This window comes from Nomascus leucogenys, chromosome 17 (genome assembly GCF_006542625.1).
Source record: "Nomascus leucogenys isolate Asia chromosome 17, Asia_NLE_v1, whole genome shotgun sequence".
In the NCBI taxonomy this organism is placed as follows: Eukaryota; Metazoa; Chordata; class Mammalia; order Primates; family Hylobatidae; genus Nomascus; species Nomascus leucogenys.
Genome location: NC_044397.1, coordinates 6,008,319 through 6,509,570, shown reverse-complemented (window position 1 = coordinate 6,509,570; position 501,252 = coordinate 6,008,319). Strand labels below are relative to the sequence as shown.

General features: G+C 45.8%; 18 protein-coding genes, 1 long non-coding RNA gene and 1 other non-coding gene across 42 annotated transcripts; 8 read left to right on the top strand and 12 right to left on the bottom strand.

Moving 5' to 3' along the window:
* Positions 1-862: 862 nt before the first annotated feature.
* KLC4 (kinesin light chain 4) lies at positions 863-16,002 on the bottom strand. 2 transcript variants are annotated; one of them, XM_030796173.1, is made up of 16 exons: positions 15,905-16,002; positions 13,991-14,273; positions 12,435-12,665; positions 9,863-9,944; positions 9,036-9,255; positions 8,485-8,572; positions 5,503-5,604; positions 5,092-5,265; positions 4,604-4,703; positions 4,359-4,411; positions 4,056-4,126; positions 3,702-3,810; positions 2,993-3,133; positions 2,619-2,734; positions 1,991-2,054; positions 863-1,336 (listed from the first exon to the last, which is right to left on the bottom strand). In XM_030796173.1, the coding sequence occupies exons 2-16, from the start codon at positions 14,246-14,248 to the stop codon at positions 1,286-1,288; spliced, it is 1,860 nt and encodes a 619-aa protein (XP_030652033.1). In that variant the 5' UTR covers positions 14,249-14,273; positions 15,905-16,002; the 3' UTR covers positions 863-1,285. The 2 variants fall into 2 exon arrangements, with proteins under 2 accessions (XP_030652033.1, XP_030652034.1); XM_030796174.1 differs by lacking the exons at positions 863-1,336; positions 1,991-2,054; positions 2,619-2,734; positions 2,993-3,133 and adding an exon at positions 3,134-3,216.
* Positions 16,003-16,096: 94 nt separating this feature from the next.
* MRPL2 (mitochondrial ribosomal protein L2) lies at positions 16,097-21,404 on the top strand. The gene is made up of 7 exons (XM_003266253.3): positions 16,097-16,315; positions 17,365-17,533; positions 19,156-19,294; positions 19,405-19,520; positions 19,594-19,704; positions 19,975-20,048; positions 21,141-21,404. Exons 1-7 carry the CDS (start codon positions 16,220-16,222, stop codon positions 21,351-21,353), a joined length of 918 nt encoding a protein of 305 aa, XP_003266301.1. The 5' UTR covers positions 16,097-16,219; the 3' UTR covers positions 21,354-21,404.
* Positions 21,405-21,454: 50 nt separating this feature from the next.
* Positions 21,455-38,522, top strand: CUL7 (cullin 7). Of its 3 annotated transcripts, none has more exons than XM_030796172.1 (26): positions 21,455-21,865; positions 22,778-23,461; positions 23,811-23,962; positions 24,106-24,606; positions 25,178-25,316; positions 25,417-25,613; positions 25,914-26,169; positions 27,304-27,541; positions 27,620-27,725; positions 28,759-28,986; positions 29,265-29,355; positions 29,459-29,630; positions 29,776-29,881; positions 30,196-30,291; positions 30,479-30,654; positions 30,998-31,131; positions 32,573-32,755; positions 33,023-33,129; positions 33,219-33,401; positions 35,071-35,231; positions 35,400-35,616; positions 35,719-35,980; positions 37,152-37,297; positions 37,447-37,573; positions 37,667-37,872; positions 38,128-38,522. In XM_030796172.1, the coding sequence occupies exons 1-26, from the start codon at positions 21,745-21,747 to the stop codon at positions 38,449-38,451; spliced, it is 5,313 nt and encodes a 1,770-aa protein (XP_030652032.1). In that variant the 5' UTR covers positions 21,455-21,744; the 3' UTR covers positions 38,452-38,522. The 3 variants fall into 3 exon arrangements, with proteins under 3 accessions (XP_030652032.1, XP_030652031.1, XP_030652030.1); XM_030796171.1 differs by having other exon boundaries at positions 21,455-21,954; positions 22,778-23,365; XM_030796170.1 differs by having other exon boundaries at positions 21,722-21,954.
* An 8,808-nt stretch (positions 38,523-47,330) lies between these two features.
* On the bottom strand, positions 47,331-54,735 carry RRP36 (ribosomal RNA processing 36). The gene is made up of 7 exons (XM_030796169.1): positions 54,514-54,735; positions 51,664-51,811; positions 51,467-51,533; positions 50,651-50,755; positions 49,578-49,652; positions 49,363-49,480; positions 47,331-47,846 (listed from the first exon to the last, which is right to left on the bottom strand). Exons 1-7 carry the CDS (start codon positions 54,629-54,631, stop codon positions 47,710-47,712), a joined length of 768 nt encoding a protein of 255 aa, XP_030652029.1. The 5' UTR covers positions 54,632-54,735; the 3' UTR covers positions 47,331-47,709.
* A 256-nt stretch (positions 54,736-54,991) lies between these two features.
* KLHDC3 (kelch domain containing 3) lies at positions 54,992-62,454 on the bottom strand. 2 transcript variants are annotated; one of them, XM_012496339.2, is made up of 11 exons: positions 62,209-62,454; positions 59,215-59,427; positions 58,866-59,042; positions 58,593-58,708; positions 58,347-58,418; positions 58,007-58,220; positions 57,569-57,655; positions 57,317-57,425; positions 57,123-57,196; positions 56,922-57,000; positions 54,992-55,618 (listed from the first exon to the last, which is right to left on the bottom strand). In XM_012496339.2, the coding sequence occupies exons 2-11, from the start codon at positions 59,366-59,368 to the stop codon at positions 55,552-55,554; spliced, it is 1,149 nt and encodes a 382-aa protein (XP_012351793.1). In that variant the 5' UTR covers positions 59,369-59,427; positions 62,209-62,454; the 3' UTR covers positions 54,992-55,551. The 2 variants fall into 2 exon arrangements, with proteins under 2 accessions (XP_012351793.1, XP_030652028.1); XM_030796168.1 differs by lacking the exon at positions 54,992-55,618 and having other exon boundaries at positions 56,719-57,000.
* A 115-nt stretch (positions 62,455-62,569) lies between these two features.
* Positions 62,570-64,336, top strand: MEA1 (male-enhanced antigen 1). Of its 2 annotated transcripts, none has more exons than XM_012496343.2 (4): positions 62,570-62,659; positions 63,167-63,444; positions 63,531-63,633; positions 63,938-64,336. In XM_012496343.2, exons 2-4 carry the CDS (start codon positions 63,178-63,180, stop codon positions 64,087-64,089), a joined length of 522 nt encoding a protein of 173 aa, XP_012351797.1. In that variant the 5' UTR covers positions 62,570-62,659; positions 63,167-63,177; the 3' UTR covers positions 64,090-64,336. The 2 variants fall into 2 exon arrangements, with proteins under 2 accessions (XP_012351797.1, XP_003266302.1); XM_003266254.3 differs by having other exon boundaries at positions 62,611-62,770.
* PPP2R5D (protein phosphatase 2 regulatory subunit B'delta) lies at positions 64,217-91,863 on the bottom strand. 3 transcript variants are annotated; one of them, XM_030796165.1, is made up of 16 exons: positions 91,664-91,863; positions 86,685-86,762; positions 69,855-70,071; positions 69,439-69,638; positions 69,245-69,355; positions 69,045-69,137; positions 68,481-68,611; positions 68,286-68,345; positions 68,071-68,179; positions 67,804-67,857; positions 67,323-67,493; positions 67,098-67,225; positions 65,988-66,089; positions 65,821-65,893; positions 65,559-65,675; positions 64,217-65,407 (listed from the first exon to the last, which is right to left on the bottom strand). In XM_030796165.1, the coding sequence occupies exons 1-16, from the start codon at positions 91,688-91,690 to the stop codon at positions 65,270-65,272; spliced, it is 1,809 nt and encodes a 602-aa protein (XP_030652025.1). In that variant the 5' UTR covers positions 91,691-91,863; the 3' UTR covers positions 64,217-65,269. The 3 variants fall into 3 exon arrangements, with proteins under 3 accessions (XP_030652025.1, XP_030652026.1, XP_030652027.1); XM_030796166.1 differs by having other exon boundaries at positions 69,439-69,615; positions 69,928-70,071; positions 91,664-91,839; XM_030796167.1 differs by lacking the exons at positions 86,685-86,762; positions 91,664-91,863 and adding an exon at positions 74,251-74,257.
* A 6,055-nt stretch (positions 91,864-97,918) lies between these two features.
* On the top strand, positions 97,919-113,632 carry PEX6 (peroxisomal biogenesis factor 6). 2 transcript variants are annotated; one of them, XM_030795680.1, is made up of 18 exons: positions 97,919-99,062; positions 102,306-102,469; positions 103,254-103,337; positions 107,670-107,772; positions 107,856-107,989; positions 108,673-108,784; positions 109,158-109,366; positions 110,089-110,284; positions 110,790-110,866; positions 110,991-111,123; positions 111,201-111,406; positions 111,543-111,604; positions 111,859-111,967; positions 112,279-112,395; positions 112,495-112,572; positions 112,710-112,849; positions 113,169-113,346; positions 113,434-113,632. In XM_030795680.1, the coding sequence occupies exons 1-17, from the start codon at positions 98,181-98,183 to the stop codon at positions 113,303-113,305; spliced, it is 2,943 nt and encodes a 980-aa protein (XP_030651540.1). In that variant the 5' UTR covers positions 97,919-98,180; the 3' UTR covers positions 113,306-113,346; positions 113,434-113,632. The 2 variants fall into 2 exon arrangements, with proteins under 2 accessions (XP_030651540.1, XP_030651539.1); XM_030795679.1 differs by having other exon boundaries at positions 113,169-113,632.
* On the bottom strand, positions 110,605-139,935 carry GNMT (glycine N-methyltransferase). 6 transcript variants are annotated; one of them, XR_004026342.1, is made up of 9 exons: positions 139,036-139,210; positions 138,713-138,813; positions 117,146-117,284; positions 115,290-115,417; positions 114,753-114,869; positions 114,416-114,558; positions 114,187-114,308; positions 113,787-114,101; positions 110,605-110,634 (listed from the first exon to the last, which is right to left on the bottom strand). XR_004026342.1 is itself a non-coding variant. In XM_030795683.1 (8 exons), the coding sequence occupies exons 1-8, from the start codon at positions 139,077-139,079 to the stop codon at positions 113,930-113,932; spliced, it is 966 nt and encodes a 321-aa protein (XP_030651543.1). In that variant the 5' UTR covers positions 139,080-139,210; the 3' UTR covers positions 113,756-113,929. The 6 variants fall into 6 exon arrangements, 4 of the variants coding, with proteins under 4 accessions (XP_030651543.1, XP_003266304.1, XP_030651542.1 ...); XR_004026343.1 differs by lacking the exon at positions 110,605-110,634 and adding an exon at positions 111,977-112,075; XM_030795683.1 differs by lacking the exon at positions 110,605-110,634 and having other exon boundaries at positions 113,756-114,101.
* A 404-nt stretch (positions 139,936-140,339) lies between these two features.
* Positions 140,340-150,553, bottom strand: CNPY3 (canopy FGF signaling regulator 3). 2 transcript variants are annotated; one of them, XR_004026344.1, is made up of 7 exons: positions 149,969-150,553; positions 145,107-145,230; positions 144,232-144,293; positions 144,033-144,129; positions 141,783-141,905; positions 141,418-141,535; positions 140,340-141,057 (listed from the first exon to the last, which is right to left on the bottom strand). XR_004026344.1 is itself a non-coding variant. In XM_030795684.1 (6 exons), exons 1-6 carry the CDS (start codon positions 150,114-150,116, stop codon positions 140,834-140,836), a joined length of 834 nt encoding a protein of 277 aa, XP_030651544.1. In that variant the 5' UTR covers positions 150,117-150,553; the 3' UTR covers positions 140,364-140,833. The 2 variants fall into 2 exon arrangements, 1 of the variants encoding a protein (XP_030651544.1); XM_030795684.1 differs by lacking the exon at positions 144,232-144,293 and having other exon boundaries at positions 140,364-141,057.
* A 3,230-nt stretch (positions 150,554-153,783) lies between these two features.
* PTCRA (pre T cell antigen receptor alpha) lies at positions 153,784-164,652 on the bottom strand. Of its 2 annotated transcripts, none has more exons than XM_003266257.4 (4): positions 164,018-164,652; positions 156,569-156,889; positions 155,644-155,688; positions 153,784-154,368 (listed from the first exon to the last, which is right to left on the bottom strand). In XM_003266257.4, exons 1-4 carry the CDS (start codon positions 164,073-164,075, stop codon positions 153,947-153,949), a joined length of 846 nt encoding a protein of 281 aa, XP_003266305.2. In that variant the 5' UTR covers positions 164,076-164,652; the 3' UTR covers positions 153,784-153,946. The 2 variants fall into 2 exon arrangements, with proteins under 2 accessions (XP_003266305.2, XP_030652905.1); XM_030797045.1 differs by lacking the exon at positions 164,018-164,652 and adding an exon at positions 157,111-157,195.
* Positions 164,653-167,301: 2,649 nt separating this feature from the next.
* LOC115830964 lies at positions 167,302-190,929 on the top strand. Its single transcript, XR_004026509.1, has 3 exons — positions 167,302-167,332; positions 167,993-167,996; positions 190,857-190,929. It is a non-coding gene; the product is annotated as an uncharacterized LOC115830964 (long non-coding RNA).
* Positions 189,700-190,406, top strand: C17H6orf226 (chromosome 17 C6orf226 homolog). The gene has a single exon (XM_003266259.4). The coding sequence runs from the start codon at positions 189,796-189,798 to the stop codon at positions 190,174-190,176; it is 381 nt and encodes a 126-aa protein (XP_003266307.2). The 5' UTR covers positions 189,700-189,795; the 3' UTR covers positions 190,177-190,406.
* Positions 190,808-201,079, bottom strand: RPL7L1 (ribosomal protein L7 like 1). Of its 2 annotated transcripts, none has more exons than XM_030797043.1 (7): positions 200,745-201,079; positions 199,734-199,839; positions 197,090-197,253; positions 195,966-196,103; positions 194,623-194,732; positions 194,236-194,450; positions 190,808-193,534 (listed from the first exon to the last, which is right to left on the bottom strand). In XM_030797043.1, the coding sequence occupies exons 1-6, from the start codon at positions 200,783-200,785 to the stop codon at positions 194,242-194,244; spliced, it is 768 nt and encodes a 255-aa protein (XP_030652903.1). In that variant the 5' UTR covers positions 200,786-201,079; the 3' UTR covers positions 190,808-193,534; positions 194,236-194,241. The 2 variants fall into 2 exon arrangements, with proteins under 2 accessions (XP_030652903.1, XP_030652904.1); XM_030797044.1 differs by having other exon boundaries at positions 192,761-193,534; positions 194,236-194,396; positions 200,745-200,823.
* Positions 201,080-212,244: 11,165 nt separating this feature from the next.
* Positions 212,245-292,832, bottom strand: BICRAL (BRD4 interacting chromatin remodeling complex associated protein like). Of its 2 annotated transcripts, XM_030797040.1 has the most exons (13): positions 291,760-292,832; positions 267,714-267,809; positions 255,829-255,874; positions 255,053-255,101; positions 254,894-254,962; positions 247,738-249,417; positions 228,603-228,708; positions 227,072-227,172; positions 224,890-224,951; positions 223,525-223,670; positions 220,414-220,508; positions 218,155-218,257; positions 212,245-216,132 (listed from the first exon to the last, which is right to left on the bottom strand). In XM_030797040.1, exons 3-13 carry the CDS (start codon positions 255,867-255,869, stop codon positions 215,345-215,347), a joined length of 3,240 nt encoding a protein of 1,079 aa, XP_030652900.1. In that variant the 5' UTR covers positions 255,870-255,874; positions 267,714-267,809; positions 291,760-292,832; the 3' UTR covers positions 212,245-215,344. The 2 variants fall into 2 exon arrangements, with proteins under 2 accessions (XP_030652900.1, XP_030652901.1); XM_030797041.1 differs by lacking the exon at positions 267,714-267,809.
* A 32,292-nt stretch (positions 292,833-325,124) lies between these two features.
* Positions 325,125-326,486, top strand: TBCC (tubulin folding cofactor C). Its single transcript, XM_030797594.1, has one exon. The coding sequence runs from the start codon at positions 325,267-325,269 to the stop codon at positions 326,305-326,307; it is 1,041 nt and encodes a 346-aa protein (XP_030653454.1). The 5' UTR covers positions 325,125-325,266; the 3' UTR covers positions 326,308-326,486.
* A 5,092-nt stretch (positions 326,487-331,578) lies between these two features.
* On the top strand, positions 331,579-365,843 carry PRPH2 (peripherin 2). The gene is made up of 4 exons (XM_030797593.1): positions 331,579-331,588; positions 340,240-341,063; positions 357,857-358,103; positions 363,954-365,843. The coding sequence occupies exons 2-4, from the start codon at positions 340,483-340,485 to the stop codon at positions 364,164-364,166; spliced, it is 1,041 nt and encodes a 346-aa protein (XP_030653453.1). The 5' UTR covers positions 331,579-331,588; positions 340,240-340,482; the 3' UTR covers positions 364,167-365,843.
* Positions 333,952-335,064, bottom strand: LOC101178102 (V-type proton ATPase 16 kDa proteolipid subunit-like). Its single transcript, XM_012496578.2, has one exon. It carries the CDS (start codon positions 334,938-334,940, stop codon positions 334,428-334,430), a length of 513 nt encoding a protein of 170 aa, XP_012352032.2. The 5' UTR covers positions 334,941-335,064; the 3' UTR covers positions 333,952-334,427.
* A 3,102-nt stretch (positions 365,844-368,945) lies between the features above and the next one.
* On the bottom strand, positions 368,946-498,232 carry UBR2 (ubiquitin protein ligase E3 component n-recognin 2). 6 transcript variants are annotated; one of them, XM_030797587.1, is made up of 47 exons: positions 497,840-498,232; positions 488,122-488,381; positions 469,085-469,163; positions 466,982-467,095; positions 457,531-457,661; positions 455,069-455,207; positions 454,277-454,339; positions 448,666-448,786; positions 445,885-445,992; positions 444,968-445,056; positions 443,543-443,641; positions 428,076-428,239; positions 427,887-427,986; positions 425,271-425,399; positions 423,612-423,795; positions 420,560-420,621; positions 419,195-419,305; positions 418,400-418,465; positions 416,539-416,661; positions 416,338-416,401; positions 415,289-415,413; positions 412,731-412,783; positions 410,431-410,533; positions 408,440-408,488; positions 407,868-408,022; positions 404,808-404,910; positions 402,408-402,517; positions 402,222-402,302; positions 401,718-401,896; positions 400,717-400,916; positions 398,268-398,361; positions 397,126-397,287; positions 395,137-395,240; positions 394,404-394,482; positions 390,429-390,577; positions 389,958-390,013; positions 386,765-386,861; positions 386,457-386,524; positions 384,467-384,602; positions 383,786-383,876; positions 381,994-382,124; positions 380,834-380,942; positions 377,851-377,907; positions 376,097-376,174; positions 374,033-374,203; positions 372,759-372,860; positions 368,946-371,413 (listed from the first exon to the last, which is right to left on the bottom strand). In XM_030797587.1, the coding sequence occupies exons 1-47, from the start codon at positions 497,915-497,917 to the stop codon at positions 371,272-371,274; spliced, it is 5,268 nt and encodes a 1,755-aa protein (XP_030653447.1). In that variant the 5' UTR covers positions 497,918-498,232; the 3' UTR covers positions 368,946-371,271. The 6 variants fall into 6 exon arrangements, with proteins under 6 accessions (XP_030653447.1, XP_003266310.1, XP_030653448.1 ...); XM_003266262.3 differs by lacking the exon at positions 443,543-443,641 and adding an exon at positions 443,713-443,811 and having other exon boundaries at positions 497,840-498,215; XM_030797588.1 differs by lacking the exons at positions 455,069-455,207; positions 457,531-457,661; positions 466,982-467,095; ... (1 more) ...; positions 488,122-488,381; positions 497,840-498,232 and having other exon boundaries at positions 448,666-448,784; positions 454,277-454,310.
* Positions 396,392-396,498, bottom strand: LOC115831108. Its single transcript, XR_004026642.1, has one exon. It is a non-coding gene; the product is annotated as a U6 spliceosomal RNA (small nuclear RNA).
* Positions 498,233-501,252: the final 3,020 nt, after the last annotated feature.

Sequence of the window (501,252 nt, the reverse complement as noted above, 5' to 3'; positions counted from 1 at the left end):
AGAGGTGGGCCCCGCCAACTCTTCAGCAACCCAAAATCTTACGGCAGACCCAGAACAGCAGGGTGTCCTTAATGTCCCCAAGTAACCTGAAGATGCTGTGTAGCCCAGAGAGGGGCTGAAGTGTGCATGACTGGGGTCTGGTTTGGCTCTAGACCAATCTGAACCCAGTAGAAACACGCTGGGCTCTGAAAGCCAGGCTGAAGTCTGCTAAACTGACAAATTCATCCCAAGTCCATCTCCAGGCAGTCTGGGCTGTGTCAGGGTATGGCCAAGTCTCCAGCTGTGGGGAGGCCCAGCACAACCCTTGTTCCAGGCACCCCCCACCCCCAGCGCCACCACCCCCACATTCTTTCTTTGTTGTGAAAGCAGCAAGGGGTGTAGGAGGCGGGTCAGGAGGAGTCAAGCTTTAGAAGATGGGCCCCAGCTGCTGCTCAGGCCTCCAAGATATGCTGAGAGGGGATGGATAGTGCCTTGTCTCCCCTCTGGATCCGGAGGGCCCCCCAGGCCTGTTTAGACCTCCCTTCCCCCAAGCAGCTGGGAGGAGGAATGGCAGCCACAGAGGGCCTCACAGACAGGAGAAGTGGCGCCAGGACTCCAGGGTCCTGCCACATGGCCACCACATGTCCCTGACAACCCAGTCCACAGCACCTTCTCCTTGGGTTGTGAGCCTCCTTCTTCCCCATCCCCCAGATGCCTTCCTACAGGCCCTGCTGGAGATGATACAAACAAGGGGAGGAAGAGAGGACAGATCCAAGAATCAACACTCCTCCTGCTGCCCCATCCATCACTGCCCCTCACCCTCTGTGAAGGGCCCCAACACAAGCCCTGCTTCATACCCTCTTCAATCAGGACTCAAGTCACAGAAAGGTTATCTGATACTTTTATTTAAGAAAAGTGAAATACATGGACCTGAAGTGAGACAGCAGAGGGAGGGAATAAGAGCGGCCAGGGCAAGGCAGCTTGGCTGGCCAGCCCCCAACCCTCTGACTGAAAAGCCAGCAGCAGGCTGTATCTCTGAGGGCCATACCTGCTTTGTACCCACCTTGGGGCCTCAGAGCTAGCTACTCGAGAGGACCACAGGGTGCAGAGAGGGTATCCTGAGGGTCCTTCCTAAGAGGGATTCCTGAGGAGGGAGCTGAGAGCCTACGGGCAGCAGCAATCTTCTGGTTAAACTGCTCCCCTTCACTGTCCCACCTAGGGGTGGGGAAGAGCCAGGAGCAATGGGGAATGCTGTGAGGGCTGTGGGGGTGGGGAGACCCAGCAGACCTGGGGGCCGGGTTGAATGTCAGCTGCTTGAAGAGAGGTCCGTGGTGCTGGCACTGAGGCCCCGGTAGACCTGAAACAGACAACACTACCCCATCAGCTCAGGGACCTCGGCCTCCCAAAGACTGTCTCCTGGAGTCCATCCATCCCATGGTCACAGGGTATCTCTGGACCTAGGATCACATCTATCTCTGGACCAGTCTATCTCTGGACCTGGGACTTTGTTTAGCCTCTGCTAGGGTTTTCCAGAAGGCCACAATCTGGTGGAGAAGCTACCTGGAAGAACCACATGAATACTGGCATATATTCTGAGTGTGTTGATACAAGAAGTCATTTGCCATTAAAATATCACTAGTGTTTTCTCAGATGGGGATTATTTAATACTTTTCTTTTTCCATTCTCATCTACTACTAAGGCGGCTGCAGGATGAAAAAATAATTAGTATCTCCAAATAATTCTTATTCATAATTCCAAAGTACCAGTTTACAAAATATTCCTATTTCCCTCCTTATTAACTTACTTGCTACTATGTCTGGCGTGAAACTGTCCCTTGGTGGTCAGCACTCACCACAAGCTATCTGCCTGATTCCTTAATGACTGCAGTCCCCTGGCTCATCTTCATCCCAGATGACTCCTCTCCCTTCCCTCTTCCCTTACTCCACTGGGCCTGCTCACTGGCTGTCCTTTTTTCCTCACCCACCAATATGCTCACAAGCACTGCTCTCACCTGGAGGGGTGCTGCACTAGGTTGGTTCAGATAGTTCAAGGAGGCTGCTCGCTTCATGTTGCTGCTATAATGGAAAACGGAAGAATTGAGGCCTCCTCTCTTCCTCCTGAGTGGCCTTAAAGCTGTGGGCCTCTTGAGTACTGCCACATTGGGCACCCATTCTACCTAAACTCTCTCTCCGTGGCTGTCCCATTGACTTCCTCCCTGTTTCTCTCCAAGATACTTCTCCAGAGATCAGGAGCCAAGAGGAGTTGGAGGCAAGAGCTTACTTCATTTGCCTGCTTTACCACATCTTTTTTTTTTTTCTTTTTTTTTGAGACGGAGTCTCGCTGTTGTCGCCTGGGCTGGAGTGCAATGGCATGATCTTGGCTCCCTGCAACCTCCGCCTCCTGGGTTCCAGCAATTCTCCTGCCTCAGCCACCCAAGTAGCTGAGATTACAGGCACCCGCCACCACGCCCGGCTAATTTTTGAATTTTTAGGAGAGATGAGGTTTCACCTTGTTGGCCAGGCTGGTCTCAAACTCCTGACCTCAGGTGATCCACCCACCTCGGCCTCCCAAAGTGCTGGGATTACAGGCGTGAGCCACTGCACCCAGCCACTTTACCATATCTTGACTTCCATGTGTACCTGGTGGGCCGAGGCTCAGTTCCCTGGAGCTTCCTCACCAGGAGTTCACTGCTTCTGCGGAGCACATCCCGGATCTTGCCAAGAGAGCCACTCCTCTGCAGGGTCCCACTGCCATCCTGGCAGAAAGGGGTGAGCAATGAAAGCTATAGGGATCCCACACAGATGGGTTTCTGAGTCTACTCCTAGCATTTATTCTGCACACATCCCCCACCCCCAAGGCCCAGTGACTGGAAATAAAAGTCCTGTCAAAAACTGGCTCCCAGAGATACCTCTGAAGGGATACACTACCCAGACTGGGACAGCATGGCCAAGAGCCTCTCACCACCACCAGCAGGAGTGGGCAGGAGAGATGAAAAGGCAATGATCAGACTCACCCCGGACCACTCCACAGCCACAGAGGCGTCTTCACCTCCCTCGAATTTCACACTGTCTCCAGGGCCCTCCTGGGAGGTCCTTCTACTGTCACTCTCCCCAAGCAGCTCTGCCACCTTGGTCTGGCTGATAGGGTCACTGCCCTGGAAGGAAAAGGAAGGACCTGGGACTTCCTACTCCTTAACTCCTCAGGATGGGGCTTTCAAATTTTTTTCACCATCAGCCACTGGAAGGAAAACATTTTTCCTTGTGATGTCTCAGTTTATACCTACTGGAACAATACTTACCTTTTCTATTTGCAATGCATTGCTATATATAGATCTGTATATATTTTTAGCCCCATGGCCCATACTGAATTGATTTCACAACCTACTATTGAGACCCACAATCTAAGAAATTCTTGAGTTAGGCTCTCCCTGACCTCACTCCTCTCACCCACACCACCCAGGCCCCCTCCTTATGAAAGGGCAGGGTTTCTCCTTCATATCCCCATTTAGTGAATCTTGAAACTAGAGTCCTGACCACAAAGTGCAGGTGGGGGGTAAGAACATGCTTAAAAACAACCACAATCCCAACACTGCCTCACTTTCCTCTCCCTCCTGGCTTCATCAGCCTTTCTGCTTATTCTTAGGAGACTCCCAAGAAACCCCGGCAGTCTCTCACCCCCAGGGCCCTTCCCTCTAGGACCTCCTTCCCCTCTGGGCTTCTGACCTGTCTCCGGGACCGCAGGGCACATTCCTCCAGGGTCTCAGCAGCCTCCAGCTTTCCCTGGCGCCTATACAGAGCTCCCAGGTTTCTCAGAGTAGTGTTCACTGTGGGGCTGTGGCGAGAAAGAGACCAGAGAAGGAAAAGAGAAAGTTCAGAAAAGAAAACATTTGTCTTCCAAGCAAGACAAGAGGAAAAAAAAATAAGAAAATAGGAGAGGGAACAGAGCTAAAGCTGAGGGAAAGTCTACGGGAGGAAGGGAAAAGGTCTACGGGAGGAAGGGAAAAGGTCTGGGAGGCTGGGAGCAGGGACTGGATGGAGGGCATCGGAGGCCAAGCTGGCTTTTCACTGGCAGCTCACCTGCTCACTTTGCAGGCCTTGTACCAGCCTCCATACTCAGCATAGGGTGTCCCACCCTCATGGTGCTGGCTCTGCAGGACAGAGAGAGGCCAGAAAGAAGGGCAGGGAGAGCCAAATATAAGAATACAGAGATGCTGGGATGCAAGGTGGCATGGGGCTAGGGTGTAGGCTGGGCTGGGGAGGACATCATGCATCTGGGGCTGGTGCTGGGGTGGGAAGTGAGAGTTGGGCTAATGCAAGGAGTAAGACAGAAACCCTGGTAGCCTTGAGCTCCCCAGGCTGGCCCCCCTTCCCCCCACTCACTTTGCTCATTTCCTCCCGCTCCTCTGCATGCATCCAGATGGGCTTGTGGTCATCTGGGGGTGATACATGGGGTGGGGAGGTTAGAGATGGGAGCTAGACAGTGTCGGAGAGCCAGGACCCAGAAGCTGACAGGCTGGACTGAAGGGGTCTGGCTCCCCCTGGGAACCACTGTGGCCTAACCCCCGACCTTTGGTCTGCATTTCTTTTCTTCCCCACAGCCCCTTCCCCAGGCCCTCACCACTCACCATCCACAGACCCAAACTCCTGCACATGGGCACGGGTCAGGATCTCTTTGTATAGTGTCTCAGCCTCAGCATATTTGCCCTGTTTTAGGTAACAGGAAGCCTGGAAGACAGAAAGGCAAAAATACAGGAACAAAACATGGAGGGAGGCAAGGGTTTTTTTTTTGTCTGTTTTTTTTTTTTTTTTTTTCAGACAAGGTCTTCACCAGGCTCAGGGAGTTCCACTTCTCGGTGTCTCTCTGACTTTCCCCAGAGATCTTTCTCACACCTCCCTCTCCAGGTGTAGGGTCAAGGGTATTCCCAGCCCATTCCCAAGAAGCTGTGGAACTTCTATAACTGGAATCAAGCAGATCCTTCATCCGCAAAGGCAGCCCCAGACATGGGCACAAAGTTGATGAGAGCAGTGTGCCAGATTGTGATGCTTCCTAACTCTAGGACCCAAGTGGCCTCTCCCCCCGTTCCTTCCACCTACTTTGTCCCTCCTCCCATACCAGGTTGTTCTTGGTCCGGGCTACATTAGGGTTGTCCGGCCCCAGCTGCCCCTCGTAGATGGCCAGTGCTCGCTGGTAGTAGCGTTCCACGGCCTCATACTTGCCCTGGTTTTGGCACAAGAGGGCCAGGTTGTTCAGCTGCTTTGCCACATCTGGATGATTAGTGCCCAGGACCTGAAAGGGAACAAAGGAGTGGAAAAATGGCTATGATTATGTGTGTGCACAAGCACATGTGTGTGTTTGCATGTAGGCACACACATGTGGAAAGCAGAGGAAAGGGAATGAAGGAAGACAGAACAAAGCAGAGATGGGGGTGAGAAAAAAAAAAGTGAAAGAGGAGGGTTAGACCAGAGGAGCCATGTAGAGAAGGGTCACAGCGACAAGGGAAGAAGGGAGGGAGGGCATAGGTACCTTTTCTCGAATCTCCAGTGCCCGCTGGCACAGAGGCTCTGCCTCCTTGTATTTGCCCCTTTTGCCATAGAGCACAGCCAAATTGTTGAGTGTGGCAGCCACCTATGAAGACAGGCCTGTCCCCATCAGACATTTGGGTTGCAAAAGACCTATGGGAATCTGAGGTTCCCCACCTCCCAGCAGGGCCCAACACTCACTGCATAACTCTAAGAGACAAAGACTCTACTACCCTGGAGCCAGGGGCTGAAGGGAGGGGAGATTGCAGAACAGGATGGCTCTGAGGCTAAGGGACAGTATCGCCCTCTAGGGGATTTTAAGAAATTTCTGGAGGTGTTTTTTCTTTTTGTTGTTGTTGTTGTTGCCATGAAGATTACCTTTAAGGAGGCAAGAACGCTATAGATGTTCTGCAAGTGTGGGACAGCTCTGCCAATTTTTTAATGTCCTGCCAGACATCCAAACGCTAAATGTAAACATTGATATTTGATGGGATATCAAGATAGGAGTATGATTTCTGAGATACATCATCCCTGCCTATCATATGTCATACCATAGGGAATTATTTTCACACAGATCACGTTCAAAAATAACTTTTTGGCCGGACGCAGTGGCTCACGCCTGTAATCCCAGCACTTTGGGAGGCCAAGGTGGGCAGATCACCTGAGGTCAGGTGTTCGAGGCCAGCCTGACCAACACGGAGAAACCCCGTCTCTACTAAAAGTACAAAATTAGCCGGGTGTAGTGGCAAGTCTGTAATCCCAGCTACTCAGGAGGCTGAGGCAGGAGAATTGCTTGAACTCGGGAGGTGGAAGTTGTATTAAGCCAAGATCATGCCATGTTGCACTCTAGCCTGGCAACAAGCATGAAACTACATCTCAACAAAAAATAAATAACTTTTCAGCTGGGTGTGGTGGCTCACACCTGTAATCCCAGCACTTTGGAAGGCTGAGGTAGGTGGATCACTTGAGGTCAGGAGTTCAAGACCAGCCTGGCCAACATGGTGAAATCCCATCTCTACTAAAAATACAAAAATTAGCCTGGCGTGGTGGCACACATCTATAATCCCAGCTACTTGGGAGGCTGAGGCAGGAGGATCACTTGAGCCTCGGAGGCAGAGGTTGCAGTGAACCCAGATTGTACCACTGCACTCTAGGCTGGGTGACACTGCGAAACTCCGTCTCAAAAAACAAAACAAAACAAACTTTTCATTTTTCATTTTCTGTACATTGACAACTCTATCATTTGCCCTGGTGTGATATCTCTACTTAAGGTTGTTTCTCTCTTTCCTTTTATTTATTTTTATTTATTTATTTATTTTAAGATGAAGTCTCGCTCCATCACCCAGGCTGAAGTGCAGTGGTGCGATCTTGGCACACTGCAACTTCAGCCTCCTGGGTTCAAGCAATTCTCCTGTCTCAGCCTCCCGAGTAGCTGGGACTACAGGTGCACGCCGCCACAACCGGCTAATTTTTGTATTATTAGTAGAGACAGGGTTTCACCTTGTTGGTCAGGCTGGTCTCAAACTCCTGACCTCAGGTGATCCGACCACCTCTGCCTCCCAAAGTGCTGGAATTACAGGAGTGAGCCACAGCGCTGGGCCGCTTTTTATTTTGTTGAGATGGAGTCTTGCTCTGTTGCCCAGGCTGGAGTGCAATGGTGCGATTTTGGCTCACTGCAACCACCAACCCCCGGATTCAAATGATTCTCCTGCCTCAGCCTCCAAGTAGTTGGGATTACAGGCATATGCCACCATGCCTGGCTAATTTTATAATTTTTTTTTTAGTAGAGAGGGGGTTTTACCATGTTGGCCAGGCTGGTCTCAAACTCCCGACCTCAGATGATCCACCTGCCTTGGCCTCCCAAAGTGCTGGGATTATAGGCGTGAACCACCGAGCCCAGTCTCTTTCTCTTATACACAAATAAATCTGGTCTGTCATTTCTTTTCTTTTTTTTTGAGACAGAGTTTCGCTCTTGTTGCCCAGGCTAGAGTGGTCTGCAACCTCCACCTTCTGGTTTCAAGTGATTCTCCTGCCTCAGCCTCTTGAGTAGCTGGGATTACAGGTGCCCGCCACCACGCCCGGCTAATTTTTGTATTGTTAGTAGAGACGGGGTTTCACCATGTTGGCCAGGGTGGTCTTAAACTCCTGACCTTGTGATTTGCCCACTTTGGCCTCCCAAAGTGCTGGGATTACAGGCATGAGCCACTGTGCCTGACCCTTGTCATTTCTTATAATACTGTACTTTAATAAAGTGTCCACCTATATTTTCAGTTTTTTTTTTTTTTTTTGAGACGGAGCCTCGCTCTGTCACCCAGGCTGGAGTAGAGTGGCGCGATCTCGGCTCACTGCAAGCTCCGCCTTCCAGGTTCAAGCCATTCTCCTGCCTCAGCCTCCGGAGTAGCTGGGACTACAGGCGCCCGCCACCATGCCCGGCATTTTTTGTATTTTTTTTAGTAGAGATGGGGTTTCACCATGTTAGCCAGGATGGTCTCGATCTCCTGACCTCGTGATCCGCCCACCTCAGCCTCCCAAAGTGCTGGGATTACACTCGTGAGCCACCGTGCCCGGCCACTTTGCTATTTCTTTTAACAAAGTTGTACTCAATACAGCTACTGTTGTTTTGTATTTTTACCTTATTATATTACATTGTATATATTGCCCTTACAAATTATGTTTCTTGTTTTTCTTTTATATTTATTAGAGTAGCATATTAACTTTTGTAGAAATCATATGTGGATTTACCTATGACTTATCTATTAATTAAATTCAAGCAAAATATTTGTTATAAAAAGGAGTCACTGAGTCTCGGAGAATTGAGAAGCATTAGGATCACTGGACAGTGCCTGAAAGAAAGGACTTCTTATGCCTCCTTCCTCAGCACTCTTAGTGAGTGGACTGAGGGCAGCAGATGGATGAGCTAAGAGAGGCCAAAACAGCAATGGTGGGGGGTGCAGGGCGTGGGGCAGGGAGGGCAAGGAATACTGACAGCAGGATGGTCGGGTCCCAAGGTGCTCTCCCGGATGCTGAGGGCATCATTCAGCAGGTGGGCAGCTTCCTTATACTTATTCTGGTCCCTGGAAGAAGACAAAAGTGACAGGAGTTACCCTGAATCTGCAAGCCTTCTCCTTCCCTCTTTCCCTTTGGAAGGACTGAGTACATTTAAGGATTGGAGACCTCCATGAGGAAACAGGAAGCCTGGTGTGGACAGTAAGGGGGCTTCACTGACATACTCATACCAGAATGCAGGGCACTGCCATCCCAAGAGAAGGCCACAAGTTATAGGAAGCGAGGGGGCAGGGGGAAGAGAGGGAGAGAGCACTCCCCAAAAGAGAGATTAGAGGAACAAGGATCCCAAGGGATGAGCAAATGCTTAGGTATGGAAAAGTGAGAGTTCTTTTCCCATACACCTGTTGGGGTGTATCTGGGAGGCCCAACAGGGAGGAGAGGTACCCTGTAAAGAGGAAAAATGAAAGCCAAAGGAGGACCAAGGTGGGAATGTGGGGGAAGATCTGGGCACTGGAGGAGGGAAGTCCTCACCGATACACCAAAGCAAGGATGTTGAGCATGGTGGCGACATCAGGGTGGCCACGGCCTGATGTGCGCTCCAGGTCCTCTAGTGCCTGCTTACAGAGTGGCACGGCCACCTCATAGCGACCTTGGGCTGCGTACTGGATCACCAGGTTGTGCAACGTCCGCAACCTTGCTGGGATCTCATATCCACCCTGCTGAGCTGCTGTAGCACCTTGACCACGGGACACTAAACCATCACAGAACATAAACAAAGGACTCTTCCTCTCCCCTTTGCTGTCTGCCCTTCCACTCCCCATTGCATGTCTTGCTCCACACCTGTGCCCACCCCAACGTGGGCTCTCAATATTAGACCTGCCTCAAGTGCTATTCTTTTATCCACTCCCTTGACCTATAGCAATCACAACCTCAGTTGTTCACCCAGTAATTCATGCATTCAACAAACATTTATTTAATAAGTATAAACCAAGGGATGTCCCAGGAGTAGAAAGGTAAGAAAGACCTGGTTCTTTCCCTTGAGGGGCTCATGGTCTCCCTATCTCAGGTTTATTCTCCCACTAGACTGTGAACTCCTTACTGGTGAGACCTATGCCATTTCCATCTCAGTAGTACTCCTAGTGCCTAGCAGAGTACCTGGCACATATTCAGTGCTTAATAGATGTTTGTTCAATGGGGAGGCTGAGGAAATCGAAGTACTAGCCCAGCCCCTGCCCTGTCTCCAGAGAAAGTGGAGAACCTATTTCTAGATGGTGACTGTCCTGTGTACAGGGTAGGCCACAGCTAGGGCCAGCCTCCTGCTGCCCCTTTTCACCCTCCCATTCCAGAGGCAGACTCACAGCCATTGCTGGGGTCCTCTTCCTCCTCATTAGGGAAGAGGTCATCCAGGGAATCCTTGGTGGCATCACCTTCTTTCTCCTCCTGGAACGGAAGAAGCAACATATAAGGGCCAAGATATCCCTACCTAGTAGCCTTCTCAGTGACCCCTCTAAGCCATGAAATCACGGACAGATGGGACCTAGGAGAAGACTGTTGTTCCTGTCTCTGCCCCTGGAAAGGCTAGCAAGTGGCCCAGCCAAGCTCAGGCCTCTTGTTTGTAACAGCCAGAGATGCTTTAGACAAAATCTCAAGACTTCCCCCTCCTTCTCATACAGAAAGTTTCCTTCCTGGCCGGGTGTGGTGGCTAATGCCTGTAATCCTAGCACTTTGGGAGGCCGAGGTGGGCAGATCACCTGAGGTCAGGAGTTCAAGACCATCCTGACCAACGTGGAGAAACTCCATCTCTACTAAAAATACAAAATTAGCCGGGTGTGGTGGCACATGCCTATAATCCCAGCTACTCGTGAGGCTGAGGCAGGAGAATCGCTTGAACCTGGGAGGCAGAGGTTGCGGTGAGCCGAGATCGCGCCATTGCACTCCAGCCTGGGCAACAAGAGCGAAACTCTGTCTCAAAACAAAACAAAACAAAAAAAAAAAAAAGAAAGAAAAGTAAAAAAAGTTTCCTTTCTAACCACCCCCAATCTCGCCTTAACTCTTGTAATTATGGCCCTATGCTGATCTCTGTGTGATTACGTTGATTATATGTCTGTCCTGTCTCTCCTGAGGGAAGGGAGTGTGTCCGATCTTATTGACATGTACCCAGAAAGTGTCTAGCTCAGCCTAGTCCCCATCATCTGCACAGCTCATTCTGGACTTACTACATAACCCTCCTTCACCGTCTAACCTATTCCGCACTAGGAAAATCTGCTTTTCCCCATCAGGAACTGCAGCCTCATCCAAACACCAACCCTCCTACCCAGCTTCACCAATGTGTCCCATGCAATTCATCTACTCACTTTCCCTGGGACAGACCAACTTTTCCAGGATGTAAGCCTTATCAATGACACCCTGCACTCCAGTCTAAAAAGCTCCTCCCTCTTCCTCATCATGAACTTTCAAAATCCATCTCAACTCCTAACCCACTCAAATGGGAAATCCGACCTATATCCTACCCATCCCTCTATCCTGCTCCCTCTATTTTTTTGTTTGTTTTTTGAAACAGAGTCTCTAGTCTGGCAACAGCCCAGGCTAGAATGCAGTGGCACAATCACAGCTCACTGCAGCTTCCACCTCCTGGGCTCAAGCGATCTTCCTACCTCAGCCTCCACAGTAGCTGAGGCTACAGGTGCACACGACCACATCAGGCTAGTTTTTTAATTTTTTGTGGAGACAGGGTCTCACTATGTTGCCCAGGCTTCCTGCTTCCTCTATGAATTCTTCTTAGACCATTCCAGACCTCAGAGACATACCTCCGTGAAATTCTTCCCTCGCTGACTGAACCACTCATCCAGCACTGAGCACTTGCTGCTTTGTATTTTGTCACATATGCGTTCTCCTGGATAAGACTTGTTCCCTACAGATACATCTCAAGAAAACACACACTCTCAGCCAGGCGTGGTGGCTCACGCCTGTAATCCCAGCATTTTGGGAGGCCGAGGCAGGCAGATCACTTGAGGCTAGGAGTTTGAGACCAGCCTGGCCAACATGGCAAAACTCCATCTCTATTAAAAATACAAAAATTAGCCGGGTGTGGTGGCAGACGCCTGTAATCCCAGCTACCTGGGTGGCTGAGGCATGAGAATTGTTTGAAAGCCAGAGGCAGAGGTTGCAGTGAGCTGAGATGGCATCACTGCACTCTGTTGAGTGAGGGTTAAATTTCACACATTTTGGACCGGGCACGGTAGCTCACACCTGTAATCCCAGCACTTTGGGAGGCCCAGGCGGGCAGACCACCTGAGGTCAGGAGTTCAAAACCAGCCTGGCCAACATGGTGAAACTCCGTCTCTAGTAAAAATACAAAAATTAGCCAGGCGTGGTGGCAGGTGCCTGCAATCCCAGCTACTCAAGAGGCTGAGGCAGGAGAACTGCTTGAACCCGGGAGGCGGAGGTTGCCGTGACCTGAGATTGTACCACTGCACTCCAGCCTAGGCAACAAGTGTAAAATTCCATCTCAAAAAAAAAAAAAAAATCACACATTTTGAAAGCAAATTTTAGGAGGGTCATGCTCAACTGGGCTATGCTTTCTCTAATTGTACCACGTAGAATTCTGGATTGGAATTGTCCAGGTGCTTATCTGTCTCCCTCACAAGCTTGTAATTGTGAGAGCAGGAACTCTGTGCCCCATTCACCAGCGCAGTGTGCAATGCCTGGTACACAGTAGGCATCTCATTAAATGTTGACTGAATTACCGGAATATTGCTTTTCCCCTTGCTGTCACCTGGAGTTGGTGTCAGGGCTGAAAAAGGAATTCTTTCAGGTGAGAGCAGGTTGGGTAGAGCTGATGGACCTTGAGGATGATGGGGCAATTGCCCCCATGTCTGTGGTAACTCCCGGCTGCCCACCCCTCAGCCAGTCTCGCCTGTGCACACTCACCGCGGTGTGTCCATCCTCATCATACTGCCGCAGCTGCCCCAGGAACTCCAGGTGCTTCTTTTCCTCCTCCAGCTGAGCCACAGCCTGTTCACTGCGCTGTAGCCGCTGCTGGGTGCCAGCCAGCTCATCCCGCAGCCACTGGTTCTCCTGGCATAGCCGCCGCACCTGAGCCCGCAGCTTCTGTTTCTCTGACTCCACTGTGCTCAGGTGGCTGGCTAGAGCCAGCATCACCTAGGTGGGCACATACCCTGAGCTCCAGATTCTGGGTGGGAGTATTCAGGAACAGGTGGAAGGGGAGCCTACTGGGACGTGGCAAAACTGGCAGGGGCACAGAGGAGCCAGAAGGTGGGGGTATAGCAGTGGCACTACCTTCAAAACACCCTGAATCCAATTTCCCACCACCTCCACTGCTGTCACCCTGGGCCAAGCCACTATCAATTCCTATCCAAATTATTACAATAACTTCCTCACTGGCCTCCTTGTTTCTGCCCTTGTTCCCCTATTGTCTATTCGTAACCCAGCAACCTGATGATGCCAAGTTAGACCACATCATTCCTCTTCTAAAAACATTCCAATAGTTTCCATCTCACTCAAAGTGAAATCAGGGCCAGGCACAGTGGCTCACACCTATAATCCCAGCACTTTGGGAGGCCAAGGCGGGCGGATCACGAGGTCAGGAATTCAAGACCAGCCTGGCCAACATGGTGAAACCCCGTCTCTACTAAAAATACAAAAAATTAGCCGGGCGTGGTGGCACGCGCCTGTAGTCCCAGCTACTCGGGAGGCTGAGGCAGGAGAATCACTTGAACCTGGCAGGCGGAGGTTGCAGTGAGCCGGGATTGTGCCACTACATTCCAGCCTGGGCAACAGTGCGAGACTCCGTCTCAAAAAAAAGGTAAAATCAAAGTCCTCGGGGTGGCCTACAAGTTCCATTTGATCCATCTCCCTCCCCTCCAACCCCAGTACCCCTCAGACTTAATTTTCTACTTTGCTTCTCCCCATTCACTCTACTGCAGCCATACTGGCCACTTGCTGTTCACTGACCTCACCAGGCAGACTTCCATTCAGAGCCTCTGCACTTGCTGCTCTCTCTGCTTAGGACGCCCTTCCCCTGTTTATGGCATGACTCATTCCCCTCACCTTCACATCTTTGCCAAAATGTCGCCTTTTCAAAAAAAGGGTGGCCTTTTTTGACCACCCTATCTAAAATTATACCCTCTCTCCACAGTCCCTAGTTTCCTTCCCTGCTTTATTTTGATCCTTTTATGCTTAACAACTATCACTCTGGCATACCGAATCATTATTTATTTATGTATTGTCTGTCTTCCCCAGCTAGAAGGTAAGCTCCAAGATGGCAAAGATTTTTACAGTTTTGTTCAATGATGTATCTCTTCAGTGCCCAAAAGCATTCTGGCACACAGTAGGGACTTAATGCATATATAATGAATGAATGCAAACATCTAGAGTGAGGTGATCCCAAGCAGCCCCAAACCTTCAATCAGATAACTGCTCCTCCATCCACCCTGGACCACTTGGCACCACCTTTGCCCGCTCACCTGGGCCTCACTCAGCCCGAGCTCAATGTTTTCCATAGAACGGCGAAGCTGCCGGGCCTTCTCATGCACCAGCCCTTCCTCATGGCCTCCCCGCTGCAGACACTCAATGGTCTGGGACAGGCTTTGCAGCACGGCCTGGTGTTCACTGTGTAGGGCCTCTAGCCCTTGGCTGACCAGCCGTGTGCTCCCCAGGATCTCCTCTTGGCTGAGCCGGTGGCCTGCAGGCTCATCCCGCTGCCCCAACACCAGGCCTGACATCCTGGCCGGGGGGACCTTGCCCGGTCTAGGGAGAAACAACAGCGTTTGGCTGGTGTAAAGATGAGACAGAGAAGCTGAGCAACTTTCTCAGAGGGTGGTGGGAATCCAAGTGAAGGGACAAAAGTAAGAGTGACCCTGTGGCTTAGTTGGAGAGAGAGAGTGAGCAGCAGGCAGGGAGCCTAGATCACTAAACTCAAAGCTAAGGTTGTGGGCAAAGTGCGAGGGGGATGAATTGACTTAAATAAAGGAAGACTATAGTAGGAACAAAGGTGCTTAGAACTAGCAGAAGCATTTAGGACTTAGGAAAAGAACAAAAAAGCAGCTAGAGCCTGAGTTAGGAAAAGGAATCAAGGGATGAGAGAGCACTATGGGGATCACAGAAGGTCTGTGGGAGAGCTGCAAACGGCACAGGATTAAAGTGGGAGATATGCAGAAAATAATGCAGGGGTCTAGAAAAAAGGGAAGGAATCTCTGCAAAGTTAAATCAGGGAAGAAAGAGAAAAGAAGAAAACAGGAGCCTTCCTTGCAGGATCCACATTACAGGGTCCCAGAAAGCCCAAGGTCTTCAGGCTGCGTCACCTGCAGAACTAAGCCCAGCATCTCCAAAGTTGGTCAGTCCTGCATATTTTCCCACTAACCTTCAACCCATACTTCCCACCCCCCAGGACTCAGACTGTGTCCCCACTTCCTCAGAAGGGTCTTGTTTCTCATCTTTGAAGTCTTCTTACCTGTGTACAGAGCAGAGGCCCTGGCTGTGGCACTCAGGCCAGAGCCCGGAAGAAACTGTTCAGCAGCCAGAGAAAGAGTCAGAGGATCTGCCCTGCCCAAAGTCCAGAAGTCCAGCGTTCCCACCCCTTCTCTCACCACTTCACAGCTACCCAGAGGACCTGGCACAGAGTCCCACCCAGGACAAACACCCTCCCTCCCTCCCTCTGCCCACAGATCTTCAAAGACGCCCAATTCCCTTCTCCTTCCCCAAGCCAGCCTCCCTCATTGCAGGCCTGGGGAGCTACTGTCTCCCAGGAAGGGAATGAGAGAGAGAGACTTAATCAGAGACCTACAGCAAGAGGCGTGTCTGGGAAACGGGAGGGAAGAACACCTGGTCACTCCAAACCAAATCACTTCCATGGCTTTGTCTCTGTCACGGTCACCTACAAACAGGCTCTGAGAGGAATCACCGTAGGGTGCCTCCATAATGCCCGATGATGCAGGAAAGAATGGGAGGTCTGCTAAACGGCTGCCGGGTCGCAAGGAACCGCGGGGCTGGAGTGGGTCTCCTGGGCCTGGAAACGCAGTAGAGGAGTGCCTCGGGCTGTCGACCTGCCCTGGGGCCCAGGGTTGGGAGAGTGAGATGGGCGGGGGCGGTAGGGGGGAAGTGTGGATGGACGACTGAGGTCCGCAGCTCCAGCGAAGACGTAGGGGCCTAACGACCCCGAGGTCACTGAGTCAGTCGGTGGCGCAGGGGGCGGGGCAGGCCGTCTGTCTGTCTGTCTGTCTGGACGCCGAGGGGCGGGGAAGAATCGCGAAGGGCGGAGTTTTGGAGCCTGGAGTTTTGTAAGGTTGGTTGGAGGGGGTTGGTTCATCTTTCTGGGAGTGCGAGAATAAGAGATGGCGGAGACCTTAACCTTCAGCCCCAGGGTACCCTCAAAGACTCACCTGCAATCTGCCGGTCTGGCTGCCGCTCTTGCCGCCGCTCTTGCCGGTACTGCCCCTTTAAATCCATGATGGCTGCCGCTCGAGGCAATTGTTTTGACGGGTCTGGGGGGCGGGGCCTGTTTCCTAGTCACGCGACATTAGAGCTGCCCGCGGATTGGCTCTCACGGCGTTCAGGTAGGAAAGGAGGTGTGTATCCAGCTTGGGCTCCAGTTTTCTGCCCGCCTCCTTTTACGTTATTGCGGAGCGACGGCGCCGGACAGTTAACGTCATCTAGGAGCACCGAGCAGCTTGGCTAAAAGTAAGGGTGGCGTGCTGATGGCCCTGTGGGCACTGACCCGCCTTCTGCGCTCTCTGAGCCTGGCGCCCCCGACCGTCGCCGCCCCTGCCCCGAGTGTGTTCCCCGCCGCCCAGGTAATCCATCTTACCCGGGAAGAAGGCTGCTTCAATTCGGGCTGCCGGAGATGGGGTCTGCGGGGATGCGAGGCGGGAGTTGCGAGTCTGGTCAGGAGTCAGGCAGGTCCGTGACCTTGGATAAGGCACACTTAGCCTCAGCTTTTTCCTCTACAAGTGTTGCTTTCTCATAGGGCGAAATTCTTCAGACGAGATACTTAAGGTGAAAGCGCTTTGCAGATCACCGGTTGTACAGGTTTCAGTAATAACGTTTCGAGTGCCTATGATAAGCCAGGTATAGGTAATAGACGTTTCAAATAAATGAACTCCTTTCAAATACTCTATAAGGCAGTTACTATTCCCATTTTATAGATGAGGAAAATAAGGAGTCTAAGGTCACACACCAACTATCAGAGCTAAGCAGTCTGTCTTTCAGAGCCTGTGCTCTTAACCGTTATGATATGATACCTACAAGGATGAGTTACTGCTGATATTAGAGAATGCAGGGCAAGATACCAAGAACAGTGGCCTCAGGGGAGGGTATCCTGAGGTCCCAGTGGGTGACTGGTGAGTCACACAAAAGAGAAGTAAGTCTTGCTCCTCTGGAGCTTTCAGGCTGCTTATGGTAGAGTTTGGCAGATGCATGTTTAAAATTCAAACCCAAATCAACCTACTCTGAAATGCTGGGAATACAGCAAGGACCAAGAGTGAAATGACCCCTCCCCTCCATTTATATGTGAAGAATTCCCAGAAACAATGCAGAGGGCAAAAGGAATTGGCACTGATGGTGGTACATGGATGTGTGGAAGTTACCAGCTCTGGAGAAGGGAATTATTTAGGTAAAAACAGATTCCTGGAGATGGAGAGTTCTGAGCCAAATTTGGAAGATTACCAAGGGGAGAACATTACTGTGCAAGCTGTGAAGGGTGGAGTTTTTGGATAGCTGGTTTGGGATACATCCAGGAGGAAGTGGGCTACAAGCTAAAATTGATCTGTGCCCTCTGCCTTGGTTCTCTGATGCTTTGCCTTCAATTAGCTTTCAAATGAAAGAGATGTCTTTTTATCCCTAGATGATGAACAATGGCCTCCTCCAACAGCCCTCTGCCTTGATGTTGCTCCCCTGCCGCCCAGTCCTTACTTCTGTGGCCCTTAATGCCAACTTTGTGTCCTGGAAGAGTCGTACCAAGTACACCATTGCACCAGTGAAGATGAGGAAGTCTGGGGGCCGAGACCACACAGGTGGGAACAAGGACAGGGGGATTTAAGCAGTCAAAGGGAAAAACATGTTAAGACCCTAGACCTGTATATTGACACACTTGTACCTTGTAAGGCAGAGGAATGTAATTAAAAAGCACTTATTTGGCTCCTTTTGCATGTAGTATGTGCACAGGAGCCAGAGAGTAGAATACAAAGCAATAGGTAATTGGTCTATGCTTCTAAAGACAATTTGGGTAATTGAAGAAAATGGGCCATACACAGGAAGTGCCATGACATTTTCCTTCATACCCTTCAAAAATTTATAACAGGCTGGGTAAGGTGGCTCACGCCTGTAATCCCAGCATTTTGGGAGGCGGAGGCGGGCAGATCACCTGAGGTCACAAGTTTAAGACCAGGCTGGCCAACATGGCAAAACCCCATCTCTACTAAAACTATAAAAATTGGCCAGGCGCAGTGGCTCACACCTGTAATCCCAACACTTTGAGAGGCCAAGCCAGGCAGATCACTTGAGGCCAGGAATTCAAGACCAGCCTGGCCAACATGGTGAAACCCCATCTCTACTAAAAATATAAAAATTAGCCAGGCGTAATGGTGCAGTCCTGTTATCCCAGCTACTTGGGAGGCTGAGGCATGAGAATCACTTGAGCCCGGGAGGTGGAGGCTGCAGTGGGCCAAGATCGCGCTGCTGCACTCCAGCCTGGGCAACAGAGCAAGACTCTGTCTCAAAAAAAAAAAAAAAAATTAACCAGGTGTGGTGATGGGCACCTGTAATCCCAGCTACTCTGGAGGCTGAGGCAGGAGAATCGCTTGAACCCAGGAGGTGGAGGTTGCAGTGAGCCAAAATCACACCATTGTATTCCAGCCCAGGTGACACAGCAAGACTCGTCTCAAAAAATATATATATTTATAACAGGCCGGGTGTGGTGGCTCCTGCCTGTAATCCCAACACTTTGGAAGGCTAGGGCGGGAGGATCACTTGAGGTCAGGATCCAGCCTGGGCAACAGAGTGAGACCCCATCACACGCATGCAAAAAATTTGTAACAGTTGAAATTATTTAAGTATGATTTACACGGCTCTCAGTAAACTTACTGATTTCAGTAATTTGAAAATATTTTGGCTGGGCGCAGTGGTTCACGCCTGTAATCCCAGCACTTTGGGAGGCCAAGGCGGGCGGATCATAAGGTCAAGGGATTGAAACCATCCTGGCTAACACAGTGAAACCCCGTCTCTACTAAAAATACAAAAAATTAGCCGGGCGTGGTGGCAGGCCCCTGTAGTCCCAGCTACTCGGGAGGCTGAGGCAGGAGAATGGCGTGAACCCAGGAGGCGGAGCTTGCAGTGAGCCGAGATCGCGCCACTGCACTCCAGCCTGGGCAACGGATCAATACTCTGTCTCAAAAAAAAAAAAAAAATATTTTATTTGGAAGTTTTATACAGTTTCAATAATCATATAATGTTTTTTCACCAAGCTTCATGTTGGTGTTGCCCCTCCTTACTCCAGTGTGCTGTGCAAATTTTTATCATTTTCTGCTTGTGCCACAATGCTAAGCACTGCTGTCTGGCAAAGAATGGGCCAGTTCCCAGTGCTGGAAACTAAACTACTCTGACCTGAATCATATCCCCCAACTGTCCTAAACCACAGGCCGAATCCGGGTACATGGTATTGGCGGGGGCCACAAACAACGTTATCGCATGATTGACTTTCTGCGTTTCCGGCCTGAGGAGACCAAGTCAGGACCCTTTGAGGAGAAGGTTATCCAAGTCCGCTATGATCCCTGTAGGCAAGTTTGGGATTTGGGATGATGATGGAATGGTCTGAATAACTGCATAGCTTCTCAGAAGATGTGGGGCTGCCTAGATGGTCTGCTTACCTGTCCCTCACCCTGATTAGGTCAGCAGACATAGCTCTGGTTGCTGGGGGCAGCCGGAAACGCTGGATCATTGCTACAGAAAACATGCAGGCTGGAGACACAATCTTGAACTCTAACCACATAGGCCGAATGGCAGGTGAGAGATGGCTACCAGATGTGTGGGCTGGAGGCAGCAAAGGTTCTAGAGCTAATGAAATCATGTCTTTTAGTTGCTGCTCGGGAAGGGGATGCGCATCCTCTTGGGGCTCTGCCTGTGGGGACCCTCATCAACAACGTGGAAAGTGAGCCAGGCCGGGGTGCCCAATATATCCGAGCTGCAGGTATGGGGAAAGGAGTTGCCTGGGTCCTATAGTTTGGAAAGGCAAGGAGAGTCTGAACCCATGGTTCCACATCTGGTACTGGCAGAGAAAATTAAGGAAAAAACAAACATGAGAATGAAGATATGCATGTGTTTTGACCTAAAACATAGCATGTGCCCTTCTTTGTGCTCCTAAAGAGCAAAGCAAGGGCAGCATGTGGGGTATGTCCCCTATGTAAGTCCCTCTGCACCCCCGTTTTGTGGAGGGTGGCAAATCGACTTCTTTCCCCAGGGACGTGTGGTGTGCTACTGCGGAAGGTGAATGGCACAGCCATTATCCAGCTGCCCTCTAAGAGGCAGATGCAGGTGTGTATGGGTATGGGTGGGAGGGGTCAGCAAAGGAGGAATCTTTGGAATGTAACTTTCCTGTCTGGGATAGCTCCCAGGTGTTTTGTGATGCAAGGAACTGCCTTGAGCTGAGGCTGTCCTTTTCTGCCACATGACTTAGGTGTGCTTTGTCGGATTGGCGCCATAATTAATTTTTTTTTTTTCTAAAAAGAGTCTTGCTCTGTCGCCCAGGCTGGAGTGCAATGGCACAATCTCGGCTCACTGCGACCTCCACCTCCCAGGTTCTAGCAGTTCTCCTGCCTCAGCCTCCTGAGTAGCTGAGATTGCAGGCACGCACCACCACAGCCAGCTAGTTTTTGTGTTTTAGTAGAGATGGGGTTTCACCATGTTGTCCAGGCTGGTCTCGAACTCCTTACCTCGTAATCCACCCACCTTGGCCTCCCAAAGTGCTGAAATTACAGGAGTGAGCCACCGCGCCTGGCCCTAATTAATTTTTTTTGAGACAGGGTCTCACTCTATTGCTTGAGTGCAGTGGCACAGTCAGCTCACTGCAGCCTCAAACTCCTGGGTTCAAGCATTCCTGCCTCAGCCCCCCAAGTAGCTGGGACTACAGGTGCACACCACTCCACCAGGCTAATTTTCATATTTTTTGTAGAGACAGTATCACCATGTTGGCCAGGCTGGTCTCGAACTCCTGAGCTCAAGCGATCTGCCTGCCTAGGCTCCCACAGTGCTGGAATTACAGGTGTGAGCCACTGCACCTGGCCCTTTTGTATTTATTACAAAATATCTCTACAAAAATAAAAAATATTTTTTATTTTTGTAGAGATGGGGTCTCATTATGTTGCCCAGGCTGGTCTCGAACTTCTGAGCTCAAGTGATCCTCCAGCCTTGGCCTCCCAAAGTGCTGGGATTACTGGCGTGAGCTCTTTGTTTTCAACTACTTAGTTCCTACTATAGGACCTTCACTTAGCGTCAACCATCTGGTGCTTTTCCTTTTTCCTCTCCCTTCTCTCCTTGAGTCTAAGAAGCCCCCCAAGGGTGTGCTGTCAACATTGTCAAGCTCTTTCCCCCACATTGTACAGAATCTCCATCTGTTTTCTCTGTCAGGTGCTGGAAACGTGTGTAGCAACAGTAGGCCGAGTATCCAACGTTGATCATAACAAACGGGTCATTGGCAAGGCAGGTCGCAACCGCTGGCTGGGCAAGAGGCCTAACAGTGGGCGGTGGCACCGCAAGGGGGGCTGGGCTGGCCGAAAGATTCGGCCACTACCCCCCATGAAGAGTTACGTGAAGCTGCCTTCTGCTGCTGCCCAAAGCTGATATCCCTGTACTCTAATAAAATGCCCCCCCCCACTCCTGTTTTAATCTGTTGATGTTTTTGGGGTTTTTTTGTTTTTGCGGGGGAGGGGATGGTACAGACTAAACGTGGGGAAAAGAAGTAAAAAGTGTGGAAGAGAAAGTACAGGACACTGGGTCTGTCCCCACCCCAATTCCCTTACAGGTAATGGAGCCGGGAATGGAAATAAATGACGTCCAAGGCCTTTTCCAGTTCTGACTTTGGGAAACGGGGAGGGCACTTCCGCAGGAGGGAGGACAAAAGGAAGAGGAAAGGGCGGCGCAGAGAGGGAGGTGCTGCGTCGCCAAGGTGGCACCCGCGGCTCCGCCCCAGCGCTCTCCCAGGGCCCCTAGCTTTCCGCTGGGTCCGGCGGAAATGAGCCGTGGCTTTTGGCTGGCGGAGCCGCTGGCAGGGACCGGGCCCCACCCGGGTGCAGCTCTGTTCCGCAAAGGCACGTCCCCTCGTCTCTCCGTCTCGACACCCTCGCGGGGCCCAGGTGGGGCCCAAGTCGCCGCCAGCGTCTGTGCCGCGTCCCTTGCTCTGTGAAGGACAGGCCTCGCGCCAGGACCCCAGTGGATTTCTGAGGTGGCCAGAGCCCCACCGCGGCCCCTTGCTTCTCCTCCCCTGCCCATTTGCCCATCGAGCCTCGCCCTCACCCAATCTCGGTCCCCCATCCTACCGTGCCTCGGGGTTCTAGCTTATGGGCCCTAATCCCCCCTCCCCTACCTTACCGCGCGCCCCTGGCTTCTCCGGTCTCCAACTTCGTTCCCCCAAGCCCCTCACCTACCTGGTCTGTGCACCCTGCCCTGGGTCTCGCGGCGCCCCCACCAGCCCTCTTGTTCCAGTTGCTCTAGTCGGAGACGCCTCCAACCCACCAGTGCCTCCTCCTAGTCCATCGCGCCTTGCCCTCCCACTCCACCACCAGTTCTCAGGTCTCTTAACTCTGCGATCTCGGGACTCTTAACTCGGGTCTCACACTCCCATGCTCCAATCCTTAGAGACAGCACCCCTTTTCACACACACTCACGATCTCCCTCCCAAACATACCCCTCTGGGCTTCACATACCCCATGGGTTGTTGCCTGTTCCAAGGCCTTGGGATTCACTTGTAACTCCAAGGCTGCCCTGCCCCCACTAGTCCGCCCACTGTTCTAAACCAACCCACTCCAGGCCGCAGGGTCTTGGGGACCTTTTAGCCCCCAAATTTTGTGTTCTTTCACAACAAACACCCCAGTGTTCTCTGCTTAGGCCTGCCCCCACCCAGCGTGCAGCATGGAACTCCTGGGCCTGGCTTTACCCCACCCCGCCTGACAGCTGTTGCCATTTGCTTCCCCACCTCCTGGATATCTTTGATTTTCTGACCTCTCCTTACTCTAGCTTGTCTCTTCTCTTTTCCTTGTGTGCTCCAGGTGCCAGGATGGTGGGGGAACTCCGCTACAGGGAATTCAGGGTGCCCCTGGGGCCCGGCTTACATGCCTATCCTGATGAGCTGATCCGCCAGCGAGTGGGCCATGATGGGCATCCTGAGTACCAGATCCGTTGGCTCATCCTGCGGCGTGGCGATGAGGGGGACGGAGGCTCTGGCCAGGTGGACTGCAAGGCTGAGCACATCCTGCTGTGGATGTCCAAGGATGAGATCTATGCCAACTGCCACAAGATGCTGGGCGAGGATGGCCAGGTCATCGGGCCCTCCCAGGAGTCTGCAGGGGATGTTGGGGCCCTGGACAAATCTGTGCTGGAGGAGATGGAAACCGATGTGAAGTCCCTCATTCAGAGAGCCCTTCGGCAGCTGGAGGAGTGTGTGGGCACCATCCCTCCTGCTCCTCTACTTCACACTGTCCACGTGCTCAGCGCCTATGCCAGCATTGAGCCCCTCACTGGGGTATTCAAGGACCCAAGGGTCCTGGACTTGCTCATGCACATGTTGAGTAGTCCCGATTATCAAATTCGCTGGAGTGCAGGCCGGATGATACAAGCCCTTTCCTCCCATGACGCTGGTGAGGGGCAGTGTGGGGAGGAAGGGAAAGCAGGAGAAGGGCTGGGTCGGCTCAGGGACTCACAGGACACTGTGGCAGGAGCCTCTGATCTCATCAGTACGTAAATGATTCTGTTGCCCTTCTCTTAGAGCTGGAAGAAAAGGAGGTGGGAATGGGAGTGAGGGTGGGGGTTATCTGCCAAAAGAGGAAAGACTTTCTTCAAGAACCTCATATTAATTAGTTGCTTTTTATGCAAAGGAAGAATTTAGAATTTAGACTGTTGTAGATCGTGTTTATGTGCGTGTGTGTGTGTATGCGTATAAGTTAGCAAATTTTAGCTTTTGAAGCAAATCAGTTCTTTCCCGTTGTGTGGTGGCAAAAGGATTGGATTGAAAGAGTAGAGGGTCTAAGATTTCTAGGAAGGGTGATATTAGGGAGAAGTTACCGATTGGGGTGTGGGTTACAGGGACCCGGACTCAGATCCTTCTGTCACTGAGCCAACAAGAAGCCATTGAGAAACACCTGGATTTTGACAGCCGCTGTGCTCTGCTAGCACTGTTTGCACAGGCCACGCTCTCTGAACACCCCATGTCTTTCGAGGGCATTCAGCTACCACAGGTAACCTTTGGGGGTGTAAGGTGGGGGGATCTTGTGAACAAGATCTAGGGACCAGGCCTTTGCACCTATCTACAGAGGATGGTATGGAGAGAGGGGCTTAAACTGGGACAAGGTGGATATAGGCCAAAGGTTGTATCCCACAGGTCCCAGGAAGGGTGCTCTTCTCCCTGGTGAAGCGGTATTTGCATGTCACCTCGCTCCTGGATCAGCTGAACGACAGTGCTGCAGAGCCAGGAGCCCAGAACACCTCTGCTCCTGAGGAGTTGAGTGGGGAGAGGGGTCAACTGGAGCTGGAGTTCAGTATGGCCATGGGCACCCTGATCTCAGAGCTGGTGCAAGCCATGCGCTGGGACCAGGCCTCAGACAGACCAAGGAGCTCAGCACGGTCCCCCGGTTCCATCTTCCAGCCTCAGCTGGCAGATGTGAACCCAGGGCTCCCCGCCGCCCAGGCTCAGCCCTCCTTCAGGAGGTCAAGACGTTTTCGCCCTCGTTCTGAGTTCGCAAGTGGCAATACCTATGCCTTGTATGTGCGGGACACACTGCAGCCGGGGATGCGAGTGCGGATGCTGGATGATTATGAGGAGATCAGTGCCGGGGATGAGGGCAAGTTTCGGCAGAGCAACAACGGTGTGCCTCCTGTGCAGGTGAGTGGCACACGGTGGTGGGACGCTGTTGGGGGTCTATTTGGGGTGGGGCAGAGCTGGGACTTCCATACGGGGGGCCTCCAGCAAGCCACCCAAAGAGAAAGGTTTCGTTAAGATTGGGATGGTGAAAAAGAGTCAGTAGTTGAGAGGGGGGCCGTTCTGAGAGCTGGGAAAATCTGGGTTTAGGAGGCTGTGAAGTCAAGAAGACCCACACCCAGGAAGAAACTGATATAGCCAGACTCCTCCAAAGGTCAGGGTCAGGGAGATGGAGTGGTAGAGGCCAGAAGGAAGTGTGGGGGCATAAGCCATGAAAGATAGGGTGAGAGGAGAGACAGGCCCATCCCCCAAAGGAGAAGGCATCCTTTGTGTGTGTGTGTGTGTGCGTGTGCGTGTGCGTGTGCGTGTGTGTGTGTGTGTGTTTGTATTCTCCGTATGCTGCTGTTTTGTTATGTGGAGGTTTTTCTAAAACCTGGCCAGGTGGTCACCCTGAGGGCTATAAGTCCTCAGTACTGGGCCACAGCCAGTCATTTGTGAGTCCTCCCTTCCCTCTCTTTCTTTCCCTATCCTCCAGGTATTGTGGGAGTCAACAGGCCGCACCTACTGGGTACACTGGCACATGCTGGAGATCTTGGGCTTTGAGGAAGACATTGAGGACATGGTTGAGGCTGATGAGTACCAAGGGGCAGTGGCCAGTAGAGTCCTGGGTAGAGGTGAGCTCAGGGAGGAAGCAAGGGTCAGCTCTGAGCAGAGGAACGGTGGTCCTGCTGAGTTGCTAGTGACATCCTTGTGCCCCTCGGCCCATTTCCACAGCCCTGCCTGCCTGGCGCTGGAGGCCCATGACAGAACTCTATGCTGTGCCTTACGTGCTGCCTGAGGATGAGGACACTGAGGAGTGTGAACATCTGACCCTGGCTGAGTGGTGGGAACTCCTCTTCTTCATCAAGAAGCTGGATGGACCTGACCATCAGGAGGTTCTCCAGATCCTCCAGGAGAACCTAGATGGGGAGGTAGAGCCAACCTGGAGACACTCAGAGGTTGGAGGGCTCTATTGCAAGGGCTGGACTGTATAGAGCATTTGGAAGGCTCAGGATGAAAAGTGGAGGTCAGAGAGTGGAAGGGGCTGCAGAGGAGGGGTCTGGAATTTTCAGAGGTGGTAGGGTGAGCTGTTTGGGAGGAGCCAGCTGCCAGCCGTGAGAGGATCAGGATGGAGGGTATGTGTGCAGAGAGACCCCCACCCCTACCAAGTGCTCCCTGGGGCCTCTGTGTCAGCAGGGCTGTCTGCAGTGAGAGCTTCTCCTTGATGGCAGATTCTGGATGATGAGATCCTAGCTGAACTGGCTGTGCCCATAGAATTGGCCCAGGACTTGCTGCTGACTCTGCCACAGCGACTCAATGACAGTGCCCTGAGGGACCTGATCAACTGCCATGTCTACAAGAAGTACGGGCCTGAAGCCCTAGCAGGGAACCCAGCCTACCCATCCCTTCTAGAAGCCCAAGAAGATGTCCTCCTGCTGGAAGCTCAGGCCCAGGCTAAGGACTCAGAAAATGCAGCCAAAGTGGAAGGTGGGTGCCAGACACAGCAGCTGAGCTAACACACCTTCAGGGCATTAGCACAGGAGAGATGTCTGTGCTGATTTTTATGCAATCCTTTCTGGAAGTGATGCCACCTTAGAATCTGCAACTTAGAGAGAAGCAACAAACAGAGAAGCAGGCATTGTGTTCCCTCAAAGAATGAAGGAAGATGTAAAGTTAGAAAATTGCGAGAGAATTTTGAAGACTTAAAAAAGCCCCTACATTTAGCTTTTTCTCTTGTACAGAAACATATTCCATGCTTTGAAATAAAGGAAAGTGCTCTCCTGTTTTCAGATGAAGCTACTTTGCTATTTTAAGAATATAAAGGCCGGGCGCGGTGGCTCATGCCTGTAATCCCAGCACTTTGGAAGGCCAAGGCAGGCGGATCATGAGGTCAGGAGATCGAGATCATCCTGCCTAACACGGTGAAACCCCGTCTCTACTAAAACTACAAAAAAGAACAATTAGCCGGGCATGGTGGTGGGCACCTGTAGTCCCAGCTACTGGAGGCTGAGGCAGGAGAATGGCGTGAACCCAGGAGGCAGAGGTTGCAGTGAGCCGAGATCATGCCACTGCACTCCAGCCTGGGTGACAGAGCGAGACTCCGTCTCAAAAAAAAAATATATATATATATATATATATAATTTGTCATGAAGCTGTTTTACAAGGACATTAAGAGATTAGATCCCCAAACCTAACTTTTAGGGGGATTAAAAAATTTAAAACAGGCCGGGTGCAGTGGCTCACGCTTGTAATCCCAGCACTTTGGGAGGCCGAGGCGGGCGGATCACGAGGTCAGGAGATCGAGACCACAGTGAAACCCCGTCTCTACTAAAAAAATACAAAAAATTAGCCGGGCGTGGTGGCGGGCGCCTGTAGTCCCAGCTACTCGGAGAGGCTGAGGCAGGAACCCGGGAGGCAGAGCTTGCAGTGAGCCGAGATTGCGCCACTGCACTCCAGCCTGGGTGACAGAGCGAGACTCCATCTCAAAAAAAAAAAAAGAAAAAAAAAATTTAAAACATTTTTTAGGAGAAATTAGAGAAAAAGATTGAGAGTTGTGAATCTATTTCTGAGCCTTCACATTACTAACAATGGCCAACTCCTGTGACTCTCCCCTTCCTGTAGCAAAAGAACCCCCATCTCAGAGTCCCAACACTCCCCTGCAGCGTCTGGTGGAGGGTTATGGTCCAGCTGTGAAAATCCTCCTGGATCTAGAGCAAGCCCTCAGCTCGGAGGGGACCCAGGAGAACAAGGTCAAGCCACTCCTACTGCAGCTGCAGCGGCAGCCGCAGCCCTTCCTGGCACTGATGCAGAGCCTGGACACTCCGGAGACTAACAGGACCCTGCACCTGACCGTGCTGAGGTGAGAGCATGGTGACAGGTGGGATCTCTGAGGGCAAAGGGGGTCCATGAGGCTGGCTGCACATTTCTCTGCCCCCAGAATCCTGAAGCAGCTGGTGGACTTCCCCGAGGCGCTGCTGCTCCCCTGGCATGAGGCCGTGGATGCCTGCATGGCCTGCCTGCGGTCCCCAAACACTGATCGAGAGGTACCCCTGCCCTGCTCTGGGGAGAGGCTGGGGGAGAGGATAAAGGCAGCCACTGGCAAGGCACACCTGCTGGGCAAGGCTGTGGAGGGCGTGATAGAGCCTTTGGGCTCTTGGTTTGAGTTTCGCTTTTAAAATTGAATTTCGTTTTTTTTAAATAGGTAATACATTCACATGGTTCACAAATCAAAACGCTCTAACAAGGTATACACTGAGAATTCTTGCTCTCACCCAAATCTCTGTTCTCCCAGTGTCCCCCACACACCCCTTACTGGTAACTACTTGTATTAATTTATGTATCTTTCTCGTGTTCCCTTATGCAAATATAAGCAAACCCAAATGTGTGATCTTGCCACTCTCTTTTTTACACAAAAGGATATGGAGATATTATTACATAAAACATTAAGAGCTTCAATAGCTCCATTTTTGGCTAGGCCTGTGGGAGAAAGGGGGATGAAGGAGGCAGAGGGCCCATCACATACCACAGTCCCCTGCAAGAGCTACAGAGAAGTCCTGGGCACAGAAGGCTTCAGAAGGGCTCAGAGAACTAGGGTCATGGTGACAGTAGGTATTTGCAGTGTGGCTGTATTTTTGGCCGTTACCTAGAATTTACTTTCTAAGGCAGGCTCATTGGGTATACACACAAACCCAGTCCCTGTCAGCCCCTTCCCGGCCATCCAGGTGTCTGTGCCTGAACATCTCAAAACAGCCCTACAACTGGTTTTTGGGACAGTGGAGCCTGGGTGAAAGAATCCAGGGATGCTCTTTGCAGTTTTTGCCAATATAATCAGCAGCCTAGAACCCTAGAGTAGCAAGGCATCTTGTGCCCTTTTCCATTTTGGTTTGTCTTTGGTTCTCTAACCACCTGGCTCTTGTGTCTCCCCATCCCTGTCTTTTCACTTCCTCACTCTGCCTTGCTCACTGTAGCACCCCCAGCACCCAGTACACAGAGTACACAGTGGGTACCTGCTACTGCAGATGCGCTTGTGGCCCTCGCCCTGTCTTCATTCATCTCCTCCCTTATGTCCCCACCCAGGTGCTCCAGGAACTGATTTTCTTCCTGCACCGCCTGACCTCAGTGAGCAGGGACTATGCCGTGGTGCTGAATCAGCTGGGAGCAAGAGACGCCATCTCCAAGGCCCTGGAAAAGCACCTGGGAAAGCTGGAGCTGGCTCAGGAGCTGCGGGACATGGTGTTCAAGTGTGAGAAGCATGCCCACCTCTACCGCAAACTCATCACCAACATCCTGGGAGGCTGCATCCAGGTCAGGAGGAAGGGGAGCTTGTGGGCTTAGAGTGGCATCAGAATATGAAACCCCAGCAGTGGCGGGTAAGGGCTGTGTTCCCATGGCTGGGAACAACAGGTGACTCTAGTGACCCTGGGACATTTGTTCCCCTGCCCCTCTTCCCCATCTGGGCCTGCTCTGCTGGTGCTGTAGAGGAAGTCCCACTGCTGCTTGGTCTATCCTTCATCTGTGTTTCCATGTGTCTCTCCGTGTTCCTCCTGCCCCTGTGCCCCTTCTCTCTGATGTTCTGGCTGCAGATGGTGCTGGGCCAGATCGAAGACCACAGACGAACCCACCGGCCCATCAACATCCCTTTCTTTGATGTGTTCCTCAGATACCTGTGCCAGGGTTCGTGCCTGTTGCCGTGTTGCTCCACCTCCCCACACCTGTGTCTGTTTCCCCTCTACACCCTACCTGGCTGTGACCACCACCACTTCCCACTTGCCCCCAGGCTCCAGTGTGGAAGTGAAGGAGGACAAGTGCTGGGAGAAGGTGGAGGTGTCCTCCAACCCACACCGGGCCAGCAAGCTGACGGACCACAACCCCAAGACCTACTGGGAATCCAACGGCAGCGCCGGCTCCCACTACATCACCCTGCACATGCGCCAGGGCATCCTCATCAGGTAACGCTCCCACGCATGTGCTTTGCCACACACCTACGCTTTCCTGTGACGCCCCTGTGTTTGTTTTGGGGGAAGCACCACCCCCCTGGACTTGGCCATGGGCCCTGTCTACAAGTTCCAAATGGTTTTTCCTCCGCACTCCCAGGCAACTGACTCTGCTTGTGGCTAGCGAGGACTCGAGCTACATGCCGGCTCGAGTGGTGGTGTGCGGGGGTGATAGCACTAGCTCTCTTCACACGGAACTCAACTCGGTAGGACCCCAGGGCCATTAGCCATTACTCCACCCCTCACAGGATCTGCCCTCCTGCTTCGATCTGGCCCTATCCTACTTTTTTCTACTCCCACCTGTCTTGAGCCCCGCAGAAAGTAGTGTCCTTTATCCCTGTGCTTGTGCCACCAGGCCCTGAACAATGAGGGTGGCATGAGGACAGCTTTGTCAGGACCCTACACATCCCAGGGCTGGGGAAGGGAGGGAAACAGTGAGGGGACTGGAGTCTAGAGCCAACTCGGCTCAGCACTCCCATCTGCACATGTGGAGGTGACAGCCTTCTCTGCCCCCTGCCAGGTGAATGTGATGCCCTCTGCCAGCCGGGTGATCCTCCTGGAGAACCTGACCCGCTTCTGGCCCATCATCCAGATCCGCATAAAGCGCTGCCAGCAGGTGGGGCCAGGGATGTGGGGTGTGGCCCTGGGTAGGGGGCTCTGAGCCCCATAAACGGGCAGATCTTGAGCCAGAGGACCAGCCTGGGTCTCCAGCAGCTCCAGGGATGAGGTTCGAGGGTGTAGCTGACCCCAGCCCATCCCAAGGAGGTGTGGGGCGAGTGAAGATAGTCCTGTGTGTGTTTCAGGGTGGCATTGATACGCGCATTCGGGGGTTAGAGATCCTAGGCCCCAAGCCCACGTTCTGGCCAGTGTTCCGGGAGCAGCTGTGTCGTCACACACGCCTCTTCTACATGATTCGGGCGCAGGCCTGGAGCCAGGACATGGCAGAGGACCGCAGGAGCCTCCTGCACCTGAGTTCTAGGTGTGTGAGAGTGTGCGTGTATGCTTGTGTCTGTGGGAAGGGCAAGGCTGTTGGAAACAGCTGGCCGGCAGGGGTCCATGGAAGCTGTGAGATGGAGGTTTAATATGTGTAGGGAGGGGGCTGGAGTGTTCTGACCTGTGGGAGGGGAAGAAAGGATAAACAGAAAAGATTTCTCCAGTGGGCTGGGAATGGGATATACCAGTTAGCACAGGGCAGTTCTGAAGTACCAGGGGGGCCTTCGGTTTGGGTGCTGGGGGTTAGCTGGCAGTCTTAGGAAGGGTGGACACTGAGATAACATACGCCTCAAGCCCCTGACACCTTCCTCCTCCATTCTCACCCCCAGACTCAATGGGGCTCTGCGCCAGGAGCAGAATTTTGCTGACCGCTTCCTCCCTGATGACGAGGCTGCCCAGGCTCTGGGCAAGACCTGCTGGGAGGCCCTGGTCAGCCCTGTGGTGCAGAACATCACCTCCCCTGGTAACTATCCTGATGTCTGGACCCATTACTATCTCAGGGCTTGGCTCCACTAATTAGCTCCTTCTTGCTCTACCCTAGAACCACCTGGATTATGTCTTGGCCCTTTTGGCACCTGCATTTGTAATCCCAGTGCTGTCTTCTCACAGCCCAGGGGCTGCCCCCTTTCCTATGTCTCTCAAGCGTCAGGGGACACCATAAGTGCAGGAGGTGCCTTGTTACCCCACTCCCTTTATCATTCTTCTTTTTTTTTTTTTTTTGAGACGGAGTTTCGCTCTTGTTACCCATGCTGGAGTGCAATGGCATGATCTCGGCTCACTGCAACCTCTGCCTCCCAGGTTCAGGCAATTCTCCTGCCTCAGCCTCCCAAGTAGCTGGGATTACAGGCATACGCCACCATGCCTGGCTAATTTTATTTTATTTTATTTTATTTTTTTGAGACAGAGTTTCGCTCTCGTTGCCTAGACTGGAGTGCAATGGCGTGGTCTCAGCTCACTGCAACCTCCGCCTCCAGGGTTCAAGTGATTCTCCTGCCTCAGCCTCCCAAACAGCTGGAATTACAGGCATGGGCCACCATGCCCAGCTAATTTTTTTTTTTTTTTTTTTTTTTTGAGACGGAGTCTTGCTCTGTCCCCCAGGCTGGAGTGCAGTGGCGCAATCTCGGCTCACTGCAAGCTCCACCTCCCGGGTTCACGCCATTCTCCTGCCTCAGCCTCCCGAGTAGCTGGGACTACAGGCACCCGCCAACACGCCCGGCTAATTTTTTGTATTTTTAGTAGAGACGGGGTTTCACCGTGTTAGCCAGGATGGTCTCGATCTCCTGACCTCGTGATCCGCCCGCCTCGGCCTCCCAAAGTGCTGGGATTACAGGCTTGAGCCACCGCGCCCAGCCTGCCCAGCTAATTTTGTACTTTTAGTAGAGAAGGAGTTTCTCCATGTTGGTCAGGCTGGTCTCGAACTCCCAGTCTCAGGTGATCCACCCACCTCAGTCTCCCGAAGTGCTGGGATTACAGGCATGAGCCACCGCGCCCGACCCACACCTGGCTAATTTTATATTTTTAGTAGAGATGGGGTTTCTCCATGTTGGTCAGGCTGATCTCGAACTCCCGACCTCAGGTGATCCGCCCACCTCAGCCTCCCAAAGTGTTGGGATTACAGGCATGAGCCACCGCGCCTGGCCTTTTCTATTTTTTTATGTTTATTTCTTATTTTTAAAGGTGGGGTCCTGCTATGTTGACCAGGCCAGTCTCAAACTCCTGCCTCAAGCGATCCTCTCATCTCAGCCTCCCAAAGTGCTGGGATTACAGGCATAAACCACCCTACCCGGCCCCCTCCCTTGTATCATTCCGTCCAGTTGCTCTATCTCCACATTCCTGTTCAGCCCAACCTCTCCCACTTCCCTGCAGACATGGCTGTGCCTTGATTTGTTTATCTCACCCTCTAGATGAGGATGGCATTAGCCCCCTGGGTTGGCTGCTGGACCAGTACCTGGAGTGTCAGGAAGCTGTCTTCAACCCCCAGAGCCGCGGCCCAGCTTTCTTCTCGAGGGTGCGCCGTCTCACTCACCTGCTGGTGCATGTCGAGCCCTGCGAGGCACCCCCTCCTGTGGCAGCCACTCCTCGGCCCAGTGAGTAGTGAAGATTCAGGTGGGGAGCTCTAGTCAGGAGCATTTTCCTGGGCCCCACGTGTACACCACAGGCTTCTGTCCATCCCCATCCTTCCCCTCCCTATGGACTCAGCCTGTTCATCTTCCAGGTTTGCGTCACCTCCATCCATGAACATCATTTTGGGTGGCAGCATGTCAGGAAAGGCCTCAGGGAACCCCCTTGGATGGGGACTTGGGAGTGGAGGGGCTGCCCCCTCCTTGCCTCTGCCACTTTCCTGGTCTCCACAGAAGGCAGAAACAGAAGCCACGACTGGAGCTCCTTGGCTACCCGGGGCCTTCCAAGCAGCATCATGAGAAACCTGACACGCTGTTGGCGGGCCGTGGTGGAGAAGCAGGTGGGCAGGAGCAGGCCTGGGGGAGAGAGGGGACACCATAATGGTGGCATGTTGGGTTGTATCTTCATGCTCCTGCCCCTTCCTTCCAGGTGAACAATTTTCTGACTTCATCCTGGCGGGATGATGACTTTGTGCCACGCTACTGTGAGCACTTTAATATTCTGCAGAACTCAAGCTCTGAACTGTTTGGGCCTCGGGCAGCCTTCTTGCTGGCGCTGCAAAATGGCTGTGCGGGAGCCTTGCTGAAGCTCCCTTTTCTCAAAGCTGCCCACGTAAGCCTCTACCCTTGCCTCATCCTTAGGTCTCTTCCTACAAACTCTCCCTTCCTCACCTCCTCCAAATGACGCACCCTTCCATTCCCATTCTATGATGAACATATGTTAGTATATAGCCATGTTATAAGAAGTTTAAAAAATTGAAAAAGATAAATAATGGCCAGGTGTGGTGTCTCATGCCTGTAATCCCAGCACTTTGGGAGGCCGAGGCAGGCAGATCACCTGAGGTCAGGAGTTTGAGGCCAGCCTGGCCAACATGGCCAAACCCTGTCTCTACTAATCATACAAAAATTAGCCAGGCATGGTGGCACATGCCTGTATTCCCAGCTACTTGGGAGGCTGAGGCAGGAGAATGGTTTGAACCCAGGAGGTGGAGGTTGCAGTTGCAGTCAGCCGAGATTGCACCACTGCACTCCAGCCTGGGTGACAGAGCTAGACTCATCAAAACAAAAACAAAAACAAAAACAAACAAACAAAAAAAAAACACAATTGATGAGCATTTTAGCAAGAAGCACCCTGGAAAGCTGGGTACACAGCAGCAGGAGCATGAGTCTCCTTGTGTAGCCTCCAGTCCTAGTTTATCAGTGACACTGCATCAGGACCATCTTTGTGTAACTTACCTCTTTGTGTCTGTCTTTCTTTCTGTCTTTCTCCCTTCCTTCTTTCCTTCCTTCCTTCCTTCCTTCCTTCCCTCCCTCCCTCCCTCCTTCCTTCTCTATTTCTCTCTTTTCCTTCTCTTTCTTTCCTTCTTTCTTCTTCCTTTTTTTTTTTGAGACGGAGTCTCGCTCTGTCACCCAGGCTGGAGTGCGGTGGCTCAATCTCAACTCACCACAACCTCCGCCTCCCAGGTTCAAGCGATTCTCCTGCCTCAACCTCCCGAGTAGCTGGGATTACAGGCGCATGCTACCACCCCCAGCCAATTTTTGTATTTTTAGTAGAGACGGAGTTTCACCACATTGGTCAGGCTGGTCTCGAACTCCTGACCTCGTGATCCACCCGCCTCAGCCTCCCAAAGTGTTGGGATTACAGGCATGAGCCACCTCTCCCTTCCTTTCCCCTTCCCTTCCCTTTCTTCCCCTCTTTTCCTCTCCTTTATCTTTCTCTCCCTTTCTTTCTTTTCTTTCTTTCTCTTTCTTTCCTTCTTTCTTAACAGGGTCTTACTCTCTCCCACACTGGGGTGCAGTGGTGCAGTCACAGCTCACTGCAGCCTCAACCTCTTGGGCTCAGGTGGTCAGCCTTCTGGGTAGCTGGGACCATAGGTGTGTGCCACCATGCCCAGCTAATTTTTTCGTATTTTTAGTAGAGATGGAGTTTTGCCATGTTGCCCAGGCTGGTCTCCAACTCCAGGGTTCAAGCCATCTGCCTGTCTCGGCCTCCCAAAGTGCTGGAATTACAGGTGTGAACTGCGCCTGGCCTTATTTTCTCATTTTGAATGATTGTTATTAGTTTGATTTTTTAGACACAATGTGAAAAGACACTTTCTATAATTGTTAATATTGCTAATTTGTACAATGGTTAATGATCTTATCAAATAATTGTATGAAAGCACCAACCACCTTAGGAAGCTGCCAGCATTCATATCTACTTTCCAGACCCTCGTCCTTCCTCCCCACTTACCTTCTCTGCTCACTCATTCACGGCTTTCCTATGCTCTGCCATTGCTCAGGTGAGTGAGCAGTTCGCCCGGCACATTGACCAGCAGATCCAGGGCAGCCGGATCGGTGGAGCCCAGGAAATGGAGAGGCTGGCACAGCTGCAGCAATGCCTGCAAGCTGTCCTGATTTTCTCCGGCCTGGAGATAGCCACCACCTTTGAGCATTATTACCAGTGAGTGTGGATCTAGGGAGCGGGAGCTGGCGGGAGGCAGGATGATGGTGGCAGAGCCAGCTCATGGGCCTGGAAGTCTGGGATAGAGGCAGGCTGGAGCCTTGGAGCGGGAGGCTGGGCCACACTGGTGCCTACACTGAGGCTTGGCCCGGGCTGCATGCACTGCAGGCACTACATGGCAGACCGTCTCCTGGGCGTGGTCTCGAGCTGGCTGGAGGGGGCCGTGCTGGAGCAGATTGGTCCCTGCTTCCCCAACCGCCTCCCCCAGCAGATGTTGCAGAGCCTGAGCACCTCTAAGGAGCTGCAGCGCCAGTTCCACGTCTACCAGCTCCAGCAGCTGGATCAGGAACTCCTAAAGCTGGAGGATACGGAGAAGAAAATACAGGTGAGTGCCTTGGAAGGGATGAGCAAATGAAGGGTAGGGGGAAGAGGGGCGAAGAACAGACTGGAGGAGGCCATGGCATCTGGGAACCCTGTGCTCCTTCAGGTGGGCCATGGGGCCAGTGGCAAGAGCGAGAAGGAAGAGGAAGCTGGGGCAGCAGCAGCGGTGGATGTGGCGGAGGGAGAGGAGGAAGAGGAGGAGAATGAGGACCTCTACTATGAAGGGGCAATGCCAGAAGTGTCTGTGCTTGTCCTGTCCCGACACTGCTGGCCTGTTGCCTCAATCTGCCACACACTAAACCCCAGAACCTGCCTGCCCTCATACCTGAGGGGCACTTTGAACAGATACTCCAACTTCTACAACAAGAGTGAGCAGCCAGACAGAGGGACTGGGGACTGGGGAGAGGGTGGGCTGCTAGGAAAGGACCTGGGGTTCGGGGCAGACCGTGATGTTGGGAGGCTTGATGTAAAAAGAGATGGTCTTTGGCTGGGCACGGTGCTCACGCCTGTAATCCCAGCACTTTGGGAGGCCGAGGCGGGCGGATCACTTGAGGTCAGGAGTTCAAGACCAGCCTTGGCCAACATGGTGAAACCTCATCTCTACTAAAAATACAAAAATTATCCGGGTGTGGTGGTGTGTGCCTGTAGTCCCAGCTACTCGGGAGGCTGAGGCAGGAGAATCGCTTCAACCCACAGGCGGATGTTGCAGTGAGCCGAGATCGTGCCACTGCACTCTAGCCTGGGCGACAGCGAGACTCCATCTCAAAAAAAAAAAAAAAAAAAAGAGTTGGTCTTTTAATTTAAATTTTTAATTTTTGTTTTTATAGATTCAGGGAGAGATAGTCTTTAGGGATAAGAATTCCCTAGGCCATGGGAAAAACAGTGGTTTTGAGAAGAAAGGGCAGGAGCTTGGTGGCTGGGGGTGGCAGGTGCTGTCAGATACCTAATCCCCAGACCATTGCCTTTTCTGTTCTAAAATAAGACCCGGGAATCTCTTTGTGGGTGACAGGGAGGATGGAGGTAGGAGGTACCTGAGGCCACCAGATATGAGTAGGTGTCTGGTTCTTTTCTGGTTAGTCACCTGTCATCCTAAACTCCCCATTGGGGGCTGATCCCTGAGCTGGCAGCAACACAGGAGGGGGAAGAAGCTCAGACCTGTGGTCAGGGAGCCCCCTAACAGGGGAGACATTGTTTCCTGTCATAATATTCCAGCTTGATAAGAGCCCCAGTCCTTCCTCCCTTCATGGTTTTGTCTCCCTAAAAACATATGGGGCAATCCTCGAAGGCACTGATGAGAACCTGCATGGTACCAGGCTAGGCATAGGATAGCTCCCAGATACCTGAGGCTTGCCATGGAGGCAGGCCCAGAGAAGGCTGAGATCTGGAAGCTCAGACCAGAAGCCCCATTGTCCATAAATGCTGGGGTCACACGCCCTGCAGAGATAAACAGAGCTTGACCAGCGTGCACCCTCCCTCCAACACCAACTCCCTCCTTTCATCTGCTCTTTGTCTCCCTCCCCCTTCCTGGTACATCTCCAGGTCAGAGCCACCCTGCCCTTGAGCGAGGCTCACAGAGGCGCCTGCAGTGGACGTGGCTGGGCTGGGCTGAGCTGCAGTTTGGGAACCAGACCCTGCATGTGTCCACCGTGCAGATGTGGCTACTGCTGTATCTCAACGACCTGAAGGTGGCCCAGCCCCGCTGCACCTCTTTCCTGTCTCCCACTTTGTCCCTTGCCTCTCTTCCCGAAACCTTGACTCCCTCTGCTTCTTCCCTCCATCCTCTTCTCTCCACTCCTTGGGGAGGCCCTGAATGTCTCTCATCTCTTCTCTGAAGGCGGTCTCTGTGGAGAGTCTGCTGGCGCTCTCAGGGCTCTCCGCAGACATGCTCAATCAGGCGATTGGGCCCCTCACCTCTTCAAGAGGCCCCCTGGACCTTCACGAGCAAAAGGATATACCAGGAGGTATGCACTTAGGGCCGGAGGGGCCTCTGCTCTGAGGCAGGGCCAGGCTCCTCATGGGCTTTCCACTGAGTGAGTGATCAGCATTTATTTCAGGGGTCCTCAAGATTCGAGATGGCAGCAAGGAACCCAGGTCAAGATGGGACATTGTGCGGCTCATCCCACCTCAGACGTACCTGCAAGCTGAGGGTGAAGAGGGCCGGAACTTGGAGAAGAGACGGAATCTTCTGAACTGCCTCATCGTCCGAATCCTCAAGGCCCATGGGGATGAGGGGCTGCACATTGACCAGCTTGTCTGTCTGGTAGGCAGGGGTGGGCACAATGGGTAACGGATCTTTGCTGGGGTTGCGGGAGCAGTCTACAGGACAAGGTAGGTCCATGTATGGTGAAGCACCTGGTTCACTATGTAGCCTGTAGGAGTGTGAGGAGTGAGGTCAGGATGTACCTGGTGTCCTTGGGGCGTCCTGTCCTAGCAGCTTGTGGTTGGAGTGGAAGCTCAAGCAAGGAGGGGTCAGCTACCTCTAAACTACCGCTTCTCCCTTCCTCCCCCACACCAGGTGCTGGAGGCTTGGCAGAAGGGCCCGTGTCCTCCCAGGGGTTTGGTCAGCAGCCTTGGTAAGGGGTCTGCCTGCAGCAGCACTGACGTCCTCTCCTGCATCCTACACCTCCTGGGCAAGGGCACGCTGAGACGCCATGATGACCGGCCCCAGGTGCTGTCCTATGCAGTCCCTGTGACTGTCATGGAGCCTCACACTGAGTCCCTGAACCCAGGCTCCTCAGGCCCCAACCCACCCCTCACCTTCCATACCCTGCAGATTCGCTCCCGGGGTGTGCCCTATGCCTCCTGCACTGCCACCCAGAGCTTCTCTACCTTCCGGTAGCCCTAGACTTGGGGTCAGGGGAAGGTAGAGCTGGAGCTTTTATAGAAATAAAACCCAAGAGTTTGATTATATGACATGTGTGTTTGGCAACTGCTAGAGATTTGAGTGGGGAGGTGGGAGGGCTTTCCTGGCTGGTGGGGAAGGAGCCCTTGGCACTGAGGCTGTCACATGATATGCCAAGGGTCCTGTTAAGGTGAGGATGGTAGACTGGGAGAAAGGCAGAGGGAGTCAGGTGCGACTTAGCACCTCCTCTAGGCAGAGAGATTGAGAGGACCAGGCAGGATGATGGCACTCAGCCATCCTTCTCAGAGGGTGTGTGGTCAGAAGTGCTTTCATCTGGCAGGCTGGAGATCCAAGCCCAACTTGGCCACTCACCAGATGGTTTGTAACTTGGGCAGATTATCGAGCAGGGTTTAATTCTCGTTTGTGGAACTGGCCCAGTCACTGTGGGACTCCGACAAGTAACAGGTATGGAAGCATTTGACGTGGTGAATGAAGGGATTGCCAGTCTCTATTTTGGCCACCATTGCCAGCAGTGAATGTGGTTCCTTGGTGCCTTCCCTAAGTAAGACTGACATGATGAAGGTGAGGTCAGTGACCCCTGTGGCCACTGCAGGCACCCAGCAACCTGAATATGTATTCCATCTGATGGCATAGGCCCAGAAAGAACTGTTCTAGCACAGTTCTTACTTCCACAAGCTCCTCCGTTTTGCCCCTTTCTTCCCCTCTTCTGCCCCCACCCCTTCTCTGTCCCTGCAGAGCTGCACACGCTGTCATCAAACTCCTACCCCTTGATTCTCAAAATGAGGGATTTGGAAGAACAAGAAAAAAGAAAGAAAGAAAGAAAAACTCCTACCCCTGTGGGCACAGCGCTATATGCACCTTTAGTCCCAGCTACTCGGGAAGCTGAGGCAGGAGGATTGCTTGAGCTCAGGAGTTCTGGGCTGCAGTGTGCTCTGCCATTCGGGCATCTGCACCAAGTTCAGCAACAATATGGTGAACTCCCAGGAGCAGGGGATCCCAGGTTGCCTAAGAAGGGGTGAACTGGCGGCTGGGCGTGGTAGCTCACGTCTGTAATCCCAGCACTTTGGGAGGCTGAAGTGGGCGGATCATGAGGTCAAGACATTGAGACCATCCTGGCCAACATGATGAAACCCCATCTCTACTAAAAATACGAAAAATTAGACGGGCGTGGTGGCGGGCGCCTGTAGTCCCGGCTACTTGGGAGGCTGAGGCAGGAGAATTGCTTGAACCCGGGAGGCGGAGGTTGCAGTGAGCCGAGATCGCACCACTGCACCACAGCCTGGCAACAGAGCAAGAATCCATCTAGAAAGAAAGAAAGAGAGAGAGAGAGAAAGAAAGAGAAGGAAGAAGGGGAAGGAAGGAAGGAAGGAAGGAAGGAAGGAAGGAAGGAAGGAAGGAAGGAAGGAAGGAAGGGAAGGAAGGGGAAGGAAGGAAGGAAGGAAGGAAGGAAGGAAGGAAGGAAGGAAGGAAGGAAGGAAGGAAGAACGAACGAACTGGCCCAGGTCAGAAAGAGAGCAGCTCAAAACTCCCATGCTGATTGATCAGTAGTGGGACCGTGCCTGTGAATACCCACTGCACTCCTGCCTAGGCGACAGAGACCCTGTCTCTATTTCAGAAAAGGCAAAAACTCCTAACCCTAACTACCCCCATAGGTGAGCCTCTACCCTGCTGCTGTTGGAGAGGTTTGCTTATGCTACTATAATTGGCTCCATTGGCACCACCCCTGCTGAAGCAGGGCAGCTCAGGTCAGGCCAGGGGATCCTGTGCCAAAGGTGCAGCTCTGTGTCTTGGCAGGGCTACTGGGGAGGAGGAAAGGAGGGATGACCCAGGCATCCCGAGGCTCATAGCCCAGAGGTGACAGAAAAAGCTATGGAAGGAGGGGGAAGGGGGATGAGGAAGAGTCAGGTGGTAAAGGAGGGCACAGAAGCCAGACAGAACTGAGTGCCACCAGGACTGAGATTTGGAGTCTAGGGGGAAAAAAGGCTATGGCTTGTGGGAGAGTCAGGCTGCTCAGGATGAGGCTATAATACAGAGGGCAGAGGGGCCCCCTAGTGCTTGCTTTGCAGTATTGGTCCCATGGTGTTGGTGGCTCTCACAGCAGGGGCCAGCCTGCTGAGCAACAGCTGCCCTTTGGGGCAGAGTCCAGACAGGCAGCAGCAGCAGGCTGGGGCCACAGTGGGCCCAGGCACACTGGGGTTGCTGCAGCTGGTCACTTAGTGCCTCTTTACCTTGGTACCAGAGATTATAGGCTTTTATTGGCCCAGGCCCAATATTCTTGTGCTCACTCTCAAGTGCCAGAGCTTTTTGCCCTTCTCTGGACTTTCTTGCTTTTTATAAGATTATCCTTCTCCACCAGAAACTCAAAGAAGCTTCCTGCTGTGGGGTCCAGTAGTCAGGCCAGCATGCAGTGCATATAGGGGCAGATGATAGGATTTACTTGCACTACAGCCCCGTTCTGCTACTGTCGCGAGGCCTCCCCATGGGCTGAGCTGTAGGCTATGCCTTGAACTTACTGCCCTCATCAGCCCCTGGGCATCCTACTCAGTCACCTTGCTGGTCTCCCATGGGGTACCTTCCTGCTCATCTGCAATGGAAAAAGTCTCCAGCAATAATTTTTTTTTTTTTTTTTTTAGACAGACTCTCACTCTGTCACCCAGGCTGGAGTGCAGTGGCATGACCTTGGCTCACTGCAACCTCCGCCTCCCAGTTTCAAGCGATTCTCCTGCCTCAGCTTCCCAAGTAGCTGGGATTACAGGCACCCGCCACCACGCCCAGCTAATTTTTGTATTTTTAGTAGAGACAGGGTTTCACCATATTGGTCAGGCTGGTCTCAAACTCCTGACCTCAGGTGATCCAGCCGCCTCGGCCTCCCAAAGCACTGGCATTACAGGCATGAACCACTGCACCTGGCTTTTTTTTTTTTTTTTCTCAGATGCAGTTTCGCTCTTGTTGCCCAGGCTGGAGTGCAATGGTGCGATCTTGGCTCACTGCAACCTCTACCTCCGGGGTTCAAGCAATTCTCCTGCCTCAGCCTCCTGAGTAGCTGGGATTACAGGCATGCGCCACCACGCCCGGCTAATTTTGTATTTTCAGTAGAGATGGGGTTTCTCCATGTTGGTCAGGCTGGTTTCAAACTCCCAACCTCAGGTGATCCGCCCACCTGGGCCTCCCAAAGTCCTGGGATTACAGGTGTGAGCCACCACACCTAGCCTACAGCAATTCTTAAGGAAAGAACACACCAGCTTTGGCCTCGAAACCCTGCATGTCGCCATCTGCAGTGCAGCTCATGTGTTGCCCTCCTCAGCACACATCTCACCCCACCCCAAGACTCGGGCCTGCTTGATTTGCCCAAATCCAGGTGAGAAGCTTTGACTTCAGGCACAGTCCAGCCTTCTGTCACCAGCCAGGAAGGACATGAACCTTTCTCTCACTCAAGGCCATCCATTCTAGAAGGCAGACAGTTGGCCTCATTTTTAAGATAACTCAGGGGACAGAAGTTCACTGCCCTGAGCCCATTGTGAGGCCATCCTCACAGCCATGACTCCTTATATTTCTACAGCTGGGTTGGGACCTTGGCTTGTCAAGCCTAAGTAGTCAGCCCCCACCTCCCCAAAAACAAAACCAAGCAAAGACCACATACCAATTCCATTTATATGAAATGTCCCAAATAGGCAAATCTATAAAGACAAAGTAGATGAGTGGTTGCCTAGGGCTGAGGAGATTGAGGATGACTGCTAAAGGGCATAGGGGTTTTTTTGGGGGGAGGTGTCAAAAATGTTCCAAAATTGTGGTTAATAGTTGCACAATTCTGTAAATTTACTAAAAAACACTGTATACTTTAAATGGGTAAACTGTATAGTTAAGTGAACTGTATCTCAATAAAACTATTACCAAAAACAAAAACCAAAAACCAACAGCTGAAGCTCAGAGCTTTCCAGTATCTCCCCTTGGTCCTTGTTGAAGGGGGAAAGCAACAATTTGAAGGCTTAGGGTAGCCAACACTGACTGCCTTTTAATGGACATTCACATGTTATAATCACATCATCTGAGCCCATTTCCCGTGCTTGGGAAACTCCCCACCACAAATCTACACAAAAGATAGGGCACACCTCCTACCCTATAAAAGACCAGATCCTGGTTTTCCCAGTGCTGTAAGCCATGTGACCAGGACTTAGCTAATCAGAGCAAAGCAAGAAAGTAGAGAACACATTTTGGTGGCTATGTGACACTTTCGTATCAACACCATGATTCTGATAGGCTTTATCAGCCAGAACCCATTATTTGACTTTAAAGTAGGATTGACATATGTGACAATAGGGACCCTACAGCAGGTCCCTCACTTCCTCCTGTCCCAGTAGCTACATCCCTAGGGTTAAAATCACCAGAAGAGCAGTTTCTCCTTTATCTCCCATTATGCTGCAGCTTCAATTTCTATCACCAGAACTACATCTTCCCCATCTCAGAAGCATCAAGCAATAGATGTCCTAACTTCTGATTCTACTTCTCTTCCTTTTCATTAGAGCTACCTTTTTTCTTTTTTTTTTTTCTTTGAGATGGAGTCTTGCTATGTTGCCCAGGCTGGAGTGCAGTGGCGTGATCTCAGCTCACTGCTACCTCCGCCTCCCAGGTTCAAGTGATTCTCCTGCCTCAGCCTCCTGAGTAGCTGGGACTATAGGCACGTGCCACCATGTCCGGCTAATTTTTTGTATTTTTAGTAGAGATGGGGTTTCACCGTGTTAGCCAGGATGGTCTTTATCTCCTGACCTCATGATCTGCCCTCCTCGGCCTCCCAAAGTGCTGGGATTACAGGTGTGAGCCACCGTGCCCAGCCCAAGAGCTGCCTTTTTTTAGATACAGGATCTCACTGTGTTACCTAGGCTGCAGTGCAGTGGCTGTTCACAAGCGCAATCACTACATACTACAGCTTTGAACTCCTAGCCTCAAGTGATTGTCCCACCTCAATCTCCTAACTGGGGGCATAGAGCTGCTTTTAAGGTAGGCATTCTTTAAGAAAGGGTCTTGCTGTGTCACCCAGGTTGGAGTACAGTGGCACAATCACGGCTCACTGCAGCCTCGACCTCCCAGGCTCAAGTGATCCTCCTGCCTCAGCCGCCTGAATATTCTTTGTAGAGATACGGTTTCACCATGTTGCCCAGGCTGGATTGACTTTCAAATGTTCCATAGCTTATGATTTATCTAGTCTTAAAAAAAAAAAATCTAGGCCGGGTGCGGTGGCTCACACCTGTAAACCTATCACTTTGGGAGGCCTAGGCGGGTGGATTACTTGAGGTCAAGAGTTCAAGACCAGCCTGGCCAACACGGTGAAACCTTATCCCTACAAAAAAACAAAAATTAGCCAGGTGTGGTGGCATACACCTGAAATCCCAGCTGCTCAGGGAGCTGAGGCAGAAGAATAGCTTGAACCTGGGAGGAAGAGGTTACAGTGAGCCAAGATTGTGCCACTGCACTCCAGCCTGGGTGACAGAGGGAGATCCCGTCTCAAAAAAATTCTAGAAAATGCCCAGCCTCTTTGAAATATTCTTTCTTGAAATTTTGATTGTCAAGCCTCATGTTCATTTTATCTTCATTTTGTTATGTTTGTTTTGTTTTTTTTTTTTTTTTTTTTTGGAGATGGAGTCTCGGCTCACTGCAAGCTCCGCCTCCCGGGATCACGCCATTCTCCTGCCTCAGCCTCTCTGAGTAGCTGGGACTACAGGCGCCTGCCACCACGCCTGGCTAATTTTTTGTATTTTTAGTAGAGACGGGGTTTCACCGTGGTCTTGATCTCCTGACCTCGTGATCCGCCCACCTCGGCCTCCCAAAGTGCTGGGATTACAAGCGTGAGCCACTGCGCCCGGCCTGTTATGTTTTATAGACAGGATCTTGCTCTGTCACCCAGGCTGGAGTGCAGTGATACCATCATAGCTCACTGCAGCCTCAAGTTCCTGGGCTCAAGCTATCCTCCAGCCTCAGCCTCCACAGAAGCTAGGACTATAGGCATGTGCCACATGTCTGATTTTTGAATTATTTTTGGAGAGACAAGGTCTCCTTATGTTGCCCAGGCTGGTCCCCAACTGAGGACCTCAAGCGATCCTCTCTATGCCTCCCAAAAAGTTGGGATGACAGGTCTCAGCAACTACGCTCAGCCTCTTCCATGTTTTTTAACCTCTTTTCCTTAGTTTCCACTTCTCTGTATGTCAGTGTTCTCTTTGTGTAACTTCTGATCTATTTCCAGTTCATTCTCCCTTTAGGGAGAAGTCTAATCTGCTGCTTAACCATAAAGTTTCTAACTTCTCGTAGTGTACTTTTTTTTTTTTGAGGTGGAGTATCACTCTTGTTGCCCAGGCTGGAGTGCAGTGGTGCAATCTTGGCTCACTGCAACCTCCGCCTCCTAGGTTCAAGCAATTCTCCTGCCTCAGCCTCCCAAGTAGCTAGGATTACAGGCATGCACCACCAGGCCCAGCTGATTTTTTGTATTTTTAGTAGAGACGGGGTTTCACCATGTTGGCCAGGCTGGTCTCGAACTCCCGACCTCAGGTGATCCACACACCTTGGCCTCCCAAAGTACTGGGATTACAGGTATGAGCCACCGTGCCCGGCCCTACTTTTCATTTTTAAAAGGTTTTCTTTTTAAGTTTTACTTTTTTTTTTTTTTTTTGAGATGGAGTCTCTGTCACCCAGGCTGGAGTGCAGTGGCACTATCTCCGCTCACTGCAAGCTCCACCTCCCAGGTTCACGCCATTCTCCCGCCTCAGCCTCTGGAGTAGCTGGGACTACAGGCACCTGCCACCACGCCCGGCTAGTTTTTTGTATTTTTAGTAGAGACAGGGTTTCACTGTGTTAGCCAGGATGGTCTCCATCTCCTGACCTCGTGATCCACCTGCTTCAGCCTCCCAAAGTGATGGGATTACAGGTGTGAGCCACCGTGACTGGCCTTAAGTTTTACTTTTTAATCACACCAGTTTAGTACCTTTTGATATTCATTTGTCACACGTTTTCTTTAAACATAAGACATCTTGTATTTTTTATTTTATACTTCTCACATTTTAATTTTTGCCAGTTTGATCCTGTTGCCCTTTGTTCCTAATGATTCTTGCTCACAGTGGTTTCTTTCCTTGTGTGCTTTAACTGTTAAGTTCATATTCCTTGAAATTTTAACTGAAAGAACTCCTTGAAGCCTGGGTTTAAAGAACAATCCTCAAGAGGCCGGGTGCAGTGGCTCACGCCTGTAATCCCAGCACTTTGGGAGGCTGAAGCGGGTGGATCACGAGGTCAGGAGTTCAAGACCAGCCTGGCCAATATGGTGAAACCCCGTCTCTACTAAAACTACAAAAATTAGCCAAGTGTGGTGGCAGCTGCCTGTAATCCCAGCTACTTGGGAGGCTGAGGCAGAGAATTGCTTGAACCCGGGAGGTGGAGGTTGCAGTGAGCCGAGATCGCGCCATTGTACTCCAGTCTGGACAACAGAGTGAGACTCCATCTCAAAAAAAAAAAAAAAACAATCCTCAAGAAAGGATTACATTTGCTTCTGCCAGGACCCTGGAGACACTATCTACTTGAGACTTTTTTTTTTTTTTTGAGACAGAGTCTCGCTCTGTCGCCCAGGCTGGAGTGCAGTGGCGCGATCTCGGTTCACTGCAACCTCTGCCTCCCGGGTTCAAGCAATTCTCCTGCCTCAGCCTCCTGAGTAGCTGGGATTACAGGCGCCCACCACCACACCCAGCTAATTTCGTATTTTTAGTAGAGATGGCGTTTCACCATGTTGGCCAGGCTGGTCTTGAACTCCTGACCTCAGGCGATCCACCTGCCTTGGCCTCCCAAAGTGCTGGAATTACAGGTGTGAGCCACCACGCCCAGCCTACTTGAGACCATTTTATTTTATTTTATTTTATTTTTGAGACGGAGTCTCACTCTGTCGCCCAGGCTGGAGTGCAGTGGCGCAATCTCGGCTCACTGCAAGCTCCGCCTCCCGGGTTCACGCCATTCTCCTGCCCCAGCCTCTCCGAGTAGCTGGGACTACAGGCGCCCGCCACCACGCCCGGCTAATTTTGTATTTTTAGTAGAGACGGGGTTTCACCATGGTCTCGATCTCCTGACCTCATGATCCGCCCGCCTCGGCCTCCCAAAGTGCTGGGATTACAAGCATGAGCCACCACGCCCGGCCAAGAGGCTATTTGAAACTAAGTTATCAGCCTGAGGATTTTCCAGACCACATGGGTCATAAACTCTTGTCCCAAACAGTACTGAAGGCCAGCTGTGCTTGTATATTACTATGGAAGCTTTATATCCCTACCTCTTAACATCCCTTGCATCCAAAACCAAAGCCAAGTAGGGGAGTTGTGGGATTGGTTCACCCATTAAATGATCTTGTCATTCTTGGGGGGCCCAGATTTAAGTGGGAGGGGTTTCTAATCTTATTTCCCAGTTGTAGATGCCTTAGGCTTTATTGCCTATCCCAATATGTGGCCCACTGAAAAAGTGGTTCTAGGCTACCCACAAATCCCACATAAAAGCAGAGGCCTTAAGGCTGGGAACGGTGGCTCACGCGTGTAATCCCAGCACTTTGGGAGTCTGAGGCAGGCAGATCACTTGAGGCCAAGAGTTTAAGACCAAACTAGCCAACATGGCAAAACTCTGTCTCTACTAAAAATACAAAAGAAATTAGCTGGGCTTGGTGGCGGATGTCTGTAATCCCAGCTACTCAGGAGGCTGAGGCACAAGAATCCCTTGAATTTGGGAGATGGAGGTTGCAGTGAGCCGAGATTGCACCACTGCACTCTAGCCTGGGTGTCAGAGCAAGACTCTGTTTCGGAGGGGGGGGGAACACAAAAAGAAGGCCACAAAAAAACAGAATAAAAAGATGAGTAAAGAAAAATGTTTATGAAGTGGCTCCTACATAATGTCCGAGCCCTGGGAGTCATGAACAGACTCCATGGTCTTCATTGGCCCCTCTTCTTCGGTATCAGAATCCCTGGTTTAAGGCAAGGATGAGAGAAGAACATGAGGACGCAATGAACCAGATTCAAGCTGAGGCTGTGTGGCACGGCAGAAAGCTGAACTATTCTTCTTGTGTAGCCCTAGGGATAGTCCAAGAGCCCTCTAGTCTTCTCTGAGGCAATGAGATTCAAGGGCAGCTGTGATCCTTGCCCTTGAATGGAAACCAGCCGTGGCCAAATCTGTCCTCAGAGATCCATGTCTCCCTGGGGCAGTGGCAGAGCAGAGGATAGTTCCTTATTACTCTTTGCTCAAAGGGAGATGTCTCCTGTCCTTGCCTGCATTTCGTCGCCTCTTTCGACTCAAGAAGTTCTCCAATTTCTTGCTGCGTTTCAGCTCCTTGAACTTCTCAGCTAGTGCCAACTGGCGCTGCTCAGCTAAATGACAGGGAGAATGAAAGTTGGTGAACAAAGAAGGAAGCCCCTATTCTTTCCCAAACCAGGTCAGTAACTCCAAGCCATTATGCTGGATACATGAGTTCTTTAAAGCTCACTGGTGCCTCTTTATCTCTTTTCTGAGATGGAGTCCTGCTCTGTCACCCAGGCTGGAGTGCAGTGACGCGATCTCGGCTCACTGCAACCTCCGTCTTCTGGGTTCAAGTGATTCTCCTGCCTCAGCCTCCAGAGTGGCTGGGATTACAGGCGCGCGCCACCACACCCGGCTAATTTTTTTGTATTTTTAGTAGAGACAGGGTTACGCCATATTGGCCAGGCTGGTCTCGAACTTGTTGGCCAGGCTGGTTTCGAACTCCTGACCTCAGGTGATCTGCCCTCCTCAGCCTCCCAAAGTGCTGTGATTACAGGCGTGAGCCACTGCGCCTGGCCGACGGGTGACTTTTTTTTTTTTTTTTTTTGAGACGGAGTCTCGCTCTGTCACCCAGGCTGAAGTGCAGCACGATTTCAGCTCACTGCAACCTCCGCCTCCCAGGTTCAAGCGATTCTCCTGTCTCAGCCTCCTGAGTAGCTGGGATTTCAGATGCACGGCACCACACCCAGCTAATTTTTGTATTTTTAGTAGAGATGGGGTTTCACCATGTTTGCCAGGCTGGTCTTGAACTCCTGACCTCGTGATCTGCCCTCCTCGGCCTCCCAAAGTGCTGGGATTACAGGTGTGAGGCACTGCGCCCGGCCCAACTGGTGACTTTTTTTTTTCTTTTTTTCTCCTGTGAGACAGAGTCTCACCCTGTTGCCCAGGCTGGAGTACAATGGTGCAATCTAGGCTTTCTGCAACCTCCGCCTCCCAGGCTCAAGTGATCCTCCTGCCTCAGCCTCCTGAGTAGCTGGATTACAGGTGCACGCCACTATGCCCGGCTAATTTTTTCATATCTTTAGTAGAGACGGGGTTTCACCATGTTGGCCCCCAGGCTGGTCTCGAACTCCTGACCTCGTGACCCCCTACATTGGCTTCCCATAGTGCTGGGATTATAGGCATGAGCCACCGTGCCCAGCCCAGCTGATGATTTTTTATATGATCTAAGTCCTACTTAATTCAACCAACTATGAACACCTATGTGCCTGGCCCAGCATATGTGTGTGTGTATGTGTGTGTGTGTGTGTAGACCAAGAAATAAAACTGACTCTGTGTGTGTGTGTGTGTGGTGTGTGTGTGTGTCTGTGTAGTGTAGACCAAGAGATAAAACTCACTGGGGGGGGAGGGTTGGGAAGTGGGGAGTGTAGACCAAGAGATAAAGGTGACAATCCCTGCCATGATCTAATTAGGGATACAAGACTGGTTGCAAACAACAACTCCCTACTATTTCTACTTTCCTCCAAGTTACCATGGGATCCAGCCTTCATACCTTCCTTAAAGGGGATCAGGGACACCCCAACACAATACTCTACCACCATGGCCCCTGCACCCCGTCCCTGTTAGTAACAGTTGTGTCCAACTCACATTTCTTCAGGAAGTATGGCCGATGGCCCTGCTGGGCCTGAGCCCGACGTTCTTGCTTCAGGGCCAGGTGCAGCTCCTGCTGTTGCTTTCGTTCCTGCTGTGCCATTTCTTGCTGTTCCTGAGGAGCAAAGATGAGATGGGTGAATAGGAGGGACTGTGAATATCTCCCCACCTTTAACTGCTTTCATTACCCACCACAATTATTACCCACTCACCATTCGCTGAAGCAGTTGCTGCAGTTTCTCATGCCCCTCTCCTGAACGGTGCTTCTTCAACTGTTTTTTCACAAGCTCCACATTGGAAAATGAGTATCATGGTTAGCATTCTGCAAATGTTAGCTGAAATTTTATGTAAAGCATTATCCTAAGAAGTTCACACACACACACACACACACACACACACACACACACACACACACACATTTTTTTTGAGACAGAGTCTTGCTCTGTCACCAGGCTGGAGTGCAGTGGTGTGATCTCAGCTCACTGCAACCTCCGCCTCCTGGGTTCAAGCAATTCCCCTGCCTCAGCCTCCCAAGTAGCTGGGACTACAGGCACATGCCACCACGCCTGGCTAATTTGTTTTTTGTATTTCAGTAGAGACTAAATTTCACCATGTTGGCCAGGATGGTCTCAATCTCCTGACCTCGTGATCTGCCTGCCTCGGCCTCCCAAAGTGGTGGGATAACAGGCATGAGCCACCACACCCGGCCAGAAGTTCACATATATTAACTTGATAACACCAAGACAGTAACTATTTGTTTGTTTGTTTGTAGACAGTCTTGCCCTGCCGCCCAGGTTGGAGTGCAGTGACGCGATCTTGCCTCACTGCAACCTTTGTCTCCAGCGCACCAGCGATTCCCATGCCTCAGCCTCTTGAGTAGCTGGGACTATAGGCGTGCAACACCACACTTGGCTAATTTTTCTATTTTTAGTAGAGATGGGGTTTCACCATGTTGGCCAGGCTGGTCTTGAACTGCTGGCCTCAAATGATCTGCTCACCTCAGTCTTCCCAAGTGCTGGGATTACTTACAGGCGTGAGCCACCACACCTGGCCTCCAAGACAGTAATTATTATTTTTTTATGATTAGAAAACTAAAGCATAGAGAGATTAAGTAACATGCCAGTAGTCACACAGCTAGTAAACTGATGAGCCAGGATTTGAATATGAACTGGAGAGTTAAATCTGCCCACCACTATACTTCCCGCTCCCCCTGCCCAACTCTCTAACCTGTGCCCTCATTTTCCACCCCACAAAATTCCCCGGAAACCAGTCTCAAGCTGTATACCTCTTTCTCTTTCGCTCGGATGTCATTCAAGAATTGGTATGTTTTGTCAAACACCTCAGGATTATATTCCCCTGACAGATCATCAAAGCGAGGGTCCCGGGCTACCTTTGGAGAGAAGAGAGAGAATATAAAACACAACTGTTCGATCTCCTTTCACTGAGAAAAAGTGCTTCCTGTCTTTTCCTCACCTTTCTGTTTTTTTGCTTTTTGAGACACAGTCTCGCTGTCGCCCAGGCTGGAGTGCAGTGGCGCAATCTCGGCTCACTGCAAGCTCTGCCTCCCGGGTTCACACCATTCTCCTGCCTCAGCCTCCTGAGTACCTGGGACTACAGGCACCCACCACCATGCCCGGCTAATTTTTTTTGTCTTTTTAGTAGAGACGGGGTTTCACTGTGTTAGCTAGGATGGCCTCAATCTCCTGACCTCGTGATTCACCCACCTTGGCCTTCCAAAGTGCTGGGATTACAGACGTGAGCCACCGCGCCCGGCCTCTTTTTTTTTTTTTTTTTTTTTTTTTTTTTGAGACAGAGTCTCACTCTGTCCTCCAAGGCTGTAGGGCAGTGGCATGATCCTGATTCACTGCAACCTCCACCTCCCAGGTTCAAGCGATTCTTGTGCCTCAGCTTTCCAAGCAGCTGGGACTACAGGCGCACATCACCATGCCCAGCTAATTTTTGTATTTTTAGTACAGACAGGGTTTCACCATGTTGACCATGGTGGTCTTGGAACTCCTGACCTCGGGTGATCTACCCACCTCAGCCTCCCAAAGTGCTGGGATTACAGGTGTGAGCCACAGTGCCTGGCCTTCTTCCTTACCTTTTTACTGATGGGAACAACCTGACGTAAAAATGGTACTCGGATCTTGGCTGACATTTCCAGAGGCCTATGGAGAAATTAAAGGCCAAGTCAAGAGGACTCCAGTGTTGGTTAAAGGCTTCCCACCTGTCACCCAAGACAACATACCTATTCGAGGTCCCAGTTATCTTCCAACTTCTAGGGCAAGCCTTGCTTACCTGTGCTTATCTGCAACACATGCATTTTGGATAGGTGGTCTAGAACCTTGGTTCTTAGGGCTGTTTCCAGCTACCAATTGTTTGTACGTCTTAGTCCCCACTTGGCTCTGCAATTCCAACAGCTCCTCAAATGACATGTTAGATGTGCCTGTAGAAGTGGGGAGGGACATACAATTCAGCTCAGCATGTCCCACTGTAGAAAAGACATCTTCCCATCCCCATTCCTTAACTAGCTAATCCTTTCTAATACTCCATCAGACCAATCATTATTACAAGTCCTAGGCAGTAGAGGCTGTGATAGTGTTAAACTGACACCTAACTCTCCAACTATTTCAGCAACCTGGGGCCTCATCTTGCTAAGGAAGGTGTATATGTAAGGTCAAAGGTGGACCAAACCATAGTCCCTTCTTTTTCTCTTTTACTCATTCTTTTACTCTCTCTTTTACTCATCCACAGGTTTCCCCACAAGGGCCTCTGCCTCCCTTGCTCAGTTACCATTGCCAGTGTCCTGGTCCATATGCTCAGCATCTCTCACGTCAATCAGTGCCCTAGCCTCCTAGTCTCCCAACCGCCTGTCTCACTCCTCTCAAAGCTACGCACCTCAATTCAGCCTGAGAGAGGCATCGAAAATAAAATCAGATCTTATCACTCCCACACATAAACTTCAGATCATGTTACTCCTACAGGCAAAAGTCCCCAATGGCTTCCATCTTGCTCACAGTAAAAGCCATGTACCTTAATAATGGCCTGCAAGCCCCCAAGTGACCTGGCCCCTGTCATATCTCTAATCTACTCATCTCCCTCTCACTCCTCTCAATGTGTCTCCTAGCAGCATATTCCCACCTCAGTTCCTCTGCACATGTTGACTCTGCTTGGTACACTTCCCCCAGAAGCTGTACATAGGTACAGATCCTCCCTCAGTTCCTTCAAGCCTTTATTCAAATCACCTTCCCAAAGAGGTCTTCTCTAAGTTATTTAAAATTGCAACCCCTCGTCCAGGTGTGGTGGCTCACGCCTGTAATCCCAGCACTTTGGGAGGCCGAGGAGGATCAATCATCTGAGGTCAGGAGTTCAAGACCAGCCTGGTCAACATGGTGAAACCCCGTCTCTACAAAAATACAAAAATTAGCTGGGCATGATGGCAGGTGCCTGTAATCCCAGCTACTCGGGAGGCTGAGGCGGGAGAAGAGCTTGAACCTGGGAGGCGGAGGATGCAGTGAGCTGAGATCACGTCACTGCACTCCAGCCTGGGAGACAGAGCGAGACTCCATCTCGGAAAAAAAAAAAAAAATGCAACCTCTCCTAAGCTTTATTTTTTCTCCATATCCTCTATCACCTTAAAAAGAATTGAGCTATAATTCATATTCTACAAAATCCAGTTCTCTAAAGTCTACAATTCAGTGTTTTATTGCCTTTTAACGTAATAATTTACTTGTCTGCCTTAAATTTTACTTATTTATTTTGAGCTGAACTCGCTCTGTCACCAGGCTGGAGTGCAGTGGCGCGACCTCGGCTCACTGCAACCTCCATCTCCCAGGTTCAAGCGATTCTCCTGCCTCAGCCTCCCGAGTAGCTGGGACTAAGGCGCGCGCCACCAAGCCCAGCTGATTATTGCATTTTTAATAAAGACGGGTTTCACCATGTTGGCCCAGATGGTCTTGATCTCCTGACCTTGTGATCAGCCCGCCTCGGCCTCCCAAAGTGCTGGAATTACAGGCATGAGCCACACCTGGCCTTAAATTTTATTTATTTTGAAAAAAGGTCTTGCTCTGTTGCCCAGGCTGGAGTGCAGTGGCCTAATCACTGCTCACTGCAGCCTCGACCTCCTGGGCTCAAACTATCCTCATGCCTCAGCCTCCTCAGTGGCTGGTCATACAGACGTGGGCCCACCACTGTGGCTAAATTTTTTAATTTTTAGTAGAAAAGCGGGTCTCATTATGTTTCCCAGGCTGGTCTTGAACTCCTGGGCTCAAGCGATTCTCCTGCTTCAGTCTCCCCTGGTGCTGGGATTACAGGTGTGATCCACCACACCCGGCCAGGATAGGAGTGTTTGACTACTTTATTCACAACTGTATCTCCAGCAGCTAGAACTGTGCCTTAACAAAAAGCCTGCAGCATTTGCTGGGCACAGTAATCCTGTAATCCTTGGGTGGCTGAGGCGGGTGGATCACTTGAGCCCAGGAACTGGAGACCAGCACTGGCACCTGGTAACATGATGAGACCTGGCTGGGCGAGGTGGCTCACGCCTGTCATCGCAGCACTTTGGGAGGCCAAGGCGGGCGGATCACGAGGTCAGGAGATAGAGACCATCCTGGCTAACACGGTGAAACCCCATCTCTACTAAAAATACAAAAAATTAGCCGGGCGTGGTGGCGGGCGCCTGCAGTCCCAGCTACTCGGGAGGCTGAGGCAGGAGAATGGCGTGAACCCGGGAGGCAGAGCTTGCAGTGAGCCGAGACTGCGCCACTGCACTCCAGCCTGGGCGACAGAGCGAGACTCCGTCCCAAAAAAAAAAAAAAAAAAAAATTAAAAAAACGAAGTCTACGGAATCTGTTGAATTCTGACCTACTAAGCCTTCAGCAGCCATGCATGCCTTTTCCTGCCTCCATGCTATTGCACATACGTTCCCCATTGCCGAAAACCCTCATCCTGCCGTGAAGAAACTTCTCAGGATGTCCTAATCCCGGAAGCATCTCCTCTCACCCCCACTTTCCATTGCACTGGGGGCGCCCCTAGTGTAGCGTCTGCCTCTTAGAGAACTTGGCAGTCTTACCGGCAGTCTCTGCAGGCTCAGGGCCCCGCCTGGGAATCTCCTTCCCCTCCCCAGCCCGCCCTGCCCCATGCCCTCACCCCTCAATAGGTCGCGGGCCGCGGCCGCGGGCTCCAGGCCCCCGCCGTCCTCCTCGCGGTCCCGGGCCCCGCGGGGACGTCGGGCCCCGGCCCCGGCGCGGCAGTTAGCTCCCGGCATTAGCTGGCAGTAGCGTTCGGAAGACGAATGGCGCCGCTTCCGCTCACGGCAGCCCCTGCCCCGCCTCTTCCGGCGTTCCCCGTCTCAACGTGGTGACGAATGGGCAGAAAACTGTGCGGCCGGGGGCCAGGGAGCCGAGCCCAAAGGATAGCCCGCTCTGGAGAGATTGTCGCAACCTTTTGCCCGAGTCGCAGGGCGCTGGGTTCCACGCCCGAGAAGCTTGGGCCAGGCCTTGGTGGCATTTGGTTTCCTAATACCCTTGGCTGAGAAACCAGAACCTCAGGGTGCTTGTCCTCAGCACCCTGCCCCCACTGCAAACTCCAGCCTTCTCCACCGTATTCCACAAAAACACACGACACGTTTGGAGGTTTTGATTAATTTTTATAAAATCTGAGCTGGCTGAGCTTCAGGGTACAGCGACAGCTCAACGAAGGGTGGGATTATCTGCTGGTCCCCGCCTCCCCAAGACGGAGAGAAGGAGGTCTCATGCCAACAGCTACAACTCCTTTCAGCTCTCAGTCAAGGCTCAAGGCTCAAGCAGAGGGGAGGGGATAGGCAAAGGGGGAGGGGGAAGCTCCTGAGGCTCAGACACTGCTTGCTTCTCCCTTCTCCCCATTCCCTTCCGTTCCCAGCAGAACCTGGCTGGCCCTGGGCAGAGCTGAGGCCCAGGAGCAGCTGAAAGGAGGTGGATGGGGACAGAGCACCAAGGGGAAGGGGCCCTCGGCCCAAGGGGGGAGGAACCTGGCCCCCACCCCGCTACAGCTCCCCACTGAATTCACAGCACAGAGAACACCTCTCGCCCAACAACTCCACATGGAGATATACCAAGTCCAGGGGTCAAAGGAGCAGGTGGGTGACAGATGGGCAGGGGCAGTGAAGATGACAGCAGGCTCAGGAGGGGAGGTGGCAGAAACTTCCTCCTACCCATGGGAGGAGACGATGGGGCGACTGATATTGCTGTTGGTGGTCATGGCATTCAGCTCCCACCTGGAAGGCCAACAATAACAGACAGAAAGAAGAGGGGGCCCTCAGCCCAAGCTGAGGGATGTTTGAACCAAGCTATAAACACACCAGTCTCTCCAACTTCCTAAAGGTCAACCACCCACAGCCACCTCTTACTTAAGAGACCTACTAGGTTTAACAATCAGAACCTACCCACCACCAAATCCAACACCACCCACTCCTCTACCTCCAAGCTCATATGGATTTCCGGTTTATGTTTATATATGTATGTATATTGTAGTGTCCAGGCACCTGAGATCTGTGTATACATGTCAGTCAACATCCCAACCTGCCTTTCCTGCTTTGCTTAGAGCCAACCAGGCAGCCCCTCAACTTTACCCTCACCAGGAATGCCTCACCCCCACCAGGCATACCCATTTTTGCTCTTAACTCTCATCCTTTTAAGGCTCTGACTCAGCACTCCTATCCTTCCTGAGGCCTTCCACCCATCCAACCATATTAATTTTTTTTTTTTTTTTTGAGTCTTGTTCTGTCACCTAGGCCGGAGTACAGTGGTGCAGTGGCACAATCTTGACTCACTGAAACCCCCGCCTCCCGGGTTCAAGCAATTCTCTTGCCTCAACCTCCCAAGTAGCTGGGACTACTGGTGGCTGCCACCATGCCCAGCTAATTTTTGTATTTTTAGTAGAGACAGGGCTTCACCATGTGGCCAGGGTGGTCTCGAACTCCTGACCTCAACTGATTCACCCACCTCAACCTCCCAAAGTGATGGGATTATAGGTGTGAGCCACCATGCCCAGCCAGCAAGAGTTAAACTGAACTGATACAAAGAGAGGAAGTATCTCAGAATGACCCAGACAGGAAAAATTATACACAAAGTAACATCTGGTGGTTAATTTGAACCTGAAAAATTATACATAAAGTAACATCTGGTGATTAACTGGAACCTAAGAATGAAATTCAAAGGGAAGCAGCCAGATCTTCTGGAACCAATGTGATCCAGAGGCTCCTAAACTTCTCTTTACTTTGCAGCTAGGTTCTAAGATTTAATCAGTTGTTCTCAGCATGTTCACAAAAATAACTGTATAAGCTTAGGTCTCAGAAAGTGATGCTGCTGAGCTGGATTTTTTTTCATATAATTTATTCTGCTGACAGTTTTATATGATGGCTGTCAATTCACCTCCTTCCATCTCATTTCCCACAAGTACACTACATCTCCAGCAGAACAAAAATGTGTCTCCTCCATACTGAAACCAAGCTAATCAGGTCACACCTGTGCTGCTCACTCACCCTCACCCAATCCCTCCCTTCCAACCACTCGCTGTACCTGATATCATGAGGCAAACAGGACTGGTCTAGGTTATATTGAATCACGGCCAGTTTGCACAGCGTCTTCAGACTAGGGCCTTTAAGGGAGAAGTTGTGGAAAGGAGATGGTCAAAGGTGAGGAAAGGATCCAGTCCTGGATATCACCATCCAAAGACAGGGACCTTGATGGCAGGAGCAATTCAGGAATAACTATACTTACTAAAGTCCAAAATATGTAAGTCAGAATGATCTATAAGGTCAAATTCATCTCCCAGGCCTTCCTCAGGAGATGGACTGTCAGGATCAAAAGAGATATGAAAGTAGGACAGAAACTACCCACGAGACCCCCTTTTCAAATACCTCCCACTCTCCCATTAGTCACTTCCCTGAGCCCCTTCCCTCTCTCCTTCTAACCTGGTACCCCCAAAGAGGACAATCTTGTCACCAACAATACAGCAGCACTGGCGCCGGCGGGGACATGGCCCCTTCCCCTTCGGTTCAATCTTTTTCCAGGTAAAGGACCCTGAAGGGAAATTTATATGGAAGTTCAATATCCGCCTAGTTCAGGTTTCTTCCCCACCCCCATCCCTCACCGCCTCAGGATTCTTTTCTTTTCCTCCCACCTCAATTGTTCCTTGTTCCTGCCCTAAATGCAGTGCTCTTTACCAGGATTAAACTTCCAGAGGTCATGGAAGTGCCGGTTCAGCCTTGCATTATAGCCACCAAAGATGTACAGCTCCCCATTGTAGCCAACTGGAAGGAGAGAGGAAGCGTCAAGAGTGTGAAGAGGGGCCGGGCGCGGTGGCTCACGCTTGTAATCCCAGCACTTTGGGAGGCCGAGGCGGGCGGATCACGAGGTCAGGAAATCGAGACCACGATGAAACCTCGTCTCTACTAAAAATACAAAAAATTAGCCGGGCGTGGTGGCAGGCGCCTGCAGTCCCAGCTACTCAGAGAGGCTGAGGCAGGAGAATGGCGTGAACCTGGGAGGCGGAGCTTGCAGTGAGCCGAGATTGCGCCACTGCACTCCAGACTCCGTCTCAAAAAAAAAAAAGTGTGAAGAGGGCAGGAAGGGAACTTCACAGGGAAGTAACAAACACTCACAGGCCGAGTGGCTCCGGCGCCCCTCAGGCAGCACTGGAGTCGGGGGACAGTCCAGCCAAGCCTCAGTTCTGGTGTCAAAGACTCGAATGCGGTTGCAGTAAATCTCATTGTTGGAATGGAATGGCCCAAAGCGGTCGGCACGGCCCCCAAAGACATACATGTGACTTCCCAGCATTGTGGCTGAGTGGAAGTCCCTCCAGCGTGCAGGGTTGCCCTGGGCAGAGGCAGAGAGATGGTGGAGGGGTCAGCACAAAGACTGGAAGAGGATCTGCTCTGACTGAACTTCCTATCATTTCTTCAATGGAGGGTGGGGATTTGGAAGAAAAAAGAAAGAGCAGACCTTTGTACAGATAAGAGTCCACGTCATGGTGCTGGTATCTAGCTTGTGAATGTCATTGGAAAAGCAATCCGCCTGAGTAGGAAGAGAAAAGGAGGAAGAAAAGAGGGAGCCAACAGTCACTCTGACCCTCCATCCCTCCCCTCAAAACCTGCAAACAAGCCAAAGCCTCCCATTTCACCATCCTAAATTGCCCTTCCCCTCTTTATCAGTCCCACCCTAAACCTCTTAGTTTATTCCCAGACCTACCTGCTGCTCGTAGCCCCCGAAAATGTACATGATCTTGCCTAGGACACAGGCTGAATGTCCATCCCGGGCCCCAGGAACTGTCCCTGACACTCGGGGTGTGAACCACTTGTGAGTATCTGAAGGAGATGAGAAAATGGCTCAACTAAGCACCCTCTATGACAGTCCCTCCTGAGCTCTGGAGTACTCTACTCCCCAAGACCCCCAACCCAAACCTTTCTCAGGCAACTGAGGCAACATCTGGAAGGACATAACCTCTCTGAGATCCATACTCACTGACGTCAAAGGCATAGAGCACATTGCAGGCCCCTTCAGTGTCATTCCGTCCGCCCCAAAGGAGGACTGTGTCGTCGATGAGAACGGTTGAGTGTCCATAGCGCATGTAGGGTACCACAGGAGCTTGCCCACGGATGGCAGACTTCACTGGGGGCAGCTTTGTCCAACGCAAGGACACTGTGGGCACAGCTCTGCTCAGCCCTGGGAACCTCCCTCCAGGCTGTCCACTTTTCCCAAACCAGATGTTTGTCCCCAGTCCCCTTGGTCCCAGAGACCACAGCCAAACCTCATCAGCAGCCCGTTCCCACCCTGATGTGGGGACCCAGGGACAGCCTCAGCATTGGCTTACCTGCATTGAAAATGTGCACATCTATCTGACGCAGCGTCTCATAGTCTTCACCAGAGCAGTAACCCCCGAAGGAGTATACCCGATGCCCGACAGCCACTGCAGCATGGTTCACCCTGCGGGGCCCGCCCTCCAGGTGCACTGTCCACCGTAACATCCCCTGGGCCACTGGTTACAGCAACATGCCCCCCCGGCACGGCCTGCTGCCTCTGCTATCTGCACACAAATTGGGGCCACGGGATCCTCAGGCGAGGCTTCTGCCCAGCTCACTGTGACTCTGCCCAGAACCAGCCTTTGCCTCCAAGTGTCACCCTGGGGGCCCTCCCACACTACCCCTCCACAGGGACACTAGTCACAGCTCAGGTGGCTGGCCCTGCCCCAAGGGAGCTGCCGAGGTCAGAGAACTAGCCTGGGCCCAGTGTTCTCCAACAGTGAAGGGTGGGGCTGCCCCCACCTGATTGCCAGCTCAGAATCTGCTGATCATGGTCACAACCTACTCATGGAGGCTCCACTCTGTCCCTGGCTTGGCACAAACTTGAAGCCCCCTTCCCAAACGGTATATTCTCTTGTCTCTGCTCTGCTTACTGCCACCTCTCTAAGAATCTGTGTTCTTTAAGGTGGGGAAAGGGATCTCAAAATACTCACAGCTATTAATAGCCCAGCCAGCCTCAGACAGTCCATTGAAAGCTGGCATGAGTGCCTCAAAGCAGAAAAGCTTTCAGGCTTTTAGAGTGGAACAATCCCCCTACCCAAGATAGGGCGGGACTGATCCAGGACAGGGACCTCCATGTTACCACGGTTGGTTAGCCCCTCACAGGGAGCTCCTGTCAAGCTGAGTTGTTGTCATTGGGGTCACCCAGGGCCCCCCACAGGCACAAGGAGTTCCTTTGACAGCTGTGCCTGGTATGCTGCCAGGACTTAAGCCAGAAAGGTATGTGTATGCTTAGGCTTGGGGGATGGGGATAGAGAGAGAGGTTTTCTCTTCCTGTCACTTCCCCATCCCTGCTACTGTGGTAGAGAACAAGCCATTTCCAGTAGAAAAGAGAGAACAAGCTCTTCCATGACTTAGGTTCCTGAAAGGCAGATAGAGGTGGGAGTGTGCAATGCAAAGGGGAAGGGGCTGGGCACGATGGCTCACGCCTGTAATCCCAGCACCTTGAGAGGCCGAGGCGGGTGGATCACGAGGTCAAGAGATGGAGACCATCCTGGCCAACATGGTGAAACCCGTCTCTACTAAAGATACAAAAATTAGCTGGGCATGGTGGCGCGCGCCTGTAGTCCCAGCTACTCAGGAGGCTGAGGCAGGAGAATTGCTTGAACTCGGGTGGCGGAGGTTGGAGTGAGCTGAGATTGCACCACTGCACTCCAGCCTGGCGACAGAGCGAGACTCTATCTCAAAAAAAAAAAAAAAAAAAAAAAGAAAGGGGAAGGGAGGCAAAAAATGCCCTTGGGGAGGACAAGAGAAAGATCCAGCATGAGAGGTCATGGTCTTTTTTTTTGAGATGAAGTCTCGCTCTTGCCCCCAGGCTGGAGTGCAATGGCGCAATCTTGGCTCACTGCAAACTCCGCCTCCTGGGTTCAAGCGATTCTCCTGCCTCAGCCTCCCCAGTAGCTGGGATTACAGGCGCCTGCCACCACACCCAGCTAATTTTTGTATTTTTAGTAGAGATGGGGTTTCACCATGTTGGCCAGGCTGGTCTCAAACTCCTGACCTGAGGTGATCCGCCCTCCTCGGCCTCCCGAAGTGCTGTGATTACAGGCGTGAGTCACCGCGCCCGGCTAGTCATGGTCTCTTAAACACAACCTGTCAACCTAGTGGCACGTACACCTGGGTACATCTGAGGGTTTTTTCAGGCAAATCCTTGCAACCGACAATGCTTTTGCTGGCAGGCATCTCCTGAGTTTGGGTGGATCGTCATCTGCTCCCTGTTTAAGAAGCCCTGGCAGAGGAAAGGGCCAGGCAAAACCTCACGAACAAAAACAGCTCAAATAAGGGAGGCCCCTTGCAGGAAAGAGACATGGCTTTCAGCTGGCTTGCTAGTCCCACCCACCTAACCTCCCCCAACTCCACACCCTCAGCTTTAAATAGCCATGGGGCCCATCCTGAAATAGCCCCAGCAGGAAGCTACTCTCACTTCATTACTCCCTCTCTCCAAAATGTCTTGGGTCTGGGCTTGTGGAGACTGTTAGGAGGTCGATGGGCTTAAGAATGGAAGTCTTCCATCCTCCCTTATATCCTCTATTCTTCCCTTCACATATGTCAAGGTAAACTATGCACAGGAGAGGAGATAAGCAATTCCAGCCAAAGGTGGAGAAAAAAAAATTTAGTTTCTCTGCCATATAAACAACTCAAATTCAAGGAGAACAAGCCCCCAGGCTCTCAGGGGCTCCTCTTATCCCTGGGTCTCCCCAGTCCTCCATCACCACCAAGCATTTTCAAACTTCTTCTATTCCCTTAATGTATCTACCCGCCTGGTCTCTTGCATTTTTTATTCCCCATTTCTCGCCCTTCTTGATCTCGTGAGAGCTTTGCAGTTTTCTCATTTTTCCTTCTCCTACCATTCCAAGCTCCACCCAACAGCCCTCCATTTTCCCACCTCCACTAAGGAAAGAAAAATTAGCATGCACTGACCACGGATACCCCTCCCTGCATAAGACTCTATCCCTGTCTTCTTCCAGACATGCCGGCCTCCCCTAGCCTACCACGCCAGACACCCCTCCCCTTCCATTATGCTCAGCTTCCCTGTTTTCATGGCCCAGTCTTCCTTCCCATTTCCTTCATTGCTTCCTCCAGACACCAGGTCTCTCCTACCCATCTCCTCGCCATCCTCCCCTAGCCCTGCTTTCCCCATTAACACTCTCCTTTCCCATCATCCCCCTAGCTCCCTCCCCACCCCCACCTCATCACTCTCAGGCCCCTCCCTCGTCACTCCAGCTCTAGACAGCACGTCCTCAGCCCCCTAATTCTTCCTTGCCCTTCCACCCATCCCAGGCTACCTGCCAGGCCGAGCCGGGGCGGGGCCGCGGGTCCTCGCGCTGCCTGCAGACTAGAACCCGTTGCGCGCCAACCGACGCCTTAGTCCTCAACGAGATAAACACAGCCAAGCTCGGTTCTTCCGGCGGGCAGCTGTGCGCGCACGTGCAGTCGTAGCTAAGTGCCCGAGGCATTCCGGGACTTGTAGTCCACACGGTTCCTGAGTGACGAGAGGGCTGACGAGTGGGCAGGGGCGTAGGAGAGATTCTGCGCATGTGCAAATATGTGTCAAGACCGAGGAGGCCACTGGGTAATGTAGTCCTTTGTTTTCTGGGCTGGGAATGACGGAGGCGGGGCAAGGGGCGGACTCCTTGTCTTCGCTAGCGTCAATCATGGACATGGGGCGGGGCTGGAGGACTAGGCACCTCTGCACGTCCTGCCCCGCCGGAAGTGGAGGCCACGGGCTCTGAGCTGGTGAGGCGCGCGGAAACACCGGCGCCGGGATTCGGATGGGGGCGGGGGCGGCCGCCGCAGCTGGGGCCATTTGAGGGGAGCCCATGGGGCCTGAAGGGCATCTGCCAGGCGGTACAGAGGGGGTCCTCTAGGAGAGGGGAGAAGGGGGCGGGTACGCCGCCCTGTTTAGGGGAGTCTGATGACCCAGAGTTCCCAAGTCGCGGGGGAGGCGTGGCGGGGGGAGCCGGGGTTCTGGAAGGGGTGTCTTTTAGGAGGTGGCAGGGCCTCCGAATGGGCGTTTAATTAGGAAGTGGCGGAGCAAGGCGGTGGGGCCTGGTTCAAGATAAGAGCCCCGACTTAAGAGGGGGAGGAACGAGAGGCTGCAAGCGAGGCGGAGGGGTGGAGGATGCAGGAGCCTCGGGGAGGAGCTGGCTTTTTGCGCGCAGGAGACTACAAAGAGATGATGAGAGGATGAAGATGGGCCTGGTTTCATCCAATCCCTGTCCTACCGCCTCCCTGTTCTTGCAGCCCCTGCCCGGATGGCAACAGTAGTTCTAGGAGGAGACACCATGGGCCCTGAGCGTATCTTCCCCAATCAGACTGAGGAAGTGGGACCACATCAGGGCCCTTCAGAAGGCACTGGGGATTGGAGCAGTGAGGAGCCTGAGGAAGAGCAGGAGGAAACGGGGTCAGGCCCAGCTGGCTACTCCTACCAGCCCCTGAACCAAGATCCTGAACAAGAGGAGGTGGAACTGGCACCAGTGGGGGATGGAGATGTAGTTGCTGACATCCAGGATCGAATCCAGGTAAGGTGGAGGAGGGATGGTTCCTGAACAGGTGAAGCTGGGCTCCCTGAAAGCCTAGACCCAAACGGTCTTCTCTGGCTCTGCAGGCCCTGGGGCTTCATTTGCCAGACCCACCATTAGAGAGTGAAGATGAAGATGAGGAGGGAGCTACAGCATTGAACAACCACAGCTCTATTCCCATGGACCCAGGTAAAAGATCATTCTTTCATTCTGGAATAATTACTAAGGAAATGAACTGGCATGAGTCAGTAGAAGGAAGTTTCAGAGGAAGACCCTATCCTAAAAAGATAGTTTGTAAACTAAGATTTTGTAGACTTCAGAGTCCAAGTGAAATGCTCTTCTGCTAGCTTTGGGGATGGGCAGGCTTGCCTTAAAGTAACAAGGTGGATTTGGTGACCCTACCAGCCCAAGGGCTCTGGGTCGATTCAGGGATTGGGGAGGGGAGCTGGTCCCATTATTTCTATGCCTGACTGGCCTCTGGCTCTGATTTCAGAACATGTAGAGCTGGTGAAGAGGACGATGGCTGGAGTAAGCCTGCCTGCACCAGGGGTTCCTGCCTGGGCTCGGGAGATATCGGATGCCCAGTGGGAAGATGTGGTACAGAAAGCCCTCCAAGCCCGGCAGGCATCCCCTGCCTGGAAGTGACCACAGTGAGAGCTGCCTTATCTTCCTACATTCCAGGCCAGAACCAGCACAGGACTGAACACATCCCTGGTTGTAATGTCTATTTCCATCTTCCCCATCTCCCTTTCCACATCAAGGCACATCAGACTTCTCAGAGACCCACTTTATTCAGTTCTGTACATATGGGGACATCGGTCCAAGCCCAACCCACCTTAGCATGTATCACTCTGTGGAGAATAAAGCACCCTATGTACACAGCCAAAAGCCACACTGCCTGCGCCCGTGGAACCTGGGTCCAGCCCTCCTCAGCCCCTGGCCCCTCCAAGGTACCTACAAGGGACAAGAGAAGGCCTGCCCAGCATAGCACAAACAAGGAAATAAATAGGTGTTGGCAGGAGCCATGCTTGGGGCACTGCTCACTGCTTCCTTCTTTCTAGTTTTGGGAACCAACAGCACAGAAAAGCAGTCAGCCCCAGGGTGGTCCCTTCCATGTCTGTGACCCCAGGGCTGCTGCTCACCAAAGACAGGGCACGGGGTAGGGTGTTCATGCCTCCCCGGCCCCACTTGGTCCATCTGGGCCCTATATTCATCAGTTATTGTCCACAGCCTATACTTTTCTCCTTTTGACCTCCCTTGGTCAGGCATGGGGTAAGAAGAAATAATACAACCCTATCTGCCAGCACACGGCTGGGGCTGGGGGGCCTATTTGTGCTGCAGGGGGGTTGGCTTCCCTCCAGCTACTCCAGGGGCCAATGGGGCTTGACATAACTTTGGTGAGAATAATCTTCTGCTGTTCCCTACATGCCTCTGCAGGGGAGAGAGAGGAGGGGAGATACCTGGTGTTCAAATGAGGACGAAGGGAAGAATAGAGGAGCATATGTATTCCTGTGTGTACTTCTCAGAGCAGCCTCAGGTAGCTGTGGGTGAGGAGCAGGTAGGGGACAGGCATCCCCAGGTTGTCTGAGCACTAAACATCTTAGTGCTCAGCCTGTACTAGCCACAGGGAGGCATGAACACCTTTTGGGGAGAAGAGGGACCACTCTGTGGGTGTCCCTGCTTCAAGTGCCCACATCCCCCTCCCTTGAGTAGCTAGAGAGGCGCTGCCTTCCCCCAAGTCAGCCAGTAGGGAGCAGAGTGTGGAGGGCCAGGGCAGTGTCCCAGGGCTGTGTGGGCTGTGGCCCTGTGGTAGGAATGTGAGGGGTCAGAGAGCCTCCTGGCTGGCAGTTAGGAACTCTTCCGCCCGCTTGTGCGCCTCCAGTGCCTTGATGGTGTACACGTCCTGGGGCAGCTCCGACTTCCTCCTCAGCAGCACTTTCTCCTTCTTGATGTCTTTTAGCATCTGTGTGTGAATAGGGACAAGGTGAGGAACGGTGACCAATTCCCAGTGAATTCTATTGTTCCGTCCCCTTATTCTTTGGCTCTGCTGTTTCCGTCTCCTCTCCCTTCCAGAGCTATTATTTCTGCTCCATCCCCCTACATTGCCCTCCCACCTGAACAGCCTCAGTCTCCACAGTCCTCTTCAGAAGCTGGATGTCCTCAGCTGTGGGGGTCTCTGTCTCCATCGAGTACACAGGGGGCAGTGGTGGAGGGGCTCGGAACATGGGATACTGAGTGAGGAGACATGGACAAGCGGTGAGAGGCACTTCAGAGGCTTGGGGGCCTGTGTGCTCCATATTCCTCCCCCAACAAACTCTTCCCCCGGCTCAAGATGGGCTGGCCCCTCAGTTCACAACAGTGGCAGGAAAACCTCACCTGGGGGTTGAGCCGGGCCAGCTCCTCGATCTTTTGCCACATCTCTTCCCTTTCCTTCATTCGGAACCGGCCCCTGAGGAGCAAAAGTAGGATTGGGGTTGGGCTTGAGAGAAACACAGTGAGCTGGTGGTAGAAGATGAAAGTCTTCTGGGGAGAGAGATACTCACTTCTGCTTCTCTGCCTTGTATTGTTGTGTGCAGTCATCAAACAGCTTCTGATTCATTTCCATAAACAGCTTCAGGGCATTGTAGATCAGTCCATGGATTGTCCTGCCACCAAGAAGAAAGATGAGGTGTAGGAGGCCAGAGGCTGCCCTTAGCGTGAGGAACCCAATTTGTTCTCTTGCAGGGGTATCTCTGCTAAGAGCTTTGTCATTTACTACTTCCCAGTTCACAAACCTCTGTGCAGTATCAGAAGAGAGCTCTGGCCAAATCACCTGGTTTGAGACTGGCATTTCATGGTTTTCACAAAATACCGGTCCACCTGTCCATCCTTCCCTCACCCCATGCTCCAAGGTCTGCCTACCTCCCATCCTTTCCCACTCTCCAACCTACACTAATGGCCTCCCAGCAGCATGATGGGCATGTAGATGCAGCATGACCGACGGCATCTACACCACAGTGTGCTTGCTTGTAGCAGAAAAGTCTTTTCAAAACCCTGAGTTTTTTTTTTTTTTTTTTTTAAGATGGAGTCTCACTCTGTTGCCCAGGCTGGAGTGCAGTGGCACGATCTCGGCTCACTGCAACCTCCACCTCCCAAGTTCAAGTGATTCTCCTGCCTCAGCCTCCCAAGTAGCTGGGACTACAGGCATCCGCCACTACACCCAGCTAATTTTTGTATTTTTAGTAGAGATGGGGGTTTCACTGTGTTGGGCAGGCTGGTCTCAAACTCCTGATCTCATGATCCCCCCACCTCGCCAGCCTCCCAAAGTGCTAGGATTACAGGTGTGAGCCACCATGCCCAGCCTAAAACCCTGGGATTCTTTACACATACTCTCAAAAAAGGTCACATCAGCTTCTCACTGCATAGAATTACATCTCCAAAGCTGTGATAGGACCTGTAGAATAGCTGAACCCAAGGAGTGGTGTAACAGGCCGCTGCCCTGCTGTTGGTATCACAGAGATCTTGCACACAGGCATCTTTTCGCTCCAGTCAGCCCCTCAAGGTCCTATCAACACCCAGCCCCACTTGCTAGGTGACTAGGTGAGACCCCTGACTCTTTAGTTCTTCCATACCCTCAAAGTTTCCCAAACTGGATCCCCACCCCAGCGCCTTACTTGTTCCAGTGGCTCTTGGAGTTCCTGTAGAGTGCAGGGAACATGATGGGGAGGACTCGGGCAGCATTGTCACTTATCAGGCTCATGATGTACTCATTGTTCCAGTAATAGAGAGCACGCTCTGCCACCTGGTGGGGAGAGGCAGACTCGGTGGGTGCTGCTCATTTCACTCAAGACCTTCTCAGTTTCTGGCAGGGGCTGCGATATGCTGGGTTGGAGTCTCACCTGGAAATGGGGGCTAGAGACACACTTGGCCAGCTGGCGGAAGAGGGGTTCCATCACTTTGCTGAACTCGGAAGGTTCAATGACGTCCAGAATCTCCTCCAGCTCATTCAAGAACATCACCTCCTTGGGGCTGTGGGTCTTGGGCCAAAACTTGAGAAGTCCCACAATTACCTGAGAGACAAGAAGGGCATGGGGATGAAAATTCTTTGCACCTGCCTAGGTCACCAGGAAGTTTTCCTACCCGTTCTCTCCCCCACCCTGGTGGGCATAGTTTGGGTGATCTCAGCCAACTACCCGTTTCTTTGCCTTGGATCTGTTTCCTAGGTGTATATAGGTTTCGCTTTCCCTTCAGAGAGGAAACCATGTTACTGGTCAGGTCACAGCCCTCCTGAGCTCCTTATGGCACCCCCAGTAGGTACAGACTGGCAAGTGATGCTGATGACAGTAAGAGGTGGGCCTTGGGACCCGGAAGGGGAATTACCGGCTCAGTCAGACTGCTCTCCTTCTCCAGGAATTGTACCACACAGTATGCCAGCTGCAAAAGCGTGAGGTAGAAGGGAGGTGAGGTGTAGGTCCTAGAAGTTCTCAGAGAAGTCAGTGATAGAAACAAGATCCCAGAAGGGGGAGATGGAGGGAAGGAATTATCCCACCTGCTCCCTATGCTTCCCCTATCCCAGCTGGAACACTTTCCTGCCGGCTCTTTTCTCTGCTGCCTGAGTTGGACATTATCAGGAGGAAGGCAGCTCACCTGAGGGTGGTAGACACTCAGGGACTTGACCTTGTGAAGGGGAAGCAGGACACGGATGAGGAACATCTTGTGCTCTTCTTTAAGGGGCAGGGCAAAGCCATTGATGATGCTAGGAATTAAAGGACATTTGTTAGGACCAGAGGGTCAGATCCAAGTTCAGTGCACCAATCCTGCCAACCTTTTTCAGGCATCTGTGCCCCCACCCAGCTTCTCACCTCCCCAGGATCTCCAGGAGCTCAGCAATCCCGTTGTGATGCTCCGTCTCATAGATGAACCTGAGGGAAGAAAAATGGCTCTCTTGACAACCCCTGATGTCCCTCCAGCATTCTATACAGTCCCCCCACCTCCCTGCTCCCACCCCACCTCAGTAGCAGAATGCTTTGCTCCTAAGCCTGGGCTCCTGGCCTCACCTGTAGAAGATGTGGTTGATCTGCCTACGGATATAAGCCCGGAGCCCCAAAAACTTGCCATAGATGCGATGCAAAATGGTCTTGAGGAAGTCCCGCTCTCGAGGATCCTCACTGTCAAATAGGTCTAGGAGCTGGGGGCACAAGGGAGGGAAAGCAGCCAGTGAGGCAGCAGCCAGGGAAGGCAGTGGCCAGAGTGACATAGGTCCTGCCAGGGGAAATGCAGAGGTCCCCTGGAGTGGGGGCCAACAAGTCTTAGAAAGCAGAGTGATTCTATTGTATTGCTGATACTATTGTATTTGTACAGAGACTTCCAAAGAGATGCCTCAGTATTGACCAGAGAGAGGTACTCTGTTGCTTTTTTGTTTCCTACCATTATGTTGTGAGTTTCTTGAGGCCAGAGTAGGGTTTTTGTTTTGTTTTGTTTTTTACCCTTTATAGCCTCCTTGTACCAGACATGGATGAAACCCAATATATTCAGCTTAAGGGGAAAGAGCCACTGGGACACAGATGAAGGGGGCATGGAATGGAAAGAGAGAGGGCAAGGACAGGAACTCAGGGACTCACAGCAAGTACAAACTTCTGGTCGATGTACTTCTTGGCTATGTTTGGCTGGAAATCAGGAGACTCAAGGAAACGTAAGAAGAACTCATACACGAGCTATAGGGAAAAAGGCACGCCACTGAGGGGATGTTCCCAAGGACTTGCAGGCCTCCAAGTGCCCCACTCCCTGCAGCCATGGCCAATCTGCCCCCTTGTCCTGGTACCTGGAGATGTGGCCAAGCAGCTTCCAGGGTGGGCTCATCTTCCTCTGGGTCAAACTCAGCCCCTGTGGGATTCGACGAAGGTGGCAGCGTCCGGAAGAGGTTCACTGAAAACTGAGGGGTAGGGCCAGTTAGAGCTCCACCTGGGCTTCTCCAGAGACCCTCACCAGTCCCCCGTGTCCTTTCCCTGTGCCCACCATGGTGACAGCCTCAGGGTAAATGGCCTCGGTGACAACATCACGGCTATGGGTGATGTACTCCACCATCTCGTTGAGTCCTGCCCGCTTCACCTCCTTGAATTTGAGGTCACTGAGTGGGTCTGACACGAAGTCAAAGAGGACACAGCACTGGCGTAGCTTCTGGATAAACAGCTCCTCCCGCTCCTGGGTTGGTGAATCTGTGGGGGCCCCAGCAGTCAGGTTCTCCTCTGTAGTCCTTCACTGCGATGCCCTGCTTGCCTTCAAGGGCTTTCCCTTACCCCACCCTGCCACCATCCTGCTCCCTGGCACCCCCTTCCCGCATTCTCTGGAACTCCCTTCCCCCCAAAATTTCCACCAACTCCCGATGCCCCCTAGACCTGGTAAAACAGCCCCTGTGACCAACTGCCAAGTACCTTTCAGGGCAGGAAGCTTCTGCAGCTCCCGATTCTTGCTGAGGTTGAAGCGGGAGGAGCTTTGCCGTCGCTCCTTCTTGACAATCTGGGGCCCCCCTGAGTACTTGATTTTGCTGAGCTGCGTGGGGGGCGGCGTGCTATTGCTGGGACGCTTGTTGGACGACGGTGGCTGAGACTGGGCTTGGGGCTGGGGCTGGGGCTGGGGCTGCGGCTGGGCCTGGTCAAACAAGTCACCTGTTGAAATCCACTTCCCAAGATATGCCTCCCACCCTGGGCCTGGCCATCCCCAAGTCTGTTTATGCCTGCACAGGCCTGGGCAGTGAGCAGCTGTCTCCTGCCCTGAAGGAGCTAAGGCCAGGGTTACAGAGTTAACTGTGCTGTAGCCCTGGCAGGGAGCAGTCAAGAAGTCACATCTCCCAAAGAGATGCCCACTGCCTGTGCATCAAGAGCCTTCAAAACGTTCATTCCAGTTCATGAACAGGTAAAGCTAATTGATGGATTGATGGTGACAGAAGTCAAAAAAGTGATTATGTTGCCAGGGGAAATGGGGTGGGTATTGCTAAGAAGACACATGAGGAGCCTTCTGAGTAATGTAAACATCCTGCATCTTGACTGGACCTGCAAGGTGGTGCATGGCAGATACATACCTAAAATCTATTGAGCAGTACACTTAAGATCCTTTACTGAATGTGTGACAGTCTTCAATCAAAAGGTAAAAGAGGCTGGGCGCAGTGGCTCACACTTGTAATCCCAGCACTTTGGGAGGCCGAGGAGGGCAGATCACCTGAGGTCAAGAGTTCAAGACCAGCCTGGCCAACATGGTGAAACCCCATCTCTACTAAAAATACAAAAATTAGCCAGGCGTGGTGGCAGGCGCCTGTAATCCTAGCTACTTGGGAGGCTAAGGCAGGAGAATCGCTTGAACCCGGGAGGTGGAGGTTGCAGTGAGCCGAGATCACGCCATTGCACTCCAGCCTGGGGGACAAGAGCGAGACTTTGTCTCAAAAAAAAAAAAGGTAAAAGAAAGGCCAGGCACAGTGGCTCATGCCTGTAATTCCAACACTTTGGGAAGCCAAAGCAGGAGGATTACTTGAAGCCAGAAGTTTGAAACCAGCCTGAGCAACATAGCAAGACCATCTCTACAAAAAAATTTTTTTAATTAGCCAGGTGTGGTGGCACATGCCTGCAGTTCCAGCTACTCAGGAAGCTTACTGGAGTTCCAGTTACTCAAGGTTGGAGGATCCCTTGTGCCCAGGAGTTCAAGTCTGCCGTGAGCTATGATCACACCAACTGCACTCCAGCCTGAACAAAATAAAAATTTTCAAATTTAAAAAGGTAAAAGAAAGAAATTCATTCCCATGTCTTAGTACTTTACTAGAAATTTAGCTTAATAAAAATCCTAAATTTTTTAAAAAAAAGCTTTGGAGGAGGCAGAGGTAGCCAGGCAAAAAGAAAAAAAAAAAAAAGCTTTGTGCACAAATACTTTTAACAACCTCATTTATAACAGAAAATGAATAAATGGAATATCAGGAGTTAATATTATGTTTATGAAAACTATGGGCCAGGTGCAGTGGCTCATGCCTGTAATCCCAGCACTTTGGCCAAGGTGGGTGTATCACCTGAGGTCAGGAGTTCCAGACCAGCTAGCCAACAAGGTGAAACCCCATCTCTTACTAGAAATACAAAATTAGCCGGGTGTGGTGGCGGATGCCTGTAATCCCAGCTACTCGGGAGGCTGAGGCAGGAGAATTCCTTGAACCTAGGGGGTGGAGGTTGCAGTGAACCAAGATTGCGCCATTGCACTCCAACCTGGATGACAGAGTGAGACTCTGCCTCAAAAAAAAAAAAGAAAAGAAAAGAAAAAAGAAAACTATGTAATACATAGTTTAGTTGTAAAAAATATTTTCATGTTCATAGTAATTTGCCCAAAATGGTGGTATTTTTGGAGGAAGGGAAATGTCTGCAGAAAGGCATAAGAATGATGAGGACTTATTTTCCATGGTAGAAAGTCAATAGATAACATCTAAATCTCAAAAAAAAAAAAAAAAAAAAGTAGGAAAAGAATCTAATGTGAAAATCTAAAGGAATCTAATGAGGAAAGAGCTAAGAGTTGCATTCCAACCCCAATAGTAGTAATATCTGAACAATGTATGTGTTATCATACTGATGAAATTTTGAAATAAAACAGAAGGCCTAAAACTACATAATGACGGAAAATTGCTTCCTATGCTAAGTTAAATAACGATAGTACAAGGCCAGGTGCGGTGGCTCACGCCTGTAATCCCAGCACTTTGGGAGGCCAAGGCAGGTGGATTGCCTGACCTCAGGAGTTTGAGACCAGCCTGGACAACACAGTGAAACCCTGTCTCTACTAAAATACAAAAAATTAGCCGGGCATGGTGGTGGGTGCCTGTAGTCCCAGCTACTTGGGAGGCTGAGGCAAGAGAATTGCTTGAACCCAGCAGGCGGACGTTGCAGTGAGCTGAGCTCATGCCACTGCACTCCAGCTCCAGCCTGGGCGAAACAGCGAGACTCCGTCTTCAAAAAGTAAATACATAGGCCAGGCACGGTGTGGCTCACGCCTGTAATCCCAACACTTTGGGAGGCCGAGGCGGGCAGATCACGAGGTCAGGAGATCGAGACCATCCACCCCGTCTCTACCAAAAATACAAAAAATTAGTCGGGCGTGGTGGCGGGCACCTGTAGTCCCAGCTACTCGGGAGGCTGAGGCAGGAGAACAGCGTGAACCCAGGAGGCAGAGCTTGCAGTGAGCCAAGATCGCGCCACTGCATTCCAGCCTGGGAGACAGCAAGACTCCATCTCAAAAAAATAAAATAAATACATACATACATACATACATACATACATACATACATAAAAAAAATAAATACAGTACAAAACTAGATACACAAAATGAGCTCACTCACATTAAAACACAGGCACAGAACCAAAAACGAGGTTCAGGAAAGGTAAGAACGAGCCCAAGTCCACCACTGTATTAATGACTATCTCCTGTAGTAGAATGAGATTACTTCTGCATTTCTAAATTTTCTACAAGCTGACACTGCTTTTTTTCTGCCTTACTTCCATTATGTAGTAGTATGATACTGCTTTTATAATGGGAGAAATGCAGCTAATTTTTAAAATTAAAATTATCCCTTTTTATTTTTATTTTATTTATTTATTTATTTTTGAGATGGAGTCTTGCTCTGTCATCCAGGCTGGAGCGCAGTGGCAGAATGTTGGCTCACTGCAACCTGTACCTCCCAGGTTCAAGTGATTCTCCTGCCTCAGCCTCCCCAGTAGCTGGAATTACAGGCACCCGCCACCATGCCAGCTACTTTTTGTATTTTTTGTAGAGATGGGGTTTCTCCATGTTGGCCAGGCTGGTCTTGAACTCCTGACCTCAATTAATCCACCTGCCTCGGCCTCCCAAAGTGTTAGGATTACAGGTGTGAGCCACCATGCCCAGCCTAAAAGCTATCCCTTTTTAAAGGTATAGCTCCCAGACACAGGTGTTACAGCCCCATGAAGTCCATTTTCAGAAGTCTAAATACAGGTATTTGCAGGGCTGTCTGCCCACAGGTACTCCTGGACTGTCCAGGCAGCCCCCTGTTGGGAGAGGAAAGAAGCTAAACCACAGGACAGCCCTTGCCCCCAACCAGAGACTACAATAGGACCAGGCAGAGGCCATGTCCAGCTGGGTACCCTGACCACAGGGAAGGGGAAAGGTGACCTCTTGGCCTCATACCTGCCATCCCCTGCTCCTCTCCAGCTCCCATCCCAAACTCTTACTCCTTACCATAATAATAGAAGAACTTGAAATCCTCTGGGATGGGGGAGGGGAGGAAGACAGAAATGTTATTAATTGTATCCTCTGAATTTTTTATAAAAACGATGTGGACTTGTCACCTATCTAGGGATGACAGAACAGGAGAGGAGCACCGGGTCTAGCCTGTGGGTCCTGTGTGTTAGACATGGCAAGGCATCTGGAGTCTGGGGTCTCCCTTTCTACATATGGCAGATGAGTCACACCTTGGGGTGGGGGAAGTGGTAGTAAGAGAAAAGCAGGTTGGGGGCCAGCACGTGGTGTGTATCCAGACACTCCTCTGCCTTGGGCCTCCATTTCCCTGCCTTAAGAACAACCAGGCCGGGCGGCCGGGCACGGTGGCTCAAGCCTGTAATCCTAGCACTTTGGGAGGCCGAGGCGGGTGGATCACAAGGTCAGGAGATCGAGACCATCCTGGCTAACACGGTGAAACCCCGTCTCTACTAAATATACAAAAAACTAGCCGGGCGTTGTGGTGGGCGCCTGTAGTCCCAGATATTTGGGAGGCTGAGGCAGGAGAATGGCGTGAACCCAGGGGGCGGAGCTTGCAGTGAGCAGAGATCCCACCATTGCACTCCAGCCTGGGGGACAGAGCAAGACTCCGTCTCAAAAAAAAAAAAAAAAAAATGAGAACAACTAGGCCAGGCACAGTGGCTCACGCCTGTAATCCCAACACTTGGAGAGGCAGAGGAGGGCAGATCACGAGGTCAGGAGTTTGAGAGCAGCCTGGCCAACATGGTGAAACCCTGTCTCTACTAAAGATACAAAAAATTAGCTGGGCGTGGTGACACATGCCTGTAATCTCAGCTGCTTGGGAGGCTGGGGCAGGAGAATCACTTGAACTCAGGAGGCAGAGGCTACAGTGAGCTGAGATCACGCCATTGCCCCAGCCTGGGTGACGGGGAGGCTCCGAATCAAAAAAATAAAAATAAATTAAAAAAGAACAACCAAACCCTTATCTGTGGAGCTTGGTGCTCAATAACACCTTGGGCCAGATTGCCTGCCTGGGTTCAATCCTGGCTCACCACTTATTAGCTGAGTAATATCCAGAAAGTCTGTGCCTCAGTTTTCTCATCTATAAAATGGGATGACAACCATACCTACCTTATAGCACTATTGTAAGGATAGAGATGAACAGTCCTTCGCACTAAAGAAGCATTTTTTTTTTTTTTTTGAGACAGAGTCTGGCTCTGTTACCCAGCTGGAGTGCAGTGGCGCAATTTCGGCTCACTGCAACCTCCACCTCCCGGGTTCAAGCAATTCTCCTGCCTCAGCCTCCAGAGTAGCTGGGATTACAGGTGCACGCCACCACGCCCGGCTAATTTTTCTTCGTATTTTTAGTAGAGATGGAGTTTCACCATGTTAGCCAGGCTGATCTGGATCTCCTGACCTCATGATCCGCCCACCTCGGCCTCCCAAAGTGCTAGGATTATAGGTGTGAGCCACCGTGCCCGCCCTAAAGAAGCATTTTATAAGAGGTACCACCACTACTATTACTATTATTTCCCATACCCAGATTTTAGAAATGCAGCCTAGAATTTCCTTCCTATGCTAGCACAACTCAAAGGTTCCGTTGAGTCCATTATCCTCGTTTAAAAATGGGGGACCCTGGCCGGGCACGGTGGCTCATGCCTGCAATCCCAGCACTTTGGGAGGCCGAGGCAGGTGGATCACCTGAGATTGGGAGTTAAAGACCAGCCTGACCAACATGGAGAAACCCCAACTCAACTAAAAATACAAAGTTAGCCGGGCGAGGTGGCGCATGCCTGTAATCCCAGCTACTTGGGAGGCTGAGGCAGGAGAATTGCTTGATCTTGGCGGTGAGCCAAGATCGCGCCATTGGATCATGCCATTGCACTCCACCCTGGGTAACAAGAGTGAAACTCTGTCTCAAAAAAGAAAAAGAAAAGAAAGAAAATGGGGGACCTAGGAAATCACTGCATCTTCCAAGACTCAGTTTAAGTCCCACCTTCTTCCAAAAAGTCTTCTCAGATCTTTCCAGCCCTTAGGTGTCACCCCCTCTTTTTGATACTATTTGTCTCTTCCATTGGCTCTGTGACTGCTCACCCCCTAGTGACACCTCTTAGTCTCTTCATGTGTCGTTCTCCAAACTAGATGGCAAGTCCTTTGAAAGCCAGGACCCTGTTTGTACCCCTCTGGGTGCCCCCAGCACTAACACCTAATAGGAATTCAATGAAGGTTTGGTTGGTTGGTTGACCAGGAGCCAAAGCTCTCAGTTCCTGCCCAGGCTCCTCCCCACAGGCTCTTCCTCTCCTGCCCCAACTCAGGAATCCTCAGAACAGGGTGCTATACAGCATTAGGAGCAGAGTCTGGAAGGAGAAACATCAGTGATACTAGGGTGAGGGGCTTAGTGCCAACTGGACAACAAGACTCCATCCTTCCAGGTAAGATGCTGACACCCTGTACTTCCACAAACCTCACACTGAGGAGGCAGCCAGAGAGAGGCATTCTTCCCAGAAAAGGAAAAGGAAGGCCTCAATGTTTTCTGCTAACAAGAAGGTAGCCAGGCACGGTGGCTCATGCCTGTAATCCTAGCACTTTTGGAGGCCAAGGTGGGGGGATCACTTGAGGTCAGGAGTTCAAGACCAGCCTGACCAACATAGTGAAACCCTGACTCTACTAAAAATGCAAAAAAACAATTAGCTGGGTGTGGTGGTGCATGCCTGTAGCCCCAGCTACTCAGGAGGCTGAGATGGGAGAATTGCTTGAACCCGGGAGGCAGAGGATGCAGTGAGGCAAAATCACACTACTGCACTGCAGTTTGGGATTCAGAGCAAGACTCTATCTCAAAAAAAAAAAAAAAAAAAAAAAAAGAGGTGGCCAGACGCGGTGGCTCATACCTGTAATCCCAGCACTTTGGGAGGCCAAGGTGGCTAGATCAGGAGGTCAGGAGTTTGAGACCAGCCTGGCCAACATGGTGAAACCCCGTCTCTACTAAAAATACAAAAATTAGCTGGGCGTGGTGGTGCGCGCCTGTAATCCCAGCTATTCAGGAGGCTGAGGCAGGAGAATCGCTTGAACCTGGGAGGCGGAGGTTGTAGTGAGCCGAGATCACGCCACTGCACTCTAGCCTGGGCGACAGAGCAAGACTCCATCTCAAAAAAAAAAAAGAGGTGGCAGGACTAGATCAGTGGTTTCCCAACCATTATTCCGGTAAGGTTTAGAGAGAACAGAGGGTTTTATGCTCCACCAATGGCCGGGCATGGTGGCTCATGCCTGCAATCCCAGCTCTTTGGGAGGCCGAGGCGGGCAGATCACCTGAGGTCAGGAGACCAGCCTGGCCAACATGGCAAAACCCTATCTCTACTAAAAATACAAAAAATTAGCCAGGCGTGATGGTGGGGGCCTGTAATCCCAGCTACTCAGGAGGCTGAGGTGGGAGAATCACTTGAACCTGGGAGACAGAGGTTGCAGTGAGCCGAAATCGCGCCACTGCAGTCCAGCCTGGGCGACAGAATAAGACTCCATCTCAGAAAAAAAACAAAACAAAACAAATGAAACAAAACAAAACAAAACCCACCCAATGAGCTGATATCTAAGGTCTTTTCTATACTAGTATTGCATTACTGAAGGCTGGAGAGCAGCTGAGTGGGCTTAGTCTGCCCTGCCCCCTACCCCACTGAGCTGCCCTGGTTTATAAGGACCATTGGCTCCCAAGATCCAGATACAAGAAGCATCTGAGAGACAGCTGTTCCTGCCAGCAAACCCCTGGCTGCCAAGCCCCAATGAGGTATCCGCTGTCTATTCACCCTTCACTATGTGTCAACTACTCATGGGCATTCAACCATTTCTCCTAAAAGCTCCAGCCACTAACTTTTCCATTCACCTGGGTTAGGGATAGAAGGCAAGTCAGTCCCCTGAGAAGCTTCTGCAGCCATCAAAGCAGGGGTGGACACTGACCAAAGGCAACTTGGCCAATCTGTCCTCTACTCGCTACTTTGTCCTGCCCAGTTTCACTTCTGGGACTCTTTTTTTATTTATTTATTTTGAGACAGGGTCTCACTCTGCCACCCAGGCTGGAGTGCAGTGGTGCAATCTCAGCTCACTGCAACCTCCGCCTCCCAGGCTCAAAGGATTCACCTGCCTGAGCCTCCTGAGTAGCTGGGATTACAGGCGTGCACCACTAGCCCTGGCTAATTTTTGTATTTTCAGTAGAGACGGGGTTTCACCATGTTGGTCAGGCTGGTCTTGAACTCCTGACCTCAAATGATCTGCCTGCCTCAGCCTCCCAAAGTGCTGGGATTACAGGCGTGGCCACCGCGCCTGGCCTACTTTTTTGTAGTTTTTGTAGAGACAGGATTTCACCATGTTGCCCAGGCTGGTCTCAAACTCTGGAGCTCAAGCAATCCACCCGCCTCAGCCTCCCAAAGTGCTGGGATTACAAGTGTGAGCCACCATACCTGGCCCTCACTCTAGGACTCCATAGAGGCCATCTCTTCTGCCTGAAGTACTACTACTTTCACTTCCAAACTCTCAACAGGATCCATACTCCAAGAAGCCTTCCTAGATTCAGGCCTCCAGCAATCAAGTGGCACTGTGAATTTCCACACCACACTCATACTCAGAAAATTCCAACTAAACATGCCTACTCTGAACCTATCCTGGTCCAGCCTATTCCGAACATGGCTGCCATTAATAATTTAAACCCAGGCTGGGCACAGTGGCTCATGCCTGTAATCCCAGAACTTTGGGAGGCCGAGGCGGGCAGATCACAAGATCAGGAGTTCGAGACCAGCCTGACCAACATGGTGAAACCCTGTCTTTACTAAAAATACAAAAATTAGCTGGGCATGATGGCACGCGCCTGTATTCCCAGCTACTCAAGAGGCTGAGGCAGGAAAATTGCTTGAACCCGGGAGGCGGAGGTTGCAGTGAGCTGAGATCGCACCACTGCACTCCAGCCTGGGTGACAGAGCAAGACTCCGTCTCAAAAAAAAAAAAAAAAATTAAACCCAAATATTCAAATATAAATAAAGAGATAGGGGCCTGGCACAGCGGCTCATGTCTGTAATCCCAGCACTTTGGGAGGCCAAGGCAGCAGATCACTTGAGGCCAGTTCAAGACCAGCCTGGCCAATATGGCGAAACCCCATCTCTACTAAAAATACAAAAGTTGGCTGGGCATGGTGGCTCACCCCTATAATCCCAGCAGTTTGGGAGGCTGAGGTGGGCGGATCACCTGAGGTCAGGAGTTGGAGACCAGCCTAGCCAACATGGTGAAACCCTGTCTCTACTAAAAATACAAAATTAGCTTTTAGTACAAAATGTACTTTTAGTACAAACATTAGCCGGGCATGGTGGCGGGCACCTGTAATCTCAGCTACTCGGGAGGTTGAGGCAGGAGAATTGCTTGAACCTGGGAGGTGGATATTGCAGTGAGCTGAGATCGTGCCATTGTACTCCAGCCTGGGCGACAAGAGCGAAACTCCATCTCAAAAAATAAAATAAAATAAAAATAAAAACGGCTGGGCATGGTGGCCCACGCCTGTAATCCCAGCACTTTGGGAGGCTGAGATGGGCAGATCAGCTGAGGTCAGGAGTTCAAGATAAGCCTGACCAGCATGGAGAAACCCCATCTCTACTAAAAATACAAAATTAGCTAGACGTGGTGGTGCATGCCCGTAATACCAGCTACTCAGGAGGCTGAGGGAGGAAAATCACTTCAATCCAGGAGGCGGAGGTTGCAGTGAGCTGAGATTACACCATTGCACTCCAGCCTGGGCAATAACAGCAAAACTCCGTCTCAAAAAATAAATAAATAAAAATAAATAAAATAAATAAAAATACAAAATTTAGATGGGCGTGGTGGCGGGCGCCTGTAATCCCAGCTACTCAGGAGGCTGAGACACGAAAATCACTTGAACCCAGGAGGCAGAGATTGCAGTGAGCCAAGACACTCCAGCCTGGGCAACAAAGCAAGAGTCTGTCTCAAAAATAAATAAATAAATAAATAAAGAGATGGAAATATAATTTAAGCACTATAGAAAGTATTTAATATAAGAGAAAGATGAAACATACAATTAACAGAAAAAATGCAAAGATTAAATATTATATCTCTTTTGCATAATGAATTAACTGGCCTAATAAATGAAGATCATTATAGTTTAAAATCCCAAAAATCACAGAGGCCTTCTCTCCAGTGATGACATCTAGAGCTCCATCTAGTGTTGCTTAATTCTTTCCTTCCTCAATTATTAACTAAACATCATGCTAAGCATTAAAGATTAAAAGTTTATATGCAAATTCTATACCATAAAAAAAGATTAAAAGGTGACTAAGACATGGCCCTTGCCATCAAAGAGCTCACAGTCCACTAGGCAGGACAGACACAAATGCAGCTAACTGAACAAGGAAAATGCAAGAACAGAGAAGGCTGAGCTGCAAACTCTGCCTGGAAGAATTAGGGAAGATATCCCTGAAGAGGTGACTTTTGATTTTTTTTTTTTTTGAGATGGAGTCTCGCTCCGTCACCCAGGCTGGAGTGCAGTGGCACGATCTCGGCTCACTGCAAGCTCCGCCTCCCGGGTTCGCACCATTCTCCTGCCTCAGCCTCCCGAGTAGCTGGGACTACAGGCACCCGCCACCACGCCCGGCTAATTTTTTGTATTTTTTAGTAGAGATGGGGTTTCACCATGTCAGCCAGGATGGTCTCAATCTCCTGATCTCGTGATCCGCCCCCCTCGGCCTCCCAAAGTGCTGGGATTACAGGTGTGAGCCACCATGCCTGGCCCCTCTTTTTTGGTTCTTAAAAAATAAACATGAGTTTAAATGGCCGGGTGCGGTGGCTCATGCCTATAATCCCAGCACTTTGGGGGGCCGAGGCGGGTGGATCACGAGGTCAAGTGATAGAGACCATCCTGGCCAACATGGTGAAACCTCGTTTCTAATAATAAAAAAAAAAAATAGAAAAATAAGTTGGGCATGGTGGTGCGTGCCTGTAGTCCCAGCTACTTGGGAGACTGAGGCAGAAGAATCGCTTGAACCTGGGAGGTGGGGTTGCAGTGAGCCGAGATCACACCACTGCACTCCAGCCTGGGCGACAGAACGAGACTCCACCTCAAAAAAAATAAATAAATAAAATAAACATGAGTTTAATAGTCAAAAAAAGACACAGGAGAAATAAAGCAGTCTAGGCCAGTGGAACTGCATCTGTGAGCACCCTGAGTCATAAAGGGGTTGTCCTATCAGAAGATAGGAAGTTGGGCAGGGCACGGTGGCTCACACCTGTAATCCCAGCACTTTCAGAGGCCAAGGCAGGAGGATTGCTTCGGTCCAGGAGTTCGAGACCAGCCTTAGCAACATAGTAAGAACCTATCTCTACAAAAAATACAAAACTTAGCTGAGCACAGTGGCTCGTGCCTGGAGCCCCAGCTACTCAGGGGGCTGAGGTGAAAAGATCCCTTGAACCCAGGAGGTTGAGGCTGCAGTGAGCCATGATTGTACCACTGTACTCCAGCCTGGGGAACACAGTGAGACCCTATCTCCAAAAAAAAAAAAAAAGAAAGAAATAAAAATATGGGAAGTTCGATGGGACACAATGGCAGGACTGGCGCAAGAAGAAGAGTGGGGCCAGCTCAGAGGGGTTGAGGGTGCCATGCTAGTGAGTTTGGATTTTAACTTGTAAACAGTGAGATGCCAAAAACGGTTTCTAAGTAGAGGACTGATAAGACCAAGAAGGTTTTTAGAGTAACAACTCTGGCCTCAGAGAGGATAAGCTGAAGTGGGGGAAAATTTATTCCTCCCTCTGTCCCTACTCCCAGACTCAGGACAGGCCTCAGCATGCAGAGGAGTCTATGACATTAAATTTTTTTTTTTTTTTTTTTTTGAGATGGAGTTTTGCTCTTGTTGCCCAGGCTGGAGTGCAATGGCGTGATCTTGGCTCACCACAACCTCCGTCTCCTGGGTTCAAGCGATTCTCATGCCTCAGCCTCCCGAGCAGCTGGGATTACAGGCTGGGATTACAGGAGTGCCCCACCATGCCTGGCTAATTTTTGTATTATTAGTAGAGATGGGGTTTCACCATGTTGGCCAGGCTGGTCTCTAACTCCCAATCTCAGGTGATCCGCCTGCCTCGGCCTCCCAAAATGCTGGGATTACAGGTGTGAGGACATTGAATTTTCTTTTCCAAGGACAGGTCAAGAAAGACCTTTACCTGCAGAGGCAGGTCAATGGGGTCTCACCTGATCTCCCAAGGCTCCTTTCCATTCTAGGATTCACTTCTAGAATCTTAGAGCCAGCAGTATCACTTCATTCAAGACCACAAGAGACTCCAGAGTCACACAGACCTGGGTTGAATTCCAGCTCTGCCTTACTGCCTTACTGGCTGAATAAAAGCTACTTAACATTTACTTTTTTCTTTTTTGAGACAGAGTCTTGCTCTCTCCCCCAAGCTGGAGTGCAGTGGCACAATCTCAGCTCACTGCAACCTCCACCTCCCAGGTTCAAGCAATTCTCCTGCCTCAGCCTCCCGAGTAGCTGGACCATGCCAGGCTGATTTTTGTATTTTTAGTAGAGACAGCGTTTCACCATGTTGGTCAGGCTAGTCTCGAACTCCTGACCTCAGGTGGTCTGCCCTCCTCGGCCTCCCAAAATGCTGGGATTACAGGCGTGAGCCACTGTGCCCAGTTAACATTTCTAAGCCTCAGTTTCATCTGTGAAATGGGAATAATAATAATAAAGGGATCTCAGGGGAGTATTGTGAAGGTTAAATGAGACAATGCATGCAAAGTACTTAGCACAGTGCCTGGTACATAGTGTTGCACAGTATCCTGTCCCCTCCCCCCTCCCCCCACCAAATTCATGTCCACCTAGAATCTGTGAATGTGACCTTACTTGGAAACAGGGTCTTTGCAGATGTAATCAAGTTACAATGAGATCATACTGAATGGGGTGAAACCTAAGTCCAGTATGACTGGTGTCCTTACAAGAGGAAAATTTGGACAGAGACAGAGACACATGGAGGAGAATGCTGTGTGAAGACAGAGGCAGAGATTAAAGTGATGCATCTACAAGGAATGCCAAAGATTGTCAAAAGCCACCAGAATCTAGGAGAGATGTGGAACAGATTCTTCCTTAGAACCTCAGAAGGACACGGCCCTGCCGAAACTAATTTTACAACTTTTGGCCTCCAGAGCTGAGAGAGAATGTATTTCTTTTTTTGTTTGTTTTTTGTTTTTTGAGACGGAGTTTCCCTCTTGTCGCTGAGGCTGGAGTGCAATGGCACGATCTCCTCTCACTGCAACCTCCGCCTCCTGGGTTCATGCAATTCTTCAGTCTCAGCCTCCCCAGCAGCTGGGATTACAGGTGTGCCACCACCACGCCCGGCTAATTTTTGGGTTTTTTTTGGTTTTTTTTTGTTTTTTTTTTTTTTTTTGAGACAGAGTTTCACTCTTGTTGCCCAGTCTGGAGTGCAATGGTGCGATATCGGCTTACTGCATCCTCCGGCTCCTGGGTTCAAGCGATTCTCCTGCCTCAGCCTCCCTAGTAGCTGGGATTACAGGCATGTGCCACCACGCCTGCTAATTTTTGTATTTTAGTAGAGCTGGGTTTATCCATGTTGGTCAGGCTGGTCTCGAACTCCTGACCTCAGGTGATCCACCCGCCTCGGCCTCCCAAAGTGCTGGGATTACAGGTGTGAGCTACCATGCCCAGCCCAATTTTTGTATTTTTAGTAGAGACAGTGTTTCACCATGTTGGCCATGCTGCTCTTGAACTCCTGACCTCAGGTGATCCACCTGCCTCAGCTTCCCAAAGTGCTGGGATTATAGGCGTAAGCCACCGCACCCGGCCTATTTCTATTGTTTTAAGCCACCTAATTTGTAGTAACTTGTTTTGTTTTGTTTTCTTGAGACAAGGTCTCGTTCTGTCACCCAGGCTGGAGTGCAGTGGTACGATCATGGCCCACTGCAGCCTTGAACTCCTGGACTCAAGCGATCCTCCGCCTCAGCCTCCCGTGTGGCTGGAAGTACAGGTGCACATGCCCCCACATCCAGCTAATTTTTTATTTTTTATTTTTTTGTAGAGACAGGGTCTCTGTATGTTGCCCAGGCTGGTGTCAAACTCCTGCCCTCAGGCAATTCTCCCACCTCAGCTTCCCAAAGCATTAGGGTAACAGGTGTGAGCCAGCACGCCTGGCTTATTTGTAGTAGTTTATTATGGCTGCCTTAGGAAACTAACACAAAGGAACTGCTCTATAAAATCAACATCAGCTGCTATAACTATTAGATCAATTAGAAAGCCTCTGGCAAATGCCTGACAGAGCAAAGCTAGCTAGAAGAGCCCAAAATTCCGAACAAGAAAAGGGCAAGGGGGCCGGGCGCGGTGGCTCACGCCTGTAATCCCAGCACTTTGGGAGGCCGAGGCGGGTGGATCACGAGGTCAGGAGATCGAGACCATCCTGGCTAACATGGTGAAATCCCATGTCTACTAAAAATACAAAAAATTAGCCGGGCGTGGTGGCGGGCGCCTGTAGTCCCAGCTACTCGGAGAGGCTGAGGCAGGAGAATGGCGTGAACCCAGAAGGTGGAGCTTGCAGTGAGCCAAGATCGCGCCACTGCACTCCAGCCTGGGCAACAGAGCAAGACTCCGTCTCAAAAAAAAAAAAGAAAAAGGGCAAGGGAAGGACTGTGCCAAACAGCTTTTGAAGACCACAGCCTCACATCCTAGCTCCAACTTTTCCAGCATACCCCTGCCATCCCAGACATGGGTACATTTCTAGAAAATCATGGATAATTCTTGCTGCCATCTCATACCTGTGAACCCTGAGCAGTGTTTCACCAAACAGCCCAGGGTGAACTCAACACCCTCCTTTTCCAGATTGCTTGTAATAGACCCATTGTCTTAGGCATATTTGTTCAAAAGGCAGTGGATAAATCATAGCAGTTGGTCTCAGCATACTCCTTAACCTGTTCAGGCTTTATTTTCCCATCTATGAACTGATAACGTTAGACCCTAAGGTCCTTTTCAGCTCTAATGTGAAATTGGTGAATTTATTCATTCACTCATTCACTCATTCACTCACTAATGCATTCAAATGCTGGGTGCTTCTGCTGTGTCAGGCCCTTCAGGGGTGAATGAGAGCCTCATGGAGCTCCCGTGCTAACATAAGAGACAGCCGATAAAACAGTGAATTCACAAGGAATTATTTCATTACAGTTGTGGTTAGGTGCTACCGGCGCTACCAGGTACTGAGTGGCAAAACAGCAAGTAACTGGAGCCCTCGCAAGGTCCTGGGGATAGGGGTGGGTGGTCAAAGAAGGCTGCTTTAAGGAAAGGACATCCCACCTAAGAACTAAAGAAGTAGGAGTTAGGCAAAAGGTGGGAACTCCCCATTAAATTTTCCTTCCTCTCCCAGGATTTTCAGGACTTAGAAAATCCTGTTTCTTGCTCTAAATGTCAAGTTACCAGCTTCCAACCACCTTCCCTGTGGGTCCCACAAATATCATCATTCCTGAAAGGGAGACTGAGCCCAGAGTGTGTCTTCCCAGAAGCATTTACTATGAACCAATTGCACGAGTACACAGAGGTAGGAAAGAAGCAATGCAGAATAACACAGCTCCTTCCCTTGGAGTTCACAGTCTGAGAGGAGAGGGACAAATGGTCACAGAGCTGAGTGATAAGGATTATTAAAGAGACATTTAGAATACTGCATAAGGGCCGGGCGCAGTGGCTCACGCCTGTAATCCCAGCACTTTGGGAGGCCGAGGCGGGTGGATCACCTGAGGTCAGGAGTTCAAGACCAGCCTGGCCAACATGGCGAAACCCCGTCTCTACTAAAAATACAAAAAAATTAGCCGAGCGTGGTGGCATGTGCCTGTAATCCCAGCTACTCAGGAGGCTGAGGCAGGAGAATTGCTTGAACCCGGGAGGTGGAGGTTGCAGTGAGCCGAGATCGTACCATTGCACTCCAGCCTAGGCAACGAGAGAGACTCCATCTCAAAAAAAAAAAAAAAAAAAAAAAAAAAAAAAAAGTAGAATACTGCATAAGTGTAGAGGAAAGAATAATTCCTCTTCTGTGGTCCTCGACTTCCATGCCTATAAAATGGGGAAGACCTACTCAGCTTCTGATTACTTAAATGAGGCCTAAAATGAAGTGTGAAAAGTGCTTGTACCTCTTTAGAGGTGACCTATCACCAGAAGTACTGAGAAACATCTAAATGCATAGTTAATCCCAAACATTTGCTCATCAATCTCTTCTCCCAAAAAACCATAAGACCTGTCCATAACTAGAGAGCTCTGTTTCCAGTTCTCCTCCATCCCTCTGAACAGTTTAGAGCAGAGGGAGAAAGCAGAGAAAGCACCAAACACCACTTTCCAGGCAGGATGTGGTGGATGCTCGCTGTATGTGTTCACAGGATCATTCACCATCCAGAGCATCCCACTGTGCACACTCGCAAACTTTCATGGACATACTGTGTACTTCCTTAAGTCTCTCCCTCTTCTGGTGTTCTCTCGGCTTGCTGTTTATTGCTTTATAACCTGGGATTGCTAAGCTGCGCTGAACTCTGCTCAGGACTGTCTTTTAGTCACGCTCCCATTCAATCAGGACCAAGGGCAGTGGGCCCAGCTGGGCCCAACTCAGGGACACCAGCCCCTCCCAATCCCCTGCCCCACCCAGGGCCATGCTGAAGTCACTTGTTACCCCATCAAGTGTCTGTGGACTTTTCCCTTTTTGCCCAGGATCCCAGAACCTCCAGCTTTTTGCCCTAAAAAAAAGGAATTCTCAACATTCCAAGTTGGTAAGCAGAGAAACAACTTTCATAGGAATCTCTGGGGAGTCTGAAGAACTAGAGAACGTATTTGGTCTATACCAACCAAAGGGAAATCCTGCCTGAGGTCAGTCTGGATGGGCTGTCCAGGTCCCTCCCAGGATATGGAAGCCTTCCCTTCTGCCTCACCCCCTGGGATCCCCTACCCAACTAGCCACCATGGAGTTGCAGGTGGCACCTGCACCACATCTAAGGCTATGCCTACATTCATTACCTCCTCAGTGTTCTCGCCTCCACCATCCTTGCCCGAGCTGCTAGGCTTGGCTGTGCATTTGGCAACCTTGGGGGGCTCCTGAAAGGAAAAGATGAATGTAAAGTCAGCAGATGCCAGGGGAAGGGAGAGGTCTTATCTGGCTCCCTTAGATCTTTGTTGCAAATATCCTCTGTCCAGTTGAATCAATCAATTAGAATCTACCTTGTGCCGAGCTGGGGTGGGTGGAGGGATCTACACAGAAGGAGATTCAGCCCCTCCAAAGAGTTTAGAATCTGGTTAGGAAGTCACCCCAAACACACACTAATTCAGCGTGAGAATGCTCCTTCATCTTTCACCTCATCAGGCTGGTGCAGAGGCTGGGCCTAGGAGGGCCTTTGCTCAGGTCAGAACCAGAGTGAGGAGGCTTAAGGAAAAAGCATCAGGGAACAGCTGCTCACTGGCTTCTGGCTAAAGTGGTCAAAGGGGTGCCGGAGGCTTTCATGCTGGAGTGCAGGGAGTCACCACTCTCCCCTCACAGCCACCTGGAAAGACTGGGAGGCAGTTTTTGGATGTCACAAATAGCGCACAGACAAGAGGGTGCTACTCGGCATTTAATCAGTAAGGCCCAGGAATGCTAACAGGTACAGAACTGTCCCACCCAAAATGCCAAGAGCACCTCAGCTGACAAGCACTGAGACAGTGAGCTGTCTGAACTGTTACAAAGAGTGAGCACTAGTCTGAAGTCTCCTTTGGGAACCTGGCAGCTGGCTCAGAGCCCTGGCCTGCCCAGCGTCTCTTCCTATGCTTCGAGCCAAAAAAAGCAACTGCACAGGGACAGGATAGGGAAAATGTGAAAAAGACTTGGGGATTTAGGTCTGACTGCAAGCTCAACACAAATCATCCATGTGCAGCTCACGTGACCTTCCATCTTGTTAACAGACCTGTGCAGACTGCTTGGCACTGACAGGGCTATCCTGGAGGATCTGGTTCAGTCATGAGCATCAGGCTTGGGAGGGGCCATGACAAATCCTAGTGTTTCTTAGAGGGAAATGCAACCCATACTGGGAGTGGATTCAAAGGCATGTCCCAAGACCAACAGCTGCAGGAACTGGGATAGTTAATAATGGAAGGGAGGAGTCATGAGGGATGGAGAAGCAAGATGGATCTTAAACAAATGAAGGGCTGCCTTGGATGCAACTTGTCCATATGGACCAGAGGCACGAGAGCAATGGGCTGAAGTTGCAAGCCAGGCTGAAGCTCCAAACAAGGAAGAATTTTATCATGGAGCAATTGCACTAAAACTGGCCACCTAGTGAAGCCGAAAGCTCCCCAACCCCTGAGAACATTCAAGCGGGGGCTGGGTGACCTCCTGTAAGGCATGTTGCAAAAGAAATTCAAGCCTTTAGTGAGGACTGGAGGATCTTGGAAATCACTTCCAGCTCTGAGATTGTGCAATCAATAGCAGCCAAGCCCCTTCAGTGAGAAGTGTTAAATCAAGTTATTGTGACTATGGGGGCAAAAGGATTTCAGGGAGAAGAGAGCTCTGTGTGGGCTGGAGTAGGGGGAAGGCTTCTTGGAGGCGGGGAGGAAGAAAGGTGTGGTGTAGAGCAGCTCCATGCAGTAGAGGGAAGGAGTTCCTTCTTTGGCCTGGGCACACTCCTGCTGTATACTAACCCAGCTGGCCACACTGACCCTTGTCAGTGGCTGAGAGCATGGGGTGGAGAGAAACAGGCTGGGGGCAGGGTGCAGGCAGGACACAACATTGAGGTGTCTGCACACACCCCAGACATGAACCCCTTGGACAAAGCTGACCCATCTTCATACATCTCCGATCTCTCTATTAGATCATAAGCTGCTTATTCTTTTTTGTACCCCTCCACCCACCCTACAGCACTCAGCATGATGCCTCAGACATATCTTTCAAAGAATGAGCCTAAGAGAGATCCAGCTGCCTTAGTGTGTGGGTGTGAGTGGGCGTGGAGGAACCAGGCCCACCACCCTTGCTCCCTGGCTCCTGCAGAACAGGTGAAGCACACACACTTCAGCCCAGCTCAGCAGTCAAATGCTGTGTAGCACAGAGGTTAAAAGAACATGTTTGGACTCAGCCCTGTGTTTTGGGCCCAACTCTTACTAGCTATATAATCATAGGCAAGTTAACTAGCCTCTCTGAGCCTCAGTTTCCTCATCTATTAGATGATGACAATCATAATACCCTCTTCCCTCAGCACAGTGTTAAGGCACATGAAAACCGTAGTGCTGGTCAATGTTATTACTATTATTATGAACAAGAAAAAAGTCGGAGGGGGCAGGGGCACCCTACTCAGGAAAATAAAAGAGGTAAGTCCCAGAGGAGAACATGAAGGAAGGGGAGAGATGCGAATCCCTCCAAGAGATTATCTTAGCACCTATCCACTAAGCACGTACTTACCGTGTGAAAAGGAGTTGCCAAACCAAAATGAAACTTAGTTATTATCTCAAAGGGGAAGAAAAGGCTTGTCCACAATTAATTCCCATCCAAGGCCAAACACAAAAGGACCATAAGTGGCCTACTAAGTGTTCTGCAAATCCAGAAAAGAAAGGAGAGTTCACTCCTGACTGAGGGCTCAGAAAGGCTTTAGAGAGGAAGCTGTGAAAGATGGCCAGGAGAGAGGGGACAGGTCATAGATGAGCAATAAAAATCCTCCACCCACAGCCATCCAGACAAACCTCAGTCACACTGTCAACCCCCCTGCCCCTTAGAGCCTGCCAACCATTGAAGAAGGCCAAATGCAACTGAAAATCAAGAGCGGAAAAACCTTATAGGGAGGTGACAGTTATTCCTGGCTCCATGCACCCCGATACTTCCAACACCCTTTCCCAACCAAACGCTTACACCCGTGGTCCTAGCAAATCTCACTGAGAATTTGTCTTCTTCTTCACAATCTAGTAGGCTATTGCTTTCTGTGGATGGGACAGTATCTAGTCCAACAGACTAAAAATTACAAATGGGTGGGGACCTCACCAGCTTTCCCCGAATTCCATTTCCCTTAGCCCCTGTTGTGGCTGATTTCTGTGTGCACTGTCTACAACTGTGCTACCCAAACCACCTCCGCATGCCCACTCCCCAAGGACAGGGCCTGGGTGGGGCACACAACCCCGTCCAGCTCACTACCCCCAGGAGGCTCACCATCTAGTACACCATCACCAACCCTGTACTTAGAACCTCAGGCCCTGAAAGGTTAAGGGGACAACCCAGAATCAGAGCTGCCTGGCAAATACAGAACAGCTCAGGAGAAAAAGTTTGATTGAAAAGGTCAGAGATGGCAGCCCAGTAACCCAGCCAATCAGAGGGCAAATGAAAGCAATATACCTCTGGGGTCATCAAGCAGGTGGCCAGAACACCAGGCCAGAGCCAGCCCCCACGAAACAGGGCCAGCCCCAGGAGAGGAGAAGCTGGGGGAGGCTGGAACTGGTATCCTAGCATCCTCTGTGTGAGTCTGTACCTCAAAGGAACCACACCTCTGAGTCAGACCTCAGCAACAGCAGGAAACAGAGGGTAGAAAAAGGCACGGATGAGGAACAGGGGAAGGCAGCACCGAGGTAGATGAGGAAGGTGAAAGAAGGCAATGTTAAGAACTGGCCTGTGGGCCAGGCACGGTGGCTCACACCTGTAATCCCAGCACTTTGGGAGGCCGAGGAGGGCAGATCACCTGAGGTCAGGAGTTCAAGACCAGCCTGACCAACATGGAAAAACCCCGTCTCTACTAAAAATACAAAATTAGCTGGATGTGGTGGCGCATGCCTGTAATTCCAGCTACTTGGGAGGCTGAGGCAGGAGAATCGCTTGAAGCTAGGAGGCAGAGGTTGTGGTGAGCCAAGATCGCACCATTGCACTCCAGCCTGGGCAACAAGAGCGAAATTCCATCTCAAAAAAAAAAAGAAAAAAAAAAGAAATAGCCTGTGTCAGGATATCATGACAAAGACATGGGTGTTCAGGGGTGGCTGGCCTGCAGGCTAAGAAGGAACAATAATCTGACAGTGAGGACAAATTCCCAATTTGAAGATGGTGTAGCTTAGGAAAGGCAGAAATCCAGCACTGGTGCAAAAAGAAAAAAAAAAAGGAAAAATGCAAAGGTTATCCTAGGATTAAGAATAAGGGTGAGGAGCCTACTCAGATTAGGAAAGGTGACTGGTCTAGGATACACCTGGGTGACAGTTAGGAGGGCTTTGATACAAAAGAGGCCTTTAAGTCAGGAGACCTGATATTGCAGCTGGGCCTCCAGCAGGTTGTGTGACCTTGGACAAGTCCCTTGCCCTGTCGGGGCCTCAGTCTCCTCATCTGTACCATTAGGGATTGCACTGCATGCACTCAGAGGTCCCTTCCAGCACCAACGTTGTGAGGTTCCATCAACATAAGGGCTCAGTCCTGCTTACAAGTTTGTGTGTGAAGGAAGAACTAGAGGGAGGGGCCTAGGCCAGATTTGGGTGGAGGAGAGAGAAAGCAGCGCTGTTCTAGGTCAGGGGCTTGGCATGGAAAGAGAAGGGGCCGTAGGGGACTGTGGGGCGGCTGTCCCAGGCGGGTAGGAAGAGGAGAAAAGGGGCTGCTCAGGGCGGGGGGAGGGGGCAATTCTGGAGGAAGGTGCAGTTTCAGATGAGGGGCTGCCCAAACCGATGGGGGATCGGGGCCAGGGGTGATGGGGGGGACAGAAAAAGCAAGACAGTGACCTAGGAATGGGGCAGATCTGGAAGAAGGAGGTTACCCTGGGCCGAGGATAAGAGAAGGGAAGAAGGGAGGGAGGTGTATGTGGGGGGAGTCTCTCCGGGGCAAGGTGGGGGAGCTGTCCTAGCTGCGGCACAAGCTGGGGGTGCTGCCAGCCGCGGGGGCGGAGGGCTGGCCCCAGGAGTCCTGCGGGGGCCGGACGGGAGGGTCAGTCTGGGGCTGTCCCGGGCCTGGCTCCGGCCCCTCCCAGAGCTCCGCGCAGGCTCCAAGGCGGCGGTGGGGGAAAAACGACCACGCTCACCTTCTCCTTTTTCAGTTTATAGGGCATCTCGGCCCGTCCGGACCCGGCCCGTCTCCTGCGGCCCCGCTCCGGCTCCGGCTTTGCTCGGCCGCACTCGGCCCGCTCGGCGTCTCCTCGCCACCGCCTGCGCGCTGCGCCCGGGTCGAGCGGTGCCTGCGCCTCCAATTGGCCCGAACTCCTACAAAACTGCCTGACAACCAGGCGCCGCCTCCTCGGATTGGTCATTGGAGCCAAGCTGCTTCCTTTTTTTCTTATTGGAAAGAAATAGTACAAACCGCCAGGGTTCGGCTTCCAGAATTGGCTGAAGTGGGTGGTCCCGCCCTAAAGTGGGTCGAGCGTAGCTAAGGAGGCGGGGATAAGGGGAAACCCAAGCTTGGCTAGGAGTGCTGCACTCCAGCGTTTGCTGTGCGTCGGCCTCGGCCATTCTTCGCGGCGCTTGGAGTCCTGCTCTTTCCTTCTGAAGGCTCTCACACTTTGCCCACTCTGCTACCCTGTCCAGTCGGAATTGGAGGAAGGAAGCCCTAATACGGAGGGCACCTTTCTTCACTGGGGTAAAGTAGCCCTAATTGCAGATGCAAAATTGATGGAGGGAGCTCCCAAGGACCTTCCAAGACACCCGCCTCCCTAGACAGGGGTTGCAGAGGAGCAAAGGGGAAGCCTGGCAGGGCTAGGACCTGGGCGAAATGAGTTGAGAATCCTTGTCTTGGTGCAACTTGAGGAAGAGGGTCCCCGTTCCTACTGCAAGTGTACTGGGATTGGGGAACCAGCTAGATTTGAGCAGTTGGGAACGCAGTGGAAAAGCAACTTCATTGTTGAGGGTCTCAGGAAATCCATCCCTTACTTGCCACCCTGCTCAAGTCAGTGTTCTAATGGGTAAGACTCAGTTTATGCCCACAAAGAGTTCGCAGTCTGGTGAATTACAGACGTGTATAAACAAAGGATTAAGAGAGAATGTAAGCCAGGCAAGCACGGTGTCTCACGCCTGTAATCCAACACTTTGGGAGGCTGAGGCAGGCGGATCACCTGAGGTCAGAGGTTCGAGACCAGCCTGGCCAACATGGCGAAACCCCATCTCTATTAAAAATACAAAAATTAGCCGAGTGTGGTGGTGCACACCTGTATTCCCAGCTACTCGGGAGGCTGAGGCAGGAGAATCACTTGAACCCGGGAGACGGAGATTGCAGTGAGCCGAGATCACACCACTGCACTCCAGCCTGGGCGACAGAGCAAGACCCTGTCTTAAAACAGCAACAATGGCGACAAAAAGAACAAACCTGTGGCCAGGCGCGGTGGCTCACGCCTGTAATCTCAACACTTTGGGAGGCCGAGGTGGGCAGCTCACGAGGTCAGGAGTTTGAGACCAGCCTGACCATAGTGGTGAAACCCCATTTCTACTAAAAATACAAAAATTAGACAGGGTGCGGTGGCTCACGCCTGTAATCCCAGCACTTTGGGAGGCCAAGGTGGGCAGATCACGAGGTCAAGAGATCGAGGCCATCCCGGCCAACATGGTGAAACCATGCCTCTATGAAAAATACAAAAATTAGCTGGGCGTGGTAGCGCGCGCCTGTAGTCCCAGCTACTCGGGAGACTGAGGCAGGAGAATCACTTGAACCCGGTAGGAGGCTGAGGCAGGAAAATTGCTTGACCCCGGTAGGCAGAGGTTGCAGTGAGCCGAGATCGTGCCACTGCACTCCAGCCTGGGCGACAGAGCGAGACTCCATCTACAAAAAAAAAGAAGAAACCTGTGATGCAAAGGCATGAGAATGACACAATGGAGGCCAGGCGCGGTGGCTCACGCCTGTAATCCCAGCACTTTAGGAGGCCGAGGCGGGCGGATCATGAGGTCAGGAGATCGAGACCATCCTGGCTAACACGGTGAAACCCCGTCTCTACTAAAAATGCAAAAAAAAAAAAATTAGCCTGGCGTGTTGGCGGGCACCTGTAGTCCCAGCTACTCAGGAGGCTGAGGCAGGAGAATGGCGTGAACCCGGGAGGCGGAGCTTGCAGTGAGCCAAGATCACACCACTGCACTCCAGCCTGGGCGACGGAGCGAGACTCCATCTCAAAAAAAAAAAAAAAAAAAAAGCCGGGCACGGTGGCTCACGCTTGTAATCCCAGCACTTTGGGAGGCCGAGGCGGGCGGATCACGAGGTCAGGAGATCAAGACCACGGTGAAACCCCGTCTCTACTAAAAAACACAAAAAATTAGCCGGGCATGGTGGCGGGCGCCTGTAGTCCCAGCTACTCGGGAGGCTGAGGCAGGAGAATGGCGTGAACCCGGGAGGCGGAGCTTGCAGTGAGCCGAGATTGCGTCACTGCACTCCAGCCTGGGCGACAGAGCAAGGCTCTGTCTCAAAAAATAAAAAAATAAAAAAAAAAAAAGAATGATACAATGGACTTTGGGGACTGAGAGGAAAGGGTGGGAGGGGAATGAGGGATAAAAGACTACACACTGGGGCCAGTTGCGATGGCTCACGCCTGTAATCCCAGAACTTTGGGAGGCCGAGGCAGGCGGATCACATGAGGTCAGGAGTTCGAGACCAGCCTGACCAACATGGTGAAACCCCGTCTCTACTAAAAATACAAAATTACCTGGGCGTGGTGGCACATCCCTGTAATCTCAGCTACTTGGGAGACTGAGGCAGGAGAATCACTTGAACCTGGAAGGCAGAGGTTGCAGTGAGCCAAGATCGTGCCATTGCACTCCAGCCTGGATGACAAGAATAAAACTCTGTCTAAAAAAAAAACAATACGCCAGGTGCGGTGGCTCACGCCTGTAATCCCAGCACTTTGGGAGGCCGAGGCGGGTGGATCACGAGGTCAGGAGATCGAGACCATCCTGTCAAACATGGTGAAACCCCGTCTCTACTAAAAATATAAAAAGTTAGTCAGGTGTGGTGGCGGGCGACTGTAGTCCCAGCTACTCGGGAGGCTGAGGCAGGAGAATGGCATGAACCCAGGAGGCAGAGGTTGCAGTGAGCCTAGATCATGCCACTGCACTCCAGCCTGGGCGACAGAGCAAGACTCCGTCTCAAAAAAAAAAAAAATACTACACATTGGGTACAGTGTACACTGCTTGGGTGATGGCTGCATCAAAATCTCATAAATCACCACTAAAGAACTTATTCATGTACAAAAATAAATTTTTAAAATTCTATATAAAATGAAATATAATATTTAGTCTTAAAAAAAAGGCCAGGTGTGGTGGCTCACGCCTGTAATCCCAGCACTTTGAGGGACTGAGGCAGGTGGATCACCTGAGGTCAGGAGTTCAGGACCAGCCTGGCCAACATGGCAAAACCCCATCTCTACAAAAATACAAAAATTAGCCGGGCATGACGGTGGGTGCCTGTAATCCCAGCTACTCAGGAGGCTGAGGCAGGATAATCCATTGAACCCAGGAGGTGGAGTTTACAGTGAGCCGAGATCGCACCATTGCATTCCAGCCTGGGCGAGAGAGTAAGACTCCATCTCAAAACAAAAACAAAACAAAACAAAACCTGTGTCCTTTACCCAGGTACCCAGGAGAGCAATGTTACAAGACAGTGGCCATGGGGTTGGAGAAGAGAGGATGGAGCATGAAAATGTGTAGAATCAACAGGATATGGTGATTCATTGGATTGTGGGGGGGATGGTAACGGAAAGGGAGGAGTTGAGGATGATTTCTGGAATTGATCAGATTTGTAGGAGGAAAACTGCTGTCATAATGGCAAAGGAAATAAATGACAATTGGTCAGTAGTATCAGAAAAAGATGGAACAGCATCACCTTGATTCTGCAATTAGAAGATTATGGGTGATTTTTTCAGAGAGTAGAAGACTTTTTAGTGAGTGGAAGAGTGAGCATCAAGAGGTGAGGAAGTGAAGATGGCAAATGTAGGGTCCTGGCAATCTTACAGAAGTAGTATTTGGCTTTCGGTGACTAATGACGATTTCAGGGTAACACAAAGTGGACTACATGCCCGCTGTTATCTGCTGGGAGAAAAGGACATTTATTTTGGATGGGTATTTGTGTCTGTATGAGTGCTGATCCAGGCAAGACAACTGATGTTTTTACCCATCTCCAAGGCCTCAAGGAGCACCACAGTCCTGCAGCCTAGAGCTTGCCTGCTACTGAGTAAAGCAGGCATATCCTCTTTAGGCCCATGTACCATCTATCTAGCCCTTGGTTCCTCTGGGAAGTAGGGGACCAAGCAACATATAGTAGCACTACCAAATGGGAACTTTCATCCATGTGAATCTAGGTACCTAGAACATTCTTTATTTAGTTTTTTTTTCTTTTAATTTTATATATTTTAAGAGACAAGGTCTTGCTCTGTCACCCACTTGGAGTGCGGTGGCACAATCATAGCCTCAAATTCCTGGGTTCAAGTGATCCTTCTGCCTCAGCCTCCCCATAGCTGGGATTATAGACACAAGCCATGGTTCCTGGTTAGTACATTCTTCCATGCTATTTTATTTATTTTTTTCTATTACTTATTTTTTTGAGATGGACTCTCACTCTGTCACCCAGGCTGGAGTGCAGTGGCGCAATCTCGGCTCACTGCAAGCTCTGTCTCCCGGGTTCACGCCATTCTCCTGCCTCAGCCTCCTGAGCAGCTGGGACTACAGGCACACACCACCACACCCAGCTAATTTTTGTATTTGTAGTAGAGATGGGGTTTCACCATGTTGGCCAGGCTGGTCTCAAACCCCTGGCCTCAAGCAGTCCACCCACCTTGGCCTCCCAAAGTGCTAGGATTACAGCCATGAGCCACTGCGCCCAGCCCCTTATAATATGCAAATCTAATAGTTTTCATATATTTGTCTTTCAAATTTTCAGGAATGTATAATGTACAAAATAGAAGACTGCCTCAAGAAGAAAGGAGAGATGGAGAAAGCTGAGCAGTAGCTGAAAGAGAATGTAAGGTTTAGAAAATGGAGACTGCCACCATCCAATTCATTTATTGTAAGTGAAAATAATTGTTAATAATTGGAAATGCAGTGGGACATGATGGCTTATGCCTGTAATCCCAGCACTTTGGGAGGCTGAGGCCTGAGGATCTCTTCAGACCAGGAGTTCAAGACCAGCCTGGGCAACACAGAGAAACTCCGTCTCTACAAAAAATAAAAAATTTGTCCAGGCGCAGTGGCTCATGCCTGTAATCCCAGCACTTTGGGAGGCCTAAGGAGGTGGCTCACTTGAAGCCAGGAGTTCGAGACCAGCCTGACCAACATGGTGAAACCCCATCTCTACTGAAAATACAAAATTAGCTGGGTGTGGTGGCACACACCTGTAATCTCAGCTACTTGGGAGGCTGGGGCAGGAGATTCTTTGAACCTGGGAAGCGGAGATTGCAGTCTGCTGAGATCGTGCCATTGCACTCTGGCCTGGGCAACAAGACCGAAATTCCGTCTCAAAAAAAAAAAAATTAGCTGGGTATGGTGGCCTGTGCCTGTGGTCCTCGCTACAGTTACTCGGGAGGCTGAGGTGGGAGATCACTTGAGCCTGGGACGGTGGAAGCTGCAATGAACGGTGATCGTGCCACTGTACTCCAACCTGGGTGACAGAGTAGGACCCTGCCCCCATAAAAAAGGAAATGTGACCTACCACTAGCTGAGTGTCTTGTACAGAACAGTGGAGGTGAAGAGAAGGATGGAATCTAAATAACAGCACAGGCAGGAAGTCGACTGTTGGTGCCGTGCTGACAGAAGCCTTGAACTCCTTTTCTTCTGCCTGCTCTGCTGCCTGCCCCGCTCTAGGATAGAAAGTGAATGGGTTTCCAATCTGCAAGGATTTGCGGGGGTGAAAAAAAAGAAGCTGTTTTGTCTTCAACTTAAGTTTGGTGGGAGTAAAACAAACAGAACAATGAACAGGGCAAGAAGTCCTGGAACATGGGTTTTGTGCCAGATGTGCTGGAACATGTGTGGTAGCACCAAGCACTCCAGGGCTGTATGAATCACATCTAGTAATTCACTCAGCAGCCACTATATACCTATAAGCAAGTGTGAGACAGTTTTCTAATCCTGCTACTCCCTCCTGCAGCCTTTCCTGCAACCCTCAAACCTCAGTGCTCACAGTTCCACAGGGGAAGCTGCAGGAGTTCCGCAGAGGAGCGGACTCCTTCCGAAACATTTCACCTAGAGCTCCCAGCACTGGGCCCAGTCATCCCGAGCATGCTGACTGTTCATTTATCAGTCAACAAACTGTTACGTTCATGCCACGGGGAAAGATAGTTAAGAGGACATTACTTCCGTAGAAGGCAAAGATAAAAACCTTAAGCACAGGTTCAAAGGGCGCATGCGTAAACGCTACGCAACCACAGCGATGAAGGTTACTGCCTATGGAGGCACGACGCAGATCAATCCGAGGCGCAGCTAACCCCCTCAGAGCAAGTTCGCGGCACCCGACGCCCCTCCCCTTCTCCTCCGGCCTCCCCTGACGGAAGCGGAAGCTGCACTCGCGCACGCTAGTCGTCTGGCTCGCTGGCTCCGGAAGCCGTGCTCCTTCACCCTCCTCGTTGGTCTGCTGTCACCATGGCGCTGGCTGTCTTGCGGGTCCTGGAGCCCTTTCCGACCGAGACACCCCCGTTGGCAGTGCTGCTGCCACCCGGAGGCCCGTGGCCGGCGGCGAGGCTGGGCCTGGTGCTGGCCCTGAGGCCTGCAGGGGAGAGCCCGGCAGGGCCGGCCCTGCTGGTGGCAGCCCTGGAGGGCCCGGACGCGGGCACCGAAGAGCAGGGTCCCGGGCCCCCGCAGCTACTGGTTAGCCGCGCGCTGCTGCGGCTCCTGGCACTGGGCTCCGGGGCCTGGGTGCGGGCGCGGCCGGTGCGGCGGCCCCCGGCGCTAGGTTGGGCACTGCTTGGCACCTCGCTGGGGCCTGGGCTCGGACCGCGAGTCGGGCCGCTGCTGGTGAGGCGCGGAGAGACCCTCCCAGTGCCCGGACCGCGGGTGCTGGAGACGCGGCCGGCGTTGCAAGGGCTGCTGGGCCCAGGGACTCGGCTGGCTGTGACTGAGCTCCGCGGGCGGGCCAGACTGTGCCCAGAGTCTGGGGACAGCAGTCGGCCCCCAACCCCGCCCGTGGTGTCCTCCTTTGCGGTTTCTGGCACAGTCCGGCGACTCCAGGGAGTTCTGGGAGGGACTGGAGATTCACTAGGGGTGAGCCGGAGCTGTCTCCGTGGCCTTGGCCTCTTCCAGGGCGAATGGGTGTGGGTGGCCCGGGCCAGAGAGTCATCGAAGACTTCACAGCCGCACTTGGCCAGGGTGCAGGTCCTAGAACCTCGCTGGGACCTCTCTGATAGACTGGGACCCGGCTCTGGGCAGCTGGGAGAGCCCCTCGCTGACGGACTGGCGCTCGTCCCTGCCACTTTGGCTTTTAATCTTGGCTGTGACCCCCTGGAAATGGGAGAGCTCAGAATTCAGGTAGGATAAAGGACTGAGGTCAGGAGTGTTTCCTCTTCCTTATACCCTCTTCTCTGTCTTAGGTAAATTGGAAGATTTAGGACTCATGCTCCATATTATCCCGGACTTTGAACATAATGTTTATAGCCGGGCGCGGTGACTCACGCCTGTAATCCCAGCACTTTGGGAGGCCGAGGCGAGCGGATCACTTGGGGTCGGGAGTTCGAGACCAGCCTGACTAACATGGAGAAACCCCGTCTCTACTAAAAAATGTAAAATTAGCCAGGCATGGTGGCGCATGCCTCTAATCCCAGCTACTTGGGAGGCTGAGGCAGGAGAATCGCTTGAACCTGGGAGGTGGAGGTTGCGGTGAGCCGAGATCGCACCATTGCACTCCAGCCTAGGCAATAAGAGTGAAACTCTGTCTCAAAAAAAAAAAAAAAAAAAAAAGAACCTAGTTTCTTAGCCTCATTTATCTATTTTCTTTTTCTTTCTTTTTTTTTTTTTTTTTTTTTGAGAAAAAAAAAGGCTGGAGTGTGGTGACGCCATCTCAGCTCACTGCAACCTCCGCCTCCCAGGTTCAAGCGATTCTCCTGTCTCAGCCTCCTAAGTAGCCGGGACTACTGGCTCGTGCCACGATGCCCGGCTAATTTTTGTAATTTTTAGTAGAGACAGGGTTTCACCATATTGGTCAGGCTGGTCTTGAACTCCTGACCTCAGGTGATCCACCCAAAGTGTTGGGATTACAGGTGTGAGCCACCGCACCCGGCCTATTGATCCATTTTCTGTAATCAAAATATAAGCCTCCATAATGTAGTGGGTCATACGAAAGGCTTTCATCCACTCAGGTGAAAGGTGAGGTTTGGGTGTGGTGGTGCATGCCTGTAATCCCAGCTACTTGGGAGGGTGAGGCAGGAGAATTGTTTGAACCTGGGAGGTGGAGGTTGCAGTGAGCCCAGATCGCACCACTGCACTCCAGCCTGGACAACAGAGCGAAATTCTGTGTAAAAAAAAAAAAAAAAAAGGTGAGGTTTCAGATGTGTATGTTAATCTACTCAATCTAATTAGTTTATTGAATTGCTACAATGTATTCAGTATTGTGCTTTATAATATGGAGGATAACGTCTCTGTGCTTTTGCTCATGCTTATCTTTGACTTCAAATTGTTTCCTATTATTCTAGCCTCATCTGTTAAAATTCTACCCTCCTTTCCCTCAAGAGCCATCTAAAGATGACACTTTTGTCACAAAGCCTTTCATGATCTCACAGCCACGAATTTAGAACTTCCTCCTATAGCATTTTCTATCTTTTTTATGGCATTTATTTTATTCTATCTTGTTATGATTACATACATAATCTGTCTAATCCCCAATTATATATTGTAAATACCTTGAAGGAAAGGAGTCTTTATTATCTTTGGTGCCTGGTGTTTAATTTTAATATTTTATTAAATACATCCAAGGGAAGTTTTTGGTTTCTGCCTTTACTTCAAGAAGAAAGTTGTAGAACAGATAATAGTTGTTCCATTTCCAGGGGTTACTGAGTAAAGAGGCATCAGTTCACCATAACAGACATAAGAGTGACAAAAAAATAAACCTTCATTGTGTTAAAAAAAAAAAAAAAAAAAAAAAAAAAGAAGGCCAGGCGCAGTGGCTCACGCCTGTAATCCCAGCACTTTGGGAGGCTGAGCCAGGCAGATCACTTGAGGTCAGGAGTTTGAGACCAGCTTGGCCAGCATGGTGAAACCTCATCTCTACTAAAAATACAAAAATCAGCCCAGTATGGTGGTGCATACCAGTAAACCCAACAACTGGGGAGGCTGAAGCAGGAGAATCGCTTGAACCTGGGAGGTGGCAGTTGCAGTGAACCCAGATCACACCACTGCACTCCAGCCTGGGTGACAGAGCAAGACTCTGTCTCAAAAAAAGAAAAAAAATGAAAGTTGTGTTTAGGGGTACAAATACAGTATAGTGTTTAATTAAGGACCTAGATATATGGTTTAGATGGTGCTGTCCAATATGGAAGCCACCAGCCACTTTGTGGCTTTTTAAATTTAAATTAGTTAAAACTAAATAAAGTAAGCCTGGCCAACATGGCGAAACCCCATCTCTATTTTAAAAAATACAAAAATTAAATCCCAGCACTTTGGGAGGCCAAGGCAGGCGGATCACAAGATCAGGAGATTGAGACCATCCTGGCTAACACGGTGAAACCCCATCTCTACTAAAAAAAAAAAAAAAAAAAAAAATTAGCCAGATGTGGTGGCACATGCCTGTCGTCCCAGCTACTCTGGAGGCTGAGGCAGGAGAATCCCTTGAACCTGGGAGGCGGAGCTTGCAGTGAGTCGAGATCGTGCCACTGCACTCCAGCCTGGGTGACAAGCGAGACTCCATCTCAAGAAAAAAAAAAAACCCACAAAAATTAGCCACACGCACGCCTATAGTCCCAGCTACTCAGGAGGCTGAGGCACAAGGAGAATCATTTGAACCCAGGAGGCAGAGGTTGCAATGAGCCGAGACTGTGCCACTGCACTTCATCATGGGCGACGAAGTGAAACTAAGTCTCAAAAACCAAAAACAAAACCTAAATCATGTTTTTTAGTTGCTTTAGCTACATTTCTTTGTTTTTGTTTTGTTTTTATCTTTTTAGCCACATTTCAAGTGCTCAATAGCACATGCAGATATAGACTATTCCATTGTAGAGAGTTCTACTGGGCAATACTAGAGTAGCCAGTTAATACTTTGGGATGTCAGGTAGAGATACATGTGAGATACATGTGAAAGGGAGTGGATGTAGGTTTCCTCTTGAATGGAGGAAAATCTACTGGAGTACTCAAGAGTAGAGCTCATTGAACCAACCAACGACTGAACCAACCCTTTCAGCTTTTCCCGCAGCCTGAATTCAGTTTCCTCACTAATGACCACTTAATGTTAATCCCTGTGGATGCCTGGTGTCACTCATAGGTCTTGTGGGAATAAATGTCTTTACCATTTCACTGGCTCCGGGCCAAGTTGAAGGTGTCACAGAAAGGTTATCTTTACCGAGAAAATTTTTTGGAGCCAGAGTCGGGATAGGTGATGATATTCTCTTCCTGGTACCCATTAGAGGGAGAGGTTTTCAGGTCTGCTACCTCAGGCCCCACCTTCCACAAGCCTTGTGGTTATGGGAAAGACAGGATGGAAATAGACATGTTGGCTGCTGAGAGACAGGTTAGAGCCTGCCCCCTTAGGAGAAGGTTATAACGTGGTGGTTATTTCTCTAATAGAGGTACTTGGAAGGCTCCATCGCCCCTGAAGACAAAGGAAGCTGCTCATTGCTGCCTGGGCCTCCATTTGCCAGAGAGTTACACATTGAAATTGTGTCTTCTCCCCACTATAGCACTAATGGAAATTATGACGGTGTTCTTTACCAGCACTTTAAGATACCCAGGTTAGCTACCTAACCTTTTAAGGAGGATAGCTTCTCACCCTCATCACATTCCTCCTATCCCATGCCTTAGAACCAGGTACCCCCGAGGCCCTGGTTAAAAGAAGCCACATTTGTGGCTGGGCGCTGTGGCTCACGTCTGTAATCCCAGCACTTTGGGAGGCTGAGGTGGGTGGATCATGAGGTCAGGAGATCGAGAGCATCCTGGCTAACACGGTGAAACCCTGTCTCTACTAAAAATACAAAAAAAAAAATTAGCCGAGTGTGGTGGCGGGCGCCTGTAGTCCCAGCTACTTGGGAGGCTGAGGCAGGAGAATGGCGTGAATCTGGAAGGCGGAGCTTGCAGTGAGCCGAGATCGTACCACTGCACTCCAGCCTGGGCGACAGAGCGAGACTCTGTCTCAAAAAAAAAAAAAAAAAAAAAAAAAACACATTTTAGAGAGATTGTGGTAGGCACTTCTTGGTATATCAGGGAGACCGCAGAAGAGAAATCTGAACCATGAGTTTAATTTGGACTTTCCAAACAGAGACACCTGTGATTAAAGAGGGCTCCAAAAGAGCCAGGATCCTGCTCTGCCACTCATCTGTCTCTGATCCCCCTTTCTAGTCTCTCCACCATTTCCCCTAGCTCATCCTAAGACTGACTTGTTCCTTGGAGAACTGCGTGGGATCTCTGGGTGGGCAGTAGACTCAAGAAGAAGTCTGCATGTCGGGGGTGGGCATGTGGTAATGAACACATGCTCATTACTCCCATTGTGACCTGACCAGGGCCACTGCTGTGTTGCAGGGTAGTCCAGGAAGGGGATATTCTATGTGTGCCAACAATTGGGCAAATAGAGATCCTGGAAGGAAGTCCAGAGAAACTGCCCAGGTATGCAGCTGCCTTCTATCCTATAGCTGGGATTTGTAACCTGGGTGCATGAGTTCTACAATCCCCTCCCTGCAAATCATGTGTAATTTGTGCCCAAGAGGATTTCGTTGTTATGTACTTTGTGTGTGTGTGTGTGTGTGTGTGTGTGTGTAACAGGATCTTGTTCTGTTACCCAGGCTAGAGTTTAGTGGTGCAAACACGGCTCACTGCAGCCTCTACCTCCATGGCTCAAGTGATCCTCCCACCTCAGCACTGCCCCTGCCCCAGTAGCTGGGACTACAGGTTCACATCACCACGCCCAGCTATTGGTTTTTGTATTTTTTAGTAGAGATAGGGTTTCGCCATGTTGACCAGGCTGGTCTCGAACTCTTGAGCTCAAGTGATCTGCCTGCCTTGGCCTCCCAAAGTGCTGAGATTACAGGTGTGCACCACTCACCCCCAGCCTGTGTACATTTTTTTGGAGAGAAAATTCACCTGTCCTTCAGTTCCCAAACAAGTGTATGACTGAAGAAAGGTTAAGAACCAGTCAGGCATGGTGGTGCATACTTATAATCCCAGCTACTCGGGAGGCTGGGCAATATAGCTAGACACTGTCTCAAAAAACAAGCAAACTAAAAGAACCACTCCCTGCTGGCTTTGGGAGGTGTTTATCCTCAAACTGACTGGTGGCCCTATGTAAAGCAAAGCACTAAGAAGAGTTTAGGCCAGGTGTGGTGGCTCAAGCCTGTAATCCCAGCACTTTGGGAGGCTGAGGTGGGCAGATCACTTGAGGTCAGGAGTTCAAGACCAGCCTGGCCAATATGGTGAAACGCTGTCTCTACTAAAAATACAAAAATTAGCTGGGTGTGATGGTGGGCGTCTGTAATCCCAGCTACTCAGGAGGCTGAGGTAGGAGAATCACTTGAACCTGGGAGGCAGAGGTTGCAGTGAGCCCAGATTGTGTCACTGCTCTCCAGCCTGGGTAACACAGCAAGACTCCATCTCAAAAAATAAATAAATAGGTAAAATTTAAAAAAAAATTTTTTTAAAGAGTTTAATGGCCTAGACCAAGACGGGATTCCTTCCTTTCCATTCTCAGCCTTGGTGTTGTTTGGACCAAGACTTGGGCCATACCATCCATATCTCAACATAAGGATGTACAGGCTCTGATTTCTGCCTTAACTATGGAGTGTGCACAAGCTACTTCTGAATCCTATCTCTGAAAACGGGAAAGAGGGATTTCTATTTTTTTTTCTTTTTTTTTTTTTGAGACAGAGTCTTGCTCTGTCGCCCAGGCTGGAGTGCAGTGGCGCAATCTCGGCTCACTGCAAGCTCCGCCTCCCGGGTTCATGCCATTCTCCTGCCTCAGCCTCCCAAGTAGCTGGAACTATAGGTGCCCGCCACCACGCCCAGCTAATTTTTTGTATTTTTAGTAGAGACGGGGTTTCACCGTGTTAACCAGGATGGTCTTGATCTCCTGACCTTGTGATCCGCCCGCCTCGTTCTCCCAAAGTGCTGGGATTACAGGCGTGAGCCACCCCCGCCCCCGGCCAGGGATTTCTATTGTTTTTGAGAGGGCTACCCTGTCCTATCAACAGAGAATGAGAAATAGAGCATAACCGAGCCAAGAACCCAAAATAAAGAATCCAGCTTTTCTCCTCCTGTTGACTCTGACCACAGAGGTTCCATGTAAAATGGTGAGGCAAAGAATTGAGACACTGCTTTAGCCTTCTGTGTAGGGAGGAAAATGTATAGCCCTGTATCCCAGCATTCCCTGTATTCTGGACTCATTTCCTGTAGCAATTTACTAGAAGGAGAGCACAGCTGATAGATGCACTAACTCATGCATAAGAGCCTTCATGTCCAAGGTCTGTGGCGTAGCCAGCCTGGGTCCTCTGCCAGGAGAGGGAGTCCTTGTCTGGAGTGCCTAATTCATCCCTGGTCAATATCCAGCGCTTGGTTCTGGCCAGTGCTCAGTACCCCCAATCTCAGGGTGGTGGTGCCCTGTGGAACCCCATTTAGGCTCCATGTCACCTCTTCGAGGTTTTCCAGATTAAGTCCATGAGTCTGGTGGAAAATGCCAGGCTGGCACTTAGCAGTCACTTCCCACCTCTCTCTCCTATCATAAATTTAGCAAACTTCTTTGAGCTAGCTTTCAGTAGGAAAACTACAGAATGCCCACTCTTTGAGCCGGGCACGGTGGCTCAAGCCTGTAATCCCAGCACTTTGGGAGGCCGAGGCGGGCGGATCACGAGGTCAGGAGATCGAGACCACGGTGAAACCCCGTCTCTACTAAAAATACAAAAAAATTAGCCGGGCGTGGTGGCGGGCGCCTGTAGTCCCAGCTACTCGGAGAGGCTGAGGCAGGAGAATGGCGCGAACCCGGGAGGCAGAGCTTGCAGTGAGCCGAGACTGCGCCACTGCACTCCCGCCTGGGCGACAGAGCGAGACTCCATCTCAAAAAAAAAAAAAAGAATGCCCACTCTTTGTACTCTCAAAGGAAAATAGGCACTAGAACCTCATGAGACAGGCTGGCAAGCCAGTTCTGTTCCTGAACTTCTATTGTCTCGACTCCGTAGAACCCTGCTTTCCTCCTGAGTGCTGAGCACATAGTTCTTTTCCCCCCAAGGAAAGCAGGGTTGGAGTGAGTGGCCCAGTGGGTCCAAGGACAGATACAGATGAGGGTTTTAAGCTGCACTGGGCTTGAGAAGGGAAGCCCTGCAGAAGTTCCTATGAGCCCTGGAAAGGAATTCCACTGTTGGTATAATCTCTTCATCCTGTCCCTGGTGCTCCACTTCCCCAAACCAGGCTGCATGGGAGCCAGCTCCACTATCACCTATCTGGCTGGCTGGAGCACAGCTCAGTGTTCCTTAGCAGTGTCCATATAGGTTCCAGAGCTCTGGCCTTTCTATTCACTGAGGTGGTCCAACCACCCTCCACTGAAGAAGGTGGTCTCTCCCTACGCCACAGTGCTGTCCCCCATCTCATTCCTATGCAGGGCTTCCATGGTGAGTCATACACACCATGACTCAGCTGTTGAGCTTGATCGAGATCCTAGGTTAGAGGCTCACTGTCACCTATTTATAATTAATTATAGGCAGATTCAGGCTTCCTGATGTTCTAGGTTTACTGTAGTACTTAGAAGAGTTTCATAATACTAACCTGGTATGCTTTTCCCTCCACCTTGCTGCACTCTCACACCCCTTTGCTACTAGAGAGAGCAGCTTTGAGACTGTGGGGCAGTGTGAGCAGAGGAATTTGCAGCCTGATTGGACCATAAAGAGGACTAGGTTATAGCCTGGCTCCGTCATTGCCTTGCCTGAGGATTAAAGAGGGAAGTAGTTCATGATTTCTTTATCTGGAAAATTGGGTTAGTAGCTGTTCCTGCTACCCATCCTCTCTTCCCCGTTAGTAGGTTGAATAACCCTAACTCACTATGACACTCGCCAACTACTGCGCAGCCCTGGTTATGCATCAGAATTGCTGGGGAAGCTTTCAAAAAATACAGGTGCCTAAGCCCCACCCCAGATCTATTGGAGCAGAATCAGGGTGAGGCTGGAGCCTGTGCTTTTTTTCCTTCACAAAGGAAGGAGAAAGGTTAATTTTAAAAACAGATAAAATTCACACACCATAAAACCATACTTTTAAAGTATACAATTCAATTTTTTTATTCATAAGGTTGTACAACCAACATCACTGTTTAATTCCAGAACATTTTCAACATCTCAAAAAGAAACTCTGCACCCATTAGCAGTCATTCCCTGTAGCTTCCCTGCTAGCCAACGGCAACTGCTGATCTACTGAATGGAATCATATAATATGTGAGAAATGTTTAGTTTTTAAAGTTACACAGATAATTCTAATGTGCAGCCAGAATACAGAACCATTATTCATCAGATGGCATTATTAAGGACTCCGCCTGCAATGAGATTTTGTGGATTATTGAGTAAGAGCCAAGGAACCCTTCCCCCTGGGGTTTTTGGGGCCTGGATGGCTGTGTATTTGAGGGGGAGACTGAAGCCAGTAGAAGTAATCAGATGATCCATTGCTTAGTGCAGCAGTGGCTTCTCCCATTGGTGTGGGTGGGTAGGCCACATGCCTGGAGAAACACATCCCCTCAGAGCTCTCATGGCTGTCATGGGGGATGCAGAGGGACAGGCATAGCTCTTGCCCTCAAGGTGTATATGGTCTGTCAGGAAGATGAGAAAGCCCATCTGCATTCCTTTTCCCCACCATGACTCGGGACACACACTTGTGGTGCTCTTGTTTGTCCTCTGTGATTGAGAAACTTTGTCCTTGAGGAGGGGGTTTTTGGACTCTGGATCTGGGGTTCATTGGGCCTTTTTCCTGCAGGTGGCGGGAAATGTTTTTTAAAGTGAAGAAAACAGTTGGGGAAGCTCCAGATGGGCCAGCCAGCGCCTACTTGGCCGACACCACCCATACCTCCTTGTACATGGTGAGGCCCCAAGGATGGGTGTAGACCAGCGCAGGGGGTAGAAACGATTTTTAGAAACGAAAGCTTTTTCCTACCTTTCACAGGTGGGTTCCACCTTGAGCCCTGTTCCATGGCTCCATTCAGAGGAATCCACTCTCTGGAGCAGTTTGTCTCCTCCAGGCCTGGAGGCCTTGGTGTCTGAACTCTGTGCTGTCCTGAAGCCTCGCCTCCAGCCAGGGTGAGTGAGGTCATCACCCCAGGTGTGAGAAAAGCCTGCTCAGAACATCCCTGGAGGAGCAGCAGCCAGATGGGTAGTTCCTAATGAACTGGCCAGAGTGGGACTGGGAGGACCTTCCTCAAACCAGTTATGTCCTACACCAGGCCACCAGCCCACTCCTTTCTGTAAGCCAATTCCCAGGCTCCTTTCCTGGGATAACCTCTGTCCTCCAGGGTTGGTGCTGGAGGAAGAATCTCCAGCAGGGGCATCTGTTTCTGAGACTGCCCTTCCCCTTGGGGAGCTCATTGGCCATCCTGTGCTTTACTGCCCTGGCCCTGAAGGACACAACTCCTCATACCAGTGGCCCAGGTGTGGACGCAGATCCCCACCTCAATGCCACCGCAATGTCTCTCAATACTGTTCAGACCAGTCATAACAGTTGAGGTGTTACTGGCAGCACAGCAATGTCAAAGGGAATTAATTAGTCTTTGGCTGTTGGATATGCCGGATGCCCCGGCCAGAGCACCACAAGTGGCGCGGGAGACACAGCCTCACTACATGGGGACAGCCCTGGCCTGGGGTCGGGGAGGCTCAAGGAGAGAAAAACAGGGTATCTGCTTTCTAGATCCAAGGGACCCTGTGTTACTGGGGACTCTAAGGTTTGGGCAAAATGAAGGAGACGAATGTCTGTTCTCTGGTTGCAGGGGTGCCCTGCTGACAGGAACTAGCAGTGTCCTTCTACGGGGCCCCCCAGGCTGTGGGAAGACCACAGTAGTTGCTGCTGCCTGTAGTCACCTTGGGCTCCACTTACTGAAGGTGAGGCTCTGGAGAGTAGAACCCCAGCTACTTCCCCTCCCCAGCTCATGTTCTCCCTCTCTGCTGCTTCCTCTCCCCTCCCTCCTCTGCCTACTCACAGGCCCTAACACTTCAGCCCAGTGGGTCAGGCATATTCCCATGATGCTCAGCTATGGAGAGGTACTTTCAAGGAGGAGGGAGTTGCAAGATACTGGTGGACAGTCCAGGGAATGGGATAGGGTAAAAAAGAGGTAGGACTTGGCCAGGGTACCTTCCCCATCCCTGCCCTCCAGAGAAAAAGATGGCCCACATCTTCCAACTCCTCCTCCCCTGATTCTCCTGCCCTTGTCATGCTTGCCCCTTGCTCACAGACCCATTGGGATCCCCTCCCCAGGTGCCTTGCTCCAGCCTCTGCGCAGACAGTAGTGGGGCTGTGGAGACAAAACTGCAGGCCATCTTCTCCCGGGCCCGCCGTTGCCGGCCTGCAGTCCTGTTGCTCACAGCTGTGGACCTTCTGGGCCGGGGCCGTGATGGGCTGGGTGAAGATGCCCGTGTGGTGGCTGTGCTGCGTCACCTCCTCCTCGATGAGGACCCCCTCAACAGGTACTTACACAGAGCTGGGCCTGTCAAAGCGTGGGGGGGCCAGCTGGGCGCAGTGGCTCACACTTGTAATTCCAGCACTTTGGGAGGCCGAGGCAGGTGGATCACCTGAGGTCAGGAGTTCAAGACCAGTCTGGCCAACATGGTGAATCCCTGTCTCTACTAAAAATACAAAAATTAGCTGGGTGTGGTGGCGGGCGCCTGTAATCCAAGCTACTTGGGAGGCTGAGGCAGGAGAATCGCTTGAGCCCAAGAGGCGGAGGTTGCAGTGAGCCAAAATCGCACCATTGCACTCCAGCCTGGGCGACAAGAGCAAGACTCAGTCCTAAAAAAAAAAAAAAAAGCAGGTGCGGGGGGCCAGCCCTCCTACTTTTCAGCCTTTCAGTCCTCCCTTCTCTCACCCCTCAGTGGCTTCTCAGTCATCTCCCATCCATTTGGCTGCCCTCTAGACAGCCCTGAGCTCAGTGTCTTAGAGGGATCCAGAGGGAGGAGTCTGTGGTCTAGCATTTCTTGGGGAACACTCAGTTAAAGAAAAAGCCTCCGCCCTCAATGTGATGGGGGAAACACAGTTCCCCCATCTAGGAGCTGGGGTAGGTGCTCATCTCCCTACCCCATCTTCGCACCCACCTCACTTCCCTGCCCTTCTGTGGTGACTTTGGGACAAGGCAGTGCACAAGAGCTGCCAGCCACATTCTCACCCTCAGTGCCCACTCCTCTGTCTACAGCTGCCCTCCCCTCATGGTTGTGGCCACCACAAGCCAGGCCCAGGACCTGCCTGCTGATGTGCAGACAGCATTTCCTCATGAGCTCGAGGTGCCTGCTCTGTCAGAGGGGCAGCGGCTCAGGATCCTGCGGGCCCTCACTGCCCACCTTCCCCTGGGCCAGGAGGTGAACTTGGCACAGCTAGCACGGCGGTGTGCAGTGAGTATCAAGGGAGAGTACTGGCCCTCCCTAGGAGCTCCCTGGCTTTTGTTAGAAGAACTCAGTCCTGTTGCCTTGTGAGTGAGAGTAGAAAACCCAGCCCGGGCGCCGTGGCTCACGCCTGTGATCCCAGCACTTTGGGAGGCCGAGGTGGGCGGATCACCTAAGGTCGGGAGTTTGAGACCAGCCTGGCCAACATGGAGAAACCCTGTGTCTACTAAAAATACAAAATTAGCCAGGTGTGGTGGCGCATGCCTGTAATCCCAGCTACTCGGGAGGCTGAGGTGGGATAATCGCTTGAACCCGGGTGGAGGTTGCGGTGAGCCAGGATCACGCCATTGCACTCCAGCCTGAGCAACAAGAGCAAACAAAACTCCGTCTCAAAAAAAAAAAACAAAAAAAACCTAAGGCATCAACCGAGGGTCTCTGCTTCAGCTGGGGGACGGTCCCTGAAGGTTCCTGCCTACTGTGCCCTGCTCATGTGTCCTTTCCTGTGGTTCCCTAGGGCTTTGTGGTAGGGGATCTCTATGCCCTTCTGACCCACAGCAGCCGGGCAGCCTGCACCAGGATCAAGAACTCAGGGTAAGAGGACTTGGGCACAGGAAAGGCGGAAAGAGGAAATGGATGTAGATGGGTGGGTGGTGAGGAAGGGAGAAGGGAATGGGAGGCTGATGGGGAGGAGGCCTCCCTGTGTTCCTCTTTGCAGTTTGGCAGGTGGCTTGACTGAGGAGGATGAGGGGGAGCTGTGTGCTGCCGGCTTTCCTCTCCTGGCTGAGGACTTTGGGCAGGCACTGGAGCAACTGCAGACAGCTCACTCCCAGGCTGTCGGAGCCCCCAAGGTGGAGACCAAGTCCTTGGAGGTGGGACAGGAGCCCCTCCAAGAGCATATCCCAACCATGCACTTTCCATCTCCTAGATCCCCTCAGTGTCCTGGCATGATGTGGGTGGGCTGCAGGAGGTGAAGAAGGAGATCCTGGAGACCATTCAGCTCCCCCTGGAGCACCCTGAGCTACTGAGCCTGGGCCTGAGACGCTCAGGCCTTCTGCTTCATGGGCCCCCTGGCACCGGCAAGACCCTTCTGGCCAAGGCAGTAGCCACTGAGTGCAGCCTTACCTTCCTCAGGTGGCCAGGGGGCCTGGAAGGGATGGCGGGTGGATCAGGGGCTGCAGCAGGCTGGGGAGCAGGAGGGGCTGCCCAAGAGGTCAATTGTGTGTATGTGCATCTGACGGGTCTCACCTTCTCACATCCTCCCACTCAGCGTGAAGGGGCCAGAGCTCATTAACATGTATGTGGGCCAAAGTGAGGAGAATGTGCGGGAAGGTGAGTGAGCAGGGAGGGGCAGGGCGTCCCATGCTTCCCAAACCCTGATGGCCCCCAAGCCACCCCCTACTCCCAGGCTACTCATGGTCATTCCTAATCCTTCTTTCTACAAGTCAGGTTCCTGCCCAGCTGGGTCTAGTACCTGGGGTGCCAGTGCTGTATTGTCAGACCCCAGTTTCCCTCCCTGCTCTCGCCTAACTTCAACCCCCAACAAGCTGAGCTTTGCCCTCCTGTGGGCCCCTCTCTCTCTTCAGTGTTTGCCAGGGCCAGGGCTGCAGCTCCATGCATTATCTTCTTTGATGAACTGGACTCTTTGGCCCCAAGCCGGGGGCGAAGTGGAGATTCTGGAGGAGTGATGGACAGGTAGGGGTCTGAGTGGAATGGAAGCTGAGGGGTCCAGGGTGGGAAGGAAATGAGAAAGCTCACAGCAGTCTTCAGAGTCCAGAGATAGAAGTTCCTGCTGTTTCCATTCTGAGATAATATAATGGAAGCTGAAAGGGGCCATGAAATTGGGCAGGGGCCACTGAAGAGAATGGGGGCCTACCTGGTGGGGCACACTGGGCACAGCTGGGTAGAGGGCCCTGTTGAGACTGCCTATAAGGAGAGGTACCACAGGCAGGGGCAGAGTCTAAGGGGGACACTAAGGACTCTTGCCCTTGCTCCCTTCTCTCCAGGGTGGTGTCTCAGCTCCTTGCCGAGCTAGATGGGCTGCATAGCACTCAGGATGTGTTTGTGATCGGAGCCACCAACAGACCAGATCTCCTGGACCCTGCCCTTCTGCGGCCTGGCAGGTGGGCCCCTTGTACTGCTCATCTCCACCCTCATTCTGTGCCTCCTTCACCCCTCATGGCTGAGTTCCCTGAAACTTATACCTGCCTATCTCCCTAAAGATTTGACAAGCTGGTGTTTGTGGGGGCAAACGAGGACCGGGCCTCCCAGCTACGTGTTCTAAGTGCCATCACACGCAAGTATGCTCAGGAAGACTGCGAAGGGCTTGGGCCTTGGGATGCTTAGGGGATGCGTGCAACATGCAGGATGAGCTGGTCAGCACTGGCTTTCGAGGGAGGAGGTGATGCCAACTGTTTCTTCCCATATCCCACAACAGATTCAAGCTAGAGCCATCTGTGAGCCTGGTAAACGTGCTAGATTGCTGCCCTCCCCAGCTGACGGGCGCGGACCTCTACTCTCTCTGCTCTGATGCCATGACAGCTGCCCTCAAACGCAGGGTTCATGACCTGGAGGAAGGTGAGCCACTTGCCGGCCTGAGAGGTCAACCAAAAAGCTAGTGGGGAGCTGGGTGCACCTGAGTCCCAGCTACTTGAGAGGCTGAGGTGGGAGGATCACTTGAGCCCAGCAGGTTCAGGCCAGCCTGGGCAACACAGAGAGACCCCAACTCTAAAAAAAATGTTTAAGGGAAAAAAAAAAAATAGTGGGAGACAAACCTAGTCCTGGATTCCAGAGGGAAGATCATTGACATCTAGGAGACCCTGAGCGGGAAGGCACCTTCCCAGGGCTCTCCCCTGCCTGGGCACAGACCACAGCCTCCCCACCTTGTCATCCCCAGGGCTGGAGCCAGGGAGCTCAGCACTGATGCTCACCATGGAGGATTTGCTGCAGGCTGCCGCCCGGCTGCAACCCTCAGTCAGTGAGCAGGAGCTACTCCGGTACAAGCGCATCCAGCGCAAGTTTGCTGCCTGCTAGGAGCCCCCCAGGGTCTGGGACCCCGCTCAGCATGGCGGCAGGTACCTCCATAGCCCACAGAGACATCTGGGAGGGAAGGGCTCCTCCTCAGGCTGCTGCCAACCCACCTGGAGGCCACCTCCCTCCAGGAGATCCCGGGGTGCAAAGTGGCATTGAGACAGCAGCAACAGCTCAAGAGACATCTCCTGCCTACTTGCCCCTCCTTCCAGGCCGGCTCTAAGAGAAAGGCCTGTCTGCTCAGGAGGAGGGCCAGGGCCTTGGGTTCTGGGGATTGGGCCCTGAGAGGGCTAGTTCTGTGGCTGAAAATAAAGTGTGTCCCACCCCCTACTGGTGTTGTGGCATGAAAGGTTGGAGTGAGAGAGAGCAGGGTTGTGGAAAGAGTAAGCCCTGGGAGAGGGTGGGGTAGTGGGCATCATGGGAGCCTGATCCTTCTGACATAAACACTAGGCATGCAGGAACTGAAAAAGACTATATTGTTTACCCTTCCATCTGTGGAACCCACATCCCTGCATCCCAGCTGTCGTCTGCTCTAGAGGTTGGCCCTGGTGTGGGGCTGCTGGTCCCCATCTTCCAGACACAGCCTAGCAGTGCCTGGGTGGAGGCTTGTGGGAGCTGAGGCCACACTCAGTCTGTCCTCTTGAGCACATGGATGAAGTAGCAGGGAACGTAGGCTTGGCCTGGCTTGTAAGGCTTGAAGTCACCCAGGACGCTGTGCTGGCACTTGCCCCCGAAGGCTGCTTGGAGCAACTTCGTGAAAGATGCCAGACAGTGTGGATAGTAGGAGAGCCGGAACTTACTGTAACAGAGCCCCCAGCAACCATGAGGACTGGTGACCTCAGCACCCCCAACTACCACCTCACCCCCACTGAGCCAAGTGGTACCTCAAGCCAGGAGAGCCATCCTGGCCAGCCCCCGGCACCTGCACTGTATAGTCCAGGGTCACCATGTGGGCCTTGTTGTTCACTGTCAGCACTGATGTTGTGACATCCTTGGTCAAGTCACTCTGTAGGTGGTGGGGCAGCCTTCATTAGCCTCTGTAACCCACCTTGGGGCCACTGGACCCTCCCTCCACCCCACCCCCACCCCCACCCCCACCCCAGAGGGCCCCACCTTATAGTAGATGTTCTTCCCTGGGGGTGCACAGCCTGTGCTGAGGATGTGGTCGTAGTTGCGATGATCAATGACCAGCAGGCCCCCTGCCCGCACCATGCTCGCTATGTTTTTCAGCGCCAGCCGGTGCTCACTCTGGTCCCCTGAGCTCCAGGCAGGGGCAGAAAGGCTCCATCTGCTCAGGGCCCCCAGCACCAGTCTCCCTCCCATCTCTCCCCTCCTCAGGGGTGCCAGAGCCAAGGCAGAGAGTCTGCTTTGGCAGGAGAGCAGGTGCCCAGAAGTCTGTGGAAGGGGGCCTCAAGGCGGAGGCCATGCCCAAAGCCACACTCTCTCTCACCTTTGCAGTCTGGCAAGTGAGCGAAACTGTTTCCAAGGCAGATGACAGCATCAAAGCCACCCTCTGCTGACTGGGGCACATCTTTGTCCAGAGTCATCCAGTTGGCTTCTTCGATGACTGGGGGTCAGGAAGGGAAAGAGGAATCAGGGAGGCACGATGGTACCCGTAGCAGCCACCTCCACCAAGTGCAGTCCTGCCTGGGTTTCTTCTTAAGACACACAAGCTCCCTGTTCAGTTAGGGGGAGGAGAAAAGGGATCAAGGGAGAAGGAACCCTGGTTGGGAAGGAGGGCTCTGTGCTTATGGGTTTTTCTTTGAGGGGAGGGACCAGATGCCACAAACACAGTTAAAACCAGCTCTTGACACCCGGTGTCTCATTCTGGAGCTTAAGACTTGCTTTTCAGAGAAATGACAGTAATTTTTCTGTCTCCCCGAGGAAAACACAACACTCCACCCCCGCCCCCACTTAAAGGAGCCCCAGGCAGAATGAACAGTGTTCCTGGTGACTGGGCTGGGGGTACCTGGCTAGACCTGCATACCCCACTTGTCGAAGGCGGGCTCGTGCCGCCGGTTCCAGCGCTCCTTAAGCGCATACTTCAGCATCTTGTCACTGGCATCCACACTCGTCACACTGAAGCCCTCTTCCACCAGCATAATAGAGTCCACCCTGAGTAGGGCCAGCGAGGAGAGGCAGAGACAGGCAGTCAGGGGAGCCTGGGAGGGCCAGAAGGAGACCCTGCACCGGACACTTTTGTGTCCACTTCTCAGAGTCCATTCCTTTGCCTCCTCTCCCCAGGCCCTCTCCACTGACCTCACAAAGCTGTTTCCTATCACCACAAGGCAACTTTTTTTTTTAAAGCACCTCTTCAGATCCAGGCACTCTACAAATATGCATTAATTCTCATGGCAATCCTGAGAGGTAAATAGTGTCATTCCCATTTGAGAGACAGACAAGCTGAGGCTCCTCGAAGTTAAAATACGTGTACACAAAAGGCAGTAGAACATGGTGGTTTAGAGCACAGGACAAGTCCAGGCGCAGTGGCTCACGCCTGTAATCCCAGCACTTTGGGAGGCCGAGGAGGGCGGATCACGAGGTCAGGAGATCAAGACCATCCTAGCTAACACGGCGAAACCCCGTCTCTACTAAAAATACAAAAAATTAGCCGGGCATGGTGGCAGGCGCCTGTAGTTAGTCCCAGCTACTCGGAGAGGCTGAGGCAAGAGAATGGCGTGAACTCAGGAGGCGGAGCTTGCAGTGAGCCGAGATCGAGCCACTGCACTCCAGCCTGGGCGACAGAGCACGACTCCGTCTCAAAAAAAAAAAAAGAAAGAAAGAAAAATAGAGCACAGAACAGATCTTAACCAACCCGGGCCCCGGGCCTGTTAGCTCCTTTTCACTGGATGATGAGGGACTTTTACTTTGCTGAGGCCTTACTTCCCCAGTAGTAAATGAGAGAATATCACTGCTTAACTTCATGGGGCTTTGTGACGGTTTGAAAAACTGATTTATCAAAAGCTCCTAGCACTGGGCTTGGCAGATGCGAATGTTGAGCAATGTTAACTGTTAACACTGCCCAAGGCCATCACAGGAGGAATATTTGCAGTCTGTGGCTCTGGCTCCAAAGCCTCAGGAACGCTCACTTTTTCTGCCCACACCCTCACTCACACTCAGTCTCCCTTCTCCGGGGCCTCTCCCTGCGCACCGCTACCCGGACCCCTGGCCTCAAGGGGCACTCGCAGTGCCTGTTCTGCCGGGCAGGTACCTGCTCCTGGCCCTTGTGTCCCACCCGTTCCAGGCTGGCAAAGGCCGCCCTGACGTGCCCGGCCCTGTGGTTCTGCGGCCGCGCGGTACAGGCTGAGCCAGACCCCGATCTCATGCAACGCCCCCGGCCCCGGCCTGGGCTCACCCGGTGCCACAGGCCACGTCGAGCACCCGCTGGCAGCCGTGCTGGCGCAGCAGCGCGAGCAGCCATGCCTTGTATTCGGCGGTGCGGCTGCGGGTGTCCCCGATGTACAGCTGCCACACGCGCGCCGCCTCCCCGTCCGCATACTGGTCCGGGAGCCCTTCGGCTGCCACCCCCAGGGAGCGGGTCCGGTACACGCTGTCCACCATCCTGCGCAGCGCCTGGCTCCGCAGCCACCCGCTCCGCACTTAAAGCACAAGCACTGCTGGCAGCCGACGGCCCCACCTGGCCAATGGCAGGTGAGCGCGCGGACACGCCCCTGCTGGGCTTTGGGCGTGTCCAGCTGCGGGGAGGGCTTTGGAGTCTGTCCAGCTGCGGGGAGGGCGCTGCCTCCCAATCCTGGGCTAGGTCCTTTTAGCCAGCCTGCGGACCCAGCCCTCTGAGCAATCCCACGGCGGGAGGGGACCCTCGGAGCCCTCTGCCCACTTAACCTGGGTCTCGAGGAGAAGGCGAGAGGGGCCAGGAGAGGCGGGAGCAATGAGATTGCCACTCCATCCCCTGAGATCCACAGAGCTGAGCGCCAGGCGGGCAGGACTGGACCGTTCCCAGCGAAGGCAGGCATCAGCATATCTAAACAAAGAATGTGCAGCCGAAGTGTGTAGGTCTAGTCAGCCGGTGCAGGGAAGACGGGGAGTCTCTGGAGGTAAAGCTGGTCTGTCCACCGAAGCCCAGGGGCGGAGCCAGGCTGGAAGAATGCTCCCCGCCCACCTGGAGGCCGATGTGCCTCTGTCGTGTAGGTGACCATCAGGCTTTTCCCTGAGCCTCCTAAGGTGTAAGTTGGGCCTTGCTTCCAATTTCTGGACCACTGAGAACCCTTCTAAAGACCCTCTCCTGGCCAGGCGCGGTGGCTCACGCCTGTAATCTCACCCTTTGGGAGGCCAAGGCCGGTGGATCACCTGAGGTCCAGAGTTCGAGCCCATCCTGGGTAACGCGGTGAAACCTGGCTAACACGTCTCTACTAAAAATACAGAAAAATTAGCCGGGCCATGGTGACACCCGCCTGTAGTCCTAGCTACTCGGGAGGCTGAGCCAGGAGAATCGCTTGAACCCGGGAAGGTGGAAGTTGCAGTGAGCCGAGCGCACCACTGTACTCCAGCCTGGGCAACACAGCAAGACTCCGTCTCAAAAAACAAAAAACAAAAAAAATCCCTCTGCTTTCACTGGAGGCAGGAAAATAGGGTCTAGAGACAGGGAAGATAAGGCCAATTCACACTTCAGTTATAATGGGAAATATCCTCTCCATAGGGCGTATGCCTGCCATTAATAACTTTGTAACTGTAACTTTACTTCATCCTCTTCATTTACATAGGGCGTACCACAAGTAGAGGGTATTTAAACTCACAAAAACTCTGTAACAGGGCGTTTGAGCCCCTATGCTCATACTCACTCCCACACTGTGGAGTGTACTTTCATTTTCAATAAAATCCTTCATTCCTTTCTTGCTTTGTGCATTTTGTCCAATTGTTTGTTCAAGATGCCAAGAACCTGGACACCCCTACCGTTAACATATTTTGGCGAGCCAGCCAGCAGAAAGAGGTAAGCCCAAAGTTTGGGATTCATTTTTCTCCCTTTCCTTTCTGCTCAATTACAGGGGCGCTCTCGCGCTTCTCTCTCTCTGCCTCTCTCTCTCTCTCTCCTCCTTCCTTTCCAACTTGGGACCCTTGGTGGGCAGCGCCTAAACATGGAAGCAACTGCAGGTTTTTTTCTTTTTGTTTTTTTTGAGACAGAGTCTCACTCTGTCGCCAGGCTGGAGTGCCGGAGTGCCGTGGCTCAATCTCAGCTCACTGCAACCTCTGCCTCCCAGATTCAAGCAATTCTCCTGCCTCAGCCTCCTGAGTAGCTGGGATTACAGGTGCGCGTCACCACGCATGGCTAATTTTTGTATTTTTAGAAGAGGCAGGGTTTCACCATGTTGGTCAGGCTGGTCTCAAACTCTTGACCTCGTGATCCACCCGCCTCGGCCTCCCAAAGTGCTGGGATGACAGGTGTGAGCCACCGCACCCGGCCTGCAACTGCAGGTTTCTGGTCATAGCCAGTGAAACTAGGGGTTTCCATGTGGAGAAACCTAACTGCCACTGCCCGGTTCGCTTAAGGAATCTGGGTCTTATTTTTTTTCCTCTTTCTTTTTCAGTCTTAGAGCGGCTATTTCCTAGCAGCACCTTGGAAATTGAGGCCAATTGGCTGGGGTCAGTCCCCAGTATTGCCTTAAGGCCTAGGAACAAATGGGAATAATCGCCCTGCCCTGAAGGGGTAAGGACTTTTTTTTTTTTTTTTAAACATTTCCTCACTTGGTACCTGAATCCTACCTGCAGTGCAGCTCCGAGCAAACTCGCACTTGTTTCAGAGGATTTAAACCTTCTTTTCTTATGCTAAATTCTTCCCTTATCAAACTCTACTGGCTATGGAACAAAAGGGCCCACCCGCATCCAGCTCTTACTACACTTAGTTCATAGCAGGTTCTGGAGGGAACGCAAGCAAAGTGACACCAGTGCCCATCTAAGTAACACCAGAGATGTCTGGAGCTCTAAGATTGGACCCCCCAGTGGGACGCTCTGTTGGTCCTGCTCCTTGGGACCTCAAACTCGCAAAAGGGGATGCCCTTGGCCGGGGTTTTGAGGTCTAGTATTAAACCCTCCTGGGCTGGGTGCAGTGGCTCACACCTGTCATCCCAGCACTTTGGGAGGCCGACGAGGCGAGACAAAAAAAAAAAAAAAAAAAAATGGCGGGCCGCCGACCGCACGGGGGGGCGGGGATCACGAGGTCAGGAGATCGAGACCATCCTGGCTAACAGGTGAACCCGCTCTACTAAAAAAAAAAGGGGGGGGGGGGGGGGGGGGGGGGGGGGGGGGGGGGGGGTGAGCGAGACCCACTGCTCACTGACAGGCAATCCTTCAAAAAAAAAAAAAAAAAAAAATACAAAAATTAGCCAGTGTGGTGGCACACACCTGTAGTCCCACCTACTCAGGAGGCTGAGGCAGGAGAATCGCTTCAACCCGGAAGGCAGAGGTTGCAATGAGCCGAGATTGCGCCACTGCACTCCAGCCTGACAGAGCTAGACTCCATCTCAAAAACAAACAAAAAAAACACTCTCCTTAGAATTTTCTCACAGTTGCTATGCTGCTTGGCCCCCAAATTGTTTAGAATCTGAAGTTTACTGTCTAATGGGAAAGTGGGATGCCATTGCATGCATCCAGGCTTTTGTGCTACTGTTCTTTCTTCTTTTTTTTGAGACGGAGTCTCGCTCTGTCACCCAGGCTAGAGTGCAGTGGCGCGATCTCGGCTCACTGCAAGCTCCACCTCCTGGGTTCACGCCATTCTCCTGCCTCAGCCTCCCGAGTAGCTGGGACTACAGGCGCTCGCCACCACACACGGCTAATTTTTTCGTATTTTTAGTAGAGATGGGGTTTCACAATGTTAGCCAGGATGGTCTCGATCTCCTGACCTCGTGATCCGCCCACCTCGGCCTCCCAAAGTGCTGGGATTACAGGCGTGAGCCATGGCGCCCGGTCTGTGCTACTGTTCTGAGCAGGGGGCCTGGTTAACGGTTGATGCTCTCCTTTGGTACTGTTTGTCCCCAGTGCTCCTTGGAGCCTGGGGAGGTTTAGCCTTTAAAAATCAAACTGTCCAGAACTTTGGGAAGCCAAGACAGGTGGATCACGTGGTCAGGAGTTCAAGATCAGCCTGGCCAAGATGCTAAAACCCTGTCTCTACTAAAAATACAAAAATTAGCCAGGCATGATGGCACGTGCCCACAATCCCAGCTACTTGGGAGGCTGAGCCAGGAGAATTGCTTGAACCTGGGTGGCAGAGGCAGAGGTTGCAGTGAGCTAAGATTGTGCCACTGCACTCCAGCCTGGGCAACAGAGCAAGACTCCATCTCAAAACAAAAATCAATCAATCAAACTACTTTGGCCAGGCACGGTGGCTCACACCTGTAATCCCAACACTTTGGGAGGCTGAGGCAGGAGGACCACCTGAGGTCGAGAGTTCAAGACTAGCCTGACCAACACGGAGAAACCCCATCTCTACTAAAAATACAAAATTAGCCGGGCATGGTGGTGCATGCCTGTAATCCCAGCTATTTGAGAGGCTGAGGCAGGAGAATCACTTGAATCTGGGAGGCAGAGGTTGCGATGAACCAAGATTGCGCCATTGCACTCCAGCCTGGGCAACGAGAGAAACTCTGTCTCAAAAAATAAATAAATATAAACATAAATAAAACTGCCATGGAGACTGCTTTATCCAAAATTTTGGTTCACAGCCTTCCTTGGATTATCCACTAGGGCAAAGTAAAACCTTCAAGCTTGTACTGACATCTCATGGCTAACGTTCCAGGTCATCGTTTATGTGTGTATATACATGTCTAGATGTATTTACTTATATGTACACTTACTGCTATATGTTGTGTCTACCAAATTGACATAAGTAAAAGAGGGCTCAGCCAGGCGCAGTGGCTCACGCCTGTAATCCCAGTACTTTGGGAGGCTGAGGTGGATCACGAGCTAGGGAATTCGAGACCAGCCTGACCAACATGGCGAAACCCTGTCTCTACTAAAAATACAAAAATTAGCCGGGCGTGGTGGTGGGCGCCTGTAATCCCAACTACTCGGGAGACTGAGGCAGGAGAATTGCTTGAACTCAGGAGGTGGAGGTTGCAGTGAGCCGAGGTCGCGCCACTGCACTCCAGCCTGGGCGACGGAGCAAGACTCTTGTCTCAAAAAAAAAAAAAAAAAAAAAAAAAGGGGCTTAAGTAATTAAGTAAATACATCTAAGCAATTTTCAAGTCCACTTAAGTATAACTTTACTAGGCCGGGCACAGTGGCTCACGCTTGTAATCCCAGCACTTTGGGAGGCCGAGGCGGGCGGATCACGAGGTCAGGAGACCACAGTGAAACCCCGTCTCTACTAAAAATACAAAAAATTAGCCGGGCGTGGTGGCGGGCACCTGTAGTCCCAGCTACTCGGAGAGGCTGAGACAGGAGAATGGCGTGAACCCGGGAGGCGGAGCTTGCAGTGAGCCGAGATTGCGCCACTGCACTCCAGCCTGGGCGACAGAGCGAGACTCCGTTTCAAAAAAAAAAAAAAAAGTATAACTTTACTAAACTAGCCAGCTTTAAAATTATTGGGGGAATAAAAATAAAAAGGCCTTCAGATCTGTCAGCATAGGTTTTGTCTAAATTTTATGTTTGTCTTTGCTAGATATTTTAAAATGTCAGTGTTAATTCAAGCTGAGAGCTTGGGGAGAGCCTGCCTCCACTGAGATAAATGCGTATCTGATTGTTTCCTTTGGAGACACTAATCAGAAACTCAAAAGAACACAACCGTTTGTCTCCCACCTGTGATCTGAAAGCCCCCAAGCCTCTTCCAGTTGTCCAATCTTTCTGGACCAAAACAATGTTTGTTTTACATATGGTTTAGTTTTTGTTTTTTTCAGATGGAGTCTCCCTCTGTCGCCCAGGCTGGAATGAGTGGTGCCATCTCAGCTCACTGCAACCTCCGCCTCCTGGGTTCAAGTTGTTAGAAATGCTTGTTCCCTGGAGGCTGGGCATGGTGGCTCACGCCTGTAATCCCAGCACTTTGGGAGGCCGAGGTAGGCAGATCACCTAAGGTCGGGAGTTCGAGACCAGCCTGACCAACATGGAGAAACCCCGTCTCTACTAAAAATGCAAAAAATTAGCTGGGCATAGTGGCACGTCTGTAATCCTAGCTACTCAGGAGGCTGAGGCAGGAGAATCGCTTGAACCTGCGAGGGGGAAGTTGCGGTGAACCGAGATCACACCATTGCACTCCGGCCTGGGCAACAAGAATGAAACTGCATCTCAAAAAAAAAAAAAATTGGCCAGGCACAGTGGCTCACGCCTGTAATCCCAACACTTTGGGAGGCCGAGGCGGACAGATCATGAGGTCAGGGGATTGAGACCATCCTAGCTAACACGGTGAAACTCCGTCTCTACTAAAAATACAAAAAAAAAAAAAAATTTAGCTGGATGTGGTGGCACGCGCCTGTTATCCCAGCTACTCAGGAGGCTGAGGCAGGAGAATGGTGTGAACCCAGGAGGCGGAGCTTGCACTGAGCTGAGATCGTGCCACTGCACTCCAGCCTGGGTGACAGAGCGAGACTTCATCTCAAAAAGTAAATAATTAATTAAAAAAAAATAAAGGCCGGGCATGGTGGCTCACGCTTGTAATCCCAGCACTTTGGGAGGCCGAGACGGGCGGATCACGAGGTCAGGAGATCGAGACCATGGTGAAACCCCGTCTCTACCAAAAATACAAAAAAATTAGCCGGACGTGGTGGCAGGCGCCTGTAGTCCCAGCTACTCGGAGAGGCTGAGGCAGGAGAATGCGTGAACCCAGGAGGCGGAGCTTGCAGTGAGCCAAGACTGCGCCACTGCACTCCAACCTGGGTGACAGAGCGAGACTCCATCTCAAAAAAATAAATAAATAAATAAATAAATAAATAAATAAATAAGAAATGCTTGTTCCCTGGTGCTGTAAAGAAATAGCACTTGAACATAAATTCAATTTCCTCAGCAAGGCCATTTTTACTTTCTGCAGAAAGGGTACCCTCGCCAGCAGTTTTGCCATGAGAGTACACTGAACAAATTTATAACCTGACGCGTCCACCCTACTGCTGTGTCCGGTTTCCACTGGCTGGAACGGGACATCACATTTTGTATTTTTCCCGATTGGCTAGCAACTTAGAACTTTTAAAAGAGGCAAAGGCAGAGGAGAACAAAGGAAGGAGGAAGTAACTTGTGGAATGCTGAGAAAGGTAAAAACACCTTCAAATAAGGATGAGGAACAGGCTATCACCTAATGTTTGCTTGGACCAGTATAAGCATGCCAGGGCAAATATTTAGGCTAAACTGTGGGAGCTAAGAACATAAAGTACATTGATTTCTTTATTATGGCTAGCAGATATTTAACAATGTTACCACAGGTCTTTGAATAAATTTTGCTTCTAAGAGAAGTTACTATTTATTCCTAATTAGATGGGGAGGAAAGTCTTTGAAGAGGAACCTCTACTTTTTATAATAGCGATTCTCCTACCTCAGCCTCCCGAGTATACAGGTGCTCGTCACCACACCCGGCTAATTTTTATATTTTTAGTAGAGACGGGGTTTCACCATGTTGGCCAAGGTGTTATCTAACTCCTGACCTCAGGTGATCCGCCCGCCTCAGCCTCCCAAAGTGCTGGGAGCACAGGCATGAGCCACCGTGCCTGGCCGAGGATGGCATCTTTGATGTGAATAAGCTTTTCCCAAATTCACAGATTAAGACTTCTACTGTCATAAAACTCTTATCTTTGAATATTTGTTCTTGCTTGTGCCTCTATGAACAATAAAAGTGGAAAAGGCATCTGTTATGTGCACTAATGGGATGTACTTTTATTTGTGAAGTAGTTTGCAGCCAACCTTATACATGGATAACTTTATACTTTAACAGATAAAAAATGAAGGCCCAGTGCAGGTAAAAAACTTTAATGGGGCTGGGCACGGTGCTCACGCCTGTAATCCCAGCACTTTGGGAGGTCGAGGCAGGCGGATCACCTGAAGTCAGGAGGTTGAGACCAGCCTAGCCAATGTGGTGAAACCTCGTCTCTACTAAAAAATATATACATAAAAATTAGCTGGGCATGGTGTTGGCACCTGTAATCCCAGCTACTTGGGAGGCTGAGGCATGAGAATCGCTTGAACCCAGGAGGGAGAGGTTGCAGTGAGCCAAGATGGTGCCATTGCACTCCAGCCTGGGCAACAAGAGCGAAACTTAGTCTCAAAAAAAAAAAAAAAGTATCCCTCATGATGGGTTCTGTAGCAAATTCTACTGTAAAGGCTACAGTTATACAATAGACTTTTAATTCTCTTGTGAAAGTTATGATACCATTGGCTAAACAGAGAAGTATCTGTGCAGCTGCTGGCACTTGTGGCCTATGGAGAAATACATCACATGAAGATTATAGAAATTTAGTGGTAGGGGATTAACAAAGAGACTGCTTAGCCAAGTGAGTAAACTTTTTTTTTTTTGAGAAGGAATTTTGCTCTTGTTGCCCAGGCTGGAGTGCAATGGCACGATCTCAGCTCACTGCAACCTCTGCCTCCCGGGTTCAAGCAATTCTCCTGCCTCAGCCTCCCGAGCAGCTGGGACTACAGGCATGCACCACCACGCCTGGCTAATTTTGTATTTTTAGTAGAGATGGGGTTTCTCCATGTTGCTCAGGCTGGTCTCAAACTCCCAACCTCAGGTGATCTGCCCGCCTCGGCCTCCCAAAGTGCTGGGATTACAGACGTGAGCCACCAGGCCTGGCCATGAGTAAACTCTATCTAGCTCATTCTTTGATCTATGTGATTTTAGGTGGTTTGGTTTATGGGGAACCTGGGTAAGGAGCATACTCCAAACTCTTGGTATCATCCTCCCAACAGTCATAATAGTAGTCTCCCTGGTGCGCTGTATTCTCTCAAAGGTTTTAAATGCTTGCGTGCAGCTATCTCTGGAATGTCAAATGGTCTCTCTTCAACTGGAATAACAGGAGCTAAAAAAATGTGCAACCATAAGGACACCGTAAGCTATAAATGATGTGCTGAGATAGGAAACCCAAAATGATGGTAACTGAGAGTGGCGCTAAGGCCCTAAGGCTTGGTCACACTCTCACTTAAATGACAGCCTAACCAAAAAGGGGGAATTTTTTAAACAAAATTATGGGAGGCCACTGTTTTGGACTAGGCTCATGCACTAGGCCTCAACAAACCAAACCAAAATGGAGTCGCTCATGCTAGGACTTTAAGGAAACACATAGATTCTAAAACAGACCAGGTTTTGTTTTTTTCTCCCGCAAATCTCTATGACAAACCTTTCTTTTTTTTTTTTCTGAGACGGAGTCTCACTCCCTCGCCCCCAGACTGGAGTGCAGTGGCTCAATCTCAGCTCACTGCAACCTCCACCTCCCAGGTTCAAGCAATTCTCCTGCCTCAGCCTCCTGAGTAGCTAGGATTACAGGCTTGCGCCACCCCACCCGGCTAATTTTTTTCTATTTAGTAGAGACAGGGTTTCACTATGTTGGCCAGGCTCATCTGGAACTCCTGACCTCGTGATCCGCCCGCCTCGGCCTCCCAAAGTGCTGGGATTACAGGCGTAAGCCACTGCGCCTGGTCGATATAACAAACATTTCTAACAGCATAGGTATCCACCCCCTGCAGTTCCCATTAAATGTTTTAACCAAATTCATTTCTTCTTGCCTAGAGACCATCAAGCTTCAGCTATCATGCAACAAAGGTTCCAGCCAGTTCCAGGTGATGACACCACCCCTGGCCATCAAAAAGCTACCCTGCCTCCACTAGACAGAGCAGGGTGAGAGTTCCATGATCCCTAATAGGTGGGGACCATCCCCCAAGCCAGCATGAAGCAGTTACAGAAAAAAGACCATCTGTCCCTCTGCCTCCCATAAAGATTTATGGGGATCACATCTCAGGGGGCAGATGAGGCAGCAAAATAGGGTCTGGAGGCAGGTAACATAAGGCCAATTCACACTTCAGCTATAACAGGAAATATCCTCTCCTTAGGGCATAATAACTTTGCAATTTTAACTTTACTTCATCTTCTTCATTTACATAGGGCATTCCCCAAGTAGAGGGTATTTAAACTCACAAAAATTTTGTTAACAGGGCCTTTGAGCCCCTATGCTCATTCTCGCTCCCAGGCTGTGGAGTGTACTTTCATTGTCTTTTTTTTTTTTTTGAGATGGAGTCTCGCTCTGTCGCCCAGGCTGGAGTGCAGTGGCACAATCTTGGCTCACTGCAACCTCCACCTCCTGGGTTCACACCATTCTCCTGCCTCAGCCTCCAGAGTAGCTGGGACTACAGGTGCCCACCACCACGCCTGGCTAATTTTTTTGTATTTTTAGTAGAGATGGGGTTTCACCATGTTAGCCAAGATGGTCTCAATCTCCTGACCTCGTGATCTGCCTGCCTCAGCCTCCCAAAGTGCTGGGATTACAGGCATGAGCCACTGCACCCAGTTCATTTTCAATAAAACCCTTCATTCCTTCCTTGATTTTTTTGTGCATTTTGTCCAAGTGTTTGTTCAAGATGCCAAGAACATGGACACCCTCCACCGTTAACACACGGACAAATTCCAGGGCCGGGAATGGGGGTGCTTGTTGTCCTTGCTATTCTTTCTTTTTTTTTTTTTGAGATGGAGTTTCGCTCTTGTTGCCCAGGCTGGAGTGCAATGACACGATCTTGGCACACTGTGAACTCCACCTCCTGGGTTCAAGCGATTCTCCTGCCTCAGCCTCCCGAGTAGCTGGGATTACAGGCATGCACCACCATGCCCGGCTAATTTTTTTTGTATCTGTAGGATCAGAGTGAGCCCAAGGTCTCACCATGTTGGTCAGGCTGGTCTCAAACTCCCGACCTCAGGTGATCTGCCCACCTCGGCCTCCCACAGTGCTGGGATTACAGGCGTGAGCCACCACACTCGGCCTTGTCCTTGCTATTCTATGGCTCACCATCACATCATAAATTCATTGTTTGGTTTGGTTAGTGTATGTTCACCAGAGGAGACAATTTCCCCTCCCAGATTTCTCTCCCAAAGATAAGACCCTGGATAGAAGTAGATTCAGGTAGATGGCCACCCGACCTCTCCGTACCCTGACCATCTCTGTTCTGGCGTCAGAAAGTGAATTGGGGAATTTAGAACAAAGGAGCCTCCTCTCCACAAACCCTTTTATTGTCTATAGAATCTCAGAGCTGGAAGAACCCTAAAGATGTGTAATCATTCTTAACTGTTTATTTTTAGCACACAGACTGCCTCAAATGGGGCTGTCCATACCCAAGTAATGAAAACTTGGGCTCACTCTGATCCTACAGATGCATCTTTGGCAACAGGTTTAGAAAGCCTGGATTGGGGCCGGGCATGGTGGCTCATGCCTGTAATCCCAGTATTTTGGGAGGCTGAGGCAGACGGATCACCTGAGGTCAGGAGTTTGAGACCAGCCTGGCCAACACGGTGAAACATCATCTCTACTAAAAAATACAAAAATTGGCTGGGCGTGGTAGCAGGCACCTGTAATCCTAGCTACTCAGAAGGCTAAGGCAGGGAGATTTGCTTGAATCTGGGAAGCAGAGGTTGCAGTGAGCTGAGATCGTGCCACTGCACTCCAGCCTAGGTGACAGAGTGAGACTCTGTCTAAAAAAAAGCCTGAACTGGAGAATTGTAAGTAAATCCACTCTTTATTTTACAAAATATTCTGGGGAAAATTTACTCCACTACCCTTGGATTTTTTTTTTTTTTTTTTTAAATCTCCTGTTAATTATCATGTCTGGGCGTGGTGGCTCATACCTGTAATCCCAGCACTTTGGGAGGCCGAGGGGGGCAGATCACTTGAGGTCAGGAGTTCCAGACCACCCTGGCCAACATGGCAAAGCCCTGTCTCTACTAAAACTACAAAAAAATTAGCTGGGCATGGTGGCACGCGCCTGTAGTCCCAGCTACTTGGGAGGGTGAGGCACAAGAATCGCTTGAACTGAGGCGGCAGAGGTTGCAGTGAGCAGAGATCAAGCCACTGCACTGCAGCCTGGGCGACAGAGTGGGATTCTGTCAAGTGATTCTCCTGCCTCAGCCTCCTAAGTAGCTGGGATTACAGGCATGCGCCAACACACTCAGCTAATTTTTTTTGTATTTTCAGTAGAGGTGGCATTTCACCATATTGGCCAGGCTGGTCTCGAACTCCTGACCTCGTGATCCACCTGCCTCGCTTCCCAAAGTGCTGGGATTACAGGCTTGAGCCACCTTGCCCGGCCTTAAAAGTGCATTCTTGGTTGGGAGAGGTGGCTCACACCTGTAATCCCAGCACTTTTGGGGGCTGAGGTGGGTGCATCACTTGAGGTCAGGAGTTGGGAGACCAGCCTGGCCAACATGGTGAAACCCTGTCTCTACTGAAAAGACAAAAATTAGCTGGGCGTGGTGGCAGGCGCCTGTAATCCCAACTACTTGGGAGGCTGAGGCAGGAGAATCGCTTGAACCCAGGAGGAAGAGGTTGCAGTGAGCCAAGATTGTGCCATTGTACTCCAGCCTGGATGACTGAGGGAGACTCTGCCTCAAAAAAAAAAAGAAAAAGAAAAAGAAAAAAAGTCTGGAGAATGAAGACTGATATTAAATTGGAATAATAACCAAGATGATACGGGAATAATTTCTTTGTCACTGTCTACAAATAGATTGGCTATATATACAATATTTGAAATGTTAAGTGGCTTATGGCAGTTTATTATTTTTCCCTTTATTATTACTTTCTTTTCCATTTGCTTTGTGTGGGAAAGGAATGCTGAAGGGGGTAGTAGGGTCACTCCTTTTTAAAATTTAGTTGTTTTTTTTTTTAAACAGGGTCTTGCTTTGTCGCCTAGGCTGGAACACAGTGGTGTGATCATAGCTCACTGCAGCCTCGAACTTGCAGGCTCAAGCGATCTTCCCACCTCAGCCTCCTGAGTAGCTGCCATTACGGGGGTGCACCACCATGCCTGGCTAATTTTTTTTTTTTTTGGGGGTTATGTCTGTGTCACCCAAGCTTGTCTCAAACTCCTGGGCTCAAGCAATCCTCTTGCCTCGGCCTCCCAAAGTGCTGGGATTACAGGCATAAACCATCTCACCTGGCACGTTTGAACTCTTCTTTACATATTATTCGTTGATATTTCATTAGGTAGAATATTGTATCTAATTATATCTATTATATCTTAATTATTGCCAAAATGTACCAAATAATTGCAATCCTTCATCTACAAATTGTCCATGTCCTGCCCACTAAAATATATTAAAACTGCTTTTTATTTTACTTAATTCATCTCCGTAAGTTTTATTTTTGTAAAGACAGTCTCACTTTGTTATCCAGGCTGGTCTCAAACTCCTGGGCTCAAGCAATCCACCTGCCTCGGTTTCCCAAAGTACTGGGATTACAGGCATGACCACCATGCCCGGCCATCTCTCTGTAAATTTTAGATGCCCTGGGCCATGAAAAAGATCACAGAATATAAATCAATTTACTGTTTGACTTCATTGAAAATAAGAATAGGTCCAGCCTGGCCAACATGGTGAAATCCTGTCTCTACTAAAAATACAAAAATTAGCCGGGTGTGGTGGTGCACACCTGTAATCAGCTACTCGGGAAGCTGAGACAGGAGAATCACTTGAACCTGGGAGGTGGAGGCTGCAGTGAGCCAAGATCACGCCACTGCACTTCCCTGGGCAACAGAGTGAGACTCCATCTCAAAAAAAAAAAAAAAAAAAAAAAAAAAAGAAAAGAAGAACAGGTGATATTTTAAATGTGGGACACATTATTTGGAATTGGCTGAAAAGACTAAATTCTTCATTCCCAAATGTGTGACATGTTTGCAAAAAGACTTCATCTTGGGAATGTGGCTGTAACTGGACAAACTCCAAGTTCTATTTGAGGACACATTAAAATCCTGCAATTGTGAATTATGTAGATACAATAACTGCAAATGGGAGACATCCTGGTTGTTTTGGTGTTTTTTATTTTTATTTGCTTTTTAGAGATGAGGGTCTCACTGTGTTGCTCAGGCTGGACTGGAACTCCTGGGCTCAAGTGATCCTCTCAAGTCACTTCCCAAGTAGCTGGGACTACAGGTGTGCACTGCACATGGCTTGTTTTTGTTTTGATTCAGAACAGGTAGAAATTCATTTTTCCAGTGATGACTGCCAAATTCCAAACTCTAGTCCAAGCCATTGCATAAAACTCTTCTCTGCTAATTGGATCTACCCCAGACTGAACACTGAAACACTTGAGGAGTGGTGCTAGCAGATCCACCCACCCACTTGGATCTCCTAGCAGAATTATCAAAGCAGATCCTTTTTTGGACTTTTAAGAAAGTCCTGTTAGTTAAGTGTGAAATAGGTCTCTATATCAGTGGGTCGTTAACACTAATAATGGTGGCGACATTACTATTAAGTTTAGTGTTATCAGTGAGTACTCCACTGATGTGTAAGAAGAGAGGTTCTCCCAAAAAGCCCTGAATTCACCACTACACACTCTATGCAGGTAACAAAACGATACTTGTGCCCTATACATTTATACAAATAGAAAACTTAAAAAAAAAAGGTTCACCATTTCACACTTTATTAAAAGCAGGGTTTTGGCTGGGCGCAGTGGCTCAAGTCTGTAATCCTAGCACTTTGGGAGGCCAAGGCGGGCTGATCACGAGGTCAGGAGATCGAGACCATCCTGGCTAACACAGTGAAACTCCGTCTCTACTAAAAATACAAAAAATTAGCCGGGAGTGGTGGCGGGCGCCTGTAGTCCCAGCTACTCAGGAGGCTGAGGCAGGAGAATGGTGTGAACCCAGGAGGCGGAGCTTGCAGTGAGCCAAGATCGCACCACTGCACTCCAGCCTGGGCGACGGAGCGAGACTCCGTCTCAAAAAAAAAAAAAAAAGCAGGGTTCTGTTTCTTTTGTTTTTTGAGACAGGGTCTCAAAAAACAGGCTGGAGTGCAGTGGTGTGATCACAGATGCTCACTGCAGCCTCGATCTCCCAGGCTCAAGTGATCCTCCCACCTCAGCCTCCTGAGTAGCTGGGATCACACATGGCTAATTTTTTTTTTTTTTTCAGTACAGATGAGGTCTCACTATGCTGCCCAGGCTGGTCCCAAACTGCTGGGAATACAGGTGTGAGCTACTGTACCTGGCTGTTAAAAGCAGTTTTAGCCAGGCACAGTGACTCACGCCTGTAAACCCAGCACTTTGGGGGGCTGAGGCGGGTGGATCACGAAGTCAGGAGTTCGAGACCAGCCTGGCCAATACGATGAAACCCCGTCTCTACTAAAAAATACAAAAATTAGCCAGGCGTGGTGGTGCGTGCCTGTAGGTCTCAGCTACTTGGGAGGTGGAGGTTGCAGATAGCCTAGATCGTGCCACTACACTCCAGCCTAAGAGACAGAGTGAGACTCCATCTCAAAAGGAAAAAAAAAAAAAGGCGGTTTTAAGGAGTGCTAACCTCCAGTAAGATCTCTTCAGTACACACAGATCTGTTCACTGAGCTATTACTATTCAACATAAATATGATATGCTATTTCAGGCCCTGATAACAGGCTAAGCATTGCTTATTGAAACAGGTGACGTAGCACACGCCATTACATCTAAAACACCAAGACTGGGTTGGTGAGTCCAGGTTACCCTTGAACAACTTGGGGGTTAGAGGCCCTGACTCCCCACACAGTTGAAAATCCATGTGTAACTTTTTTTTTTTTTTTTGAGACAGGGTCTTGCTCTGTTAACCAGGCTGGGCTGCAATGGCATGATCTCAGCTCACTGAAACCTCCGCCTCCTGTGCTCAAGTGATCCTCCCATCTCAGCCTCCCAAGCAGCTGACACCACAGGAATGCACCACCGTGCCTGGCTAATTTTTCTATTTTTTTGTAGAGATGGGGTTTCGCCATGTTGCCCAGGCTGGTCTCAAACTCCTGAGTTCAAGCAATCTGCCTGCCTCAGCCTTTCAAAATGCTGGGACTACAGGCGTGACCCACTGTGCCTGGCCCCCATGTATAACTTCTGACTCCCTAAAAACTCGATTACTAATAACCTACTACAGACCAGAACCCTTACCTATAACATAAAGTTGATAATACATATCTTTTTTTTGAGAGACAGACCAAGTCTCACTGTTGCCCAGGCTGGAGTGCAGTGGTGTGATCTCGGCTTACTGCAGCCCCTGCCTCCCGGGTTCAAGCAATTCTTCTGCCTCAGCCTCCTGAGTAGCTGGGATTACAGGTATGCACCAGCACATAGGCTAATTTTTGTATTTTTAGTAGAGACGGGGTTTCACCATGTTGGCCAGGCTAGTCTTGAACTCCTGACCTCAGGTGATCTGTCCGCCTCAGCTTCCCAAAGTGCTGGGATTACAGGGGTGAGCTACCATGCCAGGCCAATAACACGTACCTTGTATGCGTATTATATAGTGTAATCTTACATTAAAGCTATAGAGGCCGGGCGCGGTGGCTCGTCTGTAATCCCAGCACTTCAGGAGGCCGAGGCGGGCGGATCACAAGGTCAGGAGATCGAGACCATCCTGGCTAACATGGTGAAACCTGTCTCTACTAAAAATACAAAAAATTAGCTGGGCGTGGTGGCAGGCGCCTATAGTCTCAGCTACTCGGGAGGCTGAGGCAGGAGAATGGCGTGAACCTGGGAGGCGGAGCTTGCAGTGAGCCGAGAACGTGCCACTGCACTCCAGCCTGGGAGACAGAGCAAGACTCCATCTCAAAAAAAAAAAAAAAAAAAAAAAAAGCCAGATCGCCATTGACCCTCACACACACAACATGGAGCTGAACTATGTGGGCCCACATATATGTGGATTTTCTCCCGTCTCTGCCACCCTGAGACATCAAAATCAGCTTCTCCCAAGATGAGAAGGATGAAGACCTTAAGATGATCCACTTCCACTTAACAAACAGTAAATATATTTTTCTTATGACCTTCTTAATAACGTTTTTTCTGTAGCTTTTTTTTTTTTTTTTTGAGATGGAGTCTCGCTCTGTCGCCCAGGCTGGAGTGCAGTGGTGCGATCTCGGCTCACTGCAAGATCCGCCTCCCGGGTTCACGCCATTCTCCTGCCTCAGCCTCCGGAGCAGCTGGGAATACAGGCGCCCGCCACCACGCCCAGCTAATTTTTTTTTTTTTTTGGTATTTTTAGTAGAGACGGAGTTTCACCATGTTAGCCAGGATGGTCTCGATCTCCTGACCTCGTGATCCGCCCGCCTCAGCCTCCCAAAGTGCTGGGATTACAGGCGTGAGCCACCATGCCCGGTCAATATGGCTTTTTAATGTCTTTTTTTTTTTTTTTTTTTCTTTTTTGAGTAATCTTTTCCACTTTCGGGCAGTTGGTGCTAATACATGTTGCTATTACCAGAGCTGGCAGTAGGGTCCATCTCATTGAAACGAGTGACTTAGCATGGACCCATATATCTGTCATAAAAAATAGGCTTTTCTTTCAAGATCAAAAAATAAGGGGAATTTTGTTGATACTTGGGAACTATAGTGATGCAGGGCTGCAGTCAACATCTGGACACCATAAGTCTCCACACTAGAGGGGAGTGTGGGGCTCCCATTCACAGGACAAACCTCATGGGTTTATAGATTTATGATAATTTTCTGGCAGGCATTCAGTCAAGTGTCTTTTTCTAACAAATGTAATTAAAACAATTTTCTTTTTTTTTTTTTGGAGACAGAGTCTCACTCTGTCACCCAGGCTGGAGTGCAGTGGCAGGAGGTTCAAGCATTTCTCCTGCCTCAGCCTCCCAAGTAGCTGGGATTACAGGCGCATGCCACCACACCAGGCTAATTTTTGTATTTTAGTAGAGACAGGGTTTCATCAAGTTGGCCAGGCTGGTCTCGAACTCCTGACCTCAGGTGATCCACCCGCCTCAGCCTCCCAGAGATGGGATTACAGATGTGAGTCCCCACATCCAGCAAAACAATTTTCTGACAGATGTTAAGTTAAAGGTGGGAAGAGCACCTTTTCCTAACTTGCATAAAGATCTATGGAAATGCCACCCAGCAGTCTCAAAGTAAGGAGAGGAGCCTGCCTCCTAGGACCTGCCCTTTCAAATGAATATGGAAGCCCTGATGCAGCACTCTTGAGATTTTACTGTCTGAGGATGTTTTGTTGTTGTTGTTGTTTTGTTTCAGACAAGAGTCTTGCCTGTTGCCCAGGCTGGAGTGCAATGGCATGATCTCAGCTCACTGCAGCTTCTGCCTCCTGAGTCATTCTTCTGCCTCAGCCTCCTGAATAGCTGGGATTACAGGTGTGCGCCACACGCCTGGCTAATTTTTTGTACCTTTAGTAGAGACAGGGTTTCACCATATTGGCCAGGCTGGTCTCGAACTCCTGATCTCGTGATCCACCCGCCTCGGGCTCCCAAAGTGCTGGGATTACAGGCGTGAGTCACCGTGTCTGGTCATCTGTGGTTCTTTTAATCATTGAACTGGAACAAACTGGCCTTGTGGTCTGTCCATCAGTCCTCGTGGTTCTAGTTGATGGAAGTCTCCAACAGAGATGGAGCCATTCTGCTGTTTGTGTTTCTGAGGACAAGACATTGACCCAATGTAAATTCACTGATGTCCTGCCCCCTCTTAGGACAACATCCTGGGTTTATCTAGGTGAAGTGAGTTCTAGCTGCCTCCTCTTAAGGACCGTGAGAGGTGTTTGCTAAGCATGCAGACTCCCAGGTCTCAACCCAGCAAGTCTGAGGCAAGCCCAGACATCTGTATGTTTAGCAAGTATTCTAGGCGACTCTCATGTCCAGGTGAGTTAAGTTTAGAATCTTGTTCTAATGAGGCTTCTGACAGGAGGATGGAAATCAGGTTAACTTGAGTGCAGGCAGTACCCTTACCTGATTATACTTGTGCCCTATAAATTTATACAAATAGAAAACTTTTAAAAACAGAGGTTCTTTTTACAATTTCACACTTTATTACGAGCAGGTTTTTTGTTTCATTTTGCTTTTTGAGACAGGGTCTCAGTCTGTTACTCAGGCTGGAGTGCAGTAATATGATCAGCCTAAGTCTCCACACTTAAGGGGAGTGCAAATGGGAGACATCCTGGTTGTTTTGGTGTTTTTTTGTTTTTATTCGCTTTTTAGAGATGAAGGTCTCACAGTGTTGCTCAGGCTGGACTGGAACTCCTGGGCTCAAGCAATCCTCTCAAGCCACCTCCCAAGTAGCTGGGACTACAGGCATGCACTGCACATGGCTTGTGTTTTGATTCAGAACAGGTAGAAATTCATCTCTATGAATTTCTGTATATCAGGTAGATTAATTTCTGCCTATTCTGAATCAAAACAAAAACAAGCCATGGATAGGAAGGGGTATAGGAAAGTGGGAGGCAACGCCCAAGTTCGGAAAGGCTTGTGTGGTGGGGAGAAGAAAACCTGGGCTGGTCGCAGAGCCACACACCTGTAATTCCAAAACTTTGGGAGGCCGAGGTGGGAGGACTGTTTGAGCCCAGGAGTGTGAGACCAGCCTGGGCAACGTGGCAAAACCCCATCTCTATTTAAAAAAAAAAAAAAAAAAAAAAAAAAAAAAAAAAAAAAAAAAAAACAGACAAAATAGGCTGGGCGTGGTGGCTCATGCCTGTAATCCCAGCATTTTAGGAGGCCAAGGCGGGTGGATCAACTGAGGTCAGAAGTTTGAGACCAGCCTGACCAATATGGTGAAACCCTGTGTCTACTAAAAATTAGCCAGGCGTGGTGGCACACGCCTGTAGTCCCAGCTACTCGGGAGGCTGAGACAGAATTGCCTGAACCCGGGAGGTGGAGGTTGCAGTGAGCCAAGATCACGTCACTGCACTCCAGCCTGGGTGGCAGAGCGAGACTCCATCTCAAAAAAAAAAAACAAAAAACAAAAAGGCAGCAGAAAAAAAAAAACAGAAAAAATTAGCTTCACATGGTAGCGTGCGCCTCTGCACCTGCAGTCCCAGCTAGTTGAAAGGCTAAGGTAGGAGGATCGCTTGAGTCTGGGAGGTTGAAGTTGCACTGAGTCATGATCATGCCACAACATTGCAGCCTGAGCAACAGAGGGAGACCCTGTCTCAAAAAAAAAAAAAAAAAAAAAAAAGCCAGGCGTGGTGGCTCACACCTGTAATCTCAGCACTTTGGGAGGCCAAGGCAAGTGGATCACGATGTCAGGAGATCGAAACCATCCTGGCTAACACAGTGAAACCCCACCACTACTAAAAAAAAAATATATATATATATATATATAAAAAATTAGCTGAGCATGGTGGCAGGCGCCTGTAGTCCCAGCTACTCAGGAGGCTGAGGCAGGAGAATGGTATGAACCTGGGAGGCGGGGCTTGCAGTGAGCCGAGATTATGCCACTGCACTCCAGCCTGGGCGATAGAGCGAGACTCCGTCTCAAAAAAAAAAAAAAAAAAGGGAAAGAAAAAACCCGGAAAGCCAGGTTTCCTGCATTCCGCCTTTCTAGGCAGGGCCAGAGTAAGCTGCTGCTGGGTGGGCTGAGTGAAAGCTAGTGAGTATGCAACAAGCCTGGCCCTTGGGAGGCAGTAACCACAGGTCAAAGGGCAAAGCAGTGACAACACTGCCTGCCCTCAAGTCTGGGCCAGGGCCTGGGATTGGGCCACTGGGCCAACACCTCAGTAAGGAGGTTTTTTGTTTGTTTTTTTTGTTTTTTTGAGATGGAGTCCCCCTCTGTCACCCAGGCTGGAGTGAAGTGGTGTGATCTTGACTCACTGCAACCTCCACCTCCTGGGTTCAAGGATTCTCCTGCCTCAGCCTCCCAAGTAGCTGGTATTACAGGCATGCACCACCACACCCAGCTAATTTTGTATTTTTAGTAGAGACAGGGTTTCTCGATATTGGTCAGGCTGGTCTCGAACTCCTGACCTCAGGTGATCTGCCCATCTCGGCCTCCCAAAGTGCTGGGATTACGGCCGTGAGCCACCACGCCTGGCTTGGGGATTCGATCTTTACCTTGTCCTACTTTAAAAATCAATGAGGCCAGGCATGGTGGCTCACACCTGTAATCCCAGCACTTTGGGAGGCCAAGATGGGAGGATTGCTTCAGTCCAGGAGTTTGAGACCAGCCTGGCCAACATGTGGAGACCCTGTTGCTACAAATTTTTTTTTTTTTTTGGTTGCGGGGGATGGAGTCTCACTCTGTCGCCCAGGCTGGAGTGCAGTGGTGAAATCTCGGCTCACTGCAACCTCCGCCTCCTGGTTTCAAGCAATTCTCCTGCCTCAGCCTCCCGAATAAGAGGCTGAAACCACACCAGGCCCAAAAAATAAATTAAAAAAATTATTGGCCGGGTACGGTGGCTCATACCTGTAATCCTGGCACTCTGGGAGGCCGAGGTGGGTGGATCATCTGAGGTGAGGAGTTCGAGACCAGCCTGACCATCATGGTGAAACCCCGTCTCTATTAAAAATAAAAAATTAGCCAGACATGGTTGTGTGTGCCTATAACCCCAGCTACTCAGGAGGCTGAAGCAGGAGAATCACTTGAACCGGGGAGGGAGAGGTTGCAGTGAGCCAAGATTGTGCCAGTGCACTCCAGCCTGGGTGACAGAGTGAGACTCTTGCAAACAAATAAAAAAGTATTTAAATAATTTTTTCTTTTTTTAGACTCATGGTCTCACTATGTTGCCTAAGCTAGTCTCGAACTCCTGGGTTCGAGCAATCCTCCAGCCTTGGTCTCCCAAAGTGCTGGGATTACAGGTATGAGCCTCCACACCTGGTATACAAAAAACAAAATGTTTAAATTAGCCAGGTACAGTGGCACATACCTATGGTCCCAACTATTCAGGAGGATCACTTGTGCCTGAGAGGCTGAGGCTTGCAGTGAGTCATGATCACACCACTGCACTCCAGCCTGGGTGACAAAGGGAGATCCTGTTCCAAAAAAGAAAGGTGGGGGAAAGGGCCAGCCACAGTAGTTCCTGCCTGTAATCCCAGCACTTTGGGAGGCCAAGGCAGGTGGATCACTTGAGGTCAGGAGTTCGAGAACAGCCTGGCCAACATGGCGAAACCCTGTCTCTACTGAAAATACAAAAATTAGCCGGGTGTGGTGGCGGCGGGTACCTGTAATCCCAGCTACTTGGGAGGCTGAAGCAGAGAATCACTTGAACCCAGGAGGCGGAGGTTGCAGTGAGCTGAGGTTGTGACACTGCACTCCAACCTGGGTAACAGAGTGAGACTGTCTCAAAAAAAAAAAAAAAAAAAAGAGACCCAAAACAAAACAAAAAAACAAAAAAAAAATCAATGAAGCTCTGGGGACAGAAGCAAGCCAGGCCTTGAAATGCTGTTAGTGATAGAATGGGGGAATCAGAGAGTGGCTACCAAATCCTAGACAGTTCAGGGGGCAGGAAACAGATCCCTGCCCTGGGTGCCAGCCCCTCCACCTCACCCCCAGCCATCTTCTATGCTCAGAACAAAGTCCAGGACAAGACCTGCATCTAGACTGGAATCTCACTGCTCACCAGCTCCTTTAACAGGGGGAACATCAGTTCTGGAGACGAAGAGGTGGAGGCTGGACCAAGACAGTATCATTTTCCCAGGACCTGGCGTCATCCTCAATAGCCTAAGGAGAGACAGATTCCATTCTGTTCCACTCTCTATGGCCTTGGCTGCCCTAACCTGGTAGAGGGAGAGAGGCTGGGACCAGGCTATGAGGGGGCCCCTCACTCCCAGTTCGGCCCCCAGAGCCGCTGCAATGGACGCAGGGAGGCTTCAGCAGTGTATCCCTCCTACCCACTGGGCCTGGCCTGGAAGTGTGAGGTAGGGTTGCAGTGTGGGTGCTCACGGGAGATCTGGTGCAGGCACAGCTCCCCCAGGACTTGCTGCCATTCTTTCCTTCCAATAAGTCACAGCTGCTTCCTATTTGCCTTTTAGGAATCTTGGTGGTGGTTAGGCCAGGCGCAGTGGCTCCCACCTGTAATCCCAACACTTTGGGAAGCCGAGGCGGATGGATCACGAGGTCAGGAGTTCAAGACTATCCTGGCCAAGATGGTGAAACCCCGTCTCTACTAAAAATACAAAACATTGGCCGAGCATGGTGGCAGGCGCCTGTAATCCCAGCTACTCGAGAGGCTAAGGCAGAGAATTGCTTGAACCCGGGAGGCAGACGTTGCAGTGAGCCGAGATCGCACCACTGCACTCCAGCCTGGGCAACAGAATGAGACTCCGTCTCAAAAACAGAACAAAAAAAAAAGAATCTTAGTGGTGGTGACAGGTTAAGGCCAAGAAACCAAACCAGTTCGATACAACTCACACTGTCAGTGCCAGGGGTTGGGGGAAGAGGCCCTGGCAGCTGTGGAGAGTGGAAGTACCATGGATTTGTAATCTGAACGCCAGTGTCTGCGTCCCAGCTATACCACTCCTTAACAGCAGGACCTTGACTCCAAGGTCACTTGACTCCAAGCATATCACTTGACTCTAGCCTGTTTTCTCCTCTACACAATGAGGTTAACAGCATACCTCACAAGAGTGTGGTAATAGTAAAAGTTAAAGCATACAATTTGAATACATACAATTGTCATCACTACTGTACCAACTGCCCTGATTCCTGCCTTCAGGACAAACTGGGAGGTGCCTGAGCTTCCCACCCCTTCTCCCTAGAGGCCAGCCTCTCTGCTCCTCCCTTGGCCCTGAGGAACATGGTGTGACCAGGTGGTGTTGGAAACTGGGTGTCCTCCCAACTGCACTCCGGGTACGACAGCTAGGAACATCAGAGTGATCAAGTGTGGTCGTCAGAGAACAAGGTTCAGGACCAACAGTCAGGGCCAGGTGGAAGTAGGAGCAGGGGCGGGAGCTGGCCGGGTAAACACTGCACTTTACACAACAAATGGGAGGCCTTGGGAAGAGGAGCAGCAGGAGAGAGGGAGGGAGGGAAGGGCAGCCAGGCATCCAGGACACAAGGGAGCAGCGCAAGGTCAGTGCACCGCCCTGGGCCTCATCCTACGCCCATGCCTCCCCTCACCCCAAGACAACCCTGGGCCTTCCCAGCACTTGCTGCTCCCGAGAGTGGGTGGGTTTAGCCTTCCCCTCCTCAGCCCCACGGGCTGGAAGTCGAGGGGCAGGAAAGAACAAGAGGCTCCAGGGCACCTCTGAGGGCTGCAGATGACTCAGAAATCAGAACCAGAACATTTTTACTCTTTGGGCCCTGGGGAGGGCCAGGCAGAGTGCAAGGTGTCCACAGGAGGGGTAAGCAGAGAGGAGTTATGGGGCCTGCAGTCCTAGTTCCCTGTTGGGGAGGACTGAGGGGAGGTGAGTTTGGTCTCCGGAGGGGCTCCAGTCCTGGTGCCCAGTTCTGACACCTGCCCCTCCTGAGTTCACACTGGAGTCCTTGCAGTCCTGAAACCACAAGGCCTGCCTGAACCCTGGGTCAGGAGAGAAACACTTGGGGAGAGGAAAGGACGGCGTGGGCTACCCATGGCGGCTCTGAGTTCTTCCTGGGGCTTCTGTCTTTCCTTGGCAGAAGCGGGCACAGCCAAGGCGAGGAGGGCCTGAAGGCTGTGGGGCCATCCTGGCCTGCCAGAGCCATGCCCCTGACTCCTCAGCTTCAAAATCAGGGGTCTCAGGACAGAAGACGCTGGGTGAGCTCAGAGCTCATCAGGGGGGCTGTGTGTAAGAGGGGATGCCTTCTGGATGCCCTCATCCTCCTCGGGGCTGGGGTCTCCCTCAAGGCCACCCAGCTCCTTCCTTTGTTTGCTGCTGCTACTCCTGCCGCCTGCTGCCTTGGCCCTGCTGCTCTTCTTCTTGGACTTCTTCCCTCCCAGGGCAGCTGTGTCTCCCTTCTTGCCGGACCACTGCTCTGCCAGGCAACCTAGGGTGTGGAGGAGAGAGACCCTCAACAAAAGTGCCTCAGGGCTGGGGTGCTGGGCGAGGAGCACTGAGCTGGGAGCCGTGGGAGTAGCAACTGGGACTGTGTTTGACATCAGCCTCCCTGCCTCCTGCCTCTCGCTGTGGCCACCAGGCCCTTCTGGGGGCATCTGACTTGTCTGCTCATCATTCTGTACCTGGTTTCAGTGACTCTTACTTCACCATGTCTTGCCAATCAAGACTTCCGAGGGCAGAGATCCTACAAAGCCCTCTGGTGCCCTCTGTTTCTCCTCCTACCCACCTCCCCCAAGGGAGAGCAAACAAATCATCCAGAGCCAGCCTGCCCTTGCTTCCCCAAACTCACTGGTGTCTTTTCCCTTCAGCACGTGGTTGGCGCAGAGGAATTCAGTCAGGTCTTCCTCCTGGTGGTTCCTGTACCAGTCCTCGATCACCTCCTCAAACTCTTCCACCAGCACGTCGCACTGTTAATCATAACACCTCATATTGACAAAGCCCCAGCACCTGACTCGCTCATAGAGCTCAGCTAAGCCTCGCAACCCACTGCAAGGTAGGCAGTGGCAGCAGTTCACCTAAGGAAACTGAGGCCAGAAAGGTGAAATGACCTGACCAAAGCCACCCCGGCCTGGGCGGACTTCCTCAGAGCAGACCCAATCCCCACCAGCCCCTCACTGGGCACAGCAACCCTTCCAAGGGCTGAAGGGCCTGTACCTGCTTCTTGAGGTCAGCCACCTCTGCAGAAGTCTCGTTCCACAGCTCATAGGGGATGTCCATCACCACCTTGACCCCTTTGTGTACCAGGTTGTGTAATGTCTCAAAGGTCTCTGACATGCCCTGGAAGAAGCGACCAGACATGGGAGGCGAAGCGACCAGACATGGGAGGCGAAGCGACCAGACATGGGAGGCGAAGCGACCAGACATGGGAGGCGGAGCCCCCTTCTCTCCCTCCCACCCTCGTCTCCCAGTGGTGGCTAAGAACCCAGCTGTAAGACCAATGCTCAACGCCCTCTAAGGATCTTCATCCTTTTTTTTTTTTTTTTTTTTTTTTTTGAGAAGGAGTCTCACTCTGTCGCCCAGGTTGGGGCGTCTCAGCTCACTGCAACCTCTGCCTCCCAGGTTCAAGAGATTTTCCTGCCTCAGCCTCCCAAGTAGCTGGGACTACAAAGGCGTGCCACCATGCCCAGCTAATTTTTGTAGAGTTGGGGGTTTTGTCATGTTGGTCAGGCTGGTCTTGAACTCCTAGCCTCAAGTGTTCCGCTCGCCTCGGCCTCCCAAAGTGCTGGGATTACAGGTGTGAGCCACCGCACCCGGCCTCATCCTTGACCTGACCTTCCTCTCCCCTCTTTTAGGCCTGCTTCCCACAACCCCTGCACATATACCCCGACCTGCCTCTGCACACCTCATCCTTTCAAAAAGACCTGCGGCTGCCCTCAGGCCCTTTGGCTTTATGCTTCTTTTCCAGGAAATAGGTTTGTCTTAGCTCTTTCCCCTCACTATGGCTGGAGACACTCCCATATTATCCAGACCTGATGCTCCATTCTTCCTGGGTTGTGTCTTTCCTCAGTGGGAAAAAGGCACAGCTGAGGCAAGTAGACCCTTTATTCTGTAAAAACTCTCTCTGCTAACTGCCTAGGTCTTATCCCCAGAGAAAACATACTATCCATTTCCTCTATTTTCCCAGAGATAACTCATACAAATACCAACATGTAAATATATCCTTCCCCTGCCTTTTTACACAAGCAGTGGTATAGCATACACACTATTTTGCACTTGCCCTTTTTACTTATACCTTGAAGGGCTGGGCGCAGTGGCTCATGCCTGTAATCCCAGCACTTTGAGAGGCCAAGGTGGGCTGATCACCTGAGGTCAGGAGTTCGAGACCCCTCGGCCAGCATGGTGAAACCCCGTTTCTACTAAAAAATACAAAAATTAGCCGGGCGTGGTGGTGGGTGCCTGTAATCCCAGCTACTCAGGAGGCTGAGGTGGGAGAATAGCTTGAATCTGGGAGGTGGAGGTTGCAGTGAGCTGAGATCGCACCACTGCGATCCAGCTTGGGCAACAGAGTGAGACTCTGTCTCCAAAACAAACAAACAAACAAATAAAAACCTTGAAAATCAATTGAATTCAGTCCCTAAAGAGCCTCCCCATTCTTCGTTTCCAGCCGCATACTAGTCCACCAAACAGCCGGATCAACGTATTTAATCCCCTATTGGTAGAGTTAGATTGTTTCTCATTTTTTTCTGCTTTGAAAAATTAATCTTAAACACTTTTTATTAAAGCAAACACAGATTTATTACTGAGTGCAAAATTCATACAAATTTCTGCTGCTTGAGACTATACCCTTAGGTATCCCAGGAGTTTATGAATGGTATCCTTTGCTAGAAGGAAACTTAGGTAGAAAAATGTGGGTGGCAACTATCTTACCCTGTGCCAGGCACTGAAGATGTAGAGAGGAAGAACTATGGGCCTTGTTGTAAGCAGCTCATTCTCCAGAGAAAAAAGCACTCGTGCACATGCTGAGTACATGGGACATCACAAGGGCACCCCGGCAGGGTTGTGGGAGGTGCTGTCTGGGCCCAGAGATGGGACTGGGCAGTCACTCCCCCCAGGTGTCCTCTGACATCTCACCTAAACCCCCACCTTTCTGCACATCCTGGATCTTGCTGAGTTCTCCCTGTTCTAGTGTCTTTAGGTTCCCACAGGGGCAGCAACTGTGGAGCATTTCTGCCTGTGTCTGAGATTGAAGCAGGACCCTCATAAACAGGCCCAGACCCTCATGCATGTGCCTGAAAAATCAGGCCACTCAGGAGGGGAGGAGCACAAACGGCAATCAAAGAATGAGAAGAGGCAATGAAGGAAGATCCCAGGTGGTGACCTTCAAATCACACTCACACCAGCAGACACACTAAGATACATGCAGGCCTGGCCCCAGAGCGGATGAAGGACAATCCCGAATCCAACCTTGGCAAATCGGTTGCTGCCGGTCCTCTCCTTATGCAGGCTATAATCCAGGAGCCTCTTGCAAATGGTCTCAGTGACTTCGATTAACCGCAAGTCCCTGCCAAGACAGCAGGATGAGAGGAACTGAGTTCCCCTCCTAGCCCCAGTGGGTTAGTGGTCTGTCCCTCCAGCCCTGTGCCCCAACACCTGCACATCTCACCAATGGGAAGTGAGTCAGAGCTGGAAGGAAGATAGGTCATCTGGTCTGGGGGATCTGAAATGCTGGAACACAGACCAGAGAGACAAAATTTTAACAGCTCTAAGGGAAGGAATTTTTTATAAAGCTAAATGATTCAGTATTTAGATTTTTTGATAAAGCAAAATTATTAAATTTTGATAGTAAAATAACATTCTCTTTGAAAGGATGATCACAGCTGACAGAATTGGGTTTTTAAAAACTATATTTGTACCTGGCAAAATAAAAAGTTGGTAATCCTGTTACTAATGTTTCAAAAATTGCATTGCGGCCGGGTGTGGTGGCTCACACTTGTAATCCCAGCACTTTGGGAGGCCGAGGCAGGCGGATCATCTCAGGTCAGGAGTTTGAGACCAGCCTAACCAACATGGTGAAACTCCATCTCTACTAAAAAAATACAGAAAATTAGCCGGGCGTGGTGGCACATGCCTGTAATCCCAGCTACTTGGGAGGCTGAGGCAGGAAAATCTCTTGAACCTGGGAGGCAGAGGTTGCAGTGAGCCAAGATCATGCCATTGCACTCCAGCCTGGGCAACAAGAGTGAAACTCCGTCTCAGAAAAAAAACTTGCATTGGTCTGTGAAATCCAAGCATCTGAGAATCAATGATATAGTCCAACAGTCTTGCTTTTAGAGATGAGAAATCTGCTGAAGCATAAAGAAGTTAAGGGATTTATGCAGGTCACCCAATTAGCTGGGGACAGAATCAGTGGGCAAACTCAGGTCTTGGTTACAAATGATGCCCTTGTAAGGGGTTTGCCTAGCTGGGAGAAGGGAACTCCAAACCCCTGAAGCCTCCAGCAGCAACGCAGGCCAGGCCAGTGAGTCCCCATTCACTTACGACTTGGTGTATTTGACTCCAGAGGCCTTCCGGTCCAGGATGCCATAGCCTGTGCCAATCACCTCCTTGGTCTTGCCGGTTTCCTCAAAGGCTGACTTCAGCTCCACGGCAACGTATTTACACACTGGGGGAGGGAGGTAGCACAGCCCACTGAGTGCACATGAGTCTAATGGGAGGCCAGCTCCCAACAAAACAGATTCAGGTGGGCATCCTTTCCTAGACTGGAGGACCAAAATCAATACTCAAGGCAGGGAAGGAGTTAGAACCTGTGGAGGCTAAAGCAACTCCATCTTGGATGCTAATGTGCCATGTTGACTTCTGATTAACCCCAGTCCCAGGAATGCCTCTAGGATTTCTATTTTATCTACTGTTTCTTGTGTAAGAGCATGTACTTACTGTAAATCCTGCCCTTAAGCAATTGTTCTTCGTATTGCCTTTTTTTTTTTTTTTTTTGAGATGGAGTTTCGCTCTTGTTGCCCAGGCTAGAGTACAATGATGAGATCTCAGCTCCCGGGTTCAAGCGATTCTCCTGCCTCAGCCTCCCAAGTAGCTGGGATTACAGACATGCACCACCATGCACGGCTAATTCTGTATTTTTAGTAGAGACAGGTTTCATCTTGTTGGGTAGGCTGGTCTCGAACTCCTGACCTCAAGCGATCCGCCTACCTCGGCCTCACAAAGTGCTGGGATTACAGGCGTGAGCCACCATGCCAGGGTCTATCATTTTACTTTCTAAAATTGCATACATACAGAAAAGCTGAAAGAACACAATGAATACCTTCCAGTTGTATTCAACAGTTGTTAATAGTTTGCCACATTCTCTCTCCAATGTATAATATATATCGTCTCAACAATACATACATTTTTTTTGCTACACCATCTTGAAAGTGGCAAACATGATCTTTTGCCGTAAATATATCACCATGTATCTCCTGAGAACAAGGACCTTCTCCTACATAACCATAGAACAATTATGATACTTGGAAAATTACCAATTCCAAGATCACCCAGTAGTCCATATTCAAATTTCCTTAATTGTCCCCAAAACGTCTTTTATGGTTGTTAGATTACTTGATTTCATATGTGTTCCAACATCAGCTCTATTTCTACCAAGTTAATTTGCTCCATGCCCTCCAGAGAGCTCTTGTTCCTACTGTCTCTGCATTTATTTCCTCGTTTCCTCTTACCCTTCCTCAAATAGGTATTAGGTAATTCCTATGTGTCCGCCTGGGTATACAGAGATGAAAACAAGGTCCCCTCCCTTCCAGATACTCAGTCTAATGGAGCAGATAAAGGTGTAGACAAATAACTACCACTGTGTAAGGAGTGCTACAGTGCTACCACCGAGGGTGTGAAGTGCCTGAGGCCCTAGGAAAATACTTAATGCCTTCTAAGGGCTTCTCTGTCCATCCTGCCCACCTCACATTATAAGCCTCTCCCCCAGGAAGCCATTTTGCACTGATGCCAATTGCTCTAGATTTCACTCTGTGCCTCTGCAGGATCCATGCTCTCCCTAAGGACCCTCAGTCATTTCATGTGTCTCTCCACATACACCACAAGGGTCCCCAAAATGTGCATTATGTAGTAGATTTTTTCTGTTATTTCCTTAGTCTGGGACTTGATACATGTTGGATGCTTGATAAATCTTGTTGATAGAGACCGTCTTCTGATGCCTCTGAACGGAATACCAGTCTGAAGGCTAAATGCCATCAGCAGTTTTAACACTGACAGCACAGTCTGCTAGAATACCAATTTACCACAAAAATAAATACATCCCCTGGGGGCCTGCTTGGTGAAATTAATCAATGGCTTGGAGAATTTGAAACACATAAAAATTCCAAGTAATAAGCTGGTGATCTTCAAGTCTGCAATGAATTGGGGATTTCTCACCTCCCCAGCTCTCCATCCAGGACCATCTGGGCTCCCTCCCCTCTTCTGTCCTGTACTCTGTGCAGGCACATCATTTGCCCCTCCTCCCACGCCCTCCCCAGGAGTGGGGAAAGGGGAGGTTTGGAACATCGTTTCTCTCTCATACCCATCAACCACAACCTTGCTTTCCAGCTCTTCCAAACATTACCTCTTCAAGATCTCCTCTGGGGATCCCACCCAGAACCAGACTCAGAGGAGACTCATGGCACAGACCCCAGACCCTCACTGACATCCACCCACTCTTTTTTTCCGGGCAGGTTCTCCTTCCTCTGTGCCGAGGCCTGCTCCACTCAGGCTACTGAGCCAGGAGGCAGGCTTTGTGGGCTAGCCACAGTCAGCATTTAATAACAAAGGTGTAATAATAATAAATACAAACAAATACACTATTAACATGAACCTAACGGAGTTTGCCAAGCCATCCTGTGAATGCAAATCCCTTTTCAATTAATCTTCATCATTTACCAAATGAGGTTAGGTTAGAATGATCTCTAAGATCCTGGGCATCTCTATGCTTCTGTGAGTCCGTGAATGCTGCCTAAGGAGAATAAATGTGAGCTGCTTAGGCTATGAAAATAATAAGAGGGAGAGTATGGGCTATTTGGTATCAGAATAAGACAGAATACAGGCTGGGCATGGAGGCTCATGCCTGTAATCCCAGCACATTGGAAGGCTGAGGCGGGAGGATCACCTGAGGTCAGGAGTTCAAGACCAACCTGGCCAACATGGTGAAACCCAGTCTCTACAAAAATACAAAAATTACCCGGGCATGATGGCAGGTGCCTGTAATCCCAGCTATTTGGGAGGCTGAGGCAGGAGAATCGCTTGAACCCTGGAGGCAGAGGTTGCAGTAAGCCGAGGTTGCACCACTGCACTCCAGCCTGGGCAACACAGCAAGAATCCGTCTCAAAAAAATAAGAAGAAGAAGAAGACAGAAAAGAAAGAGGAAGCAAAGCGCTGAAAGGCTATCAGTTAGCTGGGCTGGGTGCAGTGGCTCACGCCTGTAATCCCAGAGCTTTGGGAGGCTAAGGTGGGCGGATCACCCAAGGTCAGGAGTTCGAGACCAGCCTGGCCAACATGGTGAAAACCTGTCTCTACTAAAAATAGCTGGGAGTGGTGGCACACACCTGTAGTCCCACCTACTCGGGAGGCTGAGGTAGAAGAATCCTTGAACCCGGGGGATGGAGGTTGCAGCGAGTCAAGGTCGCACCACTGCACTCCAGACTGGGTGACAGAGCAAGACTCCATCTCCAGAAACAAAAAAAAAAAAAAAAAAAAAAAAGGCCAGGCGCGGTGGCTCATGCCTGTAATCCCAATACTTTGTGGGGCCGAGAAGGGTGGGTCACCGGAGGGTGAGCCGAGATCGCACCACTGCACTCCAGCCTGGGCAGTAAGAGCAAAACTCCATCTCAAAAAAAAAAAAAAAAAAGAGCTATCAGGACTAGAGGAAGAGTGAAAAGTGAAAGGGTGGCCAGCAGCAGAGGCTCACGCCTGTAAGCCCAGCACTGTGGGAGCCCAAGGCAGGCAGATCACTTGAGGTCAGGAGTTCAAGACCAGCCTGACCAATATGGTGAAATCCTATCTCTACTAAAAATACAAAAATTAGCTGGACATGGTGGCATGCGCCTGTAATCCCAACTACTCAGGAGGGTGAGACAGGAAAATCGTTTGAACCTGGGAGGCACAAGTTGCAGTGAGCCGAGATCGCGCCACTGCACTCCAGCCTGGGCAACAGAGCCAGACTCCGTCTCATAAAAATAAAAAAAAAGAAAAATAAAAAAAAAGAAAACAAAGTACGGGGGAAGGCACAGGCTTGAACTCATATTGGGTGCCCTACCAGTGAAGTCGGCTTATCTCTAAAGCATCGCCTTTTAATCTCTCTAATGGAAGGATTATGTGTCCCAAACTTACCCCAAACCCACTTTCCAGTGTTTAGGGAACATCTAGCCTGATGTAGGCTTTCAACTCAGATGAGAGATTCACAGCCAACTTTCTGGGGGCCCTGGGGTTACGGGGCTGGGAAGGCAGGCATGACTGTAAGGTCTGAGGAGAAAATTAAGGGACGGAGTGGAGAAAAAAAAATAGGTCCTTTATAGTCCTGGCTCGCTGGTAACTCCCCCTCTCTCTGTAGTTCCTCAACGCCTATGTCTTTGGGACTCACCTTTTCTCCAAAGTCCTAAAATCTTCTTTCAAGTTCCCCATAGGCTCTATTGTTCCCCCAAAGGGCCCCTCAGACCCAGATCCTCCTCCTCACACACACCCACAGTCTCCCATTTAATCATCTGTATTCTCAAAACATTTACTGAGTGCCTACCGGATACTGTGTGAATACGTATCTAAGACAAAGTCCCTGCCTTCGAGGAGCTGTTAGTGGGTGCAACAGACAACTACACAGACTGGGTTGCAGTGAGGACAAAAGGGGAAAGTCTTAGGTTCTTTTCCCCCAAGACGAGTCATCTGGAGCTTTTCAGTTCCTCAAACTCGTTCTTAGCTTCTCAGCCGGCAGGCCTCTGCCTCTGTAGTTTCCTGAGTGGGCCCCTCTCTTTCCACTTCTCTTCACCCGGCTAACTCCTAATGCCTCTTCGTGCTTCCTGTATGAAGCCCTCTTTGACTCCCCTCTGCACACAGCCTTCGCCCACCCCCTCCCCCACTCCAGGCTAGACCAGAAGCTCCTCGCCCGGCCCCCAAAAGGAAGCTCCCCTATTATGGCATCTACTACTGTGAATTATCATTACTTGTTTCTACCAATGTGTGAACTCCAGAGGTACCGGGACCAGATCTCTCGTCCGCCGCGGTGTCCCGGCGCACAGTATGTTTAAGGAAGGAAGAGACCCTGCAGAGCTCGGAACCTTGCAGCCCCCGACGCTGCTCCGCAAACGCCACCCTTGGAGCCAGCCCCTCCGGCAGGATACGCCCCACGGGCCCCGCCTCCTCACCTTCGCATTTGCTGGGCAGGCGAACCCAGTCGTTCTCCTCAGCTCCGGCCTGGCTCGGGCCCAGCTCCGGGACCGGCAGCAGCAGCAGCAGCAGCAGCAAGGGAAGAAGCAGAAGACAGCGGGACGCGGGCTCAGGCAACGACTCCATGGCCCAGCCGGACCCGACCCTAACGGACCGGGCGGCGCCTCCTCCCGCGGCGCGCGCTGAGCAGCTTCCCGGCGCGGCTTCCGGGACTGCACACGTGCCTCCGCGTAACCACGACAACAGCGAGCCTCCCGCCCACCCTCCGCTCGCAGCCGCAGCCCGCCTTCAAAGCGGACCAAGGTCCGCGGACGGCGCAGCCAATAGGCTTTCTGGGGTTTGCCCTCTAGCTAATGGGAGGACTATCTTTTCACGCCCTTGGCCAGTAAGAGAGCAGATGGTGTCCTCAGCGACCTATGGCAACGTCCTTTCCCACCCCCAACAGAGGCTCTGGGAGAGGATGCAGGACCAGGACCCGAGGAGAAGCCTGCGTCTGGGCCTGGGTGGGAAGCATTCAGGCGCGCAGGTGCTGGAAGATGTGGAGAAGGCCGTCTTCGCGGCTTTCTCCGCCTCCTCGAACGTCACTTCCCTCCTGGGGTCCTAATGCCGCAAGTCCTTACTGAACACTTGTTTTTAAATTTTATTATTGGTGTTGTGGTTGTTATAGCCAGGCGTTCTTACAGGCGCTTAAGGTGCGAGCAGGACGACTCAAACTGTCCCCAGCCTTCAAACTTTCTTAGTATCCAGTAGATTTGTCCTATTGAGAACTAGAACAAATCACTTCCTCTCTGAGCCTGTTTTTATTTGTATGACAAAGTGATCCTCCTTGCTGCTGTGGGAGCTTGCCTGTTGTTGGGAAGCTCAAATAGGTTAATAAAATTAAAGCTTATCGAGCAGATTGTAAAAAGTTCAGGCATTAATTTTCTTTTTGTATGTAATCCCAGCCCCTTTTACTGCCCTATTATTTATTTCTTAAGGCAGAAATTTAGCCGATTAACGATTGTCTCTCGCTTCCGCTTCCCCAGCAACAACAGGGTGCCTGGCCCAAGGAGATACTCAGTAAAACTCTCATCTGTTGTGTCATTAAGAGGAACACTTAATGGCTCACGCCTGTAATCCCAGCACTTTGGGAGGCAGAGGCGGGAGGATCACCTGAGCCCAGGAGTTGGAGACCAGCCTGGGCAACAGAGTGAGACCCTGTCTCAAAAAAGAAGAAGAAGAAAAAGACCAGGCGCCGTGGCTTACGTCTGTAATCCCAGCACTTTGGGAGGCCAAGATGGGAGAACTGCTTGAGGCCAGGAGTTCGAGACCAGCCTGGTCAACATAGCGAGACCGCCCCCCCGCCCGCCATCTCAAAAATAAGTACATAAATCAAAATAAAAAATAAAGAGGAGGCCAGGCTTGGTGGCTCACGCCTATAATTCCAGCACTTTGGGAGGCCGAGGTGAATGGATCATGAGGTCAGGAGTTAAAGACCAGCCTGGCCAAGATGCTGAAGCCCCATCTCTACTAAAGATACAAAAAATTAGCCGGGCATGGTGGCACATGCCTGTAATCCAGCTACAAGGCAGGAGAATTGCTTGAACCTGGGAGATGGAGGTTGCAGTGAGCCGAGATCACGCCATTGCACTCCAGCCTGGGCGACAGGGCGAGACTCCGTCTCAAAAATAAATGCTGGGCGCGGTGGTTCATGCCTGTAATTCCAGCACTTTGGGAGGCCAAGGCGGGCAGATCACAAGGTCAGGAATTCGAGACCAGCCTGGCCAATATGGTGAAACCCTGTCTCTACTAAAAATACAAAAAAATTAGCCGTAGTGGTGGGTGCCTGTGGTCCCAGCTACTTGGGAGGCTGAGGCGGGAGAATCGCTTGAACCCTGGAGGTGGAGGTTGCAGTGAGCCGAGATTGCGCCACTGCACTCCAGCTTGGCGACAGAGCGAGACTCCGTCTCTAAAAATAAAGAGGAGCACTCTTGGTTTTGAGGTCTTCTTTAGGCTGCCCCTGAACTCAGTGTCCTACAGATGCACACAGACCAAAGTTGCTTCTCTGGGAAGTTGTCTGCAAATTGGCCATAAAACCCCGTTCCCTGATACCTTCTTGTTTCCTTCCTAGAGGTTGAATATTTATGCTATTTTATGAAGACTTCAGAGCACTGAAGACCAGGCCTTGTCACTTTCTCACTTTAGTTTCTTGTCCAAAACTGTGTTGGTAACAAAGCACTTTGGATAGGCAGGGGCTGTGGCATGTGGAATTCCAGAGTGTACAAGATCAGGACACCCTCCTAAGGTCCTCCATGTTTTCTAGGCTTGGTAAGACTTTGGTTGGCTCAAGCTGGGCATGGTGGCTCACACTTATAATCCCAGCACTTCGGGAGGCCAAGGCAGGCGGACCACTTGAGGTCAGAAGTTCAAGACCAGCCTGGCCAATGTGGTGAAACCCTGTCTCTACCAAAAAATACAAAAATGAGCCAGGGATGGTGGCACGTGCCTGTAGTCCCAGCTACTTGAGAGGCTGAGGTGGGAGAATTGCTGGAACCCGGGAGACAGAGATTGCAGTGAGTCGAGATCGCACCACTGCACTCCACCCTGGGAGACAGAGTGAGACCCTGTCTCAAAAAATAAAATAATAAAATAAAATAAAATACTTGGGTAGGCTCAGAGCTTGGCCATGGCCCTTGATTCACCTCGGCTCAGAAGCCCTCCTGGGAAATAAGATTAAGCCAGCCTGACAGTGGAGATTGAGAAACCTGGGCTCAGCATCTGGCCGAACAGCTGGGAAGGGATAGTGGCCAGAGAAAGTCTGAGGCTATAGTTGGGCCCCTGCTCACACCCTCCCTCAGTCTGTGTGTCAGGGAAGGAACATGCCTTGTGGGGATGGTGGACAGATTCATCCCTAGAAGCTATGGGACCCTCCCACCCCCAGCCACCAGCACCCAAGAATCCCCAAAACAAGTGGGAGAATCTCCTTTCAGGCTGGTGAGAGATCAGCAGTGGAGGAGGCAGTGAGAGTTTTTATGGAACAGTAGCTGAGAGAGCACAGAGGCTCAGGGAAGCTGAGGGTGTCCTTGAAACCATGTGTTGGGGTGCTGGGGCATAGTTCCCCATCCTCTCCCTGGGGGAAGGAAGACTAAGCTTGATCCAGCAGACTACCCTATGGGGCCCAAGGGACAGGTGGATTTACATGACAGCACCCAGAGTCTCTTGGAGTGATTACTAGCGGAGAACCCTTGGGAAAGGCTGTATTTCCTGCCAGCGCTGGGCAAGCAGGGGACACACACGTTATGCTCTACTATGGAAGCCTCATACTCGATCAATACAAGAATCTTCTTTATGTAACAACCAAACCAAAAAAGCCAAACCTCTTTAGTACCTGGCTCAGGGTTGATGCTTAAAGAATATTTGTCAAATGAATAATGACTCTTAATTGATTAATAAACTGTAAGTTTGGAATTACTATCTCATACTCTTGTTATTGAAAACGATCTTGTTCCCCGGAAACCCTGGCCCTGTTCACCTCTGTACAAGAGTTCACATCAGACCCAGCACCCACCTTCCTGGATTCCTGGGCTCTCTGCCCTGACCTCTCACAGAGGTTGGGCCAGGGTGAGGAGAAGAGGGGGCCTCCCCACTTGCTGTGGGGGGAGGAGACAGCCGCCTTCCCAGCCACCAGCCCCACTCTGCAGTTCCCAAGTTCTGTCTCAGGAAGCCCTCTTCCTCAAGGGAGCTTTCCTGGATTTTTCCTACTTCTAAATGCCAAATTCCCTCTTCCCAGGATAGACATGAATTCAAACATTTCTCATTTGCTGTGTCATTTAAGTTCTTTATTAATGTTCTCAGTCATCTGCTCCCTAAATGCCCCTGTAACTGGGTGGATCACCATTCTCGAGAGGCCCCCTGTTAGATGGGAGAGACACAGCCTCACACAGTGTGACGGGGTCGGGGGAGGTAGAGCCCTGCCCTCAGGCAGCTCCAGCCTGCAGAGGAGGAGGCAGGTCACCTGCAAAAAATGCTCCAAGGCTGGAGGAAGGAGTCCTGAGGGCAGATCTTGAGCACCAGCCCCGTGCTGGGTAAGTGTGGTAACTGCTGAGGTAAGACCCTTCCTCCCAGACTGGGCTCCCAGGCTTCCGACCCGGAGGGGTGTCACCCCAGCGGCGGTCCCAAGGCTGGGGTCTGGGTGAGCTGGTGGCCTCTCGTCTCCCATTCTCCGTTGCCAGGTGCAGTCGGTGGGAGCCGAGGGCTCGCAGGCGGGTGGTGGCTGCGGGGGAAGGCGGCGGGCCCGCGGGGTCGCGCAGGCAGCTGCAGGTCAGGAGCAGGTCAAACAGCAGCAGCTTGAAGAGCAGCAGCCGCAGCACCCCCAGCCACAGTGCCCCACTCGGTGTCCCTGCGAGGAGGAACCACTCAGGAGCTGCAGGAGCCCGCAGCCCCCCACCCCAGGAGAGAAAGGAGGAGAGGGTCTTGTCCTCTGCCCTTGCCCGTCCCCTTCACCCCCTCCTCCAGGGAAAGTCCTTCCCGGTGTCTAGCCTCCGTTCTTACTGGTAATAATAAATACCTTCCTGGCCTTCATTTTATTTTATTCCCCAACAATCATGGGGGTAGGGGTGGGGGCCACGCAGGAATTAGCATCTCATGCAGAGAGTAACTAACTCGAAATTCTTTTTTTTTTTTTTTTAGATAGAGTCTCACTCCGTCACCCAGGCTGGAGTGCAGTGGCACGATCTCATCTCACTGCAACCTCCACCTCCTGGGTTCAAGTGATTCTTCTACCTCAGCCTCCCAAGTAGCTGGGACTACAGGTGTGTGCCAACACACTCGGCTAATTTTTGTATTTTTAGTAGAGACAGAGTTTCACCATGTTGGCCAGGCTGGTCTCGAACTCCTGACCTCGTGATCCACCCACCTCGGCCTCCCAAAGTGCTGGGATTACAGGCATGAGCCACTGTGCCCAGCCTCAAAATTCTCTATTTGGTCAGGAAGTAGAGTTGGACCACAGCCCAACTTCATGACTGTCCGTCCATGCTCTTTCCATCACCCCAGACAGCCTCCCATTTACATGGCCTCTAATGCTGAGACCCCCTGCCTGGGCTGCCCAAGGAGGACTCCAAAGACCCCTCTGGGCCGGGCGCGATGGCTCAAGCCTGTAATCCCAGCACTTTGGGAGGCTGAGGCGGGCGGATTATGAGGTCAGGAGATCGCGACCTTCCTGGCTAACATGGTCTCTACTAAAAATACAAAAAATTAGCCGGGCGTGGTGGCGGGCGCCTGTAGTCCCAGCTACTCAGTAGGCTGAGGCAGGAGAATGGCGTGAACCCCAGAGGCGGAGCTTGCAGTGAGCCGAGATCGCGCCACTGCACTGCAGCCTGGGCAACAGAGCGAGACTCCATCTTGAAAAAAAAAAAGACCCCTCTGTTAGCTGTCACCTGTGCTTCTCAACTAATGTCCAGAAATTAGGCTGGGTTCAAAGGATTCGCCCCCATCTTACCCTAGGTAGACTGAGGCCCATGCTAGCCAGTGCCCCAACCTAGCATGACAGCCTCTACATGGGACACCTACCGACCTCCAATGTAAGACCCATTAGGCCAGAGCTGAATGCCCCACCCCTAGGCCCAAGGTCCTGGTCCCAGCCTCTTATTCCCCGCCCCTTGCCCGGAGTACTCACCGCTGAGAGGCTCCCGGGGGCAGGTCCTGGCTGTAGAAGCCTCTCCTGTTGTCCAAGGAGAAGGGAATGAGTCTTCGGGGATGGGCCATGCACTCTGGAGGGCATCCCCAGTGCTATGCCCAGGCCCTGGCACAGGGTGGGTGTCAAGGCATTTGGGGTAAATGGACAAGTGAGCCAGCAGCAGAAACTCTAAGCCCATTTGCTGCAAGTCCTCTGAGGACCCAAACATCCCTCACTTTGCACTGTCCCGTGTTCTGTGCCCTGGGGAGGCTGGGGTGCCTGGCACTCTCAGATAAGGAACTGACTGTCTTCACGGCATTCTTTGGAAGTCAGCGCACTTAGTTAACAAACATTCCCATTTGGAAGATGACAAAACTGAGATAATCCCCAGAGAGGAAGCGAGTCATCTGGTCAGTGATAATAATAGCTGACTGTTTCAAAATACAATGGAGGGGGAAACAAAAATAGCTGGCTTTAGACATGTTACTTAACCTCCCCGTACCTGTAAAATTGAGGGAATTATATGACCTGTCTCATAAATGTGAAGTCTGTAGAACACTGCCTGGAACAGAGTAAACACTCAATCTGGTAGTGATTTGTTAATTAGTTTGGTCCTTATAGGGTGTCATGTACACAGGGTGATCTATCTATGTGTGTATAATGAATCCTAGGTGGAAGGAGGCATTTTTATCCTTGGAAGCCATGCTGCAAAGCCTGGATTTCAAACAGATACTGCAGTTGCAAATCCCAGAATTCATGGCCCTGAGGCCACTCTCCCCTGAGCCCAGGTGTCACCTCACCTGGAGGCTCTGCACTTGGATACCCTTCATGCCTTTGTGGCCTGGAGCCTGCCCTCCCTCCAACCATATCCTGGTGTGTGGAAAGGGACAGGGAGCATCCGCAAGGGCCCAGGCTCCATCCCCACCTGACAGCTGCAGGGGCTGTGTACTCCTGCTGTGGCCCTCAGCCCCAGGCCTGGTGTGGCAGACCAAAGGCTCCCAGGATGCCAGCTCCTCAGAAGGCAGGGAGAGATGGGCCAAGTTGGTCCAGGTGCCATCCGTTGCTGGGGAAGGGCCATAGGTGAAGGCATCCAGTGCACTGCCATTGCCAGCTGAGAACCAGATGGGGTTGTCAAAGCCAGGGGGTGCAACATCAAGGACCAGGCAGACCACCACCATCTGCTGCTTTCCATCCACCAGCAGCATGATTGGTGGGGCCAGAGAAGGAAAGAGTGTGCCGCCCACACCTGCAAGAGAGCATGTACCTGTGGGTGCTAGACCAGCTTGTGGTCTCCTAGGCCAGCACTGTTTTGTAGGCTAGGGTTCTACATTTCTATCTTTCCATCCATCCATCCTTCCACCATCCATCTACATGTCCTTCTAGCCACTCATCTATTCCTCCCTCCTTGCATTTTCCCATCTAGCCACCCTTCCTTCCCTCCATCTGCCCATCCTTTCATTCACTCACCTGTTTATCCATCCTTTCTTCTATCAGATATCTATCCTCCATGTATTCTTTCTTTCTTTTTTTTTTGAGACAGAATTTTGCTCTGTTGCCCAGGCTAGGGTGCAGTGGCACGATCTCGGCTCACTGCAAGTTCCGCCTCCCGGGTTCACGCCATTCTCCTGCCTCCTGAGTAGCTGGGACTACAGGCGCCCGCCACCACGCCCGGCTAATTTTTTTTTTTTTTTTTTGTATTTTTAGTAGAGACGTGTTAGCCAGGATGGTCTCGATCTCCTGACCTCGTGATCCACCAGCCTCATCCTCCCAAAGTGCTGGGATTACAGGCATGAGCCACCATGCCCGGCCACCTCCATCTATTCTTTCTATCTTTCATCTACGTGTCTATCTATCCATCTACCCACCTCTCCTTCCATCCACTTGTCTGTGATATCCGAGCCCTTTTCTGTGTCAGGAACTAGAGACACAACATTGGGTAAGTCATTGTCCCTGCTGTCAAGGAACTCAGTTCCATGGGAAAGACAGTAGATGTGTAAAAAAATACTTGTAATACCCTGTTGTGGCAGCCTCTAGTGAGGAAGGGAAGGAAACAGGACCTGGAATGAGATTAGAAGGGGCTTCAAATATATCTGTAACTTTTTGTTTCTTTTTTAAAAAGTCTGATTTAAATATGGCAAAATGTTAAACATTTGTTAATCTAGGTGGAGTGTGCATGGGTATTTTTTCTTTTATTCTCAGCCTTTTTCTGTAGCCTGTAGTTTTGTTTGTTTGTTTGTTTCCTTTTTGAGATGGAGTCTTGCTAGGTCTCCCAGGCTGGAGTGCAGTGGCACCATCTCGGCTCACTGCAACCTCTGCCTCCCGGGTTCAAGCCATTCTTCTGCCTCAGCCTCCAAGATCCCATGCCACCAACCCAGCTAATTTTTATTTTTATGTTTTTAGTAGAGACTGGGTTTCTCCATGTTGGTCAGGCTGGTCTCCGACTCCTGACCTCAGGTGATCCACCCTCCTTGGCCTCCCGAAGTGCTAGGATTATAGGCGTGAGGCACCTCACCCAGCCTTTTTTTTTTTTTTTTTTTTTTTTTTTTAAAGCTTTGTTGGCTGGGCACGGTGGCTCATGCCTGTAATCCCAGCACTTCAGGAGGCCAAGGTGGGCAGATCATGAGGTCAGGAGATCGAGACTATCCTGGCCAACATGGTGAAACCCCATCTCTACTAAAAATACAAAAATTAGGTGGGCATGGTGGTGCGTGCCTGTAATCCCAGCTACTTGGGAGGCTGAGGCAGGAGAATGGCCTGAACCAGGGAAGCGGAAGTTGCAGTGAGCCCAGATGGCACCAGTGCACTCCAGCCTGGTGACAGAGCAAGACTCTGTCTCAAAAAAAAAAAAAAAAGCTTTGTTGGCTGGGTGCGGTGGCTCACGCATGTAATCCTAGTACTTTGGGAGGCTGAGGCAGGCCAATCACCTGAGGTCAGGAGTTTGAGACCAGCCTGGCCAACATGGTGGAACCCCATCTCTACTAAAAATATAAAAATTAGTCAGGCATGGTGGTGCACACCCGTAGTCCCAGCTACTCAGGAGGCTGAGGCAGGAGAATTGCTTAAACCCAGAGGCAGAGGTTGCAGTGAGCCAAGATCATGCCACTACACTCCAGCCTGGGCAATGGCACAAGATTCCATCTCAAAAAAAAAAAAAGGCTGGATGTGGTGGTTCATGCTTGTAATCCCAGCACTTTGGGGGGCCAAGGCAGGTAGATCACCTGAGGTCAGGAGTTCGAGAACACTCTGGCCAACATGGCAAAATCCTGTCTCTACTAAAAATACAAAAAAATTAGCTGTGCGTGGTGGCACGTGCCTGTAGTCCCAGCTACTCTGGAGGCTGAGGCACAAGAATCGCTTGAACCCGGGCAAAGGTTGCAGTGAGCTGAGATCGTGTCACTGTACTCCAGCCTGGGTGACAGAGTGAAAAAGAAAAAAGGTTTGTTTAGATATAGTCCACATACCAGACAATTCACCCATTTGAAGTATAGGTGTATTATTTAATAATCTTAAGAACTAAGTCATGGCTGGGCGTGGTGGCTCAAGCCTGTGATCCCAGCACTTTGGGAGGCCAAGGCGGGCGGATCACGAGGTCAGGAGATCGAGACCATCCTGGCTAACATGGTGAAACCCCGTCTCTACTAAAAATACAAAAAAATTAGTCGGGCGTGGTGGCGGGCGCCTGTAGTCCCATATACTCGGGAGGCTGAGGCAGGAGAATGGCATGAACCCGGGAGGCGGAGCTTGCAGTGAGCCAAGATCGCGCCACTGCACTCCAGCCTGGGTGACAGAGCAAGACTCCGTCTCAAAAAAAAAAATAGAACTAAGTCATATGGGTACTACAAACATTTTTCCTATATTTTCCAAAATAATCCCTGTTTCCCACAATCTTTTATTATTATTATTATTATTTATTTATTTATTTTTTGAGACGGAGTATTGCTCTGTCGCCCAGGCTCAAGTGCAGTGGCGCAATCTCGGCTCACTGCAAGCTCCGCCTCCCGGGTTCACGCCATTCTCCTGCCTCAGCCTCCTGAGTAGCTGGGACTACAGGGGCCCCCCAACACGCCTGGCTAATTGTTTGTATTTTTAGTAGAGACGGGGTTTCACTGTGTTAGCCAGGATGGTCTCAATCTCCTTACCTCGTGATCCGCCTGCCTCAGCCTCCCAAAGTGCTGGGATTACAGGCGTGAGCCACCGCACCCGGCCTATTATTATTATCTTTTGAGACAGGGTCTAGCTCTGTCATCCAGGCTGGACTGCAGTGGTGTGATCACAGTTCACTGGAGGCTTGACCTCCTGGCCTGCCAAGTAGCTGGGACCACAGGCATGTGCCACAACACCCGGCTAATTTTTAAAATACCTGTAGAGACATGGGGCTCCCTATGTTGCCTGGGGTGGTCTCAAACTCCTAGGTTCAAGCTGTCCTCCCACCTCAGCCTCCCAAAGTGCTGGGATTACAGATGTGAGCCACCGTACCTGGCCCAGAATGTTATTTTTGAACATTGTAATTTTTTTTTCTTTTTTTTTTGAGACAGAGTCTCTCTCTTGTCACCCAGGCCGGAGTGCAATGGCATGATCATGGCTCACTGAGGCTTCAACCTCCCGGGTTCAGGCAATCCTCCCACCTCAGCCTTCCCAGTAGCAGGGACTACAGGCACGTGCCACCATACCTGGCTAATTTATTTTTTATTTTTTGTAGAAATAGGGTTTCACTGTGTTGTCCCAGCTGGTCTTGAACTTCAGCCCTCAAGAGATCCTCATGCCTGGGCCTCCCAAAGTGCTGGGATTATAGGCATGAGCCACCTTGTCCAGCCTGGAGTTTTTTGTGAATTGGGTATAGCCAGACTAAAGAAATGTCCCAGAGTGCAGGGAAGGAAGCCACAGAATCTTGTGAGGATGGAGGGGTGAAGGGTACTCAGGAAAGATTTCTTAGAAGCCAAATAATTAGCCTAGGCTAGGCGTGGTGGCTCACGCTTTTATTCCCAGCGCTTTGGGAGGCTGAGGTGGGCAGATCACAAGGTCAGGAGATTGAGACCATCCTGGCTAACATGGTGAAACCCCGTCTCTACTAAAATACAAAAAATTAGCCGGGCGTGGTGGCACGCGCCTGTAATCTCAGCTACTCTGGAGGCTGTGGCAGGAGAATTGCTTGAACTCGGGAGACAGAAGTTGCAGTAAGCCAAGATCGCACCACTGCACTCCAGCCTGGCGACAGAGCAGGACTCTGTCTCAAAAAATTAAAAAAAAAAAAAAAAAATAGGCGGGAGGATCATGAGGTCAGGAGATTGAGACCATCCTGGCTGCCGGGCGCGGTGGCTCACGCTTGTAATCCCAGCACTTTGGGAGGCCGAGGCGGGCAGATCACGAGGTCAGGTGATCGAGACCACGGTGAAACCCCGTCTCTACTAAAAATACAAAAAAATTAGCCAGGCGTGGTGGCGGGCGCCTGTAGTCCCAGCTACTCAGAGAGGCTGAGGCTGGAGAATGGCGTGAACCCGGGAGGCGGAGCTTGCAGTGAGCCGAGATTGCGCCAGCCTGGGCGACAGAGCAAGACTCCGTCACAAAAAAAAAAAAAAAAAAACCATCCTGGCTAACATGGTGAAACCCCGTCTCTACTAAAAATACAAAAAATTAGCCAGGTATGGTGGCGGGCACCTATAGTTCCAGCTACTCGGGAGGCTGCGGCAGGAGACTGGCGTGAACCCGGGAGGCAGAGCTTGCAGTGAGCCGAGATCGCGCCACTGCACTCCAGCCTGGGCGACAGTGCGAGACTCCGTCTCAAAAAAAAAAAAAAAATTATCCTACTAACACATAAATGGTAAGTTGTCCAGTCAGGATTTGAACTCTCAGATCTCTGTAACTCCAAATCCCCTAAACCATCTCACTTTGAAGGATGACTAAGATTTTGCCATGTGACACAGTGGACCGTCTAGGACATAGCTTCAGACAGAGCTAAGCGTGACTCCTGACTCATTCACTTAATTTTCTGAGTCTTTATTTCATTATTATTATTATTATTATTATTATTATTATTGAGATGGAGTCTCACTCTGTTGCCCAGGCTGGAGTGCAGTGGCGGGATCTCGGCTCACTGCAACCTCCACCCCTCAGGGTTCAAGCAATTCTCCTGCCTCAGCCTCCTGAGTAGCTGGGATTACAGGTGCCTACCACCATGCGTGGCTAATTTTTGTATTTTTAGTAGAGATGGGGGTTTTACCATCTTGGCCAGGCTGGTCTTGAACTCCTGACCTCGTGATCCACCTGCCTCCGCCTCCCAAACTGCAAAGTGCTAGGATTACAGGCGTGAGCCCCGTGCCTGGCTTTTTTTTTTTTTTTTTTTGAGACTGATTCTGGTTCTGTTGCCTAGCCTGGAGTGCAGTGGTGGGATCTTGGCTCAGTGCAACCTCCTCTTGCCGGGTTCAAGCAATTCTCCTGCCTCAGCATCCTGAGTAGCTGGATTACAGGCACCTGCCACCTTGTCCGGCTAATTTTTGTATTTTTTAGTAGAGATGGGGTTTCACCATGTTGGCCAGGCTGCTCTCAAACTCCTGACCTCAAGTGATCTGTCCGCCTTGGCCTCCCAAAGTGCTGGGATTACAGGCGTAAGCCACTGCACCCAGCCAATTTTCTGACTCTTTTTGTTTGTTTTGTTTTGTTTTCATTATGTATTTATTTATTTATTTAGGTTGAAAGAACAATATTTTTTCTGAGTCCCAATGGTCTCATCAATATAATGGTGTTAGGCCGGGCTCAGTGGCTCATGCCTGTAATCCCAGCACTTTGGGAGGCTGAGTCAGGCGAATCACTTGAAGTCAGGAGTTCGGGACCAGCCTGGCCAACGTGGTGAACCCGTCTCCACTAAAAATACAAAAATTAGCTGGGCATGGTGGTGGGCAGCTGTAATCCCAGCTACTTGGGAAGCTGAGGCAGGAGAACCGCTTGAACCTGGGAGGCGGAGTTTGCAGTGAGTTGAGATGGTGCCATTGCACTCCAATCTGGGCAACAGAGCAAACTCTATCTAATAATAATAATAATATAATGGGCTGGGTGTGGTGGCTCACGTCTGTAATCCCAGCACTTTGGGAGGCCAAGGCAGGCGGATCATGAGGTCAAGAGTTCAAGACCAGCCTGGCCAACATAGTGAAACTCCGTCTCTACTAAAAATACAAAAAATTAGCTGGGCGTGGAGGCAGGTGCCTGTAATCCTAGCTACTCGGGAGGCTGAGGCAGGAGAATCGAGTGAACCCGGGAGGCGGAGGTTGCAGTGAGCCAAGATCACACCATTGTACTCCAGCCCGGGTGACAGTGTGAGACTCTGTCTCAAAAAAAAAATTAAAAAAAAAAAATAATAATATAATGCTGTTAATAATACCAGCCCAGCAAAATTATTGTGAAGAGTAAAGGCCATAAGTGTTAAATGCCCTGGCAGATAAGTATTAGTGCAATTATTGATATTAATATTAATAAGGCATTGCAAACAAAGGTAGTAGAGAAGGCTGGGCATGAGCTCCAGGACTCAACCTCCAGAGCCTTTTCAGTTATATAGATAGAGACATTCCCCAAGTTGAGTTCAGCTTCCACTTCTTCCATGAAGCATCCCAGGATTGTTCCTGCTTACCCTGGTTACTTCCTTCCCGAGCTCAGGCCTCCTGCCATGGGCTCCCTGTGTTCCACATAGGTGTGGTTTATCTCCCTAATGAAGGAGTGCCTGTGAGATACTTGGGGCCAGCTCTAGATCAAGGAGACCCCCCTGACTCAAAAGTCATGGACCTTCCCCCACCACATACATGCACACATGCACATGCTTCTAGATGAAGCTGGAATTTTCTCCTCAAAACATGAGTCCTTTGGCTCCAGCCTTGATCATGGGAGGGCTGGGGGTAAATACCCTGGGAAGAGGCCTTGAGACCTATCCTGAGCCCATTGATAAGGGTGAGCTGGGAGTGAACTTGAGACACCCTGAGTCCTATTGAACTAGGGAAGGCATCCTGAGGGCAAGAAGGACAGGACAGGACCTCACACTGTTACCCATATCCCATCCTTGCATATCACATCACACACACTGGCTACTCTAACACCACCTTCTATGGATGCCCACCCAGTTTGTTCTCATTTCTCTATATCTCTAAGAGGGACAGCCTCCCTATCAACACTGTGGGCTCCAGGGCAGGAGGACATGGGAGCCCCAGAGCAAGGTGGCTGGGAGGAAGAGTACAATGGGAAGAGTATAGTGGGTGAGACCCTCCCCAGACGTCCCTAAATTTCTCTTGTCCTGCCTCCCTGCAGCCCATCAATACCCAGGGAGGTCCAGAGTGAGGGGATGGGCTTGGGCAGACTGAGGAGGAACAGAGAAGAAGGCAAAGAGGGGGCTCACCTGTGAGTAGGGCTGGACACCCAAGGGCTAGGAGAAGTAGCAGCCATGTCCTGGTCATGGCCCACTCGGAAGGAGGCAGGACCCAGCTGCAGACCTGAGTTGCGGCTGGGGGAGGAGGCACCCACAAGACTGCCTTCTAAGCCACAGGCCCAGCTGCACCTCAGCTGCTCCACCACGAGCCGTTTCCCCTGGTGACGGGCCCCTCCTCCTGCCCTGGCCCCCAAACCCAATCCTGTCTCACGGGTCAGGGAGCACAGGGTGCCTCTCCCACACCAGGAGCTGGACACCTGCACTCCCTCTGAAGAGACAGCACTTCAGTTTGCAAGGTCCCGCTTCAGGGCAGCTACCATCCACAGGACACAGAGCACCAGATGGCTTGACAGGGGCTTGACATACAGCCCTTCACTTGATCCACTCAACCACTGTGAGTTACATTTCACAGGTGAGGCAACTGACGCTCACAGAGAGTGAGGGACCCGCCCAGGGCCGCACGGCTGACAGGTACCAGAGCCAGGGCTTGAACTGTTTTTAGATGGCTGGCTTTATTATAGGCAAAAAGATACCCAGGGCCGGGCGCGGTGGCTCATGCCTGTAATCCCAGCAGTTTGGGAGGCTGAGACGGGCGGATCACAAGGTCAGGAGATCAAGACCATCCTGGCTAACACGGTGAAACCCTGTCTCTACTAAAAATACAAAAAAATTAGCCGAGCGTGGTGGCGGGCACCTGTAGTCCCAGCTACTCAGGAGGCTGAGGCAGGAGAATGGCGTGAACCCGGGAGGCGGAGCTTGCAGTGAGCCAAGATCACACCACTGCACTCCAGCCTGGGCGACAGAGTGAGACTCCATCTCAAAGAAAAAAAAAAGATGCCCAATAAACTTTTTGCCATGTTGTTACAACCCTCCTTTTTATTTATTTATTTTTTTAGAGATGGGGTTCTTTCTTTGTTGCCCAGGCTAGAATGCGGCAGTACAATCATAGCTCACTGCAGTCTTGAACTCCTGGGCTCAAGTGATCCTCCTTCCTCAGCCTCCTGAGTAGCTAAGACCACAGGCATGCACTACTACACCCAGCTAATTTATTTTGATTTTGATTTTTTGTAGAGATGGAGTCTTGCTTTGTTGCCTATGTTGGTTTCGTACTCCTGGGCTCAAGCAATCCTCCTGCTCTGGCCTCTCGAAGTGCTGGGATTACAGGTGTGAGCCACATGCCTGGCATTTATTATACCATTTTAACTTTTCTTTCTTTTTTTTTTTTTTTTTAAGAGACAGGCTTTTACTCTGTCACCCAGGCTGGAGTGCAGTGATGCGATCATAGCTCACCACAGTCTTGAAATCCTGGGCTCAAGCAATCCTCCCACCTCAACCTTTTGGATTGTTTTGGAGACAGTCTGGCTTTATCACCCAGGTTGGAGTGCAGTGGCATGATCTTACCTCAATGCAACCTCTGCCTCCCAGTCCCAAGCGATCCTCCTGCCTCACCTTCCCAAGTAGCTGGGACCACAGGCGCATGCCACCACACCCAGCTAAATTTTTGTGTTTTTTGCAGAGACTGGGTTTCGCCATATTGCCAGGCTGGTCTCGAACTCTTGAGCTCAAGTGATCCACCCTTCAAAGTTCTGAGATTACAGGTGTGAGCCACTGTGCCTGGCGTCCTTTTTTTGTTTTTTCTCAGACATTCTGTTATAGCAGCCATTCCTTTATTGTTAGACATTTGGGTTTCCAGTTTGGGGTAATGGCCATCTTTGTTCATAAAAGCTTTTCCAAATTTACTTTTTTTTTTTTTTTTTTTTTGAGATGGAGTCTTGCTCTGTCACCAGGCTGGAGTGCCGTGGTGTGGTCTCGGCTCATTGCGACTTCTGCCTCCCTGGTTCAAGTGATTCTCCTGCCTCAGCCTCCAGAGTAGCTGGGACTACAGGCGTGCACTACCACGCCCAGCTGATTTTTGTATTTTTAGTAGAGATGGGGTTTCACCATGTTGGCCAGGATGGTCTCGATCTCTTGACCTCTCGATCCACCCGCCTTGGCCTCCTAAAGTTTTGGTATTACAAGGGTGAGCCACTGCGCCTGGCTACTATTTTTTTTTTTTGAGACAGGGTCTTGCTCTGTCACCCAGACTGGAGTGCAGTGGTACAATCATGGCTCACTGCAACCTCCACCTCCCTGGCTCAAGCGATCCTCCTGCCTCACCCCCAAATTAACCTCTCCTGTAGCTAAGACCACAGGCGTGCGCCACCAGCTGGCTAATTTTTTGTATTTTTGTAGAGATGGGATTTTACCATGTTGCCCAGGTTGGTCTAGAACTTGTGAGCTCAAATGATCTGCCTGCCTTGACCTCCCAATGTGCTGGGATCAGACTTGAGCCACCGCACCCAGTCCCCCAAATTTACATTTATTTCCTTAAAATTATTGGCTAAAGGCCTCTGTAATTTTGTTTGTGGTTTGTTGTTCAACTATTAAAAAATTATTTTTTTCTGGCTGGGCGCGGTGGCTCACGCCTGTAATCCCAGCACTTTGGGAGGCCGAGGCGGGTGGATCACGAGGTCAGGAGTTCGAGAGCAGCCTGACCAACATGGTGAAACCCTGTCTGTACTAAAAAATACAAAAATTAGCCAGGCATGGTGCTGCGTGCCTGTAATCCCAGCTACTCAGGAGGCTGAGGCAGGAGAATCGCTTGAACCCATGAGGCAGAGGTTGCAGTGAGCCGAGATGATGCCATTGCACTCCAGCCGGGGTGAAAGAGAGAGACTCTGGCTCAAAACGAAAAAAAAAAGAGACAAGATCTTGTTATTTTATCTGGACTGGAGTGCAGTGTCTATTCACAGATGTGATTATCAAACTCATGGCCTCAGACTACAGAGTAGCTGGGACCACAGGGGCATGCTTCCATACCTGGCTATGCTAACCATTTGTAAGTATATATTTCAGTGGCCATTCATACTGCTGTGCAACCGTCACCATCATCCATCTCTAGAATTCATCTTGCAAAAATGAAACTGTACCATGGCAACCACCATTCCCATTCTACTCTTTTTTTTTTGAGACGGAGTCTCACTCTGTCACTCAGGCTGGAGTGCAGTGGCGCAATCTCAGCTCACTGCAACCTCCACCTCCTAGGTTCAAGTGATTCTTGTGCCTCAGCCTCCCGAGTAGCAGGGATTATAGGCACCTGCCACCATGCCCAGCTAATTTTTGTATTTTTAGTAGAGACAGGGTTTCACCATGTTGGCCAGGCTGGTCTCAAACTCTGACCTCAAGTGATCCGCCCACCTCAGCCTCCCAAAGTGCTGGGATTGCAGGCGTGAGCCACCGTGCCCGGTCACCAACACTCTACTTTCTATAAATGAATTTGACTACGTCATTCAAGTAGAATCATACAGTATTTGTTTTTTGTGACTGGTTCATTTCACTTAGGACATGTCAAGTTTCACCCATGTTGAACCACGTGTCAGAATTTTCTTCCTTTTTAAAGCTGAATAATATCTCATTGCATGTATATAGCACATTCTGCTTATCCATTAATCTGTGGGTGGACATTGGGCTGCTTCCACATTTTAGCTATCATGAACATGACTTAATGATAGCTAAAGGGGTATTGACCTCAAAGGAAGAGGCTGAAGCACCAAATATCATTTAAAGAGTTTACTTGACGATGCCTGTAATCCCAGCACTTTGGGAGGCCGAGGAGGGAGGACTGTTTGAGGCCAGGAGTTCATAATGATATCCATTATGAACATAGATACCTCTTTGAGACTTTCCTTCCTTTTCTTTTCTTTTTTTTTTTTTGAGACAGAGTTTCACTCTTGTTGCCCAGGCTAGAGTGCAATGGCGCGATCTTGGCTCACCACAACCTCCGCCTCCCGGGTTCAAGAGATTCTCCTGCCTCAGCCTCCCAAGTAGCTGGGCTTACAGTCACCACCACCACGCCCAGCTAATTTTGTATTTTTAGTAGAGATGGGGTTTCTCCATGTTGGTCAGGCTGGTCTCGAAACCCCGACCTCAGGTGATCCGCCCGCCTCGGTCTCCGAAAGTGCTGGGATTACAGGCGTGAGGCACCGCGCCTGGCCTTGAAACTTCTTCAGTCTGGTGCCAGCCTCACCCGATTTCCGTCTGGATGGCTATTTTAATAATCCTGTGGATGGCGCGCTCCTGACGGTCCTGAGGGAACACTCTGCCTCCAGGGCTGCGCTCCCGGCCCTTGCTTTCCCAGGGCTGCCTGGAGGCCGCGGGCCCCGCGCGTTCCCAGGCACAGCCCGCGCCCAGGTGCGCGCCGTCGCGGTGGGTTCCCCCTGGGAGGGGGAGGGAGCGGGGCAGGTGTCCCTAACGACTCTCCCACCCTCCAGCCCAGGGAGGAGCTGGCCCGGGCTCCGTTACCACATTACTGATGGGGAAAGAGCTCTCCGGCCTCTTTCAGATTTCAGGATCCTCCCGAGAACCGGAAGGAGGAAGACCCCCTCCCCTCCCCCGGCCCCGCGCCACCCGCCACCATCTGCAGTAGCTGACCCTTCCGCCTGTCCGTTCCAGCTCCCGCGGGACTCAGGCGTCCCTGGCCACCGCAGCCTGGAAGCGTTCCTTGCCTGCTCCTCACATTGGTCTCCTCTTTCTGGGATCCCCGAGTCTCCCTCGGACCCCATAGTCTTGCTGGCCCTGCAGACGCCTTGCCCTGGGCGGACGGCCTTTTAACTGGACTTGGGCGAACCTACCATTCGCTGGCCAGGACTCATTCCCAGATATCTAATTTAATCCTCACAACAACCCCACCAGGTGTTACCGGCTAAGGAAATGGGCCCAGAAAAACTAAGTTGCGACGCTGAAGGCACCCTAGCAGGCCAGTAGTGGAGCCAGCTGGAGGCGGCACTTCAGCAGAGGGATGTGTTTACAGGGCGGTCTCTTCCAAAGCTCATTCACAAGGCTGCCGGGACAGAGAAATCAAATAGGGGCACCCATATGCGTGCCTGGCGCATAGCAGGTGCTCACGCTAATTGATACCTCCCCTCCGTTTTTTATTACGTACCGGTGGCAAACCGAGGGCCCATGGAAAGCTGAGATGAGCCACATAGGATGTGAAAAATAAAATTAAGAAAAAGTAGGCCGGGCGCGGTGGCTCACGCCTGTAATCTCAGCACTTTGGGAGGCCGAGGCGGGCGGATCACCTGAGGTTAGGGGTTCAAGACCAGCCTGGCCAACATGGAGAAACCCCGTCTCTACTAAAAATACAAAATTAGCCGAGTGTGGTGGCACGCGCCAGTAGTCCCAGCTACTTGGGAGGCTGAGGCAGGAGAATCGCTTGAACCCAGGAGGTGGAGGTTGCAGTGAGCCGAGATCACACATTGCACTCCAGCCTGGGCAACAAGAGCAAAACTCTGTCTCAAAAAAAAAAAAGCCTCCTTTAGGAATGCTGACAGGGGCACACCTATTTCATTTATCAAATGAAAACCTACAGTGTTATTTATAACACAAAAAATCACCTAAATATTCAGTGATAAGGAAATAGCTAAATAAAATATGATGGATTTGCATGATGAAATAGTATACAAGCCTAAAATGTTCATTCATTCTTTCGTTCAGAACCATTTATTGCTCTCTGCCTTTTTTTTTTTTTTTTTGAGACAAAGTCTCAGTCTGTCACCCAGGCTGGAGTGCAGTGGCACAATCTCAGCTCACTGCAACCTCCACCTCCCAGGTTCCAGCGATTCTCCTGCCTCAGTCTCCTGAGTAGCTGGGATTACAGGTGCGTGCCACCACACCGGCTAATTTTTGTATTTTTAGTAGAGACAGGGTTTCACCATGTTAGTCAGGCTGGTCTCGAACTCCTGACCACGTGATCCACCCACCTCGGCCTCCCAAAGTGCTGGGATTACAGGTGTGAGGCACCAGGCCCGACCTATTAGTCTCTGCTTTATGCCAGGAATTGGGGCTGGGGATAATCAGACAAAAAGAGATGCTCTCAGCAGTCAAGAGGGAAGAGACAGGTAGGGGACCTGGAGTGTTAACAGATACTGTGCCTAAGCACCACACACACACACACACACACACACACACACACACACACACACACACACACACACACAGGCCCACACACCCAAGCATAAGTGCAGAGGTAGAGGGCGGGGTCCTGGGGGAGGGGCTTTTTCTTGTAGAGCAGATGGGAATCAGAACAAGTGCTTTAGAAGTTTATACTTGGGGGCCGGGCGTGGTGGCTCACGTCTGTAATCCTAGCACTTTGGGAGGTGGGCGGATCACAAGGTCAGGAGATCGAGACCATCTTGGCTAAAACGGTGAAACCCCATTTCTACTAAAAATATAAAAAATTAGCTAGGCGTGGTGGCACACGCCTACCCAGCGACTCAGGAGGCTGAGGCAGGAGAATCGCTTGAACCCAGGAGGTGGAGGTTGCAGTGAGCCGAGCTCACGCCACTGCACTCCAGCCTGGGCGACAAAGCGAGACTCTGTCCCCCCCCAAAAAAAATTTACACTTGAGGCTTGACGTAGTGGCTAATGCCTGTAATCCCAGCACTTTGGACTTTGGGGAGGTTAAGGTGGGAGGTGAGCCGGGCGCGGTGGCTCACACCTGTAATCCCAGCACTTTGGGAGGCCGAGGCGGGCGGATCACGAGGTCAGGAGAACAAGACTACGGTGAAACCCCGTCTCTACTAAAAATACAAAAAAAATTAACTGGGCGCAGTGGCGGGTGCCTGTAGTCCCAGCTACTCGGGAGGCTGAGGCAGGAGAACGGCGTGAACCCGGGAGGCGAAGCTTGCAGTGAGCCGAGATTGTGCCACTGCACTCCAGCCTGGGCGACAGAGCGAGACTCCGTCTCAAAAAAAAAAAAAAAGGTGGGAGGTGAAGGATTGGTTGAACTCAGGAGTTCAAGACCAGCTTGGACAACATAGCAAGATCTCTCTCTCTACAAAAAAATTCTTCCCGTGGTTACAGACTTTAGATGTAATAGTGAGGAGGCCTCTGCCACCCCTCCCTCTTGGTGGTATATATGATTGTGGTTTTGATTTTAAAAATACACTGCATTGGCCGGGCATGGTGGCTCAGGCCTGTAATCCCAGCACTTTGGGAGGCCAAGGCGGGTGTATCACAAAGTCAGGAGTTCGAGATCAGTCTGGCCAATATGGTGAAACCCTGTCTCTACTAAAAATACAAAAATATATATATATAAATAATTAGCTGGGCGTGGTGGCGGGGTGCCTGTAGTCCCAGCTACTCGGGAGGCTGAGGCAGGCGAATCGCTTGAATCTGGGAGGTGGAGGTCACATTGAGCCGAGATAGCACCACTGCACTCCAGCCTGGGTGACAGAGCAAGACTCCATCTCAAAAACAAAAAACAAAACACACTGCATCCTGTAGGGTAGCACCCTACCCTGCCAGAGGTAGCGTCCCAGCTATGCTCTAATAGAGGCCAATCCACCATTCTATCCAGCCAGCTGCTTCTGGTCCACGGAGTACATGGTAAGACCAGTGAATTCCTTGAGTGTGAGCTCATTTGTACATTTCCTTGGCTGTAACATGTATTGCCCTGGTTGGAGGCTATATTATGTTGAATGCCATGCTGATGGATATGGCATTCAGTAAGTCCATGAGTGGTGGTGCTGATGGAAGCACTGTAGGTAGAGAAAGCAAATTCATACATGAAATATGTGCCTATCCTCATGAAGATAAAATACAGCCCCTTCGTGATGGGAGGACCCAGTCAAACCAATCTACAATGAGGTGAGAATGATGCCCAATCAGGGACTCAGCACTGCGCTGTGCGGAGGTCGACGCTCAGCACTGGCCACAGCCAGATTAGCCTCAGAGAGGAGAAGACTCTGTTACTGAGCCCAGGCATAGCTTCCATCCCTGCCACCATGGCTACTTTTTATCTTTGCACAAGCCCTGGAAGCAGCTGGGAAAGCAGCTGACCATCATCCACAGGACTGTCATCTTGTCCACCTGGTGATCATCTAGTCCCTTTGCCTTATTGTGGGCGATTATATCCACCTTGCCTTTGTTAAGTAAGCATCACCATTTGGCCTTTGTACCACCAAGATGCTATTATTCTCATTGAGATCGGGGAATCCAGTTCCACTGATCCATCCAGCACACCCCACTAGCTCTCTAGTCAAGAGAGGACAATCATCAGAGCAAGTCAAGGATGCTGGTGGCCCTCACCAATGCATTTCTTAATGCTTTCACAAAGGGAGTGTTTTCCAGACCCTCCTAAAATATGTGGCTAGCAGTGGCTAAGAAGGTGCACATCATAGATCTAGTCCAGCATTCCCATCTCCCGGGGACTTCTGATTCCTTCTTCTACAGTATGCCAGGGAAGTTCTGGCATTTCATGCTTATTAACTGTTGGCTACTACTTAATCCAGACTTTAATTAGCCAATCTAGCTGACTATTAATTCTCCTCCCAGGTGCTCAGGCCAACACAGTAAATCCCAAATCCTGGATAAGCATCCACGGCAACGAGTTTGGCCAAACCAAGGCTTCCAGCCCCCCACCTTGGTCTAGCTCCCTCAGCACGCACTCCCACACGTGCTCCTGCAGCTTCTGCCAAGACAAGCTCGCCAGGCCTGTAACTCAGCCCGGCGTTCTCCTCTCAGTGTGACCTTGTGCTTCTCCATGGGCTGTGCTGGGACCTAACTCATGAAGGGCCTGGGGCCAAAGAGGGATGGGGGCAGGTAGGGTTCTGAGGCTGATGTTTTGGGAGAAGGGAGTAGTATTAGAGGGTCTTAGCTCCACAGACATGAGAATTTCAAAGGAATTTGGGGTTTCAAAGTTCTCAGTCTTATTCATGTCTGCCTAAATGTCTCCATTTCATCTCAGGCTCCCAGCCCATTCCCAGCAATGCTCTTACTTTAGCATAAGAGACTTGGAGGGCTAAGCATTTACTTACACTGAATCTTGGCAACCTTTACAATGACATCCTGATCCTGTCCTTAGTCACATGTGCCTGTGCCTGGAGGAGATGAGGGACTCCTTCAAGTTGCCATCAAGGGATTCTGTTTTTTTGTCTTTGTTTTTGTCTTTTTTTTTGAGAGGGTTTCTCGCTCTGTCACCCAGGCTGGAGTGCAGTGGCGCCATCTTGGCTCACCTCAACCTCTGCCTTCCAGGTTCAAGTGATTCTCCTGCCTCAGACTCCCGAGTAGCTAGGATGAGAGGTGCCCGCCACCACGTCCGGCTAATTTTGTGTTTTTAGTAGAGACAGAGTTTCACCATGTTGGCCAGGCTGGTCTCAAACTCCTGACCTCAGATGATCCGCCTGCTTCAGCCTCCCAAAACGCTGGAATTACAGGCATGAGCCACCGCGCCGCCTAATTTCTGTATTTTTAGTTGAGATGGGGTTTTACCATGTTGGCCAGTCTGGTCTCGAACTCCTGACTTCATGTTATCCGCCTGCCTCGGCCTCCCAAAGTGCTAGGATTACAGGCATGAGCCACCACACCTGGCCGTGTCTGTCTGTCTATCTATCTATTTATCTCTATCTATCTATCATCTATCTATCTATATCTGTTGAGACAGGGTCTCACTCCTGTTGTTCAGGCTGGAGTGCAGTGGCACGATCTCGGCACACTGCAGCCTTGACCTTCCAGGCTAAATTAATCCTCCCACCTCAGCCTCTCACGTAGCTGAGACTACAGATGTGCACCACCGTGCCTAGCTAGTTTTTTGTATTTTTAGTAGAGATGGGGTTTTGCTATGTTGCCCAGGCTGGTCTCAAACTCCTGGTCTCAAGTGATCTGCCTGCCTTGACCTTCCAAAGTTCTGGGATTACAGGCATGAGCCACTGCGCCTGGCCGAGAGATATCTAAATAACTGATGAAAGATGTCTGATGAATTATAAATGAGCTTAGGGGTGTTTGGAACCTCCCTCTAGACTTAGAGGTGGATTCCTGGTCTTGCTACCCCCTGCTGAAATAACCTCTTGGCCTCCGGTGTCCTGGCTGACTCAAGCAGAGGTTCCAGATTTACCTGGATGGGAAATACCATTGCCTCTGTCTGTTTATTCAGTTTTCCTTATTTTCTCTCCCTGCCTTCTGCATGCACATCTATGGCAGTGCGCGAGCTTAGATGGCTGCCCACGGGCAGGGGCCTCTGAGCCCCATCAAGGGGAGGCAGCCTGGTTTAATGGAACAGCACTGGGTTAGGAGTCAGGAGGCCTAGGTTCCAAACCCAGCTGTTACTTCCTTTCATGGACTTGGTTAACTATCTAAGGGGGTTTGGACTCAGTGTTGTTTGAAGTCCTTCTTGTCAATCCCTAATTCCTAACTTGTCCTGATCATTTTATGGGGCTGTGCTGTGGACAAAATGAAAGAAAGTGAGAGAAGAGTTAAGAATGACACTGAGCTGATCCCCCACTTCCCAACCACATGCACATCATTCTCCCTAATTCCGAGGACGTTTGACTTTTACTGTGGCTGGGAGAACACCCAAGGCTGTTTTGACATCATAGGCATGCTTTCATCTTGCACTTGGCTGGCAGGAAAGGAGGCAATGGTATAGCAAGAAACCAGAGCCTCCCAGCAAGGATCCTGGGAGTGGAACCAGGGCCAAGGACATCTGGGAAAGAAAGCGAACCTGATGAGTTAGGAAGAAATCCTTAGGGCAAGAACTGAAGGAGTTTGCCCAGGGAACTGACCTAGGCCACAGACAGGATAAGTTCTTCCATCATATAGTATTCTGTTAAATACCAACTGGCGTACTGCAGTTCAATTCTGGCACTCAACCATCCAGAGCCAGTGCAGACCCCGCAAGTTAAAATGCACAATCCCCAAGAAAACTGCCTTTACTTCAGAGGTCAGCTGCAAGGTCAGGGGGATTCTCAAGTCACCCACACTTCTGACTGACTGGCTACAAATTTGGGGGTTTCTCATGATCCCCCTCAGATTCAATAAGTCACTACGACAACTCACAGAACTCAGGAAAGTGCTATTCTTATGATTACAGTTTTATTATGGAGGATACAAATCAGCACAATCAGCCAGAGAGACACGCAGGGCAAGTGTGAGAGGGTTCTGAATGCAGAGCTACCATGCCCTCTCCCTGTGGAATCAGGCAGGTTATACCGCCCTCTGCCCTCTGACACTCCATATGTTCATCAACCAGGGCACTCCAGAGTTTTGTATCCAGAAGTTTTTTTGTTGTTGCTTGTATTTTTTTTTTTTTTTTTTTTTTTTGAGACAGAATCTTGCTCTTTTGCCCAGGCTGGAGTGCAGTGGCGCTATCTTGGCTCACTGCAAGCTCCGCCTCCCGGGTTCACGCCATTCTCCTGCCTCAGCCTCCTGAGTAGCTGGGACTACAGGCGCCTGCCACCGCGCCCGGCTAATTTTTTGTATTTTTTTAGTAGAGATGGGGTTTCACCGTGTTAGCCAGGATGGTATCGATCTCATGACCTCGTGATCCGCCCACCTTGGACTCCCAAAGTGATGGGATTACAGGCGTAAGCCACCGTGCCCGGCCGCTTTTTTTATTTTTTTTTTTTTTTTTTTGAGACAGAGTCTTGCTCTGTCACCCAGGCTAGAGTGGCGTGATCTTGGCTCACTGCAACCTCCACCTCCTGGGTTCAAGCGATTCTCTTGCCTCAGCCTCCCAAGTAGCTGGGATTACAGGTGTGTGCCACCACACCCAGCTAATTTTTGTATTTTTAGTAGAGACGGGGTTTCACATTGGCCAGGATGGTCTCAATCTCTTGACCTCGTGATCCGCCTGCTTCGGCCTCCCAAAGTGCTGGGATGACAGGCATGAGCCCCCATGCCCAGCCTGTTTGTTTGTTTTTGAGACAGGGTCTGGCTATGTTGTCCAGGCTGGAGCACAGTGGCATGATACGGCTCACTGTAGCTTTTATCTCTCAGGCTCAAATGATCCTCCCACCTCAGCCTCCCATGTAGCTGGGACTACAGGTGCATGTCACCACACATGGCTAATTTTATTCTTTTTTGTAGAAACGGGATCTCGCTCTCTTGTTCAGGTTGGAGACTCAAGCTCCTGGGCTCAAGCAATTCTCCTGCCTTGGCCTCCCAAAGCGCTGGGAGTACAGGCGTGAGGTACCACTCCTAGCCTGTATCTAGATTTTTTTTTTTTAATCACAGTTCCATTACATAGGCATAGTTGATTAAATCACTGGCTGGAGATTCAGTTCCATTTCCCGTCCCTGAACCTCAAGTGGATTGATTTCCCAATCTCTAATCACAGAGTTGGTCTTTCTGATATGGTCAGCTCCTATCCTGAAACTGCTTAGGGGCCACTATGAGTCACCCAATTAGCATAAACTATTTGGGCCATAAATATCACTCTTAATATTTGAGAAATTCTAAGGATTGAGTTTCCCTGTTGAGCACCAGGGACAAAGGCCAAATTCTTTTTTTTTTTTTTTTTTTTTTTTGAGATGGAGTTTCACTCTATCACCCAGGCTGGAGTGCAGTGGTGCGATCTCCACTCACTGCAAGCTCTGCTCCCGGGTTCATGCCGTTCTCCTGCCTCAGCCTGCTGAGTAGCTGAGACTACAGGCGCCCGCCACCACGCCCGGGGGTTTCACTGTGTTAGCCAGGATGGTCTCGATCTCCTGATCTCAGGTCATCCACCCGCCTCGGCCTCCCAAAGTGCTGGGATTACAGGCGTGAGCCACCGTGCCTGGCCAATTTTTGTATTTTTAGTGGAGATGGAGTTTCTCCATGTTGGTCGGCCTGGTCTCGAACTCCTGATCTCAGGTGATCTGCCCGCCTTAGCCTCCCAAAGTGCTAGGATTACAGGCATGAGCCACCATTCCCGGCCTAGGCCAAACTTGTAGGGAAAAGAGAGAGAGATCAGACTGTTACTGTGTCTACGTAGAAAAGGAAGAAATAAGAAACTCCATTTTGATCTGTACCCTGAACAATTGTTTTGCCTTGAGATGCTGTTAACCTGTAACTTTAGTCCCAACCTTGTGCTCACAGGAACATGTGTTGTATGGAATCAAGGTTTAAGGGATCTAGGGCTGTGCAGGATGTGCCTTGTTAACAATACGTTTGCAGGCAGTATGCTTGGTAAAAGTCATTGCCAGTCTCCATTCTCGATTAACCAGGGGCACAATGCGCTGCGGGAAGCCACAGGGACCTCTGCCCAGGAAAGCCAGGTATTGTCCAAGGTTTCTCCCCACTGAGACAGACTGAGATATGGCCTCGTGGGACGGGAAAGACCTGACCGTCCCCCAGCCCGACACCCATGAAGGGTTTGTGCTGGGGAGGATTAGTAAAAGAGGAAGGCCTCTTGTGGTTGAGATAAGAGGAAGGCCTCTGTCTCCTGCATGCCCCTGGGAATGGAATGTCTCGGTATAAAACCCAACTGTACATTCATTCTATTCTGAGATAGGAGAAAACCGCCCTGTGGCTGGAGGTGAGATATGCTGGTGGCAATGCTGCTCTGTTATTCTTTACTACACTGAGACGTTTGGGTGGAGAGAGGCATAAATCTGGCCTACGTGCACATCCAGGCGTAGTACCTTCCCTTGAACTTATTTGTGACACAGATTCCTTTGCTCAAGTGTTTTCTTGCTGACCTTCTCCCCACTATCACCCTGTTCTCCTGCCACATTTCCCTTGCTGAGATAGTGAAAATAATAATCAGTAAATACTGAGGGAACTCAGAGACGGGGGCCAGTGCAGGTCCTCTGTATGCTGAGCCCCGGTCTCCTGGGCTCCACTGTTCTTTCTCTATACTTTGTCTCTGTGTCTTATTTCTTTTTTTAGTCTCTCGTCCCACCTGATGAGAAATACCCACAGGTGTGGAGGGGCAGGCCACCCCTTCATCTGCTGCCCAACGTGAGTGCCTTTCTCTAAGGTGAAGGTATGCTAAGAACGTGAGCATTGAGGACAGTCAACGAGAGATTCCCGAGTACGTCCACGGTCAGCCTTGCGGTAAGCTTGTGCGCTCAGAAGAACCCAGGGTAACAATGGGACAAACTGAAAGTAAATATGCCTCTTATCTCAGCTTCATTAAAATTATTTTAAGAAAAGGGGGTGTTAGAGCTTCTACAGAAAATCTAATTATGCTGTTTCAAACAATAGAACAATTTTGCCCCTGGTTTCCAGAACAGGGAACTTTAGATCTAAAAGATTGGGAAAAAAATTGGCAAAGAATTAAAACAAGCAAATAGGGAAGATAAAATCATCCCACTTACAGTATGGAATGATTGGGCCATTATTAAAGCAACTTTAGAACTGTTTCAAACAGAAGAAGATAGCATTTCAGTTTCTGCTGCCCCTGAAAGCTGTGTAATAGACTGTGAAGAAGAGGCAGAGACAGAGTTCAGGAAAGGAATGGGAAGTTCACATTGTAAATATGCAGCAGAGTCTGTAATGGCTTGGTCAACGCAAAATGTTGACTACAATCAATTAAAGGAGGTAATATATCATGAATAATCAAAATTGGGGGAAGGAGGTCTAGAATTATTGGGGCTATCAGAGCCTAAACCACGATGGCCATCAACTCCTCCCGCGGTTCAGATACCTGTAACGTTACAACCTCAAAGGCAGTTTAAACAAGTACAAACCCCAAGAGAATATCAAGTAGCAAAGGATAGAGTCTCTATCCCGGCAATGCCAATTCAGATGCAGTATCCACAATATCAGCTGGTAGAAAATAAGACCCAACCGCCAGTAATTTATCAGTACTGGCCGCCAGCCTACCTTCAGTATCGGCCGCCTCCAGAGATTCAACACAGACCTCAAGCGGTGTGTCCTGTGCCAAATAGCACGGCACCATACTAGCAACCCACAGCGGTGGTGGTTAATCCTACAGCACCACCTAGTGGAAAAAGGTAGTACACTGCATGAAATCATTGATAAAGCCAGAAAACAGGGATGGGAGTTCCCGGTAATTTTACAACCGATACCGGCCGGGAAAGGGACTCTAGCAGGAGCGTCTGTCCAAACTGAGGCTAGATATGAATCTTTCACCATGAAAATGTTAAAAGATATGAAGGAAGGAGTTAAACAATATGGACCCAACTCCCCTTATGTGAGAACATTGTTAGATTCCATTGTTCATGGAAATAGACTTATTCCTTATGACTGGGAAATTTTGGCTAAATCTTCCCTTTCACCCTCTGTTTCTACAGTTTAAAGCCTGGTGGACTGATGGAGTACAAGAACAGGTACGAAAAAATCAGGCTACTAATCCCACTGTTAATATAGATGCAGACCAATTGCTAGGAACAGGTCCAAATTGGAGCACCATTAACCAACAATCAGTAATGCAGAATGAGGCTATTGAACAATTAAGGGCTATTTGCCTCAGGGCTTGGGAAAAAATTCAGGACCCAGGAACCACCTGCCCTTCTTTTAATTCAATTAAACAAGGCTCTAAACAGCCATATCCAGACTTTGTGGCAAGGTTGCAAGATGCCGCTCAAAAATCTATTACAGATGATAACGCCCGAAAAGTTATTGTAGAATTAATGACCTATCAAAATGCAAAACCAGAATGTCAATCGGCCACAAAGCCATTAAAAAGAAAAGTTCCAGCAGGAGTTGATGTAATTACAGAATAAGTGAAGGCTTGTGATGGGATTGGAGGAGCTATGCATAAAGGCAATGCTAATGGTTCAAGCAATGACGGGAGTCGCTTTAGGAGGACAAGTTAGAACATTTGGGGAAAAATGTTATAATTGTGGTCAAATCGGTCATCTGAAAAGGAGTTGCCCAGTCTTAAGTAAACAGGATATAATAAATCAAGCTGGCGGGGTGCGGTGGCTCACACCTGTAATCCCAGCACTTTGGGAGGCCGAGGTGGGTGGATCACAAGGTCAGGAGATCAAGACTATCCTGGCTAACATGGTGAAACCCCATCTCTACTAAAAATACAAAAAATTAGCTGGGCGTGGTGGCGGGCGCCTATAGTCCCAGCTACTCGGGAGGCTGAGGCAGGAGAATGGCGTGAACCCGGGAGGCGGAGCTTGCGGTGAGCCGAGATCGCGCCACTGCACTCCAGCCTGGGCGACAGAGCCAGACTCCGTCTCAAAAAATATATATATATATAAATACAAATAAATAAATAAAGCTATTACGGCAAAAAATAAAGAGCCACCTGGCCTGTGTCCAAAATGTGGAAAAGGAAAACATTGGGCTAATCAACGTCATTCTAAATTTGATAAAGATGGACAACCATTGTCGGGGAAATGGGAAGAGGGGCCAGCCTCAGGCCCCGCAACAAATTGGGGCATTCCGATTCAGGGGTTTGTTCCTCAGGGTTTTCAGGGACAACAACCCCCGCAGGAAATACCACCACTTCAGGGAGTCAGCCAATTACAACAATACAACAGCTGTCCCCCGCCACAGCAGGCAGCGCAGCAGTAGATTTATCTTCTACTCAGATGGTTTCTTTACTCCTTGGAGAGCCCCTGCAAACGATTCCTACAGGGGTATATGGCCCGCTGCCAGAAGGGACGGTAGGCCTTATTTTAGGGAGATCAAGTCTAAATTTGAAGGGAGTCCAAATTTATACTGGTGTAATTGATTCAGATTATAAAGCGGAAATTCAGTTAGTGATCAGCTCCACTGTTCCCTGGAGTGCCAATCCAGGTGATAGAATTGCACAATTACTGCTTTTGCCTTATATTAAAATTGGGGAAAAACAAAACAGAAAGAACAGGAGGGTTTGGAAGTACCAACCCTGCCAGAAAAGCCGCTTATTGGGCTAGTCAGGTCTCAGAGGATAGACCCGTGTGTGCAGTCACTATTCAGAGAAAGCTGTTTGAAGGATTAGTGGATACCGGGGCTGATGGTGCTATCATCGCCTTAAATCAATGGCCCCAAAATTGGCCTAAACAAAAGCCTGTTACAGGACTTGTTGGTGTAGATACCGCCTCAGAAGTGTATCAAAGTGCCAGGATTTTACATTGTCTAGGACCTGACGATCAAGAAAGTACAGTTCAGCCTATGATCACTTCTATTCCAATTAATGTATGGGGCCTAGACTTGTTACAACAATGGCATGCAGCGATTACTATCCCAGCCTCCCAATACAGCCCCAGGAGTCAAAAAATCATGACTAAAATGGGATATCTCCCTGAAAAGGGACTAGGAAAGAATGAAGACAGCATTAAAGTCCCAATTGAGGCTGAAAAAAATCAAAAAAGAAAAGGAATAGGGTATCCTTTTTAAGAGCGGCCACTGTAGAGCCTCCAAAACCCATTCCATTAACTTGGAAAACAAAAAAAACCTGTATGGGTAAATCAGTGGCTGCTACCAAAACAAAAGCTGGAGACTTTACACTTATTAGCAAAGGAACACTTAGAAAAGGGACATACTGAGCCTTCATTTTCGCCTTGGAATTCTCGTGTGTTTGTAATTCAGAAAAAATCTGGCAGATGGCGCATGCTGACTGACTTAAGAGCCGTTAATGCTGTAATTCAACCCATGGGGGCTCTCTAACCTGGGTTGCTCTCTCCAGCCGTGATCCCCAAAGATTGGCCTTTAATTATAATTGATCTGAAGGATTTCTTTTTTACCATTCCTCTGGCAAAACAGGATTTTGAAAAATTTGCTTTTACTGTACCAGCCATAAATAATAAAGAACCAGCCACCAGGTTTCAGTGGAAAGTGTTGCCTCAGGGAATGCTTAATGGTCCAACTATTTGCCAGACTTTTGTAGCTCAAGCTCTTCAGGCAGTTAGAGACAGTTTTCAGACTCTTATATCATTCATTATGTTGATGATATTTTGTGTGCTACAGAAAGGAGAGACGTTAATTGACTGTTACACATTTCTGCAGACAAGAGGTTGCAAATACAGGACAACAGCATCTGATAAGATTCAAACCTCTACTCCTTTCCATTACTTAGAAATGCAGGTAGAGGAAAGGAAAATTAAACCACAAAAAATAGAAATGAGAAAAGACCGGCCAGGCGCGGTGGCTCACGCTTGTAATCCCAGCACTTTGGGAGGCCGAGGCGGGTGGATCACGAGGTCAGGAGATCGAGACCACGGTGAAACCCCGTCTCTATTAAAAATACAAAAAAAATTAGCTGGGCGTGGTGGCAGGCTCCTGTAGTCCCAGCTACTCGGAGAGGCTGAGGCAGGAGAATGGCGTGAACCCGGGAGGCGGAGCTTGCAGTGAGCCGAGATTGTGCCACTGCACTCCAGCCTGGGCGACAGAGCAAGACTCCGTCTCAAAAAAAAAAAAAAAAAAAAAGACACATTAAAAACATTAAATGACTTTCAAAAATTGCTAGGAGATATTAATTGGATTCAGCCAACTCTAGGCATCTCTACTTATGCCATGTTAAATTTGTTCTCTATCTTAAGAGGGGATCCAGAATTGAATAGTAAAAGAACATTAACTCCAGAGGCAACTAAAGAAATTGAATTAGTTGAAGAAAAGTTTCGGTCAGCACAAGTAAACAGAATAGATCACTTAGCCCCACTCCAACTTTTGATTTTTGCTACTGCACATTCTCCAACAGGCATTATTGTTCAAAATACAGATCTTGTGGAGTGGTTCTTCCTTCCTCATAGTACGATTAAGACTTTTACATTGAACTTGGATCAAATGGCTACATTAATTGGTCAGACAAGATTATGAATAATAAAATTGAGTGGAAGTGACCCAGATAAAATCATTGTTCCTTTAAATAAGGAACAGGTTACACAAGCCTTTATCAATTCTGGTGCATGGCAGATTGGTCTTGCTGATTTTATGGGAATTACTGAAAATCATTACCCCAAAACAAAAATCTTCCAGTTTTTAAAATTGACTACTTGGATTTTTCCTAAAATTACCAGACATAAACCTTTAGAAAATGCTCTGACGGTGTTTACTGATGGTTCCAGCAATGGAAAAGTGGCTTACACCAGGCCAAAAGAACAACTCATTGAAACTCAATATCACTGGGCTCAAAGAGCAGAGTTGGTTGCTGTCATTACAGTGTTACAGGATTTTAATCAGCCTATTAACATTGTATCGATTCTGCATATGTAGTACAGGCTACAAAGGATGTTGAGACAGCCCTCATCAAACATAGTATAGATGATCAGTTAAACCAGCTGTTTGTTACAACAAACCATAAGAAAAAGAAATTTCCCATTTTATATTACTCATATTCGAGCACATACTAATTTACCAGAGCCTTTAACTAAAGCAAATGAACAAGTTGACTTGCTAGTATCATCTGCATTCATGGAAGCACAAGAATTTCATGCCTTGACTCATGTAAATGCAACAGGACTAAAAAATAAATTTGACATCACATGGAAACAGGCAAAAAATATTGTACAACATTACACCCAGTGTCAGATTCTACGCCTGCCCACTCAAGAGGCAGGAGTTAATCCCAGAGTTCTATGTCCTAATGCGTTATGGCAAATGGAAGTCACACATGTACCTTCATTTGGAAAATTGTCATTTGTCCTTGTGACAGTTGATACTTATTCACATTTTGTATGGGCAACCTGCCAGACAGGAGAAAATACTTCCCATGTTAAAAGACATTTATTATCTTGTTTTGCTGTCATGGGAGTTCCAGAAAAAATTAAAATGGATAATGGGCCTGGATACTGTAGTAAAACATTTCAAAAATTCTTAAATCAGTGGAAAATTACACATACAACAGAATCCCTTGTAATTCCCAAGGACAGGCCATAATTGAAAAAACCAATAGAACACTCAAAGCTCAATAGATTAAACAAAAAAAGGAAAAAGTAAGGAGTATAATACTCCCCAGATGCAACTCAATCTAGAACTCTATACTTTAAATTTTTTAAACATTTATAGAAATCAGACCACTACTTCTGCAGAATAACATTGTACTGGTAAAAAGAACAGCCCACATGAAGGAAAACTGATTTGGTGGAAAGACAACAAAAATAAGACATGGGAAATAGGGAAGGTGATAACATGGGAGAGAGGCTTTGCTTGTGTTTCACCAGGAGAAAATCAGCTTCCTATGTGGATACCCACTAGACATTTAAAGTTCTACAGTGAACCCATTTGAGATGCAAAGAAAAGCGCTTCCGCGGAGACAAAAAACCCTCAATTGAGCATCATCGAGTCGCCAGGTAAACAAAATGGTGATATCAGAACAGATGAAGTTGCCATCCACCAAGGAAGCGGAGCCACCGACTTGGGCCCAATGAAAGAAGCTGACACAGTTAGCTAAAAAAGCCTAAAGAACACAAGGGTAACGCGAACTCCAGAGAATATGCTGCTTACAGCTTCGATTATTGTATCAATGGTAGCAAGTCTGCACATGTCTGCAGGAGCAGCTGCAACTAATTATACTTACTGTGCCTATGTGCCTTTCCCTCCCTTAATTTGGGCAGTCACATGGATGGATAATCCTATTGAAGTATATGTTAATAATAGTGCATGGGTACCAGGCCCCACAGATGATCGTTGCCCTGCCCAACCTAAAGGAGAAGGAATGATGATAAATGTTTCCACTGGGTATCATTATCCTCCTACTTGCCTAGGGAAGACACCAGGATGTTTAATGCCTACAACCCAAAATTGGTTGGTAGAAGTACCTACTGTCAGTGCCACCAGTAAATTTACTTATCACATGGCAAGTGGAATGTCACTCGGGCCACAGAAAAATAATTTAGAGGACGCTTCTTATCAAAGATCATTAAAATCTAGGCCTAAGGGGAAGCCTTGCCCCAAGGAAATTCCCAAAGAATCAGAAAGCCCAGAAGCCTTAGTTTGGGAAGAATGTGTGGCTAATACTGCGGTGGTATGACAAAACAATGAATTTGGAACTATTATAGACTGGGCCCATCGAGGCCAATTATATTGTAATTGTATGGGGCAAACTCACTCATGTTCACAGGCCCCATCCATCTGGCCCATTAATCTGGCCTATGATAGTGATTTAATTTGAAAGGCTGGACCAGGTTTGTAGAAGGTTAGAATCACCCTATCCATGGAAATGGGGTGAAAAGGGAATTTCATCACCTTGACCAAAGTTAGTTAGTCCTGTTACTGGTCCTAAACATCCAAAATTATGGAAGCTTACTGTGGCCTCGCACCACATTAGAATTTGGTCTGGAAATCAAGTTATAGAAACAAGAAATTGTAAGCCATATTATACTATCAACCTAAATTCCAATCTGACAATTCCTCTACAAAGTTGTGTAAAACCCCCTTATATGCTAGTTACAGAAAACATAGTTATTAAACCAGATTCCCAAACTATAACCTGTGAAAATTGTATATTGTTTACTTGCATTGATTCGACTTTTAATTGGCAGCGCCATATTCTGCTAGTGAGGGCAAGAGAAGGTGTGTGGATCCCTGTGTCCATGGACCGACAGTGGGCGGCTTCGCCATCTTCCATATTTTAACGGAAGTGTTAAAAGGAATTCTACCTAGATCCAAAAGATACATTTTTACTTTGATTGCAGTGATTATGGGCCTTATTGCAGTCACAGCTATTGCTGCGGCTGCTGGAATTGCTTTACACTCCTCTGTTCAAACTGCAGAACATGTAAATGATTGGCGAAAGAATTCCTCAAAATTGTGGAATTCTCAGACCCAAATAAATCAAAAATTGGCAAACCAAATTAATGATCTTAGACAAACTGTCAATTGGCTGGGAGATAGGCTCATGAGCTTGGAATATCTTTTTCAGTTGCAGTGCGACTGGAATATGTCAGATTTTTGTATTAATCCTGAGCCTATAATGAGTCTGAGCATCACTGGGACATGGTTAGACGCCATCTACAAGGAAGAGAAGATAATCTTACTTTAGATATTTCAAAATTAAAAGAAGGAAATTTTGAGGCATCGAAAGCCCATTTAAATTTGGGAACTGAAGCAATCGTGAAATCTGCTGATGGCCTCACAAATCTTAACCGTCACTTGGTTAAAAACCATCAGAAGTTTCACTATTGTAAATTTCGTACTAATCCTTGTATGCCTGTTCTGTCTGTTGTTAGTCTACAGGTGTATCCAGCAGCTCCGAAGAGACAGCGACCAGCAAGAACAGGCCATAATGACGATGGCAGTTTTGTCAAAAAGGGGGATATGTAGGGAAAAGAGAGATCAGACTGTTACTGTGTCTACGTAGAAAAGGAAGACATAAGAAACTACATTTTGATCTGTACCCTGAACAATCGTTTTGCCTTGAGATGCTGTTAATCTGTAACTTTAGTCCCAACCTTGTGCTCACAGAAACATGTGTTGTATGGAATCAAGGTTTAAGGGATCTAGGGCTGTGCAGGATGTGCCTTGTTAACAATATGTTTGCAGGCAGTATGCTTGGTAAAAGTCATTGCCAGTCTCCATTCTCGATTAACCAGGGGCACAATGCGCTGCGGGAAGCCACAGGGACCTCTGCCCAGGAAAGCTGGGTATTGTCCAAGGTTTCTGCCCACTGAGACAGACTGAGATATGGCCTCGTGGGACGGGAAAGACCTGACCGTCCCCCAGCCTAACACCCGTGAAGGGTCTGTGCTGGGGAGGATTAGTAAAAGAGGAAGGCCTCTTGTGGTTGAGATAAGAGGAAGGCCTCTGTCTCCTGCATGCCCCTGGGAATGGAATGTCTCGGTATAAAACCCGATTGTACATTCGTTCTATTCTGAGATAGGAGAAAACTGCCCTGTGGCTGGAGGTGAGATATGCTGGTGGCAATGCTGCTCTGTTATTCTTTACTACACTGAGACGTTTGGGTGGAGAGAGGCATAAATCTGGCCTACGTGCACATCCAGGCGTAGTACCTTCCCTTGAACTTATTTGTGACACAGATTCCTTTGCTCAGTGTTTTCTTGCTGACCTTCTCCCCACTATCACCCTGTTCTCTGCTGCATTCCCCTTGATGAGATAGTGAAAATAATAATCAGTAAATACTGAGGGAACTCAGAGACTGGGGCCGGTGCAGGTCCTCTGTATGCTGAGTGCCGGTCTCCTAGGCCCACTGTTCTTTCTCTATACTTTGTCTCTGTGTCTTATTTCTTTTCTCAGTCTCTCGTCCCACCTGACGAGAAATACCCGCAGGTATGGAGGGGCAGGCCACCCCTTCAAAATTCTTTATTATACGACATTCAATATGGTCAGTTTCCTCCAGACTGGCTTCTCAAGCTCTTACCAAGTGCCCCCTACCCCAACTTTTTTTTTTTGACAGAGTCTCTGTTGCTCAGGCTAGAGTGCAGTGGAACAATCTTGGCTCACTGCAGCCTCGACCTCCTGGGCTCAAGTGATCCTCCAGCCTCAGCCTTCCGAGTAGCTGGAACTACTGGTGTATGCCACCACATCCAGCTAATTTTTGTTTTTCGGGGGGTCTCACTATGTTGCCCAGGTTGGTCTTGAACTCCTGGGTTCAAATGATCCTCCTGCCTTGGCCTCTCCCAAAGTGCTGGGATTATAGGCGTGAGCCACTGCACCCGGCCTACCCCAACTTTTTATTTTGACAAGTTTCAAACCCTCACGTGGATTCACTAATTCTTAGCAATTTTGCCACATTTGCTTTCTCTCTGTCATCATGACACGTCACCTTTAAATACTTCAGAATGTATCTGCTATGAACAAGGTAATTCCCACACATAAGCACAATTATCACACTTGATAAATTTAACATTGATATATCGCTGTCATCTAATATATGGATCATATTCAAATTTCCCTAAGGGTAAAATGTCCTTTAGAGCTGATCTCCCCTACACAATCTTGCATCTAATCCAGGATCACTCATTGTATTTATTTATTTATATTTTATTTTATTTTTGGAGACAGAGTTTCGCTCTGTCTCCCAGTCTGAAGTGCTGGCAATCATAGCTCAGTGCAACCTCCACCTCCCCGGGTTCAAGCGATTCTTTGACCACTGCCTCCAGAATAGCTGGGACTACAGGTGCCCACCACCATGCTTGGCTATTTTTTTTTTTTTTGGTATTTTTAGTAGAGATGGGGTTTTGCTACATTGCCCAGGCTGGTCTTGAATTCCTGAGTTCAAGCAATCCGCCCACCTCGGCCTCCCAAAGTGCTGGGATTAAAGGCATGAACCACTGTCTCTGGCCTGTATTTATTTTTTATGTCTCCTTTAATCTGGGGTAGTTCTTAGCTTTTTCTTTATCTTTTATAACAATGACATCTGTAAAGTGTCCGGACCAATCATTTTGCAGAATCTCTCTCACTTTGGTCTCTATTTCCTCAAGACTAGGTGGTGAGTGAACATTTTTTGGGCATTTTGGGGAGGACTACTACAGAAGATATGTTGTATCCTTCCCAGTGCATCACATCAGGAGGCACACAAGGCCAGTTTGTCCTATTAAGTTTTTTTTTTTTGAGACTGAGTCTCACTCTGTTGCCCAGGCTGGAGTGCAGTGGTGTGATCTCAGCTCACTGCAACCTCCCCGCCTCCTGGGTTCAAGCAATTCTCCTGCCTCAGCCTCCCAAGTAGCTGGGATTACAGGTGCACACCACCATGCCTGACTAATTTGTTGTATTTTTAGTAGAGATGGGGTTTTGCCATGTTGGCCAGGCTGGTCTCAAACTCCTGATCTCAGGTGACCTGCCCACCTCAGCCTCCCAAAGTGCTGGGATTACAGGTGTGAGACACCACGTCTGGCCATTAAGCTTTGATTCTTTGATTAAGGTGATGTTCACCAGATAAGTCTAGCTTTTGATACTTTTTTTTTTTTTGAGACAGAGTTTTGCTTTGTCACCGAGGGTAGAGTGCAGTGGTGCAATCTCAGCTCACTGCAACCTCTGCCTCCCGGGTTCAAGGGATTCTCCTGCCTCAGCCTCCTGAGTAGCTGGGATTATAGGCGCGTGCCACCACACCCAGCTGATTTTTGTATTTTTAGTAGAGATGGGGGTTGCACCATGTTGGTCAGGCTGGTCTCAAACTCCTGACCTCGAGATCCACCTGCCTCCGCCTCCCAAAGTGCTGGGATTACAGGTGTGAGCCACCGTGCCCGGCCACTTTTGATAATTTAAAAACCTGACTTTCCGAGCAGTCAGAGCAGCTGTAGCACATCTGACCTGCTTTCACCTTCTATCTTCTCTGGGACCAGCAAGAATTGAAGGATGGCAGGAAGTGTGAAAAAAGTGGTGAGGCTCTGGCTCGGTGCGGTGGCTCACACCTGTAATCCCTGCACTTGGGAAGGCCGAGGCGGGTGCATCACTTGAGGTCAGGAGTTCGAGACCAGCCTAGCCAACATGGTGAAACCCTGTTTCTACTAAAAATACAAAAATTAGCTGGGCTTGGTGGCCTACACCTGTAGTCCCAGCTACTAGGGAGGCTGAGGCACTAGGGACCCTGTGGATCGCTTGAACCCAGGAGGCAGAGGTTGCAGTGCGCTGAGATCGCGCCACTGCACTCTGGCCTGGGTGACAGAGTGAGACTCCGTCTAAAACAACACAAAACAAAACAATAATAATAACTAAAAGAGTAGCGTGGCTTGGTGGCGGTGTCACTCCTGAGGCCCCTGGGAACAACTCTACGGTTATGCTTTGTCCCGTGCTGCGGAGCCTAGGATGGGGATTATCCCCCGCCATGCGTTGTATCTGAATCCTTGTACGCGCGCCCGTGGGTGTGCATGAAAATGGGCACGTGCGCAGTGCCTATGCATGTATGGGTCTTTTTGCCCGCAGCGGCGCTTCCGCAGGCATGTTCTGTCCTGTGCTAGCCTTCAAGTTTTGGCGCGTCCGTCCCTTTTTCTTCTTCTTTGGCGCGTCCGTTGGGCACTCTGGGTTTGGCTAAATTGTGGACGCTTCTAAAGCGTTTCTGCAGGGAGCTGGTCAGAATTCTCAAGTGCTCCCCCAGTTCTGGGCCGGCTTGGTACGGTCTACAGCCCCCCTTTCCTTTCCCCACCTGCCCCATGGTGGTTGCACCCATTCCGCCCGGAAGTGCTCGCTTCCTCGCACTGCACGCCGGTGAGGCTTCGCGACCCGAAATGGAGCGTCCCCGCAGTCCCCGATGCTCGGCCCCGGCCCCAGCCTCAGCTTCGGTTACCCTGGCGCAGCTCCTGCAGCTGGTCCAGCAGGGCCGGGAACTCCCGGGCCTGGAGAGACGCCACATCGCGGCGATCCACGGCGAACCCACAGCGTCCCGGCTCCCGCGGAGGCCCAAGCCCTGGGAGGCCGCGGCTTTGGCTGAGTCCCTTTCCTCTCCAACCCTCAGGATAGGAACGGCCCCGGCGGAGCCTGGCTTGGCTGAGGCAGCGACTGCACCTTCTTCATGGCATACAGTGGGCTCCTGAGGTTCCAGGTCCTTTGCGGCGGCGATCTGGAGGGCGTGGCTACAGGACCCCGGATGCCATTCCGTTACTCATCTTTTATGCTTTCGTCCTGACCTGTCTCAACTGGACTTGCTCCTGCAATCACCATGGGGGTTTTGCATTTGCATTTCTGGACCATGTTACAGTTAAGAAAAATCCTGTTTCAGCCCTTATATGTAACAAAATATGTAATAAAATATTTTATAATGTAACTTGGCCCCAGAATGATTTTGAAGATACATTAAAGGAAAGCCCAAAGCATTTAAAAAAGCCAACCAAGGAAGACTAAAATCTTGGCTCTTGGAATCAGCTGGATCAGGCAAGGGGCGAGAGAATTGAGCATTAGAAAGGCTCCCACAGCCACCCTGAAATCAGTCCTTTTATGTTAAAATCAGTCCTTTTATGTTAAACAGGCCACCTGGCTCAGTGCACCTACTTACTCAACACTAATTTTACTTTCTCTACAAAAGTTAGAATGTACCTGGTACGTGCTGACATGGGCATACCCTAACCCATAGATGATGTAACAGGTCTACCATTTCTCAAAGGATTGTCTCACAACTTGTTCAACGAATTAGTTATGTCATGGTACATATATAAGTGCACAATTTTTGTAACATCTTTTATTTGTATACAATTATAAATTACAAACGTTTTATTAGGATTTTTATTTTTTTAATTTATTTTTAGTCAACTTACTCGCCTTTTATTTACCAGCAGTTTGCTCTGACAGAATAAATTACAAAATACTGTTTTGCTTAATCCTTTTAACCATCATGTCAGGCACACAGGTTGGAGGATATTAGCTCCCATTTTATGGACAGAGTAGAAACACTGTACCCATATTTAGTGTAAGGCAGAGCTGGGATATAAGCCTTGGGCTTCCATAGTCACAGCTGCTTTTTTCCATAACTTTGTAATACATCATTTTAAATGTGATTTCACAATGTTTTATAGTATAAGAACATCTATAGCATCTCTTCTTGGCAGGTAACCTCTGGAGAGAACCGATCTAATTACCTCATACGCTGGCACCTTTTTTTTTGAGAGAGTTTTGTTTTTGTTGCCCAGGCTGGAGTGCAATGGCGTGATCTCGGCTCACTGCAACCTCCGCCTCCCTGGGTTCAAGCAATTCGCTTGCCTCAGCCTCCCAAGTAGCTGGGATTACAGGCATGCACCACCACGCCCGGCTAATTTTGTATCTTTAGTAGAGACAGAATTTCTCCATGTTGGTCAGGTTGGTCTCGAACTCCTGACCTCAGGTGATCCGCCTGCCTCAGCCTCCTGAAGTGTTGGGATTATAGATGTGAGCCACCATGCCCAGCCTAAGCTGGCATGTTTTAAGGCAGTTACATCTCTAACTTGATTTACCAGCTATGCTTCAGGGTCCAAGGAGCCAAAATTGCAGCCAAACTGATCTGAAAGGACCAGAGAATAGAATGGTCAAGCATGTTTCTAAGTTTAACCTAGGCCTGGCACATCCTTGCCAATTGCTCAGATGGCAAGTGAGGAGCAACTAAGTGAAGAGAATAGCAGGAAGACCCACTTGGGGAGAACACTGATGAAAAACACAAGCAGTATCAGACCCACTGTTTTCAGGATTAAAATCCCCAGATGCCCAGTTATTGGTCTACTATCTACTATGTCACTACCAGTAGGACAAAAGGCAATACTTCTGAAGACTAGAATATGCAAGGAAAAAATTAAGGTGCCAGCTTGTCTGGGGCCTACCGAGCCAAACAGTGATAATTTCATCCATGCCAAACAAAATTGTTCATTCCTTCCTGATTTGGGTTTTAAGGAAGCATGCTGATCATCAGAGAAACCAGGCAATTCTATCCTGAAGCCCAGGGGAAGAAATGATGGGGATTTCTGAGTTATAGATGGTGCAGGGGGTAACACTATCTGCCACCATGAAGGGAAAAATCTATCTTGGTAAACTTTGGTCTTCTATAGGACATGGAACCAGAGTAGCAAAATCAGGGCCTGTGTGACCGATCCTGATTAAGAGCAAGACTTCCTCACATAAGGTACACAAGGGCCAGGCGCAGTTGCTCATGCCTGTAATCCCAGCACTTTGGGAGGCCCAGGCTTGTGGATCACTTGAGGTCAGGAGTTTGAGACCAGCCTGGCCAACATGGTGAAACTCTGTCTCTGCCTCTACTAAAAATACAAAAAATAGCTGGGCGTGGTGGTACATGCACATAATCCCAGCTGATCGAGGGGCTGAGGCAGAATCACTTCAACCCAGGAGGTGGAGGCTGCAATGAGCCGAGATCACTCCACTGCACTCCAGCCTGGGCAACAGGGTGAGACTTCAAAGAGAAGAACAAAACCCGTAAGATGCACAGGTATCTGAGAAGGGTCTAAACATCCTAGAACTGCAAGCAAAATTTTGAGTGTATACATGTTTTCCTGGCGAAGGGGTCCTCATTCTCAAATCCTGAGCTTTCAGGAAAAAGTATTAAGCCAGTTTCAGGTTACAATTCAAAAGCCACCAGATACACTTAGAGCCAGTTAAGTTTGAGAGCTCTCAAAGCCATCGCTGAAAAGTTGGAACACAGACTCACAGCAGAGACAAGTGAACATTTACTTTTATGCCTTTCTTCCTATGTTTATTTCAAGTCTTTTTCAAAACAAGGCCCCAGGACTCTCCAGATTCAATTACGTCCTTGGGCTTGGTCGACTGCTGCAGGAGTCTTAGGGAGCCTTGTACAAATGCTACAGTGACTCATTTACCAACATTAAACCCTAGGATAGATGCAACGAAGCAGGACTCCTTCCTCCATGGAATGTGCCAATTTCAGACGACGTAGCACCCAATGTAGAAAACGCTGGAATTTTTCCTTGGAACTAGACTGTGATGAGAGGTGCTTGACATGAACGTAAGCTACTGTCTTTTCTTTCCTTTGAGACGGAGTTTCACTTGTTGCCCAGGCTGGAGTACAATGGCGTGATCTCGGCTCACTGCAACTTCTGCCTCCCAGGTTTGAGCGATTCTCCTGCCTCAGCCTCCTGAGTAGCTGGGATTACAGGCACACGCCACCATGCCAGACTAATTTTTGTATTTTTAGTAGAGACGGCATTTCTCCATGTTGGTCAGGCTGGTCTCGAACTCCCAACCTCGGGTGATCTGCCTGCCTCAGCCTCCCAAAGTGTTGGGATTACAGGCATGAGCCACCACGCCCGGCCAGCTACTGTCTTTTCTTTGACCCTTCCTTTCCAGTTTTTGAAGATAAAGCAGGAAATGATCTTCTCTGAAGATACTTGATAAAAATTCCCAAAACAACAAAACACATGCTTCCACTTCATTGATAAAAAATTTACTGCAGTTTGGCACCTAAGAGTATGACAACAGCAATAAAAAGTAATTTCAAAGAGTTAAGATTTCTTCAGCAAAACAGATGATTCACATCTTCAAGTCCTTTTTGAAATCAGTTATTAATATTATTATTTCCCCATTTCCATCTAAATGACTGCAGCAATACAGTTTTTTGTTTTGTTTTGTTTTGTTTTTTTTTTTTTGAGACGGAGTCTCGCTGTCGCCCAGGCTGGAGTGCACGGGCGCGACTTGGCTCACTGCAATCTCTGCCTCCTGGGTTCAAGTGATTTTCCTGCCTCAGCCTCTCGAGTAGCTGGGACTACAAGCACGTGCCACCACCCCCAACTCATTTTTGTATTTTTAGTAGAGACAGGGTTTCACCATGTTGGCCAGGATGGTCTCAATCTCCTGACCTCATGGTCTGCCCGCCTTGGCCTCCCAAAGTGCTAGGATTACAGGCATGAGCCACCGCGCCCGGCCAGCAATACAGTTTTTAGTTACTCGACATCTTTAAGCCTATAACTCCTAGGCTATGCATAGCCCCATGTCCTAATCAGGCATTCACTGATCCCAGCAGGTCATCTATTTGTACCAACCTCCTCTTTCCTCCCAATCTCAAGGTTACTCTTAAATACTAGTAAATGCAAAAAGAACTTATAAAGTGGCAAGGCATGGCCCATCAAAAGTCGGCCCAAGGGCAGTTTTCAGCCCTGCCTCACCTGGGTCTAGTTCAGCTGGCGGATGAGCTGATTGATGCGTTCACCCCGATAGCCAGGTGTGCCCATCTCCTTGAGGAAGCCCACTCTATTTTTGGTAGCATGACGGGCCACTGAGAGGTGGAAAGGGCGCAAGAACCATGAGATCTCCTGGAAATGCTTCCCTGGGAAGGCAATTTCATGAATGAGGTCTTCCAAGCAAATGACGCCAAACTTCCCTAAGAAACACAAAAGCACAGATTCCTTTATTTAACATGTATCCAGCATATACTAAGCTGGGCACTCTGGCAGACTCTTGGCACCCCAAGAAGAATACAACCTGAAACTCACATCAAAGCTTCAAAGACCCTGGCTTTCTGCCCCAGCTGACCCCTAAGTTGTAGCACTCACCCAGGTGCTCCTCAATCACTGTGTTGTCTGTCAGAGGGATGGTCTTATTCTTGACCTTGGCTTGTCCACGTTTCAAAATGAGTTCTCGGACAGACTTCAGATTTGGAAATCTATGTAGGAAAATAAAGCACGGTTTTCACCAGCACCTGGCACACTATATATCAGTCCTACAGCCTGGCTGAGGAGAGGTTGGAGACGTTCTCCCACACACTCACTTCTCCCAACGAGCAAGTGTTCTGCAATCACATTCCAGCTGAAATGCTTGGAAATACTCCTGACAAAGAACCGATGTGACCCCACTTACATAATTAGAAATTTAAATTTATGGATGTAAATGTTCACCAGGGAAAATATCGCCAACAAAAACAAAACAGAAACCATGTCCTAGCTTACCTTAGGGGATAGGACTCTGGCCTTAGGTGACCCTCTACTCAAGATGGTGCAAGAGTTGGAAATAAAATCCAAGTTTTTGTTGGGTTTCAATGTTTGAGGAATACTACTTTTTTTTTTTTGAGATGGAGTCTTGCTCAGTCGCCCAGGCTGGAGTGCAGTGGCGCGATCTCGGCTCACTGCAAGCTCCACCTCCCAGGTTCATGCCATTCTCCTGCCTCAGCCTCCCGAGTAGCTGGGACTATAGGCACCGGGCTAATTTTTTTTTGTATTTTTAGTAGAGACCGGCTTTCACCATGTTAGCCAGGATGCTCTCGATCTCCTGACCTCGTGATCCACCGCGTCTGGCTTTTTTTTTTTTTTTTGAGACAGTCTTGCTGTCGCCAGGCTAGATTGCAGTGGCGCAATCTCAGCTCAATGCAACCTCCGCCTCATGGATTCAAGCGCTTCTCCTGCCTCAGCCTCCCAAGTACCTGGGACTACAGGCACACACCACCATGCCTGGCTAATTTTTTTTGTATTTTAGTAGAGACAGGGGTTTCACCATGTTGGCCAGGATGGTCTCAATCTCCTGACCGTGTGATCCACTCCTGGCCATGTGATCCACTCGCCTCGGCCTCCCAAAGTGCTAAGATTACAGACATGAGCCAGTGTGGCCGGAATACTACTCTTACATAAGCACTGCCTTTAGCTCTGCTTTAAGACTTCCAAGAACCAATCTCTCCTTGACCCAGCCTTAGCCTATGACTGAACCAGCCCTACTATGGTACTGTTCAGACCCTCCCTACCCCGTGTCCCATGGCTGTTACAGCTACCCACTGATTTCAGGTTGACTGTGGTCACAGCAAAATGTCCCTTCTACAGCAACCTGAGCACTGGAGAGCAATACCCGGTGCACCCTGACACACTCAAATAGAAATCTAATGTGAATTCACATGGAAAACCTTACTTACCCCCAGGTCACATAAGGTTCCACTATACGTAGCATTTTTAGATTCTGGGGGGTGACTTTTACAAAGACACCACTAAAAATTTTCTTTAAGCGAAGTCTTGCAATGGTTCTCTGCACCAGTAAACTCACGCCATCAATCCTGAAATGAACAGCAACAGAAGTCAGACAGACTCCCTCCAGTTTGTCAGTCCAGCAAGCACAACATGCGAGGTCACTACACTGGGTAATCTGGAATAAGACACACAGACTATGCCTTAAAGAGCTCAGTTTAGTGGGAGGCGGTTATGAAAACAGATCCTTTTCATGATGTGGAGCAATGCCTGGAATGCTATGGAACTTGAACTTGCATTTCAGGGGTAGGGGGCGTGGTGGTATGTAGGTCTACACATGTTCAGCTAAGGAAGCTGGATGTGCTTCTATGGGCAGTAAAAGCTACCAAAGATTTTAAGCAGAAGAGACGAGACCAGATTTCTTTCTGACAATCACCAAGGGCAGTGTATGGGACAGATCACAGTATGACACTAGAGGCAAGGAAATCCAGGAGGAAGGTTAATACAATAGTTCAGGAAAAATATGAGCAGTGGTAGAGGGCTACAAAAGACAGAGCTCATCAACATGCAAAAGCCACTGGTTTGAGTGATTGGGTAGGAGAAACAGCAAGAAGTAGAGTTGTACATGGGGTGGGCAGGGGGTTGGGAAAGTTCCACTAAATGAGGAAAAATGTCTCCCCTTCACTGAATATGCTTCATCCACTCAGCCTTGTTTCAGTTCCTAGAATGATGCCTTGCTTTCCCCACCTCAGGACTTCAGTACGTATGCCTGGAAAGTCTCCCAACACTGGTGAACGCCTTTCACATGTGTCGGGTCTCAGGTTGAAGTTCCTGCTTTAGAGAGGGTGTCCTCAACCCCCTCTCCCTAGTGAGCACTTTACCCTCATAGCACTTATTTTCAAGCCCATCTGTCTGAGGTCTTCCAAATATTGCAGACTAAATTGTGCTCAACCCTGACATCCTAGCACGATTTGCCTGAGTGGCTTGGGGCCTATTATCTCCCTAGAAAGGGGTCTAAACCTTAAGCAACAGTTTGCCCCAGCCTCATGCAATTAGAAAGACACCAGTTCCTTACCTTTCGATACGTACAACAAAGGCCAAGGAATGTTTATCTGGCAATTCCAAGGCATGAGGTTTCACTTCTAGTCGTCTGAGACGCACCTTGTCACGTATCTGCCGCCAGGAATCATGTAGGAATGATTCCAGTCGCTTAAACCTGAGCCCTTTTCCTTTCTTCTGCTACAGAGAAGACAGACCATCATCATCATCTTGTGCCTCCATATATTTTTACTTTTAGAACAGTAATTCATGAGTGACAACTGATAGAGCTTATTTCCCCGTGTTCTACAATGCGAAACAAAGCAACATTCTCTATTTTCATATAAAGGAAAAATGAGAAACCAAAGTAAAGGTGGAGTTGAGGGAACTTGGGAATTACTGGGAAAAATAATTAACAAACAAAAAATTAGTTTACATATTAATCAATGTTTACTAACAAAGTTTCCTTAAACTCAACTCCAGCATTTGCCTGCAGGTGTTAAATATTTGCTAAACGTAGACATAAACCATATACACTTGGCGCTTTTCATCTGTGATTCAACCAACCCCAGATGGAAAATACTTTGGAGGGGAATATACACAGTGGCTCACCCTGTAGTCCCAGATACTTAGGAGGCTGAGGCGGGAGGTTCTCTTGAACCCAGGAATTCAAGGCTGCAATGAGCTATGATCCTGCCACTGCACTCTAGCCTGGGTAACACAAGACCTCACTTCTTTTTTTTTTCTTTTTTTTTTTTTTTTGAGATGGGGTCTCAGTCTGTCGCCCAGGCTGGAGTGCAGTGATATGATCTCGGCTCACTGCAACCTCTGCCTCCTGGGTTCAAGCAATTTTCCTGCCTCAGCCTCCCAAGTAGCTGGGATTACAGGCATGCGCCACCACACCAGGCTAATTTTTGTATTTTTAGTAGAGACAGGGTCACCTTGTTGGTCAGGCTGCTCTCGAACTCCTGACTTCAGGAGATCCACCTGTCCTCAGCCTCCCATAGTGCTGGGATAAAAGGCGTGAGTTTCCACACCTGGCCAAAGACCCCATTTTTTTTTTTTTTTTTTGAGACAGGGTCTTGCTCCGTCACCCAGGCTGGAGTGCAGTGGCACAATCTCAGCTCACTGCAACCTCCGCCTCCCGGGTTCAAGCGATTCTCCTGCCTCAGCCTCCTGATTAGCTAGGATTACAGGCGCATGCCACAGTGCCCGTCTAATTTTTTGTATTTTTAGTAGAGATGGGGTTTCACCATGTTGGCCAGGCTGGTCTTGAACTCCTGACCTCAAGTAATCTGCCCGCCTCAGCCTCCCAAAGTGTTGGGATTACAGACGTGAGCCACTGTGCCCAGCTGACCTCACTCTTTAAAAAAAAAAAAAAAAAAAAATTCAGGGGAAAAATGGAAAATAACAGTAAAAAGTAATACAAATTTTTAAAATACATTATGTACACTGTATTAGCTATCAGTAATACAGGCCAGGCAGGGTGGCTCAGGCCTGTAATCCCAGCACTTTGGAAGGCCGGTGGGTAGATCACTTGAGGCCAGGAGTTTGAGACCAGCATGGCCAACACGTCAAAACATCTCTACTAAAAATACAAAACCAGCTGGTGGCCGGGTGGGGTGGCTGATGCCAGTAATCGCAGCACTTTGGGAGGCTGAGGTGGGCAGATCACTTGAGTCCATGAGTTGGAGACCAGCCTGGACAACATGGTGAAACCCCGTCTCTACTAAAAATACAAAAATTAGCAGGGCATGGTGGCACATCCTTGCAATCCCAGCTACTTGGGAGGCTGAGGCAGGAGAATCGCTTGAACCCGGGAGGCGGAGGTTGTGGTAAGCCGAGATCGCATCACTGCACTCCAGCCTGGGTGACAGAATGAGACTCTGTCTCAAAAAACAAAACAAAATTAAATTAAATTTAAAAAAAAATTAGCCGGGTGTGGTGGCGCATGCCTGTAATCCTAGCTACTTGGTTGGCTGAGGCACGAGAATTGCTTGAGCCCAGTAGGCAGAGGTTGCACTGCACTCCACTCTAGGCAATAGAGTGAGACTCTTGCCTCAAAAAAAAAAAAAAAAAAAAATTTTTTTTAAGTAATCCAGAGAGGATTTAAACTACATAGGCGGAAGGAGTATAGATTACATGCAAATACTACAACCAGTTATTTATTTATTTATTTTTTGAGACAAGAGTCTCGCTCTGTCGCCCAGGCTAGAGTGCAGTGGCACGATCTCGGCTCACTCCAACCTCCACCTCCCGGATTCATGCCATCCTCCTGCCTCAGCCTCCCGAGTAACTGGGACTACAGGCAACTGCCACTATGCCCGGCTAATTGTTCATATTTTTAGTAGAGACGGGGTTTCACCGTGTTAGCCAGGATGGTCTCCATCTCCTGACTTCGTGATCCGCCCACCTCGGCCTCCCAAAGTGCTGGGATTACAGGCGTGAGCCACCTCGCCTGGCCTACTACAACCATTTTATACAAGGGACTTCAGCAGTCTCAGATTTAGGCATCTGTGGGAGTCCTGGAACCAACCCCTTAAGGACACCGAGACACAACTATACCTGGTTTGTCAAACCGTTGGGGGGAGCTCGTCAATACCAAATATAGTCCAACACATGCTGGATAAAACTCACCAAATACAAATTCTAATTACTTTCTCTTGGTTCCCCACCATTACCTCCTTCTTTGCCAAAAGTGCCTGCTTTGCCTGGGTGGCTTTGAGGGCTTGATAAGCCTTCCTCTTTTTCAGGAGATTTTCTGGAACCAAAGGGATTTTTCTTTGCCTGATGCAGAAAATTGAGATCAGAGATAACGTTTAGAAAAGAACACTTGGCCTGGCGCGGTGGCTCAAGCCTGTAATCCCAGCACTCTGGGAGGCCGAGGTGGGTGGATCACCTGAGATCAGGAGTTCGAGACCAGCCTGACCAACATGGTGAAACCCCCGTTTCTACTAAAAATAAAAAATCAGCTGGGCGTCGTGGCGCACGCCTGTAATCCCAGCTACTCGGGAGACTGAGGCAGGAGAATCGCTTGAACCCCGGAGGTGGAGGCTGCACCGAGCCGAGATCGCGACACTGCGCTCCAGCCTGGGGGACAGAGCAAGACTCTGTCTCAAAACAAAAACAACAAAAAAGAAAACGAACATTCAACGGATTTCCAAACCAATTCAATATCCTGGGCTTTAGGGAACATTACTGTTTTCAAGTATCTGAAGAAAGATTCCCCTGAAACCTGTGGTTTCTGACTCCAGGCCTCAAAATGTACCCATAATATTCACTCATCCCCAAAGCCTCGGAAAGTAATGAACCCTTTAGCCTCTGGGTTCGTATAAGTTAACAGGGTTTCCACTGCCACAGCTCTTCATAGGCACTAGCAGCGACGAATCTATGGGGTTGGGGCGGGTGCAGGCCTATCTACAGGATTAATACTTGTCAGGCTGGGTGAATTCAACTGCGGCACTCCAGACCGCTGCCTGAGTCAATCCTCGCCTCTCCAGATAACCCGAACTTGACCGCGGTCCCCTCCCTCCTCCGCCACAGCGCTACTGCTCCTCACCCCCACCCTTTGTAAACTGTGGCCTTTTCTATTCCTAGAGCCCACAAGAATCCGCCACCGAGGCATAAACACCATGGATGGCACCGGATACGCAAGACCCCACTCCAGATATTCAAAAGCCCCAAACACTCACTCTTGCTCCGCCATCTTTCCAGCGGTACAGCTACTGATCATGCGCAACCCCACCACACGGGGAAGACAGCACGGCGCTCTGTTTACTTGACCATAGAGACGTCTGTTCTAGCTCACGCTGGAGGACCAGTCAGCGTTCACGTAGCCGCAGTGAGCCGTTGAGGTCCCGCTAACCCCGATTCCTGCCAAAAGTTGCACTGCTTCCAGGGTTTTTAGAGCCTGTGTCATTTTCAAAACCCAGCCCTTTTCTTGTAAGTTACAGTTTCATCACAAGAGGCTTGGCTGCGGACAATAAAGTGCTTCCCACGATGCACCTATGGCGTCCGCTCTAGCTACGGCGCTGCACTTCCGGCGCGTCTCTGCTGCGTCTCTGTGGAGGAAGACAGGCCAACTCCGCGAAACCTTTTCGCTCTGTGGGAAACTTGGGGGCTATGGCTTTGGCTCTCACATGTAGGTGGAAGTGTTTGTTGAGAGAGTGGTAAAGCAGGTAGGTGCAATTCGTCTGCTTGGCTCCGTCGATGGGTCCTTGAACATGTTATTTAACCCTTCTATACTGCGGCTTCATTACCCATAAAATGGCTGTACAGTAATAAAGGGTCTACCTAATGGCGTTACGAGGATTACAGGAGATTATATAAAGCGTTTAGCAGTGTCTGTCAGCACTCTGTTTGTTACTATTACTGCTGGACCGAAAACTACAACATGCTTCCTTGCCATCTAAAACCGTTATACAGGCCGGGCGCGGTGGCTCACGCCTGTAATCCCAGCACTTTGGGAGGCCGAGACGGGAGGATCACCTGAGGTCAGGAGTTCGAGATCAGCCTGGCCAACACGGCGAAACCCCGTCTCGGGCGGAGGTTACAGTGAGCCGAGATCGCGCCACTGCGCACCAGCCTGGGCGACAGAGCAAGACTCCGTCTCAAAAAAAAAAAAAAAGAATAAAAATAAAACCCTTATACAGCTCTCATCGCCTGTAATATACGTTCTTCCCTTCTTCCCTCCCGGTCTATATAAAATCCTGAAAAACAGTAAGCCGGGCCCGGTGGCTTTCACCTGTAATCCCAGCACTCTGGGAGGCCAACACAGGTGGATCACTTGAGGTCAGCAGTTGGAGACCAGCATGGCCAAGATGGTGAAACCCCGTCTCTACTAAAAATACAAAAAATTAGCTGGGCGTGGTGGCTCGCGCCTGAAGTCCCAGGAGGCGGAGGCTGCGTGAGCCGAGTTTGTGCCACTGCACTCCAGCCTGGGCGACAGAGCAAGACTGTCTCAAAAAAACAAGAAATAAATTTTTTTTAATTAAAAATCTTGAAAAACAACACAAGTCTTATCATCTCTGGAAACCTCCAGAGCAGCGCTTCTCAAGCATTAATAGTGAACAGGAGTCATCTGAAGATTTTACTAAAATACTGACTTTTATTCAGGAGGCCGGGTGGGGAGTTGATATTCCGCTTTTTTTTTTTTTTTTTTTTTTTTTTTTTACCCGCCACCACGCCTGGCTAATTTTTTGAATTTTTAGTAGAGATTTCACCGTGTTAGCCAGGATGGTCTCGATCTCCTGACCTCGTGATCCACCTGCCTCGGCCTCCCAAAGTGCTGGGATTACAGGTATAAGCCACCGCACCTGGCCAATATTCTGCATTTTTAACAGGCTTCAGAGTGACGCTGGTGCTACTGGTCTATGGGCTGACTAGTAAGACTCTAGAGTAGTGTCTGATTTCCCTCAGGACATTATTATATTTTTAATATTTCTTCCACATGATACTAGGAGGGGCAGGAACCGTGACTGCCTGCTCATCACTGATCCTAAGGGTCTAGCACCAATTTCTCGATTTTGGTACTATTGATACTGATATTGGTGGCAGCTAAAGGCCTTGTGTTGCAATGTAACTAGTCCAACCGGAAAGAGTGTCATGGGCACAGGTCACTTTCTGATGAATAAGTGTCAGGACAACCCAGTATTCAAGGTCACACACTGAAAGAAGGAGGCTCATTCTCTTTCAGCACCTCACCATGTGTCTTTGTAAAGAGGAAAAACACAAGGGTCACCAAAGTGTAAGACATTCACTAAATAGTAAACAAAAAAGCAAAAAGTTAAATATTTTGTGATTTTTCCTGTCTGTGGATAAAAGGTAGAGTCTGTGGTACCAATAATATTAAAAGGAGGAGGAATTTTAGGGTTAACAGTACTTCAGCAGGGCGCCGATGGCTCACGCCTGTAATCCCAGCACTTTGGGAGGCCGAGGCGGGCAGATCACTTGAGCTCAGGAGTTCAAGACCAGCCTCGGCAACATGGCAAAACCCCGTCTCTACTAAAAATACAAAAATTAGCCGGGCACATGCCTGTAGTCCCAGCTACTTGGGAGGCTGAGGCACAAGAATTGCTTGAACCTGGGAGGCGGAGGTTGCAGTGAGCTGAGATGCCACTGCACTCCAGCCTGGGCAACAGAGTGAGAATCTGTCTCAAAACAACCCCCCAAAAAACAGTACTCCAAGGCTGAATGAGATTGAGGCCAGGATTCAGGAATGGTTTTCTACTGCCAGCAGATGGTGCTAGGAGAATACTTATTCTCAGCACCAATGCCCTTACTCCACCAGACTGACACAGGGAAAAAGAAAGGAGCCCCCCTCTTAAACAATTATTCACTAACTGAATATGTGTTTATTGAGCATTGAGCATGTGTCCTAGATTTTTTTTTCAAAGTGAGGTTACTGAGGTCAGGTGTGGTGGCTCATGCCTGTAATCCCAGCACTTTGGGAGGCTGAGGCAGGTGGATCACCTGAGGCCAGGAGTTCAAAACCAGCCTGGCCATCATGGCGAAACCCCATCTCTACTAAAAATACAAAAATTAGCTGGGTGTGGTGGCGCATACCTGTAATCCTAGCTACTTGGGAGGCTGAGGCACAAGAATCACTGCACTCCAGCCTGGGCAACAGAGTGAGACCTTGTCTCCAAAAAAAAACAAAAATTCCAGTCCTCTTGTGAACTTGTTTCTTCTTCGTCATGTACAGATGGGCGGCTGTTGGGAGGATATCAAATCCAAACGCTTGCCCTCCAATACTTAAACTGAAGGAGTCTTTGGAAGATCTTTTCAATTCTTTTCATCACCCCATTGGGAGTGGGTATGAGATGCTAAATTTCTCTGTGATTTTGAATTTTGAGCAGAGTGATGATGGAACAAAGTACCAGATTTGAGACAAGACTTTTTTTTTTTTTTTGAGACAAATTCTTGCTCTGTTGCCCAGGCTGGAGTGCAGTGGTGCAATATTGGCTCACTGCAACCTCTGCTTCTTGGGTTCAAGCAATTCTCGTGCCTCAGCCTCCGGCGTAGCTAGGACTACAGGCGTGTGCCACCACGCCCGGCTAATTTTTGTATTTTTAGTACAGACGGGTTTCACCATGTTGGCCAGGCTGGTCTTGAACTCTTGACCTCAAGTGATCTGCCCACCTCGACCTCCGAAAGTGCTGGGATTACAGGTATGAGCCACCGCACGCAGTCAGGGGCAAAACTTTTAACGATTTCCACCTAAGAAGATCTCCTAGAGTTTCTTTGTCTCTGTCCTTCTCAAGCCTTGTGGGTTCTTCAGTTTTTTAATTCTTATTCTCCTTACAAAATCCCTTTATGTTGGTTAACTAGAATCATTTTCTGTTGTTTACAACCAAATAATCCTGACTGTAATAGTCCCAAACATATGGGATACAGATTAGGGTGTAAAAAAATGGTCCCAGATTGTTTTTTTTTTGTGTGTTTTTTTTTTTTGAGATGGAGTCTCGCTTTGTCGCCAGGCTGTAGTGCAGTAGCACTATCTCGGCCTACTGGAACCTCTGCCTCCTGGGTTCAAGCAATTCTCCTGACTCAGCCCCCGAAGTAGCTGGGACTACAGGCGCACACCACCACACCTGGTTAATTTTTGTATTTTTAGTAGAGACGGGGTTTCCCCATGTTGGCCAGGATGGTCTCAATCTTTTGACCTCGTGATCTGCCTGCCTTGGCCTCCCAAAGTGCTGGGATTACAGGCATGAGCCACCGCGCCCGGTCCCCAGATTGTTTTTCTTTTCTTTTTTCTTTTAGACGGAGTCTCGCTCTGTCGCCCAGGCTGGAGTGCAGTGGCACGATCTCAGCTCACTGCAACCTCCACCTCCTGGGTTCAAGCAATTCTCTTGCCTTAGCCTCCCAAGTAGCTGGGATTACAGGTGCCTGCCACCACATCTGGGTAATTTTTGTATTTTTAGTAGAGATGGGGTTTCACCATGTTGGCCAGGCTGGTCTTGAAGTCCTGACCTCAGGTGTTCACCTGCCTCGGCCTTCCAAAGTGCTGGGATTACAGGCGTGAGCCACCGCGCCCAGCCGGTTATAAGTATATTTTTATATAACAATTTTGGAAGCATATATGAAAAAGTGCTGATGGCGGTCTTTTTGGGAAATAGTAGTAGAGTCTGGAATCGGAGGAAAACTTCCATTTTATGATATACCCTTTGTTTACCACATACGTATTAGTTTAAGAAAAAGCTCTGAGCTAGGTTGGTGGCTCACGTCTGTAATCCCAGCACTTTGGGAGGCCCAGTTGGGCGGATCACTTGAGCTCACAAGTTTGAAACCTGCCTGGGCAACATGGTGAAATCACGTCTCTTCAAAAAATGTAAAAATTAGGTTGGGTGCGGTGGCTCACACCTGTAATCACAGCACTTTGGGAGGCCAAGGCAGGCAGATCACTTGAGACCGGGAATTTTAGACCAGCCTGGGCAACATGATGAAACCTTGTTTCTACTAAAAATACAAAAAATTAGCCGGGCGTGGTGGTGCACACCTGTAGTCTCAACTACTTGAGAGGCTGAGGTGGGAGGATCATTTTAGCCTGGAGGGTCAAGTGGAGTGAGACCACGTCTCAACAGATAGATAGGTAGATAAACAGACAGATAGACAGACAGACAGACATGGCCGGGCAAGGTGGCTTACACCTGTAATGCCAGCACTTTGGGAGGCCGAGGCAGGTGGATGACTTGAGGTCAGGAATTGAAGACGAGCCTGGCCAACATGGTGAAACCTCATATCTGCTAAAAAAAATACAAAAATTATTTGGGTGTGGTGGTGGGTGCCTGTAGTCCCAGCTACTCAGGAGGCTGAGGCAGGAGAATTGCTTGAACCTGGGAGATGGAGGTTGCAGTGAGCGAAGATTGCGCCACTGTGCTTCAGCCTGGGTGACAGAGCGAGACTCCATCTCAGGAAAAAAAAAAAAAAAAAATCTTGGCAGGGCGTGGTGGCTCACGCCTATAATCCCAGCACTTTGGGAGGCCGAGGCGGGTGGATCATGAGGTCAGGAGATCGAGACCATCCTGGCTAACATGGTGAAACCCGGTCTCTACTAAAATTAGCCAGGCATGGTGGCATGCACCTGTAGTCCCAGCTACTTGGGAGGCTGAGGCAGGAGAATCGCTTGAATCTGGGAGGCGGAGGTTGCAGTAAGCCAAGATAGCGCTACTGCACTCCAGCCTGGGCGACAGAGTGAGACTCTGACTCAAGAAAGAAAAAAAAGGCCGGGTGCGGTGGCTCATGCCTGTAATCCCAGCACTTTGGGAGGCCGAGGCGGGTGGATCACAAGGTCAGGAGTTCGAGACCAGCCTGGCCAACATGGTGAAACCCTGTTTCTACTAAAAATACAAAAGTTAGCTGGGTGTGGTGGTGCATGCCTGTAATCCCAGCTACTTGGGAGGCTGAGGCAGGAGAATCGCTTGAACCTGGGGAGGTGGAGGTTGCAGTGAGCCGAGATCGCGCCATTGCACTCCAGCCTGGGCGACAGAGTCAAACTCTGTCTCAGAAAAAAAAAAAAAGGAAAAAAGAAAAAATCTATATATGTATATAAATTAGATGGGCATGGTGGTGTGCACCTGTAGTCGTGCTACTTGGGAGGCTGAGATGGGAGGATGGGTTGAGGCTGGGAGGTGGAGGTTACAGTGAACAGAGATCACACACTGCACTCCAGCCTGGGTGACAGAGCCAGACCTTGTTTCAGAAAAAAAAAAATAAATAAATAAAAAGAAAAAAAAGAGAAAGCTCTGTAAGTAATTGGAATTTTGTGGTTCTCTCTGAATTGGTTCCAGAATCCCTTTCCTAACACGTCCGTGCATAATTTATTTCAGTATTCTCTGCATTTCTGGATTATTTGGAATCCTACTCTTACTTAAGGCAAACCTGCCACACCCAACACACCCTAAGGGGAACTCTATCTGCAATTTCCCATCTGCCCCATCCTCTTTCTTGGATTAAGACACTTTTTGTAGTCAGCTTCATTTTGCTTCAAGCTTTGCTTGTAAGTGACAAGGGATTATCAGGAAGCAAGTAGGAAAGAAATTAGTCTGAGAGCAGTGGATGAACCTGGAGTTGAGGCAGACAACGTGAACAACAGCTTTTGATCCTGACGAAAAACAAACATAAGGTAGCAAAAGTGGGAAGGAAAGGGAGAGAACAGGTGAGGGGCAGCAGCCTTTTGAGGCTTGAGGATAGACAAGAAAGCTGGGGTAGGAAGGTGAAAGTATGTAGCAGGTAAGACTAAAAGCAAAACAGAAAAACCCAAACTTCTGAATTATTTAGGGATAATGGAACATGGCTGTTTTTACTTTTTTTTTTTTTTTTTTTTTTGAGATGGAGTTTTGCTCTTGTTGCCCAGGCTGGAGTGCAATGGCATGATATTGGCTTACCACAACCGCCGCCTCCCCGATTCAAGCGATTTTCCTGCCTCAGCCTCCCAAGAGGCTGGAATTATAGGCATGCGCCACCATGCCTGGCTAATTTTGTATTTTTAGTAGAGACAGGGTTTCTCCATGTTGGTCAGGCTGGGCTTGAACTCCCAACCTTAGGTGATCCACCTGCCTCGGCCTCCCAAAGTGCTGGGATTACAAGCGTGAGCCACTGCGCCCGGTCTCTTTTTTTTTTTTTTTTTTCATGTTTGAGACGGAGTCTCGCTCTGTCAGCCAGGCTGGAGTGCAGTGGCACAATTTCGGCTCACTACAACCTCCACCTCCCAGGTTCAAGTGGTTCTCCTGCCTTAGCCTCCCGAGTAGCTGGGACTACAGGCATATGCCATCATGCCCAGATAATTTTTTGTATTTTTAGTAAGATGGGGTTTCGCCATGTTGGCCAGGCTGGTCTCGAACTCCTGACCTCAGGTGATCTGCCCGCCTCGGCTTCCCAAACTGCTGGGATTACAGGTGTGAGCCACTGTGCCCGGCCCCGCTCTTTTTACTGTCTACATATCTTCAGTAACACCCTTTTTTTTTTTTTTTTTTTTGAGACAGAGTCTTGCTCTGTCACTCAGGCTGGAGTACAGTGGCACGATCTTGGCTCACTGCAATCTCCACCTCCTGGGTTCAAGCAATACTCCAGCCTCAGCCTCCTGATTAGCTGGGATTACAGGCACCTGCCAACATGCCTGGATAATTTTTGTATTTTTTTTTTTTTTTTTTTTTTTTTTTTTTTTTTTTTTTTTTTTTTTTTTTTTAGCAGAGGCAGGGTTTCACCTTGTTTGCCAGGCTTGTCTCTAACTACTGACCTCAGGTAATCCACCCTCCTCTCAGCCTCCCTAAGTACTGGGATTACAGGTGTGAGCCACCGCACCCGGCCTTGGTAACACATTGTACACCCTAAGAAGTAGAGGGCCAAGACCAGTCTTCCTAGTTTATGGGCAAGGACATGGTGACTGAGAGTTAACTTGTATGAAGATACATGATTATGTGATAGATGAGATAATGGAACCAATTTCCACATTCTGCTGCCAAAGGCACTTTCTGCCCACCCAGTTGCACTGCTTTCCTTGACCTTCATAGAAGTAATTTTTTCCCCAGGATCTTCTTGCCTTTGCAATTGGTTTCAAAGGTCAGACTCCAGCACATACCCAAGAGTAATACAGATGAGGGTTTCTTTTTTTTTTTTGAGACTGAGTCTCACTCTGTTGCCCAGGCTGGAGGCTGGAGTGCAGTGGTGCGGTCTCGGCTCACTGCAACCCTGCCTCCTGGGTTCAAGCAATTCTTGTCTCAGCCTCCCGAGTAGCTGGGCCTACAGGTGCACTATGCCTGGCTAATTTTTGTATTTTTAGTAGAGACAGGGTTTCACCATATTGGTCAGGCAGGTCTCAAACTCCTGATCTCAGGTAATCCACTTGCCTCAGCCTTCCAAAGTGCTGGGATTACAGGCATGAGCCACCACAGGCGGCCTGTTTCTTACAAAGGTCTTTTACCTGCAGCAGTGTAGACAGGCAATTCATATTACAGAATCCACTTTATACTACATATGTGCTCCTGCTATTTGTGAATACACTGAAACAGATTTCTCCACATAATTAACAATTTAATTACAAAAGTCTTGGTGCGGTAGCTCACGCCTGTAATCTCAGCACTTTGGGAAGCCGAGGCAGGCCGATCACCTGAGGTCGGGAGTTCGAGACCAGCCTGACCAACATGGAGAAACTCCATCTCTTATTTTATTTTATTTTTTTTGAGACGGAGTCTCGCTCTGTCGCCCAGGCTGGAGTGCAGTGGCGCAATCTCAGCTCACTGCAAGTTCCATCTCCCGGGTTCATGCCATTCTCCTGCCTCAGCCTCTCCGAGTAGCTGGGACTACAGGCGCCCGCCACCACGCCCGGCTAATTTTTTGTATTTTTAGTAGAGACGGGGTTTCACCGTGGTCTCGATCTCCTGACCTCGTGATCCGCCCGCCTCGGCCTCCCAAAGTGCTGGGATTACAAGCGTGAGCCACCGCGCCCGGCCTCCATCTCTACTACAAATACAAAATTAGCTGGCATGGTGGCAGGTGCCTGTGATTGCAGCTACTCGGGAGGTTGAAGCAGGAGAATCACTTGAACCTGGGAGGTAGAGGTTGCGATGAGTCGAGATCGCGCCATTGCACTGCAGCCTGGACAACAAGAGGGAAATTTCCCTCCGTCTCAGAAAATAAATAAATAAACAAATAAATAAATAAATAAATAAATAAGTCTTTCATCTTTGTTACTGCAGAAGGTATATTTTTTTCTCGAGTATAACTCAGGAAAATACTAAGAACCAGGGCATGGAAATGTAAATTACAGCTCTCTGTGCAATTTATTGTGGCAGTCCAGAAGAATTTTATTTTTTGAGACGGTCTTGTTCTGTGACCCAGGCTGGAGTCCAGTGGCATGATCATGGCTCACTGCAGCCTTGAACTGGGCTCAAGCAATCCTCTGGCCTCAGCCTCCTGAGTAGGTGGGCCTACAGACATATGCCACCATGCCTGGCTAATTTTTAATTTTTTTTTGTAGGGATAGGTCTCACTGTATGTTGCCCAGGCTTGTCTTGAACTCCTGGCCTCAAGCAATGTTCCTGCCTCAGACCCCCAAAGCGCTGGGCTTACAGGCTTGAGCCACATGCCCAGCCCAGAAAAATTATGGCATCCCATTTTCTTCTCTCCTGAACTCCAGTCAGTTCCCAAATGTAATGTGTATTTGTGTGTTGCTCCGCCTATATACTGTGAGCCCTTTGAAAGCAGAAAGCCCGCCTGAGTTATCTGCATATCCCAGTGTCTAGCACAGTGTCTGCCAACAGTCAACTGCTCAAGTAATACTGTTGGTTAATGATCATCATTTTCAGCTGGATACCCAACGGGTCCTCCTGTGTCTTGGAGAGCACACACAAGGCTCCAAGTAGGGCATGACCCTGAACCCCAGGGCCTAGCCCTTTCAGAACAGCACAGCTAGAGCCCTGCCTGAGCAATGCTGTTCCAGTGCCCCCACACTGTAAAGGTTTATTTTCCCTTACCTTTCCCCCAATAATTAACTTGGAACTTTCTCTGCATCAGGAAGTGCTTAGGGCCCCTTTCCTGGAATGTGTCCTCCCATACACACAGCTGAGGCCTTTAACCATCCTAAGAGAAGATGCCTGTCTTTCCTCCAGGCATGCCCCCAGGGAACAGAGACAGATCTTAACCTAGCAAACAGATGATCCTTCCTTTTTTTTTTTTTTTTTTTTGAGATGGAGTTTCACTCTTGTTGCCCAGGATGGAGTGCAATGGTGCGATCTCGGCTCACCACAACCCCAACCTCTCCCTGGGTTCAAGTGATTCTCCTGCCTCAGCCTCCCAAGTAGCTGGGATTACAGGCATGTGCCACCACGCCCATCTAATTTTGTATTTTTAGTAGAGATGAGGTTTCTCCATGTTGGTCAGGCTGGTCTCAAACTCCCGACCTCAGGTGATCTGCCTGCCTCGGCCTCCCAAAGTGCTGGGTTTAGAGGTATGAGCCAATGCACCCGGCTGATCCTTCCTTCTAACTCTTCATTCCTGGGGCACTCCCATTGTAAATGGCCTGAAGAGGGACAAAAATGTCATTCTGGACACACATTTATCCTTAGCAAGAAGAGAAACTTGACATTAGGGTAACACTATACATGACATCAGTGGATAGATCTCTTTATATCATTCTGTTAGTTATTTGAGAATGACTTTCTTTGTTGCCTTTTAATCTTTTTAGAGAGTGACTTTCTATTTATGTACTGATTACTGCTGAATCTTGATTTCCTACTGCTGTTAGGGCACAGGGGAGAATCTAATTAAACCATAAGTGAGTACAAGTGTAAATTCTAGGCCCTAAAGAACAATTTGTTCCCAGAAATACATTTCACCTCTAGAAGCTTCCCTAACAATTTGGGTGGAAAAACACTTGTGGGGGCGGGAATTCAAAAGGCACTCATGGGGCTGATTTTACACATAAGGTTATAGAGTTATTTTTTAATACAAAATTTGGTCCAATATGTTGAATCCAAAGAGAAACATGTTAATTCTGGAATATGTCTTATGTAAAATCATTTATCACTTAGCTTTTTCCTTGTCCTTGCAGAAATAAAATAAACATAAAAACTGAAGAAAATCTCCTAGGCCGGACACACTGGCTCACGCCTGTAATCCCAGCACTTTGGGAGGCCGAGGCGGGTGGATCACAAGGTCAGGAGATCGAGACCATCGTCTCTACTAAAAATACAAAAAATTAGCCAGGCGCGGTGGCGGGCGACTGTGGTCCCAGCTACTAGGGAGGCTGAGGCAGGAGAACGGCGTGAACCTGGGAGGCGGAGCTTGCAGTGAGCGGAGATTGTGTGCCACTGCAGTCTAGCCTGGCGGACACAGCGACACTTCACCTCAAAAAAAAAAAAAAAAAAAAGAAAATCTCCTGCAGAGTCAGGCTCACTTACCTGACTTTTCACATGACCCCCACTTTTCCTTCCATAGCTAAGGACCTGTGTGGCAGGAGTAGGGATGGAGGCCAAAGGTGTACGGGACCAAACCTCCTCACTGACCAGCTTCATTAATTTGTAACTGTTTGGAAAGGCTAATCAATTAAAATCCTATCCCTTCCCTGACTGGAGTAAATTGATTTTGGTATTGGTAAATCTATTAAAATAGAATTCCCATTGAACACTTACCCTTTTCTTCTGGGAAAGCAGCCATTCCTATTTGCAAAATCAAGACAATCACAGTTGCACATTTTCCCAAATCTTTGGCTGTATTGCAATGGTTGTTTCAATTTGTAATCTCCAACTAAACATTTCCTAACCATGGATTAACAATATAGTTACTGACTGGTTTCTTTTAACAGTATTTATCCAACATAACAAAATAAACTGCAATTTGTTATAGTTTTTTTTTTTTACAAAACATTTTATAAATATTTTTACAAAATGTATACAAAGCAATTTCAAATGAGACATACTATACAAATGAAGGTATTTAAGCAAATAAAGCCCACACCACACTGACAGCGAGTGACGCGTCCTCTTTAAGTAAAGTCAGTCTGTAAGGCCTCCCTAATCTAACAGAATCTACTAAATCCTTCAGAGCTAAAATATTTCTTTTTCATAATTGCCAGATTAAAATTTTGCTTCATCTTTAGGAAGTACTTAAGGACACAGAAAATCAAATGCTTAATAACAAATTCACACTTTTCCACAACAACAGAAAAAAAAAAAGAAAGAAAATGATTTTTGTTACTGAGTACAAACAGTTCTAAAACTTAACTTTGACTAATGAACCTGAACAACTGAATGCTGGCCATCCGAGGCTGAGCTCTCCTACCCTTCACCAGAGGGGGCTCGACATGCGAGTTATGACCCATGTGCGCAGAACCTAATCACAGGAGTAGAATACATGTCACAATCTTCATTTGTCATTATCTAGAATCTTTCCTCCATAAAAAGTAAACTTACATACAATGACACAAAAATTTACAAGTTTCATTTTGGTAAATTAGGCTCTCCATTTGCTAGACAAGTGTTAGGGCTTAAAAACCCTTTAAGATGGTATATAGAAAAGCTAGGATTGGGACAGCAGGGCAGGATAGGGAAGAAAGAGAGGTGACAAATGTACATGAAGCTTATCTTGTCTCTTGAGAATTCCACTGATTTGCAGTAATTAATGTAACTCACTAGCAGCCCACATGAAGGCTTCCAGGGATAAAGTTCCGCAATGAGAAGAATTTGATTAGGAAGGATCATCTTGCTAGGAATTAGGGGAGCATGAGCCCCAAGGGAAGAAAAGCCTATGAAATCATGGAGTTCAGGGCAGGGCGTTACCCTAGGGCTACCCAAACAGAAAGTAGCAACTGGCAACACCAACTTACCTAATATGTCACAATACAGGAAAAAGGGGAAATCTGCAACTTGGACATTGGCACAAATAAGGAAAAAATGGTAACCCTAAAATGGCCCAGATTTTCCAATTTGTATTGGCTGGGGCATGTGGTTGGGGTGAAGGTACGTTGCTATTATGAAGATTGGCCATCTCACAGGTTTTTTTTGTGTGTAGTGGGACACAGGGACACCGGGGTATAGGTCTTCTGTTGCTGTGTTTTCTAATCAGAAGCCTTCCTTTCCATCACAGGCCAATCTGGAAAGGAAATGCCCAACATGATGACAATGGGGGTCATCTCCATGCTGGCGACAGCCAGAAGCAGATTCTGGCAACACATTAAAGTGAAGACCAGTGGCTGCACCTCCAGAGCCAGGGAGATAAACAGAATAAATGAGAGAGTACGCACACTAAGAAGGAGAGTGAGTGTGCACACACTGTAACAAAAATGACCTCTGGATCCGAGCAGCTCAGATACATGCACATGTGTATGTGTGGGAGAAGAGTGCATAAAAATACTATCATGTAGCTTTCCCAATGAGAGGAGATAAGTGATGGTTACAATGACATTGAGAATAAAGGTAACAACAGAAATGGGATAACCTGGGGCAGGTATACGAGAAAGGAAAACGGAGAATACTCCCTGACAAGAAATAAAAATAAATAAAGCAATAAGCCATGCTCACTAATATGAACACAAGCCAAACAGAAACCGTGACAGGGCATAGCCTTTGGCTCTCAAATGGGAATCCCATGTCTCAGATCTTTCCTTTCAGTGGTGGGCTAGCTGGTTACCTTTGGTTTGTCTGTGTTTTGGTAATGAATTGCTGCCAGGGGTCACTACTGTTCTCAGACAAGAAGCATAAACAAGGCCAGAGTCTCCTTAAAGTTTAAACTGAAAAATTACAACTTAATAATTTTCAAATGAAAGTGCTTTTGATGCTTGGTATTTGTTGTGGGAGAGGGTGCAAAGAGAGGTTAAATGAAACAAAATCCAGCAACAAACAAAAACATACATCATATGTTGACTATATCCAATTATAAAATGCAAAACTTGTTTTTTCTCAATATATATGCTTTTACATATATACATATTAATATTATAACCCTCATGGCTCTATCCCGGCCTCCTCTGTACACTGTGCCTCTTAACTGGTTTCCATTTTCCTTTATTTAGCCTGGTGAAATTATTTCAAATTTTGCTGCTGTAACTAAGAACAGAACATTCCCTAGGTGAAATTCAACATAGATATGCCTAAAAGCATGAGGTTTTGCTCCGGAGGCATCAGAAAAGCACTTGAAACATCAACAGGGAAGCCCTGCAATGTCCTGCGTATGTGCTACTGGCTTTTCCACCAGGGCTGCAGGTCCCTGGCAGCACAGCCAGCAATTTACTGCTCAAAGATGGCTGAGGGGAAAGAACCATGTGGTCTTCCCCTCAAAAACAACAACAAAACACACACAAAAAAACTCAAAATAATAATAATAAAAAAACCCAAAACTAAATTTGGAGATGCAGTGGGATATTCTTTAAAAAGTAGCTTCTATCTGTCTCGTTTGATTTTAGTAAGTCTGTTCTTTTCAAATGACTTATGATTGTCACAATTTTGCCAAGGGCCAAGTATACTGTGGTCTCATTGAGTTACAGCGTTTTTAAAAAACAAAACAAATAAACAAAATGACTATAAGCACTTTCATAACACTTGAAATGAGTGGGGCCTATGAGACTGCTTTCTACCAAGGATTAATTTTACTAAAGGATCTCCCTGTAATCACGACAAGTATTGCTCTTAAACAAAGAACAGGATTGAGATTAGAAAGAATAACCTGTGATGAAAGATCAAGCAGGCTGGAGACAGGAGACCATTTCCATTTGCTTTTGCCAGGAACGAATGTAACTGGTCCGGGGCGGGGTCTCAGGGTGGGGTCTCAGGGTGGGATAGGGGGAGGACTGCTGCTATTAACACTCTAGGATACTATTTACAGCTGCTTCTAAAATGGAGTCAGTTTCTACAACACCTTCACTGTGGTCCGGGATGAACTTTTCCAGGCAGTTTTCCTGTGAAGCCATAGGAGAAAAGTTGGGGAAATCTAACTCAACAGAGCCGCTAACCGTGGGGTCACTCTGGGGCTGCCGTCCCACCTTTTTGAGTTCCAAGATGTTCTTAAATGTGGTTTCCAAGCTCTTTGTCAGCTGGAGATCTGGCTGGGGCTCGCCTGACCCTTTCATGATGTCTGTGTGTAAAACTTCATTCTTTGGAGAATTCCTCAGACTTTTGTCCTGGAAGGAATTGTTACACGTCATCTCCAAGTGCGAATCTGCTAGGATGCTTGAGAGTTTGCTCTCAGTACCATGATCTGATCTGGATGAGGTTTTCCGGTGCCCCTCAGGGCCGGGAGAGCACTCACTGGCCTTCAGAGGCTCTCTCCGGCTGGCCTTCTCTTCAGACGTGCTCTGGTACTGCACTAAGCCCACTTTGTCAAATTTCAGTGCTCTGCCAAGGCATTCTGTTTTTTTAGAAATGTTTCCTTCTGCAGAGACCACGATGTGATTAGGCACTAGATGAAACTGGTCATGATTCATGGGTTCCGTCACACCGGTTTTGGCTCGGTCTCTGCCTTGGGCCTTGGCCGGCGGATGCGGAGAGCTGCTTGCTTTACTGCCATGCTGGTCACTCCGGCCAAACTGTGTCTCATGAGCAGCTTTATCAAGTTTGAAGGAACAACAGAAATCAGCCTGAAAACCCTCTGGAAACGGGAACAAAAAGAACATTAGTGAGTGATTGGGAGAGTACAGACTTTACAGCACAACTTCAGTGGGTCAGGTGCTGAGGGCAAAGCCAGCCCCACTCACAGAATCCATCTGCTTCACATACAGGAACACGCAGAAGCAGGACCCTGATCCTGAGAGGGCATCCTATAAAGGCAGCCAAGGCTGTGGAGCCCCAGCTGGGGAGCTTAAACCTTTTGAAAAGTTAGATGCTTGATGACAAATGGGAAAACGTGATGGGCAAAAAGCATCACTCAGTCCTGATCTCTAAGTATTATTTTATTTTTTTTGAGATGGAGTCTTGCTCTGTTGCCCAGACTGGAGTGCAGTGGTACGATCTTGGCTCACCGCAACCTTTGCCTCCCGGGTTCAGGCAATTCTCCTGCCTCAGCCTCTCAAGTAGCTGGGATTACAGGCGCCTGCCACCATGCCCATCTAATTTTGGTATTTTTTTTTTTTTTTTTGAGACGGAGTTTTGCTCGTTACCCAGGCTGGAGTGCAGTAGTGTGATCTTGGCTCACTGCAACCTCTGCCTCCCGGGTTCAAGCGATTCTCCTGCCTTAGCTTCCCGAGTAGCTGGGATTACAGGCGTCTGCTACCACAATGGACTAATTCTTTTTGTATTTTTAGTAGAGGCAGGGTTTCACCATGTTGGTCAGGATGGTCTCGAACTCCTGACCTCAGGTGATCCGCCCACCTCGGCCTCCCAAAGTGCTGAGATTACAGGCGTGACCCACCGTGCCTGGCCTAATTTTGGTATTTTTAGTAAAGATGGGGTTTCACCATGTTGGTCAGGCTGGTCTTGAACTCCTGACCTCAGGTGATCCGCCCGCCTTGGCCTCCCAAAGTGCTGGGGTTGCAGGTGTGAGCCACCGCACCCAGCCTCTAAGTATTATTTTAAATTAGTTTTTAGCTAATGACCTCCTTGAAACAGTCTGAAAACAAATTAGTTCCTGGTATCAGCCTGGTTTCTTCCTTAGAGCAGAAGGGCCTGGAATGGGGCTTTGCAGGGAAGGGGGACAGACACCAGGAAACAGAAAACCTATCTGTCTTACATACTTTCTGGGTGAAGATAGCTACTTGTCTTTGGGTGAAAGCACTTCAGTCCCTTTAGACACATAGGAGAAACCTGGCATCACTTTGCCAAGACCGCAAAATGAATAGCCAACACTCATCCAAAATGATATGGAAGGACAATGGGTATGTAGGAGCTACGTCTGTGAGTGAGCACTGAACTGCATCAGGCTTGAGGAGCCAGAGGATGGCAAAAGAAATGTCCGTGGCCGGGCGTGGGGGCTCACGCCTGTAATCCCAGCACTTTGGGAGGCCGAGGCAGGCGGATCATGAGGTCAAGAGATGGAGACCATCCTGGCTAACACGGTGAAACCCCGTCTCTACTAAAAATACAAAAAATTAAACGGGCGTGGTTGCAGGCGCCTGTAGTCCCAGCTACTTGGGAGGCTGAGGCAGGAGAATGGTGTGAACCCGGGAGGTGGAGCTTGCAGTGAGCCGAGATCCGCCACTGCACTCCAGCCTGGGCGACAGAGCGAGACTCTGTCTCAAAAACAAACAAAAAAAAGAAATGTCCGTGAGGATTTAAAACAATGAGGGTACAGATGGAGGTAGGCAGACTGCTGTTACACAAGAGTGGAAAAAGTGTTAATGCTGGAAATAATCAAAGTGAAATAGAGCTTTGATGACATCTACAAAACAACAAAGAGTATGTATGTATAGTGTGAACACGAATTTGTTCACCAAATTCTAAAATGTGAGTTCTAGGGAATATAGCCTTGAAATCTAAAAAGATGATTCCATCCAACAAACATTGGCTGTGCAGGCCAAAGAGGAGAAGGAAGTAGCTGGGGTTGCAGGTGTGAGCCACCATGCCCAGCTCTCCCCAGAATTCACGTTCTACCTTCAAGTTTCTTACCCAAAGTTCAGACGGACTCCCAAAGGCCCCATGGTCCCTGAACCACTACTTTCATTGCATTGTTTCTTACCAGGGTCTACAAGTGCCAGGCGCTTGTCTCGGGATAGGGAAGCTCTTTCCTCCTGGTTGAACATCCTGTCGATCATCACCATCTCAGCAGAGGGATTGATTCGCTGAAAAAGAGAGAGGCCAGTCATTTCACAATTTTTAAAAAATGGTTGCTTTTGGAAAAAATAATTTACACATTGGTACAAAATTCAAAAGATACTACAGGGCATTTGAAAAGTGAGCCTCCCTTCTTTGCCTCTCCCTGGTGTGCACCCACTGTCATCCAGTGCCTCTCCCTGGAGGCATCTGCCTGCCTAGTAGTTTTCAGTACTCTTCTGGAGATATTTCTGACACACATAAGAATATATATGTACTATAAATACATATATATATACATATATATATATATATAAAGAAATATACTTCTTTATTTTGTACCCAAATAGTAGCAACTATATGAACTGTTCTGTATTTTTTTCTCCTCTACTTAATAATGTATCTCAGAAATCTTTTCGAACTCTTGACCTCAGGTGATCCATCCGCCTTGGCCTCCTAAAGTGCTGGGATTACAGGCATGAGCCTCTCTGCACCCGGCTAAGAACAATTATTACAGACTTTGGTGGCATTATTTTATTTTATTTTATTTATTTTTAGACAGAGTCTCGCTCTGTCACCCAGCCTGGAGTGCAGTGACACAATCTTGGCTCTCTGCAACCTCCACCTCCCAGGTTCAACACGATTCTCCTGTCTCAGCCTCTGGAGTAGATGGCATTACAGGCACGTGCCACCACACCCGGCTAATTTTTGTATTTTTACTAGAGACAAGGTTTTGTCATGTTGGCCAGGCTGGTCTCAAACTCCTGACCTCAGGTGATCCACCCACCTCAGCCTCCCAAAGTGCTGGGATTATAGGCGTGAGCCACTGTGCCTGGCCTGGTGGCATAATCTTAAGTAAATATAGATATATTTAAGTAAATACAGACACACAGATACACATTTACTCTATGTTGTATACGTGTATAATATAGCTCAACCAATCTCCCAAGGTACATTTTCAAAGTTGATATCAAATTGAAAATGAGTTATAAGAGACCAATTGATAGGTTAAAGCCTATATGATTTTAGAACTGCTTCTCAAATCTCAGGTTTGGTCTTTCTATCATTTCCTGAGGTATCTCATTCTCACTCCTTTCTCTATTTAACTGGCACTTCAAATGAATTGCAGTTTCCATCTGGGATGATGAAAATGTTCTGCAATTAGATAGTGGTGATGACGATATGACCTTGTAAATGTACTAAAAACCATCAAGGTGTACACTTCATTAATTTATTTATTTTTGAGACGGAGTCTCACTGTGTCGCCCAGGCTGGAGTGCAGTGGTGCGATCTTGGCTCACTGCAACCCTGAACACTGAAATGTTTCTATTTTAGTAGAGACGAGTTTCACCACGTTGGCCAGGCTGGTCTCAAACTCCTGACCTCAGGTGATCCATTTTTATTATTATTTTATTGAGACGGAATTTCGCTCTTGTTGCCCCGACTGGAGCGCAATGGCGCGATCTTGGCTAACCGCAACCTTTGCCTTCCAGGTTCAAGTGATTCTTCCGCCTCAGCCTCCCGAGTAGCTGGGATTACAGGCATGCGCCACCACGCCTGGCTCTTTTTGTATTTTTAGTAGAGACGGGGTTTCTCCATGTTGGTCAGGCTGGTCTTGAACTCCCGACCTCAGGTGATCCACCCGCCTTGGCCTCCCAAAGTGCTGGGATTACAGGCATAAGCCACCATGCCTGGCCTAAGTTGTACACTTTAAATGTAAATGTTATGGTATGTCAATGATCTCTCAAAAACAAAACTAATTTTGACATTTGTCACCAGCTTATCTGTTCAGATATGTCTCTAGTCCTTCTCCCACATCTCTGGGTTGGTGAAAGGCAGTAGACGGCTTCAGAGTGTGGACCAGGGGTCAGATGATCCTGGCTTGTATCCGAGCTCTGCTAATTACTCTGCAAACTTCTTAGCCATCTGTTCTCAAGCAAGTTACTTAACCAAAGCCCTGGTTTCCTTATCCGTTAAACAACAGAATAGTACTAACCCACCAAGTAAAGTAGAGCAAATGTTCACTGCTGTTTTTGTAGTAGCAGCTAAGCATAAGTTTTTCTACAGTGTGAAATATCTGTGCCTTTTACATTATATTCTATAATTCCTTGAACTTTTTATCTCTGATTTAGTGGCTGTGACCTGTAAAGTTTTAAAGAACAAATATCAGTAGCATGACTTTTACCATGGCATCTTCTAGGAGCAGGCATCTGTATTTGTTAAGCATAGCTTGGGTCCTTTTTAGGAGCTGAGTGGCAACTGTCTCAAATTCATTGTCCACTTTAAAAAGAGAGAGACAAAGAAATAGTAAGAGACTGTAAATCACTGACTAGGTCTTCTGTTTCTTAAGACTGAAATGCATTACTCTTCTGTTATTCAAACATGGCTTATCTGAGGCAATTTTCTCTTCTTAGATGAGCTTTTCCTTGGCTAAGCATCATCCTTCTACACTGCGTTCCCTCACTGTCCACTGGTCACGGAAACTCATTTCATTACTAACTTTTTAAACTAGGAAACCAAAAACATAATTATTTTGATGTCACCTAAAATAAAACCATATAACAGACTCGCAATAAATATCAATGAGTAGGCCGGGCATGGTGGCTCACGCCTGTAATCCCAGCACTTTGGGAGGCCGAGGTGGGCAGATCACGAGGTCAGGAGATTGAGACCATCCTGGCTAACATGGTGAAACCCCGTCTCTACTAAAAATACAAAAAAAAAATTAGCCGGGCGTGGTGGCGGGCGCCTCTAGTCCCAGCTACTCGGGAGGCTGAGGCAGGAGAATGGCGTGAACCCAGAAGGCGGAGCTTGTAGTGAGCCGAGATCGCGCCACTGCACTCCAGCCTGGGCGACAGAGCGAGACTCCATCTCAAAATAAATAAAGAAATAAATATCAATGAGTAGAGAATGATCTGCTAGTTTAGATGACCTAAGCCTAATGGTATGAAAAACTAAAATAGCTGAAACAATGAAGTCCAACTGTCTGGACTAGGCAAACCACTTTAATGTAAAGACACAGCTTTACATTAAACTGTCATGGTCATGTGGCTCTGTCCTCTGTCTGTTGGTCTCCAAGGATTTGAACACCTTCTAATTCATTCTTCTTCTCAGTCTTCACACCCACTGTGGGTTTTTTTTTGTTTTTTTTTTTTTGAGGCAGAGTCTTGCTCTGTCGCTCAGGCTGGAGTGCAGTGGCGCAATCTTGGCTCACTGCAACCTTTGCCTCCTGGGTTCAAGTGAGTCTCCTGCCTCAGCCTCCCGAGTAGCTGGGACTACAGGTGTGCGCCACCACACCCAGCTAATTTTTTTGTATTTTTAGTAGAGATGGGGTTTCACCATGTTGGCCAGGATGGTCTCGAACTCTTGACCTCATGATCTGCCCACCATGGCCTTCCAAAATGCTGGGATTACAGGCGTGAACAACCATGCCCAACCCTTTCACACCCCACGTTTAACGCTGGATCTTGACCCTATTCCTTGGTGTCCTAGGGAAGCCCACAGTGGACTCAGAAACCACTGTGCCCTGAGATTAGAGGTCCCTGCCAGGAGTAAGACTTGCAGCAGCTGAGGAAGGGATTAGAAAAGAGGAGGGCACTGATACAGCCAGCCCTTAGCGGTGGTGGTGGGAAAGAGCATGGCCAGGCATCGGGACAGGAGGAGTTCTAGGTTTGGGGAAGGGGCCCTTATCTCTAAATTATTATTATTATTTATTTATTTATTTATTTTTTAGACGGAGTTTCGCTCTTGTTGCCCAGGCTGGAGTGCAATGGCATGATCTCGGCTCATGGGAACCTCTGCCTCCTGGGTTCAAGTGATTCTCCTGCCTCAGCCTCCCGAGTAGCTGGAATTACAGGCATGTGCCACCGCGCCTGGCTAATTTTGTATTTTTAGTAGACACAGGGTTTCTCCATGTTGGTCAGGCTGGTCTCGAACTCCTGACCTCAGGTGATCCACCCACCTCAGCCTCCCAAAGTGCTGGGATTACAAGTGTGAGACACCGTGCCCGGCCTTTTTTTTTTGTTTTTTGTTTTTTGTTTTTTGAGACAGAGTCTTGCTCTGTTATCCAGGCTGGAGTGCAGTGGTGCGATGTCCGCTCACTGCAACCTCTGCCTTCCAGGTTCAAACGATTCTCCTGCCTCAGCCTCTCAAGTCGCTGGGACTGAAAGTGTGTGCCACCACGCCCAGCTAATTTTTGTATTTTTAGTAGAGACAGGGTTTCTCCATGTTGGCCAGGCTGGTCTTGAACTCCTGACCTCAGGTGATCAGCCTGCCTCGGCCTCCCAAAGTGCTGGGATTACAGACGTGAGCCACCATGCTCAGCCCTTATCTCTCACATTTTTGTCAGTTTCTTGATGTGTGGCCAATGCTCTGGACTCATTTTGGAATCTTAGGGAATGCTTTTGGGAGCTCAAGTGACTAATTCATAAAACTATTAGAAACAGTTTGGCCAGGAGCGGTGGCTCATGCGTGTAATCCCAGCACTTCCGGAGGCTGAGGCGGGCTGATCACCTGAGGTCAGGAGTTCAAGACCAGCCTGGCCAACATGGTGAAACCCTATCTCTACTAAAAAATACAAAAATTAGCCGGCCGTGGTGGTGGGGGCCTATAATCTCAGCCACTGGGGAGGCTGAGGCAGGGAGAATCACTTGAACCTGGGAGGCAGAGGTTGCAGTGAGTTGATCGTGCCACTGCACTCCAACCTGGGTGACAGAGCGAGACTCCATCTCAAAAAAAAAAAAGAAAAAAGAAAAATTCAGGGTATGCATACAGCCTAAAGGCAAGGACTATGCGAAACCACTGTGTAGAGTGTCTAGTGCAAAGCCATCCCATCTGGAGCCAGCAGTCCATACAAAGCTTTGGATTTACTGTCCCTAATTTGTCAATAAAATACTCTGACATTAGGGTACCCTCCTAAATTTTTTTTTTTTAAGAGACAGTGTCTCCCTGTGTTGCCCAGGCAGAAGTGCAATGGCTATTTACAGGCATGATCATAGCACACTATAGTCTCAAACTCCTGGGCTCACATGATCTTCTTGCTTTAGCCTTCTGAGTAGCTGGGACTACAAGTGTGTGCCCCTACTCTTGTCTTCCCTTCAAAAAATATTGAGAAGTGTAAGTCACAACCTTAAACATGGACTGGGAAATTGAGTAAATAGGGAACAAGTTTGGTCTGTGATTAAAAATAATAACCTGCCTACCATCTGGGGGTGATGTGGCTCTTGCTCTTCTGGGGGGTGTCCATGGGAGGGTTTCCTGGTATCAGAGTGGTGCCTTAGGATTCCAGCCTGCTTACCTTTTCTCAAGTCTTCTTCAGTGGGCATGGAGCCCTGGCACACATGATAGGAGAGCAGTCTCTGTACCGCATCACTTAGTGATCGGAAGTGACTTTTGTCCGGTGTCACAGTGTGGGCTTGGTCCCTCTGCAACTGCTGGAGAATGCTTTACAAGGGAAATGGCCAATGTCAATGTAGAGTCATGTTAGGAAATTAAATCTAGTCATATTTATTTGCATGCAAATAAAATAAGATATATAGGAATAGTATGGCAGTTTTTTCTTCGGTTTTATGTTTTTTATACCATAGTGGGTTTATAGCTTAGTTTAACTAGCTCCACAGAGGACTCAAACTATGACGCTGACCTCAAAAGCACAGGTTCCCACCAATCATATATGTGTTGGCACCCCATAAACCTTGCCAGTGCCTGACCATTGGCCAACTAAGTTCATGTTAACATTTCTGTTCTAAACATGGGAGTTTACCAAACCACGCTTTTCCTCACAGACTCTTTGTCTCTGAAAAGACAAAGAACTATTCTCCTTAAGAAGAAAAAAGCAAACAGTAGGCTGAAACTACATTCAATATATTTGAAATGTATACACTACATTTCAATATACTTGTAAGTCCTAATGAAAATAAAGTATAGGCTGGGCGTGGTGGCTCACACCTGTAATCCCAGCACTTTGGGAGGCTGAGGTGGGTGGATCACCTGAGGTCAGGAGTTCAAGACCAGCCTGGCCAACATGGTGAAACTCTGTCTCTATAAAAATTAGCCAGGCGTGATGGTGGGTGCCTATAATTCCAGCTACTCCGGAGGCTGAGGCGGGAGAATCACTTGAGCCCAGGAGGTGGAGGCTGTAGTGAGCCGAGATCGTCCCACTGCACTCCAGCCTGGACGACAGAGCAAGACTCCATCTCAAAAAAAAAAAAAAAAGGAAAAGAAAGTATAGAAAAAGATTTTTAAAGTATATATGTATATGTTTTGAGACAGGGTCTTGCTCTGTCACCCAGGCTGGAGTGCAGTGGCACAATCTCCAATTCACTGCAAGCTCCACCTCAGGACTCAAGCTATCCTCCCACCTCAGCCTCCCAAGTAGCTGGGACTACAGGCCCGTACCACCACGCCTGGCTAATTTTTGTATTTTTTGCAGAGCCATGTTGCCCAGGCTGGTCTCAAACTCCTGGGCTCAAGAGATCCTCCTGCCTTAGACTCCCAGAGTGCTGAGATTACAGGAGTGAGCCACCATGCCTTGCCTCAAAGTACATTTTTAAAAAGGCTAATATGCTCATTATTATAATCTGATTTTTGTAGTATATTTATTGAGGGCTAGGGACCCAAAGAAATGTTCAAAATTGATTTGTCATTTCCAAAAGTAACTCACAAAGCTCCTTTAGTTAGCTGTTTTGCAGCAGGCCTTTTTTGTCCTCCCGAATGACTATCCACCTAAAGACAAAACAAACCTCTTATTATTCCCTTTTATAGAAAAAAGAATACAGTTATACATAAAGGTCACTATATTTCACATATTTTCAACTACCTATCAAGAACATATTCTAAGACTATAGAATGTGCCCTGCTGAAAAATAAAAAAAAAAACCAGTACACAGAGTCCATGAAACAAAGTTGTACTGTATTAAGATTACAGAAAGGTGTATAATCAGTTCCCGAGAAGGACTCAGTTTGCACTTTAAAGCCTGAATCCCTAACTCCTCTCTAAATGCATCATCATCATCATCATCATCATTTTTTTGACAGGGTCCTGCTCTGTCGTCCAGGCTGGAGTGTGGTGGTACAATCTCAGCTCACTGCAACCTCTGCTTCCCAGGCTCAAGTGATCCTCCCACCTCAGCCTCCCAGGTAGCTGGGACTACAGGTATGCACCACCATGCCTGTTAATTTTTTGGTATTTTTTGTAGAGACGGAGTTTTGCCATATTTTCCAGGCTTGTCTCGAACTCCTGGACTCAAGCCACCCGCCTGCCTTGGCCTCCCAAAGTGTTGGGATTACAGGTGTGAGCCACAGCACCGACCCATCGTTATATTTTTGAAATTCCACAGACATCTGAAAAGTCAGTAGATACTATCTAATCCATCTTCTCTGTGTAAGTATGGGATACACACACTTTTAAGCTCCTGTTATATATAGTCCAGGTGTGTGATCTAATGAGGCATTTTTTACATAATGTTAAGGAAACAAATATGCCTCATCTCAGAACCTTAGAACTGAACAGATCCTTCACTGTGTATTCCAGGCAGTCCCACACTGCAGCAAGCTTCATTCAACCACTAATTGGTAGGTCTGATGGAAAAGAAACTGTCTTAGCTGAAAACAAGAAATGTTTCCTTGCGTTTTAGACTAGTAGTTTGAAATCTTTTAGGTTTAAAAGCCAAAGTTGAAGTTATCAAATGTGCCCTGAAAATATGTACATCTATCATGTATCAAACAAACAAACAAACAAAAAAAAAAGTAGGCCAGGCGTGGTTGCTTAAGCCTGTAATTCTAGCACTTTGGGAGGCTGAGGTGGGAGAATCGCTTGAGCCCAGGAGTTTGAGACCAGCCTGGCCAACATGGCAAAACATTTTCTCTACAAAAAATATAAAAATATTAGCCACGTGTGGTGGTGCGTGCCTGTAGTCCCAGCTACTCAGGAAGCTGAGGTGGGAGGATTGCATGAGCCCAGGCGATCGAGGCTTCAATGAGCTGTGATCACACCACTGCACTCCAATCTGAGTGACAGGGTGAGACCCCAACTCAAAACAAAACAGAAAAACTGAAAAAAAAAAAAAAAAAAAAAAAAAAAACAAACAAACAGCTGGACTAGGCAGGGCACAGTGGCTCACGCCTGTAATCCAAGTAATTTGGGAGGCCGAGGCGGGTGGATGGCTTGGGCCCAGAAGTTTGAGACAGGTGTGAGCAACATGGCAAAATCCTATCTCTACAAAAAATACAAAAAAATAGCTGGGCATTGTCCTAGCTACCCAGAAGGCTGAGGCAGGAGGGTCACCTGAGCCTGGGAGGTCAAGGCTGCAGTGAGCTGTGATTGCACCACTGCACGCCAGCCTGGGTGACAAAGTGAGACCCTGTCTCAAACAAAAAACAAAAAGTTGGACTTTAAAAAGTGTCAAAGTTGGGTCAAAAAACCGTAGGGATGGCCTACTTCCTATATGCCTGGTTACTACTACAGAAAAAAAAAAAATCCCTCAGCATAACTAAGAACAGATTCACTTTGATATAATAGTGAATGATATCACCTGGTAGTAAATGACATTTTTTGAGTGCCTAGTATGTACTAGCTGCTGGTATATTACTAATTCATGAGGAAATGATGGATTAATGAAGCATTGTAAACATGTCAGAAATAGAATAGACATTCATCTCAGAAACATAAACATAACAAGGCCCAGCCCACCAGGAAGGTCTTCAATGACCACCCTGTTGTGGGCACACAGGGGACTGGGTGGACTGTGCACACAAAGCAAGCCAGCAACCACAAAGACGACACGACTACATTTTCATTCAATTATGCCGAACATTAGGAAGAGGCTATGCCAATAGTTTTCTACCTGCACAGCTGGATGGCCAGGAGATGATCCAACTACTTTTTCCTGCTGTGGTTGTGCGGTTCCTAAGGACGCGGATATAACTTTGCTTCCAGAATCCTGCCCTATTAGAATTAATACATAAGACAGTGTTCAAAAGAAACAGTAAATTGGGTCCATCATATAACCCTAGAGCCCAATGGGTACAGACTGTTGAGCATTCTGAAACGGGTTTCTTTATCATGGCTGCTTGCTGTGAAGAAGGAGGGCAGGGCAGTGCACTTACTTACAAGCTCTAAAGGAAGAGGTTATTAAAGCCTATTTAAGTAATAAAGAAGTAAATAGTAATAAATAGAAGCTCCAAATGCTATAGTTTCAAATTAGTTATAGTCTGAAAAACAGGCCTCAAGCCAGTAATCTGTCAGCACTACAGAATCCCAAAATACAATTTAAGGAAAGGGAGGCCCAAAGAGGCAATTGACTGGGAATATTCAAGCTTTTTCTCTTTCTTGCCTTTTTTTTTTTAAGTACTAATTGGGTACTGCAGATGTTCAAAGCCTTAGAAAAAAGAGAAGACATAGTCCATAATATTTGCAGTCTGGGTGGAGAATTCCAAACATGCATATAGAGAGCAACATGGGAATAATTACAAGGTCACAAGTACTATAAAATATGCTTTTTTTTTTTTGAGACAAGGTCTTGTTCTGTCGCCCAGGCTGGAGTGCAGTGGTGCGATCATAGCTCACTGCAGCCTTGACCTCCCAGGCTCAGGTGATCCTCCTGCCTCAGCCTCTTGGGTAGCTAAGACAAAGCCCGGCTAGTAGAGACAGGGTTTCACCATGTTGGCCAGGCTGGTCTTGATCTCCTGACCTCATGATCCGCCTGCCTCGGCCTCCCAAAGTGCTGGGATTACAGGTGTGAGCCACTGTGCCCAGCCTCAATTCATTGTTTCTAAGAAGCATTTTTTTCCCCACATAATTTAATGTGTCTTAATTTAGATAGAAGTGCTTTTTTATCTTTTTGGTAGTATAAAAAATGATAGTACATCTTACAATTGATGCTATCTTAGTGGGGTTTTTTTTTTTTTTTTGAGATGGAGTCTCGCTCTGTCACTCAGGCTGGAATGCAGTGGTGCGATCTCAGCTCACTGCAAGCTCTGCCTCCCGGGTTCAAGCGATTCTCCTGCCTCAGCCTCCTGAGTAGCTGGGATTACGGGCGTGTGCCACCATGCCTGGCTAATTTTTGTATTTTTAGTAGAGATGGGGTTTCATCATGTTGGTTAGGCTGGTCTTGAACTCTTGATCTCAGGTGATACACTCTCCTTGGCCTCCCAAAGTGCTGGGATTACAGGCGTGAGCCACTGTGCCTGGCCCAATGCTATCTTAGAGTTGATGCAACACAGTATATTATTTGCAGAAAGGATACAGAAAGAAAGGAATAATCAGAGTGGAGACGAGATTAAGCCAGAAAGCTTTCATGCAGAATGAGGGAGAAAAGTGAGAAGGGCATCCCGTGGGTGTTGGGAGGACAGGCACAAACTGAGGAAGCTCCTGACCTGGCAGTGTGGTGCTCAAGAGCCCAGGGATCTGTGCTTGCCTCAGGCCGTCTGTGGTCTTGGGAGCAGAAATGGGGGAAGTCTGATTCAGACATTTTTTCTGAGCCTGTGAAACATGACCAAGATGAAAACATTAATTTCATTTCTAAAGCTTTAACAGATTATTTTAAATACCAACCAAGCCTCTTCATGCCTCCCTGGTACCTTCAGGTTAGATTATAAACAAAACAAAAATTTAATAATTGCATTTTCTTATCACTTCAGGGGAACTGCAAAGTACATCCTTTAACAATCTGCAGGCACACTGAATTTTCCTGATGCCATTCAGTGGGGATGCTCAGTTGATACCAGGCTATTTTCTTGCTCCCGGGGTTGCTGTGTTTGTGGTGCTCAGATGAAAAGGCTGCAGCTGGGAATTTCTACCCCCAGTAACCTTATATCCTGCCTGCTAGGATTATGATCCTGACTATCAGCTCCTATGTGGGGTCTGCACAGACTCCAAGCACGTGGTCAGGGACCAAGGGCCAACCCCAAATTTTTTTGTCACCACTCATTGTTTTGCTGTGTAGATGATATAAAGTATATTTCATCACTACCATCTGGTATATCTCTAGTTTGTGTTGTGTCAACACACATGCACTTCTCAGGTGGCATGCAATTGAGAAATGAAAATCAATTTAATATTAGCCTGAGCAAAATATAATTAGAAAAATTAATCCAATGTTTAAATTGTTGTGTGCTTCTTTTCTATAAATGGGGAAGATGAAATGGATAATGTTTAAGAACTAAGTTCCTTTTTAGCTCTTAAAAAAAACACTGTTATCTCTATAACGTATTTTATTATTATTATTTTTTTGCCATAGGGTCTCATTATGTTACCACGGCTGGTCTCAAACTCCTGGGCTCAGGTGATCCTTCCGCCCCAGCCTCCCAAGTAGCTGGGATTGTAGGCATGCACCACCATGCCCAGCCTCTATAATACATTTTAAGTAAAAAGATAAAAGGCTTTTATTTATTTATTTTTTTGAGACGGAGTCTCTCTCTGTCGCCCAGGCGGGAGTGCAGTGGCACAATCTCGACTCACTGCAACCTCCGTCTCCCAAGTTCAGTGGATTCTCCTGCCTCAGCCTCCTGAGTAGCTGGGATTACAGGTGCATGCCATCACGTCCGGCTAATTTTTCTATTTTTAGTAGAGACAGGGTTTCACCATATTGGTTGGTCTGGTCTCCTGACCTCAAGTGGTCCATCCACCCTGGCTTCCCAAAGTGCTGGGATTACAGGTGTGAGCCACCACACCCAGCCAATAAAGGGCTTTTAAATTACCCTCAGTTTTTTTTCTTTTTGAGACGGAATCTCACTCTGTCACCAGGCTGGAGTGCAGTGGTGCGATCTTGGCTCACTGCAACCTCCGCCTCCCGAGTTCAAGTGATTCTCCTGCCTCAGCCACCCAAGAGTGTGCCACCACGCCTGGCTATCTTTTGTATTTTTAGTAGAAATGGGGTTTCACCATGTTGGTCAGGATGGTCTCGAACTCCTGACCTTGTTATCCGCCTGCCTTGGCCTCCCAAAATGCTGGGATTACAGACGTGAGCCACCGTGCCCTACCTACCCTCAGTTTTTAATCCTCTGTGCCATTACTACTTCATAGTGCAGTAACTTTTCAGAGTTTTTTTCTTCAGTTTTTTTTTTTTGAAAGATGAAGTCGTGCTCCGTTGCCCAGGCTGGACTGCAGTGGCGTGATCTCAGCTCACTGCAACCTCCACCACCCAGGTTCAAGTGATTCTCCTGCCTCAGCCTCTCGAGTAGCTGGGATTACAGGCACCCATCACCACGACTGGCTAATTTTTGTATTTTTAGTAGATATGGGGTTTCACTGTGTTGGCCAAGCTGGTCTCCAACTCCTGACCTCAGGTGATCTGCCCACCTCAGTCTCCCAAAGTGTTGGGATTACAGGTGTGAGCCACTGCACCCAGCCTCTTCAGTGTTATATTGTTTATACTATCAGTGGATTTAGAGTTTAGTCTAACCATCTGCACAGTGGACTTAACTGTGACCTTGGCCTCAGCAAAATGTTCCCACCAACCATTCGCATGTAAGTGCTCACACAGACCTTGGCAATGCCTGACCATTGACAAACTAAGCTTATTTATTTATTTATTTTTTGAGACAGGGTCTCACTCTGTCACCCAAGCTGGAGCGCACTGGTGTGATCTTGGCTCACTGCAACGTCTGCCTCCCAGGTTCAAGTGATTCTCTTGATTCAGCCTCCTGAGTAGGTCTGACCATGCCTGGCTAATTTTTGTATTTTTTGGTAGGGACGAGATTTAACCATGTTGCCCAGGCTGGTCTTGAACTCCTGACCTCAAGTGATCCACCTGCCTTGGCCTCCCAAAGTGCTGGGATTATAGGTATGAGCCACTGCATCCAACCAAACTAAACTTATGTTAACATTTCTGTTCTAGGCCCGGCGCAGTGGCTCACGCCTGTAATCCCAGCATTTTGGGAGGCCGAGGTGGGCGGATCACAAGGTCAGGAGATCAAGACCATCCTGGCTAACTCGGTGAAACCCCGTCTCTACTAAAAATACAAAAAATTAGCTGGGCGTGGTGGTGGGCACCTATAGTCCCAGCTACTTGAGAGGCTGAGGCAGGAGAATGGCGTGAACCTGGGAGGCGGAGCTTGCAATGAGCCGAGATGGTGCCACTGCATTCCAGCCTGGGCGACACAGTGAGACTGCCTCAAAAAAAAAAAAAAATCCGTTCTAAACAATTAATTATTTGGTTCTCTTTTGTAATATAAAAATGAAAAGGAGGCCAGATGTGGTGACTCATGCTTGTAATCCTGACACTTTGGGAGGCTGAGGTGGGAGGATCACTTGAGCCCAGGAAATTGAGATCAGTCTGGACAACACAGGGAGACCTCATCTCAACAAAATTAAAAAATTAGCTGGATGTGGTGGCACATGCCTGTGGTCTCAGCTTCTTGGCGGGGCTGATGTGGGAGGACTGCTCGGACCCAGGAGGTTGAGGCTGAAGTGCAGTGATGAAGCCACTGTACTCCAGCCCAGGCGACAGAAGGTTATTAAAGAGGTGGACATGGTCACCTTTTTCATTCTTCCACTAGCAGGGAAGGGCGAACCTAAACTATTCCAGGTAGACAGGCAATGAATTATTAGGAAGAAACCCATGAGGGGAAGGGTCAACGTGAAAATCTTCCAGTTTTACAGCATGTCCCCTAAAAGGTGACCCCATGATGTCCTACTGTAGTATGGGAAGTTCCCCATATGGTGGACACCTGGACAGGTGTCCTGTCCAGGCTTGAGCCACCAAGCCCGGCCGTGAGTACCTGCTTTATAATTAATTGTTTTGTCATTGTTGTTTGTTTTGAGACAGAGTCTCACTCTGTGGCAATCCCGGGTCACTGCAACCTCTGCATCCTGGGCTTAAGGGATCCTCCCACCTCAGCCCGAGTAGCCGGGACTACAGATGTGTGCCATCAAGCCTGGCTAGTTTTTGTATTTTTTGTAGAGATGGGGTTTTACCATGTTGCCCAGGCTGATCTCAAACTCCTGAGCTCAAGCGATCCACCTGCCTCGGCCTCCTAAAGTGCTGGGGTTATAGGCGTGAGCCACTGCTCCCGGCCATAATTAATTGTCAATGATACATTTATGTTTTATACATTTCCTGAATGTGTTCTATTTTACAATATAAAAGACTGAAAGAAAACAAAAATAATAATCTAATGTCAAAGCATGAAAATTTACAATCGCTTGAGGATTTTATTTTTTTTGGAGATAGGGTCTTGCTCTGTCACTGAGGCTGGAGTGCAGTGGTGCAATCACAGCTCACTGTAGCCTTGACCTCCCAGGCTTAAGCCATCATCCCACCTCAGCCTCCAGGAGTAGCTGGGACTACAGGTATGCACCATCATGCCTGGCTATTTTTTTTTTTTTGAGATGGAGTCTCACTCTGTCGCCCAGGCTGGAGTGCAGTGGCGTGATCTTGGCTCACTGCAACCTCTGCCTCCCGGGTTCAAGCAATTTTCTTTTTCTGTTTTCTTTTTCTTTTTTTGAGACAGAGTCTCGCTCTGTTGCTCAGGCTGGAGTGCAGTGGCGCAATCTTGGCTCACTGCAAGCTCCGCCTCCTGGGTTCACGCCGTTCTCCTGCCTCAGCCTCCCAAGTAGCTAGAATTACAGGCATATGCCACCACACCTGGCTAATTTTTTGTATTTTTAGTAGACATGGGGTTTCACTGTGTGAGCCAGGATGGTCTCGACCTCCTGACCTCATGATCTGCCCGCCTCAGCCTTCCAAAGTGCTGGGATTACAGGCATGAGCCACCGCGCCCGGAGAAGGTTCAAGCAATTTTCTGCCTCAGCCTCCCGAGTAGCTGGGATTACAGGTGCCGGCCACTATACCCGGCTAATTTTTGTATAGACAGGGTTTCACCATGTTGGCCAGGATGGTCTCGAACTCCTAACCTCATGATCCACCCGCCTCGGCCTCCCAAAGTGCTGGGATTACAGGTGTGAGTCACCGTGCCCGGCCAATGCCTGGCTAATTTTTAAATTTTTTTGTAGAGATGAGGTCTTCCTATGTTGCCCAGGCTGGTCTTGAACTCCTGGGCTCAAGAGATCCTCCTACCTCGGCCTCCCAAAGTGCTGGGATTATAGGCGTGAGCCACTATGCCTGGCCAAAAATCAATTCTTTTAATGTATCACATCAATATCGATAAGCTAAAGAAGAAAAATCTCATGATTATATCAACAGATGCAGAAAAAGTATTTGACAAAAAGCAACACCCATTCATGAAAAAAACTCTCAGCAAACTAGGAATAGAGGGGAACTTTCTCAATTTGATAAACATCTACAAAAAACCTATAGCTAATTCATGCTTTTTAAAAAGATTTTGAGAGGTTTATTCATTGTTGTTTTTGTTTTCCCTGAGACAGGTTATCTGTTGCCCTGGCTGTAGTGTAGTGGCATGACCTTAGCTCACTGCAACCTCTGCCTCCCAGGCTCAAGTGATTCTCCCACCTCAGCCTCCTGAGTAGCTGGGACTATAGGCATGTGCCACTGTACCTGGCTAATGTTTCTATTTTCAGCAGGGATGGATTTACACCATGTTGGCCAGTCTGGTCTGAAGTGATCCGCTCACCTCAGCCCCTCTAAGTGCGGAGATTAAAGGCATAAACTACCAAGCCTAACTCATATTTAATGGCAAAAAAACTTAAAGTTTTTGCTAAGATCAATAATAAGGCAAGGATGACCCTCTTATCACTGCTTTTCAACATATTATTGAAAGATGTAGCTAATGCAATCAGACAGAAAAGAAAATATACAACATGGTATTACTTGCCAGAGGGCAGGTAAGAGCTAAGTCCAGGGAAGAAGCACCCACCACACACCCTCTAAAAGTGCCAAGCCTACCAGTAAAGCAGGTTGTCTACCCAGAGGGGTGCCTTTTTATACTTTGGCCCTGAGGGGCACTTTTTCCTAATTTGTACAAAGGCTCCAGATTGAGCAGCAGAGGCCCTGGAAGACTACTTCCTTGTGCCGCCCAGACTACCCCTCCAGTCATGGTTTACTCAACCACAAGTGGCCTAATCAGACTCTCCGGAGAATTTGGAGCGGGGGTAAGGGATGGATATCAAGAGGCAGTGGTTCTCAAATTCAGGTTGCGTCAAGATCACCTGGAGAATTTCTGGGTTCCATCCACAAAGATCAATTCAGAAATCTAATGTGGGGCTTAGGAATCTATAACGTTTTATTTTATTTATTTATTTATTTATTTATTATTTTATTTTTTTTGAGCCGGAGTCTTGCTCTGTCACCGAGGCTGGAGTGCAATGGCACAATCTCGGCTTACTACTACCTCTGCCTCCCGGGTTCAAGCGATTCTCCTGCCTCAGCCTCCTGAGTAGTTGGGATTACAGCCACCACGCCCAGCTAATTTTTGTATTTTTAGTAGAGATGGGGTTTCCCCATGTTGGTCAGGCTGGTCTCGACCTCCTGACCTCGTGATCCGCCTCTGAAAGTACTGGGATTACAGGTGTGAGCCACGACGCCTGGCCTAGGAATCTGTAACTTTTTTTTTTTTTTTTTTTTTGACATGGAGTCTCACTCTATTGCCCAGGCTTGAGTGTAGTGGCGCGATCTCGGCTCACTGCAAGCTCCGCCTCCTGGGTTCCCGCCATTCTCCTGCCTCGGCCTCCCGAGTAGCTGGGACTACAGGCATCCGCCACCATGCCCGGCTAATTTTTTTTTGTTTTTGTATTTTTAGTAGACGGGGTTTCACCGTGTTAGCCAGGATGGTCTCTATCTCCTGACCTCGTGATCCGCCCACCTCGGCCTCCCAACGTGCTGGGATTATAGGCGTGAGCCACCGTGCCCGGCCAGGAATCTATAACTTTTTAAAGCTTTCCAGTTGATTCTGATGTATTGTTAAGTATTGGAAACCGGTGCACTTGCCAGTGGCTGTTAAATGCTTGGTTTGGAATAATGTAAAGATAGCCTGGGGCAATCATTTTAGTCCAGGAGAACAAGGAGAGAGAACAATGAAGGAGAGATAAGAGGCCATGCTATCTTGAAGAGGCCCAGAGAGCAGCAGAGAACCTGAATTCTTGCCCTCATAAGGTGCTACACTATACTTCCTGGACTTGGGCTCATTCACAAAACACATTCTCCCAAACATGTTACGGGGAGTTTCTGATAGCTGCAATCCAAAGTCCCTTGATGAGCCATTTGAGTAACCACTGTGTACACAGCACTGCGGTAATCACAGAGAAGGCAGGCTGGGCACTGTGGCTCACGCTTGTAATCCCTCGGGAGGCTGAGACAGGAGAATCACTTGAACCCGGGAGTCGGAGGTTACAGTGAGCCGAGATCGCACCATTGCACTCCAGCCTGGGTGATGACTGAAACTCTGTCTCAAAAATAAATAAATAAACCCAAAAAACAAAAAACAGAGAAGGCAGCCGAAGGATACCCAACAGTCTTTATCCTCAAATTTACCATCCAAGAAACACACAGGCTCACAGAAACATGATAGATCAGTGTGTCCAGCCTCAACTGGAATCTAACCCCACAGCTGTCCAGTAATCCTTTTTTTCCCTTTAATCAGCTCTTTTGAATGCTATTTCATTATAAGCAAACCTATAAGCTAGATAACTTCCTACCGCGAAAGCTACAATCTTACCCTTTTCCCACCTTCTCTTGTTACAATAGAAGAGGTGTCCCTCCTCTGTCTACAAAGAATCCTAGCAATGCTCTAGAATGAATGTCTTTCTCCTCATCAGCTGTGAAAAAAGCTCATTTTTCACTACAAAAATAATTCCCTTAATCCCACACATCCTCATAGCTATTGCTCTTCAGTTACCTTCATTTATCTGACAGCTGTCTATGCTCATGAGCACACCTCCTGCTCTCTCCTCAGTCTGTTGCCATCTGGCTTCTGCACCTACCCTTCCACAGAAACAAGTCATTCCAACCAACAGCCTCCCAGTTGTTAAATCTATCAGAACGCCCACTTCTTACCTTCCTTCTCTGTGTGCATCACTCTGTGCATCTTCTTCCCTGCCTGCAACATCCTCTTTCCTTTTTTTTTTTTTTGAGATGGAGTCTTGCTCTGTAGCCCAGGCTGGAGTGCAGTGGTGCGATCTGGCTCACTGCAAGCTCCACCTCCCAGGTTCACACCATTCTCCTGCCTCGGCCTCCCGAGTAGCTGGGACTACAGGTGCCCGCCACCATGCCTGGCTAATTTTTTGTATTTTTAGTAGAGATGGGGTTTCACCCGGTTAGCCAGGATGGTCTTGATCTCCTGACCTCGTGATCCGCCCGCCTCGGCCTCCCAAAGTGCTGGGATTACAGGCATGAGCCACCGTGCCCGGCCCATCCTCTTTCCTTAGCCTAAATGTTGAGGTGCTGTGGGGTTCTCCTCTGGCTGTTTTCTTCTCTAACTATATGCTCTCCTTGGTCCATTTCCTCCACTCCCATTGCTTCAGTTGAAATTTATATGCTGGCCGGGCGCGGTGGCTCATGCCTGTAATCCCAGCACTTTAGGAGGCCTAGGCGGGCGGATCACAAGGTCAGGAGTTCGAGACCAGCCTGACCAACATGATGAAACCCTGTCTCTACTAAAAAAAAAAAAAAAATTAGCCGGGCGTGGTGACGCACACCTGTAATCCCAGCTACTCAGGAGGCTGAGGCAGGAGAATCGCTTGAACCAGGGAGAAGGAAGTTGCAGTGAGCTGAGATTGTGCTACTGCACTCCAGCCTGGGTGACAGAGTGAGACCCTGTCTCAAAAAAAAAAAAAAGAAAGAAATTTATATGCTGATCAATCCCATTTCAGCTCATATTTCAGTGTTCAGCTTCAGCATATATAGCCGTGTATCATATAACATGGCTGTCTTACAGGTACCTCACACTTGACAAACATACCCTAAACTCAGTAACTTCCCTTCAAATCCAAATCTCTCCCCATTTTTCTAACTCAGTGAACCTGTGTGTCGCTGTCACAAACCTGTAAGTCATCCTTATTCTTCCACTATGCCCAATCAATCACAAGTTCTATCTAACCTAGTTGTCTCAAATCCATTCATGTCTCGTCATCTTTCCTACACTGCTAGCGTAGGTCTACTTCATGCTTAGATTACAACACTGGCTCTCATCATGGCATCCAAGACCTGCATGGTTTGTGCTCGCCTTTCCCACCTAACACCCTACTCGCCTCACCTGAACGTGTTTTCCTTTCCCCACAGCACCATGGTCTCTTTTCTCTCCAGGCTCTGCACTTGCTGTTTCTGTTTCATGGAACATGCTTCACCCAGACCCTCTCTGCCTGGATAACTCTCAGAGAACTCCACCTCAAGGAAACCTTCCTGACCATCCCAACTAGGTTAGAGGCTCCTTTTCGGAGCCCGCACTCTGGACTACTCCTAGCAGCACACTTAAAATACTGTGTTGCCTGGGCGCAGTGGCTCACGTCTGTAATCCCAGCACTTCGGGAGGCTGAGGCGGGCAGATCACGAGGTTAGAAGTTCGAGACCAGCCTGGCTAACACGGTAAAACCCCGTCTCTACTAAAAAAAATACAAAAAATTAGCCGGGTGTGGTGGTGGGCTCCTGTAGTCCCAGCTACTTGGGAGGCTGAGGCAGGAGAATGGCATGAACCTGGGAGGCGGAGCTTGCAGTGAGCCAAGATTGCGCCACTGCACTCCAGCCTGGGTGACAGAGCTAGACTCCATCTAAAAAAAAAAAATACTGTGTTATGACTGTTGACTTATCTCTCTGGGATACATTGTTATATGTCTGGGGCTGGCATGTGGTAGATACTCAAATACTGTTTGATGAATCAATGTAGAAAACATTTAACAAAGTAAGTGGTTATGTACCTAGTGGGGTGTACAAATAAAAAATATAATAGGCAGGAAGAGATCAGTGAAGGGACTGAAAAACCTTCATTTTTTCTAGGGGCTTTGGGTGGGGCCCTGAAGGAGGGGAAGAATTTAAACAGGGAAGGAAAGGACATTCAATGTATACCCATCAATAAAGGCCTGAACACACAATGAGTCTGGCCTATTCGTGGGAAAAACAGGGGACCAGCCTGGTGGAAGTGGAGGGTTTCTGACTAGAGAACCTTGACTGCTAGGTCAGAGATTTGTGCTTTCTCCCGTGGGAATGAGAAGCTCCCTGATGATTTTGTTCAAATATTTTGGGAGAATTAATGTGCAAATCTGCCTTCTTTAGGAAGAGGACGAAGGCAGATTAATCACCTAGATAATTGTTGCAGCTGTCTAATTAGGAGGCATTAGGGTTGCAATGGGCTTTGGAAATCAGGTAGCACAGTGCTTCTCTATCCTGGCTGCACTTTAAAATCACTTGGGGAGCTTTTGAAAAATGCTGATGCCTAAAGCCCTTTCTCCAGACTATTTAAGTCAGAATTTATGTGAGTGAGGCTCAGGCATCCACAGTTTTAAAAAGCTCCCCAGGTAATTTTATTGCAGAGCTAGAGTTCCTCATTTTAGAAAAGACAAAACTAGGGCTCAGAGAGTTTTAAGATACAAGCTTAGCTCAGAAAACCACTCGCTGGCAGAGTGGCACCTATGACTGAGCTGGAACTGCTGATTCACCTCCTGTTTTTCTGTTATATTCTAGTCTCTCTTAAAGCCTACCTTAGGGTATGGATGTAGAAAAGGAGAAAAATGGGAAGCAGTGTGGTATAGATAACTAACAGGTAAAGTTAGCCTTTATGAGTAATTTGTCCAAGCTCTGAACCCCCATATTCTCTGCTGTGACGTGGGAACAATAATGCTACATGTAGCTCCAGCGTAATTAGAAATAGTGTGTGGAGCCTCAGCACTGCCCTTGTTGTTAATAATATGATTAGTATTTTCATTGTTATTGGAGAGAATGGATAGGAGACATTTTCAAATCATTTATTGGATTTGGTAATTCATTAAAGGCATAGAAGGAGAAGGAGAAAACAAGAACATTTAGATTTTTAAGTCCAGATGTCTGAAAATACAACGGTTCCACATAAGGTAGGCAGGCTGAGCTACAAGGGGGGTAGGGAAGCAGGGAGGGGCAAAGCAGGACTAGAAACTTGAGCAAAAATTCAGCGCGATTGGCAGGGCAGCGTGGCTCACGCCTGTAATCCCAGCACTTTGGGAGAGTGAGATGGGAGGATCACAAGGTCAGGAGTTCGAGACCAGCCTGGCCAATATGGTGAAACCCCATCTCTACTAAAAAATACAAAAATTAGCCAGGTGTGGTGGTGCACGCCTGTAGTCCCAGCTACTCAGGAGGCTGAGGCATGAGAATCGCTTGAACCCGGGAGGCGGAGATTACAGTGAGCCAAGATCGTGCCACCACACTCCAGCCTGGCGACAAAGCGAGCCTCCATCTCAAAAAAAGAAAAAAAGAAATTCAGAGTGATCATTCAGGCACTCTCACATCCAAAGCATGGTAGGTACTATAGGTGATATGGGCTCAGCTGCTTTCAATTTTTTTTTTTTTTAAAGATGGAGTCTCGCTCTGTCGCCTAGGCTGGAGTGCAGTGGTGCGATCTTGGCCCACTGCAACTTCTGCCTCCTGGGTTCAAGCTATCTTGTGCCTCAGCCACCCGAGTAGGTGGTATTATACAGGCATGCCCCACCATACCTGGCTAATTTTTGTATTTTTAGTAGAGACGAGGTTTCACCATGTTAGCCATGCTAGTCTTGAACTCCTGACCTCAAGTGATCCACCCGCTTCGGCCTCCCAAAGTGCTGGGATTACAGGTATGAGCCACTGCGCCCTGCCTGCTCTCAATAAAATTTGAATCTACAAAATCCTTTAGTGATCCAAAGAGATTTGGGGCCAGGTGCAGTCTCTACTAAAAATATAAAAATTAGCCAGGCATGGTGGCAGGCGCCTGTAATCCCAGCTACTAGGGGGTGCTGAGGCAGGAGAATCGCTTGAACTGGGAGGTGGAGGTTGGAGTGAACTGAGATTGCATCACTGCATTCCAGCCTGGGCGACAAAGCAAGACTCCATCTCAAAAAACAAAAACAGGCAGGGTGCGGTGGCTCATGTAATCCCAGCACTTTGGGAGGCCGAGGCGGGCAGATCATGAGGTCATGAGATCGAGACCATCCTGGCTAACACGGTGAAACCCTGTCTCTACTAAAAATACAAAAAATTAGCCGGGTGTGGTGGCACATGCCTGCACTCCCAGCTACTTGGGAGGCTGAGGCAGAAGAATCGCTTGAACCTGGGAGGCAGAGGTTGCAGTGGGCCAAGATTGCACCACTGCACTCCAGCCTGGGTGATAGAGTGAGACTCTGTCTCAAAAACAAACAAACAAACAAACAAAACAAAAATAAAGAGATTTGTCTGAGTGTTATGGCTCCTGCCTGTAATCCTATTTGGAAGGCTGAGGTGGGAGAATCACTTGAGCCCAGGAGTTCAGCTTGGACAACATAGCGAGACCCCACCTCTAATAAATAAATAATAGAGAGATAGGCCGGGTGCGGTGGCTCACACCTGTAATCCCAGCACTTTGGGAAGCTGAGGCAGGCGAATCACAAGGTCAGGAGTTCGAGATCAGCCTGGCCAACATGGTGAAACCCTGTCTCTACTAAAAATACAAAAAATTAGCTGGGTGTGGTGGTGGGTGCCTGTAATTCCAGCTACATGGGAGGCTGAGGCAGGACAATCGCTTGAACCCGGGAGGCAGAGGGTTGCAGTGAGCCAAGATTGCGCCACTGCACTCCAGCCTGGGAGACAGTGCGAGACTCTGTCTCAAAAAAAAAATAAAATAAAATAAAATAAAAATAATAGAGAGATTTGGACCTATACTAATTTGTTTACTTTTGTTTGATAGATTATTTTAAATTGTCTCCTTAGCAACTGACTTTTGAATTTTAATCCATTTACAAGAAAGTGTAAATCCTGTAAATTACTTTCTGCACAAAGAGACTTAGTTCATAGTCTCCTTTGAGAATGGCTGATTCCAGGTTTGAGGCAAGGTAATCTAAGGCAGTCCTACAATGTCTTGTGACACAAAGCAAGGAAATGTTCAGAGAAGGTGAAGACATGTCAAAAGTATAGAAGCCAGCTCAAACAGGCTTCCATTGATCAGATTTGGGACAATTTAAGCATCAAAAAGAATGAGGAACGCAATAAATTACAATATATTAAATACAGAAATAATACATTAAATACAGAAAGAATATATGATCTCTTAGAGATATGTGCGAAAATATGACAGATGAACTGATATGATGGGTGAGCTTCAAAATCATACCAGGCAGGGGCAAAGGGGATGGGGGTGTGGATGAAACAAGAGCAGCCATGAGTGGTAAAATACTCAAGCTGAGGGAGTATGGGGGCTCATGACAGTGCTTTGTCTACTTTGTGTTTAAAATTCCTCATAATAAAAAGTTCTAAAAAACAAACATAAAAAATCCTGGGCCAGGCCTGGTAGGTCACATCTGTAATCCCAGCACTTTGGGAGGCTGAGGTGGGAAGATCGCTTAACCCCAGGAGTTAGAGCCAGCCTGAGTAACATAGCAAGACCCCAGCTCTATTTTTTTAAATAATAATAATAATTTAAAAAATCCTAACAACAACAATAATGATCCCTAAGAGTTCACAGTGCTACTCAAAAAAAAAAAAATGGGAAGGAGAGGAAGAAAAAGCTCTTTTTTTTTTTGAGACAGAGTCTCACTCTGTTGCCCAGGCTGGAGTGCTGGAGTGTAGTGGCACAATCTCGGCTCACCGTAACCTCTGCCTCCCAAATTCAAGTGATTCTGACTATGGGCACACGACACCACACCTGGCTAATTTTTGTATTTTTAGTAGAGACAGGGTTTCGCCATGTTGACCAGGCTGGTCTTGAACTCCTGACCTCAGGTAACCCGTTATTTATTTTTTTGAGACAGAGTCTCGCTCTATCACCCAGGCTGGAGTGCAGTGGCACAATCTCAGCTCACTGCAACCTCTGCCTCCCAGGTTCAAGGGATTTTCCTGCCTCAACATCCCAAGTAGCTGGGATTACAGGCATGCGCCACCACGCCCGGCTAATTTTTGTATTTTTAGTAGAGATGGGGTTTTGCCATGTTGGCCTGGCTGGTCTCAAACCCCTGACCTCAAGTGATCTGCCCGCCTCTGCCTCCCAAAGTTCAGGGATTACAGGTGTGAGCCACTGTGCCTGGCCAAAAAAGCTCTTCTTTCTGGAAAAATCCCAGGCAATAAATATAGATAGGATACTACCATTATAAAATCATTATTTTGTGACTATCAATATAATATTCAGGTGAGGGGCATCAAAGGGTGAGAGGCTGAGAAACAGAATAGTCACATGGTCTATCCTGGAGATCATTTCTTCTTTATGAAGGGAACAAGACACCTTTGAGACCCTTGCGGAGAAATCTGGGAGAGGCCACTTAACCAAGTGCCCACACTCAGCATCACCACGAATGGGACAAACCAACATGTGTCTTGCCCAAACCGTTTAGCCTGATGAAGTCGAGTCATGAGGAAACATAATTCCAGTCAGACAAGTCCAGGCAGACAAGGCCACTTGAGAAGACAACTGATCAGGGCTGTTACAGACTAAAGAGATGTGACAACTAAATGAAATCAGTGCTCTCTGGATTCTAAAGTGAAAAACTGTTTTTGTAAAAGGCGTTATTGGGCCAAATGGAAGAAATTTGATATAATTGTATTAAAAGGTCCTTGTTCCTAGGAGACACCTGCTGAAGTATTTAGGGATAAAAAGTTGTGACGTTTGCAGAGTACTTTCAAATGGTTAAGAGAAAAAAGTATATAAATAATGTATAAATGTGTGTGTGTACATACACATAGAGAGAGACTACAGACATTTAGCACCAGTAAAGCACATACTGCAAAACAGAAACGACTGGTGATACCACGTGACTGTATTCACTGTACTCTTCCAATTTGTCCATGGGTTTGAAAGTTTTCCCAATACAAAAGTGAGGAAGGAACTTAAGCTCACACCATAAAAGCTGGTTTCACTGGTTGCCTGATGGCAACTGGGTGGCTGGGCAACGAGACAAGGAGGGAAACTCTTCATTGTAGTATACATATTTCTGTACCATTTGATTTTTCTTTTTTTTTTTTTTTTTGAGATGGAGTCTTGCTCTGTCACCCAGGCTGGATTGCAGTGGCACAATCTCAGCTCACTGCAACCTCCGCCTCCCAGGTTCAAGCAATACTCCTGTCTCAGCCTCCCGAGTAGTTGGGACTACAGGCGCCTGCCACCACATCCGGCTAATTTTTGGATATTTAGTAGAGACAGGGTTTCACCTTATTGCTCAGGCTGGTCTTGAACTTCTGACCTCAGGTGATCCACCTGCCTCGGCCTCCCAAAATGCTGGGATTACAGGCGTGAGTCACCATGCCCGGCCCCATTTGATTTTTTGAACCAAGTTAATGTATTATCTATATTAAAAACAATATTATATTTATATTTAAAAACATAGTCATCGCTAACATTAACCATTTATAGTATCAAAACCTGCTGAATTACATTTCCACAAATATACAAACGTCAAAAGCCTTCAGTAATTATATTTCTGTTTGTTATGACATTCTATAAAGTAATTTATATAGAAATATTACACAGAAAAACTGAGTGCGGTGGCTTACACCTGTAACCCCCGCACTTTGGGAGGCCGGGGCAGGCAGATCACCTGAGGTCAGGAGTTCGAGACTAGCCTGGCCAAAATGGCAAAACTCTGTCTCTACTAAAAATACAAAAAAATTAGCCAGGCGTGGTGGCACACGCCTGTAGTCCCAGCTACTTGGGAGGCTGAGGCAGGTGAATCGCTTGAACCAGGGAGGTGGAGCTTGCAGTGAGCCAAGATAGTGCCATTGCCCTCTAGCCTGGGTGACAGAGTTAGACTCCATCTCAAAAAAAAAAAAAAAAAAAAGAAATATTACATAGAAACTACACAGAGGACCAGGCACAGTGTCTCACACCTGTAATCCCGGCAGTCTGGGAGGCCGAGGTGGGTGGATCACTAGGTCAGGAGTTTGAGACCAGCCTGACCAACATGGTAAAATCCCGTCTCTGCTAAGAACACAAAAATTAGCTGGGTGTGGTGGCATGCGCCTGTAATCTCAGCTACTCAGGAGCCTGAGGCAAGAGAATTGCTTGAACCTGGGAGGTGGAGGTTGCAGTGAGCTGAGATTGCGCCACTGCACTCCAGCCTGGGCAACAGAGCAAGACTCCAACTCAAAAAAAAAAAAAAAAAAGAAACTACACAGAAAGGAAATAATTTCTGTGTTTCTGGGTGTCCCGGGAATTTAAATGGTAGCTGACCTAAATACTACTATTTCAACTAATTGTGTACCCAAGGGTAGGTTCCTTAATTTTAATAAACCTGGGGTTTCACTTGTTCCTGAAAACTTACAGCGGAAACACACTTGAACACTTGAAATAATGCAACTGACCTAGTTCCCAAAGCTTTTTGGCATAAAAAGTCAGCTGCTTTGAAGCTGCTAGTGTAGGCTTCTTTTTACCTTTGAATAACTGAAACTTTTAGGAGTGAGAGAGAAAGAGGTATTTTTCTCCCCCCTCCCTCTGAAGCATTATTTATTATATAGCAAAGAAGAAAAGGAAACGACCATGCTATGGATGATTGCTTAATTAATTATAATAAACGTAAAGCTGATCAATACATACATACATAACATGATCCTCAAGTTCTATCATTAAGTGAAAACGTCTATGGCGTGTTGAAGATAAGTATGTGTATGCACTACGTGTGCTTGTCTATGCAGAAGATAGCTCTGCGGGAATACAACCTACAGTGAGGCTTCTGTAAGGAAACTGGAGGTTGGGGAAAGACTTGCTTTTCACTCTAGACTACTTTGGAACTGTTTTACCTTCTTACTAACTAACTGCATGTTTTTTGTTTCTTTATGTTTCTTTGTTTTCTGAGACAGGGTCTCGCTCTGTCACCCAGGCTGTAGCACAGTGGTGCGATCACCCTCACTGCAGCCTTGACCTTCCCGGCCTCAGGTGGTCCACCTCAGCCTCCCAAGTAGCTGGGACTACAGGTGCACACTACCACACCCACGTAATTTTTGTATTTTTTTTTTTTTTTTTTGAGACGGAGTCTCGCTCTGTCGCCCAGGCTGGAGTGCAGTGGCGCAATCTCGGCTCACTGCAACCTCTACCTCCCAGGTTCAACTGATATTATTTCAAACACACACACACACACGCGCCCCTTTGATATCTTTGAAACCAAAACAAATAAACTGAACATCCTTAATCATAAGCAGTCTTTGTTTCCTTAGGATTCTTAGTGAAATTAGTAAGTCAAAGGTATATGGTTTAAAAAATTGATATATATATATATAAATATATATAAATACATATATTATATATATTATATAATATATATTTTATATATATATATATTTTGAGATGGAGTTTCATTCAGTCTGTTGCCCAGGCAGGAGTGCAGTGGCATGATATTGGCTCACTGCAACCTCCGCCTCCCAGGTCCAAGTGATTCTCCTGCCTCGGCCTCCTAAGTAGCTGGGACTACAGGCGTGTGTCACCACACCCAGCTAATTTTTTTTTTCCCCAGCTAATTTTTGTATTTTTAGTAGAGACAGGGTTTCACCATGTCAGCCAGGCTGGTCTTAAACTCCTGGCCTCAAGCGATCTGCCCACCTTGGCCTCCCAAAGTGCTGGGATTACAGGCATGAACCACAGCTCCTGGCCGATATATATATTCAAAAGATTGATATTGGCTGAGCACAGTGGCGAATGCCTATAATCCCAACACTTTGGGAGGTCGAGGGGGGCAGCTCGCTAGAGCCCAGGAGTTCGAGACCAGCCTGGGCGACATGGTGAAACCCTGCCTATCAAAAAAATACAAAAATTAGTTGGGCATGGTGGCTCGCACCTGTGTTCCCAGCTACTTGGGAGGCTGAGGCGGAAGGATCACTTGAGGCTGGGAGGCGGAGGCTGCAGTGAGCTGAGATTTCGCCACTGCATGCTAGCTGGGGCAACAGAGTGAGACTGTCTCAAAAAAAAAAAAAGATTTTGAAATATGTTGACATATACAAACAGAAGTTTTTGAATCCTTCTGAATGTGGAGGAGGAGAAAGGCAGGGGAAATGCGGGACTGAGGGGTAGAAAGTAGGGTATGGCATGGGTCCTCCCAGATGAGAAGAAGAGGAGCTGGAACTATGGAGCATGCTCAGAATGAGTGGGAACCAAAAGATGGAACCGTTGAAGGATCAGCAGATGACAGTGAAGGACTAAAGCTCATGACTACTTGAGATTCTTTTCAGAAACATAATCCTTATATGGTTTACCAATTGCCCACAGTAATTAATCTGCATAACAGTATAGTAAGAGCAAGCTCAGGTCAGGTACTTGGTCAAATCAGAGTGCCTCGATCTCTCCCTTTATGTGCTTCCCTCTGCTGCAGGCCAGTTACCCACTAGTGAGTCACACTGAGTCCATGAGCCTTTCCTGCTGGCAATCAAGAAGCAGCTACCACATCCTCAACAAGTCCACAGTCACAGTCCTAATAGCCTGCTATACAATGTAAATAAATAATCTAAAATAAGCTTTCATTTTAAATGCCCATAATGAATTTAATTAAGTATAAATACAGGCTCCTATGGAGTATTTGCTATTTGCCAGGGTCTGTGTCTAAGTGCTTTGTATAGATTATCTCATTTCACCTGCCTGGTAACTCCATGGGATGGCAGTATCATTATCCCCATTTCACTGAGGAAGACAATTAAGTCTAGAGTGGTAAGTTAACTTTTTCCATGTCATAAAGCTTAGATTCAAACTCAAGAGTCTAACTCCAGAGCCTCCACTCTACAATGCTACACTGGATAAAAAATTTTAAGATGAAAAAAGGTCGGATGTGGTGGCTTGTAATCCCAGTACTTTGGGAGGCCACGGCCAGGGAATTTCTTGAGCCCAGGAGTTCAAGAGCAGCCTGGGCAACATGGCGAAACCCCAAATCTACAAAAAATACAAAAAACTAGTTAGGTATGCTGGTACGTGCTTGTAGTCCCAGCTACCTGGGAGGCTGAGGTGGCAAGATCATCTGAGCCCAGTAGGTTGAGGCTGCCGTAAGCCATGATTGCACCACTGCCCTCCAGCCTAGGCGACAGAGTGAGACCCCCTACTCCCGCCCTCTGGCAAAAAAGAAAATCAAGAAAAAAGATAACCAGTCATAAGTGTAAAAAAAAATTTTTTTTGAGACAGGGTCTCACTCTATCACCCAGTGCAGTGGTACAATCATGGCTCACTGCAGCCTCAACCTCCTGTGCTCAAGCTATTCTCCTGCCTCAGCCTCCAGAGTAGCTGGGACTACAGGTGTGCACGACCACACTCAGCTAATTTTTAAATTTTTGGTAGAGTCAGGGTCTCACTATGTTGCCCAGGCTGACCTCGAACTCCTGGGTTCAAGTGATCCTCCAGCCTCGGCCTCCCAAAGTGTTGGGATTACAGGCATGAGCCACTATGCCTGGCCTAAAATTTTTAAGAAATTGGATGCCTAGGATGAAAATTATATTCTAGTAAATACACATCTCATTTTTCCATTCTATAATCAGCCAAATATTTATTTGGGAAAGGGCATTACCTGGCAGAAGAATTGTTGCTGGGTTCCTGCTCCAGGTGTGTTACTGAAGGTGCTGGTAGACTTGGAAGAAGAAACTGGAAGACGATGAGACACACTGACTGGTACTGGAGTCCTGTTCGGCTGGGTCAGCTGATCTCCTGTAAAGTTTGATCCTGATGAACCAGACTGAACTGCAGACCCAAGACTAGGATGGGCGGTGCTGGCTGAGCTGACAGCAGGGAATCGACTAGGTCCTGACATGCTTGTCACCGAGGGCATGGTGGTGAAGCCAGGTCTTCCTTGGGAAACGCTGCTCTGCCCAGGTGACAGGTGTAATACGGTTGGGGATGCCTGCTGCAAGGGCATCTGTCCACCCACAAGCTGAGGAGAGGCATGATTGGCTATCACTGGACTTCCAGAGGCAGCAAATGTCTGCCCAGACACTAAGTGGACGGCAGTATTCTGGTTGTTCAGCATCTGTCCAGAATATGGTTGGTTGGTCCTGAGCATGTTGGAAGAGTTTCTGTTCAACATGACATGCTCTGAGGCCACTTGGCCAGAAATGAGCTGAGAGGGTTGAGTCTGAAGAAGTTGCCCATTTATAGTCTGGACATGGTGTACCGAGTTGGAACTGACAGAAAGGCTTGTAGGTATGAGGAACTGACTTTGGGGTGCGTGAGGTTGGCCCATGGGGGAATGAATAACAATACTGCCCCCAGTGCTGCTCACTGCCTGTGAGGTGACTGGCTTTCTTGTGTTCTGTTGGTTTACAATGTTCACAGACATGTGTGGACCAACTACTGAGCCCTGGGGTGAGCTTGCAGAAGCAAAGGAGATCCCTTGTTGTACGTGGTGCTGCTGAATTCCCAAATTGTTCACATTGTATGTATTTTGCTGACCCATCTGGATAGGCTTTGGCTGTATATTAATTGGGACTTTATTTGAATTTGGTGCAAGACCCCTTTGTATGATGATGTTATGCACAGGTAAAGATGTTTGAAAATTTGTGCTGTTAAATGGAACAGTAACAGGCTGTGCTACTGGACTGGAACTGGAGTTCCCAAACAAGGAGTTGCCATTAGGAGTCTGTCTATGAACCAGAAGCCCTCCACTCACATTTGATGGGGCTTGCTGCCCGCTGCCCTTTAATATGATTTGAGATCCATCTAGGTTATTAATAGTCATCATGGAAGGATGATTACCAAATGATCCAATTAATTGTATTTGACCAGAACCACTAATCTGACTGCTATTAGACAAATGCTGGCTGGGAACACTGATCCCCACATGTTGCATAAAGCCATGTTGTACACCCACTGTATTGCTTGCGAACGATGCTCCAACAGGCACATGCGTCACCCCTATAGGCTGCAGCGTCTGACCTGAGTAATTAGAAACATTAGAAGCCTGAGTAAAGGATGCTGATGAAGAAGGATGAAGCTGAGCTTGTGCAAACTGTTGGCTTGAACCTATACTGGCATCCAAATATGCCTCTTCTGCCAATGTCTGTTCAGTGATATTGGCCTCTTGCAAGGATTTCTGAAGAATGTCAAAAGGTTGGTCCTCAGTGAGATCAGGAAGAGGAGAAGACTCGAGTTCATCTTCAAGAAACTGGAGGCTACTTGAAAGTGGCAGTCCATCACTGGGCCCTTCTCCAAGCTGGTTGCTTACACCTTTGAGGGATGACTTAGGATCAGCATTCTAAAAAATAAACAGTATGTTACATGGCAGATGTAACCTTTGAAAACAATGCATAAAAATTAATCTTACTTTTGAATATGAATAAAGCTGCTTCTCAGGCACAACTCTCTAAACTGCTCACCTTATTCTGATATTTTATTTCCATCGTAATGATGCTTGACATTATAAGTATATGCATCCATCATGCTGATAAATTATTTTATAGAAAGCAGATAGATAATGCGAACATACTGAGGACTACTTGGAGCTTAGCTTCATTTTTTTGAGATACTGCCACAGACTTTATTTACTTATTTGTTTATTTTTTGATCTGGGGTCTCGATCTTTTGCCCAGGCTGGAGTGCAGTGGCCCAATAATAACTCACTGCTGCTGTAAACTCCTGGGTTCATGAGATCCTCCCACCTCGGCCTCCTGAGTAGGTGGGACTACAGGTGTGCCCCACCACACCCAGCTAAATTTTTTTGTTTTTGGTTTTTAGAGATGGGGTTTCACCATCTTGCCCAGGCTGGTCTTGAACTACTGCATGCAAGTAATCCTCCTGCTTTGGCCTTCCAAAGTGCTGGGATTACAGGCGTGAGGCACCGTCCCCGGCCTCAGAGTATTTTTGATATTTCTACTACACCGACATGATGCAAAAAAAGTTGCCAATAAATACATATTGAATGAAGCAATTTGAAAAGATAGAATTAATACTCACATGGAAGTAGGAGAGTTGCTAAATAAAAATCATTAATGTTGAGGGACAGGCCAAATATCTACTTTATGGGTTTAATGGCATCATATGTAGTGATTATTTGTTCAAAATGAAATGTCAGAAATGCTATGATTCACAAGCCTTACAGGAGATCAGTGTTATAACAGAGACTACTAAAAATACAAAATTAGCCGGGCTCGGTGGCTCAAGCCTGTAATCCCAGCACTTCGGGAGGCCGAGGCGGGCGGATCACAAGGTCAGGAGATCGAGACCATCCTGGCTAACACAGTGAAACCCCGTCTCTACTAAAAATACAAAAAATTGGCCGGGCGTGTTGGCGGGCGCCTGTAGTCCCAGCTACTCAGGAGGCTGAGGCAGGAGAATGGCATGAACCCAGGAGGCGGAGCTTGCAGTGAGCCAAGATCGCGCCACTGCACTCCAGCCTGGGCGACAGAGTGAGACTCCGTCTCAAAAAAAAAAAAAAAAAAAAAAAAAAAAAAAAAAAAAAAAAAAAAAATTAGCTGGGCGTGGTGGTGCATGCCTGTAATCCCAGCTACTAAGGAGGCTGAGGGAGGAGAATCGCTTGAATCTGGGAGGCAGAGGTTGCGGTGAACCAAGATTGCGCCATTGCACTCCTGCCTGGGCAACAAGAGCAAAACTTTGTCTCAAAAAAAAAAAAAAAAAAAAGAGAGGAAATTGACCCTCAGAGATTTAGTGATATATCTAAAGTTACATGGCTAATAAGTGGTAGGGCAAGGAGTCAACCTTGGGCAGTACAACTTCTGACTACCATCTACAGCAGAACAAAGCAACTGAAAAGAGTAAGGGAACCTAAGGCTCAAACACAGTAATCTCGATGTAGTTTCCAGGCAGGACATCCCAATCCCCCAGGTCAGGTTTCTTGCCTACATGCTCCTAGAGGTTAAGAACATGGAGGCTGGGCACAGTGGTTCACTCCTGTAATCCAAGCACTTTGGGAGGCCGAGGGGGGTGGATCACCTGAGGTCTGGAGTTCAAGACCAGCCTGGCCAACTGGGTGAAACACCATCTCTACTAAAAATACAAAAATTAGCCGGGCGTGGTGACATGCGCCTGTAATCCCAGCTACACAGGAGACTGAGGCAGGAGAATTGCTGAAACCCAGAAGGTGGAGGTTGCAGTGAGCCGAGATTGCACCACTGCACTTCAGCCTGGGTGACAGAGCGAGACTCTGTCTCAAAAAAAAAAAAAAAAAAAAAAAAATAGACCATGAGTTCCAGAGCCTGGTGGCCTGGGTTAGAATCCTAGCTCTGCAACTCATGGCTGTGTACTATTTGGCCAAGTAACTTAACCTTTCTGTGCTTTAGTTTCCTCATCTCTAAAATATGTATCTTTTTTTCTTTTTTCCCCTGAGACAGAGTCTCACTGTGTCACCCACGCTGGAGTACAGTGGCCTGATCTCGACTCACTGCAACTTCCACCTCCCTGGTTCAAGCAATTCTCCCTGCCTCAGCCTCCCAAGTAGCTGGGATTACAGGTACCCACCACCACGCCCAGCTAATTTTTGTATTTTTTAGTAGAGACAGGGTTTTGCCATGTTGGCCAGGCTGGTCTTGAACTCCTGACCTCAGGTGATCCACCTACCTCGGCCTCTCACAAGTGCTGGGATTACAGGTGTGAGCCACTGCACCCGGCCAAAATATGTATCTTAATAGAACCACTTCATGGAATCATTGTGAAGATTAAATGAGGTTAATACATGTCTTGGGTTTCTTTTTTTTGAGATAGCGTCTCACTCTGTCACTTAGGCTGGAGTGCAGTGGCACAATCTTGGCTCACTGCAGCCTCCAACTCCTGGGCTCAAGGGATCCTGCCTCAGCAGGACTGGGACTATAGGCACGCACCACCATGCTCATCTATTTTTTCTTTTTTTTTTTTGAGACCGAGTCTCGCTCTGTCGCCCGGGCTGAAGTGCAGTGGCGCGATCTTGGCTCACTGCAAGCTCCACCTCTCGGATTCAAGCCATTCTCCTGCCTCAGCCTCCCAAGTAGCTGGGACTACAGGCGCCCGCCACAATGCCCGGCTAATTTTTTTATATTTTTAGTAGAGACGGGGTTTCACCGTGTTAGCCAGGATGGTTTTGATCTCCTGACCTCATGATCCACTCACCTTGGCCTCCCAAAGTGCTGGGATTACAGGCGTGAGCCACCGCGCCCGGTCAATTTTTTTTTTTTGAGACGGAGTCTTGCACTGTCACCCAGGCTGGAGTGCAGTGGCGTGATCTTGGCTCACGGCAACCTCCACCTCCCAGGTTCAAGCAATTCTCCTGCCTCAGTCTCCTGAGTAGCTGGAATTACAGGCACACGCCACTACGCCCGGCTAATTTTTTGTATTTTTAGTAGAGATGGGGTTTCACTATGTTGGCCAGGCTGGTCTCGAACTCCTGACCTCGTGATCTGCCTGCCTCGGCCTCCCAAAGTGTTGGGATTAGAGGCGTGAGCGACTGCGCCCAGCCACTGGTCTAATTTTTAAATTTTTTGTAGAGATGGGGTCTCACTATGCTGGTTGGTCTCAAACTCCTGAGCTCAAGTAATCCTCCTGCCTTGGCCGCCTAAAATGGTGGGATTACAGGCATGGGCCACCATGTCTGGCTGAGGTTAATATATGTTAAGCTCTTAATGCCAAGCACATACTAAATGCTCAAGTGTTATTATCTTTTTTTTTCTCATTTAAGATGAAAACAACTTACAAGTAACTATGAATTAAGAATAATTTCTTTAAAGATTATTATGTAACAAGGTTCAAAACATTCTAATATGAGTTTCTCAGGTTGTAACATTTCTGAGTCATTTTAGAAAGAATGTAGCCGGGCGCAGTGGCTCACGCCTGTAATCCCAGCACTTTGGGAGGCTGAGGTGGGCGGATCACGAGGTCAGGAGATTGAGACCATCCTGGCTAACACGGTGAAACCCCGTCTCTACTAAAAATACAAAAAATTAGCCGGGCGAGGTGGCAGGCGCCTGTAGTCCCAGCTACAAGGGAGGCTGAGGCAGGAGAATGGCGTGAACCCCGGGGGGCGGAGCTTGCAGTGAGCCGAGATCGCGCCACTGCACTCCAGCCTGGGTGAAAGAGCGAGACTCTGTCTCAAAAAAAAAAAAAAAAAAAGAATGGTGAGGCCAGGTGCAGTGGCTCACGCCTGCAATGGGGCAGGGATCACTTGAGATCAGGAGTTCAAGATCATCTAGGCCAACATGGAGAAACGCAGTCTCTACCAAAAATACAAAAATTAGCTGGTGTGGTGGTGGGCACCTGTAATCCCAGCTACTAGGGAGGCTGAGGCAGAAGAATTGCTTGAACCCAGGAGGCAGAGGCTGCAGTGAGGCGAGATCGTGCCACTGCACTCCAGCCTGGGCAACAGAGCAAGATTCCGTCTCAAAAAAAGAAAGTTGAAAGCTTAGAAAAATGGCAAAGTGGATATATAGCTTCTCTTTTTATTATTTAAAAGACAACCTCATATAGCTTGTCTTTTTATTATTTATTATTTTTATTTATTTATTTATTTGAGACAGAGTCTCGCTATGTGGCCAGGCTGGAGTGCAATGGTGCGATCTCGGCTCACTGCAACCTCTGACTCCCTGGTTCAAGCGATTCTCCTGCCTCAGCCTCCTGAGTAGCTGGGATTAAGGCATGTGCCACCACACCAATTTCTGTGTTTTTAGTAGAGACGGGGTTTCACCTTGTTGGCCAGGATGGTCTTGATCTCCCGACTTCATGATCTGCCTGCCTCGGCCTCCCAAAGTGCTGGGATTACAGGTGTGAGCCACCGTGCCTGGTGTATTATTTTATTTATTTATTTATTTATTTATTTATTAATTATTTGAGACGGAGTTTCGCTCTGTCGCCCAGGCTGGAACGCAGTGGCGCGATCTCGGCTCACTGCATCCTTTGCATCCGGGGTTTATGCAATTCTCTGCCACAGCCTCCTGAGTAGCTGGGATTACAGGCGCCTACCACCATGCCTGGTTAATTTTTTTTGTTTTTTTAGTAGAGATGGGGTTTCACCATCTTGGCCAGGCTGATCTTTAACTCCTGACCTCGTGATCCACCCGCCTCAGCCTCCCAAAGTGTTGGGATTACAGGCGCGCGCCACCGCGTCCAGCCTATTTTCTTTTTTAAAAATAGAGACAGGGTCTTGCTATGTTGCCCAGGCTGATCTTGAACTCCTGAGATCAAATGATTCTCCCACTTCGGCCTCCCAAAGTGCTGAGATTACAGGTGTGAGCTATTGCACCTGGCCACATAGCTTGTCTTAATTGACTAAGTTAAAAGTAGAAAATGTCTACATAATTCAATAGATTTTCTTCTTACATAAATTACAACGGGCTGGGCGCAGTGGCTCACACCTGTAATTCCAACATTTTGGGAGGCCAAGGTAGGTGGATTGCTTGAGCCTGAGAGTTCAAGACCAGCTGGGCTAACATGGCGAAACTCTGTCTCTATTAAAAATACAAAAATTAGCCCGTGTGGTGGCGTGCACCTGTAGTCCCACCTATTCGGGAGGCTGAGGTGGGAGAATCGCTTCAGCCTGGGAGGTTGAGTCTGCAGCGAGCTATGATCGCACCACTGCACTCCAGTCTGGGCGACAGAGTGAGGCCCCATCTCAAAATAAATAAATAAAATAAAATTAATTACAACAGACAAGGTAAGGATTCTCATGATACAAAGGCAGTTAAAGACTCAGTTCACAAGGCATCAATCTGACAGAAACCATTTAATCATTGCATTTAGTTTCCAATACTCACACTAGAGTTGGCGAAAATTGAATTTGAATTGGCTGCAGAATATCCTGCATTAGTTAAGTCATCATTGCTCTGCAAAGATACAAATTCAATAGGTGGTTACTACTTTAACTGTAAAGCAGAAACAAAATAGACGTCTGTGGTATTCTACACATTACTTACAGATTTATTACTAGGTCCATGTAGAAAATAGTTCAATGCTTGTGGGTCTCTAGAAAAGAGAGGAAAAAAAGAGATAAAACAACAAACAAATACACTATCTATATTTAGAACTAATTTTTACTAGAGTAGAAAGAAAATGATTTATTACCTGAGTAAAATCCTCTCCCTATTTTAAAACAATTAGTAGGTTTTTTTTTTTAATCTTGTTTTTGTTTTGATATTGTGCCATTTCCTATTATTATTCACTTCTGCCTCCTGGGATTTATTAGGAAATAAATTTAATAAATAATTACTTGCTGAGCGCAGTGGCTCATGCCTGTAATCCCAGCACTTTGGGAGGCTGAGGCAGGAGGATCACTTGAGTCTAGGAGCTGGAGACCAGCTTGTACATGGCAAAACCCTGTCGCTACAAAAAAAAAAAAAAAAAAAAAAATTGCCAGGCATGGTGGTGCGTGACTGTAGTCCCCACTACTTGGGAGGCTGAGGTGGGAGGATCGTGTGGGCCTGGGAGGTGGAGGCTACAGTGAGCTGAGATGGTGCCACTGCACTTTAGCCTGGGTGACAGAGTGAGACCTGTCTCAAAAGGAAAAAAAAAAAAAGAATTACTGAATTACAACACCTATGTTAATCATGTCTCTGTTTCTCTACTAAACCTATGATTATTATTTAATTTTTATTTAAAATACCTACCAGGTGTTAATATGCTATTAGGTTGTCTTAGTGTTCAGCAAACCTCACACATTTGATTTACCCGGGTTTTGGAATAAGCATCTTACCCAATAAGATCAAGGAGACACGAGTCATCATCATCATCCATGACAACTATAAAGAAAAGGGAGAGGAAAACAGGTTTCAGTAAAGCAGATTAAAGACAGTAGTATCAATGCAATACAAAAGTATGCCTTACACTTTTCTGGATAAATAACTGTAATTCATGTGAGTTTTCCTCTGCTTATTATTAATGTAATTTAAAAAATTTTGTGGTCATTTGAGAGATAAAGTATTCAATTTAAACTTTTTATTGAAAACAAACCCTTAACTTATAAGTCAAAAAAGAATCTAGACAAATCAAAGATAGTTGGCAGCAACCTCCCTCACATGCAGATTCCCCCCACGGGGCTATAAACCATGAATAGTAACTTCCTCAAAATGTACAATAAACAAGGGGAGAAATAATATTTATGTTTTAGAAAAGATTTCATAGACATAGAGGTCTTTTAATTTTGTGACTCAATGTTCCTAAACATGGTGAGCAATCGACATTTTTTGCCATATTCTGGCTATCTTTAGAAAGATAGGAAAATGGTTCTTCCTGCATTTAGAGAGAGAAGAGGGGGCACCCTAGCCGCAGGCAGTCTCTGCAGGCTCTGGCCTGCCAGTCCTGCATTCTCCTTTTGCAGCAGCACCACCCCTGTTCAACTCCAAACAATCTACATCTTAACACTAGAATCCTTAAAGTAGAGAATCTCAACCAAAAAAGTTCACCCCAGTTCCAGGCCCTGAGATCCCTCTCTCCTCCGCCAGCGACAGCGTCAAGCTTAGCCAGTGAAATGACTATGCTTCGGCTGAAACAACAACAACTGCACAGATTCCAAGAGCAGCTCTCCCCACAGACTGGGAAACTTACACTAGTGATCCGACACCTGGCAACACCGCTTCACACCCATTTTGAGCCATGCGTGGAATAATTTGGAATAATTTACATCACGGAATGCCAGGGCCAAGAGTTCTGGAGCAGTTGGAAAGGGCAGTTGTGAACGGCAGTTGGACGTAGGAATGAAATCCTGAAGAGATGCCCAGAAGAGGGACACGCCCGAAGAAGGCAGAAGGGACAGTCTCTACTAAATGTTTTTCCTCTGTTAAAATTGCATCTCTTCTCCAATTCCCTCAGACTTCCCACTCTAACAGTCACAAGGCCAAACTAGTATAAAATGTACTCCTGCTACATGGAAGGTAACTTGCTTTCCTCAGGAAGAGTCTGGAAGGGGTAAGTACCCCCACTGGGATCTGCCAGGGATCTTCCCCTTGGTGGCTGAATTCATTCAGATGCTGAATGATCTGGGAGATTACAAACCCTGTGAGTAGAATCCAGTGGAGAGGAGAAATGATGGTTGAGAAAGGAGGAAGAAGGAGTGGGAAAAGATACCAAAAGGTGACTCCCAAGGCTGAAACTGACAAGGGCAGCTGGTTAAGTGAAACCTGCTTTTTAGAACTCAACTTCGAGTTACTCACGGGCACACTCACATGACTATACTAGTGTAACATGACTGTGGAGGAGTGAAGATGGGACAGAAAGGAAAAGCAGGAAAATGATCATCACATAAATACAGAGAAATCTGTGTGAAGGTCTTCCCTTAAATCCTGACGACATTTAGTGAGATAAAATTATATTAACCATGGCTCATCAGCATAACATAGGCTTGTCTCTCAGGCATCAACAATCATATGGAATAAATTAGCCAATTATGACATACATTAAGCCTATAAAGGAGATATTACTTTTTTAACATGACCACTTAAATTGAATTCCCCTGTATCCTTTGTGAATTCATTTTTTTAAAGTGTCTGTCTCTGGAACAAACTAATTAATAAAAATGTAAGTGAAAAATAGCCTATACCAAAGAAAAACACTTCCACAACTCTCCCAGCTTCCCTCCTTACTTGACACACTTGCCTAGTTCCTCTACTGGATGAGGTGCCCTAAGGGTTAAACAAGCCCTGAGGCAGGAAGTCAACACCAGTCACTCCATTGAGGTGTTACTACCACCAGCACTTTCAAGCACAGAGAACATCTGCTACCCCTAAGTTTAGAGTGACAAACTACTCCTTGAGTAGTGCAAACAGAACACTTTTATAATACTAAATGAGATTAAAAGCCATTGTGCAACCTTCTCTACCAAACAAAACAGGGAGTCCAACACTTGGCTTGAAAGAAGCCTCCCTGGGGATATCTACCCTATCAGCAGCATCCCGAACTGCCATACAGGCCTTCTCCTCTGGTCCCAGTAGGTACAACTCTAGGAGCCTTTACAGTCAGGGGTACCCTGAGAATTCTACTTTTTAAAGGCCTACACTCTTTTCTCACCTTAAACAGTTTCAAATTAAAAGAGATGACCCTTAGCCCTGTATTCTCTAGCTTCAAATAATGCCAAAATGTAGTCATAATATAGCCTAATCCAGGGGTTCCTTTCACCAGATGACCTATGGTCCATCAAAGTAAATTTACCAAAGCAAAATTGTAAAAATTGTCTATGATTTTAAAATGAGAAGATAGGCCAGGTGTGGTGGCCCATGCCTGTAATCCCAGCACTTTGGGAGGCCGAGGTGGGTGGATGACCTGAGGTCAGGAGTTCAAGACCAGCCTGGCCAACACGGTGAAACCCCGTCTCTACTAAAAATACAAAAAATTAGCCAGGCATGGTGGCACATGCCTGTAGTCCCAGCTACTCGGGAGGCTGAGGCAGGAGAATTGCTTGAACCTGGGAGGCAGAGGTTGCAGTGAGCTGAGATCACGCCACTGCACTCCAGCCTGGGTGACAGAGCGAGATTCTGTCTCAAAAAATAAAATTAAAAATAAAAATAAGAAAAAATAAAATGAGAAGGTAATCTGAAGATCAGTCACTAATGACCCAAAAGTGAAGAATTTTGTTTTCTCTGGAAAGATTCTCCCTTTACTTCTGGACTCCTGTTGAGGCTCTTTTCACATTCAAGTAACAACCCTGGAATCCCTAGATGGGGGGCTGACCCCAGGTGGATTTTATGAGGCTAAGGGGAAATCCCTGGATGAGTGATTGGAAACTATTTCTTGGCCCAACAGACGTGAGCAAGACGTCTTCCCCTCTGTAAATAGCAGCACTCGACAGTGGGATTTGTCGTGGAGGGAAGGGGGCTGTAGGCACCCCAAGAGTTCAGAAATCACTGTCCTGAACACCTGACTACCTCTCTTAAAAAATTAAAGCTAATATTTAAAATTGTTCTGAATTGCACCAACAAACATCTTAAATAATAGCTTTTAATCAAGAGGACAAGCCAGGCGTGGTGGCTCACGCCTGTAATCCCAGCACTTTGGGAGGCTGAGGCGGGTGGATCACGAGGTCAGGAGATCGAGACCATTCTGGCTAACACAGTGAAACCCTGTCTCTACTAAAAATACAAAAAATTAGCCGGGCCCACGACCTGTAGTCCCAGCTACTCGGGAAGCTGAGGCAGGAGAACGGCGAGAACCCGGGAGGCAGAGGTTGCAGTGAGCCGAGATTGCGCCACTGCACTCCAGCCTGGGCGACAGAGCGAGACTCTGTCTCAAAAAAAAAAAAAAAAAAAAAAAAGAGGACACAGGGTAAAAATGACATTTCAAACTGGTGGGGAAAAGTTGTTAACCACATGGGGAAAATAAGGTAGATTCACACCTCATATCTTACACAAAAATAAATTCTAGATGGATCTAGGAGTTAAATGGTGGAGGGAGAAAGAACCTTAAAGTAATAGAATAACACATGGGAGAATTTTTTTTTTTTTAACAATCTTGGAGTGAGGAAAGTCTAAGGATGTGATAAGACACACAAGTCATAAAAGACTGACAAAGTCAACAACATAAAATGCAAAGCTTCTGCATGATAAAAGAAAAACACATCATAAGCAAAGTCAAAGACTAAAACAAATAAACAAAAATAACTGGGAAAAATACCTCCACTTCATACCCCAGAGGGCTTTCCTCCCTAACACATAAAGAGCTCCTATAAATAAGGAAAATTTTTTATCAGGGTATCAGGGCTTTTCTCCCTAATACATAAAGAGCTCTTATAAATAAGGAAAATTTTTTTATCAGGATCCATCCAGAATATTAGTCAAAGATTTAATCAGTTTATGAGCAATCAATTCACAGAAAAGGAAATACAACTAGCTCTTAAGCATATAAAATAATCAACCTTACTTAGAAATATAAATTAATATTGTAGTGAGATACTACATGTCCTGTCAGATTGGCAAAGATAAAAAAGTTGGATGAAGGATTATGCTAGCAGGGAGTGGGGAAATAGGAACTTTTATACACCGACAGGATACAGACTCATATAACCTCTAGTGAGGGCAATTTAGCAATGTCTTTCAAAATCTTAAGTGCACAGATCAGCTTACCAAGCAAATCCATTTCCAGGTATTTGTACTGCAGATATTCTTTTTTACTCACTTTTTTTTTTTTTTTTTTTTTTAAGAGATGGGGTCTCTCTATGTTGCCCAGGCTGGACTTGAACTTCTGGGCTCAAGAGATCCTTAACCCCCTAAGTAGCTGGGCCTACAGGTATGTGCCACCATAACCAGCAGTCACGTGGGTATTCTTTCACATGTGCCAAATGATATGTGTATAAGAATATCCAGGACAGTATTATTATTATTATTATTTTAGTATTAATTGGTTTTAACAAAGGACTGCAAAACCCTAGATGTCATGGGTATGGGGTTTCTTTCTGGGGCAGTAAAAATGTTCTTGAACCTGCCTGGCAATGTAGTGAGACCCCATCTCTACAAAACATTTAAAAATTAGTTGAGTGTGGTGATGCACACCTGTAGTTCCAGCTACTTGGGAGGCTGAGATGGGAGGATTGTTTGCTTGAGCCTAGGAGGTCAAGGCTGCAGTGAGCTATGATTACACCACTGCACTCCAGCCACAGTGACAGAGCCAGACTCTGCCTCTTAAAAAAAAAAAAAAAGAGTTCTTGTATTAAACTACTGAGTTATGTACTTTAAAAGGGTGCATTTTATGGTAAGTAAATTATATCTTAATGTGAAAAACTCTCTTAAAAACCCTAAATGTCCATGACTAAATGTCCTGGTTAAATCAATTATGGTTTACCTACATAGTGGAATACCCTGCAGTCATTAAAACTAATGAGGTAGTTTTAATCATACTGACTTGGAAGGATATATGGTCAATTAAAAAAGAAAGGTGCAGAATAGTATGTACATTATGTTCCCAAATGTGTGTGTGGGGGAAATACACACACACACACACACACATAAATGATGTGTGTGTGTAAATGTATAGAACCTAAAATGAAGCACTGGTAACCAGTAACACTAGTTGCTTCTGGGAAGAAAACAGGGTGACTGGGGAACAGAGGAAGATATACTCTTTTTTTTTTTTGAGATGGAGTCTCGCTCTGTCGCCCAGGCTGGAGTGCAGTGGTGCAATCTCGGCTCACTGCAAGCTCAGCCTCCCGGGTTCATGCCATTCTCCTGCCTCAGCCTCCCGAGTAGCTGGGACTACAGGCGCCCGCCACCATGCCCGGCTAATTTTTTGTATTTTTAGTAGAGACGGGGTTTCACCATGTTAGCCAGGATGGTCTCGACCTCCTGACCTCGTGATCTGCCCGCCTCGGCCTCCCAAAGTGCTGGGATTACAGGCGTGAGCCACCGCGCCCGGCTGATACTCTTTATTTATATGTCCTTTTGTACCTTTTGAAATTTGTGCCACGTGCATGTAAGATCTAATCAAAAAAGAAATACAATTAATAAAACAAGGAGAAGGAGGACAGAAATGGTCCTTGAAGTACAAGAACCTCAAGTCAGTTTAGCCGGGTGTGGTGGCGCTTGCCTTTAGTCCCAGCTACTTGGTAGGCTGAGGTCGGAGGATGACTTGAGCCCAGGACATGAAGGCTGCAGTGAGCCGTGATCTTGCCACTGCACTCCAGCCCGGGCAAAAGTACCAAACCCTATCTCAAAAATAAAATAAAATTTAAAAAGAACCTCAAGTAAGGCTCACTCTCCTTAAGTTTACCAAATATACCAAATACTCAGAACTTTTTTTTTTTTTTTTTGAAGAGACAGGGTTTCATTATGTTGCCCAGCCTGGCTTTGAACTCTTGGGCCCAAGGAATCCTCCCCTTTCAGTCTTCTGAGTAGCTAGGATTACAGGTGTATGTTACAGTGCTCAGCTAAATACTTACAACTTTTTTTTTTTTAATTTTTTTTTGGTAGGGACAAGGTCTCACTATGTTGCCCATGCTGGGAACTGCTGCACTTAAGTGATCCTCCACCTTGGTCTCCTAAAGTGCCAGGATTACAATTGCCATGCCCAGCCCTTAGGACATTTTAAAGCAGCCTACTGGCCTGGAGAATAAGCCAAATCAGCTGTCTTAAAAGAAATACTGTATCTTTTTTCTTTTTTTTTTTTTTTTTTTTTTTGAGACAGAGTTTCTCTCTTGTTGCCCAGGCTAGAGTGCAATGGTGCAATCTCGGCTTACCATAACCTCTGTTTACCAGGTTCAAGTGACTGTCCTACCTCATCCTCCCGAGATAGGATTATAAGCCCACACCACCACGCCTGGCTAATTTCGTATTTTTAGTAGAGACAGGGTTTCTCCATGTTGGTCAGGCTGGTCTCGAACTCCCGACCTCAGGTGATCCACCCACCTCAGGCTCCCAAAGTGCTGGGATTACAGGCAGGAGCCACCGTGCCCCGCCAAGAAATACCGTATCTTAAAAACAGTCTGAATTTAATTAAGCTCACAGCAAAACTTCAAAGACCTCCAAGTTAGAGATATAACAAACTATTAATTTTTTTTTTTTCACACAGAGGGAGAAAATCTAAGGTCTCATTAAGAAACATAACTGGTTGCAAGAACAGATATTTCAGGAAACCTAGTTCAGCAAATCAGTTTTGCCTATTTAAGATATTTTGGGCTGGGCATGGTGGCTCACGCCTGCAATCCCAAATTTGGGAGGCCGGGATGGGCGGATCACCTGAGGTCAAGAGTTCGAGACCAACCTGGCCAACATGGTGAAACCCTGTCTTTACTGAAAATACAAAAAAATTAGCTGTATGTGGTGGTGGATGCCTGTAATCCCAGCTACTCAGGAGGATGAGGCAGGAGAACTGCTTGAACCCAGGAGATTGGGGTTGCAGTGAGCCAATATCGCCCCACTGCACTCTAGCCTGGGCAACAGAGTGAGACTCCATCTCAAAAAAAAAAAAAGAAAAAAAAAAGATATTCTGATCAGTAGCAAAGGAAGAAAACCAAACTTCACCCTTAAGAGTCATAAAACAGCCTGGCCAACATGGTGAAACTCTGTCTGTACTAAAAATACAAAAAAATGAGCCGGGCGTGGTGGTGCGTGCCTGTAATCCCAGCTACTATGGGGGCCAAGGCATGAGACAATCTCTTGAACCAGGAGGTGGAAGTTGCAGTGAGCTGAGATCGCACCACTGCATTCCAGCCTGGGTGATAGAGTGAGACCCTGTCTCAAAAAAAAAAAGAAAAAAAAAAGTAATAAAACAGGATTTCAAAGACTGCACAAACTGAAATTTGGTATGTGGCCACTACTACAAATGTTTTTGTTCCCTCCTTTATCTGCTTCTCTGTTCTTTTTCTTCTTTCAAAAATATAGCCTAGTGGCTGAGGCAGGCAGATCACCTGAGGTCAGGAGTTCGAGACCAGCCTGGCCAACAAGGTGAAACCCCGTTCTATTAAAAATACAAGAATTAGCCGACCATGGTGGCGCATGCCTGTAACCCCAGCTACTCGGGAGACCAAGGCAGGAAGGAGAATCGCTTGAACCTGGGAGGTGGAGGCTGCAGTGAGCCAAGATCGCGCCACTGAACTCCAACCTGGGTAACAGACCGAGACTTCATCTAAAATATATATATATATATACATATACATATGTGTATGTATATAGCCAAGTGAAGATGGCTTGAACTCAGGGGGTCGAGACTACAGTCAGCTGAGATCACGCCACTGCACTCCAGCCTGGGTGACAAAGTGAGACCCTGTCTCAAAACAAAACAAAACAAAACAAAACAAAAAACCCACCAAGAGCCAATATGAGATACCTTACCAAAAACTACTGACATTTGCTTTACTTGTAGTAAGTTGCTATAACATGAGTCATAACTTCCTAATACAAACAAATTTACCTCTAAAAGGTGCTGAGGTTAGCAAATTATTGAGAGACTTTAACCAGACATGAACTACGGAATAGTTGCAGTCTTCAAAATCACATTTTTACTCCCTGCCCTATTGAAGGTAAAATGAACGGCAGTCACTTTATTTTTACTGACATATTTACTACTTCTAGTGTTCTTCATTCTCTTAAGTAAATCCAGATTTCCATCTGGTATCATTTTCCTTCTCCTGAAAGGAATCCTTTAATTTTTTTTTGTAGTGCAGGTCTTTGCTGATGAATTCTTTCAGTTTTGATATATCTTTAAAGAGTATGAGATGGGCACGGTGGCTCACACCTGTAATCCTAGCACTTTGGGAGGCTGAAGTGGGCGGATTGCTTGAGTCCAGGAGTTGGAGACCCTCCTGGGCAACATGGAAAAACCCCATCTCTACAAAAAATAAAAAATTTAGCTGGGCATGGTGGTGCGCACCTGTAATCCCAGCTGCTCAGGAGGCTGAGGTGGAAGGACCACCTGAGCCTGGGGAGGTTGAGGTTGCAGTGAGCCGTGGTTGTGTGACTGCATTCCAGCCTGGGAGACAGACAGAGATTCCATCCCCACCCCCTAAAAAAGTGTTTATCTTGCCTTCGTTTTTGAAATATATTTTCACTGGGCATATTGTTCAAGATTGACAGGGTTTTTTTCCTTTCAGTTCTTTAAAGATATTGATGTACTGTTTCTCATTTGCATTATTTCCAAAGAAAAGTCTGCCATCATTCTTATCTTTCTTTTTTTCATAATGTGTCATTTTTTCCTCTGGACGCTTTAAATATTTTTCTCTTTACCACTGGTTTTAAGCAATCTGATTATGAAAAGCCTTGGTGTAGTTCTCTTCATGCTTCCAGTGGTTAGGGTTCACTAAGCTTCTAGAATCAGCAGGTTTATAGTTTCCCTCCAATTTAGAAAAATTTCAGCCATTAATTTTTTCAAATATTTTATGCCCCTCCCTCTTCTTTGGGGACTACAATTACATCATTAGACTATTTGAAGTGTCCCACGTTCAATGATGCTGTATTTTCTTTCAGTCTTTTATTTTTTTAATTTAATTTATTAATTTTCTTGAGACAGGGTTTTGCTCTACTGCCCAAGCAGCAGTGCAGTGGCAGGATCACAGCTCACTGCAGCCTCGACCTCCTGGGCTCAGGTGATCCTCCCACCCCAGCCTCTTGAGTAGCTGGGACCACAGGCACTTGCCATCATGCCCAGCTAATTTCTGTATTTTCTGTAGAGACAGGGTTTTACTATGTTGTCCAGGAGGCTGGTCCTGAACTCCTGGGCTCAAGCGATCCTCCTGCCTTGGCCTCCTAAAGTGCTGGGATTACAGGTGTGAGCCACCATGCCTGGCCTTTTTTAGTATTTTAATCTCTCTGGCTTTCATTTAGGATAGCTTCTATTCATATGTCTTCAAGTTCATAAATCTTTTCTTCTGCAGTCTCTAATCTTCTGTTAATCTCATTTGGTGCACTTTTATTTTAAAACATTGTAGTTTTCATCTCCAGAAGTTCAATTTGGGTCTTTTTAATATACTCCATGTCATTATTGTTTAAAAATTTTTTTTGCTTTGTTGTCTTGGCCCAAGATGAGATTCCATGCCATTATTTGTTTAATCTTTCCACTATTTTCTTGAACTTATATAAGATAGTAACAACTTAAAAAATTTTTTTTTGAAGAGGCAGGGACTCACTGTGTTGCCCAGGGTGGTCTTGAACCCCTGGTCTCAAGTGATCCTCCTGCCTCAGCCTCCCAACGTAATGGGATTACAGGCATGAGCTCCATGGCTAGCTAATTTTTGTATTTTTTGTAGATACAGGGTTTCACCATGTTGCCCAGGCTGGTCTCATACTCCTGGCCTCAAGCGATCCGCCTGCCTCCGCCACACAAAGTGTTAGGATTACAGGCATAAGCCACCTCATCTGGCCAACAAAAAATGATTAATTCTATCATTTGTATAATTTCTGCGTCTGTTTCTGTTGATTGATTTTGTTGTTGTTGTTGGTCCCAATTAAGGGTGGTATTTTCTGCTTCTTTGCATGCCTGGTCATTTTTTTATTGGATGTCAGACATTGTTAATTTTACATTATCAGCTGTTGGATATTTTTGAGCTTTGTCTAGGACACAGTTAAGTTACTTTACAAAGTTTCTTTACAAACTGTCTGATCCTTTTAAGGCTTGCTTTTAAGCTTTGTCAATCTTTAGGATTCATTTTGCCCTACAGTGAGGCAATAAATACCCTTCTGAGTACTTCATTTGATATTCTATGAATTACAAGGATTTTTGCACTCTTGCAGATGGGAACACAAACTATTCTCTGCCCTATGTGAGCTCCAAGTAGTGCTTCTTCTCAGAACTTAGGAAGTTTTCTTAAACACATCAGTTATCAGCTGAAAACTTGAGAACGACTCTGTAGATCTCCAGATAGTGGAGTGTAGTGTAGTGCCCTCTCTCTCTCTGGTACTCTGCCCTGGGAACGTAGGCCATTTTTTTTTTTTTTTTTTTTTTATTGTTTGAGTTGGAGTCTTGCTCTGTCGGCAGGCTGGAGTGCAGTGGCGCAATCTCGGCTCACTGCAACAGCCGCCTCCCGGGTTCAAGGGATTCTCCTGCCTCAGCCTTGGGAGTAGCTGGGATTACAGGCACGTGCCACCATGCCCAGCTAATTTTTGTATTTTTAGTAGGGACGGGGTTTTATCATGTTGGCCAGGATGGTCTCATCTCTTGACCTCGTGATCCGCCTGCCTTGGCCTCCCAAAGTGCTGGGATTACAGGTGTGAGCCACCGCGCCCGGGCGAATTTAGACCATTTTAATCTCTCAGAGGCATCAGCTCAACTCAGGAAGATTATCAGCCTTCCTGTGGGTTCCTCCTCCCCTGAACTATGGTAAGGAAACACTCTTGACAGTAAGCTGGGTTGGTTACAGGGCTCATCTCATTTGTTTTGTCCTCTCAGGAGTCACTGTCCTGTGCTGCCTGATATCTAATATCTAAAATACCATTATTTCATATATTGTGTCTGATTTTCACCATTTTTACACAGGAAGTTAAATCCAGTCCCGGTTACTCGATTTTGGCCCCATAGTCATTTGTAAGGTCTTGAACCAAATCTCTTGAAGGGGTTATATGAGTTCATCAGCAGAAATTATAGGATCAGAGTATTCAGAAAGAGGGAGGATAGGAGAAAGGAAGAACAAAGGAGGACAGATATTTAAATTGTCTATACAGTTTTCTCCTGTGCCTCCTTTTGTTTTCTACCGTTGAAGAACAGCTTAGGGAATTAGAAAGGCTAATTCTTTAATTCCTATCTCTAATAAAGCTATTCAATGGGCGTAAAGAATATTCATTATTCATTTAACTAACATTAGCGCCAGGTACTATGCTAGGGGGTGGGAACATAAAATAGTATGACATAAATGTAATAACAAATTTAAAAATCCTTCACATTTTGTAGAACAGAAGAAGCAAGGCTGAAAAGTGAACTATTGTGTTTGAGCAAACAGTTTTTCAATGGGTGTCATCATCAAAAAGTTATGCCACGGATAGCCACTTATGCAGGGCAAATAACGATTCATGTCGATAAGGATATAAAGTATTCTCATCTCATTCTTTTTACTATATTGTAATTGTTCTGTGCTGTTAAATTTTGAAATTGCAAGACTTCACCTTCTGGCATGGTTCCCGTTTTGAAGGAACTCACTTTCTTTTGGAAGACAGACATGCAACAATTCATTACCATTGCAATGTGAGAAGTGCTACAATTTTTGGCAGGAGTTCCCAAGCTTCTTCAGGTGAAATCGCTGGGCTTTTTGTGAAATAATATGACGTTTTGCTAGAAGAAAACATGACAATATTTTCACAATTATATCCATTTGGGGAGAAAAGAAGCTGTCAAACTCAGCATGATTGGCTTTAAGTTTTTTAGTTATTATTCAACCAAGCATTTCTTCATTTATTTTGTCATCAGCTAGGGCCTCCTAAAAGCAAGGAGGAGTGGGTGGAAAAGAGTAAGGCAAATTATTACAAGAAAAACTTAGAAATTTAAAAATTTGGCCGGGCGTAGTGGCTCACGCCTGTAATCCCACCACTTTGGCAGGCTGAGGTGGGTGGATCACCTAAGGTCAGGAGTTCGAGACAAGTCTGGCCAATATGGTGAAACCCCGTCTCTGCTAAAAATACAGAACTCAGCCAGGTGTGGTGGCACATGCCTGCAATCTCAGCTACTCAGGAGGCTAAGGCAGGAGAATTGGTTGAATCTGGGAGGCAGAGGTTGCAATGAGGTAAGATCACGCCACTGCACTCCAGCCTGGGTGACAGAGGGAGATTCTGTCTCAAAAAATAAAAATAAATAAAAATTCCCAGCTGGGCACGGTGGCTTATAATTCCAGCACTTTGGGAGACTGAGGCAGGTGGATCGGTTGAGCTCAGGAGTTGGAGACCAGCCTGGGCAACATGGCAAAACCCCATCTCTACAAAAAACACAAAAAATTAGCTGGGCATGGTGGCTTGGGCCTGTGGTCCCAGCTACTTGGGAGGCTGAGGCAGGAGAATTGCTTGAATCTGGGAGGTGAGGAGACTTGAATCTGAATCGCTTGAACCTGGGAGGCAGAGGATGCCGTGAGCCACGATTGTGCCACTGCACTCCAGTCCGAGCAACAAGAGCGAAACTCTGTCTCAAAAAAAAAAAAAAAAAAAAAAATTCCCAACGTTGGAAAAGACGACAATTAACATAGGCAATAAACGACCCTGGTTCATCTCATGAAATGAAGAATTTGAAGGTCTTTAAACTGCTTTAATTCCTACTTGAGGTAGGAATGAGGTGGGGCAGAAATAAGCCTAACAGCAGCCATAAAAAAGAATGAGTTCATATCCTTTGCAGGGACATGTATGAAGCTGGAAACCATCATTCTCAGCAAACTAACACAGGAACAGAAAACCAAATACTGCATGTTCTCACTCATAAGTGGTAGCTGAAGAATGAGAACAGGGAGGGGAACATCACACACCAGGGCCTGTTGGGGTGGGGGGCGGGGGTGGGGGCTAGGGAAGGCCAGAACTTAAAGTATTAAAAAAAGAAATAAGCCTAACATACTAAGCAATCCAGCTGGCAAAAAAATGTGCTATAACATGGGGGAAAGAGTGACCAACCATGAAGGGGGCTGGGGAGAATTTCTGGCAAGGCTTTACAGAGGCTGGAGACACAGGGCAAGGACACTGAATTTGGAAGTCACAGGGCTTGTTTTGGATACTGACATTGACTAATCACGTGACGACAAAGAAGCTCCAACCTCTGGGTCCTGTTTCCCGTTTCTTAATGAACTTAACAGACCACATAGGTGAGTGTTTAACTTTGGGACCCAGTATTCTTTAAGGTATCCAGGAGCTGTCTTGGAGGCCTCAAATAGCTGGTGGTGGAGGCACTCTTCACACTCCCACCTCTCCCCACACGCACCCTTCAGCTGAGTAGCTCAATTCTTACTCAACTGCAAGAAAAAAGTTTGAAAATCACTTAACTTAACCAGCTCCCAAACTCCCAGAACTCCATGACTTGTCATCTATTATAAAGGAATGACCATCAACAATGGTGAATCTGGCAATGGAAACAGAAATCCGTGAAAATCAAGACATCCATGATTATTTTAGCAAGCAAGAGAATAGCTATACATATAGGGCCCACATTTCATTAAGATAAACTCTAACGGCTGGGCACAGTGGCTCTTGCCTGTAATCCCAGCACTTTGGGAGGCTGAGGCAGGCGGATCACCTGAGGTCGGGAGTTTGAGACCAGCCTGACCAACATGGAGAAACCTTGTCTCTACTAAAAATACAAAATTAGCTGGGCGTGGTGGCACATGCCTGTAATCCCAGCTACTCAGGAGGCTGAGGCAGGAGAATCGCTTGAACCCGGGAGGCAGAGTTTGCAGTGAGCAGAGATCGTGCCATTGCACTCCAGCCTGGGCAACAAGAGCGAAACTCGTCTCAAAAACAAACAAACAAACAAACAAAAAAACAACAACAAACTATATTGTTAGTGTACCTTTTCTGTGTGTGAATAGGTTTAGACACACAAATGCTTACCATTGTGTTATGGTTGCCTACAGTATTCAGTATAGTAACATGCTGCACAGCCTTGTGCCTGGGAACAATAGGCTATACCATATAGCTTGGGTCTGCAGTAGGCTAGATCATCTAGGTTTGTGTAAGTGTACTCTCATATTCGCAAGATAATGAAATTGTCTAGCGACGCATTTCTCAGAACGTATCCTCCTTCTTAAGCAACACGAGTATACTTGGTTTTTCTGACTTCCCCATTGGCCTACAAGTTCCATGAAAACTGGATGAGTTTCCTTTCATTTCTGTGTTAGCAGAGTTTAGTGCAATGCCTGATACATACATGCCTAATAACTGTTTACCCAATGCAATTACTTCCCTAAGATTCTGGTTTCCAAAGGACATTTTTAGGGTTAATGTCAGTTACTAATTTACTTTCCAAGAATATGCACCGAGGCTACATGTGAGCACTTTTTCATGATGGTACAGCACAGGATTTGGGATGCAGGCCTGGTCCTCCATGGTCCAGGATCCACTGGCTAATGCTGGACCCTTATTATCCAGCTAGGCATCTATCAAGCCAGTGTAAAAAAAGTGAGGCATCAACTGATTGCCCACATCTGCTCCAAATCAGACAATTCACTTCTCTCAGGAGTAAGGAAATACAAGTTTTAAAGATCCACAGAATAAAAGATTGTGTGTCCTTCCAAGATAATCCACTTAATATTTAACAAACCTCCTTATAAAGGGATTTATGTGCTGAACATAAATATAAAATAATTATTTGAGTCTCCAAACATTTAGCACAGTAATTTATTATATTAATAATAGTTGTGTTCATTAAAAGACTCGGAAGTAAATGTCTAAGTTGAAGAATTTCTGGCACAGCCAAGTATGGGTTTAAGGTCTAGTGAGTATACCAACACTAGACCTTAGAGAAAAGACAACTCTACAATATATTAAAAACCAGATGGCCGGGCGCGGTGGCTCAAGCCTGTAATCCCAGCACTTTGGGAGGCCGAGGCGGGCGGATCACGAGGTCAGGAGATCGAGGCCATCCTGGCTAACACGGTGAAACCCCGTCTCTACTAAAAATACAAAAAATTAGCCGGGCATGTTGGCAGGCGCCTGTAGTCCCAGCTACTCAGGAGGCTGAGCCAGGAGAATGGTGTGAACCCGAGAGGCGGAGCTTGCAGTGAGCCGAGATCGCGCCACTGCACTCCAGCCTGGGCGACAGAGCAAGACTCCGTCTCAAAAAAAAAAAACAAAAACCAGATGCCCTGACAAAAATGTTTTTATACTTCTTTACTGTGTTTTCTAAGAGAGTGTGAGGGCATTTTGATAACTATGGAAAACCATACACAGGAAATGATTGAGAAATGAGGGGCCAGGCATGGTGGCTCACACCTGTAATCTCAGCACTTTGGGAGGCTGAGGAGGGAGGACTGTTTACGTGCATGAGTTCAAGACCAGCCTGGGCAACATAGTGAGACCTCATCTCTATTAAAAACAAAAAAAAGGCTGGGCGTGGTGGCTCACGCCTGTAATCCCAGCACTCTGGAAGGCGGAGGTGGGCAGATCACCTGAGGTCAGAAGTTCAAGACCAGCCTGGCCATGGTGAAACCCCGTTTCTACTAAAAATACAAAAAATGAGCTAGGTGTGCTGGTGTGCGCCCATAATCCCAGCTACTCAGGAGGCTGAGGCAGGAGAATCGCTTGAACCTGGGAGGTGGAGGTTGCAGTGAGCCGAGATCGCGCCATTGCACTCCAGCCTGGGCAACAAGGGCAAAAAATAAAATAAAATAAAAAAATAAATAAAATAAAATAAAAGCCGAAAGAGCCAAAAGTAAAGTCTTACTTATATATTCTCAATAAAGACAAACTACTGAATATTAAATAGAAACTGCTCTGATACTTATCTGATTTCTAGTTTTATTCAGAAAAATATTTATGCATATGTGTGTATTTTTTTTCTTTTCTATTTTTTTCCCGAGATAAGGTCTTGCTCTGTTGCCCAGGCTGGAGTACAATGGTACGAACATGGCTCAAAGTGATTCTCCTACCTCAGCCTCCCAAGTAGCTGAAAACAAAGGTGCATGCCCCTGTACTAATTTTTAAAAAATTCATACAGAAGGGATTGCTCACCATGTTGCCCAGGCTGGTCTCAAACTCCTGGCCTCAAGGAATCCTCCTGCCTTGGCCTCCCAAAGTACTGAGATTATAGGTATGAGTCACCATGCCCAGCATTTTGATATATTTTATTAAACAAAAATGGAGATTTGTCTAAGTCATTTATGTTTTTCCTAATGCAAAGGGAATTTATTTTAGGGAACATTTTATTTTTTATTTTTATTTTATTTTATTTTTTTGAGACGGAGTCTCACTCTGTCGCCCAGGCTGGAGTACAGTGGTGCAATCTCGGCTCATTGCAATCTTGACCTCCCAGGTTCAAGCAGATTCTCTTGCCTCAGCCTCCTGAGTAGCTGGGATTATAGATGTGTGCCACCACGTCTGGATAATTTTTGTATGTTTAGTAGAGACAGGGTTTCACCATGTTGGCCAGGCTGGTTTCAAACTCCTGACCTCAGGTGATCTGCCCACCTGGGCCTCCCAAAGTGCTGGGATTACAGGCATGAGTCACTGTGCCTGGCCGTATATTTCTTTTATTAAGCATCAGTATTAGCAATCTGATTAAAGTTATTATGAAAACTCTTGACTGTCTTTGCTCTCTGTCAAAATATTTTGGTTTTATAGCATGTTCCAAGAAAAATAAGCCCTATGAAAATAACAATGTTAACAAACAAAATTCCACTTTACAAAGTCAATGTTACCAAGGAAGATATACTGAGGATTCCCTTTTGTAAAGATAGACTCAAATAGAAAATGTGTGGACATAGCCGGATGTGCTAGTGGGTGCCTGTAGTCCCAGCTACTCAGGAGGCTGAGGCACGAGAATCTCTTGAACCCAGGAGGCGGAGGTTGCAGTGAGCCAAGATCACACCACTGCACTCTAGCCTGGGCGATGAAGCGGGACCCTGTCTCAAATTAAAAAAAAAAAAAAAAGAAAAAAGAAAAAAAATTTGTGGACAGAATCAGTTTCTTAACAAGGAGAAAACAAGTGTGCTTTTGTTTAAGCTTAGAAAAGATTTAAGGCTGAGCGTGGTGGCTGAGGCCTGTAATCCCAGCATTTTGGGGGGCCGAAGTGGACAGATCACTTGAGGTCAGGAGTTGGAGACCAGCCTGGCCAACATGGCAAAACCCCATCTCTACTAAAAATAAAAAAAATCACTTTGGGAGGCCGAGGTGGACGGATCACAAAGTCAGGAGTTGGAGACCAGCCTAGCCAACATAGTGAAACCCTATCTCTACTAAAAATACAAAAATTAGCTGGGCATGGTGGCAGGCACCTGTAATCCCAGCTACTTGGAAGGCTGGGGCAGGAGAATCAATTGAAGCTGGAAGGCAGAGGTTGCAGTCAGCCGAGATTGTGCCATTGCATTCCAGCCTGGGCGACAGAGCGAGACTGCGTCTTAAAAAACAAAACAAAACAAAACAAAAACCCAAAAATTACCCGAATGTGGTAGTGTGCGCCTGTAATTCCAGCTACTCAGGAAGCAGAGGCAGGAGAATTGCTTGAACCTGGGGGCAGAGGTTGCAGTCAGCCGAGATCGGGCCACTGCACTCCAGCTTGGGAGACAGAGCAAGATTCTGTCTCAAATAAATAAATAAATAAATAAATATTTAAGAAAGAATATGGGCAAATATATTTGTAGCATATTACTCCAAGCAAGGTTTCACAATGAGTTTCTACAAAGAGTTTAAAGATACTGATTTAATGTCATCTTTCTAAACTCTCTTTAAGAGACATAAACTTCTATCTACTGAAATCTTTAATAAATCCTAAGAAATGCCATGTGAACTGGAATTTGTATTGTAATTATTTGTATCAAGAGACCATGAGATACATAGTTTCAGTTGGAGAAGATGAAAACTTCTGGAAAAGAATGGTGGTGATGGGCTAGGTGCAGTGTCTCAAGCCTGTAATCCCAGTGCTTTGGGAGGCTGAGGCTCGTGGATCACAAGGTCAAGAGATCGAGACCATCCTGGCTAACACGGTGAAACCCCGTCTCTATTAAAAATACAAAAAACTGGCCGGGCGCGGTGGCTCACGCTTGTAATCCCAGCACTTTGGGAGGCCGAGGCGGGCGGATCACGAGGTCAGGAGATCGAGACCACGGTGAAACCCCGTCTCTACTAAAAATACAAAAAAATTAGCCGGGCGTGGTGGCGGGCGCCTGTAGTCCCAGCTACTCGGAGAGGCTGAGGCAGGAGAATGGCGTGAACCCGGGAGGCAGAGCTTGCAGTGAGCCGAGACTGCGCCACTGCACTCCCGCCTGGGCGACAGAGCGAGACTCCATCTCAAAAAAAAAAACAAAAAAAACCCCAAAAAACTAGCCGGGCATGGTGGCACGCGCCTGTAGTCCCAGGCAGGAGGCTGAGGCAGGAGACTCCCTTGAACCCGGGAGGCGGAAGTTGCAGTGAGCTGAGATCGCGCCACTGCACTCCAACCTGGGTGACACAGCAAGACTCCATCTCAGAAAAAAAAAAAAAAAAAAAGATTTAGTGGTGAATCTAATAACTACCCTCATTTGGAAGACAGTAATATTTCAAGATATCTGCTAATATAATGTGATATAAAAATATTTCAGCCAGGTATGGTGGCTCCTGCCTGTAATCCCAGCGCTTTGGGAGGCCAAGGCAGGAGGTTCATTTGAGCTCAGGAGTTCAAGTCCAGCCTGGGCAATAATATAGTGAGACCTTGTCTCTAATATATATTTCTACTGGGTAAAAAATTTCCAGGCACTGTTAATACAGTCAGCCCTCCATATTCATGGGTTCTGCACCCCCAGATTTAAACGACCACAGATTGAAAATATTTAGGAAAAATAAAACAAAAAATGACAATATAACAATAAAAAATAATACAAATTTAAAAACAATATAGTCTAACAATATTATATAGCATTTACATTGTATTAGCTATTGTAAGTATTCTAGAAATGACTGGCTACTCTGGGCATGCTGCCTATGGGGTAGCCATGCTCTGCAAGGAGCAGTAATAAAAAATAAAAATTAAAACAAATCTAGAGATGATTTAAAGTATATGGGAGGAACTGTGTAGGTTATATGCAAACACTACACAATTTTTTTTTTTCTGATTTTATTCATTTATTTAGAGACAGTGCCTAGGCTGGAATGCAGTGACTTGATCTCAACTCACTACAACCTCCCCATCCTGGGTTTGAGCGACTCTCCTATCTCAGCCTCCTGAGTAGCTGGGACTACAGGTGCCTGCCACCACGCCTGGCTAATTTTGTACTTTTAGTAGAGACGGGGTTTCACCACGTTGGCCAGGCTGGTCTCGAACTCCTTGCCTCAAGTGATCTGCCTGCCTTGGGCTACCAAAGTACTGGGATTACAGGTGTGAGCCACCATGCCCAGCCCACCTTTTTTTTTTCTAATTAAAAAAACATTTTTTTCTTTTTCTGGTTTATGTGACTCTTTTTTAGATTTATTTTAATTTTAGATTCAGAGAGTACATGTGCATATTTGTTACATGGGTATATTGCATACTGGTGGGGATTGGGCTTTTAGTGTACTCATTACCCAAATAGTGAACACTGTGCCCAATAGGTAATTTTCAACCCTCACTTCCCTCCCTCCCTACCCCCTTTTGAAGTCTCTAGTGTCTATTATTTCCATCTTTATGTCCATGCGTACCTTTGTTTAGCTCCTATTTATAAGTGAGAACATGTGGTATTTCATTTTCTGTTTCTGAGTTAGTTCACTTAGGATAATGACCTCTGCCTCTATCCATGTTCTGCAAAGGGCATGATATCATTCTTTTCCATATCTGGGTCCACCATTTTATTTATTTATTTTTGAGACACTGTCTCACTTTGTCACCCAGGCTGGAGTGCAGTGATGCAATAGTGGCTCACTGAAACCTCTGCCTCCCAGGCTCAAGTGATTCTCCTGCCTCAGCCTCCAGAGCAGCTGGGATTACAGGCGTGTGCCACCATGCCCGGCTAATTTTTGCAATTTTTGTAGAGATGGGGTTTCACCATGTTGGCCAGGCTGGTCTCAAACTCCTGACCTCAGGTGAGCCACCTGCTTTGGCATCCCAAAGTGCTGGGATTACAGGTATGAGTCACCGCACCAGGCCTGTAACAATTTAATAATAAAAAAAAACAGTGATAGCTGAGACCCAAATGGGTTGGCATTATGTTAATACTTTATATGCATGATCTCACTTAATCCTTTCAAACTCCCTCTGAAAGGTAAGTCCTCTATCCAGAGGAAGAAACTGAGGCACACTCCCTCAGGGAAGTTACTCACTCAAGGCAGCACCTACAGCAAGATGCTAGAACTCAGATCGGTCTGGTTCCAAAGTTGTTATTAACTGTAACTTTTTTTTTTTTTCCTTTTTAAGTCAAATCACTCCTTACCTGAAAACCTTTAGGATTTTTTAACATATAAGAGAAAATTCAAATACTTTGGCCTTACATTTACTGCATTTCACAAACTGATCGCAAGGTCCCTTCCCAGCCTTCCCTTTTCTCTCTCTTTTTTTTTTAAACTTCTCACTTCATCCAAAGAAGTCTCCTTACTGTCTGCCTCTCTTATAAAATCCCAACCTAACTTGGTTCTTTTCCACCTAAGTTCCTCTGCTTATGTATCTTTTCCTGGCCAATAAAACCTTCCTTTACCTTTAGGCTCCAGTTCAAATTCCATTTCCTACATGTAACCATTGACAGCTCATTCTTTTTTTTTTTTGAGACGGAATTTCGCTCTTGTTGCCCAGGCTGGAGTGCAATGGCATGATCTCAGCTCACCGCAATCTCTGCCTCCCGGGTTCAAGCGATTCTCCTGCCTCAGCCTCCCAAGTAGCTGGGATTACAGGCATGCGCCACCACACCTGGCTAATTTTGTACTTTTAGTAGAGATGGGGTTTCTCCATGTTGGTCAGGCTGGTCTCAAACTCCCGACCTCAGGTGATCCACCCGCCTTGGCCTCCCAAAGTGCTGGTATTACAGGTGTGAGCACCACACCCGGCCGACAGCTCATTCTCTTATACCCACATCGCATCTGTCAGGAAATCCCACTGGCTATACCTTCAAAACACATCCCAGAATCCAACTATGTACCACCTCCACTACCATCTCTCTGGTCCAAGCCATCATCATCTCCCACTGGCTGTCTCTGCTTTTGCTCTTATAGTCTAGAAACTATTCTCAACCGAAATTCCAGAAGTGGCCCTTTTAAAACAGAAATCAAAACTCTCCAGTGAACCTTCATTTTCTTCCGTGTAAAAACCAAAATTCTTTTATGTGCTCGACTGTAACACCCATAATGTTCTATACAACTGCTCTGCTCCCCAACCTCTCTGATCCCTTTTGATTCTAGCCCTTGCTACCTTGCCACGCCCAGAACTCAAAATGCATGCTCATGTCTTAGGCCCTTTGCTCTGGCTGCTGTCTGCCTGGAATGCCCTTCCTCCAGACACCCTCAGGCTTAAGGCTTATTCAAGACTCTGCTCAAAGACAATTATGACCTACCAGACAATCTTCCCACACCCCAGCACTCCCCATCTTCCTATCTTTCTATATGTTTACCCCATAACACACTACAAAGTCTACTTAGGTTTACTGTCTGTCTTTCCCAAGAGAACAGGGCTTTGGTCTTTTGCTCACTGCAGCATCCTGGGAGCCTAGAATGGCACCTGGCACACGTTACGTGCTCAATAATATTTGCTGAACGGATAAATGAATAGACGCTCTCACATCACCTCAGTCAAAGGTTCTCTCTCCTTTGCTCTCACTTGTACTAATCATTTGGCACTTACCATACACTGTTATGTAGTTTTCTGTGTGTACATATGATCCACCTGCCTAGATTATGTGTTCCTGTGCCCTCCAAATGCTTTGCACAAATTTAGCATTTAATAAATATTTGATGATGAAATATCACTACAGTGCCTTTTTATTTCAGAGTAGATAGTTATGGTAATAATTTTCAAAACAAGACATTCCACTTAGAAAAGAAACATTCTAGAAAGCAATATGATGTAAGAAATTAGAATATTTAATTTTAAAAGTTAATCTTAAAAGAATGGAACATATTTTAAAGGTGCATATACATTATACAAAATCCACATCATGCTCTGAAAATATTTATTCTGTAACTTTCACAGCCTCTTATGTCCTAAAGATATGCTTGAGGGTCAAGCTCAAGGTAATTTTTGATAGTAAGGTAATTTGAAACATAGAACATCTATTAAATAATAATTATATCTTGGGAATTTAGGTAATATATGACAGAAATAAAACAATATGAAATAGGTTTTATGTCACATTTTATTTATAGATATTTATTTATTTATTTATTTGAGACAGAGTCTTGCTCTCTGTTGCCCAGGCTGGAGTGCAGTGGCATGATCTCGGCACACTGCAACCTCCACCTCCCAGGTTCAAGCAATTCTTGTGCCTCAGCCTCCCGAGTAGCTGGGACTGCAGGTGTGCACCACCATGCCCGGCTAATTTTTATATTTTTAGTAGAGACGGGGTCTCACCATGTTGGCCAGGCTGGTCTTGAACTCCTGACCTAGGTGATCCACCAGTCTCGGCCTCCCAAAGTGCTGGGATTACAGGTGTGAGCCACTGCACCTGGCCTTTTGTCACGTTTTTAAATCTAATAGCAGAAAGTTTTGGAAAACAAGTTAGACAACTTTCTAACAATAGATGTAGATCTTTTCAGTTAACTTGACTGTAGTTCATGCGTATTTCTCTTTGTGAGTATTGGTGGGGAGATCAGTAAATAGACTCTTGCATGACTTATGGTAAGTTTCTTTTTTTTTTTGAGATGGAGTTTGCTCTTGTTGCCCAGGCTGGATTGCAATGGCGTGATCTTGGCTCACTGCAACCTCCGCCTCTCAGGTTCAAGCAATTCTCCTGCCTCAGCCTCCCGAGTAGCTGCGATTACAGGTGCCCGCCACCACGCCCGGTTATTTTATTTTATTTTTATTTTTTTGTATTTTTAGTAGAGAGGGGGTTTCACCATGTTGGCCAGGCTGGTCTCGAACTCCTGGCCTCATGTGATCCGCCCACCTCGGCCTCCCAAACTGCTGGGAGTACAAGCGTGAGCCACCGTGCCCAGCCACTTATAGTAAGTTCTTAATTGATATGTCTAGCTTAACCTTAAAACTGGACAATACAAATGAAAAAAGAACATAGAATAATATATTAGTACTCATAAAATATATAAAATAGAGCCAGGCATGGTGGAGTACACCTGTAGTCTCAACTACTTGGCAGGGGAAGCAGAAGGATTACTTGACTCCAAGAGTTCAAGGTCATGGGTACACAGCCAAACACACACACACACACAGACACACACGCATACACAGAGTAAGTGAATTTTGTCTGGCATTAAGTATTTTATGTAACAGAATATGTTCTGCATTTCTAAGTTAAAGCACTTGAGCCTTTTTTTTAAACAACATGATTACCCAAATGTCATTTTTCTTTGTATTACTCTCTTTTGAAATTAACTGTCAGATTGCTTTATCTCTATTATACATGCTGTAAAAAAAAAAAATTCTAGGTATATCATATGACATATAAAGTCAGATTTATGGTAGCTAGGAGTGGTGGCTCATGCCTATAGTCCATGCTATTTGGGAGGCTGAAGCAGGAAGATCACTGTAGCTCAGGAGTTCAAGACCAGCTTGGGCAACACAGCGAGCCCCTGTCTCACATTTTTTCTTTTAATCTGATTTATAAAGATAAACAAGTAACATAGTTTTAAAATTTAAAAATAAAAATGTCATCTTGTCCAGGAGTTCGAGACAAGCCTGGACAACATGGGGAAACCCTGTCTCTACAAAAATACAAAAGTTAGCCAGGCGTGGTGGTGTGCATCTGTAGTCCCAGCCACTAGCGAAGCTTCAGTGAACTGAAATGGCACCACTGTACTCCAGTCCGGGCAACAGAGCAAGACCCTGTCTCAAAAAAAAAAAAAAAAGTCATCTTGAGGCCTATGCATAGAAGTAGCTGCAAACACATCCCAGCTGTAAACCTTCATGTTGTGTGACTACACCTAGAGAAAAGGGGTTGACTTTCACAGCTTTCTCCTTCCTAAAACTCTCACAGATTTGGAGAATCACAATACAAATGGAAAATAAGAATAAACCAACCTTGTCAGGCGCGGCGGCTTACGCCTGTAATCCCAGCACTTTGGGAGGCCAAGCCTGGTGGATCACTTGAGGTTAGGAGTTGGAGACCAGACTAGCCAACTGGTGAAACCCCATCTCTACTAAAAATACAAAAATTAGCGGCCAGGCACGGTGGCTCACACCTGTAACCCCAGCACTTTGGGAGGCCAAGGCAGGTGGATCATGAGGTCAGGAGATTGAGACCATCCTGGCTAATACACTGAAACCCCGTCTCTACTAAAAATACAAAAAAAAAAAAAAAAAAAAAAAAATTAGCCAGGCGTGGTGGCGGGCGCCTGTAGTCCCAGCTACTCAGGAGGCTGAGGCAGGAGAATGGCATGAACCTGGGAGGCGGAGCTTGCAGTGAGCTGAGATCACACCATTGCACTCCAGTCTGGGCAACAGAGTGAGACTCTATCTCAAAAAAAAAAAAAAAAAAAAAAAAAAAAAAAAAAAAAATTAGCTGGGCATGGTGGCATGCGCTTGTAATTCCTAGCTACTGGGGAGGCTGAGGCATAAGAATCGCTTAAACCCGGGAGGTGCAGTTTGCGGTGAGCTGAAATTGTGCCACTGCACTCCAGCCTGGGCAAGAGTGAGATTCCATCTCAAAAAATAAATAAAATAAACCAACCAGCCAATTTCTTTTTCTTTTTTTTTTGTGACAGAGTTTTGCTCTCATCGCCCAGTCTGGAGTGCAGTGGTGCGATTTTGGCTCACTGCAACCTCCGCCTCCCAGATTCAAGCAATTCTTGTGCCTCGGCCTCCAGAATAGCTGGGATTACAGGCACCTGCCACCACACCTGGCTAATTTTTGTAGTTTTTAGTAGAGACGGGGTTTCTTCATGTTGGCCAGGCTGGTCTCAAACTCCTGACCTCAAGTGATTCACCCACTTCGGCCTCCTAAAGTGCCGGGATTACAAGCATGAGCCACCGCACCCAGCATCAATTTCTAAATATACTTATTTGCACTTCTAAAAAGTCTCAGGGTTAAATGAAATCTAGGCCAAGCGGAGTGGCTTACACCTGTAATCCCAGCACTGTGGGAGGCTGAGGCAGGAGGACTGCTTGAGGCCAGGAGTTTGAGACTAGCTTGGGCAACATAGCGAGAACTCATCTCTACATTAAAAAAAACAAAAAAATTAGCTGGGCATGGTGGTGCATGCATGTAATCCCAGCTACTCAATAGAGGCTGAGGTGAGAGGGCTGCTTGAACCTGTGAGATGGAGGCTGCAGCTATGATCACGTCACTGGACTCCAACCCTGGGTGACCAAGATACTGTCTCGGGAAAAAACCAAAAATGTTCATAAGGAAAAAAGTTACAGTAAGCTAAGCTTATTATTGAGAAAGGAAAAATATTTTATAAGTTTAATGTAGCCTAAGTGTATGGTGTTTATTAAGTTCACAGTAGTGTAATGTCCTAGGCCTTCACATTCTTTCACCACTCATTGACTCACCCAGACCAACTTCCAGTCCTCCAAGCTTCATTCGTGGTAACTGCCCTATACAGGTGCACCATTGTTTTCTTTTGTATCGTATTTTTACTGTACCCTATGTTAAGATATGTTGAGATACACAAATGCAGTTACAGTATCCAGGTACAGTAACGTGCTGTACAGGTTTACAATACAGGAGGAATAGGCTGTATCATATAGCCTAGGTGTGTGGTAGGTTATACCATATTGGTTTGCATAAGAGCACTCTATGATGTTTGTACACGATGAAATCACCTAACGATGCATTCATCAGAACCTATCCCTGTCATTAAATGACACATGAATGTATTTATTAAAAACCCATCAGAGGCCAGGTGCAGTGGCTCACACCTGTAGTCCTAGCACTTTGGGAGGCCGAGGTGAGAAGACCGCTTGAGCCCAGGAGTTTGAGACACGCCTGTGCAACACAGTGAGTTCTCATCTCAAAAAACAAAAACAAAAAACAAACCCATCAGAACACGTCAGGGTCTCAAACAAGGTGAAGGTTTAACAAATATTATTTCTTTTCCCCCTCATTTTCTTCCTTGTGAAAATGTTTCCATTTCAGGCCAGGACACAAAGTTCAACTCCTAATGAAACAAAGTGTCCTGGATTTGGGTTCAACTGAAATAAACCATTTCTAGAAAGGCAGTATCTTTCATATCTTATTCTCTCACATTCTCAGACTCAGGGCTTTAATTTTAAGTAATGTTAAGTGTTTAATGTGTTTGCAAGATAGAGAGCCAAAGAACCCACAAAAACAGAACATGTTCAGTTTCACAACTTTATTAAAAATAAATTTATAAGTAAACAAATCATAACTTTATAGATTAAAGTTGATTGGGATTAAGGAGAACCTGGGTATAAGAAGATCTGGTACAGAGAGGTCTCAGGATCTTTTCCTGAGTGGGAGTACATACGAGGTAGGGAAGAGAAAACAACAACAAACCAGCACAAAGCTGCTGCTCCCAGGTCCTCTTTCTTCCACCTTCCCACACAGCATTCTGACAGCCCCTGAGCTCTCCTCAACTGCACTACAAAAGGGCAGACCACCCCCAGCACAGTCAAGTCCTGGGCTCCCTCTGCTTGTAGCCAGGCACCATGTTAGTGATTTCCACCTTAGGGCTTTCCTTTTAAAGTCCACACCCCACATGCCTTTGCAGTCAGCTCTCTCACCTCTCCATACTCATTTCACTCTTCCCCAACTCCCCCAGCCCACCTTCTGCCAGCTCCTTCACTCACTGTATTTTCCTCTTCTACTATACAGAACATTATTCATCAAGCAAGAGCCATGCCATGCAGAAACGCATCTGGTATGCTACTTAAATCATGCTGTTTCACCCATTTTTCCCCAGATTTGCTCCTCTCACCTTAAACTCAAAGCTATCTTTCTCAGTGAAGAATGTAGACAGCTATTTTGAATTCCATCATCTACTCCATTCTTATTTTCTCTAATTTCACTTTACAGTTATTGTTTAGCCTATTTGGGGAGCAAAGAAAACTCAAGAAAAAGGGAATGACAGCAGATTCAAAGAGGAAAGAAAGGGGAAAAGGTGGGGGGGTGCTACATACTTCCATTTGACATTATTTAAATAAAAAATGATTTTCTTGGCAGGATGCTCACGCCTGTAATCCTAGCACTTTGGGAGGGCAAGGTGGGAAGATTGCTTGAGCCCAGGAGTTTGAGGCCCGCCTGGGTGACAGAGAGAAACCCCTGTTTCTACAAAAATCAATCAATCAATCAATCAATCAATCAATCAATCAATCATCTGGGCATGGTGTTGCGTTCCTATAGTCCCAGCTACTTGGGAGGCTGAGGTTGGGGGATCCCTTGAGCCCAGGAGGTCCAGGCTGCACTGAGCTACGATTGTACCACTGCACTCCAGCCTGGGTAACAGAGTGAGACCCTGTCTCAAAAACAAACAAAAAACGAAACTCAATGCTTATTTCTCTCCTTCCCTGTTCTGTAATCAGATATTTTTTCTCATCACTTGCACAGATCAGAATGTCAAATGCTATAAGCCGCCACACATTCAATGGTCTTGATTCTTTTTCTCACAGATCCCTCTACTAGTGTAAGGTATTGCTGATCTCTACAGAATACTGTTTTCCTTTTGATTCCCATCATTCTACTCTACCTAGGTTCTGCAAGTACTGAGTCAGCAAATGTTTACTGAGTGCTCAACTTGTTTTGAATGCTGTGCTAAAGGCTTAGAACAAAACAGTAAACATGGGAGCAAATAATGTAATATTCCCAGGTCCTATTCTAGAATCTCTATGTCTATAGGTGACTTATGCACCCTCAAGTTTGGTACCATGATAAGAGATACTTTCTCTTTAGTTTCAGTAATCTGAAATTTCATTTCTAAAACAATTTTCTTCCACATGCAAATAACACCTCTATCTGCCACAAATATTTAAGTGTTCATTCTTTTTTTTTTTTTTTTGAGACAGTCTAGCTCTGTCACCCAGGCTGGAGTGCAGTGGGGAGATCTCAGCTCACTGCATCGTCTGCCTTCCAGGTTCAAGCGATTCTCATGCCTCAGCCTCCTGAGTAGCTGGGATTGCAGGTGTGTGCCACCATGCCTGGCTATTTTCTTTGTATTTTTAGTAGAGATGGGTTTTGCCATGTTGGCCAGGCTGGTTTCGAACTCCTGGCCTCAAGTGATTTGCCTGCCTCAGCCTCCCAAAGTGCTGGGATTGTAGGTGTGAGCCATGGGCCCAGCCTCATTCATTTTTTACTATGGTAAAATATATGTAAGATTTACAATTTTAACCATTTTTTTCCAGGATTGGGAAAACCCTTTATTTCTCTATGGAGTTACTGAATTTTAACTATTTAAGTGTTCGGTTGAGTGGCATTACATACATTCACATTGTAGTGAAACCAAGAGCCCTATCCAGCTTTAGAAATTTTTCATCTTCCCAAACTGAAACTCTGTACCCATTAACTCACTTTAAGCCAGTAATGATTTTCATGGCTCTCACTCCGATTCTTCTCTTGCTTTTCTACTCAGCTAACATTTCAAGGTTCATCATCAAAATCACCCCCCTGCAACTACTCTCAAGCCTCTGGCACTGCTTGTCCTCTGTCAAACCTGCAGGGCAAAACACGAATTTTGGGTGAACTGATCACCTGCCTGCTCTTTGCTGCCCTCATAACAGCTGAATGTTGCTAGGAGAAAAAAAATCACACAACTAACTCAGCTGACTAGTTTCACCTTAAATTCATGGCCCCAAGCCATGGCGAGGGATTCAACAATGCCCAGCATTGAAACTACCTTGTTTTCCAGTTACTCAGTTCCTTGTCCTGTTGCTCAAGGTGAAGTGTCCATCACTCTTGAAATCATCCACTACCCCTTCTTCGTTTAAGTCGCTGGCCTTGCCTCAGACTTCACTGAGAAAACAGAAGCCGTCAGAAAGTCCTATATTCTACCTCCAATTCGCCTTGCACTTGTGCCCCCATTCTCTGTCTTCTGCCACACTGCGTTGTCTTGCTCCCACCAAAGGCAAGTGTTCTTCCTGTGTCTTGAATTCCTTAAGAATGCTGCTCCCAGCCGGGCATGGTGGCTCACACTTATAATCCCAGCATTTTGGGAGGCCTAGGCACGTGGATCACCTGAGGTCAGGAGTTAGAGACCAGCCTGGCCAACATGGTGGAACCATCTCTACTAAAAATACAAAATTAGCTGGGTGTGGTGATGCATACCTGTAATTCTAGCTACTTGGGAAGCTGAGGCAGAATTGCTTGAACCCAAGAGGTGGAGGTTGCAGTGAGCCAAGATTGCGCTACTGCACTCCAGCCTGGACAACAAGAGCAAAACTGTCTCCAAAAAAAAAAAAAGAATGCTGCTCCCTCGGTGGTCTTGGTCTCTCTTCTGGATTAGTCTCACCTTCTCTATTAAATATTCTCATTAGCCTACCTAGTTCCTGCTGTTTAAAAGAAAAGCCCTGTTCTTTACATAGGGAGACCGTCTCTACAAAAAAAAATTTTTTTAATTAGTTGGGTTATGGTGGTGCACACCTGTGGTCCCAGCTACTCAGGAGAGGCTGAGGTAGGAGGATCACCTGAGCCCAGTAGGTCGAGGCTGTGGTAAGCCACAATTTGCACCACTGCACTCCAACCTGGATGACTGAGTGACATCTTGTCTAAAAAAAAATTTAAAAAAAAAAAAAAAAGCCCTCTTCTTTGACCCCATCTCCCTCTGAAGCCACTAAGCTGTTTCTCTCCACTTTACAGCAGCAAAATTTCCCTAACGAGCTGTCGATATTCACCTCACTTCCTATTCTCTCCTCAAAGCATTCCAATATGGCTTGGACCACTTGTCAAAACAGTCACCATCATGTTGTCAAATCCAAATAGACATTTCTCTATTCTCATTGTGTAACTTCTCAGCAGCATTTGACAGAAGTGACCATTCCCTCTTTCTTGAAAATAATAAAATACTCTCCCACTTTAATGGCTGAACCTTTTCAGTCTCCTTTGCCCAAGCTTTAGCCGTTGTTAGTGTTTTAGGTTTTTTTTTTTTTTTTTTTTCCCCACACAGAGCTGGATGTGTGGGAGACCAGAGTTTTATTACTCAAATCAGTCTCCTAGGGCTTGATCTTAAGGCCACAAACAATCTCAATCAGTTCCATGACATGCCATCTGTATACTAGTGACTCCCAAAATTATGTCCAGTCTAGATCACTTCCCTCAGCTCGACTTAAATATGCGTTGCCTACTTAACTCTCCACTTGGACGTCTCCCAAGTATTTAAAACATACAACAGGTTCCACACAGAACTCTTGCACCCACCCCTCCCCACCTGCTCCTCCTCCAGTCTTCTCCAACCAGCAAATGGTACCATCAGCAGCCCAAGGCTGGAGTCTGCAACCTGAAGGCACCCTTGATTCCTCCCTCTCCCTCCACAGCCACCCAGTAAGCAAATCCTTCTGATTCCATCTCCAAAATACACATGTAAAAGTTGCTGTCTACTCTGCTGTATCTCATTGCCACTTTACTTGCCTGAGATACTATCGATCTTGAGCTGACTACTACAATAGCCTCCTAACTTCCGTTTCCTCTCTTCCTCTAAACAGCCAGTTATTTTTCAAAACATTATCACTGCCCAAATTAAAACCCCTCTCATTGCCATTAGAATTAAATCCAAAAATCCCCCTATGGCATCATACAAGACGACCTATAGGATCTCTCCAACTCCATCTCATTCCTACCCTATTCTTAATTTCTCCCCTTGCTCAGAGGAGCCTTCTCTCCAGTCTAACACCCAGCCTTCCTGGTCTTTGAACTTGTTCCCAGGTCTGGAATGTCTCCCCAGCTTTTCACATGGCTAGCACAAGTTCATGTTTCAAGTCTTAGCTCAAATATCACCTCTACAAAAAGACTTTCCTTGACCCTTACTAACCAAAATGGTCATTCCCAACATACTCTTTTAGATCCATCAGCCACTTATATTTTTTCTTAATCTGTCATTATCTTGACTTTTTAACTATTTTCTGTCCTTCCCCGCTATACTGTAAATTTCATGAGTGCAGAGATCTTGCTGGTCTTAAAATTCCAATAAAGGTTAAAGAAACTACTATTTCCCTCTAAGCAGGTTTCTTTGAGATTTCCCCCTCATTTCAAGCTTTACCGGATTTTAGTCTAGTAAAAGATTATAATTACTTTGGCATTTACCATAAAAAACAAGGGGAGAAAAACCAGAAGTGATTTCCCTTCAAAAACTGGAAGTCACTCCACCCACCTAGTGGTCTAGACTGGACACAGACTGCACAGAGGTATCCAACAGATGCTCCTTACAAAAATTTTCCAATGTGGACATATGCAAAGATGGCATAATTCTGACATCTGCATAACAAATCTAAGTTTTAAACTACTCTCCCTAGCAATTACTAAACACAACGATTTGAGAAGAATCAACAAGAGAGCACAAAATAAAATACATGATCCTTAATCCAGAGAAATTAATGATTTCATCACTGATTTGGTTCTTTCTCATTTTAGTAAGGTCATCTATTCATCACCTGCTCTAGATGCTTCTTCCTGACCTGTGTTTTTTGTTGCCAGGCTGGAGTGCAGTGGCGCGATCTCAGCTCACTGCAACCTCCGTCTCCCAGGTTCAAATCATTCTCCTGTCTCAGCCTCCTGAGTAGCTGAGATTACAGGCACGTGCCACCAAGCCCGGCTAATTTTTGTATTTTTAGTACAGACGGCGTTCCACCACGTTGGTCAGGCTGGTCTCGAACTCCTGACCTCGTGATCCGCCCACCTCGGCCTCCCAAAGTGCTGGGATTACAGGTGTGAGCCACTGTGCCTGGCCCTGACCTGTGTTTTTATCCATATTCTGCTATTAGGTTCCACATAACTCGACCATCCTACTTCCCAAAACCCAGAAGATATGTCCACAGTTCAAAATTCAGGAAACAATCTTTTAAGGATTTATCTTCAGATCTTTATATCAGGGTCTTTTCTACCCTATTCTCAATTTCTGCATCAATCCTGGATTCAATTCTTTTTTTTTTTTTTTTTTTTTTTTTAGATGGGAGTTTCGTTCTTGTTTCCCAGACTGGAGTGCAACGGCGCGGTCTCGGGCCACTGCAACCTCCGCCTCCCCAGTTCAAGTGATTCTCTTGCCTCAGCCTCCCAAGTAGCTGGGATTACAGGCACCTGCCACCACACTCGGCTAGCTTTTTTGTATATTTAGCAACAGGGTTTCACCACGTTGGACAGGCCGGTCTCTAACTCCTGACTTCAGGTAATCCGCTTGCCTTGGCCTCAAAAGGGCTGGGATTACAGGCATGAGCCACTGTGCCGGGCCTCAAGGCTATGTTTGTTACACAGCTGTCTTGACTAAACTAGATGGCCTGGCTAGACCTAGAAGCCTGTATGTTGTATAACTTCCCAATAGAACGAGACAATATACTTTAAAAAAATGTACTGAGATTTTCAAGTATTAGGATACCTAAACCTTTTTCTCTGAGGAAATAATTTCGATTATTTGATAAATGGCAGCTAGAAGGGGAAAAATAAAAATGAGACTAATGTGAGCAAAAAACTGCTGAAACTCAAAATTACATGGACCTCAATTCTCATGTTCCAATTCAAAAAACAGCAGAACAGTGCATAGCATAGTACAAGACAGTCCAAATATCTGTGTCACACTGGAATCACCTGGAGAGCTTTGGAATACTAGATCTTTGGATATAGCGGGTGCAGGGTGGGCCAGAATGTCAATATTGAACATCAAGAAGTTGGAGTGCCTGACACATTATTAAAGGACCCAATTGACCCTAGCAAATGATGATGGAAGAGGTGCTGTTACAAATCTCTATTTAAAAACATCTCCCAAGTTAATTCTGATGCTCAGATTTGGAAACCATAGGTGTACGGGGAAGAACATAGCTTTTGTGATTCGATGGCAACTTTACTACTTAAAACTGCAAGACCTCGAACAATTACTATACTTCTATGAGCGTTAGTTCATTCTCCGGTAGACAGATCATAAAATCACTATTTCAGGGCTGATATAATAGAAATTATACAAAGCATCAGGCACAGTTCCTGGCATACAGCAGGTATTCAATATATGATAGGTCTTATTAAATGGTCTAAAACATCCACTATATATATTCATAAACACAAGGACACACCTACTGGCACCACTGTTATTTTTCTACACTAGAAATTAACTATTTACTTTCCATGTATGTGGACTTCTAGAGAGATCAGAGCTTTATAGATCTTTCCCCTCCTCTTTTCAATAACAATGTAAAAGTTAAACCCCTCCCCCATCTCTAATATAGATACTTAAGACTACCAACAGATACTTACATGGATGCTTTTAATAATGCAGTTTTGCTTTTTAGAAGAGTTTCACAGTGTTTTAAAGCGTATTTAACTTTTCAGATCAGAGTTCTAAGAAACTGTTTTAATTCACTGCCATTTGAAGTAATATGAAAGCCAACAAAAAAAGTTTCAAAAAACTGGAACCCATCACCTTCCCCTAATCTGACAACTAGTAAATGTCTCCTCAGGGTTGTTTTAGAGTAAAACTAAGAAACGAAGCATAGGGTACCCACAGAGAACCATGTTACCGGAAGGCAGACAATGTCCTGGACTCTTTTTTTTAGTTTTGTAACCTGGTTGGACTCTACTTTCAATAATTGGGGAAGAATGAAGGAAAAGGCTCAATGCCCTGCCCCCACGCCGGGCCAGAGAAGACAAAGGCGTCCACTCTCAGATCGCAGGAGAGAAAATGGCAGGACTGCCTCACCTCCAATTTTGACTGGGAGGAGTGGGGGTGCGGGGTCAGGGAGGGAACCCATCAGCCGCGAGGCTCGACCCCCAGTCCCCTTCCTCCATCACAAGTGGGAAGGAGGAAGAAGCTGGCCCCAGCCCTTCCCGCTCCGAGCCGGCGGCCTAGTCTTTTGGCTGGGGGCGTGGGGAAGAAGGACGCGCGACCCCGGTCCCATCTCCAGAATTCAGCACCCTGCTCTCGGCTCCCGCTAGTCCCGGGCCTCGCGGCGCCCTGGTCAGCGAAATGTCCTCGGAGGGCGCCGCCCGCGCCGCGAGAAAGATGGCGCCCGCCGAGCAACTGCGCCACCAGCCCTGGCGACAGGCCAGGCCCAGCGCCATCTTAGCGCCTTCCAACCGCACCCCCCCACCCAATATCCCGCATTTGGGGCGACTCGGGGGGCGCGAACAGCATAAGGCCCGCGCGCACTCGGCCAAAAATGCGCCGTCCCAGCCGCACATCTCTTCTGACCGGCGCAGCAGACAGCGCGGGCCTCACAGGAGACGCCCGGCTGGGCCGCCGGTCCTCCGCGCGGCTGGGGGCTCGGCCGGACGCGGCCGCGGATCCTCGGCGGTGCTTCGGAAAGGCAGCGAGGCGGCTGGGAAGGGGCAGTCCCGCGGCAGGTGCGCGCCGCCGCCGCGGGGTCGGAGCAGGAGCGGGGCCGGGGCGACTCGCCGGCTTCGAGCTCTCCCAGCCGCAGCCCGGACCTGCTCTCCTCGCCGCGGCCGCCCGCAGATGCGGCGGGAAGGGGGAAGCCAGGATGAAAAATAAGCCCCGTCTCCGCCGCCTCCCTCCCCACCCTCTCCCCTCCCCCTCCCCAGACGCGGGGTCCATTTTGCCGAGAAGAAAGAAAATGTGATTCACACCCTAGAGCTTCCGAGAGAGAAAAGAAACGAGGGGGGGAAAACAGAGGGGAGGAGATTGGAAAAGCTTATTTTTCTTCCTCGCCCGCCGTCACTCCAGGCCCTCCCTGCCCCCTGCTCGCGGCCCCGCCGCGCCGTCTTCCCCTCGCCGAGCCCTGCTCCCTCCTTCCCGGCTCCCGGCGGCTCCGGGGGGCGGAAAACACACTCACACTCGCGCACACAACTAATTTTAAACCGGCTCAATCAATGAGTCATTAAAAGGCTTCCCTCCCCTCCCCTCCCCACCACCAACCGCCACGCCACCCCCTTCCCGGGCTCTCCCTCTCCCCGCTCCAGAAATTTGCATCCGCGGAAAAGAAAAAAAAAGGAAAAAGAAAGGCGCCGGGCCCCCACCCCGCCGAGGCGCCCCCGGCCCGGCCTCGCCGCCCCCTGCCCGCCTGCGCCCCCGCCCGAGACACTGAACTTGGTCTTCCCGGGGCCCCGGCAGCGCTGGGAAAGGCATAAACACTCGATTCCCCTTTTCTCCGTGTCCATTAAACATCCACCCACCACCACCATCACCCACCCACAAACCCACCCCCCCCCAAAAAAAAAAACACAGCCTTAGCCAATAGCTCTCTGGGCTGAAACCTAATATCCTGGTTTTGGCAACTCGGTGTTTAATTTGCTCCTCTTTCTTTTCTGTCTGGAGACAGATCTCCAGCCCCCCCTCCCTCGCTTTTCCCCTCCCCGAAGGAAAGAGGCAGAGGAAGGAGGTTGTGTGTTTTTTTTTTTCTCCTTGAAATTTTTATCACAAAATTATAATACACTCAAAGGGAAACTCACCGTCATGAAAAAGCAGTGCCTTGTCAACGGGGTTTCTGCGCCATCGCAACAGGGGCGGCGGCGGCGGCGGCGGGCGCGGGGCGCGGGGCGCGAGCGCGGGAGCTCCCGGCCGAGCGGCGCCGGCCACACGCGCTCCGCTCTCTCTCTCGCTCACCCCCGCGCCGGGCGGCGGGCGCCCGCTCCCCGCGCCCGCCCGGCCTTCATGCTCTGCGCCCGGGCAAACCGCTCGCCTGCTCGTCTACCTCCAAACTTCGGTTCTCGCCTGGCAAAAAATGTGGAGATTAGGATTTTTTTAATTAAAAAAAATTTTTTTTTTTTTTTGGGAAAATCAAGCTGCAAGGATGTTCATTCCTGTTTCCTTTGGGATTCTTTTTAACTTCAGAAATGTATTGGTTTATTCAAGAAACAGTTTTATTTGTCTTAAAAAAAATTAAGATCCACGAGGTGCGTGCTAATTCTCTTGCAGGCTCTCTACACACACACACACACACACACACACACACACACACACAGTTTTAGCTTGATACGGGAAGGGGGGCGATTAAAGACAAAAAGAAAAACTCTACAAGATTTGTTTAGAACTCTAATTAGAGCAAGCCTCAGTAAATACGTTTTGCATATGCTTTTTAAAAACCAAAACCACTTTTAACTGTTATTAGGCAAATAACTGGTTCATCCTAACTTTCAAATGTACTAAGCTTTCCTTTGCAACACTCTTTGTCCATTCCAAAATTCTTGAAACCTTACCTGTGAAGCCCGTATGTGCACATTAAAAAGGAAAACAAAAAACTTCAGTGACTAAAAGGAAGGTGAGGCAGAGTAAATCACTCTCAAAACATTCATTTTCTACTGCCTTCTCTTTATGTAGATATCTTTTATCTGCATATTTGCGGAATTTTCATTACACAACCCCCTCATTCTTAAAAGAGAGCTAGTCAATCTTTTAACATTCTTTGGTCCAAGTATAACTACCACCCATTTTTAATCTCAGATCTCAAATTGTTGAAACTTCTCTGTAAACCATCTAGTATCCAAAGTATTTAAATTACGTGGCCCAGGCCGGGCGCGGTGGCTCACGCCTGTAATTCCAGCACTTTGGGAGGCCGAGGGGAGTGGATCACCTGAGGTCAGCAGTTCGAGACCAGTCTGGACAACATGGTGAAACCCTGTCTTTACTAAAAATACAAAAATTAGCTGGGCGTGGTGGTGGGCTCCTGTAATCCCAGCTACTCGGGAGGCTGAGGCAGGTGAATCGCTTGAACCCGGGAGACAAAGGTTGCAGTGAGCCGAGATCGCACATTGCACTCTAGCCTGGGTGACAGAGCAAGACTCAAACAAAAACAAAAAACAAAACAAAACGACAACAACAACATTATGTGGCCTGGAGTGGGAGCAGGTGCCTTTGTAGTCTAGGTTAACTACAAATGCCCACAAAATATACTGGGGATTTTGTTGTCTTTTATTTTAAATAAACATCAAGGATAGGTAACAGGTGAATTGTACAGAATGTAATTCAGGTTTTAAAAAATACATATTAAGCCTCAGAAGTGTTATAAATTGTTTTAAAATTCGTTTGTAATGCATATAGCAATAGGATCTTGCTGATAAACAGAATGCTCAGCTGCTCTGCCTATGGAGTAGCTATTCTCAAATGGCTCAAGCCCATCTCTCCCAGATATTTGGTGAGTTCTCAATAAAACTCTGTCTAGATTAAAATTATTTAAGTGAAATTATTGTATGGTTTCTATATCCCCTTAAGCATTAAAAAAAATGTAATGGTAGTACACCTTTCTTGCATATATAAGGATACTGTAACTAAACTATGTTGCATAAATTGGGGCCAGCATACAATGTTGTCATATTCAACACAGAAGATCTTTTTAGTCAGAGTACAGTGGTTCAAGCCTGTAACCCTAGCACTTTGGGAGGCTGAGGGAGGAGGATCGTTTGAGGTTAGAAGTTTGAGACCAGCCTGGGCAACATGGCACGAGATCCCATCTCTAAAAAAAAAATTAAAAATTAGCCAGGTATGTGTGGCACATGCCTGTAGTTCCAGCTACTGGGGAGGCTAAGGCAGGAGGACTGCTTGAGCCCACAAGTTGGAGGTTGTAGTGAGCTATGGGCAGGCTGACAGAGTGAGACCCTGTCTCTAAAAAATAATAAAAAAGATCTGGCTGGGTGCAGTGGCTCACGCTTGCAATCCCTTTGGGAGGCCAAGATGGGAGGATCGCTTGAGGCCAGGAGTTCAAGAGCAGCCTGGCCAACATGGTGAAACCCCGTCTCTACCAAAAATACAAAAATTAGCCGGGCATGGTGGCATGTGCCTGTAGTCCCAGCTACTACAGAGAGGCTGAGGCATGAGAATCACTTGAGATTGTGCAACAGAGCGAGACTCTGTCTCAAAAAACAAAGAAAAACACTATATCTTGTTCTGGTACTGCCATTCTATCATTCATAATGTATGCTTTATATTTAAATGTGCCTTAAAAATACATTCAGTGATTTAGTGTTACACAGTATCATCGAGGTGTTTTCTCAGATATTTTGCTTCAAATGCAGCCAAGGGCTTCTTGGAACAGTAATCTTTGCATAAATTAGCATATTTCTTTACACTTGATGGTTGGACCAACCAGTTTTCTAATTGGCTTGGAAAATTTTTTAAACATGTTTTAAGTTGCCTTTGGACTGGCTGGGATGTAATTATAATACCCATTTCTAAGAATTACATTTCAAGAGTCCATATATTATGCATTGCAATTAGGACCCACCAAGCAAGTTTTACAGCTGTTGCTCTACAGTTCCAATGATGTGTGTGTGTGTGTGTGTGTGTGTGTGTGTGTGTGTTTTTCTTGAGACAGGATCTCCCTCTGTCACTCAGGCTGAAGTGCAGAGGCATGATCATATCTCACTACAGCCTGAAACTCCTGGGCCCCAGGAATCCTCTAGCCTCAGCCTTCCTAGTAGCTGGGAATATAAGTGCACACTCAGCCAATTTTTTTTGTTTTTTAGAGACAGGGGTCCAGCCTGACCAACATGGCGAAACCCCATCTCTACCAAAAATACAAAAAAAAAAAAAAATTAGCCAGGTGTGGTGGCAGGCGCCTGTAATCCCAACTACTCAGGAGGCTGAGGCAGGAGAATTGCTTGAACCCGGGGGGTGGAGGTTGCAGTGAGCCAAGATTGCGCCATTGCACTCCAGCCTAGGCGACAGAGCAAGACTCTGTCCCTCCCCCACTCCGCAAAAAACAAGAGACAGGGTCTTGCTTTGTTGCCCCGTGGGTTTTGAACTCCTGGGATCAAGTGATCCTTCTGCCTCAGCCTCTCAAACTGCTGGCATTAACAGGTGTAAGCCACGGTGCTGGGCCCGCCAATAAAATAGTAATGGATTTCGGAAAGCTATCCTCTCAGATCAGCCAGAATTGCAAGGAAACCGAAATCCAACTTTAAAAAATGACCTAACAAAGCTGAATTTATATACTCATAAAGAGCTTAGGGCATTGCAGGCTTTTTTAAGAGAATGTCCAAATACAAGAACATTGACATTTATTGAAGGTCTTCTAAGTGCCACCAGGCATTATGCTAGATACTTATACACATTATCATACGAACTTTCACTCAAATCTGAAGAATAAGGTTTAATTATCTTGATTTTGTAAATGAGGTTCCCAATAGGAGAGTTTCAGCAATTTGCCTGGGAACATCAGTCTAATAAGGGCAGACAAGAGAACCAAGTCTGGCTGACCCCAAAACTCACCCTCTGTCAGGCCTGCAAAGGATCTTGGGAACAAGCAGTCTTTGCTGTTTCAATGTTAACATTAGAGTCCAGTGGTGTGGTACAGAGGGGACAACTGTCTAATTAGTAAAGACCTACTTTGAGAATGCCAGTTGTCCAACCTAATTTTAAATCTGGAGTTTACAAAATACTGGGACACAGTAGGAGAATTTCAGATTCTCCAGGTACAACCAAAATTGTAATTATTTAATAATATGGCAAAACAAAAACAACTTTTTCCCCAGATTATTACAAAACTTCATTTAAATGAGGGATATGCTTTGTATATTAAAATTTAAAATTATAGTTTATATAGACAGGATTTTGGTAGTGAATGTAAGATTAGAAAACTTTTTAAGAAGTTCTTAAAATGGCTTTACTATATGCAAATAGCTTTAATTGTATTCTCTACAATTTAATTATGTACAATAAAATGGCCACTCCTATGATTCCCATCTGTGTATGTGACTTAGAAAGAAAGGCAACTGGACAGTAAAAAAAAGAGGATGGAAATATAATTGAAATGTTCTAACACATGCTTGGACCTCCAAATAAACAGGCCCAGTGTCCACATAACAATGAAAAGTGAAAGTGTTTTTCTTTTTTTCCCTCCAAATGTTCCCCTTGGTTGGTTAAACATTCTCGGAAGTGGAGAATGAAAATGCTGGAGATTGATTAGTGACATGCATGACCAGATGTATCCAGATCACAGAAATACCAACACATACCAGAAGAGTTAGTACGTGTTCTATAGTGTTTGCGAAACAAAATTTTTTAAATTATCAGTGTGCATAAATAAGGTATATACCTTTATTTGTACCTATAGAGGTACTTATATTCTGAGGTTTAAGTGTACTGGCTCTGTATTCAGACTGACCTGGGTTCAAATTCTAATTTTATCACTTACCAGGTGTGCGGCTTTGGGCAAGTCATTTCACCACTCAAGGCTTCAACTTCCTCATCTATAAAATGGGGATGATTATAGTACCCACCTCTGAGAGTTATTTTAAGCATTCAGGAACTAGTGTAAAATGTTTAGCATGGTGCCTGAAACATAATGAGAGTTCAATACATTCAACTGTACTGCCTTATTTTAGTTATGTGTCAGGTTAAGTAAGCCCTGTGAGATCTTCCCATGTGAATATTCAATGGCAATCTCCTATGATTCAACCTAATATGTTTCTCTTATGTTCCCTCCTGGATAGGGAGCTCCTCAAGGATGCCAGACCATCATCTCCACCCTTAAATTCTCTAAGAGCCTAGCAGAGTTATTTTGTATATAGTTTGCTCACAATCAATGCTTTTGCAATAAAAGCAACATAGCTCAGTCCACAATATCTACAAGAAATTAGCATATCTCTATCTAGAGACCCATATATTAAGGGGGTAAAGTAACTCTCCTTAAACCATGTAAAACCATTGCCCAGTTGATTACAGGCAGTACTGTATAGCCTAATGGTTTATAGTTCTCTCTCTCCAGTTTTATCACTGCCATTTTTTAGCCATGTGATTTTGGCCTAGTTTAAAAATTTCTCTCACCTAAGTTTCCTCATCTGTAAAATGGAGATAGTAATAACTATATCTCAGGCTGCTTGGAGGAGAGTTCAATAATATTAAGTATATAAAACCTTTGCTTTGGCCAGGTATGGTGGCTCACGCCTGTAATCCCAACACTTTGGGAGGCTGAGGCAGGAGGGTCACTTGAGCCCAGGAGTTTGAGACCAGCCTGGGCAACATGGTCAGATCCCATTTCTACAAAAAATATAAAAATTAGCTGGGCACGGTGGCATGTGCCTGTGGTCCCAGCTACTTGGGAGGCTGGGGTAGGAGGATCACTTGAGTCTGGGAGGTTGAGTCTGTAGTGAGCCATGATCAAGCCACTGCACTCCAGCCTGGGTGACAGAGCAAGACCCTGTCTCAAAAAAAAAAAAAATAATAATAAAAATAAGGGCCAGGCTCAGTGGCTCATGCCTGTAATCCCAGCACTTTGGGAGGCCAAGGTAGGCGGATCACAAGGTCAGGAGTTCAAGACCAGCCTGGTGAATATGGTGAAACTCCATCTCTACTAAAAATACAAAAAGCGTGGTGGCAGGTGCCTGTAATCCCAGCTACTCAGGAGGCTGAGGCAGGAGAATTGCTTGAATCCAGGAAGCGGAGGTTGCAGTGAGCTGAGATTGCACCATTGCACTCCAGCCTGGGTGACAGAGCAAGACTCTGATTCAAAATAAATAAATAAATAAAATAAAAAACCTTTGCTTCAGTGTCCCATATATAGTATTGAATAACAGTTGCCGTTATTGTTGTGGTTGTTGTTGTTATTAAAAGTACCGTGGAATTATTTTCAAAGCAATGATAAACAATTTATTGGAGTGATTACAAATGTTTTCAATACCTTGCCTACATTATTTTATTCAATATATGAATTTAAACCCTTCACATCATCCTTGTAGAGGACTAAAGCTATTTGTCTCTATATTAAATGACATGTTTCAAGCTGGTTATTTTCCTTGAGAGACTTAAAAAAAAAATCTGAACTCCTACAAGCTTTCAGTACAAGGATAAGGAATTAATACAATATACCAGAGCTGTTAATAAAAAAAAAAGCATTCAGCACTCCCGCTGGCCTTCCTGTCTTACCCATGTAGACTGTTTCCCCACAGAGTATGTTAGGGGGAGGACAGCCATCAGGTTAGGGGGGTACCACATGCTGCTGGAAGGCATGCCCAAGATGTGCCATTCACTGGCTCCCAGGTCCCCCTGGTATTCTATCAGAACTCTTTAACTCTCCTAAATAGAGCATTCCTTCTATTCCACCTGCCCAGCAGGATGGGGGAGTGGAGAGGAAGTGGAATGGAGGTCACATAATCAGGCTTTAAGGTGCTACTACAAAGCACACTTGGAGCTTGGTGAGAAAGTCAGTCTCTAAGATATAACACCAATGTAAAGGGACTTGCCCAATAAATGTCAGTGTGCTTTCTGAAAATGAAACTACTAAGAGGTAAAACATCTGAAGAAGGAACTACTCTGGCCGGGCGCAGTGGCTCACGCCTGTGATCCCAGCACTTTGGGAGGCTGAAGCGGACGGATCACCTGAGGTCAGGATTGTTCAAGACCAGCCTGGCCAACATGGTGAAACCTCGTCTCTACCAAAAATACAAAAATTAGCTGGGTGTGGTGGTGGGCGCCTGTAATTCCAGCTACTTGAGAGGCTGAGAGAGGAGAATCGCTTGAACCCAGGAGGCGGAGGTTGCAGTTAGTCGAGATGGCGCCACTGCACTCCAGCCTGGGCAACAAGAGCGAAACCCTGCCTCAAAAAACAAACAAACAAAAAAAACAGGAACCACTCTGAAAAAGATGACTCGTAAATATGAGTGGAAGACAAGGAAATAAGTATGTACTAAGTAGGCACCAAGAAATATCCTTGACAATAAAGAAAAAAAAAACTATGGGAGTGGAGACACTGTGTGACCCCCACAAGTATTCTGATCACTAAAGAGCCACATTCTTACTTCAGCACTTTTAGAGCCTGATGAAATACCCTTAGACCATATAATTCTTTCTTTCCTAAATCTTCCAATTACTAGTTCCATTTCCCAGGGGCCCTAATACTGTAAAAGTCACACCCTGAGCAAAGGTACAAGTACTCTTATACTCCGAATGTTTATATATCTCTCTCACTATAAATCATACCAATCAACTACTAGTTAGGTGTATTTATCAATCATTGTGAGTCAGGTTGAGTCAGGTCTAAGACAATCAGGAGGATGTTCAGAGATTGGCGGTCAGAGCGAAGGGCACTGATGCTCTGAAAGGATATTTCGCACGTAGCCTGGTGAAAATGCGATGAGTTACTCCTGTCCCACCACATGCAAGCACCAAAACTCAGGTAATCATCTTCCCTTCTGAATTTGCTCTTCCTTCTAGTCTCTATGCATGTTTGTAACACCCACCTTTCACCTAGACCAACCTCTGGATATTTTTCAATTGTCTATGATTCCTCCTCATTCTCCCTCAAACCATGGAGCTGTTGGAGCTCCGAAAAATGATAGCTTGAAAGATGGCACCCTAATATGCTGAACTAAAGAATCGGCCTCAAGGTCTCTCTGACCTCTCCTCCTCCAAACCCCTATCTTTCAGTCCTCTGTCTCTCTCAAAGCACAGGACGTTCTCTGAAGTTCCCTTAACTACTAGACCCCAAAAGAGAAACATAATTGCCTTAAGTCTCCTCTCTGAAATCTCATTGTTTGTCACAGAAAAGACTGAGAAATGCAATCACATCTGGACGGGTTTTTTCACAAGATAATGTCTGCCTCTCACTCAAATTCCAAAACAATCATTTACAAAATAATTTCTGTCCCCTGGACCATTTATTCTTCTTAAAAATCATTTGCTACCCTTCAAAATTGCTCTGATCGCTTAAGCCCGGGAGGACAAAGCTGCAATGGGCCATCATCCCTAAAAACAGGCTGGCCAGCTGGGCACGGTGGCTCACGCCTGTAATCCCAGCACTTTTGGGAAGCCGAGGCGGATGGGTCACCTGAGGTCAGGAGTTCGAGACCAGCCTGGCCAACATGGCCAAACCCCGTCTCCACTAACAATACAAAAATTAGCTGGGCGTGACAGTGGGCGCCTGTAATCCCAGCTACTTGGGATGTTGAGGCATGAGAATCGCTTGAACCCAGGAGGCAGAGGTTACAGTGAGCTGAGATCGTGCCACTGCACTCTAGCCTGGGCGACAGAGCCAGACTCCGTCTCACAAAAAACAAAACAAAACAAAAAAAAACCAGGCTGGCCAAGGTGGCTCTTGCCTATAATCCCAGCACTTTAGGAGGCCTAGGCTAGAGAACTGCTTGAGCCCAGGAGTTTGAGACCAGCTTGGGCAACATGGCGATGCTTTTTATCTTTTTAATTTTTTCTGTTTTAATTGCAGCCAGGCGCAGTGGCTCACCACTGTAATCCCAGCACTTTGGGAGGCTGAGGTGGGTGGATCACCTGAGGTCAGGTTCAAGACCACCCTGGCCAACATGGTGAAAGCCTGTCTCTACAAAAATACAAAAATTAGCTGGGCATGATGACGGGTGCCTGTAATCCCAGCTACTCAGGAGGCTGAGGCGGAAGAATCCCTTGAACCCAGGAGGCAGAGGTTGCAGTCAGCCGAGATCGTGCCATTGCACTCCAGCCTGGGCGACAGAGCAAGACTCCGTCTCAAAAAAAAAACAAAAAAAAAAATTGCTCCACTCCCCATCTCCCCTTCTCCTATGAAGAAGGGTACTTAGGCACCTGGACCTCACTGGGTTATTGGGTAATCATTCTCCTGCTATTCCCCCATGCTATACATGTTAAATATTAAATAAATTTTTATGTCTTTTCTCCTCTTAATCTGTCTGCTAGTTCATTTTCAGCAAACTTTCACAGGGAGTTCACTGAAGCTTTCCCTTGGTCCCTACAAAACTCACTTTCGAAATCTCCCTCGAATACCATCCTCCTTTGATGGTAATTCTTCGTCAATTACCATCACCTGAATTCATGTCCGCCTATTGCTTGGCCTCCCATTGATCTCCTATCCAAATTGCTACAAAGATCATCTTTCTAGATTCTAGAGCTGGTTGTGTCACACCTTCATCAGCACCTCACTGCCCAGGGATGTTTATTGCAAGTACAGATTCCCAAACCCAAATCCATAACCAGAGAATGGGAATTTCTGGAGCAAGCTGAGAAGTGGTATATGTACTTTCAAGTGGCTCGGTAATTGCCTCCACCTGCCTCCCCAGGCGCATCTCGAGCCAGCCCTCTCCTGGTAGCCTGTGGTCCCTTTAGAGAGAATACCCTGCCCCTGAACAAACAGATCCAGATTTGGACATATCCTTTCCCCTCTGCCTGGAATTCCCTTTTCCTGTGGCACAAGTCCACCATTCTTCAAGGCCCAGCTCCAATGCCACCTCTACTGGGAAGCCTTCTCCCATCACCTACCTCAGTGGCTTTCAAACATCTTTGCTTGAGACTCAATCCCAAGAAATCATCTCACATTGTAATTCAGTAGATATATAATTGAAACAAAGGTTTTCGAAAAAAAAATATCTAAACCTAGTATGGAGGATGCATCTTGATGTATTTCATTCTATATCGTCTTTATTTTTTCAAATGCTGTTAGGCACTTGGTAAAAGGATTTCATGATCCACTAATGGAGGTGACCCCATTTGAAAAACATTGCTTAAAATGAGTGAGTCCCTTCTCTATGCACTCTATACACACTTTTATTACCCACTGATCACTTTACAATAATGATTTGTTTACAGTCTGCCTTCACCCTCCTTCTCCCCTCCCCAGATAGGCACATACCACAACCAACCGGCATATCTTGTGACAGTTCCACAGCTGTTGACAAATGCAGAAATGCGAATATTGGAGAATAAATACTTTAATTGCTTTTGCTCGTGTCTAATTTTTTTTTCCTTTCTGGTTACAATTCACAGCATAGTCTACTGGCGACTATGCTATTGCAGACTCAGCCTCCCAAGAGGCTGAGCCTGGGAATTATATTAGCTTCGACCCTTCAGTTAACAGCAATTTTTAAAAACAGCCCTTGTATCTCAGTACAATTTAACCAAGGTGTTAATTATTCTCTCCCTCAAAAACAAAAACCACATACACGCAAAACCATCAGAAAATATTTTGTCGGGTTGCTAGCCAAGAGACTGCAAATGTGGGCAAACAAATCTCTTACTTAGATACTTGCAAGCAAATAGTCAAAAACCTCAAAACCCTCCTTCCCTACCACTTCAGACAGGGTCCCCCCCCACCCCACCCCCGCCACCCCCGCAGGGGTGGGGATGCAGATATAAAGGCCTTTCTATCTGCGCAGCCTGAAGCTCAATTTCTCACTAGGCTGTCCCTAACAACACAAACAAATGAGGAAAGCAGAATAAACAAAAAGAAACCAGAGCAGCTCAAAAGCATCACGTAATGAAGCCGGGCCGCAAGTTCCGGTGCGAATTGTACCTGTGACGGATGCGCGGGCGCAGCGGCGGCCCGCAGGGGGAGGGGTCCTCTTTCTACAGCACGTGGCGCCAACGACAGGAAACCTGCCTGCAACACCCGCCAACCCTGTATACCGCTCATTTGCAGCATCGTCATGTGTGTGATGCTAATTTGCTCCATGTCCTTGTAAACGTGCTTACAGAGATAAATGAAAATTTATTGCAGGCTTGGGGTGGCCCTGGGCAGGCTAAGAGAGAAGGAGGGACCCAGCAGTAACCAGGTGTCAGTGAAAAGCTCTGGGAGTCGGAGGACAGAGTAGGCAATCCTGTTCAAAGAGAGGGGAGGGCCGGGCGCGGTGGCTAACGCCTGTAATCCCAGCACTTTGTAAGGCCGAGGCAGACGGATCATTCGAGGTCAGGAGTTCGTGGCCAACGTGGTGAAACTCCGTCTCTACTAAAAATACAAAAATTAGCGGGTGCGGGCACCTGGAATCCCAGCTACTCAGTAGGCTGAGGCAGGAGAATCACTTGAACTCCGGAGGTGGAGGCTGCAGTGAGTGGAGATCGCACCTGCACTCCAGACTGAAAAAAACAAAAACACTGACCGGGCAGGGTGGCTCAAGCCTGTAATCCCAGCACTTTGGGAGGCCGAGGTGGGTGGATCATCTGAGGTCAGGAGTTCGAGACCAGCCTGGCCAACATGGTGAAACCCCATCTCTACTAAAAATACAAAAAATTAGCTGGGCATGGTGGCGGGTGCCTGTAATCCCAGCTACTCTGGAGGCTGAAGGAGGAGAATCGCTTGAACCTGGGAGGCGGAGGTTGCAGTGAACTGAGACTGCACCACTGCACTCCAGTCTGGGCATTATGAGCAAGACTCTGCCTCAAAAAAAAAAAAAAATAATAATAATAATAATACAAAAATTAGCCGGCACGGTGGCACGTGCCTGTAATCCCAGCTACTTGGGAAGCTGAGGCATGAGGATCGCTTGAACCCGAGAGGCAAAGGTTGCAGTGAGCCAAGATCACGCCTCTGCACTCCAGCCTGGGTGACAGAGCGAGACCCTGTCTTAAAAAACAAAACAAAACAAAAAACTAAGAGAGGGAAGAATAGGAGATACTTTAAAGCTGTGTTTTAAAGAATGAGTAAGAGTTCTCCAAATCACATGGGGAAAGGCAGAAGAGAGCTCCTGGTAGAGGAACCTAAGAGAGTGTATGTGGCGAAGTCCTTAAATATAAATGAGGGGGACAGGCCGATGATGAAGGGCTTTGCAGATCATGGAAGGGAGTGTGGATGATCCGTAGGCCGCTGCTTTCCACACTGCAGGTCACAATGCAGTAGGCTGTGCAATTCATGAGACTGTAACCAGCTTTTATAAAAAATGAAACAGCCTAGATCAGAAGATACCAGAATACATACAAGCAGTAAGGGTGTAAACTTGGGAAATCTGTTTCAGTTTTAAATGTGTCTGTGTATGTATGCACTGGTTTGTAATATAAGTGTATTTCTTACTGTGGTGGTGATCTTTAAATTTTTGAACAAAAAAAAATTCTAGACAAACAGGACACGGTAAGAGAATGCTATGAACAGATTTGAATTCCATGAGGATAAATGTGGTAGCAGTATGGAAGGTCAGTGGACAGAGGTGAGGGCTCCGAGCACACATGGTATTGTGTTTGTGTGAGGCTTCTCCAGCCCAGATAGTGAGCTTGATGCTCTAGGACAGAGACTCTGTGTCATGTAGCTCCCAGTCCCGGCACTTGGCACACAGTAGGCACTAAAGAAATGTTTCCTGACCAGATATGGTAACTAACTTCCAAGATGGCCCCCAGCAAGCCTCACCTCCTGGTATTCTCACCCTTGTGCATCCTCCCTCCCTCTGTGTACCTCCCTCCCACTGTGTTGGTCTGGGTGACCAACAGGATAGGGCAGAAGCTTCCCATCTTGGGAGCTCTCTGGATCACTCAAATCTGTGAGAAGCTGGCTGCCATGTCATGAGGACACTCAGAGAGTCTATGGAGAGACTCACGTGGTGAGGAACTGAGGTCTCCAGCCAACAGCTAATAGCTTAGACATCCTGCGGGTAGCCAGACCGCCTCATGGGTGAGCTTGGAAACAGATCATCCCCAGCCTACCCTTCATAGGACTGCAGCCCCAGGGGCCAGCTTAACTATAAACTCATGAGAGACCCTGAGACAAAAACACTCAACTAAGCTATTCTTGCATTCCTGACCCACAGAACTGTGATGTAATAAATGCTTGCTGTTTTAAGCTGCTACATTTTAGGGCGCCTTGTTATATAGCAATAGACAACCAATACACTGGGTTAACATGAAGTCTAGAAACGTTTAAAATATATTAGAGTTACCCATTCTTTACTACCATTTTGTTTTTTCTCAAAGCATCTGTCACATCACATCTTTAGCCTGCTTAGAGAAAGACATCTGACCCAACCTGGACCATTAGGATCCTCTCTTCTGGGTATTAGCACTTGAGACACAGAAACTGGGTCAGCTGTGAGGAGCAGACTGCAAGGCTAGAAAGCCTAGGGGGCAAGGCCACCATTTTGGAGAAGTGGTAAGGGGGCCCATGTAAGTGCATAGACTCAGAAGGACCAGTGATTGGGGTAGAGGGGAAGAAAGCAGATTCTCACTGGGCATGGAGGGGAGAAGGCAGGAGAAAGTGCCTGATGATATCTGAGCCCCCTGTGGCCTGGCTGGCTTTCTAGCTTTGGAGTTGGAATATTTCCTTTCCTTTTAATTATTCCTCATTCTACCTGCTAATCTGAGCAAGCTGACTTTCTTGCAAACCAAAGATCCTGGAATATGCTGGCCAGCTTCTGTCCAGTGCTGGCCAGAGGAGCAGCTCCTCCTCTTGTGGCAGGCCAAGTATCTCTCCAGAGAGAACAACCCACCAGAGACTAAGCTTTAGTATTACTGCTATGTAAAAACTGCTATCGATGGGGTAAAAGGTCCTCTCAGACCATCCAACTCCTTTTGCCTTCACTTCACTTTCAGCCAATAATCTTTTGATTATTAATGGACTTCACTTTTAAAAGTAGTGTTCCGGCCAGCTGACCTAATCATTCCAGCGGTTGGTAAGTTCATGCCCATTATAAATTCACAGATTGGCTTTCGAGGACAAATCATTCTTGAGTAACCTCCATTTCATTTCCACTGCTCTTCGTCAAGCCCTGTCATTTATCCAATGAACCATTACAATAGCTTCCCAATGGCACTTCCCCTACTCCAATCCATTCTCTTCATCTTCTTCTAAAACACAAATCTGATGCCTCACTCCCTGCTCTAAACCATCTGACAGGTCCCCAAGCACCCTCAGAATGACTGGCATCTCCAGCCCCATCTTCCACCACGCCTCCTCCATGCTGCTCCAGACCACTCTCCACTCTTGCCATGCGGTGTTACTCCCAAGTTTCTCAATTGGTGTCCACCCAGCTCTGCCTGTGTTCTTCCTGTTGCCTGGTGTTCCTTTCCTATGGACACCTCCCCTGCCTTCCCACTTTTCCTACCCTCCTCTTTCCTTTGTACTTCCATAGAACTTCCTTCCTCCTTGATAACACACAGTATGGTCAGCTTGACTAATAATTACTTGTCCTCATGTCTGTCCCTGGATTGTAAGCCTCAAGGAGATGAAGACTACACTTTGTTCATTTTTATACTTCCCTTCTCCCCAGGGCCAACTACAGTAGCTTGCATCAATATGTTAAGCTAACATTTCTTGAGTCTTTACGGTATCAAGCCACCTGGCTGGTGTTGCAGGTAGCAGACACTCAACAAACACCCACTGAATTGATTAAAGGCAGTCAGGGTGGCATGGACAAGTGTTCCCTGGACCTAATGATGTTCAGATGAGATGCCCACCTATCATCTGTGTTTGCAGAGCTGAGAGAGCAGAGTTAGACTCATGGTGGCATCCATGGTGAGGCGATGAATGAATCTCAGCCTAGCCTTTTACAAAACAACTTTTACATGAGGCATAATTTCTCATTTAAAATTAAATGACATTAATTAATAAATGACATAAATAGAAAACAAAAACAAAAAGCGCTGGAATTAATAAGCAAACAGACAAATCCACGCACATACAATACAGTTTTTCCTCTTTTTAAACAATTAATTAAATTGACATTCCTCTCTCCTCTTTTCTCTCCCTTTCTTTCTTTGAGACAGAGTCTTAACTCTGTTGCCCAGGCTGGAGTGCAGTGGCACAATCTTGGCTCACTACAACCTCTGCCTCCCAGGTTCAATCAATTCTTTTTTTTTTTTTTTTTTTTTTTGAGACGGAGTCTCGCTCTGTCGCCCAGGCTGGAGTGCAGTGGCGCAATCTCGGCTCACTGTAAGCTCCGCCTCCCGGGTTCACGCCATTCTCCTGCCTCAGCCTCTCCGAGTAGCTGGGACTACAGGCGCCCGCCACCACACCCGACTAATTTTTTGTATTTTTAGTAGAGACGGGGTTTCACCGTGGTCTCGATCTCCTGACCTCGTGATTCGCCCGCCTCGGCCTCCTAAAGTGCTGGGATTACAAGCGTGAGCCACCGCGCCCGGCCTCAATCAATTCTTCTGGAGTCTCGCTCTGTTGCCCAGGCTAGAGTGCAGTGGTGCCATCTCAGCTCACTGCAAGCTTTGCCTCCTGGGTTCATGCCATTTTCCTGCCTCAGCCTCCTGAGTAGCTGGGACTACAGGCGCCTGCCACCACGCCCGGCTAATTTTTTGTATTTTTAGTAGAGACGGGGTTTCACCGTGTTAGCCAGGATGGTCTTGATCTCCTGACCTCATGATCCACCCGCCTTGGCCTCCCAAAGTGCTGGGATTACAGGCGTGAGCCACCGCGCCTGGCACAATCAATTCTTTTGTTTCAGACTCCCGAGTAGCTCGGATTACTGGTGCTCACCACCACACTCAGCTAATTTTTGTATTTTTAGCAGAGACGGGGTTTCACCATGTTAGCCAGGCTGGTCTTGAACTGCTGACCTCAAGTGATCCACCCGCTTGGCCTCCCAAAGTGCTGAGATTACAGGCGTGACCCACTGTGCCGGGCCTCTTTCTCTGTCTTCCTACGATTGCAATTATGACTCACAAGCACATTACAGGATGCTAAGTTTAGGTGAACAAATATTAGAGAATGGCATGGGAGTGGATTCCCCAGTTAGCCAGCTTGCGTGTTTCAGAGCTAAGGCACGTGGGGCAATCGGCAGGTGACTTTAATGTAGTTCTTTCAAAAGAGTCAGCATCTACATATGAAGGTAGAAGCAGAATCTGGTCCCGATTTGCCCACTGACGATCCCTGTCCTGCCTCCAATTCTTCTCTCTCTCTCACCCCCAAGATTTGTGGAAAAGCCCCAGCTCTGGGCAAACTTGAGACTGATGACACAATCCTAAAGAGCTTGACTACTCAGATAATATCGGTAATATCAGAGAACTTTACAAAGTCACTCCTAAAGCAATTGATGAAAAAGTACTGGAAGGCTGGGCATGGTGGCTCACATCTGTATTCCCAGCACTTTGGGAAGCCAAGGTGGATGGATAGCTTGAGCCCAGGAGTTCAAGACCAGCCTGGGCAAAATCCTGTCTCTACCAGAAATACAAAAATTAGCCAGTCTCATAACCTGGTCTCAAAAGAAATAAATAGAAAACAAAAACAAAAAGCACTGGAATTAGTAGCAAACAAACAAATCCCCACACATACAATATAGTTTTTCTTCTTTTTAAACGATTTCTACACACTAAGTTTCTATCTTCCACAGGCTATATAATCAATCATTATATATTGCCTCAAATCAATGCTCACCCCTACAGGTTCTTAAAAAAAAAGCAGCCTTGATCCCTGACAGCCTGTAGAGCTACCAACAAGAGAGCACCAGGAATCGTCCACTTGTACGATACATGAAGTCCCGTAGTGGCTCTGGCTTTCTGGGGAAATCACACCTTTATCAAGAGCCTATATCTTCCTTGGCTTATGTTTGCATCACACGTTTCACTCAAGCTTCACCTTTCACTTCATCATCATTCTTCAGATGAAAAGAGTTTCTATTACCTGAAGGGAATTACGCTGTGAAGACAAAGAACAGAAAAAAATAGCATGCCATGTTTGAACACATACATGGAGCAGGGGGCGTGGCTTGCTCACTAGCTCAGTGACTGTCTCCCTCCCTACAAGCCTCCTAGGATGTATTTGAATTTGCGCCTCAATAAATTTCAAATTTTTTTTTTTTTTTTTTTTTTTTTTTTTTTTTGAGACGGAGTCTTGCTCTGTCCCCCAGGGTGGAGTGCAGTGGCACGATCTCGGCGCACTGCAAGCTCCGCCTCCCAGGTTCAAGCCATTCTCCTGCCTCAGCCTCCCAAGTAGCTGGGACTACAGGCGCCCACCAACACGCCCGGCACGCCCGGCTAATTTTTTGTATTTTTAGTAGAGACGGGGTTTCACCGTGTTAGCCTGGATGGTCTCGATCTCCTGACCTCGTGATCCGCCCGCCTCGGCCTCCCAAAGTGCTGGGATTACAGGCTTGAGCCACCGCGCCCGGCTAATAAATTTCAAATTACTACATGTCATGGACCACTGGGATCTCTCCCAGAGAGAACTCCCAATTGTCAGAGCTACAAATCCCTTGCAACATAGCCCTGTTACACATTCACATTCCTAAATGTTTCCTGCCATTGTTCCCTCCTCCAAATCGGCTTCTTTCACTGTTTAGCAATAATAATGCAACTTTTCAATAGTTACTTTGTAAAAGCAAACTTTCATAATTATTACCAACTACAGAAGGGAAAAGTCTCTGCAGCACAAATAGGTTCTCACTTGACAAGACATTTTACAGGAGTTGGCTCAGCATGCATAGTTCCTTATTGCTACAGCGTTGTAATGACACAAAGACAGCTCTTTATCTAATTCCACAAACACTTTTGAGCCCCATAAAGTGCAAGGCATCATTTATTCACAAAACTGTTTTTCTAACATTTTTAAAACATAACCTAGGCTGGGTGTGGTGGCTCATGCCTGTAATCCCAGCACTTTGGGAGGCTGAGGCGGGCGGATCACGAGGTCAGATCAAGATCATCCTGGCTAATATGGTAAAATCCCGTCTCTACTAAAAATACAAAAACTTAGCCAGGTGTGGTGGCACACGCCTGTAGTCCCAGCTACTCGGGAGGCTGAGGCAGGAGAATGGCATGAACCCGGGAGGCAGAGCTTGCAGTGAGCTGGGATCGCACCACTGCATTCCAGCCTGGGTGACAAAGCAAGACTCTGTCTCAAAAAAAAAAAAACAAAAAAAAAAAACAAAACAAAAAAAACCCATAACCTATAAAAAGAAATACATCCTATCTCTCAAGTTGTGTATGTGTATATAGAGAATATAGTTACATAATATAAATCTATATATGCAACACAAAACTCTTTTTTTTTAAGACAGTGTCTCACTCTGCTGCCCAGGTGTAATCATGGCTCACTGCAGCCTCAACTTCCCAGGCTCAGATGATCCTCCAGCTTCAGCCTTTGGAGTAGCTGGGACTACCGGCACGTGCCACCACACCTAGCTGATTTTTTTTATTTTTGTGGAGACGAGGTTACGCCATGTTGCCTAGGCTGGTCTTGAACTCCTAGGCTCAAGCAATCCTCCCACCCACCTCCGCCTCCCAAAGGGCTGGGATTACAGGTGTGGGCCACTGTGCCCGACAGACATTTTTGTTTTTTTTTTTGGAGACAAAGTCTTGCTCTGTCGCCCAGGCTGGAGTACAGTGGCGTGATCTTGGCTCACTGCAACCTCTGCCTCCCAGGTTCAAGTGATTCTCCTGCCTCAGCCTCCCGAGTAGCTGGGACAACAGGCGCGTGCCGCCACACCCGGCTAATTTTTGTATTTTTAGTAGAGACGGGGTTTCACCATGTTGGCCAGGCTGGTCTTGAACTCCTGACCTCAGGTGATCCGCTTGCCTTAGCCTCCCAAAGTGCTGAGATTACAGGTGTGAGCCACCGCATCCAGCTGAAAACACTGGTTTGTAGTATTTCAAGAAAAGCGGCACATCATAGCAAACAATAAAATCCTACCTAAAGAAGATAACCTTAAAAATTCTAGGCAGAAGAATAATTTTTTGCTTCTTATTTAACTTTCAACTGCCAGGACATTTTAAAAGTATTTGAACTCAATGAATGAGCATTTATATAAAAGCTTTTAAACGATCTCAAAATCTTTATCCTGAAGAAGAACCTGAGACAGGAAAAGTAATCCTCTTCCCAATCTGTATTAAAGACTTACATCTGTGTCTTTTAAGAAATCTTAAACCCGTTCTTGCTTCAAATGATTACCCTCCTGGCAAGATTACCATGAAGATTAAATAAGATAATGTAAGTGAAGTACCTCGTGGTTCCTGCTATGATTCAGATTATTGGATTATCTTTTCTTGCAAATGCTTGATCTGTTTGATCTTTGGGCTCATTCACCCAGAGAATCTGTTCTACTGGGCAATAAAGGGCAGAGGCTCCCTTGCGGAGTTTACTAGCTCTATCGGTAAGAATAAATATCACTACAATCTAAGGTTCTAGAGTGCCAGGCTATTTCATTTATTCATTCAATAGATTTTTTTTTTTTTTTTGAGACAGAGTTTCACTCTGTTACCCAAGCTGGAGTGCAGTGGGTATGATCACGGCTCACAGCAGCCTTGACCTCCCAGGCTCAAGCAATCCTCTGCCTCAGCCACCTGGGTAGCTGGGACTACAGGCGTGTACCACCACACCCGGCTTAAGTTATTTTACTGTTAGTAGAGACGAAGTATCATTGTTGCCTAGGCTGGTCTTGAACTCCTAGGCTCAAGGAATCCTCCCGTCTTGGCTCCCAAAGTGCTGGGATTGTAGGTGTGTCTACCACACCCAGCTAGATGATTATTGGGTGCCTCACATGCCAGGCATGATGCCATAAACTGCGATTATGGGGTGTAAAAAATAGGAGACACAACCACATCCCTCCAGGAACTTACAGTTAAATCCTTAGCCTTTGTGAAGACACCTCATATACCATTAATATTACATAACACACAAGTGTTTTACATGCCCTTATCTGTAAAGTGAGATAAGATTAGATTAGTGGTTCCCAAAAGTGAAGATTTCACAGATAGCGAAGCTTTCATAAAAGAAATATTTGAAAAAAAGTTTTTAAAACTGTCATTCAAAAATCACTATATATCTTTATCTTTTCCTTTCATTACAAGCCAGTTAAATTTTGTCCTGGCATTAAAGGAACCCTCAGGGTTTGCCCAGCTCTTGTCTTTCTAGGATTCTTTGGGGCCTTTTTGTTTTGTTTTGTTTTTTCCTGGCATTATTTACATGTAAATTCTGCCCAACTATTCCCCAGCATTGCAGAAAGGCCAGAGACCTATTCATAAGGGAATCAATAAAGGGCCCTTTCCAAGAAAGTCATACAGTACAAAGCAAATTCGGCTCCACCACTGACCTTAAGGACTGGGAACTGCAAAAGAACAAAAGTATAAAAGGTCGTGGTGACTGGAAGACAGAAGGACCTGGCATTTTTGAGGAGCTACTGTAGGCCTGGCCCAATACTTGGTACTTTTCCATACCGTAAGCACTTTATTTAACATCACGATAATCCTGAAAGAAGCATGTATTTCTTTTTTCTTTTTTTTTTTTTTTTTTTGAGACAAGGTCACCCAGGACGGAGTGCAGTGGTGCAATCATGGCTCACTGAAGCCTCGACCTCTTGGGCTCAAGTCATCCTCCCATCTCAGCCTTCTGTGTAGCTAGGACTACAGGCCTGTGCCACCATGTCTCGCTATTTTTTTGGTATTTTTTATAGAGATGGCAGGGTCTCATCACGTTGTCCAGGCTGGTCTTGAACTCCTGGGCTCAAGTGATCTCCTGCCTCAGCCTCCCAAAGTTCTGGGACTACAAGTATGAGCCACTGTGCCCAGCCAAGAAGTAAATATTTCTTTCTTTTTTAAAATTATCTCATGCAACAGATGAAAGAAGTATATATTTCTTTATCCACACTTTGTAGTTGAAAGAAACCAAGCTCAGAGAGGTTAAATATCATGTCCAACGTCACACAGCTAGTATCGCACAACTAATCAGAATTTATTTATTTATTTATTTATTTATTGCACTCCAGCTCTGCTGCCCAGGCTGGAGTGCAGTGGTGCAACCTCGGTTCACTGCAACCTCCGCCTCCCAAGTTCAAGTGATCCTCTAGCCTCCACCTCCCAAGTAGCTGGGATTACAGGTGTGTGCCACCATGCCCAGCTAATTTTTCTATTTTTAGTAGAGATGGGGTTTCACCATGTTGGCCAGGCTGGTCTCGAACTCCTGGCCTCAGGTGATCTGCCAGCCTCAGCCTCCCAAACTGCTGGGATTACAGGCGTGAGCCAGTGTGCCCTATCAACTAATCAGAATTTAAACTCAGATCTGTTCACTTATTAGCACCATTACATCTCACTGATAGGAAGAGACATGAGAGAACAGGTGCAGAAAAGTTTTAAGAGATTTAAGTGCCTTTTTTTTTATTTGAGACAGAGTCTCGCTCTATCGCCCAGGCTGAAATGCAGTGGCGTGATCTCCGCTGACTGCAACCTCTACCTCCCAGGTTCAAGCAATTCTCGTGCCTCAGCCTCCCAAGTAGCTGGGATTACAGGCGCCGGCCGCCATGCCCAGCTAATTTTAGTACTTTTAGTAGAGATCGGGTTTTGCCATGTTGGCCAGGCTGGTCTCCAACTCCTGGCGTCAAGTGATCCACCTGCCTCTGCCTCCCAAATTGCTGGGATTATAGATGGGAGCCCCAAGCCTGGTCTTATGTACCTTTTGACAAGAAAGTAATTTAAAACAAGTCGGACACAGTGGCTCATGCCTGTAATCCCAGTTCTTTGGGAGGCTGAGATGAGCAGATTGCTTGAGCCCAGGAGTTTGAGACCAGCCTGGGCAACATAGCAAGACCTTGCCTCTAATAATAGTAATAATAATAATAATGTTGAAACCACATTCAAAAGGCAATTTATACAGCTGACAGACAATATATTACTCTATCTTAGAGTCAACAGCTAAGGCACCTACCTCTTTAATTAGGACTCTTTTCTGATCAGCTCAGCAAATATCCCTTGCCCCTGGACTCCTTCTGTCCCTTACTCTAGAAATGAGAACAAGTCCCCTGACCCACTTCTTTTTTTTTTTTTTGTAGTAGAGATGGGGTTTCTCCATGTTGGTCAGGCTGGTCTCGAATTCCTGACCTCAGGTGATCCGCCCGCCTCGGCCTCCCAATTTTTTTTTTTTTTTTTTTTTTTTTTGAGATGGAGTTTTGCTCTTGTTACCCAGGCTGGAGTGCAATGGCGCAATCTCAGCTCACCACAACCTCCGCCTCCCGGGTTCAAGTGATTCTCCTGCCTCAGCCTCTAGAGTAGCTGGGATTACAGGCATGCACCACCACGCCCGGCTAATGTTGCAATTTTTTTTTTTTTTTTTGAGACGGAGTCTTGCTCTGTCGGCAGGCTGGAGTGCAGTGGCACAATCTCGGCTCACTGCAAGCTCCGCCTCCCGGGTTCAAGCAATTCTCCTCCCTCAGCCTCCCGAGTAGCTGGGACTACAGGCATGCGCCACCAGGCCCAGCTAATTTTTGTATTTTTAGTAGAGACAGCGTTTCACCATGTTGGCCAGAATGGTCTTGATCTCCTGATCTCGTGATCTGCCCACCTCGGCCTCCCAAAGTGCTGGGATTACAGGCTTGAGCCACCGCGCCTAGCCTTAATTTTGTATTTTTAGGCTGGTCTCAAACTCCCAACCTCAGATGATCCACCCACCTTGGCCTCCCAAATTGCTGGGATTACAGGCATGAGCCACTGCGCCCAGCCCCCTGACCCACTTCTAATCACAGTCCTAGGAGAAGGTTGAGCTCTTCATCCATAAATCATCTATTTTTTTTTTTTTTTCCGAGACAGAGTTTCACTCTTGTTGTCCAGGCTGGAGTGTAATGGCACAATCTTGGCTCACCACAACCTCCGCCTCCCGGGTTCAAGTGATTCTCCTGCCTCAGCCTCCTGAGTAGCTGGGATTACAGGTGTGCACCATCATGCCTGGCTAATTTTTGCATTTTTAGTACAGACGGGGTTTCACCATGTTAGTCAGGCTGGTCTCGAACTCCTGACCTCAGGTGATCCACCCGCCCGGGCCTCCCAAAGTGCTGGGCTTACAGGGTTAAGCCACCACACCTGGCCATAAATCATCTCTTTAACAAGCACTTACTGTGTACCTCCTGTGTCCCAGGTACTGTGTGAGGGACACAGCATGGAATAAAACACATCCCTGCTTGGAGAAGCTCAAGCTGCAGAAGAGATACCTGTAAACAGATACTGACTTCACACACTGATAATCATCTAACCAGAACCAACAGAGGGCGAAACCCAGATAGGCTTCCCAGAAGAGGAGGAATTTATAAAACAGATCTTGTAGGAGGCAAGTGCCTTGTTATGCAGAGAAGATGAGGCATAGAATCACAGAGGAACCCAGGAGCAAGCAGCATGTGTAAAGGGACCTACCAACTCTCTCCAAACCTTCTCCTCCAGGTTCAGTCTGTCAGGCACCAAGATCACCACAGACCCAGTTCCATAAACTGGAACCTTCTACAACTCTTGCTTCCAGTTAATCACTGAGTCCTGTCCAGTCTCCTTCCAAATCTCAGACACTCCCCCTTCTTTCCTCTATCCTTACTCCCATCACTGCAGCCCAATGCCATTTCTCTCTGGCTCCTGCAACGGCCTCCAAACTAACATCTGTTTATTTTTGTCCATGTAAATCCACTTCACACAGAGCATCCAGACTGATTCTTTGTTAAAGGGGGAAAAAAAGGAACAATAATGTGATGCTCTCATCATCCTGCTTAAGCCCTTTGGCAGCTCCAGTGCCTTCAAGATTAAGCTGAAATTTCCTAACAGGATTTACAAAGCCCTTGGTGGGCTGGCCCCTGCTCACCTCTCTAACCTCATCTCTGATCTCCACTTCCAGCTTTGAAGTGCTTCAGTTCCTGACACAGTGGCTTATAGCCCTGGTTGCCCATGAGAACCACCTGGGGAGCTTTAAGAAATACTGATGCCAAGGCCCCACTCCCAGAGACTCAGATTTACTCAAGGGGCATTAGGATGCTGTAAAGCCTCCATGAGACATCAATGTGCAGCCAGGGTTGAGAACATGGCTTTAGCCTGACACGTCTCTGTCTCATGTCCAGGTTTGTTGCACATGACCTGTCTGTTGCTGGAAGCACTGGAGCTCTCCTAGTTTCCTGGCCATAAGGCAGAGACTTTTTGGTCTCTCTCGTTCACTGCTGTAGTCCCAACACCTAGAAAAGTGCCTAGAACATAGTGGGTACTCCATAAATACCTGCAGAAAGAAAGAATGAACACGTGACTCTGCTTTCACCCTTCACCTGGATAGATGCCACTCAATTCTTTTTTCTTTTTTTTTTGGACCCCACTCCATCATAAGAACCCAGCTTATATTTCCCAAAATTTACTCCTGATTCTCCTGGTCTGAGATAGGTTACTCTGTATAATTTCAGCACTCAAGATTTCCACTGTAGTGTAAATCACACCACATTGTAATTATCTGTATCTCTTACTTAGCTTCTGAGCTCTGAGGGAGCTCTGTCTGTATGTTCACCAATACACCTGCACCATCTGGCAAAGTGCCTTAAAAAGTGCAGCACGAATACATGGAAGTGAACAGACACAGTATGCTGGGTGACAGCAGACCTTGGTGTGGCTGGAGTAGGGCGCTGGTGGGACATGAGGCTGGTGAGGTACACCGTGGGCCAGATGGAAGAGGCCCAGCATTCACACTAAGGAGTCTGAACTGTATGAGACAATAGAGAGCCAGTAGAGGTTTTAAGTGACACAATCGGCTTGCATTTTAGGGCAATAACTGGCTGCAGTATAGAGAACTGGGGGATTCAGGGAAGCCCAAGGGTAACGAGACCAGATGGGAAACTGTAACAACAGCCCAGGGAGGAGAAGATGAGGAAGGAGCCAAACCTGAAGAGAGGGAGCCAGACCAGAGAGACAGAGAGAGATCAGAGAGAATTAACAGTATTTTTCGACTGGGTGGACCAGTGAGAGAGAATGAGGTGCTGTGGTTGACTCTGATCCCCCCTTTGGAAGACTATGGATTTGGTGTCGTGAGCATGGTCAGATGTAGTCTCATGATTACACAGGCAGTGTCAGAAGCTTGAACTCAGGAGCCAGATTGCCTCCATTCAAATCTTAGCTCTAGTTGCTTCTTGGCCTTTTGGCTAAGATCAAGTACAAATGTTAGCTCTACGAGTTAGCTAGCTCTCAGGCCTGGGGAAGTCAGCTTCACTTCAGTTCTTCATCTGTTAAATGAGAATAATAATAGTATTTACATCACAGGGATGTTGTGAAGATTCAATGAGGTAAAACATGTAAATAGCCATTTCCTGGCACATAGCAAATGCCACATAAGAGTTAACAGGCTGGACGCGGTGGTTCATGCCTGTAATCTCAGCACTTTGGGAGGCCGAGGCGGGCAGATCACTTGAGGCCAGGAGTTCGAGACCTGCCTGGCCAACATGGCAAAACCCCATTTCTACTAAAAATACAAAAATTAGCCGGGCATGGTGGCCAGAACCTGTAATCCCAGCACTTTGGGAGGCCAGGGTGGGTGGATCACGAAGTCAGGAGATCGAGACCATCCTAGCTAACAGGGTGAAACCCCGTCTCTACTAAAAATACAAAAAATTAGCCGGGGTGTTGTGGCAGGCGCCTATAGTCCCAGCTACTCAGGAGGCTGAGGCAGGAGAATGGGGTGAACCTGGGAGGCGGAGCTTGCAGTGAGCTGAATCGCTCCATTGCACTCCAGCCTGGGTGACAGAGGGAGACTCCATCTCAAAAAAAAACTATTTATATAGAGCATGGTAGATTATCTGCACAAAGATGGCTGCCAACAGTTCTTTCCATCCCTCTAAGTGACTCTTGCTCCATCCATCAAAAAAAAGCAGTCCGCTTCTCCTTCCCTTGAATCTGGGCTGCCTTTGTGTTATACTCTGATCATATGAATGCAACAGAAGTGTCACTGTACCAATTCCAGCCAAAGCCACAGGAGGCCTGGTGGCATCTGCTTTTGCCCCCTTGGAAGCCAGCCACTGTGAAAAGAAGCTTGCACTCCACTACTGAATAACAAGAGCTCAAAGAGAGAGAGAGCGCGCGACAGCCAAGCGAGAGAGAGCGCAAGCGCGTGCACATGGGGAGAAAAAGCCAGGTGCCCCAGCCCACAGCCAGCACCAAGGCCCCAGATGTGTGAGTGAAGCCATCTTGGAGGCTCCAGTCCCAGTTGAACCCACAGAATTGTGAGAAATTATTGCTGTGTTAAGCCAGTAAGCAGTAAGTTTTGGGGTGAGTTGTTATCCAACAATCGGTAACTGAGACTTACGTATAGAAGTCTGGGGCAATAAGAACCTCATTTTGGGCCATCCTAAACATGAGGTGTTTGGGATAGTGGATAGTTACATGGAAACATCTAGAAAGCAGTTGGAAGATCAGGTCTGGGCTCAAGAGAGAGGCAGAGGGAGAAGCTGGGGATTTGAGAGTCAATCAGCACATGAACAGGACTTGGCACCCTGGGAGAAGGTAAGCTTGCCAAAGGAGGTGAGAGGAACAAGAAAAGAAATAGAATTCTGGCCTCACTTATATTTAAGGGATGGACACAGAGTTTGTCAGGGATGAAGAAAGAACCAAGAAAGAACCAGGGAGATAAACTCCTGCTATGAGAAGAAGGGGTAATCAAATACTTAGGGCTACAAAGAGCAATGCATTTGAAAATTAGGAAGGAATGGGAATAGGGCAATTTCCGTTTCAAATACAATGGCAGGGGCAGAAGTCGGATAAGTGGCTAAGGAGGGAATGACATTGAGAAACTGGACACAGCGAATGTAGACTATTGTTTTAAAAGTCTATTTTTAGGGGAAGAAAGTTAGAGCATCACTTGGGTGGATGATAGGACAAGAGGTAAATTGTTTTAATGTTTTAAGTTGAGGAAACTTGCTTGCTGAAAGGAGATGCCAAAGAAGAGAGAGATTAAAAATCCTGAAGAAAGAGGTAACTGGGCCGGGCGCAGTGGCTCACGCCTGTAATCCTAACACTTTGGGAGGCCAAGATGGGTGGATTGCCTGAGCTCAGGAGTTCAAGACCAGCCTGGGCAACACGGTGAAACCCCATCTCTACTAAAATACAAAAAAAAACTAACCAGGCGTGGCGGTGTGCGCCTGTAGTCGCAGCTACTTGGGATGCTGAGGCAGGAGAATCGCTTGAACCCAGGAGGCGGAGGTTGCAGTGAGCCGAGATCAGGCCATTGCACTCCAGCCTGGGCAACAGAGCAAGACTCCGTCTCAAAAAAAAAAAAAAGAAAAAGAAAGAGGTGACTGGTGGCTCGAGGTCCCAGGCAATGGAAGGGAGAGGATAGAGAACCCTGGTGGGAGCTTTGCCCTGAGTGAGAAGGAGACAGACAAAGAGGTGGGTCTTCACAGATGAGTTAGAAGTGAGAGGGGAGGCATGTGGAGGTCCTATCTGGCCGCCTCTTTTCTGTGAAGAGTAGGTAAGGTCATCTGCTGACAGGCAGTGAGGGTTTTGGGGAGAATGGTGTTCACTTCTGAAGAGTTTTATAGGAAATGCATGAGGAGCTGCAGGAGTCAAGCCCAGACTCTTCAGAGACACCACCTTCCAGGGATACCCCACCTCCTGAGGAGTAGGCTCTTCACATGAGCTTTTCTCCTCTGACCTGCTCCAAATCCCATTGTCTTCTCTTGAGCTGGTCTCCTGCTTAGATTGGCCCACCTGGGAAGCTCTCATTCATTCCCAACTTCATTCTCCAAGTATTTGCTCAACATCCACACCATACCCAGGCCCATTTCTCTGGACAACATACTGTCTCTATTCCCCCAGGGCTTTCAAACCTTCTGCACACTTTTCAGATGCCCTACCTCCACCCTTTTCTCCTCATACTCAGCATGAGACCTCACTGTCTGCTTTATAGAGGACGCAGAAACCATCAGTCATCTACCAACTACCATACATTTTCCTGCAGCTGTACTCCCCTTTTCCTTTTCTATAAAGAAATGCTGATGCGGCATTTTAGAATTGCAGTTTAACTTAGGGAGGTCTTGAGCAGCTGTGTTTTTGCTTTTGTTTAGAGACAGGGTCTTGCTCTGTTGCCCAGGCTGAAGTGCAGTGGCATGATCATGACTCACTGTAGCCCCAACTCCTGGGATCAAGCAAGCTTCCTACCTCAGCCTCCTGAATAGCTGCAACTACAGGTACATGCCACCATGCCCAGACAATTTTTTAAGACATTTTTTGTAGAGACAGAGTCTCACTATGTTGCCCAGGCTGGTCTCAAACTCTTAGCCTCAAGCAATCCTCTTGCACCAGCCTTCCAAAGTGCTGGCATTACAGGCATGAACTGCCATGCCCAGCCTTGATCAGCACATTTTAAATGCAATAAGTAGAACAGAAAATAGGGTCCACTGCACATAGTAAGAGTACTTATTGTTTCTTAAAACATCTGTTTCAATTATGACACATCTGTTACTATGAGTTGACGTCAAAAAGTTTGTGTATGGCATGGTGGCTTACACCTGTAATCCCAGCACTTTGGGAGGCTGAGATGGGCAGATCACAAGGTCAGGAGATCCAGACCACCCTGGCTAACACAGTGAAACCCCGTCTCTACTAAAAATACAAAAAAATTAGCCAGGCGTGGTGGCGGGTGCCTGTAGTCCCAGCTACTCGGGAGGCTGAGGCAGGAGAATGGCATGAACTCGGGAGGCGGAGCTTGCAGTGAGCCCAGACTGTGCCACTACACTCCAGCCTGGGCAACAGAGCAAGACTCCGTCTCAAAAAAAAAAAAAAAAGTTTGTGTATGTTAGCAAATTCTCATTAAAAACTTCAAACAGGGCCAGGTGTGGTGGCTCATGCCTGTAATCCCAGCACTTTGGGAAGCTGAGGCGGGCAGATCACCTAAGGTCAGGAGTACAAGACCAGCCTGGCCAACATGGTGAAACCCCATCTGTACTAAAAATACAAGAAATTAGCCATGGTGGTGGGCACCTGTAATCCCAGCTACTCAGGAGGCTGAGGCACAAGAATCAGTTGAACCCAGGAGGCGGAGGTTGCAGTAAGCCGAGATCGCGCCATTGCACTCCAGCCTGGGCGACAGAGCAAGACGTCGTCTTGAGAAAAAAACAAAAGTATATTATGGGATAATCAGATGTGAATATAGACTGGCAATCTGCTATTAAGAAAATATTTTCTATGCTTTTTTGGAGTGTGGTGATGGCAATGTGGCTGTCTTAAAAGGGAAGTGGCCAGGCGTGGGGGCTCACACCTGTAGTCCCAGCACTTCCAGGGGCCAAGGTGGGCAGATCACTTGAGCCCAAGAGTTTAAGACCAGCCGGGGCAACACGGCGAAACCCTGTCTTTGCAAAAAAAAAAATACAAAAATTAGCTGGGATTGGTGGTGCACACCTGTAGTCCCGGCTACTCAGGAGGCTAAGGTGGGAGGATCACTTCAGCCTGGGAGGTCAAGACTACAGTAAGCCATGATTGCATCACTGCACTTCGGCCTAGGCGACAGAGTGAGACCCTGTCTCAATTTAAAAAAAAAGAAAAGGGCCCAGGCATGGTGGCTCACGCCTGTAATCCCAGAACCTTGGGAGGCAGAGGTGGGCAGATCATGAGGTCAGGAGTTCAAGACCAGCCTCACCAACATAGTGAAACCCCGTCTCTACTAAAAGTATATATATAAAAAAAAATTAGCCGGGTGTGGTGGTGGACGCCTGTAATCCTAGCTATTTGGGAGCCTGAGGCAGGAGAATCACTTGAACCTGGGAGGCAGAGGTTGCACAGAGCTGAGATCACGCCACTGCACTCTGGCCTGGGCGACAGAGCGAGACTCTGTCTCAAAAAAAAAAAAAAAAGGAACTTCTAATCTTTTAGAGTGAAATATTTATAGACAATAAAATATGAAATAATATAATATCTGGGATCTGACAAAAAATAATCAGGGTGAGAGGTGGGGAAGTGACTAGGGCTTTACAGGAAACAAGCTTGTCAGTTGGTAACTGTTTTTTTTAAAAGTTATTATCATTTTTATTGATATATAATAATTGTACATATTTATGAGGTACATGTGATATTTTGATACATGCATACAATATGTAATGGTCAGAATAATTGGGATATCTATTACTTCAAACATTTATCATTTCTTTGTGTTGGGAACATTTCAAATCCTTTCTTCTAGCTATTTTGAAATATACAATACATTATTGTTAACTCGAATTAGGCTACTGTGCTATCTGACACTAGAACTTATTCTCTCTATCTAACTTGTACCTTTGTGCCCTTTAACCAATCTCACTTCATCTCCCTCCACTTCCCAGCCTCTGGTAACTATCATTCTACACTCCAACTCCATATGATCAACTTTTTCTGTTCCCACATACGAGTGAGAACATGTGATATTTTTCTTTCTGTTCCTGGCTTATTTACTTAACATCAGTTGGCAGTTGTTTAAGCTGGGTGATGGGTATGTGAGTCCTTGGAACACTCTTCTAATACCCTCTCCATGTTACATATGTTGGAAATTTTCAAAAAGTTAAAAGGGGGATCTAAATCTAACAAATAGAACCATAAAGTATCTAAACTGTTGTTAAATAAATGGTAAAGTCCATAACACGTTAGAATTCTTTCATTTTTCAAGATATCTACAAGAGAGCAGTACCTTGATTCACAAGCCCTTTGAGATATCATTGAAAGTAGGATGCAGAACTCAGAGCTGCTTGCCTTTTGCTACATTTCCCCTGTAATGCATTCCCCACTCTCCTTCCATCAAAACAGGCACTTACCTCTGACAAGCTGGGATCTATTTCAAAGATGCATGCTGAATCCACTGCCCTCAAATGGCAGAGAGAGGATGCAAACACAGCCGGGCAATGCCAGCCATTTCGCAGCCTTCCTACTGTGTTTGAGCTCAGAAACAGCATTATCTCCATTTCTTGACCACATACCTCACAGCCTGCAGCTGTGCAGAGGGGCTGTAAAGAACTGTCAAGCCAATGCTTCACAATGACCATATCACTCACTGACCCCTTTCCACTCCTCCTCACATCAGTCTTTGAAACTGCCCCTAACACACTGGGTCAACTGGGTGACCTGTCATGTCAAGCTCTGTTTTTAAGTGTTTCCTTTTCTTAAAAGTTCGAACTAACCAACTTCAAGTATTTAGAAACTTCCCAAGTCTACTGGATTGTAGCAAAAACCTGTTGGTAGACAGAAATGAAGTTCTTGAAAGGGTTTAATAACATTCAATTCCACTTGGGATACAGCCAACACTTACAACACCCATAGATTCACTATGCCTAATACCGAAATGTTATCTCACTCCAGCTGCAACCTCCAAGTCCAATAAACCTTCTTTAGCTACAAACGTTCTTAATTTGAGTGACACAGGTTCAACCTGAAAAACTTAAAAGGTCAGGTTGTTTTTTTTCTAGAAAAATCTTCACTAAATCTTCTTTGCTTAAATCAACATTTCATAAAATAAAGCAGCTACTGCAATTCCTCCACGACTTGGACAAGATAACTAGCTATATTTCATCCACCAGCTTTCAGACCCACGGTTTTGTGAAATAAACCTGTTTTTCTGAAGAAAAAAAAAAAGAACAAAACCGGCTGGGCACAGTGGCTCACGCCTGTAATCCCAGCACTATGGGAGGCCGCAGAGGGCGCATCGCCTGAGGTCAGGAGTTCGAGACCAGCCTGACCAACATGGAGAAACCCCGTCTCTACTAAAAATACAAAATTAGCCGGACATGGTGGCGCATGCCTGTAATCCCAGCTACTCGGGAGGCTGAGGCAGGAGAATCGCTTGAACCCGAGAGGCGGATTGCGGTGAGCCGAGATCGCACCATTGCACTCCAGCCTGGGCAACAAGAGCGTAACTCCGTCTCAAAAAAAAAAAAAAAGCAAAAACAGAAGCCTCACCTAATCTGCCCATAAAACAAGACTAGCGAAAACGATGACTATGCACAAGAGTAAGCACCACTGTTTTTCGGCACCCCCTTTTCCATCGGGTGCACGCAGGCACGCGGACACACAAGCCTCTCCCCTGCCCCCGCGCCCCGCCTGGGCGGGGAATCTGCCACACGGTATGAACTGTCCTCTCAGCGGAGAAATACTCTGTTCGGCCCAGCAATTTATGTGTGTTTTGTTTAAGTGGGAAGGAAAGGAAGAGCGTGGGGCGTAAAAATGGGAGATCAGTTTTAACTCAGACTTAATTCAATGGCTCTCGTTTCCTCCCATCTTCCTCTGCATCAAAATGCAGGTAGATCGGTGAAATTTCAAGTTTCTTGGGCCGTTAAATACCTCAATTTAAACGATGGAGGCTGGGAACTGGGGATATGAGGAGGAAACCTAGGGTTGGAAGGACAGGCAGGGTTAAGGAGGTCCAGGAGCTCCGCAGGGCTGAGCGAAGCATGCGAGGCTGCCGCGCCCGGGCAGCGGTTGCATCTCGGGTTCTCGCCCTGCCCGCTGCCTCGGGTTTTTGCCAGTGACTGCGCTGTCTTGGCTGCCCACCCACACCTCGGGTTGGTCCCGACTTCAAGCTAGGCCATTCACTTCCGGTGACAAATCCCTCCCACCACCCCTAGAAATAATGTACCGCTTCTCCCACCGCTTTCCTAAAACCGACCGCCCCAGAGAGCCACGGAGCCCGGGGCTAGGGTCTCACCCCGGCGCGGCCGGCGACGCCCAGCTGCGGAGGGAGTGGCCGGGACGGAGCTCGGGGAGGACAGGGAAGAAAGAGGAAAGGGGTGTGGATCTCACCTTCCCCCGCCCCCACCCCTCCGACTGCAGCAATTGGCCAAAAATATAGTAATCCTTTTTTAGACTCCCCCAGGGCCCCTCGAACCCGGTTGCAGTGAGGAACCCAGTCTCTCCCATCGCAGTGCCCCTTGCCTTCTCCCGCCCCAGTAACTGCCTGCGGGGATCCAGGAGCCCCCAGGCCGCGCCGAACTGCAGTGGATAGGGGGGAGGGGGGCGGTTAGGATGAGGGCTACGGGGCGGCAGAAATGGGTTGGGGGAAGGGGTGGTGGAAGGGAAAAGAAAAAACCGGAGGCATGCAAGCGGCTCCCTAGCCAGCTGTTCCAGCTGCTGCTTCCTCCGGCGCGGGCCGGGCGGTGCAATATTCCCCCCCCTCCATCTTTCTCACCACTACCTGTCCCCCCAACCCACCACACGCACTCATCCCTCCCACCCACACCCCTAGTAGCGGATCTCCGGCCTGTAGGGGGGTAGTAGGGAGGAGCTGGGGGGAGGGGGAGGCCTGCGAGTTTCTAACCTTGTTCTTATAAACAAACCCACATGTGCAGCTGCCGCTGCTGCAACTCACCCCACAATCCCGGATATAAGTCCTGCCCCTTTAAGAGGAAAAAAAGATTCCCCCGCCTGCCTCCCAGCCCACCCCACCCCCACCCATCCACAAGAACCTTTGTCTTCCCACCCCATAGTCAGTCGGCCCCGCCCCGTCTCCCCGCCCCCTCCGACGCAGAGGAACCAATAGGCGAAGAAAATAAGGCCGGGGGTCTGACATCATCGTGTTAGGCCAATCACCGGACGCGTTGGTGGGAGGCCTCACGGAGAGCGCGCCCGGAGGAGGGAAGACAAGAGAGAGGAAGCTTGAAGTCAATATGGAGTCCGTTAGTTGCTCCGCCGCTGCTGTCAGGACTGGGGACATGGAGTCCCAGCGTGACCTCAGCCTGGTGCCTGAACGGCTTCAGAGACGCGAACAAGAGCGGCAGCTGGAAATGGAAAGGCGGAAACAAAAGCGGCAGAACCAGGAGGTAGAGAAGGAGAACAGCCGCTTTTTCGCCGCCACCTTTGCTCGGGAGCGAGCGGCCGTGGAAGAGCTTCTGGAGCGCGCGGAGTCGGTCGAGCGGCTGGAGGAGGCGGCCTCTCGGCTCCAGGGGCTGCAGAAACTTATCAACGACTCAGTTTTTTTCCTAGCCGCTTACGACCTGCGGCAGGGACAAGAGGTACTGGCGCGGCTGCAGGCGGCCCTGGCCGAGCGGCGCCGGGAGCTGCAGCCCAAGAAGCGTTTCGCTTTCAAGACCCGGAGAAAGGATGCTGCTTCGTCTACCAAAGTAGATGCGGCTCCTGGCATCTCCCCGGCAGTTGAAAGCATACAGGACTCCCCGCTGCCCAAGAAGGCGGAAGGAGACCTCGGCTCCAGCTGGCTCTGCGGTTTCTCCAGCCTGGAGTCCCAAGTCTTGGAGAAGAGAGCCAGCGAGTTGCACCAGCGCGACGTCCTTTTGACCGAACTGAGCAACTGCACAGTCAGACTGTATGGAAATCCCAACACCCTGCGGCTAACCAAGGCCCACAGCTGCAAGCTGCTCTGCGGTCCGGTGACCACCTCTGTTTTCCTGGAGGACTGCAGTGACTGCGTGCTGGCAGTGGCCTGCCAACAGCTCCGCATACACAGTACGAAAGACACCCGCATCTTCCTGCAGGTGACCAGCAGGGCCATCGTGGAGGACTGCAGTGGGATCCAGTTCGCCCCTTACACCTGGAGCTACCCGGAGATCGACAAGGACTTCGAGAGCTCCGGTTTAGATAGGAGCAAAAATAACTGGAACGATGTTGACGATTTTAACTGGCTGGCCCGGGATATGGCCTCCCCAAACTGGAGTATTCTTCCTGAAGAGGAGCGAAATATCCAGTGGGACTAAGCAGTTGTCACTCTGTTCTTCATTCCTACCAAATACTTTCCACGTTGGACTTTCCCCCTTATTGGGTCTCGAAGTTTACTTATTGTCACACTGTATGTTTTAAGCATTTTAAGGCTTCATATTGTGATGGGCTCCTACTTGTAATTTCCATTAAATTCGTAACAGGTATAATACTAAAACATTTTTGCTATTTTGGTCATGCCTTTGAGATGGAGTCTTACTCCGTCACCCGGGCTGGAGTGCAGTGGCGTGATCTAGGCTCACTGCAGCCTCCGCCTCCTGGGTTCAAGTGATTCTCATGCGTCAGCCTCCCGAGCAGCTGGGATTACAGGCGCGCGCCACCATGCTAATTTTTGTATTTTTAGTAGAGACGGAGTTTCGCCATGTTGTCCAAGCTGCTCTCGAACTCCCGACCACAGGTGATCCACCCGCCTCGGCTTCCCAAAGTGCTGGCATTACAGGCGTGAGCCACCATGCCAGAGCTTTATTTTTACCACAACGGTTTGAAGTAATAAGGGGGAAGGAAGGTGATTATGTTGCTTTGTAATGGTTTGTGGTATTTGAAACATCACGGTGCATAATAAAGTAGGTCTTCAATAAATACATGGGTTTGTTTGTTGTTGTTTTTTTTGTTTTTTTTTAAAGAGATGGGCTCGCCTTATGTTGTCCAGGCTGGTCTCGAACTCCTGACCTCAAGCAATTCTCCTGCCTCGGCCTCCCAAAACACTCGGACTATAGACAGGAACCAACGGTGTCAGGGTATAGATACATGTTTAATAAATTACAGGGCTGAGCCCGGGGGCTCACGCCTGCAACCCCAGCACTTTGGGAGGCTGAGGTGGGCGGATCACTTGAGGTCAAGAGTTGGAGACCAGGTGCCAGGTGAAACCCCGTGTGTACTGAAAACACAAAAATTAGCTGGGCATGATAGTTCACATCCGTAGCTACTCAGGAGAGCTGCTTGAACCTGGGAGGCAGAGGTTGCAGTGAGCCGAGATCACGCCACTGCACTCCAGCCTGGGTGTCAGCGAGACTCTGTCTCAAAAACAAACAAACAAAAAACCATAGGTAATTCCTTTGTCCCTAGCCATTCAGTTCCTTTGGAGAGCCATCACTCTTCACCTGTGTCTTTTTTTTTTTTTTTTGAGACGGAGTTTTGCTCTTGTTGCCCAGGCTGGAGTGCAATGGTGTGATCTCAGCTCACTGCAACCTCAGCCTCCCTGGTTCAAGTGATTCTCCTGCCTCAACCTCTCGAGCAGCTGGGATTACAGGTGCCCGCCACCATGCCTGGCTAATTTTTTGTATTTTTAGTAGAGACAGGATTACACCATGTTGGCATGGCTGGTCTTGAACTCCTGACCTTGGCTGGTCCACTTGCCTCAGCCTTCCAAAGTCTTGGGATTACAGGCGTGAGCCACTGCCCAGTCCTTTTTTTTCCCTTTGTTTCTTTGAGACAGGGTCTGGGTCAAGGACCTTCTGGGCTCAACAGATCCTCCAACCTCAGCCTCCCAAGTAGCTGGGACTACAGGTGCACCCCATCACCCCCGGCTAATTTGTGTATTTTTGGTAGAGAGGGCTTCGCCATGTTGCCCAGGCTGATCTTGAACTCCTGAGCTCAAGCAATCTGTCCCCCTTGGTCTTCCAATTGCTGGGTGGTGGTGCGTGTTTGTAATCCCAGCTGCTCGGGACGCCGAGTCATGAGAATCCTTTGAACTTGGCAAGAAGAGGTAGCAGTGAGCCATTATTGTGCCGTTGCATTTCCAGAGCAAGACTGTATCAAAAGAAAAGAAAAAGAAAGGGGGTGGCGCCAGTCGCGGTGGCTCATGCCTGTAATCCCAGCACTTTGGGAGGCCGAGGCAGGCAGCTCACCTGAGGTCAGGAGTTCGAGACCAGCCTGGCCAACAGGGTGAAACCTCGTCACTACTAAAAATACAAAAATTAGCCGGGCATGGTGGCACACGCTTGTAATCTCAGCTACTTGGGAGGCTGAGGCAGGAGACTATCTTGAGCCCGGGAGGCGGAGGTTACAGTGTGCTGAGATTGTGCCACTGCACTGCAGCCTGGGCAACAAGAACAAAACTCCATCTCAAAAAAAAAAAAAAGGAAATTTTTGGGTCTTTGCCAGTTTGATGGTTACAAAATGTTACCTTCCTCTACTAGCAATGGTAATCATCTCCTAACTCATCTCCCCGTCTCCAATTTCTAAACTGTTCTGCATACAGCTACTAAATTAGTTTTCTTAAGGGCTTTGTCACTCCTGATCTAAAACCTTCTGAGATTCTTATTATCTGATAGACTTCCTGACCTGGAAGACAAGCCCCTCTACCATCTGTTTCAGCCTACTGTTCTTACATGATGTTTTACTGTTTCATCACACACTTTTCATGCACCAGCTAGTCTGAACTAATACCCATTAATCAAACACACTGTATCAGTCAGGGCTCTGGCAGGAAAAAGATGGCATGCTCAAAATGGATACTTTGAGAAGGGCTTAATACAGGAGCTATTTACAAAGCTGTGGGCAGAGTATAGGAAAAGCAATTAGAGATGGTACAATATCTGTTACCATCCTTAGGGCTGAAGGGACAAAAATGTTACCTGAATGCAGAGAGAGAGTTATCGAGCAACCTGACAGGAGTTTCATTCCTCAGTGGAGGGATGCTGCCAATCCATGGTGACCTGGCAGGGAGAGAGCCATGGGAATTAAACAATGTCATTCTCTTTTATTGGTGCCTCCCGTTGGTGGAGCCCAACTGGAAATTTCAGGGCAAAGAAGTCTGCTGCCGCAGTCCATATGAGTCAGCTCCCAGGGTGTAGAACAGGGTGGAGAAAAATGAAGAATGGATCTGGAGGAGGAAATAGAAGATACTAAGGGCAGGCCAGTGCTGTGGCTAACGCCTATAATCCTAGCACTTCGGGATTGCCTTGGGATTTGCCTTGGGAGGCCAAGGCGGGTGGATCACCTGAAGTCGGGAGTTTGAGACCAGCCTGGCCAACATGGTGAAATCCCATTTCTACTAAAAATACAAAAATTAGCTGGGCATGGTGGCAGGCGCCTGTAATCCCAGCTACTCGGGAGGCTAAGGCAAGAGAATCGCTTGAACCTAGGAGGCGGAGGGTTTGGTGAATCAAGACCGTACCACTGTGCTCCAGCCTGAGTGCCAGAGCAAAACTCCATCTCAAAAAAAAAATATTCAGTGCAAATAGTTTTTGCTGTATTTCCTGGCCTTTTCTCGAGCAGTGCCCACACAGATTGGGTCCCCATGCACTTGCCAAAATTTCATACAAGACAAATGTCACTTCCTCGGGGAAATCTGGGATTTTCCTTAGTCTCTTTGAAAATGAGGCATGGGCGGGGCTTGGTAATTCATGCCTGTAATCTCAGCATTTCGGGAGGCCTCGGTGGGAAGATCGCTTGAGCTTAGGAGTTCAAGACCAGCCTGGGTAACATAGCAAGACTCTGTCTCTACAAAAAATACAAAAATTAGCTAGGCATGCTGGCACACGCCTGTGGTCCCAGCTACTCAGGAGGCTGAGGCGGATGGTTGCTTGAACCTAGAGGTCAAGACTACAGTGAACTGTGATTGTGCCACTGCACTCCAGCTTGGGTGACAGAGTGAGACCTTGTCTCAAAAAAAAAAAAAAAAAAAAGGAGGCCAGGAGCGGTGGCTTACGCCTGTAATCTCAACACTTTGGGTGGCTGAGGTGGGCAGATCACTTGAAGTCAGGAGTTCGAGACCAGCCTGGCCAACATGGTGAAACCCCGTGTCTACTAAAAATAGAAAAATTAGCTGGGCGTGGTGGTGTGCACCTGTTATCCCAGCTACTCGGGAGGCTGAGGCCTGAGAATCACTTGAACCCAGGAGGTAGAGATTGCAGTAAGCCTAGATGGCGCCACTGCACTCCAGCCTGGGTGGCAAAGCAAGACACTATCTCACAAAAAAAAAAAAAAAGGAAAAAGTTTAAAGAGAGACCAAGGAACGACTACTATGGGAAAGTACAGGGGAAACTTCTGGCCAATCAAGAAGTACTAAAGACTTACATAAAAGTTAGCTGTAATCTTTGAGGAGGGGAAATGAAGGAGGGAGGAGTAACTGCTTTTTCCCCAGCTTTGGTTATTGAAATTCTCCCAGGAGGGCCATTCACGCACATCTCATCAGAGATGTTAATTTCCAAGAAAGATGATTAGAAAGTTGGATGACTTTTAAGGTCCTTGAGCAGAGGAATGCTTATGGACATCACCAAGAACATTCCATAGAAGTTGCAGTTTAATAAACCTTAGCAAATCCAGTTCATGCACAAATTTTCCCCAAGGAGCATTGACAGTTTAGCTTTTTTGTTGTTGTTGTTTATTACAACAGGGTCTCACTCTGTTGTCCAGGCTGGAGTGCAGCGGTGCAGTTATGGCTCACTGCAGCCTTGACCTCCCAGGCTCAAGCAATTTTCCTACCTTAGCCTCCTAAGTAGCCACCACACTCGGCTAATTCTTTTTGGAGAGATGGGGTGTCACCATGTTGCCCAGGCTGGTCTTGAACTCCTAGGCTCAAGGGATCCTCCCACCTCGGCCAAAGTGTTGAGGTTACAAGTGAGAACAAGCCAATTTAACTTTTTGACTAGGTACATGTTTAGTTTATGTTTGTTATTTATTTGTATTTTATTTTATTTTAATTTCTCTCTCTTTTTTTTTTTTTTTTTGAGACGGAGTCTCGCTCTGTCGCCCAGATTGGAGTGCACTGGTATGATCTTGGCTCACTGCAAGCTCCGCCTCCCGGGTTCAAGCCATTCTCCTGCCTCAGCCTCCCAAGTAGCTGGGACTACAGGTGCCCACCACCACGCCCGGCTAATTTTTTGTATTTTTAGTAGAGATGGGGTTTCACCACGTTAGCCAGGGTGGTCTTGATCTCCTGACCTCGTGATCTGCCCGCCTCAGCCTCCCAAAGTGCTGGGATTACAGGGTGAGCCACCGAGCCTGGCCCATGCCCAGCTAATTTTTGTGTTTTTAGTAGAGACGGGGTTTCACCATGTTGTCTGGGCTCGTCTCGAACTCCTGACCTCAGGTGATCCACCCACCTCTGCCTCCCAAAGTGCTGGGATTACAGGCATGAGTCACCGCGCCTGGCTGATTTTAGTTTCTCTTAATCTTCAATTTTGGCATGGTTATGGCATGAAGTGTGTTTCCTGCCATGGAAACCCAAACTATAACATTGCATCTCTGGAAACTATGGGCTAGACTTGACGGGTTCAATTGTGACTGACGTTAAAGAACCAACTGACTTCTTCAGTCCAATAACAGCTGTAAGACTGGGATATTGGGGCTGGGCACAGTGGCTCACGCCTATAATCTCAGCATTTTGGGAGGCTGAGGTGGGAGGATCACCTGAGGTCAGGAGTTCAAGACCAGCCTGGCCAACATGACAAAACCCTGTCTCTACTAAAAAATTAGCTGGGTATGGTGGCGGACACCTGTAATCCCAGCTACTCGGGAGGCTGAGGCAGGAGAATCACTTGAACCTGGGAGGTGGAGGTTTCAGTGAGCCGAGATTGCGCCATTGCAATCCAGCCTGGGCAACAAGAGCCAAACTCTGTCTCAAAAAAAAAGGAAAAGAGAAGAAAAGAAAAAAAAAAGAAAAAGCTAAGGTGTTCACATTAATGATGACCTCTTGAGTGGGAGGGAGAGTGCATTAGTCAGCTCTGGCTGCTATGACAGAATTCCATAGACTGGGCAGCTTGAGCAACAGACATTTACTTTCTCACAGTTCTGGAGACTAAAGTCCAAGATGAAGGTGCCAGCAGGGTTGTTTTCTGGTAAGGCCTCTCTCCCTGGCTTGCAGATGGGTCTTCTCACTGTGTCCTCACATGGCCTTTCCTCAGTACTGGCTTGGGGAAAGCTCTGGTCTCTTCCTTTCCTTTTATTTTTATTGTTATTTTGAGACAGGGTCTTGCTCTGTCACTCAGGCTGGAGTGCAGTGGCAAAGTCTCAGCTAACTGCAACCTCCATCTCCCAGACTCAAGCGATCCTCCCATCTCAGCTTCCCAAGTAGCTGGGACTACAGGTGTTCGCCACCATGCCTGTCTAATTTTTTATTTTTTGTAGAGATAGGGTTTTGCCATGTTGCACAGGAAGGTCTCAAACTCCTGAACTCAAGTAATTCCCCCGACCTTGGCCTCCCCAAGTGCTGGGATTACAGGTGTGAGCCACTGCATCTGGCCCCTTTTCTCTTTTTTCTTTTCTTTTCTCTTCTTTTCTTCTTTCTTTCTTTCTTTCTTCTTTCTTTCTTTCTTTCTTTCTTTCTTCTTTCTTTCCTTTCTTTCTTTCCTTCTTTCTTTCCTTTCTTTCTTTCTCCCTTCTTCCCTCCTTCCTTCCCTCCCTTTCTTTCTCTTTCTTTTTTCTTTCTTTCCTTCTTTCTTTCTCCTTTCTTCCCTCCTTCCTTCCTTCCCTCCTTCTTTCTTTCTTTCTCTCTGTCTCTCTCTTTCTATTTCTCTTCTTTCTTTTTTTTTTTTTTTTTTTTTTTTTTGAGATGGAGTCTTGCTTTGTCAGCCCAGGCTGGAGTGCTGTGGCGCAATCTCAGCTCACTGCAACTTCCACCTCCTGGGTTCAAGCAATTCTCCTGTCTCAGCCTCCTGAGTAGCCGAGACTACAGGTGTGCACCACCATGCCCAGCTAGTTTTTTTGTATCTATAGTAGAGACAGGGTTTCACCATGTTGGCCAGGCTGGTCTCAAACTCCTGACCTCAGGTGATCTGCCCGCCTTGGCCTCCCAAAGTGCTGGGATTACAGGCGTGAGCCATCGTGCCCAGCCCCTCTCTTTCCTTTCTTTCTTTCTTTCCTCCTTCCTTTCTTCCTTCCTTCCTTCCCTCCCTCCCTCTCTCTCTTGCTTTCTTGCTTTTCTTTCTTTCTTTTTTTGTATTGAGACAGTGTCTTGCTCTGTCACCCCAGGCTGGAGTGCAGCAGCATAATCTCGGCTCATTGCAACCTCCACCTCCCGGGTTCAAGCAATTCTCCTGTCTCAGCCTCCTGAGCAGCTGGGACTACGGGCATGCAGCACCATGCCCGGCTAATTTTTTTGTATTTTTAGTAGAGACAGGGTTTCACCATATTGGTCAGGCTGGCCTCGAACTCCTGACCTCAGGTGATTTGCCCGCCTCCACCTCCCAAAGTGCTGGGGTTACAGGTGTGAGCCATCCCACCCAGCCTCTCTTTCTCTCTCTCTTTCTTTCCCTTCCTTCCTTCCTTCCTTCCTTCCTTCCTTCCTTCCTTCCTTCCCTCTCTCTCTCTCTCTTTCTTCTCTCTTTCTCTCTCTCTCTCTCTTTCTTCTCTCTCTCTCTCTTTCTTCTCTCTCTCTCTTTCTTTCCAGGTTGGGGTGCAGTGGCATGATCTTGCCTCACTGCAACCTCCACCTCCCGGATTCAAGCAATTCTTGTGCTTCAGCCTCCTGAGTAGCTGGGATTACAGGAGCCTGCCACCACACTGGCTAATTTTTGTAATTTTTGTAGAGACGAGGTTTCACCATGTTGGCCAGGCTGGTCTCGAACTCCTGACCTCATGCGATCCTCCCACCTCGGCCTCCCAAAGTGCTGGGATTACAGGAGTGGGCCACCACACCTGGCCAAGAAAAACGGTATAATTTCGTTATTATAATAGCATTAATGGTTATTTCTTTTTTTTCCCCCAAATCCGAGAACTTTATTGGACAGAGCTCCGTGCAGGGCCAAGGGCCCAGTGGCGAGGGCAGCTCCATCCAGGAAGTCTCAGCAACAGGAACCCACAAGGCCACACTCTAGCTAAGGTTATAGATAGCTGGGAGACCAGGGCCTCTCCGAAGACGCGGGAACAGGCCAGATCTGTATAAATAAACATCCAGTGAAGAGAAATGACAACTCTAAGTCATCCGCATACACAGAGCACTCTAGGGGGTGGGGCGCCGGGGGCCTGGAGGGGCGATGAGTGGACCCAGATGTCCACGGCACGGGGCGGCGGGGGCGGGGGTGGGGGCAAGGCCAGGGCAACAGACAACGGGCGCTAGGACGCTGCGCATGTACAAGATCAACTACTGGGGGCCGCGGCCCCGTGCGTGTGTGTCAGGCTCTTCGTTCTGGAATGAGGAGGGGTGGTTTTTACATCATATTCTGTGGCTGGTGGGCTCGGAGAGGGGCCACTCTGTGGAGAGGATGAGGGCGACGACGGGACCGTAGAGGCCGAGCACCTCGGGGAAGATGAGGGTCAGGATCATGGCCATGAATAGTCGCGGCTGCTGGGCCGTGGCTCGCACACCGGCGTCCCCCGCGATGTCGATGGCAAAGCCGGCTGCCAGGCCGCTCAGGCCCACGCTCCGGCCGGCGCCTAGCTGGAGGCAGCTCCTGTAGAGGCTGATGCCGTCATTCGGGGAGTTGGCGATGAGGACTGTCACCACCAGGCCATAGATGGCGATGATGCCAGCCATGACCGCCGGGATGATGGACTTTATGATCAGCTCTGGCCGCATGACAGACATAGCCGCGATGCCGGCACCGCTCTCGACCGTGCCGTAGGCAGCGCGAGGCGAGCTGAAGACCATGGCGGCTGAGGCGCCCATGACGGCGAAAAACGAAGCATACTCGGGGGGGCAGGGGAGGCCGTTCTTGGACTCGGACATTGCGGGTGGGGTGGGGGCGAGCTCTGCGGGCCGAGGCCGAGGCGGAGGCGGAGGCGGAGGCGGAGGCGGAGGCCGGGGCCAGGCGGGGCCGGGCGCGAAGGCGAGCACGTGGGCGGCGGCGAAGGCGATCAGCATTAATGGTATTTCTAAAGAAGAAAAGTGAACCATGCTTAGTTCCGCTAACCTCCTCTATTATCTGTATAATAGATGTCTCTCATCTAGACTCACATCCAATGGTCCGGAAGCAGGAAGGAGCCCTCCCTTCTCTGACAGATTAATTACTGCTTCCTTTGCAGTCCACTTTTCTCTGCTTGTTCATCGCCATATCTTGCCCTGATTCGTACTTGAAAGGTTTGGCCAGGGACATTTCTGATGTGTCTGTTCTTTTTCTCTTACTTTTCTGGGTAATTTAACGTGCTGGGGATGCGAGCACGTTAAATTTCCATCCATTGAAGCCATTCTATTTCGGGCCACCAGGGGGCATCCACAGACTTGCTATGGGCTCAGCGCCGCCCTCCTCGTCGTATTTACAACCTCAAGGTCATTTGAGGAGAACGAGGTGCCTGACTAATCGGGTTATCCTTGTAGGGCTATTTTTAAATTTTTGTTTCTGGTTTGTACATTAAATCTTTCTTCCTCTTCTTCCCTCTGATTTTCTCTTGTCTGCACGTGTGCTTCTAAGAGGCTGTCTGTGATAGCGTCACAGTCATCTACATCCTATTTTCTGCAGGACAATAGTCTTCCAATTTTTATTTTTATTTTTTGTAGGAGGTATGAGTCCTCTGGTTGTCTAAACATCCTCTTTTGGAAAAAGCAAAACAAAACGAAACAACTTAAAAATGGCAGCAATTCTTTTCAATGTCCTTGATGATAAAGAGTTGAAATCCTTTGATAATCCAAAGCTATTAGAAGCCAACACTGGCTGTTAGAAGAGTGATCACTTTGGGTAATATTGTTTTGACCCAAAATGCTGTGTGACAGTAGTATAACAAGAATGTTTCCCCATATGGCTCAGGACCTGGCTTTGGAAGTCACTCCCAATTGGAGTCCAGACTTGAGCTGAGCAATGGAATAAGTGCTTTGTTTTCCAAGGTGACTGTTGGATGGGAAAACTCATGTCTCGTTGCTTAGTTCTCACACCTCCTCTGCCTGTGGAGAATATTCCTCTGATTTACATAGTGATTTGGAGACCTTGAAGAGGAGTGTGTGGGTAGTGAGTCTAGTGCAGGGGAATCAATGCACACAAGGGAAGAAAGGAGATTCTGGATTCGAGCTTTGACCCACTTGCCACCAAGAGCTCACAGCCCTCATATTCTAATAATGAAACCCTTTTTGGTATTAGGTGGACAGGAATTTGATAACAAGATTGGTTTGTTCTCTCGTTTTTTTTGAGATGGAGTCTTTCTCTGTCTCCCAGGCTGGAGTACAGTGGTATGATCTCAGCTCACTGCAACCTCTGCCTCCAGGGTTCAAGCGGTTCTCATGCCTCAGCCAGCCTCTGGGAGTATAGCTGGGGTTACAGGTGCCTGCCACTCTGCCCAGCTATTTTTTTTTTTTTTTTTGTATTTTTAGTAGAGATGGGGTTTCACCATGTTGGCCAGGCTTGTCTTGAACTCCTGACCTCAAGTGGTCCACTTGCCTTGGCCTCCCAAAGTGCTGGAATTACAGGCATGAACCACCACACATGGCCTTGGTTTGTTCTTAAAAGCCCTTGTACTTATGCACAGGCTGTTCTGAGAAGTGAGATTATTGGATCTTTGGGAATTTTAATGCATTTTAAATTTTAGGGTGGATGAGGTGGCTCACACCTGTAATCTCAGCAATTTGAGAGGTTGAGGCAGAAGTTGGCCGGGCGCGGTGGCTCATGCCTGTAATCCCAGCACTTTGGGAGGCCGAGGCGGGTGGATCACGAGGTCAGGAGATCGAGACCATCCTGGCTAACACGGTGAAACCCCGTCTCTACTAAAAAATACAAAAAAATTAGCCGGGCGAGGTGGCGGGCGCCTGTAGTCCCAGCTATGCGGGAGGCTGAGGCAGGAGAATGGCATGAACCCGGGAGGCAGAGCTTGCAGTGAGCCGAGATCGCGCCACTGCACTCCAGCCTGGACGAAAGAGCAAGACTCCTTCTCAAAAAAAAAAAAAAAAAAAAAAAAAAGAGAGGTTGAGGCAGAAGGATTGCTTGAGCCCAGGAGTTTGAGACTAACCTGGGCAACACAGCAAGACTCCATTGCTAAAAATTTTTTTTTGAAAATTGTAATAGGTATAGCTAAATTGCCCTTCCAAAGGGCTGTAAAACTTTACACTCTAAAGAAAACAAACAACATTATTAAAAAGTGAGCATGCTGGGCATTGTGGCAGGTACCTGTAATCCCAGCTACTCAGGAGGCTGAGGTGAGAGGATTGCTTGAGAATAGTAGTTGGAGACCAGCCTGGACAACACAGGTAGATCCTGACTCAAAAAAAAATAAAAGCAGGCAAAAGTGCTGAACAGACACTTCACCAAAGAAGATATGCAGATGGCAAATAAGCACACGACACATGAAAAGATCAAATGTCATTAGGGCACTGCAAATTCAAACAAGATGCGGCTACACACCTATTACAGTGGTTAAAATCCGAAACACTGACAATATCAAATGTTGGCAAGGACATGGAGTAAAAATTGCTGGTAGGAATGCAAAATTGTACAGCCAATTTGCAAGACAGTTTGGCAGTTTCTTACAAAGTTAAACATAGTCTTACTATATAATCTAGCCATTGTGCTCCTAGATATTTACCCAGATGAATGGAAAATTTTTCACCAAAAACCTGCACATGGATGTTTATAGCAGTTTTGTTCATAATTGTCAAAAACTGGAAGCAACCAGGATATTCTCTGATAGGTGAAGGGATAAACCGTGGTACATCCATGTGATGAAACATTATTCATTATTCAGTGATAAGAAGAAATGAGCTATTAAGCCATGAAAAGATACAGAGAATCATTAATCACATATATTGCTAAGGGAAAGAAGCCAGTCTGAAAAGGCTACATATTGTATGATTCCAACTGTATGATATTCTAGATAAGGCAAAACTATAGAGACAGTGGTTGCCCAGGGCTGAGGAGTGAGGGAAGGAGGAATGAATAGGCGGAACACGGCAGGTTATTAGAGCAGTGAAACTATTCTGTGTGATACAATAATGATGAATACATGACATTATGCATTTGGCAAAAGTGACAGAATTATATGCACAAAGACTGAACCTTAATGTAAACTATAGACTTTAGTTAATAATAGTGCATCAATATTGGTTCATCAATTGTAACAAATGTACCACATTAATGCAAGATATTAATTATAGGAGAAACTGGTTGGGGAGATAGAGAGTAATGGGAACTCCCTGTATTTTCTGTTCAATTTTTTTTTTTTTTTTTTGAGAAGGAGTCTTGCTCTTTCACCCAGGCTGGAGTGCAGTGGCGCGATCTCGGCTCACTGCAGGCTCCGCCCCCCGGGGTTCACGCCATTCTCCTGCCTCAGCCTCCTGCGTAGCTGGGACTACAGGCGCCCGCCACCTCGCCTGGCTAATTTTTTTTGTATTTTTAATAGAGACGGGGTTTCACCGTGTTAGCCAGGATGGTCTCGATCTCCTGACCTCGTGATCCGCCCGCCTCCGCCTCCCAATGTGCTGGGATTACAGGCCTGAGCCACCGCGCCCGGCCCTTTCTGTTCAATTTTTGTGTAAACCTAAAACTACTCTAAGAAATAGTCCATTAATTAATAATAATAATAAATTCACAGATTCACCAAGAGTGTACACTTCTACTTCCACTCTCTTTGTTGATGTATGGTGACAGAATTTTGACATATGTTCAATTTGATGGATCTAGTTTGGTCTTTTTTTTTTTTTTTGAGACGTCATTTCACTCTTGTCACCCAGGCTGGAGTGCAATGGTGCAATCTTGGCTCACTGCAACCTCCGCTTCCCGGGTTCAAGTGGTTCTCCTTCCTCAGCCTCACAAGTAACTGGTATTACAGGTGCCTGTCACCATGCCCAGACAAATTTTGTATTTTTAGTAGAGACGGGGTTTCACCATGTTGGCCAGGCTGGTCTTGAACGCCTGACCTCAAGTGATCCACCCACCTTGGCCTTCCAAACTGCTGGGATTACAGGCATGAACCACTGTGCCCGGCCAAGTTTGGTATTTATTGTTGTTTGGATTTGCATTTTCCTGCTTATTACTCAAGTTGAGCTCTTTTCCAGATTATTGGACTTTTCAAGTTTCCTTATTATGAATTGTCTGTTCCTGGTTTTTGCCTATTTTTCCAGTTGATTGTTGGTCTTTTGATTGTGAATTTTTGTTTATTGTGAATTTGTGGGACTTAAAACATTTTTGCATATTAATTCTTCTTTTTTTTTTTTTTTTTTTTTCAGACAGAATCTCACTGTCACCTAGGCTGGAGTGCAATGGGGGGATCTCAGTTCACTGCAACCTCCACCTCCTGGGCTCAAGCGATCCACCTGCCTTGGCCTCCCAAAGTACTGGGATTACAGGCATAAGCCACCATGCCTGGCCACTGTATATTACTTTTTAATTTTACAAGTTGCAAATATTTTCTCATGATCTGTCACTTTCTTTCTTTCCTTCCTTCTTCTCTTCTTTTCTTTGTCTTTTTTTAAATTTGAGACAGGGCCTCACTCTGTCACCCAGGCTGGAGTGCAGTGGCATGATCACGGCTCACTGCAGCCTTGAACTCCCCAGGCTCAGGTGATCTTGCCACCTCAGCCTCCAGAGTAGCTGGGAGAACTACAGGTGCATGCCACTATACCCAGCTAATTTTTTTTTTTTTTTTTTTTTTTTTTTTTTTTTTTTTGTGGAGATGGGGTCTTCCTATGTAGCCCAGGCTGGTCTTGAACTCATGGGCTCAAGCAATCCACCCAACTTGGTCTCCCAAAGTGCAGGGATTATAGGCGTGAGCCACTGTGCCTGGCCCTGCTATTTCTTTTTTCAGAGAGGATAACAACTTATTTGTCCTACAGAAAGTTTTAAATGTTGAAGGAGATTGGCCTGGAAATATGCTTTTGGGGAGCAACATGGTCTGAGCCAGACCTCCAGATACAGCCCATTCTTCTGGCCAGTCTTGCCCTTTGCTCCTGATTCTCCAAGCTGTACCCAGAGCTCTCTGGTCCAGCATGTCCCTAGAGGCTGCTTTTGCCCATGTTTTGAGAGTGGCATGGCTTTATCTAATGGGATGAACCTGGCTAAAGAGATTAGCAAAATGTCTTGTGGATCCCACTTTTAATCTGCAGCGTTCAGGCTGCCCCTTCAGGACCAGGACTATCCCCTGCTCAAGCTGTGATTCCGAGACCCCTGCCACCACTGCTGCATTCACGGGGATCGCAGGCTAGTGGGGCTCGACATGGGCAGCCCCCAGGGCAGCTTCCTACAGCTTGGGCCATCTGCACTTTTCCCAAGGCCCTAAGTCTCCGCCTCTGGGCTCTTTAAGGTTTGGGGTGGGAGCTGTGCTGTGGGAAGCAGCCCGGACTACACTTGGCCAGCATGGCGCTACTGAAGGTCAAGTTTGACCAGAAGAAGCGGGTCAAGTTGGCCCAAGGGCTCTGGCTGATGAACTGGTTCTCCGTGTTGGCTGGCATCATCATCTTCAGCCTAGGACTATTCCTGAAGATTGAACTCCGGAAGAGGAGTGATGTGATGAATAATTCTGAGAGCCATTTTGTGCCCAACTCATTGATAGGGATGGGGGTGCTATCCTGTGTCTTCAACTCTCTGGCTGGGAAGATCTGCTACGACGCCCTGGACCCGGCCAAGTATGCCAGATGGAAGCCCTGGCTGAAGCCGTACCTGGCTATCTGTGTCCTCTTCAACATCATCCTCTTCCTTGTGGCTCTCTGCTGCTTTCTGCTGCGGGGCTCGCTGGAGAACACCCTGGGCCAAGGGCTCAAGAACGGCATGAAGTACTACCGGGACACAGACACCCCTGGCAGGTGTTTCATGAAGAAGACCATCGACATGCTGCAGATCGAGTTCAAATGCTGCGGCAACAACGGTTTTCGGGACTGGTTTGAGATTCAGTGGATCAGCAATCGCTACCTGGACTTTTCCTCCAAAGAAGTCAAAGAGTGAGTGGCTTCCAGTCCTGGGGTCAGAGCTATTAATATATTGGGGACACTGAGGCTCAGGCCTCTGACCAGCCCCTCTCCCCGCACCCAGTACCTTTTCCTTTCCATCGGGTGCACAACTTATTACTGCGTATGTGAGGGTGTATCAGGTTGAACCATATGAAATTGCTAATATTCTACCTCTTTGACCCATAAAGAATGACAGCTTCATAGGGTTCAACGTAACGTTGGCTAAGGTGGGAGGAAGGTGTCAATTTATGTAAGCTGTTTGGATAGGAGCCCCTTGGGATGAAGAGCCAGGCAGCAATGTGCGTCCACTTTATACAAAGGGATGGAGGTCATTCATAGATCACAAATACTGAGGTACTATTTGGCTATTTGTCCCATTCATTCAAAGTAGATGGATTCAGTCCCAGAAGTTTAAATTTCCTAGTTAATTCCCTTGTTTTCCAGCCTTTCAACACTGAGCATCCATTCCCAAGATGTTTGTCTGGATATATTGGAAAGAGCATAGGAAGGGGAAGTCACGAGATCTAGGGTGAAGTTTTGGCTCTGTTGTTCAAGGTCTTGTGACCTTGGGCAGGTCACTAGTCACTCTGCACTTTGGCTTGCCCATCTTTTAAATGAGCACTGGAATAGAATAGGTAATTTTGGAAGTCACCTCCTAGCCCTGGCTGGTACCTGGCATGCAGCAGGTACTCATTAAATGCTTGCTAGTGTTTACTTAGCAAGTCATGATAGTGCAACGTGATAAAGCATTTCTAAAGTATTCTTGGCATATGTAAAAGTAAAATGCTGCAATGGGCTGTGGGAAGTGCTGGTGAGAGAGAGACTCTCAACCACTGTGTCGGGGGGAACAGCCTGTGCTCTGGCTCCAGCAGGCTGCTCTTCCCAACACACCCACCAACCTGGGGCTCGAGTGACTTTTCAGGGAAAGGGCAGCCTGCCTTGAGGCAGTCGCTCTCCCTCACTTCTTCGTTCAGTCCGGCTCGACCCTACCTGGCTGAGGTTAGGGGTTCAGTTATTCCTAAGGGTGGTTTTTTTCTTCCGAGTGCGGCTGGCAAGTCCAAGGGGACTTGAACTCAGGGCATTGGCACCAGCAGCAGGACATGTCTGAAACCCAAAACAACATTAATGACGCCCAAATGGCTAGCTTATAGCTGCCCTGCAGATGGAAGGGACGTCCAAGTGAAGGTCACTTCTTGGGATTTTATTTTCTTCTGGACGGAGATTACTGCTGCAAATCCCCAGTCAGGAGAGGATTGTAAAGGGCTGTGCCCTTCCCAGGTGACAGGTCTGCAGGGGCAGCACAAGATGCCACGATTTACATAAATCTCCCAAGGAGGGCATGAAGCCAGGGGGACAAGCGGAATGCTGGGGAGTGGGAGAGGCTGATGGTAGAACCAGCCTCTGTGAGCAGATGAGAAGGGGCTTTTCATCTTTTCCTCTATCATTTCCCTTGATTGTCTCCTGCATAGAGTCAGTTCTTGGATAGATAGATGTATTCAAATCTCTCAGTAACTCCAAATCCCCTTTTGTATCAGAGTGAAGGAATTACCTAGGTCACTCCATTCTCAATGGTCAATGGATCCAAAATTTCAGGCAAATATTTAGCTGAATCACAACTCCTTCGATGTCCCATACCAACTTGTTGGTAGGAAATTTTCCTAACTCCACTGACTTGGAAAAATTACTCTATTACATGCACAAAAAATACAGCAGTAATATTAAGAGAAACCAGAATAGGAAAACAAATTCAAGCTAGCTTCTCACCCATAACTTGATTAATGCCTTTAGTTTTTCTACATTTCAGTTTCAGTCTAGTCTTGTTAACATTTATATAGTCATATAGTGTAATGATAGTATAAGGACAATTTAGGGCCGGGTGCGGTAGCTCACGCCTGTAATCCCAGCACTTTGGGAGGCTGAGGCAGGCGGATCACCTGAGGTTGGAAGAGACCAGTCTGACCAACATGGAGAAGCCCCGTCTCTACTAAAAATACAAAATTAGCCGGGCGTGGTGGCGCATGCCCGTAATCCCAGCCACTGAGGAGGCTGAGGCGGGAGAACGCTTGAACCCGGGAGGCAGAGGTTGCAGTGAGCTGAGATCTCGCCATTGCACTCCAGCCTGGGCAACAAGAGCAAAACTCTGTTTCAAAAAAAAAAAAAAAAAAAAAAAAAGACAGTTTAGTGTTCCATTTTGTAATCTGATAGTATAACATTTGCATAATGTCCAAAATGATCATGTTTAATGGTTGTATAAGAAGTCCACTGAAGCCAGGTGCGGTGGCTCACACCTGTAATCCCAAGACTTTGGGAGGCCGAGGTGGGCAGATCACGAGGTCAGGAGTTCGAGACCAGCCTGACCAAAATAGTGAAACCTCATCTCTACTAAAAATACAGAAAATTAGCTGGGCATGGTGGCATGCCTGTAATCTCAGCTACTTGGGAGGCGGAGGCAGGAAAATTGCTTGAACCAGGGAGGTGGAGGTTGCAGTGAGCCAAGATCATGCCACTGCACTCCAGCTTGGGAGACAGTGTGAGACTCGCTCTCAAAGAAGAAGAAGAAAAAAAAAAAAAAGAAGTCCACTGAATGAATGTACATGCTTAGGCAGGCATTCAGATTTTTATTTACCTCTATTATAAATAACACTGGAATGAGCATCTTTGAGCCTTTTGCTTCTCTCTGTCTCTGTCTTTTATTTCCCTTAGGCTAAATTTCCTCGAAAAAAATGGACCTTTGGCTTTAACTTTCCACAAAGTTGGTCTTAAGACGCAATTAGGGCTGGGATCAGTGGCGCACGCCTATAATCCCAGCTCTTTGGGAGGCCGAGGTGGGAGGATCACTTGAGCTCAGGAGTTCAAGACCAGCCTGGGCAACATGATGAAACCCTAACTCTTAAAAAAAAAAACCAAAAAAAAAAAAAGCCCAAGACATAAAAAAAGTAGCCAGGAGTGGTGGCTTACACCTGTGGTCCTAGCTACTCAGGAGGCTGAGGCAGGAGGACCATTTGAGCCCAGGAGGCAGAGGTTGTAGTAAGCTGAGATCATGCCACTGCACTTCAGCCTAGGTGACAGAGTAAGACCCTATCTCAGAAAAAAAAAAAATATATATATATCTATCTATATATATGAATTAGCACACAAATTTCTTAGAACTGAAATGCTTTTATCCTTTTCAAAACCTCCAGTGACCTCATACTGCAGTGGCTACCTGTTCTTCCAAGGGTACAGTCTGATAGGGCCACCTTTGCTGAGAGACTTTCCCACAGACTTTTATTTTTATTTAATTAATTAATTAACAATTCTTTTGAGACAGGGTCTCACTCTATTGCCCGGGCTGGAGTGCAGTGGCCCAATCTTGGCTCACTGCAACCATCACCACCCGGGTTCAAGCTATTCTCATGCCTCAGCCTCCCAAGCAGCTGAGATTATAGGTGTGTGGCACCACACGGGGCTAATTTTTTTTTTTTTTTTGAGACAGGGTCTCATTCTTTTGAGATGGTCTCACTCTCCAGGCTCACTGCAACTCCCACCTCCCAGGCTCAAGTGACTCTCCCACCTCAGCCTCCTGAGTACCTGGGACTACAGACGCGAGCCACCACATCTGGCTAATTTTCTGTATTTTTGGTAGAGACAGGGTTTCGCCATGTTGCCCCCAGGCTGGTCTCAAACTCCTGAGCTCAGATGATCCACCTGCCTTGACCTCCCAAAGTGCTGGGATTACAGGCATGAGCCACCGTGCCTGGCCTCTGGCTAATTTTTCTATTTTTAGTAGAGACGGGGTTTCACCACGTTGGCCAAGCTGGTCTTTAACTTCTGGGCTCAAGTGATGCTCCCGCCTCAACCTCCCAAAGTGCTGGGATTCCAAACGTGAGCCACCATGCCCAGTCCCACAGACTTTTACATGATCACTGAACAAGGCCTGCGAGGGAAGTGAGGCTCCTGGGGTTGTGTTCAGAAAGCTGCTCAGAGCTGGGTTGCCTGAGGACCAGTGCCTGAGACCAGAGCACAGCCCTTATCTGTTGGTAGAAGGAATGAAAGAAGGAATGAATGAGAGACTGTGGAATGGCACTTACTCCCACCTCCAAGGAAAACTAAAAAAATTTTTCTGTTCACGTTTTCACGGCTTCATTTTAGAGGGTTTAGTGTGTTTACATGACAAAGCTGGCTCTCCAAAACCCTTCCCTGAAAAATGTAAGTTATATTTATTTTTTTTGAGATCGCAAGCACTGAGAAATGGTAAGCATTTACCTTCTGGATTATCTCGGCAGCACCCCCGGGGCTAGGATTCTGATCGCAAAGAGGTGAGGCCAGCAAAAGGGCAGGGAGAGGGAGGTTATCATCCACCAAGATCCTTTTCTTTTTTTATTTGTTGCCCAGGCTGGAGTGCAATGGTGCGATCTCAGCTCACTGCATCCTCACCCCCTGGTTCAATTGATTCTCCTGTCTCAGCCTCCCAAGTAGCTGGGATTATATGTGCCTGCCATGTCCACCTATTTTTTTTGTATTTTTAGTACAGACTGAGTTTCACCATGTTGCCCAGGCTGGTCTTGAACTCCTAACCTCAAGTGATCCACCTTCCTTGGCCTCCCAAAGTGCTGGGATTATAGGCATGAGCCACCACTCCTGGCCACAAGATCTTTTTAAAAGAAATTCTTGGCCAGGTGCAGGCTCATGCTTGTAATCCTAGCACTTTGGGAGGCTGAGACAAGAGGATCCCTTGAGGCCAGGAGTTCAAGACCAGCCCGGGCAACATAATGAGACTTCACCTCTACCAAAAAAAAAAAAAAAAAAAAAAAGAAAGAGAGAAAAGAAAAGAAAAAAGAAAGAAAAGAAAAGAAAAAAAGGCCCGGTGAGGTGGCTCAGGCCTGTAATCCTAGCACTTTGGGAGGCTGAGGCGGGTGGATCACTTGAGGTCAGGAGTTTGAGAACAGCCTGACCAACTTGGTGAAACTCTCTACTAAAAATACAAAATTAACCAGGTGTAGTGGCACACGCCTATAATCCCAGCTACGTGGGAGGCTGAGGCAGGAGAATTGCTTCAATCTGGGAGGCGGAGATTGCAGTGAGCTGAGATGGCACCATTCTACTACAGTCTGGGCAACAAGAGCAAAACTTGATTTAAAAAAAAAAAAAAACCAACCAAACCAAACCAAACAAAACAAAATTAGCTAGGGCACAGTGGCATGAACCTGTGGTCCCTGCTACTTGGGAAGCTGAGGTGGGAGAATCCCTTGAGCCTGGGAGGTCAATGCTGCAGTGAGCCAAGATTGCGCCACTGCACTCCAGCCTGGGTGACAGAGTGAGACCCTGCCTTAAAAAAAAGAAAAAAAATTCTTTTCTTAAAAAAAAAAAAAAAAATAGAGATGGGGTCTTACTCTGTTGCTTAGGCTGGTCTTGAACTCCTGGTTTCAAGCAATCATCACACCTCAGCCTCCAGAGTACCTGGGATTATAGGCACCCACCACCATGCAAGGCAGAATTCTCCTTTTTTTTGTTTCCCCTCTCCCCATCAAATTTGGATGAGCCAACAAAGAGGTTGGGGTGAGCCTCTTTCTCCTGCTTGACCTGAGGACTGTGGGGAAGCGATCCCAGGAGAATGAGCTAGTCTGAGCATGGGTAGCCTGGAGAAAATCCACAGGGATCCTCCGCTGACACAGACTGGGCATGGGCAGTGTCTGGTGACACTGATTTCCAGGCATTTCTGCAGGCTCTGTCCCTGGAATAACTTTCCATTCTGTGCAGTGGGCACTTCACTGGACTGAGCTAGAGAAAGTTGAGGTCCTCACTTTCTGGCATCTTCAGTCCAGTTCCTGAGAGGAGGAGCTGGGTGCTTGCATTCTGGCCTCCCTAGGACCTCCCCACTTGTGCCCCTCCTTGGGGCCCCCCGGAAACCTGAGGATAGAGTGCATTGCCTCAGTAAGCATGGAGGGGCGGGCAGGTTTTGGAGATTTCTCAGGGGAATCTTTAAGATCCAGGACTGGCTCCTGAAGGTTCCTGATCTAATGAATAAGATCAGGTAGAAACAATTCCATATTTTTATGGGAATTTACAAGAGTTTTTTGTTTTGTTTTGTTTTGTTTTTTGAAATAGAGTCTCACTCTGTCACCCAGGCTGAAGTGCAGTAGCTCGATCTCAGCTTGCTGCAACCTCCGCCTCCTGGGTTCAAGAGATTCTCCTGCCTCAGCCACCCAAGTAGCTGGGATTACAGGCGTGCACCACCACATCCAGCTAATTTTTGTATTTTTAGTAGAGAGGGGGTTTCACCATGTTGGTCAGGCTGGCCTCGAACTCCTGACCTCAAGTGATCTGCCTGCCTCGGCCTCCCAAATTGCTGGGATTACAGGTGTGAGCCACTGCACCTGGCCTCAGAAGAGTTTTGGCTGCTCTGTCTCAGGGGAGTAGCCCAGTGACTGCACCCCATCCCCAACCTGCCTGTGACCATGTTGCCAAGTCATTTGGGAGGGGAAATGGCCCACATTTATCCTGCACAAAACTCCTCCTGGGAAGTTTTTGTCTTAATCTTTTTTAGTTTTTGTTTGTTTGTTTGTTTTTTTGAGACAGAGTCTTGCCCTGTCTCCCAGGCAGGAGTGCAGTGGCATGATCTCGGCTCACTGCAACCTCTGCCTCCTGGGTTCAAGCGATTCTCCTGCTTCAACTTCCTGAGTAGCTGGGATTACAGACATGTGCCAGCACGCCTAGCTAGTTTTTGTATTTTTAGTGAAGATGGGGTTTCACCATTTGGTTAGGCTGCTCTTGAACTCCTGACCTCAAGTGATCCACCCGCCTCAGCCTCCCAAAGTGCCGGGATTATAGGTGTGAGCCACTGCGCCCAGCTGGTATTATTATCTCCATTTTATATATGAGAAATCTGAGGCCCAAGAGGTTAAGGGACATGCCTAAGATCACACAATAGGAAGTGGGGGAGACAAAAAAAGAAAATCAGCTTCGGCCACCTGTGGTGGCTCACACCTGTAATCCCAGCACTTTGGGAGGCTGAAGTGGATGGATCACTTGAGTCCAGGGGTTTGAGACCAGCATGGGCAACATGGTGAAACCCCATCTCTACAAAAAATACAAAAATTAGCTAGGTGTGGTGGTGTGTGCCTATAGTCTCAGCTACTTGGGAGGCTGAGGTGGGAGGATCACCTGAGCCCAAGAAATTGAGGCTGCAGTGAGCTGAGATTGCACCACTGCACTCCAGCCTGGGCAGCAGAGTGAGACCCTGTCTCAAACAAAAAGAAAAAACAGCTTTATTGAGATATAATTCACTTACTATACAATGTACCCATTAGAAGTATGCAATTCAATGTTTTTTAGTATATTAACAGAGTTGGACAACCAGCATTACAAACAATTTTAGAACACTTTCATCACTTCTAAGGGAAACCTTATACCATTTAGCTTTCACTCCCTAGCCTTCCCTCCCCCTAGCCCTAAGTAACCGCTAGTTTACTTTCTGTATCTATAGATTTCCCTGTTCTGGACATTTCATATGAATGAGTCATATAACATTTGTTCTTTTGTGTCTGCCTTCTTTCACTTAGCATAGTGTTTTCAAAATTAATCCATGTTGTAGCATATATCAGAACTTCATTCCTTTATATGGCGAAATAATATTCCATTATACGGCATGCCAGATTTTAATTCTGCTCTTTTCACCCTACTCTGCTGTTTCCCAGTGATGTTAAAGTACCTCTTGTATACATTCGGCATTAAATGAATGTTTGCTCACTGAGTGACAGAAACCTCAAATTATCCAGGCTGCTTGGGGTATGGGAAGTCTTGCTTTTCTCCCTCTTCTCCCTGTCTTTCCCTGTCCTTTTTTTTTTTTTTTTTTTTTGAGATGGAGTCTTGCTCAGTCACCCAGGCTGGAATGCGGTGGTGTGATCTCGGCTCACTGCAACCTTCGCCTCCCGGGTTCAAGCGATTCTCCCACCTCAGCCTCCTGAGTAGCTGAGATTACAGACACCCACCGTCATGCCCAGCTAATTTTTGTAATTTTGTAGAGATGGGGTTTCTCCATGTTGGCCAGGCTGGTCTCAAACTCCTGACCTCAAGTGATCTGCCTGCCTCGGCCTCCCAGAGTGCTGAGATTACAGGTGTGAGCCACCACTCCCGGCCTTTCCCTGTCTTCTTGTTCTCCATTTCCTCTCTGAGAAGGACAGGGAAAGGGGTGGGCAGAGATGATGCAGGGTTGGAAAACATGGATGGATTAGGTTCGGATTCCAGTGCTTCTGTGCCAGCGTCTCAGATAATCATGAGGTGGCCCCACAGAAACTAGAAACACCATCCCGGGCTCTGCAGCGCCTGTGGTAAATGGGGCTGTCATTGGGCTTCAACCTCCCACATCTCCCTCCCCTGGCCTGGTGGTCCTGGGTGGGCCGGGAAGAGGGGGACACACTTTCTGCTACACTTGGAGGAGGCTCTCAGAGGGAGGAGCCAAGTCCAGGAATGCTGTCTCCCTCACTGACTCTGTCTTTTCAGAGCAAGGTATCAGTGAAAGAGATTTGTAGTTCTCTCTCTTTTTTTTTTTTTTGAGATGGAGTTTCACTCTGTCGTCCAGGCTAGAGTGCAGTGGCACCAGATCGGCTCACTGCAACCTCTGTCTCCAGGGTTCAAGCAATTCTCCTGCCTCAGCCTCCCAAGTAGCTGGGATTACAGGTGCCCACCACCATACCTGGCTAATTTTTATATTTTTAGTAGAGACAGGGTTTCACCATGTTGGCCAGGCTGGTCTCGAACTCCCGACCTCAGGTGATCCACCCACCTTGGCCTCCCAAAGTGCTGGGATTACAGATGTGAGCCACTGTGCCAGGCTTGTAGTTCTCAACTGATGCTCTTTTATTTTATTGCATTTCCAACTTCTATTATAGAAAAAAGCTTTCACAAAATTAGAGAGTTCATTATAATTAATTCTCATGTAGCCATCACCTAGCCAGGTGTGGTGGCAACACACCTGTAACTCCAGCTACTTGGAGGCTGAGGTGGGAGGATCACTTGAGCCCAAGGTCTCCAAAAAAAAGGAAAAAACAGGCTGGGCACAGTGGCTCACGCCTGTAATCCCAGCACTTTGGGAAGCTGAGGCAGGTGGATCACCTGAGGTCAGGAGTTCAAGACCAGCCTGGCCAACATGGTGAAACCCCGTCTCTACTAAAAATACAAAAAAAAAAAAAAATTAGCTGGGCGTGGTGGTGGGCACCTGTAATCCCAGCTACTTTGGAGGCTGAGGCAGAACAATCACTTGAACCTGAGAGGCAGAGGTTGCAGTGAGCCAAGATAGCACCACTGCACTCCAGCCTGGGCCACAACAGAGAAACTGTCTCAAAACAAAAACAAAAAACCCAAAGACAAGAAGCCATCACCTAGGAACAAATATCAACATTTTGCCTGTTTCATCTATACTACCCTCCCCCAAACACATTTTCCCATTCTGAATATCCTAAAGCAAATCCTGGACATACTTTCCTTTTACCTGTAAATACTTTAACAGGCATCTCCAACAGACAAAGAGGCTTTATTTGTTTTTTTGCCCTTTTGTTTCTGCTGAACATAAGCACAAGACCAGTCATAGTCAACAGATTTAATGGCAGTATCAATCAATACCCAGTCTATTTCAGTTTTCCCTGATAGTCTCAGAATGCTTTTTACAGTTGGTCAATTTAGGATCCAAACCAAGCCCATGCTTTGCATTTGGTTGTTTGGTTTCCTGTCTGTTTTACTAGAAAACTGTCCCCTTTTTCATACCATAAGTGTGAGAGAAACTGGGCCACTTGTCCTGCAGAATCCCCCATAGTTTGGAGCTGGGCAATTGCAGCCAAGTGGTGTTGTCTAACTTGTTCTTCTGTCCCCTGTATTTCCTCATAAACCAGTAGTATGGGTCGAGGTGTGGTTGGATCAGGCTCAGTTGTGGCAAGAACATTTCCTACAGTGCCGCTCTGTGCATCTTACTGTGAGGTCTTCAGTCAGTTTACAACACTTCTTTTAAAGGTTGCAGGATGAGCAGAGCTGCAGTGTCTTGGGGTGAGAGGTAGAGCATGAGGGAGCTCAGACATTTTGGAACCAGGAACTACCAGCTAGGAAGGCCCAGCCAGGGGTCCCCAGTCTGAGGGAGAAGCTGGCACCAAGCTCTTGCTCTTCACCATTCTTCCCAGGGAACCCACAGACTACAGGTACCTGCTTGCTCTTCTTAAACAATTCATAGACATCTCAAGAAGAAGATTAGAACTTGGCTAGATGGGGTTTCTCCCCTCTCGGACGGGAACTCTTTGAAGACAGAGCTGTGTCTCCCCTTCAAATTGGGGCTTCCTGAGGGCTGGGCTGTGTCTCCCTCAGACTGGGGCTCCCTGAGGACGGGGCTGTGTCTCCTCCTCATGTCACCCGTCACTGTCTACAGTACCTCATACCCAGTGACTTATTGTCTTAGTTCACTGTGAGCTGCTATAACAGAATACCTGAGTCTGGATAAGTGATAAAGAGCAGAGATTTATTTCTTACTGTTCTGGAGACTGGGAAGTCCAAGGTGGAGGGGCCCGCATGTGCTGAGGGGCCCGAATTCTTCCTTTTCCTCAGGAACCCACTCCCATGATAATGGCATTAATCTACTCATGAGGGCAGAGCGCTCGTAACCCAGTCACCTCTGAAAGGTCCCATCTCTCACCACTGTCATGCTGGGCCTCACGTTACCAACACAGGAACTTTGGGGAACACATTGAAACCACAGCACTACCCAAAAAAGCAATCTTCAAAGCATACCAAGCACATAGTGTGTACCAAATGCTCCATGCGTATGATCCCATTTAATTTCCACCATCCCCTGTCGAGTGTTTAAAATGTCATTTCTTAGATGAGAAAACTCAGGCTCAGAGAGGTTAGGCCAGTTCTCAAGGTCTCACAGGTGTCCCTCAGCCAGCGTTCTGCTTGGCGTGACCCACTGTCAGGTACACCCCTGCTCATTGCCCTATGGCTGGCCTTACCGATGTGATTCACTTACTAAATTATGTTGGTTTTTCCAGAAAAACCCAGACGTGATCATTTTCCCAGGCTTTATGTGCCTTGCTTATGGGAGAGTGGCCTAGAACATAGGTCTTATCGTAATCAAGACCCTTTCAAACCCTAGTGACTCCTCCTCCACCGCCCCTGGCCTCTTCCGCACAGAGTGAAATTCGTAGCCTGGGAAACACGCTGTGATATAAATAGCCGGCTCACCACTAAGGCGCTCTCCTCTGCCTGGCTTTGTCTTAAGAGGGTGAGAGAAGCCTTAATCTGTGGTTGGAATGAGGGCAAGCACTGAGTAAACAAGATGATGTTTGGAGTGGGGGAGGGATAGTTCCAGAAGTGAGAGACCCCAAGAGTTCCCAGGCTGGTGACCCAGGCAGGTCCCAACGTTCACCAAGCTTGGCCTTTTCCCCCAGGCTGACCTGGATGTTGCCCCTGGGAACACAATGGGAAGTTCCTAGTGTGAGGGAGACGCAGCCCTGTCTTTAGGAAGCCCCAGTCTGAGGGGACACGCAGCCCCATCTTCAGGGGGTTCCAGTCTGAGGGGAGACACAGCCCCGTCCTCAGGGAACCCCAGTCTGGTGGGGAGACACAGCCCTGACTCAGGGAGCTCCAGTGTGAGGGGAGACAGCCTGGTAGAGACCAGTAGGGTGACTTGTCTGGAGGCTCAGGGAGGCGAGGTGGGGAGATGGGGACTGTCCGCGAGCCCAGCCTGCAGACTGAGGGCAGCTCAGAGCCTCTGCTGGCCTCAGCCCACACAGCTTTAGGCCTGACCCTCACATCACAGACAACTTAGTGTGCATGAGGCAGGTGTGCAGGGTTTGCTCCACCTTAGGACCACCTGGTAGGTACGTGAGGGTAGGTTGTGGTGGCTAGGAAAGGACTCCTGGGGCAGGGAAAAGGGGAGAAAACTCACAGTTTTCCAGGAAATTTAACTTCCAGGCCTTCTGGAAACACCTGGCTGGAAAGGGTCTTGGCCACCAGTGACCTGTAAGGGTGAGATGAGGTTGGTGAGGGAGCTGGGGTGTCACCAATGGCAGCCCGATGCTCGTCCATCAACACCTCCTGTCCTGCTGCTCCTCCTACCCTCCAGGCATGGCCCCAAGGAAGGGCCTGGCCCCACAGAGTGGTTGGGTGAATTTCTATATTCCCTATTGACTTGGGTCTTGGATTACCATCTGCCTCAACCCTCTAGGCCATAAGGTCGAGGAAGGCAGGGGCATTTATTCACTGCTCTGTCTTCAGTGCCTAGAATAGCAGCTGGCAGGTAGCAGGCGCACAGCAAATATTTATCGAGTGAGTGAATGAATGAAAGGTCAAGTCAGGAGGGACAACGGAGGTGGGGAACTCCAATGGGACCAGTGGGCAACTGCGGTGGGCTGGACCTGAGTTTTTTTTTTTTTTTTTTTTGAGACAGAGTCTCACTCTGTTGCCCAGAATGGAGTGCAATGGCATGATCTTGGCTCACTGCAATCTCCACCTCCTGGGTTCAAGCGATTCTTCTGCCTCAGCCTCCCCAGTAGCTAGGATTACAGGCGCCCGCCACCACGCCCGGCTAATTTTTTGTATTTTTAGTAGAGACGGGGTTTCACCACGTTGGCCAGGATGGTCTCGAACTCCTGACCTTGTGATCTGCCCACCTCAGCCTCCCAAAGTGCTGGGATTACAGGCGTGAGCCACCATGCCCAGCTGGACCCGACTTCTTGTGTGGCTTTGGGCGAGGCCTTGCCCTCCTCTGGGCCCCACTTGCTCCTCTGTAGGACAATCCGATGGTTTTCAAGGTCTTATCCAATGGCTGTAAGCGGAAGGAGGGGCAACATTTTCTGAGGCCTCCAGCACGTCCAGCCTGTGTCAAATGCGTGACTTGAATTGTCTCATTTATATCCACCATAACCCCTGAGAGGCAGCTGCTATCACTCCCAGCTCACGCAGGTCCACAGAGTTTAAGCTCCATGGCTCCCAAATACATATTTAGGACTCAGTGGTGTGCTCTCAACCACCGCCACCCCGTCCACAGGACACTGGCAATGGCTCAGCTGGGACACTGTACTGAGGGGAAGGCTCCAGGGACAGCCTGTAGGTCAGGAGGTGGGACAGACAGCATTTGGGTTGGGAGACCCCTAGCCTTGAGGAGGGCACTTTGGGGAAGGTCTTGGGGGAAGGAGGGAGGGAGCACTGCAGAGATGCCATCTGCTCAGCGTGTCTGGGGCTACTGGCCCCTCCAGAGGGACAGCAGAGGGGAGTGGGAGGCCCAAGCTGAAGGCTGCTCTCACACTGCTCCAGCTTGTCTTCCCACCCCTGCCCTCCTCCATCACCCACAGCCCAGTGCCCAGCGAGGGGCTGCAGAGGGACAGCTGAGCAAGACACAGTTTCTGCCTTCCCCACGCACATGGCTGGAGTGGGGCTTTGAGTGGTGGGCAGGCAGTGCCAGCGGGCAGGTGCTCCGTGTCGGGCCCACCATGGAGCGTGCTCCACATGATCCTGCCCTCAAAGAGCTGACAGCTGCTTTGCCACAGCTGGTAGAACCTGCACGGCCAGCTCCCCAGTGAGGGCTTTCCCGTGATATGCTATCGCGTGGTGGGCGCTGTTCTTACAACCTGATGTCAGGTCCCAGGTGCTCAGAGTACCGCCCCAACGGCTCTTGCTCGGCCACCTGCCCAGTGAGGTGGCTTTTGCTCACAGCACATGGCTACTATGTATTAATACCGGCACTCTTCAAGCACTCTTACATGTATCACTTCATGCAATCCTTTGTTTCAAATATAAGAAAGCAGAGGCAGGGAGAGGTTAAGGAACTTGTCCAGAGAGATGGAGCTGGCATGTGGGAGAGCCAGGAGTAAACCCAGCTGTCCGGCTCTTATCACCGACCTGTGCTGCCCATGCCACCCAGGGCCATGTGGTCTCTGGGCAGTGTGTTCTGCCCACGAAGTAGAGGACAGGGATTACAGGGCGTGTGGAAACACGGTTGCCATGACCCAGGCCACCTCATGCAGCCCTCCTAGAAAGTCTTAATCATAATAGACAGAAGTCAACAAGGTTCATGGAAATGGAACCACCAACGGCCCTTGAGCACACCAAAAGATGCTCAACTTCACTCCTAATGAGAAAAATGGAAATGAAAACAACCCTGAGATACTGTTTTTCAAAGATCAGGTTGGCAAAGATCAGAAGTCTGACCTGTGTGGATGTGGCTGTGGAGGACAGGTTCTCCTGAGCATCTCAGCCCCTGGCAGGAGAGGCCAGAGGAGAAATATGACAGGTATCTGGCAAGATCACCCTTTGATGCAAGGATCCATCTTCAAGGAATTTACCTGTTCCATATAGTCACAATATGCAAAATGACTGATGTCCATGTTTGTATTAACGAGAGACTGGGAAAAACCCAAACTTCCATCAGTCTGGAACTGGCTAGGACCCATGTGCCATCCACACAATGGGAATACAATGCAGCTCATTAAAAAAAAAAAAAAATCCAGGACACGGCACAGACAGATACGAAAATATCTCAGCCGGGCGTGGTGGCTCATACCTGTAATCCCAGCACTTTGGGAGGCTGAGGCAGGTGGATCACTCGAGGTCAGGATTTCCAGAGCAGCCTGGCCAATATGACAAAACTCCGTCTCTACTGAAAATACAAAAGTTAGCTGGGCATGGTGGCACACCACTGCACTCCAGCCTGGGTGACAGAGCAAGACTCCATCCTGCACCCCTGCCAAAAAAAAAGATCTCCAAGATCTTGCTAAGGGAAAAAAGAAAGGTTCAAGACAGTATGTATATAATGTTCTCATTTGCAGTAATAAAAAAAGAACAGGAAAAATGAAAACATGTTTGCTTGTCCATGCATGAAGCCTCTCTCTGGTGGAACTGGCCATAGCGGTCAGGACCTGGAGGCTGAGAGATGAGGAGTGAGAGGCATTTTGTATTAAAGAGATTTTATGTAGAAGTGAAACATGGACATCTTTTAAGAGATTTGTGACCATTTCAATGAACATTGTTTAAAATAATCTGTATTGGAAACAATTATGCTTTCTATTATGTTCTAAAAGTCTATTATGTAATGCATTGTTTGTGTGCAACGTTTTTTTTCCTTCCTTCCTTTCTTTCTTTTTCTTTTTTTTTTTGACAGAGTCTCACTCTATCGCCCAGGCTGGAGTGCAGTGGCGTGATCTCGGCTCACTGCAACCTCTGCATCTTGGGCTCAAGTGATTCTCGTGCCTCAGCCTCCCGAGTAGCTGGGACTATAGGCATGCACCACAACGCCTGGCTAATTTTTTTGTATTTTTATTAATTGTAGATATGAGGTTTCACCATGTTGCCCAGGCTGGTCTTGAACTCCTGACCTCAGGTCGTCTGCCCCCCTGGGCCTCCCAAAGTGCTGAGATTACAGGTGTAAGCCACTGCACCTGGACTACATGCAACTTTTTCTTTTTCTTTTTTTTTTTTTTTTTGAGATGGAGTCTCACTGTGTCGTCCGGGCTGGAGTGGAGCAATCTTGGCTCACTGCAACCTCTTCCTCCCGGGTTCAAATGATTCTCGTGCCTCAGCCTCCCGAGTAGCTAGGACTACAGGCGCGTGCCACCACGCCCAGCTAATTTTTGTATTTTTAGTAGAGACGGGGTTTCACCGTATCAGCCAGGATGGTCTTGATCTCTTGACCTTGACGAAGATCTGCCCATCTTCGTCTCCCAAAGTGCTGGGATTACAGACGTGAGCCACCGCGCCTGGCTGCAGCTTTTTATTTAGATGACAAGCACCCAGTCAAGTGCACAAATATATATATATATATGTATATATATATATATATTTTTTTAGAGACAGTCTTGTTCTGTTGCCCAGGCTGAGAGCAGTGGTGTGATCACAGCTCACTGCTGCCTTGAACTCCTGGGCTCAAGGGATGCTCCTGCCTCGGCCTCACAAAGTGCTGGGATTACAGACATGAGCCACCATGCCCAGCCAAATGCACGAATCTTAAGTGTGCAGCTCAGTGAGTTTTGACACATAAAACACCTGGGTAATCACCCCCAGGCCAGGTAGAACATACCCAGCCTGCCTTAGGGGAAGGGGATACTTTTCACTGTAAAGATCCCTTTTGAATTTTGAACCTGTGTGAATGTATGGTAAGCTCTAAACAAATATATCCAAAAATATAGAAGTGCAGAAGATATGCTGGGAGCCCCGCCCATCAGCCTGGAGAACCTGCTTGCAGCTGTGTCCCTTAGGTGAGTCAGGAGCTCCCACCTGGCTGGGAGTGGAGTCCTCCAAGGGCAAGGACTGTGCCTGCCTCGGGTCTCCATCCTCTGCCTCTGCACAGGCCCTGGGCCTGAGCAGGCCTTCTGGAAACACCTGGCTGGAAAGGGCCTTGGCCATCAGTGACCTGTAAGGGGGAGATGAGGTTGGTGAGGGAGCTGGGGGCATCACCAGTGGCAGCCAGATGCTTGTCCATCAACATCTCCCGTCCTGCTGCTCCTCCTACCCACCAAGCATGGCCCCAAGAGAGGGCCTGGCAGCACAGAGTGGTTGGGTGAATTTCTATATTCCCTATTGACTTGGGTCTTGGATTACCATCTGCCTCAACCCTCTAGACCATAAGGTCGAGGAAGGCAGGGGCATTTATTCATTGCTTTGTCTTCAGCGCCTAGAACAGTGGCTGGCACGTAGCAGGTGCACAGCAAATATATACCAAGTGTGCGAGTGAATGACTATTCTAGGTTTCCAGAGGCAGGGGATGGGAGGAAGTGGCCCCTGGTGAGAAGCCCGGGAAGCCCATCTCCAGCTGTCTGTTTCCCTTCCAGTCGAATCAAGAGCAACGTGGATGGGCGGTACCTGGTGGACGGCGTCCCCTTCAGCTGCTGCAATCCTAGCTCGCCACGGCCCTGCATCCAGTATCAGATCACCAACAACTCAGCACACTACAGTTACGACCACCAGACGGAGGAGCTCAACCTGTGGGTGCGTGGCTGCAGGGCTGCCCTGCTGAGCTACTACAGCAGCCTCATGAACTCCATGGGTGTCGTCACGCTCCTAATTTGGCTCTTCGAGGTAGGCCCTGGGCCAGCTGGGGGTTGGGGGTCCCATTTGGGTCTAATGGGGGCGGAGCCAGGCCTGGAGAGCATGCCTCCCTCCTTGGAAACAGCCTTCAGTGGAGCTGTGGGTCAGATCAGCCTGGGCTTGAACCCCACCCAGCGCCTCCACTTTTTGTATTTATTTATTTATTCATTTATTTATTTTTTGGTTTCTTTCCCACCACTTAAATTTTTTTTTTTTTTTTGTTTGAGACTGAGTCTCTCTCTGTTGCCCAGGCTGGAGTGCAGTGGCATGATCTCAGCTCACTGCAACCTCCCCCTCCCGGGTTCAAGGGATCCTCCTGCCTCAGCCTCCCGATAGCTGGGACTACAGGCATGTGCCACTATGCCCGGCTAATTTTTTGTATTTGTAGTAGAGACAGGTTTTCACCGTGTTAGCCAGGATGGTCTCGATCTCCTGACCTTGTGATCCACCTGACTCGGCCTCCCAAAGTGCTGGGTTTACAGGTGTTAGCACCGCACCCGACTGACAATTTTTTTTTTAATTGAGGTGAGATTTATAAAAGGTAAACAATTTGGTGTCATCTAGTTGATTTACAGTGTTGTGCAAGCACCTCTACCTAGTTCCAAAAGATTTCCATCAGCCCCCAAGAAAATCTCACACCCATGAAGCAGTCACCACCTCCCAACCTGCCCCCCAGCCCCTGGCAACTATTCTCTGGATTTATGTATTTTGGACATTTCATATAAATGGACCCATATTGCGTTTGGCTTCTTTTAGTTAGCATGTTTTGGAGGTTCATCCTGTGTCCCCACTTTTTGGTACTGAGGTCTTAGTCATTTAACCTCTCTGTTATATGGGGTGACAGCACTTAGCTTTGGGGACTATTGGGAGGCAACATGAACAGCATGTGCAGGTGTTCAGGAAATGGGTACTGTTTGGATTTGTGCTTCTTGAGATGCTGGTCCTCATTTACCTGTTAGTCTAATTATGTGTGGGTTCATCTTACCTGCAACACTCAGTTTCTCTGTAGCTATAGGGCTTGCAATGTAAGCAAATCCTCAGTGAGTGTGCTGAATTCGCTCCTTGGTTAAAGAGATATTCATCTTTTATTTTTATTATTTTAAATCGTTTATTATTTTTTTTTTTTTAGAGACAAGAAGAAAAATTCACTCTGTCGCCCAGGCTGGAGTGCAGGAGCATGATCATAGCTCACTGCAGCCTTGAACTCCTGGGCTCAGAGCTCTTCCCACCTCAGCCTTCTGAGTAGCTAGGACTATAGGCACATGCAGAGTAGCTGAAAACAGGTGCCCTGAGTCATACTCCATAGAGCCTTTTGTAGAAATGGGGTCTTGCTATGTTGCCCAGGCTGCTCTCCAACTCCTGGCTTCAAGCAATCCTCCTACCTTGGTCCCCCAAAGTGCTGGGATTACAGGTGTGTGCCACTGCCTCTGGCCAAGAGACATTTTTTTCTTTTTTTTTGAGACGAAGTCTTGCTCTGTCACCCAGGCTGGAGTGCAATGGCACAATCTCAGCTCACTGCAAGCTCCGCCTCCCAGGTTCAAGCAATTCTCCTGTCTCAGCCTCCCAAGTAGCTGTGATTACAGGTGTGCACCACCACACCCAGCCAGTTTTTGTATTTTTAGTAGAGATGGGGTTTTACCATGTTGGCCAAGCTGGTCTTGAACTCCTGTCCTCAAATAATCCACCAGCCTCGGCCTCGGCCTCCCAAAGTGCTGGGATTACAGGCGTGAGCCACCACGCGTGATCAGAGATATTTCTTAAACATGTACCCATATGCCAGGCACAGCTCTAGGTGTTGCATGAGAACCTGTTTGTTAGTAAATGAGGTGGCACGGTGACTCAGCGTACCTGCTTTGAGCTACCTTGAGAGCAGAAAATCCAAACTTCAAAATCCCAGTGTACAAAGCCAGGAAGATTTGGTGAGGAAGTTTTTTCCATTGAGAAGATTCCCAAAGATTCCTTTAAATGAGTCACTGTCCTAATGCTATCAGCCAGTGCATCCTGCCTGTGGCTGATAAACACCTCCTCTAACTCACCACATGAAACTAAAGGATGACTGTATGTCCAGGAAGCCGACTTTTTTTTTTTTGAGACGGAGTTTCGCTCTTGTTGCCCAGGCTGGAGTGCAGTGGCGCGACGCAATCTCGGCTCACTGCAACCTCAGCCTCCTGGGTTCAAGTGATTCTTCTGCCTCAGCCCCTCCCGAATAGCTGGGATTACAGGCGCCCACCACCACGCCTGGCTAATTTTGTATTTTTAGTAGAGGTGAGGTTTGACCATGTTGGCTGGGTTGGTCTTGAATTCCTGACCACAGGTGATCCCCCCACCTCGGCCTCCCAAAGTGCTGGGATTACAGGTGTGAGCCATTGTGCCCAGCCAGAGCCTTCTTTTAATGTTGAGGCAAACACAGCATATTCATGACTATTTATTGGTCGCTGACTCCTTGACACAGAGTTTTGGGTGGGTAGAATGAGGAGAGGAACATGCTGCTGGAAATTTAGATGGCCACATTCCCTGAAAACACACAAAAAGAAGACTGAATATAAAAGAAGTCATAAAAGTTCACTAGCTTTGAGCTCAGGAGTTCGAGACCAGCCTGGGCAACATAGTGAGACTTCATCTCTACTAAAAAAAAAAAAAAAAAAAAAATTGCTGACGTGGTGGCGCATGCCTATAGTCCCAGCTACTCAGGTACTCGGATGGCCAAGATGGGAGGATCTCATGAGCCCCAGAGATGGAGGCATAAAAGAAGTCAGCGGAGCCAGGAGCGGTGGCTCACGCCTGTAATCCTAGCAGGCATTAGCTAGGATTTGGGAGGCTAAGGCAGGAGGATCAATTGAGCCCAAGAGTTTAGACCAGCCTAGGCAACATAGCAAGATCTCGTCTCTACAAAAAACACAAAAATCACGGCCAGGCGCGGTGGCTCATGTCTGTAATCTCAGCACTTTGGGAGGCTGAGGCGGGCAGATCACCTGAGGTTGGGAGTTTGCAACCAGCCTGACCAACATGGAGAAACCCCGTCTCTACCTAAAAATACAAAATTAGCTGGGCCTAATGGTGCATGCCTGTAATCCCAGCTACTTGGGGGCTGAGGCAGGAGAACTGCTTGAACCCGGGAGGTGGAGGTTGTGTTGAGCCGAGATCACGCCATTGCACTCCAGCTTGAGCAACAAGAGCAAAACTCCGTCTCAGAAAACAAAACAAAAACAAAAACATAAAAATCAGCTGTGTGTGGTGGTGCACACGTGTAGTCCTGGATACTCAGGAGGCTGAGGCAGGAGGATCACCTGAGCCCTGGAGGTCAAGGCTGCCATAAGCCATGATCTCAACACTGCACTCTAACAGAGCCAGACCCTATCTCACAAAAAGAAAAAGTCAGTGGGAAAATGGGGTTCCATTGGCTGCCTCTTAGTGGCCCACCTTTACAGAAATCTAGTGGACTGCATTAGACAAGGATGAGCTTATTGGGAAGAGGGCATTCAAATGCCCCTTTTACTTGGGGCCTTTAATGGACAGAGGTCTGATGGGCCAAGGGTGGCTGAGCATAATGTTAGGAGTCTGATCTTGGCTGTGCCTGCCTAGGCTTCACAATCCAGTCAGGACATGATGTCTAATTTATGAGCCAAAGGGAGGATCATTACCAAGTGCAAAACTCACAGTGCAGAGAGCCTCCTTCAGGAAAGCAGGAGGGGATCAGAGTGGACGCGTTCACATCAAGAGGACTTCATGGAGGAGGTGACTTTTTCCACTGTAAAAATATTTATTCAACTTCCAGTTAATAATAGTAACATAAATCTAAAACTCTATCAGTTATTATTATCTACTACCATAATTATAAAATGTCCCAGAGCATTTATTCAAAAGAGATTTACTGAGGCCCTCCCCCTACCTGGTACTGTTCTAGGTGCTGGGATTCTGAGTGAGCCAGATGAGTAAGGGCCATCCCTGCCCTCAGGGAGCAGCTTCATCCTCTTGTAGAGTTTGCTGTGCCATACAAAGAAGTGGAAGAGAGCAAGCCAGGAATTTGTATAGAAACAAGTGGCTAATGGAATGTACGGAATATATTATAGAAAAATGAAAACAGGGTGTGGTGGCTCACGCCTGTAATCCCAGCACTTTGGGAGGCTGAGGCAGGCGGATCACCTGAGGTCAGGAGTTTGAGACCAGCCTGGCCAACATGGTGAAACCCTGTCTCTACTAAAAATATAAAAATTAGCCAGGCGTGGTGCCAAGTTTTTGACGCCTGTAATCCCAGCTACTCGGGAGGCTGAGGTAGAATTGCTTGAACCTGGGTGGCGGAGATTGCAGTGAGCCAAGATCGTGCCATTGCACTCCAGCCTGGGTGACAGAGCAAGACTCCATCTCAAAAGAAAAAAAAGTGAAAACAATAAGCTGATTATCAGCTACAGCTGACTCTTTTGCTCTTCTGTTGATCCTTACTGTGCACCAGGTACTGTGGTGGTGTTTGCTGGAGTGCAGTGGTGCAGTCATGGCTCACTGCAGCCTCCATCTCTGGGGCTCATGAGATCCTCCCATCTTGGCTACCCAAGTACCCTGGTAGCTGGGACTACAGGCATGCGCCACCACACCCAGCAATTATTTTTATTTTTATTTTTAGTAGAGATGAGGTCTCACTATGTTGCCCAGGCTGGTCTAGAACTCCTGAGCTCAAGCAATCCTCCCTCCACCTTTGCCTCCCAAAGTGCCGGGATTACAAGCATGCACCATTGCACTCGGCCTGTGTGTTTTACACATATTAAAGTGTCACAGTATCCACATGAGGCGGGCACCACTTCATCTGAAAATCTGCAAACCAGATGAATAAAGTGAGGTTTCCTGGTCACACAGCTGGCTAAATGCCAGAGCTGGGTTTGAACCCAGGCATTTTGGCACCAAGTCTGCCACACAGTGAATGCTAGTGAACAAATCCAAATTATTTTTTAACAGCATCCATTCATCACTGTGCTCATCAAAATAATGGAAGGGCCGGACACGGTGGCTCGCACCTGTAATCCCAGCACTTTGGGAGGTCGAGGCGGGTGGATCTCTTGAGGCCAGGAGTTTGAGGCCAGCTGGCAACATGGGGAAACCACATATCTACAACAATAACCGAAAAAAAAAAAAACAAAAATTAGTCAGGTATGGTGGCAGGTGCCTGTAACCTCAGCTATTCAAGAGGGTGAGGCATGAGAATTCCTTGAACACAGGAGATAGAGTTTGTAGTGAGCTGAGACCACGCCACTGCACTCCAGCATGAGTGACAGAGTGAGACTTGTCTCAAAAAAAAAAAAAAAGTACCACCCATCAGATGCAGAAAAGGAGGTGACCTCTTAATTCCACCCAAAGCAGTTACTGAACTACCCAATATGTGCCAAGCAACGGGGTGTAGAGGGGCACTGAGGTGAAGGCACCCAGGAATAATGCACCTGGGATGGGAGCGACCCGAGGGGATACAGAGGGAGGATGAGCTGCAGGGGAGCTCACCAAGGGCTGAAGGTGACTTAACAGATGAACATGGAGAGGAACAAGGTTCTAGGCAGAGAGCATAGCAGATGATAAAGACCTAGAGGGGAGAAAGTATGGGGCATGGGTGAATCCGAAGCAGCCCAGGGTGGCTGGAAAGGGAGGAGGAGAGGGGTCTGACATGAGGCTGGAGAAGAGTCAGGTGTGTTGAGCACTGAGGGCAGGGCAGCGTGGGGCAGGCTGTCACCAACCCACATTCCACAGTGCTCAGGTTGAGTCCTCTCTGGGACCCTCAATTGGACGCTCTTGTGGTTTCCTAATGGTCCAGCTCCCAGTGATTCTCCCAGATTGCCTCTAAATCTCCTCTCCCGCCACCAGGTGACCATTACAATTGGGCTGCGCTACCTGCAGACGTCACTGGATGGTGTGTCCAACCCCGAGGAATCTGAGAGCGAGAGCGAGGGCTGGCTGCTGGAGAAGAGCGTGCCGGAGACCTGGAAGGCCTTTCTGGAGAGTGTGAAGAAGCTGGGCAAGGGCAACCAGGTGGAAGCTGAGGGCGCAGACGCAGGCCAGGCCCCAGAGGCTGGCTGAGGGCCCTGGGGCCCCTCCCCTCCCGAACACTGAGAAATAGTGGACTCCAAGAAACGTGGATCTCCCCCTCGTCCAACTCTGAAAGTCTGAATCTCCCACGGAGGGCACCATCTTAGAGACTCTCCCTGAGGGTGGAATTTAAGTTTAGGGTCCCTAAAAGCATTTGACACACAGTTGTTGAATGACTGACCCAAAATGTGAACGAATGAGCTCCCTTCAGGCCCGCTGCCCTAGGATATGCCCTCCTGGTGACTCAGGGGCTCTCTCAGAGGACTAGCCCAGGACCCATCTTTCTCACACAGATTTAGTCCCACCCTATGGCCACTGGCTGTATCTGAGGGCTGCTCCCCTTTTAGAATTTACCTCTTATGAGCTCCATGTTGCTTCACTCTATATCCAAAGTGTCACTTGGTGCATAAGCACAGAAATCTGAAAAATGGCTATGTTGTCTTTTTTTTTTTTTAATGCCAAGATTGACAGGTTGGCTGTTTGCTTAATGCCAGAAGTTGGGGGAAAGTTACACTTTTCTAAGAATAATGGACTCTTAAGGCATTGAGGGCTCTAAACAGGATTCTTTAATCATGGAGCAAGAGAATTTCAAGGCAGGAGATTATTTCCCCCACCAAAAACACAGTGAAAGGCCTGCTTTTGTGTCCCATTCACATGCCCTCAGTCACTGAGTCTGGAGTGAACCATGGGTTGAGGAAGTCAGGCTGTTGGCGTGTCCCAGCACCACACCACCCCTGAAGTGCCTGGTGATCTCCTGTGGCTCATCTGTGGAAGCAGTGGGGTAGGCTGCTGCCCTGCTGTGGAAGAGGAGCAACAATCAGACACGAGTCCACCCTTTGGAGACCAGGCCTCAGCTCTTGGTGGGCCCAGGGACACTCACACAGGTGGCCATCACAGCCCCATGGACAACACTAATTGTCCACAGCAAAGGGCAAGGAATCCTCTGGGAGCTTCTTCTGTTTCTTCCCCCGAGATACCCATCTTGAAAAACACTATTTCTGGAATGCTTCTGCATCAAAGGAGATTCTTTGAGATAGCCCATCTTCCTGAGCTAGCAAATACAGGAGTTTTCACTTTCTTTAGGAAAGAGAAGCTTTCAGGGGAAGGAGAGAATGATTTTGCTGACTTCCCAAGCCCTTGTGACCAGACCAAGGCAGGGCCCAGCATAATTCTGCCAGTTGGATGAACATTCAACAGAGCTCATTTCTACCTGATTGGAGACCGAAGTCAGAAGGCGAAAACCAGAAAGGGAACAGTCCATAATTTACCTCTGCTTCTGATCGATGGTGTTTGGGAAGAGGTTACTTTGGACTGAGTTTGGGTTCTTTGCTGTCCTAAGAACTTCAGTGTAGAGAAAATAAGACTTCTGGTGCTGCCTGGGGTATGTTCTGGGCTTAATTCCCCCAAGCAGAAGACCAGATCCAAGATGTCTGGACACCCTGTCAGACATTGGTCCCAAGTTTAATTAGATTTCTGAATCTCGTTGAGGCCAAGGAATGATCCATACTGAAAAAAATGCTGAGCCAGCCATCTTTGGCAAAGGTCCCTGAGCTCTCGCCGTCTCTCAAGAGTGCTGAGAACCATGATGAAAGTGCTGCTCTAGGCCCACAAGTGTAACTATGCTGTTAACAGCTGCCAATAGATATTAAAATTCATACTGTATGAAAATCACTTTTGTTAAATGACTGTTTAAGCCCATTCAACAACATATTATCGCAGAATCCTCTACTACAGCTAGTATTTGCCAAAAAAAGAAAAGAAACTCACCCTAAAGGGAAGCATTGGTAACGATCATTGTTATAAACATGGCTTGGGTATCACATCTCTCCATCTTGCCATCTCTTACCTGTAAGAACAGTGACTATTACAACAGTGACTATTATTATATCCAAATAATCTCAGCATTTGCTGGAATTTGAACCAGAGCTGAATACATGGAATTTCAATGTAGTAACTTAGGCAAAACTTCAAGCCATTTTTTCTTCTCCTCTGGTCAAAATGTTATTTCCTCAAACAGGGAAATATGAGTCTCTATGGGGCCAGGTTATAGGGGCAAATGTGAACAACCTGAGAATCTGAAGGTTGTTGAGAGGACCGAGTGCATTGACTCTACAATAAATCTCACTCATTGGTTCGGAGCAGGCTTAGGGTTAACTGCATTTTAACAGGTCTTCTCAGGTGGCCGGTAGTTGCGAGAGAAACCTGGCCCACCCCTTTTGGTCACCTACCAGTGCCCAGAAAGTCTCTACTATCAGGTTTTTGCTTGTGTGTAACTTCAGTCTTTCCTTGGGCTGGTGTAAATCCTTTTCTCCTGAGGGACCCAGCCAGCGATTTTTTTTTTTTCCAAATATGGAGTTTTGCTCTTGTTACCCAGGCTGGAGTGCAATGACACGATCTCAGCTCAGTGCAACCTCCGCCTCCTGGGTTCAAGCGATTCTCCTGCCTCAGCCTCCCTACTAGCTGGGATTACAGGCGTTTGCCACCACGCCTGGCTAATTTTTGTATTTTTAGTAGAGATGAGATTTCACCATGTTGGCCAGGCTGGTCTTGAACTCCTGTCCTTAGGTGATCTGCCCGCCTTGGCCTCCCAAAGCACTGGGATTACAGGAGTGAGCCACTGCACCTGGCCCCAGCTAGCTTTTAAAGTTCTGCCAGCATAGCCCTGGGATGGGGTGAGGGGTAGACAGGGCCTTAGGACTTTCATTTTTAAAATGCTCACTCCATAGTGAAGAAACAGGTGATGACTATCCTGAATATTTGGGAAGCCGTGTCCTAGAATTTTTGGCCTCAGTTCCAGAACCCACAGCTTCTTTACAACATGCTTCAAGCCCGGGACTGAGCTGCCAGTAAATAAACCCCTAGTAACCTTAATATGGGTTAATAAGATTAGGTGCCCGCTCTGCACGCTCCCTTGCCCCTCCTCGTCTGGGCACCTATTATGCTAGGCCAGCATGTTTGCAGCTTAGCCAGGGACAATCGTGGACCAACACAGGGCTTTTCATCCACTACTGGCTAAAAAGATGGCTCTCAATGACAGCACAGGCAGGCAGCACCACTGTGTTAGGAAGAGAAAAATGTCTGTCGAATACTATGAAAGTCCAGGGAAGAGATAGGTGCCTTCCCAGGTCACAATGGATAGGTTGGCTGGAAGGGGAAAAACATGTCAGTCCTTAACTCCTGACAGCATTTTATCCTGTCCATCACAGAGGAGTGTAAACAGCAAAGTTACAGATTAGAGAATGCTGAGCTCTCAGGATGGCGTCAAATGGAGGATTAAGACGTAAGGGACAACTTCTAGCTATTTACCTGAGGGAAGTGAAAATTCAGGTTTGTACAAAAACCTACCCATGAATGTTTGTAGCAGTAATCACCAAAACAATCACCCCAACTCACCCAAATGCCCTTCATCTGGCAACTGCCCAGAAGTCTGTACAACGGAATGCTACTCAGCAATCCAAAGGAACAGGAAGGACCCAAACGCATTCTTCTTTAGTGAGAAGCCAGACTCAAAATGCTACATACGATACGATTCCATTTATATAACATTCGGGAAGAGACAAAACAAAGGGAGAGAAAAAACACTGGTAGCTGAAAGCCACGATGAGGCAAGAAGCTGACTACACAGGGGACTTTTGGGGATGACGGAATTGTTCTATTTCTCGACTGTGGTTGTTTAACTGTATGCATTTGTTAAAATGTATAAAACTGTACACTAAAAAGAGTTAATCTGTTTGTAAAATATACCTCAATAAATGTGACTTAAAAAACAAGAGTAGGAACAGGCCAGGCACAGTGGTTCATACCTATAATCCTAGCATTTGGGAGGCTGAGGCAGGAGAATCATTTGAGCCCAAGGGTTCAAGACCAGCCTGGGCAATATAGCGTGGCCGTATCTACAAAAAAAAAATACAAAAATTAGCCAGGCATGGTGGCATGTGCCTATAGTACCAGCTACTGGGGAGGCTGAGGTGGGAGGATTGCTTGAGCCCAGAAGGTTGAGGCTGCAGTGAACCAAGGCTGTGCCACTGCACTCCAGCCTGTGGGACAGAGCAAGACCCTGTCTCTTTAAAAAAACCAAACCAAACCACCACCACGCCAAAACCAAGAGTAGGAAGAGAGGGAGGAGCATGTCAGAAGGGGCTTCATGAGTTCCTGGAACTAAAGACAAGAGTAGTGAAGGCAGTAGGCTGGGAGCAGTGTTACTGACCGGGAGGCAGGGCGAGTGCAATGGAAACCCTGCTGTTTTAGTTTGATGCTCTCAAGAGGATTTCAAAAAAAAAGAATTCTCATGGGCAATGACTCCCCTAGGAAGACAGTGTAGCTGCCTTTCTATGTCTCTCTCTCAAAAGCAGGAAGTGGTCATAAAAAAAAGAAAAAAAAACCCTCCAACAGCCCTGAAAAACCAGCGAGCACACTAGGGGAGTGTGTAAGGACAAGGATCTTGAGATCACCAGGTAAGGATGAACAAGAGTTTAAACCCAGACACAGGTCTTGGAGTGCCCTGTTTCCCAGTGATTTGAGTTCCAAAATCGCCCAGAAAGGTCACACGCTGTCATGGCTAATGAATATGAAACTTAATCAGCTAAAATGATGATCACACTTTCTCTGGGAAGGTCAAGATAGTTTGGCTAATGGCCATAATAATATAAGCCTCTTAAATTTAAAGCTAGTACAGATATCCCACTGTATTTGTAGCAAGGTGACACGGGGCTCATTGCTGTGGCAGGTAAGTGTGTAAAATGAAACGGAAAGATATATGCTAACCAAAAGTAATGCCAACACCTAAAGCATTTATTTGGGTATCTTTAAACTTTTTACATATGATACATTCCAAATTTTACAAGTTGTCCACAGATATTAAAGTTATAGCCAATTTATTAAACAGATATGATTTTCCCTGATACGGAAAGCATATGTTATATAAACATTTCTACAATAAACATAAAACATGCGGAACAAATCATAAAACTAACATGATTTGTAAGGTAGGAAAGACAATTAGCTTAACACCAGAAAATAAAAAGGTGTGTATGTTGCAATTTCATGTAAATTCATCTTCTCCCAGGCTCTGTGATATTCTCAGAGAATGGAATCCAGAGACAACCTTTGCTAACTCCAGGCTCCGAGGAAGTCGGGCTGGAAAGCTGGAGTATTGTTATGATTTGGTGAAAATGTTTATAATCCACTTGTAGAGAGAGAAACCTGGTCTTATTGTTTTAAATTTTAGCTTGGTGAACATATGAAAAAAAGCCAAAAGAAGCTTACCTTAAAAAGCTGAAGAAACTGGATGTGACAGAGGCCAAAATAAACATGAATTATGCCAACCACAGCCCAAACAACCAGATCTTATGAATGAAGGCCAGAAAAAGGGGGAGAGAGGTGGATTCAAATGTGAATTTTCTTTCTATTGGTCCTCCTCTCAGTTGGGTGAGTCAGTCCCAAGCAAGAATGGTGACGGTCATCCTCCTCTCAAGAGGGGGCGGTTCTTTCACACACTACCTTGGAGAGGAATGTGGCTTCTACATCCTCACTTCTTTTAGCTTCAGGTCCAGATTTCTGACCTTCTTCCTGCTATACTGTGGAGCATGCCTAGTTGACTGGTAGCTGAGTGGAACAAAACTTGTAGATGTAATTCAAAGAAAACTGACTGAAAGGGTCACTTGCATTGGTTAAAAAAATCCAAGAGCCTCTTATCACTCATTTGTTCCTTAGCCCCACCTTAGACAGGCTCAGAATTTAATTCCTCTACTAAGTCTTCAGTCACTCTCTGCATGTATTCAAGCTCTCAGCAGTCATACATCAAACAATAGTAGTTGTGTGGTACATAATAATTATAAGCTATTTTGTAAGTGGCTCTTGTTCTAGGAAGGCACCTCAGTAAGAACAATCTTCAAAAAGAATAAAAAGCCTGGGTGCCAGACCATCCCAGGAATGCACTAAGTGAGCCAGCAAGGAAGGAGCAGCTTGTCTGCTTCCGGAAATGCTGGCTGGGTGGGAGTGGGTTCTCACCTTCTTTAGTGTTTGGCTTTAGATGATATACTCTGCCAATTTAGCCTTAGAAATAACAAGAGAATATTACTGTCTGAAGCATTAGGGTATTCTAAAAGAATACAGATAAGAAAATTAGAATACTCATTTAGAATACCTATTATTTTAAACTTAAGCTTGGTGAACATCTGAAAAAAAGCCAAAAGAAGCTTACCTTAAAAGCTCAAGAAACTGGATGTGACAGAGGCCAAAATAAACATCACTTATGCCAACCACAGCCCAAACGACCAGATGTTATGAATGAAGGCCTCTCATCTAGATATTAGGATATCTAAAAGAATATCCTAAATTTTTAATCCATATTATTTTAGAATATCCTAATTTTTCTTCCTAATTCTAAAAGAATATCCTAATTTTTTAGACCATCCTAAGTTTTTGGAAAGCCCTTTGAGTTTTCTCAAAGCCAAAAGTCTTGCCATAAAAAAAAAAGAAAAAAAAACCTCCAACAGCCCTGAAAAACCAGCCAGCACACCAGGAAACCACCTTCTCCCCACGGGCTTCTTCTGCACGTGTGTCCCCCAACTCTCTCATAGTCAATGGAGAGAAGGGAACACTCCCTTCAAAATCAACCACTTTCCTCCTAGCAGTAGGGTCCTGTCAGCAGAGGGGACACCAACCCAGTCCCAGTGTTGGGCCACTCAGTGGAACCATGAAGTATGACCCAACAGACCACAGAGACTTTGTTTCCTGCCTCCGTTGAGTCAGCTTCAGACCCACAGTTCACTATCATCAATAACGTGAAATATCACACAATGGCTGGGACTACGCAGTCAGACCCCCACAAAGGGGCTGGGATCCAATCTAGGAAGAGAAGCTCCTTGCTCGATCTTAAAACCCAAGACGTTATATTTGAGGGGCACAGCAAACAGTGCAAGAAAATCTGCTGATGGAAGATGATTTTCATCAGTCCTCAGAACCAGAAACTATAAAACTGGGAAGGAAAGTTTAAATAAAGAATTTATTTCCAAATTCAGCAGAACTTCTTTCTTTCTTAAAAAGCCAACTGGGTTAAAAAAATCCAAGTTTGTGTTTTTTGGTGGTGCAATAATTATAAATGTTGCCAGTCAATGCCAACCAGTGTCTGATTGGCTTCCTGTGCATGTCCAATTTCCTCTGTGACACTGTGTTGGTGCCAGAGCTTCTGAATCTTCTTGAATCGCTCTTTGCATAAATGTAAAGGATTTCCCCGTCTAGAAAGAGAAGACACATGTCACTCAGAATGTGTTCTGTTTATTCCTCTATTATAACCCAACCCTTCCTGATTTAGGCAAGGTTACAAGTTATTGGTTTTAGACCTCCTGCAACATTTCTGTCTGGCAGGTGACTGTGGCTATTAACAAAAATATCAGCTCTGACCATTGGCCAAGAGCAGGTAAAAGGGAATAAGTGCTGAAATGAGGAAGGAAAGGTACACAAACCACACTTACCCAGAGTGAGGTGAGGGAATAGAGGTTGCAGGGGATAAGGAGGGTCTGGGTTGAGAGGCTAAAACTACCAATTCATTGCCCGTTTTGTTGGTAACATGTAAAAAGGAAAGGGGGCAGAGAAGGCGAAAGAAGAATTACAGGAGTAAAAATGTTCCTCACAGATTTTAACTAAGAGTGCAAAGAAAAAGGAAAAGAAAAGAAAAACGTTCCTCAGATGCAATCTTTCAGCCACAGTCTCAGTGAAGCAATCAAATATGAGTAACTTCCAGGTCCAATTTAAACACAAGTACAAGCATTGATGGGTTCCTGCCTGGGACCAGTGTCCTGAGCCAGGCACCTCTACTCCTGTTTCTGAGCACAGCCATCCTCTCACTCACTAACCAGACTCTCCTCCTAACAGCCCACACTGAGAATAGTGGGAAGCGCCATCACTGGGTTGCACATGGGCATAGCCTCGCAGTCCAGCACCTGGGGCAGCTCATCTACTTACCTTGCTTGGGTTTCTAGGCCTTCAACATCTGCTACTTAAGGCTGGATAGGCATATCTATGGAGGTTAAAACTTATACCTCCTTTAGACAAAAGAGATGGTCTAAAAGAAGTTCTTTAGTAGTGCTTGGGGGAATTGTTAGCTTACAATATACTAAAGCTACCAGAGTAGAAGTAACTTAGCCTCAAATATTGTTATATTGTTCTTTATGTTTTAAATCTTTGTCCCCCAGATTTTAATGTAATAAGCACATTTGTTAGCAATTAAGATTTTCTCAAACACTGGGCTTCCTCTATACAAGGCCATACAAGTCAGAGTGGGCCATCCCTGGAGTGCTCTGAGCTGGGATGCCATATGGCAATTCAAACAGTTCTTTGGAGTGATAAATGGAATAAAGTTGCACTCTGTCCTATTCTCTTCCCTTACCTATCCTGATGCTCCTCATGGCATTCTGAAGGCTGGGAAAAGAACACCAAACCAGGCTGACAGGGCACCCTCCTTGGAAGACTCCACAGATAACACCTCTTCCAGAACCACCTCAGCCCTCCACCCTCAGGACGTCACCACATACTGAAGGGTGCCACAGGCCCTGAGTTAGCTAACTCAGGATGGGTTCTTACCTGAGTCCCTGGTCGGTCTCCCCATAGTCATCAAGGTAAGGAGGAGAATAAAAACAGCCTTTGGTTTTGCCAGCTAAAAATAGCACCTGACATTCCCGTACTCTGTAGAGAGGCCATTCATACGTTATGCATTTACACATTAGTAACCAACATTTGTATTCAGTTCCAAATAGAATGAAGTCTTATAGTACTGATATTTAAACCACTATTAGGAGGAAGTTATCCATTAAAAAACTGTGCACAAACTAGGAAATAGGTTGATTCGAGTCAAATTTGTGTCCCCTGATCCCTTTGAGAGATTTGCCTTTATCTGGCATTAATAGTTCAGCGCAATTAAACAGACATTTATTGAGAACCTAATATGTATAAGAAATTGTCAAGGTACTAGGGGGATGACTAAGCGATGGATATAACCTATGCTCCAGAGGAGCCCAAACTCATGTTATGCCTCTGCTTCAAACCCTGAAATGGCTTCCACCTTGCCCAGAGATGTCACCAGCACACAGCAGGCCCCTGGATTCTCTCACCTGTGCACAACACTCCAGTGACACGAGCCTCCTTGCCTTGAGCAGGCAGGCACATTTCTACCCCAGGAACTGTGCAGAATGTTCTCCCACTTCTTTAGGTCTTTACTCAGAAGTCATGTTCTTAGGAAGCCTTCCCTGATCTACTAAAATTAAATCTCAAATTTAGCTCCACAGCTGCCATTTCATATTCCCCTTCCTTGCTTTATTTTTTCTCCTTAGCCTATATCACTATCTAAATTCTTGTCAGTCTTGCTTGTCCTCTCTCTCATTAGAAAATGAGCTCCATCCATGAGGGCAGAGATCTTTGCACTGTGGACTACCGCATTCTCAGTGCCTAGTACACGGTAGTCACTAATCACAAGCTGGCATGCAGAGTTGTGATAATATGTATAAGTGGAGGTAAAATCCAAAAGCCATGAGGACATGAGGACACAACAGAAAGAGTAATTCTCACTGGATTTGGACAGAAAATCAGAGAAGTTTCACATTAGTGGGAGACATGAAGCAAGTAGAACAGAACTGTCACCTATGGTTGGGGGAAGAGGAGTGGGAATGGTGACAATAAAAGAACCAACACAGAGTTGGCATGGACCAAATGTGAGACGTGAGGAGACAAGGAGCTCCATGTTTCTGGAATGAGTCACACAGAACAGTAGTCTCAAAATTCCTGGCAATATAGTAGTTTCCTGTGACACCCTAACAGTCAGATACTGAGGCAGATCCAAAGCTAAAAAGCCAGGTCCTTACCTCAGGAAGATGCCCACTCCAGAGCCACAGGAGTAGGTGTGAGCTGTGCAGGCTCCTACATCCTCCCCTTCCAGTTCAGTCTGGCAGCAGTAACTCTGGGAGCACAGCAGAGATCCACACACAAGGCACAGAGTTGGGGCTCTGCTCTTATCACCACCTGATTTCGGGCACCTCCAAGGGATAAAAAACCCACAAGTCATTGATCTAAAGAGTGGCTAAAGAGCTAGTGATGAAAAAACCAGCCTAGAAAAGAATTCTGCAATATCAAGTAAAGCCAAAGAAGCGTATATCCCACAGTCTCTGCAAATTTATTCCTAGAATCGGAAATAGGAAACACCTTGCACATATATACAAAGACCATGTAGGAAACACTCAAAAGAATCAGTAACTAGAGAAAAAAAATAAATAAAATCATCAATAGGAGAAAAAGATAAAACGGTGCCACTGCCATATAATAAAATACTACAGAGCAATGAAAAATCAATAAAGTTTTAAACGTCAATACAGATAAATCTTAGAAACAATGCTGAATGAATGCAAAATCGGCTGGGTGCAGTGGCTCACGCCTGTAATCCCAGCACTTTGGGAGGCAAAGGTGGGTGGATCAACTGAGGTCAGGAGTTTGAGACCAGCCTGACCAATATGGTGAAACCCTGTCTCTACTAAAAATACAAAAATTAGCCAGGCACGGTGGTGTGCAGCTGTAGCCCCAACTACTTGGGAGGCTGAGACTGGAGAATCACTCGAACCTGGGAGGCGGAGGTTGCTGTGAACCAAGATCACACCACTGCACTCCAGCCTGGGCAACAGAGTGAGACCCTGTCTCAAAAATAAAATAAAATAAAATAAAAATAAAACATGCAAAATAACAATATATGCTGCTCAGGAATAGAAACCTATATAGTTAATGTATAGCAATGGAATGCTTAATGTTCCATTTAGAATAGTAGGTATCTTCAGAGGGAGGAAAAAGAGGCAACAGAGAAGAGACAGCTGGGGAGCTTCAACTGTCTAGGTAATGTTTAAGCTCTTACATTATTATATTCTTCTTTTTTTTTTTTGAGACAAGGTCTCGCTGTCACCCAGACTAGAGTGCAGTGGCACGATCATGACTAACTGCAGCCTCCATCTCCTGGGCTCAAGTGATACTCCCACCTCAGCCTCCCCTATTACATTATTCTTTATGCTGCTTGTATGTTAAATATTTGATACTATATTAAAAATTACTGCCAGGTGTAGTGGCTCACACCTGTAATCCCAGCACTTTGGGAGGCCGAGGTGATATTAAAAATACAAAAAAAAACTAGCTGGGAGTTGTGGTGCATGCCTGTAATCCCAGCTACTCAGGAGGCTGAGGTACAAGAATCACTAGAATCTGGAAGGTGGAGGTTGCAGCAAACCAAGGTTGCACCACTGCACTCCATCCTGGGCGACAGAGCGAGACCTGTCTCAAAAAAAAAAAACAATTACCAAGGGCTGTTATTACTTTAAGTGCAATTATTAAACATTCATGAATCAAATTTGCTTCTCCTACTCCCATTCCATGTCTTATTCTGAAACATAGTGAAATGATGCTTTTATAAGTTACATAGTATGGAGTACTACAGATGTTATTCTTTTTTTTTGAGACAGAGTTTTGCCTTTGTCACCCAGGCTGGAGTGCAATTGCTAGATCTCGGCTCACTACGACCTCTGCCTCCCGGGTTCAAGTGATTCTCCTGCCTCAGCCTCCCGAGTAGCTGCGATTACAGGTACCTGCCACCACGCCCAGCTAATTCTGTATTTTTAGTAGAGACAGGGTTTCACCAAGTTGGCCAGGCTGGAACTCCTGACCTCAGGAGATCCATCCACCTCGGCCCCCCAAAGTGCTGGGATTACAGGCGTGAGCCACCGCGCCTGGCCAAGTTTCTTCTTTTTTTCCTTTTTTCTCCCTTTTCTCTCATAAAGTACTACAGATACGATTTCTCTACCCAAACAAAACAAAGAACAACAAAATCCTTCAAATTCTTTGTAGAGAGGTGTTTCCAGTGGCAGGGAATGTTCAATGCTAATAGCAAAACTTACGAGAAATTGGATGCTTGATTAATGAGGCTGCTGTAATCCTCTGGAAGGTTTATTAACTTGTTAGATTCTCTTGGATATCTGAAAAAAGGAAAAATTAAAAAACGCTCCGTTAATTTAGGTCATATTACACTACGAGGCACTTCTATATGCACATACCTGCCTAGCCTGGGTAACACGGTGTGGCCTTTCACTACTTTACCCATTGCCAAGACAAGAAATGGAGTTAAACTGAAGGGGGGATTATTTTAGACATTTATTTATTTTTTTTTTTTTTGAGACAGAGTCTTGCTCTGTCGCCCAGGCTGGAGTGCAGTGGCACGATCTTGGCTCGCTGCAACCTCCACCTCCTGGGTTCACACCATTCTCCTGCTTCAGCCTCCCAAGTAGCTGGGACTACAGGCGCCCGCCACCATGCCCAGCTAATTTTTTGTATTTTTTTTTTTTTTAGTAGAGACGGGGTTTCACCGTGTTAGCCAGGATGGTCTTGATCTCCTGACCTCGTGATCCACCCCCCTTGGCCTCCCAAAGTGTTGAGATTACAGGTGTGAGCCACCGCGCCCGGCTAGACAGTAGTTCTTAATCGTATCAAAATCACTTGGGGGAATTTTGAGGGGATAGACATGCTAGGGCTTTAACTTTAGAGAAATTAGATTCAGTAGGTAGTGGCCTGAGTATTTTTTTCAAAAGTTCCCAAGGTTATTCTGATGTATACTTCTAGTTGACGATTACTGTTCCATTTATTAAGAGTTTTCTGACGTCAGAGTGGAATCACATGAAATTGTGATATTCAACCATTTTTGACTTATAAAAACTGACATTTCATGTGGTCCAACCTAATAAAATGGGGGTGTTATTTCTGGATGTGTAAAAGCAAACAAATAGGACAGATAATCTCTAGTCTTCTGACCTTTATGGACGATGTATTTACCAGAACTAAGAGATATAGGTTGAGTATCCCTTATCTGAGATCCTTGGGACCAGTGGTGCTTTGGGTTTTGAATTTTTTTAGAGTTTGGAATATGTGCATTACTTCTGTTTGCATTCTGTAGTAAAGCATGCTCTACCAGATCATAACAAATGCATCTCAATTGTTAATCCAGGTTGAGTATCTCTAATGTTAAAACCTGAATTCTGAAATGCTCCATAATTTGAAACTTTTTGAGGGCCAACATGATGCTTAAAGGAATGCTCATGGGGACATTCCAAATTTCAGATTTTTGGATTAGAGATGTGCAACTTGTATAGTAACAATTGAGACACATCTTTTTAGGATCTGGTGGAGCACACTTTACAACAGAATCAGAATAGAATGTAAAAAGAAATGAAGAAAAAATAATTATAAGAAATGACTGGCCATGATTTGACTGATAGTTATTGAAGGTGAATGACAAGTATGTGGAGCCTCATTATTTCACTCTTCACACTTCTGGAGAGTTTTCCCATAATGAAAGAGAGAAAAAAATAGAGCTAAGAAAAACCTAGGAGCCGCGTTATGTTTTTTAAAGCAAATACCCTAAAATATAATAACTTTGTTATTTCCTTTCTCTGCCAAGAATGTAGTATATTTATGTTCATAATTCTGACTTTGATAGACTCTCATCATTAGATTAAGAAGAAAATACGAAGGCAACATATCTTAACCTTTTGGAATCACTGAAGGCTTGAGAAGTCAGTTTCTGAAGGAATACGGTGCTTATATCCTGATCCCACCCTTTCTCCCACCTCAATCAAGTTTTTGAGGATCCTTAACTTACCTTATAGCATCTCTTTCACCTTCTAGATATCTTTTAACTTCACTGTTATGGCACCAACTTTAATGTAAACAGAGGGGAAAAAACACAAAACACTTTTACTTTTAAAGGGTTAGAACTAGAATTTTCTCCCCTCCATAGCCAATAAGAGGAAAATAATATTCTTGACCTAACATATTTACTTCATCAAAAGAAACCTGGAGAAATACTATTTTGCCTACAACTTTTAAAATCTGAATATTTTCTAAAAGCAAGAATGATTAAATATATTACAATTTGTGGCTATAAACATCATTATCTTACTAATTTGGATACTCTAGAAAAACTAGTCTATATCAATCTATATTAATGCCAAGCTAACATTATCTGGAGCTAGAACACTCATATTAAAAATAAAACTTTTTTGGCCAGGTGCTCACGCCTGTAATCTCTGCACTTTGGGAGGCTGAGGCGGGAAGATTACTTGATCCCACGAGTTCGAGACCAGCCTAGGCAATATGGCAAAAGCCCTTCTCTACTAAAAATACAAAAATTAGCTGGGTGTGGTGGCACGTGCCTGTAGTCCCAGCTACTTGGGAAGCTGAGGCAGGAGGATTGCTTGAACCCAGGAGGACGAGCTGTGACTGTGCCAGTGCACTCAAGCCTGGGTGACAGAGTGAGACTTAAAAAAAAAAAAAATTTTTTTTTTAGTGTGGTAAAATATACATAACATAAAAATGACCATGTTAACCACTTCAAAGTCTAATGTTCTGTAGCATTAAGTACATTCACACTGTTGTGCAACCAGCACCACCATCCATCTCCAGAATGTTTTCATCTTTCCCAACTGAAACTCCGTACTCATTAAATGCAAAATTCCTTCTCCCAGCCCCTGGGAACCACCGTTCTACTTCCTGTTTCTATGAATTGGACTACTCTAGGTACCTCAGTGAAGTGGAATCATACAGTATTTATCCTTTATGTGACTGGCTTATTTCACTTAGCACACGTCCTCAAGGTGCATCCACGTTGTAGCATGTGTGAGAATTTCCTTTACTTTTCTTTTTGAGACAGAGTCTTGCTCTGTCACTCAGGCTGGAGCGCAGTGGCATAATCTTGGCTCACTGCAACCTCTGCCTCCCAGGTTCAAGTGATTCTCCTGCCTCAGCCTCCCGAGTAGCTGGGACTACAGTCGTGCACCACCACACCTGGCCTAGTTTTAAGACTGAATAATAGTCCATTGTGTGTCTGTACACACCACATTTTGTGCATCCATTCATCTGTTGGACATCTGAGTTGATTCCATCTTTTGGCTATCATGAATAATGCTGCTATAAATGTGGGTGTTTAATATTGATCTGAGTTCTTGCTTTCAGTTATTTTGTAATCTGTACCTGGAAGTGGAATTGCTGAATCATAAAGTAACTTTATGTTTATCTTTTTGAGGAACTGTCATGCTGTTTTCCATAGCGGCTCTATCATTTTCTATATCCCATGCACAAGGATACCAGTATACCAGTTTTTCCACATCCTTGTAAACATTTGTAATTTTCTTTTTTTAAAAAACTAATAGCCCACCCAATGGGTGTGAAGTGGTATGTCAGCGTGATTTCCCCAGTGACTAGTGATGTTGAGCATCTTTTTGTATGCTTTTTTGGCTATTTATCTTCTTTGGAGAAATGCCTATTTAAGACCTTTGCCTATTTTTTAACTGGGTTTTATTTTTGTTGTTGTTGTTGTTAAGTTGTAGGAATTCTGGATATATATAAGTCTGGATTTTTTCTTTTGATACAGGGTCTTGATCTGTCATCCAGGCTGGAGTAGAATGGCATGCAGCTCACTATAGCCTCGACCTTCAGGGCTCAAGTGATCCTCCCACTTCAGCCTCCTGACAGGTGCATGTCACCATGCCTAATTTTTAAATTTTTTGTAGAGATGCGGTTTCGCCATGTTACCCAGGCTGGTCTTGAACTTCCGGGCTCAAGTGATCCTCCCACTTCTGCCTCCCAAAGTGCTAGGATTACAGGAGTGAGCCACTGTGCCTGGCCTATTCTGGATGTTAATCCCTTATCAGATACGTAGTTTGCAAATATTTTCCCCCGTTTTGTGGACAGAACAGCCATATATTTAACTCAGTCACTAACTTGACATGGTTGACAGGCCAATTTCTCTAGACTTCAGTTTTCTCAAATATAAAGTTGAAGGTATTGGACTAGATAGCCTTAAGGGTTCTTTCAGCTTTAAAAATCTATGAAAAGCTGAGTGTGATGGCATGTGCCTGTAGTCCCAGCTACTCAGGAGGCTGAGGTGGGAGGAATGTCTCAGCCCAGGAGTTCAAAGGCAGTCTGGAAAAAATGGCAAAACCCCATCTCTTAAAAACAAAAACAAAAACAAGAAAAAATCTATGGAAGAGAGTCCTTAACAAGTAAGTTCATGCAAGGAAATCAACACTTCTACCACTATTCCCCTTCCATGCAAATTTGTTTATGCTATTCACTAGCTTGGCAAAAAGTTTACTGAAAAGCCAGATCCTTAGCTAAAAAGGCCTACTCACAGGCCGGTGCGGTGGCTCACACCTGTAATCCCAGCACTTTGGAAGGCCGAGGCAGGTGAATCATTTGAGGTCAGGAGTTCGAGACCAGCCTGACCAACACGGTGGTCAAAAAACTAGCCGGGCATGGCGGTGTATGCCTGTAACCCCAGCTACTTGGGAGGCTGAGGCAGGAGAATTCCCTGAACCCAGGAGGTGGAGGTGGCAGTGAGCCAAGATCACACCACTGCACTCCAGCCTGGGTGACAGAGCAAGACTGTCTCAAAACAAAACAAAAACAAAAGCAAAAACAAAACAAACAAACAACAACAACAAAAGGCCTACTCATTATAGTTTGAATTATTTGTGTTGAATTCTACCAGGGTCATTACTTGAGAATTTTGCTACATATGTGGTAACTAAAGTTTGGTTCCATAGAACTATTTAATACAACGAAGAAAAGTATATAATCATTACCTTTCAATCAGTGAATTCATTATCTCACTATTTTCTTGAAAAAGGCAAATGAGGTTGTTTGGTAGGGAAAGATAGTTACATAAATGTTCAAAATGGCTTGTTCCAGGAACTGCAAATGAAGAACAAGAAAAGAGTACATATAACAACTAAGGGCATATTCTGCATGACAGTTAAGCAATAGCAGAGCTTAAAAAAAAGGATGAAAGAGTTCCAATTTGCCAGGTACGTAACTTGTAGGAAGTTAACAGAATGGCACGTGGAAGGAATCCATGGAAAATAACGCAATGCATCGAGTGCAGTCAGGCGACTCCTACATCAAACTGGTCCCAATGTCCTGGTGTCTCAGCTTTATCATTTGCAAAATGGTATGCCTGCACAATCTACTGCACGGGGTTATTGTGAACACTAAATCATAAAAATAATGTATGGGTGCTCTGGAAAAGGATCAACCAATACAGAAATACAAGATGGTTTTACCACGAGACACGGATTTAAATACCAACTCTAATCATCACTGCAAATAATCTGGAAGACTAAACTCTTTTGTATGGTTCCTAGGCAACTAGCTGAATGGAAATGCCAGTGGACAAACTTTCAGAGAGCAGCACTGCATGCAGGTACTCTATGGCCAGTGCCAGGCACTGTGGGATACAGAGATACAGTCAAGTCCACCTTCATACTACTTTTATGAAATGAATCAAAACAGAACATGGAAAACAACTATGAAAGAGCAAATCAATTCCCAAATTAAAATCAGATTTATGTGCAATTATGGGTATTCTAAATTTTAATGCTATGCATGTTTCAAGTTAAAAATCACTTGAAATTGTCAGCTTTCACCTTTTCAAATCTGAAGAACCTTGTTTATGAATAATACACAACATTTTAACATCTGAAAGCACAACTACGATCTTTACGGGAGAAGTGCTTTGCAGGTGTAAAAACATTTACATAGAAGTTTAACAGTCATTTACTGAGATCCAAATAAATGGAGACATACGCATAAACATACATTTTATGCTATAAATGTGTACATCACCATAGTAAATTAGCTATGCTTTGAACTTTTAGTCAATTTTCATTTTTGCAAGTGATCTTTATATTTGCTGGAGTAAAGGATTACAAACTCTCCCTACATTTTGAAAGAAAGTATAAATTACCTTGAATGTCAGGTGGGGAAGGAACCCCATTTAAGTAATGAAAAAATAAAGCAGAACACTTCAGGAAAGGCATGATTCCAGCTCTGACACTCCTCCACAGATGCCAGCCGGATGGTATTTCTTTCAAGGCACTAAAAAAGAAAAAAAAGATTACTGGGAAATCTACTAAGAAAAGGTCACTGTACTTATAGCATAGTGTGAAAACAGACTTGACTGTCATTTGTAACTGATGGCATCTATGCTTAAAAGGAGTGAGTTAACAGGCAAGTGGGTGTGTGTTATTATAGGACGCCAGGTTTAAGTGGTGACATAGCCTCCAATGCTGTTATTAAATTTTTTGAGATGGAGTCTCGCTCTGTCGCCCAGGCTGGAGTGCAGTGGCGCGATCTCAGCTCACTGCAAGCTCTGCCTCCCAGGTTCACGCCATTCTCCTGCCTCAGCTTCCCGAGTAGCTGGGACTACAGGCGCCCACCACCACGCTCGGCTAATTTTTTGTATTTTTAGTAGAGACGGGGTTTCACTGTGTTAGCCAGAATGGTCTCGATCTCCTGACCTTGTGATCCGCCCGCCTTGGCCTCCCAAAGTGCTGGAATTACAGGCGTGATGTTATTAAAATTTATAAAAGTAACATAGTGACATAAAGAGAAAATGTAGAAAATGAAAAGTTGTCCAGGCTGGACCCAAACTACTGGGCTCCAGCAATCCTCCCACCTCAGCCTCCCGAGCAGCTGGGACTACAGGCACATGTCACTGCACCCAGCTCCTAGGGCCATATTTTAAATAGATTTATACTATTTTGGAACACATTCATCACTATATCAAACTATTCCCCTGCAAACACTTAGATTGCCTTCAGTTATTTGCTAATATAAATAATATCAGCGTGTACATCTTTTTCTTTTTGAGACAGGGTCTCACTGTTTTGTCCAGTCTGGAGTGCAGTGGTGTGATGGCTCACTGCAGCCTTCACCTCCGTGGGTGATCTGAGAAGATAAGACCACAGGCACATGCTACCATGCCTGGCTAATTTTTGTATTTTTTGGTAGAGACAGGGTTTCACCATGTTGGCCAGGCTGGTCTCAAATGCCTGGGCTTAAGCAATCTGCCAGCCTCATTCTCCCAAAGTGCTGGGGTTATAGGGGTGAGCCACCGTGCCTGGCTGGAGTGTCCATCTTTATATGCCTGTATGTTTTTTTTCTATATGTTGAATTATTTTGTTAATGTAGGTTCTCAGAAATGGGATAGTCAAAAACCAGACATTTTTATAGGTTCCTGACTTTACAGATTCTTGACATATATACTGTTGAAAGCTAAGCAAACTACTGAATTGCTATTTGTAGCAAATCATGACTCTAACCATACATGAAATTCTTATAATTTCATTTTATTCCTGCCACTACTGAATATTACCTTAAAAATAAATTATGCCAATTTAACTTGCAGTTTTAAATTCCCATTCTGAATGAGACAACATAAGTTTTAGAGTATCGCCTTTCCAAAGTACATTGGATCTATCCTCTAGTCTCTGCCAGATCCTCTGAGCAAATGAAGGGTTCCACAGCCAAATAAATGTGGGAAGCTCTGCATAATATTATCACCTTTCTCCCAGATTTCCAATTATGTTAGTATATGAATAGTTCAGAAAAGCCCTGCAGATCACTCCACATCTTATTTTAAAAACATGTCAATGGACAACAATTTCCCCTAATTAACAAATGAATTCCTTTCTCACGCTATCATCGTCTAGCAATATTTAGGGAAATGCGTTATCATGTAAAGATGACTAACTCACCTTCCCGTATACTGGTGAAGTGTTTTATACAAAGCAAGAACTGCTGATTCTTCTTCACAAGTGGGATTTTCTTGATCCATGCCATTCTCTTCTGAAAGATAAGGAAATACTAGTACTCTGTATTTTCCAATTAAGTGTTATCAAAAGGACTGAAGACATTAAGCATGCAAATATATTCATAAACTCACATATAACATGAAATATTCCTAGAAAACATGCAAAATTGTAATCCCTCAAGTGGGAGCACAGTATTGATCTCAATCAAACCAAACAGCCAGCTGGCATGTTTTAAGTAAAATCAAATAAATATAGTCTTAAAGTGTATGAAAAACAAGAATTTTGAATGCAACACATAATTTAATGATGAATTCATGTGGGCATTAACAAACATGTAAGTTAAAACAAAATTGGCATTCTAAAACGTAAAATTCTAAAAGATTTAATTACTATTCTACACAAATATTACTGAATGTATGAAATTAAGACTAGAAACATTCACATTACTAGAAATTTTAAGAGGAGAAAGAAATGTTTCAAAACTTTTTGTATAAGGATACACAGAAAAAAATAGCCTTATTCATGTATTATTCTCATCCAAATACCTTTTCCTCTCATACTTTTTTTTAAACTCAGAAAACTCAAGTATTTCCTTCAAGAAACTGACAAAAAGGCAAGAGTTACCTGTACATGAGGTAAGTAAGATCTGTATGATGTGTGCCATAGTAACCAGATGGAAAACGTGAAGGTCTCCAGTGCCAAGGCTGATCCCTGAAAAATCCTGACACTGCAACGCAGGGAATGCAAGCACCAAGCCCACCTAGGCACCAAACACAGGACATCAGACAGATCACCTTTCCTTTCACAGCTAAGCACATTTCCATCTTCTTACTTTTACTTTTATTTTGATTTTTTTTTTAGACAGTCTTACTCTGTTGCCCAGGCTGGAGTGCAGTGGTGCAACCTCGGTTCACCGCAACCTCCACCTCCTGGGTTCAAGCGATTTTCCTGCCTCAGCCTCCTGAGTAGCTGGGATTACAGGCGTGTAAAATCACGCCCGACTTTTTGTATTTTTAGTAGAGACGAGGTTTTGCCATGTTGGCCAGGCTGGTCTCGAACTCCTGACCTCAGGTAATCCGCCCACCCCAACCTCCCGAAGTGCTGGGATTACAGGCGTGAGCCACCGCGCCCGGTCACATTTCCATTTTCTTACTGTGATCCCTCCTGAGTTCAGCTCCTCCCTTTAAGAAATCTTTGTTCTTAAAGAAAGGGTATCCATGTTAGAAAATCCAATAGGACTGGCTACATGAAATGACTTAAGAGTTACAGGACTCTTGATGGGTACTATGATTTCATTAATCCAGTGGGTCCCCTATACATAGCTTATTGTTAACAAAAACAATATCTGAACTCTCTCCAGGGAGTAGGCAGTTGAAAAAACATGGGTTTTGGACCTATAAATATCTAGATATGAATCCTACCTCCTCCTCTTATGAGCTTTTTTACACAAATTAACATCTCTGATCAGGCCTCAGTTTCCCTATTGGTAAAGTAGACAATATGTTACATGTAAATTGTAGAGATGTAAGTGTGAATGTATGTAAAAGCTGGCAGGTACACAAATGCTAGCTCTCTTGGCCTCCTGCTGTCTGCATGGTGGTATAGGTGGTGGTGGTTTTAGTTGTAGCAATGAGAACAGTAATAGCCAGCATTTATTAGGAATATATTGCTCTAAGTGCGTTACACGGATTAACTCATTGAGTTCTGACATAGTCATATAAAGTAGGTACTAACCAACTTAAAGGGGCAGAATCTGAGGTCCAGAGAATAAGGGCACAGCACCTGGGGCTGCTGGGTGTGGTAGTACACTCTGTATCCTGTGCAAGGGAACCCAGTTGAGGTAGGGCTGAGATTTGGCTACCCACTATTTGGATAGCTGTGTGTCTTAGCACCAGGATGTCCCGGCTCAGAGGACATACCTTGCCCTGAATTATAAGGGGCTCTCTGCCACTAAGTGTGACCACAGGGCTGTATCTGCCAGATTTTCGAAAATGTACAAAAGCACTGTATGGGCCAGCAGCAGTGCTTCTGTTGTTTTTTTTTTTTTTGGATGGGGTCTTGCTCTGTCATCCAAGCTGGAGTGCAGTTGTGCAATCTTGGTCACTGCAACCTCCGCCTCCTGGGTTCAAGTGATTCTCCTGTCTCATCCTCCTGAGTAGCTGAGATTACAGACGTGTGCCACCATGCCCAGCTAATTTTTTGTACTTTTAGTAGAGATAGGGTTTCACCATGTTGGCAAGGCTGCTCTCAAACTCCTGACCTCAAGTGATCTGGGGTGAGCCTCGCAAAGTGCTGGGATTACAGGCATGAGTCACCACACCTGACCCGTTGCTGGTGTTTTTATCTCTTTACAGGTTAAAAGCACAGAGAGGTTAAAATACTGACCTCAGCCATAAAGCAAAATAAGAGTCAGAGGATGTCTCAATAACCAGGTCAAGTCTCTCAACTAGGTTCCTAAATAATTTCTTTTTGAGGTTTCTCATAAAAGAATTATACTCAGAAGGGGTAAGGAAATCACATAACTCCTTCCTGTCTGCCACTATACTGCTCACCAAACCTAAGGTAAAGTTACATAGTATGACGTAGAAGTCCAAACAAACTGCACAATACCCACCAATAAATGAAACATGTCAATATCTAATATGCATGGAAGTTCCTCATGGCTGTCATTAGGCACCAGTGCTAAAGATTTAAAGAGAAATACATTAGCATATTTCATATGCCAACATATGTTAAAATGCATATAATCTGCTTTAAATTTATCTTCTTACAAGACACATGAGAGTTTATAAGCTAGAGCTTATATATAAGAAAACCAGTACTACTAAGTATTTAATTCATTATTGAGAGAAGCTGTACCATTAAAAACAAAATTTCAGAGGACGAAAAATTACAACATGTTATAAATGTATTAATACTCACATGCAAAAAGTTTACAAAAATGTCCTTGCACCACTGAAAGTGATGCCACTGTCCAGTGTGCTGCGGCAAACCTCGTCAATGACCTAAGACAGTCATCCTAAAATAAAGAAACCAACACAATTAAAAAGAAACCAACACAATTAACAAAAAACCAACATGCAAAGCAGTTCTCTTTCAGGAATGCTAGCTCAGAGCACAGCTGGATGCACAATGAAACTGCTCTAGATGGTATGGAACTAGATCTATGACATCTCAATGACATGCCTCTAACACAGGATAAATGGAATGGGAAATGTCTAAGTGTATGCTGAATAAATGAAATCTATCTCTTTGCCACCATGTTGCTGCTTTTCTCTGGAAAAGAAAAGAATATAGAATATATGCATCTGACAGAAAGCAAGGGACACTCCCAAGATGTGGAGGCAGGTCGGGAGCGGTGGCTCACGCCTGTAATCCCAGCTACTCGAGAGGCTGAGGCAGGAGAATCGCTTGAACCCTGGAGGCAGAGGTTGCAGAGAGCTGAGATCACACCACTGCACTCCAGCCTGGAAAACAGAGCAAGACTCCATCTCAAAAAACAAATAAACAAGCCAAGATGCGGATGCAGTATTTCTCTATGTTTATCCTAAAGAGATACTCTAAACATGTATCTCTTATGTTTATCCTAAAGAGATACTCTAAAATGTGGATACTCTTCCTTAAAATGTAGAGTATCCTAAAGAGATACTCCAAATATTGGAAAAACTGTCCAAGAAGATGGTGGCACAAATGAGGGTGCCCGCAGCTATTAAAAATTGTTATGAGGACTAAGTAGCAGTAATAAGAAAACTGTTGATTCAAAGAATACAGCAGAAACAAAGCTACATGTGAGTACCAATTGTAATCAAGCATAAATATGCTAATGGAAAAAGATGGATATGTGATAAGTTGATGACTTTTTTCTTCCTGCTTGTTTTCTCATTTTCCAAATTTTCTGTAATGTTTGGTTCAATAAATATTGAGGTCCTACTGTATACACTAGGTCTTGGTTCTGAAGATCTTCAAATAAAACCCATTCTCCCTCCTCCTGCTCTCAAAGGGCTTAAAGTCCTGGGGTGGGAAAGGAAGAAAGTGGGGAAGGAGGCAGGCATCACAGATGAGAGGTCTCTAACTCACAGTACATGGCTCAGAGGGCTTTCTAAGGGAAGAGAAAACTTGAACAGCATCTGAAAGAGTAGCAGTCTTCTTAGGGTACTCTAGGCAGAGGAAATGGAATGTGCAAAAGCATGGGAACTAGCATTGAGGAACTGGCAGTGATTCTACAAGTCTGGACCACAGGGGTAGGAACTGGCAGGAGGTGATAATGGAGAAATAGGTTAGGAAGTTTGTAAAAGTATGAAGAATATGAACAGGATTGCTTTTGAGGAGCCCCTCTAATAATGTATTAGAGAAGGGTGAGATTCTGGGTAAAAACTGCTACGATAATCTAGGCAAGAAATGATATGGGGCTGAACCAAACAAGTAGAAGAAGGAATGGTGAGAATTTGTCAGACTCTGCTGACCAACTGAATGTGAATGCCCAGGCTAAATAATGTATCTAGGCCGGGAATGGTGGCTCATGCCTGCAATCTCAGCATTTTGGGAGGCCGAGATGGGCAGATCACCTGAGGTCAGGAGTTTAAGACCAGCCTGGCCAACATGGTGAAACCCCATCTCTACTAAAAACGCAAAAATTAGCTGGGCGTGGTGGTGTGCACCTGTAATCCCAGCTACTCAGAAGGCTGAGACAGGAGCGTCGCTTGAACCCAGGACACGAGGCTGCAGTGGGCTGAGATTGTGCCACTGCACTCGTCTGAGCAACAGAGTGAGACTGTCTCAAAAAATAAAGACTTCAATTTTCTGGTTTCTCCTGGATGAATAGTGGTGAAATTAACTAAAACAGGGATTATAGGAAGAAAAATTAATTTGGATTGAATTTTAGGTATGTGTAGGAGATACAGGTTAAAAAAATAAAGCAGGCAGAGATAACCTAGGCCTAAGATAAAGATCTGGGTTGGAGATACACAGGTGGGGATCATTTGGATATAACTGAAATCAGAGGCATAGATGGGGCTGATCAGGGAAGATTATTAGATGGCAGAACTCTGGAGGTTTAAAAATGACAACTGCAGGATGGAGGAGGGAGACCGGGCTTAGAGGCAGGAGCCACAGAGGTAGAAAGAAAGCCAAGAATGTCATAGAAATTAAGAGAAAAATGAGTTTCAGAATGAAGAAGGAATGGAGAGAAATAAAAGTTTCAGAACAAGCAATTAAGTAGAGGTTTCAAAGACAAGGGCTAAAAAATGCCCACACAAAATGATAATCAGGAGATCATTTGGTGAACTTGGAAAGAGATATTTCATAGAAGTCAGAAAGTGTTAGAAGTGGAGCCAAATTGCAGGAGTTGAAATATGAATGGTTAGCAAGAAAGTGGAGCTAGAATATACATTCTTCTGCTGCTTTTTTTTTTAAAGATAGGATCTTGCTCTGTTGCACAGCCTAGAGTACAGGGGCACAATCATGGCTCACTGCAGCCTCGACCTCCCCAGCTCCAGTGATCTTCCCAACTCAGCCTCTTAAGTAGTTGGGACCACAGGTACATGCCACGCCACCACTCCTAGCCAATTTTAAAATTTGTGTAGAGATGAGGTCTCACTATATTGCCCAGGCTGCAATATATATATATATATATATATTTTTTTTGAGATGGAGTTTCACTCTTGTTGCCCAGGCTGGAGTGCAATGGTGCAATCTCAGCTTACTGCAACCTCCACCTCCCGGGTTCAAGCGATTGTCCTGCCTCTGCCTCCTGAGTAGCTGGGACTACAGGCATGCGCCACCACGCCTGGCTAATTTTGTGTTTTTAGTAGAGACGAGGTTTCTCCATGTTGGTCAGGCTGGTCTTAAACTCCCGACCTCAGGTGATCCTCCTGCCTCGGCCTCCCAAAGTGCTGGGATTACAGGTGTGAGCCACCGCACCCGGCCTCCTGAAGTTTATTTAAAAGAAAGATTAAACCACAAACGTTACTTCTTTAATATCCTTACAGAAAATGGGTTTTTACTACGAAAGAAGTGAATGTAGTAAGTAACTACTGCAGGTCCATAAGATTAAAAGCAGCAGAACCACCTAATTTCCATGCCCCACTATCATGAACTGAATAAACTGAGAACTTACCAGTCTGCAAGGTAAAGGACCAAACAATGGTTTATCTTCATCACTCAAAATTCTTTCTACAGATTAAAGATGGTTAAAATGGTAAATGTTATGTTATGTATATTTTAATATAATTTTTTAAAAAGGTTAAAAAAACCCCAATTCTACAGAAAGTACAATATTGTCAAGTTTCAGAATCTTCAAAGTAATTTCACAAAAATTAAATTTGGTTACAAAGTAAAAACGAACAGTACATTCCTTCAACTGACAAGAAGCTATAACCACCACCAAGAGTTCTCTGTTGCTGTGGTTAATTTATGAACTATCAATCTAGTATTTTGTCAGTACACTACATTTCTTGCTTCTAAGTCTTTTTCTTATTTCTTCACATTGTTACCCACTTTAAACATTTCATTTAAAAACAAGATTCTATGCCTAATTAATATCAACGAATGCTTGTGACTCATAGAGAAACAGCTGTAAATCTCTTACCTATGCTTTGGATGGTGTATGCGCAGCTACCCCAACACATTATGGGAACACGAGGATCCTCTTCATTGGGATGAACCTTTAGTCCCACCTTGTAGGTAGCAGTTCCAAATGTCGTTAGCATTTCTTTTATGCTCTCAGAATAAGGGTTCCTGAAGTAAACATGTATAAAATTAGCTCAGAACAATGTGCACATATCAATCAAATGGTTTGGTTTCTTAACAGCTCTTTGCTATATTGAAATTGAACCACTTAACATATATCCAGAGATAATTGTATACAAAGTGATCAGAGATAATGCAAACTGCCCCTGCCCAAGAGGAGTTAGACTCTTTGACTTAGCAGGGGTGAGGCACAGGGCTGAAAACAGGGTGCTGGGCACAAGCCTACATACTACACAGTGAGGTCCTTGACCCTGTTTCCCATCCTGAGAACATCAGCAATGTATACCCACTTCCACAGAGATTAGTTTTTCCAGTGAACAATCCTCAGGGGAAAGTTGTTTTTACACACTGACATTCGGGGGTCACCCAAGCAAAAGACTGGAGGTGTCCTTATCACCTTACTGTGAGGCTTACAAATCAGCAAGCTCCAACCTGTCCACCAGGTATCCTTATGCTCATTGCCTTATGCTTAAATAGTTATCCAAGGACTAATAAACATTTAAGGAAAGCATCAAAGAGATAAAACAAAACAAAGAAGCAGAGAAACAGAACTCAGGGAAAACAGAGACGATGTAGAAAGCAAAAAACTCTTAAGAAAATTAGGTTATCAGTTCAAGAGGGGCAACAGTGAGCTAATAGAACTACCTCAAAGAACAAAATCCAAGAAAAAATTATTTAAGAAACAACATAAAAAATTCTCAGAAATGAAGGACATGAATGTTCAGGTTCAATAGGTTTATTGAACGCCTAGCAAAATGAATAAAAAAAGATTCATATACCAAGAAATATCATAGAAAATTTCAGAACACTGAAGAGATACAGAGAATATCTTACAGTTTTCAGAAGTAACAGAGTTACAAGCCCGGGTGTGGTGGCTCACGCATGTAATCCTAGCACTTTGGGAGGCCAAGGTGGGTGAATCACTTGAGGTCAGGAGTTCGAGACCAGCCTGGCCAACATGGTGAAACGCTGTCTCTACTAAAAATACAAAAAATGAGTGGGGCATGGTGGTGCACGCCTGTCGTCCCAGCTACTTGGGAGGCTGAGGCATGAGAATCCCTTGAACCTGGGTGGCAGAGGTTGCAGTGAGCTGAGATCAACACTCTGTACAACACTCTGTCTCAAAAAAGAAAACAAAAAAAAGAAGTAATAGAAAATAGAAGTAATAGTATAGTAATAGAGTTATAAAGGAACCAGGCATGGTGGCTCACACTTGTAATCCGAACTACTCAGGAGGCTGAGGTGGGAGGATCGCTTGAGCCCAGGAGTTCAAGGCCAACCTGGACAACATAGAACCCAGCTCTAAAAAAGTTAAAAAAAAAAAATGTGGCTGAGTGTGGTGGCTGATGCCTGTAATTGCAGCACTTTGGGAGGCCGAGGTGGGCAGATCATCTGAGGTCAGGAGTTTGAGACCAATCTAGCCAACATGGTGTGAAACCCCGTCTTTACTAAAAATACAAAAATTAGCCAGGTGTGGCAGCTCATGTCCCAGCTACTCAGGAGGCTGAGACGGGAGAATCGCTTGAACCCGGGATGCAGAGGTTGCAGTGAACTTGTGCCACTGCACTCTAGCCTGGGGGACAGAGTGAGAACCTGTCTCAAAAAAACAAAAATTTACAAAGGAACAAGAATTAGAATGGGATTAATTTCTCAATGGATACAGAATTTAGTAAAATAATGCCTTCAAAATCTAGGTAAAAAGTTAGTTCTACCCCAGAATTCTATACCCAAACTATCAATTGAGCATATGAATAAAATAAACATATTTTTGAACATGAAAATATACCATCCAGGTATCCTTTCTTAGGAATCTGCAAAAAGAGCAAGTACTTAAGAAAGAGGAAGACACTCAATCCAGAAAATAAGAGGAGCAGGGCCAAGAGAAGTGACAGCTGTGCCCCCTCCTGACTGCAGGAGAACAGAGGCTGTGTGGGGGAAGGAGGGACCCAGCAACAGATCATCTGACAGATCTGAGCACTTAGAAAAGCTGTTAGGAGGCCAGGTGTGGTGGCTCACGCCTGTAATCCCAGCACTTTGGGAGGCTGAGGCGGGTGGATTACCTGAGGTCAGGAGTTCAAGACCAGCTTGGGCAACATAGAGAAACCCCACCTCTACTAAAAATGCAAAAATCAGTCAGGCGTGGTAGTGCATGCCTGTAATCCCAGCTACTTGGGAGGCTGAGGCAGGAGAATTGTTTGAACCCGGGAGGGGAGGCTGCAGGGAGCTGAGATCACGCCACTGCACTCCAGCCTGGGTGACAGAGCGAGACTGTCTCCAAAACAAAACAAAAAAAAAAAAAAAAGAAAAGTTGTTAGACATTGGACAGATCTACTGCACCATTCAGAAAAAAAAAAAAAAAAATACATAGAAAACAAGTACATGAAAAAGACAAGGTAATTATTAACTGTAAGAAAGACAAAACTGAGCCTGGGCAACAGCACGAGACTCTGTCTCAAAAAAAAAAAAAAAAAAAAAAAAAAAAAAAAGACAAAACTGTATAAGAAAGGAAATATAATTCTAATACGCAACTTGTATCAGCAGACACACAGTTATTATAATGTACAAACTGACAACTAGATTTAACCAAAAATTGTGGAATAATTTACCAGTCAACAGTGAAGATACTGTCTAATTAGAAATATGGAAGTAAACACTAGAAGTGACAAATAAAATGACAGGACTGGGGGAATGTCGCAGACAGGAGATTGAAGTTTTTTTTCTTTTGAGATGGGGTCTTGGTCTGTCGCCCAGGCTGGAGTGCAGTGGTGTGATCTTGGCTCATTGCAACCTCTGCCTCCCAAGTTCAAGCGATTCTCCTGCCTCAGCCCCCCAAGTAGCTGGGATTACAAGCGTGCACCACCACGCCTGGCTACTTTTTGTTATTTTTAGTAGAGACAGGGTTTCAACATGTTGGCTAGACTAGTCTTGAATTCCTGACCTCAAGTGATCTGCCCGCCGTGGCCTCCCAAAGTGCTGGGATTATAGGCGTGATGTTTTTTCTATTCAAGTCTTCTAGGTCTGTATTTATTGAGTTACTTGGTACATGCCAGGCACAGCTTTCAGATGGCTCTACGTACATTATGTCACTTTATCCTAATAACACCTATGAATTATCCTCACTTGACAGATGAGGGAATTGAGGTACAGAGAGGTCAAGCAATTTGCCCAAAGTTGCACAGCTAGTAAGTGGTGGTGCTGGGAACTGAATCAACCAGTCTAGCTCCAGAATCTATGCTATACCTTGTAACTAACTGGCTATGGGGTAAAATAGGGTGGAAAATATTCTGGTTTTAATCCTGGGTTACTAAGAGCTTGGTTAGGTTATTAATATAAATTTTGAAGTCAGACGGAAGTGTGGGATTCATTGGGGAGGCTGAGCAGTTTGTATTTAGAATTACTGATTAGATGTTGTCAAGGAGAGCCAGGTAAAGAAAGGGGTGTGGCAGGGGTCAGCAATGCTGACTAGGAGAGGGTAGTGAGAGTTAAACATGCCACATGGTTCTTAGATTTTTTTAATGTACTGCAATGAATACCATCATGTAATGCTGAAACTTTTTTTGTTGTTGTTTTGAGACAGGGTCTCACTCTGTCACCCAGACTGGAGTGTAGTGGTGCAATGAAGGCTCACTGCAGCCTCCACCTCTGGGGCTCACACTATCCTCCTGCCTCAGCCTCTGCTTAAACCTTAGAACTAAAGATCACTATCCTATAACATTTTGCTCCCTCGCTTGCCAAATCATATTCCTCCTAACTGCTGACTTAATCATTCATTTCAAATGGGTCAAATATTAAAGGAGTAAAATAATATACTTACTTAGGACGAAAATCAGGCCTGAACCCTTCAGGGAGCTGTAATTCATCCACATTTTCTGAATTCTTTGTAGAGGCATTATCTATAGAAACAGGCATTTTATACTATTATTCAATAGATGACAATATTCCTAAAAGTACAGCCATATAGGTCAAAGAAATTAAAAACAAAAGGAAAAAAATTCCCTAATAAAAACTGGCATAACAACCATATGAAGCATGAAAACATTATTGCTCTAGTTGACCAAGGCCCTTTCTTAACTATGCATTTTCTTATAGTACAGCCACTAAAACAAAAACAAGAGTAGCTATTCTGTTTCTATGAAAACCAATGATATAAATCCTGTTCATACTACGTTCCCACAAGGTCATAAGTGCAGTGCATGGTCTATGAAACTTGGGAAGCCTTTGGTAATGCCAACAGTAAGGTGAGTTAGCCCACCGAGAACTAAAGCTAGCTCTGCAACACTCAGTTACATCTCCCCCACCTCCAGAAGCTCTTCGATAAAATGGGGGAATAAGTGAGAAGTGTTTATTAGAAACTTCACATGAACTTGTGTGTTTAAGGAATAAGGAGTAATGCAGTAAAGTCAAATTTAGTTTATTAAGACAAGGAAAATTAGAATGAGTCAAAATTTTAAATGGGAGGTTTCACTTTTAAACAATTTCTTCTGGAAATACATTTTCTGATGACCTCAGACTTTAGGGAAAAATGAAAACAGGTTACCAGAACTTACTAGGAGTACTTTCTTCTTTCCTAAGAAACTGTAATGCTTTTATTTGCTGAGATATTGTTCTAATCCACTGAGTCAGATTTGGTTGGTCTGAAAAATTTAACCTGCTAGAAAAGATTATAGAGAGTATTTAGTGTTTTATTATTGTTCCTTAAGATACAAAAGACTCCTTAAATGATCACAGGCATATTTTAGACACACTCCAAATATTAAAAACAAAAAGGATAAGGGAAAATTTGTTGCATTAAAAAAAATCAGGATACTGGCCAATGGAAATGAATATATTATTTGTCAGTATGATGGTAATAACACTGTGTATTAAAAATCTCACTCTTCAGTATTGGAATTTGCTAGAATTTCTTAAGTATCATAATCACCATCACTATTAATATCTACCAAGTGCTTATTATGTTACAAGCACTTAGTAAAGAATTTTACTGTAAATATCTTATTTATTTAGACTTAATCCTCAAAATATCCCTACATTTTGTTTCAGGTTGTATTATTATTTGCATATTGTATTATTTGTATAGGTTGTATTCCTATATTTTGTAATAGGTTTTATTATTGTCCCCATTTTACAGATGAGGAAACTGAGGTTTAGAGCTATGTAACTTGACTAAGGCCGAATAAGGGACAAAGCTAGCATTCAAACTTGGCTCTGTCAGATTCCAAAGCCTGTGTTCTTTTTATGATTTTATTCGAATATGACTAAACCATAATTGAATCTCATAGGCAAAACCCAAAAAGTGGACCAATAAAGTGACCGGTGAAATCCAACAAGACTGATTTCTTCTTATACACAGTTAATCCTCCATCTAACAATAATTAATTTCTTTATCAGTTCAAATGCAGATAAGTCAGTACCAGGATATTCTTTTATAATTAAAAAGCATGAGCTTACACTCAAATCTACTAATATTTTAAGAACATTTTGTGGTAGCATAGACTAAGAACACCAAAGTTTGAACTCCTAAAACTGACAAGAAAAAACTGACTTTGCTTTGAACTGAATCCAAATAACACAGAAATGGATCATTTATACTCACATAACTTACTATTTGTGCATACAAGTAGATAGCATAATTCTACATTGAGAAATGAAGTTCAGATTCGAATAGCAGACATTATCAAATTCATACTTGAAATGAGTATGTCCAATACTCGTAACTAAAAGCATCCAAAAAACTGTGAAGTTACAGAAATTTTCCATTTTCTTTTATTTTTTTTAGTCTGCTAGACAAATTCTAAAAGAGCTAAAAATATGGAACACTTCATGAATTTGTGTGTCATCCTTGTGAAAGAGCCATGCTTATCTTCTCTTTATCGTTCCAATTTTAGTGTATGTGTTGCTGAAGCAAGCACTTAGTAGCTGGGACTATAGGCATATGCCACTACATCCAGCTAACTTTTTATTTTTTGTACAGACAGGGTCTATGTTGCCCAGGCTGGTCTTGAACTCCTGGGCTCAAATGATCCTCTCACCTCGGCCTCCCAAAGTGCTAGAATTATAGATGTGAGCCACAATGCCCAGCTGAGATTTTTCCATTTAAAATATACCAACAGATTTTCATTTTTTTTGCCTGGTTCTTCAAACTATGAATGGCCAGTACATTACAAAAAGTTTTATTCGATTTTTAGACTGTCCCATAAAGTCAGTTTGAGTTGTTCCATCTCCCTCTACCAGTTTACTGAGCATCTCTTGAAAAGTGTATGGGAGATATTAAAAGTAGGGTCCCTAGAAATAAACCAGATACTTGGTTTTCATAAATACACAGGAATTTTATAGCTTAGAAACTGTTAAATTTTCACCTGTTCCTCTCTAAAAACTAAAATCACATTCCACAGGTCTGCTAGAAGAAAATGACTAGAGTTTGGAAAGTATCTGGAAAACACTATGCAATTGCCTAGACTAAACTTTCCTCCCTGATTTATTATTTCATTATCTTCAAACTATTGCTTTGTAATAGGTTGTCATGAGCCAAAACTTACTTGTTAAAAATATTCCTTGGAGGAAGCAGCAGAGGAATAACAGTATTACTCAAGCATTCACAAAGGGGGCAAAGGAATTCTCCGTTTTCTACATCATAGCTTGTATGTAAGCGTAATCTCTGTTGCCTTCGCTGTTCTTTAGCTTGAACGGAATCAAAATACCTTTACAATTAGAGAACATGAGGTATCAAAACAATGGTAATTTATATAAATGACAGCCACAAGTTTCAACATTTTAAATAATTTGTTTCCACAAATAGTTCAAAAATGAAAATCTTAAACTAAATTATTTTTAACATGATTTTTGAGTGATTTTAAAAATCCAAATGGATTAAAAGTTCTAAAACAGGAAAATAAAAAAAAAAAGACTGCCATGTAAAAAAGCATTCACAAAGCAGCAACAAAAATTTCTTGGTGCCATTGTTCTCTTGCCACTTCCCCAAGGCTGGTGGCTATTTGTTTTTTTTTTTTTTTTTTTTTTTTTTGAGATGGAGTCTCGCTCTGTTGCCCAGGCTGGAGTGCAGTTGCACGATCTTGGTTCACTGCAACCTCCACCTCCCACATTCAAGCAATTCTCCTGTCTCAGCCTCCCAAGTAGCTGGGACTACAACGTGGTGGCTAGTTGTTAGGGGTAGTTCATGATAACTGGGTGAGCACAGTTCTAGAATAATAGTATTATTGATTTGCTGGTTTTGCAGAAGCATAGGAAACACCAAGCTAGAACAAATTCAGGACATCTCACCACAGGGAGCCATTACAATTTTGGGAAGTAACAAAGCAAGTACTAACATCTATGGAATCAAAAGTTGTCCACCCTGGACCCAAAGAAAGACAACATTACCCTTCTAGAGTTTATCCTACTGTAAAAACCCTTTTCTTCATCCACAGACTGATACAGATCCACTTCCTTCTTTGGAAGATATAGAAGAGACTTGGACATAAAGCTAAATTAAAAAACATATCTGACATATATTTTACATCTATGACAAGGCAAATAACTTTTGTTATTTATTAGGCAATGATACAGATTTTTTCAACATTTTTAGTTCTTTTCCTTTTTTCTAGAATGAAATTTCCTCTATTTTAAAAATATTGAGCCCTTAGATAAACTGCTCTTGACAGATATTAAGAATATACATTACCTTTGCCAACAATGGGCATGCATAATGTGCCCACAGCTACTAGTGTGTGTTCCACAAGATAGATCAGGGTGCATGAATAATGGATCATATTTTTCTGCATTACAAAACAAACAAACAAAAAAACAAAAAAAGTGAAGCATTTAATTTTCCTGTAACAAATGTGTAACTTTAAATTGTAAAATCCTTGATAAAGACTTGTAAATTTGAAATGAAATGCTAGTTTATTCCTCTGAGATACCAATAATTTATGCAACACCTTGGATTATTTAGAAAGTAGGACTCTCTAATTTTCACCATCCACAGCAAATTAATTAAACATTCTCAAATTGTAAACTGAAATTAGAACTATGAATTTAAATATATCCAATCTTTTGAACATTTCACACTTTCAGAGTACTGAGATATTTCAAGTCCTCCCATCGTACCCTGAGCTCCAGGTAAAAGAGCTACTCTCTTCATGGGGCTGCCTTATGTGCGTTCAGGGCAGCTGGGTTACAATGATCTCTAATAAAAAATGTTTTGGCAGTAATGGGGCGCCCCCTCGAGGACAGACTGCCTAACAACACTCATACGGCAAATAATCACATCAGAGCCAAAGTGACAACAAAAAATCTAAGCACAGACCAGATCAGATGGGGGAAAAAAAAAGGTAATTCAGAGTCTCCTGTCCTGGTGCTAATTTTTATATTCAAAGGGGATGAAAAATCACAAAAAACAAGATGGATGTTTGGCTTCTTTTGGAATTTTTTGAATTCTTTATATAAATTAGTATAATCTTAGAAATTTCCTAGCACTCTAGAAAGAACTACGTTTAATTTGCTTTAATAGTTTTAATTTACTTTAACACTAGAACAGTGCAAATGTCAAAGCATTAAGAAAATCCACTTATAGCCAGCTAATGCTTTTTCTTCAGGAAGTAATAAGTTAAATAAAATTAGCAACTTTGTCTTTGGCCTTGAATGAAATTTATAAAGCACCTAGTTTAAATGACTATCTTTTTTTTTTTTAAAGACAGTCTCGCTCTGTCGCCCAGATTGGAGTGCAGTGGCACGATCTCGACTCACTGCAAGCGCCGCTTCCTGGGTTCACGCCATTCTCTTGTCTCAGCCTCCCGAGTAGCTGGGACTACAGTAACTGCCACCACGCCTGGCTAATTTTTTTTTTGTATTTTTTAGTAGAGATGGGGTTTCACCGTGTTAGCCAGGATGGTCTTGATCTCCTGACCTTGTGATCTGCCCGCCTCGGCCTCCCAGAGTGCTGGGATTACATGCGTGAGCCACCGCGCCTGGCCTTTTTTTTAAAAAAAAACAAAAAAAACAAAAAAAACAAAAACACACAGGGTCTCGCTCCGTCACCCAGGCTGGAGGGCAGTGGTGCAATCTCGGCTCACTGCAACCTCTGCCTCCCAGGTTCAAGCAATTCTCATGCCTCAGCCTCTTGAGTAGCTGGGACTGCAGGTACGTGCCATCAAATTCGGCTAGTTTTTTTTTTTTTTTGTACTATTAGTAGAGATGGGGTTTCGCCATGTTGGCCAGGCTGGTCTTGAACTCCTGACCTCAGGTGATCCACCTGCCTCGGCCTCCCAAAGTGCTGGGATTACAGGCATGAGCCACCATACCCAGCCTCAATGACCATTTTTAAAGATGAAGCAGACCAACCTTTCATAAGTAGGATGCAAAGACTTTCTTTATAGAGAGAAGACAACTCTAAAAGTGGGCTCTCAAACCTCCTTTCACGCTGCAGTGTGAAAGGCACTGGTTAAAGCAGTGCTCTGGGAATTCCCAAGACACAGTTCCTACTCTCAAGAAGTTTACTGGGTATCGCTGAAGCACATGCACACAGAGCACAACCTACGAGCAGAGAAATAAATGTGTCTGTGGTGGACAAAATCATGCGCAGACTGGATCTCCCTGCTTTACTCCCTCAGTTGCTGAAAGAGGGCCCCCAACCGTCCTGCACGGTAATCTGTATCCCAAGAATCTGCTTTCTGGGGAACCCGATCTGTGATGGTATTACTATTCTAAATCAGAATTTGGCTCAAGGATTGCCTCTTACATAGGTAATTCTCCATCACTGTTCTTAGGAGATTCCACTCAGGCTCTATCAATAAGACAAAACAATTATTATTTCAGTGTGTCAACAAATGGCCAGGACTCTGCGAGTGTACTGAAAGATGGAAAAGACAGTGAAATGCCAAACTATGTAATGTTAAATCACAAAGAAAAGCTTTTCCTTGAATCCCTGCTATTTATCAGCTATGTGATTCAGGTATAACTTTCTGGAGTGCTTCCTCATCTGCCAAGTGGGGAATCCTGCCTAAGTTACCTGTCAAAGATACCATCCAAGTCTACGGAGTTATTTTTAGGTTTAAAAAATCTCAATGTATCACCAACCACATTAACTGGCAGTTGTTATGAAAAGGGAAGATGAGAATCTAGCTATGACTTACCTGGATCTTGAATAAATTTACTTCTGTTTTTTGATAATACAGTTGATCTCTGAACAAATGCTGCCAAGACCATTGCCCTGCTTTCCACTTTAACTTCTTGCTCCTCTTGGCACAATATACATGTAACGAATTGTCTTTGTTCAGGAACCTGAGTTTGTGTGGGGCCCAGTGCTGTAAGTGTTATATCTGAAACCACAGGGCTGCAATACGAAGGTGATGAATATAATTAATGATCCCAAGAACTTTCTATATAATCATAAAATAGCAAACTACAGGTATGTATGTATGTGTGCGTGTGTATATATTTTTTTTTTTTTTTTTTTTTTTTTTGAGACAGAGTCTTGCTCTGTCACCCAGGCTGGGGTGAGTGGCACAATCTCGGCTCACTGCAACATCTGCCTCCCAGGTTCAAGCAATTCTCCTGCCTCAGCCTCCTGAGTAGCTGGGATTATAGGCGCGCACCACCACACCCGGCTAATTTTTTTTTTTGTATTTTTAGTAGAGATGGGGTTTCACCATGTTGGTCAGGCTGGTCTCGAACTCCTGACCTTGTGATCCACCCGCCTTGGCCTCCCAAAGTGCCGGGATTACAGGCATGAGCCACCACGCCCGGCCAGGTTTGTATATATTTAACACATGGTTTTGATAACTTGGATTGTCAAGTCTTTGGTATGTATCAAAACCATCTCCTTTAATCCTCACAGTAATCTAATCTTCAACACAGATGTCATACACTCTAGGTAACTGAGTGTAGTGTACTCATTCTTTCATGAATGTCCAAGGTCTTCTGCAGAAAATACCCTACCAGGTATACACAGGACTTACCATATCTATATTCCGAGATTTCTAAGATTAAATCTTCTAAATGGAGGTCACAAAATTTACCTATGAATTCTACTAAATTACTTTAGGATTAAAAGTATACTTACAAGGAAAAAAAGCAACACTGCCCCCTAGTTGGGAACCACTGGTCAAGAGATTAATTTTTTTTTCTTTTTTACCTATTATCAAGAACAGCAGAGGTTGAGGCATCCAGTTCTAATGTCTGCTGAAAGAGTTCTTTGTTTTCATCAATAAAATGCCGCTGCATTTCAGACATCTGAGCCATTATCTTTTCTCTGCGCAGTCTGGCAATTTCTGCTTTTCTCTTCCTCTCAGCTTTGTCTTTGTCCCTTGAACTCTGAAATTATGCGCCATTCAATTAGACCATTAGATGCTAAAATGCACATTTTTTTCTGAAGCAGTAATATCTTTGTTGTAAATACCAGTTAAAAAACTATTCTATAATCTCACTTATTTAAACAAGAGAAAAGACTCTTAAATTGACCTGTTTTAAAGCAAAAAAGCAGACAAAAAATTGATACAACAAATAGAGATAAATAGTGGCATATTTCTTGGAATTTAAATGTTGTAAGTAACTGGCAACTTAATGTAGATAAATTTAATTTTTTCATACTGAACTTGCTATAATTTTTTAGCATTATCACACTTTTTACTGTTTATACCTCTTCCATTATGGTTCCTTCTGTCTCTGCCACGGGACTGGTAGGTGAACTCTCCCTCATCTTTTTAACAGCATTAAAAGTCTACAAAAAAAAAAAAAGTATCAGTATCCTGTATGAAATATCATCACAATGTACACATAATATTTAATATTTCTCACAAAAAGCAGAGGAATGTAGAGATTTTACCTTTAATATCCACCGAATCATGTCTTTGTGGACTTCTAGGTAGGGAGCATTTTGTAGTGTTTCCAGCATAGCTAGTATGCTAGGAGAGTTTTTTGGTGCTTCACCAGGTTCTACGGAAGAAAAATAAAAGGCACAAGAACAATAGCTAACACTTCATAGTACTTATTCCTATGCACAGGAACATAAATGCAGTTGCTTATAACACCTATTGCCCATAATTTGATAATGGCTCTACCAAAATAGAGATTTTCAATACTTCTTGAGAACGTGACATATTTGTCTTTTACAACAAGTAGCCAACAACTAGAATTCTTTAAGGATTCAAAAGTGACTTTTTATAGCAAATGATTATTTTAACTTCCCTTTAGCAAAATTACATACAAATTCAGCTAAAAATAACTGGTGTCTCTGAGATTTTACAGGTCTAAAAATAAATTAGCATTAAGAGGTGCATATATGTACAAATATGTTTATTTGCTCTGACCATTGCCTTTAATAAAAACTAGATTCAGAATAAAATGAATTTCTTCCCCTAGGAATTCACTGTTTATTTGAATATGAGTCAAGTCCATATCTTCTATTAGTCTGCAGCCAGAAATGTTCAATTATTGATTTTCTTGATTTTGGTGCTGCCATTCTGGAAAAATGTCCCTTTTTCCTAAGAGGGGAAGAGATTGACCTGTGTGATCTTTAATATTTTATCACATCTAAAACTCTGTGGCATGCATTAGGGATGTGACTCTAGATAAGGGAGAGGTTTCTTTGCAAATAAATTGTGTATCTTAATTATGTAGAATGTCTAAAGACAAGTTAAGAGTAATGTTGAGGGAAAATGATGATTGTTTAATAAAAAGGAAAGAGAAAGTAAGAGAGAAGCTAATTTTTTTTTTTTTTTTGAGACGGTCTCACTCTGTCGCCCAGGCTGGAGTGCAGTGGTGTAATCTCCACCCACTGCAACTTCCACCTCCTGGGTTCAAGCGATTCTCCTGCCTCAGCCTCCTGAGTAGCTGGGATTACAGGTGCCCACCAGCATGCCCGGTTAATTTTTGTATTTTTGGTAGAGACAGGGTTTCGTCATGTTGGCCAGGTTGGTCTTGAACTCTTGACCTCAGGTGATTCACCCACCTTGGTCTCCCAAAGTGCTGGGATTACAGGAGTGAGCCACCGTGCCTGGCCAAGAACCTAATATTTTATAGTGATGAGTGAATGAAATTAGTATTCTGTATGGTTATTCTAAAATAAACACACCAGAAACAAAGAAAGCAAAACAACAGTATTAATCCAAAGAAATAATATGGCAGAGAAAAAGAATAGGTAAAAACTGGCATCCAAGAATAAAGTCTTCAGTGGGAAAAGGTGGTTTCTCCTCTTTCTCTCATTTACTTGGATGAGGGCAAAAAGGAAAACTAGAGATCTAGCAGCAAACAAAATTACTTCCTCCTTGTGCCCTGGTAGCATAATTCTCACAGTTATTGTTTAGGAAGAAATGGCACTGAACACAGTTACAGAAATAATCCTTTTCAATCAAAGCATTTATAAACTCCTATCATAGCACCATCAATTCATTTAAAAACACCTCAGCAAATGGCTGACTACAGGTCTGTGGCAGGGAAAGTACAAGATGAGCTTGGGCATCTTTTGGGCTGGAAAGCGAGGTGGTACTCAAATACAAATGGGGCTCGGTGAAAAGGACACAGAAGCTGACTAAATAAACTCCCACTGACCAAAATGGGCATAATTTGAGCATCAAAAGGAATAATCATTATAAGTGACTATAAAACACTGAATAAATAAAAATCCATGAATAATATTAAAAAAAACTCTAAACAAAAAATATTCAAAGTTGCCACAATTGCAGGTAACTATCAGACCAATGGCTGATTCTGAAAATTAGTAAATGAAAAGCTTTTCTTTGACATGAAATATTATGTCTATAACAAATGGTTCAAGAAAGTATGTAAATATAAAAGCAAATAGAGCAAGCTACTGAATCTAGGTAGTAGGTATATGAACGTTTACTGGACAATTCTTTCGACTTGTCTATATGTTTGAAACTTTTAAAATAAAAAGCTAGAAAATCTCCCTGGCCTTCTTTTAAAAAGTCACATTTCTTTGTATGAAATGACAATCTAATCCCCTATAATTTTTATTTATTTTCAATACTGTAGAATCTTATGTCAACCACAGCCGATTGTAACTTTGAACTTAGCCCTAGATATTTTTATAAAAATGTATCAGGGTTTAATACAGTACCTTTACTACACAGATGAGTACATATAGCCTCAAATATTTGGATTAAATATTACCCTTTTAGAATCCATATGATCAAATAAAAGAGGTTATTGATTTCTTAAAATCATTTATATCTTGAGTTAATTTAGTAAAAAGATATATACATACTTGATATCTTCTGAGTGAAGGTAAATGTTACTACATGCTCTTCCGTGACATTCTCTAAATGTTGTTTTTCTTCTTGTAGTGCCATTCCAATTAAATGTAACACCTTGAATAAATGTTTTGTAACTTTTAGTAAAAATTTAAAAAATTAAGCACATATATTAATAAGAAATAGGAAAAAAGAATTATTGAAAAAGATAAATCAAACTATTAAATACAAAATGCAATTAAAACCAATTTGAAGTACTAATTTTTTTTCTTTTTTTTTTTTTTTTGAGATGGAGTTTTGCCCTGTCACCCAGGCTCACTGCAACCTCTGCCTCCTGGGTTCAAGTGATTCTCCTGCCTCAGCCTCCCCAGTAGCTGGGACTACAAGCGTGCCCCACCATGCCCAGCTAATTTTTGTACTTTTAGTAGAGATGGGGTTTCACCATGTTGGCCAGACTGGTCTTGAACTCCTGACCTCAAGTGATCCGCCCACCTTGGCCTCCCAAAGTGCTGTGATTAAAGGCGTGAGCCACCATATCCGGCCCTGAAGTATTAATTTTTATTAAATGAAAAGACTGAGGTTTATTTTCTAACAAAAATTATTGGCAAGAAAAACAAAATTTTCTACTTCAATGAGGAAGAAATTTCAATTGCAAATTCTCGGGGTAAGCTAAAATTACCACCAGCTGTGACCAGCAATTCACATACTATGTAAGTTTTATTCTATACCTATACTACAGACTTAAAAAAACCTTCCAAGAATCAGTGGTCAAGTAATTATAAAGCTAAACGTATCCCCCATGTAATTATCCAGTCTATGACACTACCTAATTTCTCTAAGGACTAAATCTTCATCATCTGAGAAAGACAAACTTTTATCTCTAATGCCTTATCATTTATAAACTTTATAGTTCTTCAATGTATCTCACAAAGTATTCCTGATCAGACTTCTAAGAGACTGTATCAACCTATTTGTTTTTTTACTGCTCTTATCCCATGCCCAAGTTTTTTTTGTTTTTTTGAGACGGAGTCTCCCTCTGTTGCCCAGGCTAGAGTGCAGTGGCACAATATTGGCTCACTGCAACCTCTGCCTCCCAGTTTCCAGTGATTCTCCTGAGCCCTCCTGAGTAGCTGGGATTATAGGCATGTGCCATGATGATTGGCTAATTTTTGTATTTTTAGTAGAGACGGGGTTTCACCATGTTGTACAGGCTGGTCTTGAACTCCCGACCCCAAGTGATCCACCCGCCTTGGCCTCCCAAAGTGTTAGGATTACAGGGGTGAGCCACTGTGCTGGGCCCACACCCCAGTTTTTGAGGAGATATGTGTGTGATGTCTCTGTATCCTTCCCTCCACATGGGATGACTGTGGTTGTCAGAGACTTGGAAGAACTAGGTGACATAAAGCAAATGTACACGTAAGGTAAATATTGTTCACAACTCTTTTCTCCATTATTTCCCACAAATCTTTTGTTCATGTAATGCTGACAGTACATGACAGCTAGTACAGCTGTACTAGTAATGAGCTAGCACACCACAGCTCCATGATTTTACACTTTAAATATGCTTATGGATAAATAGGAGGTCATTATAAGAATACATACATCTTAGCCAGTGAGACAAAAAGAAAGAATGATAGCTACTCAGCCTCCTGAGGAGGGCTCCAAAATTTGAATCTGAATCCTGGTTTTACTGCTTTTTAAGCTATTAATATATATCCTAAGGGAATGCCTTTGAGCCCATGTCATCATCTTTAACATTGGAAAAAAACAGCTTCCCTCTAGAGTTCTGAGGATTACAAATACTATATGCAGAGTGCTTAGCATGGCCGGGCACGGCCTGTAATCCCAGCACTTTGGGAGGCCGAGGTGAGTGGATCACCTGACGTTGGGAGTTCGAGACTAGCCTGGCCAACATGGTGAAACCCTGTCTCTACTAAAAATACAAAAAATTAGCTGGGCTTGGTGACAGGCGCCTGTACTCCCAACTACTTGGGAGGCTGAGGCAGGAGAATTGCTTGAACCCGGGAGGCAGAGGTTGCAGTGAGCCGAGATCACGCCATTGTACTCCAGCCTGGGTGACAAGAGCAAAACTGTCTCAAAAAAAAAAAAAAGTGCTTAGCATGGAATAAGGCATAAAGTAGGCATTCTATTTAATGAATAATTGTTATATCACTTAGTAGAGTAATATGGGAAGTTAATGGAACCTCACTGAAACTTGGCTTCCTCATCTAATAATGAGAAAAAAGTTGTATCTATTCATGGGGTGTTGTGTGAATTCAATGAGATAATGTAAGAATGGCTTACATTAAAACTATAAAGTAAAATATAAACAAGGGGCTGGGCATGGTGGCTCACGCATGTATAATCCCAACACTTGGGGAGGCTGAGGGGGGAGGATTGCTTGAGTCTAGGAGTTCGACACCAGCCTGGGAACATGGCAAAACTGTCTCTACCAAAAATACAAAAATTAGCCAGGTGTTGTGATGCATGCCTGTAATCCCAGCTACTTGGGACACTGAGTTGGAGGGATCACTTGAACCCAGGAGGCAGAGGTTGCAGTGAGCCAGGATTGCGCCACTGCACTCCAGCTTCCTGGGTGACAAAGCCAGATCCTGTCTCAAAAACACAAAAACAAAAATAACACAAACAAGGTTCCAGACTTGCCACTTAACTAGCTATAGGACCATAAGTCTATGAGTGTCAGTTTCTTCAACCACAAAATAAGGATATGGATGATTCAAAACAAATTTTTGGTTTTGGAAAATAATTAGATTAGAAACATATATAAAAGATAACACATTATATCAGTATCAGAGTACTACACATATAAAGACCAGGACCAATCAAGGAGAGAACGACTGCCCAGTGGGACTGAGGTAATAACAACCATGTGGTATAAAAAAATCTGTCTGGCACTTGTTTTCACGGTCAGACACAAAAGCAGTAACAATATATTCAAGTTAGGAAAACACAATACATTTCGGCCTAGTTTTCCTGTGTATAGATACAGACAAGAATATTTTGCTTGTACTATAAAATACTAAAATATAAATAATAAATGTCTTCAAACCTACCCTTTGAAGCATGGACTCTGACCAGGCATATCCATTATGTTCCACAGCCCATTGCAGAATTGTTCCCATGATGCACAACATGACATCTGACTGCAAAATGTTAACTAGGCTTGCAAACAGAGGGCAGAATGGAGGCAACACCGGAGGTGGGAGTGCTGAAAATACAGTTGTTATTATTGGTTTCTTTTACAGAACATGCTTTAGAAACTATCTCTGTTACTTTTGATAGTTTTAACTCAAAGAATATTCATTAACACACACCTTAAAGCTATTATTTTATCTTCTCAAGGTCAAATGCATAAAAAGAGCCACATAATTAGCAGCAGTACAAAAGAAAGTCTGTCTTTTCCCCTAGAAAGGTCTTAAGATCTCAGATAAAATCAACCCAGAGGACTTAGCACAAACTATTTCTATGTTAACATATTTATTATTCCTTTGAATAGGAGGTTGTTCACTAGGAAAGCTTACATTTAAATATTCATTCCACCAAAGACAATCATCATAGTTAATAGAAAACAACGTTTAACAAGTAAAAAAGACGGGTATGACATTTTTAGAAAGATTAAAAATACCTGTATCTTCTCTATTTTGTCTTTTCAATTTCCGTTGAGCTTCTTCTGCCTAATAAAGAATAAAGTTATTTGGACAGGGAATTAGTAATGCCCGCTACCACACCCAGCTAATTTTTATATTTTTAGTAGAGACGGGGTTTCACTATGTTGGCCAGGCTGGTCTTGAACTCCTGACCTTGTGATCTGCTCACCTTGGCCTCCCAAAGTGCTGGGATTACAGGTGTGAGCCACCATGCCTGGCCTTTTTTTTTTTTAGATGAAATCTTGCTCTGTTACCCAGGCTGGAGTGCAGTGGCATGATCTCAGCTCACTGCAACCTCCACCTCCTGGTTCAAGCAATTCTCCCTGCCTCAGCCTCCATAGAAGCTGGGATTTACAGGTACCCGTCACCATGCCCAGCTAATTTTTGTATTTTTAGTAGAGACAGGGTTTTGTCATGTTGGCCAGGCTGGTCTTGAACTCTTGACCTCATGTGATCCACCCATCTCGGCCTCCCTAAGTGCTGGGATTACAGGTGTGAGCCACTGTGTCTGGCCAAGGATGAACATCTAAAATCAGAAAATAACACAACAGAGGCCGGGGCGTGGCAGCTCACACCTGTAATCCCAGCACTTTGGGAGGCCAAGACAGGTGAATCACCTGAAGTCAGGAGTTTGAGAGCAGCCTGGCCAACATGGAGAATCCCCATCTCTACTAAAAATACAAAAATTAGCTGGGCATGGTGGCACACACCTGTAATCCTAGCTACTCGGGAGGCTGGGGCAGGATAATTGCTTGAACCTGGGAGGCAGGGGCTGTAGTGGAGTGAGCTGAGGTCTGCACTCCAGCCTGGGTAACAGAGTGAGACCCTATCTCAAAAAAAAAAAAAAAAAAAAAAAAGATATCTATCCTTAATGTTCTAGTCCTCCCCCAAACTGATACATCAAGGTTAATTTTTTTTCAACTAAAAGAATCTCCAAACGAGTTCTCTATTACTTCAAATTAGAAGGGAAACATGTACAACCCCAAACCAAAAAAACTTATTTAAGCTTGAACTCTATGACTTCATCAAAAACTTAATAAAAGCTTTATGTTTAAGTTTTGTTCAATGCTGTTTATTGAAAAACCATTTTAAGAGAAGACTGCTAAAAGGCAGATTTTTTTTTTTTTTTTTTTTTTTGAGATAGGGTCTCACTCCCATCGCCCATGCTGGAATGCAGTGGTGCAATCATAGCTCACTGCAGCCTTGACCTCCTGGGCTCAAGTGATCCTCCTATCTCAGCCTCCTGAGTAGCTGGGACGAGAGGTGCATGACACCATGCCTGGGAATTTTTGTATGTTTAGTAGACGTGGGGTTTCACCATGTTGGCCAGGCTGATCTTGAACTCCTGAGCTCAAGCAATCTGCCGGCCTCAGCCTCCCAAAGTGCTGGGATAACATGCCTCACCAAAAAGGCAAAATTTAATTACCTAGGAATGATTGGAAAGCTCCACGAATCTCTATGAGAAAGTGTTAAATAATACCAATTCTGAAATGTGCATAAAATGGATTAACTGATTATAATGCAGGTTGAAAATTTGTTTTAAAAAACTGTACCCATATATGTATAGGTATGTATTATATAGATCTTATATACATATGCACAAAACGCTAGGGGGAAACTCCAAAATGTTAGGTGGGGGTATTTTAAGTAACTTTTACTTTCTTCTTTATATTTTATATTTTCCAAATTCCCTACAATAAAAGTGTATCATTTTTCAATCTGCAAAAGCAGTAAAAAGTTGTTTAGGAAAAAACATCCAAGCCAGATACAGTGGTGCATGCCTCTAATCTCATCTACTCAGGAGGCTGAGGTGGGAGGATTGCTTGAGCCCAGGAGTTTGAGGTTGCAATGCTCTATAATGGCATTGTGAATAGCCACTAAACTCTAGCCTGGGCAACATGGCGAAATCCCATCTCTTAAGAAAAACAATGCAACCCTTCCCTGCTACATTTTTAATTTTCCCAGTTACCTTGGACTGTTCTGCCCTTGAAAAGTGATAGAAATACAAGTTGAACTCTTTGGCACATTCTGGTTTCAGTTCATACATGCCTCGTCCTGTTAATCCAGGTTTCCTATGAAAGAAAGGACCTTAGAATATTATTACCAAAGCCATACACTAATTTATGAGATAGTCTTGGATATTAGAACAAGAAAGCAGAGCTCTCATATACTGCTGGTGGGTGTTAAGCTACAACTATTTTCAGTGGGTTGATTTGGCAATCTAAATCCAAGTTCTACATGCATCTGTTTTATTTAGCATGCCCACTTGGAATTTATCCTAACTAGACAAGTGAACGTGATGGACACTGCAGTGGCAACAATTAAAAAGTCTATTAACGGGAAATAAGTAACAAATTACAACATCTCCAAACAACTGAACACCATTAACAGTGATGATAATTTCTCTATTTTTACATGTAAAGACCTCTGTGTTAAGTTTTATTAAGTGGAAAAAAGCAAGTACACTATTGGGGTTTAGAGAACTTTCCTAAGCAAATTATAAAACCCAGAAGCCAACTGAGACAGAGTTTTAAAAACAGAAAGTTAAAAAACAAAGTTAAAAAACAAGGGACAGACTGGAAGAAAGTACTGTGATGTATTAAGTAACAATTGATATTTCTAATATATAATACTTTTGGAACAATGAGATAGGGACAAACAACCATAAAGAAAAATGCATTAAAGTATGAAAAAACAAACAGCCAATAAACACACGAAAAGATGCTCAACTTCACTGTTATTAGAATAATGCAAATTAAAATAAGGTACTAAAAGACTGCTCATATTAAAGTGTTGACAAAGTTGCAAGGCACTCTTTATACACGGCTAGTCAGAGTGTAAACTGATGACTTTTTTGGGAAGGGAATTACGAGGTATGTATCAAAATGTAATACAAGCTTTCATTTTGATCTAGCTAATGCTCAAAGAAACACTTTCATAGTCAAAGATACACTTGTTAATGCTGTATGTACAAGGATGTTCAATATTTGTTTATAAGAGAAAATCTGGAAGTTATGTATTATACTTATAGGGAAGAGGTTAGATACATTACAGTACATGACTACAAGGAAGTGAAAAAGGGCCTGGCGCCATAGCTCATGCCAGTAATCTCAGCACTTTGGGAGGCCGAGGCGAGCTGGATCATCTGAAGTCAGGAGTTTGAGACCAGCCTGGTCAACATGGCGAAACCCCATGTCTACTAAAAATACAAAAATTAGCCAGGTGTGGTGGCGGGCACCTGTAATCCCAGCTACTTGGGAGGCTGAGGCAGGAGAATTGCTTGGACCTAGGAGGCAGAGGTTGCAGTGAGCCAACACTGTGCCACTGCACTTGAGTCTCGCTTTGTCACCCAGGCTGAAGTGAAAAAGGATGAAGTATGCCTATATGTACTGACAAAGTATATTACATAAAAACTAAAAAAAACCCAATAAAAACAACAACCCCCCCCCCCCCCCGCCACCAAGGACACAAATACATGGAAACATTCTATTATTTAGTTTTAAAAAAGGTTATAGAATAGTAAATATGAAATGAGCCCATTTTTTGTTATAAATATAAGATATTTAGAAAGATACACATCTAAACATAATAGAAATCATCTGAGGGGTTGGATTACAGGTAATATTTTTTCTTTGTATTTTTCCATGTTTTTTCTAAAAGCAAGTATTTATGACCAACAAAAAATAAAGACATTATCTTCAAAAATTTATAATGGGTTAAAAATAATGAATACATTGTCATTGGGGTAGGAAGCAAAGAAAAAACAGGCTTAAGAAACTGCCTCAATATCTTTAATAAGCATTTATTAAATGCTTATAAATTTATTAAATTCCAGGTCCAAGCAATAAATTCCCCAGTTTATTGACTGGGGAAGACTGTGGACACTGGAGAAGGCGGCATTGAGAGGCTATCCCACAATTTAGGTGGCACATTCAAATGGAAACAAAGAAAGCAGTTTTAAGAAATTACAATGCATTTACTTAGATCACTGCTGAGGTTAATTTTTACTATTTGAAACCATCAGCTATGAACATCTATTCTGAATGTGACGAAAACCCTCACAATGTCACTTTATGTTGCTGAGTACAGGGTGAGATCAGAAAAGTGAAATGTCAGTGAGAAATCTAATTCAGAACTATAATTTGAAAATGTCTGTCAATCTCTGAAAGCTGCAACTTCATTCTCAGTTGCATCAAAGAAAACACTCTAAGAAAAATGAATGTACTGGAAAAGTAAAACAGAATGTGAAATAATAGGAAGTAAACTCACTTGAAATGGGCAACTGCTTCGATTACACTCTCCATGCCAGTCTCCTTGTTCTCCTAAAGGTACAGGACACAAGTGTGTTTCATGTTAATAATAACTACTAGCACTCTGAGCATTGTGTTTTATCTCATTGACCCTCATAACAACCTAAGATAGATACACCTTATCTCCATTTTTACAGATGAGGATTCCACAGCAAATACAATAATACAAAACCAGACACACTTACTTGGTAAGCTGATGTTTATTCAAACTGATATATTATTTTAAAATACATAAGATAGATAAAACTTTATGATTTTTAAAAAGTCACTACCATACAGAATCAAGGTAAGAGCTTTCTAAAGGAATTAAATGAAAACACAAAGTATATAAAACATTTAAAAAATTTATGTAAAATACTTCTGGTATTTTATAAAATAGTTGCACTAATTTCTTGTCTACTTTCAGTACAACAGCACTTCCCAAATCATATCTCATTCACAATAAGATATTAATAGGAATTCTGTGAATAAATAATTCTTTAAAATGTTTGGGAAATACAGTTACAATCACTTTATTTTTTATTTTTTTGAGACGGAGTCTCGCATTGTTACCCAGGCTGGAGTGCAATGGTGTGATCTTGGCTCACTGAAACCTCCACCTTCCAGGTCCAAGCAATTCTCCTGCCTCAGCCTACCAAATAGCTGGGATTACAGGCGCCCGCCACCACACCCGGCTAATTTTTTTTTTTTTTTTTTTTTTAGTAGAGATGGGGTTCCACTATGTTGGCCAGGCTGGTCTTCAACTCCTGACTTCGTGATCTGCCCACCTTGGTCTCCCAAAGTGCTGGGATTACAGGCGTGAGCCACTGTGCCCAGCCGACAATCTTAAACCACTTTAAAAATGCTTTTTGAAATTTTATTGTTCCTTAAAGTTTAGGCTAAATTATAACTGCTTCCCAATTGAACAACTTGGGATTCACTTCCTGCATTAAAGCAGTACAAGTAATTTTTATCTTGACTAGATATTTAGTGACATTAAGGAATTATTCATCATTCGGCCAGGCATGGTGGCTCATACCTGTAATCCCAGCACTTTGGGAGGCTGAGGTGGGCGGATCACTTGAGGCCAGGAGTTTGAGACCAGCCTGAACAACATAGAGAACCCCCATCTCTACTAAAAATACAAAAATTAGCCAGGCATGGTGGCGTACGCCTGTAATCCCAGCTACTTGGGAGGCTGAGGCATGAGAATCACTTGAACTCGGGAGGCAGAGGTTATAGTAAGCCAAGATCATGCCATTGTACTCCAGCCCGGGTGACCGGGCCAGACTCTGTCTATCTCTCTCTATATATATATTTAGAGAGATATATATATATAGTTTTTAAAAGTGTGAAAACATAAAGATAGGGTTTTTTTTTTTAAGAGTCCTCATTTTCTAGATCAGAGTTTTTCGACCTTAGCACTATTGACATTCAGATCAGATATGTTGTGGGGGGTTGTCCTGGGTATTGTAGGATGTTTAGCAGTATCCCTGGCCTCTACCCACTAGATACCAGTAGCACCCCACACCCTGCCCTGAGTAGTGATATTCACAGATGTCCCCTGGGGGGCAAAATTGTCCTCAGTTGAGAATCACTGTTTTAGATGCATATAGTCCTATTTATAGATGAAATGGTAAATACAGTATTTTCTAGGAAATAATACAGGGGGCACAGAGATTAGTGGTTGGGGTATAGATGAAACCAGACTGGCCTCTGTTGAAGCCGGTGATGGGTTTGTTATACTACATTTTTTAATCTCTATAGATGTTTGAAGTATTTACAATACAAAGTTTAAAAGTATTACTATGCAACAAAGACAGGTTGAAATCTCAGAAAAATAAATGTTAATTAAGGTTGAAAGTTTTGATCTATGTTTCATATTAGGGCAAACATTTTGAAAAGCCTCAATGAAAATAAAGTCCCTTCTCAATTACAAGGGTTGAGTTTCTGAAAAGCCCCATGGCTGAAATATAGGTTGCTGGGGAACTTATCACCCCTGGAAGGAAAAATAGTTGCAATTGAACCTATGAATGTCCTTTTCACTATTATTTTACATTCACTAAAATGAAACAAAGGCTCGTCATTAAGAAGACTCTCTGGAGGCCAAGAAGGAAAAAGCTTAGGAAAACATTATTTATTCTACTCAACATAGGTGAGTAGGCACTTCTGACTCCCTTCCTCAATATACTAGGTTACAAAGCATTATCCATACCCATAGCAACTCTGTACTAAAGACCCTATAATGACCTCTTTCTGTGGGGTACAAACCTTAGTGCCAAGGTTTGGGATTACTTTTTGTTTAGTGCCCTTATCTTCTTCAAGGCTTTATTGTAAAAGATTCTATTACTATTCTGTTTTCTACTCCTATTCTCTTTTTCTAATTATTTATAATAAGAGTGACTGGAATTATACACATCCCATGACAATAGATTTTACAATTGTGAGAAAGGTATACAGAAGTAAATCTATAGATACTAGACTGATAGGGAAAAGTTTCTACTTTTTTTTTTTTTTTTTAGAAATGTAGGTACTTACATCTTCAGGTAAAGACTTTACCAATTCACTATGAGCCATAGGCTTGATACTCAACTGATGGATAATCTCTCGCTTGATTTCATCTGTAGCATTTACCTGTCCAACTCCAGGACTAAATCTCTCTCCTGTCAAAAATGAAAAAGTATATATACATACATTTAACATAATCACAATATTTTCGTGATATATACTTATAATTCATGCAGCATGTTATGTTTCTCTAAGTCTGCCTGAGCAATGGGAAAGTAATGACTGTTCTGGCAATAAGCCAGGGAGAGAGCAGCTCCTTCTGTGTCTCAGACCCAACACGTGAGGGCAGGCTTTAGGCAGTGGAGAGAGCTCTTGCTGCTGTTTTGAAATAATGGGATCAGAAACGTGGGAAGGGATTAAATGTGGTCAAGGAAACTACATTTACCCCATTCTCCTTGTGGCAGCAAGGAGGGAGAGCCTTCCTTTCCCCTACTGTCTAGTGGCAAATAAAATATCAACTTCAGAGACCTTCTTCATTGGTGTCATCTCCTGACAGTAGCCAGGATTCTCTGCTGTATGGACTACAGGGGGTCTAAAACAATAGTAAAGGACTGAAGATATAGGTAATAAGGAAAGAAATCCACATCTATTAGCCATACATCTAAAGGTAGCTTGGAATTATTGTATCTGAAGTCAAGAAGATACTTTTGTACCACAAACCCATGGAGAGAAACATAGTTAAGATATAAATCAAGAGTAAACAGATCTTAAATATCCTATTCCTTGCTTGCTAAATTCTCCTGTCACCCCCTCCCCCCACCACCTCCTCACAAAATACAGAGTCTTCCAGTTTATTCTGTTTCAGTAATTGTATTTTCTCCTTCTTCCAAAGCACCACAGTGCTGTTACTCTCAATATTACAGTAACCAAAGGGGAGAAAAAGAGAAATATTCCAATTCTCTTCCCCTAAGACTGAGTATCCTCTCAAAACAAGGGAAACACAGACCAGAAATTCCAAACTATTTGCTACTATAAACGTCAGTGTAATTTATTAAGTGCCTCAAACAATTTAAACTTACCAACAAGCATTATAATGAGGTATAGCATTTCTTCTATTAGAGTATTGTTCTGCTGAACAACATCCTATAACAAGTGAGGGAAGATAAAGTTCAGAGATAATAATAGGCATATTGTATAATCTCAAGAGGATTAACATATCCAAAAGGAAGTAAAGATGCTTCTTTAGCAATGTGTTGTGGTTTCATAAAACATGTTCTTACCTTATGGGTAATCTCAGAACTAAATCTTTTTCCATAGTCTGGAGTACTGAAAATCTGATAAAGTTCAAAGCGGCTGAGCATGATCATCAGGAAATGATTTGGATCCATCATGGAGACACCTGTCTTTTTTTTTTTTTTAATGTTTGAGATAAAGGAAAAGAGGAAGGTCAAAGGGGCCACTATTGAAACAATTAGTGAGAGATAATTTGGCTTGCACAAGAGAAAGCAGTTTACCAATCCTAAAAGGTTCACCAATCCCAATAAAAGATGAAAACCTATTTAACCTCAATCCCTACTTGTGGTAGCAGACAAGTATGGAAAGGCATCTAAATTGGTAAAACAAAATACCAACAAACAAGCCCCAGACCTAAGCCCACCCAGCACAGTAACACGAACGATGAGTTCTCTTTCCTTCTAATACTTTGAAATACTTGTATTCCTATGAATTCAGTGCCAAAATTTTATTTTGGGGTTCTCTGATCACTGTTTGGACTCGGAAATGTGGTATATTAATTAACCTTCTAGTATTTTAAAAATATAGATCATATTAAACTATTATCAAGATCTCCTAACCTATTTTTTTCTGGTAAGCATTATACTGACTGAAGTGACAGCTTTTAAATATTAGTTTCAATTCTCTTTTAATTCCATTTGTATAAATTATAAATCAACTTAGATTTTGTTCTGAACTAATATTTTTTTGAAATACACATTTCTTGACTTTATTTTTATTTATTTATTTTTTGAGACGGAGTCTCACTCTGTCGCCCAGGTTGGAGTCCAGTGGAGTGATCTCAGCTCATTGCAACCTCTGCCTCCCAAGTTTAAGTGATTCTCCTGCCTTGGCCTCCCAAGTAGCTGGGACTACAGGCGCATGACACCACGCCAGGCTCATTTTTCTAATTTTAGTAGAGACAGGGTTTCGCCATTGTTGACCAGGCTGGACTCAAACTCCTGACCTCAGGTGATCCACATGCCTCAGCCTCCCAAAAGGCTGGGATTACAGGTGTGAGCCTCTGTGCCCAGCCACCTTTATTTTTCTATAATGACTAAATCCATTCAGCAGTAACAGAGAACAACTACTATGTGACAAGCACTATGCAAGGCAAAAGGGACAAAAAAAGAAACAAGATATAACTGCCATGGTTTGGTGGGGTGGGGGTAGGATGCTGAAGAGTAAACAGTAATCACAATCCAGGGCTGTGAGTGCTATGGCAGGGTTAAATACCATGCTAGGGTCCTCACAAAAGGGACATGTAGCCAAGTTTTAGTGTGTCAGGGAAGGCTTCCCGGAGGAAGTAATGCTAAAGTAAACACAAAGACAAACAGGAAAATAAGTTAGCTAGGTAAATGGAAAAAGAAGGGGTGGGTAACTTAGGGAGCAAAAGAAATAAATATGTAGAGTTTAAGATGTATGAGAATATGGCAAATTCAGGGAACTTCAATGTAGTTAAGTATCGCAGTCCTTGAAAATTAGTTTAAGGGGTTTAAACTAAGAGGTTTAACATTAGTACATTAATTAAAGAACCAGAAGACAATGAAGAAAGGATGGCTTTCAGGTATATGACTTTAGCAACTAGGTAGACTGTGGAACAATTCACCAAGGTAGGGAAGTGAAGACAGGAAGAAGGCATGGAGGAAACATGAGGAGTTATTCTGAACACGTTTCATCTGAAGTGTGTCTAGGAAATATAGATGGAAATGATCTGAAGGCTGTTAGCCATATGAGCTTGGAGCTTAGGAGACAGGGCTAGGCCGGAGTTGTAGATTTGGGAGTGATCACAGGTGACTGAATTCTATGGAAATAACAAGAAGCAAAGATTCCCCACAACCTTTAAGTTCAATGCTTTTAATTCATTACCTGAAGCATTACTACATCCTTGTCAAACATCTCACGTCTGCATTTCACATTATGGTAGTAATAAATCTAAAAAAATAAGTAATTATATTGAGTAAATAGTTATTGGTTCAGGCTCTCTCCTAAACCTTCCCTAAAAGCACAAGTTTGTACAAGAATGTGTGCATGTGTGTGACGTGGTTTCTCTAACAATTAACATTATCTTAGTATAGATTAATTAATTACAGATTTTCACATTACAGTGGTCATGATATGGTTCACATTTTGCGGCTAACTTGCTGGGTTTCCAAATAAAGTAAAAGGTTGTGGTCTCAGGAAGGTCAGGAGCTACCAAACGCAGGAGAAAAAAAAAAATCTGTTTACAGCTATACCACCCCAAATGCGCCAGATCTTGTCTGATCTTGGGAAAAAAAAAAAAAATTTCATTCCAAGCCTATGTGAGGTCTATAAAAAGTAAAACCTCAATTTTACAGCTATATTAAAGGGCCTTTTATCTTTTAATTCAATTTAATTTAAATAGATAAAATCTGGATTTTTATTTTTTAATATCCAACTTTGTTCCAAAAAATTATTTCAAGTAAAAATCATGACCACTGTTGTTCATTTCTACTTTTTTCCATTATTTCTTGACAAACTATGAATAAAAGTTTAAGGAAACTTTTTGTTTTATCATTAATCTTTTCAAACAATTTTAATGTAGATAACTCAGCTTTCACTGACTAAGTCCACTGAAAATTACAACCTTCACAGAAGCCAAGAATGGAATGAAAACTCTTCATAGAATTAGAAAACACTTACCTGGTTTACTAGAGAGAACCCATTTCTTCTCCACATTCCGGCATGTACTTGGGCACATAGAACGAGACATCTAAGAGGGTGTTCTATCAACATGGGTGGGCTAAGTTCACTCTATATACACAAAAAATAAAAAAACAGAAAACAAAAAAAACCACACACATAAAATCAGTTTAAAAAGAAGTTTGGTCGATAGGGATAAATGCTTTTATAAAACACAATATAAATTATTATTATATATTTTTTTGAGACAGAGTCTCACTCTGTCACCCAGGCTTTAGCGCAGTGGCGCAATCTCGGCCTCCCGGGTTCAAGCAATTCTCCTGCCTCAGCCTCCCGAGTAGCTGGGATTACAGGCATGAGCCAACATGCCTGGCCAATTTTTGTATTTTTAGTAGAGAGGGGACTCGCCATGTTGGCTAGGTTGGTCTTGAACTCCTGACCTCAGGTGATCCACCCACCTCAGCCTCCCAAAGTGCTGCGATTACAGGTGTGGGCCACTGCACCCGGCCTTATTTATTTTAATTATTTTAAGATATGTTTGTGTGATGGTTAGTTTTATATATCAACTTAGCAAGGCTGTGGTATCCCATTTATGGTCAACACCAATCTAATGTTGCTATGAAGGTATTTTTTACACAAGATTAACATTTAAATCATAGACTGGCTGGGCATGGTGGCTCATGCCTGTAATCCCAGCACTTTGGGAGGCTGAGGCAGGTGGATCACCTGCAATCAGGAGTTTGAGACCAGACTGGGCAACATGGTGAAACCCTATCTCTACTAAAAATACAAAAATTAGCTGGGAGTGGTGGCAGGCACCTGTATTCCAGCTTCTCAGGAGGCTGAGGTAGGAGAATTCCTTGAACCAAGGAGGCAGAGGTTGCAGTGAGCCGAGATTGCGCCACTGCATTCCAGTCTGGGTGACAGAGTGAGACTCTGTGTCAAAAAAAAAACAAAAAAAAACAAAAAAAACATAGACTCTGAGTAAAGCAGATTACCCTCACGGAAGAAAGAATTCTGCCTTTATGACAGCCACTGTACTCAAGGCTGCAACATCAACTCTTCCCTGGGTCTTTCCAGTCTGCCAGTCTGCTAGGCTCCCCTGCAGATTTCAGACTTGCCAGATTTCAGCCCCCACAATTTCATGAGCCAGTTCCTTACAACAAATCTCTGTCTCTCTCTCTCTATATATGTATCTATACACACACACACACACACACACACACACACACACACACACACACGCACACACCTTACTGGTTCTGTTCCTCTGGAGAACCCAAACTAAAAATGTGTTTCAAAGTGATTTCAAATACAAGGAACATAATAAATAGGTATTCACTTTTAAATGTAAGCACCACTTACTAGAGGTAGGAGCTCTGGAAATTTATATGCCACTTCACTTTTGCTTAATAATACATGTAAACCTGCATGAAAGAACAAACAAAAAACAGTATTTCTATCGGTAAAAATCATTTAGGAAAAATACCCTAAATATTCACTCAACTTTATATCTAACTTCTTTTATCTTTAGGAACCTATCAAATTACCAATTAAGATAGAAAATGAACTATATTCATAAGAGGCTTTTTATTATTTTTTTGAGATGGAGTCGCGCTCTGTCACCCGGCTGGAGTGCAGTGGTGCAATCTTGGCTCACTGCAAGCTCCACCTCCCGGGTTCACGCCATTCTCCTGCCTCAGCTTCCCGAGTAGCTGGGACCACAGGCGCCCGCCACCATGCCTGGCTAATAAAAGAGGCTTTTCAATGCTTCTCATGAATCTGTTATCAAAGGGACACTTAGAACTAGTCTTAGTTGTATGTACTAATACACACTGATGACATTTTAAAAGCTATCAAAACAATTTATATACACGTTATGCCAACTTTAAGAGTTGTATTTCACTGGGCCATGGAATTTGTTCCCATTTAAAGTATAGCAGTGAGAGATCCTTCTGGCCACTGAATGGAGAAACTGGCCCTGGAATTCACGGTCCTCACTGATACTGACCTTTGAATTAAGTTCCCCAGAACTTTCGGTTTAGGATCAAAGCCTCCTTAGTTTCTAACCTCAAGGGATCTTGGCTGACTGCAACCTCTGCCTCCCAGGTTCAAGCGATTCTCCTGCCTCAGCCTCCCGAGCAGAGCAGCTGGAACTACAGGTGCACTCCACCACGCCCAGCTAATTTTTTTATTTTTACTAGAGACGGGGTTTTGCCATGTTGGCCAGGCTGGTCTCGAACTCCTGACTTCAGGTGATCTGCCGGCCTCGGCCTCCCAAATTGCTGAGATTACAGGCATGAGCCAACACGCCCGACCTTCAGTTCATTCTGAGTGTGTTCTGTTTATGCTATTGCTTAAACAGAGGACACCCTTTAAAGTCTTATCGATATATAATGGCCACTTACTCAAGCCTGGTTTGAGGCTTTCTTCATCCAGGAAAACTTGCATTACTAATGCCATTCTAATAGCTTATTCTAAACATTTACTGCTCAAACTCCATTACCACCTGCTTCAAACTGTCCATGAACTGTTTTATGTTGGTTTACTTAGATTTCCAATTAGATTACAAGCAGTTAGGCTAAGGTTTATCAAATACAATGAAATGAATACTCAAAAATATTCATACAACAGCTTTGAGGGAGGTAAAAACCTAGGCAGAAATTAGTACATTTTTAGAGTATTGACTTTTTTCATTGTAGATGACTATCAGCATCAGCTTCCTCCCATAAAATTAGACTTTTTTTTTTTTTTGAGACAGAGTCTCACTCAGATTTTTAAAGGCAGAAGAGATCAGTGGCTCAGTTGGAGACAGGACTCATTACTCAATTTCTTGCCTTATTTTTTTTTTTAAGTGCATGTGCAGGGCACGCCACGCTGTACCTGTGTGCTACTTCCCCACGCATGTCTCACTTTCCTGCCTTCTATCCAACACTTTTCCACAACACCATGCCATCAATTGCCTGTGTTGAGGATCGACAGTTCAGTTGCTCAAAACACTTATAAAAACACAACTGGGCCTGAACAAGTTATAGAAATAAGAGAGATTTCTTCTTACGATCATGATTTCATTCTAGGTAATGGTCTATTGTATCATTTTAATATTCATATGTCTAGGAATAACAACTTTATAAGCCTCAGAGTAGGTAATTATCTTAAATTACCATGACTTCAATAATATATCCATGGCAAGGGTCTATCAGTGGGATAATGTGATAGGTCTCAGAACAATGAAAAAAAAAAATGCCTTCAGAATGAAAGAGGAACCATTACTACTGACCCCATGTACATTAAAAGGACAATGAAGGAATATTAACAACTCTAGGCCCACAAATCTGATAACTTAGATGAAATGGATCAATTCCTTGAAAGACACAAACTATCAAAACTCACACAAGGAGAAACAGATAACCTAAACAGGCCCGTATCTGTTAAAGAAATTGAGTCAATTATTAATAATCTTCCAAAAACTAAAGCATCAGATGAGATGACTTCACTGGTGAATTCTGTCAAACATTTAGGGAAGAAACGAAACAAATTCTCTACAATCTCTTCCAGAAAAAAACAAAACAAAACAAAAAACACACCCTCACATCACATTAAGCTACTGAGCCACAAACTTCACATAAACGACATATTTTACAATGAGTAAAAATACCTTCAAAATTTCTTTCTGTTCTCTGAGTTAAAACGGAACTAAAGAAAACAACAGTGTGTGAGCAAGATAAGAATACCTAGAATCGAGAAATATGAAAGCTGTACCGAAATGAGTCTGCAGAGATGGATAAGTGCATATTCAAAGTCTTTGGCCACGTAAGATGGCAGCTTCAGACATTCTACCAATTAATTACAAGTGGCTTATAAATCAACTACTTGAAATTAAAAGAATTATCACCCCATTATGGCCTTGTTCTTGACCTGTTGTGTAAAAAGCTATCAATAAATATATGAAACAGCTCAGAGGGAGAGGAAAAAAAGGAGAATAGAAAACCTAGGGTGGCTTCAAGTGATTAGTAATTGCTTAAGTGACAGATTAATTTGAATGGTAACAACACAGACTTTGAAGCTGGATTCGACGAAATGATAAAACATGTGGTATCTGTAGTTAAGTCTAAAGAAGCACTATGGTATAACGGCTATAAACATGGCCTCTGGTGCCAAACTTCCTCATAATGCCAATGATTCTTTCTTGTTGTGTGACTTACTAAGCAAGTCACTCTCTATGCCTCTGTCTTCCCATCTGTGAAGCAAGCTTAATAATAATACCTACTTCACAGGACGATGTGATGATTGGATAAGTTAATGATGTAGAAATCGCAGAATAACGTCTGGCACAAAGTAAGTATTCACAGATATTAACCACAAACAACAATTTAAAAGATAATTTTAGGGTTTTATTTTAGGGGAAATGCTTTACCTGCAAGTAAGCGAGAAACTGGGAGGTGAATGCTAACTTTTTCTTGGGAAACACAGTATCTGATAGTTTCCACTGAATGTCCACAAATGCTTAGTGTGATTGGCTGTTCACCATCAGTATAACCACCATGACACTGCATCAGTACAGCGAGACATTTCTTGTAAGCTTCAATTAACACTTTTTCCTACAAAAGAGGGTTTTTCTGTAAGTTACTCAAAAGGTTGAGTTTCTACAACATTGAATAAGCACCTTAAATTCAATGAGTAAGTACCTCAAATAACAATATGGGCAAAACCAAACTCAATCCTCCCTCCCAAATTTGGTCCCTCTTCCAGTGTCCCTCATCTCAGTGAATGATACATTTACCCATATAGTGTAGAAATCTGCAAGTTATTCCAGTACCCTCCTTTCCCCCATTCCCCATTGTCCAATCTATTACCAAGCTGGCAACTTCATCTTCTAAGTTTCTCTCATTATTGCTACTTTTCTCTATCTCTAGTAACTCCAAGGCATTGCCAAGCATCTCTCTATTAAATTCCTGCTTTGATTCTTGCCCCCTTCATCCATTCTCCATACAGAGCAATTTTAAAAAACATGTAAATTGAATCATGTCACTGTATGGAGAATGGATAAAGGGGGCAAGAGTTGAAGCAGGGAATTTAATAGAGAGATGGTAATCTCTAAAGGCATCCCACTTCAATTCAAGTAAAATGCAGGCTGAGTGTGGTGGCTCACGTTGGTAACTCCAAGACTTTGGGAGGCCGAGGCAAGCAGATCGCTTGAGCCCAGGAATTCAAGACCAGCCTGGGCAACATGGCAAAACCCTGTCTCTACAAAAAATATGAAAATTAGCCAGGTGTGGTGGTGTGTGCCTGTTGTCCCAGCTACTCGGGAGGCTGAGGTGGGAGGATCACCTAAGCCCAGGGAGGTCGAGGCTGCATTGAGCTGGGATTGCACCACTGCACTCTGGCCTGGATAACAGAGTGAGCTGTGTCTCAAAAAAAAAAAAAAAAAAGAATTACATTCAAAACTTCTTTCCATGGCCAAGGCCCTGAAAAATCACTCCTGTGCCCAAATCTCTGTTCTCTACTTCTGTGCTCCAACCACAGACCTTTCTATAGCTCCTAGGACTACTCTAGTCCCTGTCATCACAGACTATAATGCAGCTGTCTTCTCAGTCAGATATATCATTTACTCTTTGTTCCGTTAACTTTTACAGATTGTTCAGACCTTACAGAAACCTCCCTAACCTCATAATGTATACAGGCTCTCATCTAGACTTCATCGCCAAAGGAAGGCCAAAATAATTTTAAGACACAGGACAAATGTACCAATAATAAAACTTTTATTTTTGAATAAATTTATAAACTACCATTTTTATATTCTCAAAGTCTAGAAGGGATTATGGAAAAAAAACAAAGATAGTTACATTAGGGAAGAGACAATTTGGATTATTTCTTTCTCTATTTTTCAAGTTTTTCCTAAGGCTATAGAATTTTAAAATTTTACTAAGTTTATAGGTGGAGAAGGAAAATATGCTGTTTGATGAACTAAGTATCACCACTATTTTCTCCAGATCTCCTTGAAATTTACTTAGGATTCTGCTTATTCCTCCCTCTTCCACTTTCCTCCTATTCCCCGCACCTAGAAGAAACTCACATCTGAAGCACACCAGTCCTGCATCATTGAAATGACATGTGTTAATTTCATTTGTAGTGTGAAGGCTGCTTCCCACTCTGGTTCCATTTCAATATGTTGTCCTACTTGACGTGTAATTGGATCCATTCCCTTAAAGGAAGTGAAAAAATTATATATGAATGAAAATTATAGTTGTTCTTTTATATGGAAACCTAAGAAGTTATGTAGAAGAAATATATATTGATCATAAAAACATAGAAGGTATAAGTTTTAACACGAAACTTCAAGTACTATGAGAAGTAATAGCTTTTAAAATTATGTGTTTATATAACATTCTCTAAAATATAAATTTAGAAATCCCAATAAACGCATTATTTCAGAGGTATCATCCAAGATCTGTTTTAGGCAATAAAATACTTCAATATTTCACTGCAATAATCCTTCCTTTTTAGCTGTATTGTCTATAGAAAAAATTGTTAAAAGAAATGTGACAAGCTTTTAAAATGTTATTGAATTTATAACTGTATTTTATAATAAAGTTTTAATATTATGTCCTAATATGCAATTACGTTTTCACAGAGCCTGAAAGAAGGCAAAACAATAAATAGCTTTTAATTAAAATTACTGTTCAGAAACTAGCCTAACTATTTTAGTATGTCAGAACTTATTAAACAATAGAGAATACAGAATACTTCAAGTATCAAAAATGACCAAAGTAGCTATTGTTTTTACAGATACATGAAAAACATAGTAGTATTATAATAAATTAAACACCCATGAACTACCACCCAACCTAGGAACTAGAATGGTAAGTCAGGCCAGACATGGTGGCCCACGCCTGTAATCCCAGCACTTTGGGAGGCCGAGGCGGGTGGATCACTTGAGGTCAGGAATTCAAGACCAGCCTGGCCAACATGGCGAAACCCTATCTCTACTAACAATACAAAAATTAGCTGGGTGTGGTGGCGTGCACCTGTAATCCCAGCTACTCGGGAGGCTGAGGCAGAAGAATTGCTTGAACCTGGGAGGCAGAGTTGCAGTGAGCCAAGATTGTGCCACTGCACTCCTGCCTGGGCGATAGAGCAAACCTCCACCTCCAAAATAAATAAATAAATAAAAATAAATTCAAACAAATAAAAATAAAAATGGTAAGTCAACTTTGGTCATTCCTTTTCTTAAGAAAGCCAGGTGGCTACTAAAGGAATCATAATAGTACTTGCTCAGATTTTTAGAGACGTCACCTATCTTCTTACAGTTATAACTGGTTAAATATACCTGTTCGTTTCTACTTCTAGATTCTGTTTTGTATATAGGGATGTTTCCTAAAAAGAGAATTAAACAGGGGAAAAAGGTCTACACTGTATTATATAAATATCGCATGAAGGAGAGAAAAAGAAACATGGAAACATTAAAAAGCAAAATCAAAAACGACTACAGTTTCTCAAATAACTTGACTATACTTCCAAGAAAGCATATTAAAAAAAATAAACTTGTAACCTCTAAAGAAAGAACATTAGTGGAAACCAAAGAAAAACAAAAGTGACTGGCGCAGTGGCTCATGCCTGTAATCCCAGCACATTGGGAGGCCGAGGTGGGTGGATCACTTGAGGTCAGGAGTTTGAGATCAGCCTGGACAACTTGGTGAAACCTCGTCTTTACTAAAAGTACAAAAAAATAGCTGGGCATGGTGGCAGGTGCCTGTAATCCCAGCTACTCAGAAAGCTGAGGTCAGAGAATCACTTGAACCCAGGAGGCGGAGGTTGCAGTGAGCCAAGATTGTGCCATTGTACTCCAGCCTGGGCAACAGAGTGAAAAACTATGTCACAAAACAAAACAAAACAAAACAAACAAAAAAACAACCCCAAAAACTGGCCAGGTGCGGTGGCTCACGCCTGTAATCCCAGCACTTTGGGAGGTTGAGGTGGGTGGATTACTTGAGGTCAGGAGTTTGAGACCAGCCTGGACAACTTGGTGAAACCCCCTCTCTATTAAAAATACAAAAATATAGCTGGTGTGGTGGTGTATACCTGTAATCCCGGCTATTTGAGAGGCTGAGGCAGGATATTCACTTGAACTCTGGAGGTAGAGATTGCAGTGAGCTGAGATTGCGCCACTGCACTCCAGCCTGGGCGACAGAGTGAGACTCCATCTCATAAACAAAACAAAACAAAAAAACCAACACAGAACCCAAGAGCAGTAGATGCCGGAATCTTTGCTGGGATCTCCTTTGCTCCATACCTTTCTAAGAATCTCCAATTAAAGAGGAGCTTCCTGGTCAGAATTGCAGCCATCCAAATTGATCTTTTGGAAATGTGCACGAAATGAAAAGATGTGCAGACAGAAAGCTGTTCATTTCAATGAACAACAACAACAACAACAACATAGAAGCAGGGCCTGGGCCTGTGCCTGCGCCTCTAGTCCCAAGCAACTTAGGAGGCTGAGGCAGGAGAACTGCCAGAGCCCAGGAGTTCAAAGGTATAGTACACTATGGTTGTGTCTATGACTAGCCACTACACTCCACCCTGGGCAACACAGTGAGACCCCCATCTCTTAAAAAGAAAAATTAAAAAAAAAAAAAAAAAAAAAAGAAAAGAGAAAAAAAAAAAGGAAAAAGAAAGTGTAACAGTTTTTACATACCTGCATACATTTTAGTAATTCCAAAAAGGCATCAAACCCTTCTAGGAACTTTTGCCTCAGCTCATCTGACCATTCAGTTGGTTTGCTAATTAACACATACCTGAACAAGATAAAAGTGACAGTGGCAATTAACATAAACATTGACTTTCTATAAATTGCAACTAGTTTAATAATTAAATGAAAACTTACTTGAGATCTAAAATAAGGCTCTGTACTCTCCTAAATTTGAAGGCTTGTAAAGCAGTGTATCGTTCAAACTGAAATCTGCCCTGGGCATCTCGATGTCTCAAATGATCCATAAAAGTCTTAATGATAATGCTCATCAGGTTTTCTTCTGTGATGAGCATTCGAGCCTAAAAACAAAGTTTATCAGAGTGCATGGTAATCAAAAACTATGTATTAGGAAGACTAAAAAAAAAAAGTCACCAACATTGTTTAGCTCCTTCAGTTTAAACCTTTTTCAACACAACTATATATCATAAATGCATTACTGTGTATTTCTAAATAACAATTACTTACTCCAATTGCCACGTGTATGAAGCAACAATTATACCAGATGCCAGAAAGATGCCACAATGTTAGAAGACAGTTCCAAGGCTCATTACTCAAAGATAATTCAGGGTGGGGGCTCTGAATCAGGCTGCAAATTTTCCTTAACTGAGACATTTAGACACCTATAATGGTATGGTATAGTTATTCTAGGATCCAGAGGTTTATGACATAGATTCTCTAGAACTCAGTATGAAACAATATTTTCTCTTAATTTCCTTAGTTGAGATTTATTTTTTCTTTGTGTGTGTGTGCATGTGTGTACATATATACATATTTTTGAATAAGCAAATACATGTAAATGATACTAAATGCAACAGGGAGTCTCCTAGCTCCTGAGGTCTTCTTTCTAAAGGCAAACTCTGTTTTTTTTTTTGAGGCAGAGTCTCACTCTGTCACTCAGGCTGGAGTGCAGTGGCGCAATCTCAGCTCACTGCAAGCTCCACCTCCCAGGTTCACGCCATTCTCCTGCCTCAGCCTCTCCGAGTAGCTGGGACTACAGGCGCCCGCCACCACGCCCGGCTAATTTTTTGTATTTTTAGTAGAGACGGGGTTTCACCGTGGTCTCGATCTCCTGACCTCGTGATCCGCCCGCCTCGGCCTCCCAAAGTGCTGGGATTACAAGCGTGAGCCACCGCGCCCAGCCGGCAAACCCTGTTAATCATAGTTCCTTGCATATTCCTGCAGAGATGGTACATGTATGCGTATTTTACATATGTATAATTACAGAGCCTGTATTTATATATATATATATAAAATTATAGAGTATATACTACATAATACACACACATATATAAAATGTATAAATAAAGTGTGTATTAAGTATACACAAGTATGTATAATTATATCTATCTTTTTCCTACAAAGGATAGCATATTATACTGTTTGGTACATTTTTTTACTTGATATGGGACAATGTCCCATATCAGTTCATACAAATGCTCGTCATTCTTTTTAACCAGGTCTACTTTTGTATCAGATTTTATTTAGCCAAGCTTTTACTGGTCAGACATTTGGGTTGTTTCCAGTTTTATGCTATTAAAAAAGATGTTGCAACAAATATCCACTGTGTATAGTTGTAGGAATATTTATAGAATAATTTCCTGAAAGTGGAAGTAATCGGTTAAAGAGTATGCACATAATAAATTTTAATGATATCACCAAATTGTTTCCACAAAGAGGCTTAACAATTTCTCTTTCTACCTACAATATGGGCCATGCCCTCTCATGCCCTCCATAACACAATATAACTTCAAACATTTTGCTCTTTGCCCTTTTGATGGTGTTAATCTGCCCTAGTAGAGTCAGAAAGTCTAATGTTACTTTGAATACTTCATTTTGCACTCTGATACAAAAGATCATGGATCCTCCCCCTGACATTTTCCAGCCTCAATAGCTAATCTCTCCTAGGATTCTAGAGTGTTATTGATGCTGGGGGACAACTTAAATAGGTCTCGCGTAAGTCAAGATCAGGTAATTAGCAACAGAAAAAGTTTCATCAAAAGGTAGAACAAGGCCAGGTGCAGTAGCTCACGTCTGTAACGCCAGCACTTTGGGAGGCTGAGGCAGGCTGATTATTTGAGCCCAGTTAGAGACCAGCCTGGGCAACACAGTGAAACCCTGTCTCTTTAAAAAATAAAATAATTAGCTGGGTGTGGTGGCATGTACCTGTATTCCCAGCTACCTGGGAGGCTGAGGTGGGAAAATCACCTGAGCCTGGGAGGTCAAGGCTGCAGTGAGCCATGATCACGCCACTGCAGCCTGGGTGACAGAGTGAGACTCTGTTTTAAAAACAAAAAACAAAAAAACCCCAAATAAGTAGGAACAAAAATGCAGAAGACAGAAGTCTAAGAATATATTAAAATTGTATTCTAATATAGATGTTAAATTCTACAGTCAGCAGATAAGTAGAAAATCTATAAATATAAAACTGAGTTTGAAAACTTCAGGACTTAAAGCAGGCAGTAAGAGGAAGTTTGGTGGAGAGACAACTTAATATTGTTAGAATGTAAACCCCCACCAAAAAGGCACTTACTAGCATTTTTAGTTTCAGGTGAATGTTAACAGAGATGGTTCACATACTGCACAATTTTGGATTGGATTCTAATTGTCTTTAGGGGTGTCAAAAAAAAAACTAGGCTGGGTGCAGTGGCTTATGCCTGTTATCCCAGCAAGGGTGGCCGAGGCAGGTGGATCACCTAAGGTCAGGAGTTCAAGACCAGCCTGGCCAACATGGTGAAACCATGTCTCTACTAAAACACACAAAAATTAGCTGGGCGTGGTGGTGGGCTCCTGTAATCCCAGCTACTCGGGAGGCTGAGACAGGAGAACCGCTTGAACCCAGGAGGCAGAGGTTGCAGTGAGCCAAAATCATGCCATTGCACTCCATCCTAGGTGACAGAGCAAGACTCTCTCAATTAAAAAAGTAAATAATAATAGAGTGGTTCATTACTACTACTACTACTACTACTACTATTATTACTAGGATGGTTCATTACTAATGTCCCATTAAAACAGGAAGTAGCTTGCCACAGTGGCTTATGTCTATAGTTCCAGCTACTAGTGAGGCTGAGGTTGAGGACTGCTTGAGCTCAGGATTTCGAGGCCAGCCTGGGCAACACAGCAAGGCCTTGACTCTTAAAAACAAACAAAAACCCCAAAAACCAAAAAAATAAAAAAACCAGGGGAGTTATTCAGGCATTTCTACTTCTAAAAGATAACAAAAGCAGCATAGTTTTCAAAGTTACAAACAGAAAAGAAAAATAAAAGACCTTAGGTTCTCAGCTTTATCACCTTATGCTAAGAAATTGTTGCTAACCTTTCAAAGTAATTTTCAACATTAAATACCAAACATTATTTGGTATTTATTCTTGGTATATATTTCTTGTAGTTAACACTTACCCTAAAAAATTAATTTTTTTTTTTTTTTTTTTTTTTTTTTTTGAGACAGAGTTTTGCTTTGTCACCCAGGCTGGAATGCAGTGGCATAATCTTGGCTCACTGCAATCTCCTCTTCCAGGGTTCAAGTAATCCCCCCACCTCAGCCTCCTAAGTAGCTAGGATTACAGGTGTGTGCCACCACGCCTGGCTAATTTTTTATATATATTTAGTAGAGACAGGGTTTCACCAAGTTGTCTAGGCTGATCTTGAAGTCTTGACCTCAAGTGATCTGCCTGCCTCGGCCTCCCAAAGTTCTGGGATTACAGGTGTGCGCCACTGTGCCTGGCCTTTCTTAATTTTTATGCCTACAATTCACTTTGCTTTAAAAAGCATTACCACTATCAGCCGGGCACAGTGGCTCACACCTGTAATCTGAGCACTTTGGGAGGCTGAGGTGGGCAGATCACCTGAGGTCAGGAGTTCCAGACCAGCCTGGCCAACATGGTGAAACCCCCTCTCTACTAAAAATTAAAAAATTAGCCGGGTGTGGTGGCGGGCACCTATAATCCCAGCTACTCGAGAAGCTGAGGATGGAGAACTGCTTGAACCCAGGAGGCGGAGGTTGCAGTGAGCCCAGATCATGCCACCGCACTCCAGCGTGGATGACAAGAGCGAAACTCTATCTCAAAACAAAAACAAAAACAAAACCATTACTACTTAATTATATTAATTACAGTTTTTATTCATTTTATATGATTCATATTCAATTTTGTATTGCAAGGCTCATTACCTATTTAACAGCATATTCAAAATGGGCCAAATTCTCCCATAAGACTCTGAAAAATACAACTGAATAATAATAATCATCTATGCCTATACTTTTAAACTAAACATGCCATAGCATACAGGGATAATGCTGACTGAACACATATTTAATAAATTAGAACAACTATCATATTCTAATCACTTGAATTATAAGCACTTTTTTTTTTTTTTGAGTCAGAGCCTCACTCTGTCGCACAGACTAGAGTGCAGTGGCATGATCTTGGCTCACTGCAACCTCCACCTCACGGGTTCAAGCAATTCTCCTGTCTCAGCCACCCAAGTCGCTAGGATTACCAGCATCTGCCACCATGCCCAGCTAATTTTTTGTATTTTTAGAAGAGACAGGGTTTCACCATGTTGTCCAGGCTGGTCTCGAACTCCTGACCTCAAGTGATCCTCCCACCTTTGCCTCCCAAAGTGCTGGGATTACAGGCATGAGCCACTGTGCCCGGCCAGTACTGGGTCTTGACCAAAGGTCTTGACCAAACTAAAAATGAAGACTGTGTTAATTGTAAGGTAATTGTGATTCGAAAGGTACCACTGCTATAAAACGTTCCACTAATATCTAGGGCAAGTTATTTTTAACCCGGGATGTGCATAATAATTATTAATGGAGTTGTTGGTTTTTTGTTTGTTTGTTTTTAAAGAACTATAAAAGTACTTTTCTGCTTTCAGTCATGATGAAGTAGCTCCGAGGCTCACCAACATTTCCACCAAGAACAACTAGAAAAGCTTAATAAAAGTAAAAAAAAGTTTGAAATCACTAGAGAGCTGCTGAGACAAGGACTCCGGGAGATAAAACCAGGGAGAAAGAGAACTGCATAAGGAGGTGAGCCAGCATTCTGCAGCTGCTTTTCCCTCAGCATTTGTCTATTCTGGGAGTGCGGTAAGAGGGGATTAAAGATCCCAAGAAAAAAACAAAGCTACCTTTGCAAAAACTGTAACAGTGAGAAAATTATGACAATGAAAGAGATCTGACCTAACTGACTTCATCTTGCCTTTAATCTCCAAAACTGCCCGTATTCATTCCTGGGTGCAGGCCAAACTAACTTTGGGAGGAATGTGGTTTACAGTTTAACTTTAAAACAAAGGCTGGGTGTGGTGGCTCATGCCTGTAATGCTAGTACTTTGGGAGGCTGGGGTGGGAGGATCATTTGAGCCCAGGAGTTCAAGACCAGCCCAGGCAACATAGCAAGACATTGTCTCTACTAAAAATAAGAGATAAAAAAAAAACTTCGCCAGGTGTGGCGGTGCATACTTGGTAGTCCCAGCTACTCAGGAGGCTGAGGCAGGAGGCTGGCTCGAACTTGGGTGGTCGAGGCTGCAGTGGGCCACGATTGCACCACTGCACTCTAGCCTGGGTGACAGAGTGAGAACCTGACTCAAAAAACAAAAGAAACCAAAAAAACAAACAAAGATGGTAATAGCCTCTCCCTGAAACAAACTCCCTCCTTGCTTGGGAACCAGACTGCATTCGTAAAACCAACAAATTAGCCACTAGATTAGAAATTATGGCTCAGAAGTCATGCAGCCACAGGCCAGAAGATCACTAACCTCCCCGACTTGCTCCTACAGATAATGTTACTATTGTAAAACCTAAGATTGGTGTTTGAGGTATTTTTCAGACCCTGCATTCTGAAGGACCTGCTGGAGACACCCAGACTGGTAAACTGGCTTATCTGGTCTTATGGCCCCCACCTAGGGAATGAATCAGCACAAGTGGACAGTTTCAACTCCCTGTGATTCTACCCTGGACCCAACCAATCAGCATCCCCTATTTCCTAGCACCCTGCCCTCCAAACCATCTTAAAAAAACAAAAAACAAAAAACAAAAAAACTAGGCTCTAAATTGTTGGGGTGGCTGATTTGAGTAATAATAAAGCTTTGGTCTCCCACTTAGCCAGCTCTCTGTGTACTAAACTCTTTCTCCATTGCAATTCCCTTGTCTTCATAAATCGGCTCTATCTGAGCAGTGAGCAAGATAACCCACTGTGTGGTTACAAAATCTGTACAGAACTGCTATTAGGGAGAAAAACTTGCTGAGACTATAGCCGTCCCAGGGTGTTGGAGAGGCCAGAATCCCTGTAAGAAAAAGAGCAGAGGGAACTGAGTTCAATGTTCTTCCTGTTTTTCCCTAAAGACATTTACAAAATTCTGAAGTTATATAAGGAAGCAAGATTAGTGTTCAAGTTCCTACAGAGTGAAAGACCTCGAATTCTAGAGAAGAACTCCGGGCTCTCAATTGAGAACCCTTAGGGAGTTATGTGTCAGGGGTGGGGATGAAGCAGAGGTAAGACTGAGTCTTGTCAAAACAACCTGGAGACATTTAAATCCTTGACTGGACTAAAGTGATCCACCTCACTCTATCTGCTGAAGAGGACTCAAATATGCCACCCCAAAATATGCCACTTTGGCATAAGGACTATTTTGAGCGAAGGCAACTGAGGATAGCAGACACAAGAAAAGTTGTAAAAACAGAGCATACATTTCCCTTCTGTAAAGTGTCCTGTCACTTTCCAGGAAGGCAAGGGGCATCCTTTGTTACCTAAGTTCATTTGAACTTGCAAAACAAACCTTTCTAAACAACCCTCATTTGCCACATAACAAGATTGTGAGATGAAGTTAAAATTATGCTTAGATGGAAACCTAAGCCTTAAATCATCAGAAAAGAAGAAAGACTGAAAGCAAATGATTTAATAATCTACAAAGAAATTACATTGGTGGTCACGAAAGAAAAGAAACTACACAAGAATGGCAAAATAAATCTAAAGAAAATACAAAAAGGGAAAGAATAAAACAAAGCAAATGTATAAAAGGGGAAAAATAAGGCCTGGCACGGTGGCTCACGCCTGTAATCCCAGCACCTTGGGAGGCCGAGGCAGGCGGATCACGAGGTCAGGAGATCGAGACCATCCTGGCTAACACAGTGAAACCCCGTCTCTACTAAAAATACAAAAAAATTAGCCGGGTGTGGTGGCGGGCACCTGCAGTCCCAGCTACTTGGGAGGCTGAGGCAGGAGAACGGCATGAACCCGGGAGGCAGAGCATGCAGTGAGCCGAGATTGCGCCACTGCACTCCAACTTGGGTGACAGAGTGAGACTCTGCCTCAAAAAAAAAAAGGGGAAAAATAAATCAATGCAACTAAAGGTTAGTTCTTTGAAAAAACTAATAAGCATATACATCTCTAGGCCGGGCATGGTGACTCATGCCTGTAATCCAGCACTTTGGGAGGCTGAGGTAGGCAGATCACATGAGGCCAGAACTTCGAGACCATACTGGCCAAGATGGCAAAACTCCGTCTCTACTAAAAAAACAAAAATTAGCCCAGTGTGGTGGTGCATGCCTGTAGTCCCAGCTACTTGGGAGGCTGAGGCACCAGAATTGCTTGAACCTGGGAGGTAGAGATTGTAGTGAGCTGAAATCATGTCACTGCACTCCAGCTTGGGCAACAAAGCGAGACCCTGTCTCAAAAAAAAAAAGTATACATCTCTAGAAAGACTGATAAGAAAAACATAAAAATTTAAATTTAAAAAAGGACTACAAAAAATACTACAAAACCTACATATCTGAAATGTATTAAATAGAAAATAAGATAAATATTAGGTGTCATTTAAATCAATATAATTGGAAATTTAAATGAAATTAGCAAGTTCCCAAGAAAAAGCATATGTTATTAGAAGAGAAACAAGAAACAAAAATCTGAATAGTCCTATTAAAAATTTTAACTGGCTATAAAATCATTTCCAGAAAGAAATCTTGAGGCCCAAATGGTTACACTAGAGAATTCTTCCAAATATTTAAGTGGGTAAAGTGCCTTTGCAAATTTATGGCTGTAAGAGAAATCTGATATAGTTGACTCCATCTTTCTAACCTCCAAGCTGTCCTTGGTCATTCTGGGGTGTAGGCCAAACTAACTTTGGGAGAAATTTAATTTGTAGATTAACCTTAAAGCAAGGAATATAATAGCCCTTTCCAAAAGGAAACTGCCTTTATAATGAAAGTCCACAAGGTTAAGATGATGAAAGGGGCCTGAATTATGCTAAGATGTAAGTTAAATGATAACCAGCAATCACAAGATTTGTAACTTCCACAATTACTCCTATAGATAACAACACTATTGTAGAACCTAAGAGTGGCCTTTTTGAGATGCCTTTTCAGAGTTTTGCATTACTTGTGATCCATGATTCAACCAGTCCTTTGACCCTCAGCCACAAGTGGACTCAGCACACACCCTAATGATGCCCTCCTCAACCAATCAGCATCACCTACTCCCTAGTTTTCTGCTCACCAAATTATACTTGAAAACCCCTAACCTCCAAGCCTTCAGGGGGAGATTTTGAGTAAAAACTCTGTCTCCCATGTGGTGTGGCCAGCCTCGTGTCAATTAAACTCTTTCTGTACTACAATGCTGTGGTCTCAGTGAATTGATTTTATCTGTACAGTGGGCAGGAAGAATCTGTTGGGCATTTACAAAAGCAATAAGGAATAAGTGGTTCACACCTGTAATCCCAACACTTTGGGAGGCCAAGGTGGAAGGATCACTTGAGGTCAGGAGTTCAAGACTAGCCTGGGCAACAAGGCAACACACCCCCGCCACCAACTCAACAAACACTAAAAAAAAAAAAAAATTAGCCAGGTGTGGTAGTGCATGTCTGTAGTCCCAGCTACTCGGGAGGCTGAGGCGGATCACTTGCACCATAGGAGGTCGAGGCTGCAGTGAGCTGAGATCGCACCACTGCACTCCGGCCTGGGTGCTAGAGCGAGACTTGGTCTCAAAAAATGAACAAAACAAAACAGAACAAACAAAAAAACAAGAGCAATACCTATCTTACATAAAATTTTCCAGAAAACAGAATATACTTGCCAATTTATGAGTCCTCTTTAATCTTAATACCAAAACCCCAAAAGGCCATAACAAGGAAAGAAAATTATCACTTAATCTCTCTCATAAATAAGGGTGCACAAATAGAATCAAGCAATATAGAAAAAGGATAATATACCACAACCAAGTTTGGTTTATTTCCTTAACGCAAAAGTAATAAAACATTTGAAAAAAATTTACATAACCTTATTAACAGAAAAAGGGAGAAAAAAACCGCTTGATCATACCATCCAATGCCTCTCCTGAATTCATGAAAATTAAACACATATTCATGATTTAATACAAACAAAAATTGGCCGAGTGCAGTGGCTCATGCCTATAATCCCAGCACTTGGGGAGGCTGAGGAGGGTGGATCACGAGGTCAGGAGTTCAAGACCAGCCTGACCAACATGGTGAAACCCCATCTCTACTAAAAATATAAAAGTTAGCTGGGCGTGGTGGTGCGCACCTGTAATCCCAGCTACTCAGGAGGCTGAGGCAGGAGAATCGCTTGAACCCGGAAGGCAGAGGTTGTAGTGAGCTGAGATCATGCCACTGCACTCCAGCCTGCACGACAGAGTGAGGCTCCATCCCAAAAAAAACCAAAAACCAAACAAACAAAAACCAAGCTGGGCTCAGTGGCACGTGCCTGTAGTCCCCGGTACTTGGGAGACTGAGGTGGGAGGATTGCTTGAGCCCAGGAATTTGAGGGCAGGCTGGGCAACATCACAAGGCTCCCTCTCTTACCCTCTCTTAAACAACACTACCACCTTAGAGCAAACTAGGAATAGAGAAAATTTCTCTAATCTGATAAGAGTATCTATAAACAATCGAACAAAAACCAAGCAAACAAAACTCCAAAGCAAAACATCATACTTTATGGTAAAATATTAAAAGTTTTCCCCCGAGATCAGATATGAGACAAAGATTTCTGCTTTTATCTACCACTTGTATTTAACACTGTAGTTGAGGTCCCAGCCAGTATAATAAAGAAAATGAAATAAAATATATAAATATTCGAAATAAGAACTAAAACTGCTGTTATTCATGGGTGACAAGTGATATGATTATGCACACAGAAAAAGCCAAAAGAATCTGCAAACTGGCTGGGCACAGCGGCTCATGCCTGTAATCCCAGCACTTTGGGAGGCTGAGGAAGGATGATGGCTTGAGCCCAGGAGTTTGAGACTGGCCTGAGCAACACAGACCCCATCTTAAAAAAAAAAAAATCTATAAACCATTAGAATAAATGAATGTGGAAAAAGTGGCTGGATACATGGCTGATATACACAAATGAATGTATTTCTATAAGCAAATACAAAGTAAAGTTAAAAAAAATTTCCCATAGAATCAAAAGCCAAAAACAGGCCAGGTGCGGTGGCTCACGCCTGTAATCCCAGCACTTTGGGAGGCCGAGGTGGGCAGATAACCTGAGGTCAGGAGTTTGAGACCAGCCTGGCCAACATGGTGAAACACCATCTCTATGAAAAATACAAAAAAACTGGCCAGGTGTGGTGGCACGCACCTGTAATCCCAGCTACTTGGGAGGCTGAGGCAGAAGAATCACTTGAACCCGGGAGGTGGAGGCTGCAGTGAGCCGAGATCGCACCATTGCACTCCAGCCTGGGCAACAACAATGAAACTCCATCTCAAAAACAAACAAACAAACAAAAGAATGGCCAAGGCACTCTGAGGAATAAAGCTGGAAGATTTAACTACCAGATACTGAGACTCACAAAACTACTATAATTAAGGCAGTGTAGCAGGGGCACAAAGATAGTCAAGACAGACTATATAAAGGTCTTGATTTATGACAAAGGTGCTCCTGAAATGCAACAGGTGAAAAAATATCTTCAATAAACACTTCTGGGTTAACTGAATAACTATGTAGGGGGAAAAATCAAGACCTTACTTCTTAGATACACAAAAATGAATTATAGATGGATTGGGAATTTAAATGGGAAAGGCAAGCTTTTAGAAAACGTGGGAGAATATCTTTGTGACCTTGGGATACACAAAGATTATTTAAACAATATACAAAAAGTATGGCCAGGTGTGGTGGATCACCTGAGGTCAGGAGTTTGAGACCAGTCTGGCCAACATAGTGAAACCCTGTCTCTACTAAAAATACAAAAAAAAAAAAAAAAAAATTAGCCGGGTATGGTCACGCACACCTATAGTCCCAGCTACTCAGGAGGCCGAGGCAGGAGAATCGCTTGAACCCGGGAGGCAGAGGTTGCAGTGAGTGGAGATCATGCCACTGCACTACAGCCTGGGTGACAGAGCGAGACTCCGTCTAAAAAAACAAACAAACAAACAAACAAAATTAGTACACGTTATAATTATGAATTCTGGCTCATTAAGAGACACCTGGCTGGGTGCAGTGGCTCATGCCTGTAATCCCAGCACTTTGAGAGGCTGAGGCAGGTGGATCACTTGAGGCTAGGAGTTCGAGACCAGCCTGGCCAACATAGTGAAACCCCATCTCTACTATAAATACAAAAACTTAGCTGGGCACACATGTAGTCCCAGCTACTCGGGAGGCTGACGCTGCACTGACCCAAGATCACGCCACTGCACTCCAGCCTGGGGGATAGTGAGACTCTGTCTTAAAAAAAAAAAAAAAAGGAGACACTTAATATTCAGGAAGTAAACAAGACAAGAGTGGAAAAAATATCTGTAGTATATATACCCAACAAAGAATATGTACGCAGAATCTATGAAAAACTGACAAATCAGTAAGAAAAAGGCAGACAACTCAATAGATAATCAAAGGACAACTTTAACAGGGATTCACAAAAGAGTATATCCAAATGCCAATAAACATATAAAAAGGAATTCAGCTTCATCATCACCAGAAGAATGCAAATTAAAACCATAATGAGAAACCACTATGTCCCACTAGAATAGATAAAATCTTAAAAGACTGGTAAAACCAAGTGTTGGTGAGGATGTGGAGCAACTATCACTTTCATACGTTATTAACAGAAGCATGAATTGGTTCAACCATTATGGAAAAGTTTGGTAGAATCTATTTAATCTGAATACATATATATCCAGATAGACCAGATAGATATAAGATGGACATAAAAAAATCAGTAGTTTTCCTAAATACTACCATAGCCTGTTTAAAAATATAAAAAGTTTACTACAGCATCAAAAATATAAAACACATAAGCTTAATTAAAAAATGTTAAGACTAGCTGGGTGTGGTGGCATGCATCTGTGGTCCCAGCTACTTGGGAGGCTGAGACAGGAGGATTGCCTAAGCCCAGGTGGTCAAGGCTGCAGTGAGCTGTGATCGTGCCACCTCACTCCAGCCTGAGTGACAGAGCAAGAACTTTTTTTTTTTTTTTGGATACGGAATCTCGCTCTGTCGCCCAGGCTGGAGTGCAATGGCTTGATCTCAGCTCACTGCAACCTCCGCCTCTCGGGTTCAAGTGATTCTTCTGCCTCAGCCTCAGGCGTGCACCACCACACCTGGCTAATTTTTCTATTTTTAGTAGAGATGGGGTTTCACCATGTTGGCCAGGCTGGTCTCAGACTCCTAACCTCAGGTGATCCACCTGCCTCGGATAGGATTACAGAGGTGAGCCGCTGTGCCCAGCTGAGATCGAGAACTAAAAAAAAAATATATATATATATATATATGTTTATATATATATTTTTGAGTTTCATCTCTTATTTATTTCCTTAGAATGTAAGTTATTGAACTAAGCTAACTGAATTATTGTATCACTTTTTATTTTTATACTTTAGGTTTTAGGGTACATGTGCACAATGTGCAGGTTTGTTACATATGTATCCATGTGCCATGTTGTTTTGCTGCACCCATTAACTTGTCATTTAGCATTAGGTATATCTCCTAATGCTCTCCCTCCCCTCTCCCCCCACCCCACAACAGTCCCCGGAGTGTGACGTTCCCCTTCCTGTGTCCATGAGTTCTCATTGTTCAGTTCCCACCTATGAGTGAGAACATGCGGTGTTTGGTTTTTTGTCCTTGCGATAGTTTACTGAGAATGATGATTTCCAGTTTCATCCATGTCCCTACAAAGGACATGAACTCATCATTTTTTATGTCTGCATAGTATTCCATGGTGTATATGTGCCACATTTTCTTAATCCAGTCTACCGTTGTTGGACATTTGGGTTGGTTCCAAGTCTTTGCTATTGTGAATAGTGCCGCAATAAACATACGTGTGCATGTGTCCTTATAGCAGCATGATTTATAGTCCTTTGGGTATATACCCAGTAATGGGATGGCTGGGTCAAATGGTATTTCTGGTTCTAGATCCCTGAGGAATCGCCACACTGACTTCCACAATGGTATAACGAGAGAACTATGAAGTTTTTACTAAGAACATAAAATAACATTTGAATAAACAAGGACAAATTATATTCCTAGTTGGGATATTCAGTATTGCAAAAATGTTAGTGCTTCCTAAATTAATCTACAAATACAAGGTCTTTTCAGTCAAAATTCTAATGTGGTTTTTGGTAACTGACAATCTGATTTTACTTCATCTTTTTGAAAAATGCCTAAGAATAAGCGAAAACATTTTGGAAAATAATAATGAAAGGAGATTTAAGCTATCAAATGAAATGGGATTTAAGATGTCAAAATGAGGCCGGGCGCGGTGGCTCACGCTTGTAATCCCAGCACTTTGGGAGGCCGAGGCGGGTGGATCATGAGGTCAGGAGATCGAGACCACGGTGAAACCCCGTCTCTACTAAAAATACAAAACATTAGCCAGACGTGTTGGCGGGCGCCTGTAGTCCCAGCTACTTGGAGAGGCTGAGGCAGGAGAATGGCGTGAACCCGGGAGGCGGAGCTTGCAGTGAGCCGAGATTGCGCCACTGCACTCCAGCCTGGGTGGCAGAGCGAGACTCCGTCTCAAAAAAAAAAAAAAAAAAAAAGATGTCAAAATGGAATATTAAGCTATAAATAATTATTACAACTGTGGTGCTGGCATGAAAATGGATCAATGGAGGAGGGAAGCACAGATATGAATACATATAGGATCATCTCAGAGGCTTCTGGAACTCAACCCTGACTAAACTAAAAGCATCACTTTCTCTCTTTACAAATGCTAATCACTCAGCAAGTGGCACAACATCTACTCAGCTGCAAGCGAGATGCTTGCGAATCATCCTTACACTTCTCCTTCAAACCCGACATCCACTTCATCAGCAAGTCCAACAACCCTCAGACCCACTTGGCCAGTTCTGTAGATTTCACGACCTAAAAATATCCCTCATGATTCATATCCACTTTCAGCATCCCAGTTCAAGTTACCATCAATTTTTCCCTGGGTCATTGCGTTAGCCTCTGATTAGGTTTCCCACACTCACTTTTACCGCCGTCCAATTTGTTCTCCAAATTACAGACAGCATGATCTTTTAAAATCACAAATGTAATTATGTAAATACCACTTAAAACTCGTTAATGCCTTCTCATGTTTTTAAGACAAAATGCAAAATCCTTAATTTGGCCTATCATACTAGCTCATTAATGGGTAAACAGACTCCAGTCAGCTTCCACTGTATTAAAATATATCCTTTAACATAAAAGTAATATGGGGAAAAATTCAGTTATATTTAATATGCCTTATTAATAAAGTAACTATAAAATGCTCTTAAACCTATACAATTTCACTCGAGGTTCAAGGATCTTCAAGTGTCCTGGTTTTCCTCTATTTGCCAAGAGGTAATGCTCCGCCCTACTCCTCCAGGTTTTCTCAACTGCTCATCCCTTTGCATGGACCTTCCCTCATGCCCTTGCATAAAGGCACCTTTCTTAGAGAAGCCCTGAAGTGTGGGAAAAGGTCAGGTCTCTTGTTATTCTCTCTCAAACCAATGGAATTTTCATTGTGATTCTGATTAACTATTTATGTGGGTCTTTCCCACTATGGTAAGTTTGATGAGGGAAGGGTCACATTTGTTATTGTTTACTGTTACATTCTCAAAGTCTAGAACTGTGCCCAATAAATAGGTGCTTCTTAAATTTGCTGAACAAATTAAATATGAATTTTAATTATGTATATAGCGCTAAAACATAATGATGCCTTTATGGGCAACTTGTGAAGCTCAGTAAAAGACCACCCAATCATCATGATTCAATTACCTTACCTACACCTCCCCTTTTGGGAGGGAGTTGGGAGAAGGACTTCTCAAATTGTGAGATGGGGTACCATATGCTGTCTAATTCTAATGTCAAGGATAATTTGTGAAATCAATCGGCTTAATGTGAACTAATCAGTTCAAAATCTCAGGGAAGTACTATGAAAAATTGTAGATTGTTTCTCTCTCCTTTACTTTGAAGAGAAAGTATAAATTAAGTTTAAATGACTTCCCCTCCACCAGATGACTTTGATATTCAAGGTTATATTCTAGTAAAAGAATAGTGAAGGTGTTTGAAGTCTAATTACCCATTAATAAAATACTATTCTTTTTAGGAATATACAGACTTTAGTTCTCTATTATTTTAAGGCTTCTGTTAATGGAAAACAAGAAAGTTCTTCTAGTCTTTCAGTACTTACAAGTGAAGGAACCGTGAATATCTGAACCGAGAGGTCTGCGACTGAAAACTCTCTGTCGTGGTCATCTGTCACATAATCACTCTGCAAACGCTCATAGTTCTATTAAGAAGGCAAAAAAAAGGCAAGGAGTGCCAGCTATCAGTTACAAACAAAAGGCAAGCACTACTCACCAGAGTAGGTGCGGTGAAGAACTGGACAGATAGAGCAGTCACCGACACTGCTCGCTCGTGATCATCCTCCATAAAATCTCTCTGCAACTGCTGGTAATTCTAAACAACAAGGGGGAGATTCACCTCTAATCCACAATGACCAAATGTTTAAGGATTATAATGAAAAGTCAGTGCTGGAGGAAGTCAATAAGATAACACTGCTATGAGAACAATAACTGGAATGATTTCTACCAATAGAATCCTGTATAGATATTGATTCACTATGGAAACTGTGGAATCCTGTATAAATATTGATTCTTTCTTCTGGAGCACAATGGCAGTTTACCAGCCCAAATAGGCAGTAACAGCTACTAAGCTCCCAAGATGTCATTGTACGCTGGTGGAGCTAAACCACAGCAGCATTACACTGTTTCTGACGAAATCAGACTTTCATTACTTCTGCATCATATCAGAATCATCTGATGACTCTTCCAAAGCATACATGCTTGGGCCCCCATTCTTGGTGAATCTGTTTCAGTAGATTTGAGAATGGAACACAACACATGTATTTTGAAAGAGCTCTCCAAGTGATTCTCATATACTTCCTAATTCAGGTGAATGCAAAAAAAAGTAAGTGGTTAGCTTATGCACATGCTGCTAAAAGGGAGAACTTAACTATATTAATAACCTAGAGTTCTGAAGAGACCTTCTTTCTTAAAAAAAAAAAAGCAAAATACATATTTTCCTTAGCACGAAATATTTGCAATCTAACTATTTATAAAATCAAAGTTTTCTAAATATAATTTTCTAACAAAATATACAGGCTATTTAATTTGGATCATGCCCCTCCCCCCCAAAAAAAAATCTATTTTTTTAATGACTAAGACTGCAATGCTAATTTTAAAATGCACAAATATATTTATTAAATCATATTCATATAAATGTCATTTAAACTGAGATTAGTTTCCTTATATGAATTTTAATAGAAAAAATACCATAGTTCACAATGGCATAGGTTTAAACTCTTCATTTATTATTTCATAAACATTGTATAATAGATACTCATGTTATCATAGGAGGTGATGAACAAGAAGTCTCACTGCTATAATTTTATTCTATTGATAAAGAATGAAAAGATTATTTATGAAGTTTCTTAGAATTTAATATCAACACATTGACATATTACTATTAGATGTTAATTTTTTGAAGCCTAGATATAATTATGGGCATAGTTACTCTATATATAACCTATTTTCAAAATCGAAAAGCCACTTACTTTTGCAAATCGAACAGCAAACAGTTTCTTGTATTTCAAATCCATAAGCAGACTGCTCATGAACAACTGATGATATACACTCCTAGCACCTTGTAGAAAAAGATCATGGTACCAGATAAGGACACGCCAAACAATTACATTTGTCAAGTTTTATGTGATCCACAGTGGGTTTTGTTTTCGTTTTTTTTTTACTTTTGAGACAGTGTCTTGCTGTGTTGCCCAGGCTGGTCTTAACTCCTGGGCTCACGTGATCCTCCTGCCTCGGCCTCCCACAGTGCTGGCATTACAAGTGTGAACCACCATGCCCAGCCAACACAGCATTTTTTTTTTTTTTTTTTAAAGAGATAGGGTCTTGCTTTGTTGCCCATGCTGAACTCAAAATCCTAGCTCAAGTGATCCTCTTGCCTCAGCCTCCTGTGTAGCTGGGACTACAGGCACACACCACTGAGACTGGCTTGTATTTTAAGTCTCAAAAACAAAGAAAGCCATACATGGTGGTATGCACATGTAGTCCCAGCTATTAGGGAGGCTGAGAAAAGAGGATTGCTTGAGCCCAAGAGTTGGAGGCTGCAGTGATCAATGATCATGCCACTGCACTCCAGCCTGGGCAACAGAATGAGATCCTGTCCCTTCAAAAAAGGAGCAAATACATGTTTTCCTCAGCACAAAATATTTGCAATTTGTTTATAAAACCAAGTTTTCTAAACAAAATTCTGTAACAAAATATAAAGTCCATTTAAGTTGGATCATGGACCCCTCCCCCACCAAATCTATATTTTTCAAAGACTAAGACTGCAATGCTAACTTTAAAAAGCACAAATATATGTATTAAATATCTTCCCAAATGATAAAAACCTTTCACATCCCAATTACTTATATAGGTTCCTCTACACCTTAAAAGTAGTTAAGAGATTCACCTTTCCATAATTTGGAATCACTAAGCATCAGTCTGTCCACTAGAGAAGAGTTTTCACCATCTGGCCCTTCTTGTAAACCAACTTGACATAAAATCCGGCGAAGGCCATCTTTAAATAGAAGGAAAGGTAGTAATGAGACAGCAACTTCAAATATTAAAATAAAGTGACATTTTAGTAGATGTTCAAATGGATCTGTAGAGTTTTAAACGTTTTCTTAAAGGTTAAATTTATTCAGAAAAGGCAAACATATTAACTGTTTTATTAATATTTTAACAAAAAGGAAATAAATTTCAAATCTCATATCAACACCATTACTCCTGAAAGTCAAAATATATGCCTATCATAAAGGCAATAACCTCTTGTGCTTTAATGAATTTAATTAAAGAGAAAAACATCCAAAAAACCACTCAATATTGTTCTTTAAGCACTTATGCTAATTAAACCAGATTACAGTGAAAGTGTTATACATTCCATAACTGAAATATAAAATGTGCTACCATTTAAAAGGAGGAATGCATGACTTCTGCACTATAATATATACCAGTGCATTTTATTAACGCTACATAAAAAATTCTTCATTCATTAAACAAAAACTTATTGTGGACTTGGCACGTGAGAGACCCTGGAAAACATATTACTACAACCTTTTAAATGTAAACTTCAGAAATGTTCTTCAAATATTAATATAAGCATTAAAATAACCAAAGCTTTAACACTTATTTGTTCCATACATATATGTACATATATACATACATACATATATACATATACACACATATACATACATATATACACACATATACACATATACACACATATATGTACATACATACATATATATGTACGTGTGTGTGTGTGTGTGTATATATATATATATTTTTTTGTTTGTTTGTTTGTTTTTTGAGACAGAGTCTCCTCTGTTGCCCAGGCTGCAGTGCAGTGATGTGATCTTGGCTCACTGCAACCTCTGCCTCCTGGGTTCACGCAATTCCTGTGCCTCAGCCTCCCAAGTACCTGGGATTACAGGCATGTGCCACCACGCTTGGCTAATTTTTGTATTTTTAGTAGACGGGGTTTCACACCATGTTGGCCAGGCTGGTCTTGAACTCTTGGGCTCAAGTGATCCGCTTGCCTTAGCCTCTCAAAGTGCTGGGATTACCGGCATGAGCCACTGTGCCTGGCCCCATACTTTATAATTTAAATCACTGTTTTCATCTTTTTCAAGCATGCAAAATAAAAAAAAAATGGAATAACTTTTAATTATAAAAGCTGTCAAACAGAAATCCTTTAAAAGGCTAAAGAGAAGACCTATGTAAGTATTAAATAGGAATATATAAATTATTAATGATAAATATCTCAAAGAAAATTTTCAGCAGGACATTACTTCCATTATTCTCTTCATTAATACTGTAGCATGCAGGTATCCAATGGAAAACACCAAATAAAGAATATAGGGCTAAGAAAAATAACTGGAAAGATATTTGTTTATTTTCTTTTAAAAAATATTTTAGATGGAGATGGGGTCTCCCTATGTTACCCAGGCTGGTCTATGAACTCCTGGGCTTGAGGGATCCTCCCACCTCAGCCTCCCAGAGTGTTATGACTAGAGGAGTGGGCTACCGTGTCAGCCTGGAAAGATAACTTTTAAATTATCTTTTAAAGTAAACGTGTTCTCTTAATCTTCCACACCTTCGTATTTTCAACTCTCAGTTCTGTGTAGTAATGCTCTTTTCTAAAAGCCCTTTAATACAAATGTATTCAAATTTTTCTTTACAATAAACATCTGAATGTCACTTATCTACAGTGTTGCCTGAAGAACAGCATAACAGCTTATATCTATCCCTGTTTTACCCTTTAGTGTTATACACCAGGCTTGTATTTTTGGCTGCAGATATGAGGATTCTTAATTCTTACCATTACATAAAGAAAAATGACCGAATTTCTAGACTCTGGATTTTTTTTTTTTTTTTGAAACAGAGTTTCACTCTTTTGCCCAGGCTGGAGTGAAGTGGCGTGGTGTTGTTGGCTCACTGCAACCTCTGCTTCCCGGGTTCAAGTGATTCTCCTGCCTCAGCCTCCTGAGTAGCTGGGATTATAGGCGCATGCCACCACGCCCAGCTAATTTTTGTATTTTTAGTAGAGACGAGGTTTTGCCATGTTGGTCAGGTTGGTCTTGAACTTCTGACCTCAGGTTATCCACCCACCTTGGCCTCCCAAAGTGCTAGGATTACAGGCATGAGCCATGGCACCTGGCCAAAATTTTTTTTAAAAACACAAATTGGTAACTTCCAATTTGCAAATTTTCAGAGTTGCAAATTATTGGTAACCAAAAGTTGTAGGAGTCAAAACACATAAATCAACATTAGTGTTTTATCGTTTAAACAGCTAATCACTTAGGTTTTTATTTACAGCAGCATTTTTCCAGCTTACTCAGTAGAAGAGTTCTGCAAAATGCTCCACTAAAAAAAGTTTAAAAAAAAATCGTTTGTGAAATGTACATTGCATTGCATTAGCATATTAATGTCTTTTACAATTGTTTAAACCAATGTTTCCTGAATTTATTTGAATAGAGAATCCTTTGTGTGCCTATAAAAAATATCCAGTATGACAAAATTTGTTAATAGGTTTTCTTCTATGCATAAAGATATTTTGAAATGGTATTTTAAAATGTAAAATTAAAGCAGGAAATTATTCCAGTTGATATTTTTTCCAAAACAGTTTTGCAACAGCATATTGAGCTCATTTTTAATGGACAATTGGCATGAACTTTTATGAACCTACCTGAATATCCAATAATACTTCCCAGCCAAGACAAAAGTTTCAAACCAAAATTCTGATGTGCGACGATAGACGAATGCATAACTTGAACTTTGAGTGGCTTTGTCTGTCTACTGGTATTTCTCTTAAAAAGAAATGGCAAGATTTAAAAATTAACTTAAAAAGCTATTCTATTGGCAGAACAAAGTTATTATTTGTACTTAATATAACCACACCATCATGATCATAGGAGAATTTTTCATGGATGTAAGAAAAACACCATTCTCCTTGCCTTACTTGATTCAGATCCTAATTTTCTAGAGGAAATCTTAGGATTCATACAAAAAAACACGAAGGTTCAGCTAGTTTATGAGTAATCTGAATCTTTTTTTTTTTTTTTTCTTTTTTTGAGGTGGAGTCTCGCTCTGTCACCCAGGCTGGAGTGCAGTGGAGCAATCTCGGCTCACCGCAACCTCTGCCTCTTGGGTCCAAGTGATTCTCCTGCCCTCAGCCTCCCAAGTAGCTGGGACTACAGACGCGCGACAGGACGCCTGGCTAACGGTTGTACTTTTAGTAGAGACAGGGTTTCACTATGTTAGCCAGGCTGGTCTTGAACTCCTGACCTCAAGTGATCCACCTGCCTCGGTCTCCCAAAGTGCTGGGATTACAGGTGTGAGCCACTGCGCCTGGCCAGTAATCTGAATCTTTAGTCCTATATTTGAAAATCTGCTGTACCAATAATAAATGATTTAAATGTTTTAGCTTGCTTTGTCTTTAATTTCTCAATATAATTATGTACTTATTTAAATAATTTATTGCATAGATGTGATCATGTTATCAACTTTTTTTTTTTTTTTTTTTTTGAGACGGAGTCTCGCTCTGTCACCAGGCTGGAGTGCAGTAGCACAATCTCTGCTCACTGTAACCTCTGCCTCCCAGTTTCAAGCGATTCTCCTGCCTCAGCTTCCCGAGTAGCTGGGACTACAGGCGTGCACCACCACGTTGGCTAATTTTTGTATTTTTAGTAGAAACAGGGTTTCACCATGTTGGCCAGGATGGTCTCGATCTCTTGACCTCGTGATCCCCCCACCTCGGCCTCCCAAAGTGCTGGGATTACAGGCGTGAGCCACTGCGCCCAGCCCATGTTATCAACTTTTTTTTAAAAAAAAATCATGGCTAGGCACGGTAGCTCACACCTGTAATCCCAGCACTTTGGAAGGCTGAGGCAGGTGGATCACCTGAGGTCAGGAGTTCAAGACCAGCCTCACCAACATGGTGAAACCCCGTCTCTACTAAAAATACAAAAATTAGCCAAGCGTGGTGGAGCATGCCTGTAATCCCAGCTACTTGGGAGGCTGAGGCAGGAGAATTGCTTCAGCCTGGGAGGCGAAGGTTGCAGTGAGCCGAGATCGCGCCATTGCACTCCAACCTGGGCGACAAGAGCAAAACTCTGTCTCAAAAAAAAAAAAAAAAAAAAAAAGGTAAAATACATGTAAAACTTTCATCTTAGCCATTTTTACGTGTACAGTTCAGTATTGTTAAGTACATTCATACTGTTGTGAAACTAGTCCCCAAAACTCTGTATCTTGCAAAAGTGAAACTCTACATAACACCTAATAAAGAGCAAGTCCCTGCTACTTTCTTCCCCTAGCACCTAGCAACCACCATTCTGTCTCTTTCTGTTTCTATGGATATGACAATGCTAGGTAGGTCATGTAAGTAGAATCATATGGTATTTATCTTTTTGTTACCAGCTTATTTCACTTAGCATAATGTTCTCAAGATCCATTCATGTTGTAGCATGTATCAGAACTTCCTTCCTTTTTAAGACTGAGTAATGTACCATTGCATGTATATACCACATTTTGTTTCTCCATTCCTTCCTTAGCAGACACTTGGGTTGCTGCTACCTTTTGGCTATTGTGAATTATGGTGCTTGAACAGGGGTGTAAAATAGCTCTTTGAAGTCTGTTTTCAATTATTTTGCATATATACCCAGAAGCAAAATTGCTGGATCACATGGTAATTCTATTTTTAATGTTTTGAGGAATTGCTGGACTGTTTTCCACAGTGGCTATACCATTTTACTTTCCTACCAGTAGTGTACAAAGGTTTTAATTTCTCCATATCCTTGCCAACACATTTTTTCCCTTAGAGACGGAGTCTTGCTATGTTGCCCAGGATGGAGTGCAGAGGCTATTCACAGGTACCATGATCACATACTACAGCCTTGAACTCCTGGGCTCAAGCAATCCTCCTGCCTCAGCCTCCAGAGTAGCTGAGACTATAGGTGCATGCCTATCCATTTTAATTAACTAATTTATTTATTTGACAGAAGCCATCCTAATAGGTGTGAGGTGGTATCTTAGCTGCTTGTACATCTGTTCTGGAGAAATGTCTATTCAAGTCTATCAACATCTTTTTTTTTTTCCTTTTCTTTTCTTTTTTGTAACAGGGTTTCACTCTGTTGCCCAGGCTGGAATGCAATGGCATGATAAGAGCACACTGCAGCCTCGACCTCCCAGGCTCAAGCAATTCTCTTACCTTGGCTTCCCAAATAGCTGGGACTACAGGCGTGTGCCACCACACCTAGCTAATTTTTGTTATTATTATTATTTAGAAATGGGATTTTGCCACGTTGCTTAGGCTGGTCTCAAACCCTTGGGTTTAAGAAATCTGCCTGCCTTGGCCTCCCAAAATGCTGGGATTACAGGAGTGAGCCGACTTGCTTGGCCAACACTTTTTAAAGAATGTGTTTACCCCTTTTTATTTTTTTTTGGATCCTCCTTTTACTCTCTGCTCCATCCCTTCTCTATAACATACATTAACATAGTAAGTTTTTGTATATGTTCTCCATTTACACATATTTACACACACATTTCTAAAGATTTGTTAGTTTGACTTATGAAAATCAAATACTACACATGCTTTTGTGCATCTTAGCTTTCACTGATTTTTTTCTGTTAATGACTGCATAATATACTGTGGTGTGGACTTATTAAAACATCCTTCGGAGAAGGGCATTCATCTTCTCTGTTTCCAGTCCTCTGTGACTACAAAAAAAAGCAGTACTGTACTGAACACACTGTATATACACTTACTGGTACTTGTATTTCTGAGATAAATTCCTAGGTGAAGTAAAGCTTTAACATGTTACTAGATTGTTTTCCCTAAATGCTGTAGCAATTTATTGTTAAGCATGTATTCCTAGTCTTTGCATCTCTGCAAGATATTTTATCACTCTAACTTCATGTATATTGACCAGCTAGATTTTCTGTTATGATCTGTCTTTTCATATCCTTTGTCCATTTTCTATTTTGTTGTTTGTTCCCTACTTGATAATCTGTAAGTACAGTTTCTGATACGTTATTAAATTGAATATGTTGAGACATTAAGGACGAATTTCTTAAACAAGACATAAAACATACAAATTATAAAGAAAATATATCTTTTGCTACATTAAAATTTAGTTTTTGCTCAATGAAAGGCACTGCAACAAACTTAAATGAGTAAGAAAAAGACAATCCAACAGAAAAAATAAGAATATGAATAGGAAATTTGCCAAAAAGAAAACTTAAATGACCAATAGAATAAATATAAGATACTTAAAAATCAAGGAACTACCATTTCACACACATCAGATTGCAAGTTTTTTTTTTTTTTCTTAATACAAGATCTTGTTCTGTCACCCAGGCTAGAGTGTACTCGTGTAATCAAAGCTCACTATACCCTTGGACTCCTGGGCTCCGGCAATCCTTCTACCTCAGCCTCCTGAGTAGCTGGGACTACATGTGTGCACCATCATGCCTGGCTAATTAAAAAAATTTTTTTTTTGTAGAGTTGGGGTCTTGCTCTGTTGCCCAGGCTGGTCCCAAACTCTTGGCCTCAAGCGATCCTCTTGCCTCTGCTTTCCAAAGTGCTAGGATTACAGGATTACAGGTGTGAGCCACAGTGTCTGGCCCAGGTTGGCAAAATTTAAAAATTTGACAATATATAGTTTTAACAAAGATGTGGAGAAATAGGCCCTCATATACTGCTGGTGGGAAAGTATATTGGTACCACAGTTTTGGAGATGAACTAGGCAAAATCTAGTAAAGCTGAGAATGTCCATACCCTAAAAACTCAGAAATTCTATTTCTTGGTATATACCATAGGGAAACTGTTGCATCTATGTAAAAAGGAGACAAAATAATGCACATAACTGGAGTATTTGTCATAGCAAAAAACTGAAAACATCCTAATTGTCTATCAACAGGAGAATAAATAAATTGTGGTTTAATCATCATGAAATATAATACAATGTTTAAAAAATGAATGAACTACAGCAACGCTTATCAACACAGATAAACCTAAAAACAACACTGAAATGAAAAGGCAAGCTGCAGTGTAATACATTCAATATGTATCTTGTTATATAATGTTTAAAGACCCCCAAATCAATCTATATAATGTTGATAGATATTTAATATATGAAATATAAAGGAACACACAAGAATGAAAAAAGTAAATTAAGCAAAGCAATTATTGCTAGGGAAGGAGAAAGGATAATGGGAGAAACCCCTTCTCTACTAAAAATACAAAAAAAAACCCAAAAAACAATTAGCCGGGAGTGGTGGCACATGCCTGTAGTCCCAGCTACTCAGGAGGTTGAGGCACAAGAATTGCTTGAACCCAGGAGGCGGAGGTTGCAGTGAGTGGACATTGTGCCACTAAACTCCAGCCTGGGTGACAGAGTAAGACTCTGTCTCAACAACAACAACAAAATGATAATAATACAGGGGCCTCCATACTATTTTATGTATTTAAAAGAAATTTGAGGCCAGGTGTGGTGGCTCACACCTGTAATCCCAACACTTTGGGAGTCTGAGGTGGGTGGATCACTTGAGCCCAGGAGTTTGAGACCAGCCTGGATAACACGGTGAAACCCCATCTCTACTAGAAATACAAAAATTAGCTGGGCGTGGCTGTGCGCATCTGTAATCCCAGTTACTTGGAAGGCTGAGGCAGAATCACTTGAACCCAGGAGGTGGAGGAAGTTGCAGTGAGCCGAGATCGCACCACTGCACTGCAGCCTGGGCAACAGAGACTACTCGGAAAAAAAAAAAAAGAAAAAAAGATAAAATTATTTTTTAAAAAGAATATTTACATAAAATTCAATTACATGGAGTGGTGAAAAATAAATTCTAATTTCTAAAAATAAATCCAAATGTGGAGAATGGTTTGCTTTTAGAAAGATGATACACTACTTGCTATGACGATATGGAATATATTTTGCCATAAGGTACCAAGAAACAACTTTGCTTGCATTATAATCATGGTGCTTAAGGCCATTTTAATTTCTAAAGAGTAACATAAAATTCTAATTAAAAACAAAACAAAAAGCAAAAAACATTCTAAGACTGCTTTGATGGAGAAATGGGAATATATCTTACCTAAGTACTCATTTTCTATATCAATCATACACAGCTTTAAAAAACTAGATAAAACAATAATGCAATATTTAAGAAACATTATCTTTAAACATAATTTTCGGTTTTCATTCGAGAAAGCAGAAAGACATGTTCATAAATGCTGAAATATGAAGCTAGTTTTAAACTAATAAAAAATAATATAGGCATGTTTTTAAATTACTTACTACAATTACTGATTTTGCTTGCTCACAATACTGAAAATCTCCATATCGAACAGACCTACGCCCCTGTAAAGACATTTAAGATTAAGCTGTAAAAGTATTGTATTCAATATTAATAACTTTTAAACCAGTAAACAAACATGTTTAAGCATATAACAATTCTGATCAATTTTCAATATTTACAACATTCATCCTACTCATTGATAAATAAGTTAAAATTTTCCTTCAAAGCTATGCTAACTTTTCCAAGCCATTAATAAATATTTCCTTGAACAAAACATTTATTCTTCTAGGCATCTATAATTTCCATTTTAATAACTATATGTCCTCTCAAACTTTCTATTGGCAATAGCTTATAGTTATACCCAATATACATTTGGGCCAATATTCAAATGAAATTTTTTTTTTTTTTGAGATGGAGTCTCGCTCTGTCACCCAGGCTGGAGTGCAATGGCACAATCTCGGCTCACTGCAACCTCTGCCTCCCAGGTTCAAGCGATTCTCCTGCCTCAGCCTCCTGAGTAGCTGGGATTACCGGCTCATGCCACTACACCTGGCTAATGTTTGTATTTTTAGTAAAGACGGGGTTTCACCATGTTAGTCAGGCTGGTCTCGAACTCCTGAGCTTGTGATCTGCCTGCCTTGGCCTCCCAAAGTGCTGGGATTACAGGCATGACAAATGAAATTTTAAGAAAAGCCTAGATATATATATCTTTAACTCAATTCTCCAGTTACCTATAGTAACTTACCTATAGTAAAAATTCAATTTATTATCAACATGGTAAAATTACTTACATCTCGATCTACTGTAGTTGCAAAACCAATAGCTTCTTTTTGTGTACAGTTAACAGCTTTCTGAAGAGTATAAATAACTTGTTCATAGGTGTGAACCTCATCATTAAACAGCATGCAATAGTAGGTGTCACTCTTCTCTCTGTGGGATAAAATATTAATGATATATTAATTATCTATTTGCTTATTATCTTGCTCCAGGCTGACTTATTAAGAGACTACTTTGTCTTATGCAATGTGCTAGGTACTGGACACATATCTGTAAAGAATTCATCTGTGGTCCTGTGCTCTGTGATACTACAGTCTGGTGGGGAAAATATATATTGCATATATGACTCTGTGTAAACAGGTTTTTATCAAGAAAAGAAGGTAGAGCAGGGTATAACAGGCCTGGGAGCTCAGAGAACTCTTGGAGAAGTAATCTGAGACCCAAAGTCAGAACTGGCTATCAGTAGCTCTCAACTGGGGGCAGTTCTCCTCCACCTCTCATAGTTGACCATTTGGCAACATCTGGAGACATTTCTGGTTGTCAAGACTGGGGTTTGGGGTGCTGCTGGCATCTAGTGGGTAGAAGCCAGGGATGCTGCTAAATATTTTGCAATTCACCAGACAGCCGCCATAACAAAAAATTAATCTGGCCCCTAATTCCAATAGTGCCAAGGTTGAGAAACCATGGGCTAGAGGCAGGTGAAAGCAAAGGTGCTAAGGTGGCAAAGGTAAATACTGGGAGATGGAGCACAAGGAAGAAGGGGGAGATTAGTATGACACTAGTCTGGTCTGGAGAGAGACAGAAATCTTGAACAGTTTATAATGTTTTTTTGTTTTTTGTTTTCTTTTTGAGATAAGGTCTCACTCTGTCGCCTAGGCTGGAGTGCAGTGGCACAATCATGGCTCACTGCAGCCTCAACCACCCAGGTTCAATTGACCCTCCTGCCTCAGCCTCATGAATAGCTAGGACTACAGGCATGCACTACCCTGCCCAGCTAATTTTTTAATTTTTTGTAGAGGCGGGGTCTTACTATGTTGCCCAGGCTGGTCTCCAACTCCTGGGCTCAAGTGATCTACCTGCCTTGGCCTCCCAAAGTGCTAGGATCACAGGCATGAGCCATTGTGCCAAGCCAGCTTATAATATATTTTGATTTTTGCCATCCTAAGGACAACCAGAAATTTGAGATAGGAGATATAATTAGAATTGCCTTAAAGTTCACTTTGATGCAGTGTAGAAAATGAATTGTAAGGGGCAAGAGTGTACATGGCAGTCCAGTTAGGGGGCCATGCTGTCCCCAAATGAAATTAATTTGGACTAGGATACTACAGTATACTATACTATACGACAACAATACTATAGTAAAAATCGTGAGGTACTAAGTCATTTTCATCATTTCCAAAAAGGTATAGTCACTTCATTTTATCAGAAAACAACCTACAACTTTATCTGAAACACAATTGAGAAAGCAAAAAAGAAATAGCACCGGCCGGGCGCGGTGGCTCAAGCCTGTAATCCCAGCACTTTGGGAGGCCGAGGCGGGTGGATCACGAGGTTAGGAGATCGAGACCATCCTGGCTAACACGGTGAAACCCCGTCTCTACTAAAAAAAAAAAAAATACAAAAAATTAGCTGGGCGTGTTGGCGGGCGCCTGTAGTCCCAGCTACTCGGGAGGCTGAGGCAGGAGAATGGCGTGAACCCGGGAGGCGGAGCTTGCAGTGAGCCGAGATTGCGCCACTGCACTCCAGCCTGGGGGACAGAGCAAGACTCGGACTCAAAAAAAAAAAAAAAAAAAAGAAATAGCACCAATGTCCCTCAGATCGTCATTCCAGCTTGTATTTATTCTAAACTATGACTAATTCCAACAAGCTTGGTCTTACTTCTAAGTGAGAAAGAAGGTTGTTTGAGACAAGCACACTAACAAGGAAAATAAAGCCCTCATCTTAATATATCTGTGGCAGAATCCAGCTCTCTGGCCACAAGTTTGTAACCTTAATAATTTAAGTAAAAATGGTAGATGTACACTGAAAAAGCACAGTGTGGAATACATTTTATTAAAAGTTTGAATCAAAATGATTAAAATTGAATTTGAGCATGTATTCAAACCAGAAACCTCATTTATAGCAAAGAGTTCATTCCCTATAATATTAACATATAATAAACAAAACAAAAAGTAAAGTTGTAAAGTTCATCTATCATTTTATCATACAATCAAAGAAGAGAAAACTGGTTATGCCTGAAACAGTCCTAGAGCTATGACAAAGTTTAAATATGGCTACAAACTAATCAACCAACCAGCCAACCAAACAGGAAGAAATCTCCACCAATTAAATGGATCACACGTTTTAAAACTATAAAATCGAGGTTATTGTTCTGCTAAAAACTCATTATTAAAAAATGATTATGCCCTATACTAGCTGTGTTAAAGTTAAAATTTAGCAGTTCTTCATACACGAAGAATAAACAGGTTATACTTACACCATCTCTAAATCTGCTGGCAATTCACTTTCTTTTTCCCAGGTTAATATTTCTACTGCATACCGAAACATAATAGCAAAAATGTTATAAGTTCTTGCTATCACATCTTCTGATAAATGAACAAGAGGATCCTGAAAGAAACAACAGGAAAAAAAAAAAAAAGGGCAACCGTGTACATTAATTTTCATTCCGCTTCCATCCCTCAAAATAGTATAGTAAAAAGTTGACTGGTCTTCCAGCTTCAGCTTCTCTTTAATGAATTTGATCTTATACATTACCACCCTACCAAATAAAGCTTCGTAAAATTTTTAGTTCAGAATAATCCCAGTTATTGAATCAATTCAATCAAAATATTCAATGGCACTCAAATGCCTAATGAACAAATCAAAACATTTTAGAATGGTATTCCACGATCTCAAAAACCTAACATCAAACCAATTTTATAGTTTCATATCTTACTAACCCCCAATTTCTAGAATACACAAAGGACTATTACCTAGGAAGGGCAAGCAATATTGAGTTTTATAGGTATAAAAGAGAGCTTGATTGTGACAGGTTTAAAGGTGAGAACTCATGACTTTCAGAAAACTGCCTGTTGATGCTGTAAGAAGCACTCGCTTGTCTACTTTCTCTCAGCAGGGTGAGACATGCACGCATGTTAACAGGGAACTTCATACATTAGACTTAACAGTGAAAGGGTCACTGAATTTCTAGGGTAATGTAAAAAAGTATTACTTTAAACATATGCTATGTTTAATCAAGGTAATTTTCAGTCAAGGCTGGCAAAATGTTTTGCACTATCTTTCATCTTAATGCTTTATCTTAAATCTAAACTCTTTAGTTTAATGGCTAAGTAGCATTATTTTCATTTCTCAAATTAAAATAGCAGTATAATCATGGATGGGAATCAGCAGATCCCTGAAAATAAATACATACACACACACACAATATGCATAAAAATAAAACATAGTGGAAAATATAAAATATGTATTTAATATTCATATAATATATAATTACATTTTATAAAGTCTATAATACATATTTTATAAAATATATAAATACATTAAATATATATTTGTATATATTAATGTGAATGTATACACACACACACACATACACACAAACACACAAACACATATATATGGAGACAGAACATTTTTGCATACCCACACCAAAGATGAGCCTAATGGAACTGATATAAAACAAATGGAGAAGGTGGAATAAAAGAATGGGCGGCCAGGCGCAGTGGCTCACGCCTGTAATCCCAGCACTTTGGGAGGCTGAGGCAGGCGGATCACGAGGTCAGAAGATTGAAACCATCTTGGCTGACACAGTGAAACCCCATCTCTACTAAAAATACAAAAAATTAGCCAGGAGTGAGGGCGCCTGTAGTCCCTGCTACTTGGGAGGCTGAGGCAGGAGAATGGCGTGAACCCGGGAGGTGGAGCTTGCAGTGAGTGGAGATTGTGTGCCACTGCACTCCAGCCTGAGTGACAGGGCGAGACTCTGTCTCAAAAAGAAAAGAAAAGAAAAAAATGGGCCAGGCACGGTGGCTTGGCTGGGCACGGTGGCTCATGCCTGTAATCCCAGCACTTTGGGAGGCCGCAGTGGGTGGATCATCTGAGGTCAGGAGTTCAAGACCAGCCTGGCCAACGTGGTGAAACCTCATCTCTACTAAAAACACAAAAGTTAGTTGAGTGTGGTGGCGGTGCCTGTAATCGCAGCTACTTGGGAGGCTGAGGCAGGAGAATCGCTTGAACCCAGGAGACAGAGGTTGCAGTGAGCCAAGATCGTGCCACTGTACTCCAGCCTGGGCAACAGAGCAAAACTCCGTCAAAAAAAAAAAAATAATAAAAGAATGGAGAAAAAAGGACAAAGATGCCTAAAACAGATGGGTCTACAGCTTGAAGAAGGTAAATTTCCTTTTCTCAGTAAGAAGCAGATTTTTCAAATTTTTATAGCACCTTTTACCTATAACTCTTCTCATACAGGCTGCTTTATATGTCCCATCGAGGTTTTTTTTTTTTTTTTTTTTGAGACAGAGTTTCGCTCTTGTTGCCCAGGCTGGAGTGCAATGGCACGATCTCAGCTCACTGTAACCTCCACCTCCCGGGTTCAAGCGATTCTTCTGCCTCAGCCTCCTGAATAGCTGGGATTACAGGCATGTGCCACCATGCTTGGCTAACTTTGTATTTTTAGTAGAGATGGGGTTTCTCCATGTTGGTCAGGCTGGTCTCAAACTCCTGACTTCATGTGATCCACCTGCCTTGGCCTCCCAAAGTGCTGGGATTACAGGTGTAAGTAGCCACGCCCAGCGAAGTTTTTTATTTATTTTTTCTGCTAGCAAGGTTTATTACTATTTGTTATGGAGGCTTTAGAAATCACTGACATGGTGAAATCACTTGTATACAGAAAGAATCAGAGCTGGTCCCTCCTGGGGATTCAAACAAGAGTAGGTATTAATAATAATATGAACCTCATACTACACCAAAATAGAAAGTGGAATCAAAATTCAGCTTTCCTGGTACTATTATCTCACCAGTCATTCCATTTCTTACAGTTATATCCCATAAGACAGAAACATTTAAGGATTGAAGAGATTGATAAATAGGGTTTATAAAACTTTAATGGTCCTGGGACAGAGACAACCACCAATTCTTGAGAATCCCAACCAATAGTTTCCAAACTCTCTTTTACAAAAATCCCAGGGCCTGGTAGAGATGTGCTATTTGAATAAAAACGTCAGTTCCAAAATATATTCTAGGCCAAACATGGTGGCTCATGCCTGTAATCCCAGCACTTTGCAAGGCCGAGGTGGGAGGACTGCTTGAGCCCAGGAGTTTGAGACCAGCCTGGGCAATACAGTGAGAACTCATCTCTACAAAAAAAAAAAAAATTAAAAATTAGCAGAGAGTAGTGGTGCATGCTTGGGAAGTTGAGGTGGGAGGACTGCTTGAGCCTGACAGGTAGAGGCTAAAGTGAGCCATGATTTTGCCACTACACTTTTCCAAGCCTGGGCAACAGAAAAAATGTGCTTTAAAATGTGTTACATTCCATATTGGAACACCAACTGATCATTTTTTTTTTTTGCTACATTAACCCAGTTTGAGGCAGGACTAGATAGATTCTTCTGCCGTCTCCATACAAAAATTTTAACTTCTAAGAAATGTGTCACTCATCATAAGGAATTATTTCTGCATTGGAGAGATGCTACACCTGTACAAGTCTACTAATGTTATGATGGTAAATTAAATGTCAGGAAAGACTAAGACATTCCTGCTCAAATTGTCCTTTTCATAGCATAAATCAGTTGGAACAATAAATGACATCCTATTGTATTGTCTATTATTACTAATAATTTTAGCTCTTTGATTATATTTATACTACAGAATGTTCATCTGTTGGTGAGTCTACTTTGATTTACTATTCTTTCAAGCTGGAAGAATGCAAGGCATGTTGTTAAAAAGGTTGTTAGTGGTTATTTTAGAAGGCAGTAGGAATTATGAAGAACTTTATCTTTTATGCAGTATACTCCTGTAATATTTGAATTTGTAAAATGCAAGCATGTATTACAACAAAGATTTTAACTGTTATCATATGCAATGTAGGTATGAATGAGGATTTTCTCCATACTGCCCAACTAAAAATATGGAAATAAACTAGAGGCTGCAGTCATCGAAACAACCTCAATTATCTCATAAACTGACTAACAATAACACACGTTTCAATTTACAAAAAATAAATCTATTATTAATACCACTTTAATGTACTTTATTATTTTTCAAAATTAGATTTTCATTGAAAAAAACAATTCTAGCTGGGTGTGGTGGCTCACACTTGTAATCCCAGCACTTTCAGAGGCAGAGGCAGAATTGCTTGACCCCAGGAATTCAAGATCAGCCTAGCAGGGTATGGGTATGTGCCTGGGGTAGCAGCTACTGGGGAGGCTGAAGTGGGAGAAATCACTTGAGTCCATGTGGTCAAGGCTGCAGTGAGCCATGACTGCACCACTGTACTTCAGCTTGGGAAACAGAGCAAGACCTCGTCTCAAAAAAACAAAACAAAAACAAAAACATAACAACAACAACAACAACAACAACAAAAAACAAAACCCCAAACCACGCAATAATTCTGCTAAAAATGCTTTTTAAAACCAGTATAAGGTATTGTGTTAAGAGTATCATTACTGGAGTCTATACTACATAGGTTTAAATCCTAGTCCCATAATTTGCTATGTGGAACACTTTGGGCAAGTTTTTTTTTATCTTTCTAAAACTCAAGTTTCTCTCTTTTTTCTTTTCTTTCTTTTTTTTTTTTAAGAGACAGGGTCTGTCTCACCCAGGCTCATACCTCACTGTAACCTCAAACTCCTGGGATCAAAGTGATCCTCCACCTCAGCCTAAAACTCAATTATTTATAAAACATTGGTAACAGCATTATCTATCTTATGAGGCTGTTTTGGGAATTAAATGAGATAGACCAAGTAGTCACCATTAACATCTAGTTATTAATAATTACTGATCTGAATTCAAATAGATGGGAGCAGCATTTGTGAGTGAAATTTCAGATTACAAAAATCTTCACTAAGGTTGTTGTTCAGTTAATATTTCTTATTTAGTTAAATCTAATTCCAAATAGGATTTACAGCAACTTAAGAATACATCTACATCCCAGCTACTTGGGAGGCTGAGACAGGATGACTGCTTGAGTTCAGGAATTGAAGACCAGCCTGGGCAACACAGTAATAAAAACCATGTCTCTAAAAATAAAATGAAATAATTTTTTTAAAGAATACACCTAATAGAGTGGTATATAAAAAAATATGTAAAAAGCAGGTAAATGAAAATAAAGATAGGAAAATAAACCATAGTCAAGGTAATGTCTATATATAGATAGATCACATAAATTTTCACACAGCTACTACAGGCAGGCTGTTTCCAACCATTTGGCACTTTTTCCAGAAGTCTCAACAAAAGGAAACACAATCAGTTATGAGATTCACACCAGGAGAAACATAACATTTCTTAATACAGAGACCTAAGAGAAATTCCTTATGGACTCCTATAAAGACTAACAAAGGAGATACCACATATTATGTGTTGGTTCTCAACTGGGAGAGGTACATCTCACCACCCTCCCCACTCACTCCCACACCCAAGGGGCCATTTGCAAACCTAGCTGGGCATTTTTTTTTGTCACTGTAGTAGAAGATGCTAGTGACATTTAGGGAGTGGGAACTGAGTAGGCGAAACACAATGCTTTCATTAGCCTACACCTAGGGTCAACAAACTTTTTCTGTAAAGGAGATAGTATTTTAGTCTTAGCAGGCTATAGGGTCTCTGCTGCAACTACTCAATTTTGTTTGTAATGGGAAAACAGCTACAAATACTACGTTAAAATTTAAGCATGACTGTGCTTCAATAACATTTTATTTATGGACATTGAAATTTGGATTTCATATAATTTTCTCATGTCACAAAATACAATTCTGTTGATTTTTTTCAACTATTTAAAAACAGACACAAGAACAGGGTGCGGACAAGATTTGGCTTGTAGGAGTCAGAGCTTGCTGAACTCTGTCCTATACAATGGAGAAATATCTCACCCCCAAATGCAAAGAGATGAGAAGACCTGTGGAACTCTTGCATAGCATTTCTATAAGTATATCACCAGGTTTCCCCCAGCTTTTTCTGAAGATGTAGGCTAAATGTATGACAAAAAAATTATGTTCAACAGTTACTGGGAACAGGTATGTTAAACACAATGCTGTCTTAATATCTTATAGTCTTACCCTTGAAGACTTCATTTCTCTTTTTTTTTTTTGTTTGTTTTTTTTTGTTTTTTGAGATGGAGTTTCGTTCTTGTCCAGGCTGGAGTGCAATGGCGCAATCTTGGCTCATCACAACTTCCGCCTCTCGGGTTCAAGCGATTCTCTTGCCTCAGCCTCCCGAGTAGCTGGGATTACAGGGATGCGCCACCACGCCTGGCTAATTTTGTATTTTTAGTAGAAACGGGGTTTCTCCATGTTGGTCAGGCTGGTCTCGAACTCCTGACCTCAGGTGATCCGCCTGCCTCAGCCTCCCAAAGTGCTGGGATTACAGGTGTGAGCCACCACGCACGGCTGACTTCATTTCTCTTAAACTTTTTTTTTTTTTTGAGAGAGAGAGTCTCACTCTGTTGCCCAAGGCTGGAGGGCAGTGGTACAATCATGGCTCACTGCATCCTCAACCTCCCCTGGCTTTGGTGATCCCCTTACCTCAGCCTCCTGAACAGCTGGCACTACAGGCGCACGCCACCATACCTGGCTAATTTTTGTAATTTTTGTATAGATGGGGATTTGCCATGTTGCCCAGGCTGGTCTTGAACTCCTGGGCTCAAGTGATCTGCCCACCTCAGCCTCCCATAGGGCTGGGATTACAGCATGAGCCACTGCACCTGGCCTTAATTAAACTCTTAAATATAAATTAAATGGTAGAGTTTAGAAGGCTTTATTCTTTGTCTAGTTCCAGGAGTATACATTTTCCAGGCAGGATTGCATGACTTTTGGCTAGGCAGGGGAGCTTGCTGTTGTCTTCTTAAAATTCAGGAAATTAAGCAGAGCTTGGACTGTTGGATAGCTTTCCACTAATGTATGAGGATAAAGCCAACAGAGCAAACGTAGGCAGATTCAAAACTTTTTCTTAGAAAATTATTTTAAGTCTACTCTAACACAGGGATAAAAAAGGTAACAGAAGTCTTAAAGTATCTTTTCCAAATAAATGACATGACATTTACAGAACATAAAATTAACCATTTTAAAGTGAACAACTCAGTGGTACCTGGTACATTTATTATAACGTGCAACTACTACAATCTAGTTCCAAAACATTTCCATCACTCCAAAGTAAAACCCCTTACCGACTAAGCCATTTCTCTCCATTTTCCTCTTCCCCAGCCCCTGGCAACTACTAATCTGTTTTTTCTCTCTACATATTTATCTATTCTGAATATTTCGTATAGAAGGAATCATACAATATGTGACCTTTTGAGTCTAGCGTCTTTCACTTACTATATTTTAGAGGTTCATGCATGTTGTAGCATGTATCAGTTCTTCATTCCTTTTTATGGACAAAAAATACTCCATTGTATGTATATTATCACAATTTGTTTATCCATTCATTCACTGATGGACATTTGGGCTGTTTCTACCTTTTGACTATTGTGAACAACATTGCTACAACATGTGTGTGCATGTACTTGCTCAGCTTCGGTTTTCAGTTCTTTTGGGTATATATCTAGGTGTGAAATATATGGTAATGTTTAATATTTTGAGGAACAGCCAAACTGTTTTCCACAGCACTGAATCATTTTCTATTTCCACTAGCAATATACAAGGGTTCTAATTTCTCTATATCCTTGTTAACACTTGTTATTACTTTTAATAGTCATCCTACTGAGGGTTATACAGTATCTCACTGTGGTTTTGATTTTGCATTTCCCTAATGACAAATGATGTTCAGCATCTTTTCATGTGTTTGTTGGTCATTCATGTATCTTCTCTGTAAAAATGTCTATTCAAGTCTTTTGCCCATTTTTAAATTGGGTAATCTTTTTACTGTTGAGTTGTAAGATATAAACTCTGCATACTAGATCCTTATTGGATACATGACTTGGATATACAGATATATACTTTCTCCCACAGTCCTAAAGTTTTATACCAGTGGTTTTTAACCTTTTTCTAAAGCATAATTCTTTTTTTTCAAATATATCTTTATTTGTCCTGTATTTCTACATACAGAACCCCAATCAACTACATAAAAATGGAGCTTCTCCAATAGAAGTGGAAAAATCTGGAACCTTGACCACTTGGCATCTTACCGTAGCAAATTACAGAACACTTTCACAAAGCAAATGAAACACAAATAAAACATGTTTTCCATAGCACTGAATCATTTTGTATAAATTTTGGTTTGCACATCAAGAGCTTTGGTTATTCTGATAAAATATATTTGAGACCTGTAGGGTATGGGTACCAGGAAGAACTTTTTTTTTTTTTTTTTTAAAGACAGGGTCATGATCTTGGCTTACTGCAACCTCTGCCTCCTATGGCTCAAGCGGATCCCACTTCAGCACCCCCAACCCAAGTGGCTGGAACCACAGGCGTGTGCCACCACACCCAACTAATTTTTGTATTTTTTGTAGGGATGGGGTTTTGCCATTTGCCCAGGCTCGTCTCAACTCCTGGGTTAAAGTGATCCACCTGTCTTGGCTTCCCAAAGTATTGGGATTATAGGTGTGAGCCACCTTGCCTGGCTGAGGAAGGACTATTGATGTCCACTTGCCCCAAATCTATATCAGGCCTACTAACAATGTAGAAGTACTTGAGTGTACCTATTCCGCTGCCATTTAAAAATAATAAAATCTGAAAGAAGGATCTTGAACTATACAACAAATTGTCATAAAATGTAGCAGAAGAGGGACTGCCACAGGTTGGCTAACGGATACAAGAACAAAGCTAGATAGGAAGAATGAGTTCTAATGTTCTATAGCACTATAGCATGACTATAATTAACAATTTACTGTATATTTTCAAATAGCTACAAGAGCGGATGGTGAAAGTTTCCAATACCAAATAATGTTAAATGTTTGAGGTGATGGATACGCTAATTACCCTGATTTGCTCATTACACATTGTATATATGTATCAAAATATCACACTATGCCCCATAAATATCATGCTGTAACCCATAAACATGTACAATTATTGTCAATTAAAAATAATAAAACATAATCTATTGTAGCATACCATTGAAAGATTTTATCATTGTATAATTACAGTTAAGTGAATTATTAGAAATATATGGAAAGTTTTTGAAGTTTTAAAAAAAGCAGCAGAGATTTAAGCATTTATTTTGTGGGAGTCTACTATTCCATTACAAATCCATTTAAGAAAAATAATGCAGGATCAACAATTTGAAAAACACAGTAAGCAGTGGGAATTATTTGTACTGAGCTATCATCACTACACATGGTCCCATCACATAACCAATGATAATGGAAACCAGGCGATGATGAATGGGATTGGCTGTCATGTATGGTAACAGAAAAGAAAGCTATCTGGCCCCAAAAATCTTTGTTATAATAAAGATATACAAAACTCAACTTAGTTAACTGGTCTACGCATATGGGAAAAATAATCCTCTCAATCAAAAGTTAGTACTCAAATAAACTTCAAGTATGCTTAAAACAAACCCCAACCAAACAAAAAATCAGAATTAAATTTGCAGAATTTCAACTGTGTACTATTAGCAACCGTACAGCATCCACAAAATGCAAAGAACTTTCAAAGTAAACTAGTCACTGTCAATAGTGGAAGTACTATTTGCTTATCCATTTCTCACATCATCTAATGACTATTTCTAAAAATATTTCAAACTTGGGTTAAAAACAACTTTGTGAAAATGTTTTTTACCTCTTCTTCCTCAATTTCAGAGGTGTTAAGTTCATGTTTTTGACAGTAAGGACCCTCTTTCCAAGCTTCAGTATCACCACAGTCACAGAAACCTCCACCTCCTGATGTTGTCATCTTGGAAAAAAATTGTAAAGTATCTTGTCAATAAATATTTACTGTGGGCTATCAAATAATAAATAAGAATATCAAGTGCTAAGGAAATACCATTGCTTAAGTGTTTAATTTCTTTGGAGGCATAAAATTAGATAAAATGCCAAACCTCTCAATGTTTTAAAGTTTACTTTAAATAAGCCTATAAGCTAATCTAAGTGATTTAAAAATAAAATAAGCTACTTTGTAATGTTAGCTACAGATATTTAGAAGAGGGTATGTTTGTCTACATGACTTCCTTAACTAGGAAAATCATGAGAATCACAAGGGTTTTCCTGCTGGGTTTTGGTTAAATTGGTATAATGCTATCTATGCTACAGGTTGTGATGCTATAAACACAATAGACTCGGGGGTTACACAGATTCCTCTGGCTGCTGTCTCCTAGAGTCTAAGAGTGCTGCATTTGCTTTGGAGAAATTAACGAACAAAGACTATAGAAATAGTTAATTTTTCTTCTGTAATACACCTTAAATAGCCACTCTTTGAAAGGACAAGTAATAGGGGCTCAGGAAATACAAAAGTAGACTGCCTCATAATAAAAGCTTTTCACCACCTGCAAGGTTCAGGAATTATTCATACTCCCTTAAGACAGGGCAATGATTTGAGAAATCTGGCATCACAGAACCAGAATTAATAATTGGTAGACTAGGAATTCTGCTTTTCCTAAAATAGTATGAGGAAGAGCTTACTAACAGGTATTAGATACAGCAAGTTTTAGAATAAGCCGTTATATTCTGCCCAAAGTAAGTATTTGTGTTATATATCACAATATAATTAATGTAACCCCATAAATGACAACTATTCCCGGGGAATGCAAAGATAATGCCAAGAAATGTGGGTAGGAGTCATTTGGAAAATGACACGTGCTTGTTTCAGTTACCAAACATAGGCAGAACAGCTTAAAGGAAACTGGGACTCTTTTACTGATTTATGAGACTAATGAACAGACAAGAATATAAGTAGCCCAATTTTGTAGCTGGGTTTTTATTTATTTTTATTTTTTATTTTGGGATGGAGTCTCCCTCTGTTGCCCAGGCTGGAGTGCAGTGGTGTGATCTCAGCTCACTGCAACCTCTGCCTCCCAGGTTTAAGTGATTCTCTTGCCTCAGCCTCCCGAGCAGCTGGGATTACAGGCATGCGCCACCATGCCTGGCTAATTTTTGTATTTTTAGTAGAGATGGGGTTTCACCATTGTTGGCCAGGATGGTGTTGATCTCCTGACCTCGTGATCCGCCTGCCTTGGCCTCCCAAAGTGCTGGAATTACAGGCATTAGCCACTGCGCCCGGCCCTGTAGCTGTTTTAGTTCATTATTATGAATTCTTGGGTAGAGTAAATAAAAACAAACAGGAGGAAAAGTTCTGACCCAGCTGGGCTCCTAAATTAAGAATAATATTAAAATATTCCTCTATACCATTCTGTTTTATAATAAGGGTGAAAAAGTTCCATCTAACAACCCTACCCTTTGAATCTCCATGGTCTGTCTTCAATTTCCAATAGAGGAGCCAGGACAGGATTTGGAATAATCTGTATTTATCTGTGTCCCTGACTTAAAAGCAAACAAACATACCTGAATTTTGAAAAGTACTGACAGCATTACAGCAGTGAAAAAATACTAAACTGGTGGGTTGTAGGTGCCGGAGTTGGGTCCTCTCCTACATTGTAGTAGATGTCTCTTTAATAAACATTAAAAAATAGCAAAAACAAACTAGTTGAAACAATACAGAAGAGCTGATATCTCTATTATCTTTTTTAAATCATATGCTCCAAGAAGTGTGGATTCATAATTTGTTTCTACACTGGCATCCTATATCCAATGGTATTTAAATAAACAGCACTGTTTAAACCACCCTCCCCCCCATTTTAGTGTTAAATCGTTGCATTTTGAAAAGAAAGAAAAGATATTTATTATAAAATGTAATACTGGGCATGGTTATTATTTGGACATTACTAACCCTATATCGATGATCTCTGTGAATACTTCCCAAAAAGCACTCCATGCACAAAACACAAGTTGGATCAACTGCACAGTCTCTGTAAAGTTAAAAAAAAAAATCAGTGTCAGAAAATAACTATATATTTCACAACAGAATTATTTCAAATTGGAATCCATCCTAAAAGAATGAAAATGTGAAGTTTTTTGGTGTTTTAAAAAAGGAAGTATCATTCCCAAAGATCTGTCAGATCTTTGATCAATGAAAGCAGTTTAAGGACCTGTGTCTCCATAATGGATGTGTACTAGGGAGTCTTTCAAGGCACATATTATTAGAACAGTAAATTTTAATGTAATGGTGTGTTTTCCCATAGATTTGCGGAAATCACATTACACATTAAAACACATAGATGTATATGAAATATATTCAAAATATTTATGAATTCTTAAGATTCATATATTGGAATTTCAAGTAACTTCTTCCAAACGGGTATTTGAGACCAAGGGTCTTCAAAGTGATATGTATGCATCCCTAGAAAGGCAAAAATATCAACTGAAATGCAAGAAGACAATATTTGAACTTACATTTCTACTTAAATTTTAACTAAAAAGGGAAATTAAACATTCTATAGGTTCACTGCACAGAATGATACAGGTCTCCTCACATGGCCCCTATTTCTGGTATTCACACAACACATATGGCCCATAAGATATCCTGACTGAAGAGTTTCAAAGGGTTGGTTGGGGTGCCCTGAGTTGTTTCATTTGCTTTCTTCATACTGCCAGTTAGATACATTTATAGATCATATCTTAAGAGAATCTAGACAATTCCATGAAATGAAATGGGGAGTGTAAAATAAGAAATCTATATTGGTTCCTGTCCCTGGTTCCTGACACCAGGCTCCTAAAACTCTTGTAGATAAGTGTGCTGGTAGATGTGCTAAAATTTAGTCTTTAACCCTAGTTACAGACACAGAAATCCCCTGGGTGACAGAAGAGTCTTTTATTGAGCCAGGCTGGAGTACAGTGGCATGCTCACGGCTCACTGCAGCCTCAACCTCTTGGGCTCAAGCAATCCTCCCACCTCAGCCTCCCTGGTAGCTGGGAGTACAGGTATATGCCACTATGCTGGGCTCATTTCTGTATCTTTTGTAGAGATGGGGTTTTATCATGTTGCCCAGATTGGTCTCCAACTCCTGGGCTCAAGCAATCCCCTGCCTCAGCCTCCCAAAGTGCTGAGATTACAGGTAGGAGCCACTGTGCCCGGCCAAGTCTTTTGTTCTCAAAGGCTGGGAACTTTAGGATGGAAGCTGGTTGCCAAAGGAACCAAGCATGTGATTAAAGGGTTGAAACTTTCAGTCCCACCCCCACCTCTGGGGGCTGGTGAACTGATCAGCAGTGGCCAATGATGTAATCAATCATGGTTATGTAATGAAGTCTCCACAAAAATCCAAAAGGACTGGGTTGGAAGAGCTTCCAAATTTCTTTTTTGAGTGGAGTCTGGCTCTGTCGCCCAGGTTGGAATGCATGGCGTGATCTCAGCTCACCGCAGCCTCCGCCTCCCCTGTTCAAGTAATTCTCCTGCCTCAGTCTCCCAAGTAGCTGGGACTACAAGTGTGTGCCACCATGCCCAGCTAATTTTTGTATTTTTAGTAGAGACGAGGTTTTGCCATGTTGGCCAGGCTGGTCTTGAACTCCTGGCCTCAAGTGATCTGCCTGCCTTGGCCTCCCAAAGTGCTGGGATTACAGGCATGGGCCACCACACCTGGCCTAATTCTCTTTTCTATTCCACTCATCTATGTCTATACTTATGCCAGTACTATACAGATGAATTTGTAATTGTTCTGTGTGTACTTGAAAGAATATATATTCTGTTGGGACAGAGTTCTCTAGATATTTGATAGCAAGTTTATTAATTTTATTGTTCAAATCTTAGATCACTCTGCTTTTTATCTTCTTTATCACTTCCTGTGAGGAAGGTGTTAAAAGTCTTTAACTAGGATTGTTGATTTTTCCATTTCTCCCTGCAGTCCTACTAGTTATCACTTGATATATGCCAAGGCTGTGAACAGTCTACAGTTAGGTGCATAAATGTTCATTATGGATATTTTTTCTTTACCTACTGCTCTCTTTACCAGCATACAATGTCTATTTGCGTCTTTTATATGAAAACTGCTACTTTTTCTTTTGTATCATATTATTTGCCTGGTATTTTTTTCTTAACTGTTTCCCTTCCTACTTTCAGTGACTTTCTATTTTAGTTTGCCTCTTATAGACAATACTTGTGGATGTTTAAATATCAATCTGAGAGCCAGTCTTTTTGCTTTCATATAAAGAAAAGTAAAGCTAGAGCCTCGTCCTCATTTAGCTATCATTTAACAGAAAGGACAAATGTGTACAGTTATAGTATTGATTGTTGACTACCGTATTAAAAGTATGTAGGGCCAAAGCCAGTGCATCTAGAGCACTCAAGGATCCCTGAGATCTTAGTGATTTGTCTAAAGCCATCATCTCCAAGCTTTTACAATCATATACCCTTGTATTAAAATGTTTTGAGTATGCAGTATCTATCTCTATGTAAATATATTCATATTACACATATATTATTTTTATACAATATTAATACATGTACTAGTTATTACTCAATTATACTACTGTGTAACTGGAGTCTTAGGAATGGAACAAAGGCAGAAAAAATATTTGAAGAAATAATAACCTAAACTTACCAATTTGGTGGAAGACATCGGCTAAAAACAAACCTCAAGAGAATAAATACAAAAAAGATATTTAGGTCTATCATAGTCAAACTGCTAATATTCAAAAATAACAAGAAAATCTTCAAGGCCGCTAGAAAAATCCAACACATTTCACACAAGGTAACACAGATATGCCAGTAACAGCTAACATCAACGAAACAACAGAGTTCAGAACACATTGGATCACGATCTTTAAAATGTTGAAAAGGAAGAAAACCAGAAACAGTCTATCCAGACTTCAATATTCAGGAAAAATATCCTTCAAAAATGAGTACAAACAATCTGAACAGGCCTACATCTATTAAAGAAATTGAATCAAGAACTAATAACCTTCAAAACCAAAAGCCCTGGGCTCACATGGGTTCACTGGTGAATTTTATCAAATGTTTAAGGAAGAAATTATACTAATTCTACACAATCTCTTCTAGAAGACAGAGGCAGAGGGAATACTTCCTAACTCATTCCATTAGGCCAACATCGCTCTAATGTCAAAATCAGACATAGACAATTCAAGAAAAATACAGATCAATCTCTTTCATGAAAATAACAAAGTATTAGCAAATTGAATCCAACAAAGTATAAAAAGAATTCTACACTATGACCAAGTAGAATTTATCCCATGTATGCCAGGCTGGCTCAACATCTGAAAATCATGTAAATCTATCACATTAACAGGCTAAAGAAGAAAAATTACACACAGAAAAGCATTTGATAGTTGGTGCAGTGGCTCACACCTGTAATCCCAGCACTTTGGGAGGCTGAGGTGAGAGGATCACTTGAAGCCAGGAGTTAGACCAGTTGGGGCAACAAAGTAAGACTCCATCTCCGCAAAAATTTTTTATAAAAATTAGTTAGACACAGTGGTGTGCCTCTAGTACCAGCTACGAGGCTGGAGGATCCCAAGTCCAGGCGTTTAAGACTGCTGTGAGCTATGATCTCGCTACTGCACTCCAGCCTGGACAATTCTATCTTTAGAAGAAAAAAAAGGATTTGACAAAATGCAATGCCCATTCATAATAAAAACTCTCGGCAGAAGAGGAATATTGAGGAATATTTCTTAACTTGATAAGGAATATCTACCAAAAACCTACAGCTAACATCACTTAATGGCGAGAAATCTGAGTTTATGCTTGTGAGGTGACTTAGTGTAGAGCCCCTTGACAGCCCTTCAGTACAGGGCCAGTTACCAGAAAGACCACGACCAAGAGGGCTGGAGCTTTCAGACTCACCCACCAAAATCTGGGAAGAGGGGAGGGGTGGGGTTGGAGATTAAGCTCTTTATTATAAAAACTTTTTGTTGTTGTTGTTGTTTCCTGGGATAGGGTCTAGCTCTGTTACCCAGGCTGGAGTGCAGTGTGGCCTGATCACAGCTCACTGCAACCTTAAACTCCTGGGTTTGAGCAATTCTCCCACTTCAGCCTCCCGAATAGATGGAACTACAGGCTCAAGCCACTATACCTGGCTATTTTTCCTTTGTAGAGACAGCATCTTGGTATGTTGTCCAGGCTAGTCTTAAACTTCTAGCTTCAAGTGATTCTCCTACCTCGGTCTTCCAAAGTGCTGGGATTACAGGCATTAGCCACCATGCCTGGCCCCTATAAAAATTTGACAAGGTTTAATGAACTTCCAAGTTGCTGGAACTTCACCCTGGGACTGAGGTGTTAGGAGGGTGGCATGCCCACAGAGGGCATGGAAGCTCTTCACCCTTTCTCCCACACCTTGCCCTATTAAGTCTCTTCTATCTGGCTGTTCTTCTGTATCCTTTATAATATCCGTAAGCTGTCCTAGCAACTTAATCCAACCCAAAGAGGAGCTAATGGAGACCCCAATATACAGCCAGTCAATCAGAAGTATAGATGAGCATTAATTGCAACTGGTGTCTAAAGTAGGGGGCAGACTTGTGAAACTGAGCTCTTAGCCTTTGGATTCTGACAATAACACCTGGTAGACAGGGTCAGAGTTGAATTGAATTAAATTGTAAGATACCCAGCCAGTATTCAGAGTTGGAGAAATCCTTAGGGTAAAAAACCCCACATACCTGGTGTCAGAAGTGTTGCATGAGAATGTAGAGAAAGAGCGTGTTTTTCCCAGAATAAAAAAAGGGAGAAAAAATAAGTGCAAAATACAAACATTTTCAGATGAGATCAGACACATTCAGGGTGGAATGGCCATAGAAAATAAAAACATTTTCAGATAAATATAAACTGAGATAACTAATAATTAGAATCCACAGTAAAAGTCAACAACAATGGTCCACAGCCTCTGGTTCAACCTGCAACGTAAGAACGATTTTTACATGTTTAAACAGCTATTTAAAAAAAGAAGAAGTCCGGGCTTGGTGGCTCATGCCTGTAATCTCAGAACTTTGGGAGGCTGAGGTGGGAGGATCGCTTGAGCCCAGGAGTTTGAGACCAGCCCCGGAAACACGGTGAGACCTCATCTCTACAAAAAATTTAAAAATTAGCCAGGCATGGCGGTATGCACCTGTAGTCTCAGCTACTTGGGAGGCTGAGGTGAGAGGATTGCTTGAACCTGGGAGGTCAAGGCTGCAGTAAGCTGTGGTTATGCCACTGTATTCCAGCCTGGGAAATGGACAGAGCAAGACCCCATCTCAAAAAAAGAAAAAAAAATTAAAAGAAGAATATGCAACAAAGACTGCAAATATATTTTCTACTTGGATCTTTACAGAAAAAGCTTCCCAACCTCTAGTCCAGGAAAGAATGAAGATCCCTGGCAGCAAGATATATGTGGGTTAATATTAATAGTTATACATATTTTTTCTTGTCTTTTCTTAATGTCTTTAAAAGACTAATGTGTTAAAGCAAAAATTGTAACATTGCATTGTAAGGTTTATAACATTTGGGCCAGGCATGGTGGGTCATGCCTGTAATTCCAGCACTTTGGGAGGCTGAGGCAGGTGGATTACCTGAGGTCAGGAGTTCAAGACCAGCCTGGCCAACATGGTGAAACCCCGTCTCTACCAAAAATACAAAAATAAGCCAGGCGTGGTGGCGGTGCCTGTAATCCCAGCTACTCGGGAGGCTGAGGCAGGAGAATCGCTTGAGTCTGGGAGGCAAGGTTGCAGTGAGCTGAGATTGCGCCACTGCACTCCAGCCTCAGCGACAGAGTGAGACTCTGTCTCAAAAAAAAAAAAAAAAAAGTTTATAGGTGCAATATATATGACAAGAAGCAGAAAAGATGAGAGGAATAAATGTAACTATAAATGCAAGGTTTATTTTACACAAAGTAGTAAAAACAGACTTTGATAAGTTAAAAGATGCATTATTATAATCCCTAGAGTTACCGTTTTAAAAAATGTGAGAGAACAGCTAAAAAGCCAAAAAAAAAATCAAAACGAAATGCTACAATTTTATTTAACCCGAAAGGCAGCATACAATTAGGAAAATCAGGAACAGAGGAACAAAAAAAAAAAAAAAAAAAAAAAAAAGAGACAAACTGAAAACAAATAGCAAATGGTAGACCTAAATCAACAAATACATTAATAATTATAAGCGTATCAATAATTACATTCAACAACTGCAAAATATACCTTCTTTTCAAACGCACATGGAATAAGACTGACCATGTTGCCGAACCATAAAACAAGTTTCAAGTTTTGTTTGTTGAGACAAGGTCTGGCTGTGTTGCCCAGGCTAGAGCACCATGGTACAATCTCAGCTCGCTGCAACCTCCCACTCCTGGGCTCAACTCAACCTCCCACACAGCTGGGACTACCGGTGTGCTCCACCATGTCCAGCTAATTTTTGTATTTTTTTTGGTAGAGATGGGGTTTCGACATGTTGCCCAGGCTGGTCTCGAACTCCTGGGCTCAAGCTATCCACCTGGTTTAGCCCTCCAAAGGGCCAGGATTAGAAGCGTGAGCCACTTTGCTGGGTCCATAAAACAAGTTTCAATAAATTTCAAAACTGAAACCATACAGAATGTGTAATTTTGTTAGAACTGAGCTATAATATGTTATCTAAGAAAGCCTCAGATACATGGAAGTTAAGCAATGCACAGATTCTAAATAACCCGTGGGTCAAAAAATATAAGAACATAAATCCAAACTAAGTAGAAGGAAGAATAAAAAGAGTAGAAATCAATAAAACAAAATAGATAAAAGACAAAAATAACAAAGCTAAAAACTTATTATTTGAAAAAATTAAATTGATTAAAAGACAAAATACAAATTACTATTATCAGGAATGAAAGAGACATCATTATAGATATCACAGACATCAAAAGCAAAAGGAAATATGCACAATTTTATGTCAATCTGACATTATATGATGAAATATATTCCTTGAAAAATATACAGTACCAAAATTGACAAAAGATGAAATAAAATTATAAAAAACTCTAATAAATATCAAAGAAATTGAATCGTTACCAAATACTTCCTTGCAAAAAAACCCTAGGCCTTGATGACTTATTTTACTGGCACATTCTATCAAACATTTAAGAAAAAGTCATACCAATTTTACATAAATACTTCCAGAAATAAGGAAGAAGGAATATATCCCAATTCGTTTCACAAGGCCAGTATAACCCTAACAACCAAGACCGGACAAACACATTACAAGAGAATGCCAGATTGGTATATTCTATGGAACACAGAGACAAAAATCCTTCACACAACATAAATGAGTTGAATCCAGCAATATACAAAAGTTATAATTCATGATAATAGAGCCAGATTCATCCAGTAATAAAAAAAATGTGAAAAACCAAACAATGCAATCAACCAAACTAATGGAACAAAAAAGAAAAACTATGATCAGCTCAATAGATGCAGTAAAGGTACCTGACAACATGAAATAGTCATTTACGATTTTTTTTTAAAACCTAAGTAAACTAGGAATAGAAGGGAACTTCCTCAATGAGATAAAAGTTACATGAGAAAATTATACTTAACATCATACTTAATAGTGAAAGACTGAATTTCTCCCTAAGATTGGGAACAAGGAAAGAACGTCCACTTTCACCAGAGCAATAGAGCACAAGAAAGAAAGGCAAAAAGATTAGAAAAGAAAAAGTAAAACTGTCTCCATTCATAGAAGACATAATTATAGAAAAATCCTAAGAAACAAAAAACAAAAACACCAGAACTAGTAAGTGAATTTAGCAAGGTCACAGGGTAAAAGTTAGTGTCAGAAACCAGTTGTATTTCTTTATAATGGCAGAAAATAAACGGACACTAAAATTCAGGAAAAATATCATAAATTACTTAGGAATAAATATAACAAAAGGCATGTACAACTTCTATATAAAAACTGTAAGACTTTGCTAAAAGGGATTAAAGAAGGCCTTAATAAATGGAGAGAGATAAAATGTTTATGGATTTGGGAAACTCAGTATTGTTAAAATGTCAATTTACCCCAAACTAATCTACAGATTCAATGCAATCCTAGTCTTAATCTTGGTAGTCTTTCTTAAAAACAGAAATTTACAAACTAATTTTAAAATTTATAAAATGCAAAGGACATGAAATAGACAAACTTTAAAGGAACAAAAATGGGAGACTTACACTAATCAGTTCAAGACTTATTATAAAGCTGCAATAATCAAAGTAATATCTTTGACATAAGAATAGACATATCAATGAATGAACTAGATTACTGTTCAGAAATGGACCCACACTTTATAGTTAAGTGATTTTTTATAAGATATCAAATATCAAAGCAATTCGACCAGGTGCGAGTGGCTCACGCCTGTAATCTCAGTACTTTGGGAGGCCGAGGTAGGCAGATCACCTGAGGTCAGGAGTTTGAGACCAGCCTGACCAACATGGAGAAATCCCGTCTTTACTAAAAATACAAAATTAGCCAGGCATGGTGGTGCATGCCCATAACCCAGCTACTTGGGAGGCTGAGGCAGAAGAATTGCTTGAACCCAGTAGGCGGATCTTGCAGTGAGCTGATATAGCGCCATTACACTCCAGCCTGGGCAACAAGAGCAAAACTCTGTATCAAAGAAAAAAAAATTCAATGGGGAGAGGAAGAAATGATGCTGGAACAACTAAATATCCATATGTAAAGAAATGAAACTTAGCCTCTACCTCAAGCCATATAAAAAATTTAGTTTGAGACAGATCATAGGCCCAGACAATAAAGTCTAAAATCACAAAGTTTACATGAAAAAATTAGAGAGAGAGGCCGGGCGCGGTGGCTCATGCCTGCAATCCCAGCACTTTGGGAGGTGGAGGTGGGCAGATCATTTGAGGTCAGGAGTTCAAGACCAGCCTGACCAACATGGTGAAAACCTGGCTCTACTAAAAATACAAAAAAATTAGCTGGGACTGGTGGCGCGTGCCTGTAGTCCTAGCTACTCAGGAGACTGAGGCAGGAGAATGGCTTGAACCTGGTAGGCAGAGGTTGCAGTGAGCCGAGATCGTGCCACTGCACTCCAGCCTGGGAAACAGAGCAAGACTCCATCTCAGATAAAAAAAAAAAAAAAAAAAAAAAAAGCCCTGTAATCCCAGCACTTTGGAAGGCCTAGGCGGGTGGATCACCTGAGGTTGGGAGTTCGAGACTAGCCTGACCAACATGGGGAAACCCCCCACCTCTACTAAAAATAGAAAATTAATTGGGCATGGTGGCGCATGCCTGGAATCCCAGCTACTTGGGAGGCTGAGGGAGGAGAATCGCTTGAATCCGGGAGGCAGAGGTTGCAGTGAGCCAAGATTGCACCATTGCACTCCAGCCTGGGCAACAGGAGCAAAACTGTCTCAAAAAATAATAATAATAATAAAAGTAAATAAATAAATAAATCACAGAAACCATTTTGCCATTTGAGAGAAGGCAGAGATTTACTGGACACAGGAACAATAATCATGAAAAAAACTGGTAAATTGAACATCAAAATTAAAAACTTCTGTCATCAAAAGCCACCATAGAGACAAGCCACAGACTAGGAGAAAATAGTCACAAAATGAGTCTGACGAAGGACTTGTATTCAGAATAAAGAACTCCAAAAGTGAATAAAGATAATGAAAAGATAAACAACCCCAAAATGGACAAAAGACCTTAACAATAACTTCACAAGAGAAGCTGGATGAATGGGCAATAAGCACATGGAAAATTGTCATTAAGGAAAATTTAAACTATAATGATACCCAAAAAGCACTGAATTTTTTTTTTAATTTTAAAAAGAAAAAAAGAACTATAATGAGATATCATTAAATAGAATGGCAAATTAAACAGTCTATGTAATATATGCTGGCAGATATTTAGAATGGTATGATGCATTAAACTTAAATTTAAATGAGGTTATTATTTTAAGGACTTGTGTGTTTTCTGTAAGGAATAATACAATAATTGCAATTAAGAAATATTTCATACTGTATTAAACACATTCTTCCTGTTTTGTTAAAAAAAAAAAAAGTCTGACAACATCACCTATTGGGAAGGATATGAAACAACAGGAACTTTCGTACATTACTAGAGGAGAAGATGCAATCCTTTTGGAAAAAAGGTTTAGCAGTTTTTATTAAGTTCAACATATACCTGCCCTTTTACCCAGAAATTCCATTCTTAGGAATTTATCCAAGAAAAATGAAAACATATGTCCACAAAAACACTTGAATAAAAATGGAAATATCCTGAAACCAACGTATCAAGTAAGAGTATTCACTGTATTATTACAGTCTAGAGGGCCTATCTTATGGTGTCTTAATATAAATAATTTTCTTACATTCCTAAAATGTATTTTTTTTTTTTTTTTTTTTGAGACGGCATCTCGCCCTGTCGCCCAGGCTGGAGTACAGTGGTGTGATCTCAGCTCACTGCAAGCTCCGCCTCCTGGGTTCTTGTCATTCTCCTGCCTCAGCCTCCTGAGTAGCTGGGACTACAGGCGCCCGTCACCATGCCCGGCTAATTTTTTGTATTTTTAGTAGAGACGGGGTTTCACCATGTTAGCCAGGATGGTCTTGATCTCCGGACCTCGTGATCCACCCGCCTTGGCTTCCCGAAGTGCTGGGATTACTGGCATAAGCCACCGCGCCCAGCCCCTAAAATGTATCATTAAAAGCTGCTGATTTTTAACAGTGCAAAATTTATGTTATTTGGTATATAAAACACATTAAAATGTGGTTAAGTACAGAATAACAATGCCTAATATTTTAATGTGTTGCATATTAAAAAAACAGAAGGTCATAGAAGTTTTATTCATAATAGCCAAAACTTAGAAACAACTCGAATGTTCATCCACAGAACAACAGATTGTGGGCAACTGTGGCATATTTATACAATGAAACACACTCAGCAATAAAACGGAACCAACTTCTAATAATCATTACGTCATAGATAAATCTGACAGACATTATGCTAAGCCAGGCACAAAAGGACTACAATTTCATTTTTATAAGATCTAGAACCAGGCTGGGCGCAGTAGCTCATACCTGTAATCACAACACTTTGGGAGGCTTAGGGGAGAGCATCACTTGACCCCAGGAGTTCAAGATCAGCCTGGGCAGCAAAGTGAGACCTTGTCTCTTCAAAAAATTAGCCAGGATGGCCGGGCACAGTGGCTCATGCCTGTAATCCCAACACTTTGGGAGGCCGAGGTGGCCGGATCATTTGAGGCCTGGAGTTTGAGACCAGCTTGGCCAACATGGTGAAACCTGGTCTCTACTAAAAAATACAAAAATTAGCTGGGCATGGTGGTGCGTGCCTGTAATCCCAGCTACTCAGGAGGCTGAGGTGGGAGAATTGCTTGAACCCAGAAGGCAGAGGTTGCAGTGAGCTGAGATCATGCCATTGCACTTCAGCCTGGGCGACAGAGTGAGACTCTGTCTCGGAGGAAAAAAAAAGGAAAAAGAAAATTAGTCAGCATAGTGACAGACACATGTGATCCTAGCTATTTGGGAGGCTGAGGCAGGAGGAAAGGTTGAACCTGGGAAGTTGAGGCTGCAGTAAGCCATGATCACGCCATTGCACTCCAGCCTGGTCAACAGAGCAAAACCCTGTCTCAAAAAAAAAAAAAAAAAAAAAAAAAAAAAAAAAAATTCTAGAACCACCCAAGGTAATCTAAGGTGACAATATCAACACAGTGGTTACCTAGGGGGCTGGAGCCAATGACAGGGAAATTTCTAGTGAGACAGGAAAGTTGTCTATCTTGACAATACATAAATTACATAAGGTTAACTACTGTCAAAGATGTACAATTAAGGCCGGGCGCGGTGGCTCACACCTGTAATCCCAGCACTTTGAGAGGCCGAGGTGGGTAGATCACGAGGTCAGGAGCTCGAGACCATCCTGGCCAACGTGGTGAAACCCTGTCTCTACTACAAATACAAAACAAATTAGCAGGGCGTGGTGGCGCACATCTGTAGTCCCAGCTACTCGGGAGGCTGAGGCAGGAGAATCGCTTGAACCCAGGAGGCGGAGGCTGCAGTGAGCCAAGATCACGCCCCTACACTCCAGCCTGGGCAACAGCATGAGACTGTCTCAAAAAAAAAAAAAAAAAAAGTACAATTAAGATTTGTCTTTTGACATATGTAAATTTTCCCTTAAGAAAAAACACTCAAAACTCACAGAGGGACCAAGAGATAAAATTTTAGTAATATAAATTTGAGTTTCCTACCTGAAGGGATTACCCCAAAGCCTTTATGGTTCTATTATTTCTTACCATCTAGGCAAACGCAGCTAGCTACATGCCAAGTTGATGATACCCCCATGTACTTCTACATTTCATTCTGCACCAAACTGAATAAATAATCACAAATCTCCAAATTAAGAACATAACACTCATTTTAGACAACTACAGAAATCTAAATTATCTAGAAGATATTTACTGCATTTTCCCAGGTCAGAGAGAGCAGTGTAGACGAGGGAAATTCCATTATACTGAAGGCCCCATGATAACATACAGAATTAAAATTCTACCTCTGGGTATTTACTGAAACATGTACAAAGACATGTACACAAACATGTGCAGGGTATTCCTTGCAGCATTGTTTGCTACAGAAAAAAAAAACCTAGAAATCTCCATTTCTAATTTCATTATTAGGTCAATCAAATAAACTACAGCCTGTCCTTACTATGAAAAAGTTATAAAGAATGAGGTAGATTTATATATATTGACATGAAAAGATCTCCAAAACACACTGTTAAGTGAAAAAATGTAAGCCACAATTATAATACACATAGTATAATTTCATTCAGATGTGTCTAATATACACAGTATAATTTCAGCATGTATCACACATGCCAGCCAGGTGCAGTGGTTCACACCTGTAATCCCAGCACTTTGGGAGGCCAAGGTGGGAGGATCTCTTGAGTCCAGGAGTTGGAGACCAGCCTGGGCAACATAGGGAAACTCTGTCTCTACAAAAATACAAAAGTTAGCCGAGCATGGTGGCATATGCCTATGGTTCTAGCTACTTGGAAGGAACACTTGGGCCCAGGAGTTGGAGGCTGCAGTGAGTTATGATCATGCCACTGTACTCTAGACTAAGCGACAGAGTGGGACTCTGTCTCAAAAAAAGAAATAACCAATGGTTTTAAAACTAACACAACATTGATTCCAATCTCTGGACTATTCACATTATAAAGAAATAGCTTGATATAGTTTGGATCTGTGTCCCCTCTAAATCTCATGTTGAATTGTAATCCCCAATGTTGGAGGTGGGGCCTGGTGGGAGGTCACTGAATCATGGGAGGGATTTCTTATGAAAGTTTAGCACCGTCCTCTTGGTGCTGTTCTCCCAATAGTGAGTTTTTGTGAGCTCTGGTTGTTTAAAAGTGTGGCACCTCCTCCTCACCTCTTGTTCCTGCGTGATGTGATGTGCCTGCTTCCCTTTCCCCTTCAGCCATGACTGTAAGCTTCCTGAGGTCCCCACCTGAAGCTGAGCAAATGTTTATGCCATGCTTGTAGAGCCTTGCAGAACTGTGAGCCAATTAAACCTCTTTTCTTTATGAATTATCCAGCCTCAGGTATTTTTTTTTTTTTTTTTTTTTTTGAGACAGAGTCTCGCTCTGTCGCCCAGGCTGGAGTGCAGTGGTGCAATCTCAGCTCACTGCAAGCTCCGCCTCCCGGGTTCACGCCATTCTCCTGCCTCAGCCTCTCCGAGTAGCTGGGACTACAGGCGCCCGCCACCACGCCCGGCTAATTTTTTGTATTTTTAGTAGAGATGGGGTTTCACCGTGGTCTCGATCTCCTGACCTCGTGATCCGCCCGCCTCGGCCTCCCAAAGTGCTAGGATTACAAGTGTGAGCCACCGCGCCCGGCCAGGTATTTCCTTATAGCAATGCAAAAACAGCCTAACACTCAGTTTTAAAATAGAATCCTGCAAGAGATCAAGACTTCAAGTTTTTTTTTGTGTGTGTGTGTGTGTGTTGTTTTTTTTTTTTGAGATGGAGTTTTGCTCTTGTCGCCCAGGCTGGAGTGCAATGGCATGATCTCGGCTCACTGCAACCTCCGCCTCCTGGGTTCAAGCAATTCCCCTGCCTCAGCCTCCTGAGTAGCTGGGATTACAGGCATGAGCCACCATGCCCAGCTAATTTTTGTATTTTAAGTAGAGAAAAGACTTCAAGTTTTTTAAAAAGCAAGAAACTGAAAGAACAACCCCTCTTCATGGAAATACGTAGGTCTTCCATATGAGAGCTTTATTACTTCCAGACAGAAAAGGAACTGGAACTATCTGCACCGCTCTGCTTGAGATATTACTCATGGTTCAGTAATTTATATGAAGAAGACTATTCAATTAAAAAAAACCTCACACATATCTATAGTTACCTATGTGCTTTCACACACGTTACTTCATTTTATCCTAATGATTCAGGGAAAAAAAAAAAAAAACGTAAAAAAATCATTGCTAAAGACACTTCTAATGCTCATCCACATCCTAGTTTCATATATCCCTGAGACTCAGGAGAATTACACTTTCCCGACCTGTTCTGTAGCTGGACAGAGGCATTAGGCCTAGTTTTGCCTAATGGGATTTGGGTAAGATCATGATTTCTGAGACAAAGCATTTATTTGCTGAGCATGATCTGCCAGCTCTATTCTGTTCCTGCTGTGGTGAACCTTGAAAGCATTACACTAAGCTTATGGAAACATAAGATGGTGTGAAAAAACTACCTGGAGCAGAACCTCTACTTATCACCCCACTCATCTGAATTGGTCACACAGTCTGAGTAATAAATATATCTTGGTACATAAAGTCTTTGGGATTGTAGAGTTGTTTATCATTTTTAGCATAATCTCAACTGTCATGACCAACAGAATCAGAGTTAAAACATCCCAACAGAAATGATAAATGTTCAAGGTGATGGATATCCTAGTTACCTTGATTTGATCATTACACCTTATGTGCATGTATCAAAATTACATATACCCCATAAATATGTACAATTATTATATACCAATACAAACCAGTATTAAAGTAAAAAAAAAAGCCTATGCAAAATTATTTAATAGTTAATAAAGCATCATAAAATACTATCTAGAAACAAAAACACTCCTGATGGCAGCATAAGCCCCCCCGCCCCCAATGCCGATTTCTGGTTATCTATAACATTCATGTAATACGTTTTTAAATGTTAAAAAAGAATGTTCTCAATTTAACTATACTAAAAAAACAGGGGGATGAAACCTTACTTCTCTGTATCTTAAAAGAAGTATTAAGCTAAAAACTTAACTCATGAAAGTATGATTTCATATTCTACTCGTTTTATTTTTCTTAATGGTTATACAAAATGTCAAAGTATACAATTGTCAAAATCAACACTAGATTTTTGCCCACTAAGATTTTTTACACCCTAAAACCATTTCTATTTAATAACGAATAACAAGTGCTAAGTTTGACCACTCTTTTCCTAATGGAGTACATAAAAAGTAGCTTACTGCCTACGAACACCCAGATGGCTTTTTTCTGACATCATGGAGACTTCAGAAAAATAATTTGTGACCAACACAATTTTAGAAACTATGAACAAATAACTCCCCATGGCAAAACTAATCTATGCCCTTCACAAATCCTTTTCCTAAATACTATATATAAAAGATCCTTTAATATCATTCTTTCTCATTAAAGAAACCTTCCGCATTATGGATATCAGTCACCTTTATCCTGAAGGGTCTAGTTTAGAAACCTCCCTAGAATTCCAATAACCATATTTCATCTTTCCAAATAACAGACTCTGTGTCATTTTACCAGGGCTCTGGGTTTCATGGAAACACCTACTTTTAAAATGAGATATTCATCCCCAGCACCCAGCATGGCCATTTACTATGAGTTTACTGTGTGCCAAGTATTGTGTAAAGTACTACACACAAAGGATCTCACCCTCTCAACAATGTAATAAAGAACCTGGCTGGTCTTTGATCTGGTTTCCTGGGAGGTAACCTCTAAATCCCTGGCATTACTTACGTGATCAGAGTGTCTCTGTTACTTGTGGGACCCCCGCAAATGAGAAAAACTATACATCCCAGAACAAGGCTTACTTTGGATCTGCCCTAACAAAACAGGAGGGAGGCCGGGCACACTGGCTCAGGCTTTTAATCCCAGCACTTTGAGAGGCTGAGGCAGGTGGATCACTTGAGGTCAGGAATTCGAGACAAGCCTGGCCAATGTGGTGAAACCCCATCCCTACTAAAAATACACAGATTAGCCAGTGTGCGCCTGTAGTCCCATCTACTAGGGAGGCAGAGACAGGAGAATTGCTTGAATCCGGGAGGCAGAGGTTGCAGTGAGCCGAGATCATGCCACTACAATCCAGCCTGGGCTACGGGGTGAGACTCCATCTCAAAAAAAAAAAAAGGGAAAGGCCACTGTGGCCCAGTACTGAACACAAAATACAAATGGGGTAAAGAGGGGCAATTATGCAGAGAGTTGGGCAGCAGCAGCAGCAGCAGAATGGTTGCATACAGGGGAATAATTAAATAAGCAAATATTTTGAGGAAAATGAGAATCAGGTTTTCTCTTGTCAGAGAAGGAAATTAAAAATACGCAAAGGAAGAAAACTAGAAAGAACCTTAGATGGGAATGGGAGAGATCACTACAGATGCATGGTTTTCAATATCTATTTCAATACATTTATACAGATAGGTATAAAATAAAGCTCCACTGAGACAGCCTGAGAGTTATAACACCAACAGCAACATGCACACATACCATCTTATTTGTAAACACCATTTTCCACTACAAAGAACCAGGATCCTTGGCAAAATGGTTGATTTCAGGGTTGGGGCAGGAGAAAGCTCAAGATTGCCTGGCACATCTTGTTGTACCAGGATGAAAAGAAAAAACAGAAGGGAAAAGGAAAGGAAAAGAAAAAGAGCTCAAAGGATGATAGAGATACGAAAAAGAACAAAGATAGCTTGAAGGGGCTCCTATTGACCAAATCTAGGACAATTTGAGCATAATAATGAGACCCCACAAATACTGATATAAATAAATAAATTGAAAGTTTGATAATGAAGAGGATACTTAATAGTCTCAAAGTACTTCCCAGCAACATACTTATTGATCACATAGGGGAAAAGAGTAACATTACAGTGGAGAAGTCTTACAGACATCCCTTTAATCAAGTGATCAATATCACCAGTTGTAGAACTAATCAAAATCATATATACCACCTGACAGGGTTAAAACATGATTTCCGTGGCATTCCTGTCACAGATGCAACTTGAATCTAATTATGAAAACCAGACAAACCCAAATTGAGGGGACATTGACAAAATAACTGGTCTGTAATCTTCAAAAGCGTCAAGATCACGAAAGTCACAGAAAAACTGAGGAAACATTCCAGATTGAAGATTAAAAGACAAGATATACAAATGAATAATTTGGAACTAGATCCTATTAATACAAAGAACATTACTGAACAATGGGGTCTCAATTTCCTATCTGTAAATTATGAGGTTCAACTAGGTCTACTGCTCCAAACATCAACAGAATATTCAAAGTGGTTTCTGTAATAGCAAACAAAAAACTAGGTCTAATAGTTTTTCAATATATATACTGTTCTCTATTGATATTCTAAATACACTAACAAATAAAACCACCATAGATACCCAGAGGCTTTCACCAAAATTAGCTTATTAAATTTAAGTTTTACAGGAAAAAGTTTAAAGGAAAAAGTTAAATAATGTCTCCATCAACAACACATCCACACAAAAGAATATTATTTAGCTACACAAGCTGATACGGAAAGCTGTTAAGCTATGGTTAAATACAGAAAAGAAAATTTAGCTCAGTATATGTAACATATTCTCATCTGTATTTATGTATGTAGGTTTAAAATTGCCATATATCTTGGCCTATATACACAAAGAAAATTTCTGAAAGAGGCCGGGTACAGTGGCTCATGCCTGTAATCCAGCACTTCGGGAGGCCAAGGCAGGTGGACCATCTGAGGTCAGGAGTTTGAGACCAGCTTGGCCAACATGGTGAAACCCCATCTCTATTAAAAATACAAAAATTAACTGGGCATGGTGGTGGGCTACGCCTGTAATCCCAGCTAGTCGGGAGGCTGAGGCAGGAGGATTGCTTGAACCTGGCAGGTGGAGGTTGCAGTGAGCTGAGATCGCGCCACTGCACTCCAGCCTGGGTGACAAGACAAGACTCCATCTCAAAAAAAAAAAAAAAAAAGGAAAATTTCTGAAATGATATATGGGAAAATGTTAACAATGATTAATTCTGGAAAATAGGATAGTCAAAAAGGGGACAAGACACTTTATTCTCCATCTTCTACCCTTGTATACTTAATTTTCACCAAGAAATTTAAAAAAGAAAAAGTCTTCCTAACAGCAGTAAATGCATACAGCACCCAGATCTTGGTTTCTAACTACCATTCCCAAATGAAAGAAAAATCTTTAAAGAAATAGCTGATTCTATATATGGGTCAGAGCAAGTACAAAGTGAGCTGGGGGCATCTTGTTGTGCCAGAAAGGAAAGAAGCACTCACAAACTAATGAAGGCATGTGCAAAAGACAAGCTGGTGTGACGGGGCTCTCACTAGCCAAATCTATGGCAATTTGAACATCAGAATTACTGTAACTAAAAAATATCAAGAAAAGCAAGAAAGTGATTATTTCAAGAGTCAAGATGTCAGTTAATTATGGGGGAAGGAAGAAAGCACACAGTGGGCTTCGAAAATGCTGGTGACAAGATTTTTTTATCAAGAATAATTATAAAAATATCTGCTTTAATTATTTATTAAATAGCATGTATTTGTAATACGGATTTTTAAGCAGATATGGTATTTCATAATTTTTAAACAAAAACTTTAAAGTTCCAGGGAAAAAAAGAGGTCAAATAAAACAAGAGCCTCCTAGAAAGAAAATTAAAATATTTTACCTGCAAGAATATGTAGGCTCTCCTACTTTAAAAACACGACCACAAAGATGAGAAGGTTTGTTTGCTTGCTCAAGTTTTGGAAATCCAAATGCAGGATCTTCACCACAAAGGTACCATTCCATTGGTCCCAACAAAACATGCTGTGCCAGCATGTCTTCTTTCTGTGGAAAAGGGTTGGGACCCCTGCAGTAGATTTTGGGTACATAGTGGGCTAAATGCTGGTACACTTCTCTAGTGAGGTCAGTTGCTTGCAGCCATTTCTTTAAAAGAAGAAAAAAGAAGAAATGGTTTTAAACACCAACAAACTAATTTGAACAAATTTACCCTACTTTCTTTTAGGTACAAAAATAATGACAAAAGCATATTAAAATATTTTGTTTACAACACTCACCACCGTACGTTAGAAATTTAATCTATTAAAATGTCAAGTATGTTTAAATCCTACTTTTAAGTGTAAGTAAAATTAAAATGAAAAAAGCCCCCTTCCTTCCCTGCAAAATGACTCTTGAAGCAACCTTCTCTAGGCAGTACCAGAAAACAATTACAAGAAATCATTATATAAGACATGAACCATTGAGCTCATCTGACGTCCTTCCTAATGCTTTGCTCAAATGTTATTCTCATTGTGATATGAATTCTCACGTCAGTTTGTCCATAGGAAGAGTGTACGGTGAACATGAACAGCCAATATGTACGGTGAACATGAACAGCCAATACACATTTCTTAATGATTCATAAAAAAGTTTATATACCAGTCTCTTATGAATAAGTCAGCCCACAAGAGACTGTTGTACCAATTATGCCTTCTTTCTCTGATCAACCTCTCTCTATAAGGCCTTTTCCGTTTGCTCTCCCCACTAAAAACAAATTTTAAAGCATGATTCTACTTAGATCTCATAGGCACCAACTCAATAACTGAATGCATCATCTCCCCTGCATGCTCCACCAAAATCTGTTATTTTCTCCATTTCCCTATTTTAGCTCAATCTGGGTATCCACACCAAAAAATCTGAAAAGCTTCCCAGCACTATGGGAGGCCAGGCCAAGCGGATCACCTGAGGTCAGGAGTTCAAGACCAGCCTGGCCAACATGGTGAAGTCTCTTCTCTACTAAAAATATAAAAATTAGCTGGGCGTGGTGGCACATGCCTGTAATCCCAGTTACTCGAGAGGCTGAGGCAGGAGAAATCGCTTAAACCCTGGAGGCAGAGGTTGTAGTGAGCCAAGATCCAGCCTGGGTGACAGAGCAAGAGTCTGTCTCAAAGGACAAAAAAACAAACAAACAAACAAAAAAAAACCGACTCACTTCTGCTAGAATTCAGTTAACTGAACCGTGAACAAAACCCACAGATGGTGAGAAAGAGGAACGGGGAAGTGGGTTGAAAAACTACCTATTGGGTACTATGCTCAGTACCCGGGTGCAATATACTCATGTAACAAACTTGCACATGTATTCCTTAAATCTAAAGTAAAAGCTGAAATTTAAAAAAACCTCCAATGTTTACCTATGGATTACCACCTAAATTCCAGTTACATTTTTATTTAAAAAAAAAAAAGAGTATGTTCAAGTGATATCTAACATCATAAGAAGTCAACATAAGGTCTTCATTTTAGCTATTACTTGTATATTCTTCAGACCACTCCTTCTAAAAACAACATACAGAGATTTTAAATATACACGAGGTGATGTATATTAACTTTCTAGTCAATTTCTGTTTTTCAGAGAACTTTTACTAAAAATGTAAAAATTTTGTTCATAAGTTAAGGGACTGGATAGAAGCTTATAACCAAAAACGGTGAAAGAGTTTTCATGCTTAAAGTGAAACTAAACTATTTTCCAAATATTACTAACATTGTTGTGTTTACATTATGCAAGTAGGAAAGAGACTAAATTACTTTCAAAACAACAGCATTTCTTCCCTGGTGGCCAAGTGGTTAGGGAAAATAAAAATAAAAATAAAACTAAAACAGCAGCAGCAGCAGCATTTCTTACGAGACAATCCTACAGGCTTTAAGTATTCTCTCCCTTCAGAGTGACTCAATCAAAATTTTATATATACATACACATCCTTTAAGCTCAGTAATTATAAAGAGGACAAGTTTTAAAAAAAGAAAAAAGAAAAAGCAGAGTCCTCAACAAGCATACTAGAATCTTATTCTTTGAGCTAAAAGACCTCTTTTTTGGCCTCATTCAAAGGTAAATGTCTCATTTTTCACCCATTGTCAGCAAACCAAAACAAGAATGAACGTAGTCAAATGATCCTAAGCGTTTTTTTTTTTTTTGAGTCTCGTGCTGTCGCCCAGGCTGGAGTGCAGTGGTACGATCTCGGCTCACTTCAACCTCTACCTCCCAGGTTCAACTGATTCTCCTGCCTCAGCCTCCTGAGTAGCTGGGGTTACAAGTGTGCACCACCACACCTGGCTAATTTTTGTATTTTTAGTAGAGATAAGGTTTCACTATGTTGACCAGGCTTGTCTCAAACTCCTGACATCAGGTGATCCGCCCACCTCGGCCTCCCAAAGGTGCTGGGATTCAATTTACTCTTCATGAACGAAAAATTAAGCAATAAGACCAAAATAATTCACCTCCATGATCCTAGAAAGTGCTTCAGACTATTTTAATTTACAACATATTGAAAGATTTTATTTAAAAACCAGTTTTTTTCCTCATATTTTATGTTCCCATTCCTGTAAAACTTCACTGTTGCAGAATTTCAATACAAGAATGAAAGGTTGCTTTAGAAGGGATGCTTTCTTTTTTTTTTTGAGATGGAGTCTCGCTCTGTCGCCCAGGCTGGAGTGCAGTGGCGCAATCTCGGCTCAGTGAAAGCTCCGCCTCCCAGGTTCAAGCCATTCTCCTGCCTCAGCTCTCCTGAGTAGCTGGGACTACAGGCTAGAAGGGATGCTTTCTAAAAAAAAATTATGTAGTCTAGTGACTGTAACAAGAGAGCAAATTTGTTCATAGATTTCTTCAACAAAAATTCAGACAATAGTATCAGCTTCTGGTTAAGAAAAAAAAAAAAAAAATCGGCCAGGCCCAGTGGTGGCTCATGCCTGTAATCCCAGCACTTGGGAGGCCAAGGCGGTTGGCTCATTTGAGTTCAGAGGTTCGAGACTAACTTGGGCAATATGGCAAAACCCCATCTCTACTAAAAATAAAAGAAAATTAGCTGGGCATGGTGGTGCACACCTGTAGTCCCAGCTACTCAGGAGGCTGAGGTGGGAGGATCCTCCCACCTCAGGATCACTTGAGCCCCAGAGATTGAGGTTTCAGTGAGGCATGATCATGCCACTGCACTTCAGCCTGAGTGACAGAGTGAGATCCTGTCTCAAAAAACAAACAACCAACCAAAAAAACTAGCCACTTTACATAAAAATATTATTAGTAAAACAAGCAAGTATTTCACTCTTTATTACATATTATTATAAATAACAAGACGTAAAAGTCTGGTCCAAGAAAGGCACGCATATGCTCCCCATTTTTAAAATCTTTACTACTCCTGGGCGCCGTGGCTCACGCCTGTAATCCCAGCACTTTGGGAGGCCAAGGTGGGCAGATCACTTGAGGCCAGGAGTTCAAGACCACCATGGCCAACATGGTGAAACCCCATCTCTACTAAAAATACAAAAATTAGCCAAGAGTGGTGGTGCACGCCTGTAATCCCAGCTACTTGGGAGGCTGAGGCAAAAGAATGGCTTGAACTCAGGAGGCGGAGGTTGCAGTGAGCCTAGATCGCACCGCTGTACTCCAGCCTGGAGGACAGAGTGAGACTCCGTCTCAAAACCAAAAACTTTACTATCATTATATGAAAAATTCACAATCACCTAAAAGATTTGGGCTCTATTACGGGCACTTTAAGCTGATTAAACATACATACTTTATATACAAAGAAAAATTTATGACCGTCTTTCAGAAGTAGCTCACACATTTCCCCAAAGAATAAAATCTATAGCTTTTCATATTAGTTCTCACTAACATATGCTAACTGCAACTGTTTCTTCAACATGAAAAATTGAGATTTCCAGTTTGGTTGGCATTTTAATTTGTCTTTATTTCAGACACTTGTAGCTGTCACACCCATGTGGCACAAGAGAGTAATAAGCATTCACTATCTTATTAGAAGTCCCTCTTAAGGGAAGTAAAGAAACTGTCAACTCATTCCTCTAAAGTAAACATGTTATGACAATGTTTCCAGGAGCTTTCCCTCTACTGAATACTAAATTTAAGCCTTGGGATAGAAAGCAAGTACAATAAAATAAAAATGAAATGAAAAATGAAAGAATCCCTAGAGGTTAACCTTTTATTACAGTCTCTATTATTCTATACCCAATTAAAATTGTATCCTTTAACTACTTTTGGTTTTGCTTTCAAACAAGGATAAGCAACATGTAAGTTAATCATAAAACAACTAGTGCTCATAACCATAAAAACAATAGTGCTCAATTGGGAGTTTTGGAGAATATATTGAGAAAAAATTTAAATAAATTATATTAAGAGCTCTACAAATTAAGGAGAGTATTTACAAATAAAAATAATACAGAAATTTAATAGGTTAAAGGACTAATTGAAAATGGGCAAAGAAGATATAAAAATGGCCAATAAGCTCATAAAAAGATGTTCAACATTGACTCATGAGGGAAATGCAAATCAAAACCACAATGAGAAGGCACAACACCCAAAAGAATGGCTGTAATCAAAACACATGCAAAAACAAGTGTTGGCAAGGATGTGGAGAAATCGGAACTCTCATGCACTACTGGTGGGAATGTAAAACAATGCAACTGCTTTGGAAAAATCTGGCAGTTCTTCAAAATAGTTAACATACGATCCACCAATTTCACTTCTAGGTATGTATATACCCAAGAGAAACAAAAACATAGGTCCCCACAAAAATTTGTAAAAAATGTTCACAGCAACATGATTCATAATACCCAAAAAGTAGAAACAACCCAAATATTCACCAACTGATGAACAGATAAATAATATATAGTTTATCTATACAAAGGAATGCCACTTGGCAATAAAAAAGAATGCATTACTGACACAGGTTGAGCATCCCTAATTTGAAAATGTGAAATCCAAAATGATCCAAAATCTGAAACTTTGCATGCCCACACGATGCTCAAAGAAGTGCTCATTGGAACATTTGGATTTCGGATTAAGGATGCTGAACTGGTATAACTGCAAATATTTTGAAATCCAAAAAAAATCCAAAATCCAAAACACTTCTGGTGGCAAGCGTAACGATACTCAATCTTTACATGGTACAACATGGATAAATTTTTTTTTTTTTTTTTTTTTGAGACGGAGTCTCACTCTGTCGCCCAGGCTGGAGTGCAGTGGCATGATCTTGACTCACTGCAAGCTCCACCTCCCGGGTTCACGCCATTCTCCTGCCTCAGCCTCCCAAGTAGCTGGGACTACAGGCGCCCGCCACCATGCCCTGCTAATTTTTTGTATTTTTAGTAGAGACGGAGTTTCACCATGTTAGCCAGGATGGTCTCAATCTCCTGACCTTGTGATCTACCTGCCTTGGCCTCCCAAAGTGCTGGAATTACAGGTGTGAGCCACCGCGCCTGGCCCAACATGGATAAATATTTAAAACACTATCCTAAGAGAAAGAAGTCAGCCACAAATGAGAATATGTTGAATTCCATTTATATGAAATATCCAGGCAAATCTAAGGAGACAAAAATTAGTAGTTGATTAGACCTCGGGAGTTTAGGTGCCAATGAGAAGTGACTGCCAATAGGTACAGGATTTCTTTTTTGGGGTGATAAAAATATCCTAAAATTGATCATAGTGATGATTGCACAACTCTGAATATACTAAAAACCACTGAATTGAACTGTACAGTATGTGAGTTACATCTCAATAAAACGGTTTAAAAAATGTACAGCAAAAAGATAACCAATACAGACCTAAAACTCTACATAAAACTTAACGAATTCATTATTAAAAAAAAATTTTTTTTTGAAGACAGGGTCTCACTCTATCACCCAAGATGGAGTACAGTGGCATGATCATAGCTCACTGTAACTTCTAACACCTGGGCTCAAGCGATCCTCCCCGCTTAGCCTTCTGAGTAGCTAGGACTGCAAGTTCATGCCACCACACCCAGCTTTTTTTTTTTTTTTTTTTTTCCAGTAGAGACAGGGTATAGCTATGTTGCCCAGGCTGGTCTCAAACTCTTAGACTTAAGCAGTCCTCCCACCTCAGCCTCCCAAATAGCTGGGATTACTGGCATGAGTCAGTACTCCCAACCTGTATTTCTTTTATACTCAGGGAAAAAGACGGGGTCCCGCTCTCTCGCCCAGGCTGAGTGCAGTGGCGCGATCTCGGCTCACTGCAACCTCAGCCTCCTGGGTTCAAGCAACTCTCCTGCCTCAGCCTCCCGAATAGCTGGGATTACAGGGGTGCACCACCATGCCCGGCTAATTTTTGTAGTTTTAGTAGAGAAAGGGTTTCACTATGTTGGCCAGGATGGTCTCTATCTCTTGACCTTGTGATCTGCCCGCCTCAGCCTCCCAAAGTGCTGGGATTACAGGCGTGAGCCACCACGTCCAGCATGTTTACTTTTAAAACCGTAATCACTCATTGGTACATACTGTAACTATATGTAGTATGGAAAGTAAACAGAGCCAAGAAGTGTTGGGAAAGTCATACTTATGGAATCAATTCTAACAAGAAAAAAGAATGAGAAGAGAGGGTCACTGTAATATCCTAAACTTACAAATATTAAAGAATCAGCTTAGATACTTTTCTCTGTGAGGCATACTAGCTGGAATGGATGGGATCACAAAAAGTTCTTCCTCCTTATAACAGGAATAAGAAAAGCGGTATGTAAATGAAATGTGGAAAGGATGACACTAGTGCTCATTAGGTGATTTTTAAATGTTGGTGATCCTAACAAATTACCAATGACAGAGGTCTAAAGCCTGCAGTCACTGTTTTCTCTACTTGTTTCTCTTCCCTAAAATGTACTTTCAACCTAAGAGAAAACTTTATTAATTTAAATGTGTGATAAAAAGCTGAAGCCTAAGCTGAAAAAACAGTTTTAAATGTTAGGTGTTTTAACTTAATACAGACAGTAAAGTCCTCACAAAGTAAGGCAAGATTAAGGTTATATAGTTGAAGGAATTTTATATTTTAATATTGGTTTTCGAGGTAGGAGGATCTCTTGAGCCTAGGAGGTCAAGGCTACAGTGAGCTATGATTATGTCACTGTACTCTAGTCTGGGCAACAGTGTAAGACCCCATCTCTTATCAAAAAAAGAAAAAAAAAAAAGAGTTTGCATCTTCTCTATTTGAGAGAATTGTGTTGGCCTTCAGACTAAACTTTAAAAAAAACTTATTGTTCAGAAAGGCATTTAAAAGTAAACAGGGTAGGCCGTGTGCAGTGGCTCACGCCTGTAATCCCAGCACTTTGGGAGGCCGAGGCAGACGGATCACCTGAGGTCAGGAGTTCGAGACCATCCTGGACAACGTGGTGAAACCCTGTGTCTACTAAAAATACAAAAATTAGTCAGGTGTGGTGGCACACGCCTGTAATCCCAGCTGTAATTCGGGAGGCTGAGGCAGGAGAATCACTTGAACCCCGGAGGCGGAGGTTGCAGTGAGTCAAGATCGCGCCATTGCACTCCAGCCTGGCGACAGAGCAAGACTCTGTCTCAAAAAAACAACAAAAAAAAGCAAACAGGGTAAAATGTAGCTCAGATTATGATCTTCACAAACTCAAATGAAGTCCAAATTAATAATTTTTTGTTGCATTTTCCTTGATTTTTCCCTACTGCATCTGCTTGAGAATTTCACTGAACAAGAACTAGGAGCACTGGCCTCCAGCACTACTTTTATAACCAGTTTCCTCAGGAGCCTCTAAAAATTGAAGAACCTCTAATCACTTGATAGTTTGCACTTTTAGAATGGGATAACGGAATTTGTACCCTGTATCACTGGGCCAAGACACAAAATTCAGTGAGAGAAAAAAACCACAACAGTACTTTGAGGTAAGCAACAGATATCAATTAGAAGAGGCATGGAGAGCAAACAGCTGTCATTATTATTTAACAGTTTACTTGTAACACTACTTTCATTTTCTTTTTTCAAATCTCTGATAAACGAAAGGCAGAAATTCCTTGAGTTGTGCAACATTAAGTAGAAAGTAAATGAAAACAGACCTAGGCTAAACAAGTAAGTAGGTTTAAAAAACACACCAAGGCAGGGCGCAGTGGCTCACGCCTGTAATCCCAGCACTTTGGGAGGCCCAAGCAGGTGGATCATCTGAGGTCGGGAGTTTGAGACCACCCTGACCAACATGGAGAAACCCCAACCCTATTAAAAATACAAAATTAGCCGGGGGTGGTGGTGCATGTCTGTAATCCCAGCTACTCGAGAGGCTGAGGCAGGAGAATCGCTTGAACCCGGGAGACGGAGGCTGCGGTGAGCTGAGATCGCGCCATTGCACTCCAGCCTGGGCATCGAAAGCGAAACTCCGTCTCAAAAACAAAAACAAACAACAAAACACACCCAAATAAGCAAAGATTCAGCATTTAACAACGTATTTCTTTAAAGTTTTCACCTCTACTCCTGACATTTCTTTCTACCCGGACTTAATGTCCTCACCAATTCAAGCAAAATAACTATTCACTGACCAACAGCTCCACAGTGCCCCCAATCCCAAATTTTGTTCGTAGCATTCAGATTGCTGACTTTTATTCACGGGTCACTCCCTTCCTAGCAGCCTTTTTAATTGGAGGTCTTAGGGGTGGGGCCCAAGCTGTCTTGGTCCATTCACAGTCATTCTGGGCAATCTCTTCTAATGGGTGTTCCCTGTCCTTATTGGGGAAAGATGCCGTCGAGTTTATTACTCTACAACTCTGCTATTTACACTAGCATATTCATATTACAGTTTTAATGCAATACTGCGTTTGAATGGTTTTACGTTTGGAGCATAACTGCTCCTACTACACTGTGACCAATTCTCACGTTTAGCTTATACAGTATTTGTTGAAAGCTGCTCTATCAACGTTACATAACATTTGTTCTCCATCCAATTACGCCTAATTCCTAGAAAAAATATTTTTAAAATTTCCCAGCCTCCACGACTACTTTCTCATACTCAGTAAACTTTCCACACATGCATCAACGTTGTCAACTAATCAAACCGATGCAAAAAAAAAAAAAAAGATAGCACTGAAAGGGATAACGAAGGGTAATGTCCTTTGCCTTCTTGGTGCCTGGGGCAGTACCAAAAACAAAGTAGGGGCTCGGTTAGGGTGGCATGCTTAGTCGGAGGAGCACACGGCTCCGCTTGTCTCAGGAAAAGCAATTAACTAGATAAAGTAGGGCGATTATACCAAAAACAAAAGAAGCGTCTCTTCTCCTCTTCCAAGAGCTGATATAAAGGGCAAAGGCCCATGTGTTGGGAGACTTAATGGGAGGCTGGGGGAAAGGAGGTATGATGGAAGCGCCCTGGGTTCTCCTGGGCAGAAAGGGAAAGTAAACGTAGTTAGTGCACAGCGCAGCTCTGGCAGCTGTTGAAAATGGAGAGAGGGGCAGGATCGGTGGCCTCCCCGGGCTATTACCCCACAAGGCGAGGGCCGGCACAGCTGTTTCCCCAAGTCTGGGCCGGGCTGCTCCAGGACGTCCAGGAGTCGGTTCCTCCCCGCGGGCGCGGCCTGCGAGGGGCAGACGCACCCGCCCGGGTCCCGCCACTCACCCCCGCAATCTCCTCGGCCGAACATTCCAGCAAACTCCGGTCGATGGCCTGCACCTCTGGCTCTAGCTCCGACGCCATCTTCTCTCCTCCTCCTCCCCAGCGCTACCGCCGCCCGGAGAGCTGCAGCCTCACCTCGGCCCCGGCGGCCTCAACTGCCACCCCTGCCCCAGGCAATCAGTCCCGGAGCCGTCCAAGTGGCTGCAGGTGGAGCAAGAGAGGGAGAGAAGGGTGACGTGAACCGGAAAAGAAGAACAGCGGCCTCCTGCGCTCCCTCCCAAGCTTAGCGCCCAAGAGTCAAGTCACTGGCTCGTCCCTGACCCAGGAAAGGACACAGAAAACCCCAGGCCTGACACTCTCGCTGGCCACTACCGCGTCCTGCACCGGGAAACGGGCAATAACACCCAGGAGGCGAAGCGGAGCGTTCTGGGTACTGTAGTTCTGGGTGCTGTAGGTACAGCACAGCCGGGAAAGAGGTGGTGCCCTAATACGGTACCCCTCGAATGCATTGTGGGAGTTGTAGTCCATTCCCAAGGGGCGCTGGCTTAAATGGCAGATAAGCGGGCGGGGCTTTTCTGCCCAACGAGAATCATGGGAAGAGAGTCGTGGAAAGTAGCGCCCCCTGGAAAAAAGCCAAAGAGCAAGATACTGTGGGAAGTGTAGTTTTAGTCTCCGAATCTCATTTGTTCATTTTTGTATCCCCAGCTTCAAGGACACTGCCTGGCACGTGGTAGACCCTCAAGGACTTGCCAGTCTGGCATAGGGTAGCCACTCAAATACTTGTCAAAGGAATGAATGAATTACATTCTATTCCTGTGGTTCTATGTCCTGTCATCCATCGAACCCTCATCCTTTATACGAGTAATGGAGGTGAACATTACCCAGTTTTTTGAAGGTTTAAAACATGTTTTAAAAAATTTTTCAAACACTTTAGTGATGACCACTTATAAACTTTATCACAAATCTCGCTGCAAAGGAAAAAGAGTCTATTAGGCCAATTCAAAGATTTCCTCTTGATAGAGACGTTTAATTTCTACAGATAATCAGACCAAGCTTGGTGGCTCATGCCTGTAATCCCAGCACTTTGAGAGGCCGAGGGGGGCAGACTACTTGAGCACAGGAGTTTGAGACCAGTTTGGACAACATAGCGAGACCCTCTTGATAAAAATAAAAAAATTAGCCAGGTGTGGTGGCGTGCCTGTAGTCCCAGCTACTCGGGAAGCTGAGGCAGGAGGATTGCTTGACCCCAGGCAGTTGAGGCCATCGTGAGCTGTGATCAGCCCACTGCACTCCAGCCTGTGTGACACAGCTGAGACCCTGTATCAAAAAAAAAAGAAAGAAAAGAAATAGGTAAACATTGTTAGACTAGCTTACAAAGAAAACTATGTTTAGTTAAAGGCAGACTCTTGACTGACAGCTGGGTGACTGGGCTTCTTAGAAGCTTCAATCTCTAGTTTGTCAGAAAATTGTTTACACCTTTTGTCAAATTTGTTAATTTATTCCCAGAAGTAGGTTGTAAATTACATATAGGGGGGAAAGTTCTAAGCCAGACCAGGTTTAGGACATGTTTATGTTTATGTTGTTTTGGGATTTTTTTTAAACCAATACTATGATATTAACCAGTTTTTTAAAAAAGGAAATAAGAAATTGAAAGGGGCCGGGTGGAGACCAAACTACACCGGTCGCAGTCAAGAGATCTTTGTTGGAGGTATCGAGCGGCACCACGCAAGGAGAAGGAAGAGAAGAGAGAGAGGGCTGCTGGTGTGCTGGGTTTTATATCCCTTGGGCCTACGTGGATTGGGCTAGGGGCGGGCCCAAAGGAAGGCGGGAGATGCTTCTTTCTGATTGGCCCTCCTTTGGCGGGTTCGGACAGTGCCCTGTCAAGGAGGGGAGAAGAACCCGGAACCGGCCCCAGCTTAAGGTACGGCGCCATTTTAAGGTACTCCATGTTACTTAACATTCCTCCCTGTTTGTTTTCTTAAATGGGGGAAAATGGGCGTCGTGGTTCATCTGGCTGCTTCCTGCTGAGTGGGGGCGCTGTGGGGAGGGGGCACAGGGAGAACTGTCAGGGTTGTTCATGGGTCATGTTCCTTGTAGGTATAGATCCTCCAGTGCCGTGAGCCAGTTGAGGGGTAGTGATGGGTTGGCGATGAGCCAGCTGTCGGCACGGAGATCATTGAGAAATTTGTGGAATTGGTTGGCGGTTGTCATGACTGGCTTGGGTTAGCAGGTTGTGAGCCCGTCTGTGGAATCTGTCCCGTCCTCGCTGGTGGCTAGTTTCTGAGGAGAAGCTGGTTAAATGTTTGGTTAGATATGGAAGAGAAACAACAAGGCAGGGGAGTAGTGCGCAGAAAGCGAGGATACCCATTGGGGGCCTAAAAAGGGAAGGAACCAAGCTAAGAGGGGGGTTTTGAGGGTTTCCCAAAGGGAGGGAGTAGTGCTAGCATTCATTAGTTTACGTTTTATCTGATGTAGGTTTTTAATGCTAGTTTCGATTACTTGGGACTCATTAATGTAATAACAACAGTTCTCCTGTAAGAAGATGCAAGTACCGCCTTTCTCGGCTGTGAGTAGGTCGATGGCGCGGCGGTTTTGAAGGGTGACACCAGCTAGAGATGTGATTTGTCGTTGGAGGGTGGCTAGAGACTGAGCCGTTTCCACAATGGCCATCTGCATCTGGGTTTGGAAATCTGAAAATTGGGATACGCTGTATCCTAAAGAGGTGGCTCCTAGTCCTGTACCTATGAGAGAGGTTGTTAGAGAGATTCCAAACATGATAGGTAGGAAGATTGCTCTTTTTTTCCGACGGTCCTCAGGAGAGTTGGGTTTAGGGTGATCAAACTGATAGGCTTGAAGGCCTTCAGAGAAGGAGAGCAATGTGAGTTGAGGGACTAGTGTGGTGGGTATGCAGGGGCCAGGGATAGAGGAATTAATGGCCGTTAAAAGGCCATCTGGAGCTGGAAAGTTGGGGGGGGTGACAGTTTGTTTTTATGTTACATTGTGGGGCGATGGGGGGTGGTAGCTGGTGTTGTAACAGGTAGGAATAGGGACACTGAGGTTGGCAAGGAGGAGGACATGGGAGATTACAAAGCCGGTGGTCGGGGGGGAGGAGTTGCTTGTGTTTATGGAGCTAGATAGTGGAACCGCAGCAAGAGGGGGTTTGTTGATGTTTGCGCATGAGAAACAATCGGAAGTAGGGACCTGAGAGGTGTTGTGTTAATTTCGGCTAGAACCTGTTGGGAGTCAGTTTTTAGGGTACGGGTGATGGTTATAGTTTGTGCTGGATAAGACCAGGTGTTGCTTGGGTATATTCCCCCTGTGGCTGCCTGGCCCCAGATTGTGTTGGCTGGGTCGGTGATGTGAATTGCTCGAGATGAGGCATTGTTTTGGTGACATAATATATGAATGGGGTCTGT

Bases quoted from the DNA above. Each gene is read 5' to 3' on its own strand.
- KLHDC3 (XM_030796168.1), bottom strand. From the start codon at position 59,368: ATGTTACGGTGGACAGTGCACCTGGAGGGCGGGCCCCGCAGGGTGAAC. The intron at 58,419-58,592 runs GTAGGTCTGGGA...CTTCCTACTCAG, and splicing joins TCGGGGGCTACGAGCAGCAG to GCGGATTGCTTTTCCAATGA. The intron at 57,197-57,316 runs GTTAGAAGGAGA...TGATCCTGACAG, and splicing joins GTCCTCTTTGGGGGTACCAG to TCCATCTCCTGAGGAAGGCC.
- CNPY3 (XM_030795684.1), bottom strand. From the start codon at position 150,116: ATGGAGTCGTTGCCTGAGCCCGCGTCCCGCTGTCTTCTGCTTCTTCCC. The intron at 141,536-141,782 runs GTACAGGCCCTT...TATGATTAACAG, and splicing joins TGGCTGACCTCAAGAAGCAG to TGCGACGTGCTGGTGGAAGA. The intron at 141,058-141,417 runs GTGAGTTTGGGG...TCCACACCCTAG, and splicing joins GCTGAAGGGAAAAGACACCA to GTTGCCTGGCAGAGCAGTGG.
- RPL7L1 (XM_030797043.1), bottom strand. From the start codon at position 200,785: ATGATCAGTAGCTGTACCGCTGGAAAGATGGCGGAGCAAGA. The intron at 196,104-197,089 runs GTAAGGAACTGG...TGTTCATTTCAG, and splicing joins TTTGTTGTACGTATCGAAAG to GATTGATGGCGTGAGTTTAC. The intron at 194,733-195,965 runs GTAAGTAAGGTT...TTTCCTACATAG, and splicing joins GAACCTTATGTGACCTGGGG to ATTTCCAAATCTGAAGTCTG.
- PEX6 (XM_030795680.1), top strand. From the start codon at position 98,181: ATGGCGCTGGCTGTCTTGCGGGTCCTGGAGCCCTTTCCGACCGAGACA. The intron at 103,338-107,669 runs GTATGCAGCTGC...TTTTTCCTGCAG, and splicing joins AGTCCAGAGAAACTGCCCAG to GTGGCGGGAAATGTTTTTTA. The intron at 107,990-108,672 runs GTGAGTGAGGTC...CTCTGGTTGCAG, and splicing joins AAGCCTCGCCTCCAGCCAGG to GGGTGCCCTGCTGACAGGAA.
- PRPH2 (XM_030797593.1), top strand. From the start codon at position 340,483: ATGGCGCTACTGAAGGTCAAGTTTGACCAGAAGAAGCGGGTCAAGTTG. The intron at 341,064-357,856 runs GTGAGTGGCTTC...TTTCCCTTCCAG, and splicing joins TCCTCCAAAGAAGTCAAAGA to TCGAATCAAGAGCAACGTGG. The intron at 358,104-363,953 runs GTAGGCCCTGGG...TCCCGCCACCAG, and splicing joins TCCTAATTTGGCTCTTCGAG to GTGACCATTACAATTGGGCT.
- GNMT (XM_030795681.1), bottom strand. From the start codon at position 139,079: ATGGCAGCAAGTCCTGGGGGAGCTGTGCCTGCACCAGATCTCCC. The intron at 138,814-139,035 runs GTGAGCACCCAC...GTCTCTCCTTAG, and splicing joins GTGCCTGCACCAGATCTCCC to GCTATTGAGGATGACGCCAG. The intron at 117,285-138,712 runs GTGAGCAGTGAG...TTCTTTGTTTAG, and splicing joins TCCCCCTGTTAAAGGAGCTG to ATATGCTGATGCCTGCCTTC.
- C17H6orf226 (XM_003266259.4), top strand. From the start codon at position 189,796: ATGGTGGTTGCACCCATTCCGCCCGGAAGTGCTCGCTTCCTCGCACTG.
- UBR2 (XM_030797587.1), bottom strand. From the start codon at position 497,917: ATGGCGTCGGAGCTAGAGCCAGAGGTGCAGGCCATCGACCGGAGTTTG. The intron at 455,208-457,530 runs GTAAGTATAACC...TTTATCCCACAG, and splicing joins CCAGCAGATTTAGAGATGGT to AGAGAAGAGTGACACCTACT. The intron at 384,603-386,456 runs GTGGGTATTGTG...TTTGGTGCCTAG, and splicing joins TTGACATGTTTCATTTATTG to GTGGGCTTGGTGCTTGCATT.
- MEA1 (XM_003266254.3), top strand. From the start codon at position 62,743: ATGGGGCCTGAAGGGCATCTGCCAGGCG. The intron at 62,771-63,166 runs GTACAGAGGGGG...CTGTTCTTGCAG, and splicing joins TGAAGGGCATCTGCCAGGCG to CCCCTGCCCGGATGGCAACA. The intron at 63,445-63,530 runs GTAAGGTGGAGG...CTGGCTCTGCAG, and splicing joins ACATCCAGGATCGAATCCAG to GCCCTGGGGCTTCATTTGCC.
- BICRAL (XM_030797040.1), bottom strand. From the start codon at position 255,869: ATGGATGATGATGATGACTCGTGTCTCCTTGATCTTATTGG. The intron at 227,173-228,602 runs GTCAGGAGCTTC...TAATTCTAATAG, and splicing joins CTTGAGCACCACACTGCCAG to GGCAGGATTCTGGAAGCAAA. The intron at 216,133-218,154 runs GTAAGAAACAAT...TCCCGTTTCCAG, and splicing joins CCTGGCACTTGTAGACCCTG to AGGGTTTTCAGGCTGATTTC.
- PTCRA (XM_003266257.4), bottom strand. From the start codon at position 164,075: ATGACCAGGACATGGCTGCTACTTCTCCTAGCCCTTGGGTGTCCAGCC. The intron at 156,890-164,017 runs GTGAGCCCCCTC...GCTCTCTTGCAG, and splicing joins GTGTCCAGCCCTACTCACAG to GTGTGGGCGGCACACTCTTT. The intron at 154,369-155,643 runs GTGAGTACTCCG...TCCTCCTCGCAG, and splicing joins CCCCCGGGAGCCTCTCAGCG to GGACACCGAGTGGGGCACTG.
- KLC4 (XM_030796173.1), bottom strand. From the start codon at position 14,248: ATGTCAGGCCTGGTGTTGGGGCAGCGGGATGAGCCTGCAGGCCACCGG. The intron at 12,666-13,990 runs GTGAGCGGGCAA...GTGCCCACCTAG, and splicing joins TCGGGCTGAGTGAGGCCCAG to GTGATGCTGGCTCTAGCCAG. The intron at 3,811-4,055 runs GTGAGCTGCCAG...TTCTCGCCACAG, and splicing joins AAGGCCTGCAAAGTGAGCAG to CCCCACAGTGAACACTACTC.
- TBCC (XM_030797594.1), top strand. From the start codon at position 325,267: ATGGAGTCCGTTAGTTGCTCCGCCGCTGCTGTCAGGACTGGGGACATG.
- CUL7 (XM_030796172.1), top strand. From the start codon at position 21,745: ATGAGCCGTGGCTTTTGGCTGGCGGAGCCGCTGGCAGGGACCGGGCCC. The intron at 23,462-23,810 runs GTACGTAAATGA...TGTGGGTTACAG, and splicing joins AGGAGCCTCTGATCTCATCA to GGACCCGGACTCAGATCCTT. The intron at 25,614-25,913 runs GTAGAGCCAACC...CCTTGATGGCAG, and splicing joins AGGAGAACCTAGATGGGGAG to ATTCTGGATGATGAGATCCT.
- PPP2R5D (XM_030796165.1), bottom strand. From the start codon at position 91,690: ATGCCCTATAAACTGAAAAAGGAGAAG. The intron at 68,346-68,480 runs GTGAGGCCAGGA...TTCTTCCCTCAG, and splicing joins ATCAACCACATCTTCTACAG to GTTCATCTATGAGACGGAGC. The intron at 67,858-68,070 runs GTGAGCTGCCTT...ACGCTTTTGCAG, and splicing joins TGAGTGTCTACCACCCTCAG to CTGGCATACTGTGTGGTACA.
- LOC101178102 (XM_012496578.2), bottom strand. From the start codon at position 334,940: ATGTCCGAGTCCAAGAACGGCCTCCCCTGCCCCCCCGAGTATGCTTCG.
- RRP36 (XM_030796169.1), bottom strand. From the start codon at position 54,631: ATGCCGGGAGCTAACTGCCGCGCCGGGGCCGGGGCCCGACGTCCCCGC. The intron at 50,756-51,466 runs GTAAGGAAGAAG...TTCTCTCCAAAG, and splicing joins TTGTTCCCATCAGTAAAAAG to GTAGCCCGGGACCCTCGCTT. The intron at 49,653-50,650 runs GTATACAGCTTG...TCCAATGTGGAG, and splicing joins TCCGAGCGAAAGAGAAAGAG to CTTGTGAAAAAACAGTTGAA.
- MRPL2 (XM_003266253.3), top strand. From the start codon at position 16,220: ATGGCCCTGTGGGCACTGACCCGCCTTCTGCGCTCTCTGAGCCTGGCG. The intron at 17,534-19,155 runs GTGGGAACAAGG...CCTAAACCACAG, and splicing joins TGGGGGCCGAGACCACACAG to GCCGAATCCGGGTACATGGT. The intron at 19,521-19,593 runs GTGAGAGATGGC...CATGTCTTTTAG, and splicing joins CCACATAGGCCGAATGGCAG to TTGCTGCTCGGGAAGGGGAT.